At 36.6% G+C, this 486,319-nt stretch overlaps 33 protein-coding genes, 1 non-coding gene and 1 pseudogene across 66 annotated transcripts; 18 read left to right on the top strand and 17 right to left on the bottom strand.

The window, feature by feature from the left end:
- Positions 1-1,428: 1,428 nt before the first annotated feature.
- On the bottom strand, positions 1,429-5,006 carry LOC135692520 (solute carrier family 35 member E3). Its single transcript, XM_065210675.2, has 6 exons — positions 4,269-5,006; positions 3,573-3,683; positions 3,336-3,395; positions 2,737-2,835; positions 2,480-2,562; positions 1,429-1,794 (listed from the first exon to the last, which is right to left on the bottom strand). Exons 1-6 carry the CDS (start codon positions 4,659-4,661, stop codon positions 1,611-1,613), a joined length of 930 nt encoding a protein of 309 aa, XP_065066747.2. The 5' UTR covers positions 4,662-5,006; the 3' UTR covers positions 1,429-1,610.
- A 157-nt stretch (positions 5,007-5,163) lies between these two features.
- LOC135692507 (uncharacterized) lies at positions 5,164-14,862 on the top strand. The gene is made up of 5 exons (XM_065210660.2): positions 5,164-5,714; positions 7,069-7,181; positions 7,678-8,251; positions 10,317-11,539; positions 12,079-14,862. The coding sequence occupies exons 1-5, from the start codon at positions 5,702-5,704 to the stop codon at positions 14,422-14,424; spliced, it is 4,269 nt and encodes a 1,422-aa protein (XP_065066732.2). The 5' UTR covers positions 5,164-5,701; the 3' UTR covers positions 14,425-14,862.
- A 1,158-nt stretch (positions 14,863-16,020) lies between these two features.
- On the top strand, positions 16,021-19,304 carry LOC135692919 (kelch domain-containing protein 2). Its single transcript, XM_065211262.2, has one exon. It carries the CDS (start codon positions 16,135-16,137, stop codon positions 17,392-17,394), a length of 1,260 nt encoding a protein of 419 aa, XP_065067334.2. The 5' UTR covers positions 16,021-16,134; the 3' UTR covers positions 17,395-19,304.
- A 410-nt stretch (positions 19,305-19,714) lies between these two features.
- Positions 19,715-35,651, bottom strand: LOC135692915 (RNA-binding protein 5). 2 transcript variants are annotated; one of them, XM_065211258.2, is made up of 23 exons: positions 35,526-35,651; positions 34,036-34,696; positions 33,301-33,477; positions 32,888-32,954; positions 31,069-31,142; positions 30,699-30,803; positions 30,300-30,366; positions 29,629-29,715; positions 29,138-29,181; positions 28,488-28,604; positions 27,804-27,925; positions 27,355-27,490; positions 26,771-26,807; positions 25,919-25,951; positions 25,093-25,292; positions 24,184-24,263; positions 23,049-23,107; positions 22,437-22,477; positions 21,763-21,966; positions 21,365-21,458; positions 20,809-20,963; positions 20,369-20,412; positions 19,715-20,138 (listed from the first exon to the last, which is right to left on the bottom strand). In XM_065211258.2, exons 2-22 carry the CDS (start codon positions 34,693-34,695, stop codon positions 20,377-20,379), a joined length of 2,595 nt encoding a protein of 864 aa, XP_065067330.2. In that variant the 5' UTR covers position 34,696; positions 35,526-35,651; the 3' UTR covers positions 19,715-20,138; positions 20,369-20,376. The 2 variants fall into 2 exon arrangements, with proteins under 2 accessions (XP_065067330.2, XP_065067328.2); XM_065211256.2 differs by having other exon boundaries at positions 20,373-20,412.
- Positions 35,652-38,328: 2,677 nt separating this feature from the next.
- On the top strand, positions 38,329-46,340 carry LOC135692921 (uncharacterized). The gene is made up of 6 exons (XM_065211266.2): positions 38,329-38,432; positions 39,254-39,447; positions 40,650-40,681; positions 41,255-41,291; positions 42,431-42,554; positions 43,479-46,340. Exons 1-6 carry the CDS (start codon positions 38,378-38,380, stop codon positions 43,670-43,672), a joined length of 636 nt encoding a protein of 211 aa, XP_065067338.2. The 5' UTR covers positions 38,329-38,377; the 3' UTR covers positions 43,673-46,340.
- On the top strand, positions 46,202-60,257 carry LOC135692920 (uncharacterized). 4 transcript variants are annotated; one of them, XM_065211263.2, is made up of 6 exons: positions 46,202-46,340; positions 46,706-46,825; positions 50,728-50,810; positions 56,135-56,178; positions 56,570-56,641; positions 57,887-60,257. In XM_065211263.2, the coding sequence occupies exons 2-6, from the start codon at positions 46,716-46,718 to the stop codon at positions 58,772-58,774; spliced, it is 1,197 nt and encodes a 398-aa protein (XP_065067335.2). In that variant the 5' UTR covers positions 46,202-46,340; positions 46,706-46,715; the 3' UTR covers positions 58,775-60,257. The 4 variants fall into 4 exon arrangements, with proteins under 4 accessions (XP_065067335.2, XP_065067336.2, XP_065067337.2 ...); XM_065211264.2 differs by lacking the exons at positions 46,202-46,340; positions 46,706-46,825 and adding an exon at positions 46,847-48,150; XM_065211265.2 differs by lacking the exons at positions 46,202-46,340; positions 46,706-46,825; positions 50,728-50,810 and adding an exon at positions 53,818-54,061.
- Positions 60,258-61,540: 1,283 nt separating this feature from the next.
- LOC135692914 (uncharacterized) lies at positions 61,541-76,127 on the top strand. The gene is made up of 21 exons (XM_065211255.2): positions 61,541-61,895; positions 62,336-62,564; positions 63,727-63,968; positions 64,431-64,519; positions 64,825-65,140; positions 65,475-65,784; positions 66,629-66,903; positions 67,717-67,935; positions 68,364-68,494; positions 69,173-69,333; positions 69,866-69,911; positions 70,259-70,355; positions 70,928-71,115; positions 71,650-71,767; positions 72,201-72,403; positions 72,614-72,766; positions 73,095-73,307; positions 73,563-73,615; positions 73,803-74,003; positions 75,074-75,424; positions 75,831-76,127. Exons 1-21 carry the CDS (start codon positions 61,814-61,816, stop codon positions 75,931-75,933), a joined length of 3,780 nt encoding a protein of 1,259 aa, XP_065067327.2. The 5' UTR covers positions 61,541-61,813; the 3' UTR covers positions 75,934-76,127.
- A 150-nt stretch (positions 76,128-76,277) lies between these two features.
- On the top strand, positions 76,278-78,867 carry LOC135692917 (uncharacterized). Its single transcript, XM_065211259.2, has one exon. The coding sequence runs from the start codon at positions 77,389-77,391 to the stop codon at positions 78,865-78,867; it is 1,479 nt and encodes a 492-aa protein (XP_065067331.2). The 5' UTR covers positions 76,278-77,388.
- Positions 78,868-80,880: 2,013 nt separating this feature from the next.
- Positions 80,881-82,266, bottom strand: LOC135692918 (acid-sensing ion channel 4-A-like). Its single transcript, XM_065211260.2, has one exon. The coding sequence runs from the start codon at positions 82,264-82,266 to the stop codon at positions 80,881-80,883; it is 1,386 nt and encodes a 461-aa protein (XP_065067332.2).
- A 6,764-nt stretch (positions 82,267-89,030) lies between these two features.
- On the bottom strand, positions 89,031-92,688 carry LOC135692605 (acid-sensing ion channel 4-A-like). Its single transcript, XM_065210798.2, has one exon. The coding sequence runs from the start codon at positions 92,316-92,318 to the stop codon at positions 90,975-90,977; it is 1,344 nt and encodes a 447-aa protein (XP_065066870.2). The 5' UTR covers positions 92,319-92,688; the 3' UTR covers positions 89,031-90,974.
- A 2,513-nt stretch (positions 92,689-95,201) lies between these two features.
- LOC135692608 (transmembrane protein 43) lies at positions 95,202-103,824 on the top strand. Its single transcript, XM_065210800.2, has 10 exons — positions 95,202-95,370; positions 96,659-96,847; positions 97,587-97,721; positions 98,033-98,127; positions 99,421-99,470; positions 100,479-100,741; positions 101,240-101,311; positions 101,544-101,645; positions 102,622-102,739; positions 103,116-103,824. The coding sequence occupies exons 1-10, from the start codon at positions 95,356-95,358 to the stop codon at positions 103,337-103,339; spliced, it is 1,263 nt and encodes a 420-aa protein (XP_065066872.2). The 5' UTR covers positions 95,202-95,355; the 3' UTR covers positions 103,340-103,824.
- Positions 103,825-105,680: 1,856 nt separating this feature from the next.
- LOC135692598 (protein polybromo-1) lies at positions 105,681-131,632 on the bottom strand. Of its 2 annotated transcripts, none has more exons than XM_065210788.2 (50): positions 131,486-131,632; positions 130,706-130,801; positions 130,108-130,205; positions 129,771-129,825; positions 129,387-129,482; positions 128,718-128,799; positions 128,281-128,381; positions 127,779-127,847; positions 127,489-127,587; positions 127,275-127,363; positions 126,772-126,857; positions 126,266-126,413; positions 125,719-125,788; positions 125,132-125,230; positions 124,948-125,022; positions 124,577-124,705; positions 124,424-124,477; positions 123,701-123,778; positions 123,199-123,352; positions 120,943-120,979; positions 120,385-120,484; positions 119,973-120,026; positions 119,377-119,454; positions 118,925-119,014; positions 118,752-118,803; positions 118,561-118,646; positions 118,047-118,129; positions 117,530-117,659; positions 117,117-117,341; positions 116,362-116,453; positions 116,047-116,107; positions 115,349-115,420; positions 115,135-115,236; positions 114,667-114,741; positions 113,863-114,039; positions 113,563-113,647; positions 112,958-113,033; positions 112,601-112,773; positions 112,047-112,141; positions 111,639-111,710; positions 111,005-111,109; positions 110,389-110,511; positions 110,024-110,089; positions 109,564-109,690; positions 108,797-108,854; positions 108,053-108,145; positions 107,646-107,884; positions 107,297-107,422; positions 106,934-107,189; positions 105,681-106,609 (listed from the first exon to the last, which is right to left on the bottom strand). In XM_065210788.2, exons 1-50 carry the CDS (start codon positions 131,615-131,617, stop codon positions 106,414-106,416), a joined length of 5,214 nt encoding a protein of 1,737 aa, XP_065066860.2. In that variant the 5' UTR covers positions 131,618-131,632; the 3' UTR covers positions 105,681-106,413. The 2 variants fall into 2 exon arrangements, with proteins under 2 accessions (XP_065066860.2, XP_088967998.1); XM_089111872.1 differs by having other exon boundaries at positions 130,706-130,809; positions 131,486-131,582.
- Positions 121,029-121,101, bottom strand: Trnai-aau (transfer RNA isoleucine (anticodon AAU)). The gene has a single exon. It is a non-coding gene; the product is annotated as a tRNA-Ile (tRNA).
- Positions 131,633-133,113: 1,481 nt separating the features above from the next.
- On the bottom strand, positions 133,114-143,562 carry LOC135692601 (solute carrier family 60 member 1). 3 transcript variants are annotated; one of them, XM_065210793.2, is made up of 12 exons: positions 142,648-143,562; positions 140,269-140,572; positions 138,904-139,081; positions 138,392-138,646; positions 137,998-138,127; positions 137,265-137,398; positions 136,526-136,618; positions 136,012-136,092; positions 135,324-135,471; positions 134,977-135,047; positions 134,456-134,573; positions 133,114-134,270 (listed from the first exon to the last, which is right to left on the bottom strand). In XM_065210793.2, exons 2-12 carry the CDS (start codon positions 140,568-140,570, stop codon positions 134,047-134,049), a joined length of 1,734 nt encoding a protein of 577 aa, XP_065066865.2. In that variant the 5' UTR covers positions 140,571-140,572; positions 142,648-143,562; the 3' UTR covers positions 133,114-134,046. The 3 variants fall into 3 exon arrangements, with proteins under 3 accessions (XP_065066865.2, XP_065066864.2, XP_065066862.2); XM_065210792.2 differs by lacking the exon at positions 142,648-143,562 and adding an exon at positions 142,200-142,620 and having other exon boundaries at positions 133,115-134,270; positions 140,269-140,617; XM_065210790.2 differs by having other exon boundaries at positions 133,116-134,270; positions 140,269-140,617.
- Positions 143,563-143,708: 146 nt separating this feature from the next.
- LOC135692600 (solute carrier family 60 member 1) lies at positions 143,709-153,777 on the top strand. Its single transcript, XM_065210789.2, has 10 exons — positions 143,709-144,767; positions 145,719-145,902; positions 146,150-146,167; positions 146,583-146,858; positions 147,316-147,430; positions 147,886-148,106; positions 149,459-149,539; positions 150,099-150,246; positions 150,611-150,808; positions 151,330-153,777. The coding sequence occupies exons 1-10, from the start codon at positions 144,235-144,237 to the stop codon at positions 151,521-151,523; spliced, it is 1,968 nt and encodes a 655-aa protein (XP_065066861.2). The 5' UTR covers positions 143,709-144,234; the 3' UTR covers positions 151,524-153,777.
- LOC135692612 (methionine-R-sulfoxide reductase B3) lies at positions 151,734-155,762 on the bottom strand. Of its 2 annotated transcripts, none has more exons than XM_089112009.1 (5): positions 155,608-155,762; positions 154,998-155,115; positions 153,659-153,863; positions 152,751-152,847; positions 151,734-151,892 (listed from the first exon to the last, which is right to left on the bottom strand). In XM_089112009.1, the coding sequence occupies exons 2-5, from the start codon at positions 155,105-155,107 to the stop codon at positions 151,873-151,875; spliced, it is 432 nt and encodes a 143-aa protein (XP_088968135.1). In that variant the 5' UTR covers positions 155,108-155,115; positions 155,608-155,762; the 3' UTR covers positions 151,734-151,872. The 2 variants fall into 2 exon arrangements, with proteins under 2 accessions (XP_088968135.1, XP_065066877.1); XM_065210805.2 differs by lacking the exon at positions 155,608-155,762 and adding an exon at positions 155,435-155,595.
- Positions 155,763-169,410: 13,648 nt separating this feature from the next.
- On the bottom strand, positions 169,411-173,414 carry LOC135692610 (uncharacterized). Its single transcript, XM_065210802.2, has 5 exons — positions 173,216-173,414; positions 172,507-172,710; positions 171,652-172,052; positions 170,677-170,755; positions 169,411-169,545 (listed from the first exon to the last, which is right to left on the bottom strand). Exons 1-5 carry the CDS (start codon positions 173,412-173,414, stop codon positions 169,475-169,477), a joined length of 954 nt encoding a protein of 317 aa, XP_065066874.2. The 3' UTR covers positions 169,411-169,474.
- Positions 173,415-174,020: 606 nt separating this feature from the next.
- Positions 174,021-176,150, bottom strand: LOC148960535 (uncharacterized). Its single transcript, XM_089112012.1, has 5 exons — positions 175,976-176,150; positions 175,432-175,591; positions 174,773-174,930; positions 174,597-174,645; positions 174,021-174,272 (listed from the first exon to the last, which is right to left on the bottom strand). The coding sequence occupies exons 1-5, from the start codon at positions 176,023-176,025 to the stop codon at positions 174,135-174,137; spliced, it is 555 nt and encodes a 184-aa protein (XP_088968138.1). The 5' UTR covers positions 176,026-176,150; the 3' UTR covers positions 174,021-174,134.
- Positions 176,151-176,242: 92 nt separating this feature from the next.
- Positions 176,243-180,566, top strand: LOC135692611 (uncharacterized). Its single transcript, XM_065210804.2, has 4 exons — positions 176,243-176,354; positions 177,807-177,851; positions 178,308-178,511; positions 179,492-180,566. Exons 2-4 carry the CDS (start codon positions 177,813-177,815, stop codon positions 179,924-179,926), a joined length of 678 nt encoding a protein of 225 aa, XP_065066876.2. The 5' UTR covers positions 176,243-176,354; positions 177,807-177,812; the 3' UTR covers positions 179,927-180,566.
- Positions 180,567-182,575: 2,009 nt separating this feature from the next.
- On the top strand, positions 182,576-224,782 carry LOC135692613 (AVIToxin-VAR1). 4 transcript variants are annotated; one of them, XM_089112016.1, is made up of 6 exons: positions 182,576-182,716; positions 192,339-192,406; positions 194,066-194,109; positions 210,823-211,116; positions 219,860-219,991; positions 221,059-224,782. In XM_089112016.1, exons 4-6 carry the CDS (start codon positions 211,045-211,047, stop codon positions 221,305-221,307), a joined length of 453 nt encoding a protein of 150 aa, XP_088968142.1. In that variant the 5' UTR covers positions 182,576-182,716; positions 192,339-192,406; positions 194,066-194,109; positions 210,823-211,044; the 3' UTR covers positions 221,308-224,782. The 4 variants fall into 4 exon arrangements, with proteins under 4 accessions (XP_088968142.1, XP_065066878.1, XP_065066879.1 ...); XM_065210806.2 differs by lacking the exon at positions 182,576-182,716 and adding an exon at positions 191,059-192,248; XM_065210807.2 differs by lacking the exon at positions 182,576-182,716 and having other exon boundaries at positions 191,059-192,406; positions 194,070-194,109.
- Positions 224,783-227,289: 2,507 nt separating this feature from the next.
- On the bottom strand, positions 227,290-241,870 carry LOC135692603 (uncharacterized). Its single transcript, XM_065210796.2, has 9 exons — positions 240,454-241,870; positions 236,469-236,701; positions 236,093-236,234; positions 235,333-235,691; positions 234,344-234,522; positions 232,955-232,989; positions 231,806-231,846; positions 231,330-231,570; positions 227,290-230,283 (listed from the first exon to the last, which is right to left on the bottom strand). The coding sequence occupies exons 1-9, from the start codon at positions 240,698-240,700 to the stop codon at positions 230,078-230,080; spliced, it is 1,683 nt and encodes a 560-aa protein (XP_065066868.2). The 5' UTR covers positions 240,701-241,870; the 3' UTR covers positions 227,290-230,077.
- LOC135692602 (uncharacterized) lies at positions 240,515-255,382 on the top strand. Of its 2 annotated transcripts, XM_089111928.1 has the most exons (11): positions 240,515-240,650; positions 243,639-246,127; positions 246,431-246,749; positions 248,747-249,000; positions 249,264-249,390; positions 249,784-250,082; positions 250,594-250,790; positions 253,148-253,191; positions 253,516-253,547; positions 254,478-254,688; positions 254,947-255,382. In XM_089111928.1, the coding sequence occupies exons 3-11, from the start codon at positions 246,485-246,487 to the stop codon at positions 255,207-255,209; spliced, it is 1,692 nt and encodes a 563-aa protein (XP_088968054.1). In that variant the 5' UTR covers positions 240,515-240,650; positions 243,639-246,127; positions 246,431-246,484; the 3' UTR covers positions 255,210-255,382. The 2 variants fall into 2 exon arrangements, with proteins under 2 accessions (XP_088968054.1, XP_065066866.2); XM_065210794.2 differs by lacking the exon at positions 243,639-246,127 and having other exon boundaries at positions 240,520-240,650.
- Positions 255,383-255,922: 540 nt separating this feature from the next.
- LOC135692606 (uncharacterized) lies at positions 255,923-266,140 on the bottom strand. Its single transcript, XM_065210799.2, has 5 exons — positions 264,227-266,140; positions 261,701-261,925; positions 260,938-261,068; positions 259,242-259,503; positions 255,923-258,674 (listed from the first exon to the last, which is right to left on the bottom strand). The coding sequence occupies exons 2-5, from the start codon at positions 261,921-261,923 to the stop codon at positions 257,977-257,979; spliced, it is 1,314 nt and encodes a 437-aa protein (XP_065066871.2). The 5' UTR covers positions 261,924-261,925; positions 264,227-266,140; the 3' UTR covers positions 255,923-257,976.
- Positions 266,141-266,283: 143 nt separating this feature from the next.
- Positions 266,284-282,396, bottom strand: LOC135692609 (uncharacterized). The gene is made up of 8 exons (XM_065210801.2): positions 282,263-282,396; positions 280,595-280,945; positions 274,576-274,711; positions 273,426-273,621; positions 268,689-269,043; positions 267,693-267,843; positions 266,793-266,824; positions 266,284-266,534 (listed from the first exon to the last, which is right to left on the bottom strand). The coding sequence occupies exons 2-7, from the start codon at positions 280,943-280,945 to the stop codon at positions 266,793-266,795; spliced, it is 1,221 nt and encodes a 406-aa protein (XP_065066873.2). The 5' UTR covers positions 282,263-282,396; the 3' UTR covers positions 266,284-266,534.
- A 4,430-nt stretch (positions 282,397-286,826) lies between these two features.
- LOC135692596 (TBC1 domain family member 25) lies at positions 286,827-293,363 on the top strand. The gene is made up of 4 exons (XM_065210784.2): positions 286,827-286,977; positions 289,083-289,189; positions 289,645-289,796; positions 290,749-293,363. Exons 1-4 carry the CDS (start codon positions 286,894-286,896, stop codon positions 292,050-292,052), a joined length of 1,647 nt encoding a protein of 548 aa, XP_065066856.2. The 5' UTR covers positions 286,827-286,893; the 3' UTR covers positions 292,053-293,363.
- A 3,243-nt stretch (positions 293,364-296,606) lies between these two features.
- Positions 296,607-316,226, top strand: LOC135692594 (serine/threonine-protein kinase TBK1). 2 transcript variants are annotated; one of them, XM_089111407.1, is made up of 24 exons: positions 296,607-296,718; positions 298,943-299,039; positions 299,159-299,299; positions 300,007-300,133; positions 300,456-300,546; positions 301,000-301,093; positions 301,535-301,597; positions 301,905-301,999; positions 302,378-302,612; positions 303,509-303,573; positions 305,090-305,219; positions 306,059-306,128; positions 306,790-306,851; positions 307,682-307,773; positions 308,199-308,288; positions 308,513-308,565; positions 308,846-308,880; positions 310,501-310,610; positions 312,448-312,521; positions 313,406-313,445; positions 314,247-314,345; positions 314,831-314,933; positions 315,676-315,752; positions 315,928-316,226. In XM_089111407.1, exons 2-24 carry the CDS (start codon positions 298,947-298,949, stop codon positions 316,040-316,042), a joined length of 2,154 nt encoding a protein of 717 aa, XP_088967533.1. In that variant the 5' UTR covers positions 296,607-296,718; positions 298,943-298,946; the 3' UTR covers positions 316,043-316,226. The 2 variants fall into 2 exon arrangements, with proteins under 2 accessions (XP_088967533.1, XP_088967540.1); XM_089111414.1 differs by lacking the exon at positions 296,607-296,718 and adding an exon at positions 296,740-298,389.
- Positions 316,227-318,039: 1,813 nt separating this feature from the next.
- LOC135692595 (uncharacterized) lies at positions 318,040-329,112 on the bottom strand. Its single transcript, XM_065210783.2, has 12 exons — positions 328,854-329,112; positions 328,116-328,149; positions 327,376-327,525; positions 326,570-326,775; positions 325,265-325,443; positions 324,637-324,829; positions 323,103-323,313; positions 321,132-321,488; positions 320,097-320,190; positions 319,491-319,543; positions 319,085-319,330; positions 318,040-318,555 (listed from the first exon to the last, which is right to left on the bottom strand). The coding sequence occupies exons 1-12, from the start codon at positions 328,893-328,895 to the stop codon at positions 318,491-318,493; spliced, it is 1,830 nt and encodes a 609-aa protein (XP_065066855.2). The 5' UTR covers positions 328,896-329,112; the 3' UTR covers positions 318,040-318,490.
- Positions 329,113-330,855: 1,743 nt separating this feature from the next.
- LOC135692658 (protocadherin Fat 4) lies at positions 330,856-369,276 on the bottom strand. Of its 2 annotated transcripts, none has more exons than XM_089111365.1 (41): positions 368,466-369,276; positions 365,563-365,709; positions 364,331-364,491; positions 363,292-363,465; positions 361,615-361,846; positions 360,729-360,854; positions 359,652-359,776; positions 359,182-359,339; positions 357,529-357,951; positions 356,486-356,979; positions 355,581-355,904; positions 354,761-354,875; positions 353,969-354,143; positions 353,537-353,639; positions 352,303-352,617; positions 351,470-351,894; positions 350,831-351,022; positions 349,892-350,431; positions 349,471-349,677; positions 348,540-348,735; positions 348,023-348,214; positions 347,297-347,568; positions 346,336-346,987; positions 345,011-346,075; positions 344,548-344,858; positions 343,554-343,863; positions 343,117-343,230; positions 342,476-342,693; positions 341,423-341,523; positions 341,149-341,272; positions 340,404-340,602; positions 339,430-339,693; positions 337,764-337,852; positions 337,007-337,214; positions 336,019-336,317; positions 335,566-335,819; positions 334,963-335,102; positions 334,353-334,479; positions 333,835-333,943; positions 333,423-333,560; positions 330,856-332,897 (listed from the first exon to the last, which is right to left on the bottom strand). In XM_089111365.1, exons 1-41 carry the CDS (start codon positions 368,863-368,865, stop codon positions 332,556-332,558), a joined length of 10,560 nt encoding a protein of 3,519 aa, XP_088967491.1. In that variant the 5' UTR covers positions 368,866-369,276; the 3' UTR covers positions 330,856-332,555. The 2 variants fall into 2 exon arrangements, with proteins under 2 accessions (XP_088967491.1, XP_088967492.1); XM_089111366.1 differs by having other exon boundaries at positions 330,856-332,238.
- Positions 369,277-371,867: 2,591 nt separating this feature from the next.
- LOC135692659 (DNA repair protein complementing XP-C cells homolog) lies at positions 371,868-398,373 on the top strand. 2 transcript variants are annotated; one of them, XM_065210875.2, is made up of 21 exons: positions 371,868-371,996; positions 373,849-374,072; positions 374,373-375,083; positions 375,811-375,925; positions 382,089-382,242; positions 383,489-383,623; positions 384,139-384,174; positions 384,500-384,559; positions 385,170-385,226; positions 385,822-386,611; positions 387,198-387,248; positions 387,803-387,895; positions 388,717-389,042; positions 389,603-389,692; positions 389,956-390,045; positions 390,562-390,643; positions 391,072-391,165; positions 392,794-392,887; positions 394,217-394,306; positions 395,441-395,528; positions 397,571-398,373. In XM_065210875.2, the coding sequence occupies exons 2-21, from the start codon at positions 373,868-373,870 to the stop codon at positions 397,702-397,704; spliced, it is 3,495 nt and encodes a 1,164-aa protein (XP_065066947.2). In that variant the 5' UTR covers positions 371,868-371,996; positions 373,849-373,867; the 3' UTR covers positions 397,705-398,373. The 2 variants fall into 2 exon arrangements, with proteins under 2 accessions (XP_065066947.2, XP_065066948.2); XM_065210876.2 differs by lacking the exon at positions 371,868-371,996 and adding an exon at positions 372,005-372,175.
- LOC148960534 (uncharacterized) lies at positions 375,373-380,262 on the bottom strand. Its single transcript, XM_089111497.1, has 2 exons — positions 379,145-380,262; positions 375,373-378,214 (listed from the first exon to the last, which is right to left on the bottom strand). Exons 1-2 carry the CDS (start codon positions 379,459-379,461, stop codon positions 378,094-378,096), a joined length of 438 nt encoding a protein of 145 aa, XP_088967623.1. The 5' UTR covers positions 379,462-380,262; the 3' UTR covers positions 375,373-378,093.
- A 744-nt stretch (positions 398,374-399,117) lies between the features above and the next one.
- On the bottom strand, positions 399,118-437,534 carry LOC135692660 (uncharacterized). 7 transcript variants are annotated; one of them, XM_089111392.1, is made up of 16 exons: positions 435,371-435,515; positions 424,127-424,240; positions 421,793-421,913; positions 421,575-421,649; positions 421,352-421,405; positions 421,072-421,125; positions 420,792-420,845; positions 419,568-419,765; positions 417,893-418,120; positions 416,466-416,549; positions 411,111-412,042; positions 409,766-409,984; positions 408,744-409,215; positions 405,938-406,006; positions 402,142-402,483; positions 399,118-400,258 (listed from the first exon to the last, which is right to left on the bottom strand). In XM_089111392.1, exons 3-16 carry the CDS (start codon positions 421,878-421,880, stop codon positions 399,984-399,986), a joined length of 3,144 nt encoding a protein of 1,047 aa, XP_088967518.1. In that variant the 5' UTR covers positions 421,881-421,913; positions 424,127-424,240; positions 435,371-435,515; the 3' UTR covers positions 399,118-399,983. The 7 variants fall into 7 exon arrangements, with proteins under 7 accessions (XP_088967518.1, XP_065066961.2, XP_088967508.1 ...); XM_065210889.2 differs by lacking the exon at positions 424,127-424,240 and having other exon boundaries at positions 435,371-435,635; XM_089111382.1 differs by lacking the exon at positions 424,127-424,240 and having other exon boundaries at positions 399,118-400,255; positions 435,371-435,620.
- Positions 428,100-429,861, top strand: LOC135683866 (uncharacterized; annotated as a pseudogene).
- A 2,092-nt stretch (positions 437,535-439,626) lies between the features above and the next one.
- LOC135692664 (transketolase-like protein 2) lies at positions 439,627-456,609 on the top strand. Its single transcript, XM_065210905.2, has 12 exons — positions 439,627-439,829; positions 443,350-443,420; positions 444,376-444,422; positions 445,022-445,135; positions 446,772-446,869; positions 447,258-447,449; positions 448,558-448,685; positions 450,943-451,142; positions 451,611-451,932; positions 452,491-452,705; positions 454,955-455,171; positions 456,207-456,609. The coding sequence occupies exons 1-12, from the start codon at positions 439,723-439,725 to the stop codon at positions 456,365-456,367; spliced, it is 1,872 nt and encodes a 623-aa protein (XP_065066977.1). The 5' UTR covers positions 439,627-439,722; the 3' UTR covers positions 456,368-456,609.
- Positions 456,610-459,182: 2,573 nt separating this feature from the next.
- LOC135692662 (uncharacterized) lies at positions 459,183-475,420 on the top strand. 12 transcript variants are annotated; one of them, XM_065210892.2, is made up of 11 exons: positions 459,183-460,054; positions 461,829-462,062; positions 465,257-466,052; positions 466,654-466,740; positions 467,233-467,319; positions 467,794-467,880; positions 469,365-469,466; positions 470,679-470,771; positions 471,517-471,549; positions 473,029-473,208; positions 474,147-475,420. In XM_065210892.2, the coding sequence occupies exons 2-11, from the start codon at positions 461,833-461,835 to the stop codon at positions 474,453-474,455; spliced, it is 2,004 nt and encodes a 667-aa protein (XP_065066964.2). In that variant the 5' UTR covers positions 459,183-460,054; positions 461,829-461,832; the 3' UTR covers positions 474,456-475,420. The 12 variants fall into 12 exon arrangements, with proteins under 12 accessions (XP_065066964.2, XP_065066968.2, XP_065066967.2 ...); XM_065210896.2 differs by lacking the exon at positions 470,679-470,771 and having other exon boundaries at positions 459,627-460,054; XM_065210895.2 differs by lacking the exon at positions 467,794-467,880 and having other exon boundaries at positions 459,629-460,054.
- Positions 475,421-476,843: 1,423 nt separating this feature from the next.
- Positions 476,844-484,401, top strand: LOC135692665 (28S rRNA (cytosine-C(5))-methyltransferase). Its single transcript, XM_065210906.2, has 11 exons — positions 476,844-477,190; positions 477,575-477,633; positions 477,812-477,983; positions 478,577-478,677; positions 479,215-479,343; positions 479,596-479,711; positions 480,446-480,554; positions 481,028-481,147; positions 481,738-481,857; positions 482,886-482,994; positions 483,978-484,401. The coding sequence occupies exons 1-11, from the start codon at positions 477,052-477,054 to the stop codon at positions 484,277-484,279; spliced, it is 1,476 nt and encodes a 491-aa protein (XP_065066978.2). The 5' UTR covers positions 476,844-477,051; the 3' UTR covers positions 484,280-484,401.
- The last annotated feature ends 1,918 nt before the right edge of the window (positions 484,402-486,319 follow it).

Raw genomic sequence — 486,319 nt, 5'->3', positions numbered from 1 at the left:
CAAAATCACGAAAATTTTTAACAAGGGGTTCCGCCCCCCTACGCCCCCTTGAAAGTCACCACTGCACCCTACATTGGCATATCTTTTTGCATTATATATTAATCTATGGTGTCTTTTTTCATAGGAAGATGGTGTTTTTCATTTTTTAGACCAATTAGGTTGAATTGGACAATTTTTCACAACACACCAGACCACGCACTTTCTGCCGCGACACAGGTTGAAAAATGCTGATCTAGGAGAGTAATTTTGCCAATAAATATTTCTCACCATGTTGTGGCGTAGTTTTTAGTGGTGTAGATAGGAAAATTCACCCCGACAAAAATATAAAAAACTTTTAAATATTTTCATAAATCTGAACATAACAGGAAGGCATTAGTACTGAAATAAAGTCAAGTGTCATAAATCATACTAATTAAAGATTTTCTAGTCTCCTCCTCTAAAAAGGCATTTTGAAGTCCCATACCTTAATGAAAGCGATTGCCCATCAGATTCAAAACAACGGAAGAAGTCGTAATAATAACCTTTAAAGCCTTCCCACTCAAAATGTAACACTTAGTTAAAAAAGGAAACCATGTTATATTTCAGACAAGAGCAGAAATTTTCCGACAAAATAGCTGTTAAGCTTTACAGGTGGGTTTTCACCCCCCTGACCCCCTCTATCTATTCCACTGTATTTCTGCTTTTACAGCATATTATGCAGGAGCGCTTCTTGTTATTCTAGCGAATTGAGGGACGCTAAAAGCATCCTAATTTTCTTCAAAAATAATAATATCCCTCTGCTACTTACTAACTAAGGGCATCGTGGGATGAGGGTAGGGTCCACAACGCTAAAATCTGACACGCCTTTTGTAGTTACATCTGCATCTTTTATGAAACCAATGGCGTGAAGCCCCTACCAATAGAAAAATCTTATTTCATTGGAAAAAAGGAGTGAATAGAGAAAGATCTGGCACAAAAGTTAATCACACTTTAATTTGATTACATGTATAAATATTAAGGAAACGGCCCTATTGCCAAGGGGCGATGGTACTAGCGGTTCGTGAGACTCCCCAAGGAACATTTCTTGCGATACTAATGCCCAGCTGTTATCACTGTAATATGGAATTGTCTCAGGTATTGGTGCCGTCGCTTCGTCCGTTTTTAAATTAGGTCCCCATACTTTAAAACAGTAGTAGCAAACGACCATGAAACACATTGAAAAATATACATTAAAGAAGACCTTATTGTTAGAGCTCAACATTAGGCTGAAAATGGAGCGTTTTTTTTACATAGCAACTTAGTCCTTGTTTCAATGAGAACGGGAAGAACTTCATCTCTTATTCTCATATCCTTTTATTCAGGACAAAAGACTTTTCCGATTTTTCCAGTTTATCCTACCCCATTCATTAAAGCATCATTATACAAAAAGACAAATATAAACTACCAGAATGGTTATCAAACTAATCAATATTAAAATCTATTTCATATTGATATTTATTAAAATAAATAGACTTGATTATGATAAAATAATTTAGACCAAAGGTGACTTCGAAGCTGAAGCTTCCTCAGAAGCAACTTCAAAACTTTCTTACTATTATTGCCTATAATTTGTTTTCTAACTGTCTTTAGAGCTATATTTTGTTAATTATTCTTTTGGGTGTCTTCTGCTCTTCCAGCTTTAGATATGTGTAGAGAGTAATGCCAAAGAAAGTGCTGCACACACCAAGAAACTGATGAGGTTTCATTGAATCGCTGAACAAAAGGTAACCTCCAATTAGAGTGATGCAAAACTTCATATGACCAACCATGTTATAGCTATTGTGAGTTAAGAAATAAAGTGTTTAACACAGATTTTACAGCAACTAGTAAATCATCAAACTTTGAACACAGGACTCGATGGTATCATCAACACAATAAAAATTCAAGTTCAAAATTTCACTGCAATAACTGAATTCTGAAAATGACAAAAACGGAGCACAGTGTGACGGGGAAGAGAAAACGTTCCCGAGTTTGACAGACTAGAATTAGAATTATCAATTTTTAAAAACAGCAAGGTATCTTGGTTAACTGCAAGCTAACAAGAGCACAATAAACCCAATACATTCACATGCAGTGATACTAAACAACAGAAATGCAATAAATTTAATGAATTGCTGGACACATTTTTTCTCCATGTTGCCACCAAAGCTGTAGCTATATGAAATAACAACAATTTTGGCAGGTTATTCTACAGAAAATCCTTCACGTTTACTAACACTTTGTTACTTCTTTTCCTGTTATCACACGAGCTGGCAATTTGTTCATAGAATAGCAAAGAGCAGTAACTGGGTTCCAGCCCACTTATATTATGCTGATCAGTCCACAGTCAGTCAAATAAACAATGTAAGCAACAAGCTACCATTAACAAACACAGACCGAATGAAAGAATACAAAAAGTTTGTTAACTACTTCATTGCTTCTCAAGAACAAAGATATTACTCATAGATAAATCAAAGGATACGTGACTGGTGAGGTGTTGCCAATGATCCAAAATATTGTCAAGTTAACTGAGAATGCAATAACACCAGAGAGAAATACCAATCCCTAAAAAAAAAGATTGTCCAAACAAATGATATTCAACTGATATTGTTTTTAATTAAAACAGTTATGGTGAGCGTATTTGTATCAAGCTTTTTAGGGTGGATAAAAAGTAATCAGCTGTCCATTTCAAAGTCTGTACAAAATTGATTGTTAACAGAATTAGCATTTGTAACATACCACAACTTCTGCTGGCCAGTGACTTAAAACACCACCTTTTCCAGTGACTGGTTCAAAAAATGGTATCATAACAAGCAGGATGACAGCAGAAAGAGGAGCCTGAAAACAAGACAGATGAAGTTTCATTGTGCACACAAGACAATGCAAACAAGTTTTGTACTCATTACATCTCCCTTTTGCAGTAAGAGTTTTCTGAAATTACCAAATGCATTTTAAAATTGTCTATCATGTAGTATCAAAAATGCAGAAGTTGAATCAAAAATAAGTCTGGTTACATATTTTTCTCAAATTTTTCAGTCAGGGGCACTGTGAAAGTTTAATTTTTTGGGGTTGAAATAAGAAATTCTAACAAACAGGCAAAATTTCAAAATCTTTTAGAAAACAATGATGTTCCAGGGCACAATGATACAATTTTGTCTCAGTTGGGTACAATGATGGTCATAATCATAAGGCAATTTTGAGACAAAATTATATCCTTTAATCAGATGTGTAACCAATGGAGAAATAAACCTGGCATAATAGTAACATATTTATTGTTTTTCAACATGTAAGGTTTTCATCAAACTATGATATGGAAAAATTAATGTTAATTCAATTACTTGGTAGTTTAATAATTGCATAGAATTCACTCCAAATTCCTGTTGCTTGGTACCAACCCACTGAAAGAAAGATATGAACAAACTATTAGATTCACTATAAGGCTGGAATTTCAACATTGCAAAAGAAAAATGAAAGGCTTGTTATTAATTTTACATAAATTATTCCTGACAATTTTCAACTGATGCTCATTGCTGTTTTAAATTATATTATCAAATCACTGTTAATTAGCAGCTTACCACTTGGTACAAGGAAGTGACCAGAACACCAGTTCCTGCAAATACTGTTCCAATTAGGTTGAACTTGACATCATAATAAGAATTCAAGAATACACCTAATGTGATTGGTATCTGAAACATATTAAGAAGATAGTTATATCTAAAATCAAAAAATGTATTTTAACATAATTAGCTGATGAACGCAGCTATAAATAGCTATAAATAAGCATAGTTATACAAAATTTAACAGTGAAAATGACAAGACATTTACTATTATCATGTTTTGACTCATAGTATCATTGATTGACACTTTAAGTTAAGCCTTGCTCAGTCATGCTGTGAACACATTTTTTTACTACTCTTACGCTGAATACGTAATGTGGCCTAGTAATATATCCTGATTGTATAAGTTGTTTTGTTATGTTCGTTCAACCGTAGTTTATCTTTCAAGATACTCTCTGTGGAATTCTAATAGAAAAAAACATCACAATTATATTTTTTACGATTTTCTTGTACCAAATCAGGAAGTAACGTGAGAAATAACTCAAATTCAAAAACCAACATTAAATTCTACATAAGCATGATATGAGAAATTCTAAATGGGGCTTGAGATCTCCCATATCAAAAATATATCAATTTTGGATTTTGGTTCACTTTGGTCTGACATGAGTCTGGCATGTGCAATATTTAAAAAGATAAACTAAAATTGATACTTACCAGAGTCAACTTAATATTTGTTGAATAACTTCTTCCATAAAACAGTGTGTGAATAAATATTATGCACGGTGTAGTCAATGTTTTTATGAGTTGGTATGTGCCAACAGTGTTATACTGAAGGCTCAAGTTTGTCAGCACAACAAACCCACAGAACGATAAGGATAATGGGATCATGCTTTTTATTGGCAAACTTTTCGGATGAAATACATTAAAGAATGAGCAGATCTGAAGCCCAATGGTTGTCACGATGAAGTGGAGGCAGGTCAGTGTCATGTTTGGGAATCCATAGTGGACATAAATCCATTTGTTGACAAAAACTATGCATATTGATGACAGCAAGTTACAGGCCAGTCCAGAGAATAGAACAAGCGGGTGCAATGGTTTATTCCCCATTGTTTATTGCTAAAGTTATTGCTTATTGCTATTTGGTTGCAATAAATTGAATCCGAATGAGTTTAACTCCCAAGCCTCAATAAATAATGTATTTACAGCCAAATACTCCGAATTATCTAACCAAAATAAATTTACGATACAAAGGCCCTTCTTTTGAAATATATAACCGCAGCCTTTCTATCGCTGAAATTGCCAGACCTCAACCAGATGCCATCCACTTTACGATAGAAGGAAGTTATTCTATTCTTCTTGTCTCTGGGATAAACTTTTCTTCTTTTCCGCCTGATAAGTATAGGGAATTGACAGCGTGGCAGATTATTCATTCGCCATTTGTTCTTCGGACGTATACACAAGGAGCATCGATGCGATTAAGGTGGCAGAAAATTTACAGACAGGTCATATTCATGAGAATGTTTTGACTACAAATCAAAAATTATCTGTAAAAACCAGATTATTTGAATCCACATTTGCTGGATTCGTGAAATGCAGATCACACATTCCAGATTTCGATTACCGATTATTGTCAAAGATATCACCCAATATTTTTCAAGGCTTGTTGTTTTGAAATTTTTGATAATTTGTTAATGTTGTTCTTTTGCAACATTGATGTATTTATTTTTCTGCATCTAAAACAATAAATTACTGATAAGAACGGCTCTGTTTTATAAGCTGCACATTGTTTTAAACTTTTAGCATATCGAGCCTCAAGGTTCTTAAAAGGCGAGTCCTTATTTTCTTTAAAAAAGTGCAACCAGAACAATTTCTGGTGGCAAAAACCTTTTAATGGCTTGGAAAAGTAAACATTTGAAGACGTGTAAAAGTGTTTCATGTGGCACTCTTTAGAGTATGAAACGTCAAAATAAAGATCGAAATTCTTAAGTCCTGTGGCATGATGATAACTCGAATCCCTGCGCGTTTTGCAAGAATTTAAGCAATATGACATCAAATTCATTTCACAACGTAAAATTGACCGTCAACGTAACACAGTGGAGGAGAAGAATTTTCTCGAGAGACAGGAATTGGTTAAGTAGCAAGGGAAAATGGAAAAATCTGGTATGCTTTTTCAAAAAAATTAAAAAAATATGCTTGGCATTTTGAGCATTTATGTGATATCAAATCTTGAGGTTTGAAAAGCGCAAAGTTTTGTATTGTACCCTTCCATGCCATTTCTGTAAATAAGACAGATAACTTGGGTCAAATGTTTCCAACTCAAGATGGCACACAATTACAACCAAAATGCTTTGAATAAAACGTAAGTTATTGCTGCCAAAAAGAAATAAAATCATGCTAAATTTCTATTCCAGTATCATACATTGATCTATAGCTTCGTAAAGTTTCGTAAAATCTTCATAAAAGCATTGCATATATAAACAACAGTTGTAAGTAAGAAAAATGAAAGAGGGGATCCGAGCTGTATCAAAAATTGTAGTATTAAATAGGCAAGCGACACTGATTGGTCAACCTCAATGGGCATGTGCTCGTGTTTCTGATTGGCCTATTTCGATCCACAACTGTTCGGTCTATGTTCTGACGTTTTAAACTGTGAAGAGTGTCCGACGAAAAGCTTTAGTTTGCTAAATGTTTGCTTTTTTCAAAGCCATTTTCAAGTTTTGTACCACCAAAAGATTGTTTTATAGAAGTCTTATATAAAAACACAATTGACTAAGAAAAAAGGCTTTGGTTGCCACTTTTACACGATTTGATAAATATGCCAGTGAACGGAAACGAGCATGAAAAAGAGCAGCGAAAACAGGGCCGGCGAAACGTATTTGAAAGTGGAGAAGCCAAAATATCAAAGTCTTGAAAAGGCTTAGGAAAGGCCACCACCATGGTTGGTGGCAAGAAAAATTTCAGAATTATGGTGTCTTAGGGATGGCCAGAAACTGTATCTAAAATGAATATTGACTAAAGGTGTCACATAATCGCATCTATTGTGGTGTTGACTTAAAATAGAAAAATTTTGCAAAGTTTTAGAATAACCACTACCATATGGCTCGTAATGAAACCCTTTTTTGATTTTGAAAGTACCCTAAATAAGATGGGGTAACCTAAATAACATTAACGTTGAAATATCAACAGAAGGACTATAAACTAAAAATAAAAAGTTAAGCAATTTTGTGCAGTTACGATATAACTTTGTCAAATCTGATCTTAACTTTTTCGGAAATTAAGTGTTTTAACAAAAATTTGAAAAACCTTCAAACTGGGCTTGACAAAATGAGTTTGAATAGAATTTATAATTTCATCGATATTTCCTCTTTCTTAGTAGGAATAGATTATCCATTTTTCTTTAGCTCTGCAGAAAATTGGGGGGTTTCTTCAGTAGAATCTCATATACAAATGAAGGGAAAAATTGCCAGCTAATAAAGTGAGTGAATCTAGGTATTTTCATATTTTTCTTTTCCAGAGACCAAAAGGACTGCCTTGGAGTTTTTCAAAGATTTGCTGCAATCAATTTTGGTGGCTGTTCGTCTCAACACACTTTTGGGAAACAGTCTTGCAACAGATGAAACATTACAGGTGAGTATCTTGCCTCGGTTTTTTTCAAATTCTACTGCTTTTAATTTTTGAATCAATAGGTTTTAGTGTTTTTGATGAATTTATCGGCTTCCCTTTATTTCTTGTTAAAATATTAAAATTCTATTTTTGAACGTCAGACTAGAACTGGCTGCACAAATCGACTGAATGATCAATTGACCGAATTCCACAAAAGTAACAATGAAACAATGGGAAAATGCGAATTTCGAATGTTTCTTTCTAATCGAATCAAGTATCGTAGAATAAGAACGATTTCAAATTCTGAGATATTCGTCTTAACGTTGGGTCACGAAAAGCAAAATGGCGTAGTTTCAAATCGCCTTAAAAGACTTGCTTGCAGTTGCACTTCAATAACTGCAACCTGATGAGTTGGGTAAAGGACGAGTGGAAGGATGGCCTTCCTAGCAGTGCTATTAGCAAGATTTCTGAGCTGGAAGATGAATGCGAACGTTTGACTAGGGATAAAAAATCTCTTCAGTTCCAGGTTGACAGTTTGCAAGCCTCGCTAGACAAAAGTCGAGCTGCCGAAGAAAATGCTATCAAAGAAAAAAGAGAGGCTGAGAGAGATGCAGCAAGCTTCATGTCAGAGCTTGATCAGCTGAAAATCGCACTGGAAAAAGCAACCTCCGGCGGAAAAGAGAAGGAAATCACAATCCTTAATCTTACAAATGAGGTATCAAAAGTCAAAAGAGAAAAGCAACTTGAAATAGAAAGACGGCATGAATTGGAGCGACAATGTGAACTCCTCGAGAGGGAACTCAGTGCTAAAGAGTCGGAAGTTGAGGAACTCTCAAAGCAGTTACAGGAACTGCAACATATCGATAAAGCCCAGGAAAATGCTGATGAGTTGGAGGAAAACAATGTTGAGCCAGAAACAACCGTAAAAGAACGACTTAGTGAAGAAACCTTTCTCATTGAAGATGGAAAAGATCTTGAAAGACAAGAAAGTTGGGTAATGGCTAAAGATTATGAAGAGGCAGACGTTGATTGTCTCCGAAATCAAGTCGAATTTTTGCAAGAACAGCTTTTGATGAAAGAGGAAGAAAATCAAGGTAAAATATGAGTTACTTTTTTCAAGGTACACTAGGAATGCTAAAAGCAAAAAATCAACGGTTTTTGGTGTACTGTTTTGCTTGCAGTGATAGTAGAGAGGGAGTTTAAGGGTTTCACTAATCTGTAAAAATAATTTTATTTTGGACATGTATGTCTTTTATATGCAACGCCGCTGCACAGGCGTCATGGCCTTCCAATTCTAGATATGACAAAAATATCGACTTTGGAATAAATTTTAGCATTAACTCAAGAGAAACAGAAAGAAGTCGGTTCCGGTTTTGTAATTTTAAAAATTCTAAATTTTTGAATTATTTTCTAATAAAAAAATTAAAAATTCTGTAATCCTAATTTTTTTTAAATATTTAAGGAAAAAGGCAAATAGCTCCTCTGCACTTTTCTAATTTCAAACCCCTTCTGTTCAAGACTTTTTACCATTCTTAAAAGGGATGTCTGAGAAGACCAATTCATTTTTGTTCAAACTTCTAAAAACATTTTTAGCTACTATTGTTTGAGCTTGTCTCAGATCCACAGATCAATCACAATGATTGCAAAATAAAAGGTAAATTAAAAACATTCTCCTTTAGCAAGAAAAAATTCACAATGAATGTTAATATTTTTTTCTGCATAAGCGCCTTTATTCCATTTTCTTTTTTTGTTTAGTAAAAGCTTGATTTTTGAAATTTCCATATAACCATCAAAGAGCCATTGTTTTAGTTAGGGAAACGGGTATGCAAAGCACATTCAAAACGCTTTCTCTTTTGGCTCAGAAAGTAACTCATCAAGAAACTTCACCACAACTTGTTTTCTTGTGACAAATAATTCTAGGTGCATCATTTGAGAACAGTAAGAAGTATTTTTCAGCGTTAGCAGGGCTCATAGGAGGGATGAATTTTCTTTAACGATAACATAGTTAGCAAATAAATTGAGTACCAGGATGAAAATATGATAGTTCGATTGTTAAAAACACGACGTTCCGAGCATGTATATGTTTTTTTGGATGAAGTACCACACGCAACTTACATATTTAGTGAATTTTTTTTGCTCCTAGTCAGCAGCCTATAAAAAATGGCCAAACTTTCTCTTTCTCTTTGCCTGCTATCTAGCAAGCCAAACTTAATAACATTGATAAATTTGTTGTCGTCAAATTTCAAACATATAGGTAAGTGATTTCAGACCACATCCTATAGCAAACAAAATTTGTATTTTTGGTAGCCATTATCCTGAAAGACCTTTTTAGTTGATTAAGTTCATTCCAAGTTTTGACTTGGAATTAATCATTGGTGCCCGTTACAAAACTTTTCTTTCCTTGCAACCCTTTAATAGAATATTTTTCGATCCAATTAATAGAATTCTGTTCCTACCACCGATACTCTATTAACTATGCTACCACCAAAAAGAGTTCCGCTTGATATGAGTCTTGCAAGACAAAAACAACAGCAATAAAAACATGTGACTCTGCGATCGAGCAGCATTTACACGACAAACTAGATCTCTCCAAAAATTATAATGGCCACATGTTTGTGATTATTGGTAGAGCCTTGGACGCCATTGCTTATACATTCAACTGGCAAGCAAGAGTCAATGGGCTCGAGTTTCTGAGTGGTTTATTTCGATCCATAACTGGGTATATCTATTTCCTAGCTTAGATTTTTCGATCTATGTCCTGACGTTGTATTTCCTGAAGAGTGTCGAAGGAAAAGCTTTCCTTGCTTTTTTGGAAGCCAATTTTTAATTCATTGATTAAGAATTGTTGTGGAGCGTTACGTTTCTACGAGAAATATTTTTAATGGAAACGATGGAAAACTTTTTTTTTCGAAGCAATACAATTTTAAACAAGGTTTATGATGCGTTATTAGAATGGCAGTTGTTTGGAGGGGGGTGGGGATCAATGTTTGCCCTCTCAAGCTCCTAGTATTGCTTTTATAGTGGAATTTCTTAGAAAAGTTCACTTAAAGTCCACTCTAAAATTTCCACTATGCTTCTGTTCTTTTTCAAAACTAAATATCGACAGAACTTTTAATCTTTCATAATGATCATTACAATTTCGTTACTTTCATTAAACAGGGCTTTTTGAGAAACTCGAGGAGCTGAGCATAGTTTTCGATTGCAACATGACAAAAGAGAGTGGTACAATCAGAGACATGGAAACCTCGTCCATGGACATTTTCAAGATAGATATAGCTGGAATTAATGAAGAGCCTCGCGGAATTGCACGAAAGATTTCTGCCATGCAGAGCCAAATATTTGAATTGGAGCAAGAGAATGCCGATCTTCGAGCAGTGGTCAGTGACCAGAAAACGAGTACTCTGTCAGCAGAAAGAATTTCTGAATATGCCGTGGAATCTCTTCGTGACAGTCTCGCGGAGCTTAATGGGCATCTTGCCAAGTCAGAGAAAGCACGCGAAGACATTGCTAGGCAGCTTCGCGATGAAAGAGAGATTTATATGATATCGGAGGATAAGTTGAAGAAGGAGATTAAAAGCTTGAAAGACAACATTGAAAGGTGCAAGGTACAATGGCAGGAGGAAAGAGAAGGCCTGCTTGAAGAAGAAAGACGCATGAAAAACGAATTGGAAATGTTTAAGAATGAAGACAGGGTATCTTTGAGTAACGAAGATCATCCGAAGGAAAGTGACCTTGCTAAGCAAATAAGAGGCCTCGAATTGGAGATTGAAGACTTAAATGAATCCATTAGTGCCCTACAAAACAAAAACAACAATCTCGAAAGAGAGAATAAAGACCTAGAAAACAAGAATACAGTGTTATATGCAGAAATACGCAAAGAAAAAGACCACTGCTCTGATGTTGAAGAAACGATGAAACATGACATCGATTCAATCAGATCCTGTTTTGAAGAGCAAATTGAGCAGCTGCAAAAGAGAAATAAAGAAATGGAAGGAAGACTCAAGAAAGAATTTTCAGCAAGCCAGAGTTCACAGGACCTGCAAGTGCAGGTTGAAGACCTTTACAACGAGCTGGACGAGGTAAACAAAATACTGGCTGATGAGAGGTCAAAGAGAAAGCAACTGGAAGCAGAAAGTCTTGAGTTTAAAAGAAAGGAAAGAGCATACGAGAATGCAATTGCTGCCAAGGTGGAGGCGGAAAATAAAGATGGATTTCCAAACCTTATGAAGAAGAGGTCAGAAAGATGGAATGATGACTCTATAGAGCTTCGAAAGAGGGTTGACGACCTTGAAAAGAAAAACAGAGAGCTGAGGAATGCCCTTGATAGAAGAGGTTGTTCTGTGGAGTCGATAAAACAAGGATACGAAAGCAAGTTAAGAGAGGTAAGGATAAATACATGCAAGGAAGTATTTCATCATTGGCTGATTTCATTGAAGAAAGGGGTTGTTTAAGTTTAGATCTCTTTAATAGGTTCTTAATGTAAAAACGCATGCATACACATATGTTCACAGAATCACGGTTTATCATTGAAACTTAGGCAAAACTATGTCCTGATATTATGGTATACTTTTAGCAAATTTCTAATGCTAAGAAGACTTAAAGAACTCACGGGGTCACAGAGACCCATGGGGGCTCAGCCCCTCTTGCAAGTGGCAAGAAGTGACAAAATTCTACTTTAAGTTTTGTTCCTGGAGTTATTTCAAAAACGCTTCTATGCTTTATTGCCTGAAAACTAATGCTATTGGGATTAATGTTTAATTATTTTTTAAATCACAAACGCTAAGTTTACAAAACCATTTATAAGTGTTTTGATGTAGATCTAGTTGGACGACACCGAACATGTTATATTGTTTAGAAGGGTTTAGGATGTTTTGAAGACCAAATTTCAAAGTCATTAGAATTTTTAATGCTTACGTTTTAGGAGCAACAGAGGAAGGGAGGAAGAGCACTTGCTACCCCAGAAAGATCAACTCCTAGCAATGAAGCAATATCGAGGAGCTCAAGTTGGAACACGCCTGTCAGTAGAGTTGGTTCCGTTACAGTGACTGAATCGGAATCTAGAAGTTCTGAGATATCGTTGCAAACATCAAAGAATGAGACAATAGCACAATTGAAGGCAAAAATCGTAGCAATCGAGAGTGACAAAACAATGCAAGCAAAACAAAGCCAAGCGAAGATTCAAGCTCTGGAAGACGAGATCGCAATGTTGAAGCAACATATAAAAGGCCATTCCACGAGTAAAAAGGGTGGTGCGCCAAACACTGTGGTTACACCGAGTAGGAAGATAAGTTCAAAGGAAAGCCTGGAGATTCAAACTTCAGCTGCACCGAAAGAAGAAGAAACAAATTCAAATGTCTCGAAGATAGAAAATTTGAATTCTGTTGAAGGATTAAAAGCGCTGGTCAAGGAGTTTGAATGCGAGTCTTCTGAACTTCAGGAAATCATCGATGAGTCAAAAGAAGCGATATTGGAGCTGAAGAAAGCTCTCCAAGGGAACGACGGCCTTTTCCTGGTCGACTCAGCCAACATGGAAGAGATTAAGAAGCTTGCCACCTTCTCAAAAACTGATCTTGATGAAATTGATAATGGGAATGCACAGAGATCGGGTTTGCCTTCACACGAAAGAGGCGAGGTTCCTTTTGAAAAGCAATCTTACATCCTGTCGCGGTTGTCCTTGACTGACATCGACGTCGACTCGGTTCTAAACAAACTGAGGATTGCGGTAAGTCAGCTAGAATCTCGATTGGCATCTGTGAATAACGAAAGACAGCGGGCAGAAGCGAAGATTCAAAAAATTAAGAAGGTTGGATCGAGAAAAACTGCTAGTCTGATCAATGTTTCGAAAAGTGCAGATGAGCTCACGGCAAAACCAAGCAATAAATGCATCCTCCATGGTAGTCGATCGGCAGTCATCGACATTGCACGCGAGAGAGATGCAATAATAACAGACGGTACCATCGACGATGTAGCACACGAAGAAAACTTACGACCAAGGGATGATAAGAGTTTCCAGCACGGGGTGCGCTGCAAGCTTCTGTGGCAGCAGCTGTGTGACGCAAAAGCTGCAATGTCTGGATACGAGAGAGAGATCGACAGGCAAAAGAATGTTTACGAAAAAGAACTAGCAGAGTTGCAAGAGAAGGAAGGGACAGCGAAAAGTGATGAAGTATGTTCAATGGAAGAAGAAAAAGTTCACAGAGTAGAAATTGAGAGAAAAGAGGAAGCAATAAGGGACTTGGAGATGCAATTACTGGAAGAAAGAAAGAGCTCAATTGCAATGCATGAGGAATTGGAGAACTATCGAGCCCAGCTTGATGATTCTAATGAGAAAAATTGTAAATTGGAGGCAAAACTAGAAGAAACAAGAGCATTGTTGCTTAAACATCATAAAAGCAGTGACAAGAAACTCGATAATCTGATGAATTTCATGCAAGAAGGGCTGATAGAGCAGATGAAGCAGGCAATAGATGTAGATGGGAAAAGGCTGGATTTCACTAGAGCATCCCCTTCTGAGCAACGATATCTGATGCGCTCTGGAAGTAAGCAGAGCTCGCGAAACACATCATTCCATTCGCCAGAGGAAGCAATGAACGGAGAGCATGCAGCGAAGAAGTCAAGGTCTCGCCGCAACAAGGAGATGCAGAGGGTGACTGCTTCACGTGCTTACCTCATCATGGACGAGGTCGAAGGAATCAAAGGACAAGTAAACTGGGTGCAAGAGAACATCAAAAGTTTGCTGGCTTGTATTGATCAGACACAAAGAGAAAAGATTAAACTGCAAGAAGAGTGCAAACAATTGCTGAGAAGAATCGAGGAGAAGGAGGAAGAGCTAAGAGCATTCGAGACAAGTATGGAGAAAGAGCGGCAAAGAATGAGTGATGTAGAAACGGAATATCGCTCAGAATTGGATGCATTGCGAGCAGAGCAGCTTGAAGTGTTTCAGGAATTTCGTCAAATGTGCGAAACAGTTAAGCGTAAGGATCTCGAACTGCTTAACAAATCAAAACAGATCAAGCTTCTTACTGCAGAATGGAAGGAGAAAGAGGCTAATATGAATGCACAGATCGAAAACCTAGAGAAGGAGAACAAAGCAGTTTGGACGGAGAACAACGAGCTTCGGGTGGAAGTGGAGAGGTCAAAGAGCCTCACCGAAGACTACACAAGAAAGATGAAAAACTCTGAAGATAATCTTAACAGTCTGTATAAGAAACTTTCAAATGTCGATAGAATATTTTATGAATGCAAACAAAAAGGATTATACAAGTAGATAAAATCTCATATAACATTAATTACTCTTGGCAACCACAATGGAATATATATATGTATAATTTATTGCAGTAAATACACTGGCAACATTAAAATGTGTAAGACCATCGTACTGAAAAAGTAAAACTTGTTAGAATCTGTATTTTGAAGGAATTCTCAAAATCCAACAATCAAAATAAGCAAGTGAAAGTTGTTGATTTATTGTTCAGTTATTCTAAACTTTGAATAAACTTAGAAAGGATAAATAACTTTTTGTTTAAAAGACGAACACTATTGGGCTAGGTTTTCCCCTAGGTTTGAGAAGCAAAAACGAAACTGTTGCTTTGATAAAAGCAACCAATATATCATTACTTAAATCAGAAGGAAACATTCTAATACCCAGGCCATTTCCTTCAACAGAAATCGATAAGCATTTAGTCTAGTTAAAACGTTTCTAGCATTGCTGTGTTATGGAAAAGCTCTGCATTATGTGTTATCGCGTTCACATCCTCTACTTTTTAAATAATTACAAGTTATTCAAATACATATCTCAGTTGCTAACCACAATCATTGCAGCTGCAATTTGGTCCATCCAATGGTTTCACAAGTCTCTTAAACTTTAAACTTTATTCAGCCAATTTAATTGTTTGTATTCCCAATTTATGGTCATAACGAAAGGTGGATTTTTTGCCTCGAAGAGCTGGTAAAATTATTTTCAAGAATCTTTAGAGCCGCTCGTTGAACTTCTTTTTTCCATCAACCTTCAGCAAAAATGCAAGACGAAAGAACAGTAATTCAATTCAATATTTCATTCTTGCTCTAAGATTGTAATCAGGTTGGGTGTTAACGCTTGCATAAATGCGCAAGATGGCTTTTTCATCTAAATTTCTTTGTGCTTCTTTTATGCATTAGTTAAACAAGATTGGACCAAGGACAGGTTCTTAAATATCCAGCACCATTCAGGATTTCACTTCTAGCATTTACGTTGATAATATGTAGTAACGGCCATGTTAATGGCAAAATTTAAATTTTATGCAACAGCTTTTCATATAACTTGGTTAACAGCTTTCCGGGTGCTTACAAGATGATTATTCGCATAAAAGCTTGCGTTCAAATTGAGGCTCAAATTGCTGTTCTTCTCTCCCTGTAGGCTGTTGCTTAAAGACCCATTGCTAACCGCGAGCCTTTGCGCGCTCACAATAATAAATGGCGGCTGCAATAAATTTCTACGGGTCACCTTCGCAACAAATACGGATTTACAATGCCTTGTGAACGCATAAATTTGCTTACAAAAATCTACTTAGAAAAATTATGTACAAAATTATGAAACTCTGAAGTATATGAAAAGTTTTATACTCAGAAGAGTGTCACACGAAAAAAGCTGAAGTTTTCTCAACTCAAATGTTTGCTTTTTCTTAAATTAAAAGCCATTCTTAAATTTTATATTACAAAACGATTGTTCAATTATGAAACTGTAACACTGGTTAATTTTCTCCTATCTGAAAAACCCCAACTAGAAAGTAAAAACCTCACACGATTTAAAATTCGTCACTGAGCAGTGGCCAAACTGCATATTGAAGTGAATTTTTATTATACTATCGACGTAGCCCACGCATGCGTATTTAGAAAAGATGTGTTTGTAAACAAAGAATTTGTTTCCTGGAAGCAGTAGGACTAAATCACTTTCGTTTTCTTGCATTTGAGATAATATTTCAAAGTTGAGCTTACGAAAATGTCGTTCTATACACCACAAATAAAACAGAATCAATGTCCGCAAGCAAGAAGTGGGCACACGGCTGTTAAACACAACGGCAACATCATAATACATGGCGGTTATAACGAGAGGCTTGCCAGTCGCCAACGAGTGAACGATATGTATATGCCACCGGACGAGCTATGGCTGTACAACATGGAAGACTCTACATGGAAGAGCAGGAAAACAAGTGGAAGCTTTCCAGGAACAGGAATATCTGGTGCTGCTGCATGCGTCCTGAATGATAGGATGATCGTGTTCGGTGGATATGGATGTGCTCTTGGGAGATTATCACTCGTCTATGAACTCGACCTTAAGACACTTGTTTGGAGAAACCTTACTAAAGAAGGAATTGTAAAGGGGCCCTACCCTTCCAGAAGAGACAAGTTTGTCACTTGGGTGCACCAGAATCAAATAATTTTCTTTGGAGGCTATGGGCCTCCCCCAGAGGCAAAAAACGGAAGGAACGGGGAGTTTTGTTATGATGAAACGGAAGGGCGTATTGCCTTGGGTGTTGGGTGGAATAATGATGTTTGTGTGCTTGACTTTTCCATTCCAGGAGAGATTAAATGGCGATATCCTGAATTATCTGTCGAAAAACCACTGCCAAGAGCAGCTCATGCAGCAACTAAAATCCTCAACAATGGATATATTTTTGGAGGCAGAAATAGAGATACGAGGGTCAACGACATGTTGTATTTGGATCTAGATAGTTTTAACTGGCACAAAGTAAACTACAACTCACCAGCACCTGAAGGGAGATCATGGCATGTAATGGGTAAAATATCAGAAAAGTCAATATTTTTACATGGCGGTCTTGATACTGGTGGTACCCCCCTTTCAGATATGTGGCTGTTCAATACTGAAACAAAACTGTGGACTGAAGTTATTTCAAATTCCTTTGCTACAGGGTCCCCAAGAAGGATCTGGCATACAGCAATTGAATCTGACGACGATGATGAAGTGATAATTTTCGGTGGATGCTCAAATTCTGTTTTGTCAGATGAGCCCAGTAAGCATTCAAATGAAATATTGGCGTTCAGGGCAAGCCCAATTAAACTTGAACAATTGTGCATAAAACAGCTTGCATGTGTACTGAACTCAACTCTATGCGGGTACGAACAATTGGCAAATATGCCTAAACATATACAGAGCAGGATCTCAAATCGTCTACATAAGAGAGAAGAGCCTCCTCATGATGGTAACATGAAATGTCAAATGATCTGCTCTTTACTTTAGTGCACTGTTAAGCCTGGTCTAATGGCTTTAGTGCACTGAAGTTAAAATGCCCTGAGCCTCTTACTGTGTCATTGGACACAGTAAGATTGGGCAGCTTCAGCCAAATTTGGTTGTTGTCATTGGTGCAAGTTATTCTTGGCTTCCAATGGCCTGAAGAATGTGGTAATATTTGAGCCATCCCTGGGATGAGATCAAAGCTGCAATTTTACCAGAAAGACAACTTCCAACGGCAAAATTAACGCAAGGGTTGGAAAACAAGTTGAGATGAATCGCTAATCATTAAAAAAAGTTCTCTAGACAAATGCTGTCTCAGGATAATTTGCACTTACATTGAAATGAATCCTTAAATTCACCTCTTCACCATTCCCCATGTTTATATTTTTGAAAAATAGAGCCAAGCAATGCCAACCTTAGAAATAACACACCATAAAAACTGCCATATTCACCCAAGTATAATGTGATGTTTAACAGCTCTCCACACTACATTAAAATAGCAAAACACAAATACACAAAAGATTGGGCACATAAAGACTTTGGGAGGGGGTTGGAGGGTGTCACACCCACCAATCTTTGAAATTCTTAGAAACAGCTGGAAAGTTTGAGAGAAATCAGAAAATCAAGTCATAATTCCAATGCTCATTTACATCAGAGAACAATATTACATCATCATGCAGATAAATCTTTGATCCAGAAAGGAAGCTACTGAACTGTATATTGTGTAATTAAAGGTTTATAAACTTTTGTCACAAAATTACAATTGGTTTATTGTCAGTCTAACATTTTGTAACTGTCACCCACAAAAATATGAATCAATTTATGCCCCTGTACAAGATACTGAGAGCAAAGGACTACCTTCTTGAACAATGTGTTGAGCACATTTCGGGTTACAATGAAACCCAGCAGAAACCTTGAAATATTGAAAATGTGAAAGTGTGGTCTAATGAAGTATTCAACTACTTTTGGCCAACGTTACATGCAATCTGATCTGCATTGATAAATCAAAGTGGTATTGGATATGTTCAGTGTTTTTTCAAGTTAGTCATATGACTTAGCAATGATGCATTCTTTAAATTTTTGTTCCTAAAGGGGTTATTCACTTAGTATGTGTGCAAAAGTTTTGATATTTTCAGCCCCGCACCCGTTGCATGCATACATTATCTTTGAATTTAAAACCCCTATTAGCAAAATTCCAACCCCCTATGCACATTTATCTGCCAGATACACTGTGCAAATGAATCAGTATGGTGTGAGGAACATTTTTGTAATGACAACAGTGATACAAAGAATAATACAAAAATGTTTACTCTGAGGTCCATTAAAAGCCCCAATAAAGAACTGTACCACAACCCATGGTTGTAGCTTTGAGTCAATAATCAGTTTGGAAAAACAGTATCTAAAAAATATTTTGCGTACATTCTAAAACTAACTCCATCAAACCCCTTTACCCCCATGCACACCAACATATGCTTTCTGAAACATTTGTTTAGTTAATATTTACTAATAATCTCACCATTGCAAAAAAGGATTATATGATGAAGCATTCTTTGGAAGAATTTATATAAGCCTTATGGGACTTTCAGGTGTGCCCCTATTACTAAATCACCATCATCCCCTATGTGAATATAAACCTGGATATAAATTCAATCATATCTCATAATGTAAACAAATTGTTTAAAGAAAATTAAGTTAAGGGTTTAGAGTTTGAAACTAGACATTTCCATAGTTTTATTTGCACTTAGAGAAAACATTTATCTCTTATTGAAATTTTCAGCAGTGGCTTCTGTGAAGCTTGCAACTTTTGAAATTGGTATCAGATAGACTGCTACACCTGTACAGTATTTCTAGTTTTAGTATAATAGTTTGAATGCTTTTGGAGACTTGACATCCAATTACCTTATACAAGCATAGCATGTTGTTGCCATTTTTCACTAATTATCTGCCTCATACATGAGCAACACCACACAAAAACTCACAGGTCTGATTTTGATCAGAGATTTTATACAAAAATCTTTGAGAAGTCCACCCTTTCCTGATTTAGTTACAGTTGTTTTTGGTTACACTAACTAATAAGGAAATTCAAGACAGGCAGCAAGATAGTTCTGTTGATTACAGAACTTCAAAGAAAAAAGTTTTTGTGGAAAAATAATTTCATTGGTAGCATTGCTATCTGTTGTTCCCTGAAACTCGAATAATTAACATTCTGTTTATTCTCAAAATTCAAATTTATTTGGCTAAAAACACTTAGCATAAATAACTACAAGAGGCTGACATTGGCATAGAAGCTAAATGCTAACAGTTCCTTGAAACAATTGCAAAGATGTCTGGAAAATAGTTTCAAATTGCAACTTAATCAAAAAATCTACCAAATCATTATGACAGATTAAAAAAATTAGACATCTTTTCCTCAAGCACACACTTTGTTTTGTCAATAGTCTGATATAAAGAAAAGACAACACTAAAAACAAAGTCATTGTTACAAAACTGATCCCTTCTAGAACATTGAGACCAAAGGATTGACTAGAGCTGATTTACAACATTGAGATCAAGTCTGGAACACGGCAAGTTAAAATTGTCATCCCAAGATGCTGCAACAAAATACAAATAAACAGGCATTCCCTCATCTCAGATGGACTGCTGCCTTCCTTGTACATGTACACTATTTCGCATGGTTGCGGATACATTGTGTTGCATGGTCTACTGGTTTATCCTGTATGCAATGGTTTAAAATTTTGCCTTCAAGCATTCTACAACAAAGAAGCCAATTAATTTAAAGACAGAATGATTGCTTTTTAGCCTTACCAATCGCACTTAATGAGAATGTAAAAGAATTGAATAGAAAGTTTTCTTTTCAAGGTGAAGTAAATCAGTCAAATATTTCTTTCAAAAGAATGGCTTTTTCGAAGCCAGTTTTTAGGATTAAGTTTTCCACAATCAAACTCTTTTAAGATAAACCATCAATAAGCAATTTACTCACATACCAATTCATCCATGCTTCTGCTTGAATTTTTCCAAATTTTGCTGTAAAATAATTGAATTTTTGAAACCAAAATAGCATTTAAATGGATTCTACGGAAAGGAAAACCAAAAACTTCAGCATAAACAAATAAGAAAAGGTATAAAATTTCAGAAACAAAGATATGATAGAAATAATTTACCAGTGGCATAACATAGATTCAAAGGGGTGCCAAAATATTTTGATAACCAAGTTTTTTAGACCAAATTTAACTTGTATTCAATACTATAAAACTACTACATCTGAGGCATGAACTCAGTTCTCCTCAATGAATGTGAAAATTATCATTTTTACATCTGCCCATTGGATTTGAAATGCTCTAAACCCTTGGACTGGACCACAAACAGTAAGTAAATAGGGACATGTCTCAGTTGTTTCCTCTATAAGCCACTGCATTTTACCTTGTGCAAATCAGACATCTGCTGATGTTTTGTTAAGATGTCTTTGTTCGGGAATTGCCTTTTGCAGAGTAGACAAGTAAGTTTATCCCAGTCAATGAGCTTTTCAGATTGATCATCATCAGAATCGTCACCATATTCTGCAACTAGGCTTGATCCTAGAAAAAATCATCATTATCTTAGACCTTCAGAAAAATTATTACAATGATATTGTTTCAGGCAAAGTAATATACAACAACTAGCAGATCTGTACATGCAGAAAGCTGGAGGTGTGTGAACAATGTCGTATATAGAGGAAGTTCATTTGGGCATGTACACTTACATGACAAAAGTATTGGGACCCTAATGATAACAGTATATATTGTACTGATAGGTTATCCTGTTAAAACATTTGATTGTTATTATTATGGCATGTGTGCATTGTGTGCAAAGCATTGCACCTATAAAGAAAGTCAGATAAACACTTAATTTCCAAGATATATTTAGTATGTAATCCAAGGAATTTTGTAAGAAAGATGGTACTAGATTATTTTGCCAAGAAATATATCAAAACACATACCAAGGCCTTTAGGATCTGTTTTTGCTGCAATCAGAGCAGCAAGGGACTGCCTGCTGTCATCTTCTTCAGCACTAAACAATGTTTTTGATGTAATCTATGAATGAGGCAAGAATACATTATGTCGATGAATTTCTGTTAGCAGAATTTCAATAAATTTTCAACTGATTGGGGCAATCCATCATCCTAGAGTCAAAGAGCATGCATAAAAAATGACTTTGCTCATTATGGATACTCTTTGACGAAAGGGTTTCTTTACTCACTAACAAACCTTCTCTTGTTCCTCTCCCCAACAAACACATGAAAATCAAATTATCAAACTTTGTCTTGAACATATGACTTTTCTGTGTATGTTTATACTTTGGTCTCATTAGTAAGAAGATACGTAAATCAAAGCAAACCTTGACAGCATCTGACTTGCTTTGGGCAGATGTGGCAGCAGCAGCAGCATTTTGTAACATGATCTCATTTTGTATTTGCCTCCTAATAGCTTCTTCTCGTGCTTCTTGTTCTTTTTGCATTATTTGGGCTTGTTTAACAGCATTATGTTTAGCCAATTTGGCCTCATTCATCTTCTTTGCCCATCTTTCCATATCCTTCGCAATCTAAGGTGTAAGATGAAACTGGAATAATATAAATCTAAAATGATTAATATGAACATAACAATGACAATTTAAACATAGGGATAAATTATTAAAAATACACAAACATGTGCTTGCACACATGCAAAAACCTCTGTATCCATACAAAATTGGAAGAGAGAGGTTCACTTTCACTTGTTCGATTCAACAACTGAAAGCATTTCTTTTGGATTCAGGAATTTTCATTTCATTCAAATTGTGTTGAATTCCACCTTTGACTTCTTAGTAATAGTTAAGCTGCATGATTTGGGTTCTGTGTTTGAACCATCTTTCTATATACAGCATAATGCAGAATGAGTTACACTTGTCAATCATTGCACATGCATTGCTACTTGCTTACTAGGTACACAATACGCAACTAACATTTTGCATCAAAACATGGAACACTAATCAACAGAATAAGGTTAGTTTCAGTTTTGGTATCATGGACTCACTTTTCTTGCACTTGAGCCTGTAGGCTTCGCTTTGACTTTTTCTGAAACAGAATGTGGCATGGCATGTTACCATATTTCATTAATATTGTCAAATCACCAAAATTTAAATACATAAATACCCCTAATAAAATAACAGCTAAATTTAATAACACCCGCAGAAAGAGTAGTTCAGGCCTGGCTGTATAACTTTTAACAGGGGAGCAGTAAACAGCTCTGAGTAGTATTCAGGTGAGCTATAAGAATAGCAACAAAGGAAAAATTTATTTCAAGGAGAGCAAATTTGCTTTTTAGAACAATTTAGGAGGGCAATCTCTAGCTCCCCTCCAGCATTTGAGGAGAGCCTGGAGGGGAGCAAGAGCTATGGCTCTCCTCAAATGGCAAGGCCTGTAGTTCAACAGCTGCCTGATGATGGCATTCAGCACAAAACTTGAATTCCAACTTGTTTTAGTACTACTTTTTTCTATAGACAAATGTGTATAAAACATCAAGCACTCTACGACATATCAGTAACCTAAATCTTAAATAGATGTATCAACATGAATCTATACTCATAGATACAAAATAAAATATGATATAAATGCAGAAATCAAGCATGGCATAGTGCTAGACTACCTGCTTGTGCTGCAGTGGCTGCCAAAGGATTGCCTTCACTGTCCATTGCAGACAAAGATCTGAAATAGGAGAAAATCATTTTAAAAAATAAAATAGATTGTTACAGGTCTGGCCATTTGAGGAAAGCCATAGCTCTTGCTCCCCTCCAGGCTCTCCTCAAATGCTGGAGGGGAGCTACAGATTGCTTTCCTAAACTGCTCTAAAAAGCAAATTGCTCTCCAAGAAAAATCAATTTTTCCTTTGTTCCTATTCATTTTTATCTACAAACAGCTCACCTGAAAATTACTGAGGGGCGCTGTTTACTGCTCCCCCACTAAAAGTCTGATGGCCAGGCCTGTTGTTAATATTTTGAGCTGTAATGTTTTGAAACTTAATGGCTTACCAAAAACAAGTGGAATACTTGAAAAATGTTATTAAATGAAACAAATAATAAAAAGACTCTTGCATCAGTATTATTTCCATATTTCTTTGGACAAATGATAGTAAGTGTAGAATCAAAGTCTTGAGTTTTCAGATCCTTATAACAGCCAAACTCAGAGCAAGTTTTAATGGAAGTTTGGCAGGAATGGAAAAAACTTATCTTACTTGTAAAATTTATTAGAAGAAAAATTACATCAAGTTTGCAGGACAATTATAGAGTTACCTATGAAATATTCTTATTCTATTAAAATTCAGGAAATGAGTTGTAAAATCATGCTCTTTCAATTAAAATTCATTTCTTTTGCATAGGCATATTATTTTGCTTATTTGATATAAAAATTGGACAAACAATCTAAATGACATTAAATTCCATGCTAGATTGAAAATCTTGTCTATCAAAATAAGACTTTTGTCAAGGCAAAGAAACAACCATTTGACACTAGCCTAGTGTATATAAATGTTGAAAACACAAAATTTAATTTTGAATTGGCTTGTTCATGACACAGCTGCACTAAGTTTTGCTATACACTGCTTCATCCAGCATTCTAATGAATATAAGCATAAGGAGGAACAATTATTATCTGCTTAAACCAATTCATGCAGAACAAATACATTGCATGCTTCACCAAGTTAAGAGCTAGACATCCGCATTAAACTAAACTATCTAAACTGTGAAGCTACATGTACAAGGTCATTCATTATAACACTTTCTTACCCATCTTGGTTGACTATATAGTACTGCTGTTGCTGTGCATCCCAGTGGAGGAACCTTCCTGTTGTTCCATTATAGTAATACTTCAATAGAAAACAAATATCATCAACATTCGAGAAATGAAAAGTACAACTATAATAAAGAAACAATTGCAACAAGCTCTAATTCAATAAACTACATTCTTAATGCAAATGTAATTAGCATTAAAGTGAATGGTCTAAGTTAAAAAGTGGGTTCTACAAATAATCCAAAGTTTACTGCAATTTAGACATGGTCACACAAGCTGTAGTCATAATTGATGAAAGAGACTCTTGCATGAAATTAGTTCATCTTTTTGATTTGCTGATAATCACATCCATGTGTGGCAAACAACTAAGGTCATTCACTTTAACAGTTTATCAAACATAAATCAATGAAGCAATTTCTTGACAACTTGAAACTAAGCCTAAAATGAATACCAACCTGAGCTCAAAAACACCACATGATGGAGACCGGCATAAGTTCAATAACAGGGGAGTGGATCGAGCCTAGAAGGTAGGGGTTAGGGGCCTTCCAAAAGCTTTTTTGACTTCACCCTTTTTAATGCTAGAAAATGATTCCAAATATGATAATTGGTCTGAGTGATCAAATAGCTATGACTGCTGCTTGCTAGTTCTTTTATTTTCACCAGATTACAATACATTGCCACAACTGGTTGACCCAACAATATCCACAGAATAACCAAAAATTCATAAAAATTTAGACCAAATAACTGAATAGGAGAACCCCAGTAATGAACAGCCCTAGCATAAATCATGGTAATTGGTATGACTTTCATGTTTTTATAGCAAGTGGGAACTCTATGCAGAAAATGTTGAACTTAAAATTAATAAAGAATCTTTAGCAAAAGTGTGAAATTGATAAAAGACAAACCCCTGTGTTTGCATCATAATAGAGACCAGTTGTGGAGTCATAATAATAGCCAGTGTTTGGGTCGTAAGTATAGTTAGCATACACATTCTGTCCTTGAGCAGGACGTTGCTGGGGCTGAGGCTTGTGTTGTTGCTGCTGCTCATGTTGGTGAGCTGCTTGTTGCTGCACTGCTTCTGTATGTGACTGTTTTTCACCATAGGCTATAATGAAAACATTGCATGATATAACTTTGGCTCTACAAAGAGGTTGAACAAATTTTCACATATTGTCATGTTGTCCATGGTAGTTGAGCTGAAGTAGTCAATACTGACTTGAAATTTTTATATCAGAAATACATATGTAAGACGTACAGTCTTGGTAAAGATTTCATGAACTGGAAAAAATAAGCAATATTTGGTGCTTCATGAAAATTAGTTTTTATCCAGTGACTTATCACTTTTCTTTTAGAAACAGGTAAAGCTTGCAAAAAATCAACAGAATTCTGCCAATATTGCTCCATGATGCTACTCAATTTTTAAGACAGAACCCAATGACCCTAAAGAAGGTTTGCCTGTATGATGCATGGGGATTGTTTGAATTTGTCTTGACTATTTCGATCCACAACTGGGTATATATTTTCCATCGTGTTCTTTCGGAACCTTATTCTGATGTTTTATGCTCTGAGGAGTGTCAGACGAAAAAGCTTTTAGTATGTTGTAAAATGTTTGCTTTTTTCAAAGCCATTTTCAAATTCTGTACCGCAAAAAAATTGTTGTCTTGACTTAATTAATAGCATACTAAACATGCATTTTTTTTCTTAGTCTTGAAGTTAAGAAGAAGATGATACCTTGCATTGACTGAGCAAATGGCTGTGAACCATCTGAAAACAAAAGAAAGGATAAAATGATTAGAATCTCGAGAGTAATAAAAATACGAATTCATCTTTCCTCCTTCTTCAACACTGACAGATTGATGAATGATTCCCATCCTATATAGTCATTCTATATAGTCTTAACAAATTATTGATTGCCCAGCCTCTAACTTGTCTTCAGATCTATACTATACTTTCAAGCAGAACTTTTAAATATAGAGAAAAACTACAGAGGGAATTTTTATCTAAGATAGTTATTACAATTGTCAAGTATGGCCTCTAGGAAGGAAAATTTGCTCTGAAATGTTTGGGATATTGTGAGACTGTAATGGCAAGCCGTCTGTCTGATATTTGTATTGTTTGTTGTCATAGGCTCTGTTTCCTGGCACATGTACATTTAGCAGATACAAACTCCCTGGCACTTCCTTCCTTTTTAAATTTATAGTTCATGTTTTTTGATGAAATGCAAGAAAATGCTAAGAGATTTGCAAAAATAACTGGGTCTCTTTAAAACGGATTGGCAACAAAGATTACATCAAGAGAAGAAAGTTCTTTAAACAGACAAAACCACAAAACAAAAACCGCTTTGTATATGTGCCCTGGGAATTTTAACAGAAATTGCCTTATCACTACTACTGCTATTGTTAGAGCATAACCAAATATAGAACATTCTGTCAATCTCAAAGACATTTTGGCAGAAAAACAAGCCATCAAGGTTGGATGTTGACAAATTTTTGATGGTTAATCTTCAGGCGGCTATGAGAACATGTTGATACTATACCTTTCCATACAGCTTACATGTAGTTGCAGATATTTATGGTGTCATACCTGTAGCCTGTTGAGACCCTGATACAGCTTGGGTGTACTGATGAAGAAAGAGATGTGAGAAATATTGTCAAAACTACCAGACCAAAATTGGACATTTCACGTTGTTTGGCCATTTTTATGGCCAGGTGATCCCATCTTTTTCAAAAAGCAAGCCACTGCAACAAGCTTGCAATGTGCATCTTTTCCCCCTGAATTTAAACTTTGGAAAATCATTGGCAGCTTGGGTAAATTAATGTTTGTGAATTATTGTAAGTCAGGTTAAGAGATTAGATTTAAGAAAGTTCAAGACAGTTTAAAAGAAAAGATAGGCAAAGAGGCCAATCAAATAGTGAAGATATAATGCAGGAAAGTTAAAAAAGGGTTAACATATTTAACCATGCAAGAAGCTTTTCAAGTCTGGTTACTGGAATGATAGATATGATAAAACCAGAATGGGAAGGTTAAGAAATGAAATGAAACCAAAAATAACTCCAAAAAACAAATTCTCTACAAAAAATTTAATAGAAAGTACTAATGGGAGAAACAGCTGAAACAAAGCATGCCAAGCGCAAAACTCTCATCTATATAAAACTGTTGATGCTAACCTGCTTATTTGACTGGGTGTTATAAGAAAATTCTGTAGGTTGTCCTTGAACCTGTGCAGCTTGGGCTTGAGCTATTGCAACACTTGCTAAATTGACATTCTTTGTTCCATGTGGCTGTCCAGATCCTGGATGGGGACTACAGAATACACAAAAGATGACTAAACTCCAGCCAGTCATCAGTCATACCAAAAATAGTAATTACAAACAATGATTTAGAATTTGAAACAATTTCAAAAACAAATAAGACCCAATATATTTGTTAAATGACACTGTAGAGAAAACAGCCAATTTCATGCTCCTCTTCCATGCCTAAAGAGGTGCTGTAGTAAAATTTGAGTTGAGTAGTAAAATTTGTTTTTATGATTTAAACTTGCTTGATAAAAATGGTCTTAATGAATATATTTCCTGACCTATGTACACTAACAGAATCATTAATGCTGCAGTCATACCCTTGTTTAGGTCTTGGCGGTGGGTGTGGAGTATTCCTTGCATAGCCAACAGAAACCCTTCTGCCTTCAATGAAATAAGCTGGATCTGATTCCTGAACTTTTTCAAGAAGTGCTGTTGCATCCTACGAGATATTGTGATAATTACACTCTTTTTGAAGGGTGGTATTTTTAAAAAAGGAAAGAAAGAAAATATGCTCTGTAAAAGGCCTTGAGGCATGGCAAATAGGCTTTCTCTATAAGGGGTCATTTGATTTTGGTGTGATCGCTGCAGTTTCATTTGATATCATCATACATTGTTGACAACCTGCTATTGGTGGAAACTGTTTTGTTATTCAGAATGAGATGAGTTCATGTAACCAATTCCAGGTCAATCAATAGCACAAAAATCATGGCAGCAGATCTGGGTAAGTTTGGGTATATCATCTCCTTTTACAATGACTCCATGCCTTTAAATACCAAAGAATGTTCCATTGCCTGTAAATATGATACATGAGTTTGGTTCATGAATATATCTCAATATTTTTTTCACTGTTTGATGATTTTTTCACTTTGATAGAAGATTTAGACACATAAAAATTTGATGAAAGATCCAAGGAAACCTTGAAACAGCCCTACCGCCAATCCTGGAGACAAGATTTTTGAATTTATTAGTATTCATAAGAAAATACTATGCAATGTAAATACCTCTGTGGAACCAAGTTCTATGAAACAAAATCCCCTTGAAATGCCAGTCATTTTGTCTTTTATAAGTCTTACATCATAAACTGGTACACTTGTTAACTCTAGCAAATGATTTCGAATCTAGAAACAAAAAACATCATGACACAAACTGGGTAATAAACAGGGCTATGAATAAAAAGAAGACACATTTGGTAGAGATTACTATAAAAAAATTAAGATATTTTCAGACAAATCTTATAATAATTTTGCACTTTTTCTGCATGAAAGGAGATATACCCTAAGCTCACTGCTGTGGGCAGGAATGGTAGCTAGGCAGAACAAAAATAGAAAGATGACACATAAGAGGAGAAGAGGAAAAGTACCACTAGCTTCTGATGTCATATCCTTATAAGCAGGTCCTCCAGTAAAGGTTTAAGTAGGTGCATGGCTGAATGCGCCCTGATGAAAAATTTTGCTTTTTAGCTTTTTGATTCATCACTCTTCTGCTATACTTTTTGCAAAGCAGAGGCGTGACAAAATTTGCACCTTGTCTCCTATAAGTATGGCCAAGGCGTGGGTGCACAATCACACACCACAAACTGAGAGGCCTGCTTATAAGGGTATTTTGGGGCACTTGTTGTGATGGTATTATAATAATTTGGATGATTGTTTACCGTTTCCTCTGTAGTATTTGTATCAAGTCCTCGCATCATCAAGACTGAAATGAAATTCGCACACTTACTGAACTGGCCACAGTGTTGAATAAAATAAAAAACATTAATATTTGCTCTTTAAAAAAAAGGAAACACAATAGCAATTTCTTAGTGTGATTTCAAATCGTCCTTTAAAAGAGATCTACAATCAGATCAATCTGGCTACTGGCACATGTTTCATTTATGGCTGCAGCTCTTCTTTTATGGCTACATTTCTTTGTAAACAAATTTCTTGACAAATGTAAAACTAGGTTTCCAATTTCAGCTGCATACAGTACAATGGTACCAATGCAAGCAGCCTTGTCAAAGAGACATCAATTTTCCACATTGATAGTCCGTAATGTTTCTCAGTTGCTTATAGATCAATACACAAATACTTAAACATTGCAATATGGCAATAATTACAAAATGTTTTGGAAAAAACTGATTCAAACAAAAAAGTCCTTCATTACCATTACATGGAGGTGCTGACATTGGAGAATCTCGGACATGGCTAACATCATCATAATCATAATCATCAGAGCCATCTGGATGGTAGTCTAAGCAAAAATGTCATGATGTAATTAACATGTTGGACCACAGTATCAAATGATCATGAAGACACAAAAATAAAAAGTTTAACACAATGGACATTATTTTGCAACATATTCTAAAATTGACTGTATTGATCATCACCAATCAAATTATTACTACCTAAGAAATGACCATGAATTAAAATTTAAAAGCATCAGGGAACCTATCACTATTATAAGGTATCCCACAAATAATTATTGGAACAAAATTTCAACTAGAAAATATTTAAATAGCATGAAAATGCAGATAATTTGTGCACAATACTTTGATAAGGAAATTCAACAAGATCAATAGTTTAAAACATAAATTGATATTCTAATACAAACTTCGGAAAAACCCAACAGGAAGATGGTTGGGGATTAAAAGCGCAGGGGAGTCACTAGGTTATATCATCAAAGAAGTGCCAGATGTGCAAATTTTCTGCTTTTTGTGCCATTATGATACAAATTCTCAAAATATGATTTGATAAGTGGAGATAAATCTTGAGCCAGTAGTCATGCTTTACTAATCAACAAAAAGAAAGAAAGTAATTTCTAAGTTGAATTATTACCTTTGCGGTGCTCTCCACAGGAGAAGCAAGTAACTCTTTTCCGGGATGCATAATTCAACGTTCTACACTGCAAGATAGATAACACACAATACATTGTCTCTAAATGATCTAATACACAAGCTCATAATCGAAGTTCTACAAATCTCATTTTGAAAAAAATTGAGGAGCCTTTGCCTCTTGTAAAGTTTGCATAGGTTGAAATAGGAGTTGATACCTGCTAAGAAGAAAATCTTGCAATTTGTCTACACAAAATTTGTAATTTTAAATGGAAAAGAAAACTGTTTATATTCACAGTTACCATTCCCTATCTATCAGCACTGTACAAGAATTCACAATATCAAATAAATGCTTACATTGAAAAGTGCAAAAATATAAAAAGAATTGACAAATTTTGTTTACCTTGCTACAGTACCAGTCAACATCTATTTGGTGATGTGTGAATGGCTGTGCTCTTGTTTTGCTATACTCCAAAGAAATTCGCTGATCCTTCACTACAATTGTTCCCTGATTCAAAATAAAAAAAAACAAGGATATTATTTTTTCAAACTGGAACATGATTTGGAAAGTGTCAAAAAATGAATGCAAATGCAATTGGGTAGCAACCTTTCAAACGTTTCTATCCAAACTGCATTCAATTGAAATTGGGCTAAGCAAAGCAAAAATAACAACAAATAGCAAAATGAATTGCATTCAGTAGAATTATTGAGTATCTTTTAAGCTCTGCTGGTGTCAAATAAATGTTTTTACTAATTTAAATGGAAATATTCACCCTTGTGAGTTTCATCCACTTCTCTGCTGTTGCAACATCATAAAAATCAACAAATCCAAAACCTCTTGATTCGCCTATTTTGTTAGTAAACAAAATACATTAAACTGACTATATTGGTTAGCTGTGCTTAAACACTTAAGAACAATTTAAAAGCTATTCCTATTTATCAAAACCAAGATAAAATAAGGAACTAAGATAGTCTAAACTAACTAAAACCCTTCCATTTACTTCCCTTTTCCCATCCCAATTTTTGGTGGGATGAGCTCTGTTGTCCAAAACAATACCACTTTGACAAGAGCAAGTCTTGCAGAGGCGAATGAGCTGTTTCTCTTACATTTCTATCATGATTTAGTATGGTTTCCAGCCACTTTTCCTTCACCTTTTTTATATGATTTTGTATACCCTTGGCGAAGGCAAAGTTCAAGCACTCAAAAAATGGGTTCTATCGACATGCATAGCTGAAAACAATTAAACTCGCGGCCAAAATTAGATCATGAATAGACCAAATTGTCATTTTGCCTTCGCAAAGGGCATACAAAAACGTACAAAAAACGAAAGTTGACGAAGAAAAAGTGGCTGGAAACAGTAAGAGCAACGGCTCATTTGCCTCAGCAAGGCTTGCTCTTGTCAAATATGGTCTTATTTCGGACAACAGAGCCTGTTCCGCCAAAAACTGAGATGCAAAAAGGGAGATAAATTGAAGGGTTTTAGTTAGACTATCTTAGTTCCTTATTTTATCTTGTTAAAACCAATAAAAGGCTTATTTTCAGAAGGAACAAAAAATTTCTTTAAAATATTGAGAAAAATATTGAAAAGATACAGTTATTAATGAATTAAGAATTGAGGCAATGAACCTTCAAAAAAGATCTACCAAATATACGTAGGGAGAAAAGAATTTTTGCATATAATTTGGGATATACTGCACACAAAACAATTTTAAAATAGATAAGAAATGCCCTCAGATGGAATAATACTTGGGTGGAATAACAGATGCACTCCATACACTCATCAAACAATTATTAAGTCCAATCCTAATTGACTGATTTCCAATTACCAGGCCTGGCCGTGAGCATTTTAGCAGGCGCGTGGTACATTGCTCTCCTCGTTAAAGTCAGGCGGGCAATTTTTAGTCTCTTGAATATCGTCAATAAATGTATATGGATAAACAACATTCTTTAACAGCTGAGTTTACAAAACAAGATGACAATTCTCAGACAAAAATATCGCAAATCAACAATATTCAAAATTTGTTCCATTGATATAGGCTTCAACAGCCGCCCTTTGCACTGCCTTTCAAAGCGGGTTCAAGAGAATAGAAGCTTTATGTTTAGCGCAAAGTTTGCACCAAACGACATCACCATCTTCTTTCCATCTATCTCCTCAATTTTTTTCTTCCAAGAACAGCCCTGTTGTCATATTTTTTGGAGCTTTTGAAGCTCAACAGTCGATCCTTTCTGGTTACTTACCATGTTGAAATTATTCGGGTTTCACGTGTTAGGAATATTCAATTGGCCTTCAAAATAACATTCTGGTTGAAATGAAACCATTCAAAGGATTTTCTTCCCTATTGCATTTAAAAATGCTTCATTTGTTTTTGCATGACTTGTTAATTAGTTAATGAGTTTACAGGAGTAGATGACTTCCTGAGAGATTAAATGTTATTTCGAAGTCAAAACATAGGGGATCAAGTTCCTATCAATATTTTAGTTTTACTTCAAGAGGTGTAGAGAAATGAAAGGAAGACCAAGGCGGGCGGTTAACATGCGAACTGACATTGAGGCGAGCGCTGAATAGCCTCAAACGGCCAGGTCTGACTTACCATGTCTATTTCTGACAATTTTGATATCTTGGTAGTCTAGATTATGGTGCTGCAGCTCTGCACCAATCTACAAAAATACATCAATAGCATATCTACAAGCTCTAAAATATCATTATAGGCTAGAGCAAAATGCAAGTACATAGAGCTTTAAAAATTCATCTTGTTATTCATCTTCCTCTTGGCATATATTGGTTTTGCTTGTTTTTATGCATATTTTTCTTTGCACAACTACTTTTATGAGTCTATCAAAAGAGTCATTTTAATAAAGTTTTTTCTATTCATGTAGACAACATGTGCTAATAAAAATCTAAATTCATATGTGGTAAGAACATCATAATTTTTCATTGTGCAGCAAGAAAATTTCTGAGCAACAAGCAAGTCAAAATTTAAATTTATTATAAATGCACACTCACATCGTCTTCTTTCGTCAATGCAGATGGTGAACCTCTCACCATGATATGAGCCGACGGTGAAATTTTTTCTCTATCAACATCTCGATCTCTGTCAACACTACCCCTCCTCCTTTCTTTAGAATATCTGTCATCATACTCCTTGTCTCTTTGCCTTACATCTCTGTCTCTTTCACTTCTCTAAGAAAGCAAATTGTAAAGCATATAGAGATGGTCAATTACTCGGCAGTTAAGGAAATATGAAGATGGCAAAAGCCTGGTAAGATGGAAACTTTACTTATCATCTGTGTGAGTGATGACCTTGGAACAAATGGTGAATTGATATGAAAACAGTCCAAAAGCTGTTGAAAGTTTTTGAGGATTGATGTTAATTGTTAAAAATCTTAATAAATGTTCACAGGTGAAGTTCTATATCAACTCATCATTCCCACAACAACAGAAAAAATTATTTTAATTGGTCTCCTTCTATCCACAACTGGTTATATAATTTCCATCATGTTCTTTCAAACCCTCATTCTGATGTTTTATACTCTGAGGAGTATCAAACGAAAAATCTTCAAAAAGTAGGTTGTGAAATGTTTTCCTTTTTCAAAGCCACTTTCAAGTTCTTTAATGCAAAAAATTATCCAGAAAATACTATAGAAACAAAGCCTATTTCTATAAGGTTTTAATCAACAAAGGGTTGTGTCAAAAAACTAACCACAAAAGGATTTAACTTAAAATTTTTTTTATACTTACATCATCTCTTCTTCTGTTTCTATCTCTGTCTCTGTATGATTCCTTTTCCCTGTCTCTGTTCCTTTCTCTATCTCGTTCTCTGTCTCTATCTCGCTCCCTATCTTTACCCCTGTCACGTTCTCTGTTTCTTTCTTTCTCTCTATCCCATGGTCTGTCATTTTCTTCCCTGTCCCTAGTTCCTCGGGCAGTCGTGTCCCATGTCTCTCTATCAGGTTTACCACCGTATCTTGCTCTTTCCAATTCTCTATCAATTTCTCTGTCCCTTGCTTTTACACCTTCATGTCCACGATCTCCACCCCCCAACCCTTCTTGCTCAGTATACCCTCTTTTTTGTCTCCCAAACTGGTCAGATTTTGCATAAAATTCACCTCTGCCAAAAATATCACCTTTTCCATTCCCTCCCTCTACCCCTCTTGTCCTGCCATCGTCAGAATGGTGTTGGTTTTCTTGACCATCATATGTTGAATTCCATTCCATATTAGAAGGATTAAAATTATCTACTTGATATCCTCCACTCTGATGGCCATATCCAGCTTGCTCTGTAGTATCTTTTCCATAATAATCTTGACCGGTTTTGCCATTTCTATCACTCTGATATGATTTTCCTTGATAGCTGTTGTTCCTTCCTTCCAAATAGTAACCTCTGTTTGCATTTTCCATTCTGAAAAGGATGTCAAGAAATCTGCTCAATATTTGTAAGAAACTGCAAAAGTCCAAACTTTAACAAACTGCTCAGTTTAAATATATGGTACCAGTTGATAAGAAAGTAAAGACAATTTCTCATTTCATGAACAGCTTTTTTCACATTCACAATTTTAGTTTGAAAGATGATATATTCATACTAAGTTATCAAATATAGAGGGAATGTTTCAGTTGATTACTGTTATAGGTTGTAATTGGAGCGAAAATGTTTACAATACAGAACCAATTCTTGATCAGTTGCAATGGTTAGCTGTTTCAGCAAGAATAGGTTTTAATAAGATGGCATATTGAAAAATGACAATTTTAAAACTTGAAAATCTTAATATAGTGTTTGTTTCATGATGAGTCTGTATTTTATTGCCATGAGTTTATAATTCTTGAGAGCAATGATTAATTTATAGTAGTGCGGAAAAAGCTATAAATATTTGGGGTGGGGAAGTTGTAAAATTTAAGGGCCTATGTGCAGATTCGTGTCATTATTAACATTAAATCACAAAACTAATCATATACTAAGAAAATATAGACTTCTCGTTATTTGGAAAGAAATGCCATATCGAACAGAAAGATCATATTATCTGCAGTTCGAGGGTTACAACGCTGTAATCGCGTAGCTTTTGTACATTAATTGTTTTTGTCCAAACCCTGTAAGATAAGTTGCCATACTTTAGTCAAGTAAAGATTTCGCTTGGATCAGGCAAAACAGCTTCCTTGCTAAAAAATTAGTAAACATAGGGATTAAAAATCAAACTTCAATGCAATATATGTTTTGAAAAGATATGCTCTAAAACCTTGAGGAGTTTGTATTCGCCCTGTCTCTTCATCCAGACATCTTAGTCCAGGTCCTTCACGATCGATTGACATAACTCATACGCATGCGTTGTTTCACCGGGCTGTGCCATGCTCTGTAGTTGTTGCTGTTGACGTTAAAAGTAAACAACATTTACCTTGTCATTGAAATTAGGGGCCCTGGGGCCCTTATAAAAATCATCTACATTACATTAGCAACAAAAAACTTCGTCAGTTAGATTTTCGGCAAATAAACTTCGTCGAGAACAACTTCGGACAACTTTTCAGAATTTTGTCGTGGCAAAATTTCGTCGTGGATTTTTAGCGCAAAAATAGCAACCTATTAACAAAATCTTAAGTGACAAACCCATGCAGGTTGCTTTTATATTCAATCCTATAGGGGTACCGAATTCGTGGAGACATGACATGTGAGCTTGAGCACCCTTTCAGAATTTGGCTTAATCCCCCAGATATTTTTTCACACGAAACCTCATGTCAGGAAAAGCCAAATTAAAGCGGGATATGCCCTAAGTTGATGCAAGGATGGAGTCAAGAGAAATGCTTTTAAAAAGTCTCTACTCTACATCTCTAAGGCATGGAAGTTTATAAACAGAGCATAATTAAAGTTATTTTTAGTGTGAATATAAGCACAAGATTCGGAAAGACCTCCAAAAGAAAAGGTTGGTCTCGAAATTGTGCTTCTAAATGGCTTTGAAAAAAGCAAACATTTTGTAAACTAAAGCTTTTCGTCTGACACTCTTCAGAGTTTAAAATGTCAGAACATAGATCGAAATATATATACCCAGTTTTGGATCGAAATAGGCCAATCAGAAACACGAGCACATGACTGTAAAGGTTGACCAATCAGTGCCGCTTGCCTATTAGAATGTTACCAGTGGAGTCCTAAGGTGAAAACGAACTCCTTTTGTCTACACAGTAGCGGTTTTTTCGTGCTTATGTAGATAGATTATAAAACTGCTAGGTGGAACGACGATCGGGCTTTACCAATAAACCGAAACATGTCGCCATTATAGTTTTTTGCACAATCTGGGTTTTCTAGCAAATGCTGCCCGATAGCAGAATCGCAGGTTTTAGTTGTTATTTTAGATTTGCAAGACCGAGATGGCTGTTCTCTTTGGGGATGTGTTTTGTTTCTAATATTAGATGGAACGTGTTGGACTCCACTTAGGAAATTAAAAGGATTGTAAAAGGATTGAAATGAAACAGGCGAAGAAAAGTTAAATGACATGACCGCTTTTGCTGCAGAGAGAGATTTAACTGACAATATTAAGCTTGAAGAAATTGTGAAGAAGAGAATCAATTAATTAATACATGATAATTAGTAATATACCTTTTGTAAATGTTTTGAAACGGATGAAATCTTTTCATGTGATAAAGGCGTTTTCTCAAAAATCGGGTAAAGTCATCCAAACAACCCCTCCAAGCACCCCCCACAAACACCCCAAAAAACTTCGGGACGTCCCTGCTCCGTTGAATGAAGTAAAAGCAATAGATATCAAATCAACTATCTCATTAAAAGTAAGAATATTACTAAATTAATTGTTTTCAAGATTTCAAATACTATGTTCATTCTAAATAAAAGTTCTATAATTTTTTAACGCCAAATTGGTTTTCAAAAAGACAAATCTGTTACCCTTGTACTCTCAGAACAACATAGGAAAGCATCCAGTAAAACTGTATAATTCATTTATTCAATCTTACGTTTGTTGTGCTAATAAAACGCTACTAGATTCAGCTCGAAACAGCTTAATTCCTGTGCAAAATTCATAGAAAAATCTGACAATATTGTTTGTCTCTCGAGAAGGAATTTCTTAAAGCAAGCAACCATATGATCTTTACCAGGTCAGCAAATTTTCTGATGGTTTCTGTACCCCATCATCTACCAACTCAAAAAAGCTATCAAAATTTATGTTTTTGGATCTCCTGGCTAAGTGAATAATATATGCGTATAAAATTGCACCTTCATCAATCTAGATTTTAGATATATTGACAAAATCTATTAAAATTCGTTTTGACCAGCTTAATTTGAATTTTTTTTCATTTCTGGAGTCCTATTTGTTAAAAGCACTTTATTTTCAAAAATTTTAAAATCTGTTTTTACAAAATAGTATTCAAACTTTGCAAAATTGCTATATCTGTTTTGTTTTAGTTTACAGTCATTCCGTTGAACTTTTTATGTTAAACTGTGTTTCTTTGGTTCTTTCTTTAATGTTAAAAAATAGATTACTTGCTGCACTTAAAAGTTTGTTCTTAAAATATGCAAGACCTTTACTCCTACTGTTTCATGTCAACATTGAAATAAAACAAATGAAACTATGACCTATGGGACACTGTGATAAAAGCTTGAAAATATGGCCTTGGATTTTCCCTCTGTTGGACTTTGCTACACCCTTTCACGGCCTTAACATTTTGAAATACGCTCGTCATTTTGAGTCTTTTATGTGTCATTCAGCATATTTCTATTCATATTCATTTTCATTAATCAAAGCTGGCATGCATAACAATGTAATTTCTATATTTTAATGCCGTCGTAACGAAATTCATATTGGGGGGCTGCCCATTATTTTGTTCCCATTAATTACACTATTATAAAGGAAATATAGCACAGTCTGACAATTATAAGCGGGCTTCAGCCCCCTTCTCCCTTCTCCCTCCCCGCTTCCGACGGCCCTCTTTAAAAAATTATTCTTGAAATTATTTTTTGTATTGCTGAAAAGGCAGAAAAAATATTGAGTTTTGTTTTTGTAACTGTAGCCTCCTTTGCAAAATACGAGAATGAGACCACAGAATACAACATTTCTACGGAAGCGGGGCGGGAGACAGGAAGGCAGTCATGAGTGTGCAAGAGATCGTTTTGAAGATAATTTTTCTAACAGTCGTAACAAACGGTATGTTGTTTTGACATCTTTCTCTATTTGATTTTTTTAATTCGAATAAATTAGAGAGATTTCTGTGTATTAAATAGAAAACGGGGCCCTGCTTATCTGATCCTAGGTATATATTATGTTAATGTGTACACATTGTTGCTTGATAAAATAACTATTGTTTTGAATTTGAACTCCCTTGTTTTTTTAAACTGAACCATATCATTTTCTTGTATCTCGTAGACTTTTTTAGCATAACATTAGTTGCTTACAATCTATAGTTGCTATTAAATATGATAAAAAGTTAACAAGGAAAAATTCACTAAAAGTATAAGACCGGTGGACAGATGGAAAAAGTTACAGAGCTATCAAGTCATTTGCACCGTAAGAGTCTAGATTTGAAAGTTTTCAACTTAATTGACTGAATTACTATACTTTAGTTCGATTTGTGTCCGGCTATGATTTACAGTCAAATATATTCATATGTTAATTTATATCTTATAATGTATGTTGATACTACACAGCTGCAGCCTTGATCAGGAATTGGTTAGATTGCATCATGTCTAATAGAAGTGGCTTGTTATTTTACAGCAATCTATCTTAATAAGTTAGGATTGCTTCAATCTCTTTCTCAAGAGACAAGCTTATACAATTCATACAGCAATAGTTTTTTGTTACATTGTAATGTTAAGCTTAGTAAAATAAAATAACTAAACAGGGTATGTTTGCAGACTTTAAGTATAAGGGAACTGGTTTTTGGAAGCTGAGTTCATGAGTATCACAGTCAAATGAGCAACTGAGTTATCTTGAAATCACTATCAAATGAAGATATCTTTATGTTGCAGGACAGCAGCTAACCTTCAAGAACTGTGTAGCCTACAATGCTATAAATGAATCAAATTACAGTAGAGACCCAACCTCATCAAATCCTCTTGGCTACTTCTCTGGTGTCTTGCCTTACACGGATGGGCAGACACAGAAGGTGACACCTTGTGTTGAGGTGAAAGGAATCCCTTCTACTGCTTATGTTGAAATCAAGGTATGGATTTCTCATTGGCTCAATGAATCATTCAAAGAATGCAGTCCACCGGGCAAGTAAACAGAACAAGCTTCCAAGCAATAGTATAACTCTAATCAACTGACAATTTTATAAAATGTGAAAAAGGTTGAAAATAAAGAATTAAATAAAAATTAAAATAAAAAAGTTAAAGGGAATAATTGTTTACAAAGTTGCATTTAATGCACACAACGTTTGCTTACTGATGCACCTTTGAAAAGCACTGGGTAAAAAAAGGAAACCAATTCTGAGTTGAAGCAAACTCTTTTTACAAGCTGAGTATTTACCACCCAGTAATGTGTTGCCAGAAAATTTAAAAAATGGTGGTTGCGAAGAATTTCTAAAAAAAATAAGACTAAGTAGGAAAGAGCTACTTTTGGCATTTACAAGGGTAGCCCAACTGATGCCCCTAGCTTTAAACCTCTGGTACCACGATCCTCATTTCAAGGGACTAGCATGTTAGCTATTTGTTTGTTATGCTGCTTCAATGGTATTTGGTTTGGTTACTTTAGGCGTAATTAGAAATTACCCTCTGGATCTTCAGGATGCTATCGATTAAAGTTTTAATATGTAATAGTTTTGTAGTTCTATCCCCCGCTGCATACCTTGTTTAGTTCCCAAATTACATATTTTAAACAATGGAGGCAATTTTTTATGACAGACAGGCATGTATACACCAGTTTGTGTAGTTGCTTGTGTGTTGAAATTTTCAAAACGGTTCAATTTTAGCAGAAACAGCCAGCCAATTCTCAGTTATTTGCATTTCAACAAGAACTGATTTACCTAAATATAGCTGATGATACCAGAGCATAGAAATGCTTGTAAATCTTGTATCACATGTCAAAGAAAGCTTTGTCATTTCAGGGATTACTTCCATTGTGTCATGTGAAAATCAGATTTGAGATTCATCTTGAACTTTGATCTTTGTTTCATGAGCAGCATTTTGGACCTGATTAACATCGCCCATAACTGCAAAATGTTTGGGCTAGTTTAAAGTAAATTTTACAATTAAAAACTGATTTCATAGTTTCATTAATGATGAAATGCATTGTTGAAAATTACTGCATTCAAAGGTTTACTGAGAGAAAAAGGTTGCAAGTATCTAAAAAGGAAAGACATCCACCTACTTGTGTCTTAAAATTAACTTTAGAAAGTCAAATTTTTGATACTTGGTTTTTTTCTAGTGTGAAACAAACACAGGGGGAGCAAAAATCTGGTAAATTATATATTTTTTTATGTTATATTTCTATATGTTAACTCTATCAAAGAAACAGATTTCAATGAAACGATAGGCCACACCTTGAAGCAAGATGCTTGTTGGAATATAAATTTAAATTAATTAAGTTATAATTTTTAACCAGATAAGAAGGAGCTCTAGATATTCTACAAAGGTTTAGTCTTTTCTAAATGTATCACTTGCAAGTATGATAAATACTATGATTTTATTCCTGTTTGACTGACGTTTTCAGAAGCTCTGGCAGTTAAGGTTTTCACAATAAGAAAAATATTTCCTGTTTTGTGAATTTTTTTGTTTTGCTGCTTTTAAATTTGATTTGTTGTACATTAGTCATCCAAGCATCGAGGAAAAGATCCAATATTAGGAAAGGATAAGAAAGGATCCAGGTTCTTTTTTGAAGCAAATACAATTCACTTGTATCTTACTTGTCAGCAGAAAGCTTGATTTATTCAGTCTTTTATTTTCTTTGACCTAAATGTCATCTCAATTTTATCAAAAAGCGTGCACATAACAGTATTGCATCTAAAAAGAACTTAACTATTTGAATTCCAGCGTTGGAGATGAAAACACACTTCGTGAATGTGGCCAGGTATTCTTTTTGCTTTTTTCAGTTTGTCTCAAAAAGCAATTTTGAACTTAGTTATGAAATTTATTACCATCCGTACATACTGTGCACATACTGTCGTTGGTCAACGGCATATTGAGGTAAGGTCACAGGGTGGCCAGTTCCTGCTCTCACTGCCTTGTAATTGGTGCTACCTGGCACTGAGTGAGCAAACGATGTGTGGAGGATTGAAGGCTTGAGCCTGGTTTGATGGCATGCATATCAGAAATACTGTTAACAAGTGTCCGTAGGGACTCTATTTTCATGCAACGCATCAGTGAAGCTAAATCAAATGATATGAGTCCATGAAAAGTAGAAATTTAAACGCCTGGTAAAAATCCACTAACGTTATTGGCCTATGCCTTTCGAGTCTTTCAATAATGATCATAAACCACATTAATCATATGTCTGTATTAAAAAAATTGGGGATAAAGAGCCAACGGTCACATTGAAAGCACCCATGTGATTACATGATGTTTTATGTGGATTCGTTGCTCTTATGATAGAACCAATAAGGTGGTTAGAACGAACAATGGTCTTTTCAAATCCTACCTAGCATTTTTCTTCGCTGGACCTTCGCTGGTCATTTGACCTGTATGATGTTTTAGAAATAAATAGAAAATTCGATCATTTTGTGTTTTATAGAAGTGCAGTAAGAAATGTGCATGCAATTTGTACAATCCCTGCCGAAAAATTTCGGAGCGTCCTACCGTTTTAGTGTTGAAAAAATAACTGTTTCGGGGAGAAAGGACCGACACTGCACCCCTTCTCCCCCAAAACAATGTTGGTTATAGGGTTAAATAGCATAGCTATCTGAAAGGAATCTATTGGACCACACCGAACCTTAACATTGCATAAAACAACATTTCAATACACAGAGATTATAGGTCATGATATTCTATTCAATCACTGTGTTGTTTTTGTAAACAAAGCCTTAAATGTTTAGGGTTTCACATGAAACCAAACATCTTGTTTTTGGAAGATAACTTTAAGTGGATGTTGTTCACAAGAAAAGAATGATTACCCTTTCGATTCAAAATGGTTTTTTGTCCCTAAGAGACATTTAATCAGTCGAAAATCGGTAAGTGCTAATTTCTTGATCCCAATTTTTATGGAAATTTCAGGGCCGCTTGAGATCATGCTACTCTGCACCTTCTTCTAATTTGAAGTTTGCATTTTACTGCGACACAGCCTGTGAACAAGTGGATGTCTCGTTCTGGTATAGGTTTGTGCCCAGTGAGGCCAATCGTAAGTTCTCCTTATTTTATGTTCTACCAATTTTACCTGTTTTATATTTTTCATCTAGTATGAAATGTCTTTGCCGAAGTTCCCTTTTACCTGGACACCTAGCTTCTTGGTGTTTTTACCCTGCATTTCCGTGCTACCTGGTTGTTTACAAAATAAAGTCTTTGTCTTGACGCTAACATAGAAATTAAAGTTCTAGAAATGAGGCACAATTAGGAGACTGAAATCTTTCCTGCTGGAAATAGTAAAAGCGTTTTCTGTTAGGTTTCACTTGCTTTGCACATCAGAAATACACTGAAAATGATTCAGTAGCGACCGTTTTCAATAGAACCAAATAGAGCCTCATGCAAAGTGAATGTGTTTTAAAAAATTATGAGGGAAATAAAAGTTTCCCCAAATTTCGAAGACATAGGTGTCTTCACTTCATTGTGCATGATTCATGTCTTTCAATGCCATAGTTGTTCGTTGTATTGAATAACTATGATTAAAAATTTTTATTTTTCGACGTATTTGAGCTGGTAGTTTAAAACTTTTCACAATTGGCTTAGTCTCCAACTAAATTTTTAGAACGTGTATATCAAGTGACGACATATCAGTATTCCTCTCTACCTTTCCGTTGCGTGAAGATAAAAAATACCTGAAATTGGTTAATAGTTCGAGATTATATTTTCCTGTATCCAATAGGCGATGAGATGATATTTCAGATGAGATTGTGGTGTATTTAATTTACAGACAATTGAAGGCGACAGCAGTTGCATTTACTCTTGCTTCCAATTGGGGTAGCAGCAATTTGGCTGACAGTTGTTTGTGATGTGAATAGGAAGACACTAATCTATGCTAAAAAGCATGGGTAGTCGACATAACATAGGTTTATTGACTGAGTAACAATTTTTTAAACACTGAGACATTCTCGCCATTTTTTTGTAGCCTCGGATCAATGGTGCGAGAATCGACCGAGTGACGACTACCCATCCTCGCTGATTACTGCCCCAACAAATTTACCGACTGCCTCAACGAAATCAAATGTAAATGGTGGAAGACTCGAATCACAACCAGCTCTTGAAATGATGTATTTAACTTGCGTTGCTGCGGTTCTGTTGCTCTTTTCATTTTGGACGTGAAACACTCCGATATCATGGAGTCTTGAGGGAGCTAATACACAATATTATTTCACGAAACCGATTTCACGAAACCGATTTCACGATTCGCATCTGTTTATATATATATATGTATCTAAAAAAGCAAAAATGGTTAACAATGTTATCGATAAAGAGCAGTTTGTGGGAGTGAATTTGAATTAATTTATAAACCACGCTATACTATCGAATTGGTTTCCATCCCTGAATTCAAGAAAACATCAGAGTGTCAAAACCACGTTTAAACAATAACATGTAGCGATATCATTTTCGCCCTTGTTTAGCTAATTTTGTTTTTGTTGATTGCCAAGAAGAATTTCGAATCTTTCAACTTCCAGAATACCACTTCCAGAAATTTTTAACTAACAGAACAGCAAACATAAAATTTTATTCGTAGGTCAACAAGCCACAATGAATTATCAAAGCGACCTGTCTCCTCCAACTTAACCTTGTAATATACCCGATAGCCAAAGTAATTACCATGAATACAAACTTCCTTTAGGAATCACGCTGAATCTTCCTTCGTTTCAAATCCCTCCTCAACGGTGACAAGAAATTCTATCACCGTTGGATCATTTCCAGAATCAGATTTTCTGGTAGTGATCTCTCTCTTCCATTGACTGACGTCACCAGGTCCCCTTTCTTGCCTCCCCTTCCCATTTCCTCTTGATTGTTTGTTTTTTACATGAACGTGAAATCAATACCACTCTGAACTATTCTTCCAGATTATTTCCATTATTTCGAGTACTTGCTGCAGAAAACAAGTTTTTTTCTTGGTCAGGAAGGCACATGTTTCACAATTATTGGTAAAACTGTTTAGATAATTCTCCCTCTGATTAAAAGGCTGCTGGTCGGCAATGTTGCACTCTTCTGCACAACTCTGGTATGCGATGCAAACACACCCAAATAAAGCAATTAATTGTTTGTCCTTTTCCTTCTTTTGCCCCCTCCCCTGCAATTAAAAAAGTTTGTCTGCCTTGTATCACCCCTTAAGCGAGTCTCTGCTGAAATTTCAATTAAAGTTGTCTCTTCTCACGTGATATTTCTTTTTCGTTTGCTTCGCGTTCACTCATCCTCTAAATATCTCAATTACCAGGTTTTTGTCCTAACTTTATGATTTGTCGTAGCTGTGGCGAACATCTATGATTATAATTTTGATACTTTATCGAAGCAAATTTTATACAGTAATTGTTTGCCTATTGCATGATATATTAGAATTAATAAGTCGATAGTTATTTCATTTAAGCTCCGTAATTTATTATTGCGTAATTCGTAAGATTTTTTTGGGTCATTTTGATATCTACTGTTGTCTATAACTAAACCCTGTAATTTTTGTAAATGGAAAAATTTTATGTGTTTGATAATCAACCTTTTTCGAGATTTTTTATTATGAATCATGATACTGCAGCTTAACAACGGCCTCTCATCTTTATACCCTTGAAAGTCGTATTACTTACCTATAAGGATGCCTATTTCTTTTAAGACAGGATGGTATTGCTTTATTCATACCACATACTCGGCACACACCTCAGGTGCCTCAAGCAATAGAGAAATTTCAGCTCAAGGCAAAGGGGGAAATTGTAAATGGTTTATTGTTAATTTTCATCATCCTCTTTTATGCTGTAACATACGTTGGCATAAAAGTTTCAGGGGTCTGTGTGTGCACAGGGACGATTGGCACATTTCTAACTGGCTCCGTCCAAGAACTTGGAACGCTCTGGAAAGCATGGGAATTTCAAGGAACGCTCGAGAATGCTCTGGAACAGCCAGGTGTTGCGATCCATTTCCAAAAGAAGGGGTCATCAAGGGGGTTAGAAATTTGCCGTACCACGCAGTCTTATGTTGAAATCCGCGGCTCTGGTGATTTCAACTGTTAAATTCTGTGCCCGGCAAGTGTGGATAATTTGCTATTGTTCTGTCCAGAAATTGCCAGATTTCTTTAATCCGCGACAGATTTTTTTGAAATATCGTTGTCCCGCAAACCCTGATGACCCCCCCCCCCCCCCCCACCCAAAGTGATATAAAAATTTAACTTCATGCAATCATTCCAGGGTAATCTGGGGTCAGGAACTCTTGAAACCCATTAATCTGTACCCCTTATCGAAGCTTTTCCCTGGTTGGGCCTCGTTACGTAACATTGACATCATCGTCATTTTCATCATCATCATCATATTCATCAGAATGCATTATCAAGAATCATAATCATAACTCGACTACAAAAATCGTCTTTGAAATATGATGACTTAAATCGAAAAACCCAACTGAGGAACTTCGAGACAATGGCAATGAAAATGTCTGGCAAACAAATCTAATACCAATTGTTGGAACATGTCTTTCCTCTTTTGAAGACCTGTTTACTTTTGATTAATCCATTGGATTACAAACGGTTAACGAATTCGATCGCCGACTGACTTTATTTCTTGAACTTGTGTCAGCCTTGAAAGGCCGTGAAGCAACAAATAGTTGTCATTCAGCTCTGCTGCGGAAATCGATCGACAAGGAATCTCAAGGATTTAATGAGCAAGCCATATCTTGTCAGAAGATGTAACTTCCTTAAATGGGCGATTGCTTACAAGCGCAGCAGAGTGATCAATTTTATTCAATGTTTCAAACAGTCAACAATGAAAACCATCAAGGGGACATGCCATTGATGGTCAGTAATCTTTGGATCTAAAATATCGAACTATTTCTAGTAATCTATGATTCTTTGTGCTGCAACTTTATCTTCATGTCACTTCAGAGTAGAAGAGGCCTAATTGACGAAGATCGAATATTTGGTTTCTGATACTATCGATTCAGCAAATGATAATGTAACGAATTTTGGCGCCTTATGAATTTGATGCATGCATAGAGGCGATGTTATTCTTATCTTTCAGGTCGCTTCGAATTCCGTTTCCTAGTGAAATACGTATCTTGTTTGATCATATACGCTATTTCAACACAAAAAGACGTATCATGAAGCAGGGTACTTTTGCCAAGGAGGTTTCAGTTAAAACTTTCACATCTTTTAATTGATAGAAACAACAAAATGGATTCTGGTTTTGTATCATACGAGCGTTGCGATTCAAACCAAAGCACTTCCAGTCGACCCTCGCTGATGCACTCTGTTACTTGGACGGAAATGGAATTCCATGAAAAGTGAGTTTAAATGCCTTCTTCCTTGTTTCATAGCGACGATTTAGAATTTAATCTTCTTAGAATCTAATTATCCAAGCTTATTCTTTGCATTAACTTGCAAGGTGCAAAATTTATGAAGGAAAGACGCATTTCACGGTGTGCTATTTTCGATTTTCTGCAGCAACAGTATAAAAAATTCATCCACAGAAATTTTCTTAGAGAAGATTTTAAGCCTTCATTTCAAGGTGATAGCAGGGGTGCAAGGCTGAGCCCCCTTGTTATAGGTGATACAGATATATTAGCAAAATGATTTGAAATGATGTTTAAATTTTGTTTGTGCAATTGTATGAGCTACTGAAGAGTCATATGGTTATCTATTTTCATTATTGATCACTCAATTTAGCATTCGTAGAAGGTAACACAGTGTCAGCATGGTACCGGACACATTTCTATAAACCACTATCTAAGGAAGAAATTGCCTTTGAAATAATTGTCTCTCGGCTAGGGGCGACTATAGCACTGTAGCTTTTAATCAATTCTTGGGGCCAGTTTGATTAAAATGGGTTTTACATGAAGCAAGCTTGTGGTTATAAATGAACCCTTGAAAATTCTTCTTGTTTCCCTATACTCCTTCGTTGCACAAGATATATTGGTCACTGTACTGCTGCTAATGGCGGTCTTTTAAGATGAACAGTAATTTAGTGCAATAAAAACACTACTTTGCAACAAAGCTGTCATTATTAAGGATAAACAGCGGAGGTAGTCACGCGAATGATTTTAAGGTTGGTTGGGATCTTTCAGGGAACCTGAACAATGTCTTAACTCATTAAGTATGAAATCCCCTTCCCAACTATTTTTATATTACATGAATATATGCAGTTTGTGGTTGAACCGCATGTGAAAAGAAAGAAATGCTCGCTATTAAGCAAAACGCGAGTCTACGGTTTGTTAACTGCTCTGGTCTAGGCTGAAATATCAGGTAGAACGCATGTGCTCGATATGTGACGATGAAAACTGTTCTTCTAACACGAGAGACAACAAAAGAAAGTAGCAAGAAGTTATTGCCGTTGCAATTCATTGGAACAAAGCCGCTATTTGCACGTATACCAATGTATATTATACGCTATAGCTGCAAGTGATTATAAAAGACAAAATGTTTTTAGCACACACGGCGTTGGAAAAAAGTTGGAGATTTGACTAAGCTAAACAAATTGGCTTCAGCTAACTTTGCCCTTCATAGAATTACGCAGATCTGGCTGATTTATTCTTTTGCAAACAGCAGTTTTTTGTGCGTTCAGTTTAAGAACCATGGATGTATTTGATGACATAAATTCGCCACAACCGAGGTAAACATGAATTATGCCTGTTATTTTCTATCGGGACAAGGGGTTCTTAGTTTTCATTCTCGACTTTATGTCCTGTTAACAGTGTACATTTATAGTATAATTCTGCCAAAAGTAGAGCATGCCATTTAGTGCATTTCTGAATGTGAAGCTTGTCCTATGTTATCAATTTCCTGCGGCCTAAAGCTGCTACAGTGTCTTGCTTGATGAAAGGCATATAATATTGCAGCACACAGGTCATTCTTAAACCTATTAAAACGCCAAGATTAGGGCTGACGAAATGTAGTTGACACCAACAGCAAAAGTTCCAGCATGCATAACATCTAGCATCCTCTGTTCTAATTTGCAAGTTTCCTTTAACATCTACTTTTACTCAGGTTTAGCGATCTATATTTTTATCTAGCTTTTCATTTTCAGTGCCAGTTTTGTTTCAGTTTTATTTAATGCAATAGAATGACTTTACAACTAGATTTTGCAAAGCTGTTAAAAAAGTGGCAGAAGAGTCTTATTTTCAATTTCGGTCCTCAGCAACATGAACTGCTTCTTTTTATAGCCAAGCTAGCTCAAAACGGAGGTAAAATTATTAACTGTCACAAAAACATCTAAAAACCAAAAGCCAAAAGAAATTATAATGACTTGTATTCCTCGTAATGAAGAAACCTGATAACGCTGATTGAGTTTTTGTTCTCTGACTCATACCTCAACCAAGACGCCCGTGCTAATAACAAATTAAATACATTAGAAACAGCTAAATTAAGTAGAGGGAAAATGAGGGACTACTAGGGTCGAAAAAGATTTATATATAGAATAATTTTAACATATAACGTTGCCAAGGTATTGACTGGTAAGACCCAACAAAGCATTGAAACAGTAACATTAGTAGAAGCATAACTTCAAAAACCTTGAAAATGAGACAATATGAGGCGTATTGTTTTCAATGCCTAAGAACGACCAATTCTTATTGAAAACTAGCAGATAGTTGACAGCGTAGCATTGTTTTTGCCTGAGAAAGCTTTCCCGCTAATTTGAACATAAAGCCTTTCCCACGTTATTTAATCGACGGTCATATTGTTTGCTGAAGTAATAAAAGAAAATCTTGCGAAACTGTGATTATTCAAAGAACCGAGAAACTCATAAAATTCTCGAGCACAGTTTGTTTCCAAATGCGATTGTATTTATTTCAGGCAGTTAGTAGTTATTATGTAAGATGTAAATTGATAGTTAAATGGTCACTTACAGGTATTTCTCACAACAGATGACAATAAATTGCAACAAATTTAGTGCAATTTAAGTCACGAATCTCCCAGCACTCAGTAGATCGTTAAATCTTAAAGCGGCAATTACTGCAGCCGGCTTGTACCTCTGTCTGATTGGATGTCAAATTGACTCTTGAATCGATTTAAATTATTCAAGAAAGGCAGGAAAAATATGAACATCCGATTTGTATAATAGGATGTAATTTTCGGTTTCATATGCAAGATTTAAATTCACGTAAGCCTAATTTAAATGATCTATGTTACTAACATAGAAGGTTATTTGTTCCTTCGTGTTTTCAACATTTCATAACGGGAAGCCATCGGGGTCACAGAAATTTATTTCTTGGAAAGAGTTACTTTATCAGAGTTGTTCATGTCAGGAAATTGTTGAATTTAAAAAACCGTTACAACAAAATCAAGATAAAAAGTCAATCGCAAATAGTGTTGACTTATAATAATAATTCGAGTATTTTTCATTCCAAACGTCATTTAATCCTCCTCAGAAAGTTGCCGACGCAGTATCGAGGTCATTAACTATATTTATATTCGACCCTTCAGAAAGTTGATGACTAATAACCAGTCAATTGAGCCAATCACAATAGTTTATCGCGTCACATGATTTCCTTGTAGTTGAGTTTTTTGTATCATAAAATGAATAAATCATGCAATGATTCAGTCCTGCTAATATCTTAAATGTCATCCTTTTCAAGGTTTTCCGAAGTTTGTTTTGCATATTAGTGTTTTTGTATGTAAGACAAAAACAGATTTCAATCGATAATGGACTACACAGTAGTTACCATGGGCTCCGACATAGGTTGGAAAGTGGGGATGCCAAGGGAAAATTTAACACCCATGATCAAAGATTTTGAAAAAGCTCTATTGTTTTGCAAAAAACTTGCGAGGCCATGCTCCCCCGCCCATTTGGTCGGATATAATTGAAAATTGTCACCAGTAGAAGAGTATGAAAACTAACAGTCTATAAGAAAACGTTTTGAAAAAGTCTATTCGGCATTCCTGGTACACCCTGTAAACCATGACATCTCTGCTTCTCCAGACAGTTGATAGAGAGGCGCGGGGGCTCGATTTGCATTTGTGCACGGTTAACAATACATCACCTGTCATTATTTACGAAAGCAAATGGCAAAAGAAATAAGTCGTATGCGATGAGGCAGCACAAATTTCGGCATTAAGAAACAACACAAATTATAAGAGTCACTAGAGCGATTCAATCAGCAACAGAATGATACCGCTGTAGAACTTTAGGCCCATACCTAACGAACCCAATTCAAAAAGGAATTTATTTTTACTCTGATTTTCTTAAAAGGATAAATCGAGGCAAAAGACGTTATACATTGAATTCAAACAGGCTGACTTTGAGGAGTATGGATGAAGACGATTTTGGAAATGGTAAGTCTGCTTTTTCGACATTTGAAATTCCAAATCTTTTAAATTCCTTCCGTATTTTGCGGGAAGTGACCCCTTGGGCATCAGAGGTCATAATGGTTCAATGTAGAAATTTGTAACCAAAGCTACAAACATGAATCATATTGGCCTTTGGTAGAATATCGATTCCAAGTTTGGCTCTTCTATATATTTGGAGTAATAGTCGTCTTATTAGTACAACGGTTTATAACGAATTTCCTCGTAAATTCAACAAGATTGAAAGTTTTAAGTAGTCTATATTAGGATTCAAGTAAATTAAAAAATAGGCGTGTTTAAGTTCAGCAAAATATGTACCTTATACTTTAAAAACATGTTCCATCTAGTTTTTAAATAAAAATATGATTTTATTGCGCTAAAAAGTAATTATTTTTCATCAAATTTGCAGATATGTCGAATTATACATAATTGCTGCTAACCTTCAAATGACAGCCTTCAACTTTGTATACAATATTCTTAGTTGTATTTTATAAACCTCTTCCTAAGCCGTGTCTCATCAAAATTTGAGGTATGGATCTATCAGTTGTAAGTGCGCCAGGGTCGTTATCTTTTTGTCAAAACTGTACATAGTTGTAGCACAGTTTTGCTCACAATGCATGAAAACAAAATGCTAAAAGATGAGAAGTTTTGGGTATGCTTTAAATTTTAGTTTTATGTAATATAATTTTTGGTATGTTTTGGGTTTGGGTAGGCTGCCCAGCCCCCCCACGCCCACCCCCATATTTGTGCGGCACAGGCAACATGCTTAAAAATCATACTGTTTACGGTCTAGGATGGTTTTTGAATTTCTTCTATATTTATTTAAATCGTAGCATTGTGTGTGAGATTGACCAAGTTCAGTCCTGTTTTTGTTGTGTAAAGAGAGGTAAATGTATTATCTGTAAGGAGGGGAAAAAAGATTGTGGTAAACATGATTGCCTTATTTCAATGACGGAAGACTAAAACTAATTTCTGAAAATTTGACTGTCTTCCATGCAACCTGTGTGACACCCTGAATCTGCCCCTGGTCTTCTTCCTAAAGTATGGCATCTCAGAACCACTTGAACCACTTTGAAAATAACTTTTCAGTGACATATCAGTCTTTGGTGACATCTGGTCAAATTATTGATGGAGCAAAAGCTTGCTTCCCTTTGGTAATTACTTGAAATGAAAAAGAATCATTGTGTCAGCTGCAAAGTTAATTTGATCCAGCTGTGTCCCTTCACTGCTGGAACAGTCTTGCTATAAATCAATTTTTTGTGTTATTAAATGTTTAAACAGAAAAACAAGGAAGCAGGAAAGTAGATTTGAATTTCAAATAAATACACGTCATGCAGATCCTTAACAGTTTTACTGCACCATTTTTTAAGCTGATATGAAACTTCAATGATTTTCATTGTAAGTGGTATGTACAATTGTGGTATACCAAAGAGAAAAATATTTTTGAAAACTTATCTTATTTTGATACAGAAAAGTTTTACATCATTTTACACTTGACATGCATTCACACATGATAACAATGGTGATGGGTGAGAAAAAGCAAATATTATTGAAATTGGTGTTATAAATATGCATTGTTAAAACAACAGATTGTAACAGTTACTGTATCACCCCACTTATTGGCACACCTCATTTAAAGATGCAGTGCACTTATTATTGGATCTTAATCTTATGATTTTTGGAAGAAAGATGCAAAAACAAAAAAAAGCAGTATGGCTATCCATTTTATTTGTATTATCCATTTGTATCTGAATCATCTTTTTTGTACCCTGAAATTGAGAAAATCATGAATTTTTGTTTATAAGTGTATGTGCTTTTAAGTGGGGTAGTAGGGTATCTGATATGGGGTTTAAGTAATAATTAAAGAAGAAATTGAAGGTGTAGATAACTTGGAGAAAGCAAGGGTTTAAAATTGATGGAGAGGCTGTACTCATAAATTGTAAATTTGTCTGTGTAAATAATCTTAGAGGCAATATGATGAATGGCAAGGAGCATCCTTTAATGTTGGATTTTGTGGTCTTTTCTGTGATGATAGCAGTGGCCCAATGTTGTACTTTACAGTGGGCATTTTCAGGCATTGTTTGTTAATTTGGTATAACATCACCACACCTAAAAGAGGTCATCCTTTCTTCCTAAGTAATTGTTGCAGAATTACTCCTCTGCTTATAGCGGCAAAAATCTGCAACAAGTTGCTGCCTAACCACCTCCCACCTGCTCTTGATCCTATTCCGAGAAAGAGCCAAGAATGAGTTTTTTAATAGGTCTACTTTAGTAAAAATTCTCTCTATCAGACAAATTCTTGAGAAAGTGAGAAGATTGAATACTTAAAGTTGTAACGATATGTTTTGTGTACTTCTGCAAGCATTTCACAGGGATCAAATGTTCCAAATGCTACTACTCTACAGTATCCGTGATGAAACAATATGTGCAATCAAAGCACTTTATCAAGACACTCTTGTTTACAGTTGTCTCCCCTGGTAGGCTCTCCTTTAATTTATGTTATTTTTTATTGGAGGGAGGGGGGGACTAAGGGACATAGTCTCCAATGACTATTTAAGACCTTACAGCATGCTGCCTTGCTCTTGGTAAAATAATGTATAACCTTTCAAACAAAAGTAACGTTATCAATAGTAAAAAATAATGCTTCTCTGCTGTACAGTAAACGAAAAAACTGAAAAATATCATCCTGGAAGTAGATAAAGATTGCTCCCCTGTTTTTTGTCAGGTGAAGATGTTTGAAAGGTATATCCGTAACCATGACACCTGCTTTAAACTGATGTAAAATTCAGATCAGAGAGAACATACCTGTTTCTTTTTGACAGGGCGAAATTTAACAGACCTGTTTATATTCCTTCTTTCTCATTGAAGTCACTGAATATGTTTGGCACAGTCTACGTCACATGAATGTGCTCGCTGCGAATAGAAAATAATTTTTTCGAGTGAAGATTGGATTCTCCTCTCCCGCAATGTTACGCTCTTTTGATTTTGTGTTGTATTATCCCCCGGCTTTGATCGAAAGATAAGAAATTTAAAACACAATTGCTCAGTCCGTATGTGTCATGGTAATATTTATAAAGCTGTCAATTCTCCTCTGCTATAAGGCAATAAAATACGAAGTCTGACTATTGCTTGAAATGAGATGGCTATGTCCACCACAGCGCCAGTCGTTTTGGTGACCGTGAAGTCTAGTACTGTGCGGCGACAAAGCGTAACTCTAAAGAATCAGAGCAAAGCTACGTGTAAGTCGATATTCAAGGTTTTATGGTTGAGAAGTTTGAAGTTTTTATATCAACTAAATTTTTATTCAGTAAAATATCGGCAGCTGAACTGAAAATTTCGTTGCACTTTGGTGTATTAACGTAACCGTAAAGAGATAATGTTGCATAATTCAAACACAATATGCTGTTCATCGAATCCTTCTTTTCATTCGTAAGGTTTATCAAAGACTTTTTTGTTTTGGCCTATATTAGGACATTTTTAATGATGTAATTATAAAACACAAAGAAATCATCGTTTTCAATGTATCACGTCATCAGGGAATTTCCGTATTATTTCTTGTTTTTCACTGAATTTTGCGAACGAACGGATTGTTTATAGCTCTTCGCTCTCAGCAAAAAACCCTTGATACGAGCCTTTTGAATTTTTCTTAGCTGTATAAACAGGTACAAATCCTGACAGGTACAAATCTTGACAGGTACACATCTTGTGAGGCCTTTAGCCTCCTCTTCAACGCAAAGCTAGTTCCTCATGCTTCCTCGCCTCCCTCTTTTCTTTGAAGCATTTTTATGAACTCCAACATTCAAAATTTTTCTCATGCAGTCCTCTGTAATTTTTGTTAGAGAAAACACTATTCCTGTCATAGCACTTTCACATAAGCGTTTCTGTTGCAGCCTGCAGAACAGGGTGCCAATGTCTGGCTGATTATGTTGTTAATGACAAGCCAGCTGGTCATTTTTAGAGCCCTGTCCCTTAAAAATTTCATGTGAATGCGCAGGTTTCGTTTTCTGCAATTAAAAGGCAATTCTTATTATTTTATTGTCTTGTTGCGTGGGTTTGGTTTCGCATGTGTCAGGATCTACAGCATTTGTTTCGGCCTAATCATAACTTCTTTCGACGGCTAAAAACGACACCATGTTTCGGACAAGTAGCATTCAAAAGTTTTTTGGACGTATCCGCTCAAGGAGAGACGGTATGCTGCACAACTTATTGACTCTACATTCAGAATATATCTATTTAACCTTTCTTTCCACTGAAACTTATCAAAAGTTTATGATTATTGCTAGTCGTTAGACTCGCTGTGGAACGAAACGACGGGGTATACTTTAAGCATTCTAAAATAAACAGTCCTCCTTGTATAGCACGGGACAACTTTTAATCTTTTATTTAGGTTCATGCTTTTGTCTAAAGAAGAGTTCATGTATGGAACTCGATATGTTTCTTTGGCTGCCTGTTCTAGTGCTGTTTAGTTAACAAAAGCGTGATGTTGAATTACTTGTACAGTAGTCGTTGAATAAAGCTTGTAGTCCTCTACAGAACCTTCTTGTGCATAGCACAATATGATTCCGTTGACGTCATCTTAACAATTTGCTAGGCAACGATTTCGTGACCCATTGGCACCGCCACGATAAGAATTCCAACCATGAGAAATTGTCTTGACCACAGTTTGGAGCTGAGTAATTTTTCATACGATTTCAAACCGTTTCTTGTTTAATATTTGAATCTGTCCATTCAAGCCTGTGGTGGAAAGTTAGGAGGGCGAACTGTATCGATTGTCACGAGTGATCTTCTGTCTTGTCTTTTCTTTGTCAAAAGAACCTGGTTGGTTACAAATCATCATACCTGAAATAACTTAAAGAGGGCCATCCATTTCATAGTTACGTGTTGCGAGATAGGATATGGATATTCTCAGCCATTTATGTCGTAGATCCACGCTCTGGAAATCATCATTTGGGATGATTTGCATTTTATCGTGTTTGGGTGAATCCATTGCCAAAAGTGTTGACCACTGACCATCAGTGAGTGTTGTTACAGTTTAGAATAGGGACGAAAGGGGAAATTTAGCCAGGGTTAATCAAAGAACTTTTAATGCTGTTTCAGGCATAGTAAAGGGATATAGCGAAGCTTTCCTTTTTAAGGAAGGGGCAACGGAGGAGTTGCCCTCAATAACGGTACTTGCAAAAAAGATACACTTTCAGACGATGGGAAAATTGTCACGTGGGTTGTTGTCAACGTGGGACATTAAAAAATAATTCAAAACAAATTGTTCCTGAAGCCGCTGATTTATACCTATCATATTTGTCATTTTTTTGCAGATTCCATACAAAGTCATGGACCGACTATCAAAGATCAAGAACACGTAAGCCTTTTGCTACTTTTCAAAGACGAAAAAATTGAGCTATTGTTTTCTTGTAAGTTTCCAGAATTTCAACAAATGTCTAGCACAGGCATGTCTTACCTTTAATGATTCAGAAAATGCACGAAATCCCAGATGAGACATTCGTATGTTTTGCAATATGCTTTAGAGTTGCTACTATTTCTCAATGTGTTCTACAGCTCAATTACAAAAAATCTTTATTTTGTTCATTTGAAGCCAAGTCATTTGAGGTTCTTTTAAATGTAAAATTATAGCATGAAAAGGAGATAATCCAATTTGCCAGTAATGTCCAATTTTGTTAAAAATTTTCCTGAGGATTTTATGTGTTTCATCTGTTTTACTTTTGATTTCAAAACCTGTTCTTGATTTTTAGATGGTACAAGACCTCAAGAAAGAAAACTTCGATTTAAAGCTTAGGCTGTATATGGAACAGAAGCAAAATGAGGTATTCTATCGCTTTTTTCTTTGAATTTGTCAATGCTGCGAGATCCTGACGAAAATTTGGAAATATTTCAGCATAATTCAGGAAATATTTCATCGTTATCCAATGTTTTCTCAGGCAGCAGGGGCATCATTATATTTTGTCGATCAGGAGGCATTACTTAGTATCTATTGATACACGTTGTGTTAAAGAACATCTTGCTGCTGGTTGATACAGATATGTAGCATACATTTCAGCTGAACTTTTCAGATACCTGCCAACTGACAGTATCAGATACTGATAGCTGATTCACATCGTGACTGTTCTCAATGTCAATAACAGTATCTTCTGGTCATCTGTTTATACTTGTCTACGACCGTTCTTCTCTGATTTGACCTGTTCAAATCTCTTTGATAATCTGTCTTGGGAAACTGATCGCATTTTTTTGTCTTGTGGAAAAATTACTTTAAAGAGTCATTCTTTGGATTATGGGGCTGCTACAACGTACACAAATTGTTAATACCTAGTATATAAACAAATCTATTGCTTTGGTAAAGAGTTTGATGACCTCGAATTGTCATTTATTGTAACAAAGTTTTTGATGACAGCCTGCTGTGTGCACTTCTTTAGCAACATAGAATGATGAACAGATACCATAAGCATAAGCAGATAAGCAGATACCAAGTTGTAATATTTACGCATAGCATTGTGTATAGGATTTTCATATGATTCTGCAGACAAAAGAAGCTTTTATACAAGCAAAGAGAAATGAAAATATGAATTTTCAATATCGGTCTTCTTCTATGTAATGAAGATGTATGAAGTATTTCCTGTCACAGCGATGTCTGTCTTTCAACCTCAAATATGCAAATGTGGCTAATAATCTTGTAAGTGCCAGCGCTATGATATATTGCTTGTACGAACGGTTTCTTCTTTTATCAATTTCGATAGGCTTCATTCAAAGCCAATAATCCCAATGCCCTCTGGTAGAGATCTCCTATAAAACTGACGAACTTTTAGTTGGAACTGTTAAAAATTTGGCACCTGCTAATTTTGAATAAGGAAATAAATAAAAAATGTTGCATTTTCATAGATCAGTTCGTCCCTCAAACTGAAAATTCTGGACCATTTTAGGGTCGGTAATTCACTGTTAAATGTCGAAGTGAAATTAAAACCAAGTATGCGTAGCTGGCTAACGCGCTAAACGGGTTTATTATATCATACTTCATGTTTGGGATTCTGACTAGCCATTTTTATTGTATTTTACAGACGTCAAGCGGCAAACTTGAGGAGTACGAACAACAAATTTCACAGTTACTTGACAAATTGGAAGAGTCATCAAGAATATCGAAGGCAATGGAGGTGGAGCTGAAAGAGACACGGCTTAGAGAAAAGACTTTAGTAACGAAGCAAAAGAGACTCGAAACAAAATGCGTTGAGCAAAATGAAAAGATTCATAATCTGTCCGCTGACCTTACGAAAATGCAATCGTTGAGCATGCAAGACCTTTCCAGCATCAAACACAGCACGCCCCTCAGACATGCCCAATCAGAATTCAAGCTGTCCCCCCATTTGGAGGATGACGTCAGCGATGAAGAAGATGATGACGGCGAAGAGGATTGCCATGAAAGTAGTAAGCCGCTGTCCCCTGTGACTCCTATGATAAGAACCCAGTCGAGTGACTCGAATGATGCTGACTACATTTTTGAAGACGAGGCTGAAGATGAATCGGGGCAAAGGACAAGGGAATATAATGAACGTGGAACAGTGAATGTTGAAAATGTCACAATCCACCAACGTAATAACTCTTCCCGAAGTTATAATAGCCAGTACACTCCGGTTAGAAATTTCTACAAATACGAATATCCCGATGGGCGCCCTATCGCAACAACCATTCCCCGTACAACAGGTGAACCAGATAATATCGGCGTTGTTCGTCCAAATAATTCAAGGATTGGTATCGAGGCTAACATAGAGACATACAGTCCGCAACAAACTGGTGAGAAGAAAAAGAAAAAGAAAGGACTGATGAGAATTTTCAAATTATGTGGCGGCGGAAAATCATCGAATTTGCAGAGAAATAATAGTGTTTATCACAAGACAAATATACGAGCAATGCCAATACCGGAAGAGAGGCCACCCGACTACAGGTTATAGTTTGAAGTGTGAATCCAATAATAATCAACTGCAATATATATATATGTATATATATATATTAATCGCTGATCGATGATTAGTTGATCACCGATTGAGCATTCATTTACCAATGATTGCTCCTTTAGTGATCTTAGATCTCACATCATTGTGAGATTTTCCAATTTATCATTCGCGATGATCACAGTCTCACTAGTCCCTGCATGAAAAGGCTCCTTAGATTAAATAACTTAGAATTAGAATGCTATTAAGTTTTTGATTTTGCGTTCCATGTTTGCTATCCGCTTGAATCTCAACTTTACAAATCTTAAACCAGACAGAAAATATAACGGCAATTGGCTATAACGTGCAATTGCTCAATCTTGAAAGGCAGCAGTGCATGCTGGTATGGATGATTTGTCAATGTCCAATGCTCTAGTCCCTATTAGCTAGAATCGTTAAATACCAACTTAGGCGGTAGCAAATGTATTTTTCAAACGAGCAACTTCATTGTTTTATTGGTTTTAGAATTAAAGATTACTAGGATATACACACCAACGGGGTCCTTGGTTGCGCATGCGATAAAACTTGATTTTCACACATAGGTGAAAACCATTTTGTAAGTTTTTGTACGTTACTCTTCACACTTGTTTATGCCATATAACAATTGTTTATTTCCACGTGGTTAACAAGAACATTTCACATGGCAACTTATCTGAGTGAACTGCTCTTTAGATCGACTTTCCAAAGTCGTTAAAAAGTATTTTCCTTTTGTTCTCTGTGAATGAAAATTTTTTTGCTCTACCAAGGGCCGCAAGTTGGATCTTCAAAGTTAATCTTAAAGATTTAGTAATTATGTTTTTCTTGCATTTTACGTTGAAATATATTTGTTGATAAACGGGTAATAAAGGTTCTTTCACTAAGATTTTAGCATTTTCAATAAGATTTGCATTTTGATGTTAATGTTCGCTACCCTGGTGGTAAAAATGCCGTTCAGTCTTTAAACTTTGAGCGAATTTGCATCACTCCTTACGCGCCGGACTGGTATGTCCTCTTCTAAGCAAAATAGGAAACCAATAAGCATAAAATTTGTAACGCAGTCCAGAACACTGTTTGACAGATACACCAACAAAACACTACGGGCCTTCCAAAAACATTTAAACAACGCTACTCCTAGGTGTGGTACATAGATTGGTTTTGTTTCAAAGACGGTTATATTGGAATATTTGTCATTGAATGATTTTTCATTTACAACCCCAGTTGATTTTCAGAGGCGTGTAAGGGGTATGAATTCTCTGAAGTTGTCAACCTTTTTGACCGTGACTGTTCTTGATTGGGTATCTGTATTTGTAGAAATCTTAAATTTTTGTGTATTTTGCGAACACAATTGTACGTGGGTCGAAATGTAAATATTCTGAAGAATTTGGGAAATTTGTTTGAATTAAAAAGATGAGTTTTTGAATGCGAAATTGCTGGTAAATAAACCGCCTCATTTTTGTTGTATCAACTTGCGAAGCATTTGATGTAATACATAGTCTGTTGTGTGTGGTATCTTTTTTAACATGTAGGCTTTTACTAGTGGTGAATGGGGGGGAGGGGGAAATGGGGCAGCTGTGGGTCTATATTTGCAGACTACTGCCAGGCATATTTTTAGGCGTTTGTTTTTCGCATAGTGTGCATTTTTGAACTGCTGCTTTATTTAGTGAAATGAGATACAGTAAAAGGATTTTGAATACGACCAGAGTGTTTAATTTGCTTGTTCCTCGTTCCAAAGAGTCGGTTTTCATATGTTTTTCCAAAATTTATGACAATGAGTATGAGAAGCATCTATACACTGATAGCCCGCGCGCAAACTCCACTATAGGAACAATTTTAGTCTGCACGCAGGCTACATACAGCCTAGAAATTTTAAGTTGAATTAACGAAAGGACCTTCGCATCCTTATGCGACCCTGTTCCTCTGTCACGCCCCTTTTCTCTTCAGAGAGTTGGTGTCTTACGCAAATCTACAATAAGTTAATGCCACACATCCAGTGAATCAGCTTAGTTTAGTAAAATTGCGTTTAAACACAAAAAGCGTGGTCACCAAAGTTTCCCCTGCTAGGGTAGGTGCTCCCGCCTTTGCCCATTGCTTTCACTCCTTTTTTGGAAGAAAATTGTTTGTAAAAATATCCAGACTCGGAATCATCCAATTTTGAAGAACATAGCTCAGCCTCGACTCGCATGGCTGTGTCTCATTTTCCTGCAGTTGCGAATTTTGTCATATTTTAAGAATATATTCAGGTTCAAATGATTTAATTTATAGTATTCACATTAAAGAAGAACTTACCAATTTGGCTACTCTTCTGCACCCTTGATTCTTTTAACTATCCATGTTTGTGTGAATGGAATCTAAAACTCAAAGGCACAAGGTTGCGGGGAAACTACAATGCCTGCCAAGAGAACTTGGAACACCCAGCAATTCACGCTGCATTTGATATCTTTCATTCCTTTCATGAAAAAAACATTACTACTTCCGACCCCTTCCCCCTGAAACAATGTTGATGATTTAGAGAAATATCATAAAAGAAGCGCAAAAGAAAGTGCTTCCTAAAATCCTAACCCGTTTGAAAGTAAACCAACATTGTTTTGTAGGGGAGAGGGGGATGATTGATTTTGTCCTTGGAAATTGATGTCAGTGTTCCAAGACTTTTGGCAGGCATTGACATTGTAGATCAGACTTTGTCAGTGCGCAGGACACGATTCTTGGCCTCTATGGCTACCCTGTTGATTGCTCAATTTTGTCGTCATGACAACGGCAGGAAAATGGCTACACAACAGGAGAATACCAAGTGCAGAATCAAATCCACTGATTTGACAAAATTATCTTAAGGCAGAGGACTGTAAAACCAACTGATTGAGGACAGATCTTTTTTAATATTGATTTTATGAGTTAATTTGCAAATTAAAATGCTTTTAGTTCGGTGTTTTTCATCAAATTCGACGTAGAAATTGTGAAAGTGGCCTGGCCTAGGAGAAGCAAGCCCCTGGCTCGTAAACGGATCACGAGCTTGTAGTATTGAAAATGGGAAAGCGAAAAGTTACTAAAGAAGAAGGAGAGCATGAAGTTAACATTACTGTAACAATCGCTAAAGCCTCTGAAATTGGTAAATTTTTATAACCTCATTTTTATCTTATAAATTCGATGATATGATGTAGAAGATGTTTTGTCCAGGGTGTATCACTCCGATAATTGGTTAAAGTTGGATGTACAGAATTATTTATGGAAGCTAAGAAGTTTATAGGAAGTGTAGCAGGATCAAAATAGCATGCTGACAAATATGAACAACCAATCAAAGATAATGCTTTTGTTATTTGCTATCCTCTAAATAAAACTACCTATTATAGTTAGAACATTTTACTTCAGGGGCTAGATTTCTGCTATTTGTTAGCATAGAAGGCTAGTTAATATCTCTTACATTGACATAACAAAATATACAACTTGAATACAGTATTCACTTTGAATAAGATGAAACAGGTTTAACTTAAATGTTAAACACCATGATTTTAACTTAACTACATATTTCAGTCAATATTTTACTCACAGACTATGACTTGATGACTAGTAGCCTGAAGAAGAAGGGAAAATCTATTGAAGCACCAAAAGCTCAGACATATTTTCATTGCACATACAAATTGCTACCAGATGACAAAGAGAGTGTCAAGACTGATGTTGTGACTTATGGTTTTGCTGCAAAACTTTATACAGAAAGTGATTCAAGAGTTTTGAGAACGTGGGTGGATGGAGGTAAAACTTGGGTAGCTTGGACAAACAGGTAACTGCATTTAATTCTGAAAATGAGACTATTTGGAATATAAACTCAATTTAATGTTATTTGTAAAATCATCTCAGCACTTTATATGTTGGTTTTTGCAATTGATTCATAAATTGACAATGTAGGTCAACTTTAAAAAAGGGCCATCAATTGCAAAATCTGTCAAACTAGATAAGTTAGGACTATCCACTAGTTGTTTAAACTAATTCCCATCAGATACAGTTCATGATTAGAATAGCAATACAAGGCAATTTCTTTATTTGTGATTTTGAAAGTGAATGGACTGAATTTAGTGTCAGGTAACATGCCACGTAATATGCAAGTGAACCAGAGAATCAGCAATGTTTGAGTCAAAACATATTGAAAATCAAGACAGTATTAGCCAGCTCATTTTAATCCTGCTACATCCTTTCCATAGACTAGTGGTGCTGCAAATCTCAATATTATAAATGTTGTGATTCATTGTGAGTTTTGCACAGTGGCGGCACCAGCTACTGCAGAGTGGGAGGGTAATGGGCATGACCAGTGAGGCCACGCCTTTTTGCCTTGTTGCAGTGCTTTGTGCCAGGTGAATTTTCCTTAGGCATTAATATGATTTACCCCTCCCTACCTTATACTTTTTTAATCAATTTCAAGAAGAAATTTGTGAACCCTGTTTTGACGAAAATGGTAGAGTTTTTACCCCCCCCCCATACCCCGCTTGGTGCCACCACTGGTTTTGCAGCAATCATTCTTCAAGGGACTCGAACAAGACAAAATAACATGGAAACATTACATACTCTCCATGTGCTTTTCAATGTATAATATCACACTATGGAACAAAGCATGAAATTTTGCAAGTTTTTCCCAAATTTTTTTGAAGACTTTGCTTGAAATGCAAGCATCTTCTTTTGAAAAGATTCATTTTCAGAATGCAAGAAATTTGAGAGTTACAAAAGAAAAAACAAATAAATGCGTCATTATTAAAAGAAACACAATATTTCGTTGGAGACAATTTAAAATTCCCCTGTAACTTCCAAGAAAGCTTTTAATAGCAACTGCCCCTTATGATTGTGCATCTTCTTTTATTCGCATGTCATTTAGTATACACATTGCATATGTCAAGCACAAACGGTTTTGCAAATGAAGAAGACGTCTGAGATGATTTTTTGTTTCTTTCCAGTCACAAAATCAAAGTAACTAAAGATGTTTTATTGAAAATGTTCAATCATTCATTGGAGTTGAAGATTTGGGATTCAAAAGAGAGGGTTTCACCCAGAGCGAGGTTTGACCGACCAAAAGCATTCAAACTACCGCAGCTTCGAGCCGATGAGGAATTCGATATCGAAAATATTAAAAAACTTCTACGAAAACACGGGGTTTCTCAGAAAGAGGCTGCTCAGATAACCCAATCAATAAACCCAGGTAAAACCATCTATCGTTCGTTTTTCTCGAAGATCAGGTCCTAGCAGGCAACTTTTTTACCATTTGCCCCGAGGAAGCTGGACTTATTTGCAAGGAAGGGATTTCAGAAGCGTATTTTTTTCTGTAATGTATACAGAGATAGAAGAAGCTGTATAAATTACTTGAAATTCTCCGAAAGGTATTTTCAATTAAACCCTTTTGGTGAATTATAATTTGGAATTGGAAATGTAACCTCACAAAATAATGATTTCCTCGAATCTTTAAGGCTTGATTTCTCAATCTATTGTCACAATTATATGGTGCCTTTTCTGGAAATCCCTCCGTAACTTCCTCTGGTTTCTTTTTATCTTGATTGACGCAAGTTTTTTATTTTCGTTTTACGATGATGTTTCAATGATGTAAATTGTTTGTGAAATTATCTCTTTTCTCCACATGATAAGCTTTCCCTTTTTATTTTCGCAGATAAGCAAGCCGAGGCGATGGAACCAAAAGATTCAACCCATGGCATGAAAACAAGGACTGAAGGAATGTACCCAAACGCAAAATCAAAAGTAAGCAATCTGCTTTGCAATTTGCCAAAATATGGTTTTCGTAGCGGCAAATTTCTTCAATAATAAAAGTTGCACACTAAGTTCATTTCAAAATGATGGCACTCGAGTTCTCGCATCGTGATGAGCAATATGGTAATTTGTAGCTCAAACTGAGTCTCTCCTTGAGTTTTTGTTGAAAGCGACCCCCCCCCCTCCCGAAAACTTCATAAGTTAACAAGATTAGTCATTTTATTCAATGTTATGCATTATATTTTTAAGCATCTCCTTCGTGTTTATTCACGAAAATTGCTTCATCTTCATTTCAGGTAAGGCCCACTTCGAAGGCTACAGATTTCTCAACCAGTCACCACATGAAAACAGACATTTTGCAAGAAAAACCTGGGGACAGAAATTTAGGGGGCTTTGAAGAGTCCCCTGATACCCCAACTGCAGATTCTAATAGTGTTTTGAAAGTCAAAGTATATTTGAATGACGACAAGGAGCCACAGATGGGGAATCTAATGAAGCTTGCATCGGTAGGAATTAAAGAAGAGAAGGATGACGACGAGGAACTGGATAATATTGACTTGGTAATGGCAAGAAAGACAGTGAGCAATCTAGGCAAGAGAAGTTCATCGACAGGTAAGGGAAAACCACAATGATGTCTTGTAAGGGAAAACCACAATGATGTCTTGTAAGGGAAAACCACAATGGCGTCTTGTAAGGGAAAACCACAATGGCGTCTTGTAAGGGAAAACCACAATGATGTCTTGTAGGGAGTACACTCTTCTTTTACAAGAACGATTTTATAGGAACAGGAGCCTCAAAATTTTATAAGAACAAGCTGAGCCTGATCTTCTGTATAATGTAATTTTGAACAATGTTTCATCTCATAAAGGAGGAGTTTTTGCAAATTGAAGATTTCTGTAAAGATGTCAGATCTATGGAATGCTAACTGTTTGTTTTTGTCTGGTAGGAAGAAGCTCAAAGTCAAAATCAGCTGCAGCCACAGACAAAAAAGCTGAAGCAAGAGCTGCCCACATCAAGGCGCACGGCCTAACCTCCGTTTCAGTGAAGTTGTCTTCATTCTTTACCGGCGTCTCTTTGATAAATGGCAGGCTTGAATCCCCTATTGGCACTGTGGAGGATCTTGTTATTACCTTATCTGTGGACCAGCCACTCTTATCAGAACCGCAAAGGAAAGCGTTAAATCCATTGATAATTCGCATCTTGTCTGCAAACAACATGCCATCACAACCGGTGTCTTACAATCATTTACGCAAAAGGTTAGTGGGATCAGTACCATTCTCGGGATCTGTACCGCTCTCGAAAGTTCTAAAGTGAATTTGTGTAGAATGTACGTTGACAAGCCAAGAAATAGAAACACTACACATATGTCTAACACCTTTTTTTGAAAGAATCGTCAGCCCCTAAACATTTGTTGGTAGTCAATCAGTTCAGTTGGGCCCCGGTTCTTTGCAGAAAGGGACATAAACGTAGGCATCATAATTCATGCAGATTTCTTTCTTCTGTTATGAATATGTTACAAAAGTCTGGAATGGACTCAGACACTCTTCCATATGTTCATAATCTGAGGATTTAAGCTAGTGGTAGACCAAAAGAGCTTTTTGATTACGTCTTTGAAGCTCTTGGATGTTCCAATCAGAGCTGAGATTGTAACACGATACAGCATCTTTTTCTTCGTTCTTCTGCATGTAATATGCTATGATTTTTCTTTCATACTTTCATATTTTCATGCTATGTTTTCAAGCATAGCGTTTTTCATTGGTTTGGTTTAGAGACTTTTCATCATTGGCCAAATGTGTATACAAAGTGGCCTGTCGATTTACGAATGTTTGCCACTGATAAGAAAAGTATCTTTCATTGATCTTTTGGGATTTTGTCTATTCCTGTCTTTCATATTTTTTGTCATTGCATCTTTTTTTCTATCATGTCTTTTTAAGATATTTTAGCCAAGTTAACCGTAACAATTTCCCGTCACATTCAAACATGCATTCGTTTTTCATAATTGACAAGGGACCATGTTCATTGTTGCCTTCTATGCATTCCTAAGATCTTATTGATTTGCATCTAAGACTTCATTTAACTGACATTTTTATATTTTCACAGGTGTTTGCCGCCATACATTTCTTACAGTTTTCACGATCAACCGTTGCACAAAAGTCGTGGCTGTGTTCATGCTTCAAAAATCGAATTCGACGACGTTTATGTTGTCCTCTTGGGTATTCAAGAAAAAGAGAAGCTTTTGGAGTATCTAAGAGGTCCGGGTCTCCAAATCGAGGTTCATGACCGCGATCGAGATACTAGCCAGAAGAACGATGTTCCGACGATATTTGGGCAACATGAAGATGACAACATGATCAACAAAGCCAGTTTTGTTACTGGTAAGACCTCGCTAATATGAAGATGTACCTTCTCCGTCCATTCTCTTGTTCCTGAAATTATTTCTTATTGTTTGTTAGAATCTTTGGAATTTTGATTTTCACTTTGCATCAACATTTTTTCTAAGCGCTAATGCACTATCGTGAGGTCTGGATACAGATAAGCGTCCAAGAGGTACGCTAGTGCATTATCTGTTTCAAAGGTTTCTGCTTGTTTAAGGGGAACTAGAATTTAGTACCAGTCAGGTCGTGTAACATAAAGCAAAGTTGCTAATGATACAAGTTCATTTGCAGAGTACATTATTGACTGTTGTTAGGTAAATACCTGTGTTCTTAGATTCATTGCGCATCCTTGCCGGCTTGTGCATCCAACTGTCTGAGCTTACCTTTTCGCCAATTGAAGGATAAATAGGCCATTAGCACTACTCATTCTGCTTTGGTCAAACATTTCTGCAATTGCAACGCAAGTTTCATCTCTTCTGCAATTTCAACGCAAGTTTTGCAAGTTTAGAAGATTTCTTCTTTAGAAGAGCCCCCTCAAAACATGGTAATGCTAGACCAAAAGAAAATAAGATAGCATCTGATGTAAAAATACAAATCTTTGTGATAATATATGCTTTTTTATGTTTATTTTCGAACTTGCCCTTCTAAAGCCAGACGAAATACCCCCTCGTTTAGCCCCAATCAAATGTTTTCATATTGTAAATATTTCCCTGGATGAGCATCTCTCAAATTGTCATAGACAAAGCGTGAACTTGTAGCTTCAGCCTATTAATGTTTCCCAGTTTTGTTATTATTATTTGAACCTTGCTTCAGGGCGACGGACTGACCACAATCCATTCACCCAAAAAGACAAAGTGTGGGATCCTTATGGCATTGCAACATTCAACCTCTCCGATTTTCTCCTTGGTGAAAAGATTATCGAAGGATTCGTGCCCATACGATGCTGCAAAATTCCAGATGTTATTGACGGGCGCGGAATTGGCAATAATTCCGAGAAAGTTGTCGGGACACCCGGAAGTGTTGATGGCCCTAGTATGTGTTTTCTAAGCCTGAAAATTTCAAAATTTGATTGATGATTTTTGCAACTAGGAGATTGTGATGTCAAATTTTCTAATGTGGAACTAAGATAAATTGTCTCATAAGAAGACGTTTTTGTATCATCTGTTAAGATCATATTTCGTTTTTTGTATCAATTGTAATCCAAAGTACACAGGGAACCTTTTTGAAATCTAATGAGACTTTAATATTGCATCTAATGAGTCTAACGAGCTTTCAAACAAAGAATCATACTGATGAAAAGAAACAAAATAAGAACTGTTTGCCTTACCAACATATATTGTTTGGTAATTGGCAATTGTCCTTGGTACCGAAGATCCTTAAAGTCATTTTTGTTTGCTTGTATTGTTGCTTTCTGCTCATCTGACACTGGCTAGCTCCAAGATATCTGAACTCTTTTACAGACGAAATGCCTATGCCTGTTGCAAACTACATCGAAGCTGGAAGTGAGCTGAAAGCTAAAATTGAACTAGCTTACCCTCTCAAAACCATTCAAGATATTCAGCTAAAGAGAACAGTCGCAGAACCAATGGAGGTTGTTCTTCTACCCATGTCTTTGCATATTGTCATTTTCTATCCGCGTATTTAAGTGTCTCAGTCTAATCTTTTCATCTTAACAATAAATGGCCACTGTAGTCCTCTGGGTACGTTCCTGTCAGTGGCATAGGTTGGGTCCTTACGTCGGGGGTGAAAATAAGAAGAATAATAGAAAGTGAAAAAGAGGCTCAATAGGCCAGCCCCACTTCAAGTAAACAAGAGCTATCGTGTTTGAGCCTTGTTTCAAGAAGGATCACTCCAATTTATACTGCTGAACCTCCCACAGTAATATTTCAAGCCAATGAAATATCAAAATAGAGATTCTGTGACATTGCTGTGAGAAGGAGTCATACCACTCTCTCGTCTACGACTTAGAAAAGTCACACGGGCACGGGCCATCCAAGTTGACCGTTTGGGTGGGTGAATCCCTCTTTCGTCTTTCCAGGTCTGTTACCACTATGAACGTCTTTTTCTCTTTAAAGGATTTATCCATTTCATTATTGCATTGTTACTATAAATATCAAGAAGGGGTTTATCGTCGCACCCTCAAATGAAATTTCGCGAACCAACTTTGCAACTAGTTATCGTAAATTTTCATATATTTTATTGATATCTGTCCTTGGTTTGCAGTAACCGAAAATGAAATGAAATCATCGTTTTTTTAATGCCCTTTTAGTGCCCGTTCTCAAGAATAGTTTACATTTTCGATTACCAAAGCAAAGATTTTCTGCAGAAGATTCAAAGTGAAGTAATGTCAATAAACGCAGAAACTTTGCAGTTAAAAGACTTTCCTCAACATGTAATCGAGGCTGCTTTATCAACCTACAAGCTCAGCGAGTAAGTATTGAAGTAGTTGTTGGTGTGTTGATGACGTAGATGTAGTCGCAGCTACCAATAAAGGTTGCTTGTGCAGTAGGAAAGAAAACCAGAGAAACCCGACTCTTGCTAGCACAATCAACCCCCCCCCCACCTCCTAACACCCATTTGGGAATACTGGCTTCGTCTCTGTTGTGTACTAATAGTCTCTTGTTACAGTGTCACCGAAACTCCGCATTGACGTAGATCTAACTTTTCTAAATATGTGGTAGCTATGAAAGGGAATAATGTGGTTTACAGATATGGCATGAAAATGTATTTTTAAAATGGTTTGCTTTTGAATTTGTACTGTAATGTTTTTAGCAATAAAATTCTGAACTTATGAAGGATGTATTTCTTATGACGTTTTAAAGATTCAGATAACAAAAGAACCCCTTTAAAGCTCCACAATGTATGTGAAAAGCAACTAGAGAGGGTGTTATGCGCGGTTTCAAAGATTTGTCTTTGAATTTTCTTAATCTTTGATAGTTCTTTGTTCATTTTCTCTTACAAGTGCGCAGAGAATAAGCAAGTCGCTGAACATAATCACTGGCTTCCAGGTACTTCTAGATTGCTTCTTTACAGAATATTCCCTAAATTGATTCACAAGAAACTTTAGAAGTTGAAAACCAGATTTGTTTTAACTAATCTCCCCCTCAATCATATGCTTCTGGTTAAAATATGCTCCAGTTACGTCTTGTAATGGAAGTTGACGTAATTGCACGTTGCATTCACACTTTGCAGTGGATGCCATCCTGGTGTATCCTGTTATGATGGGCCCCTTTACCCTTAAGAACCTACAAACGTATTCATGATGCATTCTTTTACTCAAAAATTCAAGGTTTGTTACTCAAATGCTCAACAATTCATTTCGATCTTATTTGTCATCATTGTCTCCGTTATGCAGATCATTGATGGAGTGCACCATATATTCGTGCTTGAAGGCCTTAGGGACCATGGCATCAAAACATTGTGGGAGAATTTGTCGCAATCACATTCAGACGGTGCGTTACGGACTTTGTCTTTCATTTAATAATACTCTGTTTGCCGGTTTATTATGTTTGCCCAGATATTTTATTGAATATCGTAAACATAATTCAAGATAAAGTTTTAGTTCGCTTCCACGAAGTACATTCACTTTATGCATTTGGCTTTAGTTTTGTAGAAGGAGGCAGACGTAGCTCTTTTTCCATAAGAAGGCTTATTCAATATGGAACGGTCTGCTGTGGTTTTAGAAAAGGAAATGTTTGTTAAAGTAAGGCCTGACAACATTGGCTTACCTTTCAAAATTTTGATTGAAGGACAAAACTGAAAAAAAGTCCATTCTCCAACCTTTTGTAAATAAAAACTCTTGAAACATGAAAGAGAAAAATTTCCGACAGGTCGATGCTAGGAGGCAACAGCCCTATACCCTTTCTTCCCCGACATATTTTTCATCTTATTTACCTTTAATTTCTTTGAAAATTTGGTTTTACATAAATTGTTTTGGCAACCTTCATATCATTTGATGACTTGGTGAATTGTTTTAGCAAGGTTTTGTATGAAAATTGACGTTGTTTTTTATATCAACTTACAGGAAGCAATGTATTGTCATTGTACAACACCGACATAACGTTTCAAGAACGAATATACGCATCGTTAGATGTTGATCTAACAAGAGTAAGGCTCCATCAACCACTGGGTGCCATTGTCAAACTGCCTCTCTTGTATGTCAGAGACATGATACCCCGGCTCTGTCTTGAGGCCGTTCTTAAACTTTATGACGTAAGTTAGAGATTCATGTCTCCTTTTATCTCAATGTTTGTTTAAGTTCTCTGCAGTATTTTTTCAGTACGGAGTATCTTTGCGAACAATTCATGATCAAAGGCCAAGCTATAATACTTTAGTATCATATCACTTAAAGTTCACTTCTAGCAAAACGAACTAGCCGCTAGTTATCAATCTTGGGAAACTAAATGAAGATAGTCATTATTCAAAACACCAGGGCAGTACACCCAGTTTGAAAGTCTAATTTGCAGCAGCTGGGTTCTGCAAATAGACGTTAAAATACTGAAGTGAAGATACAATTTTACATTTAGAGATAATCCGATTTTGAAAGTTCGAATTTCCCAACCAACCTCAAATCCCATTTCTTGAGGAAATAAATCTGTGGATTCTAGGCCCCAGGAATAATTTAAATGATGAAATTTTAATGAGTAATTCTGTTAAGGTTATCTCGCTCTCTTCATATATTCTGCCAAATATCCAGTCAGCTTTATCTGCCTATCTTTTTATCTTTACAATATTTTACATATCCAGCTGTTATCATGCCCGAGACTAAGGGATGCCATTCGCAATGATTTGTTTCCAAGTGATGCAATGATAGCATCTCTTAGCAGAGAGTTTGGAATTCCACTCACAGTTGAAGATCTTCAAGGTAAACTTGTCAATACCAACTTGTCTTATTCTCGAAGCATCCATGCACGTTGTCTTAATAAAATTACATTTGACTGTTGCTTGCCATTCTGAGCTCTCTCGTTATCTACATGTGAAGCTTTCATGTCAAAATTGTCAGTTTGTAATCTAAGCTAGCTTTTTCCTCTTCTCATAATAATAATCTTAACTGTTAAACTTAGCAAAAAAGTGTAGTTTAGTCATCTAAATAATTCTACCGGCCGCTTAAACTAATGCATTGCGATTGACATGCGAAAGAGAATTCTTTCCATAACAAATGCATTCAGATTATTTTCTATAGAAGCTATTTATAAATTATAAGGCAGTGTGACTGTTGTTAGTGCTATTCCTTTCTTGTGTCAATGTAAATTATTGAGTTAAAATTGATATATAACTGGCTGTGTGTCACTTCGTAGCATTTGCAATTACCGACAGACCAGACCCCCTGAATATGGAACCTCCCTCTTACGCTGGTGGACAGAGAACAACGATAGAGGAAAAGCCTTTTAAAACAAGTAGACCATGGACACCTTTGCAATTGAAGAATGAAACTTATGAGAGTGTTTTGAAAAGCAGAACAGAAGCAAAAACACGAAAAAATTTTCTATCAGAAAATATTGTATGTCTATTTGATTTTCTTTCAGAGTTGTCATTTATATGATAATAACTCGTTGCATTCTTGTTTTTTTTCATTATTTTATGCTATGAATAAAAGTTAAGTCTATTTTCACAGTTTCTAAAAAGTATTCTTAGATACACATTAGTGCAACCGCTGAAAATTTGTTCCATGTCAAGTTTACCAGCTCATACTTTTATGTGTTTATAACAGTCAAGCGTCCAGCAAGTCGAGCCAATCAAAAGAGAAAAGACCATCACGTGTGACCCAGCCTCTCTTGGTAATCTCGAAGCGCATAACTACAGTATTCAGTCTCTGAACACGTCAGAGATGGCTAAAAGAAAACTGCGCAGCCTCCTCGCAGCGGTAAAATTTGTCTCGGCTTCTTACGTATTTGTTGAGTGTAACATTTTTATCGCCTGTTGTTGTTGCCATTGCTGTTGTTAATGGCATCTAGTATCGACATTACACATGAATTATAAGAGATCCTTGCTAGTTTCTTACAAATGATAATTTTAAATCCAAACTCTCTCTCTTGTATCAGTGCTTTTAATTCTAAATCTAACGGCCTAAAGTTTGGTGGCTAAAGGTGGCTCGTTAGATGCGGGTATCCAGGCTTATTTATACCTTACCTAATATTTTCGGCTTTCTAGGCTTTAAAAATCTACATATTTTCAAGATTCTTTCTTTCCAGGATCCGGACTCAAGGTTTACCTACAGCCAGGAGTTTGGCGGCGCAACCGTGCTGCCTGACAACCTTGATGATGTGAGGAAAGAAGAGGTCGAATCTTCCAGGACAAAGTGGCGAACAGCAGATGGTTTTGTCTTTCCTGGTCGAAAAACATCACAGGAATCTAACAAACACCCAAGGCACCCCGATGGCGCCCGTCTTGATGAACTGAAAAAGGTTTCATTTTCATAACATACTTCTGGCCATTATACTGAATGTGATCCATCAAAATGAAAATGCATAAAACGTTTTCTAGTTGCTTTTCACGTAACCTCCGCTTAGTTAAAAAAATTCTGTTTATTGTTCTAGAAGTAAATTTTTAGCTTAATTTTATATGTAAATTCATTAACTTAAATAAACTTGTATTTGCCTGCTAAAGTTACTTTCCTTGGTAATTGGGGCCAGTTTTTATATTTGTTTTATTCATTCTAGCCCTGGCGAGAGAATATTCTCCATGCTAACAAACTGAAACCGACAGTAGATAGGTAAAAAAGTTTTACCGTTCCTTTGACTCTTGAATATGTTTTGATTTCTGTTTTGTTCAAAATATTCCAAAGACTTTAAAATCGTTTCAATTTAATGTGTACCTATAAATGTTAATTTGTCCTCTCCGTTGCTAGCAATGACATTGTGTATAAAACGATAGTATGATTTTGCTATTTTTTTGTAAAGGATGAAGTTTTCATGGGAAGAAAGAAAATGCGATTTCGATATTCTTAAGAAGCCAAAGGAGTTTTTCGGCAAAGCACCCCCGATAACAATTCATTTAGCCGGTGATACGCTGAAAGGAGAACAGAAACTAGCCAGTAAGGAGGAGCAGAAAACATGGGAGCGTTCATTGGTGGTTGATGACATGTTTATTAAGATGCACAGGTAAAGCGAATATCAATATGTGCGTGTCTTTAATAATTTGCAGGGATTCTCTCACAAATGCAAATCTTCTCCCTGGCAGGTAGAGGCAATACGTATACCCTTTGTAGAAAATAATTGACAGATTTCCTACAGATGTATGGTTTTGAACCACAAGAAAAAGGAAATTGGTCACCATACATGATCAACCACGCTGTGACTGCTACATATTTTAGATGCGTTTTTTGAAATGAGCTGAAAGCCATCAACCGAAACTAATACAGGTTGCGTGCAGTTTTATTACAGCGTTATCCATAGAGCGCCCAGGGTCTTGAAAAGGCTTGGTCATAAATTTCGTTATTTATTTATTCTAATTATACTGAAATGTTGTCTCGCCCGATATCAACCATTCGCGATCACGGATACAAGAAGAAGAAAGCTAGATGTGACTGGTCAAAACAAAGACACTAAAATAAGGCTCAAATGAGTGAAGCTTCGTCAACGAAATAATTGACTTCAGATGTCCTCCAAGGCTTTATTACCATGGTTTTGCTGCATAAATCTTTAATATCAATCTTGTTTTAATGGCAGTTTTTTAATTGGAAGCTAGTTTCTGCGCTTCGCCTTTTACATTATCTTACCATGCGGCATCGATGCCTTTTGGAAAAGCTTGCCTTTTATAACATATGTGCAATTATTGAATTTCTAGGGCACAATGCATAAATACGCAAATCGAAAATCTGCAGTTTTAGATTTTAATGAGCTACCAGATTTCCTTTATTCCTATTATCTGTAGATAATTTCAATGCCTGACAATTGATTTCTATAAAGTGCCGAACAAATTATTTATGTTTTTATTTTACTATTTTTGCCTCATCATTTTTATATATTTAAACAGTTTCATAAACCTATAGTATTCATTTATGTTGATGCAGTTGCTGCTACTCAATTGGAGACAAAAAGAACAATATTTTGTTTCATTTTTACTTTCTCCACTTTTACTTTTCTTTTAACTTGTTCCTCTTTTTACTTAAGTCAAAACAGCCATATTTCAATCACAGCTAGTTATTGTTAAACAACTCTTGCCATTTTAGGTGTGCCACTGAGACAGAACTGACTTCAAAAGGTTTCAAGTCTTCATCACAACTTGCGAGACTTGATGATATTCTGAAAAGTGAACCTAGAAAGTACGCTTTATCTGCTCCTGGATTGCGCCTCAAGAAAATCCCTGCATTGTCGGTCGTTCTTAACCCAACCGTCGACTCTTCATTGGGTTTTTACGAGCGATTAAAGCTTGACGCAGACAAACAGGCTGGTGACGAGAGAAACAGTGGCTATCATCCTGGGCCTTTTGATAGCAGAAGCTGGCTGCTTGACAAGAATAAGATACCAGTCTCTGATTATAATCACAGTTATTTTGAGAACATAAAAGGCGCTGATTTCAGGTAATACGAGTCATGATCACTACTGCCGCATTGTGCTGCTGGCACAAAGGTTCCTTTTGATGTATGGAAGAGGACGGTTCTGAGTTGCAGTTCTGAGTTTCACGCTTAATAAGATTATTAGGCAACTGCTAAGTTTCATCTATTTGTTACAAAATTTGTTTACGAGCGAGGGTTATTATGAAATTCAACGATATTAACTATGAGAGAACTTGTTTTTCCTAGCAAATCAACAGTATTTTCTCTATTTTTGCAAACGTCTTTGTTCAAAATTATTTATAACTTAGAAGTTAACTTTATTGATTTGAAACGCCTAATATATATTTAGCCCATATTTATTCTTTTGACCTGTTTTTCTTTCTAGATAATGTGCTTGAACTAATTCAAATTTAACTCATTCTAATTCTAGGCCATTCTATTCCTCGAGAGACGTCGTTTATAGAAGATCCATAAAGCCCTTATCAAAAGATGAAAGAACAATTATTACAGACAAGCCGACAGAAACTGTATAATGATAACAACGTATTCAATTATTCCCCATTCCTTTCTTTTCATTCATACAGAAAAGTGGAAATTTGGCAGAAATCTTCTGAGTGAAACTTTTCAAAAGGCTCACTCCGAACTTCAATTTACTGTATATTTTGTACATGTTTAATAATCTTTAATAATCAATGCTGGAATTTTTAAAAATAAAGAAATATACATATCTTTGGTATTTGTTTTTATATGATAACAACAACCTTGCGAGTGAATGCAAACTAATTAATATCAGTTGTTGGATGAAGTCAAGAAATAAAAATTTTCATACGCCATTTTGAAATAATTTTTTTTCAACTATCATTATTGTACTAGGAGTAGCGGAGGCTGTTGGAAACACTTCGGCTAATTCATGAAAAGCATATTTTCTATTTCAGTTTTTTTTATTAGTCATAAAGATTCTTCTAAACGATATTGCAGTTATTTTTTCTTAGGAACAGGATTCAATCCACTTTTGGATGTTTCTTCAATCAGCGAGATGTGAGCGTTCGAACATTCCGACTAACCATCCTTCCCAAAGCTCGACTTCTAAAAAATATTCACTGGCCTGGCGGTTGGGCATAAAAAAACAAATCCAGAAACAATAGGCCCATGTGTCCACTGTGCAGATTGAAAACACTGATCTTAAAAAAGACTGGACCGAGTTTTTCCTGCCCAGCGTTGATCTCATATTGCAGTGCCAATGTTACAATCTCGCCGTGTTGCTTGAGACTAGAGAGCAATCATTTTAGTTTAACCTGCTTTTTCATAGCAAAATTCAAAATAACCATTTTCCCGTGGTATTAGGTTCAGTGGAGGAGAATCAACTGTTCACTCGTTTTTCTAGGCCTGTTGCTTTTTAGATTATTCAAGAATTGAATGATTTATGCACAAGTAAAAGCGCAGCTAGGTGTGTGTACCGCTTTACCCACGGCAGCCCTAAGCTTTAGGCGGGAGAGTCCCCAACATGGAGAGACTCGATCACATCCTCGTGCAGATTTAGGAGAACAATAGGTTGTTCGATCCAGCCTTTCTAGAGGAAACAAAAATTGCTCTGTATAATATGTAGGATTTTATAGGCCCAGGTGGAAAATCTTCCCAAATCAATAATATGTTAAGAATAGTAAACAATCCATGGTTTGATTCGAAAACATTGAATGCAGCGGTCGCTTTAATAGCTTCCTCATTGTATGGTTGGTTGCGAAGTTCCTTTGTAGGTGATACTTTCTTCCCTTGTTTTCAGAGGAGAAGTTCGAAAAAAACAGGTGCTCTATTTGTAGAAGATAAGATCATGTGTAAGTTTGTATTTGGATGAAAAAGAAATGTGCAGCGATCAAATCCTTCTGTCTAGCAACTAAAAACTAGTTACCATGGATGCATGTTTGTCCTAATAACGATGAAAGAAGCATTGTTATAGCTAACATTATTAGGCAAAGAGAGTGGAGGACACAATGGCTTCGACCAAAACTGTGCTTGTAATTATTGCAATGATCCTGCTTCTCACTGGTCAGATACTCCTATACAGGGAAGCCAAAGAAACGAATTTAGTCATTTCTAAACTAGGGTCATTCATCGGCAGATGTAACTATACAAGCATAGATAAGTATCTATTCGACTGGAAAGCATTGATGAATCCGTGTAAATCTTCAATGTCATGGCTAAACGAAAGCTCGATAGTAACCAAAGATAAGTTTGGAACGAAGGCTAATATGACCAAGATAATCTATCGCCAGATCAATCGAGAAGGACAGTGTAGCACGGTGATCGTGCAGACATATTCAAGGAATGGGGAACCTAAGAACATTGGGGGTGATTCGTGGCGAGCTGTGTTGCGGGGAAAGGTGGTGCACTTTGCGTTTGTGTTTGATCGTATGGATGGCTCTTATGAGGTGCATTTTTGTCCATTTCAAAGTGGGACATATTCTCTGGAATTAACTCTTGAATTTTCTTTGTGTGATGGTGCTAGGGATCCACCGAGAGGTTGGTTTGAAAAGGGAGATATCCACGGCCATTTTCAAGAGCAAGGAGCTCTTGGAGTAAGCAGCTCTTTTGTTTTAGATCCCGCCGTCGCATTGCCGGTCGAGATTCCATCTGCTGCTGATATAGCAGCTCTTCCAAAGAAACGTCCAACTGAGTCACTGGAATTTGGTTGTCACCATTTTACAGATTTGAAGATACCTCAATGCAACATCATTTTCGATAAATTTGGTTACTGGTATGGTTTCAAGAAAAAGTACAAATGGGCAAGCGGTCATGTTGTTAATCAAAGCGAGAAGTCATTGCCGTTCAGACGCTATAACAAGCTATGGATATACGGGGACTCACTAGGGCATCGCTGGTGGAAGTCAGTGTCAGGCCAAATGTTATGCAAAAAATTGTTTAATTTATGCACGCATACGTTTACATACACTTATGAATTCAAGGAATATGATTATACCAAAGTCAAAATTGGAAAGGGTTTCAACGAAACTAGATTTTTCGCACCAATTCACTCAATTTTTAATGACTCTGAAATGAACAATAGAAGTGTTCTAGTGATCAACTTTGGCCTTCATTTGATTATCAGTTTGAACTTTTCGCAGTGTCAAAAAATCATTGATAGATTTGCTCAAATTGTAAGCGATCTAAAGACGAAAAGGAATCCTGCTTTAGTGCCATTAATTATTTGGAAAACGACAACATTTGCTCCATTAGAACAAGGCAAATTCCGAACTAAATCGCATTCTCGGTTCCTTACAAACCAAAGAATTCGACTTTTTAATGCTTATACGAACATGAGACTTTGTTCCGAGGGAATACCCATTTTTGATGTGTACCCGGTTACTGCCTCGTATCCGTTAGGTTCCATTGACGGTTTGCATTACCACGAACATGTGTCGAGTCCTGCAGAAGAGGCTTTGAAAGACTTTCTTGTCATCAACGCCGGATAACAATTGAGGCGAAACAGGCATGTTTTTGTAGTTTATTTCTTGACATATTTTGCATATATTTATCTCAATCCTTCAACTTTGCAAAGTTTCCAACACTGATGTTTCAGATTTGTCCTAATTGGCACCATCAACACCTAAAAGCTTCTATGGCATCGTTGAGCTAGAAACCCTTTTGCGTAGCACTCTTCATTCACGATTTTCCGCTGGTTCAAAGGAATTTTCAAAGAAGAAAACAACAGTATCTGATTTATATTTCGGACTGTGCATATTCTAATTCTTCCTTTACATGACTTACTACTTACACATAATCAAAAACCAATCCCAATGATGGATTCAAGTTACTTCGCGTTTGTAATTATCAAGATATTGAAATGAACTAACAACTAAGTTCGTGTTTAAAGTTGCAAATTTCTCAAACATAATATATCCGTGTGCGCAACTTTAAGAATATGTACACATCCTAGTCTTATTCATACGTTGCCCCTAGATTGTGGGGGACACTAAACTACGGTAAATTATGCAGAAACCGGCGTTTGAGCAGTAGGCTTTCATGTCAAACCCAGACTTTGTCAGTGCCATTGAGATGTAAAGTCAGGGTGTGTAAAGTTATAGTAATTTTAAGTCCATTCGTTAGGCAAGCTGTTTATGAGATAACATGAGGTGCATGTTAACTGAGTCACAAATAGGCACATATCGTCTAGAAGAATCATTTCTAACCCATTATAAAAATAATCACTTTTAGCTTCAAGGGTGATCAGCGCTATTGATAATTTGTTTTTAGACATCCTGGGCACAGAATAGAAAATTGACAGAAGGGCAACCCTCGTAGGTTCCTTTGTTGTTTTTGAAGCCTTAGTCAAAAATAAAATTTCTAAATTCCCCTTTAACCTTGATTTCATTAGACGAACTTAGCCATGATAAATTATTATTCATTAATCTGACAGTAAACGAATTATGATACATAATTGAATTTGTTTACTATCATGGTGCATTTCGTCTAAATAAAGTTGTCTATTTTTATCCTTTTTTTAAATATCCCCGACAGATACATGCTAAGCCCCGTATAATTTAGCGCATGCGCTAGAATTTTCAGGCTTCACCTGATGGGCAGGAGTTCCCCTTTTGCCTAATTCCTATTCTGTGTCCTATGAGTTGGTTTTCTTACAAACGAGGTCGTACCTAAAAGGTTCGTTTAGTTTCGACCTTCTTCTGCTTTACCTTTGTGTCCATTATTCGACATTTATACTTTCAGTTGTCACTCCTGAGAAGTGTAAGGAGAAAAGTATGTTAGTACCTTTGTTTCCATTTTCTGTGGAATCGTTTCCAAATTTTGTTGTGCCAAAAACACATTTGATTTATATCTATTTCTCGTTACTTGCTACAGCGAGTGGTAAGTAAAGATGATGCTAATATTTGTCAATGGCTGCAAGGCTATTTTCACTGGTGCCAATTTTGCGATGCAGAGTTACCTGTGCCAATGAGATTCGATGAAAGCACCAGGCAGTAAGTCTACAAGCAATAAACTGTGGTACGTCCCGCGATGTCCGAAAATTGTCCAAAAAGTTGCAGCTGCCAAGTCCAATGGAATGCCGTATGTATCACTAATGAATACATATTCAACAGATCGCTGTTAAGCCGTTCTTTGGCATTGAGCTAAGTGCCATCTTGATGGAAACATGAATAGCAAGTTAGTGCATCATAACACATGTAAACATTTTAGGACACAGTGTTGAAATTATGCGTAATCAGAAGATGGAAGAGCGAAAATATATCTTGCTATTGGACTGCTCACGATGTTTCTAGAACGCTTTTTCAGTTATTCTTTCATCGACATCTAAGGAGATATAACAATAATATTTGCATAGGTAAGCATTCTTCTGTTTCTTCGATTAGCGAGTCCTCTTGCTTTTTGAAAATTGTAAAAAATCAGTTATGAAGTATATCTCAATAAACTAAACAACTAATATCAACTGCGGGCCTAAGCCAAAGCGAATATGATGCTGCCCTGTTTTATCAACTTTTTCCATTCCTTGCTTCGCTGCCCAAAGATGGCGAAGAAATTATGTTCTTTTTCTTCTTCAAAGATTGTTGAAGAAAACCGAGTAGCAACAACAGAATCTCTACAAAAGAGATCAAAGATGCGCCAATGAACAAGCCCATTTGTCCTCCAAAGTCAGTCCAAACATTCATTATGCTATACTTCTCTTCCTCTGTGTACCTAAACTCGCTGATTTCTTCGTAGTAAATAGTTAGCTTAATGAACGTTTGCCTTATTGTTGAACTTGTGGAGTTTGGGAAAATGCGCGTAAGTTCCTCTGCTTTCCATTGTTGCGGCCATGGAACCCGACTTGTTTGAGTCTCGTAGACCACTTCGTCACAATAGACATTACATTTACAATTCACGGCGTCGACACTTTGAAGAACCTCAAACATGCAATCAATCGTCTTCTTATCGGTAACATTCAAAGTATTCGGGTACTCATTCTTGTTCATAAATGGACGCCATCTTGCATCAATGGCATGACATATATTATACTGTCGTATGGCTAAACAGGAATATAAACAGATATCTCTACGAGCCTTGCCAGAAAAGACATTGAAACCAGTTTTTTGACCAGATTTAATGCAATTGGAAGGGTACGGACTTTCTTTCCTGCGGATCACCTTCTTTCGAAGTTTTACAATGGTATGATACCCTGGTGGAAGGGAAATTCCGGAAAAGGCCGGAATGACCTCTCTCTGGTCATGAGCTGTAACAAACAATCCTTGTCTCTCATCTACAAAAATTTCATTCCCATACCAAGGAACTGTCTTATTTGGCCTTTTGCCATATATCAGCAGAAGTTTGAGCCCAGAGTTCAGGCTTTCTCGTTTCTGCACCATCGTTTTGTTCTTGTTCAGGGTTACGCATGGCCAGAAATTTGGCAGAAATGACGCATTTTGTGGGAATGATATATTTTTGGGACTGAATTCGCCCATAATTCCACCATGGAACCAGTGGCAGATATCCAGAAAATACTTTCTATTAGTTTCCGTTTCAAAATACTCTGCATCAGTGTACGAGCAGTTTTTTGGCAGAACTTGATTAACAGCATAATCATCATCATCACCAGAATAAAAGTTGGTGTTGCAAATTGTAATAGCTGGTAAGCTCATCTCATGCTTTGGAATTCTTTCCTCTTTTATATAAATCTCAAAATTCAGATGCTTTCGTATTGCGTCCGACATGAAGTATATAAGAAATACCACTGTTGAAGTGCATAATAAGGCCCACAGCACTCTTGAGAAGTATGACTTTGTTGTGAAGATTTTAGGCACTCCATGTATCGTCAATGAATTGACTTCTTCCATTTTTGATTCTTCAGTTACAAAATGCCCGGTTCTTCCTTCTTCTTTCATTTTGTAAATAATGGAATTGATCTTTCAGAGAGCTAAAATTTCTTGCACAGTCTTCACAGCGCGATGTACCCGTATTTTTATGTTGATGATCTAGTCCTTTCTTAATTAAAGACGATAGTGACCTCGTTCCAATAAAACTAGCCTTACTCCAATTAAACTGCTTCAACTGGTCACGGCGGGCCATCAAATGTGCTTTGTAACTTTCACTTCAATTAAACCGATGTTCATCGTAAGTCAAATTATAATTAGAAAGATCGTATTGAAACCAGATGCCAAGCAACTCGATGCCAATCAATTACAATAAGAAAGATCGTGATGAAACCTGATGCCAATTAATATTTTGCTAACAGGTGATTTATCGCAGATCTTAATTTAGTTTGGATAAGCATTGCTGATTTATGTTTTTTAAACGCTTTTTATTGACCTAAAGCTCTGAATGTGATTTCACTTTGTGAATGTGCGGGACCACGAGAAGAAAGTCCGTCTAATTATCTAATCAGCAATTTTTGAGGCATTATTTGTCTTGTTATCACGAGTTAATTATACCAATGCAGATTTTCAACGTTAAAGGGTCCGAATGATCTCAGTCAATGCATAAAACTGCAGCATCTTTTTCTACAAATAATTTAAAATTGAGGGGTATTTCAATTATGATTTCCACAAATCTGATGATAATCCTAATTCTGTTGCTTGAAAAATAATCTGCAACTTTAGATATGCAGTGAAAGTGTCCCATTGAAACTTTTTCCTCGTGCTAGCGTCGACCGTCCCAAACTGTCACTGGCCATCCTTTCTGTCACAGTCCAAACACCATCCTCTTCCATCCACGTCCATCCCATTCTTCCCACTCTGTCCATACCAGTCTCTTTCATCCCATTTAAGTTTCATAATAGTGTTTCAAAGGGTTACGTCATCAAAAATCTATGGCTATGTTCACATTGCTCCGTATTCGTTTTTATCCGTTTTCATATCGATCCGTTTTCCCTGTTCCCACTGCTCCGGATACATTTGAAAACGGTATGAAAACGATGACGCGTTCACATTGCTCCGCTCTGGATAAAAAGGAAAACGCCACGAACTGGTTTACAGCACTCGCGACTGCTAAAAAACTTTTTAAACAACTCACTGCCACTAATATTCCTCCGAGTAGTGTACTAGTTTCGAGTGAATCAGCCATGTTAAGATGAGTTGTTCAAATTGCCGCGGTCTTAGAATCTTGCTGTGTTGTTGTTGATGTTAGCGTTTTCAAAAGTATCCGTTTTCGGTGTTCACACTGCGTTTTTGCGTTTTCCTTTTTATCCTTTTTATCCTTTTCTGTTTTCAAAAGTCTCCGTTTTAAAAGTGCGTTTTCAAAAGTCTCCGTTTTCAAGGTGGAGCAGTGTGAACGCAAGGCACAAACGGATACTTTTTTATCCGTTTTCATTTAAATCTGGAGCAATGTGAACGGGGCCTATATCTAAGTATTTGAATTTTGAACACATTTCCTAAAAGAACACCATGGAATACATTTAAACAAGGAGATTCAGATATATATGTTGATAAATAGGTGAAATTAGAGATAAAGTTACGAACCGAAACATAAATACGGTGGCTTGATGGGAAACGGGCCTGTGCTCATGTGGCCATTGTTCAGTATATTTGTAACATATGCAACTGATTCTGCATATATAGAAGACTCTTTTCGTCTCAAACTAGTGCCATTCTATTTTCATTTGTTTAAGAGATATTTCAATGTCACTTTTTTGATTTGATGGTTACAAATGCTCCTATTTCAATGGCATGAGGCATATGGCTTCTGTCCAATCTGAGAGAAACGTACTAGACAGAACTCTGCACGTCGTTCAACTTTTCTTTCTCTAACGGTTGCTCCAGCTCCATCGGCCCGTTTAAATACTGATTATCTTGAAACTTTCCTGCTTGTTATTTCTTGAATTAGTTTGCACATTTGTGTATTGCAGTCATCGTCCCCTTATAAGAACTGTAAACATAATCTTTATCTTCTAAAATCTCAAAACATTTCTTCGGCTGATTTTGTTTTAGTTGATGATGTTATGGAAAGGCTGATGAGCATGTAGCTAGGCCCATTAGGCCCTAATAAGGAAAATTAGCACTCTTGTTTCTTCTCCAAGAGATCCTCAAAACTTCCATATGCTTTGCTCCTTCTAAACTTCTTTGTTCTTTTTATTTTTGTATTAGCCTATTCAGCTTTTATCTAGACAATCGTAGCTTCCTATTGCTACGTTTTCAACAATTCCAGCATGTCGAATAATTTCTTCTTTGCAGGTCACTTGTGCCCTTTTTTTCACAAGCATAACCTTCGCGAAAATCATTCAGATAAAACTCTTAGAAAAGTTGATGAGTTATGTTTCTTATTCGTTTCTTTGTCTTTAAAATCCTATTGTCTTCACATCTATTCTTTTTCCTAACCAATAGCTTCCCACACTCAACCCTTGATTCTGATTCTACTTGCTTATTTTTGCATCAAAATACTCCATTGATATTTTGTGAAAACATTTTTCGTTTTTTTTTGTTGACCTACGATTGCATCAAGATCTCCCATTGAAACAGAATCTGGCTTGTTCTAAAACGGTTTAAATTTTTCATAAAAACCTTCGAAAGATGGTTATAATGTGAAATTTCAAGAAAATCAGATACATGCAAAAGTCATGAGAAGATATCTCAATGAACTAGAGTAAAATTGAAAATGAGATCATAGACGGAACAAAAAGCTTACCTGGGGCAGCAAATTGCATCGGATATTATAACAGCAAAAAGAAGTTAACAGATGAATAAGAATAGTATGAGTTTTGTATCACGACTACTCAGGTTTGTTTTGTATTCAATCTACTACTTTATGGGCAATGCAAGGAGTCTTTCGGCCTACTGAAGATCTGTTTTGTAATTTTAGGGTAAAATGTGTGGTTCGTGGAATTTTTATTGCCTTGGTTAATCTAGAGGTATTTAAGGTTTGAGCATGGAGAGCTTTCTTTGTTGGTGAAACCTCAATACAAGTATGTGGTTTATTTTCCAGCCATTCCTCCCTCATTTTGTCTTATTGGGAAATGCCTTTTCGGTATAGCTTTGTTATTTGAATTTTTACGGCATTGTTCAAATCTCTAAAACCTTCACTTTTTCTTTTCCTCCCAATTATCAATCAAATTTGGGAGTTATTGTGTAAATTCCCTTAGTAACCCCTTTCTGTTAAAGATTTATGGTAGGTTGAGCGATTTGCGCTGATGCACCAACGTCCCATCCCAACTCGCTCTCGATGATGTGGGAACATAGCCTCATGACTGACCTTCTGCTGTCTATGGCATGTTTTTCTGAGGAGGCTTTTTGCCCTTTATTTGTATTGGTGTTTTTTTCCCGAATAAGAAAATTAATCCACGATAAGAGCACTAAGAACCGTATTTTATACACAAATTACTTGCTATTATAGAAGTGGCTCCTCTATCAAATGTTTAAACGGTAGAACGTAAAACTCAAAAAAACACTTTCAGCAATTAAGATCAACAATGGCATTGTAGGGTTATTCATATCATTGGACACAAGATGCTGAAAATCGTAGCGTAAAATAGACACAGATTGCCATGACCTCAAAAGGGTATCAGTTGTCATAGTAGCTTTATCATAGTAAACAGATCAGAAATAAAAATCAGTCAGCATGATCTGTGATAGCAAATAGATTAGAAAGCTGAAGAATCTCGCTAAAAATCACAAGTCGTGCCATAGTTTTTTCGATATAAAGAAAGCCTTTGTTATGTTCCGATATTTTTGGTTACTTTTACAGACTGGAATCACCCACAGCTGCGATACCGATTCAATGGCATTACGCTGATTGGCCCTCTATTCCATTTGTAACAGGGGTTAGACTTCCTCTAAAACCCTTGTCACTCCGAATAGTCAACGAATTGAGAGTGAAGACAAAAAGCGAGCGACTCGAGTTCAGGTTAAGTTTTATATACAAACGAAAGCGAGGTTAGCATAATAATTAGGTATGATAATAACATGAATTCCTATTACACATTACTGGAGGACGCAGGACCTAAACAGTTTGAGATACTCTCTTCTTTTATAGTGCTTATCAAGGGAAAGAATAGCAAATCTTGGCTTGGTCCTTTTACGACTAGAAGACAGTCATTAAGATTAAACTACATTAATTTTCTTCTTCCAACATTTTTTAAGACAACCGAGCAGCAACAACAAAATCTCAACAAAAGAGATCAAAGATGCGCCAATGAACAAGCCCATTTGTCCTCCAAAATCAGTCCAAACATTCATTATGCTGTACTTCTCTTCCTCTGTGTACCTAAACTCGCTGATTTCTTCATAGTAAATAGTCAGCTTAATGAACGTTTGCCTTATTGTTGAACTTGTGAAATTTGGGAAAATGCGCGTAAGTTCCTCTGCTTTCCATTGTTGCGGCCATGGAACCCGACTTGTTTGAGTCTCGTAGACCTCTTCGTCACAATAGACATTACATTTACAATTCACGGCGTCGACACTTTGAACAACCTCCATCAGGCAATCAAACATTTTCTTATCGGTAAAATTCAAGGTATTCGGGTACTCTTTCTTGTTCATAAATGGACGGAATCTTTCATCAACACCATGACAGATCTGATAGCCTCGTAATGCTAAACAGGAAAATAAACAGTTATCTCTACGAGCCTTGCCAGGAAAGACATTGAAACCAGTTCTTTGACCAGATTTAATGCAATTGGAAGGGTACGGACTTTCTTTCCTGCGGATCACCTTCTTTCGAAGTTTTACAATGGTATGATACCCTGGTGGAAGGAAGATCCCGGAAAAGGCCGGAATGACCTCTCTCTGGTCATGAGCTGTAACAAACAATCCTTGTCTCTCATCTAGAAAAATTTCATTCCCATACCAAGGAACTGTAATATTTGGCCTTTCGCCATAAACCAGCAGAAGTTTGAGCCCTGAGTTCAGGCTTTCTCGTTTCTGCACCATCGTTTTGTTCTTGTTCAGGGTTACGCATGGCCAGAAATTTGGCAGAAATGACTATATTTTTTGATATATTTTTGTCGAATGATATATTGTGGGAATGATATATTTTTGGGACTGAATTCGCCCATAATTCCACCATGAAACCAGTGGCAGATATCCAGAAAATACTTTCTATTAGTTTCCGTTTCAAAATACTCTGCATCAGTGTACGAGCAGTTTTTTGGCAGAACTTGATTGACAGCATAATCATCATCATCACCAGAATAAAAGTTGGTGTTGCAAATTGTAATAGCTGGTAAGCTCATTTCATGCTTTGGAATTCTTTTCTCTTTTATATAAATCTCAAAATTCAGATGCTTTCGTATTGCGTCCGACATGAAGTATATAAGAAATACCACTGTTGAAGTGCATAGTAATGCCCATAGCACTCTTGAGAAATATGACTTTGTTGTGAAGATTTTAGGCACTCCATGTATCGTCAATGAATTGATTTCTTCCATTTTTGATTCTTCAGTTACAAAATGGCTGGTTCTTCCTTCTTCTTTCATTTTGTAAATAATGGAATTGATCTTTCCGAGAGCTAAAGTTTCTTGTACAGTCTTAACAGCTCGATGAGCCCGTATTTTCATGTCGAACAACTCGTTGAGACATTCTCTCGCTTACCTCCATTCAATTAAACTAGATTCATTGTAACAAGTCACAGAAGGTCACAAAAGGGTCTTTGAAACTTTCGTTTCAATAAAGGCGATGTTCTGAATTGTAAGCCAAATTACAAAAAATAATGTATTTAAACCAGATGTTAAATCACTCTTGAAAGCAATTTAGCGAATTTGTTCGCGGTATGAAATATTTTGCTTTAAGGTCATTTTTCACAGAACTTATTTTTTTAGTTGAAATAAACATTGCCGCCTTTTCTATTAAAATTCTAATTATTTACTCAAGTTTCATTAGGAGACAGCGCGAGGCAAAGAGAGAAAAACCCATCTAATTACCTAATCAGCATTTTTTAAGCAATATTTGCTTTGTTACCATGAGTTAATAAAAGCAATGCAATAGTTTATTGCTGAAACATTCTATTTGTCTCAGTCAATACATAAATGCAGCAACGCTATTTGTATAAAATTGTAAAATTGAGGGGATTTCAGCTATAATTTCCACAAATCTGATAGTAATTGTAATTCTGTTGCTGAACAATAAACAGCAGTTGTTGATTTGCAGTTGAAAACAAATCTCCATCCACGTCCGCCCCATTTTTTCCCTATCCGTACAAGTCAATACAAGTGCCATTTCCTGTTGATTAAAAGGCATTTGTCCCGACGTTATTTCTTCTCAAGGAATTTTTTTTTAAATTTCTAGCGCCGTTGGAACATTGATCAACGTAGTCAATAATTGATCAATCTTTCGTCTACCGTGATTAAGTCCTACTTAACGTGCACAAAATACGGAACCAGTAAAGAGACTATATGCATATTTCGTGTCTTGATTTTAACTGACAAATTAAACTTACAAATTAATACACTTTTATACATGTGATGTTTCTAAGATTTTTTGTGCCGAACAAGGATAAGTTATGATGATGCAATAATGATGTAATGATGATACAATGATGATGCAATGATGATGCAATGAAGATGCAATGATGATGCAATGTGATTAGGAAAGATCTAGGCTTGGGGGCGAGAGAGTCAGCACGACTTAGATGAGTGGAGTTGATAAAATTGGTAGAAGAAATGTTCTGCGGTATACAAAGCAGTGGATGACGCAACGGTATGTTATGGCGATGGTGAAATCAATAAAGGAGTAAGAATATAGCATTTTTGCAATATCAAAATAACTTCAAATTGACCTATGTCGTGTTTCTTCTAAAGTTATTTCCTATCTTTGTTCTTGTATCTAATTTTTCTATCCAATCGATGAGCACTTCTTACTCCTAATTGTTCACTACTCTAGCATTGAGAAACATTTGATATTTGTTTTTTAGCATTTTATTTTATTTTTGCCGTGGTATTGGGGCTTCTCCGTGTCTACTTGCGACTTTCCTCTTTTCAATCATGGTCTTTGTAATTATCAAGCTGTAACTCTCAGAAGGTTTGACAAGTCGTCTGTTTTTTCTTTTTCTTTCCTGACGATTTGTTCACCTGCTTTTGCATTAAATCTCCCATTGGTATTTTGTAATTGCATCTGCCCTGTTCCTCAAGTGCCCAAAAACGCCTCATGACTCCTTCGAAAAATGGAATGAATATGAAGTATAAATAGAATCAAGAATGTTAAAGATGCAATAGTGATGGAAAGGAAATCTCAAGGAACATGAGTCATAAATAGAGAATGGGGTCATAGACGAAATCAATGAATATGCAACGTAGGTCAGCTGATGATATCCAAAATCGAAGCACATTGAGAAATCTCCAAGAGATAAATAACAGCAGAATGACAACAAGATGCGAAAAACGGCAATATGGTGAAAAGTCAATACCCTTCAGTTTGAAAAGCTTTTGCTTTAAATATTTATACAGAGACGTGTGCCAGCAATGAAATATGGTGCTGGAGCATGAACACTAACAGAAATAGAGGCATAGACCGGCAAGACGTACAAAAGCAATCACATGGCAATGCTTTACATCAGACGCCTAGTTCAGTAGGAAAGAAAAATGAAAGTTTAAGATCATACATCAAAGATATTGATGTTGTAGAAAAAATTTAACATGGAGTGGACAGGCTATGCTGCCCGAATGGTAGCCAGAAAATGGTCTAAGAAGACCACTTAATGAATACAACTTTCAATGGAAAGAGGACGCAGAAGATTTAAACAGAGAAAAAAGGTTATCTAAGCGATATTGCAAGTATCATTTGGATGGCAGTAGCACCAATTCTAAAAAATTGAAGAGAATTGTGGAGGCAGGTGACTGTAAGTGGCCTGAAAAGTTGGTTATTAAACCAGTAAATTGTTCTTCAAAGTCGTTTTCTTGCTATCAAGAACACCTGGAGAAACTGAGGGTGAAAATTACGTAAAAACAATCATGTAAAAAGACACAAAACACAGGTCATACTGAATTATGTTTCCAACTTTTTGAGGGCTGTTTTACATTGCAATTGAAACTTTTGTTCTTATGGCATCATAACAGCTCCTCTATGATAAGAGCGCTAAGAACGGTATTGTATTCATATATCACTATCTAACATAGAAGTGGTTACTCTTTCAAATGTTCAAACGGTAGAACGTAAAACTCAAAAAGACACTTTCAGCAATTAAGATCAATAAAAGCATTATATGGTATTTCATATCATTTGACACAAGATGCTGATATCGTAGCGTAAAATAGACACAGACTGCCATGGCGTCAAAAGGGTATCAGTTGTCATAGTAGCTCTATCATAGTAAACACATCAGAAATAAAAATCAGTCAGCATGATCTGTGATAGCAAACAGATTAGAAAGCTGAAGAATCTCGCTAAAAATCACAAGTCGTGCCATAGGTTTTCGATACTTTCAGAGGAATCTCTTATAGATGAAGAAAAAAAGCCTTTGTTATAGTCTGATATTTTTGGTTACTTTTACAGACTGCAAGCACCCACAGCTATGATACCGATTCAATGGCATTACGCTGATTGGCCCTCTATTACTGGAGGACGCAGGACCTAAACAGTTTGAGATACTCTCTTCTTTTATAGTGCTTATCAAGGGAAAGAATAGCAAATCTTGGCTTGGTCCTTTTACGACTAGAAGACAGTCATTAAGATTAAGCTACATTAATTTTCTTCTTCCAACATTTTTGAAGACAACCGAGCAGCAACAACAGAATCTCTACAAAAGAGATCAAAGATGCGCCAATGAACAAGCCCATTTGTCCTCCAAAATCAGTCCAAACATTCATTATGCTGTACTTTTCTTCCTCTGTGTACCTAAACTCGCTGATTTCTTCGTAGTAAATAGTCAGCTTAATGAACGTTTGCCTTATTGTTGAACTTGTTAAACTTGGGAAAATGCGCGTAAGTTCCTCTGCTTTCCATTGTTGCGGCCATGGAACCCGACTTGTTTGAGTCTCGTAGACCTCTTCGTCACAAAAAATACCGCATTTGCAATTCACAGCGTCGACACTTTCAGCAACCTCCATCACGCATTTAATCGTTTTCCCATCAGACATATTTAGGATATTCGGGAATTCTTTTTTGTTCATAAATTGACGCATTGTTACTTCTGTGCCATTGCACTTTTGATAAAGTCTCAAGCCAAAGCACGAATATAGGCATTTATCTCTACGATCTTTACCAGGGAAAAGATTGAAAGTTTTATTTGGACCGGAATGAAGGCATTTTGAAGGATACGGAGCTTCTTTCCTTTGGATGACCTTCTTTCGAAGTTTTACAATTGTATGATAACCAGGAGGTAAGGAAATTCCAGAAAAAGAGGGAATGACTTCTCTTGGGTCATGAACTGCCACAAACAATCCGTCTCTCTCATCTTCGTACATTGGATCCAAATAAAAAGGATTTTTGCTTCGTCTCCTTTCGTCAAACACCATAATAAGTTTTAGCCCAGACCTTTGCTTCTCTCCTTTCTGGGCAAGAGAACTGTTTTGGTTTAATGTTACGCATGGCCAGACATGTGGCAGTAATGAAGCATTTTGAGGGAATTCTATTCCATTGAAGTTGAACTCGCCCATAATTCCACCATAGAACCAGCGGCAGATATCCAGAAAATTCTCTCTGCTAGTGTTGGTTTTAAAATACTTTGCATCAGTGTACGAGCAGTTTTTTGGCAGAACTTGATTAACAGCATAATCATCATCATCACCAGAATAAAAGTTGGTGTTGCAAATCGTAATAGCTGGTAAGCTCATCTCATGCTTTGGAATTCTTTCCTCTTTTATATAAATCTCAAAATTCAGATGCTTTCGTATTGCGTCCAACATGAAGTATATAAGAAATACCACTGTTGATGTGCATAGTAAGGCCCATAGCACTCTTGAGAAGTATGACTTTGTTGTGAAGATTTTAGGCACTCCATGTATCGTCAATGAATTGATTTCTTCCATATTTGAGTCTTCAGTTACAAAATGCCTGGTTCTTCCTTCTTCTTTCATTTTGTAAATAATGGAATTGATCTTTCCGAGAGCTGAAATCTCTTCCACAGTCTTCACAGCGCGATGTACCCGTATTTTTATGTTGATGATCTCGCCCTTTCTTAATTAAAGACGATAGCGACCTCGTTCCAATAAAACTAGCTTCATTGTAACTGGACACGGGAGGCCTCAAAAAGCCCTTTGTAACTTTCGCTTCAATTAAGCCGATGATCTGAATCATAAGCCAAATTACAAAAGAGACTGCATTTAAACCAGATGTCAAATCGCTCTTGAAAAGGGAATCAGCGAGCGAAGTTGTTCGCTGTAGGAATTAGTTTGCTTAATGGTCTTTTATCACAGATCTTAAATTAGTTTAAATAAACATTCGCAATTTTTGTATTAAAACTCTAATTTTTGATTCAATGTTCTGAATGTGTGTTCATTAGGAGACGACAAAGAGAGAAAATCTCATCTAATTATCTGTCAGTTTTTTCAAGTCTTATTTGTTTTGCTCTCATCATCTAATTATGCCGATGCAATTGTTTATTGTGCAAAGGCTCGATTTGTCTCAGTCAATGCAAAGATTGCAGCAATGTTTACAGTTGCATATTGCAAATTTCAGAGATTTTGTAATCAGAATTTGCTCAAATCCGTTGCTTATTGTACTTTTATAGAGCTTTTAATTCTGACGTCATAAAAATCCATTCTTAGAAATTTGAATTTTGATCACATAACCTAAAAGAATGCCACGAAATAGTTCTTTATGCGCAAAATCAGTTAAATACATCGGGTAAGATATGGTCAATGAAAGATTCAAAGTTTGCTGACGATTGTTGATTTGGCTCTATTCATAAATTTATGAACAGAGACAAAATTGCAGAGGATCGATTGAAAAAGAGCCTTTGTTCAACTAGCCATATCTCAGCCAATTGGTAACATCTTTAACTGATTTTGCATATTTAGAGGTAATTCATGATGTTCTTTCAGGTTTTGGGATCCAAATTGAAGAATTCAAGAATTATAGTTTTGTGACGTCATCACTTAAGAACTCTTTTGCTGAATAGAAAGGGATCCCAAATGTGGTATCAGTTGTACTTGCCACGGTTAGATTAATAGTGTAATATATGGACTAAGAATTCGAAATTGAAAAAGCCCTCGCTCTCTGACACTGCACCCTTTGCTCTTGCGTCAAACACTTATGGTGTGATTGTAATAGAAGGTCATGTTTGATTTGACTCGCAATCATAGACCACCGGCTATCTTCCAACATTTGAAAATGCGACTTCTCGTTAGCTAAGGCCAAAACCATATAATCTCATCCCCTCCCTAGCTAAGAACGCACGTTCACGTTTATAACCTGGTTACTGTGCAGCGCTAAATAAGAAGTTTTTCAACCATAATCTAGTTTCATTGCAAAAACTCTGCAGAACAAAACCCACACTGAGGACTGAGCAGTCTCTATTCCCCAAAAATTTAGTCTTTATTGCTCAGACTTCATTGTGCTCACTTGAAATACTATGTTCTGTAGATGATGTCAGAAACTTTAAACGCACATAGAAAAACAAATCATCCAAATATCAATAATACCTTATCTATTTGGTTGGACATTATTGTAACAAAAACACTCTTGCCGGTTCTGCGCAGAGGCTCCTGCAAAGGTAAAAGCTTGATAAAATGTAACGGGGTACGCCTTTTTCTCTGCCTCCCTTGGGCTTTTTAGGGCACAGATTGCACAATTGTAGAGTTTTATGCTCATAGCTGTGCTTGAGTAACCATTACATTGTGTCTTTTTAAAGACCAAAGCAACAAGCGTGCAAGTGTGCATTGGCCTTGATTATAAAGACTTAATAATGGTATAGCTTCTTCCTCACACGATGCACTACAACTCAAAGTTGGAAGCTTTTGCAGCCCTACCCACCCAACCATGTCATTGTATTTTCAGGTTTTTATTAGTATTACTCACTATTTATTTTCTTCTTGTCATTGCTAATGGCCGAATGGCTTGCAACTTTTGCATGCAGGAAGAGACCATTGTTTCTTCTTCTCAACACCCCTCCCCCCCAACGGTTAGGGATTTATTTATGTCCGTCTTTGTGATTGGCGAACCAACAGCCCAAAAAATAATTGCTCCAAATGATGAGAGAACGACACCTACAGTCTCTATTAACTATGCTCAGTCTTCCGATTGAAAATGGTCAATAATTCTGAGAACCTTCTTACCCTTATTTGTTAACATTTTGTATGATAACCTAGAACAAATATTAACATTCATATTCATTTGTTTCAAGCAAACTTTGGTAAACCATCCAAATTTGTGTTGCAATCAAGAGTCATTTGGTGCAAGGATGTCTCAATGTTTAGGGTTGTGCACTAATGATTCAAGGAGTGGGGTTGGAGTCCCTGAATAACCAAACTTTGTCCAAGAGTGAAGAAAGTTACTAGCTCTCTACAATTCCATTGCTCGATAAGCATACCTTCTCAGTGTCCTGTGAACTATCTTTAGATGCTAGAAAGAAACAAATTTAACAAAGAATGACAAGTCACACGTTATTCCCCGGAATGCTAAGAGGTTTCGGTGCTACTAACGGTCAACCCATCCAAGCGATCAAGCTTTGTTTATGCATTGCCTTGTGACCTCTCCGTGAATTTCGACACAGTCTCGGTTTATTTGCTTACTCAAGTTAAAGTTCACAGTTTAAGTTAAAGTTTTACTGATGATAGAATGAGATAGGATTTAGGCTTTTATTGATCAGAGGGTTTTTGATTTTCTAACCCCAGTGGTGACGACATGATTGTACTAACCCTCTCCCTGTCCCATCCCGGTTTTTGCTTTCATAATTATGACGCAATCATCAAATATTGCGTGGATACGAGATTGGTGCAGATCGAGGTCCTGTTTTCTTCGAAAAGCAACAACGAGGTGAAGGCACGTAACAACAAGAGAGCACTGATGAAATGATCATTGGCGATAAGCAGGTTGTCCACCAAGTCTATTAATCATTTAAATTGTTGAAGTACTCGTGAAAAGGTCTGCTGGAGAGAGAAATTCTCATTGAAAATGTATCGTGCGCACGTAAGTATGACTTCCATTTTGAATCCGCACAGTTTCAGTGTTGTCTAGCTCCACCGTTCGCTTGTTTTTATTTTTCCTTCTTTTCAAATTCATGCCATTTGATGATATCTTAATGTCAGTAGCTTTTAGATAAGGAAGCTAGCCTCTGATTGCAATTCTCCGTGAATGCTTGTCCAAATGCAAGTTAGGTAAATTCTATCTAATTGGTGCTCCAAAAGTGGATTATTATGTTGATCCGGTTGAGTTACCTTTTGATTTGAAAATCCCACAACTTGTAAAAGTCTTCCACGGACAGCTAGAAATGAAGATAAGTACATTTCATTAAAAGATTACAGTAAAACATGGCATTGATTTTGCTTATTGGGAAGTGTATCTGTGTGTCATTAGGACAAAAACTTCATAGCCTTGAAACCATTTTATCTTGCATTGTGAGAGGTCAAGTAGTATTTAGGAGTAAGATGGCCAAGTGCTGTCATGCTGTCACTGTGTATAGATGTTGCCACCAATTTCTTTTTAATTGCACAATAATCAGTTATGATTTAATTAAATCATCCTGACAGTCTAACTGCAATGGCAGTTTCCAACAAGATACTTGGGTGCACAAGAGCAAAATTTCAAGTGTGAAAATGTGCACTTTGGTAAAGGTGTTCAATTTTCTCATGCACAGTAGTGTAACAATTGCGGGGTCTTCTTTTGAATGTGAACTCTATCAATAAAGTAGACTGATGGGCTAAGTCAATGGGCCTAGGCCCTGAATAAGTAGCATGCAAAAGCTACTCCTTCGTTGATGTTATCACTGTTATTAAAGGAGTAGGATTAACTTAACATGTGATCAATACACTTATCAGATAAACAAAAACTAATTAACAAATTACAAATGTCACACTACATATTGACAGTAAACACATTGCCACGAAAGGCGTTCACCAACACAACAGGACTTAACAGAACATGTGACTTAACCACACAACTAAACATTGCTAAATTGATTAAGTATAAAAGCCAAGCCAACTCTACTATAGCATAATGATTTAAGATAAGAATAGAAAATGAGCAAAGTAAAAAAATGTATGCCATTGACATTTCTTTTGTTATCAAAGAAATATTCTTTTGTTATGTCAATCTTGAGGAGTCCTAATTCTTCATTGGAATGGGACAGACTCTTGTCACACCCAGATCTCACGGTGCTACATCCTTTATCAGATGTGCAGGGATTTTTAGAGAAGTTACTCAGGTGTGTATTTGCCATACTTTGCAATCTGACCTGATAATTTTTTATTTGTTTAAGAACCCTGAAGCGCCAGGAATGCATAATTCTGCTGGTGGATACACTGCTGGGTCAAGATTTGACAGTCACACAAAAGTTTCCTACCGAAGAAATGCAGGATATTTTGAGAGAGTTGGCAGTAGTTTTTGTGGTGCATTTGTTGGAATCTTCATCCTCCTGTCTGGATTTCCATTACTTTTTTGGAATGAGGTAAGGGTTTCATTTATGAATTGTTTATTCTATTTGCCATAAAGTTATTTCCTTATTCAAGCCAATATGATTTTTCATCTTGCTTAATGTCATATGTGAATCCAAGCATTGACCTATTCACAATTTTCCAATTAATGACATTACCAGCTATAGGAAGTTAAGAAGTTCCTTTGCAATCTTTTTCATTTGAATGCCACTTCAAAATTGTATGTTGTGGTTATAGAACTGGTTTTCATGTCTGAAAATTTTAGTCTTTATTTGATAAACAGGCTTAATTTATATAATTGATGAAATTATTAGGTGATGTTCAAAAGCTTTTTTCCCTTAGCTTTTTTAAAATTTGGTTTGATGAAATATCTTGCAATTTGTTGTTGCTCAGTCCATCCTATCCTTTCACAAACTCAAGAACTGTTTTATATCCAAAATGGTAGCTGCAAGCACATTCCATTACCTTTCACTTGTCAAAGGGTTTTTTATTCTTAACAAGAATCAGTTAACCGTAGACGTTCAAACAGAAAAACTAGGTAAGTGGCCTAGAACATTAAATCTTGAGTGGGAGGGGAAGACGAAAATGGTGACTACAATGCCAAACAGTCATTCACAAAAACACATTCTAATCACTGTATGGCCTTAAGATTTTGATTTAATTGCGAAAGATGCAAATTGCGTCTTAGTAATATTGATGCATTTTGCCTACACTGCTTGTTAAATTTTATCATTTGTCTTTTTTCTTACCCAGGGCAGAGCTGTGCAGACTGCTAAGTCTCTGGATGAAGGACTTGGGGCAGTTATTTCCTTGCAGTCAGCTGATGCTGTTTTTGAATCAAATAACAACAAACTGGTGCATTTAACTGGTTTGCTCAAAACAGACATGGTATGTTTGGTTCTGTGACCGAACAGCCTCATTTTTGAAAGAGTTGTATCTTTATTACAACCTAAAACAACATTTATTTTTCATTGTTTGATTCAATGAGCAGTCAAGCACAGGATTGCATGCAAAGTTGTAATACTACATTGATAAGGATTAGTTTCCTGTCAGTCAATCATTTAAAGCTTATCTCCAAATGGTGTTGAAAAGTGTTTTCAAAGAGAAAATTTATAACCTGCATGTTACCTGAAAATTTATCAAATGTAGTATATAATATAACTTCTGGTCCTTAATATTGTTATATTCAATTTTTGCAGCCTCTTTCTGACAATGATTATGGGGTATCAATTTATGCTGTGAAACTGCACAGGAAAGTTGAAATGTACCAGTGGGTGGAGCATGAATCCAAGAGGTACTGTCATTTGCCTTCTAAAAGTCTTTGATAATTTGGGTTTGTGTCTTTCTAACCTTTGTTGAAAAGATCATGGCGTCAAGTTAATATGATTGTGAGATATTTGCTCCCCATGCAAAGCCTCAGCATGAATTGTATTTACAAAAGGGTCGATTATTCAGGCACTGCAGACAATGAGAAAAGTTGGGAAAACCGAATTAAAAAAGGCTTACTGGTGGTTCACTTCTTAATATTGTTCATTTTTCTGCTAAAGCTCCCCCAACCCCCACTGCTCTATGGTGTCTGTCATTACTTGGTGAATTTTTGACTATTTATTTTAGAAGCCATCATTCCCTAAATTATACTGAAGGATAAGTTCACCCCAGAATTTATTTACTTTGTGCCAGGCATTGTGATGAGTATAAAAGCAGGCCCTTGAAAAACTGAGCACCTTAGCTCCTAGGAAAAATGTATGGCTAAATTCAATAGCCTACTAGTTCAATAAGTGTTAAGTGGTAGTTGAAAAAATGAGGGTTGTTTGGTTGTAGTGTTACATGTATTGTCTGTTAAAACATTAATATTTGTCAAATGCTTTGAACAATAGGATTGTGCCTTTAAAAATTTTAATGTTGTCTAAAAGAGTCACATAAATGTTCAGAGTTCTTCAGTCAATAAAAAATGCTTTGTTTCGTTCTTTATCATCATGGTCTGTTTCACATTGCAAACGCAATTGACAACAAGACAAAAAACTTTGCATGTCCACACTCAACCAAAGAATGCCACTCAAATGTAATACAAGGTAAACAAGGAATGGGTGATTACTGTGAAAGAGACGCTGCCACCATGTGGCAAACAAAAGCAATAAGAATTCCATGAACATCTGCAACTTAGTTTATAGAGTAAAGAAAAGTAATGGTAGTGAAAATATGACAAGACATAATGATTTATGGACCCTATTTTCGAAACTGAAATTACCGAAACATAAATTCACTGTAATAATTGGGTGAGTAAGAATAGTTAGCTGCTTGTGGAATTGCTCAATCGAGCATGAGTGCCTCCCCTCACAAGGCCTTCATTAATGTAATAATATTTGAGGTACTTCATGTATTACAAAAGTTATGGGTCTGAACAGTTTTCAGTTACCGGTCATTACAAATGTGACAATACTGGGACAACTGTGACAAGTATCGTAAAATACTCACTGCACCATGAGTGCTGACCAAGTTCATGCCTTTGTTCATTTTTTATATGCTCTTTAAACTAGTTGATAGTATTACATCTTTATATCAATAAGATTGCAACCTTTTATTATAGAGAATACAATGAAGGTGACAGGACAAGAGTGGAGACAACATATTCGTATTGTGAGTATTGTCAATTTTTCATACTGAAAGTCTTAAGAATATGGTAAGACATATAAGGGAGAAAAATACCACTTTGATGTTGTTTGGGCAAAGTTATAGAAATTTTCATGTCTCTTTTTTCTATATGTTGTCAGTTGTTATCATAGAGTGACCACACAAAGTCACATGAACCAATAAATTGCCAGAAGTATTTGTATTAATGGCCTGTTGAGTAAATTTTCTCTAAAGCCTTATTAATTTAATCCGGTGTTTGCGAAAATGGATAATTTTATGTTTTTTTGGTGGAAAGATGAAGTTGATTATGTGTTTGTGACTTGCTTATAAGGTACTAGGCTTTGATACTGTGAAGATCAGAGTAAGACAATTTATTGATTCTGTAACCTGCATGTTGCTTGAAGTCATAATATATGTCACAAAAAAAACTTGCAATGCTTTTATAAAACCAATGCTATTTGATCTTCTTTATATTCAAGATAGCAAGGGCAGATTTTGTAACAATAGGAACTTTGGACTGTTTACATTTAGTTGACTAGCCAATCAGAGAGCTCTATTTCTATGGCGTCTTCTGACTGTAATGTATGACGTCAAAGTATGACGAAACATACTTTGGCAAAAACTAAAAAAATTTTTGTACCCATAAAGAACAATGAATTTCACACATTCTCTTACTGGCACTAAGCTGTGTCCTTTTGCTCTTTGCGCAATCGTTCGCTATTGACTCCCTGACCCCCCTAGCCGGACAAATCACACTTCTTGATAAAAGAACAGTGCACTGCAATCACGCTGCCTGCAGATGAAAGGAATGTTTAAAAAGGTTCTTACAATATTTTCACAATCAATTTTCAACCTAAAATAGCTATTAGGGTGGATCTGCAGCGCTACACCCTTTATGTGTTGCCCCTCAAAACATAGATATATGAATGGAATTTATAATGATTTGGAGATAGGTAATTCGAAATTGTGCTTGCTATTCAAGATGAAACTTTATCTCTTTCCATTGTCTTTTAGCTAAGGAATGGAGATCAGATGTAATAAATAGCGGCCGTTTTGATATGCCATCAGGCCATCAGAACCCAAATTCGATGCTTGTGAAGGCATTCAGCAAAGAGGCAGATCCAGTTTACGTTGGGCGATATAGGATATCAAAGGGTCTGGCAACTAAAGTTGGAAGTTTCAAGAACTACATCCCAAAGGTGGTTCCAGAAGGAAAGAGTGACGTGAAGATTCAAGGGGAATATTTTTATCACTCTCTTGATCCTTTTAGGGCACAGGTTGGTTCTTTAATTGTCCAAAGCTGTTTACAGGAAGCTGTTTACATTTCCAGGCATTACCCTTATCATTAGTTGATGTTGTCTCAGTGGTGAAGCCAGCAAAAAATTCTTGGTCCTGCTTAGCAGCACTGGCAGGATCTTTTTCTTTGCTACTGCTTGCCATTTGTTCAGCTTTTGCTTACCTAACACTCTGTAATTGTGTCAAATTAAGGTTTAGTTTTATTTGCTTTTCCTTTTGAAATTTGGTCTTCAATGGTTTCTGTTGGTTTCTGATAGTCAAATATATACAATAAACGTCTAATATATACAATAAAGTTTTTTCACAGACACTGTAAGTTTTATGGGGTACATCTTGTTTGCTATATTGGAAAAGTGTGCTCAGAGCCAACTCCGATTTTCTTCACTCTAGGAATATATTTGGTAGTAATCTATATTGTTTGCTTTATGGGTTGAGGGGTTTTCAAAGTTATTATTTCATGAAACCCACTTTCCATATAGGTTGGGGATATCCGAGTGATGTTCCAGTTTGCTGGAATCAGTGGAGAGAGCAGGCACGGAGGCATTGATAGGGTAATGCATATTAGCATTTTGTTTTGATCTTCATAACAAGTTTTCTTTTTTAGGCAAGTAGTAAGGTGTTATCATAAATGACAAAGAAAGATTTTATCTTAAGATGCTTTTAAAATGATCAAAATTTTTTTATTCAGATTGAATGAGATATATCTTGTAACAGAGAGACTGTTTTCAGATATCCAGATTGTCGAGTCGAACAACAAAGTGATTTATTCTTTTGTTTTTTCAGGTCAGCATAATTGCAAGACAAAACGGAGAGTTTCTATCTCACTACCAAACCAAAGCAGGTGACAGGCTAGAGATTTTGTATGATGGTGACTTTACTGCTCAGGTATGGATCAGTCTAATTTGTGTTTTTAACATTGGTTTTCCTGTATCATCAATTTTATTAGCCATCAAAATTAGATTGAAACGAAACAGAATCCTGCTAGCGTTAACAGCGTCTAAAATTATTTTGTTGTGGGGCAAGATTTAGCATTATTTTACACTCAATCGAGCTCATTCATCATGTCCAAAGTACATTCCTGTTAGTTAGAGAAGTAATTGGTGTTTACTATCAAAACGTCTTTTTGACGCTTCATGGAAGAATAGACGAGGAACAGAGGCAAGCTGTGTGGCATTGAATGACCTTATGATATGTTTGTTCGCAAAACAGTGGTGACTGCAAAGACCTGTAATAATTTTTTCCGAATAAATTTTGAGTGACTGATACTGTATATAATTAGAAAACAATTTTAAGGTGATGATAAAATCTTTTCTCGGAAAAAGTTGGTGGGGCAAGGCCCCCATTCGCCGCACTTGAAGCGAGCCATGTTAAGTTGACTTTATATAGATATAATCACCCTATACAGGCCTCAGTCTCAAGCTGTTCCCTGGTCACCTTTCTTTATTCTGGCCCTCTGCAGGAGTTTTGGCCAGGTAAAGCTTTTTTTTAACTTGATTGGTGCTTGGGAAAGGTTGATTTCTCATGTTTAACTTGCTGAAGTATAGATCGTAATTAACCGAATGCAGGTCAATAACAAAAGAAATCCCTCGTGAATATGTCTTATTGCCTTTCCCAGTTGTTTCTGTTACGCTTTTGCGAACTTGTCTTCAAGCGTTTTGATGACTCAATGGATGTTGTTCTGTTGATTAAAGGAGCAATTGTTAGGAAAACAGACAACTTTTTAATTATATTTTTAACCGAATAAACGTCGGCGAATGTTTATTAAAGGTAGTATGCCGCAAAGCAGTTTTTTGGTGCACTTTTGTGCTTCGTGTTTGATGTTACATTTGCTTTTATTTATGATGTTATGCATATATTGCAGGAAATCTTTGAAAACGAGCATCGCACAAACACTTTTATAACTTGGCTGGTGCGAGGCATAGGCTGGCTTCTGATGTTCATTGGAATGCAAATGATCACAGATATTGTTCGCCAGATTGGTATGAATTTACATCGATTTTGAAAGTAATTGAAATTAAATTTAGATTTTAGGGATTTTAGGCTGAGAAATTGAATGTGCAGCCTAAAAAGTGTCAAAAAAGTATGGAAGAAACCCAGCTGCTCTAGCCAGGGTGTCTGAATCGAGAAATCGTATGAGTTTATACTGATTTTTGTGCTAGAACAAGGTGTAACATTTTTATGCATAATTTAGCCAATTGAATGAAAAATTAACATTTTATATCTAGTCTATTTTGGTTAAGGTAAGTAAAGAATCCATACTAAAACCAAGCATTTGAAAAGCAGGAAAAGGTTCCCAAAATCTTGCCACTTTTTAAAATTCTCTACTTTAAAATCAACGGAACCCTTTTCCTTTAGTTTCATTCATCCCAATCATTCGTGATCTGGTTGGCTTGGCTACTCTTTTGCTCTCCTTCACACTGGCAACGTCCTTAGCCCTACTAACTATCGCTGTTGGATGGTTCGCCTACAGACCGCTGCTATCACTAGCTATTGTTGTTGGAGCCGCAGTGCCGATCATATTATCGAAACGCAGGGCAGCAAGTCAAAAGGTAGAAGAAGAAAAGAAAGGATTCCATTGACGAGGCTTGCTCTTTAATCTAGGTTAATAGTTTGAAATCTTTAATGGATTTGTACAGAAATTGCAGAGGATTTTAGGTTCGCAGATATTTTGTCAGTCTGTAAAAGCATCGTTTGTTGGAGTTGTATTTTAGATTAATGAAAATGACTTCTGCGTACGAGCTATAAAATGCTTATGTCTCCCATGAAACGTCGATACACAGAGATATATTGATTTAAACTGAGTTGATGAAAAATAAACCAATTAAATTGACACACATGGTTGTGGCAAAAGAAGTATCGAATATCTGCTATGCTCTCTACAATTTCAATTCTTTATGATCATGAATTTTGTAGAATATTCTTAATGGAATGTCAGCGATCCCTTACTGCTAATATAAGCTATAATATAAGCAATATTTTACATAAACATTATTTTCGAATTAATAACTGAAATTTACTGAATTGTCTTTTTGAAATCATTATATTGAAAATGCATAGACGCTAAGTGATCGTTTTTCTTGTTGACTATTTTTGGATTATATGACTGTTAATAAAATGCATGTGACCAGCAGGTCTGTAGTATGATATAACAGGGAATACATACCAAAACAAGAGTGACCACAGAAAATACAAACGCTAACACTAACAATGAAATATGAAAATACATTACGTTAATCGTTTGCCTCAAAAAACTCATCTTGAAGTCTTCAAAGCTATTTCATGTGTCGAAAAGAAAAGTTAAGGATAATTTTCATTCCTTTGTTCCAAATTTCCTGAATTGTTTGGGGCTTTTTTGGACGGTCGTCTTGGACCCAGCTCTATAGCCGTGCTATAAATTGTTATTAGTTGAGAAAGTTTGAAACGAGGCTAAAATGATTCGATGTCTTCATTTGTAATAACTTTATTTGGTTTTGTTTAGCTATTGTTTATAAACATGAAGATATTATAAACGTATAAATAACAATAATAGCTAATGTAAGCAAAAGATAAAAGCAATTTGCTAGATTTATAGTAATTTTTAAAGAAAAAATTGATTTGTCTTCCTAATAATTTTGGTCAAGAAACTATTCATAACTCCTTGAAACAAGGGCTTGAATATTTAGAAACATGTTTTTATTTTGATTTACAATATTTTTTTTAAATTCTAATGTTTTCTTTCTAGGCTGAATTTGGCAAGAAAGTAAGTGTATAGACTTAAAAAATAGATTTTACGTCCAAAAATCTTTGAATCAGAAACACTTGAAAATTCGCTGAAAGGGAATAAGGATACTTCCAAATATATTTCTATTTTACTGTCAAAGAATTTCTCTTATTTTGTAAAACTTTTCTTGCAGATTATTTTGGCAAAAAAGTAAGTGTATAGGCTTGAGAAAATTCGAATTTTTGCCCGAAACAGGAACAGGAGAAAATTATCTGAAATGGAAATTAGGTTACTTACAAATGTATTTTTAATTTTCCTATCCTAGAATTTTTCTTATTTCATAAAAATTTTCTTGCAGTCTATTTTGGCAAAAAGGTAAGTGCATAGGCTTGGGAAAAAATATATTTTTGCACGAAAAACATTGCCTTAGAAACAATAGAAAATTATCTGAAGTGGGAATTAGGTTACTTACAAATAAATTTCTATTTTACTGTCAAAGAATTTCTCTTATTTTGTAAAATATTTCTTGCAGATTATTTTGGCAAAAAAGTAAGTGTAAGCTTTTGTCTCAGAAGCTCTTTGCTCGAAATTACTCGAAAGAAAAGAAGTACTTCAAAAATGTTCTTCTTTGACTTATATCTTTTCCAATTTTTAAAGTTTTCCTCAAAGTCGATTTCGGCAAAAAGACATTTTATAGGCTTTGAAGTAATTCGATATTTATTGAAAGTATTTTTATCAGAAAAATTTGAAAAATACCTCAATTTGAAGTAAGGATGTTTAGAAAATATTACTATTAACGTTTCTAGATTATCTCTTATCTTCTCAAATTTTACTTGCAGTTAATTATGGCAAGAAAATTAAGTGTTTAGGCTTGGAAAAAATTCGAATTCTCAACAGAAACACTCAAAATACTAAAAAGAGTGTTTCTATTCAAATTTTCTAGATTATTTCTTATTATTTTAAATTTCATTCATAGTTGATATTGAAAGAGTAATTGATAGACTTAAAAACCTTTTTTTCGTCTAAAACATCATTTGTCTTAGAATAAATGCTTAGAAATCAGCTGACAGTTATATCATGTTGTTGCTACGCTTAGAAAATGCCGAAGTTTTTTTGCTAGATGTAGAAGTTTGGCTATCTTTACAACCATTGAGAGGTGTCTGAAAAGGTCTAAGATATTGTCATCGAAAAAAGAGGAGAAAACAAAAGGCTAAAAAACATTGCCCTTTCTAACAAAGATCTGCTGATATGAAATCATGAATGCATTTGCAACACGAAACATCTGACTTAAACATTCACAAAAAACAGAACATAAAATACAGTAGGTTCCCGCATATAAGAAACCCCCTTGTATAAGAAACCAGCCTCAAATTCTTTCCAAAGGGCTCCTTTTATAAGAAACAATTTTAGGTCTGAAATTGAAATGTTTCTTATTTTCAGATCCGTCATACTTTTTTCCTGTATGCCAAAAAATAATCCCCTAAATTTTGAATTATGTATTTTGTAACTGTATTCTACCTCTTGTCTCCACAGCGTATCTCACCGTATCCTAAAAACCACTTTATACTTATAAGGTGCATATTTATAAGAAATTTAAAACACCTTTTGCAGAGGAAATAAATTACTTTATGCCTCCTTTGATAATAAATAACATAGTTTGGCATAAACAAACACGGTTCAACACTTAAAGCTTAGTTGCTTACTTAAAAAATGTGTAACCTATATATAAGAAACTTTAACCCTGATTATAAAAAGCTATCTTAAAATAATAAACGCTCTGACGCCTCAATTTCAAAAGTGGTTTCTTATATGCGGGAACCTACTGTATTCGAGTAACGTTAACATATTAAGCTGAACAAAAAGTAATGAAGATTCTATTAAATCTTAAACAGACAAGGTTTAATAAACCACGGAAAGATAAGTATCGATAACAGTTCAAGAAACTGGGAAAAATCAAAGAGTGACAGCGTCTCTTAGCAGATGGTCCCTGAGAGACCAGAGAGCGTCGGTTGCGCTGCTATGTCCAAAGGTCTGACCACCTAGCCAATGCACTGGCAAAGCGCCCTGTTGAGATGACCTCGTCTGGGATTCGCTCAGCTCATTCCAGTTAGATAAATACTGTTTACCGTCACGTAATCCCTCAATATACCTGCATTGGTAAATAAAGACAATTGAAGGATTAAAGTTTGGTAAAAAGGTAAGGAGGCTTTACTGATCTCAGCTCATATAGAATGCGAGAAGTGTAGGATATTGTCAACTTAACAGCTTCAATTCAACACCCTGTCGTAACAGTGGGTTGCCCTAAGGCGGGAATAAGTGCTCTCTCTAACATTTTTCTTACTTATGGATAATTTACAGGACTCACCCCTTATCTTAACAGTATAATTAACTGCATTGCAGTTCTATGAAATCTAGAATATGATCAATAGCAATCGAAATTAGTGCAGAGTAAACGAACGTGAAATCCACTCACCGTAAGTACGCTTCAGAGTGCCTCAGCTTTGTTGTGTTTGGCGGAGGATCGACAAATAACGGATTTTCTTCAGCATCTACTTGTTTTTGTTGTTGTTGCTGCTGTTGTTGTTGCTGCTGTTGTTGTTGCTGCTGGTGCTGCGCTGCCATTTGTTGAAGTTGTTGTTGCAATTTTTGAATTTGTTGCTGTTGCCGTTGAATCTGCTGCAGCAGCATTTGTTGTTGTTCTATCGTCAATGATTGCTGAAGCGGCATGCCTAAAAAACAGCAATATCTTAGTATTAGTTTAAGAAGCTCTGTGTTTGAGGCTAAAACATTCTAACAAAACAAAGGAAAATCGCGAAAGTGATGGAAATGGTGGTACCTGTTTGTTGTATCCCTGGCTGCACAGGCGAACCGACCGTGGTTACAGGAACCGGGGTGCGTGTAAGGATCATTCGCTGCTGTTGCTGCTGTTGTTGTTGTTGCAGAAGCTGCTGGTGGGGTGTCACTATAAAGAAGCATTTGTGGATTAATTGAGGCAGCTGTGTAAGGGTTGTTTCAGTCTGTTAAGTACTTGAGAAAATGTGTTGATATAGCTTAAGGAGAAGGAAAGGAGGGGATGGGGGAGGAGAGGAGGGGAGGGGGTGAGAGGGGAGAGAAGGAAAGGGGATGGGAGGGGGGGGGGGTTACTAAAAGTATTATGATAAGATACAGTTAAAATCAAATCAAACCTGCGTTAGCATAAAAGGGTAAAATTGAAGGCTGAAGTTGTATTTCAGTAGAAAAGGCGCTCGAAAATGGTAGGCCACTTTGGGAAGGAGGTCTGTTGACAGTGGGTTTTGGCAATGAGAAAGGAGAAGCTGCTTGGGCCACGTGGTTCCTTGATGAGAACGAATCCATTGAGCTTTGATCGTCTGCACCAAGAGGGGTACTTCGGCTTTCGGCTGCTTGATTCTTGGGGAAATAATTGCTAGAGAGATAAAAAAGGAATGTAAGCAATTATTCTTGATATCTCAACACTTCTAACAGCAATGAACAATTAACTTTTAATTATAACTGTCATTTCTTGGTGAATACTAAGGTGTTGGGCCACTTTGCCCCAATATCCAGAATATCCAGAAACAACATAATTTCAAACCTGCTCTTTTGATGAGGTTGAATTCGCTTGGCGGCAACTTTGAAGTGAACTTCCCGTACATGTCGAGCGAGCTTTGAGTGGGTTGGGAATGGCCTAAGGGGGCAAGATAGGATGCAAGCTAACATGCGAATATGAAATACAATGTGGTTTATATCATAGATGAAGATAAACAAAAGCAAGTCGTCTACAATGCCTTAGAGCACTGACGTCAGTTTTCAAGGTCAAATTCAGCAAAGCCACTCCCCCCAGGAAACAGTGATTTACTATTTTAAACGGCAAGGAGATTACAAAGTACCTACTTTTCGTTACTTGTTTGATATATGTCTAAACTATCAGCGTTGTTCTTAGTGAAAGGGGAGCAGAAGTAGTAGTTTTTTGGAAAAAGAAATGAAAGATATAAAACACAACGCAAATTGCTGGGTGTTTCAAGCAAATTTCACAGGCATTCTACAAAACGGTTGTCAATGTCACAGAATAGGGAAGTATAGACCAACAGAAAACATAGTTCAGTGACAAATCTAGAATAACTAGCAATTGGTGAAAATCCATTTACTCAGAAGATCTAATTTGGGCAAAAGCATCGAAGAAATGTTTTTAAAAAAATTCATCAGCTACAGGTTTTATCATTTCAGATCACTTCAAGGCCAAGAGCTGTCAGTTCAGAATATCAGTTTACACTTAAAGCAATCAAAACATGAAAGAAAAAAGCGTGTGATTTAAAATAATTTGAAAAAGATGACTCACGGAAGACCACGTTTGCTGCGAATGCAGTCAATCCAGTTGCAAGGGAATTCGTTGTTGTCTGAAATAATTCAAGTTAATTATGATGGAAGCTTTTCACTTTCAATTCAATTGAAACTACAATTACAAATTTCACTATTATAAAAGGTAATTTGCAATTGGCTAGCCTGTGTTTACAAAGAAAAAGACTATTACAAGCACAAACAAAATAAATTAACAAAAAAAAGAAAAAGTGTGTTCGTCATTGTTTATTTTAGAAGTTGTCAGTAGCAGAGATCGTTTGAATTGAAAAAGCTCAGGATTATTCCAAGATTTATTTCTGCGGCAGAAAATGTAATAGGTACTACGGGTAGTTAAGTTGGATAGTTTGAAGATGATGAAGCGGATATGATTCTCGCTGATATCTAGAGCGTTGGACATGTCGATGAAAGAGATAAAAATTATAATGATAACAATAAAATTAACAAAAAAACCAATATTAGCATAGGAAAACCTCAATCAAAAAGCCACATCAACTTAAGTCCTAAGAAATGCTCATGGATGAATTTGCTTTGTAAAAAATGATATATCGTTGAAATATTGGCTCCCAAAGAACTTTAACGCGCTGATAAGTAAAACGTGATAATGCTACAATCCTACCCGTTAAGGAAACAAAAACGAACAAACTAAAAAAAATTGCTAACAGTTCGGATCTAAACAGTTGCAACAATATAAAACTTGACTTATTGAATTATGTTGAGAAATAAGAGTTCCCGAAGAACGAGATTCACCTCCGCCAAGATGTCCTCCATTTTCCATGACGTGAATCATCAGATCCTGGATGTCCTCGTACTGGTAGTCACAACCTGACCAACCGCATTCGTAGATGAGCAAGCTGCCATCATTGGGGTCTTCCGCCTTCACAAAGGCATCAAACGTCAGATAAATTCGTTATGCAGAGCTTTTGCAAGACTCTCAGATGGTCTTATCAAAATGTTACTTGAATTAACTTTGTCAAATAACTGACGTTTTTAACGAAAACCATTTCAAGCTCGATTTACCTAAATGTATTGGTTAAAAATTCAAGTATCACAAAAGGGGGCATGCAAAACTCACTGAATATTACTCCTATTATCAGAAGCATATTAATGATGATCCCAATGACAAACCTCTCCATAAAAGCATTACTATTTCCTTTAAGTGCATATATCTTTTAAGGCACACAAAATTAAGTTTCTTTCAAAACACTACCTGGAGCCCCTGTGCCCTTGCTCTTGCTTCGAGCTCAGCCTTTTTGGCGCCAGTGAGGTTGCGCCACTGAAAAAGACAAAAGCAAAGTGACGAAACAGAGCAGAAAGCCATTACAAGTTTTCATTGAAATAGAAGATAAAGATCCATCATCAGAGACATTTAGAAGATTGCATCTCTTCTATCGACACCATTATGGCTGCTTAGATCCCGTACAAGATGAATTGCATAAATGGCTTTCACACTTCTTTCTTTGATAGGTCAGACTGAAAAATTACATCTTTGGTCAAGATCGTTGGCATCACGGCCTATTTTTGCTTCCCAGATGAACCCTCACCCCAAACTCTGCAGTTGCTCAAATGACAAACCTCAGAAATTGAAACTCTTTGAATTTCCTCGTCGCTGACCTCCGGGTTGCTCCTTCGCATCATCAATGCGATTTCGTTTACAAACAATGCGAAGCCTGCCTGCTCTCGAAGTCTTTTGAGACCCTGCAAAGTGCGGTCATACCTTGAATTTGATTTATAATTACAAAAGCCAAGCATAAAACTCCCTTTCCCCCGATTAAACTCTGAACACTAGGTGTTCATCTAACTTTGTACCATTCGGTATAAATCTATGGTATGCAATCTTTAAAACTTTGCGAGATAAAAAACATTCATTAAAGAAAGACCTGGGTGTTTACTTGAAGAAAGACGAAAAGTGAATAGAAGAAATTTCTATGTTTAAGTTATCCTGCAAAAATCAAAAGGCCAATTTATCAAGGATAGAATATTCCTTTCTAGTCAAGTTAAACTTCGGATCTCAACAACGCTATAAGCTCTATAATAAGCTTTCCCTTGGGTGCGAATGTGCCTTTTACTGTAAGTAACAGTAAAAATCTAATTTTTTTAGAGATCAAAGAGAAAGAGACTACAGACAGCTCAACATAATCTTAAAACTTGAATTCCAAGGAACAAGAAATTAAAAAAAACTTCAATGCACCTTCTTTGCTTCGTCATTAAGCTCATTTTCGCTCTCGTCTGGAATCTCCTCAACCGAATTTGATGGAGCTGTCGATGGCCGGGCCATCAATAATGGCGAAGGCCTCTAAAATAACCAACAGTTGTGAGAGATTCTAAGCGCAAAATGTTTGGTCACGTGGGGAGAATAGAAGGCATTTAGATCAAGAAATATCATAGCAACAAATATTAAAGAGGATACTATTGAACTCATTAAAGGGGCCACTGGGGTTCCATTATGAAGTTATCATTTTTGGACAAGAAAAAAAACTCGAACTATTCTACATTTTTAAAGCCAAAATAAACAATAAGATAGATAACTTTAGAGTTAAATCTTCTCAACAATACAGGTGTTGCTAGCCATTCAATTTGTGATGCTTCATGAACACAAAAAAGGAATACAAAGACAACTTGCAATGAAGTCAGTGTTTGAACTGCCAAATATTTCTCTATCTCTAGATTTTAAAACCTTGGGACATTTAAAGTTCTCACTCCTGTGAAAATTACAAAGCCTTCCAACAATGGAAATTTTCTCTGCTCTTAGGATTAGCTTGAATCAAAGAAGAAGTGGCATATGTTTAGATCGTAATGGTTCATTGGCAAATTAGGTGACTTACCTTTTTAGGTGAGTATGATTGATCGAAGTAGTAGAATTCATAGTCACGCACTAAACTTGACAGCATTGGTCTCTGAAAGATATTTTTACAAGGAAACGATTTTTCATGGAGATAAGGCTATGTAGTAAAGGGCTTAACAGAAGCAAGGATTTAAAAACCAGAGGCTGAGTGGGTCGGCAGGTAACAATTGCGAACAAGCTTAATGAAAACATGATGGGGAGCAAAAGACATTTGAAAGATTAAAACATACAGGACCAGGTTCAAAAAATAAATCTATGCATTTATCGTGTTTATCTCCCCACAGTACGTTGAGGGAATAAAATGTTACGAAAACCAGAGGCAACATCTTGAAATGATATAAAATGAAATCCAACAAATGTTTGGTATCAGGAATTATTTCATTTTTACCTTTATAACTTTCATTTTCCGTATTGTTCCGTCACCTTCATCGTATCTCGATTGGCAAACATAAACATCCCTTTCTTGGATTTCCGTTGGGCGACCTGGCAGAGTGGAAGAACATGAAGATTTGAGGGCATTCAAGGTAAGGTGAGAAGCAGACTAGAAAATTGGTAGCTAGTCTCCGGCGAATGAATCTTTCAAACTTAACAGCAGGTTCTCACACGTTGGATGGAAAGTGAGGCTTTTTGAGTTTTTAATGTAGATCTTAATTTTTTGATATTACATTTGGTGCAAAACTTTATAAGTGATCTAAAAATAGGAATATATTTCAATTTTCAGGCTGAAGATTGGAGCTAAATTCTAAAATCGAGTCCTAGCTGTATGACAAATGATTGCTGCTAGGTTGAACACAAGATTCACCATCTAAAACCCTTAATAACTTCATCTCCGAGGACAAATGCTGACTAGCATCACAGAATGGAGGCATGTCACTAAGGCATACATATTTTACAATACCTAATTTAATTTGCTGAACTAAATGGAAAGGCAAATGGGCTTACATGCGACGTAGTCTTTCATGTGCATGATGAAACATAGGCCCATTATACTAGCCATTGGATTCGTGTCTTCAATGTTACTTTGAAAGCATTCCTGCTCAAAGAACATTTTTGTTGGCATGTGCTTAGCCTCTTCTGGGCGTAGATACCAGTTTCCATGGAACCAGGCTGCACCACTGCAAGAAAAAAGCAAAAAATTATCATCAAACAAAGATAAGCCGGAACGAAATACGACTTCTTGGCAAAGAGAAATTACAATATTAAGATTCTTATAAAAAAATGTTTCTTCCAGAGATTAATAAAACTACAAATATACTGGACATAGGATGCAGTTTGCTAATGCCCGAAAACTTTACAGACCTTCTATCCGTCCATATTTTGTCAATCTTTGCCATGTAAGGGTACTCTTCGTCCGAGCGCACGTACACGCTGTCACCTAGATGGGGAAAAAGTGAGTGAACATATATCAAGCGAAAAACTCTGTAATGTATTAAGCAAGCGAATGCTAGAAAAGACAATGAAGGCAATACTTCTATTTAGAATATGCTAAAAGATGAAACGAGAATAAAGCCTTATCCATTGATGCGCTTTCGTGTTTTGAAATGATAGCCACAAATTTATCAAAATTTCTCTTTCAACTTCGTTGTTAAATTGCTTTTGATTCTCAAGAACGATTCATACATCTATTTTGTATTTGATCTACAAATTCAAACATGCCTTGAAATTACAGAAGATTCAGAAAGTGCGTGGTTGCCATTTATGCCGATTATCTGAATTTTGAGTATAATGGTAATAGTTTAACATTATAATGTTTATGCGACACTTTGCAGTTTTCAGCAAACTGTGAGAAAGTCGATTCGAATCAACGTCACAGTTAAATGCTATAAAAACACTATATCCTCTTAATTTGTCGGTAGAATATTTCTGTAAAATTAAAACTGCATACACAATGTCATTCATTTTACCTATTTTGTAGCAACCCGTTGCAGTGCAGTACTGCTCATAATATGTGCACCCTTCGTCTCCACCTGATGTTTCCCTTTCCACGTTCTACATGTAAAAAAGAAACAGAAATATTATGACGAGTGCAAAGCAAAATTGATATAGAGGGCCTTTAGCTTTGGCAGACTACAGCGACGATTCCAAAATTTTGTGAACTTTAGCGTTCTAGAGAGTAAGAAAACGAACATTTGCCCGAGAGGTTGTTTCCTCAAAACAGACTTGCTATTTAGTGAAGTGAAAGAAACTTGACGACAAACCCTTACCTTGGGACTGTCAATCGCTGCATACTCCTCCAGAGTGGTCTCATCAAATTCAGCCAAAGCACCCTTGTCGTTTTTGGAACTTCTGTTTTGTGCATCGGCAAAGACCGAGGCAACTCGCTTCAAAGACGGAGCCGAGGCACGCGGAATCATATTTAAACGACTCGAGTATGGCCATGTCTGGGGAAAAAAATATTAAAATGTCAGAATATAGTGAAAAATTCAAGGAAATTTCAAGTACTGGCAATAGGCTTCTCATAAACCTCGGAAAAACTGGAACATCCTTGCAACTTATGTAGTCGGCATTTGATCAATTATGTTCCATTCAATAATTCACGAGATTCTAGCTGAAGAGAGTAGGAAGGAAATGGGGGCAAATAAACGACAAAAATAAAAGCAGTTATGCTGAAGATGATTCGCAAGGAGATTTCAAAGATGGAAATTAAATATATGAACACAAACGGAAAGGCTATGGGTGAAAATTATCAAGTTAATCTAAATAAGGTCTTCTTAAGAAAAGTTTGCTTGCTAAACCAATTTGTCAACAACTTTTCGATTGTTTGTAGCTCACACTGGCAGAGAGCTAATTTAATCATTAACTGACCATTCTGACTCAATGCAAATGACTCGGTGAAACAAAACTTTAACAATCACAATAACAATTGAATTACGCATTTACTCTGCCTACTGAAAAGTTTTTGAATAGTTTGGCTCTTAAGGTCAAAAACATTTGAAGCATTTCTTGACTGAGTAGTCCCTTGAGAAAGAAAAACGTTTTTAAAAGAAGTGATGACGTCACACGCATACCTTAATTTTCTTGAAATTCCTTGATCGTACCGTGTAGCGGGATTCACAAACATAGATGTCTTCTTCTGGGATGCCCTAACATAGATCATTAAAATGTTGCTAAAATGGCATTGGATATGCACCATAAGAATATACACTCCCAAGACAGATATACTAAGATAGCTTTCACGAAGCCTTGGACACAGAACGAATATCCAATAAAAATGTAACCGGGCCAGGCAAACATGGTTGAAGCAATAACGATTCCTCGTTTTATCTTCACGCAACTTAATTTTAAATACAACAGGGAATAAGTCTCTATTTCTTACTATTTCATTCCATAACAATATCATTTCTCTAATATGAATATAAGATGTTAGTTTGTTAGATCCGATTTTAGAACATAAAAATAATCCTTGAAGCACGACAGCCCCGAACTTATCTTGGCACCAGGTATGAATGAAGTCTTTAGTAATGACGTGATGATACCTCAGGCTGGAACTTGAAATAATCTTTGACGGACATAACATGACATCGTCCGCTGATTTTTGTTGGCGATATGTGGCTGTAGTGATCGCTTCTAAAAAGCTCCTGGAAAAACCAGAAAAAACATCAGACAAAGTTGCAACTATAAATAGATCACAAAACAAATAGTTTCCAATGATGAAAAATCGATATCATTAAGGCATAGCTTTAAACATACCTTCTCCAAGAATTTTCTTGAAGCAAGATGGAAAGTTTCTTCAGGACGATAAAACCAGCAGCAATACATTCCCTAAAATTAAACATCAAAGAGGTGCAAAATATCAGCTTCAAGTCACTATCTGCAGGAAATCCCAGCAAGAAAGAGCCTATTTTTTCAAAGCTTTTCTTAGGTCTTGCTTAAAGGTGTATGAGGGGTCATAGTGTCAAAACCTCTTACATTATGCTTCATATAAACGTATATTTATTTACTTATAGATAATGAACTTGGTTCGGCAATATAAAATTCTCTTTGGGGCAATGGATGGCTCGAGAATTGTCGGGCTAAAATAAGTTCTTTAACACAAGGATTTTAAGATTGTCGATACATCCCTTAAGTTACTGGATTTATCTATATAAACTCTTACTTTAATAATTATGTTAATGAAATACACATGAAACACTATTTGAAATAGCATACATTGAATATCTACAAAAAGTAATGAAACAATGATAGGAAAGTCATGAAAAGAGCAAAGTATAGCGTGCACAACAAAAAAGAAATTAAATGCGCGCCCAAATATCAATCTGTCATCCCATCAGCCTATGTCTTGCTACACTCAATCAACAACGTGAAATAAATTCAGAAAGGGAAGTGGCTGGAGATCGCTGTGAAATCTCCCCGCATTGCAAGATCATTAAAAATCTTAAAACTGTTACCGTGTTGCCATGTTTATCTCTCCATAACTTCTCAATGAAAACAATGTGTGGTTCTTCCTTGCTGAAAAATAATAGATATTCGTTGTTCGCTGCCGTTGTTATATTTTAAAAATCTAGGAAGACATGAACAATTTGAAGACAGCAGAGAAAAGTGTTGAAGACAGCAGATGACAAGATCATATCATTAACAGATTTATCATTGATTATGATGATGATGATGATGATGATTATGATGATGATGATTATGATGATGATGATGATCAAAGACTTCAAGGCCCAATATGACAGCACTCAACAACAGAAGACCGCACTTACCCAGTTTCTACATACACAAAATCTCCAGGTCTGTACATTTCTGTACCAAGGACAATATCATGAACATACTCCATCTCATCTTCAGGAGACATCTTAAAATCAGATGAAATTCTCATCAAATTTCAGTGAAAAGTTTCATAAATAGCAGGTACAATTAGCAGGCACATAAAATGAACAAAAATTAATACAATTAAATAACAAATTAGCACACGAATGAAAGACATGTACGACGTTTTGATAGCTATTATTTTTTACCTGATGAAGAGTTATGCTCGAAACAACGTACTACCTTTCATTTTAGTGCATAGTCGTTATTTAATTGTATTTATTTTTGCTCATTACTAAACATACAACACGCTTAACTACATTGATTATCACATTTTTAAAATGGCCATCCAATTTAACATCGTTTCACGGTTTTTCAATACTTCTTTACATCTTTCTTTAAAAAAACTCTCAACTTTTGAGAAATCTGAAAAAGCTCGTTGTTTCTATTGAGAACTAGCTCCAAGCAATTTTAAGCTTTTGAAAAAGAAGTGCAAATATTGGATAGAAACTGAATGAAAGTAATGCTACTGTTAGATATACAGAAAGATTACAAAACCTTATCAATCATTTGCTTTGGGCAAACAGTTAAAACAGACAGATCAAATTTACTTCATTCAAACTTTAATTCAGGCTTTAAAACAGTTTATCACTTGTCTACAATCAAAATCAATTGCACTATCAAGAAAAACTCTCCGTTAATGGCTTACCAAAACTTCATATTTTTGAGACTGTTTTCTTGTATCGTCGACTCCAATTTTCTCGTCATCTTTTTCTTCCTCTTTTTGTTTTGCTTTCTTCTCTTCTTCTATTTGACTCAACAGCTTCCTTTTCGTGAAATTCAATGCAGGTGACATAAACATTTGCCCGTCTTTACAAAACGTGTCTCTTTGGGTCACAAAGAAAACTTGGAGTTCGGTAGCATCTTCGTACATCTGCAAAAACAACAAGTAGAAGCAATCGCGAGTTTACGACCAAACCTAAATGATAAGATTTAGGCCTAAAATCAGTTGAAAAGATAGGCCATTCATATTACGCCTGAAACGATAGAAATAATCTCCAAATACAAACGCAAGTATCATTCACTGGTAAGAATTCAACATATTCCAAAACGAACACTCACCTCGGAATCAGTACGACTCGCTTTTTGTATTCCTTGCAAAACTGTGAAAATGTCTTCTTGCAATCGATCAAGCCTTGTGTAGAAGTTCTTTTCCAGCAACTTTCCAATAATTTCCAACGAGAGAGGTTTGCTGAGGAGAATCGATTAAAATTACATTACAACTAAACATTTTTTCATAATGAGCAAAAATTAATACAATTAAATAACTTTGTACATGAATGAAAGATAATTACGACGTTTCGAGCATAACTCTTCATTCTGAAGTTTCGAGCATAATTAATTTTTTTTCATTACTCGATGTACAACACGCTTAAATACCAGTTTTTTCATAGTGTTTGCCATGGCTAGAAAATAACAAATTACGGAAAAGCAAAATACGGCAGTTTTACAAATTACAAAAACAGGTTCACACAAAGCCATTTCAACAAAATATTGGAATGCCTTTAACTGCTAATTTTTTTGTAAGTTCTTAAATAGCAGCTCCTAAAGTCGTTTTAACAAAAGCGATCGTAACTACCTCGGACCACCACTGGGCTCCGCTTCATCTGACATCACTTCAAACTCTATCAAAGAGTCACTGTAGCATCGACCCTCTTCATCCTACAAGCAGCAATATAAACATTGGCAATACGCGTGTAGTAGTATACGAGAGCCCCTATTTTGAGCCAAATGTTTGCCAAACGTCAACAAAAATTGGTATTTATAAACCAAAAGTTTATCTTTTATCGTTCTCATCTTTTCCTCGCATATTAAAATCCTTCTTGAACAAAAACGCGACACTTTCTTGCAACGTACATTATCACACGAAGGACGGAAACTATTGTCCTAACGGTGTCCGCTGTAAGAAGGTTTCACTGTGATTGGCCTAAATTATTCTCTTCTAGGGAAAAAACAATCACGAAAGAATGACTTCCACATTTCCACATATAGCTAATGTATGTTAATGCCAGCATCGTAACAAACATCGTTGCCATCCAGATAACAATGATAACATCCAGTTTGAAAGCTTAGAAAAACAGAAAATGACTTACATTATGGGCAATAACACTATTGAATAATGCACGCAACAGCTTTTGGACGATGTCCTGAACAACCGGAACGACGCTTCCAGCTTCACCTAGACGAAAATACGTAAAGATTTTATGAAATGAAATTGCAATTTTCTAGGAACTAGAAAAAGAAACATTTCTCGCTCTTTAAGCAAAACAAGAGAAACACCTGCCTATTATTTCTGCCTTCTTTCGAATCATTTCCCTTTGCAGCGTGAGTGCATCCTAAAAAGAAGTAATGAGATTGTAGACTATTGTGAGTTAATTTCACAGCGGAGAATAGCGACAGCCTAATCTTCCACCAAAACGATATTTCTGATAATTTGAAAAGAAACGGCAGACGTACCTTGTACACCTGTGAATCTGGCTCGTTGTATCTGCATGCGTTATCAAACATAAGAACGAGGTCTTGTTCTAAATCGTCCATGTTAGCGTACTAAAACAGATGGAGAAATCAAACTTAGCACCGAATACATTTGAAAATAAAATCTCCTTTCATCAACAGCGATTCCTAAATATGCAATTAACCAGCCCTCTTGTTATTTACCAATCCTGTATTCCTTCCTAATCAAAACTGCAATATCCATTCCTTCAAATGTTGGTTGTTTCATGTTTAATTGTTGTGGGTCTCGTCAGACTATACCAATCAACATTCTCGATATAAATTCAATTCTTACGGAAACCTTTTTCACATGTTCTCAAGATATCCCTATTTTCTTTGGGCTGCTTGCAATTAATCCTTGTAAACATTGGTAAAAACAGAAAAGAAAAATACCAATTGAAAACAGAAAGACTAACCTGTCCAGACTCAACTTTGGCCGAAATCTTCAGTAAATCAATTGGTTTTTTAATCAACACGTAGTAGTCAGGATAATCCTAGGGTTATCAAGAGCAGAGTCTTTACATAAAAATTCCCTAGTCCACTAAACAACGTGAAGAATTGTGCAAAAAATACGGCTCAATACTGAAATTTATGCAGAAATAGTCCTTTGAGAAGCAAAGATTCTCATATGAATTCAATATTCGTGTGGAACAAAATTACCCGTTTGCTAAATCTGCATAATTTTCAGCCTCTTCGAATTCTCTACAATCACTAAGAAATACATCTAACAAAAAATGACTTAACTTTACTTTGCGCTCTATCAGCCAATCCATGATATCATTCTAACCTCAACTTGCAAAATTCCAAAATTCAATCTCCTTGTAGCATAATTCTAAAATTGTGCTGAAGTGGTAGCTCGGAGACAAAAATATAGTGATTATATCGTTGCCATTGAATTTCATTCTTGTTTCTTCTTAAACACGTTACTTTATATTTCTTTACGAAAATCCTTACTTTGAAATAATTATGCAACTGAAAATAGAATCTAGAAAATGACCCCTGCAGTACTCACCGTTTTTGTTGGCAATTTATCAAAAATAGTGCAAAGAAGACGACCACTGTTTTCCTGCAAAATAAAGGATTGTTGATCGCTTTATTTAAGTCAAATAATAGCATAATTCAAGATAACTATCGTTGAAATACTTGAAAATTGAAAAGATTATGTAAAGCTTACGAAATGATGGTATATATATATATATATGTTGAATGAAATGATCTGAAAAATATGACATCAATTGAGCTAAAATAAACTGAATAAAAGAGCTATCTGTGTGAAAAAAGACGGAAACACGAAAAAAAATTATTGTCGATCCTTTCTTTCAAATTGTTACTTCAGAATATTTTTTTGGAAGTCATGGGTCTTGTGACGTAAAAACCGAATACATGAAGTTAAAACCGAATACATAAATGTATTTTGTACTCACTGTGTACGTCTTTATGTGATGCAAAAGCCGTTGGCACTCACTTGCAGGAGGGGGGCTTGAGGCGATCGAGGGACGTTTGACACTGCTGGCTGGCGACGATCTGTGGATTTCATAATAACGCTATCTTGTAACAAACAGGAACATGGAACGAACGTGCAAGATTATCGCTAACTAACTAGCAGCTAATATTATAATTTTAGCATAAAATCTCTTTATAATCATTACTTTGTTCCCTATGGAGTAAACACAGTTTAAAATGACTTATTACTTTCTAAGGGAAGAGTGGTACAAAAGAGGCTGCGCAGGAGAACACAAAGCAGAGAATAATAAAAAAACAAACATATGAATATTAGTTACACTGATTTCTTTGGCATTGGATAAGGTTTCAGAAAACAATTTTTAAAACATTAATAAAGTGAATCAAAGCACAGTGGGGGTAACAGGGAAAATCGCCAAGCCAGAGCAGGGAGTTAGATGCTCCCTCTAAATAAAGGTGGCATCTTTTCCGGGGGTAGGTTGAAAATGCGAAAGAGAAATAAAAACAGATTTACTACGTACACAAGCTTCTTCCCTGGGCTTTGCTTAACACTTCCGTCTAGAGAAAGAGAGATCCTGAATTAGAGGCGGGCCGGGGAAAAAATATATGGCCAGTGTGGGTCTCGAACCCACGACCTTAGCGTTATTAGCACCACGCTCTACCGACTGAGCTAACCGGCCATGTGTAATTTGGCCAATCATTTGCGAAATATTCTTAGTAGGTCAGAATAAAACTGCAGCAACGAATGAAGATTTCCCATATTCAAAGTCCTTACACAATTTAAATACATTTAATATATGGAACTTACAAGGCATAAAAAGCTGAACAGCAGAATTTGGATATCACAGTGCATTTAGACAAAATGTCTACGATCCAGACCAAGCTACATATATTTCTTTCTCCTGAGGTTTATAAAGAGGGGGCTTCAGAGAGAGGGGGCTTCAAAGAGAGGGGGCTCAAAAGAGACGGGTATCATGCAACTACAGTTAGAGTTTGGATCTCATCAGTTTGTAAGACTGTACCGCAAGCTTGACTGACCATTTTCCAGTCGTACTGCAATTTTGCTTTGATACAAGGATGTTTGAAGAAGAAGCTGCTCGAGAAAGGTTTGACTGAAAAAGTTTCTAACGTTAGATGTCGGTAATATTTTCGCGAACAAACCAATCTATACGGCCCAACTTGTACGAGATGGGGGAGGGGGTGGGGCTTAATAGAGAGGGGTGCTTATTCTAAATGTTCTTCGAATAGGGGGTGATAAAGAGTGGCTGGAATAAGAAATAGCTAATTGGAGCTTTCATAGTAAGAGTATAAAAGTATTGGAAACTCAACAGTGGCGTAGCGTCCGGGTATTCAAGGTATTCAGTGAATACCCTGAGATTTCTCAGAAAAAATATTAATACGACGTATAATTGTAATAAGTAAAAAATGTTTTTGGGCTATTGATTCTGGTTGAATTCGTTACCTTCGATATTCTACATTTTGTATAAGTACAAAATATCACGAAATTGATGAAAACGATAACGCTGCGAAGCATAGAGAACTGGGAGATCTTTGAAGCTAATTTTGAAGATTGAGCTACTTCATGTTGAATAGAGATCGGTCATGAATACGCAGTGAATACCCTAGACGGTACTTTAACCAATCAAAATGCTCCTTTCCATGGATAATATTTACCGTTAATCAGCTAAAACAATGCTCCTGTACGCTGAGAAATATGCAGCGTACAGCCTCAAAGTTAGTTCAAAATAGTCTCGTTTTGAGATCGATATAAACAGTTAATGGACGTCGGAGCCGTTGGAGTGATGGAGCTTCATGAAAAACAGTAAATATGACTTAATTCAAAAACTATTGCAATGTCCGTATTACTGATTCATAATCATTCTCTCATTTGACCCCTAATCTTAATCTACCAACAGCAAAGTGGAAAGGTAAGGTAGGCTTCTGCATAATACTACACTGACTCAGATCTGTGCCCTTTAGAAATACCAATTTTGTTATTGCTTGTCAATCAGGGATGCTTCTGTTTGTATTATGTGATAGAATTAAAGTAAATGCAGATTGGCTTGGATAATATCCTTATAGTTGTCTGGTTCATTCACTTATATTGTTGGCCTTTTTTGTTTGCATTATTCGAGCGCATTCAGTTGCATTATTGTGCAGTCCCGTCTCATTACCTTCGATTCTTTCAACCATTAATTTGTATCGAAAATATCACTATTAGGTCATGAAGAAAAAAGTCTTTACTGCATACCACAAACCATTTATAACTCGTGTAATGCTCTATGTGAATAATTTCGAAACTTTCGAAAGCCCTTTTGTATTAAGGCATCAAGAGTAGGTGTTTACAGTTACTTCCTCTTTACATCAGTGCAAATTTTAGACGATTCAACAACAACCATTGGGACTTATTTCGACCAGTAAAATGTTACTGACTTTCAATGATATGTTTTGATTTGAATTACTTTTGATGAAATGGTTAGTGGTAATTTGATGCAATGTATGAGTTCGAAGAGTATATTTGCGTTGCGTTCTTCAGCAAAGTATCGTTTTCATCATAGTAATGCCCTGACAGTGCAGTACTTGCAAATGAACCAAAAAGAAAATTAGATAAAATTTCAATAGCTAGTCCTTTTAATCTTCCTATTATCCCCTTATTTTCATCAAGCCCCATTGAGCCACACCCTGCCCCACCCTTTTGTTGAATAGAGAATACCCAGTTGAAAAAGTCACGCTACGCCACTGAAACTCAATTATAAAAATTATAGATATGATCAAACCTGAGTTAATAGCACCAAGAGACCTCTTCTTCTTTCGTAATAATTTCTCCAAAACAACTGAATCTTGATAAACCTGCGAATCCTCTTCATTGTAATGACGCGCGTTCGCGAACAAGATCTCGAAATCGTGCATGAATGCTTCTTCTGTCGTGTACTGGAAAGAAGGGTAGAACCATAATCAAATTATCAAAGCCAACCACCCCCCCCCCCCCCTTCTTCAATGATTATGCACTTTTTCTTCCCTTTTTCTTTTATAAAACATGCTGATTGTGAGGCAGCAGACGCCTTGTTTTTCATACAGCTCTTCAAATTTGACAGAACACTTTTAAAACTTATACCAAGAAAATCTCAATGTTTAATTACTACTAAAAAAAGAAGAACTTCAAAGCATTAGGAAATAACAGCAATTACGTCATATAGAAAGCTTTCCTGTTAAACATTGCAGCTCATAGCACTTCATATTTAAATCACTTTAGCAAGACATTAGAAATATGTTAGGTACCTTTCCTTTGTTGATATTTTCTTCAATCGTATTCATATCAATAGGCTGCATTATGACTTTGTAATAATCAGGATATTCCTTGAATAAAGACAACAAATAAAGTTATTGTATAATACAAGTTGTGTTTGATAATACTTGAAGTTAGCATTACCTGCGTCATAGGTCCTACGAGGTGCTCGATAATCTACTTAAGAAACGAGGAAGAAGCCATACCATCTTTTTTTGAAAAAGAAAGACAAAGTTTGTTGGTAACATGCATTTATGTTTGATCGTCATTTTCTGCAAAACTATAAATGAAGATCCAACCAAGCTTCATAAGGTAATCTTTAACAAGTAGCAATTTGTTAAATCGATTCGAACATAAAAGCAAAATCGCTTTTTTTGTTTGCCATGTAAAGATATTTGTTATTCATATCAACATATTTTCCGATTTTAGTATTAACAATAGTATCTAAATCTTTCAAAAAGCACCAACGAATTCACAAAGCTTATAATTTGATGAATTTATGTGACTCTTCGAGCACAGTCAAGTTATTATGTTTCTGAAATCACTTTGCAGCTGAAATGAATCGAGTATACATAACAAATTAGCTGCATGTGCCCTACTTTCATGATGCAAAGAGACACACAATCCTATATCAACAGCACAAGTTGGAAACGCAGCAAATGATCACCAGTCGAATTTCGATACGAGAGTCAAAATTAATAAAATCACGCACGTACTTCTTCAGACGGCAACTCTAGAAATATATCTGACAGAACCCGGCTTTCCTCGTCCTAAAAAGATGAACATAATCAATGAAATGAAGAGAAGGTTGAAAAAATCACGAAAAGGTTGGTTGAAAAGAATTAATATCAGTAAATGGTCCTGCAAACCTGATAATTTTTAACAGCAGTGAGCATTTGTTTCAGCCTTTTCTTCAGAACCTTGGGGTCAACTTCAGCATTTTTGCCGCGTTTTTTCTGGGCTTGGGTGACAATTTCTTCAACTTTTCCAGCCTTTGGCTATATAGACAATGGAATGCAAAGTATTCATAATGAACTATACGCTTTTGGTGTAAAGAACAGGACGGTCCTTAGTTCTTTAGTTGCTAATCCAAGTTGCTACTCCAAGTTGCTACTCGTTTAATGTACTATAGATTATAGTGTAATATAAAAAAGTACATAATATAATATATAATGCAATATATAATATGATATATCAAGCTATTTATAAAAAAATAATATGAATCGGCCCAGATGCTTACAATAGCAACTCCAGCGTCAACTTTTTGCAACTCCTTCCTTCGATCTTTCACAAAATTTTGTAAGGTAACGGCGTCCTACAACGATGAAAATATGAAATGATACCAATAAAAAACATCTAACTTTGTTTCAAACAAATCATGATCGTTTTATCCAGTCATAAGTCGTAGCACAGCCTTGCCTTACCTTAAATAGCAAAGAGGTTTCTTCGTTGTATATTTTGGCATTTGAGAATACCAGCTCTAAATCTTTCTCAAGACTGTCCAGAGAATTGTAAGCATGGTTCTGCAAATAACGTAGCGCCCGTTAAAAGAAAGAATTTCGCAAAAAAGAACTGAAAAACCTATATACATAAGACCTCGTAAATGAGATTGGTTACAGACAGAAAGCAGAGTGCTTTTAGTTTTCTTTCATTATAAACATTGTTATGCAAGTGGAGCAAATTGGTTTGTGAAACATCTCTGGATACTTCATTGACATACTGTCTTCAATGGCTACTTCTGGAGGAGTTTTTAATCACATGAACGGTGCCAAAAATACCTTTACAGAAATGGCATCATCATTCATCTGAGAAATGAACACAGCAGGGTATAGCATTATTCCCTTACAAAACGCTGTTTAATAACTGCACACACAAAAATACTGCCACATATTACAAGAAACACTTTTGCTACTAGAAAGGTCAAAAGGCAAATAAAGATTTTTAGCAAAAGAAGAAATCTGACAAAAACATTACAAACAAACAGAAACGAGAACCAATGTATTCAACATACTGCAATTTTCTGCTTGATCTTCAGAAGAGCCAGCGGTTTCTTTATGACGTTATAGTAATCAGGATAGGCCCTTAAAGGGAATCAAATGTATTTTTAAATGAAAAATTTTTGGTTAAAAGGAACAATATGACTGTGTGCTATTGTCATTCTCAAGCCATATTACTCTCATATCCGTTCTTGTTTGATCATATCTTGACAGAGTCGAGGATAAGGACACAGTAAAAAGATACGCTTACTTCTGATGATACACTAATTTGAACAATCTTTTGGCGGTATATAGCTTGAAAATGGCTTTGAAAAAGCAAATATTTCACAAAATACTACTTAAAGCTTTTTCGTCTGACACTCCTCAGAGTATAAAACATCAGAATAAGGGTTCGAAAGAACACAATGAAAATATATACCCAGTTGTGGATCGAAATAGGCCAATCAGAAAAAAGCCTATTAAACTTTTCCGCAGCGGGAAAATAAAAATATTTCTGATAAATGACACATTAGATGAGTCCTACTGAACGTCTGTGGCGAAATCTCTCAAATATTTACTTACCGTTTTGAGGGCAGTCGCATGAATGGCTCACAAAGAAGTCGGCCATAACTGTCTGTGAAAGACGTGACCGAGTTATACAGATTTATTTTTTCAAGATTCTCTTCGTCGGCGTCAATTCGGATGGTATGATCATCGCGACGACCTGAACCTAGAAATAAAACCAAGTCTTTCAGCTAAGTTTTACCAGCATCAAAAGCCAAGTTGGCAGCAGATTGAAAGACAAATTTACCAAAACCTTGGCATTACCATCTTGAAAAGGAAAACTTACTTCTAAAATGAAAAATTCAAGACAATGCAACAGAACCCCATACGAAGAGGTTGTTTGTCATTGCTTTATGAAAGAGTGATGTCCAATAAAATGAGGGATACCTTGAAATAATATTAATTCTATTTTTTTTCATTAAAATGGATGTCTTGGAACTTTTGAAAAAAGGAAGTGCAGAAATTCCATATTTGGGACCAATATTCCGTAAATAAAAGAGGGAAAAGAAATATTGGTAAGATACCTTCAGGATTGTCATCTTCAGTTGTAACACTTTCTAAATCGGAGTCTTGAGACTGGTGTGAAAACGTTCTGCCAATCTGTCGGGATCTAAAGTAGCAAAAAATAGTTGAAGTAATAAAGAATATTCAGAAATCTGATTCGAAAAAGTTGATTGGCAAATCCGAATGATCTTATTTTCTTCTTTACATTAATTCACTCCATTCACTCACATTTATTCCCTACACTTATTACATAAATGACAGTCTGCTAGTTTCCAAGCTTTAGAAACGACACCCCAAGCGTCTTCTCGACGTCTTTGAAAGTTTCTTGGGTTTTTCTTTCACAGAACCCCTTAAGAATTGTTTCATTACTGATTAATACAATTAATTGCCATCTCATCTTTCTAACTTCCAAACTACTTCATAAACAACATAGTGGAAATATCTAACGACCTTATGAAAGTAAGTTAAGATAATTTTAACAAAAATACAACTTTGCTGGAACTTGGCCAAGAGCTTGACTCACCGAATTCTGTCGCTTATTTTGGCCCCTAAAAGCCCTTTTTCAATTTCAACTCTCTTGCTTGACACCGTTTTCTTGATTAAACTTGCATCCTAAAATTGATGAACATTTTACGACTTGACAAATGAACAGGCAATAAGACTTAAAATGATGGACAAAACATTTCTAAATACATCTAAATTTGAAAGCAGCAGTCAGGATTATCGCCAATTATTACCTTGTATATTTGCGAGCCCCTCTCGTTGAACGTATGAGCATTTTTCACCATCGTACTCACGTCCTTTTCTACTTCAGCTAGGGCTCCATATCGATTTTCCTGCATTAATTAATAAGAAAAGTAAACACACACAATCGAAGAAAAACCAGAATAAACAGAAAAAGTTAGACAACCAATTAATGCTTTGTAATTAATGGGTTTCAAACTAAATGTAGTTATTAAATCTGAAAGCAGAAAGTAATTAATGTTTCTCATTTCTTATATACGAAAATTTAGCAGTTCCTGCTTACCTTGATTTTCTTGTCAATTGACTGGAGGTCTATGGGATCCTTTATCACTTGGTAGTATTCTGGATAGTCCTAGGAAATGATTTTTTTCTATTTGAAACCGGGACAGCATCAATATTTATGAGAATCACCCACATTAAAACAAGCCTGACCAAGTATCCTTTGGTAAACTCAAATTTGGTTGTAATCACAGTTTGTATCTACAAAACTAATCATAATTATTTATCTCTGCTCATTTCTGCTTCCTATATGGGCTTTTGTTAACATACTTGTATTGCTAGCTAAAACCACTTATTTGTTCAGTATCTGTTCATTCAACAAACAGTAAAAGATGCATCAAAATTTTAAGCTCAATCTAGGTTTGCTTTTTGCAAACAGTAGGAATCGCTAGTTTGATAAGAGGATAAGAATTGGAATTCAGAAATGCTACAAACTGAGTGTATCTATACATTTGATGAAATCGCATCAATGTCGAAAATGCATAATTGAAAAAGTCAAATCTTACATCTCGCGAGGGAAGTTCTTCAAACATTTCCCAAACAGGTCTACCATCACCATCTTGCAGCTCATAAACAGCCTCCAACAGAATTCGAAATGGGCTTGCAGCTAGAATCAAATTTAGGTAAATTTGAAATCAAAGACCAGAATTACACGTGCTAAACTGTTTGTAGAAAACATTCTGCCAAGAAAATAGCTCTTTTCAAACTGTGGAGAGCAGAGTAGCTCTAATTAGAGAAATATTTAACTAGAAGATATAAAATGTAAGCATGCCTGTAAACATTTAAAATATATTTAAATTCTTGGTCAATGCAAAGTTGACCTGTGTGGATGTAATCTTGTTAGCAAAAGTATTTTAATGAACTACTCAAATTCAAAAATGACATTGAAAAAAATTAAATTAATCTAATTTGAGATTATTGATTCTAAACTGTACCAACTTACAATCGTTTCCTATTTGTGCCTTTTTCAAATTTTGCAAATGAATTTCTAAACTAGTGAGGTCTTGATGTTCTTCAGTAGATGGCTAGAAAACAAGAATTAGATTGAATATTATCTTAAGCTGCGGAACAGAAAAACATAGAAAATCATAAACAAATTTAAAACAACCCAAAAATCAAATTTCTCCACTTGAAATGCAAATATTTGAATAAATACTTTTTTCTTAGCTTCAGTCTTGTATTTTATGCAGTTTTTGATGGATGCTGCAAGATTTACTTCTGTACCAAAAAGAACAATATATGTGCTAAACATTTACCCCAAACATATAGATTAGAAAAATCATAATTTTCCTGCTATCGGAGTTTGGTCAATAGCACTGAAAGGTGCATGCCAAGGTGTTCAAGCAAATAAAACTTTCTCAGAACAATGATCTGAGAAATGACCAGATATTATCAATATATATTTCACTTTCCATTCTATATTTCTATCTTTGCTACAGCAGCACCAACACACAGAGCTGGATTATTTAGTTAGGAAACAGAATAAATTATGATTAACAAAATCCTCGTTATAGATATTACAACAATATCAGTAAAAATACATTTCAATAATCTCAACAAGCTATAGATCATTTCAAAATTGAAAAAAAATCCATACAAATATGAAAAATACCTTAAAGTTAAGGACATGTTTGAATCCTCTAACTAACACTGTTAGATCTGAGAGCAATACATCAACATTTTCATATGCACCCCTTCGTGTTCTTTCCTTTGGGTAAAAAGGATTCATTAATGTATTGTAACAATATGTCTGGTTTTCTAAAAGGTACCATTTCTACATTTTCTTTTTTATCTAACAACTCTTCTTTTGTTTACCAGTTGATAGCCATTTAGTAACTTAAAGATTACATAATCTTCAAAATGGGTGAGAAGACCATTTTCATCAACAGTAAGACATTATCAGAGACAGAATGCAATAACATTGAAGCGTCTAGTTGACAAAAGAGCCAATGATCTTGCATTGTTCATAAACTAATTTCATTGTAATGGCTCTTACTTCTACTTTGCTTAAGGTCGGGAGGTCTTTTCCAGTCAGTTTGCTTTGGCATAACCTGGATATAAAAAATTACAATATATAGCACCCATCAATAGAAAAATGGCTGAAGTTACCATACATAACATATCAATTTAAGGTGATAAACAATCATATCTATATATGTATATATTTGACTTTAGTATACATTATATTATATATTATATCAATTATACATAAATCTATATATTTGTATATATATATTTGATATTATCATTTCAAAATGAAATACAATGAAATTGATTATAATTATGAAAAAACATAAATGAACACCAAGGAAAGATTTGGGTTCTTTACTAACCTATCTCTTGAGATTTTTTCTACTGCCCAGAAAGGGATGCGACCAAACTCATTTTGGAAGCTCTTAAATGAATCTAGGGTTTTCTGTAAATGCTCCAGCTAAAAAGTAAAATTATTGAATTCTTCATCACCTCAGAAGTTTTGAAAAGCTTACATATGGCTTTAGAAAAAAACAACATTTATTTTTTCTTTCTGGGGAAGTTGAGTTCATATAACTCTAGTAAACGCACACCTAAGGCCAAGAAAAAATAAGAAACTATAATTCCTTATTTTATCTTGCTCAGGCCAATCTTCCAGGAGTGGTATATGTTTTGATTCCTTAAAGGAAAAGGATTCCAGTCCATTTCAATTCATCTAATTCATGCAGCATACTAATATTTATAAATATTTGCAGAAAGAAAATTAATAAAGTAATATTGATTAGATGCAGGATGATTGGAAATAATTGATTCAATATGAAGACTTTTCATTAAGTCCAAAATAACAAACTAAAAAACAATGCACTCAATTAGATAGAAAAAGGTTTGTCATCACTAGAGGTTTGAGACACATGAGATGTATAAAAATTCCTTTAAAAAATAAGTTCTTTTGCACACTACCTCTGAAATTGATTCCAAATGTTGTCTCTTATTATCACTATTGTCAGCTGTATCATGAAGATCCTCCTGCTTGACTTTACGTTTGCTCATCTTGAACTAGGATGCTTAAAGATAAAAAAGATTAAAGTTCCAGCTTAACACTGTTCTTGACTTGAAAAGATTGTACTGTAATTAATTCAATACTGCTTCAACAAGGCTTCATCTTCATTAACAGATGATTGAAAAAGCTTTCAAGCAAGAAGATACAGAGTTATTAAAAATAACAAAAACTTGTCTTGGAAAGACAACATTTATTGGCTCCAGATTTGATTTTAATGTTAGACAAATATGGCTTTAAAAATTGACTCATGATTGATTTCAAAATAAAAATAACGAGTAGGCAAAAAGGATAAGGCCCAAAAGATAGGATCATAATATTCTGAAAGATGAAAGATCATGTTCTTTTTGAAGATTGAACTGATCGTGAATTTTTCTAATAAATACTACTATTTAAACTATATATCTATACACAATAAAGTATCTTGTGAATAAAAATTAAGCCATAAATTGCTATATTTACAAATAGAACATAGCATAAATCTCTTGAAATTCGTGGACCGAAATGTTTCTTTGTTGTTTTTCTTGACCTGGCCTACTGCTAGTGTAAAAATCAAGGCAAAACTTGCCGTTTGATTAAAGTAAAACCTATCATACAATAACTCACTCGAAGCACAACTCGTATTAATAACCTTTATAAATCGTTTTCATGTAATACCATAAACCAAATGGAAAATCTTTTACCTTTAACGCACACCAATGTCTCCTATCCTTTGTGTATGGCCTAACGTGGTCAAATAAGTTTGTTATGAATGAAAATTGCGCCTTTGCTGACAAGGGCCTGGGAACGAGTGATTCAAAATTTTCAAGACGCATGCTGTCTGTTGTCACACATTTTTCATTACTTTGACCACTAGTCTGACCCGTATTTAAAGATTTTATGACCTATTTATGCTGAATCTGGCTGCCCGGATAGAGAAATCACTGTTAAATTGTTTTTTATTTTTAATTTCTATTAGTACATAATAAACTTGGTTTAGGGACAGTAGTTTGCATAGTATGTTGCTAAAGCTGGGAAGAAACTTATTTTGATGCTATTTCTCATTTCTCATTCCAAGCGATGCAAGATACTTTTTTAAATGTCTAGAGATACATCAAATGGGTTCCATTCATCCTGGTGCAAATTGTCTTCAAAGATATACACCAACTATGGGAACCCCTTTATTACCAAATATTTAGCAAATCTATCTACCTCTGTGATAAAAAAATTAAATATAAATTCAAGCTATACTTATCAAAACTTATAGATGTTGTCTGCTCGAAACAAATATTTCTAGGGATGTTTGATGTGAAACACAATAAAAGGCATCAGCTCCATTTCGGTTCATGCAGAATATATTGTGGAGATAGCAAGGAAGAGAGGAAACAAAGTATTTTAAGTCATTTTCTTCAGTCCTGAGAATAACACGTTGAATAATGAGTAATGACGAAATGCAAGCAGAAATTATGTGAGGAAGCAAATGAAAAGAAACGTGTAAAGAAGACCGAAGAGTTTGGTTGGTTCCTTTTTTGCTAATCGGCGACATTGACCTTCTCACCTAGTTGAAGAGTCCAACAGACAAAAAATTACTCTTTCTGGCTACACAAGTCGGAATTTTATGTTCTGACACAGACAGATTCCAAAATACCTTAATAAAGAGTCAACCTTGTTTGCCAAATGATATAAAATTCCGTCATTATATGTTTTGCCATACTGAATTCTTGACCAAATATTGACCTTTGCAATTGTTTTCTTTTGCGCAGTGGTTGTTTTTCTTTCGGAACCGATTTTAGCCTGATGTTCAAAGGAATATGGAACATGCTCTGCAATTCTATCTACTAGTTTCTGACCAGTTCGTCCTAGATACCGAGCAGGGCTGTCGCTATGGGCCGCTACGTGGGGGGGGGGGTGTACCATCTAGGGGTGCTTTTTATGAAAGTGTTCAGATTTTTCGGTTGACAAATAAATGATGGTTGACCAACTTAGTCGGCAAATGGGATCGGAGCACTCCCTTTCAGCACAACAGACCCTTCATTGGCCCTGATTCCGAAGTTCACAAAGGCATGAAATACTTGACTTTGTTGATTGGTAGGAACGCATTTCCTTTTGAAGCATGACCCTAATACTAAACACCACATGAAGGTCGCGTTGGAAGAACAAATGTATATGACCTTTTGTACTTGGCTTTCAAATTTGAAAAATGGTTCAAACTGCTCAAATTTAGCCGAAAGTTGTGGAATTTAGGTATTTTTTTAAAAATCATGGAATATAGATAAATTTACTGATAAAACTAGACATTTCACTATGAGCATGTAAGCTTCGATATGGAAGTAACGAGTCGAGTAGTGAGTCCTGTGGAACTCCTTCTCTAATACGTTTGGAAGGCGAGTTCGCTCCACTGAAGACAACACTGTTTAGAGGTTGCTGAATAAGTTGATGAATAATGCTCTTAAAGCTACAAGTGTGTACAATTGATTGTGTACAATAAAATAGAATGATATATGGTATTAAATGCTTTAAATTAATCAACATAATTTTACTTATCTACTCTAGGCGACAATGCTTGCAAAATGTTATCGAGCAGTTTAAAATTATACTAGAACGATCTACACCAATTAGAATCGAATTAAATAGAGAGTATTTTGTTTTTTAATGGGAAGGGATTATTGCATGTTAAAAAGCACTGATTATTTTATTTATGACTTAATCATTGAAATGCCTCTAGTGACAGAAAACGATAAAAAAGGCAGATTAAATGGGCTGTAGAAGAGCACTGGCACATGCATTTAAACAATGCATACTGAGAGGGTGCAACTAGTCTTTAAGTTGATAGTCGAGAGTGGGGATTGAAAAGTTGAACTACAGGACATGTTATTGAAGTGACAAGCGCCATGCAGCCATTGGGCGAGCAGGAGTTCTAGCCCCCCGCCATCTCCTTTGCAATTATTGGTTAGAACGAAAGAATCCAAGCATTTTGAAAGGAGCATTTTCTGGTGTTCTAAAGGGCGTGGCTACGAAAGGTTTTCAGGGGCAAGCCCCCAGCCCCCACTTTGGGCCCCCACTTTTAAGTTGGTGCGAGCTGCCTGCCTCTGAAGTGATCATTGTTACTGTGCATTTCTCCTTTATTGCCAAGTTAATGATGCTTCCGCTCCTAAACGACATTATAAAGATCAGTGAAAATGTATGCCTTAGAGTTAACTTCAAATCATGTATGCAAGCAATATTATCTTAAATCTACAATTTATCATATTAAGTCTAAGACATGCTATTTTTTGTCAATTACTTCGCCCTTCTTGTCAATTTTTTCTTTCTCTGGCTGCACAGGGTCAGTAAGAACATCTGGCTTCACAAGAACTTCTTCTTCACAAACTGAAATGGATTCGCTACTTGATGACATCTCAGACGATGTTTCCATACTCGTGTAGCCTCTGTATTTATTGTTTCTGCATGTCAGGAGGCTCTTAAGCACAATCTGCAGGAAACTATTGGCTGGGAAAAGAGCGATGAAGGCACGTGATAAATGATAAAAGATAGTGAAAATAAAGATACAAGAGAAGTGACGGATACAAGGAAAAAGAATGCATAAATAAATCTAAATTCAACTTAACACAGGCATACACCTGAATGCAAATGAATCATGTGCTTCTATTCCAGAAATATCTTGACACACTTACCATGCTCATATGCCACGTCATTGTCTAATGTCAGCACAAAACAAAATATTACGAATCCGAAGAGGCAGATGAGGAAGACAGTTGCAGGGACAACACCAGCACCGAGCTTCTCAAAAAGCTACAAAAAAGAGGAACTAACAATTAGAGGTAATATGTGACTAAAATATATTAGAAAAGGAGAGGTTATTCGCGGTTGTGACAAGGAAACGTTTTTCAACTACCAACATTGAAAATTTTCTTATGTTTTTAACGGACTTGCTTTTGAACTAAAACTTTTTCTTTTAGAGCAGATAAACAGCACAAAAATTTCGTGTGGAGATTAAGACTTCTAGCTTCAGAAAGAAAAGATTACGGACTTTTTTAAGGCTTTTTCAGAAAATGATAAAAATGGTAAATCAGTGGAATAACCTATTGGACCGGAGGGATTTATATGCAATTAAGTCATTCAAGATTCCGATTAGCCGCAAAGGAGTTTTGGTATAAGTATTTATAAGCATAAGTTTAGTAACATTGGTATTTACCTGGCCAACTATGACCGGCATCGTAAGTTCGCCAAGAGCTGCCATCACAACAAGTGTGCTTGTGCTTTGAGCTGTAAAAAGAATGTCACATAAAAAACGTTTCGATAAATAGGCAAAATAATTTGAAGGTTAAGGAGAGAAACTCTTTTTCCTGACGCTGTTAGTGAATGTGAACAGCAAACATGTACAATATTTGGTTATACATAATTAGTCTTAGAAAAGGCTTGAATCCCTTTCAGTTTTGATCTTCCTTTCTGAAAAACTGCCATTTTTGAAAACTAATAAAAACGAGCAAAATCCAAAAAGATGAAAGATAAAATGAAGTGATTGCAAAGAGCAGAACTTACTCGATAGGTCGACATACTCTTTGGCCATGGAAATAATTGTCGGTCCAGCACTACTTAAGAAGAATCCCAAGCCACAAGACCCTATCCATACCGCATAAAAATTTGAGTGTCCAGCAACCAATATAAACGCGGACAAGAAACATCCAATCTGTAGGAAGTTGATTGAAATTCAAAATGTCGTATTGTAATACATTCATGAGACCTTAAATGAGCTCTTCTCTGCAGATGAAGGGCATGGCTCATCACCTAAGCTGCAATCCACATCAGTAGCCCTTCGGAAGTCCTTTGCTTAAAAACTGAGCTTCAGTTAGAAACGACAGGCACCATCCCCCCCCTCCTCTTCCATTAAAACAATGTTGGCTGTAGAGTTAAATATCGTAACTAATTTGCAGGAATCATTTTATTTTACTCAACACCTTGATATTGTATTAAACAACATTGGATCCCGTATGAAATGGCCAAAGTTTATTGAAGTAAAACAAGAATTTTGTGTGAGATTTTATCATATGTGCAAATATTATAATTCTTCAAGCATATATGTCCTAAAATTTTAAACGAATCAGCTCCCTGATTAAAAATACCAACATCTTGTGATATCGTGGGATATCAAGTGTCATATTGGGAAAAGAGACAGTTTTTGAATTCCTAAATAAAATTGACTTACAATTTTTTCACAAATTCAACTTACAACATTTGCAGATAGCATCGTCTTTGATGCCAGAAAGAAAGCTATGGGTATGCAAATGAAACGCCCGATGGAGAAGAAACCCTGAAAAGAAAAGATATTACGGAAAGGGTTTGTGTAAGGTCAATAGAGTCAATAAGGTCAGAAATTCACAAAGGTCAAAATTAAACGACAGGCTTTTCAACCCTTATCTCAGTGAGCATTAACAGAGAAATGATGAAATCAAAATTGTACATTACTATTAATTGTAATTACATTTTTCTATTGATTAGATGTTAGCTAACTTAGTGGCCTAGAACTCGTATTCTATGTTTAGGAAACCAACAACCTTCAAAACAATTCAAAGGTGGATCGTGATAAAAAAAATAACAAACAATGGCTTGGTGTTCTACTCTCCTTCCGCCAAGGGCTCTCTGCTGGAAATAGCTAATGCAGAAGTGTAGATTTTTTAGGCTTTTACAACAAGGTAGTTAGAGAGTTTGAAAAAAAGTTTGGTATAGATGTAAAGAGTACGTACCCAATAGAATGACGTCAGATAGGCAGCCTGATCTGATGACATAGCTACGTCTCCTTTGACAGCATACGTGTATGCGTAGCCTCCAAACATGGCCTAAAAGAAAACATGCGCACTGTGGACTGCACCAAATAGAAGATTGAATACTCTTAAAAGCACTTTGCGAATGTCAGAAGGTCATGGCAAATACCTTCTGTGAGAGAAAGGCATAACAATAATTAAGAAATAACAAGCCCCTTTACGAATGATAGAAAGTCATGACTAACAATCTATGCAAAGATGCAATCTAGCCGTCAAGTCTGTGCCTCAAAATAGTTGTGCATACATCTGGATGCCTTGTAGCATCACAGAATGTGCAAAAAGTGCATCGAAGGAAGCCTTGTCGAGCCTAAAATGCCAAAAATGAGCAAGTAAGTAAATGGAAAACATTTCCTTTCTCGATATTTGCCTGTAGAAAAATACAAAAAAGTAATGATAATCCAAGTTTTTTCTTTCATGTTGCTATTTTGGTAAATACTTTTACTAGATCATTTTTGGCCCAAGGTTCGAATTTTCACACACTACTCTGTTTAATTAAGAAACAGATAAATTGTACAAGTGCGTTGAGAAACTAGTCGTTAGGAAATCAGCCTTTCTATTTTAGGAAAAAGAAAGAAAACCAATATTACAAAATACAGCACAAGTTCATTTTGAATTGAAGGACGTGCACTTCAGTTTGTCCTGTACCTAAGACTGCTCTTACCATCATTCCCTCATAGAGGTAGATTAACACTGAACACAGTGACGTCACAGCCATAAGCCTCCTCTTCTCGTTTTTGCGTATTTTCTCCAGCACTGTTGCTTCAGGGTCGTACAAAATCATGTCCAATGAAGAGGCTACAACAAAAACTAGATAATCTAATAAATCTGATAGTGAAAAAATGTCAAGATTCTGGAAACTTTATGCAGGAGCAAGAAATACTTTTACTATGAGATGATCCGGAGTTTTAAGTGATATAAAATAATTATTCAAGATATGTGGCCGTCTCTAAACAGGTTATGTAGTATCTATTGCCTAGAAAAAAACAGATTTGCATAATTAACCATTTTAAAATTATACAAGCATAACACCGCTATTCCACCTCGTTCGATATTTTATAATTCTTTATTGATTAGTAATGACATGAGCTGACTACTGCGCATGCGCCTTGAATACACTGACGTTACATAAGTCAGTCAATGGAAGATTTCATCTTCCAAATGATCAGATTTACCTTGCCCATTAAGATTTTCAAACATATGAAACTAAGATTAAATTAAAGTGTTTATGCTGTTTCTGTTTCCAGATTTCAGTGAAAGGACTCCTCCTTAGAGGCCTTATGTCTAAAAAATACTCCTTCTTGTCGTGTATTACTGAAACTAAACATTTATGTTTTGATTATCAGAACACTCTTTCACATCTATCTTTAGTTAAGTAAAGGTAGACTAACACTTACGGACAGGCTCCTCCACAGTGACATTGTCGAAGCATTCTCCCAGGTTATCGATTGATCCAGTATACATTCCTTGCTTCTTTTCCAGCCTTTTTCGAAAATACAACCAAGAAATCCCAAAAATGACTGGTATCTGTAACGAAATAAAAATCTCATATATTTCATACATTCATTCCAAAACATATAATTTGTGCACCAAGCATGTTATTTGATTCAAAGGGATTCTTTCATAGGAGACTTGCTATGAAGCGCTACAATTTTCTTTGATATGACAGAGCTATCTAAATGCTAATTATACGATTATGAATTGAAGATGGGTTTTTGTGAAATATAGCTGAAGTTTCTCTTATCAAGGAACTGACTACTAATGGAGCAAGGCTGACGTATGAATACTCACGTGACTGACAGAAATCACCCAATAGGCATAGCAGATATCACTTGTCATGTCAGCAATCTCTTCGACTGTATTGTAATACCAAAACCCACTAGAGTTATCGAACGACGTGTTCATAGTTGAATTCTGGTCGATGACGTAATGAGTCGTGTTCAAGTTGAACGTGCAGCCAGGCCTGAGAAAGGGCCTAGCCACCAGTGGGCTTACAAAAGCTCCAAAGCCATAAAAGAAATGAACCCCTTGAAGAAATGGTGCAACCTATGGTTGGAAAAATACTTTTCAGTATTGAAAAAACGATGTTTTCTGATATTCCATTGGGTCCTCTAGCTGTGAATGCCAATAATTTAGCCTGGACAGCTTAGTATAAAACTTGCTCTTCAAAGCATTAACTGCAAACAAGCTAGTTTGAGGTCAGAGGACTAATTAAAAGACCAGACTAGATATTTGCGGTGTTTGAAAGAGAGAAGGATCTAATGAAGGTTAACAAGCATTATGTATAGCTAAAGAAACTATACCTCACGACCAAAAATCTTGACAAGCATGACATTTGTTAGACAATCTGGTATACCAAGTGAGAGACCATATCCCAAGACGAGTATAACCATTGTAGCAAAATCGTGCATTGTAGGTATGAAGGTGATGCACATTGCATTGCTGACAAGACATATCGATATGATGAGATTTGTGTCAACCCTGCAAAAGAAGCAAGACATTGGACAGTAGTAAGAAGATTTTTACCTTTATTTTACAAGATAAAAGCAAAATAAAATTTATTAATTTTAATTTGACGATAAAATTATCTTCAATACTGTCCTACTGAGTATGCTTGCGAAGAAGTTATTTTTAACAAGACACTGTTGCAATGTGATATTTCCAATCTTCTATTTGGTATTTTGAAGAACTTTGATTTTATTTTGAATGCCATGCCAAAGACGGACAATATGTTAAGCTAAATATTGGCTTCATTAGCTCCACTGTAAACCAACTCAGAAAACAGCAGATCTGAAAATATGGTTATTCTTCTTACAAAATACTTTTTGTTTGAAATGGTTTTACGTTGGAAGAATTATAAGCTGAGTTTCCTTCACCTTGAAAAGAGCCTAGCAAGTAAAATAAAGTTTCTAAAGAAAGCTTGGAAATTCTTTTAAAGATTCACCCGCTAAATTGGAAAAGACATAAAAGCAGTTTAATAAGTAAAATAGGAGGTCTAGACGCTCTTTCATGCGGAGTATATGAATTGTATGTCGACCAGCTGATTTTAACATTGCTAAAGCGCTGGTGGGGAAATTTATCTGCAGGGAATCCGTTGATTACAGAGCTAGCAATGCTATAACTTAGTACAAAAACAAACAAGACCAGAGATATCACTTGAGAAAAACATCTGCTTAATGTAAACCAAAAATCAAGTTCTAAAGGTTTGATTGTGGTATTGTATTTTGAGCTTTGAACAATCTTTGTACAACTCTCTGCAAAAGCTAAGAAGGAAAACATCTATTGTGCTCTAGCGCAAATCCAGTGATCTGCTTTCTTTCCTGTTAAGATTTTGTAGCATTCAAAGATGGTTTCAGATTGAAATGCTTACGTCACAAAATGCGTTATTGTTAAAATAAATCACTAAATCGTGCAAGTCTCTTTATCAAATGCAAGCAACAAGTAACGAAATGTAGTTCTAAATGTTGACTGCCTTTTCTTACAAGAACCATGAGATTGCATGTCAAAATTTACTTTGCATGTTGGTTGGTTTTCGTTGATATTGGTGCTTATTCCGTTGCAAGGCATGAGCCGCATCTGTGACAGATGCAAAATTCAGAACAAAGGGGAAGTCTTACAGACTTTTAGATACTAGAATATTTATTACGCTCTTTGAGATTCATTGATACCTTGCAGCAAGGAATCCACCAATTAAAGTACCAAATAAAAGTCCAAGGTCGTGAGAGAAAAAGAGCCAACTCATTGTCTTCAATGGCTTCATAACGAGGCAGCTGAGTTCTATCAACGTTGGGCCTATTAGCTCATCTGTCATTCCGTAGAGCATGAAAATACCACAGTAGCATAAGATCAATGCAGTATGCTTCTCGCTGTCAACCAATCTCTGCCAGACCGTCTTTTGACGCCGTATTTTTTCTTTTCGCTCACGCTTCCTGGTGGATGCAGAACGCTTTTTCTTCCCCTTTTTCTCCATTTCTAGATGAGATGAGATATTCACTCAGGTCTTCAATTTTGCTTTGGCTAAAAATTCAAGAAATCTGAATGAACACAACAGTAAACATCACATCCAACTAGATAATCAGACCTCTTGATTCTAATTCTAAAAAAAATACATAGCAAGAATTTAAATTATTGAACATCGAAAAGGACTAAAAAAGAGACTGAAGAAGAGATTTTGCAATCCATAACACTAAAAACATTTAAAGACATTGACACAAGTAATGAATATGGGAACACACAAATCCATTCAGCCCTTGTACAGAGGATACTGGACAAAGTTCCGCCATCTAGCCAATATATTCACTGCAGGCTAAATATGTCAAATACAATGCAGTACAAAACTTAATAGTGACTATACACTAAACTTAATGACAATGAGTGCTATTGCTAACTGCATTGATAATTGTTTTTGCTTCACTTGATTTGATTTATCTTTGCATCAAGGTCTAGCTGAACAAAACTTTGCAAAAGAGCAACACAGAGTAAAAGCAGTTTCAAACAGGTTACTCTAAAATTAAAACCAACGACCTTAAGATATATCTCTTCTTATGCAATTTGTAGTAATGAAAATTTATAAATTTGACCTTTTTTAAAAATTTACAAATAGTCTACATCTTAAGTACAAAGAGAGAGCTGTGCACAAACGAAGTGACTGCTTTGAAATTGGAATAGGCATCGTCAGTATGCTGTAGTGTTATGTGCAGAATTAAACAGAACATCAATTGAATAAGGCCCAACCAACAGTCCTTAGAACCATCCTGCCCTATGTACCAGAGCCTAGCTGTATATCTTTACCATGTTGTCAACGATGTGTAGCGATCACATTATTATCAAATATCGTATGGATATCAATATATATCAATTTATAAGAGAACATAATTAAGATAATGACATTAAAATTACTGAATGAAATGAAATAAAGTCACTTCAAATCAACAGTTCAAGTCAATCTGTTAGCCCTATAAACGCTCTGTTTTTTATTCTGTTTATTAGCAGTTTAAAAATGGACTAGCTAAATATCATGTGATTACTTCAATGTGCCTTTTAGTTTACTAATATAATGCAAGTACATTTACAATCTATATATTATAAAATTCAAGTTTCTTTCGACTAGTGATTTATATACTGACAAGCTAAAGGAAAATTTAAATATTTGAGCTTAAAGTATTTAAACAAGCAAATTGGACGAGTAAAATTCGACTGGCAAATTCTATATAAAATCTTCAGCCTTACACGAAGGTATTTTCAAAACACATTAGTAATTGGAACATTGATTGAGACTTACTTTTCAGAAGTTGTTTGCAACAGAGAACGATGATGTAAAAAGATATATCATGATTCGAATCATCAAATTGATGAATAATGATCTGCAAACTTCTATAGCAATTTGATTAAGAATTTGAGCATTTCTTTTGCACATTTAAGCCAAATAATTAAAAATATTAATTCAATGAAGATAATTGCTAGTATTCGTATTAGTTCACGACAGTTTTTTCACGTAAAAGACAATACATAACTCGTAATACGTAAAGCAGGTAAAAGCCCTAGAGTACACATTTCCATGATCCCATTATATCTCGTAATAAGCTCATTCATGACCAACCTTCAAACATGTATTTTTTCTTGTAGATTCAAACAAAGTAGAAAAAGCTGTTAACTGCCAATTGAGCTATGAAAGTTTGGAAAATCTGTTCCGAATGATCTTTTTTAAATTTCAGGTCATAAATAATTTTCTGACGCAAATCGATCATTTTTTAAAGTCATACGCAATTAAACGATAATCGAAAACCAGGTGCATTAAGTATTGAAAGCCTCGAATGCTTGATGGTTGAATCTTTATGAAGTGACTTTGAGAAATCAGGTCAAACTATTCAAGTTTCTGACAATAACATCCACCCTACAGAATAAGATTGTTTATGTAACGAATAGGCGGTGTACAGAGGATGTTATGTAAGTAAACGAAAGCATTACAGTTAAACCCAAAGTAATTGTTATGTTAATTCTAAATTATTCCCTGTGCTGTGCTGATAACGATTTCAAAATATTCTCACCTGATAAACAGATTTTCTGCTGATAAACCACTTTTTGAAAATCACTTCAACATCATTTCGGTAGAGCAAGCTCAATTTTGCCTTTGGTACTCGTCCTTGCAACGTTGCAATGGCGTCCAAAATAAAGCCTGGTTCTTCTGACAAACTTTCCCAAAGATACTGACTTTTGTGTAATCCACCATCTGTTAAGAACCATCTGACCATGAGCTCAACTAATTACAAGCAGTTTGTACACCCTAGATTGCTGTGATGACATTTGCCTGCTTCAGGAAGACGTCTTAACACCATAAAATTATAAATAATTTCTATCTTTATCATCAAATATCTTGAAAAAACGAGAATTCATTTTTATGTGCTCGCCATTAGAATGCTTAAAAAGTTGAACTATTTTCAGCTCTTCTGATCTTGTTTAAATATTAATGCCATTTAAATTACCGTGCAAGGAATCTTCAACCACAACACAGAAACATCTGCTGATTGGTTAGACCGAGCAACTCAAAGTCATTTCTACTTGCTGAACTTTATAGCACGCAGTTTGTTTATACATTGTTGTTAAAACCGAAAGAATCAATGAAAATACTTACATACAGCACATTTACTGATTTTTATTGACATATAGCAGGTTTTCTAGACAGAAGTTCGTACATTTTGATATGTTTGTACTTCAGATCATATGTATCATCCTGGTGTCTGAATGATAATCTTAAATCATAGTTATTTTTAACCAACTGTGACGAAAATTTGTTCAGCATTTGGCTTTTCTATATTGACTGATTAATAAATCTGTCGTTTTGATAGCATTTTCTTAATCATACAGTTTTTATTCATCATTAATAGCCTTTGCGAGATAATTTTCCTAAACAGAAACTTAAAGCGGAAACGATATCAACCTATAACAAGGACTGTACACAAGTGCCTTTGATTGGCAATACCGCAATGCTTCTGAATGGTGAATTGAAAAAAAACCTCGTATTCACTACGAGAGACGAGCTCACGCTTGATTGAATTTGAATGAGCAAGTTCAAAATGTTGCATTGCATGACCTGCTAATGCCCAGCAAGTTGCAGTCTACGGAATAACACTTAAGAAAACTTTAACAAGTATACTCGGAAAATAAAGAAAAATTGAAGAGATATTCAAAATAAAGAAAGAAAAACAAATGGTATTGGTATAAATAGTTTAGGGACACTTTTATAAGCGATATCATCCTGATGATGTCTCATTCGAAGCAGAGAAGATTTCGTTAATTAGATGTTCATATTTATCATGGAATGCGACTTTGCTATTAATTGCAGAACGTTGCGGCTATGAAAAGACTGGGAAAGACCCAAGGTTCTTATGAAGCAGCATTAATCTCAACCTTAACCAAAATTCTGTTACCAAAACGTTGCAGAGAGGTCCAATAACTGCGGCCTAAAATACCGGCATCAGGTAGAAGCACGGGTAATCAAAGTAAAATTTCCCGTCAGAAAGACTTCAGCAGAAAATAAATTGTTGGGTTGGAAACAAAGGACGAAATAGAGGTTAATACAAAAAGAAAGATTCATTGCTTCCTGCAGGATTGATTCATTTTCAAGTCATAGAACAATGGATAAACCTTCGCCTTGTAAATCCAGACCACATTCAGCTGCAAATACTCCCAAAGTTCCAATTAGATCATCAACGATTGAGAAAGTCGAAAGGCAAAGAAAACAAAGCAAATTACAAGAGCACAGAAGAGAGCACGTTGCTCAATTGGACAAAAATAAGGAAGTTAATGTGATTAACGAACAACATCAGAAAGCTGATAATGAAATTTCGCAGGCCGGTACTGCAACTTTGCAAATTGATCAGAGACAAATAAACCCGGAGACGACAAAGCAAAGTTCTCCTGTTAAATCCGTTTCTAATGTATCCGATTTCGAAGAGAGAGAAGGCTGTTGCACGTATAAAATACGGAACAGTTTTATCCTTTGTTGTGGATTTTTATGTTTTGGTGCATCTATGGCTATTATGGGTCCGACAATTCTAGAGTTAGGCTGCCTTATTGGAAGCGATGTTGGTTCAATGAGTTGGGTGTTCTTTTCGCAGTCTTGCGCTGCCCTGTTCGGAGCCATTTGCAGCGGGTTCATCATTGACCGGTACGGCTTATTTTTCTATCTACTAAATTGTAATTGAAGCAAAAGTTCAGTTTTCAAACTTTAAAGGTATTCGAAATCGATGACTTTTGCAAATTTGTACCTCTACAGACTGGATTTCTACTTTGTTCCTTAAACAAGTACAAATACATAGACACTGAAATGCTACTAACATTATATCTTCAATGAGGTCCTGTGGTCTTCAAGACCCGTAGGCCCAGCAACCCTTCCCTTCTATTCTTTTCTTCTGTCCGTTATTATCTTGTCTTTGCATCTCAAATTCTAAATGCTATTATTTTGCTAATTGATATATTTCTATCGAGCTCACAAGCAGACTCGGTATCAGGTCATTAGACATTCAAATGAAGTACACACAGGAGAGGGGGTCGCCAAGTAGAATGGAAAGGCATTGGCAGGTTCCCTTCTCTGTTCCCAGATCCTTTGACCCTTTGAGGCTTTGGTATGTGAAAAATTGCTTTAGGCAAGCAGACTTTAGTCCAAAAATGTTTTATCTTTTAAGCATTAAAAAGACATTAAATTGGTAAGTTAAAGGAGCTTAAATATTTGCACATTATTAAAGAAAGATATAAAATAATTCAGTAACAAGACCGTACGATAGGTATAAAATGCATCCTTTCTGGGGGAGAATCCTGGAAACCTTATTGTGCTGACACCTGGAATAAAAACGTAATGGAAGTTATGAGATAACTGTTAAAACAAAAGGGGAGATAAGAAGTCACAGGGGCCACAGAGCATATTGTGGATTGAGGTTGTTAAGAAGCTTTAAAGGGAAGGGGGCTAGCTAAGAGCAGTGATTTTTAATTTGGGGGGGGGGGGGCGGCAAGTTCACTTGCAATCACTGACTAGTGTTTTTTAAAATACATACCGTAAAATTACTTAAAACCTTGAAAATGATTATTGAATATTTACTCACCCAAAACCTATTCATTGCAGGTATAACATAAATTACAGCATGTACCTGGCCGTTGTCATCACTATCCACGCGGCAGCCTTAGCAGTTCTCCCCTATGCCCGTCGACTTGGTTCTCTTCTAACGTTAACTTGTCTTCACGGCCTTTTTGGTGGTTTCCAAGACACGGCAACCAATCTTAGGATGATTATTATGCATGGTCAAGAGGTAAGACCTTCTTTAATCACACATTTGCCTTCAAGTACACAGAAGTATCTCATTCATTCAGTAGCAAGTTGTTTTGAGGAGAGAGCCAGCTTAGCGCTAATCTTGAGCAGAAAAAATTGCCTCTGTTTTCAAAAGTCTATATTTTTTTTGTTTACAGACTTAATAATCTGCAAATTTACAAGAAGAAATCATTGTATGCTTTTTTGAAATTTGCAAATTTTTTATCTGTTTCCTTTTTTCTTTGTAGGTTCCTCCATACCTTCAGGTGAGAATTCTTGCACTGATCAGATAGCACTTTGAAAACTGTTAATTTTGCCCTGAATTTTGAGTGTAAAATAGCATAGAACGACTCTTTAGTAATGCAAATGACTTGTTCCGGATCATACAGAACAGCAGATCTTTTGCCTGAGGTACTGCTGTGGTTCGCTGAAAATGTGTATCGACACGCAGAAGTAGAACATAATCTCATTGACTTAGGCTACTTGAAAGATCTCATTGACAAACTCATCGATTTTTGTAAACTTAACAACAATCTGGCTTTGAGAAATGTTGCTGAAGAAGAATTCGTTTTAAAAGCATTACTGTAATAGGATAACAAATGTACAAAAATTGCGTTAGCAAAGCGGTACTGGTAACTCTTAAAGCAATTTTCAAATATTTCCTTGTTTCTTTGTACACAGACGCTGTTCTTTTTCTACGGTGCTGGTGCGTTTCTAAGTCCACTGGTTGCAGGAAATTTTCTAAGTGACGAGTGCAATAAAGGAGATGTTGACGCTATAAATGAGTTTGCTTTCGCAAGACGAAGAAGGCACAATGGCATGGGAAAGGCCCACTGGTTCAGCAGAAACACAGAGAATGGGCTTCATTTGGCCGCTGAAAATGCGAATCAACACGACATCATTCGAATCACTTCTTCCAATGTGCATTATGCATACTGGATAATTGCAGCCTTGCATGTAAGTTGAAAAACGGAAAAACGGTACCACAGTACAGGCTTGCTCAACCAGTTGTGTCTTTTCTCCTAATGATTTCTAGGATTCTTCCAACATAGGAAATCTAAGGCACTTTAAGAATCTTGTAAAAATTTAGACTTTTACTCGATACCAGCAACGTCTATATTGTTAACGACTGTAGAAAATATGAAGCAATAAAAGACAACAAATATTCTGAAAATTGAAGGATTTACAGGGACATAGCTCTTGTGGGAGGAGGAAGATACAGAAGGGGGATGCAGTAGATGACTTTCTTCTTAATCTACTAAGGCTTGATCTTCCCAGAGCAATTTATATTAAGAATGACAGGACAATTATTCCATGTCCTCGCCCAACCACAATATCATGCTAAACCCGTGTTTTATTTTTCGTGTCAGCTGATCAACGCTTGCTTTTAAGATCACAATTTTCTGCTTTACAGATTATTGTCGCAATCAGTCTACTATATTTCTACTTTTCGGAGAAACGGGAACGCCAAAGGCGACTGGAATGGGAGATGTCTAATTCTGTTGCATCTGATGACGGTAGTCAGAAAGGTAAACATTTCTTTCTTGCTATTGCTAAACCGTCAATCCCCAAATCTTCATAGTAGAGCTATAACACAGGTACTCAACCAGAGTAGCATCACACAAAACGTCATGTGCAGTGAAATAATCTCTGCCATATGTTCTTTTACATCTGGAAATGTAAGACTCAGCTTTATTGGAGCATGAATGCAATAGCTAGACCGAAAAAAATTTGTCGACCAGACCAAAAGTATTAATTACTAACACACCCAAGATATTAAAAGCAGTTTTCAGCAAGGAGAGGCTAAGACAATTCTCGTAAATATTTGTAGACCAGAAGGAAGTAAAATCACAGACTCGAATAAATTCACCCTAAACCTAGCAATTAAACTTAGACCTAAGTCAGCAAGAATCACCTTTCTATGTCATCGGCAAATTTGAGTGAATCCTGCAGCTCTTGACCCTTGTGACGATTGTTCTTGCAGATACAGTGTCATATGGGGATGAATCAATGAGTTCTGTTAGAAGCGAAATCGACCCTGAGATCAAAGGACCGGTCATCTGCATAACAGTGTGGATAGCAATGATGGTCTTCATTTCAGACGGTCTACAAGGCTCCTTCGGCGCATATATATACACGTATGCAATCAAAAGCGGCAACAATGTGACTCCTGATGACGCAGCCTACCTTAATTCATTGTTCTGGGTAAGCGTTCACTCTTGGGTATTACTGTAACTTTAGCATAAATGCTGAATTCAGAGCTTTTTGCTGCGAGCGCGACTTAGTGCGATCGACCTATTGCGTACGCTTGCTAGTTTCAATTTCCATTCGTAACTCAATTCGCGCGCTTGATTTACCACAAATAAAGGCGGCAGAAATCAACGCTCGTGATTTTAAGGAGACTCAAGCTCTTGCTTCTGTTACGTCTGCGTTTGAGATGGAATGAAATGAATGCGAATTATATTTTCATTGTGAACTAGCTGTAAACAAGATTATAAAGTTAAGACATTTTCACTTAAATTAAATGTTGAGCATACCTATATGCATAAAAACAAACCAACATGTGAGGGGGAAGGTATAGATAGCTGTGGGCCTATGCTATCAAATCAACTTGTTAGGGCATATGGCAACATATCATTTTTTGCCTTGCTCTTTATATGACCTTGAACCAGCGCCAGTGTTCCACAAACAGGGTTCGTTTCTGACAAGATCTAAAAAACACTAAGTATCAAACTCGATGTGAATAAGGTTTCATTCGCAATATTTTCTGCGCTAAAACCACCAGAATTCTCGGCGACGCCATGTTGACGGTCATTTGAAAACTTTTGCTGTTTTTGTGTTGGACTGGCTCGTCTTGGTGCGATTTTTAAGGATTTTGATTGGCTAGTGATAATTCTATCAGGCGATTGATCGCAAAAAGTAGGATGGACTTCTTCTTTTTTGTGCAATTGCGCGCTTCAATTGAGCGCATAAAAACATCGTTGCACGCAAGCGCATCCATGTAAGCGATCGCAAAAAGTCGCGCGCGACAAAAATCACTCAGTGGAAATCAGCCTTAATGCTAAATAAATTGCTAAAGGAAGCTGAGGAGACGTGTTGGTCGCACATGTGAAAGTTGCAAATAATAAGCTACTTGGTCGCGAAGAAACGAAATTCGATGATTTAGTTTTTAATTTGGCACAAAAAAGCACTAGAAACCTTGTACCAGAAATCCTAATAAGCAATAGTCATAATTATTTTTTCAATCAATCAGTGATCGACCACAACAACATTTGTCCTCATGCCTGCCTTCTATCATAACTTTAACTCGACCTTTCACGTTCCAATTTGATGCAGAGGGGCAGGATAAAGAGTGCAAACAATACAAGTGACAAATCTTGAACAAAATTTACGTTGGTTTTGATTGCTTCATGTATACGCAGAGTGGTGAACGCTAATATTCCCTCACTCTAAATAACATAATTCTCGAAATTTTCTTTAATGTATGAATCAGCAATCAGCTGATAATGGTTTCTACCAATTCTCTGAACGTAACTTTGGCTTTTTTCTACTTCTAGGGGGCCGTGGCACTGGGGAGGCTATTCGCTATATTCATATCAATATATGTCTCACCAAAGATAATGCTTTTCGTTGACATAGTAAGTTCATTTCTTTTATACGTAGCTTTTAAACATATTCATTTGTCTTATAAACAGGTTCAATGAAGAGTTGCAAAATTGACAAAACGGGTTTCTGTCGACTCAGTTTTCAATGATATCTTTCAAAATGCTGAGGTGAAGCTTTCTTACGTAGTCAGAGATAGAAAACAAATTCTGATTAATGGTCGCAATCATTAACTGCAAATACTAGATGTCAGTTGAATTTTAGTGTTTTGAGATAAAGAGATCGTTAACGGGAAAGATTGATTATCAACATGAAAATTATCACCCGACCATGATTGATCATGACTGATCATGATTGATTACCTGATCATGACTGATCAGCCAAACATGATCGATTACCCGAACATGATCGATCACCTAAACATAATTGATCACCCGAACATGATCACTACCAGGGTATCTTCATTTGCAAATGCCTCCCAAAAACGGACGCCTCTAAAATGGACAGTAACCTCGGTCGAAAAGATCCGTAGTATGGGGTTTGACTGTGATCATACCAGGCTCATTGTTTATACCAGATCTTGTTTTACTACAGGTCGGATGTCTTGCGTCAACAATAGTGATGTATGTGCTACGGCATCAAATTATATCGCTGTGGGTTGGCACAGCTACTTTTGGGCTTTGCCTAAGCAACATTTTCCCTACTAGTGTCTCAATGGCAGAAGGATATTTCCGATTGACAGGTTTGAATTATTTCCCTTTAACTTGTACAACGAACTCTTCTAACTGTAACAGCGACTTTTAAAGTGCATTGCTGGACAAATTTTCTGAAGGGGAAAGACAGTAAATCACCTAATTGATCCACCAACAGTATCCCGAACTTTCGTAGAAAGCTTTAGATAAGCTAACATGCTAGCAGCTTAAAAACCCGCTATTTACGACAACGTTTAGGAAAACGATTAGCAGATATATAAACTGTCTCCAAGAGATAAAAAGGAACTTTGGCTGTTTTTCACGAGGCAAAACGGTTGTACCCAGACCAATTGTTTTAACCATACCAATGATACAAATAAGAAAACTGTTAATCGATCACGTTTTCTGTTCCAGGTACCATAACATGCATATTTGTGGTATGTTCCGGATCAGGCGAAATGACCATTCCTTTGATAATAGGAAAACTGTTCGATGTGATAGGCCCATCTGGTTTTCTTGGTATCAGCTGCATCCTGTGTTTTGCTGCAGTTGGGATTTATGTAGCAGTGATTGTTACTGGAAGAGGCCTAGCCCGGAAGCAAAGTGAACTAGGTTGGTGATAAAATCCTTTACTTGAAGAGCTTAACTTTATCTACATTTTTACAGAGTGAGGTAGAAAGATTACTAAATAGAGAGAGAGAGACTTGTAACAAGTCCAGTAGAAAGCATGAGATTACACCATGTACTGTCCAATTTAAACACAAAAGCAAATCCATAGAAATGATCTGGTTTTAGAGCTCTTTAATGAAATTAACGTACTTTGAAACACTATAAGAATGCTCATATGCTCTGCATTAGGGTATAAACCGTTTGGTTACTGTTCGTCGCTTTTTAACAAATGAATCTTTGATGAAGACCGACAGTAGCATACAAACAAAACATTCCGGTTTTCGGATGCTTGATGCTTTTGTAGTGAGACAGGGCTCTTTTACCAAAAGGCATTGTAAATTAGCCCCTTTCTTCTCGTAGAATTTTGCTTGCATGTTCCTAAAATCGTTTACTTTCAAACCTTAGCATTAACCTTAAATTTCAAGTCCTTTTACTTACAAATTTGTTACACTCTTTTGTTTCAGTGCTAAGTCGCTATAACTCGAATGGAAGCTTAGATGAAACGAAAGGGTTGTTGTCTGAAGATGAACAGAAACCTGACGATGGCCATTTAGAATTACACATGAGTTCTGGCAGCAGTAATGGAAGCAAAGGTGTGCATGTGGAAAGTACACCAAGAACAGACGATAAACAATCCGATAAAAAAGATTTTAGCTGATATAATCACAATTATAATAATATAATGAAATGTCAGTAGCACAAATCTCCAACAATTACCACTACCCATGTTTTCATGAATAAAGTTTTTACTGAAAGTTTTATAAACCTCTTGCAAACTAGTAAAATTTATTACTGGCAAAGAGAACAATGGCAGTACGGCCAAAATCTCATGAGTCTTGTAGTAAAACAAAAATCATTTTAGAAAATATCTCATTGAAAATATTTTATAAGAAAATAAAAAAAAAAGGATAAATACATTGATAATGAAATTATGATGAGATCTTCTAAAACGTTTTCTTTCCAAACTAAGCTGCTTTCCTGGCAGATACCTTTCACAATGAGCCTTTTCAAAGTTCATCTTTCTTATCTAAAAGATGAAATATGTATCAAGAAATAAACTTTATAAACTTCGAAGGGAGACTTAGAGAAATATTAATCTAGATATAAACTATTGAAAATTGTAGTTTGATTAAACCAATAAACATTCCTTAGACAAAAAGGCTGGTACCAAGTAAAAAGAATATGGGAATTCAAAAAATATTTTGAAAAAGTAATATTTTGACCCAGCATACAGGGCTTTGTTAAAGGAATACTCAATATATTGGATTCTTGTCACTGTTTTGATCACAGAATCTTATGGATAGCCGGACTGTTTCTTCTGTAATAGCCCCCCCCCCTCCCACAAAAGAAATTCAGCATTCTATTATCAATATATACACCTTAAATGTTGCAAGTTGGAAGCATTGGTTATAATCTGCTTAAATAAATTCCCTTGCTTAAATGAATTGTTTTTAAAACACTTGGATTGGGTACAATGAATAATCACGTTCACCACTCAGAGAATGTTAATACAAAACATAATTTGCATTCTCACATGCTTGGGAAGGATGTTAGAGACTACTCTCAAAAGCAAATTCTCAACTAGATGTATCACAAAAATATACTAAAGTCGGTTATAACTTTACTAAAAAAAATCATAACTTGTATAGCTAAATCAATTTTGCTCCCTTTTATCTTATTACATGATTTTGTAATTTTTTTATCTATGATAAATTATATAATGAATGACCCTAGACCTCTGTTCAACTTATATAATCTGTAACATCTTACAATCTACAAAAAGAATATTTGATATTTTTGCCAATATATCTTTCTCCAAAGTTAAGTGTGCCATTTTTCAACTTTACGAAGGAGATGCAAAAGCAAAAAATATGAGAAAACAAACCTTTTCCTTTAAAATTCAGTGAAGCTGAATTGATGCAATAACGCTGCCCAGTAGGACGAGGACCATCATCAAAGACATGCCCAAGATGGGCTCCACACTGCAATATATATAACAGCTATGTTAATATATTTACACTAAAGTACAAGTGAAATAAGATTGTGATGCTTTGCCTCAATTTTTTAACTTAGAGCTGATATAAAGACAAACAAAATGAGCATCTTCCTGCAAGGTTGTTCTGGAAATTTTTCTTTGTGGCAAAGTTAGCAAAGCAAGTGCTAACCAGCTAGCTTAGCTGCCCTCTGGAATTACTACATAAAAATTTTCTTTATGAAATTTACAACTAGCTATGGCAAATGACTCTGCGAATGTTGATGAAATCAATGCAAAAATCAAATGAAAACTTTTTAATTTACATTTGGGTTGAATTGCTAAGTTACCGGCTCTATATTAGCCAGCCACTAGCTGGGGGTATGTCTTTCTTGAAATGCACCATACCACGCATTCAAGCAAGGAAGTGATAACATTTTTTGGAAAGGAGGGCTGAATTTTGGGGTAAAGAAACAGAGACAAGCATTGCAGTTTTTCAACAATCAGGAAAATGTTTGTTTGAACAAATTATTTGAGCAACACTACCACTTTGAAAGAGGTAATAAATAACTTTGGCAGATAACAAACTTTGAGAAATCTAAGAGTTATCACAAAGTTGGGTTTTCAGTTTCATGAACTAAAAGCTTCAAAGTAGTTTTTCCTTACACGTAAAAGAAAAATAAATGCATATACGTAAAAATCTAATTGATTCAATGTAAATTTTAAAAGGATTCTTATTCTGAGAAATTCTAACAAAGTCTCAGGATTGATTAATGAAATTGAAAGTATTGCAGTTCATGAAATCTAGAAAATTTACTTACATTGGCACACACAACTTCAGTACGAATCCTTCCATAAGATGTATCTTTTATATACTTGATTTTCTCCTTGTCCAAAAGATCAAAGAAAGCTGGCCATCCACAGCCAGAATCAAACTTTGTACTTGAGTCAAAAAGATTTTCACCACAAACAACACAATTATACACCCCTTCCTTCATGAATTTATCATATTGTCCAGTATAAGCCCTGAAAAAGAAGTATTTATTCACAATTGTCAAGTTCATTTCATTTGCAATGTTACATGCTATTATCTCTTTCTAAAATACCCAACCAAATCATAGCACAAAAAGATAATCTTGTTTAAAATATTGGTATGCTGATCATCTTTAGCAATTTCTTTACCAAGGATCATAAACTGAAGAAAAACATTTTGCACATCCATTTCATAGAGAGCAACCACAAATGGATTCCCTTTCACATGGGCCCATAGGAACTGTAACTACTTTCAACAAATTACAGAGAATTCAAATCTTGTGGCCAATCAACGATTTGGAACCTATGCTGGAGAAATGCAGAGCTTATGCTTTGGTTATGTGGACCCATATTTCCAATTGCTAAGCAACTTCAAAAAAACTCCAAATGAAATCAGTCCCATATAAATGCATACATGAGGGTTAGAGTGGCCAGGAATGGTTCCAAACAGACTTGTTCAATTTTTTATGCGTTAATGCAGCCTTAAGCCTGGTTCATAGTTCTGAACTTATTAGCTTCCGCTAAATTCTGCACAAGGATAAGCTTTGAAGCACATGCCTTTTCATCTTGCATATTCAAAAAACCTAAACACATGGGTTTTCCGCATGTTCATGCCAGAAGCTTGAAACAATATGCCATAAGCTTTTTCAGTTCGTAGTTTCCAGACATGCCATGAAGGAATGTTCCTCTTGCCCTTCTACTTGTATGGAGATAAAAAAAAAAGGAACAGCAAAGTATGCTGGTATATTCTACCTATAAATACTTTGAAAAACCATTTGCGGGGATTGTGCCATCATTGTAAATGATTGGCATTTGATGTCAATGATCCGGTATAATAACAATTTTTCTTACTCCTGTCCAAGAATTAAATATTTGTCCCGATAGCTGGGGCCTCCTGCAGAGAAATAAGGCGTGCGTGTATAACTTTTGATGTAATGCATCAACTATGCACTGGGTTTTATTTGTTGTCCACTGTACACTTTTTTCTTTGCAATTAAAAGAATGTTGCTGGATTTAATGGAAAATCATTACCTATAATAAAACCAGGTTTCAGAGAAACATGGCAAAGCTTAACTTAAGCCTCGGAAAGACTTAACAACATTAAAAAAAAGAAGTTAATGTTCTTACTTTTCTGTACCACTTTCTTGAGTAACATGGTATTGTTCTGGAGTCAGTCTTTCTTTAAGCTCCTCTTTAGAGAACTGGACAGGAAAACTTTTTGGTCTTTCTTCCCCCATGCTGTTTCCTGTGACAACAAATAATTCATAACAAATAATTAAGTTCATTTGCCTCCTTTACTTACAATGATCAAAGCATATTTGAGGAATTAAATCATCACTAGATTTTTTTACAGAACGATACTATACAAAATGAAACAGCTTCTTTTTCAAGAGTAATCCTTGTTTTGTGTCGAATAGAACATTGTTTTGTAGTTGCAACGCCCTAATAGAAAAATTTGACGCCCAGCCCAGCCCAGGCAGCGATCAAAACTTTGGTTTTTCTTTAGCCTACTTTCCTTTCAAACTTTGAAGTTGTGTGATTGTAATTTATCCTCAAAAACGTACCAGAAGTTGTTACCATTCGCAGCAAGTTCATTCCCAGAAAAGCTACCAAAGGCGTTGAATAAACTTGACTTTGTAACCTCAATTTAGGCCGGTACTTCAAAATGCCAGTTGAAATCCTTGGAACCAGAGCAAAATGTCTCATAAACATTGTGATAAGTATGATAACTACTCACCAATTTCTAAGGCGATTAAATGTAATCTTTTTGTTAGTCAATGAACTGACGCGATGGGGATTTATTGTTACTGAACACAGCTCCTCAGCAAGTTTTTTGAGCGTAAAGAACAGTAGGGTTGTTGTTGTCCCCCAACAGGAAGTTAGGACCGCTGAGGTTTTCGGCTTTACGATCAGCAGAGGACTGGACCAAGACATTGCTGACTCACCAATAGGAGGGGATGTGAATGTCCTTCCAGCTATCTTTTCCATTTCCGAATTATTGGCATTACTTTCTTTGATTTGAATAACTCCATTATCCTCTTCACAATACTTAATTCATTTCCCCATCTTCATGTTAACTCACTATTTATCAATGCATGTATGGATTCCAGTAAAACATTTAATAATTTTGTTTGGTGTTTTTTGAAGATTTTATGGCTCATTAATAATGCAGCGCCAAATTCCACCTTGAGCACAGAATATGTAAATTTTAGGATTATTCACCTGATAGTTGAACGATTTAAACAAGACGATACGTTAAAAATTCTCCTGCATTATATCATGGTCCTAAAACAACTTTTATACTGTAAATATTGACGTTCTTTATGTAAAATCTCTAAGGATTTGCATCAGTTGAATTATAAAACTCAAAGTGCTAAATTATTTTTATTTCTTAAAAACCTATGATTGATTTAAAAACCCATTGTTTTTATTCCTTTTTCTTTATGGTCTCTTGTACAACGCTTCCTCGCGCTTTTCTTGAATCTGCTCTATTAGATTATGGGCAATGCAGGAGTGGCGGCATGGGGGGGCAAGGGGGGGCTTTAGCCCCCCCTAGATTTTTGTTAGCCCCCCCGTCGGCAGCCAATCAATTTTTGCTTTCTCAATACCGTCGGCACTTGATGGATGTCACCCGGTTTACATGTTGTTTGAATGACATCTCAATGGCTTTTCTTCGGCAATTTTACTATCATAGTGGCATTATATCCTGTCGCTTCCGTGAAAGCTGTGATTTAATTTCATGGTGCTCCTTCGCATGACCCACAATACCATCGTGCTCCTTTCGGTTGAAATCCCTGTTGCTGCTCATGCTAATGCCAATTCATGCGAAACGTGCAGAGATGCTTGATTTGGACCATGTTTTGGATCGTTTCAAGGAAATTTACCCTAACAACAGCAAAATCACGCTGTCATAAATAAAGTCTTTAATGAATTTTCTTCTTAAGGGATTCTCTTTTCGTTTCAAGACTTATTATTGCCAATGAAAACATTTCGATCATGAGCACATTTTGCGTAATAAATTTTTCAAAAAGCACTTCTTGTCCTTTTTCATCAACTATTTTTCAATAGCATTGTTCACCGCATAGCTTGCGACAAGCAAATGGTTTAGAGAAAACCATCGATTAACTTCTTCCAACATAGATAGGAAGAAATATTCAACAATAGGCAATATTTGCGCATTAAGTTTCTTACAAGGCACAAATTGCCGAGAAAATCTCGTGGAGTTCCGACATAGGTTGGAAAGTGGGGACGGGGAGGGGACAAGGGAGAATTTTGCACCCACAACAAACGATTTTGGAAAAATGCTCTATTTCTTGCTCTATATGCTTGCTTGCTCTTGGAAAAATGCTCTATATCGGTGCCCCTTCATTGGAGGTGCTGCTCAGGGGCGTCGCGACTGGGGGGTTGTCACACCCACCCCAATAGTATCTCAATAGGAAATTTCAGGTAAAATCCGCTCGGTGGAAGAAACGCTTTAGGTATTTCAGAGACCTTCCTGTCATAAAATCAATAAAGGTTCAAGCAATCTTAGGTAAAATTGTGCCTCGTGTCCATTTCTCCTGAAGTTTCTCAGTAGAAGCGTCAACTGCAATTCACTATGAGCTCCAGATTTTTCTTAACATTCATAAGGCATGCTAAGATGGAGAGAAGGACCTAAATTTAAAAGTAACTGACAACCTGGTATTTTTCAAGACCACGGCGAAATTGTTGTTTTTATCTGCTGTAAAAAAGTTTTGCAAAAAGACAATAATAGGATTAGGAGGATTGCTTTAGTGAAATTTGCTTTAAAAGAGTGCATTTTCCAGGGAACTAGAAGCATCACAATTCGAAAATTTCCTGCCCCTTCGGCGGCAACCATGGTGCCGCCTCAGGTAGTAACGATATATTTTGCCCGTTGTTACGGTACGAAGATCGAACTTCTATCACGTGCTGGTCCACGTGGTTATCAGCGTGAACATCCTTTTATTAACTTTTATGCTTTTTAACTATTGTTCTATTCTAGTATCTAATTGGCTGTTATCATGTTCTGTTTTGTTATTGGCTAGCTGTATTTTAGAAAGGGTATAAAGGAGCTTGCCTGTTTTAGAGTAGGAGGCTTTTTACTGTGGGCGTTCCCGCCTTGCCAAAAGAATCGTGGCCGCCGTTTCCCGATGAAAGTCGAAGCGTGTGTCGCTTGAAAGACGTCGCTGTTGCCATTCGAAGTATTTAATTCAGAGACGCCACAAGTCGCCAATACTAAAGCAAGCAAGCTAAAGGTCGTGAGTGCTTTGTTTTCATTGTTATTCTTAGCTTTTCTATATTCTTTATATTAAACATTTGAGACTGATTGCCTATGAAGTTATTCGTTGACTCACAAACTGTTAGACTTAAGAGGCGTAGTCTAATATTGGTGCCCCGTGTGAGGATTACTACTTTCCAGGAAAAGTTTTTGGAAAATTTTTGAGAGAACAGTATATTTTGTTGCAATAGTTTTGAACTTTAATGAAGATTACGGATACAAACTCTTGGGAAACGGAATTAAAGGAATTTGACGAACTTGCTGTTTTTCTTATTGTGGCAACATACTAACGTAGTTTTATGGAACTAAAGAAACTGAGAAATAGTAAAAGTCGCTACACTTTTTGAAATAAACCTGTATCGTGATATCTCAGTCTATTTTGCTTGCGTGTTTTGTGCTTTCGTGACACATTGGTGTGATATTGCGTATGTTTAACTTATTGAATTGAACTGCGTCATTGAGCAATTATCACTTATGCTATACGCCAAGATCGTTGCCAGCTCATTTGTTTGCCTTTAACAATCGCATTGTTAACGGTTGTATCGACTTTCCTGTTGTTTATAATCGAATTAGCGTAAACAAAATGGAGGAACAAAACGCCGCTTTCGCTGCAACAATTAATGACTTGCAAAATCAAATGACTGCTGTTCAAGCAGCGCTTGAAGGAAATAATCAAGTCACTGTATTTAAGCCTCGTTCTTTTAATGGCTTACCCAATGAGGATTTGAATGAATGGTTAATGAAATTTGAACGTTTCGCAAAGTTTTATAATTGGTCCAATGCCAAAAAGCTCGGCGCGATTTCGCTACTTTTGGATGGCCCTGCGTTAGCCTGGCTACATACACAAAATCCTGACACAGTCAATAATTACAACAACTTGGTAGAGGCACTCAAGTCTCGTTTCGGCGCTCAAAACCTTGATTTTCTATTTCGCCAAGAGCTTTATTCTCGAAAACAAGGACCTTTAGAGCCTTTATCACTGTATACGGCCGACATAATCAAAATGTGCCAACGTTTAAGTATTTCTGACAAAGACATGATGAACATTTTCATTAATGGCCTTTCTAGTGAAATAAAAAACTATGTCATTCTTAATCAGCCAGATTCGTTTGAAAAAGCCGAGAGCCTCGCCCGTTTGCGCGATGCAGTTATAAAGAACACACCTGATATGCGAAATTCCAGTCCTTTTCAAGACCAACGTATTAAGGAACTCGAAGGACAAGTGAATTTATTGATGTCTTCCATGTCGGCCAAACGTTTACCAACGCAAGCATTACCAGTACAGGCTGTTGGATTCGAAAACTTTTCCCAGCCTGCCCCCATACCTGTAGCTACTGCTGCTGCTAATTATGTTTCACGTAATGAGCTATCTGAATTAAGACAAGACATGTTGGCAGTTATGGATGCTAGGTTGAAACAAAATTTTCAAGGAAAAGGGGGTCCTAATTATTTTCCACCACGTCATGGTCGAAAGGATGTTCGTGGCCGCAACCTGCGCGCAACGGACGGCCAACCAATTTGTAATAAGTGTCAGAGAGTTGGTCACGTGGCTCGTTATTGTCCAGAGTCCAATCAATCATTTAACAAGTCTCAGAATCAAAGTTTCAGAAACGGTCAGCAACATTTAAACGGAATGGGACCTTCTCGGTGGGGTCAATGAAGGTCCATAACCGCCCTATTAATGTATTTCGCCCCAAAAAGAAAAACTCTAAACCTGATAAAGAACTGCAGACGTGGTTTGACAATCGAAAACTTTCGAAATCCTGTCAAAGTACTAGTAATCGTTTTGTACCTGACGTAACACAAACTTTTGGCCGTGAATGTCAACCCATTCAAACTGATCTTGCGAATAATTTGGCAGTAAAATCGATTTATCAAGAATCTAACAATGAAAAGGAAATACTAAACAATGATTTGCCGTTGATTTCATCTGAATTATCTTATTCGTCGTCGACTCAAAGTAATGTCCTTATCTGGGGGATTGTCGAGAAACAAAACTTTAAATTGTTGGTTGATACTGGTGCAGCTGTAACTGTAATTAGTGACAAATTTTATAACGACGTTTTGCGTGTAGCCTATCGCGTGCGCCGACAAGAAAGTCTTAACAGCGTGAAGACTGCGGACGGAAAAGAGGTTCCTGTTATTGGAGCTGTCTCGTTTCCAATACTCGTAGGATCGGTTTCCTATCAATGTCATGCTTTTGTGGTAGCTGGTTTAGCTTATAATATTGTACTTGGTCGTGATTTCTTGCATGAGTACGGTGCAGTTATTGATGTCCGTCAGCAATTTGTCGATTTTTCTGGTAAAAACAAAATCAATTTTGCTTCAGGGGAGTACCCCCCACTGATCTCTGACGTAAGAGTTTCAAAAACTTTTGTTATCGATGCCCAGAGTGAATTGGTAATTCCAGCTCGTTTAGAAAAATTTGCTACGTCACATGTTGTTGGCTTAATTGAAGCAGTGCCTAAACTTTCTGATCGTTATCATCTGTATGGGGCCTGCTCGTTGTCTTCTCCTAATGAAAATGGTGAAGTGACTTTTCGCTTACTAAATCCTTCAGACACACCTGTCATTCTGTACAAAGGTTCAACTGTAGGTAGATTTCATCAAATAACATCCCCTGATGACATAATTTCGCTAGAATCTAAAGAGGTATCATCCATGGAAGCTCCTTCGCAGAGTCAGTATAATTCTTCTCCTCGTGAATTCAGTCTTCAGTTTAAGTCACTGCCTAGTCCTTCACTGTCTACTGCAGAAAACACTCAGCTGAATGAACTTTTAAATGAATATGCTGACATCTTTGCATCATCATCTCTTGATCTTGGTCACACAAATATCATTGAACATGAAATCGATACTGGTGATGCTAGGCCTATCAAGCAGCAGCCTTATAGAGTTTCTCAAGCACAAAGAGCAGAAATCGACCGTCATATTTCGAATATGCTTGAGCAGAAAATAATCAGTGTTTCTTGTAGTCCTTGGAGCTCTCCTGTTGTTTTAGTGAAAAAGAAGGACGGTACAACTCGATTTTGTATCGATTATCGAAAACTTAACGCTGTCACTCGTAAAGATAGTTATCCTTTGCCTAGAATTGATGATGCCCTTGATGCTCTTTCTGGTTCCAGATACTTTTCAACTCTTGATTTGCAATCTGGATATCATCAAGTTGCCATGCACGATGATTCTAAAGAGAAAACTGCCTTTATTGCGCATTCCGGATTGTACGAATTTAATGTGTTAAGTTTTGGCCTAACAAACGCCCCGCCGAACTTTCAACGTCTAATGAGCAATGTGTTACATGGCCTCGATTGGAAAATTTGCTTAATATACATAGACGATATTATCATCTTTTCGGAATCTTATGAAGAACATCTCGCACGCTTGCGTCTCGTATTTAATCGTTTGCGTGATGCGAACTTGAAACTTAAACCCTCGAAGTGTCGTTTCGCCAGTCAGTCTGTTGACTTTCTCGGTTTTGTGGTTTCATCAAAAGGAATTTCACCTGATTCCAGCAAGATTGAAGTTGTTAAATCGTTTCCAGTTCCAAAATCAGTAAAGGAGGTTCGTAGTTTCCTCGGCCTTTGTAATTACTACAGACGTTTTGTTGAAGGTTTTTCGAAAATTGCTTCACCTTTGAATCGTTTAACTCGCAAAGATGTTGTGTTTGCTTGGACACCTGAGTGCCAGTCTGCTTTTCCAACATTAAAGAACCGTTTGTGTTCTCCTCCGATTCTGGCCTATCCAGACTTTAATTTGCCTTTTCATCTGTTCACGGATGCAAGCCATTCAGCGTTAGGCTATATTTTAGGACAGATAGTCGATGGTAAAGAGCACGTGATAGCGTATGGTGGTCGTGAATTGAGCTCTGCTGAAACTCGCTATAGCACTACTGAGCGTGAAGCCTTAGCTGTTGTGGATGGCATAAAAAAGTATGAGCCTTATTTGTCCGGAAAAAAGTTCTTTGTTCATACTGATCATGGCAGTTTATCTTGGTTAATGCGTGTCAAAGACCCTACTGGCCGCCTTGCACGTTGGGCCTTACGCTTGCAACAGTATGATTTTGAAATTATTCATCGCCCTGGTGTTGCTAACGGTAATGCAGACGCCCTTTCTCGTCGCGTCTATTCTGCATCTCCTTCTGCTCATGAGGTCTCCTCTCTCGATTTACCAGTAGCAGTTGTCGACCATCCTTGCCCACCACCATCTACCTTGCATAAATTACAACGACAAGACAAAGATCTTGCTGACATAATTCAGTATTTAGAAACGTCGGAATTGCCAAGTAGTGACACTAAAGCTCGCGCGTTATTGCTGTCTATCGATTCTTTTTATTTGGATGAACATGGAATCCTTTGTCATCTATGGACACCTGGAACGCGTCGTGCTAAGTCTCTATGTACTCAGGTCGTTATTCCTGCGTCTCTTCGTCATGAAATTCTTGTTTCTCTTCATGATGACCCAACTGCCGGACATCTTGGCTCGGAGAAAACCTACGAAAAGGTTCGTTTGAGATATTACTGGCCAGGAATGTACAAAGATATTGAACACTGGTGTCGTTCTTGTGTAGATTGCGCAATGAAGAAAAGTCCGCGAAATAAACGCAAGGCTCCGTTACTGCCTATTCCGATTGAAGGTGCTTTCGATCGTGTTGCTATGGACATTTTAGGCCCGTTTCCTGTTTCAGAAGATGGAAACCGTTACATTATCGTTTTTTCGGACTATTATACGCGTTGGCCAGAGGCATTTGCCCTACCATCTACGGAAGCTCCACGAATTGCTCAACTGTTAGTTGACGAAATACTCGCTCGGCATAGTGCACCTCGCACTCTACTTTCTGATCGTGGATCTAATTTTCTGTCGTCTATTGTCAACGAGGTTTGTAAAATAATGAACACGCGCAAATTGAACACTACCGCGTACCATCCGCAGACTGATGGCCTTGTCGAACGATTCAATGGAACTCTTGCTGAAGGCTTATCAATGTATGTCAGCAGTCATCAAAAGGATTGGGATCGTCATATCCCCATGATTCTCTTCGCCTATCGTGTTTCGCCTCATGCTTCTACTGGTGAGTCGCCCTTTTACTTACTGTACGGTCGTGAGCCTCGTTTACCTGTAGATGCTGCCTTGTTATCGCCCTCCGCTCATCTTTCGTCGTCTGTCGCTGAGCATCGTGCACGCATCCTTACAAATTTGGAGAATGCGCAGCGTATCGTTTCTTCTAAGACGCAGTTGGCTCAACAGAAAATGAAAGAATACTACGACCGACACAGTCAACCAGTTCTTTACGATATCGGAGACAAAGTATGGGTGTTTACCCCGAAAAGCAAGAAAGGCTTATCGAAAAAATTATTGCACAACTATCACGGTCCGTACCGTATTGTCGCCAAGCTTTCTCCGGTCCACTTTCGTTTGCGAACTCTCGATAACCGTCCGGTATCGGTTCCAGTCCACGCCAATAGATTAAAGCCGTATTACGATCCGAACGATCGTCCAATCGAGCCACCCGCGGATTTTGACAATTCTAACGATCTCCCTGACAATGATTTGCCTTCCGATAGCTTCGATAATGGCCTGATATCAGAAGAACCGGCTATAACGCGCCCGGAAGAGACACATACTCCGTTGGAGATTAAGAACTACGTTGCTCTCCCAAACCAGGAGGTTTGAACTTAAGGGGGGAGGCATGTTACGGTACGAAGATCGAACTTCTATCACGTGCTGGTCCACGTGGTTATCAGCGTGAACATCCTTTTATTAACTTTTATGCTTTTTAACTATTGTTCTATTCTAGTATCTAATTGGCTGTTATCATGTTCTGTTTTGTTATTGGCTAGCTGTATTTTAGAAAGGGTATAAAGGAGCTTGCCTGTTTTAGAGTAGGAGGCTTTTTACTGTGGGCGTTCCCGCCTTGCCAAAAGAATCGTGGCCGCCGTTTCCCGATGAAAAGTCGAAGCGTGTGTCGCTTGAAAGACGTCGCTGTTGCCATTCGAAGTATTTAATTCAGAGACGCCACAAGTCGCCAATACTAAAGCAAGCAAGCTAAAGGTCGTGAGTGCTTTGTTTTCATTGTTATTCTTAGCTTTTCTATATTCTTTATATTAAACATTTGAGACTGATTGCCTATGAAGTTATTCGTTGACTCACAAACTGTTAGACTTAAGAGGCGTAGTCTAATACCGTCCCGATATAGAGATTTGACAAGACTATTAGGAAAGTTGGTTATTATCATACAGAGTTAGATTGACAAAATGTATTGCAGAGGTTTGTGACACTAGCTAAAAAGTTTCAGGCAATAATTTTTAAATCAGGTAAATTTGCATTCCACAACCCCCCACCCCCCCCAACGAGGCTTGCCTCGCGACGGCCCTGCCTGCTATATGGGGCAAATCGATTTTTTTTCTGTCGGCAATTTGACACATCCAGCGTCGGCAGTTACGGAGAATATAAACTTCGGCACCTTGAAGGTTTGTCTCTAGCGCCACCCCTGGGGCAATGCGGGGAGTCTTTCGGCCCCCTAAGAATTTGATTTGTAAAGCTGGGGTAAAGATGTGTGTTTCGTGGCGTTTTCATTCCCTTGGTTAATCTAGGGGTATTTAAGCCTAATGGCATCGCTAAAACCTCTCACACCTTTAGGCATCTTTTATGCTTTTTAGCGTTTTTTGATGCTATTAGGTAGAGCTGGTGCATCGGCTATTGGTGGGGAAAATAAGGCTTTTCCTGTCTATTCCCTTCAAATTATCAATCATATTTGGGCGTTATTGTGTAACTTCCCTTAGTAGCCCCTTTTAGTGATTTATGGGAGGTTGAGCGATTTGCGCCGATTCACCAACGGCCTAACTCTCTCTCGATGATGTGGAAACGTAGCCTCACGACCGACCTTCTGATGTCTATGGCAGATTTTCTGAGGGAGTTTTATGCCCTTTATGTTGCATTGGTATTTCATTCCCGAATGAGTAAATTAAAGTGACTACTTATAAAGCACGGCTCAATTATTTGTCTCGATACTTTACCAGCAGTGGAAGTCGATCTTTCTGCTTGCCTTGGTTGTCAACAAGGATGAAACAGCTTTCGTTTATTGCAATTAAACTTCACATGCAGCTGTAGCTCCACTCAGATGTTGTTTTCACAACATTCGACTGTGTAAAGGACACATGCCCGTAATGGCTTACCGTATTAGCTTTTTAACATCTTACTTACATGAGGGGAACATTGTATAAGAATGGATATAGCAGCAGGCTCAACAACAGGAATTTACAAGGGCAGGAGCTGCGTTCAGAGTGAGCACCATACCAGCTAACCAGCCCTGATACAGATAGAAAACCAAGCTGATGCAACAGAAATGCACCACTCAGCTTGTCAAATGCAACAGCATAAGTGTTATCAACATCTTATCTAGTGTTATCAACAAATATCTATTCTCGAGTCTGAAATAAAAGTACCCCTCCCACTGCTTATTAATTTCCAAAAAAAATAGTTATCTCTATTCCTATGCGAATCTGTGGTGGAATGAGATACCTTTGCATATAAGAAATAGCCCAGCAGTTATTCTACATATATTTATTTTGTTTATTCTAGACTGGAGAGCAAATATTGCAGTAATCGTCATGAGAAACTATCAATAGTGGATTGTTTATGAGCAATCTCACTTTTGAATACTCCCTAGAAACGTGACAGGCAGGGTGTCAAAAAACGAAAGAAGTTCAATCTTTTCATTTTACAAGACCATGCTTTCCAATAAAATTTCAAAGCTTAGATTTTAAAAGCAAATATATCTAAAACATAAGAGTTTTATTCTCAGCTGGCCAAATGCATATCTGTGGCCAGAATGGAGTCGCGTGTTCCGCCGAGGGTGTTAAAAATATATCGAAATGGTTTTTAGGCAAGTAAATACTGAATTTAAACCCGAATGCGAAGTAGTAAGGGTTTAGTAGCTGTTGTCTGTAAAAACACATAGTCTGTCGGGAACTCTTCATTTAAGTAACCTACCTAATAAAGTTTCCATTTATTTGGCTTAACTTTCATTTTTACAGGCAACTTTCAATACTTTGCAGGCAGGTATGGTATGTTCCTTTGTTTTGTCAGTGATGTGAAGTGTTTTCGGAGATTATCAAACACCTTCGCCTTTAATTCAATTTATATATGACAAATGTGATAACGATTTCCTTGGGATTAACACTGACCAAATGTCGATAACAAATTACAATAGACCTATCTTTTTATTTCTTACGGATGCACTTACGGAAGAGAAGGAAAGTCGATGAGTCAGCTTAGAGCCTTAAAGTGTATCATTCTGAATGCTACTCAGTTACTGAGGCCGCATCTTTCATGTTGAAAACAAAGTATTTTGATAAGAGCTTGTACTTAAACAAAGCAACAGGCGGATTTGATTACTCGTGGATGCGGTGTTAGGAACAAGCTATAGCGGTGAACGCGAGTGTTTTCGCCACCTGCTATATCGTACAATTCACAAACAAGTAACAATGGAAACAGACAGGCTACAGAAACATTTCCACAAACATCAGTTCTGATATTGTTGAAGAGAATCACAAATATTCTAGCTAAACACCAGGATAATAATTGTCTTGGTGAGTAAAGATTTATGACTTTCATGTAAATGCATATCTTAAACTAAAGATAGTGTTACCAAGAAAACTCTCAAGGAATAAAGCAACTATTTAAAGAAATGAATCATTACTTTTTAAGATGTTTGCACCTGTAAAAAATATTTTAAATAATGTATTTGACTAAACGTGTTGAGAGCAGCGATAATTCATTTTGTTATCTATTTCAAGAGCATGTCCTAGATGTTGAATTATCATGTTTTGATATGATTATCACTTTTGCCTGAGATTGAAAATTATTTGGCGAGCTTCGACAGTGAAGCACCACAAGTTATACAATAATTTAGATTTAAGCTACAATTTGAGCTTAAATATAGCAAGGCAGAGGAAAAAAAAGTATCAGCTCTGTTTACAAAGATTGAATGAGGGTCTGTAGTTGTCACGCTAACTAGTAGAAACATGAAATACAAAAACAAAAAAACAATTCACACAGAAGGACTTAAAATGTGGAAAACCTGCTTGATGATTTGATGATGCTTTTAAGATGTTTATGGCGATATCTTATATAAAATAGTACCCGAGATTTGAAGAATAATAGCTCAAAGCAAAGCTGCTAATTGCGAAGTTGTTCCTATTAACCATCGTCTCTTCCTTGCTTGGACAAAGAATCGTTAAAGAGTATAGCCACAATTCTGTGGTATAGCTTTGTTGTAATTTTCGCAAGCAGCAATGGTGTTAATTCTAACAGGAATAGCTCATTAAACGTGTAATAAATGTAAACAAGGCAGTTTGAGCGCAGTAAATACAATATAAAAATATAGAAGAGATCTATATTCTAAAAAGATATTGAAGAAATGAGCAGCAGGAAGCTACGCCATTCACAAATTTATATTTGTATTCCTGAGTTCATCTGCTTCTGTTAAGCGTGGGTAGATATTTGACCCGTTTCAATTGAGTACATATATTTAACTAAAAGGTGCTAGTTCTTAAAATTTCAGCCAATCTTATTTACTATCCGAATACGATAAGATTTGGGTTTGGATCACTCAACGCTGATCCGCTATTGAAAACGTAGGATGCTAGATATGAATTATTGAGAGACCTCATTAAATATTCATTACGTAGGTAGAGCGTATTCTGGCAATGGTTTAAAGCTGATCAATGTACCTTTACAGGTTATTGGCGGCAATAGTTGAGAAAAAGGATTCGAAGGGATTGTGTTACTTTAAAAAGGGCAGACGATCGGGTAGCTCATGAGCATATTGAAAAAAGGGTTTCTCCTGGAGAACTACTGCATCGGCCTGGAAATTGTTTGAGGTATCTGAAAATGGGAGATACGTTTCGGCGGATAAGTTTGAGCCAACGAAGAAAGGCTTCCACCAACTCATTTCCAGATGCAAGGAGCAGGAAGCGATCTGCATTCGAACAGAGAACACTGAGCAGCGAATCAGTGGAACACTGCGCAAATATGAACAAGCGAAAGATATCACGGCCGATTCTAAGAATGAATAGTGAAGAAAGACACGAGACAAAAAGTGACAAGGACAGGGAACAAGACACAGCTAGCAACTGTATGGCTGGCATCTCTAAAGAGGTAGCCTTCTTGCATAAGGAGTTAGAATGCAGTCGCATGGAGGCAACGAACGAACGAAACAACAAACAGTGCAAAGGAAACGATGATGTAAGCAGGTTGAGTGAAATACATTCATGGGTAAAGGAGACCATTGAACAAAACGAGGTCATGATACAGATAGCAATAGTTTTGCCTATTATTTTTACAGCGCTGTATATAATATTCGTTGAAAAAGGTTCTCTCTACGTAACTAAAGCAGTTTAGTGCAGATGTCAATGTGCTTTAGCTGTTGCTGCCAAAAAAATTCTTGAATTAACTTTATAGTACAATATGCAGGTACAGCATGCCTTCTCCTTAGTAATGTTAATTGCACATTACTCAGAGCCCAAAACTCTTTACGCACCTGTGTTAAATGTGTTTATTGTACAAATAGTGGTTTGCTTTAATATTTAAAAAAGAATGCGCATTTGTAATACTAAGTTCTTACTTGTTAAATATTTAGAATTAAGTCCACAAGGCTACTTGGACAATCTATACCGCCCGTGGAAGCCGTTTATGAGCAATCAATGTTTATAATTTATGCCTGGTTGTTGTTCCTATCAGCAGAGAAGCAGCCTCATATTCGCCAAAGCCTCTTATTAGGTTAAGATTATTCTGTTGGTAATCTATCTGCATTACCGGATTTGCACATCGACAGCCTCTGTAAAACAGTATTGCTCTAACATAATTAAAGACTCATTGCTAACAATGAGCCATTGCGCCACGCAAGCATCCCATAATGCATTTTTAGACAGTCTGAAATCAACTTTGGTTAATCCGTAGAAGTTTACTGCCATTGTTTGGATCGTCGCCACGCTCGCAAAGGCCCATTGTTAGCAATAAGTCTTTAAGGTAGTAATGTTTGAAAACCATTAATATGTTTAATGCTAAGCATAAAACAAAATCGTGACACAAAGTTATAAAAAGATAATAGGATCAAGACATAAACTATTAATTCGGATTCAATGTTAAAAAGTCATTGAAAATTTTGCCTGCATTATTTAAAGAATTATAACACAAAATATCATCATTTGTAATTGGATAAATTAGGAATAATTACACAACATTTTCATAGACTTCAATAAAATTTTTTCTTCTAAGTTAAAATATTGTTTTAGAATTAAATTCAAGTCAGACAATTAGCCAATCATCACCTTGAATGTAGTTTTTGACTTGATGAGGACTTGAACTGGAGTTGGATTTGCTTTAAATCAGCATAATCTAGAAGAAAAACAGAATAAAGCGGTTCAATGGATTTTCATACTGTCTTCATCTCCTGCCTGGGATAGACATTAATCACCCTTCAGTGATCACCTAGCCTTTTCTACTATATAATTAATGCTGCAGCACAGAAATACCTTAATGGAATGACACAAAGAGGTTTCAGGCAATTTTCAACTTTCACCTTATTCTTTTGAAAATGAAATTACTCAAAACCTGTTAGCTTTTTCATGTTACAAAAGTTATCATAGTTTCAAGATCCCTTTATCTGACCGAAATACAAATAACAGCTACGAAAGAATTGCAAGTCATTTTTTAAATGTCCTTGTTCTGCAGCCTGTTTTTCTGTCTATGGGTCGCTTCAGCGTCACTGCTCATGTGACTGAAATTTAGGCAAAGTAATTTTCTCGTGTCACTTCATAGCAAATTGATTTGAGTCGGTTTATCAGCAGTGAATGTTAAGAGACTGAAAACATAGAACGCATAGAACCAAGCAGTTTCACTTCGAAGAATATCTATCAGCTAGGTGCCTATACATTATCGTATCGTATTCTCCTTTTCACTATTTGTTTGTAAACATTCATTAGGCCTAAATTTTAAACAATCTTTTCAGCTCTCGTTATATGTGTTGGTCCTCAACAGCTGCAAGCATTGTAGTAAGAGGAGAAATAAAACTTTTATCAAATTTTTTGATAATTCTTCAAGTCATATTATCATATCATTTTATTTCTTCGAAGTGATATTCAGGCTTAAGAGATGTAGGCGCCATTAGCAGTAAAAAGTGCAGCCAAGGAATTAAGATAAAATTTGAGGGTGAAGCATTCCGTAAAAATTGAACTTTAAGACGATGCTACTAAAAATAGAAAAAAAATTTTGCTGGCGAAAATCATATAAACCAATATTTAGTTAAACTAATGACAACTCTAACTTTATCAGACGTGCAAAAGACATTTGAGGTTCACCTCAGATTTTAACAATTTTCTTCATTGTTTTATCATATCTGATGTTTTACCTTTCATTTGAAATTTAAAATACATTAATTATTCATTTAAAAACACTGAATTTTTGTTATCAGTAGTGCTTTTGAAGACATAATATCTTTACAATGAATGAAAATGTATGCAAAATTACCATCAAAACAAAAGACGCTTTCAGCATACTCTTTTCTCTTTTGGGCAATAAATTCCCTTGAGGTTAGTCTTGTGTTTGTCTGCAAAATCAATCAGTGACCAATTTGTTATAGAAGTGCGTTTAATCATATGAAGATAACGGGACGAAATATTAGCTACAACTGATTTACGTCTATTTGTTGTTGTTTATTCTCGATTTTTAATTGATTTTTTCACCACAAGAATTCTATCAGAGTCCGTCGAGCAGCCTGCTTTTGTGGCCTTTCCTTTATTCACATGTTTAATCATAGTCTATGGTTTGATTCAAACATATATCAAAAATACAAACTCCTCTTAAAAACATCAATTTTTTTGCAGCTCCAAGCCAATGTTTGTCATGTCAAAACGTGGCGGAGATTCAATCGATTAAAAGAAAAATGCCTCTTTTGCAAAGAGTCACTTTGCTTTAGCCATAGTCTATGCTTTAGCTAAAGACTTACAGCCTTGAAAAAGAAACCGTCTCCTCCATTCCCTTTATGAGAGAGTTGAATAGAGTGAGGCCTTGGAAAAACACAGCCAGGGTTTATATCGCTTTGTAGTTTATATGGCAGCTGTGTTTCCTTGATATACTGTGACAGAACACCTTCTACATAGCAGGTCACTCTTCATTCCTGAAGACATCAGCAGCATAACAATAAAAGACTGGTAATAACAAAATATTTAAGACTCTTACTCAAAGTTAACACGTTTTTAATTCATGTTTATCAAAGTAAACAGCTGAATAACCTTACAAAGTTCTCAACTATCTTAAACATTGCGGAACCACCAACCATGAACTGCTACCCTGCTGATATCGTCAGGAAAGAAGGGTAACCTACTACATAGATGGTTTTCTACAGGACGATTTCAAAGAAACACAGCTGCCAAACAAATGACTAAAACGAAAACCCTGGAAACATTGGAGGGCACATCAAAGATTAAGGAGAAATATTCTTGCCTTGCTTTTAGGAGTAATCTTTGACACAGACATCGAACAATTTGGAGACTTCCATGGTGTCTTCTTTGCCCAGTTGCCAACACTGTGTTTCTTTATTTTGCCGTATGATGTTATATCTTTCTGAACAGCTGTATTCCTTGCTTTTGTCGAAGGCCAATCACAACGAATGTTCTCTTTTATTATCTGTTCATTTGATGCCGTATGAATTGAAGTTTTCTTAACTTTAGCTTGATATGTTTCATTTGTAGGTTGTTTTTCTTTGGGGTCCTCAACCTGTAACATCTCTTGTGAATCATTTAGATCTGAACAAATATCGAACATGAATATTTCGGAATGATCATCTTTCTTTTCTGTTTGATTACGTCTTTTGGGTCTTCTTATAATGTTGTTATTGATATTATCTGGAACAAAGCCATAATCATTCATATTTAGTTCAAGTCCTTTCAAAAGCAAGCAAGTAACATCTCAAAGTTAGTCGAAATTATCAAAACAAGCAATAAAATAGCTAGCAAATATATTGCAGACTCTCACAAAGTAAAAAGTATTTCAGAGGCTCTTACCATATGTTTAATTTGCAAAGATTTTTTCACATTACATATAATCATGGTTATAGCGTAACTTATGTGAAAAGGATAGGGATAAATGGAGGAGATTGCTGAAAGCTGCGTGCTGGTATTTCGAAACCAGACAAACAAGCACCTTCCTTTATTTGGTTTATTCCTTTGGCGGGATTCAACTATTCCCCTTCCTTGATGTCATACTGGTCTTTTATGTAATCTCACAGTGACAAAATTAAATTCATTTAAAACATTTCACAGCAAATGGTGATGACAAGTATTTCTGATATAATGTTACCATTTGAAGGTGTATTCTCCTGTTTGATAGTAACCCCATTAACGATAGGAGAAACGGCTGCAACTGGTGAAGAACTGTTTACTTCTGAGAAACAAATCATTCTTTCAGATGGTAGAAGATTAGAGAGCGGTTGCACTCTTTGATGTTGCAAGGTCACAATTGGCCTTCTGATCTGACAATGTTGTAGTTGGGTCGTTGGCTGGTCTATTGAGAGAAAATAATCAGATCTTGAATAATTAGAGAACATAAAAGAGTTTTAGGTATGATTTTTGAAATTATCTTAATAGTAAAATGAAAATTAAGTACGGCTTTTAAAAGATCGATTCAACCTTGCTTAATTCCAAAAACCTCTTGAAACGCAGTAAAATAAAGGTATTTAATTTCCATAAGCAAATATTGGATATTTCAACTTATGCGTAAGATGGTTATGTCGAAGGCATTGTGCTAGTCCGACTGAATTCGACTTATATAAAGCTGTAAAATGAAAGAGCTATCCAGAATACCAAGAAAGCTACTATGCTAGCTCAGCATCCTGAATTCTTTTGAAGATAATCTTTGAGAGGTCTGTTGAATGCAGATTATTTCCCAATGACCATTGATGATACCAAAAGATGTCACTACAGTTGCACAGAAGAAAAAGAGCTTGACAATTTAGATCTGAAATTTCTTTAATGACCAAAAACCTTGATGGCAATAAAGACTTTATTACCGCATCTTGCATTTGTTAGGCTGCTGGCATTTGACAAATTCATAGAAGACTTTGGGCTTTGGCACTGCAAAGTGTGGTGCATATATTTTTGCATGCAACTATTTTGCTGACTTTCAGGTGAATAGCCATCTTTGACTTGCAGCTCATACTGGTGATCATTTTCTTTAACAACATCCGTCTGGGTTTCTTTTACAAGCATTTCCAATCTGTAGTATTGTGTGCTTTCATCTCTTGTTGGTATGGTGCCAGTTTGAACTGATGCTTCCTTTGTATCTGCAGGCTTTCTTGCAACATATGATAATATTTCTTGCAACAGACTTTCATTTCTTAAATTGTGCTTCTCATCTTCATTTTCTTTATTTTCTTTGATTGACACCAGCTGCGCTAAGATATTTTCACTTTGATTTTGAAGAGTCTGGAGTTGTTGCGTAAGCTAGAATGAATATACAAGGAACTTTCCAACTTTGTTTATAAATAAACAAAGAAACTTCAATTTAAAAATTGCCTTGCATTAAAAGCCATTGGCAAAAACTAAGAAAATTTGAAAAAAGATTTATCACCCATAAAACAAAATTTAAACTTTAGGGTATCTGCCGGAAAAGAATAAGCAATACTGAGAAAATATCGTAAAAAATTATTTTCATGAAGCACCTGTTGGAATTCTTCTTTTGATTTTACTTTTGCATCAATTGACGACTTCTGAAGTACTTCAAAATTTCCTTTCACCTCTTCAGCAACTAAAGAAGTATTTATTGATTTAATTCAAATGTCATAGAGAAGATTCATGTGTTCTTTGCTTGAAGTTCTAAAACTTTCTATCTATTCTCCCAACCATTTTCATACTTTAAATGTAGAAATCTTGATAGAGTCATTCATCATTCAAGAGTTAAAAAGTTGAAGAATGAATACCACTCAAGATTTAAACTATTACCAAAGATACAAACATGCCTTTTTCAAGGTCTTTTGTGATTTGCACTGCAGTTGTATGCCATTTTTCAGAAGATTTTGAGATTTCTGATCCAAGCTCTGTTTTTATATCCCCAATGCTTGCCTGTACCTATGGAAACAATAAGTCAGAAAAAACATTTTCAAACAATCTTGAATTTCATTTAAAGGTTTTTCTAAATATATACCTAAACGACGATTGACAACAATGGTACAGATGGCAAAACAAAATTGTGATGATATTGAAATGTTAAGCTTTTATGGCTATTGCAATCTAATACTTCATAATGCCTTAAACTTTTTGTCAGTAGCAGGATAGAGAATAAAGTAATAACATTGATTGTATTACAAAATCTATCTAAACTAAGTTGTTATTATCAATATGATATCTAAATTTAAAGAATCAATTAGCAACTTCAATATTCATTCAGCAGACCTCCTCTGAATACTCATTCAGCATTTTGACAATGTGATCCAGCTTTGCCCTGAAAGAAAGTTGTATGATTAATAATTACAATATATTTACTAAAAAGAAAATATTAGTTTAATCTCTTACTAATGGTTGATATTAGCAATAAAACTCTAAAATGAAATAAAAAACAGCTTCTTCACCTTGCTTCATGTTCATATGATTTCTTCCTTTGAATTTCTACATATTGCTGAATTGTCTTTACATGGCCTTTTTCTTCATTGCATTTACTGTCATCTTTGCTTGAAAATATTGGGGGCTTATTCAAATAACGTAAGTGATACTTGCTTCCATCATCATTCTGCATAAGAGAAGAATTCAGTTTCTTTTTTCACTTATTGTGTTCATGTGCTAACAATTTTGTGAGTATTGTTTCTTTATACTTAATTTTTTTATTCTGATTTCCAATGCACCAGAAGCCACATATCTCCATCCTACCTTTTCATCATATCAAGAAGATACACTTAATACATAAAGATTCAACATAAGATATTTAGTGATTAAATAATTTACGTAATGAACTAGATATTTAAGCTATTAAGGAGATTTTGGTAGACCTCCTTTGAAAAAATTTGGGATTAGAGCAACTAACTTAAATAGCACATAAATAGAAGGATTCTACCTGAATTAGAAAGCGAGTTTGATAACAAAAACCTGTAGAAAAATTTACCACACCATAATCTGAATGAAATTTCTTTACCTTTCTCCCCTAAAGGATATCTTTAAGAAAAAAAGGCAACAGAGAACAAACTGAATTCAAGAGTAAGACACATGTGGGCAGGGAAACCTTGCCTATTAATACCTCTTGCAACTGCTGTGATTGGTTTTGCGATTGTGACCAGTAGTCAGAGCCACTGGAAGCCTTCCATGGTCTATATTGAAGATCACCACTGCTTCTATACTGTGAGGCTGATGTTTGGGAATTTCCCCATACTTGGCTGTTCTGTTGACTCTCCCATATCCTATTTGTAAAGTAATTATAAATAAGTAATAATTATTATAGTTTTAATTGCAACAAAATTATTATTTTCGTGGCTATGAAGCAGAAATAGTTTATGCAGATTATGATTATCATTGGTAGGAAACAGGTTTTTGCGAAGATCATTAACTGAGGAAAATATCATCTCTAAGCTATTAAATGTAAGTTTTTTGTTGAATTTACAAGCAATCAAGAGATACCTCTATATGCCTAAGTTATAATGAGCGATTCATTGACTTATCACTTGATACAAATTATCCATCACAGGACAAAATTCATTAAATCTAATTTATTTTGAAAATTTTATCCCATTAGATAATGGACTTTCGTTGTCGTATTGCTTTGTTTTTGAATTATTTATACTTACCCTGGTTCTGTAATGAACTCTCTTGGTTCAACAACATTTTGTGAGAACATTTCTTCTGCCTTGTCTTGAAATATGAGTTAAATCATCTTTACTTAAATTAAGTAAACTTTATAATTTTTTTTCAACATTCAACATGCTCACGTCATTTTCTTTTAATTTCGCGCCAAAGACAGGGAGGCTAAATCCTACGCAGGGTACTACACCGCAGCAAAGTGAAATTAACATGAGAATCGCGCGGATTTATCGCCATGGTGCGCGACTCTCTATTATGTCAACAACAATACAGCCATTTTGGAAGTAACCTAGAGATCGTTAATAGATGTTGAGCAACGAGTGCTGCTAAAGGAAAGGCAAACAGTGTTCATATTTGAAATACAAGGTGCGTATGCAGTACACTTATCTATCACTAGGCAATCCATTCAATTGACAAAGAAATTCCGACAGACGGATTCCGATAGGCAATCGACACTTTCAGCAATATTAGGTTATTGTATCATGTTTACACGTGCTCTGTGTCGTGAAAGATTTTTTATTCTCTTTGGATCATTTTGGTGCTTATTTTAAACGTAGTTTTCTCATCAAAATAACCGTTCTCAAAGTTGTAGTTTTGGATATTATTAATAGCTTTTGATATATTATGTGCCTCTGCAACAGACAAAGTTTTTCCTTTATAAGAAATTCTTTGCAATTATGAGTTTTACAAATGAAACTTTATGAATTTGATTATGTTTTTGTTATCTTAAGGTTTATGAGCATTGTAAATGATCAGATCTTAACAAAGGCATTCAATAAACATGTGTTCTAAGCCTAACTTTTAAGTGTGACTGTAATCATTTGATATTTCATTCATTTCATTTCATTCATTATCAATCAATCCTAAATACAATTTATACACAAAACTCTACAACTAAGATACTAAGATACATCACAACAGTAAGTTTCTAAGTTTTTGATGACAGTGTTTCTGGGTCCAATGTTGCACTGAGTTGCGATGAATTCACTCTTTATGCCAAAAGTGACTCCAGAGTTGTTCTGTACAACAGGTAAAAAATTCTGAGGAAGGATCTGAACTTTTAGTTGCATCTCTAACAAGAAAAATATGATTGTTAGGTAATTGCCTTATAATTTTGTAATTTCAAGTAATAGCAAGATTATAAAGTTGGTCTTTGAGGGTAAGACATTCCTGCGCAACAACTTTCTTCCTTCATCACACCATTGCATTGTTAAGAATCTGCTGCAGAGTCTGTGCATAATTCTTGTTCTTCTGATCATGTTCCCCATGAATATTCCACCATTTAAACTTCTAACTTCTGAATACAAGAAATAAACAACAATAAACAAATGAACAAGCAAGCAAGGTCCCTTTGGTACAAATGCTGTGCATGATTTTTGTGAAACATTCGTTATCAAAAATTGAATTTTCTTGTTCTGGTGTTCCCCATGCAGAAAACAACTTTACGTTCTTTGAAAATGGTACCTGCCTAGAATTTTCAGTTTTAAGTAATTCTTCACTTCTTAACCATCCACGATTAAAAGAATAATTTAAATCATTAAACAGTAATGACAACTTAATAAAAGTTTTAAGAAAACATTCTTATAAGGACTTTTGATAAAAAATACATCATTTGCAAATCTTGAAGAATTTAAATTTTGACCACATCCCTATAAATTCAGTAAAGTTTATCTTTAACTTATATTTAATTCAGTGGCAGTAATCATTTGGTTTGTTGATAAAATACTGTTATAGGCATCTTGCAAATGAATAATTAACTTTCTATTATTGGTCAGAATCAAGATGATTACCACACATAAATTAACTTGTTCTTTGTAGAAAAAGATGCATGGATACAATCAGGAGAAAATCTCTGGAACTTGGGTATGCAACATTTTCTTTCAGACAAAGTATTTTAGTATGCAGTTGTAGACTGGCCAGCACAGATTAAACTCCTTAACACTTGTAACATATTTATTTCTTAGAAGAGTGTTTATGGCACAGTTTGTGGTGACTAGTACCCTACATAACTCAAAGAAGTTGAAAGATTTTTTTTAGATAAAAAGCCTCAAATTTGTGTTTGCTTAAGGTAGAGTAAAATTGACATGAATTCTTTTGCCTTTTGTATAACCTTAGAATCTGTCAAAAATGAATGACTTTTCTTTCCTGCAAAATTGATTCTGAAATTTTTTTAATCACAAAAATTTGTAATATTGGGAATCAGTAAAGCAAAAAAGCGTGTCTTTGAATGTCAAAATTGTGTACTTTGAATTATGGGGTGCCATTAATTAGCTGATAGCAACTGGAAAAGGTGCAACAAGCTATTCTTTCTGGTTTTAGTTTCCAACTGGCTTTCACGGTCACTTCAGAAGCAAGTCAAGACAAGAATTTACAGTTCCATACAGACAGAGGGCCAAGCCACCTCCTCCATCAAAGTTTTTAGATAGAGCATCAGAGCGTTCCAATCACCATTTGTTCTCAAGACATGATAATAGAAACGTTCATGCAAGCACAATGGGAGACTTAGAGATGCATTTCACTCATGTAGGTGTTTTTGTTTTTCTAAATTCGCTTTTCACTACAAAAAGCCTTCAAGGTTTTACCTTATAATGATAACAATACTGAACAGTTCCAGAATAATCAGACCTAGCCGTTTGAGGCAGGCGATTGCCCGTGCGCGCCTCCACGCTCGCCTTGGGTTAGCAAGGCGAGCTATTCATCGCTTGCCTCAATTTCAGTTCGCACGTTAACCACCCACCTTGAATAATGCATTTCAGGGCAGTTGCATGTTCTTCAATTATTGAAGCAGTTAAAACTGGCAAATATGTTATTATATCTTTTTACCCTCAATAAAAGGGTATAAATGATTTTTGCTCTAAGTTTCTCTCATGACCATCTCGTTCAATATTTTCTTCTTCGGTCCACACCATCTGCATAGTGTGATATATTGAATTCATGTCATTTTTTCATAGTTTGTTTTTTAGTTTGTTGTATTTAGTTTCCACAGCAATTAAGCAGCTTCTTTTACATAAGTAATGTACTCTTTTTCTTGTAGCACTTTTGTTTTGTTAAACTTTACATTTATTTACAGTGTTTTTGTGAGTGTTGCTAGCTGTTTCTTTGAAATGTTTGTCCATATTTAGCATCCATATAGAATTTTAGGGGGAAGTAAGCATACTAAGCTCACTTGTCAATTGTTGAGGCAAAATGTATCATTAACGTTTTGCAAATAAAATAATAATATTTGGTACCTATGATAGAAAACTTACTATTTGTGTTCTTGAATCTGTCTTTGTTTGTGAGACGAATATAACTATAAAAGGTTTAATTTTTTTGCAAGTAAGCTCATCCTGTTAGAGAGATCATGATGTTTGTCTATGATATTGAAAGTACGAATACATTCCAAGCAAGTCCAAGTAAACAAATTCATTTCAAGATCTATTTACAAGATTTTCTTTTGTGTATATTTTTACTGATATCATATCGGTCCAGACACAGTTCTCAAGTATTACATTATGATCCAGGGACTTGGCAAACGAAAACCTTCTTCTGGCGCTGCCCAGCATTACAAGGATACATCTGGTCTATTGCACTGGTCCACGGAGCCGAAATTTAGTCCACTTTCTTCATACAGAGCTGACTATTTAAGTCATTCAATGCCACAACAAAGAATGATAAACAAAACAGAGCCAGTGCATAGTCGAAGTCATCTGACGTTGAGGAGAAGACAACTGCGTCCACAAACAGGATATCCTACCGAAAGAACTGCACCTTTGCTTGCTTGGAACGTCCCAGATATTGATACACATTCGAAACCATGCGTTGGTGTAGAAAGAAATTACGGTAATAGAAGACTTTTAAGAGAACCTAGTGCAGCAGAACACAAGAGTGTAAAGAGTATGAATGCCAATGCTGATATGGCCCACGTAATTGAAACTGTTACTCGTTTAGATTTGTAGACAGTTTTTATGTCTTGCACATTAAATTCTTCGGTTTTACTCAATTGAGATATTAGATCTTAGAATTTTAATCTATAATTTTAATTCTTTTGTTTTATAGACAGACACATTATTTACTGTCTATTACTGTACAGAAATTCAACCAATTTGAAAATTTAAGATGAAACTAACCTGTCATTTCTTAATTCAAGCAAAGTAGGGCAAGTTTTATTACAGCGCAGAAAGTCACAAAGCATTTCATACGAATGTGACCAATAGATTGATGGACCTATTTGGTTTTTTTGATGATTTCATTATGCAGTAGATATTAAAAAAGAAAAAGTTTACAAGGGGTTTTACGCAAAAAAGAGCTTTTTATGCCACAAGGACCAACCCAAAACTTCGCTTTATGGGTTATCTGTCACTAGAAGACTGGTTACGCCGCGAATGGGGTCGAACATTTGCTCGAGTCTGAAATATCGCTGCCAAATTAAGACTTAGCTTTCAGCCGAAGACACGTTTGTTTATTTATTGTCAAAGTATAACTACTTCAAATGTATGTCTTTTAAATCGTTATGCTGGATCGTTTGCCATTGTAACTGTTTCCCGATGAATGCATAGAATTTGAATTATCAAAAGAGATATGATGTTTCCACTGTCATCTGTTGTCATGTTTCCACTATCCTTTGTTCATTGCGAACCGATCGAGAGACGAGAGATCACAAATTGATGTACCTGTCTTGTCCACTGTCCACACAAGATATTAAGTACGCATTTTACTTGTGAAAAAATTTAATAGGTTTGCAAAAGTAAAAATCAGTTTATGAAATGGATATAATGTTCTGGAGCAAATCTAATATGGTGCAAATCTAATAACAGCTTAATTCTTCGAGAAAGGCATTTCGACACGCGTTTCTCTTAACAAATCTGGCCAACCTTCCTTCTCTAAATATTTAGCATTATAACCAGGGCTCCGGATGACTCTGATTACCCAAATCAGGTTGCTCAATCTAATACAGCAAATAAACAGTTTTCAATAAAGGTTACAGGATTTGCTCACAAATTTGATAGTGTTAGCTGCCATAGGATTAGTCTCTCTTCTTTTCTGATGTTCATACAGATAATTGAAGATGTAGATGCAAATTAAGACTCGCCAAATAGAGTAGCAAGTCATATTTCTAGCTGTCTTGAAAGATGATTTATTGGCTATCTAGCAATTTACTACGATGATTTGACATTTTTTCTGTATACAATAATATGATATGCTATCGTTGGCCTCGTAAGCAAATTAATACATACAACCGTTTTCAAAGCACCCCGTCCTATTTAAGTCCCATTACGAAAGAAGCTCTCACAGGTGATTTTTCAAGCATTATTTCTGAATACCTCGGGAGATTCTTAAATGGTTAAAGAAGGCGCAATGTCGCAAAATAGAATCCGTTCTGCTCTCGTTGCGTGGAACATAAAATCTTTGTGGGAATATTTTACTGGCATATGTGCTGTTTGTGCAACGTTTCGGCCGTATCATTCAAAGCTCTTAGAACATTTTAGCAAGCACTGAAACAGCATGTAGTAGCATTGCTTCAACATGTTGGTCAGATAAACTTTATCAATGACCAAATTAGACATGGTGCCAATTCAAATAATTTCAAAATATTCTTAAAATTTAGATGCTTTTAATTAAAATGTCCTTTTCCTTACAGTTGAAATTGTTTGCAGTTGAAATTGTTTGCAAATGTTTATTGAATATATTGAAGTGACATTATATGCAAATGAGCGAGTATTCTTTTTGGTTGACGTCGTTGTATACTTATGTAAGCATCAATCATTTACTTGCAATTACCTGTGTTGAGAAACTCTACGTAGTGATGATCTGCGCTGATTCCATTTTGGAAACTGATATCCAAAATCCAAACTATTGTTGAAAAGTGACGCACTTAACTATGGGCCACTACGTCTTTCTTTCTCTCTCTCTCTCTTCCTCTCGCTCTTTCTTGCCCCTCGTTTGTCTATAGTGTCCCGTCTCTCTTGTCTTGCCTCTTGTCTTGTAATTCCTCTCTCTCACTCACTCACTCACTCTCTCTCTCTCTCTCTCTCTCTCTCTCTCTCTCTCTCTCTCTCTCTCTCTCTCTCTCTCTCTCTCTCTCTCTCTCTCTCTCTCTCTCTTTATCTCTCTCTCTTTATCTCTCTCTCTCTGGATATTGGTAGTTGTGTTTTAAACCTAGCGTCAATTAAACAACTGGAATCTCGCCACTGATCTTATCTGAAGATGCTATGCCACCCAAGGAAGTTTTTCTGTCTCCACGTTATCGCTTCTGTCTATCCGTAAGGTGATGCCGCTTTCTGGCAGTAGAACCTCTTAAAGGAAATGCTTCCCTTGCCTGAGGTTAGCAATCGATATTTCCTCAACCAAAAGCAACTTGATTCCAATATGTAGCTTCAAGTTAGAGGTTTTAGCAAAACATCCAAAGATTAGGCCTTGAGAAGGTCCGCTTTAATCCTTCCCAACTTGTGTGGCAGGGAGAATTAAGACTCAACCTTAGCAGCCGGCTCACACTGTGCTAACTATTCCCATAATGCATAGCAGCTTAAAGCCCATGAAGGCAAGATGAAGTGTTAAATAGCTTGATATCGCTAGGTTTTAAATTCCGTATAATCCAAGATCTAATTCGGTTATTGCGTTTCATTTCCCCTCACACTAGCTCTCTCAATAGTGGGACATAGGGGAAATCTTTTTACTAACGATATTAGATGTGCAAATTGCTGCGTTTTGCTTTGGCTCAAACAAAGATCTTAGAATACCTTCAGCTGGTGAGTTTTTTAAACTTTTAGGGAGTTTCTTGTATCTAACCAAAACGGAATACCCAGGCGTCTTTGAAACAAGCTTATTCGTTTTACGTTGCATTATAGTGGCATTATTTCCTGGCAAAGTTGAGATGGTGAACCAAGTTTAAATCTAAGTCAATATGTTGAAATTAAGCAGGTACTAAAAGGTGTCCAGGGATTGTTGTGAGAATAATGCAGCAAATTTTACGCGACACACATTTACAGTCCGTGGACCCTTCAGTTTAGTATGTACTGGTTAACTTTTCATAACGTTGGGATGAGGCTTAAAAAAATTTAATTGATATCATTCATTTGAAATCACCGAAAGATACTAACCATTTTTTACAAAATTACGATACAATGTTATGCTTTTATGGAATAGAAGAAGATAGTAAGAATTTCTAACTTATTTTACAGCTTGCTGGCCAAATTATCTTTTAGCACATAAACTGGTTGGGAAAATTATATAAATGTAGATCATTGTTATGGGTAGTTTGTCGCAAATTATTGCTGTCGGATCGAAATAGTGCTAAACTAGCTTTAGATTCACAACAGGATTGAAAAATAATTAGATATGTATTGAAGTATCCTCTCCAGACCAGAACTTGTCATCAAAGTTTAAAGCTTGGGGTCTTGTCCGAAGGGCCATGTTTATCTAGGCCTTAGACAGGTCGCATTTCCGAAATCATTTCTCAGCAGTTATCGTTTATTTGCACAGATTCGCACTCTACTTACATCCTCTTGCCTTAACAAACTTATTTTCTATCGAAAGGCAATCATGTTTTTTGTCTAGGAAACATCTGTAAATAATGTTCGGTACGATTTTCTTCATAGTATCAAATTAAATATCAGTCCAGGTAAAGAAAAGCCTCGTCGTAAAAATAATTCTTCACGGCTGTTTTATGCCATTTCATTCAGTTTTTGTTAAACACCCCATTTTATAACAGCAAATGTCTGCAACTAGACCATTAAATAACTAAACATGGTGCAATTTGCGCATAAGAAGGCAAAAACACATTACATTGTGTGCCAGAAATGCAGTGGAATGCTACCCCAAAGATCACTCCGAAGTAAAAGTGATTCCTCTCTGCACCGCTCAGAGAGCAATCCGGTATAGTGTAGCCTAGCCAATTTTAATGAGTGTAACTGTCACCTAAAACACAATAGCGTGTGCTACTATTACCTAAACTTTATTCATGGGTTCTCAAGGTATGCTTAAGCATATAAAAGCTGGTAGAAAGCTAAAATGTGCAAAAAGATATTTATTAAAGGAAAGCAAATTTCATGGAATTGGTGAAGTTACCGGCCATTTGAGCTTTATTTAAATTATTTTCGTGAAGACATTTGATAAAAGAAAATAAACATTTTCATTAGAATTCTGCGATAACTTGTAGGAGACTATTGCGCCAATCTGTACTTTTCTCGTCCTTCTCCAACACCCCTCCACCTTACTCTAGAGTAACTTTTTTCCAATGCTATTACCCCTTTATATCCTACAGTCCCATTCTCCTTATTTTCTTCAATTTTCTTTTCCCTGAAGCAGCTATCCCCAACCCTTTTTGTCACCACTGCATTCATACCCTTACAAATTTCTTTTCTAGCTCAACTTTTCTTTAATTCCAATCGCCTTAATACTCCAATCTCATTTTCACTCACTATCCTCATGGTTCCCTCGGCAACTCGTATTCTATGTATGCTTCTCTTTATCTATTTCCTATCCGGTTCCCTATTCTAACCCTTTTGAAGCGACCCGGTATTCATGTACCTAATTTGAAATGTAAATTCTAGCTTGAGCACGTAGAATGTCATAAGATATTGATTGCTAATCAATAAGATACTGAAAATAGCTGTAATTTCTATCCTCGTCACACCTTTTAAATGTGGTATGGTAAGCTCCTTCAAGTATGCCTCGTTGCACCGCATCACAACCATAGATGACAGCAAAGTCGTAATTCTAGATTTATGCACAATATACTGCTCTTTGTAATATAAGCAGCCTTTCTTAGGGTTTCCATAGTTTAAACTACTGTCAATTTGCAAAAGCAGTTCTCTCTATGCATTACAAAAGATATATGCACTTTGAAAACATAAAGGGTTTTCTTTTATCCTTTCTCTCCCATTTCTCCCGACTCTTTCCCATTTCTTCAACTTATATAATCGTCTATCAAATCTTGTTAATCTATTCCATTAGAGAAAATATAAAATGATTAGAATACCTCATTCCTTCTTGAAAACCTGCCAGTTATTGCAAAACTATGGAACCCTCATCCCACCTAACACGCATGACGTCATTTGTAAACAGTTTTTATCGTTTTAAGCATATCTTTGTGATATCAGGTGAGACAAACCCCCCCCCCCCCCTCCTAAATTTAGCAAGGCACAAACCTGAAAAACCAAATAAAGGATGCTCCATTGTAGTAAGAAAAAAGGGGTCAGCTACAGAACTGGGCATACTCTGTTTTCCCTGTTTGATAGGAAGAAGTTGTGTTAAAAATAAGCAAATTATATACGTCTGTACTTGATGATGACCTCGTTTAGGCCTGTTGTACGTTAGAATGCTACGGGCACTTTTCATGATGTGATACCTTTTCACCTGGGATATCGCGAGCAGAATATCAACAGCAGTGTGTCATAAAAACTCAATACGTCTATTCTCTGAACAGGCTCTTGTCTTCAGTAAGATCATACAAACTAAGTAGTTAATTCTTCTGAAGTTAGAGAGATTCCCGACCGACCACAAACACAGTCAGAGTCTATGACGGGCTGAAGAAATACAGTTCTTAAGAAAACGCTCACATCGCTGCAACATCTGGTTCTCGTCACTAACTAAGCAGTTTAGTTGCTTCAACGAATAACTCTTAAACTGTATCTCATCAAGGTGATTACTTCTGTTATACTACTAAATGAAATGGGAGCTCCAACTATTATGGTGTTAAGCTGCAAATGCTGTGTTCCTTTACGTAAGTAGGGATCATTCGCAAATAATGACTATGGGAAGCAGCTTTCTCTTGTGCAATATTTTAAATCAAAATCTCTTAACAACAAGCCCGTCTCTTCTTATCCCCTTTGACAATAGAAACAATAATACTACAGCAGATTATTCCGTGATATAGTTCGATGTTATTGTTCCAAATTTCGCGCGAATTTGGAACGAGGGCGATTGTTGTTGCGATTCACGGTTTCTGGCGCCAAATTCATACCAGGCCTAAGGATGCAACTCTATACCTTTAATGTTTACATGTGAAACAGGTCAAACAGAGTCGAAAGGTCATGATGTGTCTACTTAGGTTTATAGAATGGAATTGTATAAAATATAAAATCGGCTGAAGGGGAAGGACCACGAATTGAAAGTTACAGTAAAAGATGCAATGGCGGTTGACAAATTTCGGTAACCAAGTTTCAAAATTTTAGAAGTTGATAGCAGTTGCGTGAAATCAGTTCCTGTTGGTGATTTGAATAAGAAATATGATTAAATTCAAAAACTTATATATTCCAATTACATAAAAGATAAAAGAAAATGCAATGGAACCTCAACATGAAAGAGGCAGACCAGACGGGAAACTTTGTTGCGCGCCCCCAAGATATTGCCCGTGCACTCAACTGCGCACTTTTGCATATTGGCCGCGCAAAATCGCCAGATTATAACATTTACCATTATCAACGCTAAAAACGCTAAAAAATCTATGCTTTCAGGCGCGCAGTCTCAAATTTTTAAAGTAAACTTGTCCGCGCAAGAGAAAAAGTTTCCAGTCTTGGGGAGGCAGATAATGATGGTGTGTGATTCAGTGTTTCCTAAACTTTTTCTTTTTGGTTTTTATGTGTGAACATTCATAAATTCATCTTTGAAATAGATACTGATATATGCTTAAGATTCAAGTCCATGTAAACGGAAAAAGCTTTTTGCTTATTTCGTGATACTGACGTTTTATTGTCTCAATGTCCTTATTTCATCCAAAATTCACCTTTTCATATACTTTCTTTTTCATAAATAAATTGTTTAAAATAGCATTCAAACTCAGAGTCATCCAACTTTTAAGAACATTTTCGAATCTCCCTCAGCCTCAGCTTGCATTTTCGGTCTAATTTTTCAGCTGTTTTGCCTGTTTTTTGATGTTTATAACAGGTAATCGCAGTAAGGAAATTTCTCGTTCTTCGTGGTTTTATTAAAAAGCGGGGGATGTTCCCCTGAAATCATATCAGATTTGAAAACAAATAAGAATACTTCAAGAATATCTTGAGACCAAAAAGGAAGGTTTCTTAATAATATAGAGGCTGGAAAAACTTTTAGCATTCTCAAAAAAAGATTCTATAAGCATATATTTTTTGTAGTTATTCAGTGAATCAGGCTTTTGAAGATCTTTGGTGCGTAGTGGAGATTTTACAGTCTTTCTCACACTTTCACACAAACTTTCGCACAATACAGGAGAGATGTTTGACGTTTGATAAGGGTCTGATATCAGCAAAAGACAGGAGAGGTGACTTTCCGCACGTGCCACGTCATCAAGAGACCTTTTTATTGCTAAAGTACTGTGAAAACCTTGTAATAGCCGAGAGAAGGAAAGAAAGTATTCTCTTTCATGAAGTATCATGTTCTTAACACCAAATAAAAATTCAAATTGCCAGTTCTGGTCGCTGTAAATGCGTGCGTTGTTGTTGGCTGTCATTGAGATTGGCAATTATCCAAAGACTCGTATTCCACGACACACGGGCAATAACGACGAAGGCAGAAGCAACATTTTCATATTATCAGTTGCTACGTGGCGGTGCACTTAGGCCCTGAAGTATTAATATTTCTCCCCACAGCTAAAATTATAAGCAAGTTCATCTTCTCATCGCAGACCAGAGACAGACTTCTCACCTACTCTGTTATTAGGCTCCATGTGCATGTTCCATGAGATAGTGCCCCGTTTAACAACCTTTGGTACTTGTTTCAAGCACTTGGCGATTGCTCTTAGGTATGTTTAAAGTAATATACGCCACTTCTAGAAGCCACCATACCAATGACTACACCTATCAAACCAAAAAACTTGTGTTTAAGATTCTCTATTTGCTCATTCAAGGGAAATCTATATCAAAATTAAGGGTTGTCAACCCTGCCTACACAGAGTTTATGCAACCATACATGTACTCGCTCGATAAGGGGGCTCAGCCCCAAAAATCTACCTGAATTTACACAGGGGGCTGAGCCTCCGAGATCTCACTCCATGGTACTCCTGCTGCCAATGACAAAAGTCCAAAAACAATTGACGGCGAACGACTGGAAGATTGAAAAGTTTTGTTCATTGGCTGGCGGAATGAAAAGTATTTTTCTGGAATCTGTCAATAACAGACAAAGTTAACAATTATACTAAAGATAAGATTAATTAAATAATAAAAGTTAATAGGAACTGTTGTTGTAGGATCATAGTATTCTTTATAGTTTACAGGATGGTCATAAAGGATTAGTTTAATCTGGCCAAGGATTAATGCAGATTTTGAGCAAACTTTCCCTAACTACCTGGATTAGCACAACGGAAGGTTGATTTTATACTGAATATTGGCTTACTGTCTTGTTTTTGTTGCATCCACACACGCTTAAAGAAACTACTTAAATAATTTTGAATAGATTCAAAAGACTGTTGGCAGCTACTAAATGATGTAAAAAGATTTTCCAGTCGATACATACAGTCTGAAACTAAACTGAAACTGTTCTATTGAATTATCAAGTTGTAATCCTGACCTTTCAGGAGCCACTCTCAGGAGCCAAAAGGTGTGGCAATTACAAACGGATCTGTCAGGTTTCTGGACACTAGGTTATTGTGAAAGCTCCATTTAATGAAATCTTTAATCGCAGACACCCTATTAGAGGGTGATCACTAAGGTATCTTCACCCCAGCTTTGCCGTGGCCGTTCATGGACATGTCTCATATTCCATTGCTAAAATTCTAAATCTCATATCCTTGATCGCTCTGCCCCGGCTATCCAGCAACGGTTTTCGGGCATGCAAGGCCGGGGCCAGAAACGTCTGCGCGTCCCTTGTTCTTTGTAATTTCTATGTTTTTTCTTCGGTGCGGGGCCCTTTTTGGCTACCATAAGTGCGGGGCCTAGGGCCATGGCCCCCAGGGACCCCCTTAAAAACCACCACTACGGCTACCCATATTGTGTTTTTATCAGGAATTAGGTATCCCGCCCCATCAAAAGACAGAATCCGCTGCTCCTCTTCCTCATACTTATAACCATATATTTAGTCTGTTCGGTGTCTGCTATATTGCGATTCTACTTAACAAGCATACTATATTTTCATTGAACGAAATTTGAAATTTGAGAATCTTTGACCATTGTATCAAATCCACTAACTCTATTTAGCGCCACCGTGTGGTGTCATATTCATAATTGCATCACCTTTATTCTTCACTTGTCATCCTTTTTTCGGTCCAAAATTCGAAGTTTGGTCAGAGCAAATCTCATGTTAATGATTCATTCTTTTATAAAGAATATTTGATTGCGATTTGATTTAAAGTGGCCATGGCCTCTCCACATTTTTGCGAAGCAAATAATTTCAAAGCTACAAGAAAAGGTAATAGAAGCCCTGCCCCCCATTTTTGCTAGCCCTGGCCCCCCGACCTTCAAATTCGTTGCATGGGCCTTGCATAAAGAACATTGTCACATCGAATGTACTGATTAAGGGAAGCAAGTGTTGGGACAGCATTCTGTTGCTGTGGTTGCTATGAGGTGTCCGTTGATAAGAATGGTCTGCTAATAACATGTTACACGAGAAGAATGACATTTACAAAATTTGTTTTTAAAAATACTTGGAAGGGCATCTCTGTTATAAGGTAATGCTTAAGAATCATGACAAACATCATAACAAGGTCTATCAAAAGTCACGCAGACAAAGACTAAAATTGAAATTCCTCCAGCAGAATGTCTGTTGCTGAAATGTTCCTTCGTATTTGTATTTTCAGTTTTTCTCAGCAATGATTTTAACAAGATATTAGTACGATCTTGACAATGAATAAGTTGTGATGGTAAAATACTGCGACAAAAGGAATTCTGGTGTTAAGGTATCCTCACCCATAATCTGAGAAATTTGTGAATATGTGAACTTAGCTTGCCTCCCCTCACCACTTCAACGATGGACCTTTCCTTTAAGGTGAATTCCAAGCAACTTTCTAAACACACAAGTAGCATGGCAACATATCAGTTTTCTATATTTTAGCTAATAATCATTTTTAATATATTAATTATAACTAGTAATTATTATTAAGCAGTAGCACATAATTATTGATAAAAGACCGAGTTGTGTTCAGTATTATCAAAAATATGACTCGAGGATCTTTTTACGGAACAGTTTTTGTTTACTTTATACTGAGCAATTTTTTTCGGTCGGCGCAAATAAAAGTCTGATTAAGATATATGTATGCTTACTTAAAGTGCTATTTGGTCTCTATGAAGCTGCGAAGGAGTCCCGTTTTGCTCTATTGCATGTATTCCGAACAACTCCTTCTTTTCAACCCTTTTGCAACACTCTGGTACCGATGTTAGTTTAGGCCCTGATAAGATTTGGGTTTGAAGCCGCGTTCTTTTTCACATGCTGAAAAGCCTTTCAACTTAAAATTCCTTCTGTTAAATGTTGTGAAGAATATAAACTATTTCTTACAATTATTCGTGAAATATCTGAAAGCTTTTTGGCGGTTCTCTGTTTTCCATTCAAAAATAAAACAGTGCTCCAATGATCAGTTTCAAGTAAAAGCATATTAATTTTTCAGACCATCCTGTTTCTATGTCCCAGACATTTTCGTGATTTTAAGACTTACAGGCAGCTTATACGATAAATAAAGTCATATGTCTGCCGGATATTGGTCGCATTAGCAACGGATGAAAACGACAAATCCATATAATAGAATGATAATGTGTTGGCTCTTTGCAAGATTGTAAGTGTGCAAAGTTATTCAAGTAGCAAAATAACGCAAGTACTTCACCGAAAAAAATAATTTTTTTACCGGCTGTAGAACCTTTCTCTAATTTCCATTAAAATTATGCTTCAAAATTGTTGAATTTTCCAGGAACTCTTGTAAACGAATTGCGTCATTCATTATATTTGCTTTGCTCCAAAAGTTACTTTTAAGCATGCTTCAGACAATATTTGAAGTGATGTAATTCGTTTCAAATGTTAGAACTTTCTCAGCACTCTCTACCTCTTCATTGCAAGATAAACTTTTCTTATCCAAACAATGTTTGTAATTTATAATTTTTCCCTTCAAAGACCTTTGGAGTACTTTATAGCGCCTTGGGGACCTTAGAAGACTTTTGAATTCCCTTATAAAACTTGCTTGCAGTTGCAGTTGGGGGTTGTTTTGACAGATTAACAAGAATGGGAGCATTTCCTATTTTCTCTCACGCCCATGCTTTGCAACTTTGATGTTTTCGAATTCTCTGTTTTCTTGGTTTGATTGATAATTCAATAAATTCTTTTCCACTTCCTGGAAGTGACACAGGAGCCTCAATCCAAAAAACCTATATGATTTTCTAATGTTAATAGATTTGTATGTGGGTAATCTCGCGTCTTAGAAGATATTAAGGAGAATCAGTCCGAGGCTTAAAATTCCCAACATTCTGACCTGAGTGGTAGACCTTGATGGGAACATTGTGACTCGTGCCTCAGGTCAGCTGCTTTTGCAAATGTCGAGTCAACAACTGGTCAGGCATCTTGTCGGCTGTTCCAGCTTGTGTTCCATATAAAAGGGTGTTTTTTACCAGACCAGAAGTTAGGAACGACAGGCAAATCATTGCTTTTAACTACGTCTGTTTCAACAGATTTTACTTTTTGCTCTCTTCTCTTCATTCATAAAGGCCAAACCCAGATATCCCATTGTCTATAAGGGTTTGGACTCTTTGGCCATGCTTGCCTTTGAGATTTCGTCTTCTTCCAAGCAGGGTCTGAAAATTGGAAAATGCTTCATGTCTAACAAACGTTTAATGATGACAAAATTCATGAACCCAGATAAATTTTGCTGCATATTCATTTTGCTGTTTAGATGAAAGCTCAATCGAATCGCTACCCGTTTTATCATTTGCGTTACTCTTTGCAAATTTTAAGCCTTTATCGTTGGAATCTAATGTAAGGTTTTAGCTAGAAAAACAAGTTTTCCACAAGCCTTTTCTGCAACTTTGTGTGATGTGTCAATTGACCCCTAAACCGCAACAATACTTACGCTAGTACTTGCTGTTAAAGTAAGAGGCCAACAATTTTGTAAGGCAATCTTCACAAGCTCAACTATATAAGGAACAAGATCATTCACATTGACTCTTGAATTCTTAATGTACCTTTCATCTGTCAAAGTTAGATAACTCGATATGAGGCAATCAGGAGAGACCTAATGCCATGCTTGTGATCATATAAGGTTGAAGAGAGCGCGAAAGGAACTTCGAGGCTGTTAGATCAACCATTTTTACTGACGAGACCATTGGCTCAGGTCGGCTAATGAGCGCCTGTCCCAGTGCTGTCAGGTCCACAATGAAGTGTCAGGCCTGGATGGTAAATGCTATTTCAGTTGTATTTAACACCCACTCAAGTGATTCAATCGGAATATTTGTCTGAAATATCATTAACTGTTCATCTTCCTAGCTGTACATCGCGCTGTTTGCCATAGAGTTGGGTCATCGTCGTGGAGGAAGGAGCCAGCAAAAATAAACGTGAGTTGGCTACATTATTTCGTTGACCTTAAATGATTTTTTCATTTATCTTATAGACATGCAGCCAGCTTTTATAGCCAGCATCGTAAAACACATAGATCCAAAATGCATAAACTCTTAGCTTTGCGGTAATTGTCTTCAGTTTTTCCTACAGATATATCTTAATTTATATTTTTAAACTGTTATCAAACGCTTAATTTCCTGATAGCTACACTTTTAAAAAGGGTAATTCAAAAAATGCAGGATTTCTTACTCGTAGTAGAAAGCCACTTTTAAAGCGTGTATATGCAATCACCCTCTCAATTGCGGTGATCGCAGTCATTTGGAAGTTTTATACATACAAGAATGCTCAAAAGTGTAGAAGTCAACTAATCGAAAACAATGACTCATTTTTTACAAAAAATAGACAAAAGAATCAAGGAATCGTCGTGGAATGCAAGAAAATTTTTTGCCTCTACAGCTTTAACGCAAATGACTCGTAAACTATTCAGACTTACGTAATACGTCCTAAGTTAGTCTCTTCACTCAAAATCTTTTCTGAGATTTTCTATTTTTTATTGAGATTTTCATTGGTTTCCAGACTAATATATTCTGCAGTTTTGCTTTATTTACTTTTGCATGATTGGTCCACAAAGTCAGGGTATACAAAAATATCATGCGTCTTTTATGATTGTCATAACAGATTATCTTGATATTACATAAGTTACCTACTGCCATTTGCTATGCTTCATTTTTCATATAATGCGGTCTCAAATAGAAAGAACACATCCCAAAATGGCAAAAAGCCATTGTATTGTCAACTCGCTTATAAAATCGTGAATTTTAAAAAGCATTCCAGTAGAATGATAGTTTGATGCCTTTGAAAACGTCTCCCAGATCTTTATTTTGATTACCTATTATGTAGTTTGTCTTCCCAATAGCATTAACTCGGCTTTTTATTCATTATTGCTTTTTAAACTGAACGCATTTGATTGGTCTCTTTTGACCAATCAGCAACCACATATCTCTCATGAAGTTTTCTGTCTGAGTAAGATCTCATTACAGTTTGAAAACAGTGTTTACCAATGCTTATAAAATCTCAAAATCTAACATTTAGAGAGTTTTATGGCAGATGACACATTTAATTAGCTTATTATGCAAAAAATATGCATTTAGCAGAAGTGATTAACTAAAAACGGAGAATTATCATATATTAGCGTGTTTATTTCTATATTTCAACGGTGGAGAGCTGTCGATAGTGCACAATTGTTTACAAGAAACAAATGGCTATCCACGTCTCAACATTTATATATCGTTATGGTTGATTCCATGGCCAACATAGCCACTTAGATCTTCAACTCCAATACATCCTATATAAGAGATACTTTGTTTCTATAGTGACTGATTAGCCATTGAGATGCACTTTAGGGCTACTTCATTGTAATAGAACTCGCCTATGAGATCTAAATGGCGATTTAAGAATTAACAGACGCGTGGCGTACGACTCATCGACTCGAGTTATGCGAATTGCCCTGTTGGGAGGTGACAAGCTAACAGAAAGAAATATTAATGGCTTTAGTATAATATCATGACGTCCTCTTACAAAAGGAAAAACAGTTTTTATAAACAATAGATTTCTTATTTGAAACTGTAAAGAGCATAGCTTGCTTCTCATTTCAGACAGAGATCAAAACATCAAGAAGCACTACCCAGTGTACCGACAGGTAAGAGAAAACTTTTTTGTTTTGCAATAAAACTTTCCTTTTATGTTATTTTATATCATATTTTTTATTTTCAATCAAGGTAATAAATGCGAAAATATATCCTTAGCGCCGATTCGCATGTGCCTTCAATCCATTCTTTTACCCTTTTTTCAATATTTGTTAATATATTGTTAATATGTTAATGTTAATAATTTGTTAATATGGTTTACATATTTCTTCTTTTTTCTTTAAATTTAAGACACAAATGGTATGTGATTTTAAGGTTAACAGCTCAGTCAAAGCTTGGTAACAGTAGAAAAGCAAAAAATATAGCTTGCTTGTGAAAAGTAGAGATGAAAACGGTGAAGCCTTCGGAATAATCAACGAAATGGGAGCCTGTCGTGAGAAGCACACTTTCTATTTCATGTTAAAAGTATAGTTACGGGGAGCTCATTTTCTTTAAAAAAAACATTTACATTCTAAAACCTTCCTGGAAAATTTTTATTGTTTATAAAAAAATTTTGAAACAAAGGGCAAACGTATCTTTTATGTTAATAAGAAAAGGAAACTTGAAGATTCTTACCTTTTGAAATTTGATGGTAAAAAATAACATTCAATGCGAACTGATTGGTTAAAATAGGAAATATAACAACATTCTTTTCATCTGTAAAACATTAAAAAAGGTTTCCTCAGCTGTTTTACTAACTTTCGACTTTCTTAACTATTCGCTTGCCAAGGTGCTGTGTTTTTTACAAAAAGCTTCTTGTAAAAATTATGTATCTCCTTTTGGGGTTTTTATCAGCTCTGAATATGAGGCAAAAAAGATTAGCGACATATTGTTTAAACTGTGTACTTAGCATTGGCACTGACGGATTCGTGGTCTTGACGGGCAAACTTTTTGAGAAAAGAAATAGTGCAATGGACATATCAAAATCACTCCTTGCTTTGAACATTGTTTTAATTCCATTGTCCGAATTTTGAGATATTGGTCAATTATCGTCTGGCTAGGCTATTTGGAAGTTGTTTATACTGACACCAAAATGACTGCTCCACGTGTCTATTTATTACGTCATGCACATTACCTTCTATGGCTAGTAATAATTATTGCCAAGGTGGCTAGAGGATTCTACCGTCCTCAAGCGTCTGCTGATAGTTACCGAATTTTTTCATGTTCGGCGACAATTTCGTAAAGAAAAGCGCTGACCACAGCGACGGCAAAAACGGTGAATTTTAAGAATTCTCTCGTAGATTATAAAACGTTTAGAGCTGGGTCATACTAGGTGCAAATACAAAGAAAGCTTTGCAACAAGACCACCAAGACAGACAGGGGTATTCGCGTATTAAAAAGTGATGCAATATTACAGGAACCTGAGAAAAAGAGCCTAAGAAAAAGAGCTTTTGGAGTAGCACAGTGATTAGTTGGTAAATTGACCACGCCCTTTTCATAGAAGAAGTGGCTTGGAATTCTTTTTAGAACACTCTGATTTTTAGACCATCATATTTGGAACACTCCAATTTATGTCTGACAACTGATCGCAGAAAATCAAGTTAAATAAATAGCAGACCAACAATTTAGCTGAAGCAAATTTGACTGAAAATCGTCCTTAATGATAGTAGAATAGGACTCATCAGAAATACAAATGACATAGTTCGACCTGAAAGACGCCATTTGCAAGTTTTTGAACAAATTCGGAGGGCACATTGCACTGTTGCCCTCTGTTTTCTGCGTCTTTGCAATACTTTCGCGTTCAAAATGAACATTCTTGCTGGATAATTCTTACTCTTTAGATAAATTTCCACTCAATGAAAGTGAAATTGTAATTTTGATTAAATACGGTTTCGACAATGTATGTAAAGGCAATGGCAGTGTCTTCCGCTCAAACTTTGTTACTCTCAGAAAATTGAAAGAATTGAAACATGCCACTTGGCGCCCACTGCCCAAGCCGCATTTGAGTTTTTCTTGGACCTTGGAAAATTTCTCTGAAAAAGACGTGCTAAATCTTCTAAGAATAAATAGATTAAAAAGATCCGGGGCTGAAAACACCTTCGAATATATACAACGCATATCGTAGTTCTTTTCGAGACTAAAACAGGCATTCTGAATGTATTTTTTGACTGTATAAATATATCTATGTAACTATTTTGATCACTGCCAGCAGAAGCACTTGAATTTGCGGGCAGCTTATCGAATATTATTTTGTTGACAAATATCTGATTCAGAACGACGCATTTATATAGGCTGAACGCCACCATCAGATTGTTTTTAATGATATGGGCATGCAGTACTCAGCTTGAGGTACAAGCCCTAAACGTAATGGTGCACAAATGTTAATCAGGTTGAGTTACTGTTCAAGCGGTTTACATGGGGTTTCTCTCCACACCGCAATGAAGACACCTCTAAACAGAAAAGAGAGAAATGAATTATGGTTGCACTCAAACCAGTAGAGAAGAGAACTTTTGTTACCTGCACACTTTTTATATTGCTTTTAGCTTGGCTAGATATATTATATGACCCGTCTATACTTTAATCTTATGTATAATTGTTACGATGAGTAAATTTGATTTAGTTGATCTCTGAGCTTGGAAGGAAACGTTTGTCGTTTCTCTGATCCTTCCATGTCAGACCATTTATTTTATTTACACCCATGAGCGTAGCGGAGGCTAAACTTTTAGGAGGAATTCGTATGGGTCTTGCCCGAATATTGTTACTTCATTGAGATAAAAACGCCCAAACGAGCCTGTGATTCGACAAATCCTGCCTGATTTTGGAGGCTGCAGCCCTATCAAGATTAAAGTCGTAATAAGAGCATTCAACGGATGTTGGTTGTTTTTGTTCAGCAAGTGAAACCAAGGACAGTGTGGAATTATTCTACGTGTAAGCGTCTGCAGATGATTTATCAGTTAGAAAAGATCTCGTTAAACGTAAAAGTGTCCACAAATGTTCTCAGATGTCACAAAGTGATCTCAGAAACTGGCTTTTGCTTAAAGGATGAAATGAACTGGAAAGAAGATAAGAAAACAAGCAAAAGACTGGAAATGGAGGAGATTTTGTAGCATTGCTCTGTAACATCTTCAAACATCTGCAAACATCTTCAAACATCTGTGAGCATCTGCGAACACCTGCGAACATCTGCGAACAACTGCGAACATCTTAAAGGCACTAAGAGAGATCCAAACTTGACAATGACCGTGGTGACATGAAAAGTAACCTGTTGCTGAAAGGTCAGGTGAATCGAACATTTCAGTTAAGTGGACAACCGCCCTACACCTACTGCTTTAGGAAGAAACTTTGCACTTTGCAAGGTTTTTCTTATTGACTGGTAAACGCTTATCTTCAGTTGAGAATGGCTTTGAAAAGCTTAAAGAAGAATACAGCTGCAGGATTTTACAAACCAAATATAGAACTAAGGAAGAATAAAGGAAAAGTTGTGCTTATCAAGCCTACTTTTCTGCTAAATTCACAGTTTGTCGACAGAAAGTGACCCCCAAGCTACCAGACAAGGAAGCCTTGAATAATTTTTGAACTGACGAGGTATCAGATCTTGCAAGATTTCGTGTTGTTATTCTTGCTATTCATATTTCACTGGAAAATGAGAAATATTATCCAGCAGATCTTAGCTTTGACAACCGTGATCGATCAAAGCTTAAGCTGGCAGAAACCCTTCACATAAATTTTATAAACTTCAAAAGGACCGTTGAATGAATTCATAGTGATAAGAAAATTTTGTCTGAGAAATGGCGAACCTCTTTCCTATGTTTCTTGGCATCTCATCAAAATGTATTAGATCTCTGAGTTTTCTGCCTCTGAATTCTATATTTAAAAGCCAAGTGCTAATTCAGCGGAGTTGTAAGCCTGGACTTGTTTTAGACAAGATTTTATCTTCTCACCGTTTCTGTTTTTCGTCCTCATTAATTTTGATATCTTTAAGTTTATTGACCTCAAAAGGTTGGGTTTAATTTTTTTCCAATGAGTGAAAAGAGAAGCAAGTATACTTACCTATATAGGCTAACGAGCTGCATACTTATTTCAAGTTATGCTGTCACAAGACATTTTTAAAAAGAACAGAATAGAAGAAGACCTCATACATGCTTCATACATGTTATTACAAGTATTTATTGATGACAATGGTGACAACATTGAAGACATAGTGAAATATCGATGCCTCTGAGGTAAGGTACAAAATTTCGTATGCAGCAAAGAATCACGAGGACATAAAGGCAGCACATAGCAAAGCATGAGCGAGCAAAGGGAGGCAGTTTTTCATCCTCTGGCACTTATCTTCTAGAACAAAACATCATCAAACTAGATTGCACCTACCAATGAAACATTCTGTGATCAAACAAAATGTATGCAAGACCTCTGTAATAACAGCTGGCACTTATGCCTATGGAGCTTGGATGCTTAAATCTTGCATAACGTAATAAACAGGACTGGCCGCCTTATTCCCTTCTGCCTTTGCAATTGGCTAGAAGGATAAGATAACCTACGAAAAAGCATGAACGAAACATTCGCAAGAATTATGGGACAAAGTGCAAGGAGGCAGTAGACGTAATTTGATAATCCTATGATTTCTAACGGCATCTTTTACGTATTGCAGAAGTAAAACGATAAAATAAAGAAAAAATGAATGAATGCTTAAAAGTGACAGTCCTAATTGAAATTTAATTGATGACCAAACTCAAAAGAATAGTTATTTCTGAAGATACACGTCGAGGTTTAAGAGTTTACCAATGTTTTTTTTCGATTATGACATAAAATTATTTGCCATTTGTTAAAGGAGCCTCGTTTGAAGTCTCTTTTAATCTGTAAAACGAAAATAAATTTCCAAGCATAGTGCCGTTGCCAACAAAATTCTGCCTTAAATCTGCCTGTATTGTTGCAAAGATAAGATGGGTGATCTAAAAATAACGAGCAGTTGAGGCATTACATCATTTGTTGAGGGATTGCGTTGTTTGTTTACATTGCTGGATGTATTGGATTTTTGTGCCATTTGATAATACGTTTGGTTTATATTTAGAAAATTGTTCAGCTTTTATTTTTGCACATACACTTAAAGCAATTAATCTCGGATTGTAACTATTGAGTTTGCTTGCTTAAATGCATGAATAAGTTGAGATGATTTTGGTCAGTTATCTATTGAGATCATCTATCAAAACAAGTATCAAAATTGTCTGAATAATTAATTGAAAATTCAGAGCTCCCAAAGAGGACAGTATTTGTATGGTCAATTACTAAATGGTTTTGGTGATGTTGATTTTTCAACTTGAACGGTGATATATTCATTGACTATCTATAATGCATGAGCAAAACAGTGAAGTAAACCCACAAGCCATGGGTGCATACCCCGTGACTTGACCTGACCTCGAACAAAATATTTAGTTTCTTCAAACACTCATTTGATAAGACATAAGAGACACACCCAGCTTCTGTTTCTTTTTTTGCACAAGAAATTATTTCTTGTCTTGATTTTTCTTACCTCTTCCATAGCTTATGTGGAATTTAGTCCTATCTTTCCTGTATAAACCATGATTGAATCTAAAAGCAAGTATTTTCTTTCATGTGCCTTTCAGTTCAATGCCTTGAACGATGCAAAACACCAACGTTTAAATTCAAAGTTATTCTTCAACCAGTAATCCCGAATGAACTTCCTCAATCTAAATCCATATTGATATTTATGCTAATATCAGCACTTTATCTTATCACACTCAAAATAATATTAATACTCAAGCTTTAAGGAAGTTTAGCCTTCGTTTCCAAACTCCTTCCTTTATTTAAGGGCATCACGTATGATATTTAGATTTTTAGTACCCTTTTGAAATGAACTTTTGAGATGAGCTTTTGAGATGAGCTTTTGAGATGAACTTTTGAGATGAACAGAAATATACAATTGCTTGATTACATTCAATTGGTCTCAATGTGAAATAAATGAAAAGTGAAAATGCCCTAAATGCTCGCGAACTTTAGGACACGAATTAATTGCAAATGTTTGAACATGGTTAAAGTTCCTTAGAAAAATTAACAGATTAAATTTTAAATGAGCTTCTGTTAAAAATGTTGCACCAGAAATTTCTTTGAAAAATGAATGCGGGAAGCAAACAATCAGTAGCTAACCAGTAAATGCACGTTTGCGTCCATTTAAGATTATGATAAATGTTTTCTTATCTACTTTGCTGTCAAGAAAACCTTATACTTAAACACTGCCAATAAACTTCATTCTAAAAGTTATGCCATTGTCTCAAAAGAATGATTTTAATTAACTCAACACGAAAGCGATAATTAGTTTAATTTAGTTTAAAAGCGATAACTATGTTGATGATATGTTTGGAAGAAGTTGAATTTGTTGAAGGGCGGTGGAGCGTTTTTGGATTCGTATGAAAGAAAGAAGAAAAGAGAGAAAAGCAGAAAGTGAAATACAAGAAGTTTTTTGAAAATAAGTTAGCATCTGGAAGAAGTTTTAGAGCACTTCCTTTTATTACAGATATTTTTCCAAATTCTCATACAAGTTGCTCCTTGTTACAATACCTCTTCTCATTTCTAATCAGTCTACATTACAACTACTTTATGAAGTCAGTGTCAAAAAGCACTCTTTGCTTTACTTTTGACTGAAGACTGAATATAGGATGAAAACCAAGCCCAGGCGGAAAGTTATGTTTATGGATGTGTTTATTGCCAGGTTTTTGGTAACATGCTTTACAGACTTTTGAAATTGTGTATTAAAATAAAATATGATCAAAAAATTTTCTAAAAAATCGTTTTCCCTCTAGCTATTGTTTCAAGACATACATAAAGAAGATTTTCTTATTAGAATGAGCCAAATGCCTATGTCTTGCTTGAATACTTTGTTGACTAGCAATTGCAATGCTATTATACCTCTGCAAGCCAGCGTGACATGAAACCGTTAGGGTCACCTGATTGTGAAAGAAGACAATAGAAATCCCGCCTCTTTAACAGAAAACCTACAATCTTCTTAATAATATCCTTGTCTTAAATACAGAATAGAATCTATTTTTACCCTATGAAATCCTTAAATAAGCCATTTTTGTGTACGATGATAATTGGCTATTGATCCTGATTCAGGAATTAGATATTGAAAACACTTGGCAGAGATTAAATCATTTCTGATAACCTAAAGCTGGATATCAGTTATCGTTTCATTTGAAAGTCATGCCGTCTTATCAATTTCTATCTATTAAATTGAAGATTCATAATAATAGATTGCACAAAGGGGATGTGTATCAAGTATACCGATTATTACAGGCACTGTGTGATACTTTTCCGAAATGTTGCGGCTCAGGCAATTGTCATAACAATACAAAAGAGATTGTTGAGCTTAGAAAAGAGAAACGATTCAAGAATACGACAAAATTTCAACGAAATAAGACCAGTCAAGTTTATGTTCCTAATGCTTGATATTTCTAGTTGAATATTTTTGTCTCTGCTGTACTTTATAATGTCCCTCCCTTCTTTTATATTCGTGGGAATTACTAGGTCTGTGAAATGAGCTTCATTCTCGGAGGAAATTCGAGCCAGAGTGAGATGGCGTGCGTGTATAACTAATAATGGTGTTTGAAGCAAAACTAAACTTTCACTACGAGAAGTGTTTTTCTTATTTCAACTTGCAATGAGCAGAGACTGTGTGCTGTATGCTGTATACTAACTTTTGCTGTGTGCTGTATACAGAGGCATTTTTACACTTTCCATATAAAATGGCCATTTAACGTATTTTTACTTGGAGATTCTTGTTTATGTTGTAAACATAGCTATATTTGTGTTGATCGCAAAGCCATTTCTGTGTATGTTTTACCAAAGTCAATAAAGTAACGGCCAAATATTTGAAAATTTCCATCAAAGACGCGGTCATGTCAAAAAGATTTGACACATGACGAAGTTGTGTTTTCTTCTTTAAGAATACCCTCCTAATCATTTTGCTCCATTTTAAAGGAAAGCCATCTAAATAAATAAATTTTTTCAAAAGAAAATCTCATCAAAATTTCAATATGATTTGTTGCATTCATGCTAGAACAAAGATGCTCTTGCTAGTTCTAGATTTTTGCAATTCCTCTGTATTTACAAACTTTTTATTGTTTTCAAACTTTTCAAGCTTAAGGGCATTAGTAGTTTATTTTGTACATGACACCAAAAGCAAACCAGTTACATTATTGTTGTCGGTTCGATCAAAGAAATTAGCGAAGTCAATCAAATGTTGTAGAAACTGGGGAAGAGTGAATCCATGGAAGAAGAGAAATCTCGACGACTATTTTGTTTATACATGCTGTAATTTGGTCTGTGTTTCAAGGTGTTGAAATTCAGGGAAAAAATGTTTAGTTATGTAAAAGCATAGCCTTCCGATTAGAATTATAGATTTGTTGCACGAAAACATGAAAAGCATGTTTTAAAGATTGGCTTTGATAAATCTGTTCCTTGGAGATATCTAAGGACTGAGACGCAATTCAAAAAAGTCTGTACTGTAGTGGTAAAAGATTCACTCTCTGTCAACCACTTTCATATGTGGCACATATGATTAGATAAAAACTTTGAATTACAAAGGGCTGAATTTCTTCTTATCGTATTGAAGCGAATAATGGCAGATAAATGTTCATTAATACTGATTCTATTTGTTCTAAGCTTCTGGGAGCATCGAGAAGGGACTTCGAAATCATTTAAAACCTGCTTTTGAGGTGCAATATGTTCGAGAATTCTTCTTTGTTGCCACCATGACCCGAAAATACTTATTTTTATCTTAGCTGTAACCAAGATGCCTATTAATATTCCATTCATGACAGGTCTCGATCAATGAACATCCTTTCCTCTAAATAACTACAATCTTTTCTAATGAGTGGACATGGATCACAAAGCCCACACAATCGCAAATCTTGAAGCTTTGAATTGCATTGGGTGATCTTACGAATGGTCTATTGTTTAAAATTGTCAATACTGTTGCATCGTCCTATTAATAGCAAATTTTGTTGTCCTTCTGATGCACTACTCTTTACAGTGAATAATGTATCGGAAGGGTTTTGTTGTATACAGTTCGATATGCTGATCAAAACATCTATCATTGAAAATCTTTGTTTTGAGAATTCTCATTTTCTCAGCTTCAAAAATAATAGAGATGAAATTCCTTGAAATTAAAACACACGATATCACTGGGAATGTTTGCATTTTTCATTTAAAAAAATATTTGCAGGCTTTGATAATACGATGTACTTTGTAATTTTAATATGATGGTTGTACATCCGTACCGTTGAGAAATAGTTGATGCTTCTTTTACGGTCTTGACACAAAAGTATTCGAGTATTGTATGCTTGCGTGTTTCATTTACGTAAAGGGATCATGTAAGAAAATAATTGTTGAGAAAATTTTCCATTAGGTCAAATATCTTAACTGAGTTATATGTCTTCGTGTTCTCATAAACATGTCATTTAAAAAATCTTGCTTTAAATAATTTATTCAATATATCCATGATTTGTTTTATTTCTGAATAATCATTATTGAAATGATTATTGTGCTCCATTTCTATGATAATATACATAAAATTCTAAAACCTTTATAGAATTTGTTATTACTAGCCAAAATTGTAGAGCTTGATAGGAATTTAATAGTTTCTGCTAAATATCAATATAGAATTTGTTTACAAATAACTTTTCAGTATAAAATTCACATCATCGCTAAAGCACTACAAGATACTGTTTGCATTTGAGGTGTTGCTTCCTGTCTCTTATATGCAAAACCTAAATTTCAAAGATAGAACCCTTTTTTGTTATTGTTTCAAACAAAGAATGAGCTACTAAAAGTCTTGACGGCCCTAACAACATGTTAAACATCCAGCATGTGAAGCCACCCATTCAGACCAAAGATAGTTTTATAAAACCTAGGTATATAATATACAAAGAGCATCCATAAGGCTTTGTTTCCAAATAATCTCAATGTTTCAACGTTAATCTTAAACAAAAATTGTATTAAAATCGTTTCTTTAGTCAAATATTTTCTAAAACTCAGGCGGTGGTCAGTTTTGATCAAGTCAAAGTTGTCTATCTTGGCGATAAAATCTGCATGGCAAAAATAACTTTTCCTTTTGAGTTTGTTGCTGCATATAGCCTCTACATGTAAAAAATTGTTGAATTCACGCCCCTTGGCGTTTATTCTCATTGTCAGTTGAGTTTTTGGAGCTAATGGGAGGGGGGGGGGGATAAGGATCAAAGTCAATTATAGCGGAATAATTGAGAAAACTTTTATAAATTTCTATATTCTGAAAAGTATCTAGTAATGTGGGCAACTAACAGAAGAAAACTATTCGTGACCTACTTTGAAATGTCATTATCCAAATATCCGAGAGACGTTAATCACTATCTATTGACGCTTTAATTTGAAATAGACCTCCCTTATCACATTTATATGTGTTGGAAGACCGGTGCCAAATCATCTATCGTACGTCAAAGCTTATAGCGAAAAAGAAATGTCTCAAGGATGGGTCATTGTGGAGCTTCGGGTCGTTTCCGTTGACCTGTGAAACATTGTTTTCTGTGTTTTAATAAGTGTTTAATAAGTATAATAAGTGTTTTCTGTGATCGAATGCCATATGGCTTTTTCTTATATTTTGCAAATATAAATGTCCACCTTTCTTTGATAAATGGAAATTCATTTTTGATGGAAAACCTTATTTTGTTAACGCTTTTCCCAATAAATGGCCAATGTAAAGTGACAAATAAAACATGATACTACCTACGCAACACAAAAGGCCACGCAGTTCAGCCACTTTTAACCCACTTAACACTTTGTCATTCCACATTTCTGATTGCACCTAAAGCTGTTACTACAGAGTTTGCATCAATAAATCTACTTAGATTGTGTCAATAAATGCATTGTGTTCAATTTAATTGCTGAACCACACGTTACAATCAAGAAGATATACAGATGGCCACGTGTCAAGAGATTAATCCGGTTTTAAGTGCTAAATTTTTGGTATTCATTGATAATAACCATCAGAAAGTGACGCTTTTTAGCACATTTCATCATGAATTATATTTGCTGAAGCTGTGTTCAAGGAAATCTAATTAAAACTTTTCATTCTGTCACTTTGCCACTTAACAAGTTTACTTAAGGATCTATTTAAACTCAAATTTTTCAAATGAAATTTCCTAATCATATTTCCTCTTTTACAAAGCCCTTTTCTCTCTCAAAACGATATTCATTTTCCTCTGTTCTATGGTATTGGGTTCTTTCTAAAGAATCTAGTTTCATTTATTTATTTAACGAATGCAATATTAAAAATGTTAAATCTTATTTCATTTTGAGTCACTGCTTTCTTTATAAAATGTTGGCAAATCAATCGTTAATGCATAAAATTTTGCTTTCTTGTGTCCTCATAACAACCCTTTCATGTTTTTTCTGCGCTCTTCGCCAGCTGTTTTTTCTTTTCTGTTTTTGTCACCTTGTTGTTTCTTTCGTTCATGTTTTTCCAAAAAAACATTTTGCCTTCGACATATTTTCATCATCTTTATTCAAAAAGTAAGTTTATTTCCCAAATTTTTGATAAACTTCATAAGACCTAAATAAAAACAAACCCATATATTATTGCTTAGTTACTGTTTTGTTTTAACATTTCAGAGGCCATGTTGCGGTTACCACAAAGTTTAACCAATGTCAAACAGTAACTAAACAGCGGCAACAAATAATGTTCTATTTAGGATAATAAATGTTTTATGTCTTGGATCTAACTCGATACTTTTTTCAGCTAATACTGTTAATAGCTTTTTCAGAAAATACAAATTTAAAAGTCAACTATAGCAGGCTAAAATAAATGTACTAAGGCACAAATTTTGCTTAATACGTAGAGGGGACAGGACCTAATCAACTAAACAACCTCCTCATAGCGTGATTTATGCTACACACCTAGAAACGTCAATAGAATAAAAAAAAATAAGCGTCGATAAACATAAACCCCATAACTCGTCTATTCGTTAAACATTATCATCCATAAGACATTGTTCAAGAGACTTTGAATTTCTTTCTTGTTTTTAATTTTTAAGCATTTCTTGGCAACTTCCTTCTTTTTGCAAAGCAAACTGTGTGGGAAACGAAGCAGTGCCGACACCCTCAAAATAATTTGCAAAGTACGATTCCATGCCCCACAGATAAAAACGATTTGTCATTGGCATGTGCTTCGTAAACAATTTAACTTATTTCTTTCGTTGCTTTACAAAGGGGATTTATCAGTTTCCAATAAACGTTCAAACAGACTGTGGAGTTATAAAACACTGCTTTCAAATCTTGATTGAGTAAATAGAAATCCGAAAGCTAGCATTGTAAACTATCTAGAGACTATCTCAGGTATTTCTACCGCAATTATGATTTAGATGCTCGTTTGAAAACAAAAATGGTCGCATCTGATCAAGTTTACAAATTGTTCTGAAAATAACGTCATTTCTAGCTTTTGTTTTTATGCTTTACTTACTCCAACTGCTTCACATCAGCTAAAAAATGTCCACACATTCTAACATTTGTGATTCTTAACTTTTATGCTTGTTTCTCGATGAACTGACTGGGTTCAGAAATTGTAAATGCAGAACAGGATTGGGATGAAATAATTCAATGCTTTCAGACCCCCTCGAACACTTGACATAAACAAATATAGCTCGTGAAATTTATTGAGTAAAGCTGATCTTTTTATCTTCTGTACTAAAAACCGATTATCTCATTTGAAAGCGGATGGAAAGCAAACAAATAAGCTCATCGTCTTCATATTATCAAGAAATTCGTACGTATGTGTGTGTTCCATGCATAAATCAGGCTGCAGGCAAATGCCGTTCGTTCATCTTAGACTAAAACAGAAAACGTTCATCTAGTATATTTGATTGGAAATTTGGAAAAAAGTTTGTTTATTCTGAAAATTCAAAATCAATGTTGCAGAAATTGCATATTCACATATTTCCGAACTGTCTAAAAATTTTTTATAGGGACAAAAAATCTAGCAAAAGTTGAAATGCACTTAATGGTGCTATCAAATCCGTTTTGAAATCTTGAAGGTCAGAAATAACAAATTGGAATCTTTGCGTACAGACAACCGACAATAAAAGGAACCTGCTCGTACTTATACATCTGGATATCGTTTGACTCACGATAATTTCAAACTCCATTTTGATTAACAGTTGGAATCACAAGGCAGCTACATAAACAATTCTGTAACATGAATTTATCGTGTTACTTCAATAAACTTAATTATATTGTACTGATCGTCCAGAAATCTTAGTTTCGTCTTTGTTTCTTCAATATATTTAATAACGCTGAACTGATAGTATCGGTTGTAGACTAAAAAAGCCATTATATGTTTTCATTTCAGTTGCTGCAATGATCGTATAGGTGAAAGAAAGATCAAAAGAATAAATTATATTGTTTTTCTGATCCCCGAAGTATTTTGGTGTATTTCAGCAGAAAAATGAGTAAATTTTGACTGATCAAATGAGACTTTGGTGCCATGACCTATGCAAATAGATACAGGACCTGCATTCATCGGCATTTATTTACATTTCGTCCTCATTATTAATGCCAAATATTTCTAGTTAAGTGATGCCGATACCGTTCTGTGTGTGCCTAAAAGCCACTGGTATTGCTCTTATTGTTCGCATCATGATTTACTTCTCCATAAAATCTGTTTGTCCTAAAACAAGTCGCCGATAGGTGAACGTGTTTCAGGCAATATTTGATTATGTTTAAGGCAATCATAAAGATCTGGAGACGATCTGTTCTTGGATTGAACACTTTTTATATAATCATTGCAATCATGGTATTTTGTTTTGCAACTGTGTTGGACAAAATTGAATTGATCTATGAGGCGAGTAGGCCTATGCTTACTATAAAAACATGGTCAACGCAGACAGGCGATAGAAAAGCGCTACCATTTCAAGCGTTCTTTCCAAAGATAAGGAGAATGTTCCTGTGGGCGTATATAAGAAAATAGAATTCGAGGCGACAGACTGTGCTTTCATAGATTTAAGGAACGATAAGTAAGGATCGTGCCCAGGTCTTGTAATTCAATTTCTTTACCGTAATTAGTGCGTCTACAGCATTTCTCTTTGGAATGTAAATCTAAATTGTTTCAATTTAGATAAGGTACGAATAAAAAGTGCGAAATCTAATAACATATTTTGAACAGAAGAACCAATACCCTTTCAAAAACAAGCGAAAAAGTGATCTATTTTGCAGCATCTTAGAACTATATAATGCCGCTTGAACAGCATTCTCAAACCTAAAAATAAGTTCCTGTTTCCCAGATTTTCTTTGGAACAGAAGGGGCATGATATCTCTACGTCTCATTCACATTTTGAATAACTTATCAAATTTAACAATGCAGTAACAGTGAAGCTTTCGCATCGTTTCTCGACTTCTAATCACCGTGCAATTTACAATACCCAATTGATGATGCAATATTCTTCTGATTACATTTGCTGTTGCTTGTGACATCAGTGCTGACATAAATTAGGCCAGCAAACGCCATATTTTTACGGCTATTGTCACCGATTTCCAGCAATGTTTAGTTCCTCCTTTATCAGCAGCTGAACTATCTATTTCTGCTTGTCTGCTTTACTCTGCAATTCCTTGAAAGGCCAATTTTAAGGCGAAAGTTGGTTGGAGGAACATAGCCAGCATACTCTGCCGAAAAGACTCTCGATATATTTTGCAGGTTTGCAAGAACCTATTTCCAGACCCAATGCTTTTAGTTCAAGAGTGTAACTAAATGTCCACTACTAAGCATTCCGTCTGTCAACTTTGTGACATATGAAATACGGACCAGTTAAATAGTCGTCTTTTATTGGTTGTCACAAACTGGCTTCGCTACAATATTCTCAGAATCTAAGCCGCCTTTTATCCGCCCCTGGGAATCAAATGTTAAAGTGTTTAAGTGTTTCAGACAAAGGGAAGCAATTTGGGAATAGCCAGTCTTGTTAGATACAGCTTGTTTTTAAGTTAGCCGAAGTAAACAAAATTGTTCTAGTCATTAGCGGCGCATAAGCACAAGATTGGATAGCGACCTCCCTGTTCGAAGCTCAAGCCGAAAAAACCCTGGAGATCTGAGCTCCTGTTGCTGTTGCTGCTGGGCTCTGTCACGCAAGGGGCAGCTCACTCTTACAAACAGCTGATGGGAATATCTCCAACACCAAAGTATTCCCAGGGATTTTCAGATAAAACAGTATTTCACCAAAGGTGTACCAGGTTTTATTGGAGTGATTTGCCCCCCATTTTCACTGGCCCTCCATGTAAAATGTATCTTTACAACGGAGTTGAAGAGTACAGCAATGTACTATATTTTTTCTCGCAGAAGTAGTATGTATAGAAAAAGCCCCTCTGTTGGTCTCATAGTGCTGTTAATTCTATAGTCAGAAAGTGCAGCTTAGCCTAAAAAATCAAGATACTGTCAGTAAGATCAAGGAGATTACAAAACAGGCAATATTGATTAGTTTCATGTAGAAAGACTATAATACTGATTGCCTGTCCTTCTTTTCATGTATCTGGTAGAGAGGAGTAGCAAAGCTTGTGTCTTTTTTAATCGTCAGCACAAAAAGCAAATTGTCTACTTGATTACTTAAGAATTTCAGTAAAGAATTTTGTTCTGGCATTTTGAGATGAATTCCAAGTATGAAGGAAGCATTGTCAAAGGATCTCCAAAGAGATACAAGTATTGATGAAAAGCGAGTTTAGAACAAATGGCGCGAAGATTCCGTTGGGCCCCTTGAGTCTCGTTACTTAACAAAGAGCGATAAAGACTCATTAAGAGATAAAATGTTTGATAGAAAAAGATCAAAACAAATCAACGTCGAGGTAACTTACTCGATCACAAAGATCGTGCCTTCAAGCACACGGTATAGAAAAACGACAGAATTAGCTACTAGTTAAAACAATATTTATACGTTCTTCATTCGTTCTGGTCTCTAACTTTCAAGGAATTAGCAGTGAGGCTACTTACAATAATGTATTGTGTAACGCTTTTTATATTGATGAATTAATAAATAATCCGTTATATAAAATAATATCATTTAACATCCTTGCCTTTAATTTCATTGAAATCACTCCTCTTAAAATTAATCAATGGATTTCTGTTAGCTTTTCTGTTTTCCTACCCCTCCGTGCAAATTATCAACTCTCTTGCAAGTGACAGGCCGAGCCTGAATTTCCGATACTATTCCTAAAAGGAAATAAATATAGAATAAATAAATATATAAAAATATATAAATGTGGATGGAAAATTCAAAAAATAAATATAGACGACATAGTTTTAAACTGGCTCCCTTATTTTCGCATGTTCCCCACCATATTAAAGATCCACATCTTATTTGCACATGTCTTTTCCTTTAACACATTTGACGATAACTCTTTGTTAAAAATAAAGAACAGAGTTTATGCAATACTGATTACGTAACCGACTCTTTCTAATTTTCAGCACCTAGCACAATCAAGCCACGCATTGTTCTCATACCAAAAGCACTGTGTGAATCATGATAATTTGCATTTGTCTTTGTGGTTCTATGCCCATAAATTATTTGCAACCTTCCTCCTACGTGATTCTTCTGCATTCAATAAATAAAAAAAAACTTCACGGCTACAAGCAACTTTGAGGTTGATGCCTTAAGTGGTCCTTTGCAGTGATAAATTAGTCTTCGTTAGCGAGGATCTTACTAAAAAAACTAATTTCGGCATTAGTTCTTTGTTTTATTTTGTTTCTTTTATCTGTCTCACAGCCACCTTCAAAGCTCTTCATTGCATTGTTGTGAATAAAGCCATTCATTGTGTCGACAAAGAAGGAAGGATATTGAAAGCGAGGGCGATTTGCTATATAAAGCCTGCAGAAAGATTGGATCTGTTATTGGGTTGAGTACGCGATACAAGCTGGTTGTGTGTAACATAAGAATCAAACAGGAGGATAAAGTCGCCGTATTTGGTATAGCATTTAGCATTTCAAAATGACGTCCTACGCTTATTATCTGCTATGCCTTGTTTTCGTCATTTCAAGCAATCGACCTGCTTCTTCTATGGTGAGTTTTTCAAAGTTTATTTTCACAAATTTTTTTCGAAAGACTTGATGAAATATGAATTATCCAGTCATTAATCTTTTGTAAAGTAAAGTGTGCGCTTTCCACCATTCTCTGAAATTCAAAATATTAAATTCTTTGTTGCTCTACTAAAATAAGATTTTCATTAATAATATTTTGCTATTACGAAAATCTTTTCGTTTGGCAAGTATAAAGAGGATCGTAACCTGTTTTTCTAAAATCAATCAAACTTTCAATGTACTTATAATTATTACAAGAATTTGAATTTTTATGAAAAATGGTAATTATTCGCGTGAATTCCCCAAAATCGATCGTTTCTTCGAAGTCAATATATCTCCATTAAATGAAAAGAAAACACAACTTTCTAACGTCAGAGGATTTATTTGTTTTTCGTGGTCCTGTACACGATATCTTTTCGATGTGAATGTGGGCGTACTCATTTCATCTGTATGTCACTATCATTTATATAACGTGTCCTTTAACCTGAAGGCAAACTCCTTTACTTGAGATTGAGACGCACTTTTGAACCGTCCTTGTTATCAATTAATCTTCTAGCAAGAAAAATTTGCATTTTCCCCACTTTGCAGTATCGTTCAAAGAAAACTCGTTTTTTGGTTTGGTTTTCCTTCGGTTTCTTAAACAGTGAAATCATTTATAAGAAAATAGACATATTTTTATCAAACTTCGCATCGCAAGGGGCATGAATATCCTTCATGAAATTTGTCGTATTTCCCTCTGAGAAGTTTAAGAGGAAAGGCTTATGAAAATAATTTTCTCTTTATTTTCGTATAGAACACGCTGCCAGAAACCACTTACAAATAAAACTTGTTTCAAAAGAATGCCTATATTAAAGCAAATATTTAAAATGTTAGAAGTAGAAAAGTTTCGAAAGTCCTGCTTTATTAGAAAAACAGAATTGGTGTGTGCTTCGCTCACCCTTGGTAAAAGACGGAAAGGTTTTCTGATTCAACAACTGAGGATCTGATCGCTGCACAAAAACCAAGCGATATCTTTTAGAGTTTCAGTCAAATATTTTGAAATTCACAAACAATTTCCACATTCCGGTCATTTTACCTCAATGCTCAAAATAAAAGTTCTTAACAATAACTTAATTAGGAAAGAAAATAATACATAATAACGGTTTATTTCTAACTCCAGAGCTTTTCTTTCCATCATTATTTTTGCCTGTTCTTTCTTTTCGTCTTCCTCTCTTTTCGATATCCCTTGAATAGAATTTCTTGTTTTCGTGCCACCATCTAGTTCTCTCAAGGTCTTCAAGGGAAAAATGAAAGTATCTTTCGCCTGTATTAATCAATATTTATCATCGATTTTAATTTCTCAAATAATTACAGCGTGTTTCTGCCCCTACTTTTTAACCTATTTTCGGTATCCAACCTATTAGCGATTTTGTTCGCTTATTCGTTTCACGAGCACATTCTCCTGATAGCTGGCGCCTCTACCCCACCCGGGTCTCTGTTGCCAAGCAGCAACTATGCTATGCCATCACTTCGATAACGTGTACGTTGTGGAATGCACGCACCCAGTCGCATGTCACTCTCTTGATGACGTCATTTTTCGCTGGACTCATCAAATATTTGGGAAGTCGAGTCATGGTGCAAGGGAAAAATGCCAGTAGGCGCGTTTCTGTCCTTCTCAGTTTAAATATTTGATTGATTTATCTTTCAAATTTTTCGAGACACCCAATTCCATCTGCAAATAACTTCAGACCGACCACGTTAAATCGGCCACATTGAATTATCGATTACAACAAACATTACACAAAGTTAGCTTTTCTTATAAGAAGCGTCGGTGGGTCCATTATTTTTGCCTGCAATCATACACTGCTAAGAATACCTTTCCTGGATCTTCTCACGAACCTAAATCTATCTTTGCGCGGAAAACGAAAAGAAATTCGAGCTTCGTTGCTTCATTTTGCCTGCACGGGGAAAAGCCTAGCGGGCAATTGCGCACTCGAGCTACTTATGAGGGCCAAACTGGCTACATGAAGATGAATCACAAAAAGATTTGCAGAAAAAAAATCTAATTGCGGCATTCACAAGTTTGATTTTCCGCAAAACCGTGGGTGTTCCAAGAAATTTGCAATAGAATCGCTTTTACCTCTTGTTTGGAAAATGGGTAGTTGTAACTTTTAATATTTTTTTACAGTCGTTTAAATAGTAGTAACTTTGTTTTGTCGTCTGATCAGAGTATTTAAGCCTTATTAATTTCCTTAATCAAAGTGACACGTATCCTACTCCCACTTGAACTTAAAAATGTACTGACTGAAAATTGAATAAGACAAAGAATTATGAGATTTTCTCGTATAGCCAGCGAAAAGCTATTTATGGCCTCGATGGCTAATACTTATCTTTCCTATCTAAAAAATTGAAAACCAAATGCATTAAGCAGTCTCTCAGCCTAAAGAATCTTTAGAACTGAATGGTAACAACATTTTGCTAATTCCAAATCTTTTGTCTTTAATTATCTGAATATCGAATGGCATTTGATTCCAATTGGTTTGGATGGCACAAGACTTTTTGAATTTCCTTTATAGCAACGGAAAATATCCTGCAGCCATTTTGAAATTAGATTACCAGTGAGTTTATCGAATTAAAACGTAAAATTAACGAAGGTCTACACTTGGCATACCCTCTACAATAGTCTAAGCAATTATAAAGAAGGGAGTGCAGAGCAGTTGTTTCGGGGTGTTTCTTGGCAACCATTTTTCTTTTCTCTCAAAGCATCACGAAGAAGAATAGGTATTGGGCAATCCATTAGTCTCTTGGTACTTTGTCTGATAATTGAGATTTTTTATTCTTAATTTGCAAAAAAAATAAATTTGGGTTGCAAAGAATTAATTTATTTAGGGAAATCAGCGAAATAGATTGAATGACGAAGCTGACTCCGTCGTGAATTGCGCAGAGATTAAAGACTTTGAAACTTCTGTTAATTTGATATGGCCAGTTTTTAAAGATTTTCATTAGGAAAACCCTAAACTAGCCCCTTACCCACAAGCCACGTTCTGTAAAAACAACTCAAAGATTTCTGTTGAAGCAATCATCGTGATCTTTCATATTTTATGATGAAATGGATAGAACTAATTTACCGAAAGGAGATTATTTGATGTTTAATGGAGTCTTTTAGATCAATTAGAGAGTTCAAGCAAGAACAAAACACCTCTTATTCGATGAATGTCTGGTTGTCGAAAGGCCTTTCATCTTACTTCTAATGTGGCTGGAATTGACGCATATTTTACATTGAGTTACACTGGCAACTGGAACAAATTGGATGATGTTCCCAGTTTTAGTCACTTTTGGTATTATTTGTCGGATCGACGGACATTTTGATATCGTTAACAGAATGTTTTATCCAAGAGAATGTTTCTCGTCTGCATTCCATGCTATTAAAAAGCTCTAATCAACACTAGACAACCGTCTTCTTTGGCTTTCTTCGACAAAGCAACATATACTTTAGATTCTAATATTGAATTGTTTTTTGGGAAAAGTCTGCAGGTCATTGACAGGTTTTGAAAGGAGAAGACCAAGCCGATCTTTATGTCAATAAATCTGCTACTCACTGCAACCTTAGCCAAAGGCACAGAATGGCTTATTGTGACTTAATGGAGGACCTATTTTTCGTTTTATGGGTGAAAATCAGCAGGTCAGTCAGTGCAGAGCTTAATATCCTTTGGTCTTTAGCGCTGAGAAAGAATGTAAATAGGCGATGATCATAAAAGGCTTCACCTTTGCTTATGCATCATAGTACCCAATGTACAGTACCTGAGAGCAACAGTCCAGCAACGAAGCAAAGCAGTAATGAACAAATAGAGCAATTATGACGCAATGAGGTCGCAGTAAAAGAAACAGGCAGCTTCAAAACAGTTTGCCGCTGCCGTTTACTCTTTGTTGTACAGTTCCCTTTAAAGGCAAAAACATAACGCTAGCACAGAAAGCCTTTCCTTTTGCATTCGATTCTGTGAATGAACGATAGATAATCTCTTGAACAATGTATGTTTCGTAATCATCTTTTGGTTCATTATAAGATGCGATTATGGATTCGAGTTCAGTTTGATCGAGTCTTGTTTGTTGTCATGCTCACTGCGTGTTGTAGACCCGTACATTCTATTTGGGGGTAAAACAAGGTAGAAGATTACAATTTTGTGCAGAACTTAACATTTATGAATTTAAAGAGATAATGTCAGAGATAGCAAATTTATATTTATTAAAAGCTTTCATGCTGCATTTTTCTTTCGACTACCAACTTGGAAAGATATTCCCTTGGCACTGTAAAGTAACGGGTGATTACTACACGAAAAGGATTTGATGGTTGACCATCATTGTTGTAAAAACTGCATTTAATTTAAAATTACGAAAACAATGACCACCTCTACACGATCCAGAGTATCAGAGTTAGGCTCCACAGCGTGGGAAATATTCCGCATATTGACTTACTTCAGTGTTTTCATTCTGACCATTTGCAGCATTGATAGAAGCTGCTATTGGAAAACAGAAAAAATTAGAGAAAGTTACACTAGACCTAAATCGTTTTTGCATTGTTTGCAAGGCTGGTGGTAAAGGGGGTATTTCAAGAGGTAGTTTGACAGCAATTACGTCATTGGATTGCTTGCTATCATTGGTTAAAACATTTGTATGGGATTGCAAAAAAAAGTGGAATGTGTCAGCACCTGTATATGCGAAGAAGCAATGCCAGCTGTCGAAATTGAGAAAAAAGTAATTCTCACCTAATAGATGATATAATTTGATTACAAATATTTGCGTGTTTATTCCGCAATTACAGTTTGAAACGCCCATATTTCGATCACAAACAGGAAAAAATCTTGTAAGGATAAGTGAATGAATGACAACTGGACATTAATGCGATAATCTTTTTCTTTCTAAAGAGTGTTTTGAAATGGTCTAATCATAATCCTAAAGCAAATTTTAACGAGTGATTGCCGAAAATTGCAGTGACAAAATCCCTTTAGCAAACCATATTAAACAAACACAGATGTCATGGTGCTGGAGTACGCTTCTGGTGTTCTTGAATCAGCTTGCCAATGCAAAGTATTTTCTAGAGGTCCCTCGTTAATGCTTTATCTTCCATATGCCTGGGATTCTCAGAATACAATGCCTCCTACAACCCAAGATCGTTAATGCTTTTCACTTTTACTGTATAGGACTTGGTTAATTTTGAAAACCTCTTTTCAGTTGGTATACAAACATCAGTATGAGGATTGTCTTTGTCAATCATCTGGCTTTTTTTTGAAATTATATTTTTGTTTTTCGTCCAAGTTCAAGACGAACTATGCGGATATATTCGCTAGAGAGCTCCTAAATAATGTTGATCCAATCTTTTCCTTATGAATTTTTCTGGCAAACTCGAATAGTCTTTAGAGTGAATTAAACAGCTTTTTGATTTTTTAATTGTCTTGTGACATTAAATAAAAATTAATCATAATATGTCATTATTACTGTAATTGATTGACCCATTGCAAAAATGCAAAACCGAAAATATTGATTGGCTTTGTTAACAGCGATGGTTAAAAATGGATGATTAAACAAGTTCTTTAGAATCCATTAGTTTAGATAACCAAGACTGGTACTATGCATGCTCCTTTAATCAAACAGTGACGATGAAAATTTTTTCTTTCTAAACTCACTATTTAAGCCCGATAACTTTTTCCAAAAAAGAGTGACAAATGAATCTGGTTGCACCACAAACGGTCTGTTTTTTCGGAAATATTAAAATCTCTTGCCTGATAGATACAAAGCAAGTATTTACAACTTAAGCACTCAAAGTGACCTGGATATCATGTTTACTTCTCTTGTTTTCCATGCGAGCATCCAACCCTATAATAAAAAACGATCAGAGCACCACAATCCAATTTTATTTAATGTACACCCTTGGCAATTCGCTGTTAAGTCGAGCCAAATTTTAGATTTGGCGACGCGATAATTTTCCGCTAAATCATGCCTTTCTCAGTTTCCAATATGCTTGTTTTCATCCAGAAAGTTTCCATCGAACCTTATTTGTTTGGACTGCCTAACCCAATTTTGCCTATTTCATTTTTCTCCTTATTTAGTACTGTTTCATAACTCTGTGACATTTCGGTATATCAGTCGGTGCTTTTGTCCTTAGAGACAACCAGAATCTGGAACTAAGTCCAATACATTTGGCCACTTTTACTAGGCCACTATCCTAACACCGTCGTGATGACCTCCATCTATAAAATAACTTCAAATATTACGGAGCTATTTTTTAAAGTATTTGTTTATTTTTTTTATTGTTTAAATATCCATTTAGCATCAAGAAATCAATTTGCCTTATCAACTTCACTTCCAATCGTGTTTGTGATGTAACATGTATGTATGATCAGACACAAAGGCATAGCCTTCTGTTCTTGCCATCAATCTTTCTATGGACATTAATATCAAACGTAACCCTTTCTGGTAGATTGCCAATTATATTACCCTTTATTGTGTCTTCTTTTAAAGGAACATATCTTTTCCACCTTTAGAATTGATAAAGCGTTTCCTTTTTTAAAGCTAGGGAAAACCTTAAACATTATAACAATGCAGAGAGACCACTGGTGCCTTTTAGTATTCTGGTTGCTGAATTTTTCTGAGATTAGGCCCGAAAACGGAAATATACCAAAGATTAGTCCCATGCTGATTCTAATGCCGTAGATGGGCCGAAATTTTTTCATTTGTTCCGTACATTGGCAAAGGGATTTTCTCCTTTTAACAAGCTCACTACTGATGACTTAATTCTCTGTTTAATCTTCTTCAAGTTTGTTATAAAAAATTTTATTTGACGTTTCATAGTTAATTCTCTCTTCAAAAGTATGAACGATTTGTTTATGATGCCGAAACTTCGTTTAGTTGCCGTGGCCTTTGCGAATCGACTCTCTTTTACCGACTTTCTCAAACAGGTTGGTTTTACCAAAGATACAACTTCTTTTGGGAGGGAGCAGCCCTGATAAATAAATTTAAAAACAGCTATATTTTACAAAATGAAAGTATTTTGCTTATGCCACTTAAGTTTTTTTTTGGAGGGGGAGGGCGAGGCCCCTGGCCCCCGGAATCTCGGTCCTTGGGTTTTACAGAGCGGAGAGTTAGCTCACGGTCAGGATTTCCAATGAACGTGCAATAATCGTTTGAGCTATAGCACGGAAAGTTGACTTTTTCACTGTTTACACACGCTAAAAATGCTGTCTATGCATCTAGTTTTAGTTGGCAAAATGAGTTGTTACTCTTGCTATCACTTGGGGTTGCAATGTCCAGGGTTGCCAAATTTACCCTTCTTCTTAGCTCAATTAGTTCCTCAACAAATTATTCCTCAACCCTTATGATAATTCCACTTTATACAACGACCCTTTATCAAGATTGCATTTGCCTTCATTCAACGCGAAGGCAACTCCACTACCGTTCTGAGGACTATTTATTATTAAAAGTTGCAATGACGTCAGAATATGTTATCCAACATTATTTAGGATATCGATTTTGGCAATAACAATGATAGATTCTGTTTCACTTGTTCGAAAAAGTTTTCGTTTTAGCGCCCTAGAACATAGAAACCGGCGAGGGCGTGCCTGTTTAGTCCCCACTTCTCTTTAAGTCAGCAAAACCATCGACTTTTTTGTTTTTGCTGTTTTTTCAAACTATTTAAGTCTTTGAGGTTGCTCCATAGAATTTCTTCCTCTTATGGTGTCTCTTGCGTCTAATTTTCCGAGATTATCCTACTGAAATAAATTAGTGCTTCGTAACAAGATAAACAGCAACAACATCCAAGGTGGGTGCGTTTCACCGCCAAAATAAACTAGCTCGCTCGAGTTTAATGTGATGAATTTTTACAGAATGGGTGGCCTCGCGTCATAACACCGGGAAACTCGCTCCGTGGGCCTTTATTTTATACAGAGCTCTTCCCATTATCCTGTCTCTTCACAACGAGGTCCTCCGAATCCAATGTAATATGGCGGTTTCTTTGCACGTGTTGTTATCGACGCTATAATTGCCGGCAATCCAAACCAGAAGCCGTTTGCTATCTCCAAATGACTTATTTTCAATAGTCGCCTCCTTAATCAACGTGGTTGCATTTAAAGATTAGCAACTGTTAGAAACAGTTCTAAGTATCGTCAACAGTTTTAATAAAAAGGATTAATATGGGAATTACTTGTTTGCGGGGATTCTTCAGCGCGCAGTCTTTGAACACAACTTTTTGTTTACCAGGCTCCGCAAATTACAGTGATTGCGCTATTATTCTCTTTTCTTGAAACTTTTCACTTAACGCTCAACTTGAGCGAGTCTGTAGAGTTTTCGTAAAATGTAAAAGTGTTTAAGTTCATTGTTTTCAAGACACTCGATTGCTGTGTTCTTTTACCAAAGTTTGTTCTATCAAAGGGCATCATGTGCACTTGGTTAAGATTACAAAAACAACGAAATGAGCAAGTTGATATCTTAATACCATTTATGGTATAAAAACAAACATTTATATAAATCAACTTTCAAAGATAGATCACTTCTTTCTGAGATAGAGTAGCATGGTTGGAATGCCTGATAACTCGGATTCTCAAAAACATCGTCCATGTAAAAAACCAGATGTAAACAACAACTGGACGTACTTGACAAATCACCTTTAGCTGTTGTTGAAACAAGTAGAGTTTAGAAAATCTCACGAAAGATTTTTATGAAAGGTTATATATGATATTTACCTTTTTCTTCCGTAGATGCAACCTTGTGAAAAGAATTCACAATGCGGAGAAAACCAGTGCTGTGCTTTAAGACTAAAGCTTTTCGGTTACAAAGGATACTGTTTAAGAACAAAGTCTCTTGGAGAAGTTTGCAGTCCAAACGTAATGGTAAGACGAACAAATTGTAGTTTATATTTCTTGAATTGAAAAGTCAACCGCAAATTCAAATGCATTTGTCAAATGGAAGGACGGGTTTTGTTTTAAACATCTTTGTCAACAAGGGCATGTAGAAGGTGAGAAAAAAGGGAATATGCCATTAAAGTTGGTAGCTTTTGAAGTTTTACCAGCAAGGCCATTTTGGATTCGAATCGAGGCTATAAAATGCACCTTTGGAATGAATAATCTACGTCATCATTGTTGCTGACGAATCTAATCATTAAAGATCTTACTGCCTATTGATTGAGAGATTTTCTCCATGCAAGTTGTTTACACATATGTTGTTTACTTTTCAGTCTGTTATTTTTAAAACAGACTCAATCTCTTAATTTACTTTAGCGTAAATCATTGTTTACTGCTTTTTTTATTGTCTAGTTGGCTCAATGTAAGCTGCATTTTCTTGTTTGCCAGCATTCCTGTTTCCCTTTGCTAGAATTTTTCAATGAATCCCGACTTCCCTTCCACGACAGCTCTTGCTTTTATGCTTCTGATCGGGCTTTTATTCTTGCTTTGCCTATTAAATTTCCCTAATCGAGCAGTGTTAGGCTACCAGCAGGCTCCCATCACCCCATTAAGACATCTGCTCGCGTTCCACTCTGCAAATCCCTACTTCCTATATCTATATTCTCTCGATGCATCATAATATGAATATGTAGTAAAAAACTTAGTCAGGACAAAAAGCTTTGCTAGTAGGGTGCTCCTTGCATAAACACTGAGAATAATGATGCATTAGAGCGAAAGGGCTAATTATAAGCAGACTTCCTGTTTGCTTGAACAGTATTCTGACTTGATTTACAGCATTAGAAATCATTTCGTTTCTGTCTGATTTAGTAGTTAAGCTCATGCTTGTGCTCTTAATTGGCTTCGTCAATGGAATGTCTGCATTTTGTTTGTTTTTCTCACAATCTGCAATGATTAACACTCTTACACCTTCTCTTCTGTGTGCGCCTTAGATAGATTACATTAACTTTATATCATAAAATTTCATGATTGCTTGACACCTGTTTCTTTACTTTTAGAATGGAAAACACTTCACGTGTAGCTGCACTGTGGGCCTTACCTGCGCTATAACGGACCTGGATAAATTCAAAAACCCCAAGTACAGATGTGTGCGAATACCAACTGAGGTTCCCGAAGTCTCTGAAAGGCCAAGTAGGCCCGTCGAAGACACCCCACAAAACTCACCGTACGCAATTATGTTCAATAAATACTTGCAGAGCAGACTAAATCGACTAAGGAGTGAAAGTCCACGATCACGATCGTCTTGATCACTCTTTTATCAATAGCATGTTTTCTTCCTTGAAAGAAACTAAAATGTTCCGTTAATTAGCGGTGTGTCAAAGTATTTTACTTCGCATGGATACTGCTATTCGTAGCAATGCGGCCATCTGACAGATACTCTGAACGCCAAAAAAACGCGGACGAAAGTACAATCTCCTGCAAAGCTGAAAGTGCTACAGATCATTTATTTATGACGAAACTTGAGTTCTGGTTGGCAACTTTTGCAAGCTGTTCGCGTCATAAGGAGGCTCCTCTATGATGGCGGTCGGAGGTATGAACTACCAGAATGGCAAGGGTGTATGAGTGAACAAAATTCTCCAAAACTTCTTCAAATACTGAAAAGTTAATGGACCGACATTTACAGATAATATGATAATGTATGTTAGTTGAAAATTTAAAATATACTGTGGTTTTAGAAAGTTAAATATACTAATTTATTCATTGTAAATAGTATACTGACGTTATGCCTACTGGGGTTATGCATACACCAAATAATTCATTTGAAAATTACAATCATTGCAATAACTTGTTATTTTTTAAGAATTATCATTAATGAAGTCAAAAGCAAAAAATCTTCAAATCAACAATTTGCTTAAAAAATCATTTCATAACTGATTTTTTATTTGGTTGCCAGAACTCCGCCTCCCACATGAATTATTATAGACTCAAATATAAGAGAAATAAACCTAATAGCTAATTATGCTTTCTGATCATAAGGGTGCTTGAATAAGGAATTTTTCGAGTTTTTTCCACATGGACCTAGAAAACGCATTAAAATGGCTGAAAAAGTGTACTATTGAGGAGAAGAACAGTGATTTGTTACTTTAGAAAGCAATAATATTTAGTATAAGTATATTTGCGATATACATAACCCCAGAGTCATGAAGCTTACGTATCATTCAAACACGAAAAGACACTCAGTATCAGAGACTAAGAAGAGTATCAAAGAACTGACTTAGAACAGCTTCAGGTGATTGGTACTTCCCCAGGTTTTAGCTCTGAAATTCTACCTTGTGCTTTCTGTATACTAAGATGGCCGTGTTCCATATCTATGGCATATTACTGCGTGTCTTTTCTTGCAATTGAGCATGTTAATAAAATTTAGGCGTTGTAAAACATAAACAACGATAATCTCTAGGATATCATAAATCAAAATGAAACATATGGCATATAAAATATTGTGTATTCGCTCTATTGTTCTCTTGTTCTGTTATCGGCTGGCTCGATGAATACCCTAACCTGTACAAATTAAAAGTTCTGTCATCTGCGTTTCCAGCCGTGACATAAACAAGGAAGCTGCAAATTTTAAATTACCCTGCAGTAACCTTGCAGAATACAATCCTTTTATCAGATTCCTTTTGATAAAAGGTTGATATCGAGCCAGCGGACCTTAATCAAATTTTCTCAGAATCTAACATTATAAGAATACTTCCGTGTTATGATAATGATGACCTTGTTACACAGTGGACCAAGCCATTCGATGACTGCATCAGTTTCACAAGAAGCTCTAAAAAGTTACGTTTATCTGCGCTTGTTTTTATTTTTGCTAAAAATTTCCATGGAAGCGCTTGCATATCACAATCATTTGTCGCTTTATTGTCTTCGGGAAGTAAATACTGATTGAAGACAAGAAAAAGCAACTTTCTAGACATGGTGGGAAAATTCACTAACATAGGACCAGCAAGGACGTTCGTTTGTCAGGACTGGGAAAACAGACTTAGAAAACAAATTTCCCGTGTATTTGATTGTACACAAAGTGAAGCGGGATAAAAGAAAGTGGTTGGGTTTGAGTCCAAAAGAAGACAGGAAGGGAAGATTCTTCAATATGAACTAATTTAGAAATTTTGTAGTCGAGAACTGAGGATAGAGAAATATGCTTTTATATCTTTTCGTTTAGTGAGGATGCCAATCTATTCTCAGCTATTCAGTATGAATCACTTTGGACACCCAAACGGATCTTGTTCTGCTGATATACTCTTTAAAACTTACAACATTCGTCTCACCAATGATTTTGGCATTTCTAGCAACAGTTATGTCGACTTTTCTGTTGGTGGCAAGAATGCTTCAAGATATTTTGTTGCGTAGATTTTATCAACACGGCAACAAAAAACAAGTTAGATGGGCGATCTGTCTAGTCAGAAACTAGTAATTTACCGCAAGTTACTTCTCAAGGACAAATACCCAGAAGTTTTGTACTAACAGAGTGTAATAAGAGGAAAGACACATAGCTTAGACCATTTTCCTTAATCTCTCCACGATTTTTGTGCTAAAACTCTTGAGTCAATTAAAAACAAAGTGAAGGACTGGATGTTTTTCAACGAGGAGTATATGATGTTTGTTTAGGTTGCCCGATTGCTGACCAGGGTGGCATGAAAAAACTGATGAAAATACTTTAATTCAATTTAATTTGGTTTGGCGGATTCTTTACAACTAACTTGTCCTTTATTAAAGGTTTTGGGGTATCAATCATAACTCCTTGCATACGTAAAGATGTAAACACTCGGATTCAGTCTTTTTGGCCCACCGACTGCGACCGTAGAGCTGCATTACCCTCAGAACAACACAAGGCATGGAAATTGCAACAAACATAGCGCGACACGAACACCATAAATTTGAGACACTTTGGACTTCATTTCTACCATGAGAATTCCTTACTTCTACTTTCGGCCGCACACGCCCTCAGTGCATGTGTGTTAATTGGTGGATATCTCAAAACTTTAACATCGGATGATAGCAGTAACTCTGTAACAGTTAACAATAGCAATAACTTTGCAGCAGTGAAAAAAGGGTGCCTAAAATAGGGAGTTTCCACGCTAAAGAAGGGTGATCTAGAATCACAATCTTTAATAAAACGTATCCTGCATCTGCTACCTTAATCCAGTTAATGTCCGCTTTACAAATTTATTTTATTTAAGGTTTTAGCAGTAAATGATTTGATTTAAACAGTATTCTATTAGTGCATTGTATTCTAGCAAAGAGATTATCAGAAATTATAGCGAAAAATGCTCGGTACCAATATTTAAGTATATTTTCCGATTCCGTATTATAGCTCCCAAAACTGTGCGACTTTCGTGAAGATTTCTATCGAAAAAGCAGCTTCCAAATGAATTGCTTTCCAACTATCCTTTGTACCAAAGATTAAAAGCAATATTAATTTTGATAATGATATTATGATATATAATGTTAGTAATATAATAAAAATAGTACGAATCCATATACAGAATTTTATACTTTAACATGTTAATGCTGTTATCAACGGTGGTCTTGATTGAATAAAATGGAAAGGCAAAGGCAAAGTAAAACAATAAACACAAAATAGCAATGAATATCTAGAATTAAAGATGGAGATCTGAGCGATTTACTCCAGTGGTAGTGGTGCCATAAGCACCACGAAAGTCACTAACTGTACCAGTCAGGCTGAATCTGAAACATTTACCGATTAAGAAATTCCTCCATGGTTTTCATCTGCTAAAAAACATTTTTCAGGACAAAAAGGGCCCTTAACATGACATGAAAACACAAAAATGTATCTCCGTCAGCATAAGAAATTGCAGACATTTTATGGTCGCTATGGTGAATTCATAACATTCTTTTAAAATGGTTTACCGTCCTTTGGTTTTAGCACAAATTAATTCCTTCTCTTTATATCCAAAATCTCGTTAGGGACATTATGTCTACCATTCAAAAACACTAAAAGGTCTCTAGTTGTAAACAGTGAGCACGTGGTTTGGGCTCAGGCAGTGGCTTTTTCCTGACTGTCTTCCCAAACTCTGAGCGAAGATCTATACTGTATGCAGGCCTCATTTAGATAAAAAAATAGGTTTACCCCTGAACCTTTAATCCTTACAGGTTGGCCTTACTGATCTTTCATGATTTTGAATTTTATTGATAAAACAGTACTTTGATCTTATAACCTTCAAGACAATAATGGATTTCGAGACTCTTTTGGTACAAACTAAGAAAAACATGTTTTAAACATTTTTAGAAGTGCACAAAAACAAATATATTCTCTTGAAGTATTATCAAATCAACCTTACTTCAAGGACTTTGGCTAAAACAGAAAAGTAGAAAGTACGAACATACAAATAAAGTCATTTTCGAGCTTTCATCTAGTGTCAATGGCATTTTGAAAACTAAATGGAATCGCTGTCTGTTGGCATCAAAGCATTTCTCCTAAAGGGTTCTTGGCAACTTTCAAGGGGAATTAAGATTTGTCCTGAGGTATGTCAAGAAACGAGACACGGTGTCTTGTTTGGAGCAATTTGCGGTTTTTCAGATTTCAGTCATTATATTGGTGCTAAGTAAAATCACATGCAGCAACCTTGGAACTAAGGTTGTAATTTCCAAAAATCTTGAAAGTATGGTGGTCTGCCTAATAAACAGAATAAGAACCTACTATTTCCAATATTCGAATGTTTCCCTTCTTATGTCAGATAAGAAAAGTAATTTGGAAGTTGCTGATCAGACAAATCTTTTTGTAGGAGCTGTCTATCTCAGAAAACATTATTAGACCATTTTTGAACCCTAATCCTTATATCACCCATCGGCAGCCTTTTTCGTAGATACGGTTACAGCGACCTGAGAATCCAAAACATCTTGGTAATTAAAATAAGGGAGTTTACTTAGTGTTTGCAAATTAATAGATGTACTAACTCTCCTGTTAATAATTGCCTCTTTAGCATTAGTAAACCCAAATCCTTTGCTTGTGGTGCAGCAACAAATTGTCGCTCTTCTTTTGAAAGAGAGAGCCAGACACACTACACAATGCATAAATTGACTTTTGAGACAAACAGAGCAACTCAAAAAAATTTATCTTTAGGATTAATGAAAAAACCCAAGACGAAAGAATACGGATTCAACTGTGTTTCAAATCTTAAAAAGAAAGTGCAGTTGTCACATACTGCCCTGAGCAGATCAACAATAGACTACACAATCAACAAGTCAGCAAGAAAAATCACAAGCTAAATGTCACAAAACGTGTTGTTCACGAAGCCTTTCGCTAGAAAATGTCAAAGAAAATTGCACAGAAAAGGTGCAATTATAGTTTGTTTGATATATTATTCAATATTTCCATTATGTTCATATTTCCTCAGCCAGCAAAGTTTATTGCACTGGAATCTTTCGTTGATTGAAGATTGATTGGTAATTTTTTGCAAATGTGAGGAATATATGCAGTATATTCCCTCATTTTCATTGTTTATCAGTTTTGCCCCTTTATTCATCTTTGTTAAGTCTCTTTTCTGTAAGGGCACAAAGTGAAACTTGCTGCGAACCACATCCCACCCCTTCTCGCACTCTCTCTCCAAAAAGGCATCGCAGGTACAAAATAGCTCCTGTGCATTGTCACTGACCAAGGCCGCAATGCCTTGTGCGATACGCGCCAATTTGAAATTAAAAAGCAGCCATGGCCTATCTGTTTACAAGGGTTCTGCTAGTCATTACACCGTAAGCCGATGAAGTAACACAGTGTAAAATGTAAAAGCGTACAGAGGTGAGAAGGTATTTAATTAATGGATAACACCTGTGGTTATAAAGGGGTTACAACACACGATACTGCGGCGTGCAGATGTACAACTCTGTCAAAAGCCTTTCTCGTTTTTGCACGTGCCTAGTGTCTGATTATGTGAAGTTGCCCAATTCAAATTCAAATTTTCATTTCACACCAATTCATTAAATAAGATTAAGCAATGAAAAATATAAAGGGACTGCTAAATTTAAGATGGTTCAGTAACAGGAAAAATATATTTACATATATTTATCTATACCAGTAACTATTACAAAATTAAGGCTGTATGTAGGACAAGTGAAAAAACTCATTAGAGCTATCTCAAACTCAAACTCAAAACATTTTTTCAGCAAATCAATTAATTACATGTTACGTCATTTAAGTAAGTTGTTTAAAATTCAATTATTAAATCCAAAATTACAATAAGAACATTAAAGAAAAAGCAACCTTATATATAATTGAATCAGCTGACGGACACATGAAAAAAACTCTTTAAAGCTATCCAGCCACTTGCCCCTGTTTGACGTGAATTTGTGTAGTTTTAAAGTATGAATTTGATTTACAAACTATAAGAGGTCAAAAAAATTTAAAAAAAGTTATTTACTGTCTTGTAATTCCCCGAAGTTGCTTGGACGCCTATCTTGAATTTGCTACCCTTCGGTGATAAAAAACTAAAAGGAAATGCTAAACTTCCTAAAAATTAGAAAATTTTATGTTTGCCAGGCGTGTTGTCTCCTTCCCCGATTGCTATACCCCCTTATCCTTTTGCTACACCTAAACAATATTATTTGGGAGTTGCAAGAACTTGTTTCTTCTTCGATAAGCCCCACTGTCAAAAGAGCCAAAAAGACATTATTCTACAAGGTCCTCCCCTTGCCTGCTCAAAATCTCAATCAAATGTCATTGTTAATGTGCAGAGGCTTTTAAAAAATCAGGCTTGATTCGATGAAAGGGGTGCTAATAAGACCAAACAATCGGAAGATCAATCAAATTCTTCAAATCAAGAGTCAACTTCTACAATGTCTCTTTTCCAAACTTGTGCCACTATTGCTAGAAGACCAAAGGCTGTGTTTGGAAAAGTATGTTTCTTAAATAGTTTAATCTGTGTTTTTAAATAATTTATATGTTTAAGTTTGATTAGGATTGTTACATCAGCCATGATTCATTTGCATGAAACTGTTCTGTTCAAATGATGAAATCCACAACATATATCAGAAGAGGAGGCTCTCAGAAGAGGTACCCCCTTAGATGAGCACATTTATGACATAACAAATGCTACTCTAGAAATTCACCAACTAGTTGCCATCACTGATATTTGTGTGTTTGTTGTTGTTTTTTCTCATTGCATTGCGGTGTTCCTTATACACTACTAGTTACCAATAACCTTTTCAAAAAGAAAAAATACATCATCAACAAATAACAGAAGGTTCCTGCAGATTTCAGCAAAACCTCTTGCACCCATATTCTCTTTGATGTTGTCAGCAAACCTAGTTTTTGGTCTTCCTTGTCCTTGTTTGTTATAAACAGTTTTTGTCAGAATATCTCAGAATATCTTGATGTCAGCAGTCTGGTTTCACAATTCATTTTGCTTTAAAACACCTTCATTAGTTATCTCCTCAGTCCAGCTGATTCTTAAAAGTCTACTGTAACACCATAACTCAAAACTATTGAGTCTCTTTTTACCAGCTTCTTACTACACAGGGGTCAGAATTGTTTAAATTTCTTTCCACAACAGATTTGTGGTGTCAAGGGCCCCATTCTAAAATGGGCAGTAGTGCCGAAGCATATTAGTGGTTGATCTATGTTGTGCTTGAAAGCAAATGTTACAACTAATATCAATGCCATACCATATAGTAAGGACCACTAGAATAATGTAAGATGTAACAATGCAGATGTTTATTACCCTTAGTTATAGAGTATTATTTGAACTAAATTGTCAATATTTAATTAAACAGCATATTTAGTACAACAGTATTGAGTAGCTGGCAACTATGCTACTGCTCAAAAGAGTAATGTTTGGTTCAGGATTCTTCTGTAGATGATAATGTGCTTATTGCTTGAATCAGACCTGGCCATTTGAGGAGAGCCATAGCTCTTGCTCCCCTCAAGACTCCCCTCAAGGCTCCCCTCAGATGCTTGAGGGGAACTATTGATTGCTCTCCTAAACTGTTCAAAAATTTTATTGCCCTCCTTAAAAATAAGTTTCCTTTATTTCTATTTTTATACATCTACAACAGCTCACCTGGAATTTATTAGGAGAGCTTTTTGCTATTCCCCATGCTAAAATTCTTATGACCAGGCCTGGTTTGAATAGTACTTAGAAAAGGGGAATATTTGAAAAAACTTTGACATGATATTTTTCAAGTTTAGGTCACCTAAACTTGTTTAGGTCACTGTTAGGTCATCTAAAAGCTAATTTTCCTTCGGTCGAGAATATTTCAGGTCTAGCAATTTTTCTTGGGTGACTGAAATGTAAAGAATATATTTGAAACACAGCTAAGGGTTGCATGCAAAGGTTCTTCATTGTAAGGTTTAGCAGTCCTGAAAAAATGGTCCCAAGATCTCCCATCAGTTAAGACTTGTCTTGACTTGACTTTGTTTATCCACTAGCTAGATTTGACAAGGGAAAATTCTCTTTCACTTTCGTGGAAAAGTAAAAAATTCTATTAGAAGTTGTTCAATTTCATTGACCCCAAATTCAGTTTTTACTTGAATCAGCATCTAAATAATATAACTTAAGCTGTTGTTGTGTCAACTACTGATTTATTTGATTATAAGCCACTGCTTGAAATTATTTTTTGGCATGTTTTGCTGCAGTCTAGAATCAAGGATAACTTATAAATGAGCGTGGCTTAATACATGATTTTCGCCAGATTCTACAAATCTTTCCATCTATCTTGAAGCTGGGAGTAATAATGTAGAAGAGGAGGAAGAAATACTTTGGGTGCTATTGAGGATGTCATGCTGGACGATGTTGTTGGATGAACTTTTAATTTTTAGTACACAATCAGATTTTTATCAGTTTATGCAACCATCATATCAAGCCAAGTATCTCTGCTTACATTTTTTATGAACCCAATTTGCTGTGACTTGTAATTGAATCAATAAGGTATGACTTTCTTTAGTAATGAAGCCTGTATCTATTCTTCAGCCATATTTTGACATAATCTCAGATTGGATTTTCGTACCTAATTTTCTTGCTAAAATTTTACAATCTATGCACAGCTCAGAGCACAGCAGCATCTGGAATTTCAATACTTCCTTGATGTGCGAAGGTATTTTTGAAATTCAGAATCAGAAATGTTTCTGGTGTTTGTTTCCATATTTCTTTCCTCAGTCATTTCTGGTTCATCATAAATGTTCAGATGAATAATGGAATCCTTTGTTTTGTCAGATTCCTCGCTATCCATGCTAGTGCAGCTGCTTCCCTCTTGGTTTTCCCGAATGTTTCTTTTGTCTGTAGTAAATAAACATATTAGTGTTTATTTGTCATTAAAATTTTGATATTTCTTCTATTTTATTGAAAAAAAGTTATATTGATAATAAATGTAATATATAAAATACATAAAATGATATATTTATAATAGAATCAAAATGATATGATATTATAAAGTTTTATGTAAATTTTAACATAGTATAACTTAATATAACATAACATAGTATAACAAAATATGATATGATATGATATAATATAAATATAATATGATATAAGATAACATAATATGATATAAGATAACATAATATGATATAAGATAATATAATATAATATAGTATAATATAATATAATATAGTATAATATAATATAATATAATATAATATAATATAATATAATATAATATAATATAATATAATATAATATAATATAATATAATATAATATAATATAATATAATATAATATAATATAATATAATATAATATAATATAATATATTATAATATAATATAATATAATATAATATAATATTATATAATATAATATAATATAATATAATATAATATAATATAATATAATATAATATAATATAATATAATATAATATAATATAATATAATATAATAAAATATAATATCATATAATATAACATAAGATAAGATAATATGATATAAGATAACATAATATGATATGAGATAATATAATATAATATAATATAATATAACATGATATAATGTGCTTTAATATAGTTTGATATGATATAAAAAGTAAGGTATTTTAATGTAATATAATACAAGGCAATAAAAGATGATATGATGTAGTTAAGTATAATGCAATATGTTATGATATTTCATGATAGGTTATCAAATGATATACATAAATGTTATTTTATGATAGGTAGCATAGTTGCATTTGGTTTAATAGCATATGCTATGATGTTTTAATCAAAAAACCGAATAAATTTCTGAAAACGCAGTTCTTGACTTTGTTTTTGTTTATACTCAACAACACTTCTAATGTAATTAATTTTATGCTATCAATTTTCATAGCAAACTTTGCATGTTTACATACCGACTTTTGCATACAAGGCACTGAATGATCGGTGAATGTCTGTTATCTCTGCTGGAATGTCATACTCGTCGTCTGTTTCAGCTTCAGGATTAGGTCTCCAGATATCAGTCAAGCTGATTCTGTCTCGCTTTGTGCTGTATATCGTATCTCTCTGGCGTGGTTCAAAGCTCCGTAGCTTGACAATCGGTGGCAAGGGGGGTGGGGTGCGGTGTGGGCTAGTGCCAGCCCTGAACCCTTTATTCTATTAATGTAAATGCAAAATAGCGTTACAAATTCAGATTTTCAGGAGCAAATTTTGTTGATCTTATTTTAGAAAGACGTATTTCTTTTTGAAAAATACCCATTTTCTTGTTAACTGTTGCTTTGGTGAGATTATACAGCACTGTTTACATATTTGAAAAGTTTTCAATCTTAAGAAGTCTATTTTGTCTTCCTTAGAGCAAAAATAAGAAATTTTTAAGAATACGTTAATATACCTTTAGTATATATTGACCAACTGACATTCTTTGAGCCATTGCTAAAAGGGAAATATATAATTAAAAGAAAACTTGCTGTCAATCTGCTATAGAAAAATTGTTTTAACGAAACGGCATCGGCTGAACAGCGGACAATATTTTAGCCTTTTTCTGACTTGTCGAGCACTTGTTTGCCTTTTGAAGCCATGCTTATGTCTTCAAACCTTCCTCTTACTTAGAAGAGTCATTTATCTCCTCAAGCCAGGGCAGCAAATGAATTATGACCAAGGCATTTATGAGCTATCCTATTTTTGTAACTTATTCTACAACTTCACTGTAACTGTTTTATTTTGAAGCCGTATGGTCAATACTGTACTAAATTAAGCATGGTAAAACTTTCAGACTTCGAAAAAGAAAATCTAAGTTAGCAACGAAAAGTAGTGGCAAGTTTCGAAAAGTTTTGTTAAGACGCTCCTAAAAAGTTAAAAATAGAAAGCTATAAGGTCCCATACCATATATCTGGTACAAATCATGTTAAACAGTTTTTGATATCCTTTATTGGACAAGCTTTCTTCGCTTTTCCAAGCAAACATTCTAAATTTGTCATTAACTTAATAACGATCTTTTCATTTTTTCTGCAAAATCAGTTTAAACTGGTTTAGTAAAATAAGGAAGTTTCTTTCCACAGCCGAGTTTGTTGAATGCTTTTCGTAGAAATTGCTTATTCGCCCTGCTCCTTGATTGCCGGATTACCATCACTCCATCTGAGGAATCTTTTAGTTAATTTAGATTGGTTTTATCAAAATCTAGAACCATTTTTCTTTGCTTGGAAACAACCTTCCTCTTATAGCTGAAAATGCTGTTTGAATCAATTTACTGAACAATTATGTATAGTTACAGAGAACTTGCAATGCCCAAATGAAAAAATCATTATTTTATCTCTTATATGGAGGTGGACATCGACCAATTCAAGCTGTGCAAGCATCAATCGGAATTTATTTTGCATTTTCAGATTATTTTTAATCTGACCAGTTTAGATTCAGAAAGAATTGGCAAAAGTAGCAGCTTGATTTTTTAACTTCGTTTGGTCGGAGCTTCTTTTCCCATATAATTCCACAAGTTTTAGTTAACTTTGACGACATATTACCACTAAGGACAAATTTCCCTTACCATTTCTATGTGCCTCGCGAATTTTGTTCTTTTTCCTAAAACACATAAGTCAATGATATTACAAATTTTCCAAAAGTTAGCATTATCAATATATCTTCCTAGACAGAATGTTTCTGCAGAGTGTTTCAGATAGTAATTCATTATACATTGAAACCTCTCTTAACGGACATCTCTTTATCGCGGACATCCCAATTAAGCGGATATACCCTTATAGTGAACAAATTCTTAAAGAGAACATCATCTTTTTTTAAACATTCTCCTCCCTACCGCGGACACCTCCATATATTGGGAATCTGTATAGAGGAGAGCACTTTATACATCTCAGTTAAGCGGTCACTTTCTTATAGCGTAACCCCTTTTCGCGGACACCTCTTTTTAGAAGACACCTCCAAAAAGGATGATACTATAAAGCGGACATTTAATGCTGGTATTGTTCATTTTGTGACGCCATTATCGTTTCACCGCTTGTAATGGTATTCTTTCGCGACTGCATGAAATATCTGGAGCTTTTAAAATCCATGGAATTCAAGGAGAACTGGTATTTATTTTGTCCCGCAACAATTTTAATCTCAATGCAAAAAGTTTATTTTTAAAGCAGAAGTAACTATTTACTAAACTTCCTCATGATTTTTTCCTAAAATATTTCTCTCTTTAGATCAAAAGTTTTAAAAGTAGTTGAGACAGAGTCTTTTTAAAAAGACACAAAAATGGAGTTTGCAGTCAAGAATGAACACATTTCTGTGATTGTGAAAACAAACGCCTCTTCTTATGTCTGGAAAAGGATTTAAAGGTACAACACATGAACTACTTTTGCATAGTTTAGAAAATAAACTTTCCTTCTTTCACCGGTTCCTTATTTTGAGGTTTGCGCACACGAGCCGCTCGTTCAGTACATTGGCTCATTTCGGCGAAGGAATGTTGATGTATGAAGATGAAGCATGTTGAGGACGTGCAGTGTCTTATTAAAGGCACTAATATGTTTAATTTGTAAATAATCATACCAGGACCCAAAAGTCATGGCGGTCACAAGGTCAACGACTACGAGGAAGGTCAATCGAAGCAAAATCCTGAAGATCCACCTTCAAACAATCTGTCCACCTTCTAAACATTATCGTTATGTTTTTGAGAAAGTTTTGCAGACCTTAAAGATATTGTGTGCGGGGATGCAGCTCCGTGGTTGGGGTTGCAGACTGAAGATTCAAGGGTCTGGGGGCTCGAATCCCCTAAAAATTACCAAACTTTCACCCAGAGTGAGGGGAGTCGCCAGTACCCTGAATTTCCATTGCTCGATTAAAAAAGCTTCGCAGTGCCCTAAAGAACTACCTTCGAAGAAACAAATACAAATTGCCAAGGGGTTTGCATCCATTACTTGAAAATGCTGTAACATACCTTCTTAATACCAGTAATGTAATTACCAATGCCAGGATGCAGCAGAATGCAGTGCCAGCAATCACACTTGATATGATAAGGTATTTGCCCTGAGCCGCATCAGCTTCAGTCTCCGAGTAACCTCTCTTCGAATTCTTTATAGGCAAAACGATGCTGCTTTGTGGCAAAGCTGAGCTTGCCTGTAAGATACAACAAGTTTTCCATGTATTTCTGAGTTCAATCTATATTTTCAATGTGCTCAAAATGAAACAATATTGAAATTAGGGAAACGTTTTCGAAACCTTACACTTTTGATTGGGAAGGTCAGAGGATTTTTCTTAGAGCTGGGCAACTGATGTTTTACTAACAAATAATCTGAGCTTACCAGCTTACCTGTAAGATACAAATAATCCAAATAACGCTAAGATCATATAGACTTGAGCAAGCTAATTATTTGTACGCCTTGTACTCTCAAAGCTATAAATTCCTTTTTTTAACGAGACTGATGCTCACAGGTCTAATGGCACAGCAACATACACGGACATGTTTTAGAAAGTTGGTTTTTTCATCTCAAAAACAAGGTTTTGTTTGCAGAGAGACGGTTCGTTTTCAAAGTATTGCTAAAGAGATCCAACTCTGTTAGGGTGGATTTCATTTTTCATTTTATCGATATTTATAAACGAGATACCTTTCAGCAAATAAACAACCTATTAACAATATTTGCTCAAAAATAATAAGAGAAAAAAATAATAATATAAATTGCTGCTCAACCAAGAAAGAGGTCGTGTTTGGTTCCTATGAACGGAGTTGTGATGTGCTTGTCTTCTTTCTTCGATCGTTCTGTTTACGATCTTACAGCTTCGCATTTAAGTATCTTATTGATCATAAGCGCTAGTTTAATCATGGGGTAGAATGTTTTTCCTAACAACATGAAAGAGCTTGGTAAAGCTAAATCGTATAACTTTAGGTATTCACTGTTGCTATACATAAAAATGAATCTTTCTACGTACGTATGTCACGCTTCTAGAGATATCTTTGAAAACAGTATTTGTGCCTTCTGTTTGTCGTTGCGAGGTTGTTAATAAAGGCGTCCTGGTAAAGGCATGAAGAGTGCTTCCTCTTGTAGATCCAAGGACCACGCTTGTTGCCATGATAACATTGCTATTTTTAGCCGACATTGCGAAAACACTTGAGGTCATCGTTGTGATTGATTCGTGATGTGGCAAAGTCGAACTAAGCATCCTAAATGTGGACAGGCTTGTGTTGAAGAGAGTTGGTCCCAGGGGATAGCCGCTAGAGACCGTTGGTTGAACATGGGAGGAAATGATCTCTTGGCACTTTTGTGCAGATGGGTCCGGAACTGTGCCAACTGGAAAAAAAATTGAAGTTGGATATTATTAACTAGTTACTTTTTTTCCTGAAAATGTTGTATTTTTACATGGCGAATACACCAGTAAAAAATGCAAAACAGAAGTTCGGAAAATGTTTTGTTTCGGTGAATAATTGCTGTATAAATCGGTGGAGCGGTGTATTTTTTGTAAAACACATTGCCAAAACTGTTCAAATCTATCGTTCCGCAGATCTGTGATTAATTTAGGATTCCACTTGGTTTCTTGATAAGCTATGACAGAAATTTAGTTGACACCATTAAGGATTTAGTTGTGTTTATAGCCTCTCTATAGACTACTTGATATCATTCAACTTAAAATTCTTTTAGATTATCGACTAATTGCAATTCAGGCTCTTGATATACGTTTTTAGTATTCTCACTTATGTATGTTCCAGCGACTTTGATAACCATGCACGATTCTTCTTTGACGCTTTGAGCTGCTTGTTTGTTTACGTTGCACTGGAGCTTTAGATACAACAGAAGACCCTTTAATCTTTCGTTAAAACACTCTTTTCCGTTTACCTGCGAAAAAGCAAGGGTGTAAGTTAGTTAGTATAATGCCTACTCATCGATTTGAATGCTTCTGCCTGTTGCATAAATTTTATGTAATGTGCTGTATCTTCTTCGTCTTAGGCGATTTTAACCATCTTCTCGACAAACCTGCAAACCAACGACGATGGGTCTGACATTTAAACCAAGTGACACCATATTGTATGGTCTTCAGAATTGGTAAGGAAGGAATTTTGTGACATTTACCGTTAACATGTTATTTTCGAAGGCCAGTTGGCTGTTATTGTTGGATTGTAACACCTTCCATCCATTCCTCTCATATTCCACGTTGGATATTCTGCAATTTTCCGCTTTTTGACATCCAGATTTGGTGCAATGAAACATTCTTAACCCACTGCTCAAATCTTTCAACGATGTAGCCGTAATTTGGACCAAGCTCCATGGGGCATTCTCACTTATTTGTGCCATAAAGCTGCAGTCTGTATTAAAACGAGACTTATTAAAGAAACTGGCCCAAAAAATTTGTAGAATATTACTTACCACTTAAAATATACATTTTTAAGTGTTTCGACATTTACTTAGTTATTCATTTTGCTTGAAATACGATAACTACTTGTTTGATAAGAGAATTTTACAACTATTGAAAAAAAGATGCAACTTTATCGATTCAAGAAACCTATTTTGGACACTAAACTGACACTTGGCTAACAAGGCATTCCTTAAAGTTTCTTTAAGTGAGTTTCTTAAAGTTTCCAAAAGTTTCTTCATTGATTCAAATTTTTTTAACAATGTTTGACGTTAGTCACCTTCACGATTTGCTTGATGCTATGTAGGCCAAAGAAATGTTCTCTTTCGTCCTTGCTAGGATTTGAAGCAAATTGCATAACATTTCTTATTTATAAGAACGCAAGCCCTTGCTGTAATAACACCAAATTATTACTATAAAACTTTATAAACATGACCGAAAAACGAAAAATCGTTTCCTAATAACTTACTATATGCATGTTGCTTTGAAGTAAAGAAGTATTGCTGCTGCTAACAGCGCCCTATTACATTGAAAATGCTTGTCATAGAATTAAGAAAAACTCTGTGACGAACGCCGATGCCCCAATTCACTTATATAGATAAAAGGCTTTCCTTTGAGTAACAACTAAAATTGGGAGTTAGGCCCTTAGCTCCATGCTGGGTCACTGAGCTCTCTACGTGTCCTGGGCAGCTAGTTATAAGTTTTGTTACTATGGTTAGGTACATTGTTTTTTTTTTAATATTTATAATCGTATCTTTGATGAATATATCGTTATCTACCATGTGTTCATTACATCGTAAATATATTGCTGATTGAATTTGAATAAAAGCACAATACATATCGTGTGTTATCAGGTTTTTCATAATAAGATAATTGAGGCTTAAAAGGCACTGCTTTTGTTTTTGATGAATTCAATTATTAACAATTTTCTAATTACAATAAATTTGAACAATATAAATTGTAATTGAATCTGCACTTTATATGTAAGTTCTGTACTGTCATTTTAGGCAAGATTTACGACTTCAAATATCAAAGTTAGCTGCAACCAAACCGACACATCTATTTTCCTCTTTGTTTAACAACCAGCTAAACTTTTCAACCCACTTAAACGTGTATCAAGAAAGATAAAAACTAGCTATTCCATGTTATCATGACATCTCTCTATGCGATTCAATTAGGGCATTAAATGTCCGGTTTCTGAGCAGCCCACGTTTTTCGGAGAAACATAATGGTTTTATGTGTTTTCGTGGGTTTTATTGCATAAGGAACTATGCTGAGGATATTGCAGCAGGCGCGAAACCCCGCGTTAATGAGCTTATCGTCTGCAATGTTTCTGTAAGTATATTCTCTAATTGGGATTAATAATCTCGAAAGGAGAAAAATTTCATATTCTGTCAGTTAAAATTCCCTTTTGTGACTTACTGTGGGAAAAAGTGCAGCAAACGCGATGATGGAATACCTTTAGGAGGATTTGTTACTATAGGGCTATTTTTTAGTACAACATACTGTGTAGCAACATTAAAGTGGGATGTCCTGGTCTGTTACCACTGTAATAAAGCTTTTTATCTTGTTGTAGATAGAAGTCAATGGTTCAGATAAAGTATACTTTAAACATAATTTGGAAATTATCAACCTGGCATAGCCTCTGAAACATTAAAGTGATCAATGTTGTTGCGGCCGTATCAGACTTTTTACCAAAATCAGAAAAAAACCACCAAGATATGACAGAATAAGAACTACGTTATCAATTGATGTTTCATGATTTAAGGAAGATTAGAGTAATTGATGTCTATCTATAACTTGTTCAGAGGTGACGCCCATACATGGACACGTCAATTCTGTCTCGTCAATAAATCCTGATAAGACAAGACGTGACATTGCGCCCCAATCTATTCACCTCGCACTTTCATTTCCTTGATTTAAAGTTTCTAAGTGACATTACATCTATTTTGTAAATTGTAACACTCAATTGTAACCGTTTTCACTATGTCTTAACTAAAGGTTTCCTTATCCCAATGTTATTTCCCAAATTTAAAGCGAAGATCCGTCTTCAAAATAACTTAGTACCACAGGTTGATTACAAGAAATAATCATCGATTTTCTCTGCATTTGCTACTATCTGTTTCTTATTATTTTTATTATGCTTTATTCATATTTTCATTCAAACAAAATTTTGCATCAACTTTTCAACATTGATTAGTGAAGTTTTTGCGAAACTTTCTGCATCTTTTTCCAAAAAAGGAAGTTCTGCCTTGCTGTGACAGAAGCGATATACGAGTTGAAAATTGAAGTTGTATGGTCTAAAAGGAATTATTTTTCGCCGACTCGAACCCTGTAAATAAATGACCCTGTAAATAAGTAAATAAATAAAATTGAAGACTTGTGTACACGTATTTATGTTCTTCAAGGGTTATCGTCAATCGGATGAAGTTGTACTTTGCTAAAGTTAGCTGTAAAAAAATGAGGTGTGTCTGATTTTCAAGCCGATTTGCTAAATCTACTTGAATGTATTCCCAGAGAAAGCAACCCTTCAGCGTTTTATAGACTGAATTTTTCTAGCAATTGTCAACAATAAACCCTCATAACGTTGATAAGACCGCCTATGTTTTGTCACATCGCGAGAAATAATTTCATCTACAACAGCAAGCCAAAACTTTGATTTTTCTGTTTGGTTGTAGAGATCTTTCTGAAGCGTGGCCTCCATTTTGCAGCCCGATATTAAGTTGGGTCTTATTCGGTAAAAAGATACCTTTGTCTGTTAGGAAAGAATTTGTTTTCTTGGTAAATTCGGATCTTTAAGGTGTTAAGCAAATGGTACGACTTAGCGAATGTGCGACTAACCTTGGTTACGACTTGAGCGAAGCTTTTTGACTTGATCAAGCTATAATGATTCAATGCGAATTTTAAATCAGTCCGACTTAGTGAAAGTCCGATCTACCCGCGGTACGACTTGAGCGAAGCTTTTTGACTTGATCAATCTATAATGATTCAATGCGAATTAAAATCAGTCCGACTTAGTGAAAGTTCGATCTACCCGCGGTACGACTTGAGCGAAGCTTTTTGACTTGATCAATCTATAATGATTCAATGCGAATTAAAATCAGTCCGACTTAGTGAAAGTCCGATCTACCCGCGGTACGACTTGAGCGAAGCTTTTTGACTTGATCAAGCTATAATGATTCAATCCGAATTTAAAATCGGTCCAGCTTATTGAAAGTCCGATCTACCCGTGGTGCGACTTGAGCGAAGCTTTTTGACTTGATCAAGCTATAATGATTCAATGCGAATTAAAATCAGTCCGACTTAGTGAAAGTCCGATCTACCCGCGGTACGACTTGAGCGAAGCTTTTTGACTTGATCAAGCTATAATGATTCAATCCGAATTTAAAATCGGTCCAGCTTATTGAAAGTCCGATCTACCCGTGGTACGACTTGAGCGAAGCTTTTTGACTTGATCAAGCTATAATGATTCAATGCGAATTTAAAATCAGTCCGACTTAGTGAAAGTCCGATCTACCCGTGGTACGACTTGAGCGAAGCTTTTTGACTTGATCAAGCTATGATGGTTCAATCCGAATTTAAAATCGGTCCAACTTATTGAAAGTCCGATTCTTCCGTATTACAAAGTGAATTAATATTTTTAAGGTAGATATTTGTAGTCGCCTTGAATTTTAGCTTTTTAAAAATTAAAGCAGCAACTCTTACCCTTTGCTATATTGTTTTCAGCCACGCAAGTGCTATTCAGTGTCACATACGTTTTTCCCGTGTCACATGTACACTGGCAACATTTCGTTGTCTGGCATGTCGATGAATACTTGGCACAGTTCTTCCAGTCGCAGTTTGGATTTGCAAAAGAGTCTCTCTCTCCCGATTTGGCTGGTCTGGTTATGTTTATAGCTAAGGTAAGTCCAATTTTTATCACTAGCAACAAAATGACGGCTTTCTTCTTCATTGTGATCTGATATTCAAAAGCACGTTCCTCCGCCTCTGATTTCTATTTGGGATCCAAATTTGTCATAATATGACGATAGCTAACTCAAGCGTTTTTGAATCTTACAAATTGATCAAAGATCGCATCGTCACTCCACAAGACAAGACAAATTCACCAAAGCAGGAAATATCTTGCCTTTGTTTTGATGTTGTGACTGCTGATTACCTCATGTTCGTACACTGAGCCCTAAAAACTGCTGACTGTATGTGACCTAATTGATCTGGCAAACGTTGCTGTTAGGTTATTGTACTTTTTTATATCAGCATTTCGGTTAAAGACAAAGAAAGGCTAAGGTTGGTTCATGTGGCATATTCTTCCCAAACGTGCAGCTAATTGCCCTTCATAATGTTTATGATAGAGATTCTTTGTTGCGAATCATTGTCCAATTTGCGTGCAGTTTACGGCCGCGGAATGCAATATTTACGATGTTCTAATGTCTTTTTGCGCAGTTACAGCGCGAAATCGTCATCTGCACTGTCATGATCAACAGCAGAAATAACAACCACCACAACAATGATAACCAAACAACGACAACCACAACAACACCTTAGTCCACCGCATCAGTCAAAAACCTTCGCTGAATTATGCCTGTCTTCTTCCAGATACACTTTCTTTAGCACGCTTTTGCTGCTTGAAACGTGTACCTTGTTGACAAAGGTCACTGTACACAGCCTCATAATTCTGCATTAAACTTTCTAGCAATTTCTTTCAAAGCAATGAATGCATCTTTTCTCTACGCGGATTTACCAGGCTTTCTTTCCCCTTATATCATAACTGGCAACCAACGTCGTCCTGACTTGGCATTTTTGGCAACATATGCAGCTAGCAAAGTTTGAAGTTACCTTTATAATAAATCTAGTACATGTTTTCTTTTGGAAATATTCTCGAACACATGGCATATGCTAAAATTACATTGAGAATCTGGTGTCCTTTGAAAAAAGCAAAATAAAAGCAAGCAGCTATTTGTTTGCTTTTTATGAAATTTGAGTTTTTTAGTCACCCTTACTTTTCTTCAGCTCTTTAGTTGGTTAAGTTCCTTTTCCCCTTGGTTTCTTCAGTTCTTTAGCTGTAAAGTTCTTTGATTTTCAGTATTTTAGTTCCTTAGTTCTTAAATTCTTTAGTCGTACAGTTCTTTTTTTCTTTAGTTCTTTAGTTCTTTGGTTCCTTAGTTCTTTAAATCTTTAATTCTTTAGTTCTTGAGTTTTCATAGTGTATGTTCAGTTCAGGTTGTGGGATACATAACATATTTTTTATCTGCCGGCTCTTGCCGATTTCTTGCGCAACTTTACTTAAGATGCGTTCGGTTAGTTTTTATTTCTCAACATCATATTTGCCAAGATAAATCAATTTTGCCCAGATAATTCTCTATTTTGAAATGAGGCTCTAAATTAATCATTTGTCGTACAGAAGTATAATTCATAGTTGCTTCCTAACGGGTCTGCTCCCAGACATAGTCTTGATAAATTGTTCAAACACGTTCGTACTGTTATTGTTTTGATTTCAGTTTTTATGTGTACTATGCATGGTAAATATTGCGAAACATTCAGTAATTGCAACGCAGCCTGCCGAAGGGTATGCCATGTTTAAAATGAGAGCAATGCGCCTAAAGAACAACATCATCCCTGCCTCTTAGTGAAATTACAGTTATTTGCGTTAGACGAAACGCCATTGTTTTATTTAGTGAAATTTTTAATAATTCGCTCTTAAAATGACTTTTAACTGACCAATTTCTCAAAAGTGAATCTTTGGAGTCTATCTTGGGGATAGGGACCGAGTTTCACGGCTAAACGTTTACACGGTCTATCATATAAGGTCGAAGATACACCCCATATCCCTCCCTCATTTTAAGTTCGACCAGATGTATTTTTATCCTAAAAAGAGATAACAGTCCACTTTGAGCTGCAATTCTCAATACCATCTGTCAAGTAATGTAGCCCCGAGAATAGAAAAATCCTTTTACAAAAAAGATTATCTTTGCTTTATAATAATTTCACAAATTCCTTTAGTACCATTCTGTTATACCTATGGAATAAAATCTAGAACTTGCTTCCTTCTGGAAAATTCTCGAACACATTGCACATGCTCAAAATGCATTGAATTATTTGTACGTTTCAGTGAATCATTTCTTACTTATTTTTTACTTTTAAATTCCAAGCCCAACGCCGCACTCGCAAGCAAATTTGATTGTGTCAATAATTATATATGTGGTTTTTATCATTTGAAAGAATTTCTAAATCCAAGTTAAATACTGCAAACTTTTTCGCAAGCCTGTGAATTTATTAACATCCAACATACATTTTGGCTGAAATTATTTTTCTTAAGCAATCACGATATTTTGATGGTTGGACACTTGATACATTTTTATGAGTTGACAAAAGAAATGCAAAGAAGATCATTAATTTTTTTCAAATTCACCTCTTGTCTTTTCCAAATTATTACATTATTTGTTGATTATGACATTTCCTAATGTAAATTCCTAATGTTTCATACTGAGAGTAGCCTAAATCACCAAAGTCTAATAGTGCACAAATCCTTAATCACCAAAACTTGAACGTTTCTTTGAAAAAAGCAAACGTTTCACTGAATTTTGTCTATTTAGCAACAATGCATGAGCATTAGAATTTCAACAGAAGAACTATAATACAGGCCTCCCAGCCAGTCCTGAATTGCTAAAAATCCTCAAATTTAGTCATTTTTGTCAAAAATCATAAAATATTCCTAAAATTTATCAAAAATTTTAGTTATCTTTGCCAGTTTTAAATTTTAGCACCAAGTATAGTGGAAGTAGACAAGGAACATTGTCATTTTTTTGGAAATCTTATTGAGATCAACGATACATAACCTTATACTGTCCTCAATTGTTCTTCTTTTCTTCTAATTGTCCCATTTATTTTTCAAGGTTGCACAAAGTCTTTGCGTCTTGCCTATAATGACTATGAATCAAACTTTCAAACTCTTCTTAAAAAAGACAACTCGACGTCTATCCATGATAAAAATCTGCAGTTGCTTCTTACAGAAATATATAAAACTTTACGTAATTTCAAACCCAGGTTGAAATAAAATAATTACTGTACTGAAAGACGTGCTATAATCTTAAAAACATATCCCGAATATCGCTATCAAAACCAAAAACAAATTGTTATGGTTATAGAAAGTGCAACCTTTATGGGATCCAAGCTCTGGCAAAAGCTTACAGATGACAAAAGAACACCTTCTAGCCTCGCAGTATTTAAGAAAAAGATTAAAACTTGGAAAGATACAAAATGCAACTGCAGACTATGCAAACCTTACGTTGCGCAGATTGGATTCTTGAAATAGTCATCAAATAATTGTTTATTTTTGTCTAATGAGTCATCCTTTTTATTTTGTACATTTCCTATATTATTTGATCCATTCATTGTAATTAATTTTAGATTTGCAAATTTAGTATAAATAGTAGGCTTTAATTAGCTGTTATATTAGCTAAAAAATTTGCTTCGCCTACTGTAAATGATTTTATAATATTAATAATAATGATAATAATAATGCTGGGAGGCTTTAATACTTTTTAAAATAAAAAGGCTAATAGCTTTGTAAAGTTGATTGGTAAAATTTTTCCATATCTTATATCCAACCTCCAAGAGATAAAGCAAATCATTCTGTTACACAGAATTTCAAATCATAGAACTTTGATAAGCAATAGTAGATTTCCAAGGTACTCTGGGATGGTATTGGTATTTTCCTGCGCTGGGTTCAAGAGCGGAAAGCGTTCTAAATGGGATGCGGGTTTTCAATGAGATGCAAAGAGTCTTGGTTTGGGCTTACTCTGCGCACTCCATCCCAAGAAGGTGTATCTTCGTGACAATATATAACAAATATAGAATATAAATTATTGTCAAAAGTGAATTTTTCTTGGTTACTACAGAAAGAGCTAAAATTTTATTATATGTTCACCTCGGTTACAAACCAAAACAGTTATCAGGGCCCTGTTAAATAAATAGATAGCTTGTTAAATAAATGCAATAAAGATCACATTGAGCAAAGTAAAGAGAGCAACCCTAACAAAGTCAAAAAATTATTGAACAGCCTTGGAAGAAAACATTGAATTTTTAATAGAAACTCTTCAAAAAGCTGGAGGGGGCAATCAAGGGGCAAAGAAAATTTCTTTGAAGCCATGCCAGCCCTTCCCCTCTCCCCCCCTAGGAACGTCACTGTGTGCATTCCTCTATTTGACCAGTGAACAATATTCTTGCTACGGTACTGCGTATGATCACGAACAAAGGATCCCCGAACTGCGTATTCTAATTTACATTAGCAAATGTCCTAAATGCAATTTAAATCTCTTCATGTGACTTTAAGCACTTTCATACTCCCTCGAACCTCGGTTGAGACAAGTACTGAAAGGCTAACTAATTAATTTGCCATATTGTCTAAATAAGAAATTGGCTATTTGTACTAATACCTAGTATGGTACTGATATTTAAGAAGCATAAAGCTACTGTTTGCTTGGGTAGATGGTATAACGCTGCAGCTCAAACATTTTAGGAAGTATAACGCTGTTATACCGCGTTACCCCTCCACAGCACCACTGATGCTGAGTAGCTTGCTTACAGGAGCAAAACATGCCTTGAGCACACGTACACCTTTAAACCGCATTTCTATGCTTTCACTACGTCATCCGTTAACATTTCTTTACATTTTTTTGCTTCCGTCTCGACCCAGATCGACCCAGATCCCTTTGAACTAGCATTTGTATGCCAGATTTCTGTGGCTTTGCGGTATGTGTTAAAAGAGATGGCAAATAACATAATGCAGCTCAAAGTTGACGTTTAAAGACTTTTTGGTTCCTTTATTAGGCCTTAATTAAACATTTTTAATTATGAAAAGACATGCCATGTGACCCAAAGGCGAATCGTTATTGTTCTAAAGCATTTATTTCTCCTCATTAAGTCGGTCATTTTGAAGCCCATTTGACGCCTACATCAACAGACAATGGGACTTGCTTGGAATTGCATTGTAATTTTCAATACTTCGTTGTTGATTTCGTGTATCGTCGAACGCAAATATATTGGATAAACAAGGAAGTACGGTATTTCATGTACGATTTGAAAGTAGATGATACGATAAAGGATAAATAATATGGTCTATGTCGCGTATTAGTTTTCTGGATCATATATGAATCAGCAGCGATTGTTGCGAGACTATTGGTGGCTTGTTTGGTGTCATTAAAACTTTTATAGTCTGCTAAGGAATCGGTGTTGTTAAATTTTTATTATTCTGGAGATATTCGTAAAAATCGTCGAACAAAATCTTGGAATACTCAATGACAGCATGCGCTTGAAAGAGTTGACGTCCGTTCTGTAGATTCGAGTCAAAGTCGAGACAATCGAACAAGGATAGAACTGAGAGGTAAACAATTACGTCATCAACTTTATTGTGCCTCGTATTTTTAATGTTTACATGCTCCAGACCTGAAAGGCTTGGTCGTAAAATTATTTCATGGGAATGCTTTCACCTTAGCGACTATTTTCAGTCTTAGGTCTGCAAATTAAACATTGACTAAAAAATATCATTTTGCACCGAAATATTTTATGCTTTTTGTTTGCATTCCTTTGCATCGAGCATCTAGACTGCTGCTTGATTACGTCAGCTCCACGTTGCGTTCTTTTGACCTGTTGCAAAAAATTAATAATGTATGTTTATATTTTGTAGGTTCTAGCTTCAGAAAGAAGCAAGTTGCATATCTGTAGATAAATCATCCTCAAAATGCAGTGCTGGTTTATCTATCTTTTCGTTATTTCACTACTTGGGTACAACTCTAGTGCCCAGATCGTCACTCGATACATAGGGACAGTTTCCGGTGTACCAGTCACGGATAGGTTTCCGAACCCGGATGCTACATGTGCCAGGAATGGTTGCGCCCAGGCAAACGGATACAAAGAGTGCCTTGATTGTTGCTATTGTCGCTGCAATGATGGTTCCTACTGGTCAGCTGCAAAGACATGCATGGACGATGATACAATTGCAAAAGGTAAGAGTAGAGTACTACTTTGCATGTCAAATGCCAGTCAAAGGTTATGTCCTTTGCAATGGCATAACCGCATTCTCCACACTGAGATGGCCTTAAGACTACGCTATAGATTTATGCTTTATCCAACAGCCTTTCAAATATCCAACATGCAAACACATCACAACCCAGCCAAAACCCACCTCGATCCCAGAACACCCAGCATACACACCCCTGCCAACACCCAACATTAAAGCCTCTACCAACACCCAGAATTTACACCCCTGCCAACACCCAGCATTCAAACTCCTGCCAACACCCAGCATTCACACCCCTGCCAACACCCAGCATTGAAACCCCTGCCAACACCCAGCATACACACCCCTGCCAACACCCAGCATTCAAACCCCTGCCAACACCCAGCATTCAAACTCCTGCTAACACCCAGCATTCAAACCCCTGCCAACACCCAGCACTAACACCCCTGCCAACACCCAGCATTCAAACCCCTGCCAACACCCATCATTCAAACCCCTGCCAACACCCAGCATTGAAACCTCTGCCAACACCCAGCATACACACCCCTGCCAACGCCCAGCATTCAAACCCCTGCCAACACCCAGCATTCACACCCCTGCCAACACCCAGCATTGAAACCCCTGCCAACACCCAGCATACACACCCCTGCCAACACCAAGCATTCAAACCTCTGCCAACACCCAGCATACACACCTCTGCCAACACCCAGCATACACACCCCTGCCAACGCCCAGCATTGAAACCTCTGCCAACACCCAGCATACACACCTCTGCCAACACCCAGCATACACACCCCTGCCAACGCCCAGCATTGAAACCTCTGCCAACACCCAGCATACACACCCCTGCCAACGCCCAGCATTCAAACCCCTGCCAACACCCAGCATTCACACCCCTGCCAACACCCAGCATTGAAACCCCTGCCAACACCCAGCATACACACCCCTGCCAACACCAAGCATTCAAACCTCTGCCAACACCCAGCATACACACCTGTGCCAACACCCAGCATTCACACCCCTGCCAACACCCAGCATTGAAACCCCTGCCAACACCCATCATTCAAACCCCTGCCAACACCCAGCATTGAAACCTCTGCCAACACCCAGCATACACACCCCTGCCAACACCAAGCATTCAAACCTCTGCCAACACCCAGCATACACACCTGTGCCAACACCCAGCATTGAAACCCCTGCCAACACCCAGCATACACACCCCTGCCAACGCCCAGCATTCAAACCCCTGCCAACACCCAGCATTCACACCCCTGCCAACACCCAGCATTGAAACCCCTGCCAACACCCAGCATTCACACCCCTGCCAACACCCAGCATTGAAACCCCTGCCAACACCCAGCATACACACCCCTGCCAACACCAAGCATTCAAACCTCTGCCAACACCCAGCATACACACCTGTGCCAACACCCAGCATTGAAACCCCTGCCAACACCCAGCATACACACCCCTGCCAACACCCAACATTAAAGCCTCTGCCAACACCCAGCATTCAAACCCCTGCCAACACCCAGCATTCACACCCCTGCCAACACCCAGCATTCACACCCCTGCCAACACCCAAAATTGAAGCCTCTGCCAACACCCAGCATTCAAACCCCTGCCAACACCCAGCATTCAAACCCCTGCCAACACCCAGCATTCAAACTCCTGCCAACACCCAGCATACACACCTGTGCCAACGCCCAGCATTCAAACCCCTGCTAACACCCAGCATTCAAACCCCTGCCAACATCCAGCATTCAAGCCCCTGCCAACGCCCACCCCACACCCACTACCAACATCCAACCCACACACCACTGCCAGCGCCCATTCCAACACAACCCTACTGTCGCCCTCCCCTCACACAATTGCAGGCCCTGCCATCGCACCCCTTTCAACACTAACCTCTATTACCCTGTCAATTAGATTTTCTATTTGCACTAGAATTGCAGCTAACAGATTTTATTCATATCTTTGCAGATTGTGAGCTGGTACTTGGAGCCAATGCGTACAAAGGCTACGTAGTTGCTACGTCATCAGAAAAACTGGGAAATGGAGAGACGATTTCCTATTGCTTAAACAGTTGGGACCAGTGTACGACAAAAGTAGATAAATGCGTTGTAAATAGAGAAAGAACATTTTATGAAAGTAATGGATGGAAGATATTGTGGCCTAATTCTTCAGATGTTGATTTTAAAATTGAGAGAAAGCCGGGCTCCAGTAATATTCTGCTGGTAAGAATTTGTTTTGTCCAAAACACTGTGAATTGCAGCTTGTAAGATTTGTTGAATAAATCAATAGATTTTCGCTCTTGTGTATATTTCATTATTCGATCGTCTTCCTGGTTGAAATATTTCGTAGTTCTAAATTACTGTTATTTTAAAGATGTCTTTAAAATAACAGTAATTTAGAACTACCAAATATTTCATAACTGTGATGTGTCATCATTAAGTATATCACTGCTTTTCTTAATATTTGGCTTGCCTCCTTTATGCAGTGGAAGAAGGAGAACTGCGCAGCGTCAAAATACGATGGGTTGCTGGTGTCACTTGGGATCACGTGCATTGCCAGTGGGAGAAGTGTCCAATCTTGTCTTGCATTGAAGGTGTCAGGGAGCTATCAAAGTATGTAGTGTAGTTGGTCATATACGTGTATCATCTTAAGATATATGCACGCCTTACTTCGAACCCAGGCTTTACTTAACATCTGCTTACTCTCTAAAAGTTGCTTGCCTGAAGGGAATATTTAGGGGGGGGGGGGGTGTTTGGCTTCAAACAACGGCGAAATAAAATGGTAACTATCATTTTATAAGCTAGAAAAATGCTTCTTTCTTGCAGACAAGCCCCTTCTTTCGAATTGTGCATTGGATTCGTCCTAAATTTTTATGCGAAGGGGCAGGAAAAAGAGGTGTATTACCTCTTTGTATTTAGAAGAAGACAGTTGCCTTTGTTAGCCATGGGATGTTTAATGATTTGTAAATGTTTTTCTTTCCATCGATTTAAATGTTTATCATCTAGTTGGAAGTAAACCACTGTTACGAACAAACTGTTCTAAACCAACAACAACAGAGGTAACACAAACAACATCAAGTACAAAAAAGGTATCAACAACACCTAATGCAACGACACTACAAGAAACAACAAAAGCAGCAACTGCAACAACAGCAAAGCCTTCAACCAAAGAAGAATTAACAACAAAAGAAACGTCAGGCAGACCTACCTCAAATTTAATGACGTCATCCACCCGGAGGCCTTTAACTTCGACGAAATTTTCCACAGAGAGAGTAAAGCCAAACGTCAACTTATCTTCTCGTACGGTATGTATCTGTAGATTTTCGATTTGTCGATCACAAAATTTCTGATGCCCTGTTTTTTTCAATTCAATTCCCAATTTCCATCTGGTTTTATTAAATCCCAGGTTCGTTTGCAATCGGAAATTTATGCAAATTTTAAACGTTGATACTTCCTTATGTATCGGAAAAAACCTTGCTATTAGATTAATTTTATTCATGAGTTTATACTGAATTTGTTCTACGACAGTTATCACTTGCAACCCTCTTGCGTTTGTAAATAATGAAGCAGACAAATTTACCACTTCATCACTAGCCAGGAGACGCACAAACAAAATATTGGTATATAGGTCAGTGATATGTAGTTACGCTATATAGGTCATTGAGAAAGAAAAGGCCCCTTCTTGTCTTATTCTCACCGACGTTTTCTGTCTCTTTGATAACCCGTGTCCACCTCCCCTCCATTACTCATTGATTCAGCAGCCTTAGGCGCATCATATTGCTGTCCTTAATCTTGGTTCCTTATTTTTACCATCAGATTCGCAATAATTCATTAACACCGGCAAATACTAAGGCTACTCTAATTTCTACAACACCACCAAATGGTTTTAGAGAAGAAAGAAAATCAGATACAAACTCAAAAAATGTCGTCATCGCAGCCGCTAGCCTTTCATCTGCTGCGCTTTTATTGATTGTTTTTGTGGTTGTTGCTGTTTGCAGTGTCATGAAACGAAGGTATTTGGAAAGCTGCTTCATTTGCATTAAATTAAGTATGAAGATCATTTGCTCTTTCAGTTTATTATTTCATTGAGACGAACTGTGTGTATTTTGCTGTCTACTGTATAACGTTGCTGCATAATATAATGCTTTGTAGTGTACTATACTGTGCTGTTCTGTACTGTACTGTTCTGTACTGTACTGTGATGTACTGTACTGTACTGTACTGTACTGTACTGTACTGTACTGTACTGTACTGTACTGTACTGTACTGTACTGTACTGTACTGTACTGTACTGTACTGTACTGTACTGTACTGTACTGTTCTGTTCTGTACTGTACTGTTCTGTACTGTACTGTTCTGTACTGTACTGTGATGTACTGTTCTGTGATGTACTGTGCTGTTCTGTTCTGTACTGTACTGTTCTGTACTGTGATGTACTGTGCTGTACTGTACTGTGCTGTTCTGTACTGTACTGTACTGTTCTGTACTATACTGTGATCTACTGTACTGTGATGTACTGTACTGTGCTGTACTATACTGTGCTGTTCTGTACTGTACTGTACTGTACTGTACTGTACTGTACTGTACTGTACTGTACTGTACTGTACTGTACTGTACTGTACTGTACTGTACTGTACTGTACTGTACTGTACTGTACTGTACTGTACTGTACTGTACTGTACTGTACTGTACTGTACTGTACTGTACTGTACTGTACTGTACTGTACTGTATTGTATTGTATTGTATTGTATTGTATTGTATTGTATTGTATTGTATTGTATTGTATTGTATTGTATTGTACTTAACTATACGGTAGTGTACTGTTTTGTACTCAAACTGTACTAAGTTGCCTTCTATTGCACTGGGCTTCTTTGTTTGCATCGTGTATCGAATTACGTTTTACGTTTATTGCCTATATTGTTTTGCATTTCGAAAACAGAACTTTTTTGGTAAGGCAAGTCCAGGGAGTTTTCCAAGCTAAATATGGCGTCCTTTTTATATTTTATTTGTCCGTTGCTCCTTTGCATGACAGACTGCTTTTTTGGTTAAAACAAAATTTAGCGATAACGTCATACAGCAACGTTACCACCTTGTAATGAAAGCTCTCGACCAGATAAATTCACTGATAGTAAACCCGCCTGTCGATATGGTAAAGGATTTTATTCAAAGTAGAAGTAAAGTTGCGAAACGTCATTTACTTCAAGTAGCTACAAGCAGACAAATAACCTTTTCAAAATTACTTTTGACCGCTATCTGAATCCATGAACTGACTTTGGCTTTTTAATATCGAGATCCAGTGGGAAAAACTGGCTTTCCATTCTACGATATGGGATTTTTAGTCTGATGGCGCCGGTAAATAACGAAGGAATGTTTACTGAATTGATCTTTTATAATTCATTTTGAGTTGTATCTCCAAAACACTTTGCTGCAAACACAAGGAGTAGAGAACGCGCTAGCAAATGAGGACAGCTTTTGCCGGAAGCACACTCAGATGCTCCTCTTTGCCGACCTTATTTGGGGAGCCAGGGCATTTGTTCCACAGAAACGGTTCACGATGTCTGCCGAAGGTCATGGTAAATCAGGCCAAATCTGCTATATTGACAGAGGCATTTCTTCCTTCCATGTTTACTATATCAAAGATTAGATCACTATTGTGAATCTATTAGACAGTTCACATTCAAAGTTTTTTACCCAGCATAATTTCGGGGTTAATAAATACAATTTCGGTATTTCACAAATGAGAACTGTAAATTTTTGAAAATGCTTTGACTACAGGATGTTTCACAAACTGTTAACAGGATCTTCAAAAATTATAGAATCGAACGTTCCGGATGTAGTGTTTTCTTTATTTGTGTCAAGCGAAATTGGATGAATGACTTGCGAATTTTTCCTCTTCACGTTGGTGTGCATTTGTTAATTAACTGTAGTGGTTTGTATTTTCATTCCTATATATGTAAATGACCATTGGAGTTACCAGTGCATTCGATTAATCACGCGCGCAATGCCTAAATGCCATAATTGTCTTCCCTTATCAATACAGTTTCCTTCCGCGAAGATAGGAAGTATTGTGCCTACTTGGTCTCCACGCCCAAACCATTCTGCGTACCAAAATCACTCTTAACGATCGCCCGCATTATTGACATCAGAGAAATTGCATAAAAGTATGCGCAATAGAAGTATTGAGGACCGCAATGGTTACCTCATCTAGGGACCCGTTGATCTAACATGGTTTTAAAGTGGTTTATTTTCCTAAAGATTGAGAAAGTCAACAGAGTAAAGCGAAATTGTCGAAAGATTCTGTGTTTTGAGTTTCCTTTATTATAACCAAGTTTTACTGCAATCAATGATAAAACCTTCATTCTTTTTTAGAAGAAACTCTGCTGCTGGTCACAAGAAGTTCACTAGTCAAAATGGTTTGTTGACTTTTATGTTCTCTCCATTGTTCCCAGGGGTGTAGTGCTATGAAAAAATCAAGGTATGACATTGCAAAAGTGAGCCAAAAAACAATATAAAAAAATAATGGGCTACTTTTTGGCAATCTTTCCCCCTCAGAGCCCCTTAGTTCTTTACCCCTGATTGTTTCTGATGTATTTTTTCAGATTTGTTCTGCTAATATAAACACAGCAAGTTATTCTTTTGCTTTTAAATGCGACCAGTGTGAAAGGGCATTTGTTATTTTCCTTTGCATCGTTATATCTTTTATATTAATTATCAACTTCTTGCTATTTTCTTTCAAGAACTGGTTATCTCAGACCCTCTTCCACTGAGTGTGAGTTTTTCATTATCTTTTTTATAACCCAACCTTGAAGCATTTATCTTATCAAAAAAGAAGATACTTTCAGGTAGCAGAAAGCCATGGTGTGAATTTCATACGAATTTCACTCTATAGGCCCTGTTATTAAGATATTCTATTAGACGTGCTATGATGAGACGTTCTGTTTATGACGCAATCCCTGAAAGCACTGCCGAAGATATTGAAGGAAAGTTGACACATTAGATTTTCCATCGGATATTCCATCATGTGTCATCAGATATTCGCGTTTTTGATTCTGTTTAGCAAGGTTTTAGAATTTGTGCACAATTACACGAAGATTTTTTCATGAGACGGACTTATTGGGTGCTGATAAATCGAGACATGGGGAGGAAAAGGTTCTGTGACCCACTTGCATTTTACCAACATTTATGAATTAATACAAAAAACTTTCAAATATAAACGCTAGTTCATTTACACCCAGAGAAAATTACAATTGCAACTCAGCATTATTTACTGTACAGTGGGAATGAACTGGGCTGATGCTCGGATTTTGCGTCTGTATTCCTTAGATTTACATAAAATTGAGTGGATTTGAGTATATTCCCAACTTGCTTGGATATTCGATATTATAAAGACGCTATTTCAGGAATAGAGCCATAAAATCTAGGAAGAAAATCCAGTAGTGTAACGTCGCCTTTGTGAGGTTCAAGAGAGAGACCGGAGTTTTGGCTTGACTGTAGGTTGTCCTAGCCAAACACACGTATTTGAATCACTTGCTGCATTCCCATTGCAAACATTATAAGAAGTACAAACATTATATAAATATACTACTTATATATACTAGCTTGCGTGTCGATCAATATAATGTGACAATGTAACTTGAAAATAACTTGAAATTGTACGAGAAAAGTAGGCAAATTTAAATTAGATGTATGTTCTCCCTAGACCTCAACAGCTGTTTTAGAAGATGGATCAAATGTTGACAATAATTCTAGATTTTGGACAATCAATGGAGATGGGGAGTTTACTGTTGCCAGGAGACCTCCTTTGTATTCGCTTCGCTTGAAGCGTGAGGCCCGTAGCCTCGACGAAGGCGTTTATGACGAGCCAATCACAGACAGGAAGAATTCTTGTAATAAATTATATGCTGTCGTCAGTAAGTAGCCTGGACCACGTCAAAATACTTTTATGATAAAACTGTGTTTTCTAAATCAGTCAATGTGGGCTTTATTAGCGAAAATGATGTGGTCGCATTTGCCCCTTTCCCTCAGTGTTCAGAGTCGCGGATTATACATCTAAGGGTCTGGTGTTCGAGTCCCTGATATGACCAAACTTTCACTTAGAGAGTGAGGAGAGTCTCCAGCTCTCTGCAATTCTAGGCGTAGGAATCAGGTGTGGTCCTCTAATTTTTCAGATAAAAAGAACAGACAAGAAAAGACTAGTGGTGACCTTGGTGACATCATAGAAAGAGTTCCTGACCCACAGCCTTCTTTGCCTTTCGATGCCGCACATCATGATGGAGCAAGTACTCAACTGCCGAATCGCAATGAACCCATTTATGATGAACCAGACATTGTAGTCAGTAATCCAGTTGTCTCAGAACAAAGTAACTCACATTCGAACGAGCCAATCTACATGCTATACGAGCCGTTCCCTGACAACCATGACACATCATAGTTCATTCACGTGTACTGTTGTAAACAGAATGTATCATATCAAATAGTTTTTCAAGCCAATGTTTATCAGCTGTTCCCGGAGAACCATGACATTTAATAACTATCTTTCTTGATTCACATGTACAAAAACATTGTATAAAATAGTTTATCACATTAGAAATACTATACTTATTATTATTCTGGTTGTTTTTTGTCCTTTCATCTAAATATATTGATTAATGAGCGTTTTGTCCACCATGCTTCCAGCTGCAAAAATATGTCAAACGTTGTGACTTTGGGGTTCATAGATTCCTCTCTTTCTTGCATCTCAATTACAATATGGAAACATCTTCTGCCTCAGTTTTACCAAAGATTAAGATCATTTGGTTGGAGATTTCAATTTCAACAGATGAATCCATAGGATGGAACAAAACCTTTCCCTGAAAAGCAACGCAACAAGGTAAGAAAATTTGCGATACTTGAAATATTTATTTTGGTTCAAGTACTAATTTAACCTACGATGCTGTTTCAGTAAATCGTAATTTAGCGTATCGTCCCATTTCGTTTTTAGAATCAAGTAATATTTTAATATATGCACCAATTAGAAAACATTTCGAGATGTTTTTAAGAACTTTCGTTGTCTAAACATTTCCAAACTTGTTAGGTTTCTTGCAAGGACCAAGATTATCAATGCAAGAAAAAAACCAGTTAAAATTTTCTTAACTCCAAAAAACAAAATGTTTAACCGCTGACAGGCTTCACGTTTTGGCCTTTCTTTACCATTTACCTTTACGCTCAGCGTGCTATATAAAAACTGAAAAAAGCAGATTCTGATTTCTTTGTAAGTATAATGCATATTGACGGCTAGGAGGAGCCATGGAACTAGAAGGTGCATAGCCTTTCTAACTCTATAGCAGGTGTTTTCATACTAAACCACTGGTCATAACCAAATCCTTCATGAATCAGTACCATGGAAACCTTTGTTTTGAAGTCCTGTATACATCTAGTCAATATGTTTAAATCTCGGATTTTTTCTGTGAATTCTAGAATAATTTGAATCTTCACGGAATTTTAGCCAATAACTGCAGTATCCACATCATTAGATACAGTAACGAAAAAGGCAGCTGCTTGGTGGTGATAAAATGTGATCGATGAAAACATTTGACATATTTATAAATTCGCCAAATCGTCGCATTTTCTAATTTGTACCATGATTAATTTGTACTTAGAATTTTTTTGCCAAAGAAAACGAAATTGAAAAGAACAGAGTAGCGAGAAGAGAACTCCTTCCTCTGGAGCTATCGAGTGCCTATTTTGTTAAAAGCAACAGAATTCTAAGCAGAATTAATAGGTAATGGTATAGATGCTGTAGTTAATGTACATTAGACAATGACCTGATTCTAAATCGAATCCTTTGGATCATTGATGATTTAAGAAACATCGTTTGATCATGTCGATTCATGTTTGGTAATTTTGACTTCTATTCATTCATTTCCTTGCGTCTATACACCAAAAGCGTATACGTTTATATCTATGAATTTCAAGCAAAGATTTTTCCATTCAAGCTTTTCCGAACAAGGGAAAACCCCAAGATCTCCCAATTTACGAATCAAAGCGAATTTCTAATTTTGAACGCAGTTTCTCTAGGAAAATGCAAAATGCACCAGTTTCTCTCAGCGTTGAAAGTTTCAAAATTGATTGATTGATGGTTCTATTCACATCTCATACTGATTTTGGTTTGCCTAATTGTTATGCCATTGTTTGATTTTCTTTGCTATTTATAACCACTGTGGTTCTGTAGCTGTTCTAGGCTCTCACTTGCGTCATATAGTAACTCGTTCAGAAATATTCTATCGTCGTCATTTTAATACATATACCAAGATATTCTAATGTCACAGTCACTTATTTCAGATATGAATGAGCATAAGGACGTTAAATTGGGTGGATCACGTCAAGTGAATTATTTATTTTCTATCATTTTGAGTTATGTAGTGAAAACAAAACTTACGTTAAAACTCGTGTTGATAAGGCTTGAAATTTGAAGAGAAAATCACAGAAAACATGTTGTAGCTCCTCAAGTTGATAAATACCCAGAAATAAATTCAATCGAAATTCGCTTTGCCTTGATCTTGATGCTTATCAAATGCATCTGTATCATTTAAAAAGTCACTCAGAAATTGCAAGACAAAGGATCAAAATAGACATTGCCAGTCTTTAACAATTTACGACACCGGAATAGTATACAATTTTTGCTTACAAAAATTACAAAAAACTTTGATACGTTATTAGGCAAAACTAGCCTCTCTGTTTTCAAATGCAGTCATTAACAATGCGCAGATTACTTTGAAAACATGGAATAATTTATAAAATTACTATCCAATTTTTGTTTCTTTTAAATCCTCAAGGATTAGCTAAAGAAGTAGTTATGCAAGTCTGTAATCCTGAAAGTGTGACAACATCGAATTCCCAGAAATCGTCTTCATTTCTGCCTTTTGCTATCATTTGTTTTCTATTCTATCTTTCTAGTGAATGTTTTCATCAAAACTTAATTTCTCGTTGATTCATATAATCGTTACTATTACTTTTCCTTTGGCAAATAGACAAGTAGAGGCTTCAAACAAGCTACGTATTCATGAATTACCTGCATGCCATATTATATGTCCCGCGTATTAGTGCATGGGCCCTTTCTTGAGGAATACAGTATAATTTGTTGTTGTCAAATATTAACTCTCTGTTACAATCAGTATAATGTGTTGTCAATCTTCCTTAAATTTTTCTTGCGATTAGCTTCATGACCCTAGGGGTATTCTACGGGGAACGAGAGGGGGAAGCACTTTCGAAGGGCTTTGCGATTTTTCCTCAACTTTAGATTGTTCTATGTCACTGTCATCACTATCCCATACATTCTCATACGACACGCTGCTAGTGTCGCTCTCGTCCTCTTCGCTGCCGTTAATAACTCTTCGGTTGTTGCGATAAGCGAAGTTTATGTTCTCGTAATCATCATCTCCGCTATCGTTTTCGCCAGATTCTTTTGCGTCGCCTTCAAGCATTGATTCGTCAACGTTCGTGTATATATGGCTACCGTTATCCGAGAGCTCATCCACGTTGCTGTAGATATGATCCGAATCGCTTTCGTCGATTCCTTTAACGTTATCGTAAATCGGACCGTCATCATCAGTTTCGTTGCCCTTTACATTCTCGTAAATGTCGTCGCAAATGTCATCGTAGTCGTCGCTGTCGCTATCGTTGCCCTTTTCTTTAATCCCATTCAACGATTTTACTTGGTCAGGTGATGAACTGTCCAAAAGTCCATTGCACTTTGTTTCGGCCAATGTTGGCGTGGACGAAGTGTCGTTTTCAGGTATCTCTTGATCGGTACTCTCCTTTTCTTTGGAATCAACATCCTGCTGCAGCATTTCTTTAACAGCTTTCTCTTTCCTCAAGGCGTTATCACGATTTCCAATCCAGTCTTCTGAGAATCGCCCTGCAGATCGAATCATAGGTTTAAGTCAAAAGTAATACCCCAAATGTGTGGTCGAGTGCCCCTTGGAATTAAGCATACAATGAATTTAGCATTGCATAGCTAAAAAGGCTATCATCTGTGTTCAAATATTTGAAATGAATAAAATATAGTTACAAGGACTGCTTAACAGTTACAATATTTTTTAGAAGCATTTAACTGCTTATATTAATATCTTGAGAAATGATGCTTATAACCAATAATGCATTGCACAAGTGTTCATAACGAGGAACACCTGAATAAAGCCTTGAATCTTTATAATGAAGAAGATTTGATTCTGATCAACCTCATTTCCTTTTACCCAGCATTTTCTTTTACTTCGAATTCCTAAGTATCCTCCATTCAAGTTATTTTATCATCGTGGGTTTGGTGTTCCTTCCTTTTTTGTAACAGTTTTGCCACCATACACCTGTTTCTCCGCCCTCTTTCCCCCTCCTCGATCCTTCTTTTTACCTCAATAAAATTACCGGCAAGGAAATAGAACTAACGCAGAGTTAGCGTAACTTTTAAATAATTTTAAATCCAACTTACTTTTTGCGTTGTGTTCCTTTATACTCGTCTGCGGCAAGTACAGATCTGATGTCGACTTTCGCATTGGTATTGACAGAATGCTGTTGCTCCCTTGGTAGCCCTTGTTCGTCAAGCCGTTGACCATCTTTGTTCCGTTCGAGCTGGTCTCACATGCTGCCTTCTGTACCTCTACAGTCCCATTCTCTTGTGCCAAAGGGACTGGAGCGGATACGACAGTTGGTGTAACTTGCACCTTCACGTTTTCATCTTGTGGTATCGGACTCTGAAATTTTAATTGATCATTTGAAGGTCGAAATTTTTTGTATCCTGAGCTTGATGAGAAAGTGTATTGGACCCATCAATCGGAAATATTAGTTTAAATTTGTAACCATCTCTACCTATTTCTATCGACTTTAAATTTTTACAGTGTAATTTCAATCTTGGTTATATATTAGCTTAGATATTAATTTACATAGTCTTTTGACGCTTTCGAAAAAATTATCTGGTTTATCTATCTGCGAAAATATTCATTCTCGCTTTATTTCATCTGCTAGGCAAAACCCAACCAAAAAATTTGACTGAGTCTAGGAATAGTCATGGTGCACCCTTAAATACTCGTAAAATAATCACAGAACACTCCCGTATGAATAAAAGATTACACCAACAATAACAGTCAAATTAAATAAATTTAGCACATCTAACTGTTACAAATGAATTTCAAATTTATTGTGATTTATCCAAAGTAAAGCAGACTTGCACTTTCAGTAGTTTCTCGACGAAAAGGCTGAAGAACAAATGTAATCCCTGAGGTATTATATATATATATAGAAGCCCAATAAAATATTAATTGCTGAAGAATCAATAGAAATTACATTAATATTGAATACTGAGAATTAATTTTTTGTAATTATCAGGTGTTTTATGTTGTTTATTCCCACAATTACCACGTGAATCTCTTTGCTTTTCTCATTAAGGCCTAATTACGTTATATTTGCTTTACAACGCCTAGATACAGTTCAATTAATTATGAAAAGAGCAATACCACATTTTGCAGTTCCAGCACTTTGATGTGCAAGAAAATATCAAATCTAGACAAGGAATCGGGGCTAATATGAACAGAAAATCTTAAAAATCCTTGAAAATATACAAAAAGATGCGATAACCCTAAGAAGTAATTAATATATCTGTTTGTCATTTCAATGTTGATATAAAAAGCAGCAAAAATTTATTTTCTCTTCTCATCGCTGCCTTTCTTAAAGTATATTTAAATCATCTGTTACTGTAAAGGGCGGGGTTCTGCAAATATCTAACGAAATGAAATGAGAATATTTGTTGCAAAGAATACTTTTACAGTTTTCGTGTCCTTTATGTCGTTCATTTGCAGCGGTGAATGGCAAGTTTTCATCGCGGAAAAAGCATTTTATTGTTTTTGTTGTTGTTGTCGTTTTAAGAAAGAGGTACCTGTTTACAAAACACATTGGTACAAGACACAGGGAACTGACAAAAGAATTGTTGGAGAGGTAGAGACGATGCTTATCGCTACTACCAGAAATATTTGACAACCTAAATTTAAGTTAAAATCTAACGAACTACCCATTGTCAAAGCGAGAGATTTGGTGGATAGTGAGCTGTATAATGCTTCTAATTGAAGAATGCGAAATCTTGCAAAGAAAACGACTTTTTAATAAAAAAAATACGAAACTTGCAAATTGCATACCCTGGGTGGCACTGCCAAGTCCGCTGTGGTGGCGTCTAGTTGCAGGGGAGCAGGCTTGGTTGTCTGTCGCTTTGCCAGTTGTGATTCGTACATACGTTGCTGAATTATTTCTTTCTCTGCCATTACTCTAGCTATAATTATACAAAAAGATAACCAGTTATCGTACTCAATTATTGATTTTGCAAAAGACAAATCCATCAAATAGAATTTTATTTTGAAATATCAATCATCAGTGCTAGTTGGGCATGTGCATCATATTTCTGCCAATTAGCGCCTCCCAATAATAAGTGTCGCCCCAAAGTTTAAAAGAAATTTAATCAGTGCCTTCTTTTTTTAAATAGTTTTTTAGGCTGCACGTCCTTCAAATTTGAGCCGCAGCTATAATGTCAAACCAGACATTAAAAGCGCTAATGAAGAGAAGCGATGGAGGAAAATATAGAATGACGTCATTATTGTAGTCTTGGCACTGTATACACCTTCTATAGTTTTTCAGCAAAAATATGTTGCTTCGAATAAACATTCTTTCTCTTTCACACAATTTTCATCTAACGCAGTCCTCTATTTAACGCCTCACTGTTACTCGCAGTTTTTCTAAGTCAGTTGGTTTCTATGTCCCAACAGTAGCAACGATAATCTCAGGTACATCTATCACAGCTCCTAAAGGCATTCGGCTGCAGTTAGATAAAGATCGGTCGAAAAACAACCACAGTCACATTTCTTATCATAGGCCATTCATTCATAAACACTTTCTAAAAAATCTTACCATGAGCCTTTTCGGCCTGCTTTCTTCTCTTTCTCCTTCGCAGCTTCCTTTTGCTCCATCGCACCATATAGCTGAACAACGGTATGAGGAGAAGGAAAACCGAGGCCCCGACCACTATCAAAATGTATAGTCTGACGTCATCATCCCTGTTTTCTTTTCTGTTGTCTTCGCCAACCCTTGTCAGATTAGTTGGTTGTGGTCCATAGTCACCCAGTGAAGGCATATCTATCGTTGGCATCAAAAGCTATGTATTAGAATCTGCCATAGCCATTAATAGGAAAATTTCGTATAGGCTAAAAAGCTCTGATCATACAGTTTTAAGAAACAAACCACTGTTACAAAGTGATAAAGTAGATGTGAAGTTGATATGCTTAGCTTACGAAGTCGGTTTTTTGCGGCTTAGTTTATTTGGTGTTTTTAAAAAAGCTCTGTTATGTTAATTGTTTCCCCAGCAAATTTATTGCCAACATGTTCACTGACTCATCAGCCGGACAAACTTCTCAATATCCTTCAGTGATATTACGCGTTAAAAGAATTTTCTTTAACAGACTGAGAAACTTTTTCCGCATGAAGCGAACATTTGACATTCGGGTCTTCCGTGTATTTTCGAGTACCTTTACCCATGAATATTAGCAAAAAAAAAAACGATTCTGTCTTCTCGTATTTCGCCAAACCCACCTGAGGTTAGAATAATAGTTTTTAGATTTGAAACTTTGGATAGCAACAAGATATGCCTCAAAATGAACTATGTTTTTTAATTAATGCAAAACCACGAATTTTTCGAAATATTGTTTTACTTTGTATTGATCGGTTACAATATCACCATTACAATCTATATCAAGCAACAATGGTATAGAGAACTAAATATTAGTAGAAGATCTTTTAGACATCATTTGTGGGAACAAAATTACATATTTATAAACAGTATTTTTGACATTAAAATGCAATCAACTTGCGATGAGGGAATTTTCCGCGTCCAGCATATATTGCATCTAAGCATGAGAAGGATGAGACTCCGTGTGCAAAGTAAGGCAAGATACAAAGTCTAGCCAACCATTACAAAGGCAAGATGTAGAGAAGAAAGTCTTTCTATTGATTCAAGTATGAAGAAAGTATGCAAGTAGTGAGGTTGGCTAGGCTTTTCGGTTAAATTTACTGGGACCTCCTTGCACCTTCTTTCATACCGAATCAAGGCAATTTGGTATTTCTATTAATCAATAATGCCTTTAGTGTGAAATCAATGTACCAAAGCATGCAAAATATATCGAACATTCCTCATTTTTTATAAAATCAGCCAAAAACTAACACGAAATTCCTCCTAACCCCACTTGTCCAGACACCCGGGCGACATAAAGCAAGGCGAAACCGCCCCTCAGGGTCATGGCTTTACAATCAAGGAAACAGATGCAGAGTTTTGAGTTCGTTGAATACATCCAGTGCAATAAATGTCGCCTTTTGATTTGTTTTATGACTTTGATAATATTTTAATTACACCTTGTTGTTTTTGTTTCGCAATGCTATTCCGGGCAACAAACATGCGGAAATCAAAAACAATTTGTTACAGTAGAAATAACTTTGCGTGCCAAATTTGGGCAGTCAGAAAACCAGTGCGCCTCGTTTTGTTATTAATTGCAGCTTTTCATTAGGGATATAATTGATAAAGCGAAAAGTTTAAGCAGAAGTAAACTTTTAATGACTCTTGGTCAACGTTGTTTCATTATTGCCCAACATCCCCAGGGGGTTACGCTGGTCCCTCTTTTATTGTGCTGTTGTAATATTATGTTTATTGTGCTGAATCATCCAAAAAATAAGAACACGAACCTCGACAGAAACTATTTGGTTATTTTAAAAAGGTGGTAGAGTGCAAGACTCCTATCCTTAAGTGCAGAGCATGAAGCTTAATCCAAATGCTTTTGGATAAGTTCTTCACAATCTTTGCTTATCGCGCGGGTCTCTGGGTACATCTCTGGTTAATTTTGACGATGCAATGGCCACTGACCTACTGCATTTGCCCCTGGACCTATTGCTGAGAAAGAAATCCCCCGAATGTAAGGAGCCATAAGCACGTTGGTGGCCGTTGCTAAACCTACTCTGGATACCAGAACCTTTTTGGAGTCGAGGCTAACTGCAGAGGGAGAAAATAGAACAGAAGAAATTCACGAGTCGACTCCTTAGACCTGGACATGCGGAACCGTTCAATGCTGTTTAAAATGTATTTCAACAAATTCTACTTGTTGTAACATAATATTTTCTATGAATTCTAACCTTTAAAAGGTCTTCCTTTAACAGTCATGAAAAACTTCGAATTGACCCCAGCCTTTCAGAATGGTATTTTGATACAGAATATCGAAGATTAGAAAAAGCCATCCAGCCCTTAAATTCATAATTCAAGCTACCCCTATTTTTATCATCCAATTTCTTTGAAAACTACACTGTGTACATTAATGCAGAGATGTAAACTCATTTAGAATTCGCTGTCAGTTAGAGATCTGCCTTGCCTTTAATTCAAATATTCAGGATACCAACCTCAGCCTGCAAGTTTGTAAACACTCAAATGTTGTCAAATCGAGCAGATCTTCCTCTTTCCACTTCCAATCAGGCGTTTTTGTCAACTGCCGTTTCTTTTCAAACTTTGCAAGAATCTCCAATTAAATTCCGCTCTGCAGACATACCTCAATCATGAGAGTTTTTTCGATGCTTGATCTAAAGCCAGATTCCCTAATTACAGGCGATGTAATACGAGTTTCAATTGCCATCAGACTTTTCCTCGTTGCAAATCAAACAATAAATATAACAACGACGCGAATCATCCAATTTCGGCCATTAATTGCGCAGTTATAACTTCAGGAGATATTTGATTACATTCTTTGTATTTTCATCCAATGCGAATATGCCATTGTAACCACTGCCTTCGTTAATGAGCAAAGTAAAACCATTTTCCAATGAATGCAAAACCATAATTACGTACCAATACCCTCGACCACGCTGCGACAGCTATGACGAATACCACACAGCGGCCCGTTATTAAAAGAAACTCGAAACTGCACGAAAATTATCTCATTAAAAGCGTTTCTCCAGCTCATGAAAAGCGTCATTACCAGTGTACCACGATTTGCATGCTACGGTAATTGACCAAAAGGCTCTAAATTCGGCCATGCGTTTATCATAGGTCCTGTGAGGTTTACGTCACCCGTTCTAAATCCCTTTGCCAGGATGATTTAATGCGCTAAACTAAAATCATTGCAAGTTTGGACTGGCCACGTTTCGCAGATATGGCTGGACAACCGATTATATTGCCAATGATCAAATTCGTTAATATTGCCGATCGTTTCCAATGGTCAGCCATGGCGGTCCACGAATTTTTAAAAAAAAAACAATTTTGAGGAAGAGATACCATTAATCTAGCTTTACTGTGATTTATTATCTGTATTGTCGTATTAAGTGAGAGAACAATCCACCAAAATTTTGAGAGTACTTTATTTAAGAATTTTTATATTCCATGTTTGTAACGAAAATTTCGTCGAGGAAAGCTTTGATTCAGCTTATTAATTTTCCTTCCTCTTTGCATTATCAACTCCTAAATTAACATTGATAAACATGTAGCTACGTTTTATTGCCAATATAGTTGAACAATTGCTTGGTGATATTTTTAACCAATGCGGTAATCTTTAAATGTCTAGAATATTCAGTTTCAAAAAGGTCTTTCCAGTGACCACGAGTAACATTTCTATAAAGAGTGAAACGAAGGTTTGCCAACTGATTGTGACGTAGGCCCGGAAAACTTGTAGATGGTGAGCCCAACCACTTCCTAGCAAAATATGTAGCAAATGAGATATTATGAGGCCCCTCCCAAAATTGGCTACCCCTATACAAGTATAGCAAATAAGAAACACCGCAATACGCCGATAATAAATAACAATAAATACACGTAAATCAGTGACACGTAAACAAACATCATATTAAGTGAAATTTTTATTAATAATTATTTCAATATATCATATTAATTCCTCATAATTGCTCATTATTGGCTGCATAAAACAACAGCAAATCTTTCTGAAGCCTTCTGTGTATCAAATTTGTGTACTTCTTGAATCGGAAAATGCGAAGTTTCATTCACTTTAAAATCTATACTCTTTATAAATGTATTTAATCTTGAAGACACGAGCTACTTCAAATTATATAATATATTTCTACCTCTTTTTCTTTTCCCAATAGTTATTAAAAGTTTTCTTTTTAAAGGAATAGATTTCTCAGCTTGCCTTAGGAAAACATTCCAATGTCAATGAAAGTTGTACTATTTAGGGAGACTTATGATTTCTCGAAATTTCCAGAAATGTTATTTCAGAAAGTTAGCAACAAATTTAGTTCCCTCCCGCCTCACGCCCTTGTCATTGCAATCCAGGAGAATGATTTACTAAAAACGTGCTCTTCAATTCTTGAAAAACAAACTTTTTAACCCTAAATGCATATATTCATCAAGCACATTCGCATCCTATCGCTATCCGCTTTCTTATTTCACAGCATAGAAAAAAATGCTCTTTGTCTTCAAATATGTGACAAAATGATACAGAAATTGAGCCAAATACATTATATGTGATGTTTTATATTTAAATGAAAAATCAACCCAAAGATGAAATTTTAAAGAATATGGATAGGAGAAAAAGGTGAGATTTTAAAACAACTTATTAACATGTGTTGTTTTTCTTTTTGGTTCATGCAAATTGTTCTCTAAATCCGTGCATTTTTAATCAAAAGTTGCAATAAATTTGAAGTGCTTCTCAGTGGACGGAACAATTCCATCTTCGTCTTCCTGGCGCTATCCAGCTTTCAAACACTGAAACGATAAAAAACGTAAACAGTTCAAAATGTGATTTACTGATTTTATTTACAACCAATTAGTAATTCATATCTGTAAGCATTTATTATCCACAGTAAGTTTATCAGTATGGTATTGTGCTCTTGTCTTTGCTGTGATAAAAATGTACGACCAAATTCGAAGCTTTTTTGTCAAAAATTTATGCCACACAGTTCTTTGTGTTTTATGTATTCAACGAAGATTTTTTTGCAAGAAATCATGCAAATGTTCACTCACCTAGTTTTGACTGAAACTTTCCTCTTTTTTGCCTTGAGAAAGGAAGGCAATTTTTCAATGATTAGATAAGGAAAGAATAATGCAACAAATAGTCAGCAGAAATAGAAAGGACAGTGACAAAATATAAATCAGTAGCATCTTCCTTATTATCAGCATCATCAACATCATTACTTGATTTGAAATAAGATAATACAAGCTAACTGACGCACTTTGCGACTGGCTACTCCTAACAAATTAATGCTTCTACAACTAAATATATATTTATATTTATATATGTATTCAAAAGCTCTAGACTGTTGTGTGTCCATGCGTGCCATCCTTCGGTCTTCTGTGTATAGTTAGGCACAGCTATAGGAACTAAGTTCGCTTCAGCTTATGCAAACCTCTTTATGACTGGGTTGGAAGAAAAATTGTTGAAGGAGTCAGTGGACACACCCATGGTCTGGATGAGATTCATCGATGATGTTTTCTTTATCTGCACTCATGGCGAAGGGAAGTTTGAGGCCTTCATCAACTTTCTTAACAGTAACATTAGCACATATATCCCCTACGAAGCCCGCTACGCGCGCTTGCCAGTGACCCTACGGTAGGGTACATAGATTAGCCTCGGAAAAGACAAGAATTTTCTTAACGGCCTACAAGCAACAGCGAAAAACAACAAAAAACGACAATATTTTGGTCAGCATGAAAGCAGCAGGCAAAAAGTATCTTTGTGGCATATATGAAATACCGCAATACGCCGAGAATAAACAACATTAAAAACACGTAAATCAGTAAAGGCTAATATTTGGCCCCGGCATACTTGGCTTCATCAGAGCAAAAGTTGTGCTGATGAACTAGGAGCCAGTCGAGCAGCCTGCTACAGTGGCCTTTCCTTCATTCACACAAAAAGTATCTTACCGTGGTTATAGAGAAAGGACACATCAGCAGGCGTTAGGAGGTTATACCAAGCGGCAAATCTGTCAATGTAGGCTTCAAAATCTCCAGCTCCTTGGTACCCAAAATCGACATAGCTGTAATAGCTGGTGGCTGTTGTAACGCTTGTGACAGCCTGCAATATGGTAAGTTTGATAAAAATTTGCAAGTTTTTCTAAATGTTTTATGGGATGTCTTTTTAGAAAAGCCATTGAAATCTCTACAATCTACCTTTACAAGACAGTTGGCAGACTGTGCGGCGTGGGAGGGGGGGGGGGTGTTGTTTGGGTAGCAGAAGTAATTGCTTTATTTAACTGATGTCAAGTGCGTTTTTCACCCTGTTTATATCTTTTACGTTTTCTCAGATAATTCTTCCCGTTAAGCCTACTCGATTATGTTGGACATTGAAGTTAATTTTTTGGGCATAGCTTATAATGTATTAAAAATTGAGCACACATGAAAATGGAATTGACTCCAATGTCATCGAAAAGATAGCCAATGAAATCAGAGATAGTTAATTGTGAGTTGGCAAGTACAGTGACGAAGATCCAGCAGCACCAAGACCAGTAAATGTGGACAGAGAGAGACCAGTAAATGTGGACAGAGAGGACGATATTCGAAGGACTTCATCCCGACAATAAATGGCAAATATTATCACAATCAATGAATAAATAAAGAAATCAATCAATTACTACAATCAAGGAATCACATCAATCAATCTATCAATCAACAAATTTTTACAGCCAATCAGCTAATCACAAAAAGCACGCAAATTTTTAATCTCTTGCGGTGCTCCAAAATATTTTTTAAATGCCTTCGTAAGTCTTGCTGTTGTGTACATGTATAAAAAGACATGCAATGACAGGATTTACGTTATACTTTGACAAAAAACTTTGTTTCCGATATAAACTTGCAAGCTTTCCTAATCCGCAAATGCGGCTAAAAGAGGAAAAATTTGGATACATATTTAAGCTGACGTACCGCTTGTTTAACCGCAACGCCATCGATGTAAATGATAAGGCCAGACACATAGCTGTACGTGAACATAAAATGGGTCCAGGTCTGCAAACTCGGATCGGTGCCATTACCCCAAGTGGCTATGCATCTTGATGAATAATCTCGGACAGTTACCGTAGCTGCGTTTGAGGTGCAGCCATTGAGCAACACTTCAAACCCGGAATAAGAACTTATGCTGCGAGTTGATGCTGCAAGGGTAATTTTATGCGCTGTGGAGCATACACTTTGGACAACCTTTTCTTGGCCTCTTTTTGACAATTTGAACCAAAACGAAACTGATAGGCCATTGTTTGGTGACGATCTGCATGCCAATGTATATCTGAACGAAAAAAAATTACAATCAGCTATTTTAGAATCGATTTGAAAATAAATACCCCAGTATATTGTTATCAATATAAATAAAATAATCGACCTTACCTATGGATTTCCCAGTGTTCTCACTTGGAAGGAAATTTCTTATCAAAATAAATTTGAGCATTTGTAAGGAAAAAGACAAAATCGAAGCCACTAAAGAAACGGCAAGGCAGATTGAATTCTACAATAGCCAAGTGCAGAGAAAATTTCCATGTGATGTAAAGTCCTCCAAACTAGTCGATAATTTTTTGTTGTGCTGGTTTTGCTATGGATGAATTTGGAAAAGTAGTAACTGCACTCGTGAAGAACTCGGGAAAAAATTGCCTCTTATACAATAAAAAATGCGAGTTCACTGGCCTCGATAAACTCCAACCTAACCAGAGGGGGGGGGGGGGGAATAAGCCTAAAGTAATGAACACAATTTTTTTAATTCATTTATTTGATGTAGACCGGCTGGATGGCCGGATGGACGTAGACTAAAATGCGGTGAATTCCACAAGTAGCAAACAGCAAACAAAATATACAACAGCAAACAAAAACTGCAAACATATCAAGCACTTTTTTAGAATCTTATCAAATTACATGCTTTCTAACAACGTATAAGCTATTTTTCATTGTTTTAATTATGAATATAAATATCTCAAGTTACGCGGATATATTCCACATGGTCCCAATCATTGAAATTCAGCTTAATTCCCTCTTTGCTTTTCCGCATTGCTTTTGAGAAAGTTTTTGTGTACAGTGTGAAACTTGCAGTTGGCGGATTTTACTTCCTTGCTTTAATGATTTAAGGTAACTTACTGACAAAAATTGAAAATTTTCGTAAAATTTTTGAAAAAACTTATATCTTCCTTTCAGTTTTTCAACATACTCTGATCAATCATATTCTTAGAAATTGCAGTTTTATGTCGAGTGGTTCCTTCTTAGCAACTCATTTTCTCAACAAACCATCCAAAGGCCAATTAACATTGACTTTCCAGCAATGTTCTGAAAATGGAAAGGAGCGGGTAAATTTTGAAAGATTTCGAACAATAGCCTTAGAAGTTGGTAATTGAGTAAACTCAGGGCCCCGCACCCAGTGGCTTGAGGCACGTACCCCACCAGCAAGCAGGAATCACGGGGTCCGACGGTGATCCAACTCTTCAAAGGGGCGCCAAAATCACGCGAGAAAACCAGCGCCGTCGCGAGGCAAGCCTAGTTGGGGGGGGGGGGGGGGTGGACTACAAATTTACCTGATTAACAAATTATTCCCTGAAATTCTTTAGCTGCAGTCACAAGCTTCTGCAATACATTTTGTGAATCTAACTCTGTATATAATTCGCAACTTTTATTTTTATATGATAATAACGGACTTTCCCAATAGTTTTGTCCAATCTGCATATCGGGACGGGCAAAGGACATAGTACCCTGGGTACCAGACTCACTATATAAAATAATAGAGAGTCTGGTCTAGTGCGCCCCATTCTCGTTCGGGTGAACTTACTTGAAAGAACTGAAGTCTATTTAACAGACTAGGCCTGTGAAACAAGACTGTCGGATAAATAACAAAGATACTCAGTAGTCGGAGGAGTTTTGGGAAATCTTAAAGCCAATGTATTTTATATAGTTCTGTAAAGTTGACATTATTAATACAGTGATAACAGACTTTTCTGCCTCAAGATTCCAATCAAATCAGGTGTAAAACGCCTTGGCAGCAAAAAGCATATGCGAAGCATGAAATTAAAGTTAGCACAATGCAGTTACTAAATGTTAATCATTGTTAAATTTCGCATACAACTGAAAATAAGACTTTTGTAATTTTCCACATAAATTGAGTGTACTTTCAGTCTACTTCCTCACTGTGAAGGCAGCGCGCTTGGACACCGCGGCGGTTAGAATCATCACGTTGGAAGTTCGCCACAGCAAATATGGCCAATATGACAAGCGAAGCCCCGTATGCCGGGGAAAATATTAGCCATAACTGATTTACTTGTGTTTGTTGTTGTTTGTTCTCGGCGCCTTGCGGTGTTTCTTATTTACTGCATTTCACTACAAGGCCTAATTTCTTTGCAATGAGAGGCACTGCCTGAAATATCAGAGACTTTCCAAAGTCAGTTGGCAATATGGCGAAGGTGTCTCTTCTCTCTACAAACAAGGCTTTCAATGTTGTTCTGTGTTAAGTTCCACAACATGCGGAAAATATTCTTCAAACTAAATCGTTCCAGTCGCTAGCATTTATTTATGTTGTGTTCTGTTCAATGTTTTACACCAGAGCTAAGTTTATTGTTTCGCTGTGACCTTTGAACGTACAGAAATCTGTACACTCGCTCCTGATTGGTTAATATAAGCACACCAGAACGAGAATGGGGCGCACTAGACCAGACTCTCTATTTTATTTCATATATAGTGAGTCTGGTACCCAGGGTAAGGACATAGTTACTACCTGAGGCGGCACTATGGTTCCAGTTCCTGGCTTTGAAAAAAGCAAACATTTAGTAAACTAAAGCTTTTTGTCTGACACTCTTCAGAGTTTAAAACGTCAGAACATAGATCGAAAACTCTACACTAAGAAATATATATACCCAGTTGTGGATCGAAATAGGCCAATCAGAAACACGAGCACATGACTGTAAAGGTTGACCAATCAGTGCCGCTTGCCTATTAGAATGTTACCAGTGGAGTCCTAAGGTGAAAACGAACTCCTTTTGTCTACACAGTAGCGGTTTTTTCGTGCTTATGTAGATATCTCTCTCATTCCCTTCAATTTTTTCTTTTTTCCCTTTCTTTAAAGAGAGAGACTTGTAGCAAGTCCAAAAGCTAGGTAACAAGCAGCACTGGTTAACGATTTAAATCTCTCTTTCCATCTTAGCATGCCTTTTGAATGTTGAAAAAATCTGGAGCTCATAGTGAATTGCAGTTGACGCATCTACCGAGGAACTTCAGGGGGAATGGACACAAGGCACAATTTTACCTAAATGGACACAAGGCGATTTTATTCCAATGCCAGACAGAGCTATGTAAATCACAACTAGTAAACATAACACTGCCAATAAAAGAAGTCAGCACGCCACCTCACTCGGAAAGCTGCTTGTACACATTGCATAAGAATCAAAAGACCCTCTTAAAGCCCCCACTGTCTTCCGTTCGGTATCGTTCCATTCGAAAATTTGGAACGCTATAGAGTTCTAAAGTGATGACGTCACAAAAATATATTTTTAGAATTTTTGAATTTGGCTCCCATAGCCTGAAAGAGCACCATAAAATACCTCTAAATTTACAAAATCAGTCAAATGTGTTACGAGTTGGCTGAGATATTGCCACATGTGCATTGGCTCTTTCCCCATCAAACCTCTCTATTTTGGTCTCTGTTCATGACTTTATGAACAGAGCGAAAATAACAGTGATTCGTTAGCAAATTTCAAATTTTTCATTGGTAATATCTCAACTGATTTTGGACATACTTGACTAATTTTGCAGATCTGGAATTATTTTATGGTGATCTTTTATGCTATGTGGTTAAAATTCAAAAATTCTAAAAATAGGTTTTTGGTGACGTCACACTTTAGAACTCTATTGGAACTGTACGCGATTGTTTCCATTTTATGAGAAGCTAAACAGAGACCCCAGGGGATACCCTCCCCTCTCTGGGGTTGGTCCTCAAATAGTTATTGTGGGACACTTGGCACTTTCATCGAATGGTGCGTTGCGATTTCCCTTTCTGTTTTGACGTAACAATCGTATCATAACTGTAAAAAGCTAAAAATTTCTTGAGTTTTTCGATGAACCTATACCTAAAGGAATTTACTAGTATTTGTTTGATGCAAGTAGCCGTGTAATGTATCAAGTATTATTCTTTTTTATTGCAATGATCAAATAAAACCGCATAATTTCTCTAAGATATTATTGAAAATGGTCTTGTGAAAATCAGTTAATTCCAGAAACTGTATAATATGAATTGGAGAACTCAAATTTTCTGGCTGAAAAACATTCCTTAGACAGGAAAGGGGTGTAACAGAGCTACAAATTTCTCATCAATTGATGTTTTGTTGAATAGGTGGTTTGCCTGTCAACCTTGTAACATTTATGGAAATAACGTTTTCAATGAATAGTATTGTTTATACTCATACCGAAGAAATAGCACGACACGAAAAGATCTTTTCACGACCTATCCTGCCCATGATACCTCTTTGTGTATTTCTCGCAATCATTTCCAGGCCTTGGACCCTTGTGGAGCAGCTATTCATTTAGTCGTTAACCCAAACATGACATGAAATCCTCTTAAAACAATATTTTCACTTACAGTAGACAGTGAAAAATCTAAAAGACTCTTTTTGCAATAATGCAGAATACAATTTTGTTTTTACTCACCCATGGCAAACAGAACTGTAACCTGAAAAGCTCCCATACGATCCTGACTTGCCTGGCAGATACAGAACAGGAGACTTCCGGTCTGGAACAGACAAAATTTTGATGTCTCCGCTTTTGCTGAAAGTTTTGCTAGTTATCCTGTCTATTGGAGCTTGGCTGTCGAATTTGTAATAAACCTGAGCAGTTTTTTCAGCAACTGGAATAAAAGCATGTTGTTGAATAAATACATTTTAAGGATGCTATGTTCCTCACAAAATCAACTGCGTCCACTCTAACAGAGGCGGATCCAGACCAAACTTGAAGAAGAGGCAGTTGGTGGAGGGGACGCTGAAAAATTTTAACAAATTTGTGACGATAGTAAGCTGTATACAATAATTTCAGACATATTTTCGGAATAAACAACATAACTTTGAGGAAATCCTTGAAGCAAATTAACCTATCGATCGCAGAAACTTTTTCACCTGATTCTTATTTTTCGAAAAGGGCGCACAATTTCCGAAAAAACGGCGCCTTGCTGAAACTAGTCGAGGGAGGGGCAACTGCCCCTTGTTGCCCCCTTTAAATCCGCCACTGCACTCTTAAAGCTGAAAGTTTGCAATTTACTCATCCCTACGTAGCCCTAACCTTTCAACGATGCTGTCCCTACATCGATGCTGCAAATTCCATTATAATTAGGCTGCCCCTATTTGCTCTTACCTTCTTCCATCTTCCTTTAACCCTCATAAAGAAGGTGCAAGGCTTACAAGCAAAAAACATCTATGCTTACGATAGCTTATGACGAAAGATAGTTTTGAGAATTATTTTACTGCCATGAAAGAACGAGCGATATTAGTGAAGATTCAACGCCTCTAGGAGACAATTCACTTTACAATGATTTCTAAATTAGCATGAATATGATCTCAAACTGGCTACCACCTTGGTCAGTGTTAAGTGATGAACTGAAGGGATTAAGGGTTAAGAACATGTTTCAGGTGTTAGCTTTCGACTCAAACCAGATTAAAAAAACATTTAAGAACTGGAATTAGAATCATAGAACAAAGAAAAAATTTCAGATCTTTTAGTAGAACAGAACTAATTGATTATTATCGATAGAACGGACTCGGACCCGCTGAACCCCGCTTCTCTTTTCCAAAGAAATACAGTAGTTTACCTTTAAGCGTTTCACAGTGGGTGCCGTGTATTGTAGTTGTAAAGTTACTGTCCTTGCATGCACACTTGTAAGAGGCTTCCTGGTCCAACGAGATGCATGTTGCTCCATTCTTGCATGGATTAGATGCGCAAGCACTCTAAAATTAACAAAAGGTGACTATTTAACAATTTGGCATATAAAAAGTATTTTTTGTGCACTTTGTCGCTTTCCAATTTAAAGAGGTTCATCTTGCTATTGCGGAGTATTACGTTCCAGTGATAGAGGCGATGCATTTCCAATGAACATAGTTTTAGCTACATATAATGACAAGGCAATAGTTGGGCAAAGCATTGTGAGATACGTAATATTGTCTCATGTTTTCAAGCTCTAATTCTTTCTTGTTTGTGGGAGCTATTTCATTTTTGAAGATCAGCAGGCCCGCCCAGGGGCGTTACTTGGTAGGGGAATGGGGGGTGGTTCAAAAAATAGGACCTTTTTACAGGGCAAAACTGATTTTTGCAGGGCAAATGCTTTCTACCAACTGATCTGTTTTGTTGTTTTTCTTATGTAACTGTAACAAGAAAGTAGGTTATGCTTGTAATGTGTCTACTCCAAAAGTAAAATGATACAGACTACCAGTGACACGAAGTAGAAATCGCAAGAGTGGTCTTGGGCTGGATAGAAGAGATTTCTAAATTGATTCTGATTTCTTTTCACCTTAAGTGTTACACCCATTTCTATTGTTACATCCTTGGTTGATATCTGTGTCTTATTTAAAAACCATACTAAAAAGACAAGCACCGCTTGCCAGAAAACTAAGACACTGTAAACGGGGCTATTTGGGTCAAACTTTGATGGAATTGTTTTACATATTTGGGTCTAAATTTGCTTTGACTATAACGAAAAGCGTGACTTTAAGAAGGGAGTTGACTAAATTCGGTTTTTATATCAATTTTTTGTGGATGATACAGGGTGTATTGTATAAACTCCTGTATGTTTTCAAGCTTGTGTTTGCCAGATGAAGATTATGTAATCGGTAAATCTTTTGCAGAATATTTGACTACGCCCCATCGAGGCATTGCTCAAGATATGTTGTTCTATTGTCGTCATAAATATGTTGGCATAATTTATGCTCGTCTCCCCAAGGCTAGGCAAACACATCGGTGAACTTGTGGACACACTGAGCAAGGACCTAAGCGGTAACAACTTACCTTAAAGTGCCACTGAATTGAAAAAAATGAAATTTTTTTATTGTTGATTCTGGTAGACTAATCATCGCTGATTTCGAAAAAAAGTTTAGTTTTTTAATTTGGAGCCCACAAATAGGGGTTTCTGGGGTTCTTTTGCGAGTAGGTCGTGCGAAAAGAGGCTGGGGCGAGTGACGCATTCAGATTTATATAGTCATTTCAGCCATAGTGAGGGCTGTAAGAAGATAAAAAGTTACAAATTGTGTAAAACATGATACAAGCATGAAACCTGATAGAGATAGGCAGTTTGATACGCTGAAAAAGATGGGGTGTGAATAGACGCTGACAAATATTCCCTTGTGCTATTTATAGAGTGGGGTACTAGGTTCCAAACCTCTAAGCAGTAATTGACATAATTTAGCCATTAGATCGCAAAACTAGCATGGAACGTGGTAGTAATAGGCAGTTTGATACGCTGAAAAAGATAGAATATGAATTGACCCTGAAAAATCCCCCTTGTGCTATTTATAGAGTGGGGTACTAGGTTCCAAACCTCTAAGCAGTAATTGACATAATTTAGCCATTAGATCGCGATACCAGCATGGAACTTGGTAGTAAAAGGCAGTTTGATACGCCGAAAAAGATAGGATATGAATTGACCCTGAAAAATCCCCCTTGTGCTATTTATAGACTGGGGTACCAGGTCCTAGACCTCTAAGCAGTAATTGACATAATTTAGCCATTAGATCGCGATACCAGCTTGGAACTTGGTAGTAAAAGGCAGTTTGATACGCCAAAAAAGATAGGAAGCGAATAGACGCTGAAAAATACCACTTATGCTATTTATAGACTGGGGTACCAGGTCCATAACCTCTAAGGAGTGATTGTCATAATTTAACTTTTAGATCGCGACATCAGCATGGAACTTTGTAGAGATGAGCAGTTTGATACGCTGAAAAGGATAGGATGCGAATAGACGCCGAAAAATTTCCCTTGTGCTATTTATAGACTGGGATACTAGATTCCAAACCTCTTAGCAGTAATTGTCACAATTTAACCATTAGATTGTGATACCAGCATGAAACTTGATAGAGATAGGCAGTTTGATACGCCAAAAAGATGGGGTATGAATAGAAGCTTAAAAATATCCCACCGTGCTACTTATGGACTTTTAATCAATTCCATTTAAAATGAACTTCTTTACTTTTTGAGGTCCCCTGACCACGAGGTTCTGGGGCAACTTATCCCATCTTGACGGCCCTGGCAATAACTGATGCTTTGACAGTGGCAACGCAAGTTGGAAAGTGGGAAAAGCGCCGAAAAATGTGCAATTTGTGTGGTTCTATAATAGATCAACTTTTTCCCTTGATCAGTTTGCTCACTTTTATTCATAATTTGTAAAGCTGTTCGTAAAAGCATTCTTATTTGACACGCTCAATAATTCACAAAAGGTAAATGATCGGCATGAAGTCTTGGTAAAAACTGCACGCAAAAAGTTTGCTTATTTCATATGGGTTCGAAATTTTCACAAGAAAATACCTTGCACATGTCTTGTAGTTAGATAGCTAGTGATATTTAGAGCACAAGTATCGCACTATTTCCATCCACTTCACGTTTTTTTGGTTTTTTATCGCACTCGAAATACAGTCTTCAGTACTGAAGCCCGCATCACTTCCGCGACTTATAAACGTTAATGCGTCACACATTCCTGAAATTCCTCACAGACCGCGCACAAATTTTCGCACACAAAGTCTTGAAAATCGCAACTTTGAAGCGTTGTAGCTTCAAAACACTTCACAATTCCGAAAAGCGAACTTCAGCATCGGATTCAGGAGCACCGACTTGACTTAGAATATCAATAAAAAAAATTTTGATTTTTTCAGTTCAGTGGCACTTTAAGAAGTATTTTATTGTTACGGGAACTGAGGGCCAGTTCCCAACATTTCCAACTTTTGCCAGGGAAAATTTTTTTCTGCAGGGCAAATTTGCAGCCACCCCTCCCCCCAACATAAAGTATGAAGTAACGCCCCTGGGCCCGCCGTGATATGTTCTGGGGCCTAGGGCAAAAAGAAAGATGGGCCCTGTGATGTAATCATTAAAACTGTGATTGTAATTTTTATTGTCAATTTTAGGTATATTTTTATCTTTTTGGCCCCCTCAGCTTAGTGCCTTGGGCAATCTGCCTTCTGTTGTTCTTCAGAACCCTCTTTTGATAACGATCTTCGGCATTGCCGAAAAGCTTTTGTCCTTCTATTAGACCAGGCTACAGTGGCGGTAGGTGCCACCTCAGGGCGGAGAAATTCAAATGGATATTTCCAGGTAGCTATTGGTCTGGTTACTTGGAAAAGTGATGGTGAACGGGGAATTGTTGGGGTTTAAGGGGTAAATACGGGGGTTAAAGTTCATCATATTAGCATATTAGCTCTGCGGAGGAGCCACTGTTTTGTTTACGACTTCAGAGCATGGCAAGTGCTTGTTATCATAAAAAAGTAATCTAGAGGGAGTCTTTTAGAGCCCCTTTATTAAATTCCGACATATTGCTACAATTAGAGTCGTCACGTGACCAATTTTTACCCCTTACCATATTTGGAAAATGAGCCTTTTCTAACAGAATACCTGAAATTTTTTTGTTTAATACTCTTAAATGTTACAATAATGTACAAATCAGCAAGATTTTTCTACAACCGAACTGTTGTTGATAGATACCCTGAATAACTTTGAGTTAATGACTGTTTTTAACTATGTGGTTGCGAATGGTTGCGAAGACATGATAATTTATTAGGTCCGTTTGATTTCATGCGCATTTGGTTATTACGTGATGACTCCACATCTCCTTCAGATGCTGGGCAACTTTTTTCGCAATTCATCGCTTTGAAAATATTTGTACAAATAGTAACACAAATATGTAACGCAATAAACTCAAGAAATCACGGAAATACGTAGCAGAGCAAAAAGACCTGTGTGCATCATTACCAAGAAGGAATTGTTTTGCTCTAAGCGTCATTTTCAGTATTTAAGTTGTTATTTTCGCTCTGAAAATTGGATACTCTGTGTACCTTTAAAGTATTGAGGAGGTCCTGTTTTATTTATATTTTTAAACATGCAAGGCCTAAGCTGTATTGTTCATTACCCGAGCAAAGATTGTCTGTACAGTATTATTAAAGATTTGTCTGACATCAATAAAGATAAAATTGCAAAGGCTACTCGTTTACGACTTGGTGGCAAAAATCTCCACGAAGAACAATGCAGCTCCATTTCTGACGAGGTTGATCCAAATAAGCACGGAGTTCACTTAGAACCTTGTTATAAAAAATTTACAAAGATCCTATCCAATGAGAAATTCCTCGCAGAAACTAGCACTGAAGCTATTCAGCGTCCACAAACACTAAAGACTGCAGCTACTCAGAGACAAGATGTTTATCCCCAGATGTGTAATTTTTGCCAAAAGTACCGGGTAAAGAGGCAACAGAAACATCATGTACCGTACCAATAACGATCACGACGAAGCAGGCCGAACTAACGTAAAATAAGCTGCTGAAGCCAATATCGATCAGAACATTTATTATGAAATTAAAGATGTTGATCTCATAGCTAAAGAATTTTAATACCATGAATTCTGCTACAAAGAGTTTACAAGGAAAAAGAAACGCTTTAACTCGGCATTCATCGAAAAAAGTTGTTGTACGCTCTCCATCCTCAGACATCGACATCTTGGTAATTTTATTAAGTATTATTAAAGAGCAAAGTCAAGTATATCTCGATTTTGGAGTTGGTTTGAATAGAAAAGGACTATTTTTGTCTGATATTGAGATGGAAGATGGTTTGAAGAAGTGCCTGATAGGCTTTCATGCATTCACAGGGAATGACTATGTGTCATCTTTTTTCCGCAAAGGGAAATCAGAATGTTGGAAGGTGGTCCAGAAGAACAACAGATTTGTTAACACATTTTCGCTACTTGGGCAGGTATGATAACTTGATGAGCAAATATTTGTTAACCTTGAAGAATATGTTTGCCATTTATATGGATACCGGCAAAAAAATGTCAATGATGTGAGGAAAAAAATATTTGACAAGAAGTATGTAAGGCAAGACAAAGCCATAGACATTTCACTCTTGCCTCCATGTCAATCATCACTGAGGCTACACATATTGCGATCAAACATCATTGCAAAGATTTGGAAGTCATCGGATGAAAGGTCCATAAATTTGCCAGATCTTTCTACTTTTGGCTGGAAAGGGAACCTGACTATAGACTGGCAACGACAAGCATTTCCAGACGAACTGACTGACTTGTTCCTGGATCTTGAAGAAGACGTGACCTTCAGAGATGATAAAGAAAGTGAAAATGAAACCTACAATGGATAAACAATGACAAATGCAGGTATCTTTGCCTTAACTTGCATCTTTTAACATTTAAGGGTATCAAACAAAATAATACGTGGTACAAAGAAAAGAACAAAGGTTTTCTGTTAAAAAAGCTCACCTTCCAAATATGGTAAGGGGTAGACATTGGTCACGTGACTACTCTTATTGTAGTAATATGTCGGAATTTAAAGAAGAAGCTCTAAAAGACTCCCTCTAGATCATTTTTTTATGATAACAAGCACTTGCCTAGCTCTGAAGTCGTAAACAAAACAGTGGCTCCTCCGCAGAGGTAATATGCTAATATGACGAACTTTAACCCCCGTATTTACCCCTTAAACCCCAACAATTCCCCGTTCACCATCACTTTTCCAAGTAACCAGACCCATAGCTACCTGAAAATATCCATTTGAATTTCTCCGCCCTGAGGTGGCACCTACCGCCACTGTAGCCCGGTCTATATATAGTAATGGCCTAGTTAGATACACTACCATGACGAAGAAATGCGTCGAATTCTTCCTTTCTTGAAGCAAAGACGCATTGGACCACCGGTTTCCGTCAATCAAATCACATATCATGTCACTAGCATTGACTGGAAGGTGGTGGTTGGCTGACTTGCACTGGGGGATCCTCACGCACTCTTGTATACAGCTTTGGTTGGAAACGGCTGGGAAACTCTTGATCACGTGATTTGTACTGTTCAAGTAGAAGCCCGCCATGGCGTCAAAGGATCTGTATTTTATCTCTGCAGTGTGGCAGTAATACCTGTTAGGACATTCATTAGCAGCTGCTAAGAAAGTACCAAGCAGAGCGACAAGGACCAATCCTATATGTAAATTCATCTGTAAAAAAGATGATTTAGCTTGTAAATAAAGGCTTTTTGATTGCAATGTTTGCTAATATTTTTTATCTAAATAGACAAAAGAACAGAGAAAAGTTGGTCGAGAAAACGTCAACAGACATGATAACTTTCTTGAAATAAATGGACGAAAGTGAAATTCACAGAAATTTACAATGTTGGTTGAAAGTTTATAAAAAATAGGGTATGACAAAATTCTGACCTCCTGCCAATGGATTGCCGCTCAAGGGATTTTCATTTTTAGTGTAAATGTGTAAGAGGGTAGAGGTTGGAATAAGCTCCAATTTTCAAAAGGTCTACGCCAGTTGAATATTAAGTTAGTGTCATATACCCTTCGATATGGTTCATGAAAGTAGATTTGCGCCTAAATAATTTTCAGCCTAAATACTTTGCTGCCGGCAGGATATTTTTCAGCTAGTAAAGGTTTGGTTTTCGGTAGAAATTTACCTTCGATGTCATCATCCACGCTAGGCTAGCTCCAATGTCAACATCTACGCTAGGTACAGTTATGTATCTAAGATGCGCTTGTTCCTATGATGCACTAAAAATGATACTTTCTGTGCCTCAATCAGGGCACCAATAGAAGCCAAAGTTACAGGCGCATATCAAGCACAAGGAATACAGCAAGTATGTTTTAAGAGGCCACATTTTAATCACTGCTTCATGGAGCAAATTTAATCCAGCTGATAAACAAGTGGTAAGCTGAGTGCTACTTAACTCTGGTAAACTGAGTGCTATTTTTCAAGTTAGGCTAAATGATATCATTTTGATTTGATTTGATTCTTGCTTTTTGGCTACAACTCAGTAAGTTTAAGTAAATGTCTAATTTTGTCAAAGTCAGGGAGTGGAGTTTTCTTAATCGGTTGGAACAAGCATTGTGACGTCACTAAGTCTAGAAATAATGTGCTGACGCTTGTCTTGGTTTTTTGTTTTCTTTAACAAATCATATCACCCTGAAGCTTAAATTGAAAACGAAGGAAGAATTTAAAATAAATTGTGCAGGTGATGTACATGATTTCTGCAGAGTCTGACAATTGTATTTACAAAAGATGGCCACATCTCGCACTGGCAGATAATATTGCAGCAATCCAATAAAATATTTGCACATAAGGCAATACCAATTAACTAAAAAAAAGATCTTGTTTGAATAAAACAGTATTTCAGCATAATTAGAGACAAAATCTCTTGCTGCATGATTCTATACGATATTTAGAATACCACTGATAAAATATGCAATGTTGCAATAGCCAAGGACAAAGAAGGCGTACTTGGTGTATAGCCAAAGCAATGTATGACTTACCGTCGCGTTCAGCAATCACCTCACTTCTTGCTTTCACACTGGATTCCAAAGTTTGTCAAAGTGCGTAGACTGATGTCAATTTGGCATGTCAAACAATTTTTGTTATCGTTTTTGGTTGCAAACTAATAAATGTTACCCATGGTAACAGGCCGACTCTTTAGTAACCCGTCATCATGTCACCAGTATGCATTCATTCTTAATGTTTTCAAGTGAATGGCAAACCTGCTGATACGGGTACTTTTTAATGATTGGCAAAACGCAGAATTTTGCATTGACAAATTGATTGATGTTTTCTTTACGTAAATATCATTGGCAAATGTGATTCATATAGCTATTCACATTTGAAGAAGAGAACAAAACCACATCGTAGTCTGCCAATATGCCAAGCGCCCAATAAACCCTGGCTGTACAAGCTTGAAGCGAACTTAACATTAGAAACCAGTTTTTTGGTAGTGCAGGTTTTTTTGTTAGCTGGTTGATGGTAAAATTGTTGGTGAAATTTCATGAAGAAACTACTTGATAGAGAGCCAGAAATTTGCAAGATGATTTAGCTAGTACTGTCAATCTGAGACATGCACTGTGACTAGGATTTTTATGATGTTACTTAATGCTAATGTTAGTGACAAGGATGGTGATGACAATTTTTCATTCGTCACCATCATCGCAAGCTTCATCGCCAATTTTTACCAAAACTCATTTCATTTGCATTATTCTGACAATAATTTTTATCATCTTGGAATAAATCAAATATGGCTTGATAGCGGATCTAGCTGTACTGTGGTATATGATCTGTGCTGTTATTTTTCATGAAAGTTAAATTCAGAAATATTTTGAGGGTAGTTTTTGTTAATCGTTGATAATTATTGAAGCCCTGGTTACTTTAACAATAGACAATATACTTTATAACGAAAGTTTCCTTCAGAAAAAGCTTTCATCTAGCTGATAATATTCTTTTTTTCTTTGCATAATAAAGAGTAAAATGAAAATAAATCAATTTGTAGCATAGGTGTAATGCCACAGTTGAGCAGCTGTTGGAAAAATCTTTATACCAATGTCATAATGTTTTCACTTTCTTAGGATTTAAATGTTTAAATGTTAAAAATCAATTTAAAAAAAGTCGTATCTAAATTTTGTTAAAGTGGCCTCGATTTCCACTTTCATCAAGAAAGACAGGAAGGTTATTTTTAAGAAGTCCCAGAAATTTAATAGAGGGTGAGGTGCCTGATGAAGTGCCTAGCATGTGAGATATTAGAATGCCTTATCCTAAGATTGGCTAAGAGAGAATCTTTCCAAAATGCTTGGCAATTGCTCTACCTCTAGAGGTGTACGCCAGTGTTAATGGTTTATCCCGTTTTGATGTTATCTCGTATAGGAGCGTTATAAAAAGGGATGAAAGCGACAATAACAAAATGTCTTGCTACTTATTAAGAATATCAATGAAAATTTCTCTCGCATTTGAACACGATGTCGTAACGGCAACAGAGCTGTACATGTTTTTGGTATTTAGAACAGGATGGTCCCTATTCCATACACCAAAAGCAATTACAATATTATGTTTGTATCATTTGCTTTGTTTCTAGTTGCTTTCTTATAGTCTCTTATCATATCATATTCCTTGTTATAGTTCTTATAGTCTCTTTATCATATCATATTCCTCGCTATAGTTCTGCTTTACATCACATGAACAAACATCTAAATAAGTCATATTGATAAGTTTTATAACATATCATATTGCCCCATAAACATCATTAAGCTCTGTCATTACAACTAAGTGGCCTTGCCTTCTTTCTAGCGGTAAGCGCATTATTGCCTGCATTAAAGACAGAAAATCGGTTTATTGAAAACTGTTTATCTTATAGTCGAAGTCTGATTTACATACTTTCAAATAAATTGTTTTAAAGTTCCCTGTGTATATCAAAAGCTTCAATTTTTCAAGTTTCCTCCACCTACTAAATCAATAGTTTATGGATGTTTAAAAAACACAGGCTACTAAATATTTTATATTTTCTATCTTTCCTCCCAAAGTTCTTTTGCCACAGTGAACAGAATTTTTGCTAATTTTCAACAGCAAAAGTCCTTAGCTGGTCTGACAGAACAATTTTAATATCAATGGAAGAAAGAGAACTATAGAAATTCCCAACAAATGTGTTGCCTTCTTGCCCCACTCCCTACTCGCTGCTTTTTAAGTGAATGGCTTGCAGATGTTCTTTTCAATTCCCTAAAAATATTCCTGAAACATGTTTAACCCCCGAATGATCTCCCGCCTCTTCTTGTTCCAAAGTATAGAAAAAATGTGCTATTGAACGGTTGAAGTTCAAATGCTTTTAAAATGAAAACTACTCTTTACCGGTCTATCATAAAAATGTCGTATCCGAAAATAAATTTTCAGCCTCTGCTCTAATTGAAATGCACTTCAAGGCCTCTCACCCGAACCAGTTAGAATCTTAGAGATATTCAATAACATTGTTGCAGAGAAATAATGACATGACATGACCGTTGTTAAGACAGTTGCTTGTTTCTCGCCGCTTGTCATTAGTTTGTTTTGTCATGAATATTAATAAATGCGACCCACTTCAATGATATTTAGAAGTCATTAATAATAAATGACAGGTGTCCTTTTATATGCTAGACAACTAGCATCAATATTGATTATTAGCTGTAAATCGTCATCACCAATATGATTATTGTTATTAGCATAAGCATCAGTTAACATCATCATCATCATCATCATCATCATCATCATCATCATCATCATCATCATCATCATCATCATCATCATCATCATCATCATTTTCATCATCATCATCATCATCATCATCATCATCATCATCTTCATCATCATCATCATCATCGTCATCATCATCATCATCATCATCATCATCATCATCATAATCATCAATCATCATCATCATCAGCATCATCATCATCATCATAATCATCAATCATCATCTTCATCATCATCATCATCATCATCATCATCATCATCATCATCATCATCATCATAATCATCAATCATCATCTTCATCATCATCATCATCATCATCATCATCATCATCATCATCATAATCATCAGTCATCATCATCATCATCATCATCATCATAATCATCAATCATCATCATCATCAGCATCATCATCATCATCATCGTCATCATCATCATCATCATCATCATCATCATCATCATAATCATCAATCATCATCATCATCAGCATCATCATCATCATCATAATCATCAATCATCATCTTCATCATCATCATCATCATCATCATCATAATCATAATCATCAATCATCATCTTCATCATCATCATCATCATCATCATCTTCATCATCATCATCATCATCATCATCATCATCATCATCATCATAATCATAATCATCAATCATCATCATCATCATCATCATCATCATAATCATCAATCATCATCTTCATAATCATCATCATCATCATCATCATCATCATCATCATCATCATCATCATCATCATCATCATCATCATCATCATCATAGCAAGTGTCATCGCCATTTCTTGCAAACACTTTCATTTCCATTCTTCTGACAAGAATTCTGGTCAGTTTGTCTGTTTCACTGGCATTTTCTTAATAAATATTCAGTTTTCTTTCTTCGCGTATCAAAATTATATTTACTTCATTAATCCATCAAAGAAGTAAAATTAAGGACCGTTCAATTGTGTTTCTAAATTCATGAGATGAAGCATCAATATTTGGAGTGATTTATTATAATTTTATAAACTTGTTAACATCTTTTATCTACAAAAGAATGGTAAATCAATCCAAAACGAAGAACCTATAACTGCTAGATTCATGAACAACATTGTTGTCAGATTCTGTTCCCCTTCGCATATTTTTCTAATGCCCTGCATGTGTCTCAAATAAAAAAAATCTTCTTTGTAGTTCAATGCATGTATTTTTCATAACGATAAATTCCATGCTAAACATTCATGAATAATAATTCTTTTTCTCTGTCAAACTTCTGCATATCATTTGTTGGTAGCACTGATATTTAAAACTTTTTCGAAAATCTAAGGCTGGAACTGTAAGCAGTACAATTGTTAGCTTTTTCGCTCTAGGGAGGTGTTCAGGCCTCAATTGCCAACGAAATGAGTGAGAAGATCAGGCCTCGATATATTAATCTAAGCATTTTGAGTCGTTGACGCTTATTATTTAATCGTAATGAGCTCAATAGAGAGAAATATACAGTCTTTTTATCGTTTGCTTTTTAGAGATTGCTTCAAATAGCAAGAAACTCATATAAAGTCTAGGAAGTTAGAGTATCATTTTCGCTTCATTTGAAAAATACATCATTATTACAAGGGAAAATGTTTTTCAGATTATGGTAGTAGAGAGAAGGAGGCCGACACGAAATTAGTTCTGCTTGCAAAAATGTATTGACAAAAATTGGAAAAGATGGCTACAATCTTTTCTTATTGTGGGGACACTTGATACAGAAGATTTGCTATGTTTTATTATTTCCACCCCAAAATGATTTAAAGCATAAACGTGGTGTCTTTGCTCTTGCCTGAGAGCATAATTAGATGGTTTTGTAAACGAGGCTCGTATCAACTGGTACGAAAACAGATGGATGATGTCAGAAGAATGGTGTGGGTATATCAATGAGGCCGTTAATATTTGGTGTTCTTGGATATAAGCACGGCCAAATGGATGCTGCGGGCGATGCAGTTAGAATCAAAGCAAACGTAAGGCATTTTCAGTGGTTATTCTTGTTCCGAACTGAAGGTTCCATTACCACAAGGCCAACATAATTCATAGATTCATAGGCCAACATAACTCTCTTGGTGCCTAGGCCTTTGAAGAACTGTCTATAGTTTCAACCTGTTTTACATTTCGACCCTTAAAATCATACACGCTTTGTTGTATTTCTTCAGATAATGCTTATTTCAAATATAGCGGTATTTTGATCCGCATTGATAAATAAAATAAACTGCATTGATAAATATGGAAAGGTAAGACACTTGAAACTCAAGTTTAAAAATTATTTTCAACATGTGCAAATCACTACAGTATATTGCATTTACGACATGGATACGTAGTTTAATGTAAAAATGCAAAAAGATAAATGCCCTGAGTGTTATTTTATCAAATCGTAAGATGATGAGTGCATGAAAAAGTCTGAAGAGCTATCTGAAGAGCATGAAGTTTTTCATGAATTCTGACTGTGCTTTCTAAATGTTGATATGGAGGTCAACGATAGATTTTCCTTAAAACCCAAAGAATAGCTTGTACAATTTGCATTCACAAAGCTTTTCGGATTGGAAGCTCTATCTTTGGCCAAATGGCTTCTTCAATGAAACACCAGGATTCCATGTTGTGTTGATCAACAATTTATGAGTGGTTGATTGTGCAACATGTGAGAAAGTCTCATTCAAATAAGAACGCCAAAACAGGGGGGGGGGGAGGGGGCTTACTTTATTCTTTCTTGCCTCTGACTTTGGAAACAAATTGTTCACCAAAAGTTCAATTTGATACTTTATAATGATAAAGCTAAAGGAAAGAAAACAGTTGATGATTCCTATTTCTTCTCTGTTGTGCAATTTTCTGTATGCCAAAATTTGATTCACCCAAATTGGGTGATGGCTTAAGCTTGTCACAAAGAAATATCACCTGTGAAAGCAACATTACCAAATAGTTATGATGCTCATGTTGAAAGAGAGAAAAGTCTTCAAGACTGGCTTTATAGAAACATGTTGATTTTACCACAATTAATTTTTTTGTAGTATGTTGATTTTATAAGAAAGTGCTAATTAGCTGGGAAAAACAATTTTTACTGAAATTGTCTAATAAAGGGTGATATGACTCTACTTCACAGAGAATTCAGTTTGTACATCTAATCTAAAGAGATTGAGGGAAACTTTAAAACAGTAGCAGAACAATAACAGAAATACAAGTTTATTATTATTGTTGTTATCATTATTGTTTAAGAAGAGATTAAAATTATCAGAAAGTAGATGTAAAATTGTGCTACCATCATGCCAACAAGCACTATATTTGCATTCCATGCATGCAAAGCTTATCACACATGACAACACAAGTTTTGTGCTTAGATTGCAATCAACTGGCGGGACATTACTTGCATGGAAAATTCCATAATCATTACCATTGCCTTTCTTCAGCTTCAAGATTTCAAGAAGGACTCCTGCTGGGCAAACTGTTGTTATCCCCCCAGTCATAACAGTTGCTCACCCCGAGACATAACAGTTGTTCCCTAGCAATAGCTGATGAATCAAAATCAAATCTTGATTGAAGAAAAGCAGTGTGCAATATTTTGAACAATTGTCTTGAGATTATTGTGCTGTCTAAAAATGCTGAACCTCCAAAGGGATTTCATAACTGAATTGAGTTTCTTGAACCAGATACATTAACAATTAAAAACTTGTGTACAAAAGGGCACATTGATTTTCCAAAAAATATTCGAGGACCAGATATCTCACTGCACCATCTTCTAACAGCACTGTCACCACAGAAACCGGACAGGTTTAATGTAATTTTTTCTCTGCTACCACTTCTGTTCAGGGGCATGGTGGGAATTGTTATAGGCCAGGAAAAAAAGTTTCTAGGGGCACACCATTTTGATGCTGATTGTTTCTTATTGTTGACAGTTAAAATATGTTAGAAATAAGTGTCACAGAGGCAGCATGGGGTACAAATGGTAAAAGCTTAAAAGGAAGAAAAATCCAAAGGGGCCCACATAAGAAGTTGTAATGGGCCTACCAGGAAATGTCCCAAGCCCTGGTGGGCTAACATGTCCCTGCTACCGTTCACAGAATTTTGTCTCTTTTTCTAGTATGTGGTTGAGGGCACATCAACGTGGAAGAACATGGCTGTCGATCCGAAAATAACAAGTCTCCAAGACCTAACACTGTTATTGAAAAAGGCATTCAACTTATTTGGGTAATTTTGTTTCTGTCAATTTTTCAACCCAGCAGTTAGATTTCTTCATAAATATGTTAAATATTTAATAATTGCAATTTCACCACCTAAAATCTGAATATTATTTATTTGCAAAGATTTTGAATATTCATGCACTGCAGACAATACAGTGCAAAGCATTAATTTCCTTACAGATGAAGATAGTTTTTGAAACTAGTTGTAGTGTCATGAAAGCACTATAATTTTAGTATAGGTAAATATTTTTAAACTTGTTTAAACTTGTTGAATGTTAATGTGTATATTATTGAGCAAACATTGTGTCGTTTGATAGTGTTGGGGCTTGAGCTGTTTGTAAGTTGATTGTTTTTGAAAATATTTTATATTTCACCCACCCCTAATTACATTATATACATACATTATTTATCAACTTCTTAATATTTCAATAAGCTTGAACCTGCAAGTGAACTTTGTTCTAGTGACCTCCATTTGTCATACCTGTTGCCAAAATCTTCTTGTAACAATGACAGAGAAGACTTGTTTCTGACAATAACATCAGACTGGGATTTGGATGCTGCATTTCGCAGTGTTTCTAGCCAATTCTTGGTGATAAAGATCAGTCAAAGTCAAGGTATGTTATCTTAACCATATGTCAAGGTATGTTATCTTAACCATATGTCAAGGTATGTTATCTTAACCATATGTCAAGGTATGTTAGTCACACTTTTCAGACTATCTGACTTCAGAGCAGAAAATTGAAATCCAGACGCAGATCAGAAGCAATGTGAGAAGAAGAATAACGTCTTTGGTTGGTTCTTTTGTTTATTACCAATCAGTGACACCTAACCTTCACCTAGTTGAATGGTTCCTAGATAGAAAACAAACTATTTCTGTCTAAACAAGTCGGGATATTTTGTTTTGGTGTAAACAGATGATTTTGTTTTGATGACTTAAAAGACGACCTTACCTGTTCATTGATTTTGAAATTTTCCTCACTATACGTTTTGGTGGATTTTTGAGCATATGTTGACTAAATGCTTTAATTACACAATAATGAAAAAAGTTCAGGCTGGATAACCCAAAACTGCTCAGCAAAATACCTTTTCAAAATATGGAATGGAAATGATGTTTTCCAGTGATTACGCATCTGTCAGAAAAGGGGCACATTATCTCCTATTCTCTTCTATAGATAAATAGAAGAAAGAGCCTCTTGTGACTTGTTAAATGCTCTACTTCATGTAAGCTCATATTGCATTTTTGTGTAACTGAAAAGAAGCTCTTTAAGATTTGGTAAATAGGGAATTTGTAAGGGGCCTTTCGTACTGAAATCAACAAAAAAAGACAAGTAACCAAGTTCTAAGTTTCTGTCAAAAATGAGAATAGGTTGATGTGAATATGAATCAGAAAAGATCCAGTGAATAAATGAATAGATGTTGATGATTGCCATTTCCTCCCACCACATATAAAGACACATACAAATGGGCAAAAGCTCAACATCCCTTTCGATGTTTGTGTTGCCGACCTTCTGCAAAATCCTACTCGCCTAGTTCCAATCCATTGTTACCTTCCTGACTTTATTTTAGGTAACTGGGCCCTTGTGGAATCAAAGGATGTTCCATCGGTCGAAGACATCAAAAGCAACATGCCGCAGTTGCCATTTGGTGCTACCGTGCGCAATGAAATATACAGGACATTTAATCGAATAGTTGATGCATTTATAGATACCAAAAAGCATCCTGTTTTGACTGAAGGGGAGTTTGCTACTCTATTCAACACAGAAGGTAGACTTATAGATCAGCAGCAACTAAGACTGCGTATTTTTAGTGGAGGCGTTGAAGGGAGGGCTAGAAAGGAAGTTTGGTCGCATCTATTAGGAATTTATCCTTCTGATTTATCATCAGTTGAAAGGGGCAGGTTTTTGTTAATGAGGAATCAAGTTTACCATCATTTGAAGCAGAATTGGTTAGAAAAAAGTCCAAAGAGTGTTAACGATCTAATTCACATGATACAGAAGGATGTGCTGCGTACGGACAGAAATGTTGAGTTTTTCAGCGTTCCCGAGGATCATCCAAATCTCGTTTCGTTGTTTAACATTTTGACTATATATTCACTGAATAATCCAGAAACGTCATACTGCCAAGGGATGAGTGACATTGCTTCTCCAATTCTCCATGTGCTTGATGACGAAATGTTGTCATACTGGTGTTTCTGTGCACTCATGCATAGAATGAGACACAATTTTCAGCGGCAAGGCTTTTCAATGAAGGTCAATTTTCATATTCTCTTAGTTCTCTTGAAGAGAGTCGATCCCGAGGTGTCTTCACATCTTGAAGACATTGGCGCCGAAAACCTTTTCTTTTGTTACCGGATGTTACTTCTGGATTTAAAAAGAGAATTCCCTTTTGAGGAGGCATTGGGCGTTCTTGAATGTGTGTGGAGTTCCATACCACCAGACAAGACCGATCCAGAGTCAATAACCGCATTTTATCATAAACTGTATCAACTGTATTACCCTCCTGGCACTGCCACAAATGGGACGTGGGAAGGCATATACACCAAGCGGAACAGCAAGGATACCAAGAGCTCCATCGTGTCGTCGCTGCCTCATCCTTGGCTTGTCAATTCAGGCTCACCAATGACACTCCTGCTTTGCCTCGCCATTTTGATGATAAACAGAGAACAAATCCTGAAACAGCCCGATTACAGCTGTTTGGGAATCTTCTTCGATAAAATGGTTCGAAAGCACGACTCATCCAAGGTCCTTAGCAAAGCAAGGGCTCTTTTTATTGAGTACATTAAAGCATTTTTAGATGGTCAGACTGTCGATTCGGATGTTGCCACTGATCCGGTTTGTCCATTCGCAAACTCGGATAAAGCACACTGCTAATTTTAGGTCCAACTTGAAATTGATATACAGAAAGTTTCCTGGTTCTCTGCTCATGCTATTCCGGTCACCGTCTTGTTTACATAATAAGAACATCGATCAACATCATAAAGACGATTTAAGAATGTTTTTGCATCATCGGTATTGAGATCCTGTTTAAAACATGAAGTAACGTAGTATTGACGTCAACGGGCCTGATTCTATTGTCACGAAATGAATTTTCAGGCGAAAATAATACAGTCATGTAGGAGATAACTGCGCAGTATCAAACAAGAAGAATGTCAATTTTTGTAAAGTAGATTTTAAATCTAGCGCCTCCACAGTAATTGATTGACTATTTTGATAAAAAGAGCTATTTAATAGTTCGTTTTTACCTCTAAGTATGCAATTCCAGTATTGTTATTACATAGTTGTAAATAATCTATGTATGCATCACTTTGGGTCACTTAACAAATTTCGGGGTTCATTTATCGATAATGCAAGTAGATGATATTACCAATCTCCTTGGTCCATATAAGTTAGCTATTAAACGGAATTCTTTTTAAGCTTTTACTGAGCAGTATTGAAATATCGTCTCTAACGCCTTGTCGTTTTCCCGGTCCGCATCATTCTGCCCATTGAGACCCTTTCGAATCTCAATTAGATATGTGCATCCCAGTAGCCAGAGGGCAATCGGGTGCTAATGAGCACCCTTCTTGTGTCCCGAATCAACGAGGAACTGGGGAAAATTTCCATTTTGCAGAGAAGACTACCCCGTTCTCTCTGTTAGAAAACCTGGCCACGGGCCTTATGAGAAATGTGTGAATGAAGAAAAGGTTACTGTAGCAGGCTGCTCGACGGGCTCCAAAGAGTTCTTGGGGCGAAAAGTCGATAAAAATCAGAGCAAATAAGAAATGAGAAACCTGGTGGTAAAGTTCGTCAAAGATTGCCCCCAATCTCATCAACTGCCTCGTATACAATCAAGATAGGTTGGAGCTGCTAACTGGTTAAAGCAATTCGAAGTTTGTGAATCACGTGGGGTTGTAGATTAAGGTCGAGCCATTCAACCTTCTTCATTCAACATTCAATCTCCATTCTTTTGCTGATGCCACATCACCCTGACAACTTTTTATAATCGATTTCCATTCATATAACTTGGCTTTGTGCCAAATATTTTTAATAGTAAGAATTTATTCCAACATTTAAGAAACGTATTTCTTTTCGAATTTTCATCTTATTCTAGATGGCGAAATAATATAACTTAACTAGGTATCAATATTCTAGGAATTCAATTGCAAATTGTTAATGAAATTATAAAGCAAAAAGGAAACAGAATATTATGATTATTGAAATTGTGTTTCTTTCTGTAGTCACGCTCAATGACTTTGAATCGGCTATGGGATTTGCAGAAGTACCCTTGCAGATGTTCTGCTCAGACGGACCTTACTTTTCTTATGCTTCTCAGACATGCTCGCAGTATGTTCTTCTTTCACGACCAGTTGCTATTTTTGAAGCGAGTGTACTCGATCAGATAATTTGAATTCATAAGCCTTTATCTGAGCCTAAATCTGGTTCAATTAATCGTTAAGATAAAAGCAGAACGTGTCAGGCCAATTCAAAAGACATATAAGTATGTGGTGAAATCATCTTGTCATATAACAAGCCTTACTGACTCGGCCAGTTCCACCTTATTATTCGAGTTCGCGATGCTAGGATGGAATTCTATTATTCTATAGCTAGTTCAGTTCAAATCATGGTGGGTAGAGACTTCTTTTTTTGGCCGTGAAACCTCTTTACTTTTAAAATACTTGAATACTTTTAGGCCCCGTTCACACGGGAACGCAATCGTTCCGTTCCGTTCTTTTCCGTTCCGAAAAGCGGAACGCTCAGGGGTTGTGTTCACACGGGAACGCTTCAAACGACATCGTCCCGTTCCAAAAAGTGGAACGATAAAATATATGATACGAAAAGTGGAACGGTACGCAATCGTTCCGTTCTGTTCCCGTGTGAACGCGCAGAACTGGTCCAGAAAATGGAACGATAAGAGTTTTGCCCTTGGCGCATGCGTCTGTGTTGTTGTTGAGGGAAGGAAAAGGTGACAATAATAAAATCAGCGAAAAAAATGGAGGATTTCAAAAACACCATTGGTTGAATCTCGCCGTTAGTCCATTTAAAAGATTCAACACCATTCTGCAAACATTGAAATTCCTTCCTTTTAGGGTTGGCTTCAATTTTCCCACGAGCTTGCTTATTTTGGGGCGCCTTTGTATTCTCCATTTTTTCAAATTGTTTAAAAAATTCAGAGATAGCTCAGAGATAAATCGAAATGATGAAATCTATCTCCATTATGGACATGCACATTAAAAATCATTCGCTTATTTTGGCGCGCAAATTGCAGAACGGAACGATTGCGTTCCCGTCTGAACATAAACAAAAATCGATACGCACCGTGTGAACAGTATACCTTTTCGTTCCAGAAACTGGAACAAAAATGGAACGGAACGATTGCGTTCCCGTGTGAACGGGGCCTTAGAATGAAAATCTAAATTTTGTTGATTAACGATGGACCTTGTTTGGGCTACAGAGAAAATTGATAAATCTCGATGACATTTGCCGCCATTGTATTTACTGTGGTTTTGCCCCACTTGTGTCATGGCGTCGCGAACTCCGGGATGGTCGCGGTGGTAGTATACACGAACGCGAACAATTTCGTGGTATGACTAAAACCAGGGGTGGTGCCAGGGGAGGGCTAGGGGCTACAGCCCCCCCCCCCCCCCCCCGTCGGAGCGAAATTTACAGGTATAAACTAGATAAGGCAAAACGTGCGGTTCCTGTTTCTTTTTTACTTGGCATAGTTATTGGAACGCAATTCTATTAGTGTTGGCATAGTTCGATGGCGGTTTTTACTTGCTTCCTCGTGTTTCAAGGCTTTAGTACCAAAATAGTTAGCCCACCTCCCCCTCCTCGTCGGAAGCATCAGCCCCCTTGTCGGAACTTTCCTAACGTCATCCCTGACTAAAACCAGGAATGCTCGTGATCCTTTCTGTCATATCTACTTTATACAGTTGAACAATTATCACTCGAGCCCGTAGCCAGGCCTTTGGCGTAGGGGTGGCAAATTCAGGCGAAGTTTAAAGTGAAGTTTTGTGTAGGGAGGGGAGCGGGGTGCGGAGAGTTAGTGGAAACAAAGAAGCAAAAAAGTTGTAAAATGTCTTCAGAAATAAAACAACTTTTTTCCTCTTAATTTCTAATCAGCTAGAAAAATTTTAATTGTTACGTATTCCATCAAGATTTCATTTTTAAAACGCAAGACATGCAAGATTGTTCTCCCTCTCTGTCCGCAAAAAACTTCGCTGAGAGGAATCTATCCTTGTTTATGCAGCATTTTTCAAAGTCTCTATGTGTTGATGTGAAGCCAACAGTGACTGCAACTTTTAGAAATTAGTAAAAAACGAGTATCGGCTAGATGAGCTCGCTTTCTGGTCACTTCACATCTTGAAGCATTCGAGAGATGACTTGCACACTGCTTGGAGAAAAAACATCAAGCTCCTCGAATGTTTTCTCCAGAACAATAGATATTTACGCTGCATATTTATATAGAGGTATCAGGGTCTCGTAATAAAAGTCATCAGTAAACAATTTTCCTTCCGTCAGAGTTATCTTGACTCAAATTGTCATGACAAGCCAATGAAAACGACGAAAAAGCCCATTAAGAAAATTGGAGAGAAATTATACGGGTGGCAAACAGCTGGTATACTCTTGCCACCCGCTGGCTACGGGCCTGTTTGCACCACTGATCTATAAAAAAGACTGGATCGAGCTTCTTTTGTGACCAGAGTGTTGCCATCCGAATAGAGGGCCCCAGAACAGCCCATGCAAGGAGACGGCCTTCTCTGTCACCCCTAGCAATGTTTTCAGCTACTCTGGCCTTGATCTTTTTCAGCAATCATACACATAGCATTGCAGCTCTCGCATATCCATCTCGTTGAAGTATTGGTTTTGAGGAATGGCTTCCCGCTATTGTTTGGGGCCCTCTTCCTTTTGAAAATGAACGGGGTTCAAACTTTGGTGTTTCAAGACAATGGGAAGCTCGATCCAATCTTTAATATAGATCAGTGGTTTGCACTGCAATTTGCGCTTTCGAAGGCTTCATGTCTGCACTCAGTTCAGAATCCTCTGGAGTCTAAATCTAGAAAAATAATTCAAGATACCCCGAAAACTCAATCTGAATCTGCGTCCCGAGTGTAAACGAGTACTAATTTGGTTAGGGTGCTTTCGATTTTCGAAGAGCATTACTGTTCTCGAAATCCCTGATGTTCCCCCGAATCAGTGGCTCCATTTCCGTGGTTCGATGGCACGATTTCCTTGTATGGCATGTATGAAAGCGCCCTGGCACAATTGAGATATTGAAGAAAGGTCCTGCATCCTCTAGTCAAAATTTCTGAGGTTTTCCAATAAATTGGGTGCTTTTTGAGGAACTATAGCACTCCTACTCTCCCATGACTGCGCACTCGCCCAAAATTGCCTCCAACAACAACCATATCCCACAATTCCATTACTTCTTTCCTCCCGCTATTTCAGAGAAGTGACGTCAGTGCTATTTATGTGGTGTTCTAAAGAAACATGGAAATGGAGGACAAAAAAAGCTTGTCCCCGTACTTTTTCGCATAGGAATAAAATTATCAAAAAGGTAAGATTATTTCAATAATATTTTCAGAGCTTCATTGCCAGTCATATTTTTTTTGTTTTTGTGATGTTTGTGTCACGTTTTGCTGTCTTGCTCCTCCAGTTAGATTTAGGCCTATAGTTATAATTTTAGTTATAGTTTTATTTACAGTTAGGCCTTCAGTTCATTTAATTTCAAAATTCTACATCATACAATTCAATAGCAAGTTAAAAACAACAAATATTAATAACATACAGTATAAATATGTCATAATTTGAGGGAAGAAAAAAATAATACAAAGAGAAATTACAACTAAATCTGATAATACTAGAAAGTAACAACCATGCAGATTAGACAAGAAAAGATTTTGCAAGAAAAAAACTGTCCCACAAAACTTGCCCCCATTTATGAATCAGCTAAACAATTTAAAGGAATTGTATGCAGGGGAATTTCTCAAGGAGAAGCTCTCTCAGTAAGTAGCTAGGCTAATCGAGGAGGCCTCTAGTTTTAGGCCTGGGTTTTGTAAGACCACCATAATGGTCAACCAAAGGCAGATGCCCAATAATAACATTGGTGGATTTCTAAGCTATACTATCCTGTACTCATGAGCATTATTACTATACTACTCCAACTTTTGTATATATGTATTGATAAATATCTTTAGCGTAAATAACAGGACTAAGTAAAGCTTGTCTTCAGCCTGGCTTATCAAGGGTTTCCTTGAATAATAATGTATAGATATATTATATAATATAAAGAAATTATCTGCAGGAATACAATTTTGTATATATTGTGCGAAATGTGATGTCTTTTAAGGATGTGTTGAAGTATGGCAAGTTCATATGTTGTCATATGCATATTTGAAACTGTTCACAGATATCAAATTCTTAAAATTGTTGGGTAGGTCATTCTATGGATTTACCACACTTAAAAGAAATTTCCATTTAGTACAGTTCTAAAAGGTTGCCCAACTTTGCTGGTATTGCACCTTTTGCTGTGATTTTAGTTGTTCTTCTTGTTGCACGAGTGTGGGTACCAGCAGAGAGTGAGAATTTTTTTCTATCAACATGGTTGATACCTTTAATGATTTTAAACGACTCTATCAGATCCCATCTAGCACGCCTTGCCTTCAAGGATAGTTGGTTCAACATTTTTAATTTTTCTTTATAAGTACCCTGCTGACCAGATACAGCATTTGCAGCATGTCATTGCACATTCACAAGTAAATCAATACCCTGAACAAGCCATGGACTCCAGGCCTGAACACAATATTCCAAGTTAGGTCGTACATTCTGTTTGTATAACTGGATGAAAATGTGACGGTCTTGAAAGGTGAAGCTCTGACCAATCTAATTGCTTAGTTGATGTACAAGAGCTTGTATCATTGGCAAACTTTAGCAAGCAACAGGGGAGAGCATCAACTGCTTTATCAATATTATTGATGAATAGGATGAAGAGGAGAGGCCCAAGAACACTTCTTAGGGGCATGACAGAAAATACTAGTGCCCAATACAACTCCGACCAGTTCAGTACTACTCTTTGATTTGGCCCATTGAGCCATGATTCAGTATATTTGTCCAGTGATACCATGTGCTTTTATCTTGGAGGGAAGATGCTGATGTGGTACATGAGCAAATGCCTTTGAGAAGTCAAGATAGAAAACATCAATGTTGTGGCCTTGATCAAGAAGACTAAGTTAGTTTTTCCATGTATTCAAGTAGGTTGGTCAGATAAGATCGGTGTGATACAAAACTATGTTTTGATGTGTAGAGCAATGTTAAGGATAAGATGTGATCAACTATGATCTTGTAGATTAGGGATTACAAAATCTTGCACACAATGGATGTCAGACTTGTAGGTCTGTAATTCTCAGCTAGTAATCGGCTGCCCTTCTTAAAGACAGGTGGTAACATGAATGTTACCCATGTCTACTGCTACTCTCCAGTCTTCAGGCACTTCACCAGTTGTCAAAGATTTGTTGAAAATTTTAACTACCAGTATATCGACAACTTCCTTGAGCTCCGAGAGAACCCTAGGGGAGATCATGTCAGGACCAGTTGTAGCACTGGATTTTACATTTGAAAGTAAAATAATATACTTTTTGAATGTAAATCTATAGAAAACTGAGCAATACTGCTCATTTTAATTTGCTCTTGGTGCCTAAACTTCTTTTGTGCTGCAAAGCAATCTCATTTGTTGTAAGACTATTGTTATAATTGTTAATTGCTAAAATGTTCCCTTATTTTAGCACAATGTCATTGAGACAAAGTTCAAATTATGTTTGGTCTGTTGCTGATGTCATTGGGCATGGAGCAACAGGATGTGTTTACATTGCCAGAAGCAAGGTAAGTAAAGACTTTCTTTTATTTTCATTCACTTGTACTAATCTACAGTCCACATATCAAGCCTTCAAAATATAAGCAACATAAAATATTAATCTTTAAGCTCTTTATTTTTTGTGCAGAAAGATGGAAAACCATATGCAGCAAAAGTTTTTATGATGTCCGTACAAATGCGCTCATCTCAAATCAGAATGAGGGAAACTGCCTTGCTGAGAAAATTGCAACATGAAAATGTTGTAACACTTGTTGCTGAAGAGGCTGAGGTAAGAGCTGTTTTGACTCATTTGGAAATGTCTATTGGAGGTGGATGGGGTAAATTTATTTAATAAATTCTGCAAAACTGTATGGGCCACAGCGATAAATTACCTAGCATTGTATTTAGGATAATAGACAGAACTTCTGATCACAATACTCTGACAGAAGATCAATGAATCACAATACTCTGAATTTCCTTAGCATCATTTCTTTGATACATGGCTGAAATTGCATTTGTATTCGGACACTCATGCATTGTTTATGCCTTTGTTTTGATATTCCCATGTCCTTTGTAAATCTAGCTCAAAAATTTTCTTGTTGCAGTGTAGTTTTAATATACCTAGGTACAGCTGATTGTTTTTTCTACTTTAAACTGGGCTGATGTTTTGATTGCTTTGTTTTTCCAAAGGATTTAATTTGGCTCTTGTACCACAGAGGAAAAATCTTATTAAATGCGAGAGAAATTATTTGAATTCATTTGTGAAAGGATATTTGACTATTTTGAATTTATCTTTTTTGTTTTTTGTTTTTATATAATACTGGGGCAAAATCGTTTGTCATTGCCCAACAAATTAGAGAAGCCTTTTTATTACTGATGAGTTTCTAGTATTTTTTTAGATTATGTACATGTAGAAATTCATTCCAATATGGGTTGCAAATTTTAAAACACTGGATAAATTGGAATGGAATTACCCATTGGTAAATTGCTTTTCAGGTTGGCTCAAAAGCCACAGTGTTGATCATGGAGCTGTGTGATTCAAGTTTGTACCACATTCTTGAACTTCCAGAGAATTATTATGGCTTGTCTGAAGATGAATTCAAATGTGTTTTACAGGATGTAGGTAAGCAGGAAGTATACTAAGCTGTTGTCATTTGAAGTTCTTTTGTTTTGTTTATTTTTTATGCTAACTTTATTGGAAAAAACCATTCATTTGCAATATGACCAAGAATTTTTTAGCTTCGCCATCATCTTCTTGCGTTGTCTTTGAGTGGTCCCTCCACTTGGTGGAGAAAAACATTCTTGGTCATATCCAAAAAGTCTGCTTGATCCTGTTCAAGTATATCAAAAGCCTGTAAGTTGTATTGTATTACCTTTTCAAGAGCAGTATTTTTGCCAAAGTCATAAATTTGTATTCAAATCCTATTTGCTTTTGTATTGTTTAGCTTCTGGAATGAAGTATCTCAGAGAGCACAATGTTGTACATAGGGATGTGAAACCTGGAAATATTTTGCGAAAGCGATCATCAACTGGAGGGTATATATTTTTGAATTTTTAAATTTTCAGTATTTGATAGCTAAGTACCAAATTGAATTTTAAATCAACATGACAAGACAGCTTTTTTCTAATTTTTGAAGATATTCAGATTTTTTTGAGTTCACGATATAATTTTCTTCCAGCCACACAAAGTAAAGAACACTTCATATTGGCCCAGGGAAAGTTTTTTCTTGATGGAGGCAACAACATCTCTCTATGGCTACAATTTTAGATAAAAATTTTGCTGCAAAATTACCTTATTTTAGCTAAAATTGACTCAGAATCATAAATATTTTATATTTATACAAATCCACAAATTAAATTAACAAATCAATTCAGAAATGCATCTAACAATGGAGCCAATTTTTGCTTGCTGAAAATTTAAGCGATATTTATAGAGTGACTCTGCAAATAATTCAACATTATCCAATTGTTCTTCCTGTGATTTAATAGGTCAATTTACAAGCTCACAGATTTTGGGGCGGCAAGACAATTAAATAATGCAGACCAAAGTTTTATGTCTATATATGGAACTGAAGAGTACCTGGTAAGTATACATTTCACTCTTATTCAAGTTGTAGAAGAATGATTTTTACAAGGTGAATAGATGCAGATAAAAATTGTACAAAAATTAAATTTCATTGACAAATATTTTGATACCAAAAGAGAACTTGTTCATCCTTCTGTTGAGTAATGTTAGCTAGACAGTGTTAATGAACCTGGGTTTTGCCAATCAGAGGGAGCTTTTGGAGTTGTGTCAGAATGGCTGTGTCAAAGGCAGGGGCTGGAAATCAATAGAATTTGTGTATTTAGATCATAATTTATTTTTAATTTGTCGCAAACACCTGATGGATTCTCTTGTGAATTTTTTTTATATGTGAACATGAACAAATAATAAATATATTGGTTATCAATGTTCAAATTTTCTAACATCCATTAGTAAGTTTCGCCCTCTTTTTTTTAAACTGTTCCTTGTATTGATTTTTAGCATCCAGACGTTTACGAAAAGGCAGTGATGAAGAATTTTAGCAACAAAAAATTCACCGCAGCAGTAAGTTTCCACATGATTGATTTACCAAGAAATGATAGATTAAAAGTAGCTACAAGCTTACGTGCCGTAAAAATGTGGCTGTTTTGAACGAAAAAATCGATTCAACTTACGCTCTCGTTTCGAAAAATACGTCCAACTTCTTTCTACTAAATTTTGCGCTCAAAATCGGATTGTGATCAGGAACTTTGGCCTCCTTCAAAATTTTTCAGGAAGCTAGTGCTTTTGATATTAATTTATGAATCGGAATGGTTTTCCCGGATTAATCATTATCTTTTGTGTTTTTTAGCTTTTGATATCATTCTCGTAGGTTGATCTGTGGAGCATGGGGGTCACATTCTACCACGCTGCGACAGGACAGCTGCCATTTAGGCCGTATGGGGGCAGACAAAACAAAGACACAATGTATGTATATTTACAATCGTAATGTCCCTTTGATACGTAAATTCGTTTTGTATATATTGTCATGTGGTGTTACGGAGTACCTAAAGAGATTTTTGTCTCGACGCCAAACTCAAAAACTTCCTGGCTTGAATTTTTTGCATCCTCTAGAGAGCATTTTGAAGGTAAACGTCTCTTTTTGGGGCTTCAGGAAGCAGTTGCTTCGTTTTCGATCACTTAGATTTTGCCAGTTTGTCAATATGTTGGTTGTGAAATGGAGAACACCAGCATGGCCAAGCAACCATTTCAACGTTGGCTGATCAGCATATATCCAGCAACTGCTTTGGCTCTGAATTCTACCAAAGACTGCTTGAATGTAAGATTTTTAAAATCCTCTTTTAGGTTCGAGATAATAAGTAGAAAGGGCCCGAAAATAATTTCTGGCATACAAAGAAGTAATGGCGGCCGTATAGAGTACGATGATGACCTACCGGAGGAGACAAGAATATCAAAGGGTTTGAAAGTCCTATTGCGGCCAGTGTTGCAGGAGCTTTTAGAAACAAGTGGAGAGGGTTTGGAGGACCTTATCAGTTTTGAACAATTTCACAAAAAGGTTGAAGACATCGCCTCTCGACAGGTACAAAGTTTCATGCTAGTCTGTGTTAATTTTGACTTTAAGTCATCTTTGTGACTGATGTATTTTTTATGGATTTTATTTCGAAGAAAACGTGGCTTTCTTGGAATGAAATTCATAATCAATTTCCACAAGATACGTGCGGCCCAATGTGATGCACGTATCCTAGTCTTGCTTGTATACTTGCTTTCCTGCATCAATTCAATAAGGGGTCTAGCATTTTTAAACACAAAAAATTAACATTAATATATGCTTCGTAGATATTCCTAAAATGACGATCTAATCTCCGATTATCAATTTTGAGTGTAGGAAGTTAAATCATTGTATTATTTGCCATTGTTCTTTGGCAAAATTTGAAATTTAGGGGAAATTGGTAGGTCAAATTGATTGAGGTTTCCTTTAGCAATCTGATCCGAATATTTCTACATCAACTAAGGAGCTGATATGCCTAGACCAATAAAACCACTATTTATATATTCATTTTCTTTTAATTTTAAAATAGCTGATTCCTTGTATTTATAGCCGATAGTTTATTCATTTAAAAGTAAGGCTCCTAGATTTGTGACATTCAAACGAGGACATCATTACCTGTTTGGTTACTTGCGATATCATTTCTTTTTAGTACTGAACACCAATTATTATTTGTCTATGCTCTTGAGGTCGTTGGTTGATCCCAGTTTAGTGGACAAATTGACTTGTGTAAAAATGAAATGATTTTTATGACTATTATTATTATTTTATGAGGCTTTTTGAGATATAGCTCAGATGAATTATCCTTTTGCTAACACTAAAAGCCAGGACCTTTTCAGACTCTTTGAACTGTTTAATGATCTTTGTGTCTTATCGTGTACATTTTGATCCGCACAGCGAATAATATAACATGTTGGTTTACCTTTAAGGTGGTCGATGTTTTTGCTTTGGGTTCAAGCACATTTCACAAGATCTACATGAAAAAAGATGAGCAGTAAGTTATGTGTTTTTTTCTGTGTCGAGTTAACATAGCCTTATATTGTGACCAGCTCTTTGTTTACTTTGCTTCTTATTCACTTTTACTTTGTTTACAAGGTATCGAGATCGCTTATATAATTGTAATTTAGATTTTATGGTGTCTTAAGAACATTTTTGATTTAGCCTTGGTTATTGTTTTGAAAATAAATAGCATGAACTACTACATGATATGTTAGTTTTTGCTAATAAACTTACTCGTTTGTTAATTCATAAACAATATATACCCATAGATACCTTTGCACTTAATTCAACCGTCCTATTCTCAAATATACTCTTAGTCCTAATAGAATATAAAATCTTGCAAAGAATTTCGGTGATACAAAATTTAAAGATGGCTTAAAAAAATATTTTCTATAGGCAAGCGGCACTGATTGTGAAATCTTTACATTAGTGTGCTTGCGTTTCTGATTGGCCTATTTCGGTCCCAGTTTTGGTATATATATTTCCAAACTTCCAAACGAAAATTTCCCAGAATTATTTTATACTCTGAAGATTGTCAGACTAAAAGTTTTGATATTTCTAAAAATGGTGGCTTTTTTAAAATCCATATTTAGTCAAAACATTATATATTCAATTACAGTTTACAGTATTTTACAGTTTCATTTCACGTTCTTTAACATTCAAGCAATATTTCGGCTTCACTTCTCATTAATGACCTGGCAATAATTGATAAGTGGGGCAATCGCGTTAGGTTTATTCAATTTAGAACCATGCAGGCGTTTTTCGTGTAAACGCAACCCTGACTTTCCTCTTTTTCCCGAAATGGTACTGAATTGAATATGATGCCTCTGCTTCTTTTTTACAACTAGGCCTTTCTGTATCATCCAACCTTAATAGGAAATCTGACATTTCTTCCATTACTAAACATTTAGCCCAAATGCTACGTATCTTCTCTACGTATCAAGTGGACTCTTCTCACTTTCACAACTCTTAGTAATTTGATAAGTTCAAAATCCGCCTTTCTTTGGAGTACTGCTCCCTTATTTTGGGTGTTGCTCCAAAATATTCTCGCCCCTCCTTGACAAAACCCAAAGCCGTTCATCTCATTAACAACCGCTCCACTACAACCTAACAAAGACTCTAGTGCTCACTATTTCCAAGTCTTTTTACCAAATTCACGAACACTGTCCTTCATCTCGTCCTTCATTCCCATACCTTGTAAACTTCGGTACCTTTTACCCTCTTCTTGCTCCCCAGACTTGCTCAGCCTGTCTTTATTACCCACTAGAATAGAGAAAAAATATCTTAACTCTCTCTTTTGTTTATCCCTTCATCATTTCTCTTGTTAGAGCTTTGTTATAGGTTCCCAGGCTTTTGCCTAACAAACCATCTACGAATAGTGGATTTACTAAGCGAATTCATTCACCAGACTGCTGGTTTGGAAATACGTTGTGTATGTTTTTAGATGAAGCAAAATCTTTGCTTATGCCTGTTGCGTTAGTTGTAATTTCGTTTCTGTGCTTTTGCTTTAGGTTTGAAGATTTGAAAAAAGGCATTGCGACCCACACTGACGTAAAAGAAGAGGAACAGCTGCTATTTTTAGCCAATGATGAGTTTAACCCAAGTCAAAACACCCCTTTACATGGATTCCCGAAAATATCAGTATGTTATTAGAGTATTCAAAATTATTCTTTGCTCAAATGAATTTCCCAATTTATTCATCCTTGATTTGTAAGTTTTGGAATATATATTTTCAGCCCCAATGCATTCTATTATTAGCCCCCAATTAATATTGGTATAAAAGTACAATCTTTGTACAATTGCCATTTTTCTTAAATCTAATATTTTGAGTTGACATTACTTTTGTATATTCTACCTTTATAACATCCTTTTATTACAACCTTTTATTTTTGCTCTTTTCGCCATTCTTCTACTTTCTACCTTCTTATTGTTTTTATCTTAGAATGCCCTCTTGAAGATCTTTTTCGTCTTGAGTTTTCTTCTTCTTTAAATCCCTTCATTATGCTTCTTCTTTAAATCTCTTTATTGTTCTTCTTCTTCACATTTCTTCATTACCCTTTTTCTGTAAATCTCTCCATAGTTTTCTTCCTTGTCTTGAATTTTTTCTTCTTCACATCTCTTCAATATCAATTTCCTTCAATATCCTAAATCTCTTCATTTTGTTCTTCTTTAAATCCCTTCATTATTATTCTTCTTTAAATCTTTTCCATATGCCTCTTCTTTAATTATCTTTATTGTTGTAATGTCTCGTCTGTTCTAATTCATTTAATCATTTCATTATTCTTCTTCTTTAATTCCCGTACTTCTGTTCTTCTCTAATTGTCTTGAATATTCCACTTTAAATCGGTTCATTCTTATTCTTCTTTTAATGTCTTGATTATTCTTATTCTTGATATCTCTTCATTATTCTTCTTTTTGTTGAGATCCCTTCATTCTTATACAATATTTTCTCGATATTAATCCGCATCATGCTCTTGCAGCGTGAGAACCCTTTGATTGTCATTGGAGGAAGATCCACTCCACACGCGCAATTATATCAAAGAAAAATAAGTATGTTGTTTACATATGCATTTTCGTTTTTAAAGGGCGCCTGAGAAAGTTTCACTAACTTTGATTCATTTAAGAAATATTTTTAAAAAGATCCATGCTGAAGACGGTGAAGATAATTGCAAATCAACAAGCAAAGAAAATCACTTGCAATACTAATATATGCGAACAAAGTAAGCTAACGTTTTTCCCCGGCATCTATGGCTTCGTAGAAGTGAGTTTGATTTGGTAAAGGAACTTGTTTTAGTATTTGCCTTGTTAAAATAAAACAGCTTTTAGCAGTTTTTGCAAACCATTTCTTGGAAAGAGTTATAAACTCTAACCTAGCCCCTCTTTTATTTTCTTGCTGATGCATGTTGCACCAAATCTTTTTAACTTTCAGATGAATGCTACTATACATTGTTACATAAGACTTCTGCTAGCTAATTTTTCAATTTCTCTCTCACCCTTATTTTTATATTCTGGACATTAATTATCTCTTCCTAGTTAGTTCTTTATTTTTCTTTTCATTAAAGCGATTGTTAAGCGTAGGCCTACACCCAGAGAGATTTAATTTAAACGAGACATTTTGGTAAAGCATTGAAATAATGCGCATCTGATAGGGCTCAGCCAACACCCGTCTTTAGTTCATCACAAATTAAGATCTTAATTTCTTTTTTTGCAGCAAATCTACCTAAAATTCCCACCGGAAAAGCAAGATCAGATAACGATATTGACATTCTAAAGGTTGGTGTTGATTTGCACGAGTTAATTTGTTAATCCATAAATAATTTGTTTGTTGAAGGCCGTAACCTCTCTGCTTGTTGACTGATTGCCAGAGTTAGCCAACAATTTGTTTAGCAGTTAAAGCTTCAAAGGAATTTTCTGTGATTTCATTCATTTCATTCATTGCCCATGTAGCTGTTGGTGAACGCCTTTTTAGGAACATTCTTTTACAAAACATATTTAAGCAAAAGTTTATGAGATATATCATTTATATCAACATAATTAATGTATTTAAATAACGATCAATGTAAGTACATTGTACCAGGAAAATTTTTTTAAAATAATTAGCGACGTTTCGAGCATAGCCCGTTATAAATATACGCATTTTAGTATATTTATATAATTAATGTATGTTGATAACATCTAGACTGGACGTTAAAGCCTGTATCTGGACTTCTATGTGAGCTTGTTTTCTCGTCGATCTAGTGTTCCATAAATGTCACATGCCTGCTTTAAGAATCTATTTCTCATGCTAGTAGGAAACTCAAAGAAGATTTAGTGATCCATATTAATTCATGAAATACTGCACATTTATCACCATGCTAGAATCAGGACTATTGTTTTCACCTCATTGCTGATTAACCGAAACGGTCGAGTAACAACTTAATGTTTATTTAAAGCCTTCAAGCATTCGAAACGGCTTTTGCAGTTTTGTGCTGGGAGAACTGGTGCACACTGCCATTGATGATTGGGTTTCTTGCAAATTTTAGCTCAGCTCTCTGGTAAGGCTCTTTTGACCGAACAAACGAATCTTCGACATGATGTTGACTATTCACGTTCTTTTCCTCCAGATATACGCAAGCATGTGCTTTGTTTATCAGTTCAGTGCCGAGGAGCTGTACCACACTGCAGTGGCAATACAGCTGGCATTTGATACCACATCGTGAGTACAGTGCTCATGCTTGATACCTCTGTGGCCCTCGCCATTCTAACAGCTAGTGATTTCACTAATAGCATGTTTTGTCCTATGCGCCATAATTATACTTAAGTTATAAAAAACCAGGATTATAGGAATGCATTGATGACGAACCAATTTTTATGTTTCTTTATCAGGTTTGTTTCATGACTCTGAAATTGTTCTGGGGAACGTAGAGATTTTGGGTTTCACTTCGATTACTTGTTGCATTAAGACTGTTTTATGCTTTTATAATGCATAATATTTTTAAAATTCCTTTTTATAATTGATGGTCTGATTGGGTATTGTCCGTAAACTTTTTAGAGCCACCTCGCTCGATGTGTCACAGGAAGTGTATACATGAAACTAGATTTTTGATCCAAGAATCTGAACTCTTTCTGTTTTCAATACAGATCGATCATAAACACTAGACTGAAGCAAACGAAGGAGCTGCACAAGAGTCTGGATAGACGAAAAATGCTCATCGATCAAGTAGTTTTTAGGTATTTACTTTTTGTTGTGACAACTGTGTCGTATATCGGTCTTCGTATTTCATTTGCAGCATGTAGTTTGGAAGAATATTTGACAGACCAGCAGCATTCGTGGTTTATTATGAAACATTAAATATTTGGAATATTATCAAAAGTAACAGTGTTTGCAACATGTTTACTGGGAAACATTGCTCGATATCTACCTTAATTTGATACTTGCTTCCACTTCATTCAAGGGCGAATAAGGAGCTATTCGACATGAAAACAGCGCAACACCCCACAGTCAATGGTATGCAAAGCTAAATGCATTTTGTCAACATTGAATAGAATGGATGCAATCAATTTATCTTGTCAGCTGCTTTTTTCAGTTTATTGCATGTTTAATTATATTATATGTATTCCATTTGCGTTTTTTTACATTTTCCATCCTAGTTTGTTTTTTCATCTAATTTAATTGATAAAGTTGAATGTTTACCAAGTTTTACTTCTATCGCGAATAATCTGAAAATGAGGAAGCAGATTCTTTCAAATCACACTTTACTCATTCTTTTTCACACCTATTTTCCCAGGAGTCCAATCTGATTCATATCTACCAGATAACCAGGTATATTTTTAAACATATGTCATATTTGCTCCATATGTCCGTAGCCGTGTCTAGAAAAGTCTTTATCCTTCTCAAACAACACCCCCGGGTTTTGTGTGGTACACGATTACTTTTGTTTTATTGGTTTTCTACAAGGTTAATAACTGTTTGACCGCATTAGTATCTTGACTGGTAGACGTCATGTTTGCCCCCTGGGCCGATGCAAGACATCATTTTTGATAATACTCATACAGTTTAAATTAGCACACATACTTAACAGTTTCACGTGAGAACAAGATAATTATTTTGATCGAGGCTTCTTGTTTTTTCACCGGAATTCCGGACACATATATTATTTTTCAGTTCTTACCACAAAATTTCCGTTGTTTCAAAAAAGTTGACGCTTTTTTTTGTTTTTTTATCATGTTATATCTTAATTATCTCATGTTATATCTTATCTTATAAATCCTATTGAAATTAGATTTAAAAGGTTTATAAGGAAAGATTTATAACAATCTTATATCTTAAAGCTTTTTCGTCTGACACTCCTCAGAGCATAAAACGTCAGAATAGGTTCCGAAAAAACACGATGGAAAAATATATACCCAGTTGTGGATCGAAAAAGGCCAATCAGAAAAACGCAAGCACAAGACCGGTATAGTTGACCAATCAGTGCCGCGAGCCTAAAGAAAAATTACCAATGGAGTCCAAGAGAGAAAACGAACTCCTTTTGTCTACACAATGGCGGCTTTTTCGTTTTTATGTAGATTGACTCCAAAACTGCTAGATGGAAGGACGACCGGGCTCTGCCAATTATCCGAAACATGTCGTCATTATAGAGTTTTGCACAATCTGGGTTGTCTAAAAGATGTTGACCAATGGCAGAATCACTTGTTTTAACAGTGTTTCTAGACCTACAAGATCGAGGAGGCTGTTCTCTTTGAGGGGCATGTTCCTTCCAACATACGAAACAAAACTGCCCCTCAAAGAGAACAGCCTCCTCGATCTTGTAGGTCTAGAAACACTGTTAAAACAAGTGATTCTGCCATTGGTCAACATCTTTTAGACAACCCAGATTGTGCAAAACTCTATAATGACGACATGTTTCGGATAATTGGCAGAGCCCGGTCGTCCTTCCATCTAGCAGTTTTGGAGTCAATCTACATAAAAACGAAAAAGCCGCCATTGTGTAGACAAAAGGAGTTCGTTTTCTCTCTTGGACTCCATTGGTAATTTTTCTTTAGGCTCGCGGCACTGATTGGTCAACTATACCGGTCTTGTGCTTGCGTTTTTCTGATTGGCCTATTTCGATCCACAACTGGGTATATATTTTTCCATCGTGTTTTTTCGGAACCTATTCTGACGTTTTATGCTCTGAGGAGTGTCAGACGAAAAAGCTTTAAGTATGTTGTAAAATGTTTGCTTTTTTCAAAGCCATTTTCAAATTCTGTACCGCAAAAAAATTGTTCAAATCTTATATCTCTGCCTGGAAATTCGTGTTGCTAAAAAGTTAGGATACTTTTCTAGAACGTTTTTGCTCATATTTCCTGAAAATTAAATATCAGTTTTCTTTATGATTTCTTAAATATCAATTTATTGGTGAACACTTCGCAGTTTTGACTTTATGTTCAAATCTTGTAGCGAAATTGTTTGGAGCAACTACAAAATTTGCTAAGCAGTACAAAACCGGCCCTGGATGCTGAAAATTGCTGTGTTCCGGAAACCTACAGTCTTACAAAAGCTTTTCATTGGTAACAAGCAAAATGTCTTACTTACCCCTCTTTATTGTGAATAATGTTATGTTTTGTTTCTGCTAACCAATGCATTTTGAAGTTTGGAGAAAATGTCGTCGAATGTTTGAGGAGAGGTAGTCAAAGAGGAAAGGTAGTTGGAGAGGAGAGAGAGGTAGTTGGAGAGAAGAAGTAGTCAGAGAGGAGAGGTAGTTGGAGAGGAGAGAGAGGTAGTTGAAGAGGAGAAGTAGTCAGAGAGGAGAGGTAGTTGGAGAGGAGAGGTAGTTGGAGAGGAGAGGTAGTTGGAGAGGAGAGGTAGTTGAAGAGGAGAGGTAGTTGAAGAGGTGAAGTAGTTGAAGAGGTAGTTGGAGAGGAGAGGTAGTTGAAGAGGAGAAGTAGTTGGAGAGGAGAAGTAGTTGAAGAGGTAGTTGGAGAGGAGAGGTAGTTGAAGAGGAGAAGTAGTTGGAGAGGAGAAGTAGTTTGAGAGGAGAGGTAGTTGGAGAGGAGAGGTAGTCAGAGAGGAGAGGTAGTTGGAGAGGAGAGGTAGTTGAAGAGGAGAAGTAGTTGGAGAGGAGAAGTAGTTGGAGAGGAGAGGTAGTTGGAGAGGAGAGGTAGTTGAAGAGGAGAGGTAGTTGAAGAGGAGAAGTAGTTGAAGAGGTAGTTGGAGAGGAGAGGTAGTTGAAGAGGAGAAGTAGTTGGAGAGGAGAGGTAGTTGGAGAGGAGAAGTAGTTGGAGAGGAGAGGTAGTTAAAAAAGAGAGGTAGTATGGGAGGAGAGGTAGTTGGAGAGGAGAGGTAGTTGAAGAGGAGAAGTAGTTGGAGAGGAGAAGTAGTTGGTGAGGAGAGGTAGTCAGAGAGGAGAGGTAGTTGGAGAGGAGAGGTAGTTGAAGAGGAGAAGTAGTTGGAGAGGAGAAGTAGTTGAAGAGGAGAAGTAGTTGGAGGGGAGGTTGTTGGAGAGGAGAGGTAGTTGGAGAGGAGAGGTAGTTGGAGAGGAGAGGTAGTTGAAGAGGAGAAGTAGTTGGAGGGGAGGTTGTTGGAGAGGAGAGGTAGTTGGAGAGGAGAGGTAGTTGAAGAGGAGAGGTAGTTGAAGAGGAGAAGTAGTTGAAGAGGAGAGGTAGTTGAAGAGGTGAAGTAGTTGAAGAGGTAGTTGAAGAGGAGAGGTAGTGGAAGAGGAGAAGTAGTTGGAGAGGAGAAGTAGTTGAAGAGGAGAAGTAGTTGGAGAGGAGAGGTAGTTGGAGAGGAGAGGTAGTTGAAGAGGAGAAGTAGTTGGAGAGGAGAGGTAGTTGGAGAGGAGAGGTAGTTGAAGAGGAGAGGTAGTTGGAGAGGAGAGGTAGTTGAAGAGGAGAAGTAGTTGGAGAGGAGAGGTAGTTGGAGAGGAGAGGTAGTTGGAGAGGAGAGGTAGTTGAAGAGGAGAAGTAGTTTGAGAGGAGAGGTAGTTGGAGAGGAGAGGTAGTTGAAGAGGAGAAGTAGTTGGAGAGGAGAGGTAGTTGAAGAGGAGAAGTAGTTGGAGGGGAGGTTGTTGGAGAGGAGAGGTAGTTGGAGAGGAGAGGTAGTTGGAGAGGAGAGGTAGTTGAAGAGGAGAAGTAGTTGAAGAGGAGAAGTAGTTGGAGAGGAGAGGTAGTTGGAGAGGAGAGATAGTTGGAGAGGAGAGGTAGTTGGAGAGGAGAGAGAGGTAATTTGAGAGGATAGATAATTTGTCATCATTAGTTCTAATGTTTTAGATTTTCGGTTATTTTAAAAGTAATGTTTGCATTTACTTACAGTTGTTGGAGGCTTAATGTTACCATTAATTAGTTGTATAGCTGTTGTCTAGCAACATTAAGTAAGGTTCGTGATGATGATGATGATGCAAATTTTCAGGCTTGATGAAATCAAAGTACTGGTTAATGACGTCAATGAAACTTTCATGAATATCTTGAAAGAAAAAGCTCCAGGTAGGCTGCTCTTTAACATGTAGCTACCCCCTCCCAGCATTAACCATATCCGCCAATTCTTGAAATCTGAAATGCTAAAAATTGTTTCTTTTGGTACTTTGTTCGTTCTGTTGTTTTTCCCTAAATTGTGGTGGCTCAAACTCAACAATGGAGACTTTGCAAAGTTGCCTAGTTCTATGGTCACCTAAGTTCATTCTTAAAGATTCTCAATTATTGGTTGCAGTGTTTCTTCTTACAGTTGAATAACGATTCCATCGACAACACCCCCCCCCCCCCCTCAATATTCATTACAACAATTTTTTTTCCATTCAGAGATCAATATATTAGGATTCGTGTATTTGTGTTTATTGTTTGATTCTGTGCCGTAAACCTTGATTACGCCCCTTCGAATAAAAGACTTGGATATCCAAATGTAAAATATATGTAAGAAGAATAAAAGCTTAAATTTTAACTCCATGTTTTTTTTTGTTAATCCTGTAAATGTTCATGAAAGCCTGCAGTAGGTGAGCAAAAATAAAATTAAAATCTTCTTGCAAGAGCAAAATTTTGCAATACGTGCCACATTGAAAAAAAGCTCTTCTTAATAATCGCTCAGTCAAGATGTCCGGAAATTCAGTAATCATCTAGGCACTTTATTGAAAATGTAAAGTAAAGCGTACGAAGCTGTTTGCATTTTCTTATTCTACGCATTTTCAAACACAATAGATAAGCCAATTTGAATCTAAGTGTCCACAGAAATGTTTGTGCCACTGGCTTCCTGGCTAAGACCTTTTACTGTTTACACTCCCGTATTGTGAGAATTCACTTAATATAATATACTTTTTTTCTGTAATGTTTAATTTGTGGCGTAAGATTTAAGTTGGTCTACAATTTTTCTCTGTCAGGGATCGGAAATCTTGAAGACCTTATTCACATTGCCAAAAAGTAAGTAAAACCTCCATTTATGCTTTATTCGATCAGATAGATTCGTGTTATTTAAAACATGAAATTTAAAACAGTTTTTTGCTCTAAACTCTCCTTGGCTTGAAAACTATGAGAATTTGAACATATCTGCTTGAAATAATGGCCAGTTTTCTTTCTGTTACAGTAATTTCTTCTTCAGAATCCTAAAATTTATTTTTCTAAAAGTATGAATGTCCAAATGTATAATCAATATATAATAGTTGATAATAAAGCATAAATAATTCGCTTTTTAGTTCTATAATAAAGCATAAATAACGCATAAATAATAAAGCATTTTTAGTAATAAAGCATAAATAACTCGCATAAATAAGTTCTTTCAGATTTCAACCGATGTTAACATTGATGAAACACGGCTGTTAACACGGCTGTGAATGCCATGGAATAAGCCTCTATAGTTTTTGAATTAATTTCTTTACCTCAATTACGCTCCCCTTTTGATTAAGCCTCCTTTGAAAAAGCCTCCATTTGAATATCCCCCCTTCCAATAAGCCCCTACCTCCGAACTAGCTTTACCAAATAAATCCCTCTATATGCCCCTTAAATGATCCTTTTATTCCTAGTCCAGAGTGAGGATTTGTTCTGATGCTGATAGAATTGACATAAAATGTTGACTATTAAATTTATCACCTGCATAAGTTTTTCTAAATGCTATATGGTCGTGGTAAGAACACCCCTCCGCCCCCCTCCCCCCTCTTTAGATGAGTCCTCTACTACTCGCATAAGCCCTAATCCTGAAGTTTGTTTTGCCAAATCGCTTTTTAGGCAGCAGATATCGGATTGCATCAATACAGTTAAAGAAAGAGTCGAAAGTCTTTCAATAGTCCGTCGTGATCTCCACTTGAAATTTGACAACTGGTTCTTGTAAGTTCGTTCATTTATCCAATATGATCGTTGTTTACGCGTTTCCTCTGATGACGTTTCTGATTCTGATTGCTTTACCTACGACTAAGGCAATTCTCGTTCACCAGATAGCAAAATGTTTTCATGAAATGAGAATCCTGATAACATATCATGAATAAGACACAGCTTTAGTTTTTCCACTGAAATCATTTTGGTTTGTAGCACTATTTTTCTTGTATAGATACCTTTTTTTAATTGAGTAAAAGATGCTGCAAGATAATAATGTGAGTGATGTAGTAGCCACTTCTGAAGCTGTGTCGTGACAGCCTCCTTGCCAGTCACATTAAACAGGTTGAAAACCCCGCATCCTAACTGGCAGTGCTTGGCGAACCTTGAACGTAACATCGAAAGTTTGTTCTTGGGACTGAAATGGATCAAGAGGTCTGTCCTGCTGTCAATTTTCCAGTCTGGTTTTTAAACTGATCAATGTTTCATATCGCTTTTAGATCTGTCAAAAACAGATTGCAAGACTTAGGGAAAATTGGATATACTCTCGCAGCGGCAGAGTCGAATGACTTCGAGAAGATCGCTTGCCATGTGATCGATCAGGTACAACCACTGATATTGCCTCATTCTGTTTTCTTCAGATGTTTCATTAGTTCCATTGGATGTGTGAATTGTTACTGCGTTTAAAGCTAAGATTTTTATTTTATAATGATATTGTAAGGGAACCGAGAGCTTTCTTTCTTTTTTCGAAAACATTGCTCTGACCTGAGGTGTTGATTAGCAAGCTAGTTCGGCGTGATGTACGTCGAACGAGATATAAGCGAGAATTTATTTACTTACGATGCGACTTTGTAAACGGAAATGCAAAATTTTGGTGTAATGGTTGAAACTCTGAATCCTGCAATCCATGTTCACATGTTAATAGGACTTGAAAAATTTTGTTTCGAAGCTATCAGAATCCAGGCATGCAAACCACTGAAGAGAATATCAAAATGACACATTATATATGCAGTTTTCTTTTTTCATCAAACTTTTAACTTTATAAACTCTATTTAACTTTTATCGATAACTCATTTTGCTCTCAATCATCACTACCGTCATTTCTTTTCCTGGCTTCTCCCCTTTCTCTAATAACACGTGACTTGACAACTAGATTCCAGAAAGGTTTTTGCAAAAAAGTGTCATCATGAAACCTAATATTTCACCCAGAAGCCGCCGCTGTTTTCTGGGTACGGTAAATGAAAGTAAACCAACCTTACAAAATTTGTTGCGAGTGTCATCCAAAATTGCTTCGCTCATTTAGCAGTACACAGCTTTTCAAAACTTCTGCTTCGTTTATTTACAGATTTCGGCAGAGAAGATGAGACTTTTTGTCGAACGAAATCGAAACCCAGATTCAGGGTTGGTTCAAATTGAAGCTGAGTAAGTTCCTTCACCATAACTTCGTTTTAGAATATGGTTTTAATCAGCTTTATTTCGAAAGGTTAAACTAAATTATATTTCCAGCCCAGGTCTCACTGTGTACTGTTTATATTAAGACAACTTTTTTATATATTCAAGTGAAAAATTATAAAACACTGTAACTTATTTGTTTTAGGGTCTCGTCATTGGAGAGAATTCTACGAGATGTTGTCGTTCTTGTTGAAGAAGGCGACCAGAAGTTGATGAGTTCAAAAGAGATATTCGAAGAATTATCTACATGTGGCTCATAAGAAAGAAAACGAGAAACATCATTAGAATAATAGAGATGAAATATCAAATACCTTACCGGTGAAAGTTATCATTTTCTTAATGTAAATTTATTTCATGAAATTATGCATCTTAGGTATAGAATAGGAAAAAAAGAATAGGACAAAAATAGATTTGATTTCCGTATGACAAAAGCTTTTCAGGTGATATTCTGTTTAAATTCATGAAGTTGATCCTCCAATCGTCAGTCATGCCAATACTTCAATCAGAATGTCATATTTTTCTATTTACAAGCTCTAATGCAGTTTTGGACAATAAGTTAGACAGACAGTCATTAACAAAACACTCACTCCCATCGTCTTTCTCAAAATGACATTCTACAGATCCAACTCTCATTATTTAAAGCGAGAGGAGAAATTAAAAAAAGCGCGTTTTCCTGACGCTCCTACGCCGTATGTGATTTTTTTCTGTGCATTTCATCTCCCACTGCTTGCATGAAATTGAAGTATGTATTGTCTTTGTGAATTTCACCTTTCATTAGGACCGCTGAGGGCCATAGCTTAAGCGGCTAAGGCGCAAGTAGTTGTCTCTTATCAAATGTTGTTAAAATATGACTAATGGCCACTACATTTAGTTCGGTTTGCAGACGGTGATCTAGTAAGCTTTGGGATTGGAAGTGGACCATATGCAGACTAAACATGAATATTTCATTGCCCTACACAAGAAGGTCGATTTAATTTCAAACTGACACTGGAATACTACTGCGGACATTTGGTCACTTGGTGTTGCCCGGCCCAAGGGCAACTTCCCCCTTGCCCCTTCCGTCTCAGTTTAATTCTTATTCAGACGAATGCATAGGCCACGTACACAGTCGACTTTCATTGCTGGTAATAACAATTTTTTATTATGGTTGGCGAGAAAAATCTACTGTAGAGTAGTGATTATCACACAAAGACAATGACTTTGGAATAATGGAACTTGCTTCTCGTAACACCAAGAAAAGGGGCGTAGGAGTTTCCCTCAATCGATCAACTTGCTTATTGAGGGAGCCCCCCTCTCTTCCTCTTTTCTCACTTTTACTTCCCATACCTATTTAGTATGCCTAAACTTAACTTTAATTATCATTTTTTGTAACGTTTTCTATTGAATGAATTAATTTTTTTTTTACTGTTCTTAAAGTAACTGTAGCTTAAATTGGATGAATTTTAGCAAAAACTGCACCGAACTGAAAAAGAAAGAAAAAGCATTCTAGTAGAACCAAGAAGAAAATCAAGGAAAAGCTGTTGCATTGAGTGCAAGACAATTTGCCCAGTGGAGATGTGGCATGATTTTGGTTTGTCCCAGGTCGCCAATATCCCTCATTGTTGTGATTATAAAAGGAGTCATAAAAGTGTACCCATAGATATTTTAATTTTGACCATATAAAAGAAAAGACCATCATAAAATATATTGAAAAATTCACTATAGGACCATAGATATTTTTACGAAACGATGACTAGTGCATAAATATTTTGTTTGCACCACACAAATTTATCGATCGCAGAACAAACTGACACAATACCATTCTTTTTACGTGTATGCGGTCACATTTTGGCTCCCAGAGTTACTTGCCCCAGAGCAATTGCCCCCTGACCCGCTTATCTCTTCTGCAAGAATCTGCCAGAAGTAATGCTAGTTGTAAATTGGAACTAACTTTTTTTATGAAAGTTTCGTCGAATCAAGTTGTTTGGAGCTTTCTTGTGTCAGTGAATCGCCCTTTGGATGTACATTGCCGTGAATTATTTCCCATTTGTTATCAAAGAATCACATTGACATTAGACAGTTAATAGCACCATTAATTATGAAATATGTACTTTTTAATCTATGACAACATAAACAAGGCTGCGAGCCCGTGGAATATTTTTTGATATTGATAATCAATTTAATGGTTGCGTCGTTCTAAACTAAGGAAATGGGTGTTGGAGAATGAAGAGGCTCTCTTTATTTGTTCTAAAGAAAACACACAAATAAAAGACATCAGTTTTTCTAGTGCTTGCTAACTCTGCATGTAGGGAATATATCGTTCTCATGCAAACTTAAATTCTTTTAGAAATGAAAAAACCATAACTCGAGTTACGATTCTGACACATTCACTGAGAACATTCACGTGATAGAATCGATGGCTAAACAGTCTGGAAAGCATGTATTTTGGCCCTTTTTTTCTTGAGCGGCTTTCAGATTCCCGTCGTCATGATTCTCTTGATGTTTATAAATGGGTACATGGTTTTGTTAGCATCTCTATTAAGTTGTGCATCAACCAGTTGGCTGAATCTATAATGTGCCATCGTGCGAGTGATGTAATAAATATTGAAGCATAATTGTAACTGCAGTCATCTTTTAAGACATCTTGAATGTCCATTGGAATCTTTTGTCATGTTCCGTGCGCACTTTCAAATAAGACTAGTTAAGAATCGTGAGGCTCCTTAGTCACTTTACCAGTTGAAAAAAAGGTTCCACTTTGAAGAGGTGTCTTGTTGGTACAAGCCTTTAAGAGACACTGAAATTCAAACGCAACATATTTAGATCGTTTATCAAATTGAAGGGATGTTAAATTTGGATTAAATTCGAGCCTGGCTATAACTAACCTCTATATTCTTATGAAGTTTATTGTTTAGAAAAATTAATCTCTTCATTAAAGCTACGAGTGATATAAAAAGTTTTCTATAGAGTAAGTTTAACCATCTAAAATATTAACCAATTGTTTGTTCAAGTTTTTTAAAGGGTGCTACCTCAAAAAGGAAAGATCTAAGTGTCAGCGTCGTGAAATGGTAGCCAACAATAGGATAGTCTACCAAAGTGGAGACTTAAGGGGGGGAGGGGGGGGCTCACCGGAAGATCTCCTGTGTGAAATTCAACGACTAAGGTGCAGAAATCTGCGATGTATAGTGTATTTTCTTCTTACTCACACAAGCTTTTTATTAAACACTGTTGATGGCTTTCCAACGATCTAAATGTGTTTTCTCCCATTTCAAAATAATTTTAGTGAGGTAACTAAAAACCGTTCTCTTTCAACGAGATATACGGACCTGCGTAGCTAGAGCTGCCCTGCTGTTCTGGAAAGTCTTTCAAGGATGACTGCACAACGTCCGTGCTCTTTTCTATCCCTGCCTGTTCTGCGATGGAGCTCCAAAGGGAATCCTCCAGTTGGTAGACTTTATGTGGCTCCCAGATCAAGTTGATTTTCACGTAGCTCTTCCCCGAGTTCCCAATGCCGTACAAATCAGATTTGACTGCATCCCATGCTTTCACATAGACCATGTCAGCGGGCAATGCTGGAATGAAATGAAATTGTAAAAACAAAAACAGGTTTAGCCTTCACTAATAAAAACATGCCCCAAGAGATCGTTTGAAAAGTTCTTGTTATCTTTTGTTGATATATTACTTACAGTTACTTACAGTATGATATATTTCGAAGTGAAAGTGTATTGATACCTTTAATCGTGGAATCGTCGGTTCCATTCTTAAAAAAGCACGATGGTCTGGAGCTAAAAGAGAGATGTAATACTGATGAAGTCTCAATCTGTGCTTTTGGTAAAAAAAGTAATAGTAACTTTTTGTTGACCATTGGTTATAGATCATTTTCATCCAATGGTCATCGTCCAATGGTTACCGATTGGACTATTGGACTTTTACTGTTATTCTCGCAGTGTGTCGTATTCTAAAGCCCAATCTCCAGTGAGAAAAAAAACTGCGAAATGCGAAAAAGTTCGCGCGAAATACGTCTTAGGCATGCGCAGTGATCTTTTGCTGGGATTTCTCGCGAAGAATTTCTCTGCGAAAAAAAGTTAAAATGAGTTTAACTTTTTCGCTTATCGCTTGCGAAATCCTTCAACAGCCAATCATATTCCGTATTCTTTTGTCACGCTTCCAAACTTTACATTCCAATGTCGTGAGGTCAACAAAAGCATTCAAAGGCATTTGTCGCGTGGAGTATTTCGCAGCAAAATTTCGCAAGACTTTTTCTCACTGGAGATTGGGCTTAATAATGAGGAAAGTTAGCCTCTGGCAGGCCTATCTAGATCGAAGCATGTAACTTACAGGTATTTGTGTCTGTTGCAGAAGAAAACGTATTTGTTCTTAGTAGCAAGAATGACCTTTTGTCCCATTGACAGTCGGCTGCTAGCAGGCACATCTACAAAGATAAACAGACATGTACTACTAGGAATTGTAAATAGCTGGGAACAAAGAGAACACTTTGTTAAGGCTCTTCCTGTGCTTGTAAATGATATATTTATCATGTGATCTACAATGCCTGCCAAAAGTCTTGGAACACTGACATCAATTTCCAAGGTCAAAACCAATCATCCCCCTCTCCCCCACGGAACAATGTTGGTTTACTATCAAACGGGTTAGGATTTTAGGAAGCACTTTCTTTTGCGCTTCTTTTATGATATTTCTCTAAATCATCAACATTGTTCGAGGGGGAAGGGGGCGGAAGTAGCAATTTTTTTTCATGAAAGGAATGAAAAATATCAAATGCAGCGTAAATTGGTGGGTGTTCCAAGTACTTTTGGCAGGCATTGTAGCTGATTTTGACTTTGCTTTCCAACGGCCTTATCGACTTACCAACGGGATGTTGGTCTGGGAGTGCTCTAGGGGCCTCTAGGTAGCTGAGCTCCCCTTGTCAATGCCGAAAATTGCTCTTTTCTACATTTTGCTGTTGCTGTAACAGAAATTCTTTGAGAAAAGTACTACTCACCCTCCTGGCCATTGTCTATTTAAATTGCCATGTGGCAAAGGCCAAGTGGCAAAGGCCAAGTGGCAAAGGCCAAGTGGCAAAGGCCAAGTGGCAAAGGCCAAGTGGCAAAGGCCAAGTGGCAAAGGCCAAGTGGCAAAGGCCAAGTGGCAAAGGCCAAGTGGCAAAGGCCAAGTGGCAAAGGCCAAGTGGCAAAGGCCAAGTGGCAAAGGCCAAGTGGCAAAGGCCAAGTGGCAAAGGCCAAGTGGCAAAGGCCATATGGCAAAGGCCATGTATGCAAGTCTGAATCAGCATGCAACGGTTCTCGAGCTCTTCTATCTTCTATGATTGATTAATCAAGTCGATATTAAAAATCAAAATGTAATTCAAAACTATACCGTCAATTAACTTAAAATTCGCATTTGGAGTACTGCAAGTTGAAGATGCGTGCAACTGATCTCCCTCTTCTCCTGACCCCATTGGTGCAAAGCACGGGACATTGGCCGCATAAATGGCCTTTATTGTACCAATTTTTGACCTCTCAAAGCCTTGTCCATATATACATGCCCTGGATGTCAGTGTAAAGTATCCCTCGGTATACCGAGTACACACCGATGATGTCACATGCTGGATTTCTGCGTTGTTGTTATAAACATATTTTTCGTCGCAAGCTCCCTTCAATTTTGCTGGTGCATCGTCAGTCCCTGAGAATGATATGCATCTTCCAGACGGTACGTGCTTGATCAAGAATTTATCTAAAATATAGAGTATTTTCAAGCTGTTAGCCAAAATTACATATTTATTAACAATAAAAGATTTCAGGTTTTGAATATCAGTTCAGAAACGATAGCAACAGCTCCCAGGGATGCCAGAATTTAGTTGGTAGCTGACAAGCCAAAAGGAGTGGCAGGCCCCGAGGTGACTGTCTCCCTGTCGTTGTCATTGTGTTCTCAACAGAGTGCTTCTATATTAAGTTTGCGTTGCGGGTCCCTACGTAAAAACACATCTGCCTGTTATTTGACTTGAGCTTGGGTAGCCCAATATCTTGTGGAGGGACACACCAGCTTTTTTTCTAATGTCCGTTTGCTGCAAAAATTTGTATCATTTGCACATGCGCAGTTTAGAGTTTTTATTTGTTGCTATGAAGCGCTATGAAATGTAATTTTTTTCCACAAGCTTGGACCTTAATGCGCATGTGGATATGATGCACTTTGTCATTGCTTCAGCTAATGGATCGAAGGTAGCAAGATGGCCAAGACATGAACCTTGTGAAACACAAACTTGCAGTTTTTAAATCAACCTCATATTATTATTTTTAATTGACAAATCCCTGTAAGTTACGCTTTACTCCCTCCACTGGCCTACGCCAGGGAGTGGCTGTCTCTTATATCCTTTCTCCTGGAGCTGTCTGATCCATTACGCCCGTATGTGTGTTTCCGTTATTACCTTATATGACACATGGACCTTGGCCTATGACCTACCACATATATGCATTGTTTCTTATACATGGCTGACCTGTGACCTTTGCACTTATTACGTGCTACTATTCTTCTAAATTGATAATCAATGAAGTTGTGCGTGTTGTACGTCGAAAATGAACAAAATTTGATGCAATAAAATAACGACTTTGTGCAAGAAATGAATATTTGGTACGACGTTTCGAACATAAATCTCCATCAGGTAAAAAGAAAAGAAGCATTTGCTATTCTTCTAATTGCACGCGAGGGATACTTAAACTGAAACTTCACAACACAACCCTTAAGATTCTTAGAATTTGCGATACCTTTTGAGCAAGGGCTTTATGGCTGTAGAAGAAATATGTCTAAATTAATTAATAGAAATTTATTTCTAGTATCATAAGCAAACACTGGGTCAAAAGACTACTTTGTACATAGCTTTGCAAATGACTCCAGCAATTGAAATTTAAGAGTTCACTCCCTTGCGCCTTACGCCAGGAACCCCCCTTCTCGTTATGGTTATCGCCTTTTGTTTGCTAATTTTTTCAAGCTATAACATAATATTTATTCTACAACATACTAAAAGCTTTTTCGTCTGACACTCCACAGACGTCTGACATTTGCTTTTTTCAAAACCATTTTCAAGTTCTGTACCGCAAAAAACTTTTTCATAATATTTATCATCAAAATTTGTGTTTGTTTGCTTTTTCATTGATTTTGAATTATGCCGTTGTCTGAGGATGGCGAAAAAGGCTAGTATTAAAGGTTCCTGGCAAAGCTTTTGAATACTTCTCAGTTCTCATACCATCTAGTTTCTCTTTGCCCTGTTCTGAGACATCATACTTATGAACAATGGGTTTCTCGCATTGCTTTTAGACAATAGTTAAATATAAAGAATTTGTTTTTGATTACCTCTGATTTCTCGCATGCGAAGACTTTTAGTCAAGTTCACCTCAAGGTACTCGATGGCTCCGGTTGGCGAGCATGCAACATTGTCGCAATATGACAAATGAGCAGGTATGTATGTATCGTATGCTTGCCCTCCTTTTAACCGCAGTGCTCCTCCGTCAAATTCGACGAAAATTTGGAACGAGAGTTGGGCAGCTACTCCAATTTTTGGAAACTGAAATGGTAATTTCTCTCATTTTTTTATATAAAAATGGTGCTGATACTCTAAAATACGTTTTGCTTAGTTTTACTACATATTCTTTCCCGATGTGGTGGCTAGACCTAATTGGCCCAACAGCTGTTCAGTGTAGATTCTAGTTTGCATGGTGCTATTTAAGCGATGTTTTATGTATTCATAGTTGTACTTAGAAATACTTGTCAATGAATATTCCAGAAGATAGCTTGTTGGAAAGAGCTAAAAGGGCCTACAATTTCTGACATTATTCAAAATGAACTGCAACACTAATAGTCTATTGAAAGCGATTTGCGTGCATCTCTTTTCACTGCATCAAATGACAGAAGGCAACCAATGAAGCAAGCATTGAAAAATGAATTTGATCTCAGTTAAATTGACTGGTGGTTTTGGAGAAAATTAAGATTTTGGCAACATTCGGAAAGACAGAAAGAATCCAAAGCAAGTTTAAATGCTTGCAGACTAAAATTACAATGTTAATGAGCTATCAATGAATTTTTAAATACGTACCTTACATTTTTATCAGTGTTTTGAAAAAGCGATTAAAGAAAAGTTGGAGAGGCGTTTTCAGAAATCACACATTTTTCGTTTAAATCGAGGAATTCCTATACTACTCAGAACTTGAAATAATATTTCTATGAAAACCGGAAATAAAAGTAAAGAGAGAGTGCTTTTCTAGGAAAACTGGTGGTGGTTTGCGAGAAAAATTGTCTGAGTCGCCAAGCCTATATAATTCAATCCTCCACTTTGGAGGGTCGGTAGGCTCATCATAACCTCGAAGAAAAAGCTTAGGGTGGGGATTATAATCAGTCTTCTGTCCAAAAACGAAGTGGTTTGAGCAAACTGTGATATATTTGGTTACCCTGAACAATTTCTATTTTAACCTTCTCCAAATACTTATCTGTTAATCATTTTTGACCAATATGTTGAGATATGCAAGACCGAAATCGCATTGACAAGGACCATCAAATTTACCGCTTTGTTCTTTCATAACGTCGGGTTTTTTCAGTGCTCAATCTTACAGTTTATTTCGGTACTAAATCATTGTACGATTGAGCACTGAAAAAATCCCGAAAAAAACTTATGAAAGAACATAGTGTTGAATTTGATGGTCCTTGTCAATGCGATTTTGGTCTTGCATTTCTCAACATATTGGTCAAAAATGACTTGGTCGCAAAAGCCTTCAAAAATTGTTTACCACTAGCCATCCCAGAATGCAAAGCGTTTCAAAATGACGGCGTAACCGGAAACAGGTCTTTTATAATTGAGCGATAAATATTAACTAAACTGAGCTTGTTCACTTACTGTTAACACTAGAACATTATTGTTCTCCTCTGTAATGTATTTAGGACTTCCATTTGGGTACTTTCCAGTGATATTAAATGTCCCCTCGCGGTATTTCACATATGCTGGCAGGTTTATTCTCAGCTTAACATTATAAGCGTTGATGCGAGATGTACCAAGATGACTGACATCTCCAGAAATCTTCACCATGGTTCTATAACAAAAATAATAGTGTCTCCATTGCTTGAAGTATTTATTTTCCACATGTGAGGCCTGTGAAAACTAACAACTTTATTTGAACCTGTACATGCAAATTTTGATTTTATGCTAAATAATTTGATGAACGTTGCTTCATTTTGACAACTACAATGGTAAGTTAGAAGAACCCCTGTAGCAGGGGCCCTGCTTTAATAGAAAAAGTTGCGCATTTTATTAAACATGTTGCATTGCACTCTTGTGCACCAAAGGTAAACATGTGAAGGAGCTCGTGATGTTGATTTGAAAATTTACTTTTTGGCTAACTTGTATATTTAGGCTTGGTTGCGTATTTAAAAGCCTTTGAATTTGTTGCTTGGCGAAAGATAGAAAATGAACAAAATGTTCATGAGCTTTGTCGAATGCTATGGAATAAGAGATATGGCAAACCTACGCAAAAAAAATCTCAAATCCAGTATGATATTTAAGGGTATATTGGAGATGCGGTCGGTCTCCAGTTTCTCTGTAGATGCTTGTTGCTTCTTCGCTCACCCAAACATATTCATCTCCTACCTCTGCAGAGCACCAAACCCACAGTGTGTCGCTGCTAGTAGCACCAGGTTTATCAACCGTCTAAAAAAGATCATTTTCTTTCTATGTTTATAATCTCATATAATAAGTCTTCATCTAATTCGTAAAAACGTAAACGACTAGCATTGCATTTCGCAAGATCTTGAGCTTAGCTGCCATTTTCAACAACGGTGTGGTAATATTGATTATCTATGATCACCGTAATACCATTATAACGATATGGAAAATGATTTTTTGGAACCGAAAACTTTGAAGATGGCACAAATAGAAACATTGCATACTGAAACAGGTGGATCGAAAACAGCGTGAGAAAGGCGCAGACACGTTTGATTGGTTCTTTTGTCTTTTGACAATCAACGACCGGGAACCTCTTACTTAGTTGAAGAGTCCAAGAAAAGAACGAACTCTTTCTCTTTGCACAAGTCAGCACCCTTTGTTTTGAAATATAAGTAAAGACGACCTAGCTTACCGAACAAATTTGAAATTTTAGTCACTATGTGATTTGGCACACTCTTGATTCGTGAGGTAATTTTGACCAATTGCTAAATCACATTTTGCTTGCGGGATTGTGTTTTTGCAATCACGCCATGGCTGGACTCTGTTTGGAACTGATTTGCTCCAAAACTAAATTGGGTCATGAGCTTGAAAAAAGGAAGTTCTGTTCGAGAATGGCTACCAAGAAGATATCTTTACCACTTTTTCAGAGAAAATTTCTCGGCTCGGAAAAGTTTGGCCCAGAAAGATGCCCTGTGTATTTAAAAAATGCCGTGGACTAACAACATTTCATCAAAATTTGAAAGTCAAATAAAAAGGCCATAACGCTGTTTTCATTAAAATTTGAAAGTCAAATAAAAAGGCCATAACTCGCTGTTTTTCCACTGGGAAGTTTCGTGTGGTCTGACGTACTAGAATACGTTCCTACCAAGGAAAAACGTTTATCTGTTTAAAAATGTTCGTGCCGACCTGAAGCTCGGTATATAGGACGCCCCAGTCAGCGATTAGTCGATGAAATTAAAGAAGATATTCCCGCGAGCATCAAAAAAGAACGGTTCCAAAAAGTGTACAGCCACGGCGTATTTACAAAAATAAAAAAATCCAAGTTAAAAACGGTAACTCTGAAGATTGTCGGACGAAAAATGATGATAATGGTATGTTGAGTAACCCCCACCTTCATTGATGCCACCAAATTCAAGGTATTGTCTAAGGTAGTCGTTACACCAGTGCTCGTCCTTGAAATCGCTGTGAAGTTTTTGTACATAACATCGTATTGTCCATCCTGGGCTGTAGTGGTTTTTGATGTGCTGATGGTGGTAAAATCTGGCCCATTCACATTTGAGCCTTTGCTAGTTGCTGTCATGGAAACACCTGTCATACCTGCAAACAAAAGCAATCCTCGATTTCAGTCTCAAATAAGTCTGTTTAACTTTACATAAACATTATACTTTGTTTTGTACTGACAGAAGTCGCTAAGAAGGCGCATATGCGATTCCCCTTGTCGCTCCAAATTGATTCTGCTACATCTAATAAAGTCAAACGCCGCTTTTAATAGACTCGGCGTGTGTAATACATCTACATAAAACTCCTAATAGACTCGGCGTATGAGAAAAGTGGCGTCGACTTTGGCTTTGATATAAAGAGATATTCATACTGCCATAATCAAACTAGTATGCATGTTATGTTGAATAATGTATAAAAGAGAATTTTAAGACACGTAGCTTCTTGGGAAGCAATCTGCTTTATTGTGTCCTCTAGAGAGCACTGTAGTGTTTTATAGTTACTGTTATTGTAATGTCCATTGTAAGACCCAAACCCCCGGGAAGTAAGGGTGGGTGGAATCGAAGGGCGAAGAGGAAAGGTATTTTGTTTGCGTTCAATCTGAGATCTGATATATATTACAAGCACCATATATGCAGTGAACGAAATACGACAATGATATATTCAATTATTCAAGGAAGATATGAATCATAACAAAACCTGCACTTCCATCGCTGAATGGGCCATTTACAGAGATGACAGTGCGAGTAGCGGCATTCGAGCCGACGACCATTTCAATGTCGAACTCGGTGATATGTGTCACTTTGAGGTTCGACAACGAAGTCTTGGGGATGAATTTGAAAATCGGGTCTGAAATGTCAAAGAACAACTGAAAAGCAACTAGTATAAACGTCAAAGCAGTTGTTTATTGTATAAAGTCCGGCAGTGATAATGCTGTCCTATGCATACACTTTGGCCTAAGCATCATTTCAAAATCGATATTTTTAGACACATTTCTATCACTCTTATGAAATATGATGCCACCAGAGGCGGTTTAAATGGTGTCCTGGGGGGCCACTGCCTAAGACTTCATGCTTGTGGTATTCAGAAAGGGGCCCACATCTAGGAAAAAAGTAAAAATTATAAAGAACAAGAGCCCCGCATTTCGGTCCCGTGCCTTGCAGTCCCTAAAACCGCTGCAGGTTACCACGCTATTTGTCATTCTGTAACTTAGCAACGTCTTGATTCTACCTGCGATCCCAAAACGGAACTGGTTCAAGATGGCGTCTTTACAACAAAATGGGTTTGGGAAATATTAGTAAATCATGAACCAGCTAGATACCGCAGAGGCATCCTGCATTGGTCAGGTGCCAAACTGTACATATTCAGAAGTTAACAACAGTGTAAGAGCTCAGCCATTGTCAAAAGACGTTAATTGTAGTTATGTAATGGATCCTCACCTGTAGCCTTTACGCAGCCGATCGCCGCAAAAACCTAGGAGAAAAATGAAGGGGTTTCTCATCTAACTCGTAAAATTAGTTATAATTGATAACTCACCCTGTATCTTAATGAACAATTGGCACCGTATATTTGAAAATAGCACGGAAGAGCGGAAAAGTACCATACTAAAGTACTTTCTGTCCGATAATGTCCAAAGGTAAGAAGAAAATTTATATCCTGATCCACAACGGGATACTAACTCTCTGATTTCCTTTGATATTATCCGACGTTGATACTGTGATGAGTATCCGACCAAAAGTAGTACTTTAGTACGATGTAGCCCCAAATATACCCGATACGCGACCACCCTATTACCTTTCTGTAGATAATAGTAGGAATAGCCTAGAAAATACAAGAATTCTGTTAAAGCCTCCAATTAATTATAGTAAATATGATATGTTCCCTTCTTCGGTGCTTTTTTCATACTATGTATCTACAAATTGCTAAATCTACAGGACGGCTTGATATGATTTCTATTAAGACGGGATCAGAATGTTGCACTTAAGATGTCCTAAGCATTGTGACCAGACCTATTTGACAAAGTTTCTACATATTGTGAGTAGATACTACAGATTGAGTAGAAGGTTCTTCACCCAAAACCATATTGGAATGCCATATGACAATATCTGGATAGCAAAACTATGAGATTTATCAAGAAAAAGCTTTATTGGCACTAGCAATAGTGAAATGGTACAAACCATAAAGAAGAGACGATCCACCCGGTAAATATGGTGCAGCATTTTCTTGCTGAACTTCGTTCAGTACGTCCTAACAGAAACTGGGACTTTTGTCGATGATTTGTTGTGTGGGAGATTGACAATGAATGCTTCTCACAGTTACCGATTCATGTGCGGGTTCACGAGATCTTCATTTGAATCGTTTTAATTACTTTTGAATTTGTGTTACTGTAGGGACCTTTTGCTAATCGTTGTGAAATGACTACGAAACAGGTGGGGTGCTTCAATTATAACGCTATTGTATAATTTGAATGGAGCTTGCGAATACGAATAAAAATGTAAAGCATTTCGAAAAACGTTTAGGCCGTAATTAACCCATGAATCATATCCCAAAGGTTATTTGTTGGGGAGACGAACCAACATTTGTCTGACGGACCGTTAGGTTTTCAAAATTCTGCATCATATGCACATACCATAATTCATTCTGTGATAGGAGCATTTGTGGCACTATGGGATCTAGCTTGTTTTGAATCAAAAACGAAGGAAGGAAATTTAGAGAAAAGAATGTCATGAGAAGAGTGAGAACGAAACTCTGGTTTACAAATGCAACTATGATATGTAATAGATGTGATTAAATGCTGTGAAGCGCATGCCCATATGATGCACTTAGCAATATGCCAAAAACAAAAGGAATTTAACAAAAGGACTCGTCTCCCTAACAAGTATGGGAATAGAGAATATAATAGTGGACTTCAGAGAAACTAAAGGGCCTGGGCTCGAATTTCACAACTTTTTGTCAAGTACATGTTTCTTGACTGAAATGCTTATCAGCGGCTGAAACGGTCCTGATTTAACATCAATGATACACTTGTCAAAACCTGAAGCTTTTTCTATATTTTCTAAAGACGATACATCTTCAAATCTTCTACCAATTTCGACAAAGCATATCTGGTTCTGGGGGCCCATCTCTACTATCAGCCCCTTAGTTTTATCTATGACCATGACAACAAACCCTCAGATTTTGGGATAGTTGGAGGGTCATGGTAGCCAGCCTCCTGATAGAAGATGGTACCTGATAGTCAAAATAGTGCAATCGATAGCATCGACATTTGAGAATGAAAAGATGAAAGAAAATTTGAGTATATAGTTTAGTAGGTCAGCTCAAAGATAATGTAAACGGCCATTAAAATGAGAAAGGAGCAATGACCTGACAAATATTCAATCGCAAGTGATCATTTCTCATTCATATAAGTGGCATGCCTCAAGCTTGGAAGAAAATCGGGGACACATGTCCCCTAGCCCCCCCCCCCTTCCTTTGGCTCCTACGCCACTGGTAGAGCTTTTTCATTCACAAAAATATAATTAACCTATCCTACACATTTCAGATTTGCTTCTACAAGAAAAATTAAATCTTAAAAATTCTATATTTTCAGGTGGATGCTAGTCGTTCCCGGCTTCTGAAAACAAATTATTTACTGAAAGAAGCTGAGAAATTCCTAAATGGGGAACTTTGAAGGAGGATTTTGGCGCGTAAAAACGTTGCACAACTGCATTGAAAAGGCGGCCATGAATCTTGTATCTCTGAAGACGACTTATTCTTTGTATAGTTGCATTCCCTTCCATTCCCCTTGAGATCGTTTTATTATGAAGTAATGCAACTCGTTGGCAAAGAATCAGTGTTTGAAAGAATTTAGAGCTCAGAAGGACGTTCTTTAATGACGACAGGCAGTCGAACTTCAATTCATCTTTATACAAAGGTTTGTCTACAGTTTTCATTTCATTTCAATTACTTTACTCTGAATGCTACAGTGCTATTGTAGTGCATAATTGGTTTGATATTTCAATTAACGAAGATGAATTTAGGCGACCACGCTGCGATACTGCTCGAATGAATGTGATTTTTGGCCTAGTGTGAAGGTTGTCAACACTCACGATGGCCTTGATGTCCTTTCACTTTTCCACATTGAACTCAGCTCAGTTTAACTTTAAAAGTTTAAGAACTAATAACTGAGTAGGCGTGAAAGAATTGAACTTCATTTAATAAATCTTAAAGAAGTGATTCACAAATAAATTGAATATTACATCCGACACGAAAGAATGTATGCGAATTTTTACTCACACTAACAGTCAATAGACGATTCTAATATTGCTGTAATATGCAGGCTCTTTAAACAACAACTACTTTTTGACTTAATTTTGCTCACTTTGTAACGTCGTGGTTGACTTTAAAATTACTGCTTCTTTAAAATAGAAAAGCTAGCCTTAGAAGGGTATGTGTCAACTGCGGATGAATGTTCTATCGATGTCTCAACTCCTTTACCATTTGAAAATCACATAAACTTTAAGTGGAGTCTTCTAGACTACCAAAGGCCTAAAGTGCATAAAGGTTTGTTCTGATAGCACTAGGTTGAAATAATCATCTTCTTCAATAGGCGAAACTGTGGTCTACAATACCAATGCTGCAACGGTATACGAGAAAATTTATTTTTTTATCTAAATACATTTACATTTCTAATTCCAATTAATTTACAAGGAAATTACGGGTCTAGCCCTAAATAGTCAATTGTAAATTCACAACTGATAAATATTTATCTCAACATGAAAACGATGAAAGGTAGTTTAACAATATTCAATGTTTGGGGTTGACAACCTTACGGCGATAGCGAGGGCACGAATGTTAAAAAAGCGTAAATCGATCTTGAAACATGCAGGATCATAAAAGAAACATCTAAAAAAGTTCTCTAAATTGGGGGGGGGGGGGGGGATTCAAAAGGACATGTCTAGGACTCAACACAGCCAGCCTTAAAATGTTAGGTTATTGTTTTTCGATTTATTCGATCACAATTCGATCTTGCCTACACTGTATTTTTAGGTCTCAGTTCTCAAACCTCAGAAAACCAGTTGATAGGAAGCGCCACTTCTGAAAAATCACAGCAGGTTTTTTCCAAGGCATAATTTATTACTTATGCAAGTTAATTCACACCGGTTTTCAACAGAGGAAGAAAATTTCGTTTTTCACACATTTTTCATAGACATTTCATGACCAGATTGCACAAATCGAGCTTGCTACATTACGCATACTTTGCTGGACAAGGCAAATCCAATTAAATTGTAACTTCATCAATCGGATTTATAATATGCAATTCTTATAGCAAGTAACAAGGTAATATCTCGCTAGAATTATGAAAGGGATGATGCTTTGAAATTATCAAGAAGCGTTTGTTACATTAATAAAGAAAAATGAAATTACACACAGAAACATTTAATACCACTGGCTTAGCCTATTATGTCCAGAACTCTTGGCCTACTTACATCTGTAAGTGTTTGGTGAAACGGAGCCATTAATCGATTCCATTCAAGCTCCAAGGCAGAAATATAAGAGGGGTTACGCTGCTCATCACGAAATCTGCGAAAAAACACGATAGAAATCCATTTGAATCGGATTACTTTATGGCAGTAAGGAGTTTCTTGGCGGTCATATATCTTTAGAATATAGTGCCTAGCTAGTTAATGCGAATCTATAATCATGACAACCACAACAACATCCTACTAATCGTACCCCTCACGAGCCTATTACAGCGATTGCTATCAGTCATGTTATACAATCGTAAATGACGTAACCAAAACAACGAGATCAACTCTACAGAAATGAATTAATAAGTGAATTATTTAAGTGTCATTAATTGCTCTTCCTTAATGTAAAAAGCTGATACAACACTGGTTCTACAAAGAGCTTCGCAACCATGGTTCCGTCAGAACTATCTCAGGGGTCCCATCACCGAGACTAAGAGGGACCACTTGGTAGTGCTCGATGACGTCGAGCAACGAATCTCGTGTGATAGGATCGTTGTTACCATATCTAACCATGAAAGCTCCATTGGGTGTTCTATCTACCCCAAGGTGGAGAACCCCGTGTTCGCTATCCTCCACTGTTTTAATCCCTAATCTAAGCTGGTCGTCTTCTGTTTTGTAGGCCAAATAGGATCCACTCTTATTGCACAGTTCAAATGAACATTCAACTTGTTTTTCTGTCATTTGACCTTTGTACCAAGGTAGCGACTCGTACTGAAAAGTATGCAATCTTATTAGGTCTAATGGAAATTGGGACATATATACAGGGACTTTGGAATTGCCAAAGTGTGTATCACCTGAAATGTGGCACATTTAAAGTGGAAAGCAGATACTGAAATATCCTTTGCCCATTGGGTAAGCTCGCTGATGCAGGTGGAATTATTTCATTTTTATTTTTGAAATGCATTGACTGTCACCTCAACAAAAAGGGGTTCACCCACAGTTTTCCCCTCCCTATTTCTGACAAAATATCTCGGTCGTTGAAGTACCTCTTCACACTGGCAGTCTTTCTAGGTCGATCCTCGGGAAAATACACTTGCAGAATACGTGTAAACTTAACAAAGATAATATTTTCAACGATTGGGAAAAAATGCAGTAAATACCAGAGAATAATAACTAAATGTATATCGAGCTAGAGGTCCTGCTGAAAATACTTGCTTGCAGTATCCCGGCGTACTTTAGACAAGAGATCCTTAGGTATAATTTTGTTAACGTACATAAAAATGAAAAAGTGAATACCTGCTCGGGTTGTTTCGTTTCGCCTCCATTTTTCATCTTTCCTGAGACATCAATCATGAATGATTCGTCAATGGGCACGTGACTAGCTCGATAATCAACATCACCGGAGTAGGCCATGTTCTTCATCCCGACTTGATCCTTGTATTGAACATGGCATTGTTAAGAATATACGTGTAAACGATAAGCAAACGATTTCAAAAAGGGCTAATTGGTTAGATTAAACTTATAAATTGGCTAAAAACATCGATAGATGATAATGGGATGAAATAAAATGATGCTTTAGCAAAATTGGTCTTGCTACCCAAATTTTTTACTGTGTAAGATGTAACTATTGGTCTGAAAAATTTTCATTTACTTTCATAGGAAAAGACGAGCGTGTGCAATCTTGACACAAAATTGATTGTATACATACGATATTGCTCATCATAATATCAGATCTGAGCAAATCTTCTTTGCTATTTCCTCTTTGGGCAATTCGTTCTGTCATTGTCAAGTTGGTATTCAAGTTGCCCTGGTTGCGTCTGAAATTGTAATAATATGATTAAAGGCTATAGTGAGCCCTAAAATATAACGAAGCATCCATTTTAATGTAAGACGAAGCACAGTCAAAATATTTACCAAAACCTAGGCAGAACCACAAGTTAGAGAGCACATGCTTCTTCCAACCCATTAGTTATTCTTTTTCAAAGGATGAAATACATAATAAATTACGATTCAAATCAATAAGAACCTCTCTATAAAATCAATAAGAACCTCTCGATGAATTGCGTTACACGACCCCCAGAAAAACCATTTTAAAAGCCTTTGGCAGAATTCTGGGTCCACCATTGCAATCATATTTGAAAATTATTTTAGTTTTCGAAGTGATGCTAACCTAAATAGCATTTACAAACTACAGTTATCATTCATATCGAAATGTTACAAATTTACCTTTTGAGGACAATAAATGCAGCAACAGCAGCAACAGCAATAAATGCCACTACGCAAACGACGGCTACAACAACAGCAACATTAGTCTCATCGTCTTCTATTTCGCCAGTGTTCCTATCCACGTACGCTGGAAGGTTGATTAGAACAACATGAAACGCGGGCGAAAGCGCTATAGTATGAATGCAGACGCTTCTCTCAAATATTACTATGAAATTGTTCTAATTACCGTGAACAGACAGTAGCAATATGTAATACGCATAACTGTACGCAATAATGTTCAAAGTTGTGAAAAATTTGAGTACTGACTGTCAAGGTTACTGGGGAAAAATTAGAATTATGCAGGAGCTCTACGAAGTATGTTTATGCCATCAAACCCACCATGTTTGTGTTTTCTAGTTAATTTTAAATCGAATTTGAGTTTTGATACTATCTGCGGTTTATAATCTAAGGAATCCCCCTCAAAACATTTTGTCGGGGATTTTGGGGTTATGTTTCAACTACTGTATGCTATATTTATTAATGACATTACAAATTGGAAAACAAATGGTTTGCTTATTGCATAGGCATGTGCAGGTATGACTTTCACCAAGTTACAAAGAGCATACCCTACCTAGATCAACGTATTCGATTTCAATTTTGCTTTTAGCCAATTTGTCTCGTACATCTTTTTGTTTGATGGCATCTATCGCTTTCTTTGCGTCGATGGTTTTACCGCTGTGCTTTTCCTTTGCAACAAGTTCCAATGTCACCCTAAGAGAGATTGCCATTCGTGAGATTGTAGCCACGAAGACTTTACATGATAAGGTATTGAAGTGAAAATGACACAATACTATACTTTATATCACACAATATCGTTTGAATATCATATTATGAAAGATTCAATCAACAACTGACCAATCGAGAAAGATGCTATGGTATTAACCAATCATAACTATGGCACAGTTATCGGCATTTGTCACGTGTAGAATATATGGTGGGTTCACTGATTGTAACTTAGGAGAAGGTGCTCATTTTTAGGGGGTTGGGGGTAGAGGGGGCTGTTGGTCTGCTAAGCTAATTGTTTGTACCAAAAAGTGGCCATTCAGTACTTTTAGCCATTGTTATTTAGATATATTGTGAGCAAGGGCCCACTTGTATTTTACGCAATACTTCAGCAGCTTTTAGTAGTTGTAGCCTGATGTGCATTAAGTAGAAAGCAAAGTTTGATATTTACTGGACAGGAGGGAGGGCCAGCCCTGGCTTGAGCGTTGCCAGTGGGCCACCTTCGATTTGACAGCTTTCGGAGTTGTCCGTTGAATCGATGAACAAATCGCAAAGCTGTCTCGAATAACCAGGCACTTGCTTGCCAGAATCACCGGGACAAATGAAGTAGTATTCAGTCTGCACACGATCGCCATCAAGGGACTCCAGTTTAGTTACACGGATGCTGCATGGTCTGAAGTCGGGATGGTTGGCAAACAAATTTTGCTAGAAAACAAAGAAGGAATTCATCTTACTTGTTTATCAGATGGCTTTCATTATAGTTTCTGTGATTTTGTAGAAACCATTGCTTCTAACAATTTGTCAAAATTGAAATGGATTCATTTTGTCATTTTCAAAACTAAACACTGTATGACTTTTATTCCCCCCCCCCCCCCCCCAAATAACGAATTTATATTTTACTCACTGTTGGCTTCCAGTTCTGCAAAGCTTGATTTAAATCATCTTCAACATCAAATTTCAAGTGGCTCTCCCAATTTGTGTTCTTCTTCTTCTTTAATATGGAAACAAACTTTTGCTTTTTGGCTACACATGTATGGTTCGTAGCAGTGCTCTGTGGCAATGGCAAGCAAAATTCGTCACTCCCACAAGGATTTGATTTGCATATAGAATTTTTATATTCACAGCTGCGACCAGCGTTTCCTGAAGGGCAGTTGCACCAGTATGATCCTTCCGCGTTGCTGCATTTCCCCGTCAGGCAGTTTGCTTGAAAAGATGTGGAAAGTATTAAAATAAAGAATTTGAAAAGACAGCAGATTATGACTCTGCTGCCCAAACCCTTTTTTGAGTGCATCGTCAAAGTTACTGTTCATTTGGTTGATTTCAGTTTCAGGCAAGTCGATATGGATACAAAGCCTTATCGATCCATATTAAAGGCAATCTGTCTCGTTGTGGATTGGTTAACGAGAACAATAGCTGTCCGCCATATTTTTTACAATGCAATAAATTAAAGGGGGACTGGAAACAATAAAATATCCCTTTGTTCTTATAATCAATTAACGTCATGACAGATTGCCTTTAAGCTCATTAAGATTTTGGGGCTTAACGTTCATTTAGCTTGTGCATGTTTGACAAGGCGCACCCTTTAAATAGCAACCTGACATATCTATAGTGTCAATTGATTTTCCTCGGACAATTAATGATAGACAAACTTCTTTGATTCTGTGCAAGGAGGCTTGAATGGAAAAAGCAAAATGAAGGATTTTGGTTAAAGTGGTGCCACCCAGAATGGCATACAGCACAGCCAGTCCGCATAAATTCCTCGGACAGCATCCCTGGAGCTGACGAATCCTATTCAGGACCCCTCATCTGACGCATGTCTACATTATATAATCTAGCGATACTTTGCCATAACTAAGCAAATGAAATCTTCAGTGATTAAATGGTTTTATTACCTATCGACGAGTTGCATTCATTTACATCCAGCTCACATGTTTCCCCTGACCATCCACCTTTGCAGGAGCAATGGAAACTGTTGCTTGTCAGCTCACATTTCCCATTATTTCTACATGGGTTTGGCTCACAATTTGATACATTACAGAATTTTGTAAAATCGTACTTTGTCACTGAGATCTTCATGTTCGTTAAGTCACCAATTAATTTCTACGAACAAACACAGAAATGCAAAAGTAAAATGATGATATTTATAGTGTCACTTTTATTATCATTATTCATATATTTGCACCAGTTTCCTTATTAATGAAATTAATTCATTGCATCACTTTTAGAAGTTTAGAAGTAATTTGATCTCAAAAAGAGACATAAATTGAGTGTTGTTAGACCAAATATTTCATGAAGTTTTATTCAAAAGGCAAAATTTTGGTCCGGTCCTTCTAGAAAACTTTTTCACCAACACCGTACCAATTAAAAATCGTAGGTTCCTATCTGAGTTTTATTCAATTTTCTCTAGGACTATCTTTTTTCAATTTCATTCAATTAAGTTCTTATAATTTTAATCAATTTCCATTCGTTTCAATCTTCATGATGAGCTTGCCTTCAAAAGAGAAAGTGCCAAAATAAACAGGATCACTTGAGAATGTTCATATTAATTTCACGACTCATCCACTCCCTAAAATCTGTTTATTTTTCTAGAACATCAAAACCTTTAATCTATTAGCTTTTTCCTTTCGACAAAAATTTTCTTGCGCTCACCTCGAAGTCTTCTGGGACGAAATAATGGCAGCGGCCGTTCTTCTTCGGGTTATTCACGGACACTGATAAAGCCACAATTGAACCAAGTTCTAAGATATGAAGTAGCGGAAAGCTAAAGTAAACCACTAGTAAATCATCCAAAAAAACTTTAAGAAATGTTTAAAAAAATATTGTAGTAATGGTGGTAGTTTGAGACGGCAGCTATGATGTAAACGTGATAGTTTGAGACGGCAGCTATGATGTAAACGTGATAGTTTGAGACGGCAGCTATGATGTAAACGTGATAGTTTGAGACGGCAGTTAAGATGTAAACATGATAGTTTGAGACGGCAGTTAAGATGTAAACGTGATAGTTTGAGACGGCAGTTAAGATGTAAACGTGATAGTTTGAGACTGCAGTTAAGATGTAAACGTGATAGTTTGAGACGGCAGCTTTGATGTAAACGTGATAGTTTGAGACGGCAGCTATGATGTAATCGTGATAGTTTGAGACGGCAGTTGAGATGTAAACGTTATAGTTTGAGACGGCAGTTAAGATGTAAACGTGATAGTTTGAGACGGCAGCTATGATGTAAACGTGATAGTTTGAGACGGCAGCTATGATGTAAACGTGATAGTTTGAGACGGCAGCTATGATGTAAACGTGATAGTTTGAGACGGCAGCTATGATGTAAACGTGATAGTTTGAGACGGCAGCTATGATGTAATCGTGATAGTTTGAGACGGCAGCTATGATGTAAACGTGATAGTTTGAGACGGCAGCTATGATGTAAACGTGATAGTTTGAGACGGCAGCTATGATGTAAACGTGATAGTTTGAGACGGCAGCTATGATGTAATCGTGATAGTTTGAGACGGCAGCTATGATGTAAACGTGATAGTTTGAGACTGCAGTTAAGATGTAAACGTGATAGTTTGAGACGGCAGCTATGATGTAAACGTGATAGTTTGAGACGGCAGCTATGATGTAATCGTGATAGTTTGAGACGGCAGTTGAGATGTAAACGTTATAGTTTGAGACGGCAGTTAAGATGTAAACGTGATAGTTTGAGACGGCAGCTATGATGTAAACGTGATAGTTTGAGACGGCAGCTATGATGTAAACGTGATAGTTTGAGACGGCAGCTATGATGTAATCGTGATAGTTTGAGACGGTGTAAACGTTATAGTTTGAGACGGCAGTTAAGATGTAAACGTGATAGTTTGAGACGGCAGCTATGATGTAAACGTGATAGTTTGAGACGGCAGCTATGATGTAATCGTGATAGTTTGAGACGGCAGTTGAGATGTAAACGTTATAGTTTGAGACGGCAGTTAAGATGTAAACGTGATAGTTTGAGACGGCAGCTATGATGTAAACGTGATAGTTTGAGACGGCAGCTATGATGTAAACGTGATAGTTTGAGACGGCAGCTATGATGTAAACGTGATAGTTTGAGACGGCAGCTATGATGTAATCGTGATAGTTTGAGACGGCAGCTATGATGTAAACGTGATAGTTTGAGACGGCAGCTATGATGTAATCGTGATAGTTTGAGACGGCAGCTATGAAAGGGATACTTCGTTTTTCGTTGTCAATGTAGTAATGAAAAAAAGACTTCGAATTTTGAAAGGATAAAGCTGCAAACGAACATCAACGACACCCCTAGAAAAGCAGCATACGTACCAACAACTTTGATTACGACTGTTTTAGACTGCGCTCGTCCAACTGCATTGATTGCTTCGCAGTAGTACTGCCCGGCATCATTCGGAATCACGCCATCAAGCGTCAGTGTATCAGTATTGTAGCCTTCACCAGCCTGAAATATTTCCCCGTTCTTCCGCCACTGGTAGCGAGGAGCTGGGTCTCCAGTCGCCTTGCATTGCAGAGAAATTATGCCTCCAACTTCAGCTGTCGTGTCACTTGGATGGAATAAGAAACTTGGTTTTTCTGAAATAGAAACAAAGCTCGTGAAAACTGAAGGTTTTTTTTTACATTTAATGTTTGCATCATACAACTGTCTCAAAAGTATCGTAACGCCTTGAATGAAGTTTAGTGTCACGATATATCTCGAGAGGTCTGTTTATGTCATAAACTGGTCTTGGAAGAACATCCATACCTGACTGAATCATTCAAAGAAAACGAATAATTACAAAATTAATCAAAAAATGCGGCAAAACAGACAAAAAACATTGTTTTAGTAAATAAGGTCTAGGCTTTTGGTTTATTAAGATGTATCTTCACGCTTGTGCCAAATTGGCACTTTTTCAAGCTTCAAACCGATTCTGTCAAGCTCAATTCATTCAGATATTTGTGTATTGTTCCATGTGGAGGTTGAGTTTGAACCAAGGTACTAAACTTTAAAAAACCTTCTGTAAAATAGTCTATTAACCTTTGTGTATTGTTGATACATAAGCCATGAGAACATTAACTTCTACGAAAAGGATGGTACATAATTTTATTCGGTATTTAATGCATATTGTCATGCCAAAAAATATGGATCATTCCTGGCAGCTTATTTCCTATTAACTTCCTCTTTTTTATCGCTAACTAAGCATTTGCCTGAGTTTCTGTCAGAGGTGCATCTCGCAGCAGTAACGTGTAGTAGCGTGTATCAATTGAAAATAGCCAGTATTGTAGAAACAACAAAAGTCATTCACCTTTCACAATCAGTTTTGCGTTCGTGGGTGCTGAGGCAGTTCCAGCTCCGTTTCTCGCCAAACATTCGTACGTTCCTTGGTCGTTCTTTGTCACTTTTGCGATTTCCAATACCCCCGATCTAGTAAAGGCTGCGATGCTATTGCCGTCACGGCTCCAACGATAAGACACTTGGTCGTTTCCTTCTGCGATACAGGTTAGCTATGGACATTATAATTCATATTTTAATCTTCTATAACGAGGCTTTAAATTTGACTTTCTGTTACATTTAGAGACAAATATGCGCAAGGCTTTTTCGAATGAGCAATCCCCCCTCTTTGCACTCGAATACTTTGCCTATCAATCTCAATGATTGTTGCACATTGGCTTGAAAAAGGGGGTTTGTCTACCACCCTACCAACATAGTAACCAAAACCATGTATTTAGAAAAGGTTTTTGCATCATCTCATTGCTGTGAAATATACATGTGAAGAAATTGGGTTACGGGAAGAGGACTAGTTAGGCGTTCTGTAGACAGCGAAAATTACATATGGCGGACATTTTAGGGAAAAGAATAACTGTCCTTTAAAGAGAAGTGTCCGTTGTCATGTGACTACTAGTATAAGCTTTGACCCCGATGTTTTCAGGTGTCACTTATCTAAGGGTTGAAATGAACACATTATTGGGGACTTCATCCTTTAAATAACTACAGCTTACGTGATAATAGGATTTAGGTTAGATTTTTGTAATCAAGAATTTGTTTCTTACACTGAACGATTCACCAACAAGTCTGTTATGAACTCCTGTTGGGTACTCTTTGAAAGAGCAGAGTGTTGTTGTTGATAGCGCACCAGGTTCTGTCACTTCAAATGACATCTTTTTACAAGTTTTTCTGCAATAAAAACACTTTCCTTTATAATCTCAAATTTGTTTCTTTTTGATAATAATAGAAAACACTGATATTGACACTGATCATACCTTTAAAAGGTATGATCAACACAATGCTAAACCTATATTTTATCCAGTCTGAATGATGACTTACTTATTTCTTATGATGACAGTTGCATTCGACGTCATTGATGGGTTTCCCAAATCACTTGCTTCAACAACAACTTCGCGTCTTTCCTCGCCATTCAGATCAGCCTGAAATTCAACATAATTATTGTCGTATCCACCTTGTCTTTTAACTTTTTTGGAATATGTCTACATCAAAACAAAGGATCCCGAACTGTCAAGTCAGAAAGAGCTAATTGGTCAAAAACAAGGAGCCAATCAAAAGCCGTACTTTTCCTCTCGCGTTAATTTCGATCCGCCTCTGAATATGAATTTCTGCTTACCTTCAGTCCTTATGCGACTATTATAATCTGAAGAAAGAGGATTGTAGTCAATCTACATATATTGCTGGTCACATGATCTTGACAGCTGATAGTGTGGAAAACTCAAGAAACCGTAGCAATCGAGATAAATCCGTATTTCTGCCTTTAGACTACAAGAAGAGCATTTTTCAATGCTGGTTTTTGTCATACTATCTACCGTCGTACGTAAAATAGACCTCTCTGAAGAGGAAGAGAATGGAACGTCAGGAAGTCCAAAAGTGAATATTAAATATTTTTGTTTATGTAAAAAAGAATTTTCTTAATGAAAGAAGATTCTTAAAATAAGTTAAAAATATGTGCAAACTTAAAATAAGTGCAGAAATCAGCGGACGAGAAATTTTAGGACAGCAAATTTCAGCAAAAGTTTTTCTGAAGTTTCCCAGGCTTTTGATTAAATATATATATTTTCGGACCAAATAGATAATTCACATTTTTAATCCCATATTTTGAAAAATTAAAATCAAGCGCGAGTTGATTTTCATAGATATAGAAAATACTGCAATTCTGTCACATTTACGTAATTATTAACAAACTGTTATGTTGCACCGTTTCTGGGTTAAATGCAACGATTGCTATAACTGCATAAAATTGCAGGCTGCATAAAATTAGTTGTAGGCTCAAGATCTTTGTAGTATTAAGTATTTTTATATGCAGATGATTTTGAAATGCAAGCCAGCAAGATATTATGTTAGAGTGTTCTACAAAATGATTAAACCTACCCTTTTTGAGCTAAGCATTCGGAATTTGACTTTTCCCCCATCTCCCAAATCAGGATCGCTTGCGGTAACGTTCATGAGGTTTTTTGCCATCATGTTATCAAAATCGTGATAGAACACATTCCTCGCAAATTTCGGTGGGTTGTCATTCTTGTCCGTCAAATGGATATGTACGTAGGCCAGTGTATGATTGTAGTCTGTTTGTTCACTGCCTCCTTCGCCTAGATGAGATGAACTTGATATTGTATTCAATTGACATATCTTGTTTGAACAGGAAAAATAAGAGTCCAACACAGGATTCTTCAAATCGGAACGGTAGGAAGTATCGAATTTTTGGAGCGTTTGCACCATAGTTTGAAATCAAAAGAAGCAAAAGGCATTGGTCATTGGAAATCATTGAGAAAAAAGGATTTTCGTAATCATTTTTTGAGGGGGGGGGACTCATGCCCCAAAAAAATAGTAGATAAGGCCTTGCGTCAAGCAATTGGTAACAGCTTTTACAAATATGCAAGTTATTTAAGATGTTTCATTATTTGCTCCAGACCTGGCATCTGATTCCGAAAGGCATGTATGGAAGGCCTTTCCTAAGGTTCTGTGTATTATTCTGCATAAGAAATTATGCATAAAACTTGAACAATTCTTACCAATGTTAGAGTCATTTGTTTGCTTTTGGCCACAGTCGATCCTGCCAGCTCTAACCTTCAAAAGATACTTGTCTGAATGTTCTCTATCTACCGTCCCATCGATTCTTATTGATCCTGCAAATTAAAGGGAGAGTTTAGTAAGAAAATTTTAAGAATTATCTATAAATTGCTAAATTTGATCGATTTCAGTTGGAGTGTCGTATTGCTGATTTTAACCGGCATTTTAACAAAAATAAAAAATCAATTCTTTGAAAGAATCCCGAGCAAACGCACGTGACGTGAAATGGAACCAATCAGGCTACGTTTTTATTGAGACCGTCAAATTCGAGATCAATTACGGACCATCAAATTATAATGAGGTAATCGGACCGTCAAATTCGAGATCAATTACGAGATTGGTAGAATACAAGCAGCCAGCAATTTGAGGCACTGCATACCTGTTGTAGAGTCAATTGCAAAACCACCTTGGTCATCACCTGCCTTTATCGCATATTGCAGCTCAGCGTTGACGCCTACATCTAAATCCGTCGCAGTAACATTCAGAACGATTGTGCCGCGTGGCAAATTCTCCTCGATCGTGATATTGTATACTTTAGGGTTGAAAACAGGACAGTTGTCATCTTCGTCATCAATAACGATTCTTAGTGTCTCTGTCGTTGAAAGTGGAACGGCGCCGTGGTCTGTGGCAGTCACTTCCAAGTTGTATTGTGCTTTTTCCTCCCGATCCAATGTCTTCAGCGTTTTCACCTACATTTTGATGGGCCATTTTTAGCGTTGTTCTAGCAAACCAATAGAACTGGCACGAAATAAGAATTTATGGAAATGTTCGTCGCTTTTAACAATTTATGAGGAAATGTGCTTACACTCCTGAGCCAAATCGTTTTTAGAAACAAAGGTTGGCATTTAGTAGCCCAATGTTTTGACTTTGAGGAAAAGTGAACACTTGTTGTTTCTAAAGAGTTTCAGAAATGTGATGGAAAAAGGTCTTTGGAGTTCTGTCTTTATTCAAAATTCAATTGTCTCTTAAATTTTTGTTTGTTGCTAAGTGCTGAAATTTCTCAATTTTCTGAATGTCTAAAATGCGTTTTTCGAAATAAGTTTCTTATCGAATATTCAATTTAGCATGTCACCTTTTCTAAAAATCTGACGATAAAGAATCAGAATCTTTTACCTACTCTCTGTGGCGGTATAATTTTTTCATATTTGAATTCAATTGTTGTAGTCAAATAATTTGCCCATATAATTTCTAACCAATTCTACTTATTTGGTGCTACTTTCTAAGAGTGCGTTCGTTGTCAAGAAGAACCAAAGTCTATGAATCGAGGTTGCTGAATAATCATCAGCTAATGAAATACAACTCAGTGAGATGAAGACATAGTTTATGCCTTCCCTTCAGACTGTGATAAGAATCAGCAATAGATATCTACTTACCTCTCCTGTTTGCGCGTTGATTTTAAATGCATCGTTAGCATTCAGGCTGAACTTTAAACGGGCGTTCTCTCCTATATCCTTGTCTGTTGCTCTAACTGTAACAACGGAAGTACCCGCCGGTTTGTTTTCGAAGACTCTGCCTGACAATGTTGAACGAACGAACTCTGGACTGTTATCGTTCACGTCGGTAATAACGATTGTGGCTGTTGTTGTATTAGAGCGCGCGGGAGTTCCAAGATCAGTAGCAGTAACTTCCAAGAGATACTTGCTTGTTGTTTCTCTATCCAACTTTCCATTTACAGAGACGACGCCTAAAATTTGAGGCGTTCATGATTTGTTTAAAGGTAAAAATTCGACGTTTCAATTACTTTGAGTTTCCTAAACTATTATCAAGCACCAGAATGAAAGGTTCCCATGTTTTGCTATCCTAGAGATAAAAACTTTAAACAATAGATTTGCTTACCTGTGTTATTATCGATTTTGAAAACGTTCCCTGTATTGCCAGTTGCAATGGAATACACGATTTCAGCGTTCATCCCTATGTCAAGATCATTTGTAAGCACTTCAAAAACTTCCATTCCTATTCCTGCTCCTTCTGATATCGTTTCATTGTCGTGCCTTTTCAAAAATTGCGGACTATTATCATTTTGATCTGTTACTGTAATTGACAGCAGGAATGGTTGTGATGTCAAGCTAGGCGTGCCTTTGTCTTTTGCGATGATGCTAAGGGTGTACGACGACATTGCTTCACGATCAAGGTGTCGCGCGGTTGATATCGCGCCGCTTGAAGAATCGATTCTGAAGTTGTTACTGCCAGTTGCAGTTACAATTTCATAGAACAATTGGGCATTAACTCCAGCGTCCTTATCCAATGCTTGCACAGTGTAGAAAGAGTTCACATTTTTATTTTCCATAACATCAATTTTATCAGAGCTCTTGTTAAAATAGGGAGCGTTGTCGTTAATATCTTCAACATTGACTGTTACCGTGGTTTCATCTGAGCGTTGGGGTACTCCTCCGTCCACAACCTTCACTCTTATAAGGTAATTGCTTGTTGTTTCACGATCAAGGCCCACTGTAGTCTTGATTTCTCCAGTTTGAGTGTCAATAGCAAAAGAGGATGTATTGTTTAGCAATGAATAGGACAAAGCTCCAAAAGAATCAAGATCGTTTGCTTTAACGGTAGTCACGCTAGAACTGACTGGCCTTGATTCAGAAATTGCAACAGTGTATTCTCTTTCAAACTTAGGACTGTTGTCGTTAAGGTTTATGACCTCTATCTCTACATCAGCCTCGCTATCAAATTTTCCATCGCTCGCTTTAACTTTGAATTTGTAGCTTTGTTTAACCTCGTAATCAATTTTTCCTGCTGTTGTAATTCTTCCAGTAGCTGCGTCAATGTTGAATGTTGTTGCTGTTGTTTGCGAGCTGAATGTGTATGTGACGACTGCATTTGTCCCTGCGTCAGCGTCTGTCGCTGTCACATTTACAACATCTGCACCAACAGGAACGTTTTCTGCGATGCGGCCTAAAAGCAACAGGCAGAAGATGTGACTTTTGCTTTTCGTTTTAATGTCGAAAAAAGATTGCATGAAAGTTTAAACTTCTGTTTATTCAAAGGGAAGTGAGATCTACTTTTGCAAAGATGGTTAACATTGAATTGACAAATCAAAAAGACAAGTAAAACGATCCCAGACCATAGAAAAACTTTTAGGCCAAGCTAACATTTTTTCCCATGAACTGTAAATTTCTAGAACAGTTATAAGAAATGAAATCAAACGTATTTGCCTGTGTATTTAGTAAGTGTAAATTTTGGTCTGTTGTCATTAACATCCTTGAGATTGACAGTGTATGTTTTGGTGCTTCTCAAAGGTGGCTTCCCTTTGTCTTCAACTTTGATAGCCAAAGTGTACGAAGGAATCTGTTCTCTGTCCAGAGCTTTCACAACTTTAAGCGCTCCCGAATCTGCATTAATGCTGAAGACATCACCTGTGTTTCCGGAAACAATAGCAAAACCAACCTGGGCATTCAAGCCCTCGTCTTTATCTTCAGCTCTCAGTGTAGTTATCACTGTGTTCAGAGTTGCATTCTCGCTCACTTCTGGAATGGCTGCTGGGTGCACAATTGCTGGGTTATTATCATTTTCGTCGAGCACCGTAATTGACAAGGTTTCTTCCGCCCATTTTTTCTGCGACCCAGAGGCACTGTCAGATGCCCTGATTTTGAGTGAATACGAATTCTTCTTCTCTCTGTCTAAGTCGACTTTCGTTTTAACGACACCATTGGTCTCTCCGATTTCAAAAGTGGTTGGTGTGGCTCCGTCTTCAGAAATCAACTCGTACTTGACTTGTCCGTTTAGGCCATCATCTGGATCATTGGCTCTTACTACAGTGATCGTAGCACCAACGCCGCAGTTCTCAGTTATTTGTTTCGCTGGTACCTGTGAATATTAAAATATTGCTTAATGCAACAATAGATTCTTGGTTGTGAGTTATTGCATAGAAATGTTCAATTTTAACCATGATTTGGTCATCGGTCAAACGAGCAAAAGTCGCTTTTGATTTATTCTTGCGCCATAGTTAACAGATGGGAGGACGAAGATGAATTTGACAAAGCCAAAGTTGAAAAGGCGAAAAGTTTGAATAGACAAAAAAACTGGCTGTAAAGGAGAGAATAAACAGAAAAAGCAACAAAATGTGATCAACAACATGCAGGAAGACAAAGGCAAACAGTGAAAGATGATTGTTACCTGATCAAACTTTGGTGTGTTGTCATTCTGGTCAGTAACCGTTACTGTGACAGGGACTGTAGACCTCAGTGAAGGAGTTCCTTTATCCTTAGCTGCGATAACAAGCTGGTGACTGGGGTGCGATTCTCTATCCAAAGCGCGAGTGGTTTTTAAATCCCCATTTGCCTCAATTTTGAATGCATCTTTGGTAATTCCTGATTCGATTTCGTACTCGATTTCAGCATTAGTACCCTCATCTCTATCTGTTGCTGCAACTTTGAGTATGGAATAACCTGGAAGAAGAAACAGTTACATTACAAGTAGTAAAGCAAAGGATTTGCAATTGAAAAACCACTTTAGCAAGCCCTTGACAATGTGTCTGTTTAGAACCATGTATTCTGGAATCAGACAATTAATCTGATATTCAGAACGACAAATTGAGACGATCTGAATTTATGTGCCTTACTGTTTTACTGTTTTACCGGTCTTTCATATAGTGATCGTAGCCGAATGGGTAGGTGTACCCCTTTGGTGTATCCCTTTGGTGACCCTTATGATGTGCCCCTTTGGTGTAACCCTTTGGTGTAACCCTTTGGTGTACCCCTTTGGTGTTCCTCTTTCGTGTACCCCTCGGTGTATCCCTTCTGTTTACCCATTTGATGTAAAGAACAGGACGGTTCTAAGTTGCCAATTCAAGTTTTACGCTTAATGTGATCAAAAGGGAAAAGTATACATCTAAAATCATACCAGATATTTCGTTTTCTCTGATGCTTCCACTGTATGAGTTCTGACCAAAAACTGGAGCATTATCATTTATGTCTGTTACTTTGACAGGGAGATGAGCATTTGTTGTTTTGCCACTACCATCTGATGCAGCGACAGTTAAGTTATATTTGGCGATTGATTCTCTGTCCAGTGATATTTTGGTTTTCAGAATTCCTGTTCACATGAAGAATAAATATGAGTGAAACATCAACACTTTCATACCCAAAATGCTTCATATCCACAATGCTTGCCTCTCAGAAAAAATGATTCTAAATGATTGGTCTACTAAAAAGAAGGTGTGTGACATCGGACATTTTGCAACAAGATTGTTTATATTAGCCTTGATTCAAAAAGGTTGGCTTATAAGAAAGAGCATAATTTATGTCAACGTCACAAGAATTATTTTAGAAACCTATCTTATAATAAGCGTGCACTATCAATCTTGATGTCCCAATATGAAATATGACTGTGCAAAATATTGGATATATTTGAAAATTACCCGTTCTGGTGCCGATAAGAAATGCATCCCCAGTGTTTCCACCTCGGATTGAGAATGTGAGCGTACCCCCGTCCCTGTCTGTTGCATTGAACTTCACGACTGCAGTTCCAATCACAGCACCTTCTGAAACCTTTGCTTCAGATGTTTTCCCAAACTCTGGAGCATTGTCATCGACATTTATAACATTAACAGAAACCTTTAAAATACAATTATGATGATCATTTTTAAACCTTTCATCATTTTGTATGATGCAATCATTACTCTGTAGACCAGTGATGCAATTCTTTCTACCCATATACCTACATCATTCACAGTTGACACATCCTGTAACTCAAAACTATAAACCCTCCTTATTCACAAAAATTAACCCAGATCCCATCTGCATTTCACAGTATCTAAATTACACGGTATCGTCCAAATAACTCCTTTTATGTTTAACGCAAACTCACAGGCAATTTCTTTATTATTCTAAGAGGCCCCTCCCCCACCCCCACCGTATTAGTACCACTTACCCCTTAACAATGCTTAAATTTCTTATCCAACCAACCTGGCATTCAATTCTTTCTCTTGTTTTGCTATAAACCCGCTGCTTTCTGGTCCCATCGAGTTAAGCTAGACCGGATTGCTATCGGAGCGAAGCAGCGCGCAGTTACTTTCATTCCGGATTGATATTTGAGGTATCAGTTGCACTACAACGCTCCCCTACGGAGTGACTCAAGAGAAATTTTCCTGTTACTTCCAGAGCGGAGTTAGTGTCACTCTACTAATCTGGGCGTTGTGTATCGGATTGGTGCAGTGTAGTAACTCAAACCCTTATCCGTTTTGAAAGTTACTCCGCTCCGATAGCAATCCGGTATACTGTAACTGGCCCTTAAATGTTGGATAGATTTTTTGGCTCTAGATTGAATTAAAAAAAATCATAATGAAAAACCTTCACAGTGCTTGATTTCTGAGGAATTCCGCCATCTTTTGCCAGAACAGTAAGTTCATACTTAGCCAGCTTCTCGTAATCCAATGGTTGCGCTGTTGTGATGAAGCCCGTACTAGCATCTATCGAGAAGTTGCCTTTGTACATACCACCAGTAATTTCATAAGTGATTTTGGCATTGCTGCCGGCATCCGCATCAGTTGCAGTTACCTATCAGAAAAATAAGAATTTGAAATACGTTAAGAATCAGATTACAATGAATTATTTTACAATGGCCTTATCGCCAATCATAAAGAAATGTGACACTCAAACATCACTTTCAATTTATTGTCAAATTCAACTCAATGATGCCTTGAAATTCTCGCGCAATAACTCGGCAAAGGCATTTATGAAAATTTGAATGAGAAAGCTTCAAGCATCTCACCTGAACAATTTTTGACCCCGCGCCTGAATTTTCTCGGATACTACCTGTGTATGGATCTCTGCCAAAAATTGGTGCATTATCGTTGATGTCATTAACAACAACATCAACTTTCGTGTCAACATACAATGACGGCTGTCCGTTGTCCGATACTCGCACAACAAATGAAAACGATGATGTTATTTCTCTATCAAGCTTTCCGGTCGCAGATACGGCTCCACTTGCTGCATCTACTGTAAATTTAACTTTCGTCGCCTGGTTTGCAATCAAAGTATACGTAAGCCTTCGGTTCTCTCCTGAGTCACGATCAGAAGCCATGATGGACCCCAGACGAAGATTTGTAGTCTGTTCCTCGGTAATATTGAAACTATACGACACTGGATTTGCAATTGGGGCATTATCGTTCTCGTCCTTAACCGTAACAAGGATGCTCTGCTGAGTGGATTTTGTAGGCTGACCGGAGTCCGCTGCAGTCACGATGCAACTGTATGTTGATGAGGCCTCCCTGTCCAAACTTCGTGTACTTGACACTTTACCAGTACTCTGTGAAGAAATAACAGGCTTTGATGATAAATGTGGGTGTCCGGTGGACATGGGGCTGTGTATTAGAACTGCACTTGGTTATAAAACAGGCTAGAACAGGCAGGCTGCGAAGAAATATTTCCCTAGAATCGACTACTTCATCGTCCTTACGACTAATGACTTATCAGTTCATCCCTTGTTTGAGTATTTATAGCGAGATAAATTATATAGTTTTTAAAATCATTTTATGACTGCCAAAAAATTCTTCAGTTTCAACAAAAACATAAAAAGACATAATTCGCTCAATGGTCTTAAACGAGCAACAAATGCCTTGTTTATCAATTTCCTTGATATGCGGTGATATGAGTGACATATTAGTCACTTGGCATATGATTATTTAAGTATCGTTATTTCACTTACAGGTTCAATGTTGAATGGGCATGCTCCAGAAGCAGCGGCTGCCGCAATGGAATACCTAATCCTTGCATTTTCACCGGAGTCAGCATCCGTTGCGACTACGTAGCAACTTGTGGTGGATGACGGTGAGTTTTCCAAAATTTCGCACGTAAACGGCCCTTTAAATACTGGCGCGTTGTCATTAACATCTTGCACCTGGAGTAAAACGTTAATGATCAGATTTTTACTAGTCAGAACTGATCAGCTGTTGTTTTCTACAGGATTGTTGGCAATACACTACATCGTAGCCCCTCCAACACATGAAGCATTTTTTCACAAATAATGTCATTGAATTTAAGAACTGCAATTCTGTAATCTGCAATGCCAATAACATCTACATTAAGACATTTGAACACTCCCTGCACCCTGCCCCTCACCTTTGGAGAAAAACAACACATATTGACGAAAATGGAACTCTATTACGGGCACTTTCAACAACGTTGTCTCGACAGGTTCTTTTCCCCAGCCTTCGATATAACTAAAAATTCTTAATCAATATTTTGATGCTATATTTTGCAACATTCGTAAAAACTGACTTCAGATGCATATAAAAACATAGAGAACATAAATAGGGTTACCCGAGTGCAAGCAGGTTGCTCTTACCTCTACGATTACAGTGCTGGTATCCGTCAGCTTAGGTTTGCCTTTATCACTGACTTGGACATTCAACGTATATTTTTTGGTAGCCTCATAATCCAACATTCCGGACACTTTGACTATTCCATTTGACTCCACAGTTATCGGTAATCCGGTCGTAAGACTTTTGAACTCTAAATCTGCATTCACCCCAATGTCTTTGTCCGTTGCTGTGATTTGTCCGATTTGCGTTTGCGATGCGGTGTTTTCCTGTACTCTGAAAGTGAACGGGTTTTCGTTGAACTTTGGTTTATTGTCATTAACATCGGTAATGCGAATTGTAACCGAAGCAGTGGCAAACCGGGAAGGTGAACCGCTGTCTTTTGCTTTTACTATCAAAGCATACGAGTCTTTTGTTTCACGGTCTAGAGCTTTGTTGACTTGGATTGCACCTGTAAAATAAACGACGAGCTGCATGTTTTAAACTGTCTACCCCATTCGTGCGTGCTTGCAAATGAATTCAACAGAGGAGAGATATAAAGTCCGAAACGGAGCGTATGTCATAGCACCTATTCGAATATGGCGCACGAAGATGCTAGTAAAAACAGTCAATAGACAAATACTTTCGAAGTTGTGAATTTCTAAACTTCGAATAGTGCTAAGTGAAAGCTTAAAAGCAAATATTGCTATTGTAGCTTGTCAACGTAAAATGGCTAAAATTGTATTTCGAAAAAGCATTTTTTCTAAAAAGTTTTAATTTATCGGTAGATGATGCCATGTAAAAATCCCTTGGCCTATGCTAGAGATCACGTGATCACCTAAGTTTACTTCCTGATACAAAAATATGAAATTTTAAAAACCTGTTTGGCTGTTGATTACAAAGACGTTATTAATGTTGCCACTGTCAATCAAGTAAGAAATTTCTCCGCTTGGACCCGAATCCTGATCCGTGGCTCTCACAGTCAAAACTGCGCTTCCACCGGGAGCATTCTCAGGAACGTCTTTGCTATAACTTGCTGGATTAAACACAGGAGCATGATCATTTGTGTCCACAATAGTTATGATGACGTTTGTCTGGCCCATGCGAGGAGAAGTAGCACCATCCTGGGCTTGAACCCGCAGGTTGTAGGAATTCCGGACGCCGAAAGACAGCACTCCAATCAATTTGATTTGGCCTAAAGGAAAAATAAATTCATTAAATGTATATTAGGCTTGGGGTTCTAAATACAATCTGAGCTGCAAAGTATTTCTGCACAAGATTACAGTCCCTGATTCTATTGGACTATTTAAAGCATTTTTGGCTATTCGGACGGAATAAAGAAAGTTAATTGAATACTACAATTTGAGGAAATTTTAGCTTTGCGTGGTCTGGAATAATGTCCTAGCATCACTTTGACAGTCACCTATGAGATATAATTCATGCCAATCGTACTCTTGATCAGAATTAGCTTTAGCAAGATACTTAAGATGTCAGAAAGACCCAGTTGATTTCAAACTACCTGGCCGGTACCGAGAATGTCTCCCACCAATGAAATTGCCTTATTGGTAGTCAACTTTCTGTAGAGCTAAGCATAGGAAGCACAAAGTAAGTCGCGCAGAGATGTAGGACTGCGCAATATGAATAGTTCACCATGGGCTCCGAAACATGTTAGAAAGTGGGGGGGGGGCGGCAAGAGAGAAAATTTAACACCCATAACAAAAGATTTTGAAAAAAGCTACATTGTTTTGCAAAGAAGTAGGGGCACCTTGGCCCGCGCCTCCCTCTTCGTCGAGTGCCCTGTTTACCAGTGTCAATTTAATCTTTTTTTAATCTTCAATTTCATTTCTTTCATTAATTAACTAATTGTTTTATATATGCAATTAATGATTATTCATTCTTAATTGCTTTTTATTCTGAATTTTTGTAAAGTAGGCCTAAATTAGCTTGTACACAAATTGTACATAGACAGCTGTATCATACCCGCCTACTGTAAATAAATAAATAAATTGATTATTTCATGAAATCTATCTGCGCCAATGAGGTACCTCATTGACCTCCGCATGCTAAATTTGATTCGGATAGGCATATATGGATATAAATTATGAAGAACGCACCACTCTGCCTGTCAATACTAAACTTCTTAGAGTTGTCATCGCCAGAGACGATTGAATATGCTATCTGAGAGTTTGTGCCAGCATCTTTGTCTGTTGCGGAAATCTAGTGAGAGAGAATGAGAGTGAGGATTTACCAACACCAGTTCTTTTACTTTGTAGCTTTTCATAAATTTATTTTAAAGCATGATAATTTTCATGAGAGAAACAAGAATCAAAATTACACATTGCAATGAGAAAGAGAGGAATGCCTTGTTATGAATGAAAGACCTTTAAAAACAGTTGTATTGAAAAAAGAGAGTTTTATAAGAACTTTCGATAGAAAAGAATACAAAGCATTTATGCTATCGATATAATTACGATTTCACATCAGATGCCTGTCCAGAAAAATTTTTATTATTTCGATGATTTGATACCACAATGAGCAGGTTTTACCTTAACAACTTGCGAATTAATAGCAGAGTTTTCCTTTATAGATGCTCTATACGTTGTTGATGCAAAAATGGGCGAGTTGTCATTCTCGTCTCCGATTGACACCGTGTATGTTGTTTGCTTGCTGCGTGAGGGTTGGCCTAAATCAGCAGCCTTCACAAGCAGATTATAAGAAGCCCTAAAAGAGAATATATTTCAAAATAAGCCCCCTGAAAGATGCTTTGTTGCTTGTTCAAGTTTTTGGTGAATAGGTTTTAACAAATATCTAACTCTTCAGATTTACAACAAAATTTCCATTGCCATAACAACACGATTCTCGATTTTCAAAGTTTTTGCTTAGCTTAACAATGAAAACGTCTTCTCAATTCTAGCATTTATAATCACAGCCTCGGTTTCAAATTTTCTCTGCAAATCGAATCTGATATTTTCTTTATTATTCGAGTCTCGCGAACGGACCATTATTCTTGAGTTCGCTCCTTCTATCTCAAACTTTTAATATTACAAGCAATGCTTTCTATTTCTATTATTAACTTTAATGTTTCTCAAGTAACGTATTCAACTGTGAGACCAGAAGGACAATAATTGTTCGAGATTAGGCATTAATTTGTTCCCTAAATAGATGAGTTCTCTTATTTGATCTAGACGCCCTAAGTGAGAAAAAGTATATAAGACAACTTTAGATACTGGGCCATGCAAAACGTTTTCAGTTGATAGTCCAGGCAACTATGGTTGATTTATCGATACACAGGACACTGGATTGGACAGTGAATAGCGAAAATGTTCAAATATATTTACTTCGTTTCCCTGTCAATGATGCCAACAGTTGAAATCTGGCAGGTTGCTGGATTCATACTGAATGCATTTCCAGAATTTCCACCAGTTATGCTACATCGAATTCGGCCATTTGCACCTAGAATGCATTCAACAGTCGATGAATACGGTGAATAAGAAAGGGCTTTGACAGTATTTGTTTAATGCAATGCAACTGTCCTTTGGCTTCGGAACCAGGATCATTACGTTGCATTGCATCTAAGACCAGATCAGAACCATAGGGATACAATAATCACAACTTTCGTGTGTAAAATGTTCAGAAATTCTTTTTGGTTCCTTATAGAAGCTGTTAGGCTATAAAAGTTATCATGACGTCATTTCAGAAGCCAAGCAAAAATCAACAAATGCAAGAAGAAAATTGTTATTCTAAGTTTCATTTGCAAAAGAGGCAGTCCTGCAAGAGAGGCATGCGAATTTAAGCAAGGCCGCTTTAAAGTGACTACGCTTTTGTTAAGGTTAAGAATCGCTTTGCTTGTAAGATTCCAACAAATCACTGTTTCAAGCAGTACTTAAAAGGTTTCCTCTTCTCTCGTATAAATTGAACATAAGAAGCAATTGGTCTGGATTCTTAACTAGGTAGTTTTGAAAAATATTTCTTCGATGATATTTGTTGAACAGAATTTACGTTGATAAAGTTTAATTTCTTTGGGGTAGAGCCACAGAAGGATCAAAAGAAAAGAATGAGGGCAATGGAAAGGAAAGGTCGTTCTCGTTGAAACTGCAGAAACATCGACAATGCATGGTCAGTCAACCTTTCATTATGATTATGTCTATCTTTGCTCACCAGTATCCCTATCTTTTGTCTTAACCAATCCAACCAAGGTCCCTCGTCGAGAATTCTCTGTTACCTGAAAATTTCTACTTCCTTCAAACTCAGGATCATTGTCGTTTAGATCTCCAACAATTATTTCAACTTGTACTGAGGATGATAACCTCGGTAAGCCTCCATCGGTGGCTGTCACTGTCAGCTCATATTTATCTTTTGTCTCTCTGTCCAGAGCTCCTGTCGTTGCAACACGACCAGTATTTGAATCGATCGTGAATTTTGCATCGTTGTTTCCTCCTGAAATTGTGTATGCTATTCTTGCATTCACACCAAGGTCAGCATCTGTTTTGGAAAAGGTGTAAGACATTCAGATCAGCTCAGTCACACAAATCAATTACTTCTATTAGCTTATTTAAAATTGCTACGAACTAAAGCAAAAAAATCGAATCTTTCTTAGATCTTTTTAGACAAAACTTTTTCCTCTAGCCCAAGTGTTAAAGTTTGTAATTTTCTATCAATTTGTTTTTGACAAAAGCTGGCACCGAAGTCATTTGACATTACGCTGGTAATTGTTTGTACTGGTTTAAGTTGAGTGCCGAAGTGATTTTTAAAAGTGACGGCAGCTGCATATACTATTTTTGGTTGTCAAATTTAAAGGCCCTTGCGCAACCGGCATGCTTAGCGGCAGCTATCTTGAGAAATTGATTGTGTTTTGCATTTTCATGCATTACGAAATTAGGCCAGTTTTGAAAATATAATCGTAAAGCAAGCCGGTTGCGCAAGAGCCTTCAATTTGATTGCGAATCGGTTTTCTTGATTGGAGGTATCAGACTGGCACGTGTTATCAATCTCAAATGAAAAGACTTTAACTGAATGATGAGCGTAAGGAATTCTCGGTGCGGAGACCTTTAGATAGGCTTTACCTGTTGCACGAACTGACGTCACTGTTGTGCCAGTTGGTTGATTTTCATTGACAGTGGCAACGTATTTGGCAACAGGGAACCGTGGTGCATTGTCGTTGATGTCATTGGCTGTTACAGAAACGGTAACTCGGTCTGTCAATGATGGACTGGCGCAATCTCTCACGATTATTTGCAATTCATAAACCTCTTTTGTTTCACGGTCAATTGCTTTCTTCGTAGTTATCCGTCCATTGGTCTCACCTATTGCAAAATAGTCTTTATCCGACGATGTAATGTAATATTTCAACGTACAGCCATGTTTGTCCGGATCCGTTGCTGATACTTGTTTGACAAATCGACCGAGGGCGTTGCCTTCGTCGACGCGCTCACTGCACCCTGCGACACAGTCTGCAAAACGTGGCGGCTCATTAATGTCTTGTAGATTTATTACCAAATCTCCTTCGTCGTATTTTTTTGGATTTCCACCATCTTCGACTCGAATTCTGAATGAATATCTGAAAGAGTGCATAATAAAGTTTAGACATGCTTGCTCTGACAACAAACTTTCACAGGTTCTGCTTCGTCATTCTTTGACACTTTTGAGAAAAAGATATGCTAACTAGGCCTATAAAGGGTTAATGGCCGCCCTTACCAGTTGTTACTTTTGGTAGCACCGCTTTTACGATAATCGCAAAGAGTAGAGAATACTAAATACACGTTGATTGCGTTGTTTTTAGCATTCTCTAATAAATCAAAGCTAGAACCAGAAACATTTGCGCCCTTCTTGCAACTGGTTGTCATGTTTAAGAACCACATTTTAGTTGATCTCGATTAAACCATTTTGGGAAACAGAAAGATTGTGAAACACTGTTTCTAAAGGTCTTTTAAAGTCTAAAACATCTTCTCTGCTGTCTGCATAAAGCAAGTAAATAGAATTACTGAAAAGACAAAAATAAGTGATGCATATGCAAAAACAGCAATCTTCTGGTTTCCTGCATAAGCTACTACTCGGATTAAGACGGTAATTGCATGAATACTCTAATTGCATTTATACAAATATTCACCCTGGATCATTTTCAAAATCCAAACTTCTTGCAACTCTGATTCGTCCAGTGTTCGGATCCATGTAAAAATCGTCTTTCCCTAGCCCAGATGTGATATAATATTTCAACTGGCCATTAGGGCCGACATCCTTGTCAGTGGCAGAAACTAAACCAAAATTATGGTTCACAGCCATATTTTCAGGAATAGTAAATTGGTAAGGGTTTCTGTCAAACTTAGGCCTATGATCATTTTCATCTGAAACCTCGACAACAAGCTCCGTCCTGCCTTTGTGGCACCGTAGATTTACATCCGCTGCTATGATGACTAAATTGTACTTTGCTACAGCTTCCCTGTCCAATGATTGTGTTGTTCGTATTTCACCTGTATCACTATTGATCTTGAAGTGACCTAGGTTGTTACCATACTTGATAGAATAATGGAACCTGAAATGCAGCCAGATATTCTATGTTAGAACAAAATTAATGGTCAGCCACTGCATTGTATGGTTGAAAAAAGGTAAAACAAAATCATAGTATGGTCGAAGTTAAAACAAAATAATGGCTTAAGATGATCAATTTATAAAAAAGATGCATCATTGCTTTTCAGGAGGATAAGGGGAGGATTGAAGTTGAGGATTAAAAGAATGTCAAGAATAGTCTTAAGTCATACGTCAAAGAGAAAATTGGCATTTCAGGAAAGAAAACTAGACGGCATAGTATAATTGTAGTTGGAGACCACATGATGAATATATCAAATAGAAGATATATTCAGCTTGATAAGAATAGCATTTAATCTTAAAGATAAGAAACGAATGGTAAAGGTCAATGGGCATTTTTTTTTATGGAGGCCACTTGACGAAGGAGTGTCTCAAGGATCAATACTTGGACTTCTGTTGTTCAGCAGCTTCATAAATGACGTTCTTCTTGCAACTAATGAAAACATGTTTAATTTTGCAGATGATAACAAAATTTTAAATCTATGCTGAGAATATTGATGAGCTTCATTAGTTACCTCCAAATGATATATAGTCATAACAGATGCAAAGAAGTTCCAATGCTTATAAGAAATAAGTATTTTAAAAGAAAATGCGTCTGCCATGCTCGCTCTCAAAAAACCGTAATGCAATCTCTTTTGATTTTCTTCAAGTTAGTATTAAACTTCATTTTTTTCTATTTAACTAACATTAAGAAAGGTATCGTAATAATAATGATAAGTCTATACGTCTCAGCGGTTATTGCATTAACGGCTATTGATCAGTATCACAGATACGATGACTTCAGTTAAGTTGTTTAAAACACCACTACCATAGGGATTGCTACCAGTGTATTTCAAAAGGAGTTGAGAAAAACGTCAAAAAACGTCAGAACGTCAGAAGTTGGCTTGAGCAGGCATTCGAGTACTAGTTCCTAATAGATTTAGGCATACTGCTAATTCAAGGGCCTATCAGCTGTCACTTTCCATTCGCTACATTGTCTCTCTACATTTGTAGACTCACAGAAACCTTGACTTCAATGTTACAAATTTCAAGAAGTATGCAGAGATGGGATGAAGATGTTCCAGCATGATTAAGCGTTTTGCACGGTCTAAAGTCATTTCTGTTTCTTAGGAAAATCACAGGAAATCTCAAAAAAGTTTTATTGCTAGTCGTTTTAAGGCAAATCAATTTGACTTACGTTCCACTAGCTGTGGTTCTTATGGTTTGAACGAAGTGGTTTGCAGGCAAGTTCTCTTTTACACTTGCAAGATATGTGTCTTTATCAAAAAGAGAGTCCCATATATTGAGGATGAATCTATTCCTGTCATCTTGACCCTGTACTGCGATATATACAAGCTGCAGAAATGAGATGCATAAATGTTAGGTGCTTAGTATTTTTAAGAGTGAATGGAAAGGATTAATCTGCATCAATGAACATAGAATAGAAATCGATGAAAAGAAAAGCGAAATATTTTTTCGGTTGCAAATTGTATCTAATATATATTGTTCACGCAAAACTTTGCAAATCAAACAATTTCTACGTTCCTGTTTTTTTCAATTCAATGTCTTTTCTAAAAACCGTTGAAACTCTAGTGGAAATTTAGTTAAAAAAACCAGGAAGAGGCTGACCCAAAATGGCTTTTCATTTATAAGGATACCCACACATACCTTGTTTGATTTCAGAGTGACAGAGGTGGCCTTCGGCGACGCTGCATTTGTGTTCTTTGTTGTTCCATCTTTGTCAAGTGGACCAGGATTCTTGTTCTCCGTTGAGGTATACAAGAAACTTTTGCCTTTTGACATAAAATATTGTTTTGAAAATTGGGATTAGTACGGATGTTGAAGATAAAGGGTAGCCTGATAAGAAAGGGTAGGATTTTAAAATGGTATTACTAAGGGAGAAGTCTATAGTAAGTCTGTTAAGAGATTTTGAAGAAAACTTTAGCTTGGAAATATATAAAACATGTATAATATTATTCTTTATATAATTAGGTGCAATATTTACCCTTTTTATAGTATAGGATATAAGAAACTTAAGTAAATTTAATAGGCAACACGAAACAAAACAATTAGTGCGGCTTTGCAGTAAAGGTCAGGAATCACGACCATATTCGCATCATATTTGCATCATATTTTTGGTCATGAAGAAGTTTCATTATTGTCTATGATCGTGTAAGTGCCTAAAAATTTGCATCATTTTGGTACCTTTTGGCTTTAAAATTCTCTTCATAGTTGGAAAAAGTTTTTGAACTGAGATAAAAATAGTTTTACTTTGATCATATTTTATCAAAGTATCCGCCAAGTAGCCTCGTTTTTGTATCGAGACTTTTTAAAATAGGCGAGTTATTCATAATCATTTCCCGGCTTTTCCTACTTGATTGAAGAAGATGGTTGATTCCGATTACGAAGATGGATTTTTTAATTATGAAAGCCAAAATGATGATTACGAGGAAAATGTTGCTGTCAGTATAATTTCAATGTGTGGTGTTTTGAAATTAGGGCAACTTAGAATGAGGAGAAAGAGGTGTGAATGGGTATCACAATGGCTACGAAAAAGAGAGGGGTTAAGAATTGTTCATCCTTAAAAATCTCCTAAAATCTTCACTATTTTGTAGCTGAAACTCTTTGACTAGATTGTGGTACAGTCCTTGACCTTTACGTTAGTTTTTAAAATTGCACACGACAGCTCAGTTAGATGTAAGTTATAACTTGTTGTTGTTTCGAAGTAAGGCTGTAATCTCTTACCGCCAACATCTTCTAATTCGATAGTAACCTTGCTTGTACTGGCGCCGAAGCTTCCTCTAAAGTACTTAAATGACCCCCCGTCAACATACGTCTCTGCACTTTCACACTGACTTATCTGTGCTCCTTCTACAATAGAATAACGGACAAAGGCTCAAGATAATGTTCGCATTAAAAGAACTTCTTCATTACTGCCAAATACTTAAGTGTAAACAACAATAAAAATAAAATTTGAAGTCAACATTCCCCCTTTCCTCTATAGATCACCCTTTCACGTATTCTCCTATTTCTTTTTCTCAGACCTACCCTGGCTAGCAGAATCACTCTGTATAAAATAAGAATGAATCGTGTTTCATATAAAGTGAGGCAATCTTTTTTTGTTTGATGTATTGTATTTTGAAAAACTTGGAATCGACAGAACCAATTTGGAATTTTGCGGAATATGATTTCGCTTGCTGCTTATATTTAATTCAATTAGCCACAGCCTGATGTACTAAATTGCTTTGAGCTAAAGTATTGACTAATTTAAACATTCCAAAGCTTCAATTCTAAATATTTTGAATGTCTCTACAAAATCTGCACGAAGAGGAACATTTGTTTACTGTTGCAATTTGGCGTTTTCTTGGTTTAAAATTGTCATCAATCCAACAAGAAGAGTTGGTTTTCAGAGGGTCGGAGTGTAGGTTTAATTTGGGGCTCGTTACTTCATTTCAAAATGTTACATTAGTTTTTTCAGACCTTACGTTGATGGGTTGGAATCTACGGGAGAAAGTTTCAAGCCGGTGTGTGCTTGTTTTATTCTTATCCATTGATAGTAATTTTGATAAACGATGTAGAGTGCTCCCGGCTTCGAATTCACTGTTAACGAAAGGCAGATGAGTTTACCCACCGTCACAGGAGGTTGTGCTCATTTGATCAACAAATCCAGATAAATCATTGAAACCATAGAAGAAGAGATGCTCTGAGTCCGGGTCACTTGCAACCGTGCTGAGTTCACCCCGGTTCAAGTTGCTGCCAATGCCGATGACAAACATATTGATCCCGGCTGCTTTCACTTGGCTAGCAGCAGCAGGAACATTGTATCCACTGTTTGATTTACCATCGGTTATCAAAATGCCGATCTAAAACATCAATGGTCACAATGAAGTGAAGCTAAGTTAACAACAAAAAGTTTCGTCAGATAAATTTTCAGAATTTCGTCGTAACAAAATTTCGTCGAGAATTTTTAACACGGAGATGGCAACATACTACCGAAATCTTGAGAGGCAAAATCATACAGATTGATATATATTCAAACCGAAAGGTACTGACTGTGGAAACTTGGAGGCTTTAGCATCCGAAAATTTGGCTCAACCCAACCCCCGCCCCCCCCCCCCCCCACAGGCATGTTTAGAAAGCCAAATTAAAGCTGTATCTTTTTTCAGCTTATGCAAAGGTGGGGTCAAAAGAGATGCTTTTAGCATTCAAAAGAGTCACTATTCCATAGTTGGTCTCGTTGGAAAAGTTGGTCTCGAAATTGTGCTTTTTGAGTAGAGTTCAAAATTTAGGTAGAAAGGTGCAAGTATCTTGAACGAATGAAGTAAAAAATACAGTTGAGTAAAATAGACAGAGGTAGAATCTTTAGAAAATGGTGACAAAAAACAGTTAGAACAGTAGCGTGGCTAAACAGTAGCGTAGTTAGACGGGAGAGGGTGGTTAGATTGGGGGAAGGGGTCAAAAGGAAAGTTGCGCAAGGGAAAATTGGAGTCCACAGTCCACATACTTTTGAACGCCATAAAATACCTCTGAGACTTCTTGCCATTGAGGGGAGGGAGGGGGAGGGCGTCCCCTTTGGCAAAGACGATGGTGAAAATGAACGATGGTGAAAACGAAGTTAGTTCAAAAACCAACAATAATGGTGATGATGATGATGATGATGATGATGCCTACGATAAAGATAATTATGAGAAAAATGACGTAATTGACATTCAGTAGATCAAAAGGATACATAAATTTGATTCCTGACCTCATGTAATAGTTTTTTTCTCTGCGAATTCTTAAAAAACTTTAAATGCAAAATATTTCTTCGTGACCAAATTTCGTCTTATTTTGAATTTGGTTGAAGAAAATTTCTGCAACTTTTTTTCACGACGAAAGATTTTGTGGTTAATGTACACCCTGAGCCTACAAGCGCAAAAGCCGACACCCCGAAACAACCAACAACTTTCCTTTTTTGGCTTTACCTGGAAGCTTGCTCTTATATGCATTTGCGGTACAGAAGGCATATTTGGTTATATGCTATTCTTCAATACAATGAATGAGAAAATACAATTATAAGAATGGCGTGCGATTAATTTAGCAATAACAAGATCAATTCAATTTGCTCTGAAGAGAGACACCTTTTTAGGTCATAAAGATCAGATAAACGGGTATTAAGACCCCTACACCTGTCCTGTTAATTCATCAAACGCATGCTCCAGTTAAAGATTGATTCAAAGTATTAATGGGGTTATGCCCGAAGCGTCGAATAAGCATATCAATGCTTGAAAATTGTGTTTAATTATAATCATCATACTAGACTTCTTACCTTGGGGATAGCCTTGTCATTTCTACTGCCATAAGCTGTAGAGAATACGTAGTCCTTCATCCTTAGCAGGGCACTACCGGTCGCCGTTACACTGCCTTCATAGTACATACTGTCGATTGCTGATTTGATTTCTGATTTGGTTCCATATTTATTCAGCAGGAATTCGACTCGTATCTAAAAATAACAGTTACAAGAAGTACCAATACCGCTTTGCTACATTAAACGCATCATGGCAGACACATTGCGAAATAAATCCTGTGTCGAATATACGTGGATGTATGAACGATTTCAAAATGGAAGGGGGAACACATGTTGTCCAAAAGTCCACATCCAAGACCACACCCAATTTACTTGCATTTGTGTTAAAGACTGTCCGTTGTTTGTAGAAATCATTCAAACTTTTCGATAAATTCAGTTTCAACTTAAACTGAAAACCAAAAACTGAAAACTGAAAACTGAAAACTGAAACTGAAACTGGTGACACAAAAAGACTGATAAGGAATTGTTCACCCATAAGGAATCTTTATTATAATGAAGTGTTGCCGAAACAGAGTTCGTCCAGCCAAATAAAAACCCAATTGTTAAGGGGAAGCTGAGCTTCCCCCCTCCCTAAAAAAATCCCTGTTAATTTTAAAAAGGGTGCTGAGCCCCCCTGAGCTCCCTGAGGCCCCCAGCATGGATACAATCTGCAGCAAATCCGCAAAAAAAACAAATTGTGATCCTACACCCTCTTTCAGCTTCTTGTGTTTAAGAACCTATTTTTGCCATGAGCTTTGAGCTTTAAAGGACATTGTCTCTTGAGCCATTTGTTGTGACACAAAGACACCCTCATTGTCAGGCATCGCCAATCAAATTCGTCATCAAAAATACCCTTCGATAAGAGTCTAATGTTTAAGCCCTTGCTTTTAGATATCACCAGAAAACAATTTGTGACAGAAACCAATTCTTCTTTTCGCGTGTTTCTGTAGTTATGGGTCCAACTGGACGTATTTTCATGTAAACGGGGTACTAGAAGCACAATACGAATGCTGGTTCTTACCCTATAAGAGTATGTGATGAGTGCAATTCTTGTTTGATCAAAACCAACATTGTAATAGTCCACAATATCTTTAAGAAAGGTTTTCACTTTGTTAAAGTTGTGAATTCCAACACTTCCAGACGAATCAATAACGAAAGCCATGTCCAATTTAGTTTGACAAACTACAATAGAAACGACAATATTTAACAATTTGCACGAAAATTTATACATTGTATTAGAAAAACATGAACAACGATTTTTGTTGAAATTCCTCCCCTTTTTTGAATGTATTTTTTCACTTCCTTTCTTTTAACATACATCAAGAGAGCTTTCTAGGAAACACTTGGAAATAATAGGAAACATACTATATTGAAGCTAATTAAAACCAACTATCCAATTAACAAATACAAAAAAACGTAACAGTAATTAATGAATTACTAAATACATTAATGTACAGTAGGTTTCTTGTTATTTTAGGTAGCCCACTTGTAATATAAATGGTTTTTTGCCAATGCGGCATGAACATAAAAAAAGAAGGTTGTTAGAGACGCTGACTACAGACCCAAGGGTCCGTGGTTCGAGTCCCTGGCATGAACAAACTTCTATAATTCCAGGCGTAGAAATCACGAGGAGTGGTCAAATCGAGAGGAAGGACCAGGACACTGCTCGATAAGCATAAGCTTCTCAGTGTCCTAAAAACTACCTTCGGAAGCTAGGTAGCAAAAAACACAACACAATACAACAACACAATACAATACATGCTTCAAAGATGTTTATATTTGAGCTTGAGGTGATTTCTATGGGAATTGAGTTCCATACTTCTTGACATCTATAGGATACAGTGTCTAATCCATATGCTATAGTATCAGGCTTATTTCTAGTGATAGTGAGCCCCCTGAGGTTGAAGGGTGATTTATACATTTGAGACTAAAACATTTCCAGAAAGCCCTAGAAAAAGATGAGCCAGTGTATGGTTATAAGTACTTTTTGAATAGTATTTGAAAAACCTAAGCTTCCTTAACCCAGCCTCCGTTTTCCTAGTCACTGGTAAGATAAAGATAAAACAGCAAGGGACTTAGACTAGAGGCTGGAGGAATTGGATAATGAACAACGCAGTTTAAGCTTTAGTAAAGAGCCTTTAGAAAATAGGTTTATATCCCTGCAAGAGAAAATGTAACAAAATTTTAACAAAATCGAGTGGCTAAGGGCTTAGGACTCAGGTAGCTCAAAATGATAGTGGCAGAAAAGCTTACCATCAGGAATAACACTGATCCGAATGTAATTGGATTCTTCGAAGTAAACCCAGTCAAATCCTGATACCAAAGCCATTCCACACAGTTGACCGAGGTTTGATTCTGTATTCAAATGGTTTGCAGACAATCTTACTTTCAATGTTCTGCCTATAAGATAAACAACGCATTTCAATTTTCATCCACAACATTCTGCAACGGCACATAAAATTGAAATATGCTCAAATTATGCTCTTATTGATTACCAAAGATGTAACGCAGACGCCTCTCACCAGTGCAGTGGAGAGGCAGGCATTGACTGAATCATTTCAAGAAAAGATTCAGCTTGAAATTTAGAAATTATTAGGCTAGGGGCCTAATATGTCAACCACCTCTCCAGCTCAGCGAACTCTCCATTGTAGATAATTGTTGTTCTTTATGAAAATGCAATTTTAATGAAAACCCCCTCCCCCAACCCCCAAATAGCTCAAATTGCTTAGAAAAGGCTATAGAACCAAGCCCTAAGTGCATTTCTGTCATCTTTTGAATAATTCTCCTCACGTTGAAACGAAATACATGTGCGCAGGATCACCCTTTCCCCTGATGCAAACGAGAAGGACTTTCAACCATTGATCAAATTATAATACAGGGCCTCAGCGCTGCTAAAATAATTGGAGGGGCCAATTGAAATAAAATTACATAAAACCGAATCTGCTGATATTTATCATTTCCCTTTGAACGTGATCGGGAGCATGGCCCCTGTGCCCCCACGTGCTACGGCATTGTATAAAAGCGTTTTTATAATTCCATGAGCTTGATTTAGTCCAAATATATATATTTGTTATATATATGCTTTCTTGTTTTAGAGCCTGCGCCCCTCAGGTACGGTTGTTGCTCGAGTTTGCCCACCCTAGCCAACATCTACAGCTACGTGGTTGGTACCTCAATTTTTGCTTTTTCACGGTATTCTGTCAAATTTATACCAATTGCCTACTTATTGGCTCGGGGAGGGGGTGGATCGGAGAGGGGGTGGATCGGAGAGGGGGTGAATCGGGGGGATCGGGGGATCTTGGGGATCGGGGGGATCGGGGGTGGAGGCATTTGCCACTTTCACTCACAAGAGATGCTACTGTCCTCGTGATTGCGTTTTCATGAAATTGTATTTGATCAAGTAGTTAACATTCTTTTGCAATATGATACGAGTTCTGTAGTTGGAAACTGAATAACAGTTGATTAAAGAAGCTACTATGAAAATACTTAAAACGCGACGTTGTTGTTGCCAACGGTAGTTTAAATCATCAGTTTCTCATAAATGTGACTTGTACTTGCCAAAAGATGACCCCCCCTCCCCCTCCTAATATTTTCTCGTTGAAATTGATCTTGTCGTGTCTACCTCATTTTCATTCCCAAAGAGAGAAACCTTGCCTTCACATCTAACTACGTCAATGGGAAGGCCGTTAAAACATAAAACATACAAATTCATAGAAACATGCCAAACAGAGAGCGCCTTTTTCAATATGTCGTTTTTACATAACTGTGTAGCCAGATATTTGTTAACAAAGACATTCAAAAGTAAATAAAAATAGGAAATCATATTTTTTAATTGCAGTCAACGAACGATGAAAACCTAATCATCCTTGACTTCAAGGAAAGGCCATTTTCACTGACGGAAGTTAACCTGTTGCCGTCGCTATGCAGAATTTAGTCATAAGGAAACTGTAAATTCACTAGTTTCCCGTAATTTTCGTCTGGACAAGCTTTTTCTAGGTAACGTATTTCCTTTAATTCGAGGACATAGAAACTATAATCGAAATTTCAAAAACAAGTTCTTCTGTATTAGGGAGTGGGGGTGTATTAGCAGGGATGGCGCCAGAAAAGAAATGCTGAGGGGGGCTGTAATGTCAGAGTGCCGACAGTGAGTGAACCACCCACAAAGATGTAGTATAACACCATTTCTGCTGTGGTAATTCTAGTACAAAAAATGAAAAAAATTGAAAAAAAATCAAACAATGAAAACAAATGAAAAAAATCACGAAATGGAAGTTATGAAAGTGCGACATGGCCCAATCCCTGTGTATTAGGGAGCAGTGGGGGCTTGGAAGATGGCAATTTCTGTGAAACTCAGAATCCACTAGCAGAGCCTGATGGCGCTAAATTGCTTTTGTTAAAACTTTTTCTATATGTACATCACAATATCGGTCTAAAGATTAAGCAGACCAAATGACCTCAACCCGACATAAACGGACTTGGACAATTAAAGGGCACCTGTCTGCGTTAAGGTTTACGACATCTGTTTTATGCAAAAAGCACGACGTTTTGTCATTACCCCACGGTACACACGGAAACGGAATTTCTGCTTTACAGAACTTTTCGTTCTTCATATTTGTTGTCAAATTTACGAAGGCTTCTATCTTTTCACTTCCCTTCAATTAATTAATTCAGTTATGTCATGCAGTGTTATTTATCATTAGTATATTTACTGCAGAATCACAATTTTCAAAGGCAAACACGAATTTATTCATTGCTCTTTTGCTCTGACTGTTCTCTCATGAAAAAATATGGTATGCAACATGAAAAAACTACATTAGACTCGTGATGCCTTGAAAATTCAATGCAACGAGTATCTCCATGAAAATTACATTTTACGTGTTTATGGGAATGAGCGCAAGGATTTTAACATTTTCAACATTGCTATATAAGAGGGGGAGACTTCATATCCTTATTACGTCTTATTAGGAAAAGCCAAGTTCTTCTATCTTAAAGCATCATATTTTATTTGCCTTCCTGCAGTAATTTCTTTATCAAATACATCTTTTTCTGGCCTCAGCAAGAGAGCATGTTTCTTTTTTCGTGGGCTAATAAAGACTTTTATTCAAGCTACCTAGATACCATGATCATCATTTCCAAACAGCTAGCATTAGCCTTACCTTCATAGTGTAATGACAGCTTGTTTGCTCCTACAACATCTGTCCAGGCTTTGTCGACTTTCAGTCGTCCCCATTTTGCTTGTACTCTGCTCGCCAGTACATCGAGCTTGCTTTTCGCTCGTGATGTCATGTATTTATTATCGTCATTGCTCCCAAAGTCGATCATGCTGTTGTCATTGCGAACTAAAACTTTTCTGTATCTGGCAGTGTTCCTTTTGATGACGTCTCGAATACTCCTGCATTGCAATGCTTCACTGTTTATGGGATCTGATTCACCTTTGGTTGGGTAAAACTGTCCTCTTCTTAGTGAACTTGGTAATTGCAAATTTACGGCTATATGTACACCCGAGCTCAAAATGCAAATTGCAAAAAACACTAAATGTTCAAAGAATTTAGCCATAGTCTTTCGCCTGTTAACTGCAGCAAAGTGCTTCCAGCCCCTCTTCTGACTCTCGTCAAAGCCGTTTCCGTGTTATCAAAGGTCCTCCCTTGAAACGTTTAGCCCTTGGACGGAAATATCTGCTGCCCCGCAGTTTCGGCTTTGTAGGGTGAATATTTGGTGCAATCCAAGTTATGGTTTTCTTGAATATTTCGTCCTGCTTATCGAATTGGTATTTCCCACATCTGCTATGTCCAATGTTTCATATGCGTAGCTTTGACTTTGTCCCTACAAATGCCAAACAGAAATCGCCTCACAGAAAGCTGCCCGCAGCCTGTGAATTTTCAGAATGTTGACAAATGTAAGCTTCAACCAAAAGATAAGGGGAATTGCAATATCAAATTTTGTCAATAAACATATTAGCAATGCTGGCATATGACAGTCAGCCTCGTGTTTGTGTATTATGATTGGTCCATAGCAAACTCTAGTCGCTATTGTGTTTGGTGTTGCCAGCTTCCTCCACGGTACAAAGTGCACGTGGTCTCAGAATTGATCGAAATTAATGCAGCTTTTACGTATTTCTATACTTTGGGTTTAAAAGAATTGAAGCAGAGAGTGTATAAGTACCTTGTAGTTTTACTAGCAATTCTTATCACAGCATTTTGAGGCAACACTTGAAAGAATGATTCTTTAGATAACATTAAGGTCCATGTTAAACAGAAAAAGACAATGATTCAACAACAGAGATTTGCTCTGGATCTGCTAAGTAACCACACGCAGCCACATATCAACGTGTCATTGTTTTGCCTTCCAACATATACCGTAAAATGGGGAGGGGAGAGGGCAGCGGGCAGTGAAAACAAAGAGTTGGAAAATGTTCAGAATTTCAGGATGAGACTGCACGTTGTTGCTGAACAAAGTTAACCTGCATAAATATGATATAATTATTATTATATTTATAGACTCGATGTTTTTGGCATTGCAACTTAAATCTGCATTGGCCAATATAATTGAATCCAAATTCAATAGATATACACTCTTTTTTATAAGAATATTAAAGGACAGAATTATTCAATTTTCAAGATATAATAGGAACATTTTGCTCTTTATAAATTTTCGTTACAAATTATCGAAAAATTTTCAGCTTCCAATTTCTTCGCAGGTCTCCTTGTATGCAATAACCTTGACGTATTTCGTCTTTCCAAACCGTTCTTATGCCATAAAGAAGAAAGCCGTTATATGCATCTACAAATAAAGTCAGTGGAATAGGTCATTTTCGAATAAGCCCCTACCTTCGTATAAGCCCCCTCCCTCGAAAAAGCCTCTACCCAAAATTAACTATTGTGACATATGCCCCCACCCTCGAATAAGCCTCCACTCTAGAGTGATTTTCGTGAAATAAGCCCCCACCCTCGAATAAGCCCCCCATAGAGTGACGTATTGCCTTTGCAGCAATGAGTTTATCCAAATACATCCGCATTTTTGAGCACACTGAACGGCCCTAGGTACAAGTAGAACAAGAAACTTTACTCTGGTAGTATTTTTGGCTCCTCGAATCGAATAAGCCCTCTCCCTCGAATAAACCACAAACTAAAAACATTTGTTGCGAAATAAGCTCCCTTGGGGCGAGGACGTGACAGAGTTGCTTTGGAATATTGCGGATAAAGGGCTTCAAAGAGTTCTTTGGCAATAGAAAATCGTGATTGACATTGCAACAAAGGATATTTTGTATGTCTGGTTTCTCTCTCCATTTGACAACAGCATCTGATCGGTGGTAGGCCTATTGCAACATTTGCAAATATTTCGACGCACGCAATGTCTTTTTCTTTATTGTATGCAAAGTTTCCCACGACCTAAAAGTGGCTGCCTTGATTTTTTGATCGTTTTTATTTTGTTGACGTTAAGCAGGTTGTCATTTATAGTGTGCACCAGCTTTGATACCAATTTGCTGTGTTGCAAGAACAGGCATGTTTGTAAGAGCAGAGATTGGACATTATGAGCATTGTGTAGAATGTCGAAGTAATTATATAATTTTTATAACCAGACACAGGGAGACGGAGGCTTTAAGCAGGGCCGTCACTAGCTATTGTGCACAAGTGGGGTACCCCGATCCAATTTGCCGACAAAATGGGTGTGCCCGAGGGGCAATTCACTCTTGAAAATAGCGTATGAGATTTTCCCCTAAACAAAAGGATTTCTGGGGATTTTCAGATAAAACAAAAGTATTTTCACAAAAGGTGGACGAGATTTTCTTGGAGTGATTTGCCCCTCGGGTGTGCCTTCCTTTATTTGCCGACAAATCTAAGCGTTTGCCTATCTATAAGCAAATCTATACTTCGTAGCGACGGCCTTGGCAGCGCAAAGGCAGCGCAAAGAGAACGCAAAGGCAACGCAAAGGCAACGCAAAGGCAACGCAAATGCAACGCAAAGGCAACGCAAAGGCAACGCAAAGGCAACGCTTATGTGCCTTATTAAAGTTCAGATAGGGTGTTTTGATTGGTTGAAGCACGAAAAACAAGGTGAAGGTCTAGACTATCGCAGAAAAATTCAAATTTGACTTTCTTGCGAAAATCGTTTGCCGTCGCCAACGCTCTCAAAAATTACAAAACTTCGATATTTTTGACCAGACTTTTTGCGAATTAGAAGATCATGAAAACAGGAAAAAAACGGCAAAAACTATGGAAATCTCGTATTTTTGGTAGCAATTTTATTTCTATAACTGTAAAACCCAAGGAATTATTTTGTTTTAATGGAAATCTCATTCGCTACATGTAAAATAGAATTGCCCCCCGCAATCGACAACCTTTTACGACTGCGGGTTCAGAGCCCCAATTTATCTCATATCTTATCTCATAAAGCACCAAATAACTTTAGTACAAGTCAGACAAGACCCTTTTTGTTTTGGATCTATGTTTGTTGAGTCTAGGGTTGATTTTTCGGGTTTTTGACAATTATTTTTCAGCTCTGTCCCCATTTTTTGGCACAAACTAATTTCGACATCAGTGGCAAAATCGTCTCAACAACAACAGCGACAAGAACAACAACAACAAAGTATTGTAACATGTGCAAGTTGTTGTGATTACATAATATAACCCGTGTAGTTTATGGGGGCGAAAGCAGATCTTTGCATTTGTTTATTCATACCATAGCAGGTAAGATGCGTCGTTCTTCAACAAGTCTATGAGAAAGTCTTCAGCAAATCAGAATTATTTGCCAACGCATGTAGTTTTTCGAAAAGTAGATTTCGTCCGAAGAGCTAGCCTAGCGTCTCCTCAGGAGCAGGACAATATGAAGTTCTTTTCAACGAGGAATGTTGGCGCTGAACACTGAAGTGCGAATCTTTTTGGCTCAATTTTGTGTTGAAAAACCCATAAATCTTCATGTTTCGTTGCAACAAGTTTGCTGATAATGTATTTATTGTTCAAGGCCCGGGGGGCCGGGGTAGCCATGCCCCCCTTTTTTGCGTAGCAAGTAGTTTTGAAGCTGTAGTATAAGGGGCTAGAAGCCTTGGCTCCCTGCTTTTGTAGCTTTGGCCCCCCACTTTCAAATTCGTGGCGCGGGCCCTGTTGTTATTACCAACGTATCTTGAAATCCAAAGGCAACTTTTTTTGCCTCCCTCCTGAGCCCCCTAGCACGCACTACATCCCTGGTTCCATGGCTATTTAAGGTTGTGGGCTTTTTAAGTCTTTTTGCTATCAGAGAATGAATTTCAAGGGGATATGGCACCACAAAGTTGGGGGGAGGGTTAGGGGGCTTGGGTATATACATTTCCTAGCGCAGTGTTTTTATCTATGTTCTGACGTTTTGTACTCTGAAGATTGTTTGACGAAAAGCTCTAGTATACCAGGGTGGAATCCATGTAACTAACGCTACAATATCCAGGAAAGACTTCATAATTCCCTTGCAGTACTGGCATATAATGAAGTATAAATGATGTGTTGGTTTATAGGTGGATGTGTTTGCTGCCTGTGTTTGGGCCAGGGTATGATATATAAATAACTTTTGGTGGTGAAAGAAGGATAGTTTCAATTGTGCATTGTATCATACAACCTTTTGGCGTAAGCATTAAGATGCAGATCGTTCGGCACAGCTTCAAATTAACTGGCCAATATTTTGCATGAGGTCTACATTGATTCCACCCTGGCTAGTATGACTCAAAATGTTTGCTTTTTTCAAAAACATATTTAAATTTTATACCACAAAAAGATTGGTTGAAGTGTATTCATTCAGCGGGAAACAAAAAGCTATTGTTTAAGTAATAGTATTTTGAAACATAGAGTCACTCTCACCAGAAGATAACCAGGCACGATCCATGTCTGTTACCTAATATTTTTGCCATGTGGACGTGCCCCCAGGCCAGAATACTGGCATGAGATTGAGCTCTTTTTGACATAATTTATAATCTTGGCTTCTTATTTCTAGCCTGCATGCAGAGAAAGTTGGTTTCCCAGCTATTAATTTAGTTGGATGCAAAATTTAGGGTTGGCTCTGGTAGAGAAACCCTAAATTTTTCATTAAACTAAATTAATCTCTGGGAAAACCAGCCAAGTCTGTGACAAGACTATGCAGTCTGATATCTATCTGCAAGCCTCCAGCATAAATAAAACATTGATTCTGCCCAACACAGTATTCTTGCTGTTAACCATTCTGCAGTGTTTGCCAGATGCATACCAAAGGTCTTTGTAGTGCTGTATGCAAATTCAGAGATTGCACTTTAATGCATGGATTTCTGTCTCCCTGCAATCTGATTATTTTAAGGAAGTTAACATGTAAAAAGTGGTTGAAATGACTATGCATATGCTAGATCCCATCATGCACTATAATTCCACGGAGCCTAGTCTGTTATGAAGTTTATAATCATAATTCAAAGAGAATTCTTTGTTAGTATTCTTTATCATAAAATGAACATTTCATATAAAATGCACTAAAAGACTTCAAGCTTGCTTCCTTTTTTTAATCTGGTTTATTGACAACTTCTTATGTTCATTTCCCCATTTTCTTTAGATAATCTGCTTCAAAGAATATGGTTGGCAAAAAGGGAAGGAAAAAGTCATCTGAATCCATTAGAGCAACACCTAAACGAAGATCAACCACTGCAAAACGATATTTTAACTCAGGATCTTCAAATTCAGATTCAGATGATGAAGAAGAATTTCAGCCTCCCAAAAAATCTTCTAGAAAATCAAGACTACAGGAAAACAGTGTCGCCAAAACTAGAAAAACCCAAGGTACGACAGAGTCACTTGATATAGAAAATGTAAGAGAGAGCTCTGCGAAAAATGTCTCAGTTGCTATATATTACTGGTCATTCAAGCTAATTTAGAGAAGTGTGAAACTGTGAAAAGGAGTGATGCAACTGGGATGCAAAGGAGGCATTATTATGAAAATCGATTGTAGTTAATTGAATGCCTTCTTTGTCAACTTTGAAAAGTAACAATTTGCAAGTTGTAGCCATGTTTATGCTTTTCTTTGCGATCTCAAAAATAGGATTTTTGCCTGATTTTTCTTTGTTTTTAATTTTTTTTCAGATAAACCTTTAACATCAGAGGAAGTTAAGGGTAGTTTGGCTGAACTCTTCCCTTTTGGCAGTTCTCAGCCACTTCTATCAGAATCAGAAAGTTCCGATGATGACAATGGCAATGCCAATTTAGAGCGTAAACATTTCTCTAACGCTGTGCAAAGTAAACAGAGAGCTTGTGGTTTAGATGGAGCAAAAAACCAAAGATCAAAACCAGAAGTGAATTTAAAAGGTAAATCCAAAGACACTGGGAAAGAACATGAATCTAAAAAGAGATCTTCGGATTATCAAGAAGGAAAGAGTGTTACAAATACAGAAGATTGCAAACAATTAGTAAACAATTCAGTTGTAAAAGTTATAAAAGAATCAAAACCTGTGAAATGTGATGCTTCAATTAAAACTGAAAGCAAGAAGGCAGAACAACAAACAAGAAAAAGCTTGAGAAAGACAAAGAATTCTGATATTGTTTGTAAAAAAATGGAGGAGGATGACAAAAACATGACAAAGAAAAAAAGGAAACTTAAAGTCAACGAGAATGAGAACAATTTGAAACCAGATGGAAAACGTTTTGCCCAAAAAAAGATGAAAGATGTTGCAAATGTCCCACTGAAGGTTCAAAAGTACTTAGATAGTCTTGCAGGGTCAAGTAACTTAGTGGACGTGGGAATGTCTTCTGAGGGAATTGAAAGTGACAGCGAAGATGACTGGCAAGATGTCCATGGTATGTTGAAAACAGCTAAGCAAATTTTAGTTTATTATTGTCAAATAGCAGATTTTGCAGTTGCAGGGGAGATTTTGCAGTTGCAGGAAAAAATTTGGAAAATTGAATTTGGAGCTAAGACACTCTTTTTTCATTAATTTGGTGCATAGCTATCATTTCAACATAAATTCAAGACAAAAATCAATTTTACTTGTTGTAGTTCAAAATAGCAATTTTTTACCTGTTCATTTTTTTATTGCTTAATAACTTACCTATTGCCATATAATTACCTAGATATTTGATGACTGCTTTGTTAAATAGCCAATTCCTATGTGCCAAATAAGGATGACATGGTATTTGAGAAAATCTTCAGTGAATGATTGCAAAGGGAAAGGTATTCAACAATATGTTTGTTAGTTAGGTTTGACTGGTTTCTGCAGAAAGGGTTAATTGAAAGAATGGAAGGCTGACAGTATCAAATAAAGATTTTCCATAAATGCAAAATATCTGGTGGTCAAATTGCCGTGACATGACATAGTGTAACATGATGCATGAGACTGGTAGTTTCATTTGGCATGTATTGTCTTTGCAAGATGCCACCATCAATTTCCCTATTTGCATCTTTTTTCCTATTTCAGCTTAATGACATAAACATTTTATCATGAAACTCAACAATTGTTGATTTTTGATTGCCAATTGCTAATTGAATATTGAATTAAAACAAAAAGTCAAAATCTTCATCCTTTAGAGGCTGATATTGATAAGTCATTGCTGGAGAGCCCAAAGAAGAATGAAAATAAGGAGATGACTGTGAAAGATGTTGCTGTTAGTCTAAAGGTCAAATCTTTATATCAGTCAAAAAGGTTTTGTTAAACTTCTTTTTTTAACTTATTCAAATTCTTTTGAAGTCTGACAATTTGAGGTAGAATTAAGAGAAAACAATCTCAATGTAGCTTGTGTCAAACAATGCTGTGTGTTCGCATTAAACATCAAACTCAAAGTGGCAAATCAGATCTATCTTGCTCTTTTTCACCAAAGTGTTTACAGCTCTGTTTTTATATAGACTGGTTCCAATTCCAAGAAATTATAAAACAAGGGGCATTTTTTAGTAGAAGCTGGGATCCAGTTGATTTTGGGTATTTCGACCATGCTGATTACGAATTTCGAGGATCCCAAGCGAAATTAGCTCATTTAAGGGCTTAATTTGCATATCAAAATGGCTGCCAGTCGAAATCTTCAAAATGCTGCCAAGAAAATCCATGACACTGCATTCGAATAGGATATTCACTAATATTGCTGTTATGAGGATAGAACTTGGTAAAATGGTGTACAGCAACAAAAACTACACAACAGGGAACTTTTTAAATTTTTCATTACTTCCATGACGTCATTATGATGTCATAATTGAAGAAAATGGCAGAATTTGCCAACTATTGGTAATATCTCAGCTTTAATTATTAAGTCCTTTTATAGTCTCTAGAATGTATCAAAATGCACCAAAAAGTAAAAATCAGAGATATGATTTCCATCTAAGCTTATTATCTATATCGCTTATTTATGATTTATTTACACCAATTTGTCATTGTTTCATTTAAACCCCTAATTACTGATGCAAATACTCTAAAATGTCTTGAATTTACTTTTAAAGATAAAGAGAGCCAATTTGGGCTAGTAAAGTTGATCTATTACATTTTCTTTGATTTACATGATGTCATAAATATGATGACGTCATTAACCTAAAAATTGTTCACGCCATCAAAAATTGAAAAGGTCATGCAACATTTCAAAGGTCTCTTCGAAATCAGTCGAATGGTGGCATTCTCGATTATCTTTGATCCTCCGGCAAAAATTAAACTCATTGATTTGGTTTTCTAGCTGGTTAATGTCTACCATTTAAAATAAAATCTTCCAGTTTTATTTAGCCCATTTAATTTTAGGAGAAATGGCAAACTTTCGGCTCTTCATTTTTCGAACTAACGACAAGTTTATGTATGACATTTCTCAAATGAAATTTTCCCCCAAGTAGTAATCGGGTGAAATGTCAACATTGAATATTCAAGTGGCTGAACACGTTCCTTTTGTATATCCAGTTCTACTTTGCTGCATTTTTGTGAAGGTCTCTAACGTGTGTCCAAGCTTGAATCTAATCGATTATAGGTCAGTTGCATTCGTTGTTTCAGCTTTGCTGCATTTGCCACACAACTTGCTACATTACAGCCCTTGCACAAATTAACACTATCTTCTGACTAATAATTCTTGAGAGTTGTTAAGAAAAAAACAGTTGTAGTTTCACTCAAAACTTCTTTGCTAATTTTTAAATTCTTCCATACTTGTCAAGAATTCTTGAGGATTCTTCTCATGTTGATATGCGCAAGGCCTGCAGTGTGAAGCTTGACCCTACATTAAGATTTGAAGGAGTGTCTGATCTAAATCTTAAAGCAAACTAAGCTATATGAGTTCTGCATCGTGTGTTACATCCACAAAAGATCATCTCCAGAGAAGCAGTAGGGATGGCTTCACTGTCATCAGAATCGGCTTTAATTAATCTTCAGAAAGCTGCCATCCGAAATCTGTAGGTGACGGTAAGTCTTGATGCGGTGATCCAGCTTGTTTCCATATCATTGCTTGGAAGTGTGCTCTTCTTATGTGAAGATGTGCCACATCACTTGTTGGAGGCAATGCCTCGGGTTTTGTTTTCTTGAAAAATAGAAGGTGTCGGGCTTCATTTGTGGCCTGCACCAAAACCGTGGCAAAAAATTTTTTCTGCTTTACGCATAATACCCCGTTTGCTGATACCTCCTTCTCCCATGTTTTTTGCAAGAGCTCATGAGACTCTTTCAAAACTTTTCATGCAGATGCCATTTGTATTCCCAGACAAGTACGAAGTTGTATCACATCCAGTAAGAGTGTGAAAGGGGATGAGTGCTTGAACAGATCCCGCATGCAAGGAGTGAAGAATCTCTTTGACTGGAATACATTTTCTCTTCTTTGACGTTCCAGACATCATTCAAAGATCATTGCATCGCATTCCTTAAAAGTGGGACACCAGAATGATGAGCACATCTGCATCTCTAGCAGCAACTACTACTGTATTGCAGGTGGCATTGATAGCATGAAGGGCAAGTCTGGTGTCTGCTTCTTCATGGTCTGCACTTAAGGTTACGGTAAACGTTTTGAACACAAAAATCGGTTTTTCCTTCCTAAAGGCCAAACAGCTCAAGGAAGCTGGATAAACTATATATCATTCGATGCACAAGATTATGGCGTATCTAGCCAGATAAAAATTATTGGCAAATAATGTTAAATGTTATTTTCCATGCGAATTTACTGGTCAAAAAGTGTACCACCTTCAAAAGCTATTATGTACCCTTGCGTTTGAGGTAACAAAATCTGACTTAGACCAGCAGAAAATGCAGGTCCTAAGCTACCAAAGTATGTCTCAGATTTTTTAAATTCCTCCTCTTCTTTAAACTATAACCTGTCAAAAATTGGCAAATAATTTGTCCACCCTCCCGCAGCTGTATTTGGGTATAAAAGACGGACCAGAGTAAAAAAAAATTTTGAGACACACTTTGTTTGCCCAACGTCTGCCCTGGCCGTGTGCAAATTTTAGAGCCATTCGATTGGTTCCTTGGGTACATAATACCTTTTTCGTACCTGCATGTAGAGGAATTTCGAGTCCGGAGAAAACGGGATTTTACTGATCGCATTTGCAAGATACACTCGTAAACCACAGTGTAATCCGGGTCAAGTCACTTGAAGATTTAAGATCAATAAGCCTGTTTAAATAAACAGGGCCGTACATTGGATATATGGATGTGCCATGCGATATTGTAAATGAGACATGCGACCACGACCGCAAAGCAACGATAATCGGCTTAACAGGTCAAGAGATTTTCAGGCCTCAACTAAAAGTTTTGATAAAGAAATTATGGAAACCTTCGTTTACATGGGATTTTTTCCACTTTCAAAATTTCTGTTACTTTCAAATTTGGTATCATTGTGTGCCTTGTAAGTTCAGCTACTTGAATGTGAAAAAATCGAAAAAATGATGTTTTCATCCAGAAAACGTTTACCGTAACCTTAAAGACAAGGTATCAGTGTAGTATTTCGATGACTGGGCAAGCAATTCATTGATAAATCCACCAGCTGTAACAATTTCTTTATCTTCAGTTGCTTGGCGAAGCAACTCTTCTGACAGGAATCGTGCAAGATCTGCTTTGTTTTCTGGCAATGCCAAGAAGTTTGACCAGAACTTTGGAAGAGGTACCAAACCGCTCTCTTTAACTCGGCGAACAGGCCGGCTAGTTTTTTTCCGCCTTAGTCTGGTACTAGTTTTGATTGATAGTTGTCTATAGCGGTCAAAAACAACGTCGATTCTCTGGTAGCGTTTACCCATTTGAAGCACTGCTAAATCTCTGGTAGCGTTTACCCATTTGAAACAAATGTGTCTGCTAAATCACGAAACGAAGAGCAACCATTTGGTTTGCCTAATAACACCACTAGAGCCTGACCATCGATGATTAAGCACGCTGTTATTCCATGAAGATCGATACTCTCTGGACAATTGATGCTATCCGTTAGCTTGTCAATAAGGACAGACTTGCTTCCAGTCCGAAGAGAACAGTTCATTTCAGTGAGAGATGAGGAACTGGCATCAATTCATGAGAAAGCACACTCTTAAGCTCAATTTCACGGCTGCCTTCATAAGCAGTGATCAGCCGCATGAGGATATTTCGATCGGCCTTGAAAATCGTCTGCTTCTCCTTGTAGTTTGAATTTATTGGAACTTCATATAGGCTTTGAAAGGTAAGCGCTCTGCATCTTTTTAATGGTTCGTTGAAGGATATCATGGGCTGTGTCAGACAGTGTCAGTCTGTGCGTGACAAAGCTTAGAATTTGTTGCTGACCAAGATCGGCTGCATGCAACAAAGATTCTTGAATTTCTTTACTTTTTCTTTATTTGCTATATTCTACCACTTGCCAGAACTTTATGCGGTTCGGAGGGTCCCTTGGTTATACCTTGAAGTTTTTTGACCGGCAGCCATTTTGAATATGCAAATTAAGCCTTTAAATTAGCGAATTTCGCTTGGGATCCGCCAAATTCGTAATCAGCATGGTCGAAATACCCAAAATAAACTGGATCCCAGCTTCTACCCGAAAATGCCTCTTGATCTCTTTTTAAGAATTTTTTTCGAGAAATGGAACCAGTCTAATAGCGTTGATTGATATACAACAGACTGGTGAAATAATGACATGACATGACATGACATGACATGACATGACATGACATGACATGACATGACATGACATGACATGACATGACATGACATGACATGACATGACATGACAGCGAATGGCATCACATCACATGCTATCACATGACTCGACATCAAATGAAATGACATCACATGACTTGACATCAAATGACATCACATGACATGAAACCAGGGGCACCTACCCAGGGGGGCTGGAGGGGCAGCTGCTCCTCCTGCCCTCTTTGAAGAGGGGCAGAGGGGGCTAGAAGTGCCCTCAAATATAAGAAAACACTATAGGATCTTATCGATAATGACCACTTTGACCACTCTCGTTATGTTGATATCTATTAGAAAATATTAGAAAGATGTTAACACCAGCACAAAAACGCAAAGGATAAAAAGTTTGTCCTTGACAAGGTCAACCACAAGAGGGAGAGCGACGAAGATATTAGATGATAAACAAACGACGTGTTCCCTCAAAAGTACTCCAGGAACCTAAGGAGGATAAATCGGTATTAAAACTTAGCGGGCAATAAAAACTTTACAAGCAGCCAAGCTAATTCATAACAGCCATGAATTTTTATAAAACCAAATATTGTGAATAGTGACAAGGCCATTTAATACTCATTTTTATGTATGGAAAATTCTGTCAACATTTTCTCTATGTTAAGAATCTTTGATAGTGTAATAGAGCTAAATTTAGCAATTTCACTTGGTTTTTTGTATACATAGGTATTTTGTATATTACTTAGATTATTAGTATATCCCCCTTGTGCACGCGAGAGATGATCCGAAGACTGAAACTTCAAAGAATGACGGTTTCTTGCGAGCGGCTATACTTTTCCTTTCCATTTCCATCTTATAACAGCCCAAGGCTAAACTTTAATCTAAACAGCTAACATAAACAACGACAGTTTTCCGCGAACTCTAATACTAACAATCCAATGAAATATATTACGAAGCACAGCGCAGTCTTTCTCAAGCACTGCCTGTCCTAAATGCAAACCGGGCCGCAAGAGCTTTCGCAAGCCTCTAGGGCGAAACGGTTAGCTTCTTTCTGATGTTTAGCCTTTCATGACTATACCTTCTGAATTTCTCTCCGAATCTCCTTGAATCTAACTAACTACGTATATTTATGTGTACAAGGAAAATACCAGAAAAGCATAACTAAGCATAAAATGTTACCCAATATAACTATTGACTACGCAACATGATGTAATCCTAATGAGGGGTAATCCAACGGAAAGGAAAAGTATAGCCGCTCGCAAGAAACTGCCATTCTTTAAAGTATCAGTCTTCGGGTCATCTCTCGCGATTTTAAACCTCCATTTTACAATGGTAAAAAACCCAACTGTAGGGGTGGCACTGTATTCAAGTTCATATTTTCTTATGTTACATCCCACCTAGGAATACTCGATTATGTTAGTAGAAAAATTCCACGATTTGCCCTCGGCATCAACACTGCCCCTCCTGCCCTTTTTTTTTGCAGGCGTCCCTGCATGAAACAATAAATCAACTCTTCTACACAGCTTCTGAGCTGTGAGTTTTCTCGCTACAGAGTTTGCTCCTTTTTCTCTTGTTTCTTCTGCACTTGTTAGGACACCTTGGTCTTTGGTCATTGGTTGCTTGTGCTAATGACAAATGACGTAAATCTTTGTGAATGGTATTTACATTTCAGACTGAAACTCTAAAGACATATAAGGATACTTTTGTCCTTTTAAATTGAAGAACTTCACACGCTCTAACCTCTTATTTTTCCCTTCATTAGCCGAAAGAATAGAGAAAAGTTTTTGCAGTGTGTTGAGCGAACGATGCGAAAATTTCAGAATGAAGTCAAAACCAACTTACACAAAAGTCACCTTGTTTGCTTGGTTGCAAGGCAGATATTACTGAACAGAACCTGCAATGACCTAACTTTAAAGGTATGATTCTATTGGTCAACAATCGTTAACAAGGTTTTAGGTCCCTTGAGTGATGTTTGCAAATCTATTTAGAATTTTTCGATCATTAGGTGAGGTTTTATACTCTAAAGAGTGTCAGAAAAAGCTTTGGTACGTTTTAAATTTTTGCTTTTTTTTCAAAGATTTTCTTTAGTGATGTTTACTAGCTAAGGTAGCAATTATGTGACTTGAAAAAATTACTTGTTAAAGCGATGTTACTGCGTAGATCAATTGACAGAATTTGCTGGTCCAGGATTCTGTTCGTAATTTAACGGTTTGTTTTTACTTTTCTCATGATTATGAACCGAATCTACAAAACTTCATCAGGAACGGTTACGTTGAAAGAGGTCCTAGGAGTTGTTAACATGACAGACATTGTAAAATATTGCCAAAATCTCTTAGAAGTTATTGTTAACTTTGTTATGTGTAAATAAAAGAAAGGTCACTATTGCCAGCTGCTCGACGGATTGCGATGAAATTCTTGTGCGAAAAGCTGAAAAAATGTAGCAAATAAGGAAAAACCGTAACGCGCCGAAAACAAACAACAATGAAAACACGTAAATTAACTTTGTAGGCCAGCTTGCTTACGATTTATGGCTTGTTTAAAAGTTGTTCAAGTCGTTCTACCTTTGGTTTTTGCAAATGTTAGTGGGGTATTTGGCCTAGTTGCACTCATTCCAATATAAAATATAAGATATATAAATACCGATCCTTGAATTTTCTTTGCGACATGGTTCAAATGCCCCATCACCCCCATGGAGATTCGTTTTCGATAAAAAACCACCAATCAACTGTGAATCATGATATATATTTGTATTCAGTGCCACGCTGAGCTTTCTAGCTCCGTTACCTAGCAAGACAACTTAATCCGGTTTGGGGCCATTTCGGTTTGAGCCGACTAACTATGACCATAATGAAACTATGACGTAATCATTATTAATGTAATTCTCTTTTTGAGTAATGTTAGCCAATATTTCAAGATAAAGATAGTGTAGGCGAAAATTCTTTTCTTAACTTATTGGCTCCTAACTTTTCAAAGTTGTCATATTGATTTAATAGACTAGTTAAGGTGTGATTAAACTCAGTAGGTTAATTCCTACGATTGGGTTTTTGCTTGCCTTTCTTCCACCGGTTTGTGAAACAAATAGGCGGGTGATCATGTGTTCAGTATTTTTCTGATTATTCCTCTTTTAAAGTTTTATCGATGGATTTCTGTCCTTTTACAAAGGCTCTTTGGCTCTCGTTAATACCAACAAGTATGTTGAAGTTACCAACATCCAAGTGGGAATTAGCAGAGCTTCGAAAATTTCTTAATTGGTTTCAATTGCAAGATATTGATAACCTACATATTTCTCTTCAAAAGGTAAGCATTTCTTCATTGACATAAATATAGTTTTTTTCTGAATTTTTTAAATTTCCAGTTCAAGGCAGTAGATCGAATTAAATGGTCAGAGTTGACTTTGAATGTTGCAATATGCATGCACCTTCCTTGAAAAAGTAGTAATGTAGATACTTATAGAGCGATTAATTTTTGGTTTCTTTGAATTTATTCACGTTTGATTTCCATTTTATGCCTAAAACTGCGTTAATTTTTAAACTTCTCTTGAACGAAGTTTTTCCTCCTCTGTAACCATTTTACCATAAATGCTTGCTTTTTTACCTCTGAAGTTTGCTTATTTCCTCGCTAATGTTATAATTGTTAAATTATAAATAAACATACAGCTCTTTTCACACAAATCTGCCCTAATCTTGCAGCTCACACTGATCTCTCTTTTTCTCGGAATTAACCCTCCATTCTTCTCGTCCGTCTAACTTCTTCCAAGATCAATGGTCAAGTTTTGCATTTACCATTCTCTAACGAGGACACATTTTCAACAGATAAACAGAAAACCGAAGCGCATCCCGCAAATTCAGGTATCGCAATATTTGTATTTATAGCATCATGAAGATACTAGACATGCACACAATTGAAACTGTTTTTTTAAAGATGCCATCACGATTTGACAGACTGGGTCAGAATGTTGACTATAAAAAATCTTTGTTCATAAATTGCAAGCTACAAAATGAATACCAACATTGCAATAGCGATTAAAGGAGAAAAAAGTAATTTTTCTTCTATCTCCAACTGTTTTTCAGTAGGACATAATTGTATTTGCCTTTTTTGTCTGGTATATAGTTTTTACTCGTTTTGAGCAGTTGTGTTTTCATTTTGTTAGCAGCTAGTTTCTTCTCTTTTCAGCTTTTTGTTGCTGCACTTCGTGCTATTGGCCTACAGGCAAGACTGGTCATGTCCCTACAAGTATACCTTCTTTTTTCAACTTTATCTTTATATCGAAGCAGAATCTTAGCTGGATGTTTGGAACATGGCTTTAGGAAACCTGTGTAGCATTGATAATTAATAGATATAATGTAGCTTTTACGGTCCTGTCTTGAATCTTGTATTTATAATGTCGATGGTAGCACGATTCTGAAATTTACAGCTTAAATTGAGAAATTTCAGTTTGTTGTTTGTAAACTGTAGGTGGATTTATTGGATGCAAAATAAATCTAGACATGACTTGAAAGAAAATATGTGCTCTTAAATGTAATTCGTTTTAGTAGCTTGACAAATGTAAGTTGGTATGAATTTTGAAATCGCAGCCTTATTTCTTGTCAGTAAGCATCATCTTGAAGGCTTTCAAAATTTCTCTGTTTTGATTTTAGCCAAATACATTGACATTATTTAACCTAAAACAAGTAAAAACAAATAACCAGCGATTTTCTTTAATTCAGATTAAAGCAGCTAGTTTTTTACCAAATTTCATTTTGCCAGGTTACTCCAATACTTTGCTAATGCAATTCTTACTTTTGCTTCAAAACCATATTCTGTAGAATGATAATTCCTTGATCAAATCATCTTTGATTTCCAGCCAATCACTTGGAAGGTTGACAACGCAAATTTATTCCGTCTAGGAAATGGAAAGGAGGTGCAATATTGTCTTCTTTAATGTTGTATATATATATTTTATTAGTTTAATTTCCATCAATTCCTTTTCCCCTTTTTTTTATAATGAAACAAATGTCGATGTTGAATACTCCAGTTTTTTAATGTTCTGGAAATTTCAATGCTCATTGTTTCTTAAGAGTTTCTTAATTATGATGTCATGAATAATGTTATGAAATGTCCGTGACCTTATTTATCACGTAAAGAGATTCGCTTCCGCTCTGATGCTGTATTAGATGTGGGAAGTATATTTTTATCCCTTGTGTCTTAATTTCTAGGCCATCAGGGCAATTAGTTCTTAGATTTTACAAAATTTCGTTGCTCTCAGTTTTATGACGATTTAACAGTTTCTTAGATTTTTCACTGGCCATTTTTTGATAGATATAACTCACTTCAGATTGTCACGTAAATGACGAACAAATATTGCATTATGCTTTGTTACATTTTTTAGAATGTTTTAACTCGCAAAATCATCACATTTTTGCCTTACTGAATGTTTCTGTCATTATTTGTTTTTGCAATATTGCACAATGATAAAAACATTAACAATTTCTGTAAAAAAATTCTATTTTCATTAGCAATCATTAGAGACGAAACCACCAGTCGCAAAACTGAAAAACAGTCAGTCGAAAGATGGCTCTAAACACCAAGGGAAAGTCACAAAATCAGAGTTGGAAGAAGAAGGAATGAAGAGAAATGACAGCACAAGTAAATCACCCTATTTCATGACAGATACTTCAGATTCTGATATTAAAAAGGAGTTGCAAGCAGCCGAGGGAATCGGCAAAAAGAAGTCGACGCCTAAGCGTAGAGTTACCAAAGCTGAAGCTACCGTTATTGAAAATGTAAAGAAGTCTGCTAAATCGAGGAAAACAAATTCCAAAGAAGTTAGGCTTGACAAAAGAAATCAGAACGGTAAAAGGATGCGAGCACGTAAGAAGATTGATTATAAAGAAACCGATAACGAGGCTGATGATAAAGGCGATTGTAATGATACGGACACTGTGAAGGAGAGCTGTGAAGAAGCTCAAAATGAAAGAAAATCAGATGATGATGATGATGATGATGATGATGATGATGATGATGATTTTATTGAAGCAACAAAAAGCTCACGAAAGTCCATAGCATCAAAATTGTCAGAGAGGAGAGAAAAGAGAAGCTGTATGCCCTCTGTTGACAGAGGTTACGCAAGGAAGCTTGTCAAGACAATTGACGATGATGATGAATTCGACAAAACCAGTAAGCCAGTGAAGTTCAGAAAAAGTCTTAATAACAAAGCTAATTCGCCCACAGTAAAAGTCATCTCTTCGGATTCAGAGTCATGTCAAAGCAAAGAATCTTTGAACTTTGTCAAAAATTCAATTTCAGGTGAGGTTATAAGGGGCTTTTTTCGACTTAAATCCTGGATTAGCCCGGATAGAGTATTCACATTTGAAGTGGTGTTAAGCAGATAATGAATTGCCAACAAAACGCTTGCTTTCACCTCTATAAGACTAAGACTCTATGGAGTTTTTTAATCTTACTGTAGATCCTGTAGCCCTGATCAGAAGAGTAAAAATTTCTGAATATTTTATCCCCAATGATTTCGCATAATACCCGAAGCTTACTAAATGCAAACTTGCATTCCATCTCTTATTCCAATGCTTTTTCCAATTTTCGTAATCCTATTTCTACCCTTTTCATGTACCAATAGTTTTCTGGTACCTGTTTCTGGCAACCATCTTTTCAACCTGTTTCCATTTTCTTTGCTTTAATTCTTTTCTGTTCTCTGTTTTTTACCTGTTTTGGTTCCTTGTTTCGTTTACCCACTTTTGCCTCTATTTATGTGTACCTATTTCAGAATTGAAATTTGAAGAAGTAGGTACTTCTGCACTGGTTCCCTGACAAAATTCGAGCAAGTATTATGGTATTATTTCTATTTGAATTTTCGTGCTAACACACATTTTCTTCACAGCTTGTGATACATGGTGCGAAGTTTATCTAAAGTCAGTGAAGAAGTGGACATGTAAGCACTCTATTCCTTCACGTATCATCTCTGTATTTGAAAGCTGTGTACTGCTCTTGGAAAGAAAAGTTCTGATAAGGCCTTTGCGATCATGGATGCTATTGCGGCGTCACTACCCACATGCTATATTTCAGACGCAGCGAGCCAAATATTTTGATAGTCTTGGAAAGTTTTGCTCGCAGATTTTCATTCGTTATATAAATCATACTTGGTTCGCAAATGTTTAGAGGAATGCAGGCAGCCCCTGGTGATGTCCTTAAGGAAAATAGGCGAATATTTTTCAGATGCGTGTTTTGATTGAGAACTCATTTCTCTACCTCAGCTCTAAAAATTTCTTCCCATTAGTAATGGTGTTAACTCTTCGCTGTCGTGTTTTGCAAACACACCCCCACCCCCTGTCTTGATTGATCCTTCCAAGCGATTAGCCACCAGTTACCGCTTGCTTAAATTCTTTTCCCGCTTTCTCTAACATTCCCCTTTATCCGAAATGCATGCTCCAAGCAAATGGGTTCAAAGATTTCTGTTATCTAAAATTCTTGTATTTGGTCTCACAGGTGTCGAACTGGCTAATAAATCTATTAACGAACCCTCAACATGCGAAAGAAATGCAACGCAACCACTTATTTATGTACTGGGCATTGACAATGGTAAGTAGCAGTAGCAATGTAGTTGCACTTTCAATAACGATGCTTCTTAAATACCAATCGACTTTTCACAAAGACAGCAAAGCACCCAAAAAGATTTCACATCATAACAGAATTTAATTTAGGCCCAAGGTGGGTGAAATGTTTTTATCCACCTTTGTTTTTATATCAAGTTTCAGATAATTAATGGAATTATTTGTTGAAATAATGCTGCATTTTGGGGTAAGTGTGGACGTTTTTTGTTGTTAGTCTCTAAATATTTACGCTTTAAAATGCTAATCGTACTTTCATATACATCTCATTTTCATTGCATTCTTTGGCATTGATGAATTCTGTTACTGAAACTAAGTATCGCTGTTGCTAGAATTATTGATAGTTTTGCAGTCCTATTGAATCCTTCAGGCATGTCTATACACCAATTCAACTAACAACCTTATTTGAAAAAATCCTTCAAGTTTTTTTGTACAAATTTTTTGACCTCAGATTCGGACTGAGAGCAAGGATTTTAGTCTACTTGGAAGCTTTCATTGCGTTATTGTTCACGATATTGATTTTATGACGAGAAAAAATAATTTTTTTAAGGGATTTGACCTTCATTGGCGACTAAGGGAGTAAAGTTTCACCCTGAACGATTTTTGCAGTCAAATCCCTTGCAAGTTTTCAATTCGTAAAATCTAAAATACAAGCACAAATAATGTGAAAAATTTTATCAGACCTAAAATTATGGTGATAAAACCAAATCATAGCTTAAAAAAGTCGTACAACGAAATTAGGAACTGCCTTTAGATTGCCTTTAACCACATGTTCTTGTATCCACTTCGTAGAGAATGCGATCAAAGATGTCACGTGCCGTTATTCTGCAAAGTTCATGTCTAAAACTCGTAAACTTCGCATTGACAGAGAGTGGTGGGCTCAAACTCTACACCCTTACGAGACTAAGGAGCGAAAACGAGACAACCTAGAAGATACCGAATTAAAGATGAATTTGATGCAACAGCCATTTCCAACGACCATTGGTGAATTCAAGAACCACCCACTTTACGTTCTCGAAGGCGATCTCTTGAAGTTTGAAGCCATATATCCCGAATCACCGGCAGTTTTGGGTTATTTCAGAAACAAGGCCATTTATTCCAGAGACTGTGTCCATATTGTAAGGGTTATTTGGACTTTTCTGTGTTTGGGCCTTGTTTCATGCCTTTGTGACATCAACTGCAAGAAAACAAAGTTTGATACACCCTTAGGTGGAGCCCTGTTGGACGCTATATTCAAGGGTTTTTCAAAATTATTCAAGGTTGAAAATGCCTTAATTTTTCAACATTTTTATGATGAAAGGTTTGAGGAATCTGGAGTTTTTTCAATTGAATGTTTTCGAGCGCCATTTTATCAAATATTATCAGCGATGTTCATAGAAAGGTGTATTTCAGATCAACTAAAAAGTTTGCATTGCGTTGACCGTCGCTGTGATTCTTAGAAACTCGTGTAGCCCTTGATTTTCGATGTATATCCACCGTAATGTGGCTTGTTTTAAAAGTTGCTCGTGAGCAAGTGCCCTTTAGACTTCCCGCCCACTAATTTTTGCTGTGTGATAAATTAAGGAATAATTTTTGTTCTTTTCTCACATGAATATGTTGAGGTTTTCTGTTGCTTTCAGCAGCAAGAATTATTCTACGAGAGAGGTTTTTTCAGTTGCAATCAAATCCTTTTTCACAGCTCCATACTCGAGAAAACTGGTTAAAAGAGGCGAGAGTTGTCAAGCAAGGTGAAAAGGCTTACAAGATTGTTCGGGGAAGGCCTAAACGGGTGAGTAAGATTTCCTGTTCTTTAAAAGTGTCACGTATTGCATAATCAAGGTGATGATGTCTAAAGCAGCTAATGAAATTATTTTTCTCTCTATTTATCTGTAATTCTGCTCCATGCGATGTTTTTTATAGGCGTATGGCAAATCCTTTCATTGTTCTCTATGATGTTAACAATAAAGCAGCCATATTTGCTACCTTCTGTAGAGATTTATTGACTTTTTTGGCTTATTCACCTCAAGTTTGAAACATTTTGTTCTATTTCAGAACACACCCATTCACGAAAGAGACAAGGTTAAAATCGATCTCTTTGGTTTGTGGCAAACTGAAGTTTACAAGCCTCCTCCGGTTAAAGATGTAAGTCTTAAGAACAAACTCCGCGTTATTTCTAAGTAAAAGACATTGGAAACGGGGGAGCCTCGGATAAATGTATACAATTCAACTCATCCCTTATAAAAAGGGACATCTTGGGGATCAGATCATGCGAGATCGTTTTATAATTCAATGTTATATAACAGTTTTGTCTAATTCAAGAAACTACTTTTTAACAGCCAATTTCTACCGTTCCAATATCTATGTCGCGTCAGCCCCGGTGCTTGGATGTGCTCGCCTAAAAAAACATGCGGGCAGTTTTCCTGGAAACAAGCCTTAGAAATGTTCACTGGGGCTCCTGCACGCTCTGTGCTGTACTCAAGGTTTTCATTAGAAGGCCCACTTCTAAAAATAGGCGTCTTTAAGTTCACTAAGGTTTGTGCATTCTCACTATAGTGAGGGTGAAAGTAGGCTGCGAAGGTTTGGTGATTAAGCAGCAGACTAATAAAATGCTTTGCAAATATTAATAGTCATTTCTATAACGCTGTTATCTTCTTTTAGGGGAAGGTACCCCGTAACGAGTATGGAAATGTGGAACTCTTCCAGCCGTCCATGTTACCTCCAGGGGGTGTTCACGTGCCAAGTAAGACTCTTTTTCTCCAAATTACTGACTCCGACTCACTGACTTGTGGTTTTTCATATGTGAATGTCTCGGCTATTTTTTATGACGGTTCTCTTGAAGCCTATAAAATATGAAATCATAAAAAATATAAATTAGAATTTTTTACTTTTAGCCACATAACATGAAAGAGCACCACGAAATACCTTTGTAAATTCAAATCATTTACGCCTGTTGCAAATTCTTCGATATATTCTGTGCGAAAGGCTTGTTTACTGATGATTGATTACTGCTATTCTGGCCCGATTTCTTTTTTGCATGATCAATCAGTATTTGGAGCCATGTGATACGTGAGTTTTGGTTTGTGTTATGCAGTTGATGCATATATCGATGACGTAATCGCTTCTAATAAAACTGTCTAGTTCAGTGCAATATACCTTTAATTGTTTCAGTCCAAGGTATTCACAAAACCGCGAGAAAGCTCGGGATTGACGCGGCTCCTGCAATGATGGGTTGGGATTTTCACGGCGGATGTGCCCATCCAATGTAAGTTAGCGTTTACCTTTGACGACCTTAATTGTACTTCTCTCTGTTCCCGCAAAACCTTTTTGCCTAGATTTCTCGATGTTAAGTTATCTCGTAGTGATATTCGTTAGCATTTACGCCACGAAGATGGTTGTTTTACTAATTTAATAAGAACTTAGGAATCTTAAATCTTTTTTTAAGGTAGCTAAGTTTCTCTTGGTGTCGGCATTCTCGTGAACTGTTTGTATCCATCAAAAAATGATGTGGACTTTCCCATTTTTTACACCTATCTTGTGAATGTGTATTGCTCGAGTAACTTCCTCTATGCTTAGTTCTCCCACAAAGCTTTTCACAGACAAAATAAATTTAGTTAATTTTTTGTCACTATGGTCACTAAGTGTGCAATTTAACATGTTAAAGATCCCAGACAACTTCGAAAAGTCAAAATTCAGTTAATGCCCATAGGTTTGGATGAGTTATGACTCAAGTACAAACTACAGCATAAACAAAATTTGTGAAGGTGCTCTTCGAATGCAATTCAAACAACAAAACGCATTGTTTTAGAAATAAGTAGGTAATTTGGTACCTGCTACGAGAGATAGGGGTCGGCGTACCAGCTAAGTTGCCTACGGTCGAAAGGTGACAGCTTTGTCATGTGGTACAGATAATGTGACCTGTGATATGTACTCATAGTGATTTATGTACCAAGGCGTATTGCATGTACACTTGAAATGTTTTAAATGTTTTGAAGTTATATTTGTTTTTTTTTTCTCATCGATGATTCAACATTTGGCGCTGTTTATATACCGAAAGGCCGCCGGTTCACACATGATTAGAAAAAAACTTGAAAAACTTGAATTTTATTTTATTATATTTGATTGGTTTAACTTTAAACTGACGTCTAATGGCTTCACAAAAGTGGTTTGAATTTCAAAAGTCATATTGTTTACAACTCCGTCGCCATTACTCGTTCTTCAAAGTGGTGCAATGCTTTTCAAACGTAAGTGTTTTAGAAGCTTAATTTAAGAATTCAGACACCCTAATAATCTCCAGAGTATCCAATACTTTTGGAAGGCAATCATTCTCAACTGCAGCATTTATAGTATACTTGGGCGAGGGCTTGTCGTTTTATTGAAAAGGTTTACCATCCTTAGCTTGCTATTGGGCAAAAAACCGGCAGCAGGAGAATGAATTTTGAATTTATATCCCGAATAGGTAAGCTTACTGGCAGAAGTGAAACATGGAAATCTGAAGTCTCTGCTCAGAGAAAGTAGCTGCATTGTGATCAGTTTGATTTCAATCACCTTATCGGTGTTGAAAGCTTTCTAAGGGATTGAAAGGGATAAGATAATGCATAGGAAGCAATCACCGGGTTGACCTTGTAATGTGATGAGAAATTGTTTATGCTGAATGCTATAGAAAGAGAGAATAGTTTTGGCAGTTGCCTGATGGTCGCATTAAGCATGAAACTCTGCCGTCCTGTTCTTTACACCAAAAGCGTGCACATCTCTGCCTAAAAGGCATCGAACACTTTATGACAGAGCACTTTATTAAGCTGAATGCCCTGTTATAGATGTGAATACTTGAAAACATAGAAACCTGTCTTCAATTGAACTGTTTGCTAACTGCTAATGATAACAAATTTTCAGAATCGAAGGCGTCGTTGTTGCTGCAGAATTTGAGGAAAAACTCCTTGATGCATGGCAAAAGGACGAAGATGAGAGAGAGAGGAAGCTAAAAGAGGTTAGTGCCAAATATTTTTATCTGATTGCATAAGATGTGATGGTAGCTCAGTGGCTAGGGTCATGCACTACAGATCCAAGGGTCTGCAATTAGAGTCCTTTCCATGATCAAATTTCCAGGGTGAGGAGAATTGCCAACCTTCTGTATTTCCAGGTGTGGGAGTCACTGAGCATCGCTTCTAAAATGTCCACGAACTACGTTTGGATGCTTTGTAGCAAAAAACACAAATAGAAAAAATTATTTGCTTTAAAACCTGTTGTAGAAAGTTCGCTTTCGAAATGTCTCTTGTTCAGCCAATTAGCTGCGGTGATTTGGCGGCTCGGAATCATTTTAAAGCTTGTTTTAGTAAACACAGAGGAGGGCATAAAGGTATGTTCTCTTGTGGACTTAGGGAATATTCTGTTACCGAGTTAATATGTATTTTTTACTTCATTTCGTCAGTCTAAATCCTTTAAATGTGCACTTATGCGGGACCATAGAGATGGGCGGGACCTAGAAGCACTTTGAAGATATTTTTACTTTGCCTGCATCTAATCATTTTGTTTTGCATTTTGCATTGGTTATTGTATTGCAGTATCAACAATGTTTTTTGCATAGATCACCACATAAGCCACACGTTTTTGTAATTTTTTAAAATACAATGGAATTTTTTGCCATAAGGCTTTCTATCTAGCGTCTACGATTTGTTTATGCGGCAGTCAGCCAGTCTATCTATAACAGAAATTTTTTTGTGTTCTCTGATCTCGTACAAAATACTAGCAAAAAAATGCATGATAATAAAACAATGCCAAACGGGTCATTCCTTGTCATATCAGCAAGCAAAAAATCATATTGACATCCACCATCTAAGAATTGACAAAATTACCGGCCAGAATTTCTTAGAGAAGCACAGCTGCATTTTGTATCAAAATTCAAAACAGTCACAGGGGTTGGAACTTTATGGAAAATTTGCAAGTGACTGCCATTTTCAATCCTAATTAGAATTTTAAAAGAAAACTAAAATCTTAAAACCCTAGAGGATTATGTGTTGCGATGTTTTTGGTACATGGAAATATATACCTTTTCATGTTTGCCGAATTTGAATATGCTTTTAAATTCATTATTACGAAAAACTGAATAATTTTTAGCACGAAGGCAAATATCGAAAATCCATGTTTTATTTAGGCCACATGCCAAAAGTCTAATGTACATGCAGCGACTGGATCTTTTGCACGGATGCTACTAGGTAGCCTTTGCTCCTGGCCCCTAACGTAGAGGTCTGGAACACAGGCTGCTACTAGAAGGACACCTATCACAGTGTTAATTAGCAATGCGAAATCTTTCTTGTAGAAAAAGGAAAAGAAGATCATCGAAAGATGGAAACTTTTGGTCAAAGGGCTTAACGTTCGCGAACGAATAAGAAAGAAATACAACTTCATGGTTAGTACGGTGATTTCATACTTGTACTTTTGTGTTTTTGACGAATTCTGTTGCCACATCGCAGACCTAAGAGTAGCTAAAATGGGAGTTTTAAAATATATTCCGCGAAAAATTCGACTTTGGCCCATCAGCCAAATTAAGTCTCTTGTTTGTCTAAAGGAATTTGAACCCTGGATAGGTAATAAACTCGACAAATGAAGTAATGCATTATTCCTTACAAATATTCAGTACTTTTTCGAGAGTCGTTTTACGAATCCACTTTCTAACAGATATGTGGAAAAATTAACTATAAAGAAGTTTGAAGAGAAAAACTCACTGGAATTTATCAGTTTAAAAGCACAAGTTGAACTCTCATGTTCTCTGGTTCAAATCATACGACGATACCTGCAGATTCACATTTTAGAATTCACTTATTTCATTTGTGTATTTATAAATAAAATTTTGATAGAGATTCATGAAAAAATTTCTGAAAGCGGGAGGAAAACGGAAAAAGAACGCTCAAATCGGGAGACTCCCGCCCAAATCAGGGGACACCGGCCCAAATAGGGTGAGTTGGAACCTTTCACGCTGATGCATAAATTGGTGGTCTGTGTCAGATGATTGCAAATCGTTCTTGCTCAATGTTCTGGCCTTATTTGTAAACATGTATCTGGTATCATAAAGCTTAGCTACTTTTTTGTAAAACTACTCTCGTGGAAAAGATCTCTGATTCATGCTTGTGCTTGCATCTTGCGAATGTTTATTTGAATATTTGGGCACCTAATCAATTTCTCAGGTAAACTTTTGAAGAGTTACCCACCCCCCTCTTCTCTCTTGACTTACAGTTGAATCCCGCCATTACGAATCCCGCTTTTCAAGAACTATTCGCTGTTAATAAGTCTGGTGCCTTGGAATACTCCCTGTAGAACAATCCTCAATATAACATACTCCCGTTATTATGAACTTTTTTTCTGTATTTGAAAATGACGAAAATGATAAACAACGCTTGGCCCGATTTTCAAGCCATAGCAGAGTAACTGAATTGGCTAATAGTTAAACCAATCGCGGTTTCGATACGATATACAACATCATCGTATGTTTCTCTTCTTTTCGTCTTGTTTCTGAGAGACTTATGCAAAATAAATCTTCTGCCAGGAAAGCGAAGACGTGGAGCGTTTTAAAACTCGAAAAGATAGCAAGTCTGCAACGGATGTTCTGGTCTCTTGGCCGCTAAACAAACAAGGTATTTCATCTTGGAATTGCTTTTTGTCAAGTGGAATCATCAATACGAAGATGGCTTTCCATCATTAATTTTGATGTTTTGCATTTTTTCGCCCTTAATCTCGCAACAGCAGTTGATACAATTTTATCAAACCAAAATGTATTTGTTTTTTATTATCACCACTTTATGTACATGCTGAAAAACAGACATCGGTACCCTTGATATGTCAAGGAACGTATGTTTACACTGACTGATGCAAAGAGCCGGGGTGAGGCAGTTTGTCTTTCGCGGCGATGCAAGTTTTTCCTCGTCTTTGTAGTGCTTGTAAGGTCAAAATTAACCTCACCTTTAAAGACAAATTTTGTGGAATAATATTGTAGGAATCGATCTGTTGCATCCAAATGCTTTGCTTTTGCTATTGTGACGCAAAGACTTTATGACGTACTTAGAGGCCTATACTCATCCATGCAAACGGCACAAAAATCGCTGAAATCGTGCAGTTTCATTATGGTATTTACATGCACATATCAGCAGCATCTACAGATGCCACTCGGCTCATTCCTTGATTTGCTTTAAGCAAACATGCACGTTAATAACAACACTTAAAGTGATTTACTGAATAAAAGCAAATAATAGACAAATAATAGAAATGTACGTAAATAAGTTAGTAAATAGGTAAAATAAAATGACAGATTGCTCTCTTTTTATTTTTTACTTTGTTTTCAAAAATAAAACGGTAAAAAACGGTAGAAAACGGTAAGTTTTTATCTTGTAAAAATTATAAAAACCACTCTGCTTACAAAAATAACCTTATTGGCTGAGGTTTGTTGCAATAACACAGAAAAACGTAGTTTGGTTCTAACCCGGCTACCAGGGATTTCTTACTTTCAAGGAAAATGATGGTAATTTCTCCAAAAAAATCGTTTTGCTCCAGATTTTTTTTGGGGGGGGGTCCAGTCCCCCCGTCCCCCCGGGATTTACGGCCCTGAACACTTTTAAAGAATTTTAACAGCTCATTAAATTTTTACCATGGCCAAAGGTGCAAGCGAAAAATGAAGTAATGAATGTTTACTTTTCATGCACCGCAACCAAGTGCATGAAGAGCTAGACTTCAGAGAAACTTTTGCAAATGATCTTTACTCGATGTGCCATTGACTACCTAAGATGTGCCTCTATATGTACCTCTAAATGTGCCATTGACTTCTCTAAGATGTACCTCGAATTGTGCTATTGGCCATCCTACGACGTGCCTTGAAATGTGTCATTGGCTGTCCTAAAATGTGCCTCAATATGTGCCATTGTCTATCCCAAGATGTGTCTCAAATTGTGCCAGTTGCTCTCCTAAGATGAGCCTCAATATGTGCCATTGGCTATCCCAATCCCAAGATATGTCTCAAATTGTGCCCTGAGATATGCCACGAAATGTGTTATTGTCATTGGCTACCCTCAGATGTACCTTGAATTGTGCCAGTGGCTCTGCTAAGATGTACCCCGAAATGTGTCATTGGCCAACCTAAGATGTGCCGCAAAATGTCCAATTGGCTGTTTAAAATGTAAAAGGAAAAAGAGCTACCTTCCACATTCGTCCCACAATACTGATTTAGGGCGTTGCTGTTTTGAACAGTTGTTGAAGACAGGTGTTTTGAACAGCTATGAAATTAGATTTCCAAAAGTTGAATCTGGGGCTTGCAACACCGCCTCTCCCTACCGTGAACATGAGAAATAAATGCTATTGAAGAAAAGAAATCTTCCTCATTTAGCTTCCTCATATGTCACTTGCATCTATCTTGATCATACTTTGTTCACGGTCTTTACTGCACTAATTTTGATCCTCTTGGCACTTTTTCCATTGATAGAAACTCTTACCTGCTTAAACCAGATATTCACTTATGCTTCTTGGTTGTGTATCTTCCAGCTGGACAATACTTGATAAAAAGTACTGGATGCTTCTTTACCATAATGTTTATACAGTTCCTATTTTTCTTTCTTTGATTTTACAATGTTTTAATTAATCTCCAAGATGCAAAAGGTTCCTATCGTTCTTTACTTGTTTCTTTTTTCAGAAGGGACGTCTTCTCTTAACGAAACAGGTCATTGTCACGTTTTTCCTGATTCAAGTCACAAGCAGAACAAAATTACGGGAGAGTGGACCAAAAGTTGTTCATGTGGTCTGTCTTTGCCTTTCGAAAAACTCTAATATGTTTCTTGATCACGTAAAGCAAATTCGGAGAATCTTTTAAAAGACAACAAACATTATGAATATATTCAACTATATTAATGGTATAATCATTTGCATTGGACTTAATGGCCCATAAACAATAACGGTATTGACAATCTTATTACCACGTTTTTATGGAAAGCCAGGATAATTCAATTACCTTCATCAAAGCAAGATATTTTTGATTGCAGACAGCATTTGCTAGAATGTCTGCTCTCGATTCATATTTCTATACGGATGCAAAGCTATCGCATTGTAAAAAATATGGCGCTGGAATTGTGTTTAGGCTATTGTTCCAGCTAATGTTCTCGTTAACCAATCCACAACGAGACAAATTGCCTTTAAGCGATAATGTGCATAGCATTGTGATTAGATAGAAGGGAAGGAATTTTATTGGGTCATTTAACTCTGATAAAAGTGAAAAGCGAAAATTATGAAGGTCAAGGCTTGAAATTTTCAACTGATAATCCAAGCATTTTTTACGATTCGCGGACAAGTACTCACGCTGGATAGAGTTATGCAAGAAATTGTTGTCTCTCTAGCCTCGATATGTTTCTTTCAACCTTTGTTGATTATCTGCTGTTGGAAAAAGTTTCATTTAGATATTCTATAAATTTAGTTTTGGTTATTGAATTTTGTGCTGTGTTATGTTACTTGTATGTTTATTTTGTTTGTAATAATCGTAAATAACCATAGAGTTTTGCAAAAATAATCATAGCCTTGCATAGACCGTTACAGAACTCAACTCCGGTTTTGTTCTGCTTCAAGCTGTGAGACTGAAGGATCTCAAAGAACATTCATTTTTAAACTCTGATTCGTGGATGAAAAGCTTGGTCTGTATAGACTTTCCCAAAGTCAATTTTTTATTAAATCCGTAAAGCATTTGTGCTAGTGCGAGGGATTCGTACTACTGTCCGCAGTTAAGATATGCCCTCCCACTAGTACGAATGTTTTATGGATTTAATAAAAAATTGACTCTGGGAAAGTCTAGGTCTACAAGTCATTCACTTTTTGAGGGACATTACTACATTTATTGATGATACGCACATGGGTTTTTCCGATAGGAGTTGTGGTGGTGCAGTGGGAGTGCAGTGGGAGTGCAGTGGGAGTGCTGTGGGAGTGCTGTGGGAGTGATGTGGGAGTGCAGTGGGAGTGCAGTGGGAGTGCTGTGGGAGTGATGTGGGAGTGCAGTGGGAGTGCAGTGGGAGTGCTGTGGGAGTGATGTGGGAGTGATGTGGGAGTGATGTGGGAGCGCTGTGAGAGCACTGTGGTGATGCAATGGGAGTGCTGTGGTACGTGACTACCAGTTTCTGCTTGGTCCTGGTCAAAACCGATCGTTTGTCTGTCAAACTGCCTTGAGGCACAGGAAAACTCGAAAATAAGAGACACAAATAAGAGGCAAAAATAACAATAAAAAATAAACCAAAAATAACAAATGGCTGTTAATTAGACGACACACATTTTGTAAAATGATGGCTAGGGGGCGCTTCTCCAGATTTTCTTCCTTTCGGTATTAAATTTTGTGCTAAAAACTGAATAATTAGAAAAACCAATAACTTTCAAGCACTTTCAATTTTATTCTTATTTATGCGAGCATCTTTATTAAAAAAAGTGTCTTTGTTCTCAAATAACAAGTTCTAATTTGCTGGCACTTACTAGTAGTGAAATTAATACAATTTGCCTTTGTAGATATTTTTGCATTTGTAGAAATGGCGTTTTGGGTGGGGGATTCTTAGGTTTGAAAAACGGGGTGATTAATAACTAAATGTTTCTCCTTTTGAACTCACTGGGACAAACGCGTCTGGGACAAACCCGTATGCAGAGCAAGGCAAATGCGCAACCAAGATGCAGTCATGGAAACGCCGAGGGCAGGGCACACCTGAAAACTAGAAACATTTAATTAAATCTGAGAAGTTGATAGTGCCAGGGCACTTGGCATGGAGTTGATAGTGCCGCCGCACCCGCACCTGAGGTGCGGGCTGTTGGTGCGCCCGAAATCTTGTCGAAACCGGCCATACTATTCAAACTGGGTGGCAGCAAGCATGATAGCAGAAGTATGAAAAAACTCTAATACTTTGATACTACTTTAATAATATGTGTGAAAAAAACAGTCAACGGGGGAAAATGTAAGTTCCAAAAAAGGCAAAATATTATCATCAAAATCATCTATCTCTAACTTGGAACTGTGTCTCACATTAAAGATATAATAAAAGTGTCCTTTTAATAACTACCTTCATAATACGAATCCCAGTCAAATTTTACTTGAATTGAATTAGGTACTCTGGGTACATCTGGTTGTCTGGAAACACCACAAAAATTGACGGATTGGCTACATCGTTAACGACTGAGTCATACAGCTCGGTTCCCTGTCCTTTACACGGTGCTACCTTTAAACCGCTTTTTCCTTGCGTATATTCACCGACAAGAACCTTGACAATATACATGTATCTGTATCCATCTTGGCTGGGCTGGGCGTACCCTACCGAATATCCAGCATTAACGGCGAAATAGTTTCCATTTCCATATGCAGCTGCTACGAAAAGATGCAAACGTTAACTCAAATATTTGTTGACACAAATATGGCCCCAATTTGAACCATACCAGACTAAAATGATCAAATTTGGCGATTTTGATTCCTGACGAAAATGGCGATTAAAATATATAGGTTAGATATAAGAATGTAAAGAGATTGAAGAAAATTACGAATTCTCACTGGACTATTTAGAATAGGAGTGATGCCATCTCGAATTTTTTTTAACTTATCTCCTCCCTAATCATCGCAATTGGCCCATATAGTAACAAAAAACTCACTTTTTCAAACGTATTATTGATATAATTGTTTTTAGTAGTGCTTGCGTCTACATGAACGAAATTTAAAGCAAAACAAAAAACACCCTCCCTGAAAGACTTTTAACCCCCCGTAATTCGAAAAAGCCTCTCGAACATTCATTCGATCAACATTCAGATTCGAAAGCTAAGGCCCTGTTCACACGGGAACGCAATCGTTCCGTTCCATTTTTGTTCCAGTTTCTGGAACGGAAAAGTATACTGTTCACACGGTAACGGAACGATTGCGTATCGATTTTTGTTTATGTTCAGACGGGAACGCAATCGTTCCGTTCTGCCATTTGCGCGCCAAAATAAGCAAATGATTTTTAATGCGCATGTCCATAATGGAGAGATAGATTTCATCATTTCGATTTATCTCTGAGCTATCTCTGAATTTTTTAAACAATTTGAATAAATGGAGAATACAAAATAAGCAAGCTCGTGGGAAAATGGAAGCCAACCCTAAAAGGAAGGAATTTCAATGTTTGCAGAATGGTGTTGAATCTTTTAAATGGACTGACGACGAGATTCAGCTGCTTCTCGAGGTGATGAAAGACTACCAGTCCATCATAGCCCCAAGTAACCACAACTACCACAACACAGACGCATGCGCCAAGGGCAAAACTCTTATCGTTCTATTTTCAGGACCAGTTCTGCGCGTTCACACGGGAACGGAACGGAACGGAACGATTGCGTACCGTTCCACTTTTCGTATCACTTATTTTATCGTTCCACTTTTTGGAACGGAACGAACGTGAACGGAAAAATTTGTAAATTAGGTTTGATTGGTAAATTTCTTTTGTTACTAGTATTTTAACATAGTTATTAGCTCTTATGTATGAACCTTTAACCTGTATAAATATTATAAAAATATTATATTATAAAAAAAAAATGAAAAAATGTCATTTGAAGCGTTCCCGTGTGAACACAACCCCTGAGCATTCCGCTTTTCGGAACAGAATCAAAGGCTGAACAGTGAGTGCATCTATGACGGGATTATGAACCATTCCTAGGGTTAAGGTAAGTATACAATTGATTTTGTCTAAATGTGAAATGTCTAAAGCGCTTTGGGTGGGGAGAGGTAAAAATGTAATTTACCTGAATCTCGACACGAAATTTATCGATCATTTGCAAGGTGTTTTTTTATATTATTCTTTGCGATCGAACAGTGGCGCCAATATAGGTTAAATAGCAACGCGTGATGACGAACTGGACAAAATATAAGGTGGAAATTTGCTTTGCAATGTTTTTTGTAGACAATGTGGTAAAAACACGCTGAAATGGCGCAAATGAGCCTTATTCTAGCTGCGAAGCGATTTTGTTGTGAGAATCCTGTGTGCTGATTGGCTTAGAACATGGTAGCGAACAGAGCTCTCAGCCAATCAAAGATTTGACCGCTATGCTTACCCTGGTTACCAGAGCCGTGTGCAACCGGGGATATAGTATTGCAGATGGCTGCGGTGGCAAAGGATGAGTAAATGCGGAGGAGGAGAAGGATAGAGGAAACACAACATCCCTTTTTCCAATCCTCGCTCAAAAAATATTTCTGTGTCTAGTTTCGAACTATAGAACTGTTGCAATTTTTACCGTGTTTTCCAGCATAACTCCGATTAAATCCATGATGGTTGATTTGTTCTAAATTTTCTTTAGTGGTCCCATGGAATAAATTCCGTTCATTATTCCTAGACCCGTTTGCCGTGTCCATCGCCTTCTTTCTCAATTGATAGTGCTTATAAAGAGTAGGGTTTTGAATTCGCCACAATTTTCTGATTGTTTCCACTCTCCCTTTGGACCTCAACTTCACTTCCTGCTCAACCTCCTGAAATTCTTTGCTTACATGCTGCAGCTCTACCTTGTGATACGGGCACTCCTTGCCATGAATGTCCTTGGGCATCGGCTCCCAGCAATGTGGCACTTCATTAAAAGTATCTGGTAAAATAAGATAGTTTTTTATTCAGGATATCAATATTGTAAAAACATAAATCAAAAACTCAATGACACTTAGTACTCGGTAATAATTGCATTGTATTCAATGATTTATTTAAGTTTAGTTGTTACAATAGTGGAAAACACTAGTTTAGTTTAGACAAACATTTAGCACTTTTATGGCTTGCATAAGGCAGTTAATTTTCTGCTAGAAAAGGTTGTGCATTAACTCGAGGATTCCACGAAATGTTCCCATTTAGACCAGACGGAAATGGCGGGGAGTACCACTTTTGGCGGGCAAATTTCGATTATGAATTGTGATAGTAAATGGGGTAAAATGGGGGTTTAATCAGGAGAACCAGGTCCCTGCTTTTCTTCTGCGAAGGAGAAACGTGGCTTGAATTCCCTGTTCGACCATTTGGCTGGGCTCGGTTCTACGATTTTCCGACAAGACGACATCTTGGATGGGCTTCCGCTTCCGACACATTGAACATTTGTCAAATATCTACCGAAAGCCCGAATTTTTCGACGCAAAAGCCTTTGTTTCGCGTTTTACTTGCACGATCCCTGTATTCCGCATTCCTTGGAAAATTTGTGCTGGTTAAATTTTACCACTCCGACAGTGCTGAAGCCCGTACTGTCTGGGTGCATTCGTAGGCAGCATATTGTAAATTGGTTTCTAAATACGGCAGGTTCCGAGCTAAATGTTCGGCAAAACTTCAGAATGACACAACAAATAAACATAGATATAGTTTTCTCAAACGTATATCGTTGTACGACTTGTACCACTAAGCCTTTCACAAGAGCGAAGTGTACGTGCTCACAATGCTAGCTCTAACTCTTCACTAACTCAGGATTCGTAGAGAACGATATATATATGTTAAACTAGTTCCTTGTACAAATAAAAGATGTAAATGTGCTAATCTTAGGTGTCTACATAAGAGGAAAAACAAGCTAGAAAAACAATAGGAATGTGTCTAGATACATATATATATAAGCTGAGTCAATCCATAGTGTAGTTCTTAAAATAATACTATAATAGAGGGTGGGTTTCCTTAGTGACAGTGTTCCTACTAGTATACGCAATGCAACAAAGAGTGCGATGCAAGTCGACGCAAAAGAGTATGCACAAACAAGTATGACTAACGCTGGGAGAGTGAATGAATGGGGCGAAGGAAATGCGCAAACGAGGCAGGTAAGAGCGAGGCTTAGCGCTTGGAGTGGCGGTATTACAATATAAAGGTATGATTCCTTAACTTACAAAGATTTCTTACTTTGAATGAATTATAAAATTTTAACTAAACAGTTGACCCGTTTTGATGAAAAAGTTCCTAAATCAAAAGATTTCCGAGAGCCCCCTCGCCAGGAAGCCAACTGTTATATGCCACGAAGTATCCCTATGCCCCCCCCCCCCCCAAAAAAAAAGTCGGGAAGACATATTTTTTTGTTTTTCCATAGAAATTCATTGGATATACTTGCAAATGCACTGCTTCAGACATTGCTATCTCGTATTTTCCTTGCAAAAACGATTTATACAGGGACATGAAATTTCTCGTTCGACCCCCCCTCCCCATATCTTGAAAACACCTCCACGCACGCCCGATCAACATCCAGATTCAAAATCTACGCCCAGAACTATCCCAGAAAAACATCATTCAATAATTTGTTCTCTCAGGGGCAATGCTCCCCATAGAGTTTTAAAGTGTGACGTCACCAAAAACCTTTTTTAGAATTTTTGAATTTTAACCACATAGCGTAAAAGATCACCATGAAATACTTTCAAATACGCAAAATTGGCCAAATATGTCCAAAATCGGTTGAGATATGGCCCATTAAAGATTTGAAGTTTGCTAACGAATCACTGTTATTTTGGCTCTGTTCATAAAGTTATGAACAGAGACCAAAATACAGAGGTTTGATGGAGAGAGAACCAATAAACATGTGGCCATATCTCTGCCATTTCGTAATACACTTGCCTGATTTTGCAAATTCAGAGGTATTTCATGATGCTTTTTCAGGTTATGGGATCCAAATTAAAAAATTCTAAAAAAAGATTTTTGTGACTTCATCACTTTAGAACTCTATTACAGCAACTGGTCTAAGGGCAATTCTTTCAATGTCAGGTTGTCAACTTCTACGTCACAGCATCACGTGATACGTTTCCCGCTAAAATATAAATAGCTATTTTGGGGGTCTTACAAACCCAAAATCGTGGCAATATTTTGCAAGCATGTTCAGATAGCTTTTACTTACAAGTATCAAGATGAAAAAATTTGGCGCGAAAATAGGTGGCATAAGTCCTTTAAAAATGGCTTTTAAAAATGCAAACATTTGATTATACTAAAGCTTTCCGTCTGACACTCTTCAGGGTATAAAACGTCAGAACATTGATCGAAAACTCTACGTTAGGAAATATATATACCCAGTGGTGGATTGAAATAGGCCAATCAGAAACGCGAGCACATAACTGTTGAGGTTGCCCAATCAGTGCCACTTGCCTATGGAGAATGTTACCAATAGGTGAAAAGGAACTCCTTTTGTCTACACAATAGTGGTTTTTTCGTGCTTATGTAGATAGATGCCAAAACTGCTAAATGAAACGAATCTATCTACATAAGTTATCCAAGTTTTCGTAAGCTTTTCGATTTCTTTGGGCTGTTTTGATTTCATCTGGAAATGATTTTCAGATTTTCGGCTCTTGGAAACTGAGTGATATGAGGCCATAATTTGTATTTATAATCCCTTGTATCACAAAGGGATTTTGTATAGAAAGGCTATGACTCGTTAGTTTTGTCGAAAAATATTCCTTTATAGGATTTAGATTGTTCAGAGATGTTTATACTTCAAGTGCTATAATTTTAGTTGTTTAATATGGATGGTAGATTGTAATCCTTTCTCATTTATTTTTTCTAGTTAATCCTATCTTCCTTCTGCTGCTTAACGTCCATATTAATGGGCAATATTTAAAATGACATAAATGTAAAAGAATTTATAATTATTTATTTCATTTTCTCCATGTTTTGCTATTTGCTCTAGGCAAAACAACTGGAATATAAGTAAAACAAAGCATAGCAGTCGAGCAGCCTGCAACTTCAGTTGGCGAACTAGGCTTGTTGCCCCTCCTGTCCAAGGGGCATTTTAGGGCAAACGGATATTTTTTTGGGAAAGGAGAGGGGGACCAAACCAAGCATCAACAAATGAAAATTAAAAATGTTGAAACAAAAAATGAGCAAAGTTGCATTTAGATAAATATTGGAGAGAGCATGGCTTCATCAGCCTCTTCGTTTTTCAGACCTGTATTGTTTGTTATTGTGAACAAAAGCTAGACTCCCAGCTGATGACTCGTTGTGGTGGATGTCAACCCCTGCGACGGCTGAAGGATCAATCACATCATTTAGTATCCTCCCATGAGTGGTATGTATTATAGATCGCCATATTTGCTTAAATGAATACATACCTATATTGCTATGGATGTAGTTTACAACTGCTGTGTTTCCAGCTGGAGTGCCCTCTATCTGAACATCGCCTGAATGGAAAAATAAGGTCTTTAAATGACAAAGAACCGGCTAGGCCTAGGCAGCCTTTCCACTAGCCCGGGCTAAAACAAATCGGGATAGAATGTATCCGTTTTTAAGGTGAGACAATAAAAACGACAGTTTGCTTTAAACTCGTTTTAATCCGTTTTTGGTCGTTTCCACCAAGCTGGGTTTAAATTTATCCAGACTCAAATGTATTCTCCGCTCCTCTACACCTCAGGTAAACCAGATGTAGATAATTATGCACGTGGAGTTGTTAGAGATATCAGTATTTACAACAATGTCCCTGAATTTCTCTGTATAACGCTGTTGTTGTTGAGTGGATCAAAAGTTTTCCGGGTTTGGCGTTTCAATTAACCCACATAACAGGTTGCTTACTGATCCACTCACAGAACCGTTTTTAATCTGTTTTTCAAGTACGTCAGTGGGAACAAAACGCAAAAACGGATAACTTCTTACTTGTTTTTGTTTAAAGCCCGATTAGTCGAAAACTCGAAAGGTTTCCCAAATTTCCATTTAAGTTTTTCAAGTAGTTTAGTGGGAACAAAATGCAAAAACGGATAATTTTTAGGCCGGGTTACTCGAAAGGCTACCATATAGACAGGGAATTTTGTAGAAAAAACTAGCAAACTGCCTAACCTCAAATTTTATTTCACATTCTTACTAAATCGACCATGGGGATTCCAAATCCAAGATGGGCCAAAAAAAATTATCACCGGAAGTTACTGTTTTTGATGACGTCATCAAAAAAATGATAAAAAATCTTTAAAAATCGGCCAAGGGCTCGAACTCAACTTTTTTTGCATTTTTGCACTAAATTAACTATGCAGATTTCAAATCTGAGATGAAATGAAAAATATCTTGAACGGAAGTCAAATTTTGTGATGACGTCATCAACTTGGAGAAAATTCACTTTGAACCTTTTTAATTGTTTTCTTGCAACTATCATTGTCAAATATGTTCCATATTCGAATTGCACACATTCAGTGCTTTTAAAAGATGTATTGAATTTCTATTATATTTACTTTAAAACGTTCCTTCATGACGTCATCATCATTTTATGACGTCATCGCCTTTTAAAGGTAATTGAATAACGCGTGAAAGGATGCCTAAAAATCTTTAGCTAGTTAAAAAAGTCATTCAAAATTAAAATTTCGTTGTATAGAAAATGATATGGATCCATTCATCCTTCATCACTGTCTCCTTTGCTGGAACTCCAGAAGAAAATGTAGTTCCACTCATCATCGTCTGCTTTAAGCTGATCACCTCACCATAATTTTTCCCATGGCCTAATCCTCATTGGTTACGGAATTTTCTTCGATTTCATCATTAGAGCGCTGCAGATCTTGCAGTTTTTTTAGCGGAGGGTGTGCGGGCCCTGCACAAGATGAACATAATTTGTGTGAAAAAAAATTTAGAATTATTTTGCTGACTCCAGTATTTTCTGCAGATATTCACAGCTTTTTTAACGTTGAAGATCGGATATTTTTGTCATCAAGCCGTTAAGAAACGTTTTTCTCTGTACATCCTTTTTGTGCCATTTCTTATTTATTTATCAAATGTATGTTCAAAATTAGAATATGTAAAGAAATTTTTTTCCTATAAACCACACTAATACCACCTGTAGGCCAGATCATTCTAACCAATAGTAAATGCTTGTGTCAACCAGTATGGATCTGGTTGTAGAGCTTCTGATTATCTGTTTTTCATTGCCTTGCGAATTCTTACTCTTATCTGCACAAGTGTTTCATCACATTTCCCTTTGTATGATTATTTTTGCACAAATTTTATCGCTTTCGTGAGAATGTCATTGCAGATTTCCTGTCTCATCGTAACTCTCTCGAGCAATTTTCCCTTTCCAGAACACTCCTAAAGCTTTTTAAAATGTTAGCTTTCCTTACAACAACATTACCGGTGTTGTTTCGCAGCCAATAACTGCATGAACAGCAGGTAGATTTTTGGAACTATCTAAACCCAGGTAAGATACGACGTTCCAAAATTAACCTACTTCTCGTTGTCAATCTTTAAGGAATATTTCCTTGAAGGCTTTTCACACAATAAGCAGAAAACTACATTAGTGTCCTTTCGACAACTAATAAATTTTATCGATGAGGAAAGAATGGAATATCAAGTGGATGTCAGCCTTTTCATAGCTGCAATTAAGCAAGTATGTCGTGGAATCTTTGATTATCTTTAAGGTTTGTTCTTTATTGGTAAACACAAGTGCTTTCAAAATTAACTGCTTTCCTGCTTTCCTACAAAATTCCCTGTCTAATAGTTTCTACTTAAACGAATACAGTTGGATCTATCGACGTCACTCTATGACTATCGACAAGCCGGATCGAGAGTCAGTTCTTTTGATGATTTCGCAGTCATGTTTGAGGAAGGAAAAACAATTTCATCCGATAGAAATGCTTTGAAGGGAAAGCAAGGTCGAACATTATTTATTGACTGGGAGCTTATATTTTATGGCTGCATTATGCTTTAATTAAGGTGCATTATTGCTCATACCTTTAATTCCTTTCCCACCATAACCCCCTCACCTTCTCTCCCCCACCATCCCATCCCTTCTTCTTCCTTACCCAAAAACTTATCTCTCACTTGCCTATCCCTCAGATTATGGCTGAGTTCTTCTTTACCACTCATCTTTCATATCCTTTCCTCCGCCTGCTAAACTTTGAAAGAAGAATTTCTAACCTGTATCTTCATTTCCTTTGAATTACTTACCGTCACTAGATAGCGTCATTTTGACTCCAATTGCTTTCGCGTGGCGAAACAGCTGCTCTTTTTGAAGTTGAGGGCAATCTTTGAGCGCATCTAGCTTAAAGCTAACTTTAACAGTATTCTCCTGGACAAATTTCTGAAGCATCTTCTTGGCAAGATTAACGTCATTCGAGTCAAACCCTATAAAATGAACTTCCCAAACTGTGTCTTGTCTATCTGCACTTTGACATGCTTTAAAAAATCTTTCCATAGCGCGGATAGATTTTGTGTCTTTTTCATAAGCAACTATTTTGATGAGCTTGATGGCACTGATCAACGAGTATTTAGAATAATACTCGAAACTGTCTTTGAATACTTGTAAAACCGTCTCGACATTGTAACCCTTGCCTCCGGTTCCAAGCAATGGAAAGGCCACTGAATCGTAACCATAAAAAGAAGCTTTTTCCAATACTTTTACGATCAAGTCTTGCAGTTTCTATGGATAAAATTTCAAAAAATGGGCTTTATTTGAAAACAAAATGCAAGTAGTAGCTTCTCTGACCTTATTACTGTAATGAGACTCAAGGACGCACAGGTAAACCTAGTACGAATAAAATTGTTCGACCTCTTTTGAAGGTCACTGTCGAAATAAAATGTTAGGCTCCCATGCAACATACCGTAAATCCTCGAATTAGCCCTCTGGGGGCTTATTTATTTTTGATATTTTTGGATGGGGGCTATACGATAGGGAGTGGGGGCTTATAAAATTATTGTAGACATTAAGAAGACATTATTAAAAGACCTCTTTTATTTTAGTAGGAATTCCTTTATGAGCATTTAATTAATTATTACCAAAAGTATGAATTTTTGTGGTTATTAAATAAAACGCCAAAGGCAACATCAGAGGGGGCAATTCGAGGATTTACGGTAGCAGTGGGGGCTTTTTCGAGGGGGTTTATTAACAATTTGTAGTTCTAGGGTGGGAGTCAATTCGAGGGGGGCTTTTTCGAGGGGGGGGGGGCAATTCGAGGATTTACGGTAGTTACCTTTGAGTCGAAACTGCCAAGGACGACATGGTACACTTCTTTACAATGAAGATACCCAGCTTTTGTTGCACGAAAGTCCCAAACGCCGACTTCACCAAACGAATTGACACTTGTGCGTATATCGAATGCATAATGATTGCCGGCTGCAGCGTACAAAGATCCAGAGCACCCTGATGTCGAAGACATACTACCTGTTGTTGTGTTCACAATGACATCAACCTGCAAAGAGGGCCCGTTATTGTCATTGCCATTTCCATACAACATCAATAATTTCACGCCATTTTAAAAAGTGCTTTTGCACAAAACTGAATCCTGCTCTTGGCAACACAAGTATATTTTTCAGGGACAAACTCCCCCCTTCCCCCTCAAAGTCCTTTTAACATCCCTTTTACTTTTCAGTCTTGTTTTGAAACAATTACCAATATTTAGAAAGGCAGCAGCCGTACCACCTTTTTTATACAAGCAACTTTTTGATAGCAAGGAGGGATTGTTTGATATTGCTATAGAATTCTCTATAAAAATTTCTTGACCCTTTAATTGATTCGCCCCAAGTTGATATTTTTTTGGTATTCATTATGGTCTCTTGTGACGTTTTACCTCTACCAGTTCTACAAGACTCAAACAATGTTGTGGAATCTTTTGTTTTCTTGGGTTTTTTTGGTTTAGAATACTTAGGTGAGATGTGGGTTTCATAGCATTTCTATTCCCTTTATTGGGTCGACAAAGCGTGTTCGCTTTTTATCAACCCACCCATCCTCACTTGTTTCCTTTAACGAAAATTTGCTTTCCGGTATAACCTTAACAGTTTTAGTTTTTTTTCCAGCATCATTATAACTTCTCAAACCTTTGGGCCTCTTTTATGCCATTGACGTTCTGATGTTTATAGGTATGATTTTTCGCCCTACAACTTGCATTGTAACTTCTGTCTCCAGTTAGAAAGTCTGCTGAAGCTCATACCTACCGTGAACTATAATTTTTTCGTGTTTCGTGGCTCGCTAACACCACAGCCTGAAACGAAATTAACCGCGAAACCACCTGGATGACTTGGTTTCAAACGTCAAAATATTTAAATTTTCAGAAAAAAATTTCATGATTCATATTGATTTAAAGGGAAGCAGTTCCCCCCAAATCCCCTAGGAATTATATAAAGAAAATGTTAAATAGGATGCTATTTAAAAGTCTAGAAAAAAACTACAAAAATGAAAAGTAGAATAACCACAGTGCGACTTTGCACCAACTTTGTGCCAATTTCGAAATGGTGCCAGATAATAAAGGAGGACACATCCTAATATAAGAGAGCTGTAGACATAAAAACTCGAGGAAATCGTATTGGATTGAAACTTACCCGCTCTTTCGCAATATCTGCAACTACTGATTCGACGAAAAAACAGCCTGATGTGATAGCATAGTTATATTTTAACTGAGTGCCCATTGATTCGTCATGGTCGGGCATCCAAAATAACAATTTATGCCAAATGGAATCATTGGATGGTGCAGCTGCATTCTGCATTGATATTTGTTTACAGACAAATTTCGAAGCGACAGAGTGCTTCTTGAGCATACGATGGCGGAGATTTTCAAAGTTTTCCGTTTTGAGCAACTCATTGATTCCTACCTTGTCTAGCACAACGGAAGCCCTCTCAATGTGCAACTTTGATACCACATTGTCAAGCTTTTCACAAACGAGATCAAAGTTTTTCAATAAAAAAGTTCCTTTTTCTGTATTTAGTAGCTCCAAAATCGATGTGGTATCAAACTTTGGATTTTTTTCGTTACCCAAGTACCAAGCCAAGGTTTTCAAAGCTTGCTGATTCTTCTCAGCAATCTTTCCAAGAAGCAGCTCGTCAATTCTGAATCGAGCTCTTTCCACATCGCTGTCTTTTCCTGTGATACTCATTTTCTTGCCATTGATTTTCAAAGAGCATCGTTTATCCTCCTTTTCGTATGAGCGAATTACTTGATTAATCTCGTCATCTGAGAGTTTCAAGGTCTCGAGAGCGATTGATACCTGCTTAAACTGTGATATGAATTTTTTCAAAAACAAACGAACCCTTTCTTCTAACGAAGCATCATATTCGTCAAGCTCAACGGACAGACAGCCGTTGTCACCATTTCTTTCATCATTTTTCTTATTGAAGTTGATTTGTGCACCATCAAGACTCGCTTCCAATCGGCTCTTCAGTTCTTGCCTTGACCAAATGAAACTGATAATATCTTTATCGTAATCCTTTATGTAGATTGTCTTTGATAGACCATGCATTGCTTCATAGATTTCTTCTGTTTGGTAAAAATAGATCATAATTAGGCATAGGCCCTGTTTACAGGATACTGTATTAGTATTGGTAGGGTACGCTGTAACAGCGTAAGAGGAACAACAAAACGAAGACTACGCCATTATTCCCCCTGATTGATGAGATGATTATCTATTACAGTATTTAATCAATTATCTGACCCGGACTTCGTTTATCCGGACTTCTATTATCCGGACTTCGTTTATCCGGACTTCGTTTATCCGGACTTGGATTATCTGGTCCGTAAAAAATGTGAAAAACCTTATGAAAAACTTTTGATGTGTCGGGGAGCCTTTTGTTGCTTTCCTTTTGACAAGTATCTTAAATGGCTTCGCTGGTAGCCAGAGGCACCAATTGAAAAAACTTCCCACTGGTCCAGTTGCGGGAAATGACTGCCAGAAAGCATGGTTGTTAAGATGTGAAGGAGATAGAACAACGCATGGGTTCCAAACAAAACAGAACGATGATTCATATATTTACTTCAATGGCCTACATACAAACTTCACTGTAACATGAAACTGATAGGATATTTTATCTACATGGCAATATGTTGCTACACTGTTAGGTTACTACAAAGTTACATCGCGCATTCAGCGAAAAATATTTAGTGCTAACAGTATTTCTTCTAATGAACGCCGCCCTCCGATAAACCCGCCCTCTATTGAACGCCGCACCTTCAGCCAACTTTTTGTAAAAAACGCCGCCCTCTGATAATCGCCGCCCTCTTTGAAACGCCGCATCTTGAAAAGCGGCGTTCATTAGAAAACACACCAAACAAGAAGTAGCCAATAGTTTATACGCTATTCAAAGGCAAATCAAAAGTTTTTACGTCATTGAGACGAAGACTCTGATGAAGACAGGGATATTGACATTCCTTGACATTTCCATAACGTGAACACATCACTTAAAGCATATCGAAAGCCTTGAAATTGAAAACTATAAGTGAGTTTCTATTTGATATACTCAGCAATATATTATCGTTGCTGCTTTCTTTAGTCAAGTTATGTTCTCGTGTACCAAGATGTTATTATACATGAACTGAATACACAACCGGTCGTTACTATTTAACTCTGTCTGGCCTCCATTTTAATAGCAGAAGCAATAGAGAATAACTTCGTCACAAGAGATATACCGTAGTTACATACTCCAATAGCTATGGTTCTAAAGTCTTTCATTCAATCCGCCATTGACCGATTACAGTATTACGTTGTAGTAACCTAATAGACTATGCGCAGGAGCATTACTTTATGTGGCCCATGTTTATGGGCTGGTAGTTGTAGTTACGCGCGCCGTTGTTATCCACGTTGTTCACTGTGTTTCTCACTGCCTCGCCCGCTATTAGAGTATTTATGTCGAAATCATGAACAGAAACATTGAAACTCACAGAGATTTCATTGAAAAGGACATCTCTAGTTTTTTCAAGATTTTTGCAAGGGAAAGCGTCCTACTAACAGTGCTTTCAATGGAGCGACATTGGAACGTTGCTAGGCCTATTGATGTAGAGAGCGGGCCTAAAAGACGAAACGGTGGCAAAGGAGGGTTTACAAGTTGTGTGCCACAATGCTTCAGAAACAGTCGTGTGAATCGGGATTTATCTTTTTACACTATTTCTAATGGTAAAATTAAGGAAAAACTTTGCTAAAAACACGCTGGTTGCATATGATCTCAAGGATGGATTTCCACCCCACCGCAGCACATAGGTGGAATTCTGGCACACAAAATGCAAACCCGGCTCTTTGCATTTCACTGGTGGACGTAAGACGTACATAATAAATGTACCAACCATTGTTCTAAAAAAGCGAAACAAGAAGCCCTTAAAGGAAAGGGCAACTTTACGCTCAAGAAAGAGAAGTCCTCTGAAGCTTTTTCCTGAAACTAAAAAAGATTTTGACAAAGAATACTCCGCTGACAACAGGCTTTTTCTTTGTTTGCATTCAGCAGCCTTATCAAAGACAAAGCTATTGTATTTGAAACGTTTTAATGGCTGGTGTCCTGCTGGAGGAACATTCCATCTTTACCCTGCTGGAGGAACATTTCAAATCTCCCAGGCACGACGCCACTTCAGGATGTAAAATTCTCTCAATCAATACAAGAGCTTCTTGTATATCCCATCGATGTGCGTAATCAATTGATCTCACGTTTTTCATGGATGCATGACCTCTTACCTTCACGAAATTTTGACAGCTTTAAATGTGGGTTTTACAAAAAAACACCTCTGACTTAGCCTTCTTTCTATAACCTATAACCCTGTTTTTATTACGGAATGCTTTCGGGGCACTTCCACGCTTTGGCATAGAATTTAATTTGGTAATCAAATGGTCATGAAATCTTTGGTTGTCGAAGTTTGGAAGGTTCTCCAAAGACTTCGTCAAACCAACTTTATCATCTGACAACTTATCGACATCTAAGCCCACTTCTTCAAATTCATCGACATCAATGTCAGTTTCTCTCATCTTCTGGTGCGCTCCATTGACAGCACTGTCAGTAGGACCTGTGTCCATGCAAGAGTTTTGAAAAAACTAGGGATGTCCTTTTTCATTAAATCTCCGTGAGTTTCAATATTCCAATTATGATTTCGGCATAACTACTTTGTTAACAAAGCGAAGCAGTGAGAAACATGATGGATAACAACATTGCGCGTAACTACAACTACCAGAATGCGTTGAGTGTGGCAACACCTGTGACGTAATAATGGGATCAGTCTATTTTCTAACTTCATGCCCTATGTTAGAATCCCGAGGTTACTTCTTGTGTTTGATATATTTCCTAAGGAAAATTAACTTGGTACAAAACACTTGAACGAGGTCTCACATGCCACGCCCATGACCCTCCCACACTGCATTACGGCCCCCCTTGTTAAAATTTTACAACTACATCCCTGGATCCAAAGGAGCCTTTACACGAGATCGGATCCTAAACTATATAGCGTTCACAAGGGGACGGAACAAGATCGAATCTGTCTTTTAAACATGCGAAATTTCAGGCGGAGTTGAAATTTCGTTTCGTTCTTCAACATTTGGTAAAGCAATCTTTGTCGATAATCTGTTGCTTTATCGCGTACAATCGAAGTAGCCTCCATTGACCTAAGCAACAGTCTCGTTTTTCTGCCGTGCCTTTGCAGATCCAAATCCACAAGTTTATACAGCGTCGATGGCGGTATGGATCTAAATGGATTCGCTTTCTAATCGTACCCAGGAAGGTATGGATCTCTCCCAGAAAAGATACGGATCCTACCGTGCCCGTGTAAACGCAAGGCCTATCGTAGCTAGTTTGGGTACGGATCTATGCAGATCCGCTCCCGTGTAAACGGAGATTAAGCTGCCACGCACAGCAGATTCGTTCGTCGCGACCCGTGATTTTTGTTTTCGATGTAAAAATCTGCTACCCTGTTTACACTACGGAAAAAAGAACGAGACTTCTTGGTTCCGTTATTCTTTCGGTACGATAGGTTTTTTCATCGCATTTACGCTGAAGCAAAAAGGAACTGAACCAAATTTGATCCCGTTTACACTTCAGTAAAGAGAAAGGAACTTTCATGTGAAGCATGCGTAGTGGCGCGGCGATGACGCTGAAATTTTCAGAAGACCTCACTCCAACACTACAATGCCTGTCAAAAGTCTTGGAACCCTGACGTCATGTTCCAATGTCAAATCAATCATCCCCCTCTCCCCCACGGGACAATGCTGGTTTACTATGACATGGGCTAGGATTTTAGGAAGCACTTTCTCTTGCGCTTCTTTTAAGATATTTCTCTAAATTATCAACATTGTTTTAGGGGAAAGACGGCGGAAGTAGTATTTTTTTCGGAAAAGGAATGACAGATATAAAATACAATGCAAATTGCTGGGTGTTTCAAGGGCTTTTGGCAGGCATTTTAGATTGAGCCGCGTTTTCAATCGTTACCAAAAAGTTGCCTTCCTGGCCGTTTACATTTGAGAGAACAAGCACGATTTTGGAACGGAACCAAAGAGTTTCGCTTTTCAGCGAAACCAAAGAGGAACGGAACTGTTCTCAATCTAGCAGGGAAACGAGATACCTAGTGGAAATGCAAGGCCTATTGTCGCTTTTTCTAGCACGAAACCAAGGAGTTTCGTTCTTTTTACTGTAGTGTAAACGGGGTCTAAAAACTAAATATTTTTATTGGAAGAGACAATTTTTTGAAAACAAACATGTTTGGTATTTTTTCGATCGCTTGAGACGAAAGACAAAAATTCGTTGTGCGCGGGACTACAAATCTTGGATCATGTGACAATTGGGGCCAATCAAAGCGCACAGACTGTATGTTTTTCTTTCAAAGTGGCCTGAACGATATCAAAGTTTTCGCAAAGAAATGATAGATACATTAACCGACAAGTTTCGCAAATGCATGATTGTACCTTTGATTGTATTTTGACTGTCTAACAGCTTACCTGTCACAAAATCTTCGTTGTAATAGAGACATCGAAGCTTTGACCCTTCGAGAATTAATTTGCCTTTGACAAGATTTCCAGCATCTACGGTTTAATCAAATCCGCTTAAGGTTTCATTTTAAAAAATATAAATTTTGTTTGAAGTCAATCTTCTCCTAACTTCTATTTAAAATTTTATCCACAAACAAGGTGGGTTACATTTTAAGTCAATGTACACTTATATACGATTCGGTATATTTCTGTTTGAATTTTACTCAATAACACAACTTTTCGACAAACTGTAATAGCATACGTCTTTGAAGATAAATACCAATTTCCAAATTATGGCAGTTCGCAACGAGATCTCGCGCATTCAGGATCATTTCAGGCACATTTCAAGCGTTCGAGCCTCCCTTTACCTATCATATAACGTGCAAAGTAGAGTTTTCTATATAAACGCTGTTGTATTTTTGGTGTGCATTGCCAAATTTTGGCGTGCGAAACCATACTGACTTCGTGCATGCACTTGCCATACACAGCAGACTGGAACCAATGTTGACAAACATTGTTTTCTTGAAATAAGCTTGGAAGATGGTGTCGTTGGCAATTTTGACTAGTCAGATTTGAAAAAAGCAAACATTTTACAACATGTTGGCTAAAAGCTTTTTCGTCTGACACTCCTCAGAGCATAAAACGTCAGAACAAGGGTCCCAAAGAACACGATGTTAAATATATACCCAGTTGTGGATCGAAATAGGCCAATCAGAAAAATGCAAGCACAAGACCGATTTAGTTGACCAATCATTGTCGCGTGCCTAAAGAAAAATTGCCACTGGAGTCCAAGAGTGAAAACGAACTCCTTCTGTCTACACAATGGTGGCTTTTGCGTTTGTATGTAGATCGATTCCAAAACTGCTAGATGGAAAGACGACCGGGCTTTGCCAGTTATCCGAAACATAAATAACGATCAATGTAAGTAAATTGTACCAGGATAATTTTTTAAAATAATTAACGCCTTGATAACGGGCTATGCTCGAAACGTCGTTGATTATTTTAAAAAAAATTTCCTGGTACAATTTACTTACATTGATCGTTATTTATTCATCATATTGTACCGCACGCATTTTAGTATATTTATCCGAAACATGTCGTCATTATAGAGTTTTTTCACAATCTGGGTTGCTTAAAAGATGTTGACCGATAGCAGAATCACTTGTTTAAACTGTGCTTCTAGACCTACAAGACCAAAAAGTTATTGGATGCAGAAATCTCATGACATTATAGTCACCACGATAAAAGCAGGAGACCCCTGCTGTTGGTATCCACTCTTTCACGGGGTAAATATATCTTACCAAAGATGTGTTTTTTCATAAGATATTAACCATGACGAGAACGTTGCGACAATTTACAATACGGAAATGGAATCAGAATGAAAACAAGGTACTTACGTGTTGATGATTGTAATGTAACAACTGCATAATTGCGGTCAGCAACCAAGTCGATTTTGTTGATTGTCAAAAGGCCTGTAATTGCACGAACATTTTGCTCCAGTTCACGTTCTGTTGTACCTTTCGGAATGCCAAAGATCAATACTTTTTTAGTGAACTCAACAACAAGCAATTCCAGGTTAGAACCCAAAGCTGTTGTCCTTGCTTTTTTCTTCAGATCATCTAAGTCTGTGAATAAAAGGGATTATCTTAACAGATCCGATCCGAGCCGAAACATAGATAGGCTTCCCGTTTACGATTCATTTTATCATTTTTTCATTTTATAATATTTATACAGGTTAAAGGTTCATACATATGTTTTTCAACCTGACCTGTTTAAAAGAATAAAATAAGAGCTAATAACTATGTTAAAATACTAGTAACAAAAGAAATTTACCAATTAAACCTAATTTACAATATCTAATAATACTAAGGCTATAAAAAGTGAACGTAAAGATGAAATAAAAGTTGTCCCCGACTATAGTTGTTCCTTGAAGGTTTTCAGGGAGGGGGCCAATTTGGTAGCCCTTTCTAGATTATTCCACAGTTTTGGACCGCGATAAGAAAAAGCCTTTTGGCCATTTATTGTTTTTAGCAGCGGTATCTTAAGATCAGTTTCTGATGAACGCGATTCACTCTAGAATTGACCCTAGTTCCATAAATCACCTTCTCTCGAGACAAACATTCGGACTTGTAATTGGCTTTTTTCGTTTTTGCTTTCATTATTGCTTTGGGGGCCGGCAGATGCAGGGCCGGGATTTGTCTTCATATCTCCAGCAAGAAGAGTTGTGGATGCAAACTGAAAACATATGGAGCTGTTAAGAATACAATTTTTTCATAAGAAAAATGTTATAAGGACACGAGCCGCAAAATTGATTCAAAGTTAAGAACAAATTGAGCTGAGCTGAGCTGAGACTGAGCTGCTATAGAATGTAATTTTAAACAATGTTTGAACAATTTTGAAGTAAAAGAAAGCCAAGCCTCATGACCTCCACCTTGACCTTATGACCTTATGACCTCCACCTAGTACTCATCTCCATATCCTACTGACTTTAGAGAATGGTCTGAGCTGAAAGGCCGATGCTAAACGTTGATCGGTGGACAATTCTGCATGTCCTTCCAATTCTGCATGTGTTTTCTCCTATCCCTGATGACACCCTTTTCAATTTTGAATGGTTTTTTCAGCTTTCCCTTCTGTACTTACGATTGTAGCATTCTTATCTATCGTTGCAAACTATCTATGTAAAAGAGAGGCGAAAATGCAAAAACGGATACTTTTGAAAACGCCAACAGCAATGTTTTCACAGCGTTTTCATATTCATCCGGGGCGAAGCAATGTGAACACTTCATCGTTTCCGTAGCATTTTCACATTTACCTAGAGCAGTGTGAACAGGTAAAACGAATAAAAACGAATACGAAGCAGTGTGAACAATCATTTTCTGGAAACTGGCTTGAGTCTCGTCTTTTACTAAGCACAATGGATTTAAATCCATAAGATGCCATATCACCTTAAAATGGCGACCCTTAAGCATCTGTATCGTATGCAAATTCACCTTGGGCTGTGGTAAGTTTTGAAAAGATGCAGTTTCGAGAAATTTGATTTGAGCAGCTTTACGTAAACCTTTTGATACTTACTTATTTCAACTGGGCGTTTGAACCCTACCATTGCAGACTTTTTGTCATAGCTAAATTTAACATTTGAAACAGCCATGTCACAAATAAATCCCATCCATTGCTCCATTGCGTTTTCATCCATAGAAGGACTGAAATTCTTAACAAGGAATTGTTTCTTGTTAATATTTTTGCCAACTGATCTTCCATCCTGCCTCGGGCCTAAAATGATAATATAACGGACTGAATTCCACATGCTTTCACTGTTGCAAAGATGTTTGTCCAAATTACTAGCGCTAATCATCCAGCTTTAAATCGAAAGAATAGGGAGGTTAAGTGATGACGTCTCGAAAAACATATTATTTGTAAAAACAGCGTGAAATAACTCGGAATCAACTAAATACATCAGAGGTTGGCTGAGATATGCAGGGACAGATTTTAGAGGCAGGGTGGCTTTTCATTCTACGTTGATGCCAAGCTTATGATTTAGCCAAAATTAATTGCATTAGCAATCTTGTGTTATATTTAGGTAACTCGGTACCTTCAATGTGTTTATAAACCATAATTAAAAAACACACATAGACAGGGAATTTTTAACAACAACCGAGCAAAGTGCCTAACCTTAGTTTTTGCTCTTGATTTGGGTACTTTCAGCCTTGCTGAATATTTTAAGCATTGGATACATTTTTGTAACACAATAGAAATCACATGATCAATGACGTCTTTTCTCCCGTCATCAAAATTTTAATTCTCTTTTTTGAAAAATCGCTCAAACCATCTTCTTTGGCATTGTAATAGGAGCAAAAAGTTTTAAAAAATAAACTCTATCAGACCTGTAGATAACGAGTTATTGCTATTTAAAGTTTGCATGACGTCATCAAAATGGCGGTTCTGCAATTTTCAAGCATGTGGAATTCAAAGGCTGGTTGTCGTAATTTAGGTTGCTTTATCTCGATTTTGAAGTTTTTTGACCTTCGTGTTATTCAGCAACTCAAGAATGTCATTTGAGTTGATATATTTGCTCGCCTTGGAAACTAAGTATTGAACAAAAATGCAAGCAAAAGGAAAACGTTCTAATAAAAATTTGTCTTCAAAAAGGCTATACTGAAGAGGAGCTTTCGTCAGCAATGAAAGACCGTTGATTCGTCAGCATCAACTGCAACATCGCCTGTAATTGTGATGATTGAGTGCAAGAGGTATCAACTCATGCTTGGCATGTATGTCAAGGTAACCACTAAAAAATCTTACTTTGTAATCCCTGTTCTACCAAGTTCATTGTTGACACACTTGTGCCCCTATACCCTAAAAGGCAAGACACAAATCAAATTACAATGAAAAGGTGAAAAGCTGCGGAAAGTTTTATGGCCTTCACAAAATTTTTAGGTGCAATGCCAATATTGATTGAAATACCAATGCAAAACATTGATATAAATATTAATGCAAATTATTATTCAAAACTGGTCGACCATACCTGTCATTCTAGGTAGCGTTAGTTAAAATTGTCAAGGTAACCACTAAAAAATCTTACTTTGTAATCCCTGTTCTACCAAGTTCATTGTTGACACACTTGTGCTCCTATACCCTAAAAGGCAAGACACAAATCAAATTACAATGAAAAGGTGAAAAGCTGCGGAAAGTTTTATGGCCTTAACAAAATTTTTAGGTGCAATGCCAATATTGATTGAAATACCAATGCAAAACATTGATATAAATATTAATGCAAATTATTATTCAAAACTGGTCGACCATACCTGTCATTCTAGGTAGCGTTAGTTAAAATTGTCAAGGTAACCACTAAAAAATCTTACTTTGTAATCCCTGTTCTACCAAGTTCATTGTTGACACACTTGTGCCCCTATACCCTAAAAGGCAAGACACAAATCAAATTACAATGAAAAGGTGAAAAGCTGCGGAAAGTTTTATGGCCTTAACAAAATTTTTAGGTGCAATGCCAATATTGATTGAAATACCAATACAAAACATTGATATAAATATTAATGCAAATTATTATTCAAAACTGATCGACCATACCTGGCATTCTAAATGGAGTAGCCCTGTTTGGCTGTATGTTTGTAGGCCCAAAACTAGGGTGCTGCTGTCTGGGCTCTATGATAAAAGTGCTGAAATTTCTTAGCAGGAGAATGATGATAAAATTGAAAAATAGCCAGATGGAAATTGTAAATAAATATAAGGTAGTAGTAAACTTTAAAAATGCCATTATTGAAAAATGTTATCTTCTTTTTACAAACCTTTGAATTTAAATGTTGGATGACTTGAATTACAATATTCATTTGTGCACTGTTTGTTTAGCCAGTCAGAACAAACAATATCTGACATTTTGGCTGCACCCCAATGTCTGAAGGGACAATTCTGGAAGCAAAAATTATATTGTTAAGTTCAAAAGGGTTTTAAGCAGGGGCATTGTGGCTCCTAGAGGACGGCCGGGAAAAAATAACCATAAAGGGACCCATTCTTTCCAGAAAAACTGTTTTTTGCTATTGGTGCAAGCGGGGCAGTTGGGCAAAATATCATAAATAGTAATGACACAGCAACAGAGGTGGCGCCACCAAATCTAGTTTAGTGACTCCATGGTTGGGTCCGACGTGAAAGAAAAGCTTTGAATTTAGGCCTTCTAGAACGGCTGAAAATTCATCTTCTAGACTACAATTTAACAAATTACTACACCGCTCAGAATAGAAGATTCGACGATTCTCAGAAAAGCATTGATTGTTGATATTTTGGAAAAATTTGGAAAAGGAGGAAAGAAACAAAGTGTGACCTTTGCTTCAGAGTGCACATCGATGTGAATAACAAGAAGCTGTTGTATTTATTGAGAGAATTTTACTTCTTAAACAGAAATGTGCATCTTTTTTGTCTCGATTATTTTCATATGCCATGTTTACACATCCAAAATGCAGACAAGGCAATGATACAGAAAGTTATTTACTGAATCGATGCAAATAATAAACAAAAAATATAAATATACCTAAATAAAATGGCTTTGAAAAAAGCAAACATTTCACAACATATTAACTGAGAGCTTTTTCGTCTGACACTCCTCAGAGCATAAAACGTCAGAATAAAGGTCCGAAAGAACACGATGAAAAATATATACCCAGTTGTGGATCGAAATAGGCCAATCAGAAAAACGCAAGCACAAGACCGGTGTTGTTGACCAATCAGTGCCGCGTGCCTAAAGAGAGATTACCACTGGAGTCCAAGAGAGAAGAGAAAACGAACTCCTTCTGTCTACACAATGGCAGCTTTTTCGTTTGTATGTAGATCGATTCCAAAACTGCTAGATGAAAGGACGACCGGGCTCTGCCAATTATCCGAAACATGTCGTCATCATAGAGTTTTGCACAATCTGGGTTGTCTAAAAGATGTTGACCGCTGGAAGAATCATTTGTTTTAACAGTGTTTCTAGACCTACAAGAGCGAGGAGGCTGTTCTTTTTGAGGGGCAGTTTTGTTTCTTATGTTGGAAGGAACATGTTGTTTTATCCTATCCCCCAATCTTTGGGTTGTGCGTCCTACGAATCTACTTCTAAATATGATAAAAAGGAAAAAAAGACGGGGTGTTTTGACTGGTCAAACATTTCTTCTTGCTAGAAAAAACCGGAGAGGTCGGCGAAGCATGTGGGAAAGACATTCATCTTTGCGGCAATTTGTTCGTACCTGCTACGTACTTTCATCCATTCCAGGTTACTGTGGGCTTGGATGGACTGGTAGTCTTTCATCACCTCACCTCACTTTGAAATTCCTCCCTTTTAGGGTTGGCTTCCATTTTCCCACGAGCTTGCTTATTTTGGGGCGCTTTTGTATTCTCCATTTATTCAAATTGTTTAAAGAATTCAGAGATAGCTCAGAGATAAATCGAAATGATGAAATCCATCTCTATTATGGACATGCGCATTAAAAATCATTTGCTTATTTTGGCGCGCAAATGGCAGAACGGAGCGATTGCGTTCCCGTCTGAACATAAACAAAAATCGATACGCAATCGTTCCGTTACCGTGTGAACAGTATACCTTTCCGTTCCAGACACTGGAACAAAAATGGAACGGAACGATAGCGTTCCCGTGTGAACTACATCGTGTGACTGTTATGAGTTTTGAGTGTCTCGCTTGCTGAAGTTGTGTTCGCAATCATTATTGAGTTTTGTTATGTTGTCAGGTATACGCTCGTGATTTCTTTACGCTATTTCTGCGAAACTCGATATAACTTTCAACATAACATGGAATCCATATCAACCTTAAAAAATGCCCTCAACAGCTATTTTTCGACTGGGGTACTGGTACCCAGTCCTCTTTTAGGTATAACACTTTCAAAGTTATAAAAATGAAACTTTTGTCAGGCGTTATTTGATGTGCTGAATAAAATGAGATGCAATAACGGCTTCGAAATTCCACAAAAGAACTTTTTAGACTACGGTACTTGTACCCAGTCCTATATTGGGTCTTGCACTTTGACTTTGTAACCATGCAATTTATAGGACTGGGACATTGTTTCCTGGTGTAATCTGAAGTGCTAGATAGAATGAAATGTAGATGTAGTTTTAAAACTTCACCAAAGGCTTTATACCTAGTCCACTGTTGGTTATCGCACTACAACTTTATGACTGCGCAAGTTGTACAACTGAAACTTTGTTTTCTGGCCAAATCTGACATCCTTAGTTAGATAGAGTATATGTTTAGTCTGCAAATCAAAGAAATCAATTACCTAAACACCTATAAAATATATTTTTCATATAACTTGATGGGCTAATTACTTTATATTAAGACATTACCGTTTTAGAAAAGCTTCGATGAGAAACACTTATAATCCATGAAAATTGCAAAGAAAATGTGAAAGAAATTTCTGAACATCAACATATACATTCTACAAGGGACTTTATGCAAAGTTGTTAGAAAAAATAATACTGCGCCTACGGGAGGAAAAGGAGAAGGTTCTTTTGACGTAAAATAAAAATATAAAAAAGTGCAAAGATAGACTGCAGACTATGAAAAGCAGTGTAACAAATTGTTTAGGCTATAGAACCGAGATTTGAAGAAGTTTTGAAAGGAAAGCTGAAGAGCAGTTTCAGAAAAATTGTGATTTTGCCAACATTAAGGGCCCTGAAAATGTTCTTGAAACACTTTTAAACTCTTGCAAGTTATGCTAAAACAGTGTAGCAGACCATGATCTATCGATTACATTTCAAATAATATTTTCATCATTTTTCTGAGTTATTAAAGGAAAGCTGTTTTCACAAAACGCACATTTTTGTAAAAGACTTCCATATTACCATCTATTTATGAAAATATGAAAAAAACAGCAAATCTATGGTATTTGTGATGTTTCAAAATGAAATCATTTCTACAGACTTGATTAGTCAAAAGTTAATAAAGAAAAACTGGAGGGTAGTGTGCGTACGAATCGTCAAAGCAAATCGTCTGAATGGTCAGGCCTATATAAATCAATGATAAAACTTTGTCTGCGATTTGTGATATTTAAAAATCGGTTCCAAGAATAAATTTGATATAATGTTATAAAAGTGAAACTGGAAGGTGGTATGCGTGCAAATCCTCAGGATCGTCAGTCTTTCATAATTGAATAGAACAGGTTTTGCCGTCGCTGCCATTTTAGGTCAAGTGTGGTGTCGCAACTCAACTCATTCAGTTCATTCAACAACAACTATTACCTACAATATAAAAACTGTATATATGCGTAACAAGAATGAGATTTACAAGGAATTTTCATCACAACAGTAATTTTGAATAATATAGAGTCACGTCGCCCCTTCTGGAACGATTCGATTTTTTCATGAATTCTGACTGTGCAATGATAAAAATAAATATGAAGGAGTTTAGGTTTGTTTATCTTCAAAAAACGCGCGAAATTATTTTGCTGACGACATTAGTTGAACTCTTTGCTAATTATCGTTGTTTCATTTTGTTTTTAAAAGCTAAGAGAATATTTTAAAAGTAAGCGAAATGTAAACGAAAAAGTTGTCATTAGACCTTCAACCCTATTTTTTTGCTGCACCTCAACTTTCTTGGTCATTCCCTCGGTCGGTTTTTTAGCTAAAACAAAACCAACCCCCACAACGTGTTTCTTCATCTCCCTTAAACGAATATTCGTTGGAATCCAAACAATAGCTTGCACAATTTTCATTCACCGGGATTTTTTATCAGGAGCACTTTCATTGGCCTAGTGGCTTCTTCGATGGAACGGCGGGCTTCCTGTTGTGATTCTCAACAATTCATGAGTGGCTGAACGTGTGACACGTGATAAAGTCTCATTCAAGTAAGAAAACCAAACTTGGGGATAGCTTTATTCCTTCTTTACTCTGAATTTGCAAAAAGTGGCTCAACGAAAGTCTGATTTGATACTGACGAATGATAAAGGTAGAAGGAAAGAAGGCAGAGAATAATTCCCGGTTTTTCTCCATTGTGCGCTTTTCTGCATGCCTAAATTTGAGTCGTTCCAAAAGGGGCGATGGCCTAAGTTTTTCACGAAGAAAAGTAGCCTGTAGTAATGTTGCTCGTGCAGAAAGAGAGAAAAACCGATAAGACTGTCTTTACACAAGCATGTAGATTATACAGCAAAGAATGTGCTTGTAGTACTTTTATTTTATTAGGAAGTACCAAAAAGCTGAGGAAATAATTTTTACTGAAATCGTTCCATAAGGGGCGACGTGACTCTAATTTGATAGGATGTTGTCTAGGACACTGAGATTGAAATCATAAATGATTTTCGAGCCCAGTGCCCTAAGGCTTAAGGTAAATCAGTAATAATTTTAGTTATACATTTTGATAAATTTCAAGTGTATCTTGTACAGTTTTTTTAAATTTGTATTTTTTAATTCAATGAGTATATAATGGCCTACCCCTCATAGTGGTTGTGATTCACGCATTCAAACTCAAACTCAAACTCAAAATATTTTTTTTTTCAACATAAATTTGATTAATTACCATATACCGGTTAACATAATTATACTAAATATAAAATATCCAAGTTAATATGGCTAAATAACAATGAATGGTCAATCGCAATATTTTATAGAACAGCAATGAGAATTAAACAATTTTAGGCTGATGGACACATGGAAAGAACTTTGGGCAAGCTATCGAGCCATGTATCCAAATTGACGTGTTTATAATGACGATTTTAAGTTTGAATAATAACAGTAAGATATAACAAGAATACAATAAAGTAGAACGAAATAAAAATAAGACTATGTGTAATATTGTAATAACAGCTAAGTGCAATTATAAAAAAATCATAAAGTAATCAAGCCTACAGATGTCAAAATTTGTTCGTAAGAAAATATTTCATCTGTTTCACAAAGTGGTGTTTATTATCCATTTTTTTTAACTCTATAGGTAGGGAGTTCCAAAATTTAATACCATCGAAAGTGAGAAAGTTTTTTTTAAAGTTTGTAGAGATGGATGGAAGAGAAAAACCTTCAGAAGAAGATTGCCGTGTATTATAATTGTGTACATTTTTTGTTTTTACAAACTCGCCTTCAAGAGAAGTTTTGTCAGAGCTAATTTGATATATCATTTTTGCTGTCTCAAGCAGGTAAAGTTTATCAAAGTTAAATATTTTAAGGCGTTTAAATATAGGTTCACTATGTGCAGTGTAGTTTGCAAAGTCGATTACTCTAACTGCTTTTCGTAAGTTACGTTTTAAAGGTTCCAGGGTAGTTTTATTAGCACAACCCCAATTTAATATACCATATAGTACATGTGATTGAATGAATGAGGAGTATAAAGTCTTAAGAGGTTGTTTTGGTACCAGATGTCTTAATTTATATAGCACTCCGATTCCTTTTGATAATTTTAAATTTATTTGCTTTATATGCAATTTCCAGGTAAGCTTATTATCAATTATTACTCCAAGATATTTAGTGTAATTTTCTTGTTTGAGATCTCTGTTATTAATTTTTAATTTTATGTTTCTATCAGTTTTACGAGAGCTTATCAGCAAGAAGTTCGATTTAGATGCATTTAGCGATAGCGTATTAGCCAATAACCACACAGATACCCTTTGTAACTCCGAATTGGTGGTTTGTTCTAGGATATCAAGATTTTTGTTAGCCAATAAAATACTGGTGTCATCTGCAAATAGTCGAAACTGAAGAATTTGAGAAGATTTATAAATGTCATTTATATATATGTCCTTCACGCACGATTTTTTGACTTTTCACGCATTCACGCACTGCAAAATTGGATTTTCACGCACATCAGATCCCTGTTTGAAGGACTACAACACTACAACTTTGCGAGATTTGAAACATGAGTTGGCAACTTTTTATCGGACAGTCTCGCAGCTTTGAAACCTTTGTGAGACTTGCTCATAAATGGCCTTGTATAGAGCGTTTTCATCACGTGACCAATATGCATAGCAACCGCTGTTATCCGCCATGTCGGTGTTCCATAATAAAACCTTGCAGCGTAGAATCACTACGTTGTCAATTAATATTCCCTCCTTGGGTACTAAGTTGACGAGATATTTTAGGGAATCATTCGGGTATTTGTCTAATTTGTGTGTGAAATAATTATTCTTAATCATGGTTTTGTGTCTGATTGTCGGCTGCGGAGAAAAAACTGGAAGAAAGAGCAGCGAGAAACAAGGCAAAGATCAGAACGGCCTAAAATTTTTCCGGGTCCCAGCAATAATTACTCATCAAGGAGAGCAAACTGAATTATTAAGTACAGAGCGCAGACGAAAATGGATAGCAGCAATTAGCCGGGAAGACTTGACAGACAAAAAATTGGCAAATGACCGTGTTTGTGGGCATCATTTCGTCTCGGGAGCGGCTGCTAAAGACTGGGACAAGCATAATGTTGACTGGGTACCAACATTAAACCTTGGACACTCGAAGCGTAAAAGCAGTTGCCAAGTCGAATCCATAGCTAAGAGAGCGGAAAGGGTGGCTGGAAGACATAAGCGTGCAATGGAAATACTTGAAATAAGAGGAAGGAGGAAATGAGGCATTTCACAGAACCAGGATTGACGGCCAAAGAGATTTTCAACTCGGGATTTGACGAAGAAAGCAAGGATTTACCCAGCAGCGGTGTGGATGACCCTATAAATAATGATATTGAGGAGCCTGGAATGTCCGACAAAGCGACTGACACCAATGAATTTGATTTTCTAACTGCTAATACTCCAAAAGAGAAACTCCTTGATGAGTCCTATTTTAAGGGCGATGATTCAAAGGTGAAATTTTATACTGGAATGCCAAGCTTTGAAATTCTAAAGGCAGCCTTTAAATATCTTAAACCCAGTGTCAAAAATAAATCACTTCTGTCTTCATTTCAAGAATTTGTTTTGGTTCTAATGAAATTAAGGCTTAATGTGCCACTTCAGGACCTTGTGTACAGATTTGGGGCTTCACTATCCACAGTTTCCAGAATCTTTTCAGCTTGGATGATCAACCTTGATAACAGACTAAGTTTCCTCATATCTTGGCCAGAAAGAGAAGATCTATGGAATACTATGCCACAATGTTTTCAATATGCATTTGGAAAGAAAACAACAGTGATCATAGATTGTTTTGAGGTATTCATTGAAAGGCCTTCAAATTTATTGGCCAGAGCTCAAACATTTTCAAACTATAAACATCACAATACCATTAAGGTTCTTATTGGTATAACTCCTCAGGGTTCAATCAGCTTCGAGGCATGGGGAGGACGTACATCAGACAAATACCTAACTGACAACTGTGGTATTTTGAAACTGTTGAAACCTGGAGATTTGGTATTGGCAGACAGGGGCTTTACAATAGAAGAAAGTGTTGGGCTGTATCAAGCTAAGCTTGCAATACCTGCCTTTACAAAAGGAAAAGACCAATTGGACCCAGTAGATGTGGAAAAAACAAGAGGAATTGCTAATGTGAGAATTCATGTTGAGAGAGTTATTGGACTTTTGCGCCAAAAGTACACAATGCTTCAAGGAACGTTACCTATTGACTACTTGACTACATCGAAAGGAAACACTTGCCCTACTATTGACAGAATTATTCGAGTTTGTGCATCCCTAATTAATTAATGCCCCTCTGTAATTCCTTTTGACTAGAAAGTATCTAAAAAGTAGTAGTAGTTTGACTAGAAAGTAGTAAAAGAATTAGGTTTTTTTTACTTTTTCAACGATGTAACCCCCAATCTCCTATTAACACCTTATAAAAAAATACTGTGTGTAACACCAGTATCTGTGAGAAAATCTATAAAGTAGTAAAATGGGAGTTAATATAAAGAACTTGTTAGTAAAGCTAGAAATATAGATTAAAAATGAACAACATTTAAATATTTGTGGAAATCCACCAGAAACAACATCCAATGTTTCTTTATGGTCCAATCCTTCAACATTTGGATTTACGGTTCTTAAATTGACTTAAATCTTATAGTTATGTCACAATCAAACCAATCATCTGTTGACATAATTTAATGTAGTGCCTGCCATTGAGTGCTCTTAGAGGGGCAAATGTTTCTGATTTCTTTTCAGCCACTGGTGATTTCAATGTCAGAATCTATCTATGTAATGCAAAGGCTCATCTTGTTTGGAAGTAGTTGCTTAATCAATTGTTCCATTTGCTTTGCAATAACTGCATATCCAAGATTTCATGCTGTTATTTGGTCTTCTTTTATATCCTAGGCAAGTTAGGTGAAAGAATTTTCCACTTTTGCATTCTTTAGCTTGGCATTCGATTATCTTATCAACCTCATTTGCCTTTGTTTGACAGATGCAAATTGTATTCAAATTTAGTGCTTCATGCATTGCATGATCTCTCTTCCTGCTCTCTTTCCCTGATTTTTTTTTAATTCAGGGAGCCTTTGACAATGAGGGCAGAGCCAATTCTTAGGAAACTTAGATATCTTCAAGCAGGATGGGTGGTACAAAGATATGGGACATTTTTCATTGTGGCATTTTATGGTAAATTCTTCTGTTTCAACCCTGCAGAAGCAAATTGATTTGCAGCCCTCCACTGCCTTCAACAAATGTGATCTCCTTGTATACCATCTACCTAAGATTTCTGGCAGGATACAGTATTGCCAAAATTGGGATAACTTTGGTAAAACATGGTTCAAATGGCATTCATCAGGCATAATTCTTTCATGAATAAAAGCAGTTGCAGTTTCAGTGAAACCACAAACAACAAAATCGCAGAAACCCTTCTTTGTTGTAAATAGTTGCTGTTGCACTTGGTAGAAGTTTTGGTGGTTACGTTTCAAACACATCTTACCATCAACTGTTTCTAAACATGAGCTTGGCTTCATGGCATAGCTTTCAAAATCAACACCCTCTAAGCAAAAGGGGCACTTTACTTCACCACAGCCTTCACCACAGCAATCGCATGTAGACAGAAAATCTGGTGTTCCATGCAACCATGAATAATGTTGGTGAACAAATATTCCACATTTAATTGTCTGATAATTTAAATGGGACAGTTTCATTTGCTCTTCAAATGCATTAATTGCATTTTGCTCATGCTTGCAACCATGGTCTGTTGCAGCTGATTGGAACTGGAAAAGATGTGAGTAGCAAATTGATTTGATTAATGATTGAGATGGCTGTGCTGGATTTGTGTGGCATGCTTGCTTTGAAACTGAAGCACCAATCCTGCCTGCTCGATGTCGGAAAAATGCACTTCCTTTAGACTGGCTTCTTGTATCCCTTTCAATTTCATTGATATCAGTTTCACTGATGCTGATGTTTGTTTCTGAACATAATTTTATCAACTGATGATATTCAAGTTTAAGATTTTTCTCATCAAATAAATCTGATATAGTGGGGATGTTCCTGCTTTTGAGGATGAAGGAGTCTGCATATGGCTTGATCAAACTTAATGCGACAGGCTTTTTCTTGCATGAATTCAATTCCCTGTAGAAAGAATTTTTCTCATCTTCACTTGGGGATGCATTGTCTATCATTGCTATATCAGGTCTGGTTCTAGTGAAGCATTCATCCTGTTTAGGCAATGGGATGATAACATCATCAACAGCCTTATCAAGATTCTGTTTCAGTTTCTTGGAAGAGGTGAAATCTATGTTCTTGACTGGAGCATAGGATATTTCCTTGACATATGTTGGCAAGATCCATGTACATTTGGTTTGTGTACAAGCAAGCTTACCATTGAGTCTGGTCCAAACTTCTAAATAAAAAAGAACACTTGAGATGTGGGAGCAGCATTACCCAAGGCCTGCCATACAGCCTACACAATGTGCGCAAAGAATCGTCCCGTCTTTTTCCGTTATGATCCAAAGCAGAACAGGTGGATCATTCATCCTCTGCGAGTGCCGTACCTTTCCCAAAACAACGTATTTGTTGGAAATAATCTGTCCCTGGACACTTGATATTAATCCAGAGACCATTTGATTGTAAGCATGCAAACTTCGAAATGCTTTGAATTGCATATTTGTATAGTAGCTTATGTCCTCAACAAAATACGAGAGTAAATTGGCGGCTTCCACTGGTGGCAAGCATTCTGGATCGTGTTTTTCTTCTGAAATCAGCAAAGGGTCAATACCAATTATTGCTACTTTCTCCATATACCTCTCTTTAACATGTGAATCCAATCGTTTTGCATAATCGGATAATGGGATTGCTTCGTGTCAAGTTTTCACGTCCCTCTTCGTGACTGTCTCAGTTGAATTAGTAGCCATGCTTAACAACTTTTAACACAGAGATCAGTGGTGGAACACCAACATGGCCACCAACCTCGTTTCCGATTTTCTTACGTCACATGAAAACGCTCTATTTGATGGAAAGTGGCATATTTTAAGCCATTTTATTATGCCTACTCTTTTCCAGCTATTGAGTGAGGTAATCGAGTGAACCTGTTTGTCGAGGGAATTTTGGTATTTTTATTTAGTGAGAGGACGAAATGTTCTTTCACGCAATTTGCAGCGTTATTTGTTCCCATAACAAAATCGCAATCGGTTGGAAAAGATGGGCTTGACGATTTGTGACACATTTTATTGATTGAATAGTTCTGCAACATATCACGAAGCGGCTGCTGCAATTAGGTCCATTGCGGCTCCAAAAATTTCCGACCAAAACATTTAGCAGATTCTCCAACAAAAGTGAGGAAAATGAGCAGTTCTAGATATCCAAGCATAAAGTAAGTATTCCCGAGTTTATTTCAAAAAGATATTGCAAATTGGTAGGTGCGGATTTTTTGAAAAGTGTTTTTCGCGAATAACTTTTGAACGGCAAGTGGGAATCGAAAAATTCTTTTTTTAGAAGGTGTATCTGTAAGAGGCCCTAGTCGAATACGAAATCTGGGAGTTGGGGTAACGGGGTAAGGTGGGGTAAACCCCAAAAAACATGTGTCACGGGGGTGGAAAAAAACGGCCAAAAACAGGTTTTTCGTGAATAACTCAAAAACGAAGAGGGGTATCGAAACGGGGTTTGCGGGAGGTCGTAGAGCTAGTGAAGGCGCACCTTTGGCAATAAACGGCACTCGGATTGGGCGTGGCACCTACGTCACAGTGACGTCAGAAGAGGCGATTTTGGCACTTTTTCGCCGATTTTCAAACTGACGGGGCAAAAAAGTGACAAGAGGTACAGAAGCCCAAATAGGCTCAAACTGTGCCAAATTCAGTGGGGTAACTGAGGACCTTCGTTTGCACCAGGGTACCACCTTTCTGTTCCGAGTTATTTGGCACAAACCGAGTGGCACTGGTGCCGAAAAGTGCCAAAAACACACTTTGGACCGTAACTTTTGAACCACAAATGGGACAAAACTGGGACCTGGCTCAAACGAAAGATCTCCGCAAGGTCCACGAGTGAATTGAGTTTGGGCGTGGTTGGGCGTGGTCGTGACGTCACAGAGGCAAGCGAAAGTGGGCCCTGTTTGGGACCTTGGCACAGAGAGACCAAAAGTGGTACAGATGTGCAAACGGTGCCAAGGTGATCCCTATATGGTGGATTGAAAAGGGTGGGAACGGCGACTTGGTACATTTTACGGTTGCGCCACTGTGTGCCAAAAACAAAAAAATAGGGTCAAAAACGGGGTGCCAAAAAAGTCTTTTCGCCATAACTTTTGAACCAGCGGGGGTACCACGACGCCCCTTACACCAAATGTTGTCCTTTTCAGGGGCATCGTTGGGTGTGGTCGGTTTTGGATTTGGGCGTGGCTATGACGTCACAGCGACGTCGGAAAATTGAAAAAAATTTTGACTTTGAGGCCGAATAACTTTTACTGTGTTTCAATGTTGGGAAATCCAAACGTGCCAAAAAACTTTCCATCGAGTTGGCAATCCGGGCCTGTGGTCGAAAATCGATTGTCGCATCTCCTTTGTGCCAAAAAGTGCCAAAAGTTAATAGAGCCATAAAATTTTGGTTTTTTGCGAATAACTTTTTTCACAGACGTGGTACCCCCCCCCAACATACCACCTAAATGGATAGAGGGCGTCGCGGCGCATCTTTTGATGGTATGGTTGTTCCAAAAAAAGTTGAAGATAATGTGTCATTTTGGCACAAAGTTTGAAAATGTGCCAATTTCAGACGTTTTTGCAGATATCTCTGGCCAGGTATGTGGTACCTCAGCTTGCAATAGCTCATATGAAAGGGCGTTTTCAGGCGGTCAGTTTGATGTATTTGGTTTTTGATTTGGGCGTGGCTGTGACGTCATAGCTACGTCACAATGGCGAATTTAGGCCCATTTTCAAAAATTCGTTTCTCTTTTATGAAACTAGTGTTAGTGTGAGTAATACGTGGAAAAGATCGGTAAATTAGTTTTCTTTTATGGTGCCTTGAGTACTTTACAGTACCTGTCACAGTTTTTTTCAGAATTGGCACATTTGTATTGACCAGTTTTTCAAATTTGTTTAGTCCCATAACTTCCGTCATACATGAGGTAACTCGGATATTATTGCAGCAAACGAAAGATCTTGTCGAGACAAATCGATTAGTGGTATTGGTTTTGGGGTATCACCTAGTAATGACGTCACTATGACCGGTTGAAGTTTTGGCACTTTTCAGTACTGTATCCTTTATAGCTACTATACAGTTCCTATATAGTATATAGGTTATACAGTATATAGTGCATTTCCTATAGGGTTTTCCTATACATTTAGGCCCATTTGCTTCTTTGTTTACTTTAGCTCACTTTAATAGGCAAATAGCAGGTATTTTTATGGTTCGAAACAAACGGAAGTAAATTTCGATCCTGATGCCTACTGTTTGGAGTAAGAGGGTACATTTTCTATAGGGTTTTCATATACATTTAGGCCCATTTGTTTACATTAGGCCCATTTTACAGGCAGATAGAAGGTTCTTCTAGAGTTCTCATTGCAAGGGGGCATTCATTAATCCTACTTCCTGGTTGGGGTAGGGGTACACATTGATTGTTGTAGGGGAGGGTGAAGGGTAGGGGAGGGGGGAGGGGAAAATTGGAAGGGGGGAGAGAACTTTCTTTTTAATTTAATAAAAACTCTCTGATACACGGTTTATAATAGGGTCCACTTCTCTTGTGACAGCACAAAGACAGTTGCGGGTTCACACCATCAATAGCAAGTTGTCAACAACGGATGCAAATATCACATGAAACAACAGCGATCACGCCGAAACCAAATGACCCCCTATAGAGCAGGCCTATTTACCATGACTCAATGCCTTTAAACATCACAAATACCATAGTTTTACTGTTTTTTCATATGTTCATAATTAAACAAAAATTCCGGTTAATATGAAAGTCTCCGAAACTTAGACAAAAATGTGGAATTTGTGAGAAAAGCTCCGGTTTTCCTTTAATAACTTTTTGCAGAAAAATGGTAAAAATACCATTTAAAGTTTAAAAACTTGAATTGTTATTGTTTGTCAATCAACACTTACCAAGTTTTTTGTACAAGATCCTTTGACATAAAATTGGCAGTCTGTTAGCTTTCTGTAGTCTATTTTTCCGACAAACGGGCTGCCTTCGAGCGAAGCCATTTCTTTCAAACTTGTCAAGGTCGTGGCTACAGAACCACTTCCAAGAAACACTTCAACTCCAAACGAGACACTTCCTCTCGTTCACAGCTTTCTGTGCTTCGCAGCGTCCTGCAGCCAGAAACTGTGTAAAGTGGCGGGGTGGGAACCTCAGACAGGGCAGGGCAGGCTCGAGTTCTCTTAGGAATTTTCGAGGGGGCCTCACAGGGGCGTAACTTGGCCAATAGTTTTGAGGGGGTGAAAAGGGTTTCTGCCCTGCAAAACTGACTGGTGCCCTGCAGACCTCGTAGCAACGGCTTGTCTATAGGTTACTAGTGAAAGCTTTACCAGTGTACACTGGTCTTTACCAAGGACCAACTTCTAAGCAGTAAAAACAAACTTGAAACTTCATTGCCTATGAAATTTCTATTTCTGTACGTGAGCGTAAATTGTTTTTTCTATATTCACTTCATTTAATGTTGGTTTGCAAAATTAAGCTGATAAAGAGCTAATTGGGGGTGTGAGGGGTACATGATGTAAACAGCGCAACGAAATTTAGCCCAGTGGGGCTAAGAGACAAGTTTAGTGAGGTAGGAGGACCCACCATGGTTGGGTCCGACGTGAAGAAATTTTTGAAATTATACCTTGTAAAAGGGCTAAAAAGCATCTTCAGACAAAAATTTAGCAAAATGCTTTTGTGCTGATTGTTTTGTTCAATAAACTGATTGTTTATTGAAAATATTATTGTTTATTGGGAAAAATAGGGAGGGGGATGTCATGCTAAAACTCTAGTGTTAGACGTTAGGGAAAGAAAGAAACGGCAACCTTTCGTTTCAGATTGCACGTAGTTGTGAATGACAGAGGAAGATGTTGTTTTGATTGGGAGAATTTTTTTCCTGAACAGAAATGTGCAGTTTCTTGTATCGAGAAGGCCATGTTTACACTTCCAAAATTAAAACATTGCAATGATACAGAAAATAATTTACTGAAATAATGCAAGTAAAAGGAAAATGATAAAAATATACGTAAAAAAGTTAGCAATTAGATGAAACAAAATCGGCATCTTAAAGATTTATTATGTTTTTTAGTTCATGCACTGTTCAAAAGTAATAGAAAAAATGATAAAAAAAATCCTATCTTGACCAAAGTGAGGGCCTTCAGCCTCTTATTCCCTCCAGTGACGCCCAATGAGGCCGTGCTTGTCATGAAAATAATTTACAACTTAAATTAATTTGCATGACTCAACCTTGCCCTCATAAACATATGCATCAATCATTGCATCCATTGGCTATGACTTTCGGTAAGAAATGCTTTCGCTTTGCAAATAACGGAGCTTTTCCTTACATACCTGTTCCGTTCTCTAAAATGCAATGTCAGGAAGGTAGATTCATAACAAATATGATATTTCCATTTCAAAATTCCTTAACAGCTCTTTATGAACTTCAGAGGTGGCATTTCTGCGTGGCAATAAAGCTCTTCTTGGCGCCCTGCGAAATCTTCGATTGCCCTGCGAAATCGACTATTTTTTGGATTGGGGGGGTGTCACACCCCCCCCCCCCACACTCCCCCGGTAGTTTCGCCCCTGGGGCCTCAGCCACCTCTTCCTTTTTCTGGTGCAGAGCAGATTTTCGGTTACCAATAATTGTTGTACCCTCCAGTTTTCCTTTAATAACTTTTTGCAGAAAAATGGTAAAAATACCATTTAAAGTTTAAAAAACTTGAATTGTTATTGTTTGTCAATCAACACTTACCAAGTTTTTTGTACAAGATCCTTTGACATAAAATTGGCAGTCTGTTAGCTTTCTGTAGTCTATTTTTCCGACAAACGGGCTGCCTTCGAGCGAAGCCATTTCTTTCAAACCTGTCAAGGTCGTGGCTACAGAACCACTTCCAAGAAACACTTCAACTCCAAACGAGACACTTCCTCTCGTTCACAGCTTTCTGTGCTTCGCAGCGTCCTGCAGCCAGAAACTGTGTAAAGTGGCGGGGTGGGAACCTCAGACAGGGCAGGGCAGGCTCGAGTTCTCTTAGGAATTTTCGAGGGGGCCTCAGCCACCTCTTCCTTTTTCTGGTGCAGAGCAGATTTTCGGTTACCAATAATATCCAGTATACTTTCTCGATTTAAAGGCGGATAATCAGAAAGGTGCTTTTAGAAGTCGAGATTGTCTGTTAGCAAATCTTTGGTACATTACTTCATTCCAGGAAGCCACAATACAAAAAATAGACAAATCGTTTACTAATGCAATACAAAAGAATGACAAGAAGCCAAAAAATGTGTAGACTATGCAGAGCCCCCGTGGAGAAAGAGAAATTAGGCAAAGCTATCTAGCAACCTGCCTAACCGAAGTTTTTAAAGTGTAAATAATAAGAGGAATAATGCGATTCTCCTTCGCAATTCCTCAACCCCTTTATATATTTTACCAGCACCTGAAATAATGATAATTACGCAATAAATAAAATTACACATGAGAAGTCGTGATGCAATCGTCATGTAACGTCCTGCAACGGATGGGAACGCTGTGTTCTAACAGAAATACTCCAAATAGCGGCAACAGCGATCAGTTCAAAATTCTTCTTTTAACGGCAATGATTCAATTAACGACTAAATTCAACAAATATGACAAATAACAGCACGACCAATTTCATTTCATATCATTTGAAAATTATTACCCAGGTTACAAATTCAGTCTTAATACTGTTTTATAATTGGCCCTGCAAAAGCTAACTACAAAATTAAAAAGTTATATACTATAAAATTTACAATAAAAAGAGCAGAATATGGCTTAATCAAAGATGTATGAATTTACAACAATACATTTACAACAATATATAAAAAAGGGTTAATTTTCCTTGAGTTTGGACTTGGAGGCATTGATTGAGAGAGACATTTTTGTGTACAGATTGATACATTTTTGTGACACGTCCCCCCCCCAGTTCTCAGCAGAATCGATTTTGTATTTCGTCTAAATTTAATGAGGAAATGTTGGGGGAGGGGTAATATTTTGACACCGTACTTTTTGTGATGTAATCCTATGATTATCAAAGTGCCAATATTCAAACAAAGTTAGTCATTGGCGTTTCCTTCGGATAAAATTGGCGTTCCCTGTTTGTAAAAGGCCGTTTTCTGGTGGTTAAAAGGGCGTGGCTGAAATATGTTTGGTTTGCCCCCCCTCCCCCCAGAGCTTAGTGGCTGGCGCCGCCATTGGTTGCCCCTTCCCCCAAACAAAAAGTTGTATCTCGGTCTTTGAATGTTACCAATGGAATCCTAAGGTGTAAACGAACTCCTTCTGTCTACACTAAAGCGATTTTCTCGTGTTTATGAATGTGTGAAACCATACAAAAAGGACAAGCTTAGCTTGTCAAAAACTAAGGAAAACAATGTAATACCAACCTCAACCAGATCACACTGGGCTCTCTCACATAATCTTGTGTCGTTAGGAGATCTGGGATCCAGTTTGTTGTTAGAATAGTGTGCCCAATTAGAAAAGGGCATGTATATGTATAATTTTTCCCTTCTGCTATATTTAACATGTACAAAAGAACCGCGGGCATTGGGACCTAAACAAACTAGAAAATTGACAAATGGTGAAACTCGACTCGATGAAACTGAATTTTTTTTATATTCTCATAAAAATTTATAACGACAATCAATTACAATTCAAAAGCCTAGGGTGCATGGAAATGCATAACAACCCTAAGACTTACACTTAACATAGAGACACAAATATTACAATAATAAGCTACAAAATTGATGAAACTGAATTAATGAACAATGCTAAAATAACAATGAACGTTGATTTCATTTACGTTTACAAATCTAAAAATGATTCTTGGAAATCTTTGGTGGGGCTGAGCCCCGCTAGCCCCAATGTACGAGCCACCACTGCTGGTTATGGGTCTGTAAATTTGCCTTTGCCCCCTCCCCCCCCCTTCACTTTCTGATTGCATAGGTTTCCCCCTGATATGCACATTGGAAGCGACAATTTTGTGGCCGTTTGGTGGACTTGTTAATGAACGGCATAACGTCACTTGGCAGCGTGCATTTTTGTTTCACTAAACATGTTTATGTTTTTACAAAGCAGGAACACAGTAAAGAAAATTGGTTTCCGCTGGTGACTCGTGATGACGTGGGCATGAATCTAGCCTCTGCGCAGGCATGAAAGATACCACATGCGCTAGGAATATGCTGTCTCTCGTCTGCTTTGGAAGGCAAGGGGCGGAGGGAAGAATTCAGCAGAAGAGTTCGCATTTTAAAGTAGACCTGAAGCTATATCATCATGGCTGAATACCACTGTCCTGACCAAAAGCGTTTGCAAACACTTAAGGATATAGCCAACAGACTGAGAATTGATAGTATTCAGTCAACCAATGCTGCAAAATCGGGGTAGGTTGCTGCTCTTTTGGAAGTTAGATTTTTAGGCCGTCTAGAGACGGAAAGACAACAAAGTGCTGGAAATCTATACTAGCCGCGAATACGTCACGCATTTAAGCAGTAAACATATAAGTGCCAGGAAGTATAAACGTACAAAAACTGTGATGATATCACTTATTTTTATAGTTCAGGCTAAGAACAATTTCTGTGGTGAGTTTTCATCAATATTTCTGCTAAGTATTTTGGATAACAATTTGCTACTGCATTCCACGCAAACATCCACGTGTTATGTCATTTTTAGGCCGCCATTCATGATAACGATAATGTTTGCTAGGTAACCGACGAAAGGCAACTACGGCATTTTTGCTAATCGTATTGGGACACTGCGTAGCAAAAAACTTTCATATGGCTGTTGATACTTCAATCGTTCAATCATGAAATCAAAAAACTACTACTACTTTTACTTAATATTAACTTTTACGACCATTTTACAACGTAAATTGATACAAACTGAAACATCTGAGAAACTCAATGTTAGTATTGGAGTTCCACGCAGGGGCGAAACTACCGGGGGGGTGTGGGGGGGGTGTGACACCCCCCAATCCAAAAAATAGTCGATTTCGCAGGGCAATCGAAGATTTCGCAGGGCGCCAAGAAAAGCTTTATTGCCACGCAGAAATGCCACCTCTGAAGTTCGTAAAGAGCCGTTTAGGAATTTTGAAATGGAAATATCGTATTTGTTATGAACCTCCCTTCCTGACATTGCATTTTAGAGAACGGAACAGGTATGTAAGGAAAAGCTCCGTTATTTGCAAAGCGAAAGCATTTCTTACCGAAAGTCATAACCAATGGTACCCTGGGTACCAGAGCCGCAAAAATTAAAATTAAAAAATTATGAGAGTGAGAGCTTCTCTCTTTGGTCAAGATAGGAATTTTTTATCATTTTTTCTATTATCTTTTAACAGTGCATGAACTTAAAAACATAATAAATCGTTAAAATACCGATTTTGTTTCATCTAATTGCTAACTTTTTCACGTATATTTTTATTATTTTTCTTTTATTTGCATTAATTCAGTAAATCATTTTCTGTATCATTGCAATGTTTTAATTTTGGATGGCCTTCTTGATACAAGAAACTGCACATTTCTGTTCAGGAAAAAAAAATTCTCCCAATCAAAACAACATCTTCCTCTGTCATTCACAACTACGTGCAATCTGAAACGAAAGGTTGCCGTTTCTTTCCTTCCCCAACGTCTAACACTAGAGTTTTAGCATGACATCCCCCTCCCGTTTTTTCCCAATTAACAATAATATTTTCAATAAACAATCAATTCTTTTAGCACAATAGTATTTTGCTAAATTTTTGTCTGAAAGATGCTTTTTAGCCCTTTTTACAAGGTATAATTTTAAAAAATTTCTTCACGTCGGACCCAACCATGGTGGGTCCTCCTACCTCACTAAACTCGACTCTTAGCCCCACTGGGTTAAATTTCGTTGCGCTGTCTACATCATGTACCCACTTCCCCCCACCCCCCAATTAGCTGTTTATTAGCTTAATTTTGCAAACCAACATTAAATAAAGTGAATATAAAAAAACAATTTACGCTCGCGTAGAGAAATAGAAATTTCATAGGCAATGAAGTTTCAAGTTTGTTTTTTTTTGCTTAGAAGTTTGTCCTTGGTAAAGACCAGCGTACACTGGTAAAGTTTTCACTAGTAACCTATAGACAAACCGTTGCTACGAGGTCTGCAGGGCACCACTCAGTTTTGCAGGGCAGAAACCCTTTTCACCCCCCCAAAACTATTGGCCAAGTTACACCCCTGGTTCCACGGGAATCTCTTTTGAGTCCAAGATTATTTGCAGTCTATACAAATTATGTTTCAAGACCTGTCAAGATGAAAAGAAGTGTCAATACATTTTTATATAAGAGTAGAAGAAGTATAAAACATTTTTCATATATGTAAAATAACAGGAGGAATTTTGTCACTCCAAAGCATTTTCATTCCTAAATAGAGTATATTATAGTAAATTACAACTAAGCCATCAAAATAACTACTCTAAAATATGTGCTTTGAAGAAATTCTAGTTCAAATTCACCTCAAAATTTAAACTTAGATATAACCAAAAAAATACATCACACTTCAAATATGAATTATTCCTAAACTTTACGGCCCTGTAGCTTAAAACATAGTTGAGATAACTCTTGGCTTTAACTTTTTTGTATTGTTTAGATATCATAGAATCGTTTAAATGCCATCTATACTCTTGGTTTATAGGTTATGCTTTTGCAAAATCTGTCCCTCATTTTTGAAATATGCTCATTGGAATATATATAATGTTCAAAGAAAGAAAACAGGAAAGCATTTGCAGTTAAAGTTAATACAATAGGATCTATGTCTTACCTCCCTGAAGACATACTGGAAAAGATTCACTTCAGAACAATCATTCCAATAGTCCTATTTATCATTGTTTTGGGGGAAATTGTTCCAAATGAGCAAGAGTTGATTTTCAACAAGGCCCGCATCTTACTCTGATGCCACCTTAATCCATTTTTATATTCTTATGTAAAAGTCCCACCTGGTTTACATTTGCTTAAGCCAAGCAAATCCATGTTGTGTAGTTTTGAGAAAATCAGTTAACCCACTCTTTTACTCTTGAGTCTAGAATAGCTTAAGCTCCAGTCAAACAAACTGAACATTTTACTGAGCAACACTCAACATTTACAAATCTTGCTCAGCTCTGCTCAGTATGCTGCTCAGTACAGGGCGGTAAAGCGAACTGAACATTGCACCCAACAATTCAATGAACAAAGAATGATTAATGTGAGTGCCTACGCAATGAGAAATGAACATTTTGCACAAAATTATTGCAAATCAAAATGCCTTCTTAATGTTGTCAAAATGGCAATCTTCACAGCAAAACTCTCAATGTATTCTTGGTGCAAAACTGGAATCCACTGCACGAGCTAGGCATGCGTGAGTTAAGCAAAGTTCAGTTGGGTGGTCAAACAAACTGAGCATTGCTCAACAACACCCTGAACAAAAGAAATGTTTAATGACTCTCTCAACATTTTTTATCGTCCTCAAACGTCTCTGAGCAAGACTTAGCAGGGCAGAGCAAAGGTTAGCAAGTGGTCAAACAAACTGAACTTTTTACTTAGCAATCATATTGAGTGTTGATCAGTGAAATGTTTAGTTTGTTTGACTGGGGCTTTGGATTGGAATATGACACATTTTTCATCCTTAGATCAAAAGGAGAAAGACTTCAAAGAAACAATTGCCAAATAATGTTTCATTTAACATATTTCACATAAAAATTTGAAAATGTCATTTGCAACAAAAGATTCTACTGGCATTGCTCAAAAGATTTATAAAGTTAATTGCTTTTTCCTGAAAAACTCATGTCTGTGTCTTTTGCCTCTGTGACTTGGCTGCCAAAAGCTCAAAAGCAATATAAGAACACTAGGAACAACAACGTTATGAAATATCTGTGATTGAGCTTTATTGTATAATGCAAGGTATTTTTTTCAGGCACCCGACATCATGCTGCTCTATAGCGGAAATAATGTCAGTGTTGTTTTTCCAGACCATGAGATACAAAGGTAGCACTCAAATGTTCCAAATTTTGTCTTTTTCAAAAATTCATCAATGTCAAACCTTCTTGATATAAATTCAGACCTTCTTGACTGTTGCTCTGTTAAAGCCATGACACCAAGTTGAATTATTAGCTATCTATAATTTATTTGTGTTTTTGCTGTTTGTTATTAGTGTTTAGTGTTTTTTCCTATTTTCAATGTTTGGAAATATTCGACTGGAGTCCAGTGAACAGTTTGCTGGGTGGCCATTACATTATTTAGATACTTCTTGACTATGGCTACTATATAATAATATACTATTTGCCAGCCTCTTTTAAATCTGTTTGTTTTGAAATGCATGCAAAAGAGGCTGCAATATTCTGGGCTAGAGAAGATGAAGAAAGCTTGAAATTGCAATGTCTTTTTAAAGGATGCATGGTGTTACAGACCCAAGTTGACACTGCATCCAGGACACGTGCTAGGAAATGATTCTGAATAGAACTGAATGTTTTGATATTGTTGGTTTTGAGCCATCCCTGATTAACTGAAAATATGGCCTAAATTTGTTCATTATGTATCATGTATATTGTGGTTAAAGTTAGAATTTTATTCACTTGTGTGCCAAATTTGACCACAATTACGACAAGAATGTTGCTTTGCCATTGCAAAATGTAAAAGATAGTAAGCCAGCCATATATGATATCTATTTATTGAGAGAGTTGGCTAGAAAAAGGGGGCTGTTGGTCCTTGGCCCAAAGCATGGCAATTTACTGCAGCAATTTATTTAAAATCCTAGTTCTTTTTTGCTGTGGGGCAGACAATAATGTTTTTTTGCCTTGTGGTCAATCATTCTAAGAATACAGTAACTCTTCCTTAATCGCTCATTAATAATATTTTAGAACATTAATACATTGTTTTCTTCATTACTTTCAGGCACATACATTTGGTATTTATTGTGAACAAAAATATTCATTCATTTTAGTGTCAGAGCCAAAAGATGTCAGCAGTGATAGATTTGTTCTCTCAAAGGTATGAAAGGATGTCCAAAGCTTTGCTCTATACTTGTTGTTAGTAGCAAACCCATAGAAGATTTGAAGCAAAAATAATTTCATATAAGATAATCTCTCTTGATTTGTATTGTTTCTGTTTGCAATCCTATTTTAGCAAAAATATTGGGGTTGAAACTTACCATACTTATTGAAAATAAAAGTAGCAAGATGAACAGTTTCACTTCCTACTGAAAGAACTAGGAAACTCATTTTGTATTATTATTTACTAAAGTGTACTCTTGCCTTTTTTAAATAAAGAAGCTGTAAACTAGACAATAAAAAGTTTGCAGTTTCTCAAACTTTTTATAGGTCTCTGCTTTCATAGTTATTATGCAGAAAAGAAACTGAGAACTGAGTTTTTAAATTGTTTATTTTGTGGAAACTTAGATTTTATACAATTTTTTCAAGTAATTTTTGTTGAGATACTATCAAGGCATCTGGCATTAAACTGGGGACTTCAATGGGGACTATTCTGCTGAGTATGAAAGACGCATTTGCGAGGTCATGTCAGTGTTGCACGCCATAATTTTCTGATTGCACACCAACTTTTCAAATCAACTGGCGTTTTGTTTTTAATAGGGTCATGCTGCCCCAATTTTGTATGCAGCCTGGGCAGAAGCAGGCCTTTTCCCAAGGTCAGATCTTATGAATCTCAGGAAGATTGATTGTGATCTGGAAGGTCATCCAACACCTGTGAGTACAAATTAGGGTGCTTTATAATTAGATTTTGGCTTTATTTATGTAGAGTTGAATAATTTGTATACCTTTTGGCTAGAAATAGTCAGCTGCTAGTGGCTAGAAATAGACAGCATTATTGGTGTTATTATTCATTAAACAGTTCTTTTTCAAAAGCTATAGGCCTACTAACCCTCAATGTTTATTTTTGTGAACCCTAATCTGGATTTGGGCTCGAGGCTTTGCATCACATGAATTTCCCGCTTTCAATCTCCCTTTGAAAATTTCCACAATAGCACTTGCTAACATCTCTGTTATTTGGATGGCATTTTTCTAATAGAGGTCTTAAGTGTGACATCACAAAAAAGCTATTTTTAGAAGTTTTGAATTTTAACCATATAGCATAAAAGAACACCATGAAATACTTTCCAATTTCCAGTTATGACCAATAAAAGATTTTAACTAACGAATCACTGTTATTTTGGTTCATTTGGAGTTATGAACAAAGAAGAAATTACAGAGGTTTGATTGGGAAAGAGCCAGTGCACATGTGACCATATCTCAGCCAATTCGAAACAAATTTGACTGATTTTGCACATTTAGAGGTATTTCACGGTGCTCTTTAAAGTTATGGGATCCAAATTCAAAAATTCAAAAAGTTTTTGTGACTTAGTCACTTTAGGACTCTAAAAGGCAAATGTCATTTCCTTTGTTTTTACTCTTTAAATCTGACTTGTTGGTCATAGATAAAAGGATAGGATGTTTGTCAAGGATAAAAGCCATTGTATTTTACTTGCCTGCTATAAGCCGCCTCTCTTTAATAATTCATTCCAGGATATCGGTCAGTTTAGTAACTCATTCCAGGATAGAGTTCTCTTATAAAGATTGTTCCAGTGTTTATGAGACATTCCCATAGATTTGCAATAAAGGCCACACCGATAAAGCACCTGCTCAAAGGTCAGCTGCACCCTATGAATGCATTGTTGTTGCAGCCTTGGTCATCAAACAAATGTTTCAATGATGAAATACAAAAAGATAATAAAGATGACACTCAAATTAAACACACATATTGGGATATAGAAATTATGGATAATATATAATAGACATTTGATGCTGAAGAAATATAATTTTTACAAAACTTCATAGTCGCTGTAACCTTTTTTTGAGTCACACCTACACGAAACACAAAACTGGTAGTGTGGAAGCAGTATATCAGAGAACATTAAAAATGACACCAGTTTTGAATTTAAATTTTAAAATTGTGTGGTAAAACGAAAACAAACCAACAACTAAATTAGTGTCAATTAAATATTTACTTCCCTAGTTGATGTGCAATTGCTATTTATGCTATGCTTTATCGTCATCAGTTTCGTCTGTCTAATTGACATAGCTCAAAAGATAAGACGATATTAAAGTTTTGTAAGCATTATATATAACAATGCTTTTAGATGTAATTGCACAAACACAATTTTGTTCTTGAGATTCTATATTGTTAAGTTTGGTTTTGTTGTGATTCTATATCCCACATTTTTAAAGAAAAATTTCTTACAAATCATTAGAAAAAAGAAATAACGATTAAGCTGATAAATGAGTTGTTTTCATTGTAGCACTGCTCTTACTTGGCATAATATATATATATTTATTTTCTTCACAGAGACTCAACTTCATAGATGTTGCAACAGGTTCTCTTGGACAAGGCCTGAGTTGTGCATGTGGAATGGCTTACACTGGCAAATATTTTGATAAAGCCAGGTTTGTGTTTTACCTTTTTGCATAGTTTTGGATTTGTTTTGATGCAAATTTGCTAATATTTAAGATTTGCTTAGATTCAAGGTTTGCCTAGGCTTCTAGTTTACCTACGATGTCAGAATTGATTGATTAGAGACTTGCTTCGATTTCAGATTTCTTATATTTCAGATTTGCTTAGATGTCAAATTTGATTGATTGCAGATAAAGATTTGTTCACATTCATTGCAGCAAGTTTCCACTTACAACATTGGATAACTGTGTATGTGTATTTGTAAGTAAGAGATGGCAGACATAATAGGGGTGATGAGGGGATGGCCTGTCGATTTGCTGAATGCTAGCTTTTATGGTGCAACAAAACATTTTTTCATTTCTTTTTATGATTTTATTTCAGCTATAGAACATATTGCATCATTGGAGATGGTGAGTCTGCTGAAGGAAGTGTTTGGGAAGCAGCTAATTTTGCAAGTTTCTATCACCTTGATAACCTTGTTGCCATTGTGGATGTAAACAGACTTGGTCAGAGTGACCCAGCTCTCCTACAGCATGATATGGAAACATACAAAAAGAGATGGGAGGCATTTGGGTAAGAGTGCTCATTGGAAGTATATTCCTTTGGATCTTACTTTGAAGTATAAATCAAATAAAAGCTTATCTTTGTATATAAATAACACTTCGGGGGGTGGACAATCCCGGTAAAAGGGTTGTCCCCTGCTGGGAGACTAGCAGCTCTTTCAGTGGTCTCTCGCATATGGCCCTTGGTCTCTAAAAGCAGAACTGTGGCGGACAGTTCTATAGCAATTTGGGTGCACAAGAGACCAAATTGTCCACTCCTGACCTTATTATTTCTAGAACGTGATTTTGTTTTATATTTGAATTGTTATGTTATTAACCCAGACATAGAACCCTCTACCGAAACAATTAGAGCTAATCATTAACTTAAGAGCTGAATTAAGGCTGGTGCTACATGGAGATGAAACATTTCATTAATCTAGGGCTTAATCTTCAATTTTTATCAATATTTAAAATTATATTTGATGCATTCAACACAACAATGCCTCTATTTGCAAAAAAACATCAATCAATGATGCTGTTTTATGATACACTACACAGCTCAACGCTGAAGTAACAATCTTTTCTAGTAACTAATAAACCTTGACAGTTTTATTGACGTTTCTTTGTATATGCTGACAGCAAGCATATTAGCAAACTTTTTTATCTGGGTCAGGGATCACAAGCGCTGATCAGGGGGATTTGGAGTTGAAACTTCAAAACTCTTACCGGAAATGAAGAAGCACTCCTTTTGCTTTGGATTCATATCTAAAAACCCTTTTGAAAACTTTAGGTGCAATTGCTTTAGATGAAAGCATTTAACTTAAAAGTCAAAAATTGTATTTCTTTACCCTGTTATTTCTTGATCTCAAAATTTTCTTGAACAAATTATATGAAACTAAATTGTGTTTTTAGTGTCATCACAATTCCCTATCGAAATTCCCACTCAGATTTTCTTTTAAGTTCCAGCAATAATTGATTGATTCTATAAAGAACTATTTCCTTTAAAACATTTTATTTCGTGACCATTTGAATGTAATATTTATCTTTTGCAATTGTAACCAGATCAGCTCAGTCCAGATATTTTCTTCTATATAGTAATTTAATATTTGAGACATTGCTAAATGCGAATTTTCTTGCAGTTGGAATGCTCACGTTGTTGATGGCCATGATGTCGAATCTCTTTGCCGCCATTTCTATGAGGCTGAGCAGGTTAAAGAGAAGCCAACAGTTTTGATCTGCAAGACCTTCAAGGGAAAAGGAATTCCAGGTAAACAGTTCTATGTCAATTGGTCTTACACCTTTCTCTTTCAACTGGTCTATACACCTTACTGAAACTTTCTCTTTTGAGAAACTTGATCTAAAAACCTTTTTCTGAAAGACAATTCGGTACCAAGTCTCTGTGATTTTGTCAGAGGGCGAAACTGACGGTATCTTGTATCGCTCTGTTGTTCTATGGTTAACTTTGTTTGGAACAGTGCTTAAGACAAATAAATACCGGAGCCACGAAGGATATATTCATAGCCATCACCTCAAAGCATTCCATGGCTCCTAGATTGTAAGTTATGGGGTGGACCAAAGTGCTGAAAAAAGTGTATCGGGATTTTTAGCTTCGAACTTTTTGATGTTTCCCCTGCTCGATAGTGATAAGATATTGGACCAATGCGAAGAATACAATATACAATGCCTGCAAAAAGTACTTGGAACACCCAGAAATTCACGCTGCATTTGATATCTTTCGTTCCTTTCATGAAAAAAAGATTACTACTTCCGCCCCTTTCCCCCTAAAACATTGTTGATAATTTAGAGAAATATCATAAAAGAAGCGCAAAAGAAAGTGCTTCCTAAAATCCTAACCCGTTTGATAGTAAACCAGCATTGTTCTGTAGGGGAGAGGGGGATGATTGATTTCGACCTTGGAAATTGACGTGTGTTTCAAGACTTTTGGCAGGCATTGTAGCTTTCAATATGGGATACTTGACCTTCTTCTGCTATCACAATGCCTTGATTGTTGCTATTAGCCATTGCCATTAGTAGTATTGAATTTCCCTAATATATAAGGGTTAGGAACAGCTTCGATTTTGATTGCTAAGTTTGCACCTCAAGTTTAATTAACCACTTGAAAGTGAGTCACTCAGGGAAGATGCAAACTATTCCGAAATCTCCAAAGAAATTTCCAAGATACCTATCAGTGTGGTCCCAGGTCACCAGCATTTAGGATTTAAAAAGGGTATGGCAATTGCTTCCCTGAATATCAGTGACCTTCGAAACCACTTTGACGAAGTTAACCTAATGATCAAGAGGTTAGGGATTCACATTTTGGCGTTAAATGAAACCAAGATTGACAATTCGAGTCACATTGGTGGCACCAATGAGGTGTATAGAATACGCTAGAGGGATAACTCTGTAGGGAGGCAGTGAGGCCTATCAATTTCCGCATTGCACGGCAAGAAATGACTCACAGTGTATGGCGTTCTATTGCATCTCGCTATTAGGATTGTTATTTTGTGCGTTTCTTTTTGGTCTAAGAATTGACTGATAAGAAAAAACAGTCTTATAATAGGGTTGGAAATAAACGACTCCAGCCAGTATTTCTACGGATATAAGTGGGGATGGATCACTTTTATTTCACCGGTTTGTTGACGATTAGGCCTATCCTTACCATTAGGTACTTCAATATTGTCGCTTTTCTGTAAAATTTATACATTTTTTCTTAAATTTTATTTCTTTGGTACTTGCTATATTCCTCCTTGTTTCATGACCGATGCCTTGCAAGGTGATCACTTGATACACCTCGTCCAAAATATCGGCTTTAAATATACGGCTGTTTGTTTGTGAAGGTATGCCAAAAAAATTAAAGAGAGAAGTCATAAATAAAAACAAACCAGGTATTCCCCTTCAGATCAACAAACTCGTTTTGTTTAGCATGTTTAGGGACTGCGAAAAAAACGCTATAGATCCTCCAAAACAACGGTCGGTACCTTCACTGTTAATGTCCAGAATTATCCTTTACCTTCCAATTTTCCTTAAAATCCAACAATTTAGGTTCGTAGGTGTTTCAGATTTTCCAGTTTAATCACTTAAAACTGAATTTTCGCCTTAATTCTTTGCTTAATTTTGCACGCTTCATACAAGAGTTTGTACGGCACTTCTCCGCTCTTGCCGTGCAAATCAGTTTTGTCCTGGCTTCACTTCCTGTGGTCAGGGCTGCCTCGAGTTGACCCTCTAGCGTATTCTATACACCTCATTGGGTGGCACTAATTGTAATTACGCTTAAGGTGGCACTAACCATCAGTTTAAAGACAACAATGCTAAACACGTGGAAGTTTATATGAACTGTTTAATTTCAAGCAGCCTGTGGAGGAGCTAACACGGGTCACCCTTGAAATAGCAACAATCATTGATCACATTGCCACTACATGTGCTGGGAACATTGTTGAAGCAGGGGTTCATAAAGTTTCTCAAGTGCTCATTTTATGGTTTACTGTATTCGTAGCTGCTATTCTATTTACCAATTTGTTTGCAAGGTATTGAAGATGAAATGAACTGGCACGGAAAAGCCTTGGGAGACAAAGCAGAAGCCTCTATCAAAGCAATTGAGTCTGTAATGGCTGACTCCCAGGGGCCATACAAAGTCGATCGCCCTGCCGTGGTTGAAGATGCTAAGCATTACAGCGCTGAAACGATCCTCCTCTCTGAACCCCCAAGTTACAAACTTGGAGAAAAGGTAAGGAATGGCTTTGAAAATACAGAAGTTTTGAAACATTCTTAAGCTTTTTGTCTGGCATTCTTCAGAGTATAAAACGTCAAATAATGATCAAAGGTTTAAGCTAGGAAAGGAACGATGTAATGATTAACATTACAAATTTCCCAGCAACAACCAACACCCATGCCCTTTCACCCAATTACCCCTTCCACAGAGGACCTGATGTAATTGCGAACTTCAAATCGAAGATTTTGCGGGGATTTCAATCACATGTTTTTCATTCAATGTAACGTCCCATTTGTTTCATAGTGATTTCGAAAATATGCCTCCAGTAGATTGGGATTAACCTTTAACGTTTTCTAATGTTAGTCTAGAATTATGTTGAAACTTGATTTTATCCTGACTGAATGTGCATCAAAATGCCTTTTCTTTTCTATTTCTTTCTATAGTTTTTTCTTCTTCATTTTCACGTCTTATTCATTTTGATAGGTTGCTACCAGGAACGCCTATGGCAATGCTTTGGCTAAGCTAGGTAACAGTTCCAAGCGGGTGATTGCCTTGGACGGAGATACGAAGAACTCGACATTTGCTATCACTTTTCAAAAGGCTCATCCCGACAGATTCATCGAATGTTATATTGCTGAGCAGAATCTGATTGGCGTCGGGATTGGATGTGGTACAAGGGGAAGAACAGTCCCCTTTGTCAGCGGATTCGCCTGTTTTCTATCACGAGGCTTTGATCAAATTAGGATGGGCGCGATCTCTATGACGCAGGCGAAGTTTTGTGGATCACATTGCGGAGTGTCCATTGGTATGTTTCTAGATTTCATATACCAAACTTCCACAGTGTGTCTTTTTCCCTTAGCCAAGCGTATGTTATTCAATTGCTCTGGGCTTTGCCATTTCCATTTATTGTAGAATTTTGATCTGCCATGAAAGCACGACGTTCTTCGTTTTCTTTCCTCTTATCAAAGGGTCTTAGGCGACTCATTTCAGAGTGCCATCTGTGGTGAAATACAAAAGAACTATATGTTTGAAAGAATCCTTCACCTATTCTAGCAAAATGAAGTAAAGAAGTATCTTGACATTGACAGGGAAATTTGCCAAGCCCCGTGCAGACTTTTTCAATTTAAATGTTGAAGAGGGGCTTGTTAGGTTAAATTTTAAAATTCAAACTATTATTTCTTCTACTTATATGTTGCCTGACTTGGAGTCGCCCTGTTGTACGCACAAATCATGTACAGCTCTGCCTTTAGGGTATCAAGATAGAGTACAGACCGACAAATATTAATCTTTGCATTAATTTTTATTCGATATATTCAATTTTAAGAGACACTCCCCTTAAACTGAAATACCTTTCAATCAACAGGTGAAGACGGACCTTCTCAAATGGCACTGGAAGATCTAAGCATGTTCCGAAGCATCCCAGAATGCGTTGTTTTCTACCCAAGTGAAGGAGTTTCTTGCGAAAGAGCCGTTGAACTAGCGGCCAACCATCCAAATATGGTCTATATCAGATCAAGCAGGCCAGCAACTGCCACCCTCTACACCGCAGAAGAGAAATTCGAAGTCGGAAAGTGCAAGGTTTGGTCCAATCGATTTTATTGAAACTTGATTTTTAGTGACAAAGTGCAGAACATTTTGTTTACATATTAAACTGTCCGCAAGAAGAGATAATTGTTTATAAAAGGAAGAGCATTGATGGCTACCTGTTTTACAACTATGTGTAGGCTAGTTCGAATAACGGCTTTACCTGTCCGATCACATAACCCCAAATTATTGGAATTATCGTGGCTGAAACTGCGTTATTGTCTCAAACGCAGCTATGGCGGGCGATGGAACTTCTACTCAATCCTGGAGTCAAATGAAATATCACACTCATTTTATTTCATGTCATTTCATATGTTTCAGGAAGGTAGCCCTTCAGCAATGGTGATTTTCTAGGGGCCCTTTCCTTAAAAACTTACAGAAACTCTTATAGTGTTAAATTATATATTAACCTAATTACAATTCAATATATACAATATATAATAAACCCTATTTTAGTCTGAATTTAATTGTTTCAAAATAAACATCCACAATAAAAGTCCAAATGTTATTTACAATTTCGCAAGATATTTTCTAAAGTTGCTCAGAGAAGATGCTTGTTTACACTCAGCTGAGAGGCCATTCCAAGACCTAGCACCTCTAAATGAGAAACATTTCTGTCCATTTTTTGAGTTTTTCTTTGGTAGCCTTAGGTCAGTTCATGTATTCCTAATATTTCGAGAAGGTAATTTGGATTTTTCTGTAAAAAGATGACACGTATTGTGGAGCCAGTCCATGAATCGATTTAAAGACCACGATGTTTGACTCATTAGCGATCAGCTCGTCTATGGTCTTCCAACCAAGCTTCTTTATGAGTGGTTGGCTCGGTGTATCAAAACTGCTGCCAGATATAAAACGAGCAGCCCGGTTTTGTAGTTTTTGTAAGCGTTTGATTTCGATTAGACCACAACAGCCCCACGCCGAACAACAATAGCGAAAGTGTGGCTCCACAATACTTGTGTACATAATCTTCAGTTTCTTTTGGCAGAAAGGGTTTTCCATGTTTCAATAAGCCAATTCCCCTGGATACCTTAGAAGAAATGGTTTTAATGTTTTCCTTCCAATCCAATGTGTTATCGATCTGTATGCCAAGATGTTTCGTTTTTTGAACAATTTCCAGCTCGTTATCCTGAATTTTTAGCTTTAAAGATTTGTCTTGGTTTTTTAATGATTTATGCTTAGGTTTGGTGAAAATAAGCTGGAAATTTCCATGGTCACACAACAAAAATTTGTTAGATGATATGGTCACGTAAGAGTGCCGATCAAAACCTGGCCATTTTTACACGGAGCCGGAATAAGATATATTTGTAAAAGCTTGCTGCTTTATTATCGCATGAATAATCGCAGGAATTATCGCAGGGAGTTTTATCAGGTCACCGGACAGTAAAAGTGTCTTTGTTGCCTAAGACCTCGTTTACACTGTCCCGTGCAAGTTTGGAACCGTGACAAAACTGTCGCGGTTCGCCCTTCCGTTTACACTAGCACTGTGGAACCGTGACGATTTTGCTCTGCTATCCGGAACAGTTTGGACCCTGCTTTGAAAGCGAACGAATTTTGTACCGTCATGGTTCCGTTTTTGAACGGGACAGTGTAAACACCTATCCGAGACGATTTTGTCACGGATTCACAAAGAGGTCTTTTGTATGGCTGTTTCAGGTAATCGAGGCTTTGATTGTGGCGTAACTACGTTGTCAAATTCTGAAGAAAAGGAAATTCTGAAGAAAAGACGACCACAGAAAAGGCTTGTAGTGTTTCCTAGTCCAAGCCTTGATTAGACTTTGCAGTTTTGTAGTCTAAAATAACACTGAAAATTAAAGCCACCTTGTCATTTGTCCAAGTAAAGTTTTTATCGGCCTTCCACTCCATTTCAACTCTCAGTAAAAATTCGATTGTTGACTTCGGCGGCAAAATAAAAGCCTTGATTGACTAAATACATGTTCTGCCAGTAAATTTTGAAACCATTACACTGTACCGGTACAGTGTAAACGGAACGGCTAAACGAAACAATTTGGAACCGGGACAGTGTAAACACTTGCGAACCGTAACGGTACAAAATTGTCCCGGGACAGTGTAAACGGGGTCTAAGTTGACACTCCATTTGGTTTCTGGTTTTTTATCAATGGATTGTTTTTGTTGTTTAGAGTTGATGCCTTTCGTTGACATACACATTAAATTGGTAATGGAAAAGCTAACTTTGTCTTATCTCTATTCTTGCTTAAATTTTTGCTTTGCGATTTTTACTGAAGGTTGTTCGCCAAAGTGACAAAGATGTAGCATTGGTTGTTGGAGCCGGTGTTACCTTACATGAAGCACTAAAGGCAGCCGATGTGTTACAAGCTGAAGGAATCCATATTCGGGTTATTGATATTTTCTGCTTAAAGCCCATTGACCAAGCTGCCCTTGTTGCCAACGCAAAGGCTTGCGGAGGAAAGGTTGTTACTGTGGAGGACCATTATCCTTCAGGTAATCTTTCGTTTTTGTTTTTTTGTCCTTACAACAGAACGTCCTTAAATTCAATGGCCAGTGGAAAGCTCAATCACACTTTGTTCTCCCTAGCCTAATTTTCAGGTTATATTTACCTTTTTCTTTCCGTGTATGCTTTAAGATATTCTAAACACTCATACTTGATTGTTTCATCACAAAATATCGGGAAAGGGCTGGAACGCATGCTCTTATGTTTGAGAAGAACTGCTAAAAATGCAATTAAAAGCACTATTGAATAGTTTAAGCTGTTATAGTCAAAATAATCTTAAGTCAAAATATCGTCAAAATATATAATTTTTTGGAGATATTCAAAAGGCTGGTTACTATGATTGATGATTACGATTATTCGCGATCATTCAGCTGATTTTGTAAGATTTCAAAACTGACTCATCTTAATTTAAATTATAAACTGACCTTGAAAATATTATGAAAAGAATGCCAAGCATCTTATTGCTCTTCCCGCCACTAGCCCCTCCTTATAAAAAACACGCAATCACTTTCCATTCATTGTTTTCTCGCTGGTTAACTTGTTCTCGTACTTGGCATTCGATGTTAGATGCAGAGGGAAGTTAAATTAACCGGTAAAAGTCTGCCAATTTGAGGTTCTTTTAATTCTGCCTAGACTTTTTGTTTGTTATCGAAATATTTGCCTATGCAATTCTGCAGCGAGGAGAAAAAGAGCAGAAATAAATTTTTGCGAAGGAACTTTCGTGAACAAATTTCGCTGGGTTTTTCAGTAAAAATGGAGATTTGATGACGTTTATTTGATCTGGAAGGTCAAATAGCTGAACTGAAATTTGGTCTTCAAAGTTACATGTAGGGGATAACAGGCTAAGCCTTTCTTGTTTTATATTAGCTTCATGCATTGCTAGCGATATAATGCTGAAGTCTTCCGGAATTAGTATTGATAATAATATAGTATTACTCTTGTTAGTTGAGATAGTTGTCTGCCATTGTGTATTAGGTAGAAGTCTGGATGAACCGTATTTGATGGTTACTTATGTGTCTACTTAGGTGGGCTTGGCGAGGCTGTGGCAGCTGCTTTGTCTGAAGAGAAAGACGTGACAGTCAAGCAGCTTTGTGTGAGATCACTGCCAAGAAGCGGACCCAGTGCTGAGCTTATGGAAATGTTTGGAATCAGTGCAAGTCATATTGTCAAAGCAGTCAAAGCATGATTATGATAAGCCTTACTATGGACCTCAACAGGACAAGGCATTGACCCAATGTCAAATTATCAACCGTAGCACCTTTTCCTTTTTTAAGCACTAAATGCACCAAATTCTTCTGACGTGAAAATACTGTGATCAGATAATGGTAATTTATTTGATCTGAATGTGTCTTATAAGGCTGGGATTTGAACTGAAATAAAAATGTAGTTTGTCTTAAAATCATTGCTAGAACTATGTATGGAAAGTGAGATGTGATGGCTTCTCTTGTGGTTCTTAACATCTGCAAGGGTTTTAAATCCATCATTGTAGTATAACCACAGTTTAATGCAAGACACGATGATGGACCCTATGCAAAACATCCTATGTAAGTATATTGCTGTGTTGAGACGGATGATGTGGTTTGCTGTGTTCAATTCGAGCAAAGCACCTTTGTATTGCGCTTATTGAAATCTAGGCCAGGTTTCTTTGCCATCAACAATCCCTGTCAAAATTTCTTGCAACACCCTTTAGTCAATGAACGATTTTAGAAAATTGAAAGTTTGTCAATTAAGCCTTTTTCTTGAACTATCCGTTAGTACTACATTGGATAAATTTTAAGGCCTGAAAAGCTTGCTGTTCAAGATTGTTTAGAAGGGGAAAGTGGAATGCGACTGCGACTATACGCTGAGAATATATAAAGTAAATGCCCATGGAATGCTGCTGAAAATTCAAGAATGTTACGATTTTTTTCGAAAATGCATCTGCTACAAATAATATTCTGTCCGAAATCAACAACAAACATATAAGAGCTTTAAGAAATATTTTGGTTGTGCAATGAGTACCAGGTTCATTTTGGTCTCCATACAAAATATTTTCGCACGATGAAGTGGGAAGACTTTGAAATGGAGGCCTGATTATCAAAAAACTAGCCATTGGTTTGAGCTACGTAGTTTTTACATAGATTGTGTCAGTGTAACTTCAAAGGGAATAAGGTTGCTCCACATATGCGCACTGTAAAGATGGTGAGTTGGCCCCGTATCCCAAAATAATCATCATAATCATCATCAACATAATCATTATAGTGGTCCGCTAATCGCCATATTAATCGCCATATTCATCGTCATTAATCATCTTAATTAATCATCTTAATTAATCATCGTCATCAATCACCATCATTTTGCGTGTTGGTTGCCGTGTGAGGCAGATGGTCAATGGCCTACATTTTCAATCGCGTACTGTTATCCCGCGTGCTTCGATGTCTACTGTAAAATACTTGATAAAAAGCATGAAAGGCTGCATATTTCTAATGGGATTAAGTTTAAATGAAGATGGTTGGCTAGGATTTCCATTAAATCCCTTGCTAACTGATCTACAAAATTTCGAGCGCAGAAACAGAAAACCGAGCGGAGAAGCGGACCTTCTCAGAAAGACACTCTTCTGCTCCTATCTTCTATTTCTGCGCTCAAATTATGTGACTTTGGTATCCAGGGTATCCATTGAACTGTGTTTATCTGCGTTTATATCCAGATATGATCCAAGCCTTTTCTGATTGCCTTGCACTAGATGCAGGGGCGTCGCTCCATTAATAAAAACCGTGGAATAAGAAACGTCTTGAAATGACCTTGGTTATAACGGATTATAAACAAGCGCATATACCAGTTTGCCTACTCTGGGGTCAAGACTGAAATTAGGTCAAGGGGGGTTTCCAATTTCGAATTTTTAGTCAAACTTTTTAATTAATGAAACAGCGTGCAGAAATAAGGAGCGAGAGCCCCCATTAGATTTACAAAAGAATAATCAAGGTTGGCCACGTCCTTACTAATAGAATTATGATTGTATACAGCGTGAAATTGACTCAGGCCACTCTTAAGTCACAGTGAATTTTCCGAGTTTCTTGTTAGATCAGCCGTTTTCCTTTTACACTTTTTGCAAGAACAATTTTATGTGAACATGAGCCTCAAAAATTGTCAAAAGTTGTTGCTGAGCTACTGTAAAGGTAATTTTGAACATTTTTCATCTCAAAAAAGAAATTTTTTGGCATCTAAGGGTGTTTGTTCGGTAATTTTTCAAACTTGCCGAGAAGTAAAAGGTGCCTCACTCACTTCGTTGGCAAACGTGGCCTGAAAATCTTCTTAAAGCGCAATAGCTAGCAATTCCACTGCCTACACCCTATTAATTTAAAAACAAATTGATTACAATCAAGCTGCAAATTTTCGAAAATAGAAGAAGAGCCGGCCTGAACTGCAATTTACTGTTTCCATGCCCGGTTTCAGGAATTTTTTTTTGGGGGGGGGGTGCAAATTTTTATCTACCGAGTACATTCTGGCAGCAATCAGAATATTTAGCATTGTTAATATTTAAATGACGGGGGACGGGGGCCACAAAATTGAGCCTGGGGGCTAAGACTCAAGTTTAGTGACATAGGAGGAACCACCATGGTTGGGTGAAACGCGAAAGGAATTTTATGAAATTAAGTCTTCTAGAATGGCTAAAAATGCATCTCCCAGACTAAAATTGCCTCTGTTTTTGTCAAATTTCTTGGGATTAATCTTCTTCTGTGATGTTCCTGAAAATCCTCTTCTGGGTCAACGGAAAAATCTGGACTGCAGAACTTTTTAATATCTTTGAATGTTTTTAAAAACTATATGAAGGACAATTTTTCGTCTGAAAATTTTAAAAGATCATCTGCCCGTCAAAGTCCCAATTTTACCGACTAAAATCCCAATTTTACGGACTACAACACCAATTTCCATTCTTGGGGGGGGGGGGGTGTCATTTCCACCACTGATTTCCGTCATCGAGAGCAAACGTTATTTTTGTCATTGCCAACTTTCTTCGCAATTTGTTCAGATGTTCTGGTTTTTAAACACTAATGATCGTAAGACATTATGTAATGATTTTTTGTCACAAACTACCAAAATCCTCATCGTACAGACATTTGTACAGTCGTGGTTTATTGGTCGTTGTTTTATTAAATCCCCCAGTTAAACACATCATCCTTCCAAGCGCAGTTGTCCAAACTGGCCTTAAATAATCTGTTGACATTTTATTGTGCCACGGTTGAATGAAAAATCCCCAGCTAGAGAAAAATCCTCAGCAATTTCGTTTGTTTTACAACCGTCTTTTGAAAATTGGCCTTGAATACCAATTGCATACAATTTCATGCCCGGGGTTCGATTAAATACCTATTTACTTCCATTTTGATCCCATAAATTGCACTAATAAATCAAGCTGGTCTCGCGATTATCTTATAATCGGCTCGCCCAGCTCTTCTCCAATCAAGAATGTTTTCATTAATTACCCATAGCGAATCCTTTGTCGTCGCCCATCAATGGAATGCGATAGTTAGAGCCCTCGTCTGGTGTGTCAGTTTTCCGTGCTCAGGATGGTGGTGGACTTTATCAATTCTCAATAACATTTTGGTTCTGTATAGCCAGTATTTGTTGTTTTTTCGTAGCCAAGGTTTGTTGCACATTTGGCAGGCGGCAGTCATTTCACGGCTCTTAAAAAGTTGCAAAGGCGGTGCCCGGTTTGGAGTCACTTTCTCAAGGAGAAACCTTTGTGAAGTCTGTTTACATTTGAATATTGACATTGCAAAGTATTCACCTGGCCGTCTTTCCTTACTAGTCGGATTGGTTTTCATGGTGTCGTTAAAGTCTTTGACGAAGAAATTTTGCTACTCCAAGAATTCAAGTTAAAGTTTCAAATTTCCAGGTAAACAAACGTTTGTGATTTGCACGATCTGCAGACTAACCGTATTGTAAACGACGTATTCTCGTCCTTGTGTGAAAATTTGATCACGCATTTGAGTTGAGATACATCAACTTTTGTGGTTTGTTACTTTCACATAATGTTCTCGTCGTTTGCACAAGGTCTTTTCTATCAACTAGAGGAACTATACCATAATGGACTAAAAATTATTATCATTCGTATGCAGAAAAACCCCTTTGAGAGTTTTAAGATCCCCCTAGCACGTTAAATTCACCCGTGCATACTAAAACAAATAATTTTCTAATATCTGAAGTATATATTTAGCTTGAAGGGCAATCTTTGTGCTTGTGGATACCATAATGATGTTCGTGGTCGTCGTAATCCTAAATCGTCATTTGATGTCCTGGAGAGGATGCTTGGGAAGAATCTATTGTTTGGTTGTTTGTTATGTAAACAAAGGATTTAGGGTAAAGCATACTTGAGTAATGAATGCTATGGTATGTTTCTCCAAAAGAAAGCATTGAATTCTTATTACTATCATTAATTATCCTATCATTCACCATCAAAGTCATAATGATTATCACCATCTTAATTCAACCACCATCATCATCCATGTCAAAGAAAGGGCATCAAGCGAAACAGAATGAAAATTCATTCATTGAACAAATTGGACCAGCTTTTCAACAAAGTCAATGGTAGGCCAGACAACTGTAAATATTTTCAATAGGAAATAAAATTGAACAGCATTTAGGACAGTAAATGAAAACTAAAACATAAGAAAAATCATCCTTGATAAACACATGGACCATTGCATACAGAGAGGTGCAATTAACAATAGACATTTATTTTGTGGGCTCATCATGAATATGTCAGGGGGTCAGGGGCCAGGCTTGAGGAAGGTTAGAAGGCTTGTAGTCACAGTAATGGTGCTAATTTTGCAAGCGCAAAACCCAAAAGATTGGGTACCAGGGCTGTTATGACCCCTTTGCAATGCTTATCAGGTACAACTACTCACAATTTGACTTACTCGTAGCCAGAATTGACACTTAAAAGATTTGTATACTATTTTCATCATGATCAATAGTCTGTTAATTAGAAGAGATTTTGATATGAATGAGTATGATGTTTCTCGTCATGAAAGTGCAACTACTTATGTATCAATCTTGGATAACAAAACGTCCAGGTGAAGATATATTTCTATTAAAAGGGCTCCAAATCCAGATTATCAAAGATCTTGCATCTCTCAAATTTTATCTAGCCACATAAATTTCACATGAAATAACTATAAGTTGCTTCTCTGTATTCATCCAAATAATCCAATTTTTATGATTCATTATTATTTCACGATTCTAATTAACTTTTTTCTAATACAACTTCTTTTTTCCCTGATTATCGTAAAATAGTTTTTAAGAAGCTTGATATCAACTCCAGATGCCTTATGTGACCACTACTAATTATATAACAAGAGTTTTAGCAGATTGAACTGCTTTATAATTGTTGTTTGATGGCCACAAAATTATTGAATTTAGATCCCTGTTTTTATTGTTACGACGTTAATGCATATAGTACTCCTGTTAACATTTTTTTAAAATGAATATTGAATAAATATGTATAAATATACTTTACCCAATATCTAGATTGCTCTTTAAAACCTTTCTTGGAATTATGTATATGCTGAATATTTTTCTTATTTATTAATCTTGGACTTTCAAGCAAAATTATTTTAGAGGATGGTAAATGGCAAAATTTATGTATATATATGATACGTTATCCACAGCAAAATGTCAAAAGTTGCATCAATAACAATAAGTGCAAAGTCTCGAACAAGGTCTGGATCATATGACACCTCACCAACTGCAACCCATGCACCAAAAAATGGAGTTTATGAGGATACCAACTCAAGTGAACGAAGTCCAGCAAAAACTGTTGGCCTCACCTCAAGTGATAGTGAAGAGGATAAACATTTTCGAAGGAGAGGGAGCAGCAGTAGTGGCAGTCCAGAGAGGAAGAGGTGATTGCATGTATATATTTCATAAAGCTAATATAAAGAATCAGTTTTAAGAGAATCATTATTTGAATTGTTTGTCTGCTGTGCTGCTACTGTCCAGAGCTTTGTCCAAAAATGAACACCTGTAGTTTTTGAACAATAATAAGTTGGTAATTGCCAACTTTTGAAGCAGCATTCTAAGCTAATCATGCAATCAGTTCCTATTTTGTAGGCATTGAGTATTTATTACTTTTTGCTTCATTTATCCAGTTAGAGGCATGCCAATTAAGATGGAAGAGGTACTGACAACATGCAAAATAGGGTGGTGGGCAGAAGTCTAGCAAGGGGGAGGCAAGGGGGGACCCCAATGCTCAGAAAGGTGGTGTCTGAAAAAAGTGCAAATCTGCAAAAAAAGTTAGTACCTCAGGGGGGATTTTGCAGATTTTGCTCCAAGAAGAAAGGACTTAGTTTGAAACTTTTGCGTATTGTTTTTTTTAGATATTTTCTTAAAACTTTAGAAAATCAGTTTTTACACATAGAGCTTCCTTGCCTCACAGTTCAGAATATGAAAATTAGAGGAAATGTATTTTTTTATTTGTTTCTACCTAGCATCCGAAGGTAGTTTGTAGGACACTGAGCTGGTTTTTAGGAAGCTTATGCTTATCAAGCAGTGTCCTGGTCCTTCCTCTCGATTTGACCACACCTCGTGATTCCTATGCCTGGAATTACAGAGAGCTAGGGACTCCCCTCACTCTGGGTGAAAGTTTTGTCATGCTAGGTACTCAAACCACAGACCCTTTGGTCTGTAGTCAGTGCCTCTAACAATTGAGCCATCCTCGCACTGAGAAAATGTGAAAAAAATGCAAAGTAGAATGGGGTCAGATACGAAAAGCTACATGTGATCATTATTGTTTGATTAGCCGACCATTGCTACGTAAAAAAGCCATAGCTTTTTCCAAACACATTTACAAATGAATTTTTTTTTATAGAATTAGAGAATAGAATAGTATTTTTAGAATGGAATTTTTAAGGGTGTGGTCAGCAAAAATTTACCAGACGTAAATCCCTAGAACCCCTGCTGTTGGGCTCCACTTTGCCCCCCCCCCAATCTTTCAACCCTGGCTATGCCACTTATAGAGGTATTGGTTTCAATTATTGTTGGGGTTTGATATTAGCTGTCTGGCATGACCAATTGTTTAATACCCTTTTTAATTCTTTTATAGAGGGTTATTATTCCAGACAGGCAAACCTTGATAATTCTGCAAGAGCTTTTCTAAAATTCAGCTTCCATTGCAGTGCCGTCGGAACGAAACTCATATTGGGGGGGGGGCTGCCCATTGTATTCCTTCTCATTTAGCACAATGTTATGAAGGAAATATACTGAAGTCTGACAATTATTGAGGGGCTCCAGCCCCCCTACCCCCCCCCCCCCCTCCCCTCGGTTCCAATGGGCATGCATTGATACCAATTTCTTAGGGAGTCGGAAATATTTTGGGGTTATACCCTCTTAATCCCTACCCACTATAGGCATGCTACTGCTTACATCTTTGGTGGACTACTGATAAGTGCTTGTATAGTAAACAAAATTTTTGAAGGAAATGAAGTCACATAAAACCACCCATTATTATAGTTTAACAAGAAACAGCATTCTTCCAAAAAGTCAAATGGAGCACTGATATTCCTTACTCACAATTTGATGCAGGTCCATTAATATTCATGCATTGTCTCCATATAAACTAAGCTTATTTTTATGATGAAAAATTTTCCTATTTAGTACTTCCTAATTGCCTTAAGCTTTCTTTCTTAATCATCCAATGTCATTTTGCGTACACCAAAGTAAAGATTTCAGGTCATCCTCAACCTAATATATCATTTCAAAGTAAATCTCATTTTGTTCGTTCGATCATGCTATAAAGAGATTGAGCAAGCTAAGCTGTTCCAGTCATGCTTCATAGTCTAGACTGTCGTTATTTAAAATCATTATTCTCTCTCACCCTGGCCATTTTTGGACTGTCTCACTCATCAGTGCAGTTGATAGACTAAAGGATATGTTTTAGTATATGTTGATTAAATCACACAAGGGAACAGTTTTCAGCAGCAGAGACGATATGTTTTGAATTTATATCGACGAAGGTAACAGTACATTTTCTTCCTAGACGTTAATGAGTCAAGTTCGCTCATTTTAAGTCATCATGGAAAAGATGAAGAAAGCCTCTAAGTCATTATAAGTTATCATTAATTTATTAGGAGGTTCTCCGTTTTCTTTATGATTGTAAATTTGGTTTGAAATCATTTCAGGAAAGATGAACGTTTCTGGAAAGTTTATCTGGTTTTCTAGAAATGTCTGGTGTTTCCTTAAGACTTTTTTTCTTATTTCTAGTTTTAGTTATTTTTAATGTGATCTTTATAGATTTAGAAAATTATTCTAGTCTTGTTACAATGAACGCAGTTTGTCGTATATCTTCTCTTGAAATAAGTTTACATGGTTGATCGAAGTATCTTCGTTGACTTTGCAACACCCCATTGAAGAGATCTCCTGGAGCAGGAACCTTTAAGCTGGATAGGTTTGTCGCCATATGGTGCTATAATGTGACAAATTTGGAAGATTATTAATTAACATGAACTCATTTGGTATAAGTTTATATTCAGTGTCATTGTCGAATGACATTTTTTATTTTTTATTTATATCTATTATGCTTCAAACTATTTGTTAATCTTAAACTTTTTAAACTTAAAGTTTTTTCTGAATGCGTTCAAAAGAACGGATTTGTAAAGGTTTTCAGGAAATTTCAATTTTGAACTTTAACTAAAAGGACTTTTCAGTGTTATATGTGTGAATGACGAAATCAATCTATACTTTCTATGAAAGATTTAATTAAATGCTAAATGTAAAGGTGAAAACGTTTCGTTTATTTTCTTTTTCGTGAATTTATGATGTGTCGAAATATACGTCGTACCGATTAAAGGTTGCGCGAATATTTTGTTGTTTGCAATTATGAAATCAAATTTGACGAAAAGTAGTGCTTCATTTACGTTTAAATTTCTCTAAATGTCTGGTACAGGCCTAAATACACGAAGGATATTTCATTTTCTAAGGATTTTTCGTTTCGATGGTAGCTTTTTCGCGATTACCTTTTTCATGTGGCCTGCTAACGTTATTTGAAGGTTGGTAGCATATAAAAAATTCAATAACGAGTAAATTCTTTGATTCTTTTTAGGCAAACGAGTTCAAGAAGCTATGACACGTACGACCAAGAACGAGGATTGATACATGCTGGTCGAAGCGGGAAAATGTCGTCACGTCAACGCACGCTAGAACAAGAACTTAACACAGAAGACCCATCGTTTGTCACAAGTAGCGATGATGCTTTGGCTAGTTCAGACGATGGCCTGGAAGATAATTTCATACCAAGAAAGCATTCGGGCCAGTATTATGTGGCGAAAGGCAGCAGCGAAAGTGAACATGAAGAGGGAGGTAACATATACCGTAAAAAGAATATCGAGCCACCGCGTGCAAAGTCTGAACCTGCGGGAACTCGCGTGAAATCCGCGACTGGAAAACTTTTTGACAATTATGAAAGAGACCAGTCATTTGATAACCTTTCCGAAGGGGAGCGTGATATTGAGAAGCCAAAGACATCAGTGTCGATCTTAAAGGCTGCTTACTCTCAGCAAGCAGTTGAGACGAAGCCACTGGACAGGTACAAAGTAGACGAGGAGCTGGAGCAAATAAAGTACACAATGCAGGCAAGGGGTATGATGGAAAACGAGGATTCCGATGACGGAGGACGCAAACAGGAGACTGAGAGAGAAGTGCTGTATAGAAAACCAATAAGTAGCATCAAGGACCGTTTCTTTGCAGCAGCAAGTGGGCGCAAGGTGAGATCGAGTAGCGACAGTGAAGATGATGTTGAAGATGATGGCAAAAAGGAGGAGGTTGTTCCGGCACCTCAGCGCGTTAATGAAATGAAAAATCAGTGGCAGAAAAAGGGAAATTGGGAAGACAGGAACAAGGTGAATCTTCGCTATTACTCTTCGCTGCAGCTTTCTTGTTTATACTGTTGTTCTGCTGTAGCTAGTGGAACTCAATGCGGTCATCGTTTTTTATGCAGTGTTAGCGTTAGATACAAAAGAAATTCGCCCGCCAGTCTAAATTTCCCACTTGAATCTAATATAGTGCAAAGGCGGATCCAGAGCAAATTTGCAGGAGGGGCAGTTGGTAGTGGAGGCGCTGAAAAATTTTCAAAAATTGGTGACGAGTGCTCGCTGTATACAATAATTTCTGACCCTAACTACTGACAGAAGGCTCTCTATTCACTTTGTAAGGGATTTATCACAATATTTGTTGTATACTTTGAGGTAATCCTTTAAGTAAATTAACCGATATGTCTCAGAAACTTTTCACCTGATTCTCATTCTTCAAAAGAGGCGCACAATTTCCAACATAGGGGCGCCAGACTTGCTTTAACTTGGTGAGGGAGGAGCCCCTAGTTGCCCCCCTTTAAATCCGCCACTGATTTAGTGCCTTTTTCATTCGAGTATGGCTTTGTAATTTACTGCCAGGGGTAACCGTAAAATTGAGTACGCCTGATACAATATGTCAATGCTTTCTTAGGATAGCATCGAAGAAATCTGTGTACCAGTGAGGTATGTTTTTGCAATGAAAGAGCGGTGGATGCAGCCGACGCATTGGTATTATGAGGTATACCATGGCCACATGACTCGGACCTCAGAGACATCGGAAACAAGGGGTCAAATATCCCAAGGGGTCCAAGGGGTACACCCTTCAATGTTTGCATAGGTATACGCTAGTCGGAACATTGCTTTTTCAGCCACCCCTCGTCCCCTCCCCCTCTTCCTCTGAACAGTCCGCTGTCTCTGGGTTTCCTGTTTTCAGCGTGGTATTTGCTGTTGAGACAGTAAGCAAAAAGTTGTTTGAAGATTAGTGTTTCAAAATACAGGTATGCAAATCGGATCTTGTGAGGAGAAGATGTTTCTAGAGATAGCTAGGTTCACTCGCTGCTCCGCTGAGGTCGACTATGTTGTATCGACAGATATTTAAGACATAAAGCATCTTCAAAAAGTCTACAACATAGAAGTGTTTATGCTATGTGTCAATGACTTATTTCTCACATCTAAAAAGAAATGATTTAAAAACCGAGAATCCTTATGGCAAATTTTGATACTGATTTAGGTGGAGAAAGATGAAATCACAGTGCCTTCACAGAGCGTTTCTGAAATGAAGTCTGAATGGCAGAGACCCCGTGTTTGGGAATACGAGGTAACTCGGTGGATGTAGAAGTGCCATAGCTTAGACATTTGTGTAAATTAACATATCATTTTGTCAAATTGCAGTTATTTTGGGACAAGCTAGGCCGGGCAGTATAGAATTGCATTTCAGATGATTGCTTGACAGATTTACCAACGGTCGCATCGGTTAAGCATGCTTACCGTTTTCCTCTGAGTGCATACTTTTTCTATATAAACATCTATTCAATACTCGTTTTGCTATTTCCTCATCTTTTCTGTCCTGATCTATTTCTTCGTCTCTACATCCAAGCCACTTCCTTTCGCACCCGAAGTGCTGTCAGTGCTATCTATAAGCTGTTTCTTTAACCCTCTTGTTTTGGTTCTGAGACCTCTACATGCCCTGCTTTGTCGTGATGTCAATCACGTGGTGTATTTCTTTTTTTCACCATAACACTGCCATCTATAAAGCCTAGTAGTTGCCTGCTAAATTTGCGTATTTCTTCAGGGAAACAAAGAGGAAATCGATGTATCTCCCCAGACCGTTCTTGCCTTGAAATACCAATGGCAACAGCCAAGGGTCTCAAAAAATGAGGTAGCGTTTCATGGATTTTCTTTCAAGCTTGAACTTCTTGGTCCTGTCGTTTTAAGTGACTTCTGCAAAACTCATTAATTACATACCCGGGGTTGGGGTAATTAATAGAATTAATACTGGGGTAGGGGTAACTTCCACATGCACTGGTACAGGTGTGCCATTTTTGAAGTACCTTTTTCAAGTAGAAAAATATTTTCGCGTATCGATTTGGGTAAAATAAAACATAATAGTTATAAATTTTGGGTTAATTTTTAGGATGACTTTAAGTATCATCTTTTAAAGAAGGGTAATATGTTTTTATTTACTTGATTGAGCATTGAATGTTAATCTCAAATTTGAATTTATAAATTTTCGGGAATGTTTTCCTATTTCAAACTGGCACATCCACGTCAACCTTCTTTTCAAGTTCCACCTCCTTTTCAAGTTCCCCAAACTATCAATGGCAGACTTAATATCAGACTCAATATTAATATCAATACTTTACTGCTTGCATTTAAATCTATGTTGGCTAATTTGCTTTATTATTATTCAGTTTGAATAACATTTGCCACACAATATTCAATTAGGAGGATGGCATATATTTGATTCTACCAAACCTATGACCTCCCTCGATCCAAATGTTTAGGTTTATTTTATTCAAAAATCTACATTTTTTCTATTCTGGCTGACAAAGTCTGTTTTGTCGTATATCACAACCTAGCATGTCATTCTATGCGATTGTGTCACAGATCATAGCTCCCAGCCATATTATGCCGTGCCATATACTACCATTTCATACCGCAACATGCAATACCATACCATAACATAACATACCATATCGTACGATATCAATCCATACCTAACCATACCATACCATACCATACCATACCATACCATACCATACCATACCATACCATACCATACCATACCATACCATACCATACCATACCATACCATACCATACCATACCATACCATATCTAGACCATACCATACCATATCTAGACCATACCTTACCCTACCATACCATACCAAACCATACCACACCATACCTTACCCTACCATACCATGCCATGCCATGCCATGCCATGCCATGCCATGCCATACCATACCGTAACATAACAAAACATAACATAACATACCTAGACCATACCATACCATATCTATACCTATATCTTTACCTATACCGATACCTTTACCTATACCTATGCCTATACTTATACCTTTGTCATACAGTTCAATGCACTAATAATTGTTTTATTAAGCTCTTAATGGCATTTATTTATTCGAGAAACCATACCGTACCGTACTGCATTATACCATGTCATATTAAGTGATGCCATACCATCTTTTACGGTGCTTTGCGATACCATGAGGTGCATACGTTACTGTGTAAAGTATAAACCACACCAAATTACTGACCAAAATGAGCAAATGATTTTTGATTGTCAAGTGTGATACATTTATCAATCAATCAAGATGCATTTTGAAACCTTGTTTCTGCAGGAAAACAAACAGCAAGTCGTTCTTTCTGAGGACGGCGTAACGAAAATGAGACAGGTTTGGTCTCAGGTTGAGAATTTACTGGATGATGTCGATGGAAATAAGGTATAGCGTGAAGTGATTCGATGTATTGAAGATAGAGTGATCTTTGTTGTGTGATTTGGGTGATTCGAGTGATCGTAAATCGAGTGATTTGCAACTTTGGGAATTGATAACTTTGGCGTAGATATGTTTGGTAGTCCCAGTTTTTGTTATATCTCTGAATAAATTGAAGATCAATTCGATTCTAACGATTGAAATTTAAAAAAAGCACAAAGTAACTTCAGTTTGAAGGGAAGAGAAGGAAATAAAGTCGAAGTAAAAGTAGCAGGGTTAAATACTTTGTTGGCGGTTAATGATAATTTTTGTAATCAAGAAAAGATCTACATCGGCTAACTAATATTGAATAATATTTTTGGCAGCATACCAACAATAAGATAATAATATAACAGTGATAGTGGTTACTATCGATAGTATTGCTGCTTTTGGTACTGTTATCAATGGTAATTGTTTTAGTAACGATGTAGAGTCGTATAATTCACAGATGGCTAAGCTTTGACATGGCAGCATGTAGAGAATATCATCTAAAAGAGGTTAAATAGATTGAATTACAGTAAAGATTATGCTTGTCCTACACCGAACAAATGATGACGTCAGCTAACGATAATGATAATACTGAATGTGATGGCGAAGTTATGATGGTATGATGAATTGAATTGTGATAAATTGTAAAATTGGTACAGTGTTGCCTGTGGTGGCTAGTATGTAGTTGAATAAAGCAATGTTTGTGCGAAGTGATGTAAAATGCATTAACGATATTCAATAATACCAAATTAAGTTGCAACTCAAGATATTAAAACTGAATATGATATTGGTTCAGTAAATCTTGCTACTGTTGTAAGTTTGATGCTTTCAATTTTTTACCGATTACCATTACAATTTTTTACAATTTTTAAATTTTAAAGAAGCTTTCTTTACCCTGGATGAAAAGTGTTCAAATTAAAAGAAATGAAAGAGTTTATTGTAATCAAGCAGTAACATATTAGTGCAATATTGCTGAAAAGGGGCGAAGACACTCTAAATTTAAATAACACCCAATTACATACATTCATTCGAAATAATCCTCTTAACGGGTTTTATAATACTTGCACTGAGAGTGTACAGAAAAATGTTACTAAATTAGATAGCGCCAGATTAAAAGCATGTGATTAATGTATGTGCGTTTTCCCTCATTTCATAATCAAAATTGGAAAAAAATATTTTAAAATGTTTCCTCAGGAGAACCGGGAAGAGATTATAGCACCAGTTAAGCCTGTCCGTGAAATGAAAATCAGTTGGCAGCAAGGCGAGCCATGGATAGAAAGCGAAAAGGTTTGTCAAGTGCTAGGTACCCAAACCTCACCTTTCTTACCTTGCCGCCCCAAAATCCTTTCTGTCATAGTACCCCTTCAAATTTCTGTAACACCTCTCCTCCTAACGTACTTTTTTGACCGAAGGTCGTATTTTTAAAAGGTCTAGTAGTTTGGTGTGATAAAGCAAGCAATATTTATATTGAATAAGCATTGTTCATCAACGTCACTGAGGCGATATTCTTATGTTTGACATCATCAAATTTTTGTGCTGTTTACAACTTTTCACGAGTCGTGCGTGGTTTGAATACACTAACCTTTATGACTACGGTATTGCCTTGTAAAATCCACCTTTGTGTGATTTTGGAAGTGAAATGAGCTTATGGCTTGCTCATTTTAAGAATGAAGTAGGGCCTGTTGTCAGCAGTATGAATACCTTACTGTTACCTTTCCTCTTGAAAGCCTTTTTTATTGTCGCTTCCGTCCTATATCAACAGCGACTTAGAGTTTTAGCTTGGGAATTAAATTGTTGTTCCTAAGTATCTTGTTTTCACCAACTTCAATCCTTTAGGAACTGTGTGATTTAAGAGACAATGTGTTATTGGGTTGTAAGTTCCATCGTATTAGAATCCCAGACCGGCTGTTACGGCTAGGACTGTGCCATGGAGCACACATCTGCTGTTTTTTGTGGTGCTGTGTGCGAGTGAACAGTTTGCTAGTATTCTATTGCAGGTATTATAAGTAAAAAGGTAAACATTTCTTTACAGAGTTTATTAGATGCTGAAAAGGCACTTGAAGACGTAAGTACTGTTCACTTCGTTGGTGTGACATAACGGCGCGATTGGGATCGTGGATTCTGCATTCTTGCCATACTAATTTTTTATCTAGTCTCTAGCCAGGTGTCGTCCTTCATTGTCCGATCGACCATCCCTGTCCCTACTATTCGCGTACAGTAATCTCACTCTTCTGAAAAGCTGCTTTTATTTATAAAGAAGATTTATTTAGTCATTACATAAATAAGCTGGGCTCCGGTCTAACAAACACCGAAGTTGGATCAGAGCATGCGGGATCGGAGCATGGACTCGAAAAATTAGTACTTTGCAAAACAAGTTTGTTTATTTTGGAATACTAATACGTGAAGCATGAGTGTTGGCAACGTCCTTGGTCATGAATATAATCATTACCATTTATCAAGATTCTTATATCGAGACAACACAGCGATCACGGACACTACTTGTCTTATAGGCTACTCGTAATGTGAGTAAATCCTACTCAAAGGCCGTCTGAAGCGGGGGGTTTGGGGGGCTTGAACCCACTCCAAGTAATTGTCAAACTGTGGTATATTGTCTTTATAAAAGTGTACTAAACGAGAAGCAATACAATTGACAGCCCCCGACCTCTCTTCAAGACGAACTGCTTTGCATTTCCCATGAACTGTCCTCAAAACATTCCAACTCCCGGTATCTCGAACATTTGTTAACTCGAACCATTTGGATGTTCGAGTTATGGAGATCACACTTTCGAGAATTTTTTGAATGTTTTTTTCAAAGTTAATTTCTATGTAGAGAGAGAAGGTAAATCTGAGATAACGAATTGTTTCAACTATAAATAAAATAATTAAGGGAACCTTAATTTGGTTCAGAGCTGCCCTTAGTTTGGATCCGTAAGATCAGCCCCGCCCTTAAGGCAGGCCTTGGTTAAAGCTTATTTCTGCGTATCCGACTCTACTTAAATATATTGTTATGGAAAGGCAAAGACAAGACAAAATACAATTGATTATTTTTCCGGAACGTGTTTCATCTTTTCAACGAGGAATGATCAGCCTATTTTTTTTTATCTACTTATCTTCAGCTTAGCACTGATCTGCAGGATTATTTGCTTTAGAACAGAATATGTTCACAGGGTCGTTTTGCACATGCGCATCATCATTCAAAGCCTTTGCGGAAAGTTTAAGAGTTTGTTCGGGAGATGAATCATGCCTGTCTTCCAGACATACACTAGCCCCCGTTTCGGGGTCATTTTGCACATGCGCATTATCACTTAAAGCCCTGGCAGGAAGTTCAAGAGTTGTGCGGTCCCAGACAACAGCCATGCGAATACTGTTATTAATGCGCGTGTGCAATGATTCTGCAGCACTGATTGGTTAAAGACGGTATTGTTTCGAAAAAAGGACTAAAGGTTTTGGCTCCTGAACAAGAATCCATGGCTGAAAATCAGTACCTTGCTTTAACACATCTGCTTTCAACCTGGCTCTTCATAGTTTTTTAAAATTTTTACAGATAAATGCTCGTGATGAAATCGATGTTTGTCAAGTTGGAAGTGCTCGAAATGCATTTAAAGAACTCGAGAATCGTCGAGATGGCACCTCCGTTGTAAACAAGCCTCGGGTGAATAAAATTGCTGATCCGAAACAAATCATGGAAGCGAGACGGCAAAAGACATACGGTGATGGCTCTGAGGTATTCTGTTCATTGTTTGTTTATTTTTCGTTGAAGTCGTAGTTGAAGCGAAAAACAAACTGTTTTTTAACTACATGAAAATGACTGAAAAATTTTTCTATGTTACTTGGTTAGAAGTCTATTATTTTTTTGCCACAAAGATTCAAAGCAAACATTCCGGGAAAGAAGTTATTGCTAATCTGTGTCAACGATTGTTTCATTTGCGAAACTTAGCATCTAGTGGGAAGTTGTAAAAATCAAATAAGAAACTGATTAAAAAACAGATCAGATTAGAAACCCTATATGTTTTTCCGTCAAAGCATGCAAATTTCTATTTTACTGGGCCTTTGTTTTATTCCTTTTATATAATTATCATCACCTATCGTTGCCAGTAGTAAGGACATATGAATGTTACTGAACTGCAATAATCACGAAATATAACTTACTTTGGCCTTCCATATATTTTTGCATCGTTTTTGTTTTTTATATTTTTGTTACCTTGTTTAAGTTTGACTCCTTTTCTACGTTTATATATCTATGTATACAGCTAATCCATCCAAATTGGATCTGCTAAAATCAATAAAAAGAAGAAGATTATTGCATGTAAGAAAGAACATAAACAGGAAAGGATGTTCACCGGATTCTGTGAATGATGCAATGTTTCATGTTATAATAAGCAGAAGCCCTGTTAGACGGGCTGAAATATTATTTTAAGATTTGATTTATTTTCTCTAATTTACAACATATTGGGTTCTTGTCGTTTTGTCTTTCGCTTTGTTCCTACCTTTTCTTATAAAATAATATTTTTTATAATTTGTGTAAAACTTGCTTATCACAGTCAAAAAGATACAAAAATGTACAACTTTATGAGCCATTTATAGTGGAAAAAAATGCGGTTTCATCTCAATTTGACAATGGAAGGGCACTTCGGATTTCTTATAGCGATTATCTTCCTTTAGATTGATGGTATGGTGCGCCGTGAAGGACAGGACGAGCTCTCTACCGTTGAATTTGACCTCAGTCAGATCCAAGCTGCAAAGCACACCTTCAAGACATTGACGGTATCCAACGACAGCGAAATGAAGAGCACACGAAGGCCTTCGATGAAACTTATTAAGCAAGAGGATGTTGGCAAAACAATGGATGCCCATCGGAGAAAAGTCACCGCCGAAGACTTCGATGATTATGCAGAGCATATTAAACCAAATGGAACCCATGCATCTGCGCAGTACGTGAATGGTGAGCCTACGCAGCTGGAAGATGCTTAATTGGTCTAAAATTTAGACCAACTCACGTAACTGTACTTAACGATAAGCTAATTTATTACTTGGACCTAACATTTTAGTGTTTAGTTGCTCCGATAAGTAGTGATGATTTCATGGCAGCTTACCTCATGAAATATCGATTTACCGAAGAAGGACACTTGTCCCTATTCCCCGTGAAGCAGTCTTTATCGAAGTTTGCACCAAATTGGGCTATTTATCTGGAAAATGGTGCTGGTGGCTAGAACGAGGATCATAAAGCCCCTATAGGCAAAATGCTCCACCCCTTTCTCGGTTTTATTTCGAGCAGATTTTAGTGTTTTTTGACTGATATGCGCACACTTATTGTTTACAGTGAGAAGAGCTGCCCGGACTGTGGTCTAAAATTGACGGTAATAGCTGTGCTAGATGTAGAAATGAATATGAAAGCCTTTATTTTGCCTCCAACGCGATCCATCTATTGCTTCAAAATGGCACCCCATCTCTCGAAAATGGCCTCCGAGATTGTTTCTCACCCCTTAACTTTGATCAGGCAAACAGATTTTATGCAAGGTTTGATGCCTACCAGACGAGATGATCCGCTGAGCACAGTAGATAGTTGAAATTGATTGTATTGATGATTGTATGGTAATTTCATTTTTATTTTCCAGTCAGTTATCAAGCAGAAAACTTCGTCGCTCGACATTCTTTCATCAGTTCCCTGTGCTTTGCCACGTTTTAGAGACATTTAGTGCTTAAGCCTAATTTGTCTCTCAAAAGAGATCAAGACCAAAATTAATTCTAGAGTAGCCGTATCATGTTTCGCAGTTTAGAAAATCCACTGATTTTTGTTACAGATTTTCAAGCTTTAGGTTTATTTTAATTACTTGGCTATTTTATTAAATCCTTCTAAACTGATGTTTTTGATTTAGCAGATCTAGCGATAGTTTTAGAGATTGTAGAATTATTAAAGAGATACATTTTTCCTTTCAGACCAGCTTGTTTTATTTTGAACATTCTACCTTCAGTTGATGTTTGGTGTGAAACACCCACATTGACGTAGAGTTCATGATGTATAATTGGTTAGTTTAAGGTCTTACATCTCGCGTAGGTACAAAGGTCAGCATATCTTTTTGAACTTCGAGTTGAGCTACCTATCGATAGGTTTACCTACCTAGTGTTTGCAAAGTACTTTATGGTAAAAGCATTTTTGTAGTCATGATATCTCAAAGATCTTTGTAAAGAATAAATACCTATCTTTTTTAGACCAATTAAGAGCATTGTGGAATTCTGCAACTGTTTTTCTGTATGCAGCTCAAAATTTGGGTAGTTAGAGGCCTGTGCAAACGATACATTGCTTAAACGTAGACGGGTCTTGTATGCGAGATCTCTTTGCTCAGTAATGTCGAATAACATTTCATTTTTGCACATAATTCTTTTTTGCTCTCCATGTTTTTTTGCTTTGTTTCCGAGCTCCAGGCAAATCAAAAATCGGATTTTTATGTTTTCCTTGCGTCTATGCTTTTTCCGTGGCATTTAATGTGCTGTTAAAATTAAGGAGCTATTATTTATGTTTTGGTACCGCGTTGCGATTAATAGGGGTCCAGAGATTGGAAACTTTAGGAACTACATAGGTCTTGAGCTAGGACTTGATGAAAAGGCGTCTAATGAATAATCGTGTTATGCCGATTTCTCGAAGTTTATGACGACTTAAACGATTCTTTTCTCGCATATTTTTAAATACATTGAAGTGATGGATAAGATATTTGGGACGATTCGCCCCTTGAACACAGGCACCAACCAAACACCATCCTGCTTACAGTAACAACGACCATCAAAATTTTAATGCTTGACAACATTCCACAGTGGTTGAAGTTTGTTAGAACAATACGGACAACCTTAGTTTAGCTCTAACCCAGCCATCATCAATTCCATTTCTTTAAAAGAAATGACGATAATTTCTTACACAACATGGTTTTGCTCTAGATTTTTAGGGGGTCCAGTCCAGACCCCCTCCCCCTCCTCCTAGGATTTACGGCCCTGGTATTTACCCAGTTTGTTTTTTAACCTAAAACTGTAATGTAACGTGGTGTTATCATTTTGTAGTTTTACATTCTTTATCGTAATATTGTAGACAACTTTCTTATACTTAGGAATAGTTTTTAAACAATCTTCGCCTTCGTAGATTTTTTATAATATGCAGCAACAGGCTTCCAGCACTGATCTATAAAAAAGACTGGATCGGACTTCTAATGTGACCAGAGTGTTGCCATCCGAGAAGAGGGCCCCAGAACAGCCCATGCGAGGAGACGGCCTTCTCTGTCACCCTTAGCAATGTTTTCAACTGCCCTGGCCTTGTTCTTTTCGGCAATCATACACACAGCATTGTAGCTCTCGCGTATCCATATCGTTGAAGTATTGGTTATGAGGAATGGCTTCCCGCTATTGTTTGGGGCCCTCTTCCTTTTGAAATTGAACGGGCTTCAAATTTTGGTGTTTCAAGACAACAGGAAGCTCGATCCAGTCTTTTTTATAGATCAGAGGCTTCCAGGAAGAGCAGCAACAGCAACAACAACAACGGCAGCAACCAAATTTATCTGTGGTCACCACATGCATTTCGAATATGGAGGAGCTTTACAGAGAGGCATCAAGTGTTATAGAACAAGCAAAGTTGAAAAAAGGAAGCGTGAAAGGGCTTTGTTTTAACAGTAGTCTTGCTAATAAGAAGAAGCTTTATGCCCTGGTTTGCCAGACATTGAAACGTAAGTATTCTCAACTCAACTGTTACAAAAATCAACGTTGAATGCAACGCAAACAAAGCAAAAAGGCCTTACAACTATTGAGGCCGGTGCTTTTGTTTCAATCACATCACAACTTATCAAAGCCACGAGCTTCCTGTCCCTTTAAACAGTGTGATTGTCACACAAGTTACATCAACAAATCTGAATTTTTTTTTCAGCCTAATTGTTTTTTGCATTTTTCTAACATGGAACAATGGTAAAGAACTTTCAAAAGTACACCAGGATCTAAAAAGCCATATCAAGGCTGATTTTGTACTCTACTAGTCACTTGTTACAATTTTTTGTTAGAAATAAAAAACAGTTATGTGTTCGATAACAACCCGTGTTATTTTTTATTCATTCTAGACCAAACAGTCCTAAGCCAATTGTTAAAGCAGATTGATGAAGATGATGCATTTGACAAGGTACATAAATTTCTTGAGATGCAATTTCTCAAATCTACTTCTAGAGCTTGTTGGACCATAACAATGAAGGTTTTGTTGGGATTCAACCTGATAAATTTAGTTGATTTCTGTATCATCTTTATTTTTATGATCATATAACCAGCATTTATCAAATGTATGATTGATTGTTTCTGCTTAGTTGGATGAAAGCTTGCAGCTGGTCCTAGCTTATGACATTTTGTTTGGAAGAGGTATTAGATGTGGTGGTAGAATTGGTCATTTTGTGCGAAGCAATAAAAGACAACTTTTTCACTTGCTTGATGAATTCCAGAAAACTAATAAGAGTACAGAATGTGTTGCAAATGACACAGGTATGCTTTTGTTTGCAAGTAAAAGATATTAATCATGCTCAGTATTAGATGTTAGCATATATGTTTAGATCTTATTTCATTCCTTTTTTACCCTATTTTTGAATACAAATCATGGTTTATGATTATTTTTGGCAAGTTTTGCACAAATAAAAACATTCTGCTAGTAGCTTATCTTATCACCAGATCGTTACCAGTCAGGATACATGCTTACCAACTTGGTATCTAACTTAGGTCCTCCAATTGGCCCCCCTCAAAAAAAACCCTCAAAAAGCCCCCCTCAAATAAGCCCCCACTGCTACTGTAATTTCTTGAATTGGAACCCCTCAATACTTTTGGCATAATTAATTTAAGGCTCATAAAGAAATTCCTACAAAATAAACAAGGTCTTTTAATAATGTCTTCTTAATTTCTAAAAAAAATTATAAGCCCCCCTCTCATATAAGCCTCCCCTTGAATAAGCCCCCATCAAAAAATATCAAAAATTAATAAGCCCCCTGGGGCTAATTCAAGGATTTATGGTGTTCTGATGAACATTAAATTGAAATATTTATTTATGATGAAACAAGAAATATTTAATGTTTTCAATCCCATAGTTTCTTTGCCAAGATATGTCAGAATTAATACTATTAAAACTGCCATTGATCAAGTTATCAAAAAACTGGAATCTGAAGGTTGGAAATTTGTGAATAAGAAGGTAGAAGATTTTTTGTTTGATTTTTGTCATGATTCAATTAAACTTATCAATGATTCATCAATTAACATCAGCTAGTATATCTTTATTAATGTTTGGTCAATATTATCATCCAATCTAAAGGCAACACATGAAATGTTGTTTCTGGACATTTTTAGGTAGATTTGTATTTTTTCAAGACAGAGATTTATTGCATGTTCATCATTGTATTTGTGTATTCACTGTGAAAATGGCTGATAAAATATTGCTTTAGAAATGTTGATTGTGATATAATTAGGATATTGCATTCATGTTCTCTTTTTTCAGTCTTTAAAATTTTTATCAGTTCATCACTCAAAGTGTTTGTAAGCTTTATTTAATCTTTAAATCTGATAATCTTAGAATTCATAACAATAATCATATCATCAAAATCTGATAATCAAAGTTTGATTTAATCTAAGAATTGTTTTTCAGAGACATCAAATATTCAATATTTTTTGCTGTCACTACTCCCTTGCTCATTCTATTTTAATGTCCATATACTATGTTTATTCATTGCAGCTAGAAAACCTTGGTGAGGACGAGTTTTTTTCTGACCAACATATTCCAGATTTGCTTGTATTTAGTCCTGGTACTGATCTCCACGAGCATCCTTTGTACATAAATGGTCACATCCTCCTGCAAGACAAGGTATGCCTATAATAGTTTTATTTTTGCTTGTGTTAAAACCCTTGTAACTTTCCATGTATGGAAATTGTTTTTTGAATTCAAACCAAGTCAAATGGATTTCTCACATTTTCTGTAACCTTTCTGAGATTATTTTAAATGGTTTTGTCTAAAACAGTTTTTGAAACCTTTCCATTTAATTTGTTCGCTTTTCTTGTAAAAACGATGCAGCAACAATTGCAAATTAACTGGTAAAAAAATTCTTGCTATCCATAGGCTAGCTGCTTACCTGCATTTCTCCTGAAACCAGAGCCATCGTCAACTGTGATTGATGCCTGTGCTGCACCAGGAAACAAAACAACTCATCTGTCAGCCATTATGGAAAACCAAGGGTAGGAAACAGTAGAATTATTCTTGATTGAAACAGAAAACCACAGGGTCTTACCAAAAATTACTGAGCATGAATAGCATTTTGTTGAAAAAACACAGTACTTCCTCATTTTATCCTTCACTTGTATTTGTTTCTACCTAGCATTGGGGGAGGGGGGTAGCTTTAGGACAAGAAGAAACTGTGGTGATCGAGCAGTGTCCTGGTCCTTTCTCTCAATGTGACCACACCTCATGATTCCTATGCCTGGAATTGCAGAGAGCTGGCAACTCTTCTCACTCTAGGTGAAAATTTGGCCATGTTAGGGATTTGGACCCCAGGGCTGTAGTCTGTGAAGGTAACCACTGAGCCATCCTCGCACCTATCCTTAATCTTCTAATCCCCTTACCCCCAAACCACCAATTATAACTTTTCGTATCCACGATCCTCCCCATTTATTGGTATATTTCTCTTCTTACTCTTGTCTTTTACCTGTTTCGCCTTCAGAACACCCGTCTAACTTGTCCAAAACCTTCTTGTTGAACTGATCTACGCCATAGTCTGATTTTCCTTCAATTTTTTCCATGTCAATGAAGTGGCAGCCCTTTTATTTTATCATTCTGGTATGGTGTCCTTATTGTGTATCTCCATGCGGCCAAAAGTAGCTTTGATAATAGATACTGCGGGCTTTTTCTTGTTATGTGTTCCTATTGCGAACAATATATTGTCATACATTCTTACCGTATTTTCTTCCAATAGGAAAATATATGCATTTGATTTGGATGTTAAAAGACTACGCTTATTGAAAAGTCAGCTGAAGAAAGCAGGCACAAAAAACGTGGAAGCAATGCACCAGGACTTCTTGAAAGTTGGTTCATTTTTCTTCGTTTTCCGTTTGCAAAGTCCGCTTTGCATTGCTTCTAAACTATTAGACAGTATTTTAAGCTGTCAGCATAAAAAGAGCAATTGAAATTTTATACACTTTGTATGCTTGATCAAATGTAATTTGTTCAACAGCGATCAATTTATGACATGTGAGATAATGCCTGAATGTTTTTTACGTTTGCACCCAAATAATAATCGAGAGCAGAAAACAAAAAAACTGAAACGCAGGAGACTTTTTAGAGGTGTTACTTTTTGCATTTTATCATCTACTGACAAATTAAATTGTAAAGTTTGTTATGTTTTCTATCACTTTTTGTCGTCACCCATTTCTTTTGGTTTCTAAAGCAGAATGCATCTGGAATATAGATAGAAAATGTTCGCTTTCATCGATGCATTCTGAAGCCTTGTATTGATCACGAATTCTCGAGTGTTTATTTTGTTTTTCCTGTTCAATAGGCAGACCCCAAAGATAAAAGATTTCAAAATGTCAAGTATATCTTGTTAGACCCGAGTTGTTCAGGAAGTGGGATGGTGTCTCGCATGGACCATCTCTTGGATAACGAGTCTGACAATACAGTTAGTATCTTTTTGTTGTTATTAATTCTGCTTGTATATATTATGCCATATTTTTGTTGCTTGAAGTCTTGTTTCAAGGCAAACATCGCTCTCATAATAAAATCGCTGTCAAATGGTGACGGAAACTAAGGCTCAATGAAAACTGTTTCAGTGGCACCTTGCTCACTCATGCAAGATGAAATTTGATTCTTAATCTCATGCGCAATAGTTATTTAATCTAAACTCAGCGAACAGGCAGAAGGCGTCTGTCAGCCACTCTCCACTATAAACTATTATTGTATGAATAAGCTCGTCACTGTTGTTATTCGATAACACAACGTACGTTCATCATATATTTCTTTTTTCACACGTTATGGATAATATATATTCAGTTCTTCGACGCTTTTTTCGAATAATGCTTTGATTACTCCACGGTCTTTCCTTCGCTGGTTCAAGAATCAAGCTATATCGTCATTAAAGATACAATTCTTTTTATCTTCTTCTTGTCAATATTTTGTTCAATTTTTTGGTACGTTTTGTGAAAAGCCCCTTTTTGTTTTTGTAAGCGCCCAAGATCAGATTAGCATTAGCTGCTCTTTGTTCTTCTTTAGGAAAGACTACACTCCCGCCTTGAAGCATTATCGAAATTCCAGTACGCCATGCTGTGCCATGCTCTGTCCTTTCCACAAGTCAAAAAAGTCTCCTATTCAACTTGTTCCATTCATGTTCAGGTACGTGGTTATTGTGTTATCAATTTATATATCATGCTACGTTTTTAAAACATCAAATTTCTAATTCACATAGTATTAGCAGGTTGTTGGTCCGAGAGGATTTTTCGGATTTTTCGATTGCCACCAGCCATCTTTAGAGTTTAAATATGAAAGATAGTATGTCATTTCCTTCCTAGAATTAAAATGTTCCTGTTCCAAACTGAGCCGTAAATGTTCTCATTACCGTGTAATTTTCTCATCCCCAAATACCCCATGCATCCTTTTATCGTGCCAGCATTCACTTCATCTACAAGTCATGCTATCACTACAACATACTCCAACACGTTCAAGAAAACTTTCGTGCTATCATCAAATCATAACATCATTCAGTCATCAATTCATTCAAGAATAATTTCAGGCCATTGTTCAACCATACTTTCATACCTTCATACTATTACTCAATCACATTATTGTTTCATCATACACATACAGCTGTACCATCATTCAAAGATACTCTAACATTCAACTATATCATCATTTAATCATACCTTTTGATTCGAGCATACCACAATTGAATCATATTGTCTTTGAATCACTCTATCATTCAACCATGCCAACATTTAATCACGTCATCATTTCATCATATCATTATTCAAGCATGTGATTATTTAGTCATACTGTCATTGTATCTGGCAATCATTCAAGCACACCATAATTCAATTATACAGCCTTTCAATGAATCATACTATCATTCAGTCATACAATCATTCAATCATGCATTCTTTCGATCAGACCATCATTGAATCGTTCTTTCGATCATACGCCATCATTCAATCATACCATCATTTGATGACGCATCCTTTCTATGATACTATCATTTAGTCATACTTTCGATCATACTATCATTCAATCAAACAATCATTCGATAGCACAATTTTCGATCATGCTATCATTCAGTCATGCCATCCTTCATTGGCATTATCTTTATACAACTCTTTAATCTACTGCTTCAATATAGGTTTATTTTATCTAATAATTTGAATTAACAGGAAAACGAAACTGTGGTGGAAAGGGCTTACAAGCGCTTCTCTGACAAGTTTTCAATGATCAAATTGCTGCCACATTGGGAGCATCGAGGGCTGGAGTCATCGGAACTAGGTTCGTTTGATTTTTGCTAATCGGTATCTTTAAAATCTTACTGTCGTTATAAATTGCCCGATAGCCTCGTTTTGATCATTTGTTGCAAGAAACCTTCCTGGGCGGTCACACACTAGAAGCGTTTTTCTGTTTGATACCAATCACTGACAGAGTAAAAAAACCCATTCAAGAAGGAAAATAACAATTTTGATAGAAGGGAAACTGTTTGCGTAGCCTGGAACATGCCAGAACACATTGCAACTGATTGATTTGACCTATTAAACACAAATAAGCCCGAACCAATGTTTAGGCCCAACAAGTATGTCATAAAACTTACCTGTCAAAATCAGACGCAACTTTCCTGCTGGTGTTGCGAATAACATCAACATATTCTATGCCTTGTACTCTGTCAGTTTCTGGCATTCCTTTGACAAATGCTTTCGACATTCGCTTTATCTTCGGGCGGGCCATCATAATCATTGGCTTGTTGGATAGTTTCGTCAGAAATGTCTTCGCTTGATTTGTCAAGTGAATTTTATTGGCAACCAACAATTCAGTGTGGGCGTTATATATAACGACGTTATATATGTATATCTTAAAACGACAGTGAGACTTGAAATGAACCTGTGCAACCTCGATTCACTATGTCTATCCAAAGAATTCTTCCCGTCTCTGACTCAAGGTGCACCTACTGCCAGTTTTGTGTTAAGTATTGACTTAACATTGTATTGACTTTAAGCCTTGCCCCAACCCTATCTCTAACCCTATCCCTAAACTAACCCTTACTCTAACCCTAACCCTATATAATAAGTATTGACTTTAAATGTGTTGAGGAAGAACATTCAGAGAAATTAAAAGAGCTTTAGTTCAGTTACAGCTTGATCAAAGCTGAGATACCCGAGGCATTGAAGTATCTCTCTGTAACCTCCCGTTGGGTTGTATGTTTTGTTTTTTCAATTAAGTTAACCTTTTTCATCCATAAATTTGCTTTCTTTTCTGCAAAGGACCCTACTGCCTGCGTGCGAGCCCAGATGTTGATAAAACAAATGGTTTCTTTGTTGCTGTATTTAAAAGAATGCAAGGAAGCGAAAGCCAAGAATTGGGAAAAAGTTGCACTGCATCGGATGGCATTAGTAAGAAACACAGATCAAGGAAAAGACGGGGGTCAGATCTATCTGAAGTGGTTTGTGAACGTTCACGTACTTTAATAAAGTCTTCAGATACACATCCAATGCCTAAAAAAAGCAAAAATGAATTAAAAAGGCGGAAAAAGAGAGGTATTAAACTTCCGGTAACTTTGAAATGATATTGCTTGGGTTGAAAATTGTTTCCATCATACTTAGCCGAATAAATCAAATTTTTACATTTTTTGAATTTTTACTGTACTTCTTTTTGTGTTCGATTTTCTTGCATTTCTAAATGTAAGAAGTTATCTCGTGCATTTATTTTGAAGACTTCGTTGTTTCTAAAAGTCAGCCAGTTTGCTTTTGCTAAAATCATTGTCTGCCATCAATCACTGATGAGTGCAATTCTTTCTCAAATTTTCTGTTTGCTCGTGTATCAGCGTTTGAAGGATTCCGATTTCTGAGTCGATATTTTATGAATATTCACAACACTCGCAGAACATTTTCAAAAAAATGTAAGGTAGGTCAAATTTAGAGAAAAACTAAGGTCAAATTTAGATTTTTGGGTTGATGTTTTTATCTAAAAATGGTTGATTACAAGTTCATAATACAGCGATAAAAACCAGTCAGAACTTTTGAAGAACATTTTCAAAAAATTGAAGGTAGGTCAATTTTGGAAATAAAAGTAAGGCAATAGGCTTTGAAAAATTTAGATTTTTGAGTCGCTATTTTTATGGAAAAAAGTCGATTAAAAGTTCATAAAATAGAAATAAAAACCAGTTGAAGTACATTTAATGGTTATTCAGAGCATTTAAAGAACATTTTTAAAGAACTTCAGGGAGGTCAATTTTTAAGAAAAAAGTAAGGCTATAGGCTTTGAAAAATTTCGATTTTTGAGTCGCTATTTTTATGGAAAAAAATCGATTAAAAGTTCATAAAATAGAGATAAAAACCAGTTGAAGTACATTTAATGATTATTCAGAGCATTTAAAGAACATTTTTAAAGAACTTCAGGGAGGTCAATTTTTAAGAAAAAAGTAAGGCTATAGGCTTTGAAAAATTTCGATTTTTGAGTCGCTATTTTTATGGAAAAAAGTCTATTAAAAGTTCATAAAATAGAGATAAAAACCAGTTGAAGAACATTTAATGATTATTCAGAGCATTTAAAGAACTTTTTTAAAGAACTTCAACGAGGTCAATTTTTAAGAAAAAAGTAAGGCTATAGGCTTTGAAAAATTTCGATTTTTGAGACCCAATTTTTTGGAAAAAATCAATTAAAAGTTCATAAAATAGAGATAAAAACCAGTTGAAGTACATTTAATGATTATTCAGAGCATTTAAAGAACATTTTTAAAGAACTTCAGGGAGGTCAATTTTTAAGAAAAAAAGTAAGGCTATAGGCTTTGTAAAATTTCGATTTTTGAGTCGCTATTTTTATGGAAAAAAATCGATTAAAAGTTCATCAAATAGAGATAAAAACCAGTTGAAGTACATTTAATGATTATTCAGAGCATTTGAAGAACATTTTTAAAGAACTTCAGGGAGGTCAATTTTTAAGAAAAAAGTAAGGCTATAGGCTTTGAAAAATTTCGATTTTTGAGTCGCTATTTTTATGGAAAAAAATCGATTAAAAGTTCATAAAATAGAGATAAAAACCAGTTGAAGTACATTTAATGATTATTCAGATCATTTAAAGAACATTTTTAAAGAACTTCAGGGAGGTCAATTTTTAAGAAAAAAGTAAGGCAATAGGCTTTGAAAAATTTCGATTTTTGAGTCGCTATTTTTATGCAAAAAAATCGATTAAAAGTTCATAAAATAGAGATAAAAACCAGTTGAAGTACATTTAATGATTATTCAGAGCATTTAAAGAACATTTTTTAAGAACTTCAGGGAGGTCAATTTTTAAGAAAAAAAGTAAGGCTATAGGCTTTGAAAAATTTCGATTTTTGAGTCGCTATTTTAATGGAAAAAGTCGATTAAAAGATCATAAAATAGAGATAAAAACCAGTTGAAGTACATTTAATGATTATTCAGAGCATTTAAAGAACATTTTTAAAGAACTTCATGGAGGTGAATTTTTAAGAAAAAAGTAAGGCTATAGGCTTTGTAAAATTTCGATTTTTGAGTCGCTATTTTTATGGAAAAAAATCGATAAAAAGTTCATAAAATAGAGATAAAAATAAGTTGAAGTACATTTAATGATTATTCAGAGCATTTAA

The sequence above is a fragment of the Rhopilema esculentum genome, chromosome 3 (genome assembly GCF_057945365.1).
Source record: "Rhopilema esculentum isolate cy_ngs chromosome 3, ASM5794536v1, whole genome shotgun sequence".
NCBI classification, from domain to species: Eukaryota; Metazoa; Cnidaria; class Scyphozoa; order Rhizostomeae; family Rhizostomatidae; genus Rhopilema; species Rhopilema esculentum.
The sequence above is the reverse complement of the archived record's forward strand: the minus strand, read 5'-3'. Positions and strand labels throughout refer to the sequence as shown.

What these genes read in the sequence shown, in the direction of transcription:
- LOC135692520 (XM_065210675.2), bottom strand. Translation starts at nt 4,661, where the DNA reads ATGGGGAATAAACCATTGCACCCGCTTGTTCTATTCTCTGGACTGGCC. An exon ending in CAAATATTAAGTTGACTCTG is followed by an intron (nt 3,684 to 4,268) that starts GTAAGTATCAAT and finishes AATATGTTTCAG; the next exon opens with ATACCAATCACATTAGGTGT. An exon ending in TCACTTCCTTGTACCAAGTG is followed by an intron (nt 3,396 to 3,572) that starts GTAAGCTGCTAA and finishes TCTTTCTTTCAG; the next exon opens with TGGGTTGGTACCAAGCAACA.
- LOC135692507 (XM_065210660.2), top strand. An exon ending in CAACAGATGAAACATTACAG is followed by an intron (nt 7,182 to 7,677) that starts GTGAGTATCTTG and finishes AAATCTCTTCAG; the next exon opens with TTCCAGGTTGACAGTTTGCA. An exon ending in GAAAGAGGAAGAAAATCAAG is followed by an intron (nt 8,252 to 10,316) that starts GTAAAATATGAG and finishes TTCATTAAACAG; the next exon opens with GGCTTTTTGAGAAACTCGAG.
- LOC135692919 (XM_065211262.2), top strand. Translation starts at nt 16,135, where the DNA reads ATGTCGTTCTATACACCACAAATAAAACAGAATCAATGTCCGCAAGCA.
- LOC135692915 (XM_065211258.2), bottom strand. Translation starts at nt 34,695, where the DNA reads ATGGAAAATGCAAACAGAGGTTACTATTTGGAAGGAAGGAACAACAGC. An exon ending in ATTTGCTCAGTCAATGCAAG is followed by an intron (nt 25,293 to 25,918) that starts GTATCATCTTCT and finishes TTTTCATTATAG; the next exon opens with CCTATGGTGAAAAACAGTCA. An exon ending in TATATAGTCAACCAAGATGG is followed by an intron (nt 23,108 to 24,183) that starts GTAAGAAAGTGT and finishes CTCCTATTTCAG; the next exon opens with ATCTTTGTCTGCAATGGACA.
- LOC135692921 (XM_065211266.2), top strand. Translation starts at nt 38,378, where the DNA reads ATGAGTGTGCAAGAGATCGTTTTGAAGATAATTTTTCTAACAGTCGTA. An exon ending in CTGCTTATGTTGAAATCAAG is followed by an intron (nt 39,448 to 40,649) that starts GTATGGATTTCT and finishes GTTTTTTTCTAG; the next exon opens with TGTGAAACAAACACAGGGGG. An exon ending in ACAGGGGGAGCAAAAATCTG is followed by an intron (nt 40,682 to 41,254) that starts GTAAATTATATA and finishes TTTGAATTCCAG; the next exon opens with CGTTGGAGATGAAAACACAC.
- LOC135692920 (XM_065211263.2), top strand. Translation starts at nt 46,716, where the DNA reads ATGGATTCTGGTTTTGTATCATACGAGCGTTGCGATTCAAACCAAAGC. An exon ending in CTATCAAAGATCAAGAACAC is followed by an intron (nt 56,179 to 56,569) that starts GTAAGCCTTTTG and finishes CTTGATTTTTAG; the next exon opens with ATGGTACAAGACCTCAAGAA. An exon ending in TGGAACAGAAGCAAAATGAG is followed by an intron (nt 56,642 to 57,886) that starts GTATTCTATCGC and finishes TGTATTTTACAG; the next exon opens with ACGTCAAGCGGCAAACTTGA.
- LOC135692914 (XM_065211255.2), top strand. Translation starts at nt 61,814, where the DNA reads ATGGGAAAGCGAAAAGTTACTAAAGAAGAAGGAGAGCATGAAGTTAAC. An exon ending in CCGTTCTTAAACTTTATGAC is followed by an intron (nt 71,116 to 71,649) that starts GTAAGTTAGAGA and finishes TTACATATCCAG; the next exon opens with CTGTTATCATGCCCGAGACT. An exon ending in TGCGCAGCCTCCTCGCAGCG is followed by an intron (nt 72,767 to 73,094) that starts GTAAAATTTGTC and finishes CTTTCTTTCCAG; the next exon opens with GATCCGGACTCAAGGTTTAC.
- LOC135692917 (XM_065211259.2), top strand. Translation starts at nt 77,389, where the DNA reads ATGGCTTCGACCAAAACTGTGCTTGTAATTATTGCAATGATCCTGCTT.
- LOC135692918 (XM_065211260.2), bottom strand. Translation starts at nt 82,266, where the DNA reads ATGAAAGAAGAAGGAAGAACCGGGCATTTTGTAACTGAAGAATCAAAA.
- LOC135692605 (XM_065210798.2), bottom strand. Translation starts at nt 92,318, where the DNA reads ATGAAAGAAGAAGGAAGAACCAGGCATTTTGTAACTGAAGACTCAAAT.
- LOC135692608 (XM_065210800.2), top strand. An exon ending in TTGATCCTTTTAGGGCACAG is followed by an intron (nt 100,742 to 101,239) that starts GTTGGTTCTTTA and finishes CTTTCCATATAG; the next exon opens with GTTGGGGATATCCGAGTGAT. An exon ending in AGATATTGTTCGCCAGATTG is followed by an intron (nt 102,740 to 103,115) that starts GTATGAATTTAC and finishes CTTTTCCTTTAG; the next exon opens with TTTCATTCATCCCAATCATT.
- LOC135692598 (XM_065210788.2), bottom strand. Translation starts at nt 131,617, where the DNA reads ATGCGTCTTGAAAATTTTGAATCACTCGTTCCCAGGCCCTTGTCAGCA. An exon ending in AAAGAAGGCAGAAATAATAG is followed by an intron (nt 118,647 to 118,751) that starts GCAGGTGTTTCT and finishes ATTTTCGTCTAG; the next exon opens with GTGAAGCTGGAAGCGTCGTT. An exon ending in TGGAGGACATCTTGGCGGAG is followed by an intron (nt 108,855 to 109,563) that starts GTGAATCTCGTT and finishes GAATTATTTCAG; the next exon opens with ACAACAACGAATTCCCTTGC.
- LOC135692601 (XM_065210793.2), bottom strand. Translation starts at nt 140,570, where the DNA reads ATGGAGAAAAAGGGGAAGAAAAAGCGTTCTGCATCCACCAGGAAGCGT. An exon ending in CGATGCTATCTGCAAATGTT is followed by an intron (nt 135,472 to 136,011) that starts GTAAGTTGAATT and finishes AACTTCCTACAG; the next exon opens with ATTGGATGTTTCTTGTCCGC. An exon ending in AGAGTATGTCGACCTATCGA is followed by an intron (nt 135,048 to 135,323) that starts GTAAGTTCTGCT and finishes TTCTTTTTACAG; the next exon opens with CTCAAAGCACAAGCACACTT.
- LOC135692600 (XM_065210789.2), top strand. Translation starts at nt 144,235, where the DNA reads ATGGATAAACCTTCGCCTTGTAAATCCAGACCACATTCAGCTGCAAAT. An exon ending in ACCTTAATTCATTGTTCTGG is followed by an intron (nt 148,107 to 149,458) that starts GTAAGCGTTCAC and finishes TTCTACTTCTAG; the next exon opens with GGGGCCGTGGCACTGGGGAG. An exon ending in CCGGAAGCAAAGTGAACTAG is followed by an intron (nt 150,809 to 151,329) that starts GTTGGTGATAAA and finishes CTTTTGTTTCAG; the next exon opens with TGCTAAGTCGCTATAACTCG.
- LOC135692612 (XM_065210805.2), bottom strand. Translation starts at nt 155,582, where the DNA reads ATGTTTATGAGACATTTTGCTCTGGTTCCAAGGATTTCAACTGGCATT. An exon ending in GCGAATGGTAACAACTTCTG is followed by an intron (nt 155,116 to 155,434) that starts GTACGTTTTTGA and finishes TTGTTGTCACAG; the next exon opens with GAAACAGCATGGGGGAAGAA. An exon ending in CAAGAAAGTGGTACAGAAAA is followed by an intron (nt 153,864 to 154,997) that starts GTAAGAACATTA and finishes CTTCTTTTTCAG; the next exon opens with GGCTTATACTGGACAATATG.
- LOC135692610 (XM_065210802.2), bottom strand. Translation starts at nt 173,414, where the DNA reads ATGCTTGTAAAAGAAACCCAGACGGATGTTGTTAAAGAAAATGATCAC. An exon ending in GGAGAATACACCTTCAAATG is followed by an intron (nt 172,053 to 172,506) that starts GTAACATTATAT and finishes GCTTTGTTCCAG; the next exon opens with ATAATATCAATAACAACATT. An exon ending in AGATTACTCCTAAAAGCAAG is followed by an intron (nt 170,756 to 171,651) that starts GCAAGAATATTT and finishes TTGATTTTGCAG; the next exon opens with ACAAACACAAGACTAACCTC.
- LOC148960535 (XM_089112012.1), bottom strand. Translation starts at nt 176,025, where the DNA reads ATGTTCTCACAAAATGTTGTTGAACCAAGAGAGTTCATTACAGAACCA. An exon ending in AATCACAGCAGTTGCAAGAG is followed by an intron (nt 174,931 to 175,431) that starts GTATTAATAGGC and finishes TCTCTTATGCAG; the next exon opens with AATGATGATGGAAGCAAGTA. An exon ending in TGAATGAGTATTCAGAGGAG is followed by an intron (nt 174,273 to 174,596) that starts GTCTGCTGAATG and finishes TTGTTTCCATAG; the next exon opens with GTACAGGCAAGCATTGGGGA.
- LOC135692611 (XM_065210804.2), top strand. Translation starts at nt 177,813, where the DNA reads ATGCATGGATACAATCAGGAGAAAATCTCTGGAACTTGG. An exon ending in AGAAAATCTCTGGAACTTGG is followed by an intron (nt 177,852 to 178,307) that starts GTATGCAACATT and finishes TTCTGGTTTTAG; the next exon opens with TTTCCAACTGGCTTTCACGG. An exon ending in TAGAGATGCATTTCACTCAT is followed by an intron (nt 178,512 to 179,491) that starts GTAGGTGTTTTT and finishes ATTATGATCCAG; the next exon opens with GGACTTGGCAAACGAAAACC.
- LOC135692613 (XM_089112016.1), top strand. Translation starts at nt 211,045, where the DNA reads ATGACGTCCTACGCTTATTATCTGCTATGCCTTGTTTTCGTCATTTCA. An exon ending in ATCGACCTGCTTCTTCTATG is followed by an intron (nt 211,117 to 219,859) that starts GTGAGTTTTTCA and finishes TTTCTTCCGTAG; the next exon opens with ATGCAACCTTGTGAAAAGAA. An exon ending in TTTGCAGTCCAAACGTAATG is followed by an intron (nt 219,992 to 221,058) that starts GTAAGACGAACA and finishes CTTTACTTTTAG; the next exon opens with AATGGAAAACACTTCACGTG.
- LOC135692603 (XM_065210796.2), bottom strand. Translation starts at nt 240,700, where the DNA reads ATGAAGAAGAAAGCCGTCATTTTGTTGCTAGTGATAAAAATTGGACTT. An exon ending in TCGCGAGGCACATAGAAATG is followed by an intron (nt 231,847 to 232,954) that starts GTAAGGGAAATT and finishes TTTCCCTTTTAG; the next exon opens with CAATGGCTCAAAGAATGTCA. An exon ending in TTGGTCAATATATACTAAAG is followed by an intron (nt 231,571 to 231,805) that starts GTATATTAACGT and finishes TTACATTAATAG; the next exon opens with AATAAAGGGTTCAGGGCTGG.
- LOC135692602 (XM_089111928.1), top strand. Translation starts at nt 246,485, where the DNA reads ATGCAGTGCTGGTTTATCTATCTTTTCGTTATTTCACTACTTGGGTAC. An exon ending in TCAACTTATCTTCTCGTACG is followed by an intron (nt 250,083 to 250,593) that starts GTATGTATCTGT and finishes TTTTACCATCAG; the next exon opens with ATTCGCAATAATTCATTAAC. An exon ending in GAAGTTCACTAGTCAAAATG is followed by an intron (nt 253,192 to 253,515) that starts GTTTGTTGACTT and finishes TTTTCTTTCAAG; the next exon opens with AACTGGTTATCTCAGACCCT.
- LOC135692606 (XM_065210799.2), bottom strand. Translation starts at nt 261,923, where the DNA reads ATGCCTTCACTGGGTGACTATGGACCACAACCAACTAATCTGACAAGG. An exon ending in ACTTGGCAGTGCCACCCAGG is followed by an intron (nt 259,504 to 260,937) that starts GTATGCAATTTG and finishes TTAAAATTTCAG; the next exon opens with AGTCCGATACCACAAGATGA. An exon ending in AAAGGAACACAACGCAAAAA is followed by an intron (nt 258,675 to 259,241) that starts GTAAGTTGGATT and finishes TTCGATCTGCAG; the next exon opens with GGCGATTCTCAGAAGACTGG.
- LOC135692609 (XM_065210801.2), bottom strand. Translation starts at nt 280,945, where the DNA reads ATGAATTTACATATAGGATTGGTCCTTGTCGCTCTGCTTGGTACTTTC. An exon ending in CGACGCATTTCTTCGTCATG is followed by an intron (nt 274,712 to 280,594) that starts GTAGTGTATCTA and finishes TGTTAATTTTAG; the next exon opens with AGTGCTTGCGCATCTAATCC. An exon ending in CCACTGTGAAACGCTTAAAG is followed by an intron (nt 273,622 to 274,575) that starts GTAAACTACTGT and finishes CTTTTATTCCAG; the next exon opens with TTGCTGAAAAAACTGCTCAG.
- LOC135692596 (XM_065210784.2), top strand. Translation starts at nt 286,894, where the DNA reads ATGAGGCCGTTAATATTTGGTGTTCTTGGATATAAGCACGGCCAAATG. An exon ending in CAGTTAGAATCAAAGCAAAC is followed by an intron (nt 286,978 to 289,082) that starts GTAAGGCATTTT and finishes CTCTTTTTCTAG; the next exon opens with TATGTGGTTGAGGGCACATC. An exon ending in AAAGATCAGTCAAAGTCAAG is followed by an intron (nt 289,797 to 290,748) that starts GTATGTTATCTT and finishes ACTTTATTTTAG; the next exon opens with GTAACTGGGCCCTTGTGGAA.
- LOC135692594 (XM_089111407.1), top strand. Translation starts at nt 298,947, where the DNA reads ATGTCATTGAGACAAAGTTCAAATTATGTTTGGTCTGTTGCTGATGTC. An exon ending in ATGGAACTGAAGAGTACCTG is followed by an intron (nt 301,094 to 301,534) that starts GTAAGTATACAT and finishes ATTGATTTTTAG; the next exon opens with CATCCAGACGTTTACGAAAA. An exon ending in AAGACATCGCCTCTCGACAG is followed by an intron (nt 302,613 to 303,508) that starts GTACAAAGTTTC and finishes TTTACCTTTAAG; the next exon opens with GTGGTCGATGTTTTTGCTTT.
- LOC135692595 (XM_065210783.2), bottom strand. Translation starts at nt 328,895, where the DNA reads ATGCTGCACCATATTTACCGGGTGGATCGTCTCTTCTTTATG. An exon ending in ATAATGTTCTAGTGTTAACA is followed by an intron (nt 323,314 to 324,636) that starts GTAAGTGAACAA and finishes TTACCATTTCAG; the next exon opens with TTTCCAAAAATTGGAGTAGC. An exon ending in GAATTTTAAGTTAATTGACG is followed by an intron (nt 320,191 to 321,131) that starts GTATAGTTTTGA and finishes TTATCTTTGTAG; the next exon opens with ATGTGCCTGCTAGCAGCCGA.
- LOC135692658 (XM_089111365.1), bottom strand. Translation starts at nt 368,865, where the DNA reads ATGGCTAAATTCTTTGAACATTTAGTGTTTTTTGCAATTTGCATTTTG. An exon ending in CGCAAAACTGATTGTGAAAG is followed by an intron (nt 339,694 to 340,403) that starts GTGAATGACTTT and finishes TTTCTATTTCAG; the next exon opens with AAAAACCAAGTTTCTTATTC. An exon ending in TGAATGCAACTCGTCGATAG is followed by an intron (nt 336,318 to 337,006) that starts GTAATAAAACCA and finishes CATCTTTTCAAG; the next exon opens with CAAACTGCCTGACGGGGAAA.
- LOC135692659 (XM_065210875.2), top strand. Translation starts at nt 373,868, where the DNA reads ATGGTTGGCAAAAAGGGAAGGAAAAAGTCATCTGAATCCATTAGAGCA. An exon ending in TGTACTGGGCATTGACAATG is followed by an intron (nt 387,896 to 388,716) that starts GTAAGTAGCAGT and finishes TCCACTTCGTAG; the next exon opens with AGAATGCGATCAAAGATGTC. An exon ending in GAAAGAAATACAACTTCATG is followed by an intron (nt 394,307 to 395,440) that starts GTTAGTACGGTG and finishes ATCTTCTGCCAG; the next exon opens with GAAAGCGAAGACGTGGAGCG.
- LOC148960534 (XM_089111497.1), bottom strand. Translation starts at nt 379,461, where the DNA reads ATGGGTAAACGCTACCAGAGAATCGACGTTGTTTTTGACCGCTATAGA. An exon ending in ACTGATACCTTGTCTTTAAG is followed by an intron (nt 378,215 to 379,144) that starts GTTACGGTAAAC and finishes CGTAACCTTAAG; the next exon opens with TGCAGACCATGAAGAAGCAG.
- LOC135692660 (XM_065210889.2), bottom strand. Translation starts at nt 435,469, where the DNA reads ATGGCTTCGCTCGAAGGCAGCCCGTTTGTCGGAAAAATAGACTACAGA. An exon ending in GGTAGAACAGGGATTACAAA is followed by an intron (nt 419,766 to 420,791) that starts GTAAGATTTTTT and finishes TTATCATTTTAG; the next exon opens with GCCCGAGGCAGGATGGAAGA. An exon ending in GAGTTATGCTGGAAAACACG is followed by an intron (nt 400,259 to 402,141) that starts GTAAAAATTGCA and finishes ATCTTTTCGTAG; the next exon opens with CAGCTGCATATGGAAATGGA.
- LOC135692664 (XM_065210905.2), top strand. Translation starts at nt 439,723, where the DNA reads ATGGCTGAATACCACTGTCCTGACCAAAAGCGTTTGCAAACACTTAAG. An exon ending in CCAGACCATGAGATACAAAG is followed by an intron (nt 443,421 to 444,375) that starts GTAGCACTCAAA and finishes CATTCATTTTAG; the next exon opens with TGTCAGAGCCAAAAGATGTC. An exon ending in TCGAAGTCGGAAAGTGCAAG is followed by an intron (nt 452,706 to 454,954) that starts GTTTGGTCCAAT and finishes TTTTTACTGAAG; the next exon opens with GTTGTTCGCCAAAGTGACAA.
- LOC135692662 (XM_065210892.2), top strand. Translation starts at nt 461,833, where the DNA reads ATGTCAAAAGTTGCATCAATAACAATAAGTGCAAAGTCTCGAACAAGG. An exon ending in CATGGATAGAAAGCGAAAAG is followed by an intron (nt 470,772 to 471,516) that starts GTTTGTCAAGTG and finishes ATTTCTTTACAG; the next exon opens with AGTTTATTAGATGCTGAAAA. An exon ending in CATACGGTGATGGCTCTGAG is followed by an intron (nt 473,209 to 474,146) that starts GTATTCTGTTCA and finishes ATCTTCCTTTAG; the next exon opens with ATTGATGGTATGGTGCGCCG.
- LOC135692665 (XM_065210906.2), top strand. Translation starts at nt 477,052, where the DNA reads ATGGAGGAGCTTTACAGAGAGGCATCAAGTGTTATAGAACAAGCAAAG. An exon ending in TGCACCAGGACTTCTTGAAA is followed by an intron (nt 480,555 to 481,027) that starts GTTGGTTCATTT and finishes CCTGTTCAATAG; the next exon opens with GCAGACCCCAAAGATAAAAG. An exon ending in GCTGGAGTCATCGGAACTAG is followed by an intron (nt 482,995 to 483,977) that starts GTTCGTTTGATT and finishes TTTTCTGCAAAG; the next exon opens with GACCCTACTGCCTGCGTGCG.